The sequence below is a fragment of the Rhyacophila brunnea genome, unplaced genomic scaffold (genome assembly GCF_057557595.1).
Source record: "Rhyacophila brunnea isolate RB1 unplaced genomic scaffold, BYU_Rbru_1.0 scaffold_10, whole genome shotgun sequence".
NCBI classification, from domain to species: domain Eukaryota; kingdom Metazoa; phylum Arthropoda; class Insecta; order Trichoptera; family Rhyacophilidae; genus Rhyacophila; species Rhyacophila brunnea.
The window spans coordinates 27746621-28297619 of NW_028232752.1; the positions used below are offsets into that span (position 1 = coordinate 27746621).

Below are 550999 nucleotides of genomic sequence, written 5' to 3' on the forward strand. Positions count from 1 at the left end.
AGTCACCTATCAAATTATATCTGTCCTTTTTACGTGCATGTAAATTTATCATAATATAATATTTATCTCAAATACATACATACATACAATTAAATATATATATTTTAATATTAATGAATTGGTAATTTTACCGATTAGGTAGGTATTTACTTTTAATCAGCTTATATTTAAATATACATTTTACGCTGACTTCAGTAACTAGGAATATTAATAACAATTGTAAGAAAGTGTTACAAAAATGATTCAAGATATGTTAAATACTGAAAAGTCAATTAAGACCTTTTATTTTACTGCCAACTGACAATGTAAATGTGACAAATAAATTTAATTACTGTTCATAAACTGAATCTAAATATATTATTCTTAACCTTGCAAATAGAACGTAAGTAGTATTCATTTTACCAGCTGGAAGATTTATAATAGAATTCCCGAAATAGTCTGTTTAATTTTATAATGACAAAGTTTATCTAAACGTATTAATGTCAAAATACAGTAGTACATATAATTATTAAAACATAAATTTTACCCTTCAAGTCTTGTTTAGTATGGTATTTTACAGATGTTATTTAAAAGACGATTGATGACAACAGTTTTAGCGTCTTATTAAATGAGATAAATCTGTATATATTTCAATTGAACTCGATGATATTATGATAATTGATAAGTAATCACCGTTCATTCTTATCAAACAAACTTCTCTAGTACATGGCACAGAAGGGCGCAGAGCTTTTTATAATGAATGTCTTTTCTTTTAACAGCCATCGAACGAGAGCGTTCCGAACATTAAGAGAGCTTAAAAGCTTTCTTCATCCAACATTCTTCTCCACAGTTTCACCCACAATAAGGTAACATATTTACCGGAAGAACAAAACTTAAAAACTATCAATGACATGTTAGAGTGTCTAAATCTAAATAATACGTATTTCGTAGATCATTTTTTTTGGTAAAGTTTTTTTTTCGTAGGTACGTTTTTAGATATTTTTTTTCTATAATTTTATGTAAATTTCAGCCGGATGGACATCGGCGTAATTATAATACAACCTCATGAAAAGCATAACTGAATAATGTAACAAAATACACAATATCAAATCACACACAGCAGTAACGCGAAATATTATGAATGTCACCCGTGTCGAACGGCGCGCCAGCGACGCCCCTTCGTTTTGATTCACAGCCTCTTATCCGAAAATAAATATACACAAATTATCTCAAAACCGAAGAGACGGTCTGTCCGCCCTCTCTCTCGCGGAGATCGCGGAATGGCTTTCGACGGTGTGCGGGAGCCGGGGTCGACTGCGGAAGGCCGCATCACGTTGAGCAGGCCATCCACGGCGCCGGGCATGAGCACGGGTAGCACGCGGGCATTATGGGCGCGTAGTAGTATCCGTTGGCGTACAACAGGGCCGGCTGGGGTGCCGCCGCCAACAGGCGCTGTCTCTCGTGGCACAGTTCCTCGCACGCCAGGTTCTCGATCAGCGCTAAAGTCTGCCGTCGCTCATGTCCCATTAGGCATACCGTCGACTCCTCCACCACGCTGTGGAGGAGCATGAGGAAATGGTATTTTAAGGTTTCTTCTTCGGGGCCGGCGAAATGATTCCATAGGTAGCTGCCTAGTTTGGCGCGCTGTTGGGTGATATCTGGGAAGTCTATGAAGAATCTGGAGCACATGTAACGCTCAAGGGTCTTGATACGGTCTGGGCGCGCTGCACGGTATGACTTAACCAACAGGTTGCAATATTTGAGGAGTCCACCTCCGCGGATCTCTTCAGGATGCCGCGTACATATAAGCTTCTTGTGAAGGTGATAGAGTGCTTCTCTGAAGTCCCCATACACCGATTCTCCGACAACTGTCGGGTAAAAATTCTCGCTGATCGGCAGCTCGGCGCAATCGCTGAACAAGAAAAGCGAGTCGAGAACGATTTGGAATGAGTCGACCGAGAACTCGAATTGCCGCCTCATCGTGTCGACGAATTTGAGTTCGACATTCTTGTGGCCGCGAGAGTTTCCCAGAGAAATAAGAGACCATCTGTCGCCGTCGTTGTTCACCTTCACCATTTTGCTGACATAAGCTTCCTTAATTCCGCAAGTGGAGACCCTTTTACGGGCGGCTCCTTCTGGGAGTAAATCACAGAGTGAAGCGAGAACTGCGCTCTTGACTCTGTCGTAATGGCGGCCACTGGAGAATTCGACGGCGAAGATTAAATCGAGATCGTTGTATGGTTGGCTTTCGGTGGCCAATACGTGAGAGGCCGCTCCGCCGTTGAGACGGATGTCTCTGACTTTCATGCCAGCGCCGCCTTCCGTAGCCGGAAGCTCGAGTTTGGCGCGGACCGCGGTGACTAGATCACGTAGCCTCACGTCGAGGGTGGGGAAGTTACCCCTGCCGTGGATGCTGACGACGTCGTCCATGACGTCACTGAGGCGGCGCACCTGCTCATAGCTGAGCACTGCAAGCCGCTGCGCACCGATAGCGAGACCGTCGTCGTTATTATTATTGGCGACCACTGCGGTGTTATTGTTGCCGGGCGCGGGAACAGTCGCGCCGAGCGTCAGACCCTCCATCTTGGCGGTCAGCTGCTCGCCGGGATATGAGGAGTTCATCTGCAAAGACAAAAGAATACACCAATTAATTAACACGTCAAATAAGTTGAGCTATTGTAACACGTTGTGGGCGGGTGAACACACCGTGGATAAAATAACGAACTCTCTTGGAGGCAGACAGGTAATGCACTGCATAAAGAGAGAAATGCGAAAATCCATTACTTCTTGTGGTGTCAGGTAAGATGATTTTTATTACTCACGGTGGCCGATCGGCTACCACACCGGCTTATAATGTCGAGGGTCCAGGGGTCGAATCCCGGGTGTGACAAAATTCACAAATTGTTTTTCAATGTGTATTATTTAGATACAGAGTATGGACCAGGTTGTGCAAGTGGTTAAAATCTATTTCTCGTAAAAACAAAAATCTATTGATACATCATCCACTATGAGGAGGCCTATAGTACGGTCTTCTTAGGATTATAGTAAAAAAAATGTAGAGCAACTCAAAATATTAATGTGTACCCATCTAAGACCCATCTAAGTTTAATATATTTATGACAATTTAATCGGTGCGAGATACACTTACAGATGGTGGGCCGTGTCGTTCTTTTACAAGCAATACGCATGCGTTTAAAGGCTGTAATAATCCGTACGTAAATTTATCATGTTTTTTCATAGAATATCATAGCATCTACCGGAACATAATCGTAATAGATCGGCAAATTGCACTAAAGTTAAGACTTCTCATTATCAGCTCTCAAGAAAATAATTGTAAATTAGATTTGAATCGACATTGAAATAAATATCTACGCCGTTAAATCGTATATATTTTGGGATATTTTTAACAATAAAATTGGGTTTAATTAAAGTTTAAAAACACCGTAATGCATTATGTTCTTATTCGATATTATTTTACGTTGACATTAATGTGAAGGTAATGTGTGTTCATCACCAGTACAATCATATTATTATGTTTTTAACTACCTACCGAGCGTATAATTTATTGATAAATACCTACCAATACCTATTTTGAAAAGTCACTCTTCGCCACTGATAGTACGCGATTTACATACAATTTCAGTCGTCTAATTAAGAGAATGTAGGGGCAGTATATTAACTGAAATTTTAGGGGCGCCAATCTGCACTAGGTTTTCAGTAATTCATTGATATATTATATCAATTAATATTTACCATTAGTTTTTGTTATTTTACCTATAATGGGTAGGTACATATTCGTTTTAAAAACATGTGATAGTTTACGTAATAAGAAGAACGTGTGATTTTTTAAAACACGATGTCTAAAAAATATATTGGGTGTCTTCCTTCAAACATTTTTGAAATTATTCAAAGTTACGGCAATACGCGAAGCGATAAAATGATTTATACGTGAAGTCAAACGAGCGTACTACGATTGATAGACGTACCTAATAGAGAACTATCAATCACAACATGTTGCAAGGTATTTTGTAACATAGCAACATAATACGCAACCGATTTTCAAAATGAAGACCTCGTAAATTTTTAACGTCTCATTTGAATTCCGATGAAATAAACTTTTTTCTACACATTACTCGTTGGATGACAGGTAATTTAGTTAATTAAGATTCTTTTACATTGCGCCGTGAGTTGCTAATTAAAAATACTGATAGAAATGTAAAATCAACGTGATTTACTACAAGTGTAATCAAATAGTCATAATACATAGACGTGAAGAAAATATAATTGAAATACATTTATTTATACGTAGAAATTTTTAAAATGTACCTATACCTAGAATTACAGAAAAATTAACCTATAGACGAAAACGTGATAGGTTGCTGTAATTTCGATTGACCATTATACGATTGCTTTGACCAATATTATTATTAAAATCAATACCTATGAGATATTAATTCAAACGGTGGATATTCTAATTTTGAAATATTCGATCCCAAATTAAAAAAAAAAAACAAACGGATTAATGAAAACGTCACGTAGGTAGTTTAGTTGGCATCTATTGAAAACGTATATTGTCATCAAAACGCCATCAGAACGAAAGTATGATGGCGTTAGAAAGAATAAAATACATAGTAATAAATTAAAAAAAATCTCATAAATCGTGTTCAAGTAACGAAAACAATTTCAAACCTCCCAAATAGGTAAAATCTTTATCTGAATCTCAGCGGAAATACACAAAAAAGCTCTTAGTTTCGGGAAAGGGATACTTATTGTGATTATCTGCTCAGTGAAAAATGGGGTATGCTAATATAGCTTATTGAAAGATGTATAAAAAATATCTAAATATTTTTTGATCAATATTAGAAACGTGCCTCATATAAAGTATAGAAAAAGATTGCCTTTATAACGTTTTGAAACGTTTATTTTTATTTTTTGGAAAATGTAATATTATAATGTATAATTATATATGATGATTATTATTACAGCGGAAAGCTACGCAAGTAAATAATTGTGTAATATTTATGTAGTAGACAGAATAACCCGTTATAGTCTTCTGGTTGATGAATTATTACTCACAGGTAACGCAGTAAGTAGGTGTTAGCAGATAGAGACGGTTTATTAAATTTGTTGCATCAAAAAAGTAACGCAATGCTACGTAATAAATTAATAACATATTATTTGGAACGCTACAAAAATGGAGGAGTTTTTTTATTTTAGTTTCGTAGCGTAAAAATAACGTTGGCTGGTGTAATTTTATTTAAAGCGAGATCGTAAAAGGAATAAACCCATTAGAGAAAATTATAACACAATGGTTTGGGAGATTTTTTTAGTTTCACTACGCAAAAAAGATACACAGTTTAATTATTATTATGCAATATTATAATATGTATGAAACCATAGCTAGTAAAACAATAATATTGCAGTAAACTGCAATGTATACAGTCTGCAAGCATTGTTCGTTTTTTTTTAAATTTGAATCTGTTCTACAGTACAATATTATGAAATATTTGAATTAAGAACTTCAGTACCACCTAATCAACGCGTTCAGAGTTACTAACACATTTAAAAATAAATTAAGTATCATTCAATCGAAAGACATTACTGCATATAGTACAGGCATTAGAAATATACGGTGTTGCCAATCCGAAAATAAAACCAATCGACCATTCAAAACGTATCCCGAGCCAACAAAGAAGGCATTATGTTGGCAACACTGTACGTAATGTAATTTTAGTTTTCTTTTATTATCTAGCTGTTGCGTGAGACTAATAATTTATCATCATGCGATACAATTTATTAGACGAGATGTTACTTTCATATTATCGCCATACTTGAACACCTATTTATGTTATGCCAAAATAAATTATTAATGACTTCGAGACATCTTTAAAAAAAGTAACATATTTTTCCTAATTTATTTCTGAAACGATACAGACATTTTTTGTTAAATAATCGACCCAAAATTTAGAAGGTCATTAATAAAAAAAAATTTTAAGTCATGACCGATTTTATTAATCAAGAAAATTTTCCGTATCTATCTATTAAAATCTCATTAATCAATATTTTGCAATAACACAGCCTTAAATTTAATGATTTAAATAAAATTTATCATATATTATGTACCTATATTAATGTATAGATAAAAGGTACCTTACATAAAAAATCTTTATTATATTTTTTTATTTTGTAGAAGAGGTATGTCATTTTTTTATAGTTTGATTGTTGTGAAATGATTTAAAATAATTTATTTTTTGTTTAGTATAATTAAATATTGTAATGTTTTAGTAATGACTATTTCATTACAATACAAAACAAATCTTTAGAATAATATTATGCAATATTATTTATGGTTCACTAACTCATTAGGCGGTAACCAACAATATCTTATGTGAAAAAATGCTTCTGAAAATATAAGCAAAAAATAATATATATTAGAAATATTTGGATGAATGCCAATAGTCGGCCGTGACCTTGGTACTATATTATAATGAAAAGGGAAAATGATTCATAATATATTTAGCATTTACGTCAAATTTAATATGAATAAATAATGGCGTATACGTTGTCTATCAACGTGTAGTTACGATAAGTTATTAGCACAATGGCTTATAATATAATAATGCCAAGAAGGAGTACTAATGATATCTATTGTTTTGATACGTAAATCAACATAACTACAATATAGGTGACAAGACTAACCGACAATAGAGTGTTGTAAATGATTAATTAAATACAACGCTAAAATATTAATATCATTTAACTATTTTTTTTATTGAACAATTAATAATTCACAAGATGAATGTTACATTCTAATTATTGAATATACATAATTTTGAAAACACTTTTAAGAAAATATAATATTATTATAACCAACAGACAAAATCTTTTTGAAAAAAGTAAGACACTCCGCAGGAATCGAACATGCATCTCTCGGGTATCGCGCCCATGCACTGGTACCTATACGACATATTATTGTCATAATATAAGACAGTCTCAATACTTCCTAAAGTAAGTACAGACGTTTAGCAATAGACTATTATGTACGTACTTCCATAATGACAGATTTGTTGTCTTCTGAAACTTCGTATAAGTATTATGTATGTGTTTCCAACATGTTTAATTGTATATTTAAAAATAAGAACCCTCTATTCAAAAACAGTGCTACAAGGCAGATCTACAAGCAGTATAGTTGAAGTGGCAAGAGGCGTACAATACAGTGGTGGACCGAGGGTAAAGTTGTATGTACTTATATTTTGACGCTGGAGCACGAGAAGTAATATTTTTAATCATATAAATTGTATGGCGTTTATGGTAAGATCGCAGACGATATTAATATAACATAATGCCAATATTATTATAATTATGTCGTAATTTACCTGACCATGATCTTAATAATCTATATTTTAAAACTTACATTCTTTACTTGTAAATGCAATGACTGGTAAACAATCTAAGTACTATTTATTTTGTTCAACTGCAAGTGTAAATTCGAACCACTTTCACTGACGTTTCTGTGACCGACTTACGACGAATGTAAGTAAGTCGACACAGTTGAATAATAAGTTGATCACCTAGTAAGTTGTACAATACATAGGTATAATATACGAAGGCATATTATAATATATTTTTTTTAAACGAGAAAAAAAACCACCTTGAAATAATAATATATTTGAACGATCCGCTAAAAGATCGCGACGCAAATTTCGTGACAATGTGTATACGTCACAGAATCCGTTTAACTTTATTAGAGAGATAAAATGTTGAATTTATATATATTTTTTAATGTGTGGGTAATTTAAAATTTTCTTAGACATTTTTTAAATCGCTGTTTTATATTTTTTCGTTTCGAAAGTCACGATTTTTCATACCTAATACATAGGTAGCCGTTTATATTTCGGGAATTTGCAATACTGGTGTTGCTAGGTGCAATTTTACTTCGGTATTTTGAAGTTTGACATTTTTAACGACAAAAGTATTCCGAACGTTTTAACAAACGGACGCTTTTTGTTTTTTTAAATTCATTTGAAAAAATTATCTCGGCCAAAAAATGGAATTAACTCGTGAAAATTTTCGTGCGATTATTTTTAACAACTTTCGACGTGGATTATCACGGGAACAGTGCATCGCTAAACTTAATGCTTTATATGGAAATAAAGCACCATCAAAAACCACGGTATATCGCTGATTTAGCGAATTTTATCGTGGCTGTCGTTCGCTCAGAGACGAGCCGCGTGAAGGTCGTCCAAAATCAGTTGTTTCTCTAGAAAACATCGATGCTGTGCGTGAACTGACAATGCAAGATCGTCATGTGACATACCGTAAGAATGAGGCATCTCTGGGCATTAGTAACACTAGCGTGTATATGATCTTGCATGAATATTTAGACGTAAGGAAGCCATGTTCGCGTTGGATCCCGCATAATTTGACAATCGCACAAAAAGAGGCGCGTGTCAATTGATGCAAGGAAATTCTCAAAAATACGATCGAGATGCTTCAAAAATCATTTATACGATTGTTACAGGCGACGAATTTTGGATATATACGTATGAGCCCGAAAGTAAACAGCAGTCGACCGTATGGGTCTTCCAAAATGAGTTTAAACCAACAAAAGTTGCTTGCGCTCGAAGCACTTCGAATCAAATGGTCGCCTGTTTTTTCAGAAAAACTGGCCATGTCGCAACTATATCTTTAGAGAATTATAGAACAGTCAATTCTAAATGGTACACAACCATTTGTTTTCCAGAAGTTTTATGTGAAATGAGGAAAAGCAACTGTCGGCGTCAAATCATCCTTCATCAAGACAATGCGAGCTCTCACACATCGGCTCAAACAAGCGCCTATTTGAGCACTCAAAACATCGAATTGATGGGTCATCCGCCGTAGAGCTCCGAGTTGGCACCAAACAAAAACTTTTTATTCCCGACAGTCAAAGATAAATTGCGTGGTCAACGATTTTCTACACCAGAAGAGGGGTTGATGCATTCAAAAACTATGTTTTGGAGTTACCTTCTACAAAGTGGCAAAAATGCTTTTCAGATTGGTTCAAAAGCATGGAAAAGTGTATAAATTGTCGTGGAGAATATTTTGAAAAACAATAAAACTGTTTTCATTGATAAAAAATTCGTTTTTGTTTGTTATTCCCGAAATATAAACGGCTACCCTCGTAAATTGCGCGTGCCCAAATTTGTAAACCAATCGAATAATAATTGTCATTCATCAATTCATGAATCATTATTAATTAATAATATAATTATTTATATATATTAAAAAAATATTATTAAACTTAAATCATAGTATGTGTAGGTACGAGTATAACGTCACAATGATAGTGTAATAATAAAATGACGTACCTAAGTGTCAGCCAATTTCAAAACAATGACACGGTACCTAGTTAAATAAAATAAAAAAGTATTAACATTGTCTGTCGGTATTCAGGTACTATTTTTTTATCTTTATTGGCATTTATTATCATTTCTTCGTGGATGTTGCTATGCAACGAACATGACATGTTCAGAAATGAAGAAGAATACACGATGACAACCCAAATACATACGAATATTTATAAAAAAAAACTATTGCAAATTTTATAATTCTTTTGAGAGATTAAAACGTAAGATATAGAAATTTAATGGTCATATGGTAAATATAACTTGGTTATCGGTTGTTTTGTTTACACCGCAGACTACGGGTTGCGGCTACTTAAGTGATAAAAATGTGTTATTAAATGTATTTTTACAATGGTAACGCAAATTGATTGTTGTTCTTGTTCACAATTTAAAAAAAGATACTGTTATCATCTTTTTAATCAAAAGGTTAACGGCATTATAACTTTCTGTGGATCTATTCCATACACAAGGCGGTTGTCGACGGCTAGAGTGATAAATATTATCACTTTATCTTATTTATGTATTTGAGGTATTATAATGGTTACAATAAGTTAGCCGGTTAAACTGTCAAAACTTGCTAGAACTGCATAGAAAGGGGCTGTTAAAACATAGCACTTTTTGGCAGTTTAGACGAATAACTAATTGTAACACTTAACCACCCAATACATAAATATGATAAACTACCGTCGATAGCCGCATTGTGTGTAGAATAGACCCACTGTAGTAGTCCATTACTAGCACTAAAAAATAAATTGGGTAACATTTAGGAAAATATGGTACAGTCTTGAAATCATGCAGTTAGGATTCACTATTATTGTTTTTCCAGTAATCGGATATATAATATACTTATTCGTAAAAATACCTAATAAACAGTAATGTACATAATTAAGAGTTGTATAATATATAGTTTTCATTTTACTTTTGACTGCGGGTGCGATCCCGTGGGTAAACAATATCTAATATTTATATCATAATAGGTATGCATTAAAATTTGTCACATTAACGAAACACGCATTCAATAGTGGTAATACTTTAGGACATTCCGGAGGCTTTCTTTGTCTTGGGGAAAATCTCGCTTTAAATTCTTGATCTATGGTGACTGTCTTCAGATATATGTTTATTAATCTATTCTGTGGATTTGTGAATGACTAACAACCATTCTTCATAAAAACCTGTTTATAATATACCCTATAGAGGCCCTAATAAAATAAAAAAACAGTATTTTTTATTTTTAATATTGACAGATTGGGTACATAAAATAATGCTTGTCACAAATATTGAATAAAGAATAATAAAAGTTTTATAACGTATTGAAACCCATTTACACATGAGTTGACTCACTGCTGGCAGTACATATTAATTATTGTCGCAACCATAAAAATACAATTTAAATGTATGCACTTATTGTCGTGCAAGCTGCACGTAAGGATAAAAAAAGTTTCGCGGCTTCTGAATTTTCACGCGATAGTTTTCTGAACTTGGCGGCAAACAATACGAACTATAACGCGCACCATACAAACAAATATGCACTCTTATTTACACGCTATTGCTGACAGTAAATCCATGCACGTGTACAGACACTATAATTTAGAAGTAATTGTTAAAAAGAATTGTATAGTTATACAAATTCATTGTAATATTCACACAAACCATAGTTGAGGAATGAAAACATTATACTCATACAAAGAAAGCATGTCCATTAGCATTTAGAGAAATTATCACGTGATATTATATTATAATATTGTATGTGATAATTGAAAATTTGTAAAAATAGTTTCGCAATTTCATTCAAAGAGTAACGACGTAACGCGATGCGCACAGTGAAAAACGATCAAATTGCTATTTCGAGTCTAACATAGCGTCGCGACGCTTCTTGTTGAGTGTTTCTATTGGAACGCGAGAAATTTCTTACGAGAGCATCATGGGAGACTATTTTTGTGGAACTGTGAGATAAGACGTGCCGATCTATTCTTGTGGAACTGCGATAACACTTACTTAGTATTGTAAAAGATAAAACTTTAAAAGTACTTCTCTAAAATAACCGAAATATGTAAGTATATAAATGTATAACAGGTTATGCGTTGCATAGTGGCGGCAAATGAATAAACGAAAACAATAATTAATATCGCAACGTTTGAGAGCAGTGGCGATATTTCATGAAGCAGACAATGTCTTCGCTAGAAAGTATTGACATTTAAGTTTTAAAATAATCGAAACGTAAAAATCCTTAATAACATAACTATTATTGTATAGTAATTAATACACATGTTATTATGGCGATTTATCACAGAGACAATTTTTTACAGGGGTGCCTAAAAAACCTGTCAGTGTCACAACTCTCCATAGACCTAAGACCTCCACTATTTGAGGGTAGGTTTCGTAAAATAAATAATATGGTATATAAGTAGATAACCTAATAAATTTGCAAGAAATTTGAAATTATAAATGAAAGGGGGTGGCATTATATGTCTGCTTTATGGGCGGCACTTTGCCTAGGGACGTCACCGTCGTCTAATCATCAAAATTTAAAGGTAGGTATATTATTTTTAATTCAAAGATAATAGAGATTTAGTACATTTAACCGTATTTTTTTCTTCAACAGTTAAATCACTACTATATTTACGATAGTTTATAATTTTATGATTGTATGTTAAGTAGGTACTCTTCTATCTTTTCAAGTACCAATCGTTTTTTTTCATAGTACTCAGAAACTTGAAATTTGGTACACAGATGCAAGGGCAGCCCTGTACTTCAAACATAATAATTATATGTAGGTACCTACTCTGAGTGAAATTATTAAAAACAAACATTTTTATTAATGTGCTATAGATTCAGAACCTACGGATTCCTCACGTACAGTTTCCAGATATACATTTAAACAAAAAACATTGGTGTCGTCGATCTACTCGTGGAGATAATGTAACTTTATTGTCGTTATGTGTTTGTGAAGCGATGACAGTCGCACGAAAGAGAAGGGTTGGCTTGAAAAAAGGTTAGGCAGCCGAAGGTGGCCATGGGGACCCCACTAGTAGTTATCTTGTTGTCCTTATAAAGCAGTATTTTTCCAATATTCATTTTTTAAAACATTCCAGTTAACTTAGTAAATAATAATATGTGAATAATCATTAATAAATAATCGTTAAAAAGCGAAGACGTGTTAAATAAAATAAAAATGACAAGTTTTAATTGTATTTCATTATTTTTGTTGATTTACTTTGTGTGCGTGTCTCTAAAATATGCCTTGAATAATACATAATAATATGTATGATCTTTTTATAGAGAATCATTTGAAATATTCTTCGTCAAAGTTTGAATTAAATTAAATAAACTTATAATTAACGTCAGAACCATAATAATTAATTAAAAAAGCAATTAATTATATTCCAATGAAACTTGAATTTTGAATTCTCGTTTTGCAGACGAAACTCTTGATTATGTATGTATAGGTAAGCGGAAGTAATCAGCATAATATTAGATTTCTGATTTCTTGACTTGACATTACTGTTATCAGGCAATAATCGTGTAATTTTTAAATTTAAAATAAAATAAATTTCTTTCTAAACGCGTAAGGATGCGTAATATACTCTTTACTTCAAATGTGTATTTAAAGTGAGTTTAAAAGTAAAGATGAACGTATGTATTTCGTTTATTCTATTTAATTGCAGAATAGAATATCTTTAAACTAGAGTAAAAAATGGCGATTCCGCGCCCTGTGATTACGTAAGAATCCGTATTTTATCTTGTGAGATGCCCGCATAAATAAAGATTCTAAAAAAACTTACAAAAATAAATTAAACGTTGTCCAGAAACTAGGTTTTGACGTTTCGTAGTTCGGATACCCACCGCTAGGGTTAAAAAGTTCATTTTTAACCTACTAAAATACATTTCCTATTATTATTACAGCTATGCTAATATTTCCATGTTATATCATTTAGAACGAGATAAAGATGAACTTGAAAACTATCAATGCAATCTAGAGATGAATACACAATTTGTACAACCTTTGGTTTAACATGTTGTTCGTAATAATATTGTCATGTATTGAAACGGCAGATAGTATGTATTGTTCGCTATCTGTTTTGAGTGGCTGCTTACGCAACAAGTTCACGTGAAAACAATGTCAGGCGTCTAACGAACAGTCAACACATTCAAAAGCTATTTAAATGGTGAAGACGATAAAGAAAGGTTTACTAAAAGAATCTATAGAAAACTGGTAATGATTCCTAAATGTAAGTAGACATACCACTGACATGAGCATCATTATCGATAGGAAACTAATTATATGAATGCCTCTTATTTTTTTAGTCACAATAGTCAAATGAATCTACCTTCACAAAAAAACACATAAGTGACAATTGCAAACTTTTCATTGGACCATAGCAAAGAATTCACAATACTAACTGAATTTAAAGAAAAAAACATAGAAGGAAACATTTTTTTCGTTGTGCTAATTTGACAGACTGCAAAAGCAAATAAAATCATTTGTGCGGTTTTGCTTTTCAAAAGTCGATAATATCAACAAATTACTTCGATTTTCAGTAATAATAAAATCATTATCACTAATATTCAATTCACCTCAAGAAGTATTTTTACGTAGGTAGGTAAGTAAGTAAGTAGGTTTATAACTACTTATCGTAAGTAGGTATAAATATTTTTTTTAAATGCGTAGTTATATTACGTTATTTTCAATTAGATAGGTACTTACGAATACCAATCTTGTAACCTTATGTTTACTTTTAAGAGATAAATAAATAAGTACTTAAACATATTATTTCGCTCAGACTTATATTTCAGTTATAAACTAAAAAAAATACATATTATATTAAAGTATCACCTATATTAATTGAATCAGCATTTTCTTGATAGAATTCCATTTTAAAAAAGGATAATTTAATACTTAATATAGATATTATCTCTGTTATTTAAAATTATACCTACAGATATATTTATTTGTTGATATCTCTATATCGGTTATTACAACGCTAAAAAGACTACCTTCATTATAGTCTTAAAAATGGTGTGACAGCTGATATAGATATACATATATAATTTATATTAAGTATTTATTTTGAAAAGTATCACAGCGGGTGATATTGTTTGTAATGCGGTGAAATTCTATATTATATTATTATTACAAAGATTTTGTTTTAAGATCCTTATCTACCCCCCTGGCCACCGTCGGCGGCCCAATCTAAAGAAGCATGAATACCTAACTATCCCCAATAGAATATCATCGTATTAGCACTCTTTTTCATCCATTTTCTATCTATTTCTACGTTTATTAAATTACAAAAGAATCCTTCAAAATTATAGTAGTACCTATACTATAATTATAGTACGGTTGGTAATACTGCCAGTGTACCCAATTTGAAGAACTTTGATACAAGGAAAGTTTTACAGGAAAACATAGCAGAACATAGCTTATTTTTAATTATAATATAATAGTATATGTACATAAATAAAAGTAGGTATATAAATAAAGTAAAATGGAAATTATTAACATCGATAAAAACATTATTACATTGCAGCGAGTTGTGGTAGGAAATGTTGCGAGTTTACCATTTCAATGGGTACCCACTTACCTAATTTATTGTGAGTGAAAAAAAAAATAAACGACAGTGAACAAAGCAAATAAAATGGAAAACGATGATAATTTGTAATTCGTAAACTACTTTTAGTTTCAGTTCGGACCGGTTTGGGCCAAATAAAATAAGCTACACAGGTCCCGACCGTCTGTTGGATCAAACCTGTTGTGAAACGACAAACAACCACTGAGAGTGGAAATTTACGTTTGCGTATGAAGTAATTCACGAACATCGTAATAACAGGTCATTATTTATGGGACCATTATAAAGTTGCTTGTTTTTAAAAGAAAAATTTAATTCAAATACAAAGTTCGATATTATAATATTCATAATAATAATGGACGTTGATATCTAAACAAAACCGATTTAAATACAATAAAAACATTTTTTATCTAACTTTATTACGTTGTTTATGTACATGTAATCAATAATATAATACATAAGTACTTATATTAATTATTGAACGAATATTTTTATATTCTCAGGTAATTTTTGAATAAATTACTTAATTTGACGTCGAGAGACGTTTAAATCGAAGTATAATATCTATCATAATTGCTAAATATTGCTTAAATGGGTCAAAACTTATATAAATCAAAAAAGTTAATTATTTATAATTTAGGACAAATACTAATAATATTGGGTAAAATAATATCAAAAAGTACACAAATCCAAAAACTCCGAATAATTAATTATCAATTATTTAAAAAAAGTCAGATATTTTTAAATGTAGAAATTTAATCAGAGAATAAATTAGCTTAAATATCTAGAATATGGTCGTTATATACTTATTTACGTTTAGAATACGTATGTACTTAGTTAATAAGTAATGTATTTAATCGCATTACGTATTTATAATTAAAAAATGTGAATAGTAATCAGTAGGTATTGCATTGTCTTCCATTATAATAGAAAAAAAACAATAATAATAAATGCAAATTATTATTCTATTTTTTGTTTCGGTATGTAGGTACCATATCAATGAATTATTTTGTAATGTAGATAAGATTGAAATATTAAAATGTTTTTTTTTTAGATTATTACGAGTTGACAGCACTTAAATACAATAATATCAAAATTGTTATAATTGCATACTTAGTTGTTTATATCACGATAATAATATGTTGTAGTAAACAAATTCACGATAAACGTTCGTTACTATGTGTGACATTTAAATTTTTATGACATCAAACATTGGCAACATTTAATAAACGACATATAAATAATATAACAGCATAATAATATAAACAATGCAATTTGTTTTTACTGTTAATGTAATAAATTAATGGCACACGTTATAGTAATATAACTGGGTCGCATAAGGCTCCACGGAAATCGCTGTGATTTATGGTCATTAGTGTGTAAGGGCCGTAAACCTCATTTTATTATAATATTATGAAGATGAACTCTCAGTAAAATAAAAAAGTATAGCATCGTAAGAGAATGAAATTTAAATCGAATTGAAAGAGTAATTTTTATTACATAGTCATTTTTACAATGTTAATTAAAATATGTTACTGTTGTTTTTTTATATAAAGAAATAAATAAATATAGATGGTTTTTCATAATGAGCAAACATTATCAGCTGCAGTGGCGCGTTAGGTGACGATTACTGCCTCCCTACGATATAAAATGAACAATCTAATTTTTGTTCACTGTTACCTACCTACTTGATTAACCAATTTTCACTTATAAACCCCTACTTTTATATGTGAATACTGTCTCTGGGAAATACCTATTTTCCACTCAGTTTTTTGTGAAATCTTGTTTTTCAAATTTCAATATAATTTATTAATTGAGAGGCAAGTTCTAACACTTATGAGGCCCCCTTTTAATTTTTCTGACGAATCGGTTGAGTTAAGGAAATGCGCCTCTGATCAGCAGTCACACTGGTATAAACTTTCAATTTTGATAAATTATCCATTTATTATTTATTTAATTTAAATAAATATAAACACATATGTACTTAATACTTTGTATAATAACTCGTATAAATATAACTGCATAATATTGTTCCCTTAGTGCCAGAATCTATTAATTCTGAACATACGTACAACAGATCAATTTAAAAGTTTCAACAACTTATTTTGAATCAATTCAATCAAAAGATCGCGTAATTTGTATTTATGTCGATTTCCACAAAAAAATACCTAGTTAAAAAAATTGTCAGTGACTGGTTAACGTTAAACCGATCTAAATTTAAAAAAAAATACGAATTAATTAATCTGTGTTATAAAAATGTGTAATAGAAGAACACATAATGGCAACATGATTTTCAAAAGCCGTTAAGTCTACATTTAAATTAAGTACAATTATTAAGAATAATATATTTCTTTTTAGTTCAGATTTGATATGTTGAAGTAACTCATAAGTTGAAAGTTATTTATTGATTAGTGTAATTAATACGCTCACATACATTATGGAAACTAATTAATATTGTACTATGTACAAGGGAAACGATGTATAAAGTATTGACATGTTAGTTGACCGTGACAAATTTTCTCAACTCACTGACACACACAACATAATATTATAAAACCATACAAGTTAAGAATATCGTCACTGGGTAGGCGTAGGGTATCTTTTATATCGATTTTCAACTAGTTAATAATAATACAATAACACACCCAATCGACAATACAATACAACACCACTACACAATATTGAAAGTCATTTATAGTCTGAAAGCAATATTGTTGCCATCAATTATTTTGTCTTGCCACAAAAGTTATTAAGTAGCATGAACTAATAATAAATTGAAGCTGTAAAAAAATATAATTCTAAATAACAGTATGCTAATATCATTAGAATTGTTTAAACAGATTCAATATTTTCTAGAAATAAAAAAAATATAAAACTAAATTGAACAAATTTTAAATATTAATTAGATTAAAACATAACCCATATTATCATTTAATAATCGGGACCGGCTTTGCCTATTTTAACATAACGTTAATCAGCTGAATGATAACTGAAACTGAATTTAATCAGTTGAGAATGCTCTATTGTAGCGGGTGAAACCGGTCCTGATCATCATTAAACTACGCAAAATAAATGTAATTCATCGTCAGTCAAATCTTGTAAATCTGACAAATCACACTTTGGTCGAGATTTTTACTGAATGCATTCGAATATAAATTACCATAAAAGCAATAAATGGATGATTTTTAGACCCATAACACGTCTGAACATTTTATTACCGGCCTGTCCATATATAATGGAAAAAATTGTAAAACCGTTACTATAATATCAGAAATTCTTATCATTTTATATAGGTACAGAGTTTGTTCTTTGTTTTAATTTTTTGAATTTCGAACTTAATATATTTTTAAGAATATTAGACGGTTTTTACCGTTTCATGAATAAAAGTTTGTTTTGGATTTGTGAGGTTTACAAAAAATGATAGCGATTTATCGCGTTTTATCTTTATTAATAAGTGACCTTTCCACCAACGAATTATTAAAATTGTGAATCGGAATAAAAATGTCAATCACACGTTACAAAAAAAAATGCAATAAGTACAATAATATATCATACAATAAGACAGAAATAAATAAAATAATATACTTAATATTCATTAGATAGTTACTGTAATTATAAAAGACTCACGTTATTATCACTAACTGTATTTTACGTACTAATTATTTTTATAGCGTTCAGAAACGTGTCGAATATGTTATCACTTATCAGTTAAAAATGGCAATGCCTGCAAAATTAGCTGCAATTTCGTAAAGTACGTTTTCAAAACAACTATAAAGCATCAATTTATGTATGTAATAAATTATAATTATAAAAAAATAAATTCCATTACAGTTCGCGATAAGTCAAAGATTCAATAAACATTCATAATAAAGGGTCAGAGATTACAGAAAATAACTCAAAAACACTATTTATTATGGCTGCATATAGGTAGTTTGCATACGCGATGTATTTTTGAATGCACGCTATATTACTATAAAAAAATACGATGAAAAATAATGCTCTGGCGTTAGAAATAGAACAAATTCACGAATGGCACGGTAAAAAATGAAATAAAAACGATATAAATACAGGTCTCGCGTTTAAAAATAGAACAAACTAATTATTAATTGTGGTAATATTGAATACAGTTTAACACCGTATATTGTTGCAGCTAATCAGGAAGCCAGTAAAATATTCTGTTAATTAGTGTAGAAGTACTGCAACTAATTAACATTGAATAACGAAACTAGCGAACGAAATAAAACAGATATTTTTATGCGATACGAAATAAACATTTTTAATGTTGCAAAGATTAACACCTTTCACATTATTTTGTCTACTTACGAACACAGCCAAGTCAATAATACGAAGACATTAAGTTTTATCATCCGATGAATTTCCCAAGAAAATAGTTTATAAAAATCACTGAAAACATCCGTGAATTCTTATTAATTTACTTTTTAATATAACATTTATTGAGAAAAAAGCCAATTTTCATCTCTACGTCGCACTTATGACATAATTTTCACGACTTAAAAAATTTCTGTTTAATAATTTTATTATGACACAAAACATATAAGTATAATTCTGATCTATTTTTCGAAGGATTATAAATCTTTCACAATTTTTTTTCGTATTTATGTAAAAATATGTTTTTTGTAATATAATATTAAAAAAATGTAAGTTATCACTTTATAATAGTGAGTACTAAACTATAGAGTTTAAAGTAATTTTTCAACCAACCTATTATTTCACTCTCCTTCTTGATATAATTAAACACACAAAACAATACTTTGGAATTTGATACTTTTTCTTGAGTATTCTTTTATTTTTTACACATTAAAAGGGATTCTTTGTATGGTTAAGTGCAGAATTTTTTTCACCCGTTAGTACAACAATACTATCGCGTGGTCGCGAATCACCGCCCGCCTGATAATGTGGGGTTTATTGTAGTGGATGTTGGACGCGGCTGAAAAATGCGTGCGATTCACGCGGCGACCGGTCGACGACTGGCGCAGCGGCGGGCAGTGTTGCCAGGCGAGCGGGGCAGAATTTAGTGAAAGGCGTCTAGCGTCGTGACGTCACGGCCGACGTGCGATAGCGGGTCATGCTGTGCTCCGCGGCCTGTTGCGGGGCCCCGAATTTAATCTATCTGCTGCCAAGTTTATTTTATTGTGTCCCAGCTGCAATAAATTATCAATATCGTCCATCAGAAGTAGGCTAAATTTATTCCAGTAGCTGGACAGTCCATTGACACATTCCGAATAGGACGTCATAGTTTGAGTTATCACGTTTTTTCTGATACCTAATATTATATTTTTTCACTTTACTACTAGGTACTCATCTGTTCATGTCCTCGTGGGGACTCCAGTCCTTGTGGTTCACCAGTCTTCTCTACAGCTTTTCATAGCTTCACCGTATACATCCAGTGACGTCCCTAGATAAAATGCCGCCCCTAAGCAGCGCCAAAATGCCGCCTCATTTTTTTACACATTATTTTTATCATCGTTTCTTGAGTCCAATATCTACGAAATGTGTTGTATGAATACATTACTAACTAAATATCAGACTAATAAGGACGTCGGAGAGCAACGGAGGTAAACTAAATATCGCGAACACGTCAAAACCAATGAGCTGATTTTTTTAATGGAAAGATATTTTCGTTATTACTAAGTTTAGGCAGCTATTTCTATATATTCCAAATGATTTTCCTTGATTTGCCGCTCTTCAAGTAACTGCCGCCCCCAAGCGACACTCAATCTGCCTACCCCCACGGAACGTCACTGTATACATCCTCTAGATATTATCTATCGGAATCCCAGAATGCCAGAAATGGTAGACCAGATTAAAACCCTCTTGAAGCACCTGTACAACGTGAACCACCAAAATCCCTAGTCGCATTTTCACCTTATGCGTGACGAAAGACTACGTGGTCTGCTTTATTATCTCCTCGTTGCGTCTTGATTTTGAGAAAAATTCTGAATCTGATTATTTCTCTAAATCATATTATACGATAAGAAATGATATATCATTGGTTACATACTCAAGAGGAACTTTCACATACACTATATATAAGAAGATAAGTACATATTCATACCAGTCACTTAACTTTTATAACTAAGTGTCTACAGTTATCTACTGATAAGAACGCCAATATGTTGAGAAATTGTTGTTTTGTTTTTGAGATTACTACTGTAAGATGTTTAATGTAATCTAGTAATATTATACACTGGAATAACTTTAAAATTCCAACAATGTAAAAATCGTGGTTATGTAGTTGTAGTAATGGGTGACAGTTTGGTTTGTCAGTTTAAAAAAAAAACCAACTTACCAAACCAAAATAATGTTGTTTAAAAATTTCACTTGTAACACATTAAATTCGAAATGTATGTGTAACCCTGAACAAATTTGATAACATCGTAGCGTTTATACTATCAATGATTTATGAATATTGTCCAGCAAAATTTGTTCATATTATATTATTCAATATTGTTTTATACCACCTGTACAAAAGATACATTGACAGGTTTCAGCTATCATACTTGAAAATGTCACTAGTAATAATTATAAGTGTCATTTAAATTATTCTCGGAATAAATTTACCTATATTAAATGTACATTATTAATACTCTTCATTACATCTATAACAATTTCGACCGTTTATACTCCCCCGCTGTATTAAGCTATCAAATGTATTACACAATTTGTATAAAGAGTTCATTGACAAATTTACAACAAGAATGTCACCACTCAAAATATCATTTTTATACATTCAAGAATAGTGTTCAGTTTATATCAACTATTCCGATACTGCATAATAAACAATGATAAGTCAGAGTTACAAAGAAATGAATTGAGATACATTTCGTAAACATTGTCAAAATGTAAAATTATCTGAAGGAATTATCTATAATATGTTAATGGTTGAGGTCGTTTAAGATATAATTAATTATTATATTAATTGCCTACGTTAAAAATTCACGTATAATCTCACTAATTATTTAAAATATTATTAATATTCATACCAACTTTTATTTTGACTAAATTGGCTAATCCTCCTTACTTTCAATGAACTGTGAGTTTTTGTCCAAATCGGGGAGCATTTGCTTATTTCGATCCTGGCCAACTATGCGCCGGCAATGCAAATGGGCTGACATTAAAAATAAAAATATAATTAAAAATAATTATGTACTTAATTCGTTTATTTTATTGGATTGTTCTGTATATTATGCGAAACTATTTTATTAGTAGGTAATTGTTGAAGAACGCTCATTTATTAATAATATTGATTATAAAAAAGAACTTTTTATATACAACGTTTTTAAATTTTCTGTTGAATTATTATGCGCAATATGCTCAAACTTGTACTTGATAATATGAAGTAAATAAAAAACAATTTTGTTTTGTACCGCACGTATATATTGATAATTTAGTTGCTAGGACCACCCCTTTAGCAACCAATAATAGTCTTTTCCTTTTTACAGATTTTTCTAAAATAACTTTCTATACCAAACAGAATTAACTGAAAATGAGCTCTCTGATTCTGCTTAAAGATAGCTAAAAGTATTAAAAGAATGTTTTGGCATCGTGTTCTGACATATTCTAAAAGTTTCAAATGTCTAGCTAGTCGGGAAGTTAGTTAAAAATCGATTGCAAGATTTGTAGTGGACAAAAAACCACCGGACAAATAAGAATACGAGCTAATAAATACGTTGTAAAATACTACGAAGTATGGGTAATTAATTAAAAAAAATTACATATTATATTTATCTACCATTATAATGGTAGCATTATTTTTTTAAAATTATTATAATTATTATCTTACACTAAAATTCATCAATAGCATACTAAAATGTAGGTCCCGAGAATGTAGTAATGCCGCCGCAGGCGAAAACTTAGAAGATAAAACTGCGAAAAGCGCGTGTATATAAATGATGCAAACAATAATTTGTCAGGTACATATTTCAGTCGGGATATATAAAAAAATACGAATCTTAATGCGATCTGTCATTTTGTTAATATATTTTCGTTATTAATTAGAATTGGTGGCTTTTTAATTAAATAGTATCAAGTTTTAATATCTAGTTACTATATTTTGAAAAAAAGACCAAAAGTGTTGCCGATAATAATAATATCGACGGCCCCAGGAAAAACCGGTGTAAGTCTAAAATCACAAATGTTCAGGAGAGCGAAAAAACTAAAATATTTACGCTATTAAATTCATCATATAAAATGAGTGAGTTTTTTCTAATCTTATTTCAGTAAATCAGATAGACCATTTTATGATCTATATTTCTATCAAAATTTAATGGTAATTAATTGATTAACAGCTAAGATAATGACCAAAAATCGTTTTTATTTGGAATAATATTACGCGCTTGATGTTTTGACTCGGTTCAACATGCTTTTGCGCGGACAAAATAGATCACTGACTCCGCACAGCAGACTTATATTCTGGTATAGAACGGTTTTTTACGTCGCGTTTTTCTTACTCTATACGATTTTAGTAAACACAACCATAGTTATCGTGCTCTTGTACGGAACAACCATTATAGCGCATTATTTAGCTCGAAATAGGACAGCGTGAATACAAAATATTGACAAAGAGTAAGGAGACATATTGACATACAGTTATTTTGTACGAAGTTTTTATTACAGAAAAGTATCTAAGTATGATAATTTTTAAAAAATCAAAAAAAAAATGTAATTATTTTAGTTATTTATATAAATATTGTTAATATGTACAATAAGTAATATAAATTATTCAGGAAATTAGTAATTATGGAAGGATAAAAAAAGTTATGTAAGAAATTAAATTATAACGCAAGTAACTACGAGAGAGAAAAAATGTTTATTTTTATACATAATAACACAATTTACATTAAAAATATGGAAAGAACAATCATAATGTTAATAAATATTTTATGTTAATACAAATAAATCACATTTTATTCATTTTATTGGATTATTGATAACACAATTTATATTAAAAATATGGAAAGAACAATCATAATGTCAATAATTATTTTATGCTAATACAAATAAATCACATTTTATTGGATTATTGATAACACAATTTACATTAAAAATATGGAAAGAACAATCATATTGTTAATAATTATTTTATGTTAATACAAAAAAAAACACATTTAATTAATTTTATTGGATTATTGATAACACAATTTAAATTAAAAATATGGAAAGAACAATCATAATGTTAATAATTATTTTATGCTAATACAAATATCTCACATTTTATTACTTTTATTGGATATTTTATACACCAATCGACTATTTTTCCTGCCTTCGAAATATATGTGGAGCCAGTATTGATTGATGTTTTCAAAATATTTTTTTTCCAATTAATTTCTTGTTGTCTTCTCTTTGCACCTTTAGATGGAGAATACGTTGATCGTACATCATTTCATCATGTGTAGTCGAATTGGGATTATTTGGTTTTTCATTTGTCAAGGTATCATTGTCCATTGTGATTTCTGGAATGGCGATTATGTCATTACAATGCACTGAAGTGGACGGAATCGCAATATCTTGATAATCATTGCGGTATGTTTGTATTAAATCAGTTTGCGGTTTCGATATTTCATCCATTAAGTAATCCAAAACTTCAGGAGATGCGCATTTAAAATATTCGTCAATATCTGAACCACTTGATGTAAACGAAATTATACTGGGACAGTATTCTGAATAGCTAGAATTGTAATCCTTATCTGTCGTATCGTTAGAATCTGTAAAAACAAAATATAAAATTATAATTTAATACTTCAATGTATATGCCCTATGATTAAAAAAGTAGATAACAGAGTGATACCAGTAAAAAACATTCCTAAAGATGAGTTTACAGTACCTAACATTATAGAATTGCTTATTTTTCAGAAATATTAAAACTTAAATCTTTTCTAACATTTCAATATTTCGTGGTATTCAGAAAATACATAGATCGTCTGCTACATATATAACAAAAAAATATGTTTTATCAATATAAAACGCAATATAATTCAAATACTTATTCCCCATAATTTACTACCTATGAGGTTAGTTTCTTCTACTTTGATTGGATAGTGTTATAAAACTTATAAACCAACACAAAATCTTTAAAAAAATAAAATCTTCTATTGAAGCATAAAAAAACGGTCCTGTTTGTTGTCAAATTATGTCAAATAATATTACATAAATTGAACTATATTTTAATAAGTGGTTAATACACACACAGTCTCTTCACCAAGAATCGAATAATATTTTAATAGTCTTACGTTGTTATAGTGGTTATATCATATTATGCTTACCTATGACTTCATCGTTGTCAAGGGATTCTTCATTCACCATGTTTTTCACATTGCAGAATACGCCACTTGCTTCATCCAATATACAAGTATAATCTGTAAATCAATACACAAGCACATTAGATACCATGATTTGGTAGATATTCATAAAATATCTCATTTAAATAATAAAGTAGTTAAATATATAAAAATACAGATAAGTATGAATTACAATGAAGAAATGCACAAAATTAAATTATTTTAGAGGGTTGGCGCAAACCAGCAATCATTGCGTTATGCATTAAATTTATAAATTAATCAACTTAATATTAACATAAGCTAATTGGTTATCAAATAGTATTTTCTTTAAATAGTGGATATCATTATCTAAGCGTTTCATTATGAACTTTCAAAGAAACAGGGTTTAATATCAATTTTCATTCATATCTAATTCTTTTTTATTTAGGTAATTATACAAAATGTAAACTCTGTCCAATTTTACTAGGATTAAATAGCTAATAACTTTCATTATAATAAAACAATCATAATCAATAAGTAAAAAGTATGTTAATGTATGTACTTACCACTCTCACCACTACTAGATTTTTCAAAATTAATTGATAATTTATTTTGAAGTCCACCCGATGCTAAATGCAATATATGTTTTGCGCGATCAGACATGGTATAAGTACTAATTAAATTTTAAAGAAAATAACGATAATTATAAACCGTTGATCATAAAATCATATAAATTAATACCAATTAGGTCACTAGTCATAAACACAAAGATTACATAGGTAGGTACTTAATACTTATTTGTAATTGATGATAAAAATTCTCAGTCGCTAATCAATGGGAAAGTTAAACGAAGAAATTATTCTGTGTACATTTCACCATCTACACGACGTTTTATTTGTTTCATCTTTTCCTAAATTTCTATTATAATAATATATAGGTATAATATAAGGCACCAAGCCCAAAAATTTTAAATTAAAAGAAATTATTCAATATTTATGTAGAAACGAATAAATGTTTCTTTGACTGCATTTTGTATATTTTTGTTAATGTTTTATTGCGGCCAATAAATGCGTCTCTGTGAAAGCCCGCCTAATCCTTTTAGGACATCCCGCCAAATAAAATTATTTTCCCAGGATACTTAGAAGTGAGTAAATTTAATGATTTTGTCTACGAGACATATTTAAAGTGATAATATAATAACAATACTGGCTATATTGTCATATTTGCAAAAATATTATGTACATGTGCTGTACTTAGACTACTTAGGCCCACATTCAATAATTTAATGTTTGAATTTATTTTGATCTTAGCCGAAGTCATAATATTATTATAAAAAGCTCATATTCCCACAAAATTTTATCGGTCTTTTGTAAAAACTCAATATTTCGAAGTGTCATAAAAAGGATTACCTATTTAACTTATTTGTGTCATAAATATCAGTCAAAAATTACTATGTATTCCATTACACAAATAATAAAATTAAGTATCTTTACTAAGTAAGATTTGTTTTCTATTAAATAATAAAAATTGTCAAATTTAGAAATAACATTACCGACTATTTTTGTAGGAATTTGTAATAATTTCAAGAGCAATTTATTTTATTAGTGTATATTATGTTTTCCTACTAGGATACATGATGGTATAATACGTATCGAAATTATCGGCAGAGTGCATAAAACGTTTGAACTGAACCTTTTGTTGAGTTTAAATAGCAGGGTGTTTAGTCTCCAATGTAAGCATTCAAATTTTTATGTCTTGTTAATTATTATTAACAGAAAATCCGAAAAATTAAGATTCTTACAATCTGTCACAATAATGACGTATATGTTGACGAACACACACAAATACAGAAAAAGGATCAAATGAATAAATGAGCAATCAAGAGTCTGCGGCGTATTTAGGTATGTCCAACCCTTAAATTGAGATGGGCCGGACATAATATATCGCAGATGAAACGACCGCTGAATGAATGCAATAATCCAGTAGTTTTAGAGGAACGTAAGATAATTAGAATTATAATAATATGCTATATTGACAAGATATTTAAGTTCGATGAAATCACGTGCCCGTGAAAAATAATTAACCAAAAAGAATGGAGAAAGCGTGAGGAGGCCTTTACCACAGTGAATAGAAACAGGTGATGAAATAATATAGTTTCACAAATTTTAATGCAAATTAATTTGTTTTCTACGAGGAATTTATTTTATATTAAGTAATATAATATTTTCACATTCGGATATAATACTACTGACCAGTTTTTAATTATTAATGCGTATAAATTCTGAAAATATCAATCTTTTTCGAAGATATACCAAAACAAATTACGAGTCTTATGTGATACATCAATATAAAACATGGTGTCTTTTCAGATATCCGTGAAAGAGCGTAACAGCAAGTATTATGAGCCTCTTATTCGAAAGAAAGAGCGCACGACACGTTGCTTATTTAGATATGACTATACTTTTCGGAAATTTCTGTGAACACAAATTTAGTCGACGCAATATGTTGATATATTGCACAATCGTCGAAAACCTAACTTTGTCAATTTTTATGCTAGAGACCTGAAATTTTTACAGGACATGCATAAAAAATATGATATTATAAAAAGCTAATAAAACTTAATACGCTATTTTCAGACTTATAATGGTTTTTCTAGGGCACGTCGATATCTACAGTTAAAAACACAGCTCATTTGTCAATACACTGGCGTCTTGAAATTGTTTTCATCACTTAGAATAGAGTATGGGTTTATTGAAGAATAAGGCATTGGCTTTTGGCAGACGAGTTAAATAATTTATTTATTTATTGTGAATTTCAATAACAGTGGTAAAACTCCCAGGCTTGAAGAATTTACATATTATATCGTCAGTATACTGGCAGAAAACGTTAAGTCAAAATTTAGCTGTTTTGACCTAATAATGCAACTTGATAGATTTTAACACGCTCTATCGTCTGGAAAAACAAGCTCATTCATATTCCATTTATTGTTTTCGTAATATAAAGATGTCAATACGAATTAAGTTAATTATGTTCGCATTTCTTACTGGAAAATAACTATAAGTACACTTAAAGTTTTATGACTGTAGAGATTTAATATTTCTATAGCTGCACAAAAACGTCAACGTGACTTATATCTTTTTGGCTGTACACATTTATGCCACTGCTCGGCTATTTGTACCAACTTAACTAAATTGCGTACGTCACCCGCGCATTCTACTCATCGATTGACAGTTGATTTTATATGCATCAGGCAGTTTTGAGCGCAAATAAGATTTTATTTTGGGAAATATTGACAGCAATGCACCAAAGATACGGAGGCTTCGAATTGCTGAAGGTAGAGCGCGTGTCATTCGTAATTATGTATTTCTAGGAAGAAATAAAGATTTGTTGGCCATGTGTCTTAGTACCTAACATTATACCTCCAGAACTACATCCGTGGTGTGAAAATTTGCCTACTTCAACTTCATTGGATAGGACGTCATTACCTGAGCCATCGGAATTTGATTCTGATGTGGAAGAGGAATAACTCTTATGTAATTTATCTCAATTTGTGTAAAATTAAATGTGGCTAACATAATTAACTATTACGTATATGTTTTTTTTTATAAAATAGATCATAGGTAGGTAGGTACTTAACTCTTGTTTCAATATTTTTGGAAACAAATTAAGTAATAAACAAAATACTATGTAATTCCCATTTTTATTTTTATCCTCTCCTCTAAATACACGTAATTGACATAATTAATTAGGTATTGATTGTATGAAAAAAATTATAAAGACTATTTTAATTTGAAATTAAAATACCAATGATACACAAAAAAGTCATCAAAGTAGATATTTTTTCATAATAATGTCAAACAGAAGTACCTCTATTTCTGTGTAAATTTCTAATTTATATAAAATTGCAAGTAAAAAAATCCATTTCTATAATAATTAGGAGTCCTGTATATTACTAGCCAACTACCTATAACATTTAACCTATTGCCACTCCATTGACTCCAAAAGTGTACTGGTAGAAAACGATAAGTCACCATTTTATTTACAAATTCAAAAAATCAACAATAATTATTACAAAAAATACTTGCTTATACTTGAATTGAATTCTTACATGATTAATGCATTTCATATAGTGGTTTGTTTAATAAATAATGATTTAGGTGAAAAAATAGAGAGCTCCAAACTTCTTGATTTTAGAAAAAGTCGATTTTCTCAAAACAAGGATTTTTGACTTATAGCTTTCTGCCAGTATACCGACGATATATTATAATATATTTTGACCTCACCGGGAATTTGAACCCAGAACTCCGGGATGGAAGGCCAGCCCCCTACGCACTGCATCACGAAAGACCAAATGTTATCAACAATCGTGTTACAGTTAAAAACTTGACCATTACAGCCATAATTATTAAACTATTTCAAAAACAGGTCAGATGAATTATTTTACTGGGAAGCTAAAGGATTGAGCCACGGGAAGACTGTAATCTGACCGTATCGAGTGACGTAGGTACTACAAGTAGTAATAATCGTAACAAAATAAAAGATAACTTGTTACTAAAATTAGGTGCAAAAAGTTTGCCTACTTTAATCATATTTTTCGCAAAGATATGTATAATTTACACTAACCATATTTACTACACGACAAAGCATAATATGCCGATACAGACGTTGGCAAAAGGAGATAACTTACGAATAAGGCTCGATGTCCAAGACGTAGTCATTAACCACGTCATGCTCTATCCTCGAAGAATGTTATTTTATCAATACATCCTTGAAAGCATATTAAAATATGTTGTCTACCATAATGAATACGTGTATTAAATAAGGCTCTAAGTACCAAAAAGTAGTATTGCCTGTAGTTACAAAATACCGAGTCATTGCAGTAAAATTTCATGAAACGGACCTTTTGAAAAATGTGATTTTACAGTGTGAAGCAATCACGCCAGCTTCTATAATTTTAGGTATTAAGAACTCGCAAGTGTCAACACACCATCGTCAGCCATTTTATATTGAATGAGGTTGACCACTGTAGTGCTATTTACACCATTATAAATAAAACAGGCCAACGGACTTATAACGTCGACAGGTTTAAATATTTTGCTGTATTTTTTTGACTTGCTTGAGGCACTTAGACTATAGTTGAAGTTATTGTCGTTAGTATGTAGAACACTTTTCTATAAAAATGTCAGTTTTTTTGTTTTTGGTACTTAGAGCCTTAATTAATACACGTATTCAATATTATTATTAGGTCGCGTATGGCTTAAATTATTTTTCACATTGCAAACCTAGCGAAAAACCAGGAAATTCGTAGATCAATGCGGGCCAAACAAACGTAGACCGTAAAAGTACGCAGGGCGCTATGCACCCTTTGACCTCTAAACTTTACGAAGCGTGGTGGGAGGCTTCGGGGTGATAATACATGGTATGGCGTGCCACCTATCATTCACAAGCGTCGTCCGCCCACGTCGGAATGAGCCTACCAGGCGCCGAGGGTGGATTTCCATCCCTCGGTGGAATGGGATACTACGCAGTAGTGTTATATCTCGAGTTTTCTCGCAAGGGAATACAATTGCGCGGTAAATTTTGATTTCTTAAATATTTTAACAGCATTGAAGAATGCAAAGGAATGTTTGATTTATGAAAATCAACGTGAAATGGATCACATTTTTTCGGAAATAGAGAAATAGGGGATCTGTATCATATCGTAAATATTGAATAATTAACAGTTCTAAGTAAAACGAAAAGGTCAACAGTTTCATAACTAACTGACTATCAAATCTTTTAAAATTCTACTGAGAATAATAGCTTCAGCTGTAATACCAAGTTTTAAGTTAATAAGACTTGGAAATTGAATGTTTATTTATTTAAATAAATGTGTATATTTTTAATAGTCACCAACAAAAAATAACTATGTACAATTATTCTGATAAAAATATAAGATTAAAAATACATCATTTTGTGATGTTCCCAATAATAGACTAATGATAGGAAATATAAAGCAAAAAATCACAATCACATATTATAAATAAATAAGGGTAAGCTATATTATATTTCAACGGATTTGAGTTAAAATTTATAATAGGTACATGGACCAAGTTCGAGAATTTTATTCCGGAAGTGAGCACACGGGACAAATATATTAAAATTTATTCGCTACAATGGTTAAAATTATACATAGAAAAATGTGACAATTATTTTATATGTATGTAAATAAGTACATCAAATAAGTAAGTGGTTTAAAATTTTTGAGACCTTATCAAGTTCTTCAGAGTTAAATCCGTGATAATGTATTATGCAGCCTTCGTAGTCAAGTGCGTTAGGTGCTGGCTTTTCATCTGGGTGCTCCGGGTTTGCTTATCGATGAGATCACAATATATTTATGTAATTTTTCCAAAGCTTAGGTGTTTGTGATTATTTGTTTGGTCTCATGAGGTGTTGTAGTGTTAATATGATCACTTGATATTTACTTCATAATATAACATTATTTTATAGGTACTTGATAAATGATAAGGCTTACTGTGAGAGTGAAACGTTTCATATTCGATATGTTTTTTAAGTGACGAATACGGAAATATTTTTAAAATGTCGACAATAATATTTAGTACATGTAGATAATAATAAATTAAAACTATTCTAATTATCTAACTGTATTTTTTTAGAGTCAGTTAATATTTAAGTTAATTTGTTTCATTCTTGTACACAATATTTAAATACATAATATACTTGCAAAAGATTGGGTATGGTTAGTACAACGATGTATCTGAGAAATAAAACATCTTTCACATACATAATCATATTGTGTAGTATATCAAAGTAGTACCTACGTACAATATATTATATTATATATTTTCACTTGAGAATCGTTATCTTCTCGAAAGTAGAAATTATTTATGCTATTTTTGTATATGGGTTTTTCAATATTTTCAACAGGTATAATCTTGTTTCTTATACAATTAATAACACTTAGATTTTGATAGGAACAAACAATACAACAAACAAGATTAAAATATCTAAGAAATGCTTATTCATAATATTGTATTGATAAAGATAATTCCATATAATTGAATTTGAAATAGTTTTTAAATTGTAAACAATATGTATAAACCATGGATAATACTATATAATCATATTGTGATAAAGATGTTGAAAAAAAACATTACTTATATGAAAATCAATCGAAATAATATAATATGTGAAAGCGAATTTGATAGGAATGTTACTGAGAGTATGAATGCTGCTAATCACTTTGCATTGTGGATCTCAGTGGCGAAGGGTGGAGGTGGGCTGTTAAGATTCTACATAAATAGTGCACATTAAACCTTTTCAGTCATTCGTATTTGTTTGTATGTGACAAAGTCTTCAATTTACGGATGGTGTTGGTTAATTTAAAAAAATCAATTAAACCCTGCCTGTAGGTACCATACAATAATAGTTTTGGTATTCTTTAGGCGATCCGACAAAATACACTTTTTTGTTTTCGTTGAATTAAGAATAAATATTACACAATATGTTGTTGGTCAGTTTTTTATATTCATTGCGCCCTTCTTACCAAGCTATACCTAATATACAAAAGTATTATTATACATATCTATAAAATATCCAAAATTATGTATGATTTCATGTCATAATTGTTATAGATAGAAGAGTATTTTTTGACTATTATCTATTACGGCTTAGTTTAAGCAGGGTTTAACGGCCCACATGCTCAGCGTACGTCAAAATGGAGCTTTTATACTATTTTCAAAGCATAATCCTGGACATTCCTTAAACGTTGTAGATAATCTATTTACATAATTTTGAAGCCTTATTATCCTTTATATTTATTTTAAACATTTGATGACTGCATAAAGTATTTTTATTACATAAAATAGTATTCTTTTAAACCTCTCGCTCTAATGTTTTAGAATATAGTCATATTTCAGTACGTCCATGTGAAGTGGTGCTAAGATTTTTTATATTTATTAATTTTTAAAATCATTTATAAAACTATTAGTAAAATTTATGTCGACATAATTATAGTGAAATATTTACATTAAAATTATATTGATAATCTCTGTGATACCAAATTTGACAAGAATTAGGCATTTTATTATTCAAAAAATGGGTAAGATTTACACATTTAAAGATAATTTTAAAGATACTGATTATAAGCCATGTCTTTGACCATTCAAATGTGATAAACATTCTACGAATAATGTTTGCTTTATAATATTTACTGACCTAAGAATAAGGTAGTATTTTTTTGAAATACGCCATTTCTATTAGCATTTCCCAGTGGCTAAGCTACAACATACGGCCGTAGCCATACATTGACAAACGATAAATGAAGTAGGTAGTAAGATCATAGTAACGCGCGTGTTCGTGTATATATCGTAATAATTAATACAAGTCACAGAAAAAGAATGAGTTTTAATAAATGTAGAAAATAAATACGTATAATTTTTACACATTCTATACATATTTAATAAACAAACAAACTACGCTTAGTTCAATAGAACTTGTTTCGTAAGAGTTTGTTCACATAATAAAATCAATGTAACTTAGTTTCTTTTTTATTTGTGATAAGTATTTAATAAATCGAAAAAAAACATTCACTTTATGTAAAATTGTAAAGTTAAATAAAAAAATCAATTATGTTGATTCACAGTTAACTTGACACATATACATAATGTTATCAAAGTATGTTCGGAAATGTACCGAATTACTGCACAGGCGATGGAGTAAATGTTTTACTGTGCATGTGAATCAAATAGACTTCAATATCACACGTACAAATTTAAGACGTTTATAAAATTCCATTCTGATTTCGCGATTTTTTTATGCAACGAAAATTCTCGTGAACAATGGAAGACCAAGGTATGTACCTATAACATTATTGTGTAATTTTATATTTACTGTTCAAGGTCTGAAAAGAAATGATTCAACAAAAAAAATATCTTCATAGTACTCGTACCATCCTAATATTATAATGTTAACACATTTCAAAATAATATTGTTTAATATATTTAAATAATTATTTTTTATAGATAATAATAATTATTACATACATACAATATACCTAAGTAGGTACCTATACGCTTTATAACTTTGCACTTTTTTACACTATTTACTACACTGATACGCCTCTTTGCCTGATTACCTCGCATAAAATTAAATGAAATGATATTCACTTATATTTATATAATATGTATTTTTTTTTTGACCATGTCCGATCCTAATAGGATCATATGGGCCTCCACAGAGTAGAGGTTTGTATTAACAGATTTTTGTTTTTTACGAGAAATGGATGTCAGCCACTTGCTCAACCTATTAGGTCCATACCCTGACTCACACACAAATTGAAAAACAATATGTGTACTTGCCAGACCCAGGATTCGAACCTGGGACCTACGGTGTGATAGTCCAACGCTTAAGCTGCGCGGCCACCGTGGGCGTCAATGTATTTATTAGTATTATTTATATAATTTTCATCCTAGAGCCGGAGTGAAAAGTTATGAAATGGCAACTCTACCAACGTACCCAATTATAATATTATTTCAGTGATATTTTTTTCAATAAAATCTAAGAATTATCATTAGCCGGGGTCGATCCACTGCAGGATGTATTCCTCCCCTAGCGCCCTCTACTCTTCTCAGTCCCTAGTTCTTTCCACGAACTTTAAATTTGAACTATCAAAGCGGGTTTAAAGACGCCCTTGCAGGCGGTTCTTGCCCCTTGGGTACCACTGTTTGACGGCATTTGTCCAGCCTATTGTCATTTCATCTGATTAGCGACCTGAGTTAAAGATATTCAAAACTTTAGTAAAACGCAAATAAATCGCAGGGTTACACGACACTGATTCGCATAACAGTGACACAAAACGTAATTAATAATTAATTAAGTATCTAATTAGGACAATATCAGTAATTATGTTATATACTACTATAATTATGGTACTCATTTGCTATTTTGGTAGTGGACTAGTAGCATAATGTTTTAGTTCTGACGTTGTAAATTGCGGGTCCGAATACAGCATATGGAAAATTCACAATTTATTATTGTTTTCAATGTTTCAATCCAGAACATAACGTCATAACTAATAGAATAAGAATCAAAGGAATAGCACATAAAGATATTGTTTCTTAAAAGAATGTTAAGGGGGGACATGCTCGTCGTAGGTCAAATTTGAGTTTTTTTTTGTATTTTCAAACCATGATTATGGACATTCCTTAAACGTTGTAGATAATCTATATATATAATTTTGAAGCCTTATTATCCTTTATATTTATTTTAAACATTTGATGACTGCATAAAGTATTTTTATTACATAAAATAGTATTCTTTTAAACCTCTCGCTCTAATGTTTTAGAATATAGTCATATTTCGGTACATGAATGTGCAGTGGTGTTAAAATTTTTAACATTTATTAATTTTTAAACGCATGTATAAAACCATTCGTATACTTAATGACGAGATAATTTTAGTAAAATATTAACGATAAAAATTATATTAATAATCTCTGTGATCCCAAATTTTACAAGAATTGGGCATTTTACTATTCAAAAGATCGGCAAGATTAACACATTTGAAGATAATTCTTCAGATACTAGATATAAGCTATGTCTTTGACCATTCAAGTGTGATAAACATTCTACGAATATTGATTGCTTTATAATAATTATTGACCTAAGAATAAGGTAGTGTTTTTTTGAAATACGCCATTTCTTTTGGCATTCCCCAGTGGTTAAGCTACAACATACGGCCGTAGCCATAAATTGACAAACTATAATTGAAGTAGGCAGTAAAATTATATTAACGCGCGTGTTTCTCAATTTTGACCTACGACGAGCTTGTCCCCCCTTAAGAAAAAATATGCTTGTGGGACAATCAATATCGATCCATGTAAGGATTGTAGTTCCAATATCCAATAATGAGGGTGATATTTTTATCTGACATTGTGCATTATTATTTTTTAAATCGTCAATAAAAATAATATTTTGATGGAGTACTTTTTCAAGATTTCATTATATTACAATATGTCACTATAATATTATGCTATGAATTGATTAACAATGACGTCACCTTTAATTACTTATCACTAGATTGTTTTCATTGCACAATGTGGTGATATGAATATGTTACGTAATTTACAGGAAATATACCTAATATGAAAGGGGCATATTTTATAAGTGCAATTAATTTGATGCATGAATGAAGATAATTTGTATAAATTGACCCACATAGTATGTAGCTGAAAATCTCATAGAACATTCTAGATAATTATTTGTCTTTTTTTAGTGTTCACATTCATCATTCATCATTCATCATTCATCATTCGATTACTATACAATTGAAGTGGCTGTATATTTCGGTTTTGTGATGTTCCATGGGGGTAGACAGGTAATGCAGTCTATAGAGGTGACAACACAGAACAGATTAATAAATAGACACACTACATAATATCGACGCAGGGTTTTGAATGTGGAGTGTCTTACGAAAATTAACCACACATTATAAACGTGCAATAGTGTGTGTTGCAACCTTTAAATACATCAATAATATTGAGAGCGTAGTTATTAGAACAAATGACAAGCGTATTTTTGACACGTGTTTAAGTTTATCTCATATTCTTCCACACTCAAGATCAGTTGCTCTCTACAAGCGTTGGATAATTCAGTTCCCATTATTTCTGATTTACCTAAGTGATACATTCTAACAGGCAGGTGTATGAAAGGTATGCAATTTTTTTATTCGAAAGTAGTTTGATGGATTTTTTTTCACCTGTGGCACTCCGCCTTAAATATTAGTGGTGGTATATGCCAAAATATATATTTTTTTAAAAGCATTTATCCGTTTAACCTGTGTGCCCATAGTTCTGGGTAGTTCGTGATGGTATTTCACAAGGTACGAATACGATACATTGGAAAATTTATTTACTATATATATTTTTTTTAATATTGTTTATAACCATGTCCTTGCTTTTTCGTACAAGGTGGTTGTTAGTAATTTTGAACAATCATAAACACTCAGGCTTTTAGGAATCTCATAAATATATAATGTCCTCACCGAGTCGAACCTAGAGCTCCCGGATGGAAGGCCAGCGCTTTACGCACTGCACCACGAGAGCCGCTTGTATTTACTATAATATATATATATATAATGACGTTTTCAAATGCAAATTGGAAACATGACTTTGAATGACTTTTGTTATTTAACACTGGATATGTTCACAAAAATTATATAAAAGCACTCAATTACTAATTATATTTGAAACTACATTCTCGTGTGAATCTGGATTTAATTATCGTACTTTGTCAATTACGACAAGATCTATAAAATATCCCGTGAATCTACCAGATAGACAGATATGCAGATCGCAATCATCAAGAAAGTTCTTCGTCCTAACAAAAGCATGAACGAAAAGAAAACATTAGCGTTCACAATTATTTACGTTTTTTACATTTACTTAATTTACATTTGCATTTTATACACTGAGTTAGAGACGTATTTTTGTATACAATTTATATGTTCTTCTGCCTGTGGATATTTTACTCAATCATGTGTAAATAGTGCCTAATGTTAGTTTTTGTAGGGGGTGCAAAAATAATAAAACAATACTTCGGGGTGCGGGGCATTTCGACCATGTCCGATCCAAAAAAGATCATAATATATAACTGATTTTTGGTTTTTAGAAGAAATGGATGCCAGCCACTTGCTCAACCTATTAGGTCCATACTCTGACTCATATACAAATTGAAAAACAATATGTGTATCTACTTGCCAGACCCAGGATTCGAAGCTGAGACCCACGACGCTATAGCGCACGGCCATCGGTAAACCATGGTTTAAGGCAGAGGACACAAAAATAATGGGAAGTGGATTTTCTTCTGAGTGACGCTAAAATAAGATATGTTATTTCACGAGTGTGGAGAAATACGGAAAAAAAAACTTAACGATATACCTTTGTTTAGCATCTAGAAATACTAACAATGATCGTTATAATGTTTGAAATGGTAAATTATTTTGGGAACTTCTTACTGCACCATTATCAATCAGGCTTAGTTTATTTTGCACATTTAATTACTTTCAAACTTTCATACTTCATTTGCGGGATAGATGATTTATTTATTGAACATTAAAGTTATTTATAGAAGGGAAAATCTACGTAGATACCTACATTATAAAATTTCCAATTGTGCCATTGTGTTATCAAAAATTTGGCTGAAATTCTGAAAATGATATTCTAAAATGGGTTAAGTATATTTTTTTATTACTAGTGTTGTTAATATTAGTCTCCCGCACGCAACTATACTAACTATATACGCATTATGTAAGGTGATTATAAATAATGGCACATTCTTTATCAAATTTGAGAATTTGAATAACGTCATCGTAGCTTAAGGGTTTAAACACCTGTTAAAAATATGTTATTCTGTATTTAAACATTCAATATTTTAGAACATTCCGTAGACTTTTATATTTCTTGTTTTGATTGCCATTCAATCATAAAGCAAATCACGGTTCAAATTCTTGGTCTATCTATGGCAACTGGCTGTTTATTTATATCTGTTAATCTGTAGTTTAAGATAATAATAAAACATAATATGTAATGATTTGCTCAAAGTTTCAGATAAAGTTATATTCATGATAACTGTCGATATAATGTCAGGTCCACACTGGCAACATGTCGCGCGACAACCTCGTTAAATTTTACGATAATTATCATAATTGCTTAAGAAATTTTACGATAATTATCATACTTATCGTAAAATTTAACGAGGTTGTCGCGCGACATGTTGCCAATGTGGACCCGGCATAAGACCTTTTTCTTAGGGACGTATTTACGTGATAATATATATTACGATATAATTATTACGAATGTACAACAATATTATGCATGTCTAATGATTTTTTTCAAATATCAGAAATACTTACTAGGCATTCGAATGTTATTGTACAAATTAGTTACTTAGTGCAAGCTATTAAAAATTCGTGATAAACAAGTATTTAAAGCATGCCAAAAAATCTTGGCATTCGTTTTAAATATTTGAAATAGATTTTCGCATTTTCTTCGATAAATAGTATTTATTTTTTCAGTTTGCCATGAAAGAAAATTTCACATTCCATTTTCAAACTGGCGTGTTGCCACAAGGTAGATAGATCAAATAATGAATATTCAAAAAAAAAAAACGTGGAGGTTCAACACGCCAATGCGACCACTCCGTTAAAGCTGAAAGAAAATTCCCATCGGTGATACCAATTTCACTTCGCGACTTTTCATTTTACGTCTCGCTAGTTAGTAATCTGGTATAATTTCATCGAAAATATCTCGAGCGCATGACGTTCAGTCAGTCATTGTGTCGTTTTGGCACGACAGTAACAAGATGGCGCTCACGCATATTCGAGAAGTGTCAAAATATCTCGCCGACTGAAAAAAATGGCGCTTGTCTCCTTGGCAAAGATGACTGAAATAACTTCACCGGCGCTGTCTATTTAATGATTCCATTGTGTTGTCTCATTTGAATGCAGCCCTATTATCGTAGTTTAAAGATCGCTAGCCATATTCACACATTCCGATTAATTATAAACATAATATTATTATGGTTTGGTTATACACATTGAGATTTTCATGATACCTATAACATATTTTAAAACATGTTTCATTCATTAGAAATTATTAGTAATAATACGGTAACGTAGTAGGTTTGTAATATTATTATTATTATTAAACATGTTTAACCATTATTGACAACAATGATTTATATTTTCCATGAAAACTGTCAGCATTATGTTTTTTATACGATATGCCTTATTCTTAAATATTGTGTACCCTACTATTCACATCACATCGACAATATTCAAACAGGTTATAGGTACCTAATATTATTATATATTATTAACATGTACATTGTTGTAGATACAATTAACTAAGGATTCATTGATTTGTATACCTAAATATAAGCAAATAGAATATAGGTCCATCTAAAACCAGCTGTGTATAACTACATAGTTCTATATAATTATCATGGCAGGTTTGACATTCTGTGCCTGTCTGGAATTTAGTAAGTAAGTAGGTACGTATCGCAAACTATTTTTTTTAATTTAAAAGAACACAATAACAATTTGAGTAGGTTCCGAATACAGGTGAAATATAAAGTTCCATATAATATACCATCTACCTCCCATATACTTCCAGAAAGAGTATTGTTCACCCTGAGCAAGATTTGGTTTCAAATAATAATTTATCTAACAAACTACGCTTCTTCAACATTCACAACACAAATAATAATACCCCGTTTACACGTGCATGGATTTACTGCTGACAGCACGTGGCCATAGCAAAAAGAAGTATCATCGTGCAAGTTGCAAGATTACATGGATATTGCATGGATCAAAAAAGTTCAGAAGCTTCTGAATTTTAACGCGACCGTCGGACTGTGCGATAACTGCGCCTGCGCAATAGGACGACAATAGTGAACCTGCCGGAAAAACACGAACTACACCGTGTGGATTTATTTTGACGTTTACCAATTTTCACGACTTGTCAAATAACACCATACAACTCAATCATCCAAAAGACTCATCATTGAGATTACGGACAGAGGTTGCAGTACTGATTTATAGTAAGATACATAGCATCCCTGAAGAAAAATCAGTGGAGGGAATTTGCAACATGCTGAGGAGAGTGGAGACGGCCAGGTTATAGTGTCGATGATGACGTAATATTGAGAGTGTTTTCTAAATAGTCGATGATTTAAGTTTTATTACACTGAATTAAAAATAACCACAATTAAACGCATTTTGTCAAAAGTGTTTTATTGCCTTTACAATATTATGATATAATTATTAATATAATATGTATTGAAATAATATAGACAGACGTGCTACTTCGTGCTAATCTGACACGACGTATCGCAGTAGCTAGCACATTTTCACATCAGCTGTACAACTGTCAAAATTTGGCGGCAAAGCGATTTTGAGGTTGGGTCACGTTTTCTTTTTGTATTTCGGTCGCTAATCGCGTGCGCCATTTCAATAATAATAATAGGTTCGTTTGACGTACATACATTACTGCGATACCAGCCGATTAACAGCCATACGCCATGTGACCGCAAACACACGCCGACATATCAATCAGGTTTCCTTAATAAAAAAACGTTTATTTTTACGTGCGGCCGTGAAAAATCTGAAAGAAAACAGCTAGCGTTTTAAACGCTTGTATGGATTTTTTTATTTATCTTTTGATTGTAACAATCAAAAGACAAAATATAATACGCGGAATGTAGAATTTATGGCCACCATTCTTATCATTTGAAATATTAAACGTTTTTAATCATTTTATTACGATAATAAAGCCATAATATGAACTACTGCGATAAAAAATGTCATAATAATATATTACTTCTGAAAAAAGTAAGACGCCCACCACGCAGGAATTAAACGTCATTAGTTCAAATTTTGTCGCAATTAAGTACGGCTCCTCCAGCATATTAGTCTATGTTCGTAGGCGCGATACCCGAGAGATGCAAGTTCAATTGCTGCGGGGTGTCATACTTTTTCTATTGGTTATAATATATTTTCTCAGAATTTTTTTCAAAATTATGTATGTTCAATAAATTACTACAATAATTCTAAGTAATATTTTTGGTATTTATCGTCAATAGTATTATGCTAAACCAAATTTTATGTTGATATGCAATTTTTATCTTATTTATTACTTACGTCAATAAATTAAAGCCTATATAAAATCAACCCTATTAGAAACCTATAGATATTCAAAATAAAAAAAAACAGTATGGAATCCAAAAAAAAAATCGGTGTGTGTATCTACTTATGTACGCGCGTTAGAAGTTGGCGTAACAAATCAAAAACAAAACTTATGATAACCTAGATTGTTCGACTAGCTCTTAATTATCTTGTTAAACACTCAAGAAAAAGGGCCGCTTACTGGAGCGCCATTGGTTTATTTATATACACATTAACTTGTATGACTAAATTATATAATCATTCCTCGTTGTTTTTATTTTTACTTTTTTTAACTGTCACTCTGACGTTTAATCGATTGTTTACGCAAGGAATTGCAAATGGCCAACAATAATAAATGCATTGCCAAGGCAACGGAACAATTCTACTATCAAACTTGCATTTGTATACCGCTGACGGATTCGCAGCTAGCTTCATAGGTACTGTCGCGCACTTTCGTAACGGTGTGCGCGCGCAGCTTTCAATTTCTCTCTCTACTAAATGCCCCAAAAGAAGTATAACTTCAAAAATATTTGGACGTAACATAAAACCAGTATGGATACCTGTATGGATATTATTATCCGTGGCTCTATCCGACTGATTTTCTCTTAGGGATGCTTACATACTGTAGCTTAAAATTTAGAAGGGATCTTTATTTAGCTACAAATTTTTTCAGACTTATACGCGGCGTAAATGTGAACTCTGCCATTCTTGGTGGTGTTGGCTTGTGTGTCTCTGATAATTACCTTAGGAATCGAGGGCATCCGTTGTTTGTTCTCCCACGGTGCAGAACTAACCTGCCATTAGTAATGCCAATTGGGAGGGCAGTAACCATGTTTAATGAAATCGCTTCGGATATTGATATATTCCACTTACGTGAGGGTGAATTTAGGAGGACGTTGTTTTATAAGTTTTTAAGATAGGGTCTATCAAAGTTCACTCTGTGTGCTTTCCTCTACTTTTACTTTGTTACTTATTTTATTTATTTTCTTATTTTATTACTTAATCTCTGTATTTTTATTTTTAAAAATTATTAACACTTATTTTATGTCATGTCATGAACGCTTTGAATTTATAATTTATTGTGTTCATTATATTATGTAAAATAAATAAATTTGATTTGATTTGATTTGACCAGGATCTACTTTACAATACGTTATGATTCCTTTTATAACTGGATATAATAATGTCAATTTTTTCTGATAGTCTAGACTCTAGGTGATTCATTTGGGTGTTGGTGTCGTTACTTTCACTAGCACTGTTGCAAAGTAATTTTGTTGTGGCCGCAATGCCAGAAGAATTTGTTCATCCTCTACCTACATATAGTACGTATCACATATTCAATATGTGAACTCATACAGAAGATATGACCGCATGACCATTATTAGTTAACACATATAAGACGTACATAGAGTTATTTTTTTCAACCACATTCTACGTATTTATATATTTACGAAAGGATGAGCACTGTATGTGCAGAGCTAGTAGACCGTGATATCTATGGTTGTCTACGAGAGTCGTATTTTGAAATGTTATGTCGACCTAATATGATAATTTATTCATTTTAGAAATAAATATTGGTTTTTGACATTGATTTGTTTTCAGTATTTTTGAAATCATTGAGTAGGTATTCACTAAGATCAGACACAATCTCTACAATACAAGCCAGTAAGTCATGTTTTTACATTTTACAAGGAGTTACTAAATTCAAATTTATTTATTTGCATATTTTAGATAATACAAATTACAAATTCAAGATGCCCACAACATGACACGAAAAAGAAAGAAATAATAATATTAAGACGAAGAAATAGAAGCCGCATTAGAATATATTGCTGAATATCAGTTGTGCGTCGATTACATTTAGCTACTTTACGAGCTATTTGTTGGCGAATTTAAAAGCGGGCGATTAAGCTACTGCGATTATGATGATGACACACAAAACATTCCATTCGCTGAGAAGCCACAAGCCAGCGACTATTTTGACAGATCGTAGTTCGTTTTTTACCAGGAGGTCGCTACTACGCTCTACTGCGCAGATGCAGTAGGCCTACACACCGGCGTGTAGCGTGTAAAGTTGACCGGCTTTCAAATTTTCTAGGTAGATTGTTTATAATCTGCTTATTAGCTTTTTCGATGATGACACTGGGCGACTTTACAGGCAGATTGTAAATTCGCCAACAAGTAGCTCAATGTTATTGACGCATAAGACAGTAGCGATAGTCAACATAGTCGCTTTCAGACAATTTTATTTAAATGTTGAAATAATTTATAATAAATAATTAGGTAGGTTATACATAGTGTGTTTAATATAATATTACAAGTAGTATGGCATATTTAAAACAACTAAATAACACTGGCGTTAAATCTGTCGAAAGAATGATACTATAGTCGAAACAATAAGAAGTACATGTTCAATCAATCTGTCGGTAAAACAGTTTTCTATGCATCCGGTGAGCGGCAGTTTTCGCTTTTCCTCGCCCACTTATATTCGCCGTGACGTCATCGCCTGCTTACCACGCAGGATTCTAGCACTTTCCACGCCGTGTTTTGGCGGGCATTAAATAGAGACGGCCGCTACAAGTGTTACGGTTAGCGCGTGAATCAGAGTGCGACGGCGATACTGCGTAACACATTTTCTGGCACCTACCTTTGTGGAATACTCTCTCTCTCTTTCATTCTATTTGAGAGTTTTTTTAGGTTAGGTCCGTGTTATTTTGCGAGTTAAATTAAATACAGTGAGTAATTACTAATTACAGTGCCGTGCACAATATCACTTGACGCATATACAAAAATGTAACTGAGCTGGAATTAGTTTCTTTCAATCAGAAAAAAATATTATATATCTACGTAGTAGGTATCTATTCGCCTAATCTACACTAGGAAGTATTAAATATAATGGCTTTTCGCTAAAAAAAAATTGAGTTGATACGATTAAACTCAAATACTATGCTTATTTTTGTTATAGTGGAAAGTGCAGATCGGCATGCATTAGAATATTTTATATCTCGTATTCCAGAGGACATTATACTAGATTTTTCACCTACAGTATTTTACTCTGTAGATATGCGTGGATGCGTTTAGTTAAACACGACAACTGTACCCTTCAGAAATGTTTTTGGTCTAATTTTATCAATTGTATCGGCAGCTTAATCGTTAAACTCAACGCCTAGATAGCAATTGATGTTTGTTCCCAAACCCATTATCCCAAATAATGTAACTATGTTTAATGTGACCACTGGAAGTAGAACACACGAGCGGCAACCAATCTTAGTAAAAATAATATACACCAGCGTTTCCAAACCTTTTTTGGCTCGCGTACCACTTGGTAGTACATCACGCTTAATTGTACCACTTCGTAAAAATGATTGTATTTCGAGAAATTTGTTATTCTATTTGCATTATAAATTTTATAGGGTGACCATATTTCCCAGAACTCAATTTATTTAAGTGTGTTAAAAAGTTTTATTTTTTCTGATAAAAATTAAACATTTGAACTTTACATTTCACAATGTTTTTTTTTTTTAATAAAAGGTGCCGAAGCTCATTTCTTGTCGAAATTTAAAACCAGGACATTTAAAAAAGTTTTTTTTTAACAACTAATTTTTATTAAAAAAATTACATAGAATTAAATTAAATTATTTGTAAGTACAAAAAAAATGAAATGTTTCGGTAATCCGAATGTTTCGTGTGCAGATGTCGCGAAAGAAATGAAGGTTTCATGCATCCATTGGAAAGCACTACTCCGCACACACACTTGGGCTTAGGACAGTCGTCGTCTCCAGTATACGAAAATCCATATTTTATATATTCATCGCAGTATTTTCTCTTAACGCCTTTTTGAATAACTGAAGACTGCAAAATTTCAACCTTTTGCACCGAATTTTCAGAACTGTCATTTGGAGAACTTGGCAATACATCACTGTCCGTGTTTTGTTTGAGATTTGGCACGTACCGGTTTTTAACCACTGATCAATGAAGTTTAATAAAAAAAGATGATACAATCACAAACAACAACGCACCTGTCACTCGTAAGCCGCACGCTCAAGCGAATGGAGTACAGCCATAGACTATAGAGTACAGCGCCATCATAACAGTGACGGCGACATCTCAAGTTACTGATAGCTAACGCGCTAAATTTAAAAGTGCACTCCAAAAATACGATATTGATTGTTGGATTTTCGATCATCGACTGTAGGTACATATTAACAACTGTACTGTATATTATTAATTAAAATTATGAATTATAGAAAAAATACAATAATTTAAATGTTATTTTTACTTTTTATGTCCGCCATTACTGATTATTTTTCGCGTACCATCAACTATCCACTCGCATACCACCGGTGGTACGCGTACCACAGGTTGGGAACCGCTGATATACACTGTTACAAGGAATAATAATCATTTTTGGTATGTAGGATTTCAAATATTTAATTTTAAAACATAATTTTATTATGAATGATTCCTTAATTTAGTACCTACACCACTGGATCGTTTTTTTGTATGTATTATTTTTGTATGACATTGAGGGCCATGCATTGTTCCAAGAATTAATAATACAACTTGTGCAAAGTACGTTGTCTGTATGCTCAATATAAGGAATCGAAAAGAAATTTTTTAAATTTGTAAATGGAACGCGCGCGAAAAATGAAAACGGACGCCATGTTGAGCAAACGTCAGATTGCTAAGATTCTTACGGAATTTACTCATTATTTAACCCCTTTGAAACCTTTCCATCATTATTTAACTGCGCAACAGAATAAAGAAAACGAGTAGATATTTATAATTTATTTCCATAAATGTTACGTTGAATTATAAATTAATATAAATTCTTTAATTCAAATAATTAGGTAGCTAAACAAAAAAAAACTACTTCAAATGCTTTTTAACCAGAAATGATTCACATATTATCATAAGAACTGCATACTTACATAAAAATAGCTAAAATAATAATAAACTATATAAAAAAAAATCAATTTTATTATCCTTATAGGGAACCACAAGGCATATACGTTATTATTAATAATTGTATTATAATATTATTAAATATAATATGTACCCATTTGAAATTATTTTGCATGATACATGGTTAAGTTGGTATACCTACTCCACGAATATTAGCATCGTTTTGTTGCCATACCAATTTTCTTGATCACGCAATGGTGCCATTATTAATGTTTACTGTGCGATTACTTACTCAAAAAATTTAGTTATAAATGGTTTTATTAAACAAGATTTACACGACTTTTCAACTAAATTAATAATAAAGCCAAAAAGTATAGTATTATTAGCTACTAACTCATTGTGACTGATAGGCTTTGTAAATTGGCAAATAAAATGTCATAGTAGTAGTGTAAAATTCCCTGCAAATGTAAATGAACCCGCAATGCAAAGCCACCTGTAGCTAACTTAATCAGTAACAGAGATTCTTTTGTTTTTGCTTAACTTTCGTATATTTAGGGCTCCATCTAAATAGGAGAAGGTTTTTTAAACATCTTTGGGTAAGTACTTATAACAACATTTTAAAGAAAAAAAAGTTCAAAACACACGGCAGGATGCGCCTGTTGATTGCGCTGTTACGGAAAAAAAACAAAATATCACATTTTTGAGCTAGCTCCGGATGTTTAATTATTCAGAAGAAACCGGAGTGCGGAAAAGCCATGGTGTTGGTAGATTGATTATCCACAGGAAAAAAATAGCGACATACGCTGGTATAGTAGAGCAGAAGGAAAACCGTTCAGAATGGCTAACCATGGCTAATATCCAACATGAGCTATAGCACCAGAAAATTGGAATAATTTCTTAATCCTCCTGAAAATAAATATATAAACGAGGATACTATGTTCACACATCTTGCTTCAAATTTATTATACTTATATTAATATTTATTACTTATACCAGGTGTGTCAAATTTCTAGTAGGCTGTGATCTACTTATCCACTATTAAAACTTGCAGTGATCTACTACACTCTACCATTGTCATTCTTTAACTTTAGCTGACAAATTATATTTAGTTGAGGACACTGAGACGTTACAACTTAAACAATAACACTTGGCAGTGACGTCCCGTGGGGGCAGGCAGATTAAGCGTCGCTTGGGGGCGGCGGTTGCTCGAAGGGCGGCAAATCAAGGAGAATCATTTGGTATATTATATAGAAACAGCTACCAAATTTAGTTAAAACGAAAATATCTACCCATTAAAAAAACGGCTCACTGGTTGGAAACAAAATATATTTATTAATACTAAAGGTTTGACTGCGGCTTTTTTGTCGGGTTCGCAATGTCTAGTTTACTTCCGTTGCCCTTCGACGTCTTTGGTGACCAGAAACGACACGTGCAGATTTGCGAATAATATTACAGTCTGACTAATTAACCATGGCGCATGGAAGTTGCGTTGGCCTTCAAAACTAAAGATGTCAACGATTTGAGTCTATATCGAAGTGTCGCGCCGCTATTATATCTTAAACCTTAGCGATCTCAGGCTAAAAACTAATATACCAATGTTTCCAAGTTTAATTAAAATTATTGGTTGTGGAAAAACTATGTTTATTGTGGTGCCTATATGCTCCGCCTATAAGAGAAGTAGTAATTTTATTATTGCATTTTATACATTTTGTTACGTAATACTAAGATAATATGAATATTATTACGTAACAAAAGAAAATATTATTGAAGGTACGTGAACGAAATGCTGTAATTATCGAGGAAAAAAATTTTTTTTTGTAAAAAAATACCCAAATATATAATAAAGTTACTATAATGTACGTATTGTGAGGGAAATTCTACTTTTCTAGAAAATTATTTCAAAAGAAAATCAAAACAGTTGTCACAGTTCCGGTGACTTCGACGTGCAAATTTTAAATGAGCCGGATCCGCTGGCGAGGGGGGGTTTATACCCCTACGATATTTTATAGTGTGGAAATGCGCATGCGCGAATTTTTTGGGCGTCCATTTTTTTCATAGAATGTCTTTTGTTTTCGATTTTCCTCAGAGCGGCTGTCAAAATCGTTTTCCATTTTTAAATAACTACGGGGAGATTTCGATATCACATTTGCAATTCTTTGGAATAATATTAAAATATAAAATATATAGGAATAATATTAAAAAAATTAATTTAAAAACTTTCCTTAATGGTTTTCATATCCCAATATAATAATATTATAGATATTGCCCGTGAGTGCGAAGTGAAATTCAGATCACGTCGACTACATGGCTTTCAACTACAATACAATACAATCCAATAATATGTACTATCGCCAAATACATCGTTTGATCGTGGTTGCATTAAACAATGTATTATTTTAAAAAAGCCTGTAAATAAAAATCTGTAAGCCAGATAAAAGAGTGTATTTTTATTTATTTTTTCACACTCGATTGGATTCGAACCACCGATTGTTCGGTTATCTGCCGACGCACTACCTTTACGCCACGGTATGGTAATGCGATCGTGACGATTATACAATATAATATTATATTTTAGAATTGTTCCGTTGCATAGGCAGCGAATTTATTATTTTTGCCATTTGCAATTCCTTACGTAAACAAACTATTACACGTCAGAGTGACAGTTGGTACTTTAAAAATAAAAACAACGAAGAACCATTAAATAATTTAGAAATATAAGTTAAAGTGTATAGAAATAAACCAACGGCGTTCCAATAAGTGGTCATTTTTCCTGAGTGTGTAATTTTACAAGATAATTAAGAGCTAGTCAGAGAATCTAGTTTATCACAAGTTTTGTTTTTGTTTTGTTACGCCAAAGAAGTATAACTTCTAACGCGCGTACATAAGTACACACACCGATATTTTTTTGTGTGTTTCCCAATAAAAATGATTATTTATCCAATATGGCGAAGGGTCGCATGTTACTTGGCTATCACAAAAGAGCGTCGCAATCTGTGCTCAGTGACGTCCCGTGGGGGTAGGCAGAATGAGCGTCGCTTGGGGCGGCAGTTACTCGAAAGACGGCAAATTGACGAGAATCATTAGGTATATATAGAAATAGGTAGGTACCATAGCTTAGCTAAAATTCAGCTTATTGGTTGGAAATAAAATGTATTCATTAACATAATAGGTTTAACAGGACGGTATTTTTTTGTCGGGGTCGTGATGTATAGTTTACTTCCGTTGTCCTTGGTGAGCAGCAATGACACATGCAAGTTGTCAGGTGTAGTATTTTTAAATGTATCTGAATCCGTGGGCTCTCAATATTCTCTATTAAAGTAGAGATGGCATTTAAATTAGGTTTAGTGGTATATTTTGTTAGTAATGTATCCATACAACACCTTTCTCAGATATTGGAGTCATGAAAGGATGATAAAAAATACTGTATAACAAAATGGGGCGGTTTCTGGCGCTGCCTAGGGGCGGCATTTTGTTTAGGGACGTCACTAACACTTAGCTTTTACAATTACAAAAAAATACTTAATTTCCTTTTCGTCGTGAAATGTACAGTTTTGGTCTTCTTTTGGGTCCTCATTACACTAATCGTCAACATATTCTCCTAATATGTAAAGAGTTTATTGCGCGATGGTATGGAAACTTTGCCTCCATATAAAGCGCAGAGAATCACATCTTCTGTTCTACTCACTCATGCGGCAAGTCGTAAGTGATGCACTATAAATCAAGTGATATGACGATGGCACGTGGGCTTCCTTTAGGTTAACGTAAAAACGACTTTCACGTAACATGGTTTAGTGAATAAAAATGGACATAGTTAATTATTTACCTTCGAAATCTCAATGAAATCATATTAAAATATTACAACTGAATTTTCTCGATACAATTCGTATGATGCGATCAATAATGTCATTGGATGCGATCAATCAAAATCCATCCCACGACGGTCGATCGCGATCAACGCGATGGACATTCCCCTTTCATATTATTAGCATCCATAAATATAATTTGTACTATTTTTATTAGGTTCCAAGCGTAGGCACACAAGCTGAACGCGTGGGATTTTCAAATCATTTACCTTAATAAGAAGCCTTAAATTTTCACATATAATTTGGCTGAGTTTGTTTACAAAGTTTTTCATATATTATGTTATATTTTTAGAAGTTTATTTATGTAGCGTTTAATGTATATATATACAGATGTCACATTACCACGCACCGCTCTGTAGGTATTATGTAAATGTTCGGCTATTGTATAAAATCGATAGATATTTCGGTTTTGCACTTGTTTTAACAATGGCGTGAAAGCCGAAATATACTACTAGGTATATACTATGGTATGTGCTTATTATGCACGAATGAATTTGAATTATTTATTTATTGAAAATATAAAAACAATTTGTGTAATTTAATAGTTTGTAAACCGGGAGCGTCTAAGAAAGAACTTTCAAAGACCCCATTGTGAATATAGTTTAGTTATATTATCATTATTTCTTCTTAGATTTTCTTTTTTTGCCGTTCTTTATTGAAGATCCACCCTATCCTACCCTGGATCAGTCATACCGGATCCACAATGTCAACATTGAACCACTTATGAAAAATCCTAGAAACCAAGAAAATCTTCTTCTACCTTCGTTTTTGTCACCGTTTGCCTTTCCCTAAATTATGAGATGGGGTAAATCATACCTTTCATTCCGGAAAACATTCACAAAGTTTGCAGCATTTCTGCATGAAGTAGTAGTAACCTATAAAGTGATAAGTGATAGTAACCTATAAATTATTCTCCTGTCTAATTAGCTCAAAAACCTTATTATTGGTAATACAATCAGCCAAGAGTATCTATATCAGGGATGGCAAATAGGATCTGATCGGTGTGCCAAAATAAGCCGATTATTTTTTTAATTCGTGGCCTCGTGCCATTCCTTTTTAAGTGCATTCATGATAATATCATCCAAATCATATTTCTTAAATATTATAACGTTGGTTATATAACTATATTGTTTATTGAATACATAAAAAATGATATACGCAAAATGAAAGAAAATAAGGAAATATAAAGATTTAACAACACACTAATTTTTATTTGAGGTTTTTTGTTTCATATTATTTGCGAGACTTTTTATATCAGGCTGATATGTCATGGATTGCAAATTAATACATGCTGCTGAATCATCCTTTGTCAACCTATTTCAAGTATTCGAATGTACATACATGATTCAATATAGAACATCAACTGTCAAGTGTTGCCACAATATACATCAACATGCTTTCGCTTTGATTTTATATATTACTGCTATAAACATTTTGAATATTAAAAAATCCCATCGAAAACTTTTAGTTGGTCACGCGTGCCACCCATGTGCCATCGCTGATCTATATGGTACGCCGATACAGCCACATTTAGAAAGCCTCCAGTCTTTTTTTATGGTACGTTCCTTTCAAAAGAAGAAGAGCCCAAATAACAAGGGATTATCTCTATCATCATAATATTATATGAATTATTAATAAAAATAAATAATTTTCTCTCGTAAAAACCAACAATACAATGCAATAACCGATCGGTTCGATCAAAGAATACACATACTTACATTTCTCTGAAAAAACCAATATGTGAATTTGATAGTCGAACCTGCAATATATGCAACCTGGGACAATCATGCATCATAAGTTCTGATCGGTGAAATTTGTCAAAATGATAATAATATATAATGAACATTCATTAATTTGGTTTGAAACTATGCGTAAGTAAGTATCATTAGGTTTCAGATAATAATCTTGTATTATTAATGAATGATTTTCACTTTACATTTATCTGGAGTTATTAATGAAAATCAGCATAATTAAGGGTCAAATTAAGACATGCTTCATAAACATGATCAGTGCAACAGTGAGTAACTAATAATAAAAGCCAATTATTAATATATTTAGTGACGTGGCAGTTGTGCAAAAATGATATTTTTGCTTTCCAGATAGTAATGTAATATTAATGAATCTATGTATTACAAGGTAGGTAGTAATAATTTTTCAGGGCGAATTTTTGGACACAGTCTAAGTAGATAGATATAGGGGACATGATAGTTTTTGTTTCGACTTATACGTGGTGTAAATGAGAACTCTCCCATTCTTGGTAGTATTGACTTGTGTGACCCCGATAACTATCTTATAAATCGGGAGCATCAGTTGTTTGTTCTCCCGAGGAGCAGAACTAACCTGCCATTGGTGATGCCAATTGGGAGGGCAATACTCTGTTCAACCAAATCGCTTGGGATGTTGATATATTCCACCTACGTGGGGATCAGTAGGTATAGGTGGACGTTGTTTTATAAATCCTTAATATAGGGTCCACTTGGCTCATTCGGTGTATTTCCATTATTTATAATTTATATTTTTTATAATTTTTGTACCTTTTACTTTGCTTTTCATACTTTTTTGTGATACTGCATATATTTATTTCTTCTTTACACTGTTTCTTTGTTTTTAAATGTCATGTTGTGAACGTCTTAGATTTATAATTTGTAATGTTCACGGTATGTAAAAAAATAAATAAAAATAAAATTGAAAATGTGTATAAAATAAACAATGGAAAAAATAAATAACAAAAGATTCGTGATGCTGAGAATTGAATGAATACAAGTGCATCAGTCTGCCCAAGTTGTGTAAATCGACCTAAAAACTAGATTTGCGATTAGAAATTCTGAATAACTATTTTCAACACTGTGTGAAAGAGGTCTTGCTTTTAACAATCTATTATTACTAGACCAACAATAATTATGTTACATTTTCGGTATTTGAATCATATTATAATATATTAACATATTGCTATGGAATCAATAATAAAAATATGTTATATACTTTACATAATATTTATTACCCAGAGGATAAAATCGAAATGTTAATAATAAAAAGGTTTTATCCGGACTCGAATGGCCCACTCCTTGTGTGTGCGCCTGAATTAATATATTATATTGTGCTCATTTACAGATTTTTTTCTTTCATATTTATAATTAATAATACTGGTTTCATATTACGACCAATTCAATTGATGATAATATTACGTAAAAAAAATAAGATACTAAACAGTATTTATTATTATGTTATGATTTTTAACTGAAATTTAATTCAAACGATTGAAGTGAAATAACATAAGCACTGCTTATATTATTATTATTTGCTATTTTTGTGCTTCTATTTTTTTAAATATATAAAATATAGAAGGTGAATGACCGCTCATTGTATAATGTTATCTTAAGTCGCAATATTACAGATATTCCTTTCGTTTTTTATAATCTTTATCTTAATTTTAATAGTTTTGAACTTTGACACTGTTTGTATTGTATAATATAAAATCAAATACTAACGTATGCAAAATAAAATTAAAATACATTGAAATACATAGTGGCTACAATATATTTTACGTCGTAGTGACCTTAAAATAATATTATAGATCGCTAAGTGATCCGATTCATGTCTGGTTTTGCAGAAAATGAGTTAATAAGTAATTAGATTCTGTTCCTAAAGTTTTAAATCTTACCATCTGAGTCTATCTATAAATGATACCGGAAATCACTAAAGCCATGGAATTGTACGTACATATTATTATTTATTAATCGGCTAAAAAATCTCCAATTATTCATTGTGTTTTCCCGAAGTTGATTTTTTAGACTTATAATACAGTCTGTCAGGTATAGATATGTTTAATTCTGTATGCGTCCAAATTTAGCGAAAATGAATTATCGGATACTATCTTATTTGTCCTGTATATATGTAATGATAACTGTATAGAAATAACAAAGAGAAAATGTCTTTGGAGGTACTTACCTAAATATTAAAAAAAACTCGGAAGAATACAAAACGAAGATAACTATTTTTAAAAAATCTAAGTACCTACTTAACTAAAATCTTATCATTAAAATATAGCAGATGTTTAATGCGCAAAAAAAAATCCAATTTGCCTATCTTGTAACTTTGTCAAAACGGACTTAGTTTCAACTCGCATACAGAAATAATAAAACAAACATAATACATATTAAGTACATTTAAGTAAGTATACAATGAATTCCATATAATGGAGTTCTACTACAATTTTTAATCAGTACCGGTTTCGTCCCATTCAATGAGACATTTTCAACTGATGATAATAATATGTAAATTCAGTTGACAATTCGCGCGGTTCATTCAGGCGAACGAAATGAATTCGATTATCATTGTTAATTCATGATTTTTAATGCACACACCAATACAAAAAATGTAACAATTAAAGCATTGCGGTGAAAAATTATGACCCATAAATTTTGGGAACCTATGGTCTAAATCAGGGGGGAAAACTTTTTGGATGGAGGGCCAAATTCAAGAATTAAAAATGAGCGGCGGGCCGTAAATAAAATACCATTTTTAGATATACACTATTTTATTATCACGAAAAATAAACATTACAAAAAAATTAATGAGAAGAATGAATGTACATTTTTGAACAATTTTTAAAATTCAGGTGTTAATTTTGTAGTTGATGTTCTCAAAACTGCTTGTAAATGGGTATCGGAGATATTTGATAAAACAATTTTTATTGAGGTTCATGATCGAAAATGTTTGTCATATAGGTTGATCCAAAAATAAAGAACATTTTTCTTGCATAATCTTTAAGTTGGTCGAATTTGTCTGAATTAAGAGCATTGTAAAATTAGGAGATTTCTTCACGACGATGCAATTCTCTTAAATCAGTGTCACACTGCAGATCAATAATCTCAAGTTGTAGCTCTGTCGGTACACTATCAATATCTATTGAAATCGATGTTCAACGTAGAAAATAGTGGTTACATAGTGTGATACGAGACGCAAAGAAGACGTAGGTACTGAGATAATACATTTACGAAACAACAAATTCTTCAAATTTTAATTTATTGTCAATATTTTTTAAAAAATATATAAAAAAGTTATTCGTAATCAGAAGTACAATTAATGATGGCGGGCCGCAAAAAAATACCCGGCGGGCCGCAGTTTGCCCTCCCCTGGTCTAAATTCTAAACAGTAACAAAATATTAATTACCTAAGCCTATTAATTCTATACCATTTTGTTTCATGTATGTACCTAGGTAGTTTGCATATTCATAATGGATATTATATTTACTGAACGTAAATAAGAGTATAATAATTCTGAAGATATATTTTATATTTTTTCTTGTTTAGTATGTACAATGAATGAACATTTTTATATGAAAAAAGTTTGCATTGTTTCACCTGAATGTAAACGCGACAGAAATATCATAGTCTTTTGAAAATAAACTTTTAAGCTCGCACGCTCAAAAAGCTGCGGAAAACTTTTATATTAAAAGTTTGCGTTTGCACAAAAGTCAGTCGCATGCAAATTATAAGACAAGAGAGAAATATATTATAAATATACCACTTTGAGAAGAAATGTTTTAAATAGCGCTATTCTTCAAGACATAGTCCAAACACAGGTTATTAATAATTACAATACATCAAATTTTATAAAATGTATTGTCGTATACTTTTAGAAATCCAGCATACATGTATAAATTTTAGGAATGTTAATATTACGTCATATAAAATGAATAGATTATGCCCTAAACAAAACATAAAGGATTATAATAAGATTTATACGATTAATAAGATAAGATGTATATATTTTTTAATTTAACTCTCATTAAGATGATCGTGGCACGAGACACAATCTCTTGTGTCCAATTACACCTCCGAATCATAAACCACAACAAACTGCTAATTTTTGTGGATGTAAAAGTGTTTCAAGATTAGCATGTGAGTTTTCATGACTTCAAATGCAACAATTGAACTTAACGAAATCTTTTAACCAAAAATGAGCTTCATCCCTGAAGATGATTTTTCATGAAATAATGGGTCAATGTCAAGTTGTTCTAAAGCCCGATTAGCAAAATTTCGACACACTAAACAGTCATTAAATGACTCAAGTTCGTGTGTTAATTATATTTTATACACCTTCAAATACTTACACATCTTTATGAAGAATATTTCATGAAGTGCCACAAAAAAGTTAAAGTTCTCGAGAACGACGTGTAATTGATTATTCTGGATTTTCATCCACACTTTGATTCAAAACATCGATATTTTCAGCAGTACGTTTATATTTTTGACGAGTTGAATTCTGAACATCGTAAATATTAATTATGACTTGAATTTTCTAATTAAATTATGAATATTAATTTCACGTAATATCCGAAATGTAGCTCGAATAGATTTATTTTAACAATTCGTAGGTTTATACAACGTTTAACCTGCATGGATTTACTGCTGACAGTACGTATTATCGCGGCCATTACAAGAAAATGCACGTGTAAACATGTATTAGCATGCAAGTTGCAAGACTGCAAGCATGAATCAAAAAAGTTCGGAAGCTTCTGAATTTTCACGCGACAGTTGGATTTTCTCAATATCTGCGCCTGCGCAGTAGAACGATGGTGGCGAACCCGCCGGTAAAAAAAATGAACTACACCGCGTAGAGACTCATTTTGAGGTTAACTGATTCTCATTACCTGTCAAATAGTACTATATAATGATAACATCGCGTCTCGCTTACTCTTGAATAATGAGATTGGCGAGGCAGTCAACACTTTTACGTGGAAACAGTGTTATTATCGCGATATTGCTGCACGCACACAGGCGCTAATACGCTGTACAACTGTGTATTTTTCTATGATGATTTGCCAAATAACACTGAACACAATAATTACCGTAAATTTTGCCATATCGTTTTAAAAAGGTATACATTCTTATTACTAATTTGATAACCCTATATTTTATTATGTATAATATTATTGTTTTTATTGACCAGCATAATTTATAAACGGTTATATTTTGTAAAAATTGTGTCACCCAATAAGTTGTAGTAGTCACTTTAAAAAAAAGTCTGGAAATTGTTCAGTAGCTACTTATAGTAAGACAGTGGTATTAGTCTAGACTTAAAATTAATGCATTGAGATAGGTACTAAATGATATTGTATTTAAACCGGTAGTAATTGCGGAGTATGACATAATAAGTATTGTCAGTATTATGAGACCCGAAAAAAATACTTGTTTATAATAATTATAAATTATTGATAATTTCCTCTGCATATTATTTTATAAATCTAAGGTCATCAAGAAATTGAAAGTAGTATGCCGGTTTTTTCAAGAAACTGCATTACTAAAATCTTGTTAATTTGAATAATTTATTAATCACACGAAATGTGTTTGGGTAAATTAGTATTCAGATATTATATTTAGTTTTTCTTGACATACGAATAGTCGGCATGATATTAGAATACAATTTAATATAAGTAATGAATCGCTTTATAATAGAGAAACAATTTCGACGCCTCAAAAGCAAAATGGCACTTGTGACATTTTGACGGGTTTGAGTTATGAATGGGGTTTTGCTCGTAATTTTTTTCTCTTTATTATAGGCAAAATGGCATTTGTGGAACTAAATCCATGAAATCAAAATTTACGAAAGAAAATAAAGGTCACTTTTGTATTTATAAACTAATCTTCAATTAATTTATAATGAAAACTATTTTTTAATTCACGAGATTTAAGAATGTAACATTCTAATTATTGAACATACATAATGTTAAAAACACTTATGACAAATATATTATAACATAACCAATAGAAAAAATCTTTTTTGAAAAAAGTAAGATACGCAGCAGGAATCGAACATGCATCTCTCAGGTTTCGCGCCCATCCACATAGCCCACTATGCTACAGGAGCCATACTTAATTGCGACAAATTTTAATTAATGGCTATTAATACTCTCTTAAACGTTTTCCAAATCAAGTTACAACTGGCGATCGGCTTTTGTATTTTAAATCAAAGTAGGTATTACTTTAATTAATAAGCGACGTCACGAGTCACTCCAAGATTTTTTCTATTGGTTATAATATATTTCTCAGAAGTATTTTCAAAATTATGTATATTAAAAACGTAACATGTACACGATTTTGCCAGTCTATCTGCAGTGGCTAAGAGAATGTGTAATTATTTCAAAATTTGTGAAAGCAGAAAGAAGGGCGGGGCGGACTGTTGTGACAAGAATCTTCGATAATGAAGATATAGAGAAAACAAGATAATGAAAAATAAAAAAATAAAAATAAAAATTACATTTCAATCTGTGAGTAATAAGTCATCTGTGCTTTGAATTTCATTTCAAGATACATATAAAGAAATAATAAAATTTCCACGGATTTTTTTTTCACTAAAAAAACTTAAAATGCGCTTTTCTCAAAACTCCATGTTTGCTCAAGTGTTCTTTTTGCTTTTGGGGCGACGAATCTTGAACTTACGCAGATTGCGATTTATTCTAGTGTGCACGAATTACACAGGACGAAATTAATTATTGTTACCGATACTATTAATTCCGACTGCTCTTACATGAAGCATATTGCGTCGTTTTCTATCGCTCGGCGTTGTTCCAACAACGTCATATTTTCTGTTAAAACTATCGAATATCACGTTTATATTAACATGGAACATGTTTTACTCTTGATATCCGATGCAAAAGCGTTACGAAAAATGAATGTAGAATAAGTATAGACGCGCAGCCCGCCCGCGGCCCACCCCGATTACTTACGCGCGCCGATTATTTTCATTTTACTTTCAGTAGTCTTCATTCTGTGCAATGTATTGTTCGTCTGTAATTATTACTTTTTTAGTTTACTTATTGTACTCGTAATTAAGTACATAATTTTCAGAAAAGTAAAATTGTTTGAATCCTTTGGATTCGGTTACTTTGTCAAATAAATTTTCTTTCGAATTTGGACAACCAGCATTCAGAGAATCAGTAGGCAAAGCATGTTCCATGTTTAATAATTTTAGCTGTCAGGGCTTAAGTAACCATTATTTTTTAGTAGACAATTATGTATATTAAAATATCATTGAATTCAAAATTCAACTCAATCGATTAGTGTTTTATATTATCACAAAAGAAAAAATGTAACGTAATATATAGATATAGCATTGATTCTTTGTTGATTAGGGGTCATCCATAAATGACGTTACCACGATTTAATATATTTTTGATCCCCGGTTAAAACATGAAATTTATAAAATAGTTGTAATTACTTCACCATGAAAAATCTTAAATTACGTTTTTTTTAGGAAACGTGTTTTGGCCCACGATATTCCGTGCGGCTACGCGGCAGGCTTATGATGTGGTGGGTCCCGTATTCAAATCTTGGGTCTGATAAAAAATCACAATATGTTATTTTTCAATGCATGTTTGGACCCAGAGTATGGACCTAATAGGTTCATCAAGTAACTAACATTTATTTCACGTATAACATCACCACCATTGGACCACAATTGGATTGTCGAGCCAATTAAAAAAATACTCTTAGGTAGGTACAGAAATCAAAACATTAAAATATGCGTAAATTGGTTCGATTATAATATTACGTTACATAATTATAATAATACCTACTTTTATGCATTATATAAAAAAAATAATATATTATTACAGAATGATTAAATCGCAGATGATATATGAGAAATTTGTGTACACAGTTCATATTATAATTTTTCTGAATAAATATTATTTTTTTTATTTCGTGGGTCGTGATATTAATTTTAATTACGACGTTTTACTGTCGATATCAATATGAAGCGACTCCATTGCGTTGCCGAATAATTTTAAGTACACAATATTTACTTACTAAATATTTACAAAACTGTGTAAGTTTTCTTAAAATTAATTATTCTATACAATTATGAGGTACAGATAAAACATAAAAAATCAATAAATACTTTCTTATTTTTTGACAATAATTAACAGGTGTTTTAATAAAACAGTAAAAAAACAACTGTGTTTTTTTAGAACTAAATAAACACTTTATTTTAAATTAGGTTCCTAAAATATATTTCCTATAAGCATCTTTTATAAAAGCTACTAAAATATTATCTGTATTCTAACATTTCTAATATCAATCTTAAAACAATGTTATACGTATCTATATATTATAGTATATAGATACTTACCATATTTTTAACAGGTGAAGCATTTTATAACAATATTTATATTATGTTTAGTTTTTTAACTATTATTTTTTATAAATAATTAAAATAATAATTATGTCGACCGAAGGTACTTGGTGAAATTTTAATTTAAATGATAATTAATTTAAGTTTTGTAGTATATATTTGAATATTTTTTACGACCCGGTATTTCTCTTCAAGAACTATGTACCTACACTGACACTATGTATAGCTACTTGTTGCTTGCATAATATCAAATTCACATAAGTATTAAATAAAAGTATTTTTAAAAAATCTTAGCCGAAAGACATCATATAGAAATTATAAACACTAGTTAAAATTTACAATTTTATAGTTGTGAAGATGTCATACAATTAAACTGATCTTGGAGTGATAAAGGTTACATAACTACCCTGAAAGATATAAATCTATAATTTGGTATTATGTAATAAAATATTATATTTCGATATCATTCATCATAATAATGTTTAATCCTAATATGTACTAGGTATATAGAATACGAAAACTCAAACATCAAGTGCGGCAGCTTGGTGTATTAAAATCCCTTCTCGCGCTTCCCTGTTCGTTCCCCTTACCATGAAAGCATTTGAAGTTTCTTATATACTGTACCACATTTAGATGTGTTAATAATGTTAAAAGTTTTTATAAGTGATGGTAGGAAGATTAGGTCGTACTACGAAGAATAAAATCGACAAAAAAAGTTTATTCAGCCCATATACAATACTGATGAAAAAATCGCGACGATAACATAACTAATCACTTGACAATTAGATTGAGCCATATACCTTACTAACGATATCCCAACTCACCAGAAAAAAATACTGCATAATATTGTCATTGTGTTAAACATTTCTGTTTTTATTAAGGAAGTCGGTAAATAGTATCTTCCAATCCTGGCAATATTCTCACAATACAAGCGCCTACTCTGTTTGCCGTATAGCAAACGACACGCGGTATAGCTTGAGTGACTACTAATATTATAATCACTTAAATATTATATTAACTGGTCCATCTATTCAAAATGTATATTTAGTATTATGTATCCGGCCAAAAATTTAATTAATACATAATATTATAAACATACTCCATAGTAATATTATAATTTTATTCAAATAAAAAAGCCAATTACATCATTCGGTTTAAATCAATTCGATCAGAAAGTGCTTAAATTTTTCGCAGTCGATTCGTAAAATAAACAAAATTCACATTAGCATATTAATTAAGATTTTATCAATCGTTGAACTTGAGAAGAATTGGAATGGATATTTATTGAACCAGACATTTAATAAATATAATTATATAAGTAAATTTGTATACAAATTAAATGTCTATATATTTTTTAAATATACTATTATATATTTCTCACTGTAGATTACTTTTTTCTGAACTGAAAAGAAACAGTGTGACGTTTGATACAAATTGATATTAAACGTTATACGTTACCGACAAAAGTTACATCACTGTTGGGTTACTAATTAATTATTAATAGTATTTTATTAGTATTGACGATTATAACAATTTATAAGAAAATATCTTTATGAATAGTATGCAACTGTAGATCTTTCTCCGTGTTATATTATTACTATAGGTGAGGTTCGCAGCGATTATGTCGGCCAACGGGTCTTCCCAAGGACTTTCATAGTCAGGAGCGGCAGTAAATTGCAATTTCCAATGTTAGTGCCAGTTATTGCTTATCTTCGAATGCAATTAAATGAATATTTTCGATTGCACAATATTTACAATCATCATTTTCTACAAACAATTTACCATATTACATTCGAATTAGAAGCAATAACTAACACTGCGATCGAAATTCACAAATCGTATTATGTGTGAGATTCTAGTTTCCATGTGTGCATTCCGATAAAATATTATTTTATTTTATTTTCTCATCTCAAATTTATCGAATTGATTCAATTATTGTATACATGGCTCCCATATCCTGAAGCGGGACCCCCTACCTATCGCTAAGGTTAAGAAACGTGTAATGTTCTACAATAGTGATCCCCAAATGGTATTCTGCAGAACTGCACGGTTCTGTGTAAAATAAAGGGTTTTCCGAGGTTTTTGGCATTTTTAAATAAATCAACTTGAATTGTCGGCACGGTATCATATTATGAAGCAATAATAGCGACCCCCTTTTGTGATAGCCAAGTTACACGCAACCTTTCGCCGTATTGGATAAATAGCCATTTTTATCAGCCAGAAAATCCACTAAAATTAATTATAAAATAAAATTCCACTTGTGAAATAGCGCAATAACTGTTTTTACTATTAGCGCGAATTTGTAGTGTGTGTTTATCTCGCTTAAGCTATCGACCCGCCACGCCGGGCCCCTCCTAAGCCCGGGCTCTGATATACTCTGAGGGTTTTACGTGTAATTTATCAAATAACTATCTGCTTACGAAGTCGTCAGTTTCGGGCTCGATTTTCATATTTGACAAACTTACGTGTTGTTTTCCAGTTTGTGTTCGGACCCAAAGTATCAGGAAGAATAGATTGAAGAACCGATTATAAAAAATCATCTACAAACTAGAATATATACGTCGATTGTTAGGTTATAACTTTAACTATGTATTTGTTAATTATTCAATAAATTAAACAATGACTATTTGAGGCAGCACCTTCATAGTATTTTCATACCAAGTTATGGCGACCGAATTGCAGTACCCTAGGCCAGCAATATCAGATCACTAACGCATTAGACATTGAACCACTTTGCTTGAGCTTGCGCAGTCAACACAATCTTTTTTTGCCTACGCTTCTGCTGCCATTTTCCTGCATTATGAGCTGGAGTAAATCGTAGTTTTCATTGCGGGAAAATATGGACGAAGTATATAGCTATTCTGCGATTGACAGTATGTATTGGGAGGAGACTTAAGGAAATCTTTATTAAAAAAATATAAAATAGATGTTGATTATTATTATATAATATATTCTATTAGGTACCTACCTTCACACATTTTTAACGTCTTATGAATAACAATTAGTGTATAATATATTTCACAGATAAGACTTTTATACACAGTAAACCCGCTTTTTTCATGGAGAATCACTTGAATCAAATGATTTCCTCGATTTCTCAGAGTTTTTCCACGCAATCTATTTTCATTTTCCCTTTTTTTTTCAAGTAAAATTTCTTATGGACTGTTGCGCGTAAACGGAATTTCAAACACGTAATAATTAATATGATTAGCGAAAGTGGTTATTTCTCGCGTGGCATACATAAACCCTTTATCAAAGACAATAATAATACATAATTCATAAACACACTGGACGAGGTGTGAGACTTTTCATGAAGGCATGATGTGCTCACAAAGTATTACTTATTCAATTTCAAATTAATAATAAGTAACTGGTATGTGCATTTATGATACCTTATGTTTATAGAATGTGGTTGTTTTCACCTTTTATCGCTATTCATCGGGTATATATTATATAATATATGTAGATATAAAGTTATCAGGTATGCAAGAACAATATATTTTTTAAATATGTCTACTTTACTATATTTTGTAATACAGGAAAAGTTATAGGGCGATAGGAAAATGAGATATTCTTGGATATACCTACAACCTCCGTAATTGGTTCAATGTTCAAGCATCTGGTGATCTGATATGACCAATCAGGATAGAGAGATATACCTACTGCAATTTGGTGACCAATCTTCGATAGGAGACGGCACGAAACGAAGAAAAAGTTTATTTTATAGAATTTTGAATACCGCGTCAACACACTGATTGGATATCTAGTGAATAATTATACAACAAAAAAAACTACATCGCATTATACATCTAATATTACTATACGCTCAACATAATATGATTTATAATAATTTTAATTTAATATGAGTATGCATAAAATAGATATAAAAAGTAACATTATGACCTACACTGTAAATACGTATGTCAAGAACACACGCTCCTTGGCATATTGTTTCACTAATTTTAATAAGTTTTGCTTTATCGGATATACGCGTATACAATGGAAACAAAATGTAAATATTTTATAATGTAACCTGAAAGCAAAAGCTCTAGGTACTTACTTGGTGTATTAACGATATCTATCATATTTTATTACAAGTTTAGTTTTCAAAGCTCTTTTGATGGGAAGGAATAGAAAATACATCATTATCGAACTTTAAAAGACAATTTTATTCGATGTTTTTATTTTAAAACATAATTATTTTTCATTCAATAATTCGTCAAACGATTAGTTCCGGACTGCTTTTATACAAAGCATGCTCACTTTTCACCCTCTTGAATTTCCTAGGTCACTTCTGCTCTTGTGACATTTTTGCGTGCACGAGGGATGGTTTCCAATCCTGGCGTCCCAAAAAATTTAAATGTATATGCGCCTGTTTATTACCTACGTGATCGCAGCCATGACATATCCTGGGTCAGGCACAATTTGCGAGGGGTGCAAAACTAGTCAATGCGCTCCCTAAATACATGTACATTTTCAGTTATGTGCTGTGTATTTTGTTTTTGAAACTTCATTTAACAGTATTAAATTGGTTATGTTTTTTTTTATTTTTTCTTCTTATCTCTTGTGAGATTGGTGTTATGATGTAAACCTCACGTTGTGAACATCCTGAATTTTGATTTGTTATGTCCACAATTTTTTTTTTCTTAAATATAGGTATACATAAATGTATCATAGAATATAAATAATTTTTATAGTACCTAGATAAGAAATAAACTAAATAACAATCACATCTCTTTGTTACAAAGAGCAATAATTTAAACTGAAATTACATATATGTTGTGATTAAAACTTTGCAAAATCCGGGCAATACGACAATACCAATAATAATTATTGACCTACATATAAACCTGCTAATGACAGCTGGACGTAAGACAACAGGAAGTGCCTAAGTAAATAAATACTACACAGGGAATTACTAATACTGATAGCGATATTACTGCAAACTTCTTGGCTATGTGAAGGAATTATACCCCGTTTGCACGTGCATGAATTAATTTACTGCTAACAGAACGTATTATCACGGCCATAACAAAAAAATACACGTGTAAACGCATATTATAGTGAAAATTGCAAGATTTCATGCATGAATCAATGATCAGAAGCTTCTGAATTATCACGTGACAATTGGACCGCGCAGTAGAACGATAGTAGCATACCTGCCGGTAAAGAAATGAACTTTACCGCGCAGAGACTCATTTTGAGATTAACCTATTTCCACGACCTGTCAAATAGTAACATACAATGACTACATCGCGTCTCGCTTACTGTTGATGAATGAGATTGGCGAGATAGTCAGCATTTTTACGTGGAAACAGTTATTATCGCTATAGTTTAAAATACACACTATTTGTGTAATCCATGCACGTGTACAGGACAGGTTCCACATATCGCAAGACACAAACACCTTTACCAACGTATCACCAATATCCTTTTCCTTCCAATAAAATTCATAGATTTGTTGTCTTATTTTAAACATAGTTTTATTTTATTGACAACCAATCTTTTGACATTTTTATGACTCAATCTAGGAATCTGTTATTTATTGTAAATACTTTGATTTAAAAAGGGTCTTTGTTTTATTTAAGTATATTTGTTTTTAATCTGTCAAATTAAATTTCAATAATAAACACGATAACTATAATCAATCATGGCAACAAAATGCAATGTGAAATTGTTAGAAAATATATTTATTGTGTATCAAGTGCAATGATCCGTGTGATGTAAAATATATTAAATTTGTCGGTCAAAATATTACAATACCTATTATAAATGATAAATGTTGTTTTTTTGTATTGAGACCGCCAAATAATAATAATATTAACATCGCAACACTTTATTGTTGCATTCTTGCTTGCGATCCCAAGAGAAATAGTTTCTAAAAAGAGTTACATGAAATCGCCGGTCGCCTGTCCGATTTTATAATTGGATTACAAAATTTGCAGGTTTTTGTGTTAATATTCAACCAACAGATGGCTTATGTAATGATATTAAAGCATTGCATTATTATATTATATTTGTATTGATGTATCTATCTGTCCCTCTGTGTCTCTTAATGCACGTAAACTTGATTGTGTCGATCGCATAACACCAACGTTGCATCCCTTACTCTTAAATACTGTTTTGATTGATTACTTATGTATTAAATAGTAATGTATGAAAGGGTTTTACACATTTTATAACATTGTTTTAAAGGTGTTTTAGAAAAACATACATTATCATGAGCTTCCTTCATTAACCAGCCAGGGAAGAATGAAAACAGATTAGATAATAATATTATCGCGTGCGCCTAAATTATTTATAATTTAATTTTAGTTAAGTAGGTATATTGTATATAAATGTAATAATATATGGTATAATTCACATAACACAACACTGCGTATAAGGATTGCAAAACCGGTATATCGGTATGTCTCATTGAATACCGGTATTTATCAAAACATATTATAGAAAAAATAAGTAGCTACCAATAAACATATCTATTTAAACACTATTTCCGGTACCTACAGAAAAGTCCCTCTAAAATCCAACGTTTGTTGGATGTATTATCAACGTTGGATCAATAGTTAAAGAATAATTGGAAATATTTGAAACTAATGTTTTCCTTTTTGAAATGATAATAATATGTTAATTCAACGCAACAATTCTATTAGTATATTTGAGGGATTTTGTTTTAATTTTATTTAACTTTTGTTGATTTCAGTTCAAATATTTGCGTTTTGGCAGCATACAGCTTATACAATAAATATAATAATATTCAATATAGTAGTTAGTAATGAAAAATAAAGTATGTGTATGCTTTCTTAATACCGAAAATACCGGTATTTCGGTATCGATAAATAATAATTAAATACCGGTTTAAAATACCGGTATTTAAATCCCTAACTACGTATATAGGGCGAAAAGATCCAGTAGTCAGTCAAATATAAATAATTAGATTAATAGATAATTGTTATCTTCTAGTACCTATACATAATTAAACTGGAAGTATGTAAGTAATTATTATGGATAACTTTTAATATAATTTTGTCTCCTTTTAATGGTAACAAATAATTAATCAGATGTGTTCTTACAAAGACAGCCTACTTAGGGTTAATTAAATCAAAACATTTTCCAACGCGCGTGGGACGGTCTTAATAAAAAGTAATTTCTTCAGGTTACAACAAGAATAATAATTCTTTTATAGAAATTGAAAATGCGGGATTAATTTTTATTTTCATTCTCCCTATTATTAAATTGAAACTTTTTACAACATACAATACTCGAATTCACGAGATGATTTATTCGACAAAGAAAATAAAATTGATCAACAAGTGCGCACGATGCCAAATGTACTATTACGGCCATTTGGCGAGTAACATTTTTTATCCATATTTTTTTTCTGCAATATTTATTATTATTATTGTAGACAAATAAATTATTGATCATTTTAAAAAGTTTAAGTTTATCTTAGTATTAACAATTAATAGCAATTAATGACGTGGATTGGCCTTAAATATTATTATTGTTTGCTTTATAAATTATTATATTATTAATGATTATAATTATTTCATATTGTCCAAAACCTTGATCGAATTTCAAATATATTTAAAAATATAGTTTAGTGTACGCTGTACTTTTACTCTCTTATTTTATATTTGTCTACGTACCAAAGAACCTTCAATCTTCTTCAATCAGGTAAATTATTATATTTTGTGGTTCTAGAGGGGTTGAGAAACGTAGCGATCGAATAATAATTACGTATTCAAAAGGACAATAAGAAAATGAATGTTTTATTTTTTGAGATGACTATGTCAAATTAATTGAAATGAATATTGTATGCTAATGCAATGTAAAAAGAACAGCCAAATAAACCCATCTGAATCACCAAATTCGGTACGGTACATAGGAGTACCTATTAACAGATTGCCCAAAACTCAACCTCTTTTAGCTCTCATTAGAAGTATTTTAAAGTTATCTACGTTTTACTTTCGCACACAGAATTAACAAGTACCATACAATTATTTAATCGCTAAATAAAACTTTACCCGAAAACAGGAAACATTTCGCTTAAACTTTTAATTTTTTAAATTAATCGTTAGCTTGTCAGTGTAAATCTGGCGACACCGTATTACTACCCCCGAATAGGTTGGGCACAGCGGCTCAGTCTGGAGTTGGGGACACCAGGGAGGTTTACCCCGTGGCATTTACACCCACGCGTACTGCGCAGCGGTTCGAAGCGTCTTTTCCTCCCCCGGGTACCTCTTTCCTCGTCAAACTTTCTACGCTAAGACAGGGTTGATATGCCTACAGATGCCCATTGACTCAGATTAGTTTATATTTTGACAACAATGCGAGATACGTCAGCTATGTATCGCGGACTTAGAAATTACCCGAGTACATGAAACTCTAAAAATTACTTACCCTACGTATTTCTGACAGCAAATGTATATAAGTACATAGATTGATTAACTTATTAAGGACCACCATTCAGAGAAAAAAAACCAATGTGATAGTGGGTCACAGCTAAGTTTCGATATAGTAAAAACGGTTTATTATATTAAAGCTCCTACTGATTTGTCTGCACAAAGTACAAAACAGCATAATAATATCATACTTGAGGTTAGGCAGTAGAAGAAGTTTTCTGCATACAGAAGATAGTAGAAACATTTTTAAAATGTTGTCAGAACCTAAAAATATTAATCCTCGTCCTACAGTGTTACATCTGCATGCTATCTTCAGACCCGTCTTTAACAGCCAGGATTAAAAATAATATGTTGAAGAAAAATTATCTTCCATAGACATATTTATAGTCTTCACAGTTCGTATATAAATATAAAGTAGATAATACGGTTGATGCATTTTTTTTATAGTATGTATGTTTGTATATTTACAAATATGTAATTTATTTACCATGGTCGGACTAATATAAAATCGTCTTATAATATCTATTGTTACAACTCCGAAAGAAGATTTTTTTAAGTAATAGGTCATACATTCTTTCATACTTGCTATGTCATCACATCCTTTCAGGAATATATTGAGGCGTAACAAATGAGATGCGCTCTTCACAGTTGTACTGGAAGCATCACATGAATAACTCTGGTTATAAAATATATTAAGCTCCCAATCATTTATAAACGCAAAACATTAGGTACTTATGCAAAGTAAGTAAACAACGCAAGTTTTCAACAGCAAACAGACATATTTACATTAGTATTTACAAAAAAGTACTTAATGCAATAATGCTAATGCAAAGAATATTAATTTTTATAGTTAGACTTTTTTGACCATGCCCGATCCTAAGTATTTTGGTTTCAACAGAGTGGAGGTTTGTATTAATAGATTTTGGTTTTTTTTTTTTTACGAGAAATGGATTTTAGTAACTTGCTCAACCTATTACGTCCACACTTTTACTCCAAACACACATTTAAAAATAATATGTCAATTATTTTCCAGAACCAGGATTTGAATCTGAGACCCACGACATTATAAACCGACAAGCTAGCGAAGTAAATAAAACTAAAAATAGTATTGCATACTTTGGCCACGTGATGATATGGCATCCCGAGAGGTATCTTAATATAACTTCAAAATATTATTATTAAAAATTAAAGAAGATATTTGGTAAGAGAGAATGTCCAGGCTCAAGAATTTCACAGCTCAGCAGTACATTCCTGTTTAGAGCAGTAACAAGAGAGGAAAAATGTGGCCAAAATCATCGTCAACTTCCGGTAACAAATATTCCACACAACGAAGAGAGATATTATGTAATTACTTATTATTCAACTATACTGAAAACACTATATAATCGCAAGCAAATACGGTAATACAAAAAAAGTCGTGTAACTTTCTACATATTTGTAGTTTAACCTACTTGCCTGTGTCCCTGTTTTAAGCTATCAGCAGTATGAATGGCTGCTGTGTACGTTGGTATGATATATATTTTATATGGGATATCTACTGCTCTTGAAATTTTGGATTCTACTGGTTGGTATAACGCTGAGTTTATAAAGGTCACTATTTGGCAGTGGCTGTAAAATATAGCAGTAAAAAACATAAAATCTGTACAAATATAATATTTTTTATCTAGTACGGTGTGATGATAATAATTTTAATACCATACATATTTTTTTTAAATACACTGATCGATATACTTAAACTTATTCTCTGGTATATCAGGTATGAGCATGACAGCAAAAATTAAATAAAATGTTTGAATAATTACCTCAGTTTAATGCCATTTTGTCATAAATCGATAATATATTATCGTTCTTATAACAATTATTATATTAGGGCGAGGGAATTTGTGTGAACCATGAAAAAAAAGCTGTATTACTTATGAGTGAAAGCACAAAAGCTTCTGTCGCATTAGAAAGCAAGCAAGAGTTTTTCCATATTATTCGAGCCCATTGTATTTTTATACGTAAATATTTACATCTCGCATTCTATGTTTAATATAAATAGCGAATCCAGAAATAGAATCATGAGAAAGTCTTTTAGCAAGCTGTCGTTTTATTATCATCAAATTTTTCCTCATTATTGATATTTCTCCTATTTTTAGCATCTTCGGAATTTCGGTAACTTATAATTATTATTTAATATTAATTATTATAGGATATAAAATATTAATTAAATTTTCACCATTTTATTTAGTATATTTTAGTGCAATCACCATAACACTAATTATAAATATTATGATTGTCTATATTATTAACAAACCAAGCAGAAATATTTACACCGTACATCGAATCATTTAACTTTTGAACAAATTACACAGTTGCATGGCACTGTTAAATTTGACACCATTATCACACTTACATACCTACGTTATTTCCATTTATATGTAGAGGAAAGAAGTTAACTTTAATTGAATACTGTATTTCGAAAACGTTACAAGTCACAATCGTGTTTGAGTCGAAATAGTGAAAACAATCTCTTACCTATATAAAAATAAATAGTTTTTATGTAAATTATATTATTTTATAGTAAGTGTTAACACTGTTAACTGTGTTTTCAAAAAAAATACAAAAAAGTAGCCATATATTAATTGTGTATTTAGGTAATATGAACTAAGGTCACTCTATTTTCAAATTTGACATGTGACGTTTTCAAAATACAGCATTCAATTATTCTATTTGTTACCTGCGAAGCCATTCGATACACAAGGCGGCCATCGACGGTAGTTTATAATATTTTAATACTGAGGCAATTAATTATTGTTACAATAAGTTAACCGTCTAAACTCTCTCTAAACTGTAAAAAAGTGCTAAGTTTTAACAGCCCCTCTCTTAGCTGTGTTAACTTTTGGAAAGAGATAGACAGTGTTGATAATTTAGATAGCTAACTTATTGTATCAGTGATAAAATTTATCTCTTTAGCCGTCGATAGCCGCCTTGTGTATAGAATAGACTCACTGAACATTTATTTACTATAAATCGTAATTACACACAATCAAAAGTAGTACTATCCATTATTCAACATTAAATGTGTAGCTAATGATGTACTAAATATCTTTTGTATATTATTAATATATACCGAATAAGTCACCGGCCAGGCGGACTAGTTACACATAATATAATATACAAGGCAAGAGAAAATTTAATCATAAAAAATGAATTTGTTAGCCATCACTGTATATTATTATGTACACCTACTATATACGTGAATATATAGACATTGGTACATAAACAACTCTCTTGTCCCCAGAATTATTGGACACTCACAAACATGGTAAAAGAAATAAAGATATATTTGAGAATATAGTCCTGAGAAGACTCTTTGGGGCTATTAAAGGCTATAGCATTTGGAGGTCGAGGTATAATGAGGAGCTGTATAGTCTTTATAGGGGTGAAAAGATCATGTGGAATATGTAAAAGTAGAGATAGCCAAGTGAATATAATTCTAGAGGAGTTACTAGTAAGTCGGGATATTTACTTATTCCCTGAAGGAAATAGCAGACTTGAACAGCTGTAAATGAGATTACTAGTGTGCACCACGGATGATTTAGGGATGCTAAACTAACATAACTGGAAAACATCGATGTTGGAGAAAAAATAGAGTTGGCCAAGAGCTGTTACAAAATGATGATGAAAATGAATTATAATTTAATTTTTTTGAAATAAACCCGAAATAAAAGATTTATTAGCTAATAGAAAATCGATATCTTTTCAATTCGAATACTTTTGTTCTGTAAAGCATTTTAAATTGAAAATCCTCGTCGTTGGGGATTTGAATTTAAAAGTGAATTGTGGCAACACATCTCTCCTGAAATAGAACCACCCACACAAACTGGAATTATTCAAAATTCTTCTAACGTTCCCGAACAGGGGCTCAAAACTTTATGGAACATGGAATATATTATTTATTCTTATTATGCCAGTATTCATATATGCCACCATGCCATGATAATATTATAATCTCTAGTGTTACATAAGGTCACGGACATAATTAGGATGTACCCTCTAATTATAATATGAATTATAAATGTTGCTTTTTGGTCACAAATTTTAGTAAAATACACTAATTACAAACAAAAATAATTTTGTGGTAAATTGTGGTCCAAATATTAATAAAATTTTTAATTTATATCGAATATATTGTCAATATAGTCACAATATTTGATGCTGGAAGTTATAAATAAAAAGGATTAAAAAGTAATCTTTTGTACTCATAAAAAACAATGTTTTTTTTTAATAAATTAAAAAATGTGAATTATTTAAAAACAAAAATATTTTTACTGATAGGAGAAAAATTAATAAACTTACATTTATGAAAAAACATAACTATACAATAATATGTAATAATATAACATGGAAAGATGCATGTTGGCCATGGTGCAAAAACATAAAGACTACGCGATGTGATAAAGGTCGCTAAGTAGTTGAAAAAGCAATGGGTTGGATAATATACATTGGACAAATTCTCATACAGTGATACCCAGTGGTCATTAAACGACAACAGGGGCACCCTAAAATCGCCGGAGTGTAAAGACCCCGGCAGATGATGATGATGGTGAATAAAATAGGATTTAAAAAAAGAACGTTTTTTTAATAACATTGCAAGTTTAACTTTCAATTTAAAATATTTTTCTTTTTAATGTTTTTAGATGCGATTTGATTAATGAAAACAGTTTAAAATGTAAATTATAAATAAATTGTCCCAAAGTACAAGCTTCGTATTTTTCCGCTTGGTGCCTCTGTTAGACGACGTTCACTGTAATGTAAGAGTAAAATCCTTAAAAACTACCAATAGCGCGTAATGTGCTATGCAATAAAGATGCATTAAAACGTAAGGGATGTAATAGAGGTTGCAAAGCTGATAAAATGTCAACGGGCCGGTATGTCGCTCGGCGAGTGGACATCCGCCGGATAAAGGCAGTCATACAGTGGTACCAGTGACGTCCCATGGGGGTAGGCAGACTGAGCATCGTTTGGGTCGGCACTTACTCGAAGGGCGGCAAATCGATGGGAATCATTTGGATATAGACATACTTAGATATAGCTACCTACCTAAACTTAGTAACAACGAAAATGTCTTTTCATTAAAAATACTAGCTCACTGGTTGGAAACAAAAAATGTATTAATTAACATAAAAAATTTAACAAGGCTGCAATTTTTTGTCGGGTTCGCAATGTCTAGTATACTTCCGTTGGCCTTAGACGCCCGATGTCCTTGTTGACACGTGCAAATTTGTCTGCCATCGACACTAAAGATGCATGCCCCCCCCCCTCTCACAGAGCGTTCCATCTACCAACTTCAAAAAATCCCAACAATTTATAAATTTAATTTTGTGTGTTTTAGTGGTATGTAGGTAAATATTTTGTTAGTAAGTACCTAATGTATCCATACAACACATTTCTTAGATGTTGGAGTCATGAAAGGATGATTAAAAAATACTGTATAAAAAATGGAGCGGCATTTTGTCTAGGAACGTCACTGAGTGGTACCCAGGTGCACTAGTGACTAGATGACGTAAATCCTGTCGGGAAGACGAGCTCATTAAGTTTGGAAGTTGTACGTAGAAACGAATAACTAGAGTAGAAGAAACTAGGGAAAGAATTCATCCAGCATTAAATCGACTAGGGCCTAGGTCCTAGGCTGATGATGGCATTTATGATAAATGTTTTAGACCACTTCTCATACAGAAGGGTTTTTAAAAAAATACTGCCTTTGAACATATTCAAATTCAAACGGGCTTATTTTTCCCCTTCTATTTAGTTAAGCTATTTCCTTCTAGCCTCACAAGCATTTTTTACTTGGGAAATTTTATTCTTGGCTTGTAATATCTTTTTTGATGACATCTTATGTCTTTTGATGTTTATGTTATTGAGGTACTATTAAAATATAAATTTCAGTGCCTTTGAAACAAAATTTAATTGCCTTTTGATTGCTAATTGAAAACATTATTTTGAATAGTAGGCATAGAAAATCTACCATCGTATTTAGGTGACTAAAATAAAATCATTCTTATTGTATTAATTATTATCAAAAACTGCTGACATAAATGTTTTATTAGAATGTTAAATTGTTTGGTATTATTATATTATGTTAAACTATGTTTACTGTTAGAAATTGATAAATAATATGTCATACATATTGAAGCAGGTAAGACCGACTACGGATTGTAAATAATGGAAAAAAAATCAGTTATAAGTTTGTATACTTTTGTATGAAAAATACTACAACTAGGTATAATACATTGCATTTAATCGATATTGTTGCAATGAGTAAAGACAACATTCTCATCTATGACGATGGCGAATTTACGATGTGTTTATCCTTTTTTTTTTTTTTTTTTGAGATCTGGACCGCCGCCAAGTTTAAATATAATATTTTATTACCACACATTAGCACATACGTACCGAATTTAATGCGATTGGGTGCACGATAAATAATATATAAAGAATACACTTTAAACACAGATAGTATGTAGGTATTTCTTTCGATACTCCTTAATGAGAGCAGCAAAAACCGTGCAATGGTCTTGCTGTCAAGTCTAGCATATTTAAATACTTTTGGAAGATTAGAGTTATTGTTAAGACCAAAGATTGTGTAATATAATTAACAACAAATGAATTATTAACTCAACAGTTTATAACAACATTTTCAATTATTGTAGTCGCGTATACGAGAACATGATACGATGTACACTCGAATTGCGTGAAAAGATATTTAGTCTAACATTTATACTAAATACACAAAGTCTCGGGTCCCTGTAAAAACAAGGGCGAGTCATTATGATAAATATAGAAAACACATCAATGACTTGGTCTCAGATAGGCGCACATCGTAAACAAACAATAAACTGATAAATAATGTCACTGTCCAAAAGCAGTTTATACATGCAAGTATGTAAAAAAATATACCCTTACTTTGGGCAATTGGCAATTGACGATGATATATCGTAAATTGTCTTAACCATAAACAGATTAATGATAGTATAAAATACAATATATTATGCACATTGAAAAGGTCAACTCCTACACAGGATTGCTAACCCAGATGACACTGAGAAGGGATGACAAGTTAGGGATGATCGTAATAAGGGCATGTAGTTCTATTTAAGAATATAAATAACAATTCAGGTATATTTAAAATAAATTGTATTTTAAGACCCACTTGAATTGCTGTGTCTTAAAAGTGGCAAATTTATTTGTGTATAATTTGTAAAATATATTTCGGCAGTGTTTCCTAAAGTGGGCGCTATCTCCCCCCTGAGGGTAGTGGAGAGATCTGGTGGGCGTTGACTAGCTCCCATGGCAAAACAAAGCGCTGAGAAGCAAGTGGGTAAATAATACAATCTAATTAATTTAACACAAATACTTAATAGCTCTTCTCCGGGATCACCATTCTAAATAGTATTTTTTTATTCTACTGATTTGATTACTATTAATAGTACCTATACTTAACTGTGTAATAGTTTTATAATTTCAGTTACTAGTTTAAAAAAAATATTATTAGTTCTTAAAGAGATTAAATTTTCTTATTTTCCCGGAAGAAGGGGAGGGTGTAAAAAAATATTTTTGAAAGTGAGACGGCGTTTCAAAAAGGTTTCTAAAACTAAGCATGCCATATTAATTGTTTTAACTGCCTTGTTAAATTGTTTTATTTCAATTTATTAAGTGGCGTAGTAAAATTAATTGAATTTTCATTTATTTGGTAGATTTCCATTTTATTTAAATTAAATATATAAATTTATTATTGAATTCAGTATAAAAAATTGCTTTTGTTATGCTTATAAGAGAGAGTACTTGTTAGCCATTTGTCCAGTGTGTAATCAATATTGGAAAAACTACGTGTATATTTAACATTGAAAACAACATTTATTTTGTAAAGTGATCAATGTAAATGGCAATTCACTCAAAAATTATATAAATAAACTTCCAACTATAACGACGGCTTGAGAAAGCAAGAAATAAATAATATTTTATAATTATGCAGATTGCTGTTTTACCTAAAGCGTGTCATTGTTTTCTATATTTGAATTTTTTTATTAGTTTTATCAATCTTAGTATGTATTTTATATAAGAAACCTTAAATCTTTCAAACCAGAAAGCCTCAGGTCCATTAAAGTTAAGAGCCGAATGAACTTAATTCCATATAAAATAATCATCGTCTGTTTATTTTATGTGTTGTCATTTATTTTGTGTAAGTGGAAATTCACACGGTCCGCTCCGAGCTAAAATGATACGAGAATCATAAGATGGAAAAAATAAAAGAAAAATATATTTATTCCTTTCAGACCTTGCGACAAGTTTTCAGTACGAAGGCCAAGGGGCAAAGGCAAAAATAAAAATAAATAAAATACAAAGGCGATATAAAATATATGCATAATACTATACACAGCCTAAAATCGTTTTCATTGCCACAGCCTTCCTTGTATGTTATCTTATGCGTAGTGTTATTAGGCTGAAAGATATCAATGCGTAAAACAGGTCAAATAAAAATCGTCCATGGCCTGAATTTCTCTGAAATCCTTGGCGACTGTAATGTAAGCCGATATTTCGTTTAGGCTTCAAGGAAGCGATCACAAAAGATCCTCTGGATATTGCTTATCAAAGATGCAATTTACGTATAAAGGCTTGAAATAATACAATTTCCTTCCCAAAGAATAGTTAGACACTTTAAAGTTTCATTACGAAAATTTTTGATGGAAAGACACTATTATTAGTAACAATTCAAAATGCGTAGCTTTAATTTCATAAGTACTTACTTATTTTACAATAATTATAATATTACACTAAAGAACGGTTTCATCCAAAGACCGAAAAAAACTAGCCATATGTGCAAATGAGAAAGCATTCGACACTCGTATAATCTCCGCAATATAGATTAGAGTAAGATAAGAGACATATGAATGAAGAAAATAGGTTTTAAGACGTAAAGTCGATAAATATTAGATTGATGGATGCGGTTAGGTATTCGTAACTCTTACAACTAGGCTACCGAACCAAGTAGTAACTATGGTTGCGCTATCTAAGTAAACTCCAAATTATAGATACTAATAATCGGTACCATTTTTGTAATTATTGTAATCAAAGTAATAACATTACTTGATTTATACATTGCGTCAATACATAAAAACACGAACGTAAAATTTAAGAATACAGCATTGATTATAGACATGATTTGATTTTTCTAATATGTATGCCTCTGCAGAGGCAATATTCTTGGATGCATATGACGCAATACATTTGTAGTAAGGTTTAAAAAGGAGCCTCAAAACAGTTCACACTAGTCTGATAAAAAATGCGTATTTTCTCACAAATTGACTAGGCACAAAATATTACCTAAAGCATAAAATTCATTCAACTAACATCAACGGGACTCAACCTCTCAAACAGATGCGTAACTGAAACAACACCAAAAATAACTCACTGACATCATCACTGCCATTTTCAATAGATAATAATTATTTTTAGGTACGTTTTTAGATGTAATCCAATTAACCTTTTTATCATGGGGGGCCTTAAATTCCAGAGTGTTGGAGCGGAGCTCAGAGCAGGAGCACGAAGCAGTGGAGCAATGGTGTTTTACCCTGAGCACCAAAAATTTGTAGTGCTCCATTATTTCGGATGTTTTTTCTTTATTAAACTTTTGTTCTAAAATCCAATGAAAATATTATATTTTACACTTCACCATTATTTGAAATACGGTAACACTGCCGACTGATAAATAACCTCACTCAGATAATGAAAGACGATTTACTGTCCACAGTTTTGTTTACTATAATTAATAATGAAAAGAACGAGTAATAGACTATATTTTTTTCTTTTTAACATTTGTATACATAATACAATACCTAATAAAATAATATTTTACTCGAAGCGGAGCAGACCCCGGAGCGGAGCTGGATCAAGTATTAGATCCCGGAGCAGAGCTGGAGCGGAGCAACTCAAAAAAAGGGTCCGCTCTAACCCTCTGCTAAAATCAGTCGGTAACTCGGGTATCCTAGTCTCTAAACCCATCATTGTGTATCTGAGGCTTTTCTTAGGTTAGTATATTCAGTCTAATATTATATTAGACTAGGCATACTAATGTAAATTTTATTCGTATAGCTTTATTACATACTATATAAATAGTGATATTTTTTTAACATAATATAATCGGGTTTTACTTTTTTAATAAAAAACAAAAAATAGGTTTAATTTCGATGTAGAAATAAATAGCTTCTTATTTATTACATAAAAATGTATTTACATAAATAATAATCATTTTTTGTATTTCCCTTAATTTCAATCTAGACTTATAAAATAAATTTATATTATTCTTACTTCAAGCACCTACTTAGCTACTATATATTCAATTCTTTAAATTAAAAACGAATCCTTAGAAAGTATTTTTTGAACAACAAAAATAATATTTCCATCTCTCGTTCATTAAACTTGAGAATTTTCATCCTACGCATCCTAGGGATAACCCCCTTTACATAATACGCGGGAAAAGAATTTGTACCACGCAAATGTTCGAGATATATGACAGGGGTTTCCGGAACGTTTCATAACCGGAAATGCCGACTTTTTCGTAGTTACAGGGTCTACGAGTCTACAGATACTGAAAAGGTAAGATAATTAAACCCACGGTTTTTTGTTTGTTTTATAATCATGCCCAGTCAGACTTCTAGCAAATATTCGCTAAAATTTGATCTCCAAGACAAATGCCTAAAATAATATATTTATAATTTGAGATGTTGTATATTTTTTCGTTACAAAAAAAGAGGTTTTATAATTAAAAATAAAAATCTGCTACCAGAATTGAGAGTGTCCATCTGTCGCGTCCGCTGAGATCTGAAGATGTACCTTACAGGTAAACTATCAGTACGTTAATCTGCAAGATAGCACTCGGTATACGGTAGTCGAGGTGGTCGGCATTCACTAAAGAACGAAAAACGTATCTGTTTTTTTTCCAGATGTGTCCAGCAGGCTTCAGATGAGACAATAATTAAGACCAACACACTGGATAAGCCAGTTCCCGACCGGCCATGGCTACTTCGCACCCAAGCTCGTTTGATAGGATATGGACCGAAATGCATGGCACTGTTATGTCCCAGTGATGAGTAGCTTAATGGAGTAGGAGATCTGGGTTGGCAGGTCCTGTATGGTTTGATGATATTAACCTTCCTTAAGTTTCTTACCAGAATTGGGACACTCTGTGAATCTTTGATGTAATTCTTCACAGTTTTCTTGTACGGTTATAGACTGTACGTCTTGAAGGTAGTTTTGTCAGGAGATTTACCTTCTTAGGATTGATTGAGCGGTGGGCGTTTGTAATTGATTGTGAATACAGCGGAGAAAATAGTGTTTTACGTGAAGTAAAACATTACTATTTATTTCAGTAATAATTTTAGTACAAAGTGTTTGACAGACATAAGTTACGTACAGTACTATGGTTGGAGACTAAAGACAAACAGGGGTAACATTTCCTGAGGTTTTATACTATTCTCTTTAATGGGTTTTTGACTTGAACAGACTGCACGTGTCCGTTATGATATATGCTTTTACATTAACAAGAAATAACATTTATGACATTATTCGACTGTGCAGGTGTTTATTATCACATCTACTTACATCAACAATAAATAACACTAATAATGGTTAGTGGGTTTTCTAGTTCGGGTCAAAAAGGTTAAAGAGTGTGTAAGATCTGAATATATATATAACCCAAAAGATGCACATTTTGTGCAATTAATGTAGATAACAAATTGCTTTACTTCAAGTATTGAACAGAGGGTCATAAATAATATTTGATGTTTACCAGTTAAGTGCTTTTTCTGGTTCATCTCTAAGCTTGCAAAAGCGTGAGATCCATTTCATAATGATGCATCTGTTTAAATCAACATAGTTACGTGCAGGTGTTTACCCCAAATAGGTGGGAACAGATTGCATGAACTCGTAAATAATAAGAGTTAAGTGTATGTCTTAACTCGTGTCTGTATTTTAAAAGAGGGTGAGAAAGGTGTATCTATCAAGAGATTTCCTTAATAGCACTTTGAAGTGTTATTTGTATAAAAGGATACATATATTATCTTATTTATTACTACAGGTGTGCATCCGGTTAAAAGACGTTATTTTAGTTAATTTACTGCTTTTAAATGGTGATTTGAATGCTGTGAGATCACTTTGAATATTTCTTAAGTTGACACGTTGCATAAATGTTTATATTATATTACTTTAAAAGCTTAAAGTTTATATGATGCTATAATCAAATAGCATTGTAAATTAAATAGGTGTGATGTATTATTAGTGTATATAACAGCACGACCATCAAGACGCTGAACACGTCCTCTGGCTCTGCTTGCTGGTAGAATCCGACCAAGTAGAGCTATTTGCCACGCCGACTAATTATTAAATCAAAGTTTACTGAATCGTGTGGAAGATGGAATAATTCCGATCTCTCCTTAGATTCATCACTTTTTACTCCTGACTCCTATGTTTCGTCAGAGTTTCAGTACACGGGTACAGAGAATACTCTGTCACTAAAGATAAATGACAGCAGAACAAGTCAAGATTCTTTTTTTTAAGCACTTAGTCGCTTTTACAGTCGCGTGCTGTTTCGTTTAGGGACAGGGAAGTGTAGCACTAAAATTTTCTCATTCTGACACGTTTATAGTGTAATGAAAGGCTGATGCATATACATCACGGGTGGAAATGGGGTAACTCAAATAAAATACTGCTCATACAATTGAATGTGTAATCAAAGTATTTAATAATCAATTCCGTATTATCAACCGTTATTTGTGGTGAAAAAAAATAACCTATACACAATTTAATTATGTGTTGTAATACCATAGAGATTATCAATTATTGCCTTTAATGTCATAGTGAAAAAAGCTAATAGTTTTGCAATAAGATTAACGGTTAATTTTACGGGTAACTTGGCCGAATATTATGCCTATTTTACCGGTTATAGCATTTTATGAAATCTATACATGGGAAAAAATAAGTACATTTTAGTCTTAATACGAATATTAAAAGTCCCCTAGCAGAAAAACACGTAAATTCAAAATACCGAGTACTACGTACCTACCTTAGTGAACATTTATGATTCACATTTTACGTTATTATCACATTTTGATTGATTCTGTAAAAAGCTTTTGAGATATGGCTACAATGAGTATTTTACAGGCTGATTACATTGACAATGCGTAGGTATTAAGTAGAGCCAATGACCTAAGAAAAGTTATAGCTATCATCAAACGCAGAATGTACTCCGGACATAAGTCGTAATCCAGGAAAAGGTAGAGGTCAGCTGGTGGGTAAGTAGAAATAAAGTATTACAGCTACGCAACATCTGTAAGTGACAACCTCCAAAGCGTTGGTTTTCTACTAATACCTACACCTGGAAAAAGATGTAGGTTCTGCAATTTGGTCATCAATGTTTGTTAGAAGACTGTATCGAGAGAAGAAGATAAATCTTTTTAAACGCAGTCTTCGTCGATATCTATTGTACCATTTTACACTCGTAGCCCAATGCGAAAGGTAGTAATATTACATGCAATAATTATTTATAAAAACTCTATAGTATGTAGGTAATTGTTTTTTAACCCTCAATTTAAGCTGACAATAAATACGGTTCAATATTAGCTTAGTTAACCGTTTGAGGTTAAACCGTTACAACTCCAAAGTATGTCGTTAGAAATTTAACTAAACTACAGGGCAGAAAAATATTCGGATGATATTATGTAACAGGAGTGGGCGTCAGGTTCATGACATTATTAAAGGATTTGTATGACGTATCCACTCTGCTTACGAGTGGAAGAGAAATGTATTATAACACTATCTAAAAATAACAAAATATTGCATAATAATAAGAGTAAAAATTATATTATATAATATAATTCTTTGTACGCATTATACGGGACGTCAGCCTCCATAATTTCACTGTCGCATACAAAAAAGTATATCTACAGATAATAATATGTCCATTTTTTTTAACTTCCAACCAATGGGATGCAGTGTCGCATCTTGGAACTTACGTGTTGTTTGTAAATAGGTATCTAATAAAAAAAAATATACATAATCGCTTAAACGAATAGCGCATGGCAATTCATTGTAAAAAATAGTCTGTTGGGATAACGTCCATTCTGTGGAGTTGCGTATGATTTTCATAGGCGCAAATATTACTAATTCGAGTCCACTAGATAGACGCGTCGCAGCAACTTCTTCTCCTATATACACCGCGCAAGGCATTCTTCTCCAGCTGGCTGATTCCCACAGTCGGTCCCGCTGGAGGGTCGTTGACGATCCATTGTGGGAACCAGCCGGAGGGAAATTGAGTGTACTGAGAGGAAAAGTTGCTGCGACGCATCGACTTACTGGGCTCTAGCTCTTACTATTGCTACTATATAATATACCTAATATGTCTTTTATCAGTTGTTATCCAACATAATATACAAATAATATTGAAATACATACATATTACCTATATTGATAATAAAATTGAGGTGTTTTTCTGTAATAATTAAGTAGTTTTTTAGTCTCTTTATACCGTTATAACTCAAAAACTATTGAATCAATATTGATAAAACTTGTACTGTATAGCTTATAGTCTACATTGTTAATACCTAGAGTTTATTAAAAATATAAAGCGCAAAAATAATACACTTGCAAATATTCACCACGATTAGGGAAAGTGGCCAGACGAGGTTACGTGCTGGCTCACTCACGTGTGTCTAAAAAGATACTGACTAAATATTCCCAAAAAAAGAATGGCTGGGTAATGGGTCACGTGCCTATATCCAACCGTTGTCTATGTAACTGATTTTAAAACTAATACTTAACATATTTCTTTATACTATAAATAACGTGTACTTTTTCTTTATGTATTTCACACGGATGAAGTTGCAGACGATCGCTAGTAAACATTTTTTTTAATTTGTAGCTGGATTTTATATTTTCCAGATTTTGACTGGTCAGGATTTTGATCGACACACATCACATTTTTGGAATGATAATTAAGATTAAATGATAATAATAATATATTACTACACTTAGCTACCTAATGTTATGATGGCATAATAAAAAAACAGTTATTAAACATAATGATAATAATAAAAAGAAAACTAAGTATAATATATAATTAGGTATGAAATTATTGAACGCGATAAAATTTGTAAGAAATTGCTACCTACTAATTACCTTTCTGTGTCTGACTAGTTAACAATACAATTGTTAAGTAAAGGTTTTACCTGTCCGTAATTAACTTCGAAGTGTACTTTTGATCTTGCTAGTCACTTCAACCTTCAGCCGATAATACGTTTATTTTATCACGAAACATTATTTTAATTCAATTCAATAATATTCAATAACAGATCATAAAGACACTTTCAGAAGAGTCAATATAGTTTGAATAATATATACACTTACTTTATTTTTAACTGCATGACTTGAGCATTTGTGTAACAATATTATAAATTAATGAGAAAAAATTAATTACCTTTACTAATTATGGTACAATAAATTAATCTAAAACACGATCGATTCGGTTAACTATGACACATCTGAACATCACTAGAGTTATTGTTTTCTTAGTAATAATTATTATTTATAGCTGAAACAACCGGCAACTCCCTGCCGTTCTGCTAGATCAAGCAGGTTACGTCTTACATGTAGTAGTTAATATACATTATAATGTAATTCTGATGTATATACGAAGCGTCTAATAACAAAAACTGACAAGTCACACATATGATCAGTCTCACAAAAAAGTACCTAGATATATATTATTCGATATATATATTATATAAGAGCAATTTCATATAGTACCTAATATGTAATCATCTATAATTTCTAAAACAGGCCAAATGTTTAAAAATATTACGATTTATAAAAATTGATTATGTAAAGTGATATAATTATGTGAATGTTTGACATGTTCAACTTTATTTTTCATATATTTAATGCAAAAAGGGTTCATTACATAATTTAAATGGGCATATCGTCGCTTAAGAAACAACACCGCGGAAGTCAATTAATAAAAATTTTCAGGGGAAACAAAAAACGTCTCAAAAAATTGGAAATTGATACCTTTTAACTTATTTCTTTAGTTAAAAAAATGTTTCTTTTTTCAATTTTGCGACGATATATTATTGTTCTATTTTTTAAATAAGAAACAAACGTTAAAATCAAACAAGATAATATAATAATTGATGCAGAAAAACGTCATTTACCACTAATATAAGAGAATTGTGGACTTTATTACACGCCTCATATTATAAGATTCCAATGATATTATACAGTTAAGTACGACACGTGGTTCATATATATATAGAAAGGTAGATACCTACTTTATATAATATATATATATTTTATAATAAATTTTATCGCCCACTTTTAATACAAACTGTCTAAGAATTAATAGCGTTGAATAGTATATCAGGAAAGACTTTATATGAATGTCTTCCTATTTTAATATTATTGAACATATATAAGCAAATAGTTTATCACCAATATTATTGTAAATATATATTTTGGAATTTACCTATATCATTCTCCATCCCTAAAATATATATGAAACTTTCTTAGTAAACATTTTATGCAAAATATTGATTATTCTAAAATCGTACAATCTCTTTGGTCTATACTCTATAGTGTATAATATGTATTATAATGTGATTATGTTTACAGGCAGATTTAAGCGCGTAAAATAGTTATCAGAAGTTCTACGCATGAACCATTGCTCCATGGCAAGCGGGTTTTGATAATATCGTCCTATCAAAATTACTTAAATTTATATGTTTTGTTATTATTGTGATATTCTAAATATTGATAAAAAAAAACGTAGCTAACAATTATAACTAAAGACTTGTGAGTTATTGACAAAACACCTGAGTCCTTCTAAATGTGCGCAACGCCACGGGAGCGCTGTGGGCGTACGTAGAGCCTATTTCTGGCTGGTTAGAGGTCGGCCTGTCTGAAAACCAATTTTCAATGTTATTACTTAGAGGAATTTTTTTGCCTAGTGAGGTGTGAAAAGCCGTAGGCGGATTGGCAGGATAAATGAGCTTTTTTCAAGAAGGTGGCACGGATAAGTTTTGTAAGTAGGTAGTGTCCGATATATTATTATCTAACTATCTCGAATACTTATTTATATATACGGATATAAGCTCTGTCTTCATATTTCTCCATTACATATTAATTACTTTCCGCATATTATACTTTATTCAATATATGGTATTATATTGTGAACTAAATAGCTTATTCTATGTTTATATTGTGTTTTTACGTAGTACTATCGATCGATATTGATAAAATTAATTTTAAATTACGAATGTTTATAGGTAGGTACCTAGATTTATTTTCATCTTGTGTGTATTTAAAAAAAAATGAAGATCCGAAAGGATATCTACGAGTTGAATAAATATATTGTATCTTATAAATAATAACGTGGTTATGTAAGTCAAATAAATTTGTTAAATCATACTTTAATTAGGTAAGTATATTGTATTCAAGATTCAATATTAAAGAATGAAATATTTTTCATTAAAGATAAATAAATTAGAACAGAAACAAGAACAACTATTAGAAAAATCGTCGAAGAAACGTTTCAACGGACTTGGGTTTGAGTCCATCGTAATCTATTGTATCCTGGACAAGATCAAAACACTCACTCATCATAAATTTAGGTTTGAATCCCACTAGGTTCAAGATATTTTCAATGATTTTTCTAAAACATAATTATGAACCTATTGTGACTACAGATTCTATAATAATTTATAACATAGTTCAATTTCCAACCTTTCAATTACTAAAAATCCAGCAACCATCTCTGTATCGTATTGTATCTTTGGCTTAATACTCTCCAAGATTTCCTTACCTGAAAATAAAAAGAAAAAAAGTATTAATATTTTCATTTCATTGATAGCAGAAATGCAGTTTTATAATATAAATAAATATATATGTAAAGGAAGATGTAAGAAAGCAGGCGAGAAGCGGGATTTTTAAAGGTATCTTTTGATGCATAATAGTGCACAGTGCATAATGGTAACAGTGCGAGCAAATTTGAAAACTGCAGTTCGATATATTTTATTGATAATTTTTATTTTAAATAATCAACACGACTTATCTAAAAATATTTAGATGATTTATTTTTAATTAAAAAATAAAAACTATAATAATATTACAAATTTATAAAAAGAATTATAATAAATATTTTTTTATTTAACGAATGACAACGGGCGTAATTACAATACTTTGATTTAAAATATAAAAGCCGATTTCCATAAAGTAACGCAATTTAGAAAGCGCTTCAGAGAGTACGTGTTATAGAAACACCAGTTTACATCGTCGTAATTAGATAAGACACATATAGCTTAATGGTCAGGATACATGGGCACGTATTTCGGGGGACGCATGTTCGAATCCTACTAGCCATATATTATTTATATTTTATATTTTTTGGTTATATATTTCTCAAAAGTGTTTTGAAATTGTGTATATTCAAAAAAAGTTCATTGTGTAGTTTTTTTTATAGTTCTTATTATTATATTTTACATTAAAATTTTGCAGACATGTTAGAAATTTACTATTTCTCTAGCATTAGATATATATTAATCATAACGATAACACGAACTGCATGAATTTTAATAATTTCAATGCATTTGTGGAAAAAATGTATGAAAATCACAATATTGGGCTAGTCACTATCTAATATTAGAACCATATAAAAATAAACAATGGGTTGTCCAATGAAAGTATTTTTGTTGCTATCACAATTTTTCTCGCAACAGTGTCTACCATAGATTTTCGCAAGGCTGCTAGTAACATATTATTATAATGAAAAGCGTTTTATAATCCCTTTGTTGAATAGCACTGCCTACTTCACACGAAAGACGAGTAATTTATAAACATATTCGATAGTAATTAGTGTCCTAAATTGATCCTTAATGTATATTATGTCAAATTGATATTGAAGATATAAATCACGTTGTTTGGCAATGTTTGATTATGGTGGTCAAAAACTAAGTGACTCCTTGAAATTTTAAGAAATAAAATTTTTTTACAGCTCAGCCAAACAACAAAGCATTTTTGTGAATCCAAATACTTCTGATAGAATGTAGCATATAAATTATAATACCATATAGTTGAAGCTAACATGTAATCAATGTATTTTTTTGTTTTTATAATCACTAATAATATTATATAAATGTAATAATGGTGTATAAATATATACAGCCAAATAATCTTTAGTTAATAATATAATAATTCTGTGGTTGCAGGATAAAAGACCGTAAGTCTCGTTTTTACCAAATTAAGATTTTAATGCCAATGTGTGTAAAGAATTGTGCTCTTTTTGTGTATCATAGATTTTGTCACATGTTAGCAAAATAAATGGAGATTTTATTTTGTAGAAATAGCTTAAACTGAGAAAATCATTTTTAACTCTAAGTAAAATTACTTATTAAAAACATTGAATTTAACACAATATCAAAAACTTGTACTTAATTGTACATAAATAATGTAAAAGAAATAAAAAAAAATACACCGATTAACTTCTAAGCAAGAGTATTTTGAAAACTGTAATTTATTTCAAAACCGAATATCTCAACGTAAGTACTTTTACCCCAAAACCACAGAATTATAAATAGTGCAGTATATACATATATAGAGAGTAGTAGGAACCTACATTGTACAGCATTTTAAAATCTCATATCGCTATTAGTTGCCACATGAGAACACAATATCCAGTGCGATATTTACGAACATTTTTCAATATATGAAAAGAGTTAAATCGTTGAATTGAAAACAAATAAATACAAATATTGCATGTTATATCGGAACAGGTGTTTTCCATTTAAGCGCACAATAAAAACAAAGGAGCGATAATGGAAATAGCAAACAGCGAGTGGAGTGCCCGTCAAATGGTCGGATTATTGCATACGAATTCTTTGTTTATTGAATTGTCCTTTTTGTGCAAGCCGTATTAAATCATTTTTACGTAAAATAAATATTCAATGCAACATGATTTAAACTGCAGTAAATGTATTGGAGGTATACATAAAACACCACATTCCAAAACACATACTAAAACAATACAGGATAAAAACGATATAGCATATGAAATCATTATACGTTAAATGACTTATTACTTAATGCAACAGGATCTAAACTGCAGTTAAAAATGTATTATAATATTGTATATTATATTAAAAAATGCACCACATTCCAAAACATATATTACAAAAATACACGAGTGAAACACACAAAATAACATTGTTCCGAGATATAGGTTTTTATAACAAACATCTTTTGAAAGATATAATATATACGTGAATATATATATTTTTAAATATTATATTATATATTTATTTATTTATCCAATCTTCATAGATTATTTTATAATCCATCACAAACAAAATACCAAACGTTTCTGTCAAATATCATAGAAACAAAAGTAATACTTAATCATTTGGTTTTTTTAGCCTACTATATTTTGTCATAACAACACTTAGCTATTTAGTCTTTCACCTCTAAAGACGCGCTAGGCGCGTGGTCATTAGATCTTATACTTTCACTGCTGACGAGTTAATAAAGCATTGTTCTGGGACTATTTTAAATTGGGAAAGCTGCTTCCATTTTCGGTTTTTTCTTCTGTGGCGCTCGACGGAGCATAGGCGTCGTTGAGAACTCACAGTAATTTTTCTCCGTGAAAATAACTTTACACAAAAATTAGATTTAAAAAACCATATTATTTTATCGTGAATTTGATGGCAGCTGATGTAATCGCGGAGGAGAATAATATATATTTTCCAAGTTAAATAATACAAAGAGAAACCGCTTTTTGTCACATTATAAATCCGTAAACACTTTTTTTTATAGAAGTGTGTGGGAGCGAAAAAGCGTAAAGAAAGTAAGTACTTAGGTACTTATTATAATATGAGACCTAAATTCTAAAAAGGATCATGTTTATTAAACTCTTGTTTCAAAACCTTTATACGTAAGTACTATAATCTCTTTTCTTGCCCATGTCCGCTTTTTAGGCAAAACATATGGATACAGCACTAACATTATATACTTTCATAGGAATTTAATTTACTTGGTTTTATAAAAGGTCGGATGTTACATATTTAGAGATAGTAAAAGAGCAAAACTGTTTTGGCATTTGTACAATGGCTAAATTTATGTATTAGTTTCGCTGTATTTATCTATTTTTTTTAAACTAACAGAATATTATTGTTTAATTTCAATTCCATTTTTTTAGGTTTTTGAGTATATTGATTCCAGACTATTGAACTAACTTTTAAAATAACCTCGAAGAACTGACGTTATACAGTTAATAATTCTTTTACCAATATTGCAGACAAACAAGTTAAGAATGATACATTTATAACTCATTTTCACCAAAAAATGGATACCTGATCATTTACGTTTGATAAAGAGAATTCAATTATCAGACTTTTCATCTCTACTCTCTCAGGGTATAAGTATACTATTATTCCACGACGGAGCTAATATTTTCATCATATTATATACTTATTGTGTTGTATTAAAAAAATATTTCAGTTATGATACGACCAATGTAACTATTTGACCTAGAATACCCGGATTGGATAAAAAATCCTCTGAATAGTGAATAGTAAAATATGTCAGAGAAATCCAATTTCCTTGTACAGTCGTAAAGTTAAGGTGAAAGTATTTCAATATCCAGTGTGGTAATTATTAGAAAATCCAATGTCGATATTGCGATTGATTCATTAGACTCAAATATCCGGAATTGAAAATTTCCGGATTTCGATATTTTGGAATTAGTTTTTGCATACTATTACTAATTATTGTAATTATTATTTGCATAGCTGAGTATTCTTGCAAGCTAAAAAATAAAACACAAAAGAATGATTTATTTTCGTCGCCTTTTTCAAGATGGGAAAAATGTGCCTGGGATTGCAATCCCTAGTTGACAAGCAGATGCCTTGATATTTGAATAAGGTGTTTGAATTATTTCAACTGCTATATTGGATCACATTACCATGATTGCATTGAGGTATTCACGATTCCCGGTATATGTAAATAGTCTTGCAACACTTTATTGCATTAGAATAAAATTCAATCAGGTATAATTGAGGCCTTGCGAAATTAAGCATTCCAAAATGATCCGAGCTGATAAAATCGAAACCATTAACAAAAAATGCGTGCACGGAATCACGCCACCGCTACTGACGGACGATTTTAGCTGATATCAGCTGTTGCTTGTAAAATAATAATATAACTACTTAAAAAATATCTGTAATGCGCAGTAAACATAGTACACCAGATAATTAACTACGCAAAACTATTTAGAAATAACACTATAATATATCAAATTAGTCTATGGTGTGCTCATCCCAAAACCGAGTATTACGTCATAGTATTCAGAGAATAAACTACTTTATCACCCACAAGAAATCAGACTTGCTGTGCATATTTTTGGATATATTTAGCATTTTATTTATGTATTTTTGACGTACGTAACGTACATAAACCAGTCAATCAAGCAGTTTAACAACTATCAAATTAACCATGCGGAACGTCGTATAAGTCAATTCAAAGAACATAACTCACTACTTGAAGCAGAAGTGAGAGAAAGAGAATATAATATTAAACCTCACGCTTTAAATTGAGGCGTAATTTTCTCTGAACGCCTGTTTGCGTCGTTAGTAGTAAGTTTGACGATGAGTGCAATGAGTACTTAAAGAAAAACTAAAACATTTATTATTTTCAAGATGATCGGAAAATTGAGTAGATATTTACTTGTGAAAAACTAGTGTTATTATTCAGTTTATAACGTCACAGTCGTTGTTTTCAAGTTAACCATAAGGACGTCCACGTGACCTCATCTTATCTATCACTTGATTCGTATATGATCACTCACAGCCGGCAAAGAAAAATTGTGGATCCCGCGCTCTAGACTGAAACATAGTTCAATAGCGTCATGCAGTAGGCTCTTTACAGAGAAGAGAAATATATTGCGATGACTTCAATAAGTTCCCAAAAGAAGACCAAATATATCAATTTCACGACGAAGGGGAAATTAAGATTTTCTTTTGTGATAGTCAAGGACAATAATTAGTGCTGTTGTTTAAATTGTATCGCCTCTGTATTCTCAACCAAATATAATTCGTTAGTTTAAGTTGAAGAATGATAATGAAGAAGTGCTTTAAATCGCAACAATTTTTATACTGAATAAAATATCACAACCAACTTGAAGTTCGACATGCCTGGTCTATATCAATATTTATTAAATCTAAGCTTAATATTTATAGTACCTTTATAAATAAATAAATGTCTAGGCCCTGGGGGATTTGAGGGCTCCGATGAGCCAGTCACAATTTTTAAATGCAATGGATTTAGAGCTCTCCATAAAGTTTATGAAGAAAACCCTGAAAGCTGGAGATGACCATGGAGAAAATGAGCGGATAACATCAAGAGGGACGAATAGAAGCTAAGAGATAAAGGGAGCTTGGGATAGAGTCCTGGAAGATGGTTGTGTGGTAAGTAAGTAAGAATTAGATATATTGATTGTGAACTTGCGTTTTTACCTTCTACGTCACCGCATTGCATTATATTTGTATAGTTATACGATGATTAAGAGGAGGAAATGCATAGCTATAAAACTACTATGAAAATAATTACCTACATAATTTTAATGAAGAGATTCGTTTTTTCATAGTAAATAGTCATAAATTTATATTTTTTTTCTAAATAATAAATACAGTTTAAATTGAATACACCACGTGGCGATGAAATTCACAAGCTTCGATAGTTGCATTGATCGATAATTGAAGTGAAGGCCTCCAGTCAAGTTTGTCGCTCGGTGCGTTGAGGTATTCAAATCCTTAGCCTTGTTTGTACTTATTTGTACCGGAAGCACAGCACATTTATCGTCAATCGATTCACGTAACGCAGAGGTACTTAACTAAATATTTTTTTGAATAATATCTTATATGTGTTAAGTTATTTTTTATATACTTATATTGAAAAGCTTTATTGATTTAATCTGATTAAGTATAGGGTATAGACAACGTAGACGTAGATAGAAACAGAAGATCGATAATACCAGTGGTTGGATGGAGTAAAAAAAGATCTGCTGACTATCGGCGTGTACTGGTATTTCAGAACGAGAACAAAATAGTAAACTATGATAAACACGGCCAGGGCCTACGTCAGACTGTAGCACAATTAAGAATGATAACGCAAAAAAATGTGCAGGAAAAAGTTATATTTTCCAGGTAACAGGCTTTAGAATTCGTTTAGCTGAGGCTATATTTTATATTTTAAATAATTATTCGGGAAACCAATAAAAAAACAAGATTTAAATGACACGTATAATTACAAAATTAAGTTAACATTTTAGCCAGATCGATAATCTCTCGCGAAAGACGTACCTCTACTCATCTGCCAGAGTATGGTACCTAAGTATTAATTCTATTGCTGTTGATGCCGCAAAGAGCTTTCAATTTATCATCAAAACGCTAAAATATTACACGAGACATGCTTGTAAACTGACATGCTAGCAAAATTTGTGTATTTGTTTATAATATACATTTAATTAAACATAAATATATTCAAAACTATAAGTTAATTTTTAAAATGCGTTTTAAATTCTCGAGAAAAAATATATCTTATATATAATATCTTTCTTCCAACTACCGTATTCTAACCTTGTTTTGCATTTTTTATCAATGCTTGGCCATACTAAGAAGTTATACCACCATTTATCAGAGAGTTCAGTTCCCAACTGAAAAAAATATAATAAAATATATATGTCTTTACTCTGATGAGATATTATGCATAGGTGTAGTAAATGTGTAATCAAACGAAAAAGCAAAGTAGCTATATTATTATGTCTTTCTTTTACTAAGTAACGCCACTTGTTTATATTAATATATACTTGTATGGTTTTAGTAGATAATGGTTTATAGAGAAATATCCTAGTTGTGATGTGACTATAATGTCAATTAGGTACAGTGAAATGGTTTAAATATTTTCAAACACCATTAAATAAGCAACAGTTTAAATTCCTTCAGAAGAATTTTATCCAAAATATAATGATTAGGATAATACCGACAAGTTTTCAATTCCCTAACGCTAACTTTTTAAATAACTTAGATACTTTTCAAGTATTAAGTACGCGTGCCATATATCTCGCACTCCTGCAACTTGCAATCTGACTCATTAAAATGGATATTGATGACTCACAGCCGATTTCCAAATGACAAAGTCGATAAATAAAAAATTAACTCTGCTGAAGTAGTTTAAAAACCATTACAGGTAATAACATGAGGCAAGATTATTCTAGTATTATATTCATGCATATGAAAATTTTAGGTATAAAAACTTAATAAAAACTTGTCCCATGAGATGCTGATTTTAATTGTTATTACATTTTATTTATACCAATATGGCGATAGCACGCGAACAAGCAACTACGTGAAATACAGAAATAAAAAAAAAGACAAATAGGACAAAAAAATATGAAATCAACTAATTAAATTTGAGTTCTTTTCAAATCAGTGACATATACAACGCGTAGATTAGCGCGCGCGTCGTTCTATCCAACTTCTACGAATATCCAGTCAGCGTATTTAGACATCTGACAATCACACTAGACTGTTACGTGTAACTCACCTCACCACTCCGCCGCTGCTATCTGAACACTCAAAAATAAACTCTACGTGTAGTCTATAAGCTATGTAAGTTTTATCAATATTGATCTAATAGTTTTTGTGTTGTGACCGAATAGAGCAACCAAATGAAATTGTATTTATGTATCACGGAAATAGTCAATACGCTATCAAAAGGCAAATATATATCATTTATTTGAAAACACCTCATGCATATACATACTAGAAAAAAATCATTATGTAGTGTGTCGTATTTATTTCTACAAAATGATTTTTTCTGTGTGTATATGCATGGGATGTTTTCAAATTGTGTATATTCAATATATATATATATAATGTTACATTCTCAAATCTTGTGTCTAATTCGTTGAATAAAAAAAATGGTTTGTTTAAAGGCAAATATTTTGAAATATCAGACAGACAATTATTTCTTATTAATAACTATAGAGAAATATCTTGAAATTTTAATATATAGACGCCATAATAATAATATTATAAGGAGTAGGTATAAAAATAAATATCGTACGTCATTTAAAATTATATCAATGCATAACCTATAAAACATACCCAGTACTCAATTTAATATTAGCTTGTCGTAAGAACGAACTTTATTGTGTATTTTCTAACTGGTAAACAAAATAAACAACCTACGTAATTTTACAAGTCTATGACGTCTGGAATCTTGGAGAAGTATGATCAAATTATTACAGTATAATGCAGCCTATATATATTATGTTGCAAACAAATGAACCGTAGCAGATGCATTAACAAGCACTACTCAAGTCTTCGACAATACCTAATACAAATGAATTGACGTCATACTTTTTTATCAGCTGTGTTTACGTAATCAACAATAATTTTCCATTGATTTACTTAAGTTTCTTTTGTCAAATGACGGGATTTCTATATAGCTGCTAAATTCAATGGCTCACATACTAACGTATTATTATCTCGATTATTTTAAATGAATAATCTACCTGATGACGTTGTTATATTGATAAATCATTTCACAGAACTCGGATCGTCAGTAAATAATAGTTATAAAGGTGATTAGTATCATGAATTGAGAAAAAGTTTATTATTCTTGATAATATCCTCTTATAAGTTAGAACATATTGTGGGCACCACACGGCACATACAAGGATTCCTGTTGCTTGCCAGTATTCTTACAATATCATTCCAAGCTTTGCCAGTATCGCATAGCTCTACCCTATAGACCAGGGATAGAAAATAGGATTTGATTGGCGTGGCAAAATAAGTGTACTTTTTTTAATTCGTGGCAATTGCCATTCCCTTTTAGATGTACACATGATACTATCTAAATCATATTTATTGAATAAGAAAAAAAAACAATTGGGTACATTAGTAACTATACTATTTATTGAATACGATGATGAATAATGAGTACACATAAAATGAAAGGAAATATAAAAACATTAAATGTTTAAACACACTAATTTTTGTTTGGGATTTTTTGTTTCATGTTATTTGCAGGACTTTTTTGTAGCAGGCTTTCGATTAGCTTCAAGAACAGGTGATATTTTCTTGAGGTATCCACAGCACGTAGCCAGACTGAGGACTAACTTATTTTACGTAAAGCTTTTTCACTATCAGCATTATGAGAGGCTGCTATGTTTACTCTCTTATCTCCTCGTTACACCTAAAGTTACACCACCGCACACGCAGTATTTACCGTTTAGTTAAAAGTTATAATTAGTAACTAAACTAAGTTATAGTTAAACATACGTAAAAAACACCATTCATTTATATATAATATACAGATGATATTGATTTAGTGGCAAGATCGGATCCAGCTTTAAAACCAGCATTTATTTCACTAAAAAAGGTGACTAAGGAAATGAATATCTAGAGGGAGAGAGGCTTCATCAAGCGAGCTACTCAATGTCTACGATTATATGAAAGTCGACGAATTCATATTATGTATATCTGGGTCCTGGGGTTATGTAAAATGGTATTAGCAAATAATTTAGTAGAATAATTACTCTGGCAAAAAACATTGATCTTATAGGTCAGAATGCCAGGCAAAAAATAATGAAAGAAAACTGGAAATATTTTAAAAGAACATTCTGAGAAGGATTTTTGGATCCGTATGCGATTATGGTGGGACATATAGCAAGGAAGATACAACTACAGACTATACGCGTTGGACTTCGTTGGGCAGGTTATGTTTCTATGATAGAAGACACCCAACTACCAAAGAGGCTTCTCTTCAACATACCAGAAGAAAAACGTAGGCTCGAGAGACCTATACTACAGTGATTAGAGAGGAGTGTAGATATTTTCTAGAAATGGGCAAAACCCACATTGGGTTAATGCCTGTGTAATGAGTAATGACATTTTCATTATGGGTCGCCAATAATCATTTATTTGAAGATACAATAATGGGCTCTACGCCGGCGTAGATGGCTAGGTTTTGTACATAACGGTAACGGACGTCAACAAAACTAACATTTAAGAACCGGGTGGCAAACCAACAGCTGTTTGACCTAATACAAAATGGAGGGATAGTATGAAGATCTACTATATATTTTTTTAATCAAAAATAATTTGTCTCACCTGTCTTCAAAAATATATAATTTAATTTTAAAATATGGCTACCTCTTCACGAGGAATCATACAAGGACAAGATGTACACAATGTTTTTCATGTATTTGTTTTATCTGCCTCTTATTCAATCTTACTTTATTGTCAGATTTTTTTTATTACCTACTATAAAACGGTCATGTCTAACATCTATTGAACCATGAATATGTAAAATTCGTGTACATTCAGTTTTTTTTATAATACGGCTTCATTAAGACTTTAAATGGTATGTATTAAATATTCCTATTTTTCTTTTTTTAACTAGCTGATGTGAAATTCGTTTTCAAATTAATCATGAGAAAGCCCGCGTATTCTTGTATCACCTGATTTGTATTAGGTACATCCCCATTATGCAGTATAAACGATGGGTGCAAACAATGCACAAACGAAGACAAAAGCTTAAAATTTTCAAGGCGAATGGGAAATTGAGTATTTATTTGTGATATTGACAACAAGTATAGTTGTTTAATTTATATTGCGTCAATAGGTATCCTAAGAGCTTGTCCACGGCGCGGTTTTGCGTGCGCAAAGCGCGCGAGTACCAAAAATGCGTTGCGCCCAGATGACGCGTTTTACGCGCGAGTAGCAAAAATGCTTTACGCTTAGTATTCAACATGAAAACCAAGGAAACTGTGGCTTACGTACCGTTGATGGTCATACAAGATGATCTAATGCAGCGGTCACCATTTTTTTTTTTGAAAAGGGTCAACATGTAAATATTTTAGAGCATTTGGTCCAAAAATCAAGGATATTTATTTACCTACCGAGCCTACTTAAATAACAAGTAAAAATACATTTTCACCAATTTATTGAACAAACTATTATTTTAATAATAATAATAAGTAAATGTAATTGAAATACAGCTCTAGGTACTGAGAGTTACTATAACTATATAACTAACTATAATTTATTGTTAGAGCACGTAATTTTTTCTAAATAAAGTTTTCACTTACCTAGAATATTGTTTTGTTCTTCCGAATCACCAGGTTTACAAAATATTTCTACGAGGTCTACCCAGCTTGTGAGTTTTATATTTATATTAGAATAATCAGAAGATTTCATGTCCCATATAGCCTTCCTTTTTTCCATTTTATCAATAAATAATTCTGTATCGCAGTATTCACGCTCCATTTTGAAAAAAAAATAATGTATATTTTAAAACGAGCCGACAAATCACTTCCGCGCACGCTAGCGATCGCGTTGTTACTGGGCGCAATAATTGGCGGCATAGTACCTCGACTCGCGCACAACACGCGCGAGGTCGAGAGTCTGGCGTTTGTACGGCGTATTACGCGCGAGTGTCGTCACGCGCGAGCGCTTGTGGACAGCTGAATTGGGTCACATGTACCTGGAGAACGCGCGATTTGTCACTCGCGTGTAAAAACGCGCCATGTGGGCAGGCTCTAAATATAATACGTTCATTTAAATAATTGAAGAATGACAATGGCAACGTGTGATCGACCACTGCCAGTTTTGATACTGAGCAGTAGATCACAGCCCACTTGAAGTTCGACATACCTGCAGTATAAAATAACAATATTGCAAATCCCTGCGATTGTCGAAATAGATATTATAATCTGTTCCAGGTGATTCTACCGCAATAAATATAACTATACATTAGACTTGAGTCATCATGACATAGACTTCTTAGCTAAACCACACATTCAACTAATTAGATACATTCTGTGGAGAGATATTATTTTACGTTCAATTACATACATATTCCAACCCAAGAGAAACTGATAGGCAAACCAAATAATTTGGGGACAAGACATTATTGTAATATTATATCTAGACGTCTTAATTTCGTATACCGTGAAGATTAGTTTAACTTAACTACACCTCCTAAGTGTCGCTGGTAAATTCATCGAATATTGTTTGTGGAATATATTACAAGTACGTAGGCACTCATACATATTGTCGAATGTATATTATTTCGTCGAAAGCATTTAGACGATAAAAACAACTGAAATAGTTGTAATCAAGGTTTGTATACAATTCGCTGTCTGAATTTAAAAAATATTTTATTATTATTATAAAGATTAATTAATTATAAGGATTCCGGGGTCCTGGAAGGTCGCTAAATACTATCTAAAGAGTGTATTCGGTGGAGCTACGGGATGCTGGTTTGACCTGGAATGAAGCAAGAAGACTGGCAAGAGATAGGAATTCTTGGAAGCGCCGCGTCGTGTCCATATGCTCCAACTAAGTGGCGGATATGGCCAAAGAATAAGAAGATAAAGAAGTTATTTGTATCAAGTATGTATATACCTAGTAGGTATGTAATGATATTTTCCAGTGAAAGTACAAAGTTTGAATGTATGTCCGACTTTAAGTAAGCTGTGATCTATTACAGTATCAAAACTGACAGTGATCTATCACACTCTCTCATTATCAACATAAGCAAACGTATTATATTTATTTGGCTGAGGACACTGGAGTGTTATACATTAATAAGTTAATTAAACAACACTTATCTTTTATTATCACAAAAAATATCTAATTTCCCATTTGTCGTCGGTATAAAGAGCCTACTGCGCGACGGTAATGGTAATTATGTCTCAGTTTTAACCGTGTGGATTGATATTTTTTCTTTCTGTCACTCCTGCGGCGGACCGCAAGTGTATGAATATGAATCAACTGATACGACTATGTCACGCAGGCTTCCTCGTGGATAATTTTATAACAACTTTTACGTAAGCTAATTAAAGAAAGAAATGAAGTGTAACTAAATATATACGTTTTTTACATTTGATCTCAATTTCTATGAACCTATAGTGCGATCGACAATAATCCATACCGGCATGGACGCGTTGGACATGCGTGGTATAAATAGTAGTTGTTATCTCTGGTCAACTGGATTTATACAATAGTAATATTATATACCCACTTATATGCCTACAAAGCTTTGACGATAATGGCAAGAAAAAATAGAGTCTAGACTCATTTTAAATATAGTAGAAGCGGATACTTAAAGTCTCGTGGGTGACCAATAAGGCAAACGAGTCCATCATCGATCTGGTCGTCAACACCAACAGATTGTGAGTTGGTACCTCAAAAAACATGAAGTATTTGATCAAGTTGGAGGGTCTATAGGGTGAAATAACTCAATTAAGATGTACGGACTAAATCAAGAGTGCAAAGTGAGTACTCACGTGAGGGTCATCCGTATTTCTGAATTTAAAATGAGTAGAGACTATCAATAAATAGTATTTTAGTCGAAATCCAATTAAATTCAAGTTATAAGCAATTATAAGATACCAACGAAGAAGTATCATCTTATTATATAGCAACAGTTGAAGTATTTGATAATGATGAGTAAATTATAAATATTCATTTCTTTATCATATTATAACTTAAATTAATACTCCATAAACGAGCATTATTGTATATGTCATCGTTTTCAAATTAAAAATAAAGCCATATTTTAGAACATTTTTTCAAATATATTTTTGTCTACATTTAGTTCAATTGTTATTTAACATTTCATAGTAAAATATATTCAATAATGAAACTACATTAAAGTTTGAAATTGACTGTTATAATTGTAGAAATTTAAATATGTTACGTTCTAAATTTGTCATGACGTATCTAATAATATCAATGTAAATTCGAATTGATATAAGTTTTGTACTATTCTATTTGAGTCATTTTTTTGCGACCCGGGTTCCGCTTTTCGGCATCTTCAGGCACTGTGCACACACACCAAAAGGCAAACACATACTGAAAACGAATACAATTGACTCTAACTTATACAATAAAGTAGGTAAAAACTTGATCACCTACCTACCTATTAAGTCAAGGATCACAATAAAACAAAATATGTAAAAAACAAATTATGAATTAATAGTTGGAGTGTTTGTGAAAAACCTCTACCTCATCAATAATAATACACTTGATAAGCGTATACAAATCGTCAACACCTAATAATAGATCATTAGTAAAAATATAAATAATAAAAATACTAGACTCAAGAGATGTAAAATCGTCCATTCTGGGAATAATGGTAACGTATTGGGAATTAATGGATAATATCTTTGATATCAGTCTTTAAAAGTTATTAAACAATTAATATTCCTACATGATACCTACTTTTTTTTAAAATAATATTTTTTTATCTCAACGTTTATTTCTCAAGTGATTTTTTACAATTAAAAACCTAATTAATAATTTATAGCTGTTGTTAATTTACTTTTCGATGAATTTTGTATCGGTTAGATTCGACGAAGTGTATTCGATAAATACACCTGTGACCTTTAAACATTTAGACGAATAAGGATTTAAGCCTCAGATGATTTAAATTCGTAGGCAAATCATTCTAAATCCGGGTACACAGGTGTGGAACTTATGTTTGGGAACTTAATCCTACACCGCAATATGGAGTTAACCTTTAAGACGCTGTAATGGGACGGTTAGAGATACTTGCGACAAATGTCTACTAATTTAGTTGTTATAAAATTGTTGTACATTATAAAATAAATAATATGGTAAAACATTTTAGTTTGCTAATTAGATATTTTGTATTTGTGTAGTAACAAACCGCCACATATCTCAGGACTAATATGGAAGGGAAAAATGGCGGGTGAGAAGAGGTGGAATTATTTTGTCAGAATTAAAACTGTTTTATTATGACAGAAAATAAACATTACAAAATTAACAGTAGGTATACGATTCGATTATACAACGCATTTATTATTATATGTGTAGGAGTATATCATGTTAAAGAACATGTCTTATTACTTCTTCTGGAAGATCGATACTAAATCTTAAGCCGCATTTAGACCAAGCGAGCGAATGTTTGTTCTTCCCCCACTCCAGCGAAATTCTTATGCTCGCTCAACAAAAAGCGTTTATGTGAAGAGAAATTTGCTGGAGTGGGTGAAGAAAAATTATTCGCTCGCTTGGTCTAAATGTGGCTTTATACTCTGTTCATTCGGGGAGAATCGTACATCGTATTTTGTGACCGAAAGCTGGTGACATTTTTCTACCTTTCTTTATAACTAGTTTTAGAAATATAATATATTCAATTCAATAATCTGAATGACAGGACAGATTAATAAGATAAAACTATGAAAGTCAGTTATCATACACTAAAACTTCGAAGCTAGATATGGTTAATTACTTTATATTCACACACTTAATTAAACCTTATTACAGCTTTTCCCAAAAAGCAATTTACTTAACAATATTTTTGTGTCCCTACTCTAGGTAAATAGAATTGTGCAGTAGATGAGTTTGCATTGAAATACAACCAATTCGCATTCATCTGGTTAAGCGTCCACATCAGACACAGTGTCTCCAATTGCGTATAATATAGAAGCAGAGTTAAGGTAAACAGGCTCATTGCGCATTCTTATGCGCACTGTCATTTAAATTAGCGTTATCTTGACATGCGCGCGTCGTGCGAAATACGTAAAGTCCATTGATTTCCAGGTATTTCCAATACTGATTCGAAATTAATTCCTTTGGCATTCATAATGCGTGCTGTTTTTTTTGTATTTGTTGCGTTCTTTCCACAATGTGACAGTTTGAGGAAATAAACATTACGGATCTACCTAACAATAACTCTTGGTGTCATCTTCTGTCGAAGATCAACGACCAAATTTGACTATGTCTTTCTTTTATAGAACTGTTATATGCTGGCCTAGTTTCAAGGTAATCGGACATTGCTGGGGGACTTCGAACCCTAAGCGATTTTCAATAAACATTTTCATATAATATTATTAATAATTTAATGTACCTACTTGATGGAATTTGAATTAAAATTCTAATGTATTTAAGTTTTGTATTATTTTACCTAATAATAGATCATTAGTTAACAATAAAAATACTACACTCAAGAGGTGCAAAATCGTCCATTCTGGGAACAATGGTAACGTATTGGGAATTAATGGAGTTAACTGATGAGATATATTATCTATGATATCGCTCCTCAAACGCTATTAATAAAACAATCAATACTCATTAATATTCTTACATGATATATTATGTTCCTACTTTTTTTAAATATCATTTTTTAAATATTAGGTTTTGACGATCTATTATATGCTTATCGAGTGAATTATTATTGATAAGGTAGCGGTTTATTTACAAACACTTCAACTATTCATAATTTTTTTGTTAAGTATATTTTTTTATTATGATCCTTGACTTAATAGGCAGGTGATAAATTTTGCCTTTTGGTGAGTGTACACAGTGCCTGAAAAACGACTCAAATGGAATAGTATAAAACTTAAATCCATTAGAATTTTCATATATTGTTACGGCGTATTTTTCTAGTTTTGTGCATTACTAATTTCAGTGTAAAATATAATATCTGACAGATTATAATAATTAAAACAATATATCAATTACTCAGTGAAGTCACTTGTTTCACAATGATAGTCGGAATTCCTTCCACGTGCAATTCAAGGAAAACTTTATAATTTCAATGACTAACACACTGTTTATTTTCTGATGTGTTTACCCAAGAAGCGGAAGATGTGATGATCTAGTATTATTAACGAGTTATTCCATTTTTGTAAATATTATTATTGCCATTGTTATAACTAGATACTTACCTAGATCATTTTAATAACATTTAAAAGAAGGCCAGTTTCAAAATCCTTGCTGTCAAAACCAATTGTATACAAATCTGGCCATAACCATTATTAAAATTATGTTAACATATTTAAAAAATATATAATATTAACAAGCGCCCGTAATTGACGGGTGGTAGAGTGTCCAGTTCTGGAAACGGATGTTACGGGATCGAATCACACATTAAAATAAATCCGTTTAAAAATCGGAAAACCTCAAAAATACATAGGTACATTAGAAACAATCTTAAAAAAGATCACAGCCGACCCAAAGATCGATCCAACCCACATCCATTGGATTCCGGCCAATGCGCTTTATCAATTCCAGTGTTTATTAAATATCGATAATATTGGTGACCGGCTGCTAAATTTAGGGTAGGTATATTTTATATTAAGTTATTATTAACATTCGAAAATATTGTGAATTATTTGATGAATGACGATAGCTTTAGTTAAATAAATAATATTTAACATTTTTTAATAATGTAGCATTCATAAAAGAACATACAATAATTCAGAATATAACATCCGCTCGGTACAAATATTTTTTTATATACCATCCAAATTTTCGTATATACGTATATACGGTTTCCAAATTACAAATAAAAATATACGAGCAAAGACCAGAAATCTAACCATTACATCGTGAAATCCATGAGTTAAGCAATCACACAGTAAAAGTTTTAAAGTGGGTTTCTTGCTCACTCAATAAACCTACTTTAAAAATAAAAATAAATAATATATAATATAGTACTCTTCGTCAGTTTTACTTTATGCGTCCTAGAAAAAATAGAAAAATAGAGATACTCGGGAACAAGGTCTTATAATATATTTTTGGGTTAAAGGCTATCTTCTGTTGCGGTTCCTGAACTTTTTTTATTTAAAAAAAAAAGTAGGAAATACTGAATATATACAATAAGAACATTAGATATATTAGGTTACTTTGAAATTCGAACGATTGTGCTGATAGCGTACGTATATTTTACTTACGTAGGACTTAGCAATTGTATTGTATCATGAACCTTATAGAATAAAACGAGTATGGTTCATCTTTTTGTACAAGATGGAAACCTAGATATAAAGAGCCTAAAATGATGAAAGTATTCAAAATGTGTATACAAAAGCAATTTCTGTATAATGTAGGAGCTGATCATCAACAAAGACTATATTATAATATTGTCTACCTACTATGATACTAGGGCTTAAAGGAAATCGCAGGAATCTCAAGATAGTCACGATTCGAGGTGCAGGTAATCGACAATGGACACTTTCTTTGCGTTGGGGTTCGACCAAACACGTTTATTTTTATAGCAGTTTACATAAAACCAAATTATAGGTAAAGGTTATGACTTTTTTTTACTTTTTAGCCGAGATTGTGACATGCTCTCTCGACACGAAAACAACAAGCCTCATTTTTGGATCGGCAACTTGTTATCACAGGTGGATGTCAACTAAACTTTTTTTCAGGCACCTGCCTGAAGTTGAAGCGCTTATATTTTTTTTAATAACCATGGCCTTGCTTTTTAGTGCAAGGTGGTTGGGAGGGTTGATTACATTGGTGTGCAGTTAATTCTGTTCTTCCATTTATGTTAAATATTTTGTGTAGTGTTCTTATGTTATTTTGTTGATTAGAAATTCGTAAGGTTTTTGGAAATCAATTTTATGGTTATGCTGCCTACATATGGTTATGCTGTATACATACACTGAGAGTCCAACACTTCTTTTCTAGTATAGGGCAGTCGTTGATGACATGCCACACAGTTTGATATGTGTAGCCGTCACATAGATAAAGGTCATCGTCCCTCAATTTAAATCTTTTTAGGTAGACACGCACTGCTCCGTGGCCTGTTAGTATTTGTATGAGTTTGTGTGATATTTTTATGTTCCTGGCAATAGTGAGGTCAAACATTATGTTTGGGCGTCATTGATCCTGTGGCGGATGATGTGTATCTTTTGTTCCATAGCTTTATTGTGTCTTCGTTTAGTTTTTGTTTTGCGTAATACATGGGAAAGTGTGTGTAGGTTGAAGGTCTTTTATCTGTTGTGGTTTATTTAGCGTTTTTATCAGCTTCCTCGTTCTCAGCTAATCCTGTGTAACTTCTTATCCAGAAAAATCTGGTGCGCTTATGTTAGGTACTGGTTTTGTAATGAGAAAATTGTTAAAAACGCGTCAATTTTAAATAAAATAGAACTGGTTCTGTTTTGGTTATTCACTTAAATAAAATTTACTATAATTCATCAATTCACATGTACTATCGATATATTATTTCAATGGTAACACTACTTTGCTTGTAGAATTCTTTAGACACGCTGTTCATTGAAGAAACAGAAACTTTAAAAGTAAAATTTTAAGAGTTATCTAGGCTTTAAAAAGAGAAAAATTAAGAATAAAAAAGAGACGGTTGAGTCTCTTTTTTTCTAGTCTAGTTGATTGAATACAATACTCTGACATAATAATGTCACAATGTTTTCAATATTATCATAAGATTACATATATCATAATATCCTTTTAAAATATTACCAAAGTTGTGGAATTACTGAGAATTCAGAGTAAAAACGTGCTGCTTTCTAAGCAAAAACTCTTTTCCTTGAGAGCGAATATGTTTCAAAATGGAAATCTATGCTGAGTACATACAATAAACAAGATTATACTGTATAAGTTATTTCGTTCCTTTTGCGCAAGCAAAAAAACAGCTTCTCTTACGTCTTACGTGATCGTGAGTGCTCAAACTAGTGTCTTAGGGTATCAAAAAATGTCAAAACGATAAAAGGGTACAATGATGTATGAATACTTATAAATAAATAATAATTATAAAAAATCATAATGTTATAATAAAAGATCTATTAAGTATTATTATAAAATATAAATAATTAATAACTGTAAATCTGGAAATTCAAGCAACATTGATGCTTTTCGAGGTATCCAATAGGTAACCAGATTCAATAGTTTATTATATATTATTCACTTCAGATCATGTGTATCTCAAGTCCAATTTTATCGAAAATGAATTAAGTACAGATTGTGTAGCGAAATTGTGATATCTTTCAGCAGCGACATACCAAGGTGTTTTATTACCCGGGGTAATAACGGAAAATGTACTCCTTGCGTAATACAAAACTTGTAGGTACATATATATAATTACTATCAATCTGTAAATAGGTACTCAGTTCGATGGTATCTGGCTACCATTAGCTAAAAATAGATTGATCAACATACACACATACGATAAAACGTTACTTTTTAGGTGTGTTCCTCCATAAGTTGGTAATTTTTGGATGAAATTTGTCGTTCACTTTTCAATCTTGCACTTCAACAAAACCACTATTGCGCCCTCATATACCTCTGTCTTTCAGAGCCAATTCATAGTTTGTTTTTATTATATATCATAGTTTATTCAAAGCAGCGCATATATTCTATACACAAGACTGCTTTCACTCTCTACGGCAGCTATCTAGGGTAGGTTTGTACCGAAGTATTAGCACTTATTGTAATAATTACAATAAGTTAGTCATCTAAATAATCAAAACTTTCTATCGTGCTCTCAAATCTACCACAACCAAAAGAGGTGCTGTTAAAACATAGCGCGTATTGTAACAATTACAACTAACTTATTGTAAGTGTTACAATAAGTGCTAATACTTTGATACCAATCTATCCTAGATAGCTGCCGTAGCGGCCGAAAGCAGTCTTGTGTATAGAATAGATGCGCAAAAACTCGAAATTCTTAAAACGAACTATTTTTAATTAATTTAACGGGTATTTATGTGGTTGAACTCCATTAAGAATGATTTTGAAACAAAGATATTTTGTTAATTCTACTTTATCTATGTTGACAGCTGTTTCGGGCTATGAACAGATAGACTAGGACTACACCACTGTTATAACAGAGAAAGCAAACATATTAACTTATATACTCTCTCACTGTATCACAACCATCCGAGATTGGAATAAGGTTGTCAAATTATCCAACTTTAGTTATAATCGACTATTTCAAAGATGGATACATACCCCGAAATAGCTATCAACATAAATAACTCAGATAAAGTAAGTAAGATTAATAAAAAAACTCTGTTTCAAAACAATCGAAGGAATTATGAATGGTATAAAAAGTGATACACCTTAAATATCTAAAATCAATTTTAATGTAAATTCAAATTACACCAAGTGCCCTCGGTTGATAATATTAATTTGTTAAATGTCTTAGTGTTATTTTATTTCCGAATATTTCATTATAAGAATACAAGTTGTACTGAAACAATTAAAATGTAACAAAAATAATATAAATATCTTCCCACGAGCTGGTTTGCTAGCGAATTACGCCCACATTACACGGAGTGATAGCAATCTTTTTTAAGTACGCCAACAGTCTTAAAAATCAACAACTTTGTACATGTAAGACGGACTGTCAACCCATGGTATTAGATCCCTTATAGTAAGATTTTAAATGCCTATCAAATAGGTATTTAAAAAATCTTATATACACAATTATCAATAATATGTTAGGTACTAAAACATATAAGTAATACATGTAAGTATACGCTTATTGATAAAACTTTGTGTAGAAACCGCACAATTATGTATTTATTAATTGTTGTTAATTAATAATAATGACTGAGGATACGTTATTCAGTAGTTTTTATTCTAATAGATTTGAGTTTTGTACTGAATATATTAACAGTGGGTACCTATTTATTTTTTACGACTCTTAAAATCTACAACACTTTAGTTTTTATGTTTGTTTCTTTACGTAGTAATACGGTTTTCACATTCTTTCAGTATATAATATATTACTTTGTTATATAAAAGATAATTAACTGTATTACATCAGAGTCATTTGCCATTAGTGAGTGCGCATAATGCCTGAAGATGCTGAAAGGTGAAACCCGAGTAGCAAAAAAATACTCAAATTGATTGGTACAAAGGACAAACCAATTAGGTATTATTAATATGGTAATATTTTGCAGCCTCAGTTGTTTCTTTAGTATTAACGAAGAAACCATTGAAATATAAAGTTTATGGAATATATTTAGCTAGGTATTATCATATATATTTAAATTGTATACCACTATATAATCATGCTATAACTACGGACATCTCATCTATCATATTATACAATATGGCTCAATTTCTAATTTTAAAATAACGACATTTATTCTCACTCTCTCAGTGTATTAATATATTATTGTTATGTGACAAAATGTATGGCATTATAGTGACATATTGACGGCCCCGAGAAATAGCGTTATAAGCCTAAAAATGTTTTCAATTTTATTAGCTTTCTATAATATTAAATTGTGTGTGCGTGCCCTGTAAAAATTTCAGGTCTCTAGCATAAAATTGACGAAGTTAGGTTTCTGACAATGGTGTTATATATCTACATATTATAGCATCGACAATATCGACATAATTAATGTTCACAGATATATCCGAAAAGTATAGTCATAATCTCGATTAAAAAAGTGCACTGCGTTCTATGCTATGACATTAATATGGACGAATCATCTGGAAAAGAAAATGACACTCACTTTATTATCGGGTCTGCCGAATGGCATAAGCTGTTCTAACGCCATTACAATAAAGGTGATATTGCTATAAATTCCTGATGCTTTTTGTTGGGTCTGCCGAATGGTTATTACGGTATGTTACAAATAAGATAATCATAATACTTGCGATAATATTCTTTTACGGATATCCAATTATACGGCTTGGTTTATATTGACGTATCACATTAGCTTTGAAAAACATATTGGTTTATCTTCGAATATAATAATATAATATGTATTTGCGATAAGTGCAATATAATAAGTATATCTTTCTTAAAAATTCTACGGATATTTCAAATATATTTCTAAAATACACAAAAATTCTAAATTATCGATATGGTAAATAGCGCAATACAGCACCTGAGGCTACAGGGGTTCTTCTATAAACTTTATGGAAAGCTCAAGGCGTCTTCGCGCCCTTAAGGCATCGAGGATATTGGGTTTAAATTGTTCGCGGAGCTCTGCATTCCGTACGGAAACGCTACCTTTGGCTTCCTTTACCGATCCAAGTATTCTTCGGGAAATTATGTTTTCAAATACTTAGATAGCCTTCTCATGTTTCTACGTTCGGCTCCAAGTTTCACAACTATACCGAGCGATTAGTAAACATTAAAATTTTGGAAGTGTTTTTCATAAACAAATGTTTACAAACATTTGTTTAACACTTCTCTTGTCAAAATATGCATCTTTTGTTTGCTGGTAGTTGGTGGTAATTAAAAAAAACGCTTAAATAATATGTATTACTTAGTATTTATCACATAGTTTTGCTCATTTGGCGAGCTTTATTAAGTTTTAGTTCAGTAGTTTACGTTTGACTTTATAAATGCTATAATATTATTGACAATTCTGTGTGGTATTCAAAACAATCTCATCCCTTGTAATCAATTATTATGATAACTTGCCATTTTATCTACAAACTCATTCCCAAATAACATTATTTTATGTTACTCTTTTCTACCCCTACCGAATTATATTAATTCGAAAATATTAGTTCAAAGAATTTTATAGAACCTGTATTCGAACAGATAATAACAATTTTAAATAACGCCTTTGTCTTACGAAGTATTTAATATAACACATATTTATATAAAAAAAACTTTAATGTTATAAATACACAATTGTTGACAACTACTGACTGTTGTGGACAAGTCGTAGTGTCTAATCGCGTGACAGAAGCTTTAAGACTACCGGTTTTATTTTTTTCTTATATTTTAAATAACAAGGAAAGTGCGCGAACAAAAGCTCGACACTTTTTTTCACAATTTTTCGCAAAAAAATATAATATATATAAGTAGGTATGTACATGTTTACTTACTTTGAAACATTATTTTTATTTACTATTATTTCTCAAAGGAAAGTCGTGATAGTTGAATGAAAAAAAATAATAACACAATTTTATTATGTTAGTTTTTTTATTCTAAGTTACTTTTCCACATGTTATACAATTCCTAGAAAGGATTCGTTTTAAGACACTATCTCAGTGCCTTGTATACTTACAGTGAATATTATACTAAAATTAAAATATTATATAAGTAGGTAGGTACTATTATAAAACTGTTTTTTTTACCACTATGTTTCAATCAATGTTTATACAGACGCATTGAGTAAAAAAGAATATGACTAAACAAATTTATAATATGTATTACATATTGTGACAATACTAAAGATTGATTAGAAATTTGAAGAATTTTATGATAATAACATTCTATAACGATTTTTTAATATTGTAAGTTTGCCATTGAATTATAAATTCGTCCACCAGGATGTTTATCTCAAACACTCTCTTTATACAATCGTTCACGCTACACCTCTATATTCATAGATCTATTAATTTGTATTTTAAAATTATATAATATAAAGGTTATATTATGATATAAATATGTACCTACATACTCTATGTTATTACTACTTAGTAACACGTAACTCAAATGTATTTTATGTATAAATAAATCATTGACATAATCGTCTAAAATAAATACATTCGATTAAGTAACCGGATAATGTGGTGGACATATTAAAGTTTGGTAACCTACATATCGATATTACCATATTACTATGTATATGTGCAGATTAACCACGTATAAATTTTATACAACTGTTTAAAAATGAACATTTCTGTTCATATTATTGCTCAAATATAATGAATACAATCTTGTGTCACTGTAAAATTTATTTGTATATATGTATATTAATGGACTGGACATGTCACTCGAGTGGACAACTGCTGCACAAATACTGTTACACAGTGGTACCCAAGGGGCACTAAACGACTACAGGGTTCCCAAAAACCCGCTGGATAGACGAACTCATAAAGTTCGGTGCATGCACGTGGCAGCGAAGAACTACGGATCGAGAAAGCTGGAGTAAGCTAGGAAAGGCCTTCGTCTAGCAGTGGATCAAGTCCGGCTGATGATGGTATATATATTAATTATTTTATTATAGTAGCATAATAATTAAATTATGTATTACAAAAAAAATCATTAAAAAAAATATTAAAAAATGTTAGATGGAGTGGAACTCAAACTCACACCTTTCACTGTCCGGGTGAGTTATTTTATCCTTTGGCTTATTGATTCACATATTAGATATCACAATATTAGAATCAATTATAATAACCACGCTACGGAGGTATATTACATAGTTTTATAAATAAAGCAAGATAAAATATATGACTAACGTGATTTTTTTAATTATAATTTTTTAATTTTAAATTTATTTATGACGTCTTGCACTAATTAATATTTTTTTAGTAATATTAAAAATACATGATACTATTAGAGAATTATGTATCCACTCTGCAGGGCAGGCCACGTCCTAAGAATGGATGATACCTAACCACTCAAGGGGTAGGTACCAATTCAATATACCGGAAGAATAATTATTATAATAATTGTCAATATATATAAAATTAAAAATCTGAATAAAAACCATCGATACATCGAAGTCATGTTCATTTTTCTTGATTATTAGGTAAATAATTTATATTCAAATAAGCTAGTAATTAAAATCACATATTATTTTATATCTTCATCTCACCCTTGAGGCTGAAATCGCCCACGATGGAGCATTCTTTATGTCTTATGATCCATTTCAACGACAGAGAGGAAACTTGCAAGCCAAAGTAAGTAATTATATTTAAATATACGGTAATAGGACTTTAAGCATTTACTATTTCCAAATAAATTAAAGTGCTTGGGCACATTTAATGGGAGATAATTTTATGATCATTTCAACTACCAATAAATCGTAAGCTTAATACAGTGTTTGTAAAATGTATTCCATTTATAAACGTTAACACATCCGTGAAATAAAATTTGCTCGATTCGAATAGTTAGTTAAACTCTATGTAGTATCTTGTTATCATTTAACACGGATATCTTTAATAATCCGGTTTATGTCTTATTTCGAAGATTACGACATATTATTATCAGAGGTGATTTCAAGTTATGTATGTTCAATATACTTATGGAATGTTACATTCTCAAAATCTTGTGAATTATTCATTGAATAAAAAAAAATGATTTATTAAAAAATTGTAAGCAAGTGCAAGTAGACGTTTTACTAAATATTTGGCTAGAACCGGGCGTCGGTTAGTAATTAAGGTGATTAAAATATTCCTTGATTTAATACACAAAAACCGATAGTCAATAATAACGTAATTTGATGAGCATTTCATGTGTGACCCACTAGTTTAAATTGTCGCAATTAGACAGGACACTCGTAGCATAATTATTAGTTAATGCAACAGTTGTCGCGATACCAGTGGTTATACGGGTTCAAATCCCATTGAGCTTCGTGTTTTCTTTTAATATGAATTTTTCTAGTGCTTACATGTTACCTATTGAATAAATACTATATAAATCTGTTGCTTATTGTTGACAGTTTGCGATAACATTATGTTTTATTATTTCGTATAAATAATATTATCTGAGATATTTTCAAGTTATGTATGTTCAATATATTATGGAATGTTACATTTTCAAAATCTTGTGAATTATTCATTGATTAAAAGAAAATAGTTTATTACGGTTTGGTTAGTTAGGGTCTAATCGAATTTTAAAAAACCATCTGCAATTTGTATTCTTAGTTCAATGAAAACAAATAAGTATGACTGACAAAGTGTGAATTATTTTTCTCGGATCTCACAGCATACTGATAGGTACTATTATGGTTTGGTCTAGGTAAAGCTTAATTGAATTTTAAAAACTAACCAATATCATCTTTAAGTTTGTATTATTAATTGAATGATGAAAAAAACTATGACTGAAAAAAAGTTTATTGTGCACTTTTTACGTTAAATCTCTACAGTCTACCTCCACTCTTCACCACTGATACCAATAAGATCAATAAGATGATTGACATGATGCAAAATACCACAGAATGTGATACTTAATATTTTTGCTATTATAGAATGTATTTTGTATGTAAAGTATCATTTCTGAAATGGTATTCTCAAAAGTTATTTCCACGTTTTTCTTAGCTCGTATTCTTGTTTGTCCGGTGGTTGTTTATCCAGTACAAATCTTGCAATCGATTTTTAACTAGCTTCCCGACTAGCTAGACATTTAAAACTTTTAGAATATATCATAACACGATGCAAATGCATTCTTTTAATACTTTTAGCCATCTTTAAGTAGAATTGAATTCATTTTCAGTTAATTCTGTTTTGTATGAAAAGTTATTTCGGAAGAAATCCGTTATCCAATCCACTATTATTGGTTGTTATGGGTCTGGGGTCCTAGCAACTAAATTATTAATAAATACTTGCGTCACTATGGAAATCAATATGAAATGTCTAAATGACATTTCAGTATTATTTCTATCAAGTAAATTTTTTTTTGATCGTTTAAGCTAGTCAAGTCAAGTATATTATATGATTCAACAGAAAATTTAAAAACGTTGAAGGTATATAAAAAGTTCTTTTTATCATGTAATTATTTACTATTATATCATTTATTTTGTATGTAAAGTAATTTCTGAAAGGGTATTCTTAAAAGTTATTTATATATATATATACATTTAGCTTTTATGAATGTATACTTTTATTAGAAATTCTACCTTTTATAAAGTAATAAGACATACTTATGGACTTGCCAACGTTTTTATTTCTAGAGCTCTCAATTTAAGAAATCAAACGTCTTATTATTCGGTTCGCTGAAAGCTGCATTAAATTTTACTGCAGTGTACACCAACACAAATATAATAATACCAGCTATTTTCAAATAGCAAAGCTTCCGTGCAAGCCATAGTTTGGATGAGGTAAACACTGGCGGAGAAATTTCAGACCAAATAGCTTTTACGCGAATTTTCTATGCAACATGCATTTGCGAATGCTACCGATAGAACTTTTATTGCGTAGAAAAGAGCGAGACGGTAAATACATGAACGAAAGAACAATAAAAGAAAGACAATTTTATTCAGATTGTGATGCACATCGTTTTGTAGTTCTTCTGTTTTTGTTCGGATCGTATTATTTTATTTGATTTGAATGATAATGTTTCATACAATTATACTTACAAAACACACCGTTCCAAAAGGAGATTTATAGTATAACAATATACCATAATAATATAACGGATAGTGATATTAATTAACTTTATAAATGCCGAAATCTTCTATCAAAAATCCTATAATCGACAGAGTTTGCACATGCTTTCTTTTTCAAGTATATGCGGAACGTTTTTTAGTCATCTTTACATGATTTAAGAATATATTCCTCCGACGCCATCACAAAAAAAAATTAACGTGCTCACACCTATCTGTCAGTCTCCGATTGGCGACGACTGCGAAATTTCGTTCCACCTACTGTTGAAAGTTAGTTGCCGTTTCACTTATGTATGCTCTTAATAATTGCGTAAACATGTAAAACATATGTCATCCCTAATAATGACAAAGTACCAGTGACATATTGTTAATTATTACAATATAAACTTTCACCCATGTTTCTGTTACTTATTCTATATTACGATATTTTATATATTACGCATGTAAAGCCAAATAAACCTTATATTCAATTTTTCAGAATCCATGGTTCAAATTAAAATCAAAACAAACCCTCCATGTCACTAGATACATTACACCATATGGCGGCGCGACAGTTTCTCAATAATACTAAGCACGCTTTTAAATTACACCAGTAAACTTTAAGTGATTCTCTTATTAATTATACCTATTATGTCAGGCATGTCCAATTTCATGAATGCTGTGATATATTTTATCAAGTATCGAAACTGGAAGTTATCGACCATACTCTCCAATAATTATCATTCTTCCACGTGAACAAACGTATTATATTTGGCTGACAATAATTAAACAATAATAGCTACTTGTCTTTCACCATGGCAAAAAATTATTCCCGTTATGGTCTTCTTTTGGGCACTCATTGTGAATGTTACTATTATTAATATACAAAAAATGTATTGCGCGACGTTAAAGAAAAGCTACACCCCCGCTTAAAGCGAAGGAATTTACATCTTTTCTTTCTTTCACTCATGCAGCATACTGTGAGTAATGCAATATGAATTAAGTTTAACGACGAGGTTACGCAAGTTTCGTCATGGTTAGGAGGTGAAATAAGAATAGCGAATGCTTACCTTTCAAAATCTCAATAAAATCATAATTGTATTACAACTGAAGGTGCATAAACAATTTTTGCATATTTACGACCAAATTGCTATGTTGCAATTGACTTAAATGTCTTAAATCCATCCCGCGATCGACGCATTATACCTACATGCTTGCAATATGTATTGCAATAAATTCTTTTTCTGATATGATACCTAATTCTGAGGCAAATATTGGCCGCCTTATTGTGTTCGGTTTTATAATCTTCTCCTCCAATTGATACCAATAGGTTCTACCGCACTTCCTTCTAGTTCAGTATTACTTGACCGCCCCATTGCAAGAGTTTTATTTTGATAAATCTGACGACGTCAGGCTCATCAAAATACACATTGTTAGTTTTGGGAAATAATTGTTTTTAGACACTAAAAATATAATGTGAAAATTCGAGCCAGCTCCAGGATTCGGTCTTACGAAATACGGCTTTGGAAACCGACAATATGTATTTTAACATATATAATCATAATATCGTTATAATATATAATAATGTGTTTTATACAATAATAAAAATTACTATTAAAAAAATCTATAGTTGCGTAGTGGCAGAGCGCCATCTCTGAATCCATGGGTGCGAATTCGATACGTTTAGCAAAACTACATAGGTAATTTGAATTCAATTTAAAAAAAGTCTTATTATTTGTAAACATAAGTCTGTTAATACAACGTTTACTATATGGTGGCCCAAATGCTCCGCTTATGAGCGAAAATGGAAAATTATTATACATTTAAATAATGCTTAAAATTGTCCTCAGATAAGTTCTTAAAATCAACTTGAAAATTCCGACATAGTAAATCTAAATTAAACACAGTAAAAATATGTCTATATAAACGCATTTTTATATAAATAACTTATCTTGAGTATTATATAAGTATTTAATATTCGAATAATTACGTTACCTACCTCGGTCAAATTATGTACCTACCTATATGATCATAAACCATTATTTCATTCTTATCAACTAATAGTGACAAAATAGCTGATATTCACGTAATTTCAATCGACCAAATAAGTGAATATTATATACCTACTCTATGACGCAAGATAACATAAAAAAAAGCGATAATTATTATATTTAATTGTTTTTAGATGTGTTTCATCTCAATAGTAAGGCGTCTGAGCACAATGGTGCGTGAAATGAGGAAGCTTCAAAGTCTTTCAAATGGAATAATAATTGTTTTTATTGTATAACAATATTTTAATTGGATTACCACAAAGTGAATAATTTTCAGAATTTTATTGTTGTAGCGTCAAACAATTAATGTATTTGCGAAAATGTTATATTAAATTCCAATTGATGAAAGTTTTAAGTATACAATTCCATAATATGTTTTATACATTTTTCCATACCAAGGATTCATTATCATTCAAATTCAAATAGTTATCCTAACGACATGTTCAATACCTCCCATCCGGGCACTCAAGCACTGCAGAAAATTAACCTTTTTTTTTGTTTTTAGTGTACCGATTCGATTAATTTTTCATAATATATATACGTACTGATTTTATTGTACATTTTTTTTTTTTAATATAATGATACTTTGTATTTTGTAAAAAGTATATTATATTTTACCTGTCTAATATTTTCACTAATATATTAATACCCACGATGGCCGCGTGGCTTAAGCGCTGGCCTCTCGTGTCGAGGGTCACAGGTTCAAATTTTGGATCTGGCAAGTATACATATTGTTTTTCAATTTGTGTATGAGTCAGAGTATGGACCTAATAGGTTGAGCAAGTGGGCTGACATCCATTTCTCGTAAAAACAAAAATCTGTTAATACAAACTTCTACTCTGTGGAGGCCCATATTATGATCCTATTAGAATCGGACATGGTCGAAAGAAAGAAGAATGTTTTATTATTTTTACATTTATTTTTTAGGTGTTTACCAATCAATAAATAAATATGAATCGATTCTAGTTTTACCTTTCGGCATCAGAGCACAAGTACAATGTTTTAATTTAATTTATGTAAGTAAAATTGTACGACAGGTGTAAAGTGAATTTGCAAGATTTAGAAAGGAAAGGATAATGTCCTAATAAGCAAATCGCTTCGGATATTGTTAAATTCCACTTTCGTGTATGAGTTTAAATAAGGGTTATTTTAAAAAAATCTTTAAAAAGGTTTACTTAGTTCATTCGACATACTTCCGTGTACTCTATAATTATTTGTATTTATTCTTTTTATGGGTACTATTTTTCTAATACTGATTCCATTTTTGACTTTGAATGTTGGCATAACAAACCGATGACGTCGAAGTGTTTCAATATTTGAACGTTATGTACCTACTTAACTGATTTTTCGTTAGTATCATAATATAAATTATATCATTCATTTATTATTGAATAACAGCCGCTTCATTTACGTCAAACTACACGCATATAATATTATAATCTATTTGCCTGATAAAAATTGATATTTTTTTGTGTTTTTCAGATATGTAAAACAGCCGTTGATGAGAGGCGGAAAGCGAGGCGTTTGGAAATGTAGGTTACAGTGTTCACTGTTGCGGCGAAGCCTTACGAGAAGCGACAGTGTCATTCGCGTTGGGCAGTCCGCGAGACGTCTAGGAAAAGCGACGTCGGCTGGCGTCTCGTTCAAATTGGCGCCCCATCACGCCGGCGCCGGCGAGCAACAGGCTGCCGAATCGATACCCGCCGGACCCGACGCCGTGACGTCAGTGTAAAAGCCTACTTACCTACCCCGAACCTCCCCCCACCCCCGGAATTTCTCACTCGTCTGCGGACGCCAAGTGAGGCCGTGACGTCTTTGGGGGAAATTGCGCCGAATTTTCGTTCCGTGTAGAGGTTTTCCTCCTGGCATTGAAATTGTGCGCACATTGATGGAAATTCTCCGCATGAGAACATTGCCATATAAGTACAGTAACAGTATGCTTGTAAAAGTCGTAGACTAGTACTATTTACAGCATTAAACTATTGATACCAATTTAAATTCAAAGTAATTTTTATTAATTTTTATTGAAAAAATGATAATATTGAATTCAACCATCTATCGCATTTCGGCTATCACACGATTATTCAAAACTTACAAAAAGAAAGTAAATCTTTGTAAAATTGGATCAAAAAATATTATCTTTATAATCCAAGACTGAATAATGATAGTAGGTACCTAAATTGGTAGATGTGGATTCAAATCCCACTCTTCCAAGATCTGTTGTAGGATTTTAAAATGTACTATATTTCAAAGATCACGCTTCTCTCCAGGCTGTTCGGATCTTTTTTCATCACGTCACCTAATTTGTAGTTGGCTGAGAGACGTTCGTTGAAGTCAAGAGAAGATAAGAGTGATCTTTGGTCGCGTCAAAAAGAGGAGGTTGTGACGGTATACGTATTGCAGATGGAACGACACCATCAAGAAAGCAACTGACTCAACAATAATTGAAACGATGACTGATATCAATATAATATAATATTATCACTTATATAACATGTAACTAGGTACCAAGTAAATACCGACACAATTAACTACCTGCAGTAGATTATTCAAATTATTATGGCATAATACAAAAAATATTAGTTAAATTACCTACTTAGCAGGATAGTCAAATAATTATTCTAAAATCAAATACCTGTCTAAATTACCGTTAACCAGCGCCTTAGACGTCTAATTATCATACCCTTATCGGTTAGCATTATATTTTTCATACGAGGAATATTTTCATTATGGTTGTTCCTGGTTTCATACCTATTATTTTTCACACATGCGTCAATTTTATATGTAGTCATTTATTTAAGCACAGTTTTCCTTTTAACCTGGTGCACATTATAACCTAAAATGTGTTTATTATTCTGAACATTCTCCCAACTGAGATATTTTTAGATTTAATAAAGTATGTTTATCTACCCGCTGAAACCCAGTTCAGACTATTTTTGGCTTTTCATATTATTCTCTTTGACTTTTGGCGAGGGCGGATCGACAACTTTTAGTATGATAAATAATTCATAATAATAGTACGCCTACATACTTTATATAATATACAGTTTTATAAATTAAATTATTTTCTATTCGATTTTGAATATTACGAAAAGGGTATTTAAAAACTTCAGAAATATATTATATTAGCAATAATTCGCATACGTCATAAACAGATGAATAGCGTAATAAACTAAAGCCTCACTTGGACAGTGAATTACGGGTACTGAGATCGAATCCTACTCGGTCAAACATTTTCTAGTAGATATTATGTTTTTAGGTAGATATTTCAAAATTATGTAGTCATACCCTAATGGTACTTCACGGTAAACAGTATAAAAGTTGACATGATTTCGATTCAAGAAGGAGTGGTAGGGAATTGACGATTGGATCCGACCAAACACATTTATTTTCATACTAATTTACACAGTCGATATGATAGTTTTACATCATTATGGCATTGATTTTTAACTTATTGAAAGGGGCTCGAGATTACAAATTTATCCTTAAAAATAATCCCGGGGAAGTTACATTTTGAATCGGATACTTTCTTAAACTGTCAAAGGATAATGATATCCTAGTAGGTATAAATGCTGAAAGTGGTTGTGTCGGCCACTGCTGGCCGCATTCTATGGGTCGCGAATTTTAAACAAAATTAAAATAGGCGTTGATTTGGTTAATTAGCCATACATGTAATAATAGATAAGTTCTCATGTTTTACTGATGTATTATTAAGCTAGCAAACGTAAGTATATGATATGTATATTTATTATATTTTAAAACACATATCTATCATAGAACCACATTTATATATTATAAATTTGATATTATTGACAAATAGAGCACGACGACCGTAACATATATTCAGATTCCAAATAGAGTAAATCATCTAAGCGTGTTTACTTATTCTGAACTATTTGTTGGGGCGATACGGGTATCTCAAAACCGTCAGCTATTCAGACGGCGGAATGCATGGATCGCTGGAGAGATATACAATAACATCATACGGCTGAAAAATCTTACAGAGTTCTATTTGGACTTACAATCCACTGGTTGTCGGGTACAGATATGTTCTGAAGTTAGTTCTCGTATGTATTAAGACAATTATACGGTTATAAATTAAACAGCACTCTGTATAATGTATTCAAATATAAGACAATATTGATGTATAAATTGATGTCGATATGTAACATAATTTATGTATATCATTTCACGACATGTTAGAGCAGTGACATACAGGAATAGTTGCCAGCTCAAATTCGGAGTCTGGCAGAATAAGGACCAAACGGATTGAAAAAATAGCTTTCAACGTTTGTTAAGATAATTGCCATTTTGAGAAAACTAAGCGAAAATGGTAAATTATCTTTTTAACATAATATTATTATGTTTGGGAGGTATGTTGTTTATAATCTAGGAAATTAAATAATATATTAAATTTTACTTAAGAAAATCGGGTAGCATAAAAGGAATGCTAAGTCTAAAAAAAAACAATTACTTTGAAATATTTTTATTGTGATTTTTAAACGAAATTGTTTACGTGTTTTGTTTTTTTAATTTAATCAGGAATTTCTTATGACTGAATAAAAGGATTCGTTTCAACTTTCTCTCGATTGAAAAATAACTCGAAACTTTATTTATGTATATATAGTGATAATAAATGTACACATATATTATAATCAAAAAATACCCCATGAATACACATAAAAAGCTACTATAGAGCCTTTGTGACGTAATACTCAGAAATATGTGACGCACTTTGGAGAACAGCTTTTCTCGCTACATTTCGCCTCCTAACGGAGCGTAGAATAATCCTTAACGATATTTCGTTATCTTTCAATACCAAAGACTTTCAAGACGTCATACGTTTATTAGTTAAGCTTTCGAGTGGGTGATTTTTTTATCAATGACAATACTTCATTAAAAGATAATGTAGTAAACAATCAATGATTGGTACATATTATCAGGAAAACCCCCCAATAAACTATTTTTGTTACTATCACCTTCGAAGTCGAATCAAGGTATTGAATATTAAATTGATAAATTTTAGTATCAAGTTATTTTATTTATTAATTTAGAAAATAGGCATAACGGATATTAACCATAACCATTCATCTGAGAGCTCTTGGTTCGATACATGGTAAGGTCACAATATATTTTTTATGTAATTTTCTCAAGTCCTGATTGTTTGTGATTATTACACGTATATTAGTATACTACTGTTTCACTACGCTACTGGTATAAGGCATCATAGGATGTTGTAGTGCTAAAAAGAATATTATATACGTGATAAACTATAATAACAAATATATGATTATAAATACTAACTATGAAAAACATAAAAATACTTTGTTACTGACAATAAAGAAATATAAAATAAAAAAAATCAGGATAAAAATTAAGTTATTATTGTAATAATATAAATTGAATATTGTTGTTTTTATTTAATAAAACGCAATTTTTTTTATTTTTTTTATAGTACTTATTCCACTTTTAATTAATATATTAGGACCGGTTTCGTCCGCTTCAGTTGGACATTTTCGACAATACAATGCAGTTCCACCATGAATTGACAGTTAACAAAATAAAGGAAATTAAATTGAATATATTTAACACGTCCAAAAACATTTATTATTGGTTAAAAAAACCTTCATGATGCCATTAAATGGATCAATTACACGATATACATATAGTATCATGAAATATCACATCAGTCATGCAACGGGATAACATGTCCACTGCAAACTTTCGAGTTAATTTTGTTAGGAAAATTAAAATTAATACTTGCCAGAATATACTAATTGAAAATGAACCTACAAAGAAGTAAAAAGAAATGCTTTAAAATAACAATCACTGTTCGGGTGGGCAGGGATTGCATTGATAGCATAATCAGATGAAAACGTGTTGGAAAATTCTTTTGATTATCATTATCCTAAGGAAAGAATCCGTATTTCTTAAAGCTGAAAAATCAATGAAACCTATTAATTATAGACTCAATCTAACAACAATATGTGGACAGACCTGTGATTATAATAATATAATATATATTTTAATCTGTATGTTAATATATAAATACTCTCGATTCAGCGAAATAATACTTGATGTTAACGAAATCCAATTTCTTATTTTTATACTAAAACCGATCTTTGTGGAAAATAAGAAAAAAATATATTATGTATATAAAATTAAAAACTGCAGTAATTATTGTTTGTATGGTAAAATACGCATATTTATTGGCACAGGAAAATTTCATGTTCGCACATTTGTTATTTGATTCGATATTTTTGTTGTTATTATACCAGCATTTTTTTATCGTCTACGTATTACAATATAATATAACATGTATTTATATTTTAATATTGTAAATGATAAAGTCGATAGCTTAAAATATTTAATATGACCTATGTGATACTGTGTATTTATTTTGTACCAAGACATACTATTATTCTCCAAAGACACCAAAACGTTACGTAGGTACATTATTATATAATGTATTCTTTGGAAGGTATTAAATGATAATAAAAACGCAAGATAATAAATATTCAACAAATCCTATATCAAAAATATTTTTTAAAATGTGAGAAATTTTATCATAATATAGGTATTATACGAGTACCTATATAATATTATTGGGTATTAGAGTATTTCTATAATCCTCTTGTTTGAAATCACTTTAAATTTAATTCAAAGAGATTTTCAATATAATTTAATACTTTGAAAGCCTTTGTTTATATAGGATTGTAGTTTTCAATGCGTAAACAAAACTACCTTTTGAATATGATTTTATAACATTCAAAAACTCTATCCATAAGCCAATAGTTTTGCTTTATATAAAACAATAGATTAAATATAAATAATTACAAGAAAAAAAGAACTTTTTATATACAACGTTTTTATTATGCTCAATATGCTCAAACTTGTACTTGATATGAAGTAAATGAAAAACAAACAAACAAACAAATATAGAATACTGAAATGTCATTTTGACATTTCATTTTGATTTCCATAGTAACGCACGTATATATTAATAATTTAGTTACTAGGACCACCCCCATAGCAACCAATAATAGTCTTTTACTTTTTACGGATTTTTCTGAAATAACTTTCCATACAAAACAGAATTAACTGAAAATGAATTCAATTCTGCTTACAGATGGCTAAAAGTATTAAAAGAATGCATTGGTATCGTGTTCTGATATATTCTAAAAGTTTCAAATGTCTCTAGTCGGGAATTTAGTTAAAAATCGATTGCAAGATTTATACTGGACAAACAACCACCGGACAAACAAGAATACGAGATAATTAAAACGTTGTAAAAATACTTAAATTATAAGTCATTTTTTTTAAATTTTAAACAAAAATTTACTGCCGTTTTCAGAAAGCATTAATAAATTATTCATTTTACCTCTAATGCTAGAAATACATTACAATCACGTCACGTGAGTTTACAAGCTAGAACCACCAAAATATTCGATAATAAAAAAAGAAAGCCTCTCCTCACATCGATGGTGAAGAGACGATGTTGAACCTGGCTTGGTCACATACTATGGATGCTATTAATTAATTTTGAATGCTAAATTTAATTATGTAGAATAAGTACCTACTACAAATTATGTTTATATCAATTCATTTTTTAAACCATGTTTGATCCTATGATGATCATAATATGGACATCCACAGAGAAGAGGCTGTCTTAATAGATTTAGAGATTAGAGAAAAGTACCCGACGCGGCAACCGCTCGGTTATCGTGGGCGTACTATTAAAATGATGATAAATATTATTTTGTTAAATTTATTAAGATATAATATATTAATAATGTAACTTTGATAAACCTATTTTAAGGTATGTACAAATAATGATGTATTCTATTGTAAATAATTGCGGTATTTCAAAGCACGTAACATTTTAATGACTTCAGCATTTATCAGATGATAAAGTTAAGATAATTTCCCGGAAAATCACGGGATTTTAGTTTGGGATCAGCCTAAAATAGATATTGTGGAAATGAAGGGTTTTCCTTTAAATACAGATCAATAGAGCAATTTATTTTTATGTTTGTTAAGAACCAATTAAAATTTAATTTACACTAATTGGACGAATCATTATTAATATAGAGGGGGAAAATTTAAATCTTTTTAGTTATATTACGTAGATAGATAGAATATTAACAATCATGTTTTTCAATGGGATTATATAATAATATGTAGAATTACCTGCATATTATATTCTTCTTATATTCACTTGATTAAGTTTGAACAAATAATCAACAATGTATCCACAACTTGATAATTTTATCCGTGCTAAAATATAATAAAATACACAGTGTTAAAATATTGCTGTCATATTGGAAAAACTCAGTACGTAAAAGTAACCGGAAGGCCTCTATAAAACCCGCTAAGTCGACGAACTATCAAAAACAGTGTAAGAAGCGTATAAAGGTTTTCATCCAGCAGTAATCGATCACAGTTGATGATGTTAATTATTACACACTTACGTCGAAAAGGAAAACAAATATTTATAGGTACCGGGTGGGATTCGAACCGGGATTCCAACCAAATGAACTTTACCAATAAATAATCTGAATAATAATCACGTCAAATTTACTAAAATCTATGCGTCCGAAGTGTTATCTCGATTTCCCTTAATATTTTGTAATTTTGAATAAAGTTATTAACAATAGATACTTACCTTTTTTAATAAATAGTGTAATAATGAATGCTACACTTCTTTATATTCTACATTTAATAAAACAATGGTTTAATTAATGACAATATCTGGAAAAAATGATTTTGTAATATCAACAAAATTAACCGCGGCATGGCATGTTTGTTGCAACTGCTAAAATTCTCGCCAAGACTAGATGTGTTCAATTGGCATACAATATAATATTTCAATAAATTTCAAATATGCCTGAATATAAAAGTACATTATGTGCATAGGTAGGGATATAATAATATGAATATAAATATACACTTTACATACATATTCCTTATAATAATATAATATGTGATGTGATGACATTATGCCAATGACGTTTGACATAATATGAACAGGCGTGGTTCTGACCATGAAATATTCAGAACTGTGTGCGAGATCGGTAATATTTGAATACTCATAGAAAATTGAATTAGTGTACCTATTATGTCAATATTGCGTTGATTCCTTGTGTGCAGCCTTCTTATTGTCTTACAATTGTTCAAAAGTTCCCATGCGTTTGTTATTGTGTTAGCTAAGGTAAATATTTACTTTATCGTCAAAGTAAAAAAAAACAGTATATACAGAATAGCCTTAAAGCTCCATTGCCTTTTTTCCGCATTACTATATAGCCGGAAAATTTAGGAACGAATCTCGCTTCGCCCAGATCGGATTCTATTTTTAGCCCGGGCTAAAGTTACTGCGTATTACGGTGCGAAATTGATTTAAGAGGGTCGTTACTTTCGACTGACGATTATATGTGCTCTGTATATTGATTCTAAAAGAAGGTTGTGTGGGTGAGGGCACGTATACTAAATTATATGATTAAGTGAGTTCCTATGAATTATTGATATATTGACTGTGTTTGAGAAATGGCAATAACTCTTCAACTATGCCACGTATTTATTCCCTTCTCCATTTGTTAGTATATAAATAGGTAACCCATAAAATCACAATACGTACGAGTATTGTAACCCCACAACTTCGAAGCTTTGGCAAAGTTTTCTAAATTACAAATTGTAATCTTATATTATGATAATAATATATTATAAATATTATGCGATTTTTTCTGAGACAATTCCGGAATAGATATTGAATAAATTTGTTATTGAAAAACAATTTTCCGTCAATGAAAATCTAATAGACAACAGTATTTTTAGCTTTTCCTCCCTACAAAGCTCTGCATAAACAAGAATTCTTCAGTAGGTACGATCCGCTCTTCGAAGTTCAGTGTTTTTTTCTATCCGTGTGGTATTTCTCTCCAAAGTATAGGTAATGGACAAATTATGCAGCATCTCGAGTGATAACAATTTTTGCATATTATCATTAAAGTGACGATTTCTGGTAGAAGAATAATGTCCTGACTCAAAAACCTTAGAGACTGGTTTGAACTCAGCACTCTATCTCAATTTAGAGTAGGAAAGGACAGGGAGAAAATGACCGAACTCTTGGACGATATCCGAAAACGGGTATAGTACGAAAAGAAAAAAGTGTAATTTCTCACGCGACAGTGTTTTTGTTTTAATTTAACCGAATGCCACGTTTTGTTCCAGCCTACATGTTTTGTAAAAAAAATAGCTTGGAAAGTTTAAGAGGTCACTTCCGGTATCCATCTGGTATCCGGGAAATGTCTGTTGGCAACCCTAGTCAAACTTATATAAATGATTTCAAATTATAAATGTGGTACTGGTAATTGTAAAGATAAGTATATAAGATAGATCCAATGCCTTAATGGTGTAGGTATTATTTAAATTATAATATTATGTTAAATTAAATTTAAATAAACAGTATGGTAAATTAACTTAGTAATAAGTAATAACAGTAGTTATTCGATTACCATTAAAATAGTCAGAAATTGCCGGTCGGTTTCTTGGTAATTGTATTAACAACCGTACTCAAATTAGAGTAGGTACATCCTTATTTATGTAACCATTATTTTAGTTTACCTTATCTTGAAAACTAATATTCGAAGACAACAAAGGATAGTTCGTATCAAGTATCCTAAATCGGAAACAATTTCTATTTTTGAATATCCCTGCCAATGAATAATGTTTTACGTGGGAGAAGTAATATAGCATTATGAAAAGCGTAGGTTGGAAAAAGAAAATTTTAGTTGAAATGCGTAATAGTATTGGTAGTATATTTATTTGGCTTATACTGAATGAGTTTAGTCCATGGAAGTATATTAAAATTATTATTGACGTATCTACTTAAATACTTTTTTCTTTTATTAAAAAAATACACGTCACATATTATACTTCTTACATAATATCAGAGGATTTAAATGGAGGGGCCAACCAGCAAAAAGACCCGCTCCTCGACTGCCAGGACGTATCGAAGCGTATTATTAATTTGCCGTTGGTCCCTTAGCAGGTATCAATCATCGCGGAATCGACTCGGCCATGCAGGTAAAAATATGTTTGTTACAACAATAATTATTCTCAAATCTACAACTCAATCAAACATTAAATAAATACAACTAAATATTAATATTATTATTATATATCAAACTTAACTTCCCAGTTATACCACCATCTGAAGGGAAATCAATTTGGAGCGTGTCACGAGTTTTGTGATCTAAGCTTAAACAGTTGGTTTTAACTAGGGAATCCAATCCCGAGCCAAAATTATGATCCCAGGATTTCGGGATTACAATTTGACAATCCCGGGATCCCAGGACTGGTCCCGGGATTGGCATTTTTTCCATTGTTATTATATTTTTTTTATATTTACAACTAACATCAATAAAATCGGTCAAAAATAAATCTAGTATAATTTATACTAGATATTTAAGACATTTATTGTTAATATTGTATACGTTCAATCTTGAAAATAAGTTTAATGGAGTAAATAATATTGTAAAATAATTAATAATGTGAATTTATTATGAAATTTCTGTTTCTGATAGTAGATAGTAGTTCTGGTAGAAGACATAATGAATGGGTTAGCAAGATTTAAAATAGTAAAGCAAATCATGGTGTACTTATGGCCTTTGCGCTTCATAAATCTAATTATTCAGCTAAATATGAAACTGCCGTAAAACGTATGAGATAATGGTGGAATTACTTTGTTAATAGTGCGAAGCATTCTTTTTTTCCAATCTTTCTCATTTTTATTAATTTATGTAAAAAAATAAAATTAATCGGCAACTTACACATGGGTATAAATCAAACTTCATTAAAACTCTTTAGACATTAAACTTCTAATGTAGTTATTTGTTATTAAAAGTATTTTTTCTGTTATATTTTCGCTGTGATTTTATTTTCCATAAAAATTGATAAAAAAATCAATCTCGAAATTTTCGGGATTATATTTATCAATCCCGGGATTCATAGGTATCGAAAATAGCTCGGGATTCCTAGTTTTAAACACAAAACAGATTAATAAGATAACAATGTAAAGGCAGTTGCCATTGACCAGATTGAGTTTACGCCTTAATGATATTCAGACCATAAATTTCTTAAAATTGAAAGTTTCCTGAACGTCCTCAAATATCATGTTATGTGTCAAATTTTAATGCATACAGACATATTGATCATTTAAAATAATAATATTCTTGAACACGGGTTTAAATTTATTTCATACTTCTCCACATTAAAGAATTAAAAATTGTTACTACCCCACTCAAAAGGTAAAGCACTTCCCATTACATATTTATTTGTGTTTTTTTTTGTTTTTATTTATTTTTTAATTGTGTTCTATTTTCAAATACGAACAATATTTCCATTTTGATCACCGATATAGCGGTTATTGAAATGTAAGCAAAATAACATTTTACATACTATCTATTATAAGTGCCATTCTAATTAGATAATCGGTGTCTATAACTCATTTAATTTGTGAATATTTTTCGTATACTTCTGGTGGATTTTAGAAGTTATAGATCAGGCGTGTCCAATTTTAAATAGGCTGTGATCTACTTACTATCACACTACATTGCCATTTTTTTAACTTAAACAAGCGTATTATATTTGGCTGATGATACTCGTTTTGGTTCATTGTAGCCAGAGTCAAATCTCTTACTATGTGAAGGTATGAGGAAACTACGCCTCAGCTTAAAGCTCTGAAATCTTTTTATTCTCTCACTCCTGCGGTAGCCCGAGAGTACGAATACGAATTCAGTGGTACAATAAGTCACGCGAGTATCTAATTTAAAAACGATTTTCACGTAAGCTGGTTAAGGAAATAAACATAGGAATATAGTAGTCATTCCTTTTCAAAATCTCACTGAAATCATATTATTATATTAAATTTTATATTGTCAGTTATACTCAATTTTATGGTTACATGTAAATTGTACGTAAAACGTTTCAACGTTTCACAGTTCGCCGTAAGCTTTCTTATCGGAAAGAGATGACCGTATACTATACGATCTCTAATTTTATTAGATTCATTATGAACATTAATTCAATTTTCTTAGCTGATTTTGGCAAAATTCAATAATTGAAGAATGAAAACCGAACCTAGCCTAACAAATAATCCAGTATAAACTGGATTCCTGTAAAATGTAAACCGTGAAGAACCGTGTTGTATTTAGACATGAATAATTTTATGTCAGTACTATACGCCCCAAAGAGGTTGGACGGTCTTTAATATACGGCCATATATTTCCGATACAACATTTCACGGTGAAGTGTGATAAGGCGAACTGCATACGCAACACGCAATTTTATAGGCATGTTATAATAAATAATTACAAATTGTGTGATTGTTAAATTTTAACAAGGTATAAGTACTATTATTTTACTAATGTTTTATTCGTAGATACCTAATTACAGACTGAATTTTATTTAGTGGAGTATTATTATTTAATTGAAAGTTACAATATAATAAGACTGTATTACAAAAAATTAAAAATATCGAAAATATTTACTTATTGTATTTCATAAAAAGAATAATTTTATTTTATTCTTTGTAGGTTTTTACGCTAAAGTTCTTCGGTACGCCCATGCCTCTTTTCCGTCTGTAGGCATTGAGAAAACCTTTTTATTATTGTATATTTAACGAACGTAATCCCTTGTGACAAATATTTTTTTCGGCACGTCGGCTGCTTCAAAATTCCAATAACATCAAAATAAATGTTTTTTTCATGCCAGAAGGAATATTTTCTCGTTATTTCCGAAGATATGACAAAAATTCGAGAGATTTGTCAGGCGCGTGTCAAACAATGTACAATATGATCGATTCTAATTTACTGCTATCGTCACATAACTTCGGGTCAGAAAATAAAATAATAAAAGCATATGTAGGTATACTCATAGAATAATTTTTAAGTCATATTTTGTTTATGATCTACCTGTACTTTTTATTCTAAGTGTCATGTTGTGAACGTCTTGAATTAATAATTTTTAATGTGCTCAATGTGTCTTTTTTAAATAAAAAAAAAATAATGTACTTTCTGGAGCTTTTTTTATTTGATATTATTAGTGATTTTTCAGAAAAATCAATGTTATGCAATAAATAATAATACCAAATTTTATTATTAAAATTATTTTTTTCCAAATGATGAACTGAAAACACTGAATGTATACCGAAAACGGATAATTGATTATTTCTGATCCAAGGAAAACGTACCAAGTTTGGAAATGAGCCAAAAGAGTATTAGATCATTATAAACTACTCGACTACTTGTAAGTATCTGAATATTACGGTTGAAAATTAATGATAATTTATTCGATTATATTACTTGTCGTTCCAATTAAAAGCCATTACATGCAATAAAACATGCAATTAAATAATTTAAGATATTATAGACACACCTCAATAATTTATATCCACACCTAATCGCAATCGTTTAGTCAACTTTATTAAGTAACCGATATTTTTTCGTTTTCATGATGGCCGGGCGGCCTACGCGTTGGCTTATAATGTCGTGGGGTCCCAGTTTCGAATCCTGGGCTTAACAAATATGGTTATTATTGTTTTTCAATTTGTGTTTGTAGTCAGAGTAAAAACCTAATAGGTTGTGCAAGTGGCCAACATCCATTTCTTTTAAAAACAAAAATCTGTTAATACAAAACTTCACTCTGTAGACAGACACCCATAATATGATCTTATTAGGATCCTAAATGGTCAAAAGAAAGAAATTATATACATAAACATTAATTTGTACTTAACAATCTTTCGTTAGATAATTTACAATCGTTTTATACTAGGACATATTATTTAAATTGCGTGTTACCATCATAATTATTAAGTCCTCAAGATACCCATTACCAAAATAGTTGTTGTGTTTTTTTTTCGAAAATTAAATGAGACATTTCAAAAAAAAATGAATAACTAATGTATGAAATCATGTTAGCAATATCAGTATCTTATTTTAATTGTAAGGCTTCTTTCTTCTTTCCTTGCCGATGTATAAGAGTACTCAACTGTAGCGAAATACGTGAGTTCGAATCCCACTTGGTCCAACTTTTTCTAGTAGGTATATTTCAGACATTTTCAATAACAAATATTGCGTTGAATTTAGTTTTGGCATAATATATATTTGAATGTCATGGTTTGTCGATCAGACAAATTCTATAGAAATGAGGTGATAAAATGTTGAATAGCTCATCTATGACCTATGCGTGAATTAAATAAATTGAATGTCGTAAAACGCCAAACCTTTGTCGAATATAATATAAATGTCACAAGTTGAGTTATCGCAGTATTCTAACGTTAGAATCATTTTATTGTTAGTTCCAAGGACACGATAGTCGAATATAATAATATTTTATTGTTATCGTATTATACATACATTTTGGACCCAAGAGGTAATAATAAAAATGAAAAAAATATTTTTCTCTCTACGCAAACAATAATGGAAAACCAGTTATCACTTTAAGTTGGCATTTATTCATTTACTAATAGATATTATTATAATATATTATATGTTTGAGTATGTATTTATGACTTATGAGTTTAAATCGATGTCATTCAACGTATTGACTATAAAAAACGCTTCCATATTCATTTAAGTAATATTATCTTTCCATTTACATGTTTGGGGGAAATTCACTGAAGAGTTCTGTTTTTTCCTACGGTGGAATTATGCCAAATCAGCTGTCAAATGATGTTTTGACGTATATGTCAGATAGAAGTTGCACTCCCAGTCAATATTTTGAATAGTGAAGAAAGAAGACTTTATATTTCAACTCTTCCAATAATACAGCGAGGTAATAATAATTCATCTTAACATTTAAAATAAATTAAATTATAATAAAAAACAACTTCGCCACTAAATTATATATTTTTTAAATCTTTAACATACATAATGTAATACTTACTCTTTTTTCAAAAAATATTAGACGATAATTATAATAAACATTTTTGACTATTTCATAAAGCTTCTACGGATCAGTATTTACTTATATTTGATTATGTATATGTACATATTATCTTTTTTAATATTTCTAATTGAAAATATATTTTTTTAAATCATTAAAAACAGCTTATCCGCTTACAACAGCATTATCAGATAATTCAAAAAATGCATAAATGATAAAACTCTTTAACGATAAGTATATGAAAATTATTATCTATGCTAAAAAAGTTACATTCTCATAAAATGTAGAAATTATAATGAATTTATTACGATAGATTATAATATGTTCTATTGTGATTTAAAGTTTGCTTTAGATAATCTGTTTTTTTCTATTATATAACGTGCAATGACCACATTATGCATGCGTTATAAAATATGATACAATTTGATACATCCGTCTTTACAAAAATACATACAGCAAGACGATATATTATAGATGATGTACAAATTTTCGCTAGAATAGTTTTAGATTACAATTTATATTTTGCATTGTTATGCCAAACCATATAACATGACGTCTATTTTTTTTAAACCAATTCATCTGAAATAATGACAGTATACTCATTATTTATCTCTAATAGTTTTGCTAACATCTGCATAGTTATAAAACTCCTATACAAAATAAAATATTAAATAATACTGTACACATATAAATTAACCGCTTATTATTTGGTATCTAGATTAAGAGATTAGAGGAAATAGTTTTAAATATTATCAAAGTTGTTTCAATTGCGTAATTTTGGGATTACTCTCTTTATCCAATGTCTTGTTCAACAAACATTATCTAGTTTTGATAATTTGTTATTTAAATACAATTATATTGTAAACAGTAAATTGTTATGCTTGTTTTTACTATTTAAAATTTATAAATTAAATACTTAACCGTCAGAATATTGTTTTAGAATTTGGACTATTTTTAATTGGTTTTTAAGTGAATATCTTGGCCGTCTCACAAAGATTTTCGTAAGAAATTTTTGTTTTTATGCAAAATGGATACACGTCGAAAAAACAACATTTTGTCAGATCCGAAATTAATAACTTTATATGCCATGCCGACACGTTACCGCTCGGCGCCAAGGGCACCTGGCTGATTTGGAGATAAAAGCTCTTTATAACATAAAATTATGTCGACAATATTTGGGCATATTCATATTATGAACGGACAATACGTTTAAACAATTAAAAATCATTTTTTTTTAATATTGGACAAAACATAGATAATTGAACGATCTTTAACTGTTTTTCTTTAAACAATGTTTTTTATTTAAATATTATTTTACCTCTTAATTTACAAAAAAATAATGAAAAATTTCTCTTTGTCAATGTTTAAAATATTTAGACATGTGACAAAAAAATAATAATATTACTAAGTAGATTGGTAGGTACCCCACGTTTTATATCATACAAAGAAATGTTGGATTAATAGAAAATATATTTCATCAATAATTCATTTTGTTTTATCAGAATGGATAGGTGTTGATGTAGGTTGGTAAAGCATAGAAAATATATTGTATTCATTTCTCAAGACATTTCGTTTGGGAAGTCGTAATGAGGTCTGATTTTTGCTTGTTGTAAATAATGTAACATCATGCCGATTACAACAACGGCTGATGAAATATATTAGTCAAACTTGTAATACTGACAAAGAATTGCACTCAATAGAGAAAGGATCGATTTGCTGATTTCAATGCTAACAGAATAACTGTTATATTATAAAAGGTAGGTTATTTAATAGTGGCAGTATATAACCAATTTTGATTGCGCCGAATGTATTGTTTAACGTTATTCAAACGTGTAAATACATATTAAATTTGTTCGTATTTTTTATAATACTCGTAGCTGCAATTATTTTTTATTTAATGAAATGAAAAAAAAAACAAAATTCATCTGTTTTCATTGACAAATAAAATATAATAATTATGCTGTTTAATAAAAAAAAAATGTAAAAAAAACCGCCTAAAATCCTCATCATAATATTATGTAGTTTTGTGTCTAAAACAGTTGGATATACTTACCAACAATTGTAATGGTTTCAAAGTCATAATATTATCTTCATTGTTCTCATAATCTTGACCTATTCACCAAAAGTGTCACCTGGGTCGCAGTTTCATTTGGTTTTTGTTAAAATAACGCTAACATACTGGCACAGTGATGCATATTTTTAACTTCTTTTTCCAATTGAGAAAGAAAACAACCATTATGAACAGTTAAAAAAAGGCAGAAAAATCTAAATGCCTACAATAATAATATAATTATTTAATAATTTTTAATTCAATACTGAATAGTACACAATATTTAAAAATAAAATATTATCAACATTTAAGGTCAATCTCAGAAACATATTATTGATTTAAAATATGGTTAAAAAATTATTACCGAATGGGTTTCGAGCCCACGTCTATCAAATTCCAGTAGTATCAATGCATTAAATGTAATATTTCCGATGAGACAACCAAAGAAAAATTCTCATCTTTGACTATGACATACGATTGGTTTATCGATGTATCATACATGAGACACTCCATACCCTTGTCGATTCGTCATCGTATCTCCCCTGACTCTGCAGTGGTGCTACCAAAGCGATTTACGCTATGCATGTGAAGTGGCGCTGGACTAATAGAAATGGCATGACTTTGTGCTTGGCCTACCTGCACATCTATTCTATACACAATACTGCTATCGGCAGCTATCGAGGGTAGATTTTCATTTTTTTTTTTGAAGATTTAACACTTATTGTAACAATTACAATAAGTTAGCCATCTAAATAGTCAAAACTGTCTATCTCGCTCTAAAATGTAACACAGGCAAGAGAGGTGCTGTTAAAACATAGTGCTTAATGTAATAATTGCAACTAACGCTTTGTAATTATTACAAGAAGTGCTAATACTTTGATACAAAAAATGAAAAACTACCCACCATAGATGCCGATAGCAGTCTTTTGTATAGAAAAGATGCGCTGGAGCATAGTAGAATAAAAAAAAATAAGTCAGTCGTATACACTTATAATGTAATGTCAATTTTATGTATATTTTTCTCATATTATAATCACACTGACTGGTTTAATGTCCAAAGATCTTCAATAATAATAATCTGCTGAAAGAGTTTAAGCTTTTAAATTTATTAATCCCTAAGTAAAATAATCTTTTTTTAAATCTCGTTTAATATCATGAAGGCGTATCATATGATGTTAATATTATTTTATCAGCAACATATTGTAATAGTATATCGACTGTGTTTAGGAAAAAGGGCGTAACCCTCGATTTTTCGAAAAGTACTTTTATTAAATATTAACAATGTATACAACTAAATACACGTTTTATAAAAAGGAAGAAAGCCGCAAATGCCGAATTATTATCTAAATTCAGGTTTTAATTGAGATTAATTAATTTTTAATTTATGGAAAAACGCATTTATCTGCAATTTTAATGACTTTTCTGTAATAACTTCTTTAATTATTATTAGATCGAAAAAATATTACACGAAATCATCAATCATCATGCACCCAATGTCTTTGCCTATTTTTTAAAAAATATTAAACTAAAAACTCTCAAAAAATAATTTTTGCCTCTCCTGTAAAATTTGTTCACTGAGGGTTACGTCCTTTTTCCTAAACACGGTCGATATTATAGTCTAGTTGTAGCTGTAGGTTTTTTGTGACACCGCATTATTATCCTGCAACTTACTAAAAGCTCAAAGAAGACGACGTCTTACATTTCGTAATGGGTGAAAGAGCTTTACGATTTCACCCTGGCCTACTGATCTACTTTTTGTAATGTTTTACCCCCGAATAACTTGATAACATAGTTAGCCTTTCTCAAATTCTTACTTTGTAATATCGTTTTATTTTTTTATTACTTGTAAGTGGTTTTAACGTGATCCTAAGTACCTAACTGTTTTTATGTTAGTCTGAGTGATCAACGATTATGTTGCATTGTATTATCACTAGGGAATCCAATCCCGAGCCGAAATTCTGATCCCGGGATTTCGGGATTACAATTTGACAATTCCGGGATCCCGGGACTGGTCCCGGGATTGGCATTTTTTTCCATTGTTAATACAAAAATTTTATATTTACACATAACATTGATAAAAATGGTCAAAAATAAATCTAGTATAATTTATAATATTTAAGACATTTATCTACGTTCAATCTTGAAAATACTTAAGTTTAATGGAATAAATATTAAATATATATATATAAATAATAATGTGAATTTAATACGAGATTGCTGTTTCTGATAGTAAAGACTTAATGAATGTATTAGCGAGATTTAAAATAGTAAAGCATATAATCATGGCGTACTTATGGCCTTTCCGCTTCATAAATCTAATTAGCCAGCCAAATATGAAATTGCCGCAAAACGTATGAGATCATGGTGGAATTACTTTGTTAAAAGTGCGTAGCATTGTTTTTTTCCAATCTTTCTCATTTTTAATAATTTATGTGAAAAATAAAATGATTCGGCAACTTACACATGGGTATAAATCAAACTTCATTCAAACTCAGTGTATTTCTAATGTAGTTATTTTTTATTAAAAGTATTTTTTCTGTTATATTTTCGCTTTTATTTTATGTTCCATAAAAATCGATAAAAAAATCAATCCCGAAATCCCGGGATTATGTTTATCAATCCCGGGATTCATAGGTATCGAAAATAGCTAGGGATCCCGGGATCCTGGGATTCGAGATCCCGGGATTGGAATCCCTAATTATCACCATAATGTAGACATATCATTGCTTTCAAACATGTTTTAATTGTTTAATTATTATATCAAATAATAATATACTTATTATTTTGCAATTAACTCTTCTCCTAAATCGAATAATTATAGCCAATAATAACCATGATGGATCTTATTAAATTAAGCTATTTTTTATTCAATGAATACAGCATTGTTTTATTGAACAAACAATTTGGAAAAATATCATTGTCCATCAGATTACGGCCAATGTGCACCCGCACCATATCTAATCATGGCACAATTATCATCACATGATTTTTGGTACTTTAATTTCCATCATCACTTTTTGTCGCAAAATATTTTAGCTATCGTATAAATTTCATCACATTTTTGAACCCCTCTCATTCGCTAAAAAAAAGTTTAAAATAACCATTTTCTGCACAATGTTTTAACGAAATGACTTATTCTCAGAAAAAATATGTTTATAATATTGTTGATTGTTATAATATTAATACTATCGACCGAGGGTACCTAATGGATTTAGAATTGTTGATTTTGTTATTTATTATTTTGTCGCAACTGCATCAATACAAAATTATCACATTATATCAGACTCTAGTTCAACAACCCTTTATCTCAGGTATTTTTTTTATTATTTTAATGTATGATAGTTTGACGTAGTTTTTATTTGTTATCTTATCTACCATCATAATAATATTTTGTCAGGTGACAATCAAATCTATAAGCATGTCATTTAAATGAAATAACATAAAATTAAATGCATTTATATACTGCCTTACTTGAAAAAAAAGAGGTTGATTTTTTTAATGTTTGTTTGGCATTAGAAAGTATGGAAAGCAACCACAATTATTGTATCAAAATAAATCGTACGTAAGCGAAAGCTATCTTATGCATTCAAGATGACCGCAAGGTTTGCCAAAAAATCGTCACAATCACAATATTATTTGCTCAATAGATCAAATAGTATGTACACAGTAATTCAGTTCTTTGTAAGTTCAATAAACTCCCAACAGATGCCGCAATAACTTTCAACACGATCGTTTGCACATTTGGCTGACCAAAAATGATTATTTATGTGGGCATTACAAATGCTAGTGTTGCAAATTTACCAATATTGAAATATTATATTTGAATAGTTTTGTTTGACCACGTTTTTTAAGTAAATCTATGACAGCCGGCGGTAAAAATAGACTAAAACATGGAAAGAAATGTGAAATTACATTCGTCATGAAATATCATACATAATCAGAACACCGTGATTTGAGAATATAATTCATTAACATAAGGCTATAAAGCCCAATGACAATATAGTGTACATAGTGTAACTTGCCAGGCGAAATTCAGGATATGGATCACATCCCCATGGAGTCTTTTATTTTATTTACTAGAAAAGAGTATTGTGTCATTACAGCTATTGGCTAATGCCGTTTGAATAGTATTAAATTATAAATAGTCATAAAATTAATAAAAAGACTTACCTACTTAATATCTAATAACAACCAATATAAAACAAAACAATAGGAAGAGAAAGTAAATATTATAGTAAAATATGGAGTAAATACATATTTAACACGTCCACAAAAGTTATATAATGTAGTTTAAAAATACCTTAAGGCGATACCTAGATGCAAGAGGCAGCCAGCGAAAAAATACGAAGCAATTTGAGACATTTTGTTGATAATTTACAATTTAATCTGTATTAATTAAGTAATAAGAATGTATCTGAAAACATTTAAAAGAAATAATTTTATTATTATTATTAATCTTAGACTAAGTAATCTACCAAAAAACACGGTATATATATATGGAATATAATATATGCGTTCTAAATATAAAATAAAGCAATAAAGAAACTGATTTTAGCCAAAATGTCCCATACACCCTGTGTCTTAACACCGTTGATAAAAGTACCTATTGTAGTTCAAAACCACTTCGACTATGGAATATCCATAGAAGTTTATCATAATGATTTCCACTGAGAGACAAATTCAAAGTGATCTCATCGAAATATTTAAATTCCCTCATTAGTTAGCATAATATCATTTCCTTTTGTCTGTCAGTTCAGTGAAAATTTAAATTTCATAATTTCACTCAGTTCCTGCTTCCGTGATATCATAATATACCTACAACGAAATACCCTAGGTACACAATATGCTAATATAACCATTTAGATTCGTTCGCTGTGTTTGCTTTATGTAGACTGTAATAGATGTGTATCTAGTGCCTTAATTACCTGACATTTAAATACAATTTACTGAAAAATTATCTTTGGCATAAGATAACTAGATAAGATAATAATATCATCTGCTTTATAAAACAAAGATCACACAGAATACCGTCGGCACATGAAGGTTCAAATACATTATAATCACATGATGTGTTGTCACGTGCTGTCATACTAAGCTGCCTCTACGGGAAATAAATGTGTAATGTCGTTTTTCTTGGTATTTAAAATGTTATCAGATTGATGCTCTCATCCCGTAGCACATTTTGAACCTTTAAACGAACAGTGTCAGTTAGAAAAATCTGCGAAAATGGCCAAAACAACAATAACGTCACTTCACGCGTATCGCGCTACATCGCCAACCGCATGACTCAATGAACGTTTTTATTATGTTCTACATGACTACACATTTTTGACTCACGTTAAAATGTGTGCTCTGTGTTTTATTCTCTATGTATTTTCTATTAAATTACTATCTATGTCTGGTATTTACGTCTGTTATCTATGGTCAACTGGTTGGGTTCTGTTCAAAATATTATCTATGGATTCAATATCGTAAGTAATTTTGACGTACGTAAATGACCATGAATAATAATTCAAAATACAAATAAATTAGAGTTGTGACGTTCACCCCGGTCCTGGAATAGTCTCAAAGGTACTTTATCTTCAACCGGTCCTGCCCTCGGACCGATTAAGAACCTTTGTTTGGCTAGCTCGATACTATTCGGGGAGAGGGTGATCAACTAAAGTTCTTGATTGACACTTTTGGAATACACTTAATCAATATTATTTAACTTTATATTATTTAGGACCACTACCTAGCGATAGGTTAGTGCCTAGATCATTAATTATCGGATTGTCTTTCAAATCGAACTTATTTTCGTAAATATTTACGTAAACGTCAAAGACAGCTGACTATCTGTCACTTTCCTTAGTATCAGATGTTTTTCATAAAATGTTTCGTTGATTATTTTTCAAAATAAAAAAAAAACTCCTTTTGGTAATTCAGTTCAAATTATTTATTAAATTATTCTCGATAAATAAATTTAATTTATTTTTAATTAATTATAATCGACAATTATACACTTTAGTTTAATTTCAAATAATTGCATAATTATTTTATAAATCTTATTTAAATTAATTATTAAATAAAGTTAATTAATTATAATTATTTTATATTTAATTTATGTACGATCACACACTTATAACTATGAGTTACGCCGATCGTAAACTTTAAGGAGCTTTCAAAAAAAAATATATCGCGGAAATAACCTCGCTAACGATGATACGAAGCAGTATTATTTACGTTATCGATTGACAACTCGAATCGCACACGTCATCCGCCGTGACGTCAGACTACGACGCGACCGAAATATCTCCCGAATGAATATCGGAGAAATATCTAAAAAACTAAGCTAATTCGGATCGCCTCCGGGCACAACCTTCCGGGAATACTGAAAAATCGACGACTGAAGGTACATGAAATGCAGGACGTTATATAGGCCCACAGCGGGAAAAACCCGAGATTTTGACGTCATTCGAAATATGGACCAATGGGAGATCGTTCTACCTCCTCCACAGAGCAAATGGCCAAAATTTTGGACCAATCATAGAAAAGCCGTTTATTTCCCGGCTTTTCCGGAAAATTATGATCATTCAATAGAGTAAAAATATATAATTAGTTAATACCTATAGACGGTACAAGTTTGATAACAATCGTGAAAGTCCTTATAGTGCTTTCGACACAAATTGACCAAATATCTGTTAGTCCGTTTATCGAGCTAACAGAAAGGAAAAATGAAAATATTCTCGCTAAAAATAATGCGTAGTAGCGGCGTGAGTCATTAAAACTACCGAACGGCTACGTATTTGCAAAGAGAATGGTAGAAATCAAACTTGTCCGTTTCTTTTATGCAGAACTTTTGCGGGCTAATTACGGATAGCCGGAAAGGGTTGCGATTAAAATTAATTCAATTATATTTATAGAACACTTCAACTTAATGGTATAACATTAGTTTCAATCTAAATTTCTATGACAAGTCTTCATTTATTGAGTTTGAAAATTACCTATTTCGGGTAATTTAATATTGATCTGTCAGGGTTAATTGACAGATCTAAAGAATAATTTTTATTTGTAAATTAGGAGAGCAACCGAGTCCTTAGACTTACATTATCAGAATTTCCATTTTCGAAATTCCTTCATTTAACTTTTACAAAAGTAGGTACTTAAATTGGTACCCTTTTTATTACAATTCGAAATATTAATTTATTATTTAAATTGAGTGTGTGTAATCAGTACTTACAAAACGTAATCATTAGATTTTAATTACGACAATATTTGATTTCATAATTTATTTATTTAAGGTATTCGACTTTGGCCGCGGCGAAAACATCGCGACTAAATTTGGAAAAATAAAATTTATTTTTATATAATTCAAAATCAGATTAAATAGAAATGGACATTTATTTACAATGTTTAGCAAATGATATCCCACAAGTCGTTTACAATTTATTATCTATTTTTTAACCTTAATCCTATACATTTCAATTACTTACATTCCATCTTATAAGACCATTTGGTCCCCTTGAAAGAAAATTCATCCGTAATTCATTCTGAGGAGCTATAAGTCACTCAGATTGTACTATGGGACTCAATACACAATTACTATAGCTTTGTTTAGAGATAGGGCACGTATTTTCAAGTAAAATCGACATTCACGGTCGGATCGAAAAGTTGTGACGTCACTAATTTATTAAGGAAAAATGCCGGCCATAATTGAATTTATAGAGATGGTGAGAGGTCATTTCAAATATTCTGCGGAATGGTGAAACCATAGACTAATTTTTTTTTGACGTGCGAACACATGACAGCAAATAACGTGATCGTAATGTAATCGCAACATTATGTATTTTTTATAAAATGAATTGAATATGCCAAATCGATCAAAATGTATATAAACATACAAGTCACAACAATTTATTAAGCCCCTCAATTAGTTAATTTAATTTGATTACTATAGTTTTCTTTCGACAATATCATATACAAGTATATAGGTACCAACCTAACTACTAAAAACTGAGACAAAAACAATGACATAATATGATCCCGAATTTATCTGATTCAAGATACAGCCGTTTTACTGGACCAGTTATTAATGTTCCTTACAAATAAACAAGAGCGATCCTGATTATTATTAAACTAAATAGAGTTGGTACTACATAATCATTGTGTTTTTTTAAATGAAGAGAACGTATTTCTACAAAAATAATGTAAAAAATAAATTAAAATCACTTTCTACACTGTCCTATCATTTTATATTTCCCAAAAAATATAGTCTATTTCTTGAGAGCGCCAAGTCTTGGATGGGTTGGTCACGTTGTTTAATGTGGTAGATCTAGAGCTCTTCATAAAATTTATTAAGGATAGATTATTACGGATAGATGACGGTAAGAGAGGCAGGGTGTAACCGACTGGAGAGAGAGAGAGAGAGAGAGAGAGAGAGAGAGAGAGAGAGAGAAAGACTTCATAATAAGCAATTGTTTAAAGCCTTTCTTTTCACGAAAAATATTTTTAATTGCATATTGACATATTTATATACCTAATAACTTGATTATTTTTTATTCTATAAAAATATTTAAATTTGCCAACGACTAATGTCGCGTATGTAGGAATATATTAAACAGATTACAAAACAATCTGCAAGGGTTTAAAAAAAATATACCACAGCGCAAAAAAGTTATATTATAATATATTGCAGTGTTTCCTTAAAATAAAAGAAAACATTTTGCAGAGAATAAAAAGTATTTATCTGTAGCTTTTAGAAGACATTTTGACTATTTAGATGTCTTCATTACTTTATTAATTGTGAAACTAATACTTTTTCATACACAATACATTTTCATTGGCCGTGAAAAAATAATGATGGGAATGGAATTAGATATGGATTATACATTATAGCATTAAATAACATTATAGGGGACTTTAGGCATTCTTTTTCTGTTATTTTACGTGGGTACGTTCCTAATTTATAGACGTCAGCATAAAGTTCCTAATAATTAACAAGAATTTGGATATTTTTTCGTACATCATTTGCTATAAGTAGGTAACGAAAAAACAATAATAAATCTCCATATTATATTATTTCTACTTTATCGAAAATCTGAAGAAAGGAAAATATAATCAGATATTCGCAACGCAAGTGGGCTTCAATACAAGATGTACATAATATTGAGACAACGATTATTAAAAAGCTGGTGTCCTTCCCCTATGTCTTACAGCACTTATGTTGGTAGTTTCCAAGTTTTCATCCTCTCACTATTTAAGCATATAGTATTAAAAACATCTATATCATTATGCTACTAATATTTAGCTCTGCTGTGCCAAAAAAATCAAGACCTCTGATCTAATGACCGATATTCTGTATATCTGTCATTTAAATTTATAACTAAGAACACAGTTAACTCTTCTGTACTCTTAAGTATCCTATATGGTGCAAGGCTCTCATTCAAGCAAGTAAGAAAGAGTTCACCGGAAAATCTCTAGTAGGTAAAACATGAGTAATTGACAATATTGTACGTAGGTACTTCAAAGAATGGGCGTAATTTTTTTAAATCTTATGCATTACAATGAAATGAAAACACGATTTATTTGGCTACACCATACGAAATAAGAAAATATATACTTACACTGATTCAGTTATAAACAGGAGTTAATAAAAGTTTTAAAAAAACTTACTAGTTTCCATCAGTCACAAGTCATAAGGATCTAAATAAAGAAAATATTGTCGATTTATACATTAAAAAATAGCACATAACCTAGTTCATTATATATATGATATACTTAGGTAATTATTTTTATTTAAAATCCATTTTGTATAAGAAATACCACTTATTTTTGAACAAATATTATACTGAAAAGGGGGCCACAGGCCAAAAAAATACGAAACATTATTTTATAGATGGGGCATAAAGCAGCGGTTTCCAACCTGGGAGGCGCGCCTCCCAGGGGAGGCGCGATCTATTGCCAGGGGAGGCGCCAAAATTTTTGAATAAATTATTTTTTATACTATAATATCTACAAATAAATAAAAGTTCATATCTTAACGTAACAGTGCAAATTCAGTGCATGAATGTTTGTTTTAATATATAATACATATATTTAAATCCTATTAAAAAAATATTTGGAGTGGAGAAATTTAAAAATGGCGCTTTTGCAAACGCTCTGTTTCGGTAATGCACAAAACGACCGCTGGTTGCATGAAAACAATAACCTCAAATTTAAATGTCACTCGTAGCTAAAGTGTCAACTAAAGCGTGTAGGCAGGGTGTGATATTTTTTTTTTAAATTGTTTTTGACGTGATTTCTTTAATATAATATAACAATAATACATGTCTCCACTTTTAAATGATTTCTACGCCAGATATATTGAAGCAAACAAAAATCTATTTCCCGAGTTCTTGGTTAGTTTGCTAATGCATTTTTCATATAATTTTATTAATAGTAAAAAAAGTCGCCTGCGGCGCTGCTTTGTTTCAGGGCTATTAAATATTTTTAATATATGGGTGAAAGATCCTGGCCTGTGGGCCCTATTCACTATGTGGAGCTCATGATAGAATCCATTAATTTTTGTCAATGAACGATGATGAATTTGGTTGACTTCTTTTAAAATTGATTGTGGTAATAAACAAGCTCATTCGTCGCATGAAAAAAAAATTAATTAAAAAATAAATTTGATATAAGTAAGTAGTAAAAACTTGTGTGTTAAAAAAGTGTCTGTATTAAAATTGAAATAAAGGGGGGGAGGCGCCAAGATTAGATTTTTTTTAAAGGGAGGCGTAGTAACATAAAGGTTGGAGACCACTGGCATAAAGAGGAAGAAACTATTATATAACCTATGTGATAAAATACAAGTTTGATTTTAAAATGCTAATTTGAAATACGTTGCATTATTTCAGGGTAACATTGCATCGCATTATTGTAATCGAAGTTAGGCGTGTCAAAAAAAAAATGCGGAAATCTTACACACAATCATTATAAAATTTCCTGTTTTGAAAATATTTCACACCTGAGGCAATACCGGTAGGTAATGATAGGCATATTTATTTATCTGAATCAAATTAGTTTGATGTGTTAATAAATATGGTACCCAATTAATTTCTATTTATATCTCTTGTAATAAATTTAAAAATATTATGTCGGTCTAAAAATATCTAATTATTATTAAACGATTAATAATTGCAAGAATATAAATGAATAATGTCATAACGATGCCAAATTGGCAAGATAAAAAGTAATTTAGAATATGATCTTTGAAATATAATCAAGGATTTTTTTTACACATTTTTGTTCAACGAATAATTTTCAAGATTTGATAATGTACAATTCATTATTCAACATATGACACAATTTAAAAACACCTCAAAAACATACTAAATATACCAGTGATGAAGGGTGGAGGTAGGCTGTTAAGATCCGCCATAAATAGTGCACACTAAACTTTGTCAGTCATACGTGGGTATGTTGGTTAGTTTATAAAATTCAAAAAAATTCTTCTTAACCAAGCCGTAATAGATAATAGTAAAAAAATACTTATCTATATATTATATTAAGCAATTAAATCATCAAAAAGCAAAAAAATTATTTTATATAAAAATGAATTTGTAGTCCAACGAAAACAAATATGTATACATGAAAAAGTGTGTACAATTTATTCGTATCGCCAAAAGTATACCAAAACTAGTATGGTTTGGATTAGGCAGGGCTTAATTGATTTTTAAAAACTATCCAACACCATCTATAAATTGTAGTCTTAGTTCAATAAAAACAATACGTATGACTGACAAAGTTTAATGTGCTGTATTTATGTCGGATCTTAACAGCCTACCTCCACCCTTCGCCACTGAAATATACATATCAGACTGCCATTTTCATTTTACTTAATTAGAGTTGCCAATGAGGAGAATATTAACTTTTCTATAACTGGCGGCTCTCGTGGTGCAGTGGGTAAGGCGCTGGCCTTCCGCCCGAGAGTTCTGGGTTCGATTCCCGGTCATGACAAAAACATTTATGTGTTTTTCTCAGAGCCTGGGTGTTTGTGTTTGTTCAAAAATACTAACAACCACCTTGTACGAAAAAGCAAGGACATGGTTATTAATAATTCAAAAAAAAAAAAAAAACTTTTCTATAACTAGGTACCAATTTAAACATACAACATTGTTCATGAATTGCTGTTAATTGTTGTAAAACGAAAATTTTGTATAAATAATAATTATTTAAAATCAGTTATTTAAATTGTACTTATACTGTTTTTTTAACAAAACAATTTTTATAAGACACGTGTTAATTAAACTATAACAATATTTTAATAATAATTTAAACCACCACTATAGTCATTTCGTAAACTAGAGTGTATAAGTTAACAAAACCCATTCAAAGGAAACCCGACGGTGATCATGGCATAATAATCATTTACAAAGTTGCAGAAGAAATTCTAAACTGCTATAAATTAGAGTCTTATCTTCTTGGAAATACTGTGTAAGTTTTATACCTTTGGCATTATATTATCTTCTTTTATTACGTTTTTAGATCGTGTAGTTGGGCATTTTCGCCAAAGTTTGTACATGTTTGAAATTTGGGTAATATTATTTTTTCACTCAAATTAACCATTTTTATATAGCTAGCAGATTCCTTGTTCTATTGCTGAATTGGTGATAGCAATTTTTCAGCAAAATATTGATTAATACAATATTTATATCATTTTTATTATGAAATTGGGCATAATAAGTTTCCGTTCCGAGACTACGAAACTTAGCTTTTAAAACATGAATGAAACACTTTTTATCACTTAAAAGAGCTCTATTAGATTAAAAAAACCATACACTTCAAAATAAAACTACAAATAGTCAAAAAATATTATTGAATTTTAATTCTTGGGCACATTTCGTTCCCCTCCGTTACCCTATGTCTATAATGGCAGAGCATTTTTCCTTTAGTATTTGAAAAAACCAATCAATGTTCGTTCTGCTATTTTTTTAAAGACAATAATCACTTTTACTAAATTTTATTGGAAAAATAAATAAGTTTCGTTATTTAATAATCAAATGAAAAATAGTTAACGTTCAACTTTTTTGGGGACATTTTCGGAATGGAACGAAATGGTAACGGAGTGTAATTTGTAAAGCTTAAGTTACATGTTACCATAAAAACAAATTTTTGTTTTATGAAATTTATTTGAATTTTTTGATAGACAGATAAATATTCAACGTGCGTCAAAATAACAAAACAAATCAAACTTAATCACTAAAATAGACATATTTTATAATAAATTTCACAATACTTGTAAAATAAGGTAGGTAATAATTTTGACACACTATACATTACCATAACTTTATTTGGCATTTATATTATTTGTAACTCAGATAAAAAATATTTTTAAGCAAATTAACAATATATGAAAAAAAAAATCAGCAAGGGATTCAGACGCGAGTTCCTAGCGCGGCACGGAGTATATAACTTTTACGAAAATAATTATAGTCAAACTCGGTTATTACGATCTCTGACATAGCGAGATCTCGGATGTAATAACGAAACATTTGTTGACAATTGGTTTATGATTTTCGCCATACATTTAATTCTTTCACTGTTATAACGAGCAACTTATCGGATATACCGAGCTAAAATACTGTTAATGTGTCGACCGTTTTAAAACATTTCGACCCTAAGCAATAAAATCCGATTGGACAGGATGCCGCCGGGGTCGGATTACGTTTATGACACTAGTAAAGTGTCTAAGTACCTACCTTATTGGTGTTTCACCGACAATAATAAAAAAGTATCCACGCATATGGTTGAAAAATCCAAGGTTTGTGAAGTCCGTAGGTACCTACCAGCGTTAATTACAATAAACAACTTCTTTTGTAGTTTATGAATGCCATGCTCGTTTCGGGGATTTTTACGATGGTTTCCAAATTTTTTATTTTCGGCTTTTTGTGTAATGTGACATGCTCATTTAAAAATACCTATTCTCTGATATAACGAGTAACGCTTATAACAAGCAAATTCAGTCGGTCCCATCTTCCTCGTAATAACCAAGTTCGACTTTATGTTGTCTTGAAATTTAATTGTATTCATCAACATAAAATGTAGCTATACAGGTTGATTGTAATCAAGACGTACTTTTCTGACATTTCGTGAATACCTACAGTTCTAGGTATTAAATCTAATCGAGTACACATTTCTGTTAAACGTGACAAAAAAATACTTTTTCATACATTTTTATAAATTTCTATGCCTAAAATGTATGGAGAAGTTTTAAAATTTTGGTGGCGTATAACAGAAAGAGTATGACAGAGCCAGTGCCTGTCTCGCAATTATTTCAGTCTGGTGTTTTTTCTTTTCCTTCTGTTGTTTTTTTTTATCTCCATACTTTTATGTGCGCTATTTTTGCGTATTCAGACATATCACATACTTTTTTAATCTTTATTATATTATTATATTATAGTCAGGTTATTTTTTATATTTTTTAATGAAAATATTTTTGTTTTTCATACGAACAGACAAAATAATTTTTTTTATAATCTATGAAGAACTAAACACACACTGTAAACCCAACTTTATGCATGCCATTTCGTTACTTTTACATTCCACATATACGTTACCACCAATATAGTTTCGGAGTGGAAGTAACGGATTCTGTTTCAGAAGTGTTTGAAGCCAAAATTTAGCTTAGTTTTATTGTTAAACCTGCGATATGTTTTATTATATCTGTAGTATGAAAGATAAGCTCCATATGTGTAGTATGTGAAATAGAAATATGTGTTTTCTTACCTTATAAATCGTGGTAACAGTAGTGGAACTTCTTAAATGACCAACCCAGAAAGCAACCTGTTCCGATAGCGATACCGACACACACCAACAATTTAAAGTGTACATGGCGATCAGTGTTATACAAAAATGTTGCTACATTAAAAAAAAACATATTTATAGTGAAAATTTTTCGCCTTCATGCTAAAATCGTGGTAACGGAATGTGGAGTTCCACTTTTTCAAATATCCTGGGACACACTTTAAACGTGATTTTTTTTCAATATTGGTACAAATTTACGAAAAAACTATATATTTTCCAAAAATATATAATGTAAGCTGTTGAAAACACTACGAATTTAATTTTACACACTCAAAATTAATGACGAAATCAGACTTTGTTTATTTGAATTTATGGGTGGGACATGGTAAAAACGCACTACCTTTCGATCTAAATAATCAATTAAAAATATATACAGGTCAGATAGTTGTATTTAACTGATTGAATAGAGTAAATTAATAAATTTGCATGTTAAAAGTACATAACTTTCCAACATTTTATAATATAATAACTATGAAAAAATCAATCAAAGTCATGGGACATGCCAAAAACGCAATGTACAAACTTTGGCGAAAATGCCCAGTTTCACCATTAATATATCACCCATCTTATAGTGGGTAAAATATTTTTATATAGTCTGTAAGGCTTTATGTTATATATGAAAAATATCCACGATTGAACAAGTTTATTGTGCTATATTATATTCGAAGTTTAAGTTATCTCCCATCTTTACGGAGGAACGAATTGATATAAAATTATTTATATAGTGTACAATATAGTGTTGATTACATCTATTTAAATGCAAGAATAAGTTGAAAGGTTATTTTAAAAATTAATCCATCAGTGGATCCCAATGTAGTACATTTTAAAATGCCTAATATTGTGGAGACAAATACAATATTGATAAGCCTAATAACATAAGTTGTATAATTATGTTTATTTATCTGTTACTACATTTTTTTTAAATAATACATAAAACGCCCGAAGCGCAAAGAAAAAAAACATATTGGGTTTGAAATATTCTTTCTATTAATTATTAATTATATTTGGTACCTATTTGAGTTATATTATATTTTGATATATATATTTTAAGTTACTTATCCATAATAAGAACAATATAAATATAAATAAAGCTTAATTCAATATACATAATTTTGAAAAACACCTTTGAGAAAGTATATTAATATAACCAATAGAAAAAATCTTTTTGAAAAAAGTAAGACACCCGGCAGGATCAAACCTGCATCTCTTGGGTTTCGGGCCCTGCACAAAGATCATTATGCTAAAGGAGTCATACTAATTGCGACAAACTTTAACTAAATTGGCACTTAATACTTTGCTCATCGGCGCTCTACCAAATTGAGCTACTAAGGCAATCGGCTTTTGTATTATAAATCAAAGTAGGTACCTACTCTAAATTACGTAAGTTCAATAATTAGAATAGTACATTCTTAAATCTTGTGAATTATTCGTTGAATAAAAGAAATAGTTAAATAATTCAATATCATGACACCTTTACTGACTCAAATATATTTCAAGTTTATTTTAATACCTATATCTTTTTCGTATCCCAGTTTCAGTCCTCCATTATCCTAATGTATTAATAAATAATTGGTATATATAGTTAAATTAAATAATCTAACTGCGCCACTGACATATGCAAAAGGCGTGACAGATATATTATATAAGAATACACTCTTTTTTTAACGTTCTCCCTATAAATCTTAATTATAGTTATAATCAGTGGCGGCTCGTTCATATGCAATGCGAAACTGCAGCGCCCCCAAGTAAATTGAGAAAAATGAAATATTTTTAATACACATAAATTTAAGTATATTATATGAAAATATCAATATTATTTAAGCGTGTAATAAGCTCGCCCGTGCACCGATACATCCAATTTCCAATAATATTATCATACACCGTGGTAGATACTTGATTTTGCACAGTACTGTTTCCGATAGAATTTGCTGGAATTGACGAAGAGGGGCGAGGGGTGCGGGGCTTGCAACTGGAAGCTGAATCAGTACTGCGGGTCAGACAGTCCGATTTCAGCATTTCGCCCATAGATGAATATACTTTCGCCGTTTCTGCATCGCACGTGAGCACGACCGCCACAGCGAGGAAAGAAAGATAGCTGTAATGATTTATTAACATTGTTAAACCTTATTTCTGCAAGCAATTTATGCAAAGTAAAGCAAGATAAAAATAACTTTTTATATACAACGTTTTCAAATTTTCTGTTGAATTATTATGCTCAATATGCTCAAACTTGTACTTGATATGAAGTAAATAAAAAACAAACAAACAAACAAACAAACAAATATAGAATACTGAAATGTCATTTTGACATTTCATTTTGATTTCCATAGTAACGCACGTATATATTAATAATTTAGTTGCAAGGACCACCCCCTTAGAAACCAATAATAGTCTTTGACTTTTTACAGATTTTTTTGAAATAATTTTTCATACAAAACAGAATTAACTGAAAATGAATTCAATTCTGCTTAAAGATGGCTAAAAGTATTAAAAGAATGCATTGGCATCGTGTTCTGATATTTATTCTCAAAGCTTAAAATGTCTAGCTAGTCGAGAAGTTAGTTAAAAATCGATTGCAAGATTTATACTAGACAAACAACCACCGGACAAACAAGAATACGACCTAATAAAAACGTTGCAAAATATAATCCAAATAAACATTTTTTTTATTTTTAATCAACCACAGCACCCCCAATATCTTATCCACGAACCACCACTGGTTATAATTATATAATGTATCATTATGAAGTTGGGTTAATAAGCACAAAAAAAAGTTGTCAATATTAAAAAATCGTTGTATTAACACAATTGTAACAGAGAGTTCTTACTTTCAATAAATTATTAAAGAAACCTATCAAAATCAAGTTATACCTATATTTAAAAAATATTACAAAAAAGAATGATTTAATAATGCTTAGTGGGTGGGTAGCCACACGTAGCCAATCTTTTTACACACAATTTATTTCTATCTAACTTTCTTTTTATTTGTTTTTTCTTCAAAATATTATACTAAAAACGCCTATTGAGGTACACTATTATAATATTTAAAATTGTATAGTAATTTGAATATTTAGAGAAAAATAATTAAAACTTATTATTCATTTTACAGTAGATTTAAAATATCTGACTGAAAAATAATCGTAATGTTTCTAAGCATTGAAAACCTTATTTTTCACATTTCTTCCAAACTAATTACACTTTTGAAACTACTATTAAGATCTGAAAAGTTACTGAAGTAAAAGATTTTTTGGTAAAATATTGAAACAGATAACTAACTATTGGCCTCTACTTCAGTGACGTCCCGTGGGGGTTGGCAGATTGAGCGTCTCTTGGGGGCGGTAGTTACTTGGAGGGCGGCAAATTGAAGAAAATCATTTGGAATATATAGAAATAGCTACTTAAACTTAGTATATCTTATTAAAATATTTAAAAAATCAGCTCATTCGTTTTGTCGGGTTTGCGATATCTAGTTTACTTCCGTTGTCCTTCGACGTCCTTATTAGTCTGATATTTTGTTAGTAATGTATCCATACAACACATTTCTTAGATATTGGATGGATGGAAGGATGATAAACATAATGTATAAAAAAATGAGGCGGCATTTCGGCGCTGCTTAGGGGCGATATTTTATCTAGGGACGTCACTGCTCGACTTGTATTACTAATGTCAGTATTTTGTGTATAACTGTGCACTAACTTCATCACTCGTACAGTTTGTTTGAGATGTTAGTACACATGCATGAGATATTGTGTTCATATGTTGTTTTTAATTATATATATTTGGAGTAAAAACAAAAATCTGTCAATACAACATTCTGTCTGTAGAGGCCCATATGATCCTTTTAGGATTCAATGTGTTATGTGTTGGTAAGTTCAAATTGTAGTGTACCTAATAGTGAATTATCGATGTTTTGTTTGTTCTTACATCGAAGTTAAGTATTATTTATGTTAAAAATAAACAATTTAAGGGTTGTATTGATTGACATAATAAAATATAATTTAAAGATATCCGATAAACGGCCATGACCGTATCTGCTCGAGGTCGTAAAAAATATAGTCTATCTCCATTGTAGTCAATTTCCAAATCTACATTAATTTCCATTAATTTTCATTGTCTTATTCAGGAATGGGACAACTAGACGCTAGGACAATTGGACGCTGCACTGTCGTAGACACGTATACAGAACGTAGACGAGGAATTTAAATCAGTTTCTATCTACTACTTAGTAGTTTTAATTCATTTTACTCTTAACATAATGTTTTTTTGATTGCAAATCGAGAATTACCATGCCTAAGGCTTTATATAAAATAAAAAAACTCTTTTTTCGTTGGAACTTAAACATATTATGCACAATTAAATCAGTATTTACGTGTGCATATTTAAATTATCACCAACTATTAAATCATATTATAATAATTTAAATATAAATAATAATATTAAATATTTTTTTTAAGTATCTGTAAGAACCTAACGTCTATTTAATTTTGAATTGCGTGGTGTCCAGTTGCCCGGCGCCAAATCGTCCTAGCTAGACCCTCTTATTCTACTAACCCGTTTACATAGTCTGTACCTCGTAGGTTTGGAATGAAATTAAAAATTAACTGTACCTATATACTTTTCAATAAACTGGTAGATATCTTAAACCTATTCTATAAAACGTGTCGACTTCAGTATTAATTGTCATTTTCTGTATGTGGATTTATTTGTCAAAATAATATATCAATGATTTTATCAGAAATATAACATAATACTATTTAACGTTTTTTTACTATTCCAATGTATAAATTCCAACTCGTCAAATAGATGGGTAGATTATCTTGTCTAGTGTGTATTCATTAATATTAATATTATTTTAACGATCATGCAGTACTACGTATTACTATAATAAATGCTCTAGTTACCGCAATGAAGATCGTATAGGGATAAACTAACTGGAGCATAATTTAAATAATACATCTTCCTGCAGTATAATATTAAATTAATTAACATGACTATCTGAAAAGATAGTGTGCTATTTATAGTCATAATTAAATGATTCCTTAAAGCTATTTTCAGAATGAATTTTCATTTGAGCTTGTTATAATGATTATGTTATACCCAAAGATTTTCTACTATAACAAAACAGAGCCTTCTTTATTGACCTTTTAATATTACAATACTTACCTAATGGAAAATCTGTAAAAAAAATTAGTGTGGTTGAATTGTTAACCAGTGAAAAATTAATAATCTTTAATGGAGTTAAAGTGTTGTATTATATTATGTATATTTTAGACATTAGTTGCGTTTCCCGCGCGATTTTTGTTAGTGCTACCCAGATAATCTGGGTATGGTATATGGCTATAGTGGCAAAGGGCAGAGGTAGGTTGGTATGATCTGAAAATGGTAATGCGCACTTTTTCAGTAATACGTATTTGTTTTCATTCAACTAAGACACGTGCACTTGCACATTAAAATTAAATAAAATTCAATTAAACCTTGCGTAAACCAGGCCATATCATAATATCATATCTATAATTATGACATTAAATCATACATAATTTTAGATATTTTATAAATAGAAGAATATTATTATCAATTATGGTTTGGTTAGGTAGGGCTTAATAAATTTAAAAAAAAACAACGAACACCATTTATAATATTATTGTTAATTCAACGAAAACAAATAAGTATGACTGAAAAAGTGTGCTCTATTTTTGTCGGACCGCCAATAACATAGGTACCTAAACTATTATGGTTTGGTTTAGGCAAGGCTTAAATGAATTTTAACAAATAACCTGACAATTTGTATTTTTTGTTAAATGAAAACAAATAAGAATGACTGAGAAACTTTAGTGTGCACTATAATTCTCAGATCTTAACAGCCTATACCCCAATACACTACACTTTGAAGCAGAGTTTTGAATGTGTGAATGTCCTACGAAAAAGAAACACACATTATAAACGTGCAATAGTGTGTTTTGCAACCTTCAAATACACCAATATTAGAGTATAAACCAAGAGCACTTATCAGAACGAAGGACAAGTGTATCTTTGACACGTGTATAAGTTTATCCCATATTCTTCCACACTCGAGATCGGTTGCTGTTACTCCAGACCCGTTAGGTATTTCAGTTCTCATTAATTTTGTGTTCCCTGTTTCATGTAGGTAGTTATATCATGCATGTTATTCTTTTATCTAGTGTAGTGTGAGCGCACCTTAATTTATGTTGCCATGTTCAAATAATATCGTGGTATGTCCGTAATATGAACACAGACAAAAAATAAGTAGTTTGCACTGAACAATTATTATTATGCAATACCGTGTAGCTGTAGGTAATAGTAGCTAGTACAAGCAATATTATTATTATAATAATATAATATATCAGAGCGCATTTATAAACATACGCGGTGGAAAATATTTTTTTATATTGTATCTACTTAAGTAGTTAAACTATTGACAGCTGCGTTCTGAAATAATAATACTACACTAGTTGTTTTGTAATAGTTTATTGTGTCTGGATTGTCAACCTTTAAATTTAAAATCGAATGGTTTAGCACTTTTTTCAAAAATAGAATGTAAGATATAATTTTACTTAACACCTTATAGCTGGCAAAGACCTCGGGCCTTGTCAGCATTTAATATGACAACAAGAATCGGGGAGTCATTTAACTATCACACAATCGTCGCATCTATCGTAGCATATTCTACAGGCGTGACGTACTTCGATGGGATTCGACTATTTCGGGCTTGGTCATTGAAACGCCTCGAAGTTGCAACAATGATTTTTCAATTGCGAACGACATCAACAACGACTCTCGCAATTTATCGAATATTCATGTTTATAAATAGCGACTCATGGTTGATTAGTTAACTCAGTCAGTTCCGTAATCTTAGTATCAGTCAGGTTTCTGTTACAGAATCATACCGCACAGTACCTACTCACTTCCACCGAGCCTCTGATCAGTAAAATATTTTCTGAATCATTTACTCTTGTACCAACTGTATACCGTTACGCAGCAATAAACTCTCACTGCTCCATTCATCTGACCAACCTCAAATCCAACTTTTACACCTTTGCTCCTAAAGCGATTTCATCCCTATACAACGAGACCGCCAAAAACTAACTAATACTAACCTTTTCATCTTAAATCGTGGGGTAGCAATCAAACGAAATATAATCTTCAAATGTGGGAGGGTTCAGTAAGAAATAAATGATATTCTCAAAAAGAATCCTGTTTAGAATATAATATGGAATATATTTATTATAATCATATCCCACGTTTAGTGATGTAATTCATACCACCACCATCATTAATAACAATGTATGTTACACCATATTTATTATATGATATAAATATCATTCTGTATTGGGAGGCAATAACTTGTTAATGCCAATGTTCTCTCTATATCGGTACTTTAAAGAATTTTTGATCCATACTTTTCTTTCAAAACGAGGGCTAATAATATGAGACGTACATTTTCATAAACCGATAATTACATAATTCAGTATTTGTGATAACTAGTAAGGTTTTACGTTAGGTAGTGTATTTTATCTACCATAATGTATTTTCAAATTAGAACAATATACGCAGTTTTATTAGCTAACAATTTTTATTTTTGTAATAAATAATATAAACGAAATAAATTTGAACATTTTTTAAATGAATTTAGTGAATTTTATAAGTGTAATTACACATAATATAAATACGCATTTTTTGTTAGATTTAGACTTTATGTGTGATTTATCGGTTTTTGAAAATAGACAGACAGTTTTTTGACAGAAAATATTGATTTATACCTTCATTTGTTAATTGAGTTAGCATTTACTTGGTAGAATTCCATTTTACAATAAATGAAAATATAAATAATATTAAATTCTACAGATTTTTTAAAAAAGGTTTTGTCTAAATCTATATCGGTTGTTACACCATTATCACGATTATATATTATAGTCTTATAAAATAGTCTTGATAATGGTGTTACAACCGAAATAGCTATCGAAAAAACCTTTTTAAACAACCTGTAGAATTTAATATTATTTATATTTTCATTTCTTGTATAGGTACCTTAATTCATAATTTTTTGTCAATATCGATATAAAATAAACATTTCTTTACGTTTTTCAAAATAAAATGCAAATCATTCATTCAAGTTGTATTAAATAAAATAATAGCACAAAGTAGAAACAGATACGTATACCAATGGTTGTTTATGTCTGAAAATAAGTTCGGTGTTTGGTCGGTGGCGGCGAAAGAGAGTGCTGCGCGGCCTTCCAAGGACGTTCGCCTCGATTGGTCCAGTTATGTCTGGCGAGCAGGCTGTTGCGACATAACAATATTGTACGCGGACCCAAACACCAGAAACCCCCCCCTTCGCACACTCGACCACACCCGCCACTGCCTAAACACCTGCGCAGTTAGTAAATTCGCCAACGCGCAATATGTAGTCGTTTACCTGCACAAGTGCACGCTTTATTATGTCCCACAAGCTGGGCTTAATCGTTGATCACGCTAAACCTAACTTGTCTACTTAGCAATGATTTTTTTTTAATTATCAAACTACTGCCAATCTTTGTCTGATATTTTAAACTATCTCGTTTGACATAGGTATCTGTATAAAATCTGTACTTACATCTAAACTAGGGTGTTATAATATATCTGTTTTTGCAGACAATATTTTAATTACAGATTTTTTACCTAAAGTACCTATTAAACCTTTCAGAGCAAATCCGCCTATATTCAGACCGTGGCATTGAATTGAGAAGTATTATGATAGTGCATCCCCGATCCTTTTCAGATGCAAGTGGGCGGATGTAAGCGACTTTCATCTATCGCCGCCTCCCCGACTTGATAGTGAAAAGCTGCTCATGAAGATGTGGCCGATTCGTCTAATGACACTGGATACCATGGCCCCCACATCCTGAAGCGGGCCCCCAGGCCAGGATCTTTGACGGGTCCCCCTACCTATCACTAAGGTTAAAGGCAGTTTGACGCTCTACATTGGCGTTTTCTAAACGGTGCTCTGGTCAATAAAAATTCAGTGTATTTTTAGCGATTTTTAACACATCGAATAATTATGAAGTTGTCGAGTATCAATACACAATAACTAAAAATTTCATCGCACATCCATAAATTTTAAAATGGCAATAACTCAAAGTAAAAAAGCGCTTTTTTTACTATTAGAGCATAATTCATATGTGTGTTTATCTCAATTATGTGGTCGACCCGCCACGCCGGCCCCCCAGGCTAGAGCCCTGTTAGACCCCCCCCCTCGTGGGGCTCATGCTGGGTAAGTCATTAAAACCTAGTTAAAAAGTGGGATGCATACACTAAAGAATGACACATAAAATTATATATTTTTTTCGTAATATCAAATAATAACGAATGAAGATAACCGCACTGAATACACCAGTCAATTATTGACAGGGCATGGTAACTTCGCTGGCAGGTTCTATGAACATGGTCTTGTTACCTGTTCAACGTGTCTATGTGATGGATAAATACAAGATGCAAACCACATCCTCTGAGAATACCCAAAAATGTGTACGAAAAGGAAAAAGTTGCTCATGTCGGTCTCATCATCCATCCGATCTAGTCACCACAAAGCCCAATTTTGTTGTATCTTTGCGATGCCACACTGACAATGTGAAGATCTCGTTAGGCAGATATATTAGCTATTTTTTATTTACCACATTTTTTTAAATCATGTCTTTATGTGCTCCTCTCTCTCATAGACATTTTTAACTCTAAATCCTCAGATATTCCCAGTAATAACAAATACCGATGCTTCATATCAAACGTCAGGTCCCGTGACACACCCGATTAAAATGAGGCATGGCTTGGCAGAGTGATTAACTTCCAATGTTTGCATTTATTCATTTTTTTCTACATAGATGTTATCATACTGAATTCGAAGTATGAGCAATAACTAGCACTCTCATCAAAGTTTACAGTTTCGTGCCATAGCCTGACTATAGTGGGCCTTAAATTTATTAAACGAATTCGAGTCTATTCTTTACAGAAATTATTAATAATGAATGACCAATGGGTACTGCTTTGCTATATTAATACATTGGATGCTAAAGACGCACCTAGCGCGTAACGATTAGGTGGTCATTTGATATAATTAGCATGCTATTTAAATGTGGTAATTTAAAAGTAATTATGTAGTCAGCAGTCAAAATAGATTCGTTTCTCTAGCCTTTTCCAAGACACTTCATAATATTCATTTTTTAAACAATATTTTAATTGTAGTACATATTATAATAAGAATGGTATATAATATAATATGCCATATGATATCAAGAATATTAAAATATCACAAATAAACTGAACTAGAATATTTTAAATACATAATATACCTGTAAAAAATAAAGAATTCATGCATAAACATTTGATTAAATCTTGCATATTGTATAAGAACCATTTACTGTAACCGCAGTAGATTAATTTTAAACCTGTAAGTCAAGTTTGAACGTCCAAATGGTCAGAAAGTCAAAAGGCTTGTGTCAAAGGAGAGAAGTGGTTGAAGCGTATTGCGACCCACTTGTTCAACTGTCCGATAGTGTGGTAACACTATCAGTAAAGTCGCCAGCTGACAGACAGTTATGTTTCGTTTTCGCTGGAAAATTATCTGATGACAGCTCAGAAAATGTGACCAATCTTAACTGTATGACGGATAGTATCGTGGTGTAATTATTATTCTGATCGGGTCAGAACCTTTGTGAAACCTTGCGAAACTTAAGATCGTTCGTTAGAGAAACGTTGTAGGAAACTTTCTCAATAATATAATTACCCCGAGTCAATCAACTGCTAGATGACGGTTTCTCTAAGCTGATTCCATTAATTTTGGTTATTACAATACTTAATTTTATACGTATCCTAAGTAATTATTAAGTATATGAAAGTGAAGCTGAAAAAATAGTATCATTTCGCGTTGCAAATTTTGTATTAGGTACCTACCTATATCTTCCGTAAGCATTTCAAAATTTCAAAACAGTATTAGATCAAATCTACAAATTATTAAATCAACAAATCATTGGATAAGCTCTGAAAAATAATAATCACGTCAAATCGCAAAAGTAAACAATGTAAATGTGTTAACACTAGATTTATTTGCCAGGGCTGCAGTAAAAATTAAACGCCTTGCATTTAGTGTGTTAATATGTTATTTTATTATTTTAGGCGATCATATTCATTATTAGTGGTATCAACTAATTAATATTGTGTTATTTTCTTTTTTATATTAGTATTAAATTTATGGTAAAATTAAACTATAATAATTCCGTCACGAGTGGTGTAGGTACTGTGAATTTTACTTGTGGGGATTCTGTTAAAAATATATATTAAATGTCCACTATTTTTACATATTATTTACTTAGACTATTGTAACATATTTAATCTTAGTGGGCGGATAATGGTGTATATAATATATTAATATAGTGTTTAGTATTATGTAGCCACGATCTTCTAAAAATATTAATATTAAAAATCATGAACCTTTAGATCGAGTAACTATTGTAAAGTAAATTCATCCCATAATTGCACAATAAATACATCATATTATTGCTATATAGTTAAGTAATTCATTGAGTATTGTTAGTGATGCTCCGCATCTGCACCATCTGTGTATCAATCATAATTTTAATAATCTTATTTTCAGAAGGTATTTCAATTGTACATTATATGGCGCTATAATGCTGTATAGATTTTTCAATGTTGTATATTTTTTTCAATAAAAATAAAATTATGTATAAAGAATGTAGGTACTTACATACTACATTCATATTATTATTTACAAAAAAATGTAAGAACATATGTATTTAATTAAAGATTGGGTAAACCAACAATTGAATAAATTATTATCCTGAAAGTTTTACGGTTTTATTAATTACCAATTTTTTTTTTTTATTAAAAACGTTAGAAATTTATTTTGTTTTAACCCTTATTTTTTTAATTTATAAATGAATTGCTAAGCAATTTAGAAAAATATAACATTTTTTGAATATACATAATATTCAATGAAATAATAACATAAGCTCCAGAAATGTCGCATAAAATGGAATTTTTGAATAAATTTATCCTTGAATAAAAAGTTCAAATTTATAACGTTACTTCAGCATTTATTCAATATGCTTAATACAAGATAATTTAAAAAAGTTTTAATGATTGAAAATATATAATAATTTAATATTACGAGTATAATATATTTTAAATGCCAGATAAACAGGTGAACAATAAAAGTAAATTACATTAAAGAATACAGTCATTTTGTATTCTAAATATAGGTGTATAATTATGCAAGAAGTGTAGACCGATTATAATATTATGATATATCTATTGCAAGCATCAAAATGATACTCTATATGTCACTTTCATTAAAAAGTTCTGCATTAACTTAGTATAATATCTTATATCAAACCAAATGTCATTAATATACGCGCGAAAATATTGTATCAAACCACAAAGGTGCTTATTAAGTAGGCACAGTTATTTCGCAAGGAATAAATAATACTTGCATTATGATTCTGTTTCACAATTTTGTGGTGACATTAAATTCAATATATTCCTTATATCACGAACAAAAGGATAGTGTTTTATTTAAAAACAAGTACATGTGTAATAAATTATTATGTTTAACCAATTTTCTGACCTAATAAAGATAAACTGCACTCAGATCGAACAATTAGTATGTTATGAAGATAATAATATTATCTTCATAACATACTAATTGTAATATATTTGAACTATTTTAATAATGTTACTTTCTTTATATTTCTTCATGAAATGTTGAAAATGTGTTATACTTACCTAAAATTTATAATGTCAGCTGCAGATGTACAAATGAATTTTAATTTCAATATATTGCGAAGTTTTTCGGCAGAACGTAAGTATATCGATTATCTGTCGTATGGATTATAATATTGGGATCTCTGGTTACCAGTGGTGAAGGCTGTTAAAATTCGACATAAATAGTGCACGCTAAACTTTGTCATTCAAACGTATTTGTATTCATTGAACTAAGACTACAATATATAGTTAATATCTGTTAGTTTTTAAAGTTCAATTAAACTATGCCTAATCCAAGCCATATAGTAAATAAGAGATAATAGTAAAAAAATATTCATTTATCCATAAAATATCTATAATAGTAAAATAGTAATGTAATAAAATTATATCGGTAATTGCGATGACATATTATCCAACGGTAAAGATTGGCTAATAAAGAAACGATGAACAATTTAGTAGGTATTGTATCTGTCCAATCCTCGGTTTTTAAATTATTTCGTATTTCTGGGATTTAAAAACTCAAAGGTAGTTTTAACTATTTCTTGCATTCAATTTGCCATTACTATAATATGGTGACGATTGTTTTCCATAATTACATTGTGCATAATGTGAGTTTTCTTTCTAAGTTTATTTGCTAATGACTCATTGATTACATCTGACATTAGTTAACATAGGCTCATGAGGAAATACATTATTATTATTAATATTTCCATCAATAATTGTTTTATTAATGAAGCAAAAAATTAAACGTATCGAAGGACTTTGGTTACTGAAGAATACAGAACAAAAATTAGTAAATAGATTACAATGAGTAATGTTCATCCATTAATTTTGTTAATCCAAGTAAGGTTTAATGCTAGCTACAAATCATTAAATTTGAAGAAAAAAAATGAAAAATGATGGTTAATAATAATTTTATCCCTGTCAGGTTCATCGTATTTTGGACAGGTCCGAATTCGCGCTTGTATTGGCCATATGCTTATATATATAAAGCCGCCTAAAAAAACATTGCTTTAGTAATTATTTTTTCGATTTTTAACGAAATCGAAATCTTAAAGAAATTCTTCAACAAATTTCTATCTATAAAATAATATATGAGGTGTTTACTTTGTGATATTACCTGACCATTTAATAATTAATAATCAAATTCCTCTTAAAATATCCATGCAAATAATTGTCCAGCAATAAGTCATAGCTTGCAAAACATTCAGGTCGCAAACGCACTGCGATGACTTCGGTGATATAACTCACCGCTTTCGTTTTCTTTTGATTAGAAATTACTGCAATTTGTCGCAAGCATTATTGAGCAAGTAAGTACACACATAATAATGTGCAGTCGGAATAATAATATAATTTCATTCTTCAATGATAATTGAGATGTAACATCACGATTATTTATCAGATGAGCATGGTAGTGTTGCCACCCATTATACAGGAATGTATGCCAAATACTCACTTTTACTCTCTCTAATAATAAGTTAAATTACGATTTGGTATGCTTATTTTCTAATGCAAAAATCACACCAAACGATGCGATGATTTCCGCTGATCACTTGCGTATTAAAACTGATGCATATAATTTGTCTCGATGGCCTGGAATAATATAATAATCTTGTATTATTGCTTGACCTGGCATGAAGATTATGGTATACATGATATTATATATTTATATTTGAATATACAATGATAATATAAAAAAAAAACAATATGAACACTTAATGTGACCACTATTATTTTAACATAATAATTACATACAAACTCCACAGTTTTCATTGCCCTTTTTAGCATAATAATCTATCGTGCATATATTATTGGCGTTACTGTATAATATGTAATATCTTAGATTTAAATTTCAATACTACCAGTGAAATGTCAGTTTAAATTGCGTTGTTAAGTGTCCATAATATTCACAGCATGTCGACATTGGACCTCTCTCTCTCTTTGGTCAGTCATAGTAGTTAATATGCCATAAAGTCAGAATCGTAAACCTTTGCATTTGTACATAAATTTAGTAAGATATATGTTTAATTAAAAACACTGCACCATGAAACACGATAAAAAAGTGGTTTTCTATAGTAAATAAATGCAGTTTTAAAATATTATGAGTACTAACAGTCAGATAATTAAAAAATAAAAATTTCGAATACATTTATTTACTCGAAAATCAGTACTTATGTTCATGTTTAATTACTTAGGTTCTAGATTAAATTGTGACTTTTATTTTAGTTAGTATTCAATGCTAGCGTACAACGCAAATATAGTGTACCTACATTTAATAAAATGTCGTTTTATGATAGCGCAAAACGCTATAGAGAAATCTTAAGTTTCCTCGACATCTGTGTTTTGTATACTAATAATAATTAAACCCTGTTGACATGTACATGGATTTACTGCTGACAGTACGTATTATTGTGTACATAATAAAAAATGCATGTATAAAAACGTATTATCGTGCAAGTTACAAGATTGCATGCGTGGATCAAAAAATTTCGGAAACGTCTGAATGTGCGATATATGCGAATTAGAACGATAGTGATACTACACCGTGCAGAGACTCATTTTGAAGTTAACTGATTTTCACGACCTGTCAAATAGCACCATACAATGACAACATCGTGTCTCGTTCACTTCTGAAGAATGAGATTGGAGAGCCAGTCAGCACTTTTACATCTAAACAGTAGTTTAAAATGAGCATTATTGGTGCAAGGAAATTTATGCATGTGTACAGGCGTTATTACATTATTCAATATAAATATTAATTGCTTAAAAAAATCAGAAAATCAGAGATCAGAAAAAAGTCCTAGCATCAACTTGATTATTATTATCAAAATAGGCTCATTACTTTAAACTGAAAATCCTGAATACTTAAATATAGTAGTGGAATTATTATTGTTTAATCAATATTATTATTACCTGTTTCATATGCATAATACTATTTACCCCGTCTCAACTTTATAAGGACAAGATTCGAGGATTCCATGAATCTAATAAAATAATTGTACGCATTGTTTCACCATATCAATAAATTATCGCCTAGCGTATGAAAGATTATCACAATATTATGTTAACAATTTTCCATTTATCTAGTACCTAGTTGAATAAATTATCTAAAATTTTCACACTTTTATGATTTACCAATTTTCGAAGTGTTCTGATAATAGTGTCTAATGTTGATTCACTTATCAATAAAATTTTCCAAATTGATTTGGAATTTCCACTTCATACTAAACATGATTTTTTTGTGTGGGGACAACAAGCTACAGATGGAGAAAATCTGCACACGAAAAAAGCTTTAGTGTTTTTTTAACGAAGAACTGTCTCTGTATTCTACAAGGTAGACTACTATAAACTCAGAAATAATGGAAACTGAAATACCTAACGAGTGTGGAGTAGCAAGCAACCGATCTCGAGTGAGGAAGAATATGGAATAAACTTAAACACGTATCAAGAATACGTTTTTTCTTCGTTCTGACAACTGCTCTTGGTTTAATACTGATACTCATTCAATATTGGTGTATTTGAAGGTTGCAACACACACTATTGCACGTCTATAATATGTGGCTCATTTTCATAGGACACCCACACATTCAAAACCCTGCTTCAAAATGTAGTGTAGGGGTATAGCCTATCGGAATTCTATTTATTATAGGCTTATATAACATAGCTACTCTAGTACTGCTAGTACCTACTACTGCGAGTAGCTGCTACTCTGTAACGATTTCCAATAAAGTTTTAAGTTAAAATCTATTATAATCTATATATATAAAACAAAGTCGGGTTAGTTACACCATTTATAACTCAAGAACGGCTGGACCGATTTTTATGATCTTTGATTTGTTGGATTTGTCTCCGCCCCGAATAGCAGAATAACTATTAAAACATCGGATAAATCACGGAAAAATAAATGATGAAGAAAATTCATTTTCTCATATATTTTGTATGGAACGGCTTTTGATTGATATCGATGAATTTGAACGGTGAAACTCGCGCATTCTAAAATAAAAGAAAATCACAAAAAAAAAAATCCGTATACAACGCCATCTCTGATACCATTACAGAAACAATAAACAAACAAACAAAAGAAAGTATGAACATGGCGTTTTTGACAGTTGATTCAGTTCAGGCCTCGGATAATACCGAAAGACTTTGTTGTAGACAAATAGCGATTTTGATCGTGATTTTCAAATGATAAGTTGCCTTCTAAAATGTTCACTTTGTGAGGTTATCAAATTTGTGAATGTGCGCGTATCGATAATTGCTTCATTATGTAATTTTGAATTGTGTGATTAATTTTCCAGTGTTATTTACAATGCCGCGAGCCAGAAGATCTAATCTATCTATCTGTATAAAACAAAGTCGTGTTAATTACACCGTTTATTTTATAACTCAAAAACGGCTGGACCGATTTGTATGATCTTTAATTTGCTGGATTTGTCTCTGCCCTGAATAGCAGAATGACTATTAAAACATCGGAAAATTCACGGAAAAAGAAATTATGAAGAACATTCATTTTCACATTTCGTATGGAACGGCTTTTTTGAAGATGTCTATTGATGATATAGAACTGATTGACTGATTTCGATGATTTTTTTGTTCGTCTTGGCCTCGAGAAGCTCGCGCATTGGAAAAGTAAGAAAATCACAAAAAAAATCCGTATACACCGCCATCTGTGATACCTACATGAGTATTGCAATTCAGTAAAGTACATCAAATACATCTGCAAATATGTCACCAAAGGCAGCGATATTGTGGTTTTTGGCGTTCAAACTCCCAATACCAACGATGAAATCACGCACTATCAAGTGTTTCGATATGTGAGCTGCAATGAAGCAATTTGGCGTATTTTATCATTCCTCATTCATTAACGTCATCCCACTGCTGTACATTTGGCGGTGCATCTGGAGAATGGTCAACGAGTTTACTTTAATGCATGGAACTTTGCTCAACGTCGTGTAATACCTCCAGCGACAACATTGACCAGTTTCTTTTCAATTTGTAAAAGCGATCCGTTTACACGAACGTTGCTCTACTCTGAGATGCCACGTTATAACACTTGGAACGCTTCATCGAAGAAATTTCAACGTCGGAAGCAAGGCGATGCGGTTCCTGATCATCCGGATGTGCAATTTAATGATGCTCTTGGTCGCATTTACACAGTTCATCCGAAGAATGACGAATGCTTCTACTTGCGGTTGTTGATGGTAAATGTTCGTGGGCCGACATAATTTGAATCACTTCGAACTGTCAATGGTGTAGTGTGTCCAACATTTCGTGCTGCATGTCAACAGCTCAATTTGCTTGAAAACGATATTCATTGGGACATGAAAATCGCAGTAGCAATTGTTTCTGCATCTCCAAGTCAGATACGCACATTATTTGCTATCATTATTTCGACATGCTTCCCATCAAATCCACTTGAACTGTGGAACAAGTACAAGGATGACATGTCAGAAGACATTTTACATCGAATTCGTGTCAGTTCAGAGAATCTCGATCTCGAAGTGAATGAGGAGATACATAACCAGGCTTTGTTTTTGATTGAAGACATGTGTTATCTCATGTGCGGCAGTTTGTTAGTCAAGTTAGGAATGCCAACGCCACATCGTGGAATGAATGACGCTTTTAATCGAAAATTGGAACGTGAACGTGAATATGATCGAGATACATTGAACCTATCGGTTCGATCAAATGTATCAATGTTGAACCCCCAACAGAAGGAAGTGTACGATACGTTAATGAAGGCAATTGATGATGGAAATGGTGGTTTATTTTTCCTCGATGCGCCTGGTGGAACTGGGAAGACATTTCTCATGTCATTGATTTTGGCCACTGTTCGTGCGAGATCCTAAATTTATGTAGCAGTTGCTTCTTCTGGGATAGCGGCCACGTTGTTAGAAGGATGCCGAATGGCTCATTCAGCGTTGAAATTGCCGTTAAACCTTCAAACGACTGAAACACTGACAAGCAGTATTGCGAAACACTCAGCAATGGCCAAAGTTCTGGTAGCAAGTAAAATCATCACCTGGGATGAATGCACAATGGCGCACAAATGCGCATTGGCAGCACTCAATTGAACTATGAAAGATCTGCGCAATTACTCAAGATGTTTTGGTGGCGCAATGATTCTACTATCTGGCAATTTCCGCCAAACACTACCAGTCATTCCAAGATCGACCGCTGCCAATGAAATGAACGCTTGCCTCAAATCATAGACTCTGTGGCGCTATGTGAAGAAACTTCAGCTGACAACAAACATGCGAGTTGCATTGCTAAACGATCCATCTGCCAAAGATTTCTCTAAGCAATTGTTGACTATCGGTAACTGCCGTGTTTCTGTCGACGAATCGAACGGATTGATTTCGTTTCCGCTGAATTTTTGAAATTTCGTCTCAGCGAAGGACGACCTCATCAACAAAGTGTTCCCGAACGTCATTGCTAACCACAAAAATCACAATTGGTTGAGTGAACGAGCAATTTTTGCGGCAAAGAACAAAAATGTGGATCACTTAAACTTCATAATTCAAAATCAAATCGTTGGTTCAATGTATTCCTTCAAATCTATCGACTGGTAATAAACGAAGACGAAGCAACCAACTATCCAACTGAATTTTTAAACTTATTGGATCTGCCTGGCTTGCCACCGCACAATTTACAACTGAAAATTGACTTGGTAGTTATCATGCTTCAATATCTGAACCAACCAAAACTATGTAATCTATTTCATTTTGATTTGATTTTTGCACATTTATTGAACTTAATTCATTTTGAGTATTTTAATTCAGCTAATAAGTTAACACAAGATTAGTGATTCTGAGGCGGTACGAAGTTCGCCGGGTCAGCTAGTATTCTAATAAAGAAGAGGTTATTCCTAGTTAAGAACTTTAGAATTGGAAAGTACAAGTATGTTAAGACTAAAATTTCGAGAGATCCTGACGCCGGCTAGGACACATGATAAGTACATATTACCTGTACCTTTATTTAAACCACAAAATACGATTGTCATGTATTATAAACCAATGTTATAAGAGATTCAAACTATTAGTTTGTTAAATTCGTCGTAATTAGATAGGACGTAAGTGGTTTAATAGATAAAGGAGATTGGCCAGAATCAATTGTCTGCCGTCGCATTATATAGTATAACCAGTAATCACGTATCTGAGATGTTTTCAAATTATGACTTTATATTTATTTTAAAGCTATTTATCTTATTGCTGTTTTTTATAATTAATATAAGACAGTCATAAGTCATAACATTTTATTATTTTATTTAATTATAAAACTTCTTTCTCGACAATAATATTGAAAGTTCAAACCATTTTAATATGCAGACGTTTCTTAGAAAGTGCATCTATTAAAATTGCATAGAATGTATCTCACAATAGATCAAATTCAATTTTCCAAGTAATGCATTTGCAATATTATAACTGTCAGTAATTGGTTTTAATGGAATATTTTTATTCATAAGGTATTCGCTTTTGTAATCATGTTCTTATTTTATATATTATGTATTATAATATAATATAATCTATCTTGTAGGTATTATATAAAGTTTAGTTAGTTATTATTAGCAGTTAATTCTTGCTTATAAAGAAGTTAATAAGGTTTTAGCTTTTTAATTGTACATATTTTATAAAAGAGAATTAACTTTAATTAATTTACATTTTCAGTGTGCATTTATCACTAGTGAATGCGCAAGTGCCTTAAGATGCCGAAAGGCGAAAGCCGGAGAGCAAAAAAACTATCCAAATAGAATGGTACATACAAAAATTAAATTCCATTAAGTAAGCTCAGTGAATAGTTATTTTTTTTAAATAGGTAATGTTTAATCGCTATTGAAATAAGAAGGAACAATTTTCGATAATCAAAATGCATAAATTAATGATTACTTTACCGTCAATTTTAGTGATAAAATAATATTTCAAAATATAAAAATTATATAAATAATAATAAAAAATAATATTAAAAAATATATATATATATATATTTTTTTATTTTTTTATTTAAATATATATATATATATTCAATTATTCATATTCCATACATAATATTATTGTAAGTATGTTATTTTGATAATAGAAAGCATTGGGTACATAGCAAAGAATTATAATTATATATGGAATATGTGCGATCCTAATAAGATAATATTATAGGATATGTTTTAACAAATTTGTTTTTTTTTTTACGAGAAACGGATGATAGCCATTTGCCCAACCTATTAGGTCCATATATTTTGCTAAAATATCTAATTCAAATCCGAAAAAAGTTTTTCAATATTTGTCTAGGTCGCCTACTGATGAGATTTTTCTTAATACCTAGTTTTTTTCATGATAAATGCCAATTAGGAATTTGCTCAGCCTATTAGGTTCATGTTTTATATTCAAACACACATTCGGAAGTAAAAACGTGTGAATTTGTCTTACAAGGACTCGAACCTGCGACTACAGATTAAGAAACGTCGTGCGTTTTGCATCTATTCTCACTATTGTGTGGTTAGAATACTAACTCCCAGTTTTATAGTTACTATTTGAATTCCCTCGATAGGATCTAATTCACACGATGTTTTATTAAGTCTATACTATGTATTCTCATTTTAGGGATCGACTACCCACTATTAAAAGTATCACTCTGCCAAGAATAACTAAGCGAAACTTCAGATTATTATCCTTGATCTTTCAGTGGAAATTATAATGCCTTAAATACAGTTATTGCATTGACTTTCGCAGGTTAAGTTACGCTGTCTCGTAACCGAATGAAAAGGTATTGATATATGCGAGTATAGCACAGTTTTTACATCACTAAGCTTATTCAATATCGACTCCGTAGGCAAGTTTTTCTAAATTACTAGTTTATGTTAGGTTAGGTTGTATTGTATTATTAATTTTTTAAAAAATGCAAATTTTCTCATAACGATTCCACTTTTATTAAAAATATAAATGGAATCAGTACGATAAATTTTTCGTTTTATTTAATCTAATACCCCGTTTACACGTGCATGGATTCACTGCTGATAGTACGTATTAACCCGGCCATTACGAAAAATACACGTGTAAACACGTATAATCGTGTAAATTGCATGCATGGATCAAAAAAGTTCAGAAGCTTCTGAATTTTCACGCGAAAATTGGACCGTGCAATATCTGCGCCTGCGTAGTAGAACGATAGTAGAGAACCTGCCGGTAAAAAACCGAGCTACACCGCATTAGACACATTTCAACGTTTAGTGGTTTTAACGACCTGTCAAATAGTACCATACAATGATAACATCGCGTCTCGCTTACGCTTGAAGAATAAGATTAGCGATATAGTCAGCACTTTTACGTGTAAACAGTTATCATCACTATAGTTAAAAGTACACACTATTGGTGCAGGTAAATCCATGTACGTGTACAGGCGCTATAATAATACAAAGCATTTCTACTATTATATTGATAGTTAACACGTCAATAAAAAAATAACTTATATCGTATCTGAAAGAAAATTATTGAAACATTTTGATATCCCTAGCATTAGCTTATTCAGTATATCTACTCGGTAGTTAAGTTTTTCTAAATTACTAGTTTTGAAATAATCTTTCCACCAACATAACATAAATAAAACGCATTGTATGCTAACAAACTTATTGAGTTATTGCGCATTGATTTATCACATGCCTGAGTTATTATGCAATCGGAATTTGAAAATAATTGACATTAATTTCTTCACGATCGTCGAGAATGAAAGTGGCCTGTCCACCATTAATTAATTACTACACAAAGATTTTATCGATTCTCACATAAAATGCTCATTTTATGGTACTTTAATAAAGTCATTAACACAATTTCAATTGTACATACATTATGCACTTATGCTGTTATCACACCAGGTTTTTCGAGATTATTGGCAATTACGCCAAATGACATTTATCTTGCTCGTTACAGCTACGCGTTTCCTGTTCAGTATTGCATAGAATCATAATAAATGAACTATTTCGCGTTGTATTAAAAGTTGTAATAATATAACTATTATTTTTATTCAACGAATAATTACAATTTGGAGAAATCTTGATATCGCTTAGTAATTTATTAGGTAAGAAACGAAAGAACTATTATCCATTTTTGAAATGCACAACAGCCAATCTCAGAAATGTTAGATACGAATATGCCTATAATTTTGAGATACTCTGACACCGAATAGGAATTAAGGAATAGGTACCTACCTTGATTCAAACTACACAAGCCGGTCACCATTAATAACGAAATCTTATTGGACACTTCATTCGCATAGATGTTGGTTTATTTTATCCTAATTAGCGGGAAACACAAAAATAATGGGAAGTGAGTTGCTGTCTGGGTGGGTGGGTGGTAACAAAATTTAAATGTCGAATATAGAGAAATATGCGAACATATTATGTTAAAAATATGTCATTTTATTTTACAACGTTTTTCTTAGCTCGTATTTGTCCGGTGGTTCTTTGTCCGGTACAAATTTTGCAATCGATTTTTAACTATCTTTCCGACTAGCTAGACATTTGAAGCTTTTAGAATATATCAGAACACGATGCCAATGCATTTTTTTTAATACGTTTAGCCATTTTTAAGTAGAATTGAATTCATTTTCAGTTAATTCTGTTTTGTATGAAAAGTTATTTCGACACCATTATTGGTTGCTAGGGTCTGGGGTCCTAGCAACTAAATTATTAATAAATACGTGCGTTACTATGGAAATCAATATGACATGTCAAGTATAAATTTTTTGATCGTTTAAAAAGTTCTTTTTATCTTGTAATTATTTAATATTCACGTCTATGTCATAATATGCATTTAAGTTTTTGACGACAATCGGCGCATTGCTTTCTTTTTATGGCTTGACCGTAAAATTATAAAGTAATAAAGCGAATCCGATTTCAAGATCTTTTGAATTGGCTTTCACATTTTTATCTGACCAATTTAGCTCGTGATAAATTATTGCACTTGGGTCATCTATAAGGGGTGTAGTTGTTAATTGCTTCGTTCAACTACACGCATTATTATTTTATATCTGAAGATTGCTTATGTATGTGACATGTGATGGGCAGCGTTGAATGATAACACGAGTTGGTATTTATCTCGTTTATAATATGGCGTAAATAGATGTGCTGTTATGTTATTACACGGCAGATAGCATGGTGTTATATTATATCGTTAAGGTTTAACATCACTCTTTTGACTTGATAATTCAGCAAAGGACTGAGCGCCCTAGTAACCTCTACGCAGAATCAAGGTCTCTAGACAACACTGTCATTTCATTTCCGCCTCGCCACTGTCTATGCCCCAAACATGAACATAGACAATGACATGTCAGTTGTAGAGTTGGGTAAAACCTCTACACATCTTGTAACTTCAAAACTTTTTGAGATATCCAGGTGAAACTCTACTATACTAGTCTCTATAACTGTGAAAGTTACTGATAGATACACACCTACACAAGTTGTGCGATAAGGTATCATGAACGAAAACACTAGTCAAATGGTACGTATTTGAAATCATAAACAAATTTATTAATAATAGGGGAATTTTAACGAAATTTATTAGTTGTACGTCAGATGGTAGAGTAATATACATTGTGGTCTAAAAATCAGTTAAATATATTACGTAACACAGGAGATATTATTAAAAGTTTGTTTTCGTTAACTTTTTTTACGATTTTTTTTTTCTTTCAGTTTCACACCAATGGGAATAAGGAAAATGAGACATGTGGGCATACTTTAATTGTGCCAATAAAATGATTTTTACATAATTATGTATCAACTGAAAATCAGATGTACCTGATGCCTCCGAGTAGATGTTGCAATTTGCCCCAGAGGTGTTGCAAGTAACCCCGTTGTCGGGGCAGGTTGCAACGATTCTCCATTTTTATATAAGCACACGAATATGTATTTAGTTTCTATAAAATGACTAGTTTATTCATAATAATATATTCTTTGATTATCAATTATTATTTTTTCGTTGGAATACATTGCGTAAATTTGAAAATAAAATATTTACAAGATAAAAAGAACTTTTTATATAAGAACGATTTTAAATTTTCTGTTGAATCATATATACTTGACTTGACTAGCTTAAACGATCAAAAAAATTGTACTTGATAGAAATAATAGTGAAATGTCATTTTGACATGTCATTGATTTCCATAGTAACGCACGTATATATTAATAATTTATTTGCTAGGACCCCAGACCCCTAGCAACCAATAATGGTGTCGAAATAACTTTTCATACAAAACAGAATTAACTGAAAATGAATTCAATTTTTCGTAAATATGGCTAAAAATATTAAAAGAATGCATTGGCATCGTGTTCTGATATATTCTAAAAGTTTCAAATGTCTAGTTAGTCGGAAATTTAGTTAAAAATCGATTGCAAGATTTGTACCAGACAAACAATCACCGGACAAATAAGAATACGAGCTAAGAAAAACGTTGTAAAATACAAAAAAGAAACATTAAACGTGTTGCAACTTGCAACCATCTTCCCCTATAGATTATTTTTAATAGACAAACACATCGTTTGATCTTAAAATGCATAACGTAATATATTGAGAGTAATAGCTGCAGATAAATAAGATTTAGTAATATTGCAATATTACTGTAAGTATGCACTATTGGCTATGAAACCGTCCCTCGTTTAGTCATCGTGGCAAATTGCCATTCGGCATGGCATAAAGACACAATTATTATGCTTTCTCTGTCGTTTTAGATTCGCGAAATGCAACCACTTCGTCTGTATTTTCATCGGCGCATTTATAAGCCATCGTATAGCTTTAGCATCGGCCGACCAAGACGTGGTCATTACGTAAATAATTATGGAATTACTCTGTACAAGGAAGCAGACAATATTGGCCGATAATGGTTTCGATCGTTTGGAAATTAACAAGACGATGTTGCTAATATAGCGTCTCCGTACAGCAAAAGTCATTATCATCAGAGATATAGTGTTATTTTATTATGAAGTGTTTTTAAACATATAAATATATTATAACCAATAGAAAAAATACCAGACATACTATATACTAGACACTCCGCAGAAATCGAACCTGCATCTCTCACTAGTTAAAATTTGTCGCATTTAAGTATGACTCATTTAGCATAGTGGACTATGTGCGTGGGCGCGATACCCGAGAGATGCAAGTTCAATTCCTGCAGGGGTGTCTCACTTTTTTCAAAAAGGCTTTTTCTATTAGTTATAATATATTTGCTCAGAAGTATTTTCAGAATTATGTATGTTCAGTAATTAGAATCATTCATTCTTAAATCTTATGAATTATTTGATGAGTAAAAAAATAGTTAATTCAGAAGTGCTTTTAGTTAAATTTGCGTACGTTTAACATAGTTTTTGACACTTTTTAAGGTAATCAGTCTATAGCAGTTTCGAAGGGTGGGGTAGGCTATTAGGATCTGATATAAATAGTGAATAGTAAACAATGGCCGCGCGGTTTAAGTATCGGTCTATAGCGCCATGGGTCCTAGGTTTGACTCCTGGGTCTGGCAAGCTCACATATTGAGTATGGACCTAATAGGTTGAGCAAGTGGCTGACATCTATTTCTCATAAAAACAAAATCTGTTGATACAAACCTCCACTTAGTGGAGGCCCATATGATTTCATTAGGATCGGACATGATCAAGGAAGAAGGAAAAACTTTGTCAGTAAAATTTATTTTATTTTCTTTGAACTAAGACTACAATGAGTAGATAGTGTTTATTAATTTTGAAAAATCAATTAAACCATGCCCTAATCCAAGCCATAATAGACAATAGTCTTACAATATTCGTTTACCCATAAAATATCTAAAATTATCCTATTAAACCATACACAATATTTTAAATATTTTATAGATAGAAGAATATTATGTTTCATCGATTGTAGGTTGGTATAGGCAGGGCTTAATGAATTTTTAAAACCTACCCAACACCATCTGTAATATTGTGTATTCTTAATTCAACGAAAATAAATGAGTATGACTGAAAAAGTGTACATTATTTTGAAGGATTTAAAAAAATATATAATTTAGTTTAGGCAGAGTTTAATTGAATTTTAAAATCTAACCAGCACCATCTAGTTTTTAGCTCATCTTGATGAAAACAAATAAGTTTGACTGACAAAGTTTAGTGTGCACAATATATGTCGAATCTTAACACCTTTTCTAGACCCCTCGCCTTTGGTCTATAGATATTGTATACGTCTCGGTAACATAGAAAAATAATGGGCGTTACATTTTTGAATGGACAAGCATTCGTATATCTTGATCTTCTGGAGCAGACATTACCAACGCGTCGATTGCGTTACAGATTATTTCGATCGATTGCGACATAGAAATTGAGTCGTGTAAATGTGCAGGTATACCCATAGAAATTGCAATACTGGTATTTGAAAACGAGTATCCCACTATTTTACGATACCGAAATACCGGTTTTAAAAATCAGATAATACCGATATATTTGGTATTGAAAGTGGAAACGAAATGTATTAATTACTATATTTTATAAGGCTTAAGACGACTGATTTTTTTTTGTCGGGTTACGCGATGTCTGGTTTACTTCCGTGGCTCTTCATCATCCTTGGTGACCAACAATGATATATGCCATACAATATTAATATGTTAAAGAGATTTTTACATATATTATGTTTATTGGTAGATAATACTGTTTTTTTTTTCAATTATTTTACGAATACCGGTATTAATACTGTCAATAGAAAATACCGAAATACCGATATTCGTAATTAACATTCGGTATTGCAATCTCTATATATATACATTCAGTTATAAAATTATGATTTCCTTAATATTTTGAAGAGGAAGCAATTAATCATAAATGCCCAATAATAATAAACGCTAATTACAATATTCAAATAGTTCTTTTGAATCTAGATTTGGTAAAAAAGCGCCAAGTTAGTTCGCTAATTATATAGTAGATAGTTAGATTCCCCAGTAGGTGGATGGTGACCGGATAACAACCTACATATCATAATAATATGTATTGAAAAAAAAATACATTTCATATAAATAAATAATTATTTTAAACTTTAAACTAACCTTGCATAAACAAAAAAAAACGCTGCGGCCAAATAACGTCACCAACGGTCAAGAATTTACCTGAAACAAAAAAAAGAAGATATTTACAATATTTATTTTTACTAATAAAGTACTTAATTGATAAAAATGTAATAGTTGCGTAGCATCGTTAATAAAGTGAAAGGTTATCTTAATTATTATTTTTAAAAATGTTTTTTGTATGCATTATCTGCCTGATTTACTAAAAATATGGTATCACCAAGAAATCGTTATCAATATTATCAAAATAATATATATTATTAACATCATCACTGTTTATTTGTTTTTAACTTAAATTTTATTTTAACATCCACTATTGAATAAATAATCTCGAAATCGTAATTGATATAACCTACTTACTACAAACTCGAAGTGTAATATGTAATGTACAATAATAATTAATAGTCCTCTTTACTCAGGGCAAAAAATATCCTTTACAGTGTAAAGTTTACACCGACTGACCGACCCAATAGCTTGGTATAAAAGTCTAATTTATGACCTGTGTCCATCGAGTGTTATTAATCAATATGCCCTCTCATGTTCACTTACACACTTTTTACCGTTCATGAGGTTTGGCCAATGTACTTCTTCGGACATTCACAACAGCTTATTTGACACACAACTGCCGAATTATTTATTACTGTTAAAAGTTTGTATTTTTCATTAGTGCTTCTCAAACTTTTTCATACCTACCTCAACCACGGAAATCAAAAAAAAATCTACGGCTCCCCTCCCCAAAAAAATTAGTCTTTACTGACCAACAGGACTTTGTTTACCATTAATTATTATTATAGGTCCATTTTTATTAAAAATATTAGAACATTTCATTTACTAGATTTACGGATAAAGAATTGTGATTGCGTGAAAATTTGAAGTAGTATTTGACTGATTTGTATCAGGTATTTATATCTTACTTGATTCCAAATGCATCCATTATAATAAAATATAAATATAAATAAAAAAAAAACAACATTTGATAGCTTGTGGTTAATGCAATGATGGGAGACCGTGTTCAAAAATATCACGCCTTACAGTAAGTGACGTCCCGTGGGGGTAGGCAGATTGAGCGTCGCTTGGGGGCGGCAGTTACTAGAAGGGCGGCAGATCGAGAAGAATCATTTTGTATACATAGAAATAGCTAACTACACTTAGTAATAACGAATATGTATATCTTTCCATTAAAAAAAATCAGCTCACTAGTTGGAAACAAAATGTATTAAGTAATTAACATAAAAGGTTCAACAGAACTGTAATTTTTTTGTCAGGTTCGCGATGTCAAGTTTAGTCAGTTAGTTTATTTAGATTTTATTAGATCCGTTATTATATCGGTTATCGATTTAGACCTACACCTTTGCGATCTCAGGCTAAAAATATCATTATAAATGTTGCTAAGTTTTGTGAAGAAGAAAAGCGACACGGATCTCCCTTAATTCCTCAAGACCGAGTAAATTAATGTATCGCAAAAATTACGTCATTTAAAAAGCCACTAAGTATATTACCAGCGTCAAAAAAAATCCCACTTTTGGGGAAAACATATTTATAAATTATTTTTTTTATGTTTTAGTGTTAGGTAGGTACCTATATATTTTGTTATTGTATAAAAATGGAGGGCATTTTAGCGCTGCCTAGGGGCGGCATTTTGTCTAGGGACGTCATTGCTTACAGTTCATCCCGGGATAGTTAAGTATCTGAGTACGACATATCGTATTTATCGTCACAGTAATAATATAAAGAGAGTGTGTATTGTTTGGCAAAACGAAGCCGTGTTTCTTACGTATAACGCACAGTAGATTCTCGATTTTATTATTTTTAATTTAACTATGAATCGTTATGCTTCTTAATACGGCTACCAAATTTAAACACAACATAGGTAACCATGTTTTCTATTAAATTAAGTGAAAATAATTACCAATAACTTGATATTTAACACAAAAACAATACATTTCAGCAATACGTGCTCGCAGTTTTTGAATGAATGGAGTCATTTAAACACAAACCAGAGCATTTGAGCGGAGCTCGGAGCAGCAGCACGGAGTAGGTACTGGAGCAATGGGATTTTACCAGGAACAGGAGTGGAGCCGGAGCTCTACTGCTCCGGATGTTTTTTTATTATTAAATGTTCGTCCTAAAATCCAATGAAAATAGTACCTATATTTTGACACTTCGCAACACTGGAATTATTTGAAGTATGGCAACACCGCCGAGTGATAAATAACCTCACTTTTTTGACAGAAAAGATAAATAATGAGAGACGATTTGCTGTCAGTATTTTGTTTTAAAGTGACGATTATTTTAAAACTACTTATTTTTATAACATTTGTATACTTATCAAAACTTTTTACCCGAGCGGAGCAAGACGTGTACAAGAAATATTCGATTCAGCCGTAGAAATTCTATCTTACTCTAACGCATATTTTGGAGATATAAACGTGCCGAATGCTTTCTCACTTGCATGTATGATTCTTTTTTGTTCAGGCTATGTATGTATCACTTTTGTTACTGATTTCGGAGTTAAGTAGGTAATATGTTATATTACTGCTGGTTAAGGACATTGAATTGTCATCTCACATTTTAGATGTATATCTTGTAATAGATTACATACATTTTTATCGAAATCACATTGAAAGCATTTAAGAAACAAATCATAATACCAATTATTATGATTCAAGCTCTTTTGAACTTACATTTTTTAAGAATTCCTTGTCTACAACGTTTTTAATGAATATATTATACATACCTACTTATGGTAAGTACACTGATGATTATAGTAGAAGTGTAAGAAACCTCTTGAAGAAAATTATAACAATACTTCAATTGAAATATTCTAATCCATTCACAATATCGTTAGCCCAAAACAACTGAATGTAAATAACTACTAAATTATTATGGTTACTATGGATTTGTAATAAATAATAATTAGTTTTTTTCAAATAATTTCTATGCAAGGTCATAAGATCGAGGGTCAAATAGCTTGGGTCTCGTAACTGGTTTGGATTAATTTTTATCACTTTTTTCCATGTTAATCAATTTGTTTTTGTGTTATTCGATAATAAATATCTAGGTAGACAGTGCACATAATTATTTGATTTATTTATTAAACAAGAAATATTATATTTTATAGAATTTAAATAAAAGCAGTACTTATTCACAAATTCACAATAAAATAATATGTCTACGCAACCAATAATAAAATAATAATGGCATTACAACCAACAAAATTCAACAGTACGTATAAAGATAAACAAAGTAATCCGAAACACGTTTAATGAGAGGTAATCAATTGTTTACGGTTGAGTTGTAATGTTAAAAATGTGTTACATCTGACATTCATTAATCATTATTCATTATCCACTCAACATTTTTTTAAATATTTATATGTATACAATATTCATTATTTATCAATTTAATTGTTGTTTCATATTTATGCAGGGTCGCTATCATTGATAATAATTATTAAGCATATGACTTAAAATATTATGAAAAATACCGTAATCTAATTAGCAAAAAGTAAGTATTTTTGATCTCTTAATTTTGTTAATAATCTATACATTACAACACAAAATGTATCGCGGGATTCAAAGACACCAAAACGGATCTATAGAGATTTCTTGTCCAAAACGCATGTATTTTGTTGTGTGATTTAATTCACGAGATATGAACAATTTTAATTTTCCATACATTACAAAATTACTAATTCATTTTATACTCTTTTAATAATTCGTTTAATAAAATACTTTAAACCAATTTATAGCATATTTTTATACAAATTTTAAATTTAAATAACGATATAACAATAAAGATTTTACTGACTTGAAGACAAGTAAATGTGCCATATTACCCATGTAATGTAAATACACAATATGCCCTTACACAAATTAAAACAATAGTTTTTCGATTTCCTGCCGAATTCCAGTAATCTGGGGCTTCACTTAATATTCTTCGTCAGATTTTTTTTTATTTTAATATTCGTTTACCTCAGAATTAGTCATGTCTTTCTATGATATTCTGTAATTGTGCTGTATGATATTTTCAATTTATTTGTATTTCAAAAAATACATTATCCCCACAATCCGAGAAAGCGATGAAAATTTACATAATACGACTATATTATTAAATTTATGACCCATATTAGTGGTTATATAACTTGTCCCCTAGTTATGTATATAAATTGTGTATCCCTTTGAATAATCTTCAAAGTGATTACTGGCAATTAGTATTATCAAAAATGTCACCACACAATCGCGGAAAAATAATATTAGTCGCCTCTGTCAAAACATGGGGTCATTAGAAGGTTGCTGGCTGCGAAATAAATTAGCCAGGTCACAAACCGAGATACCCTGCCTTCAATATATTATTAATATTGTGCTCTTATCCCAAATTACCAAATAATAATATGATTTATTTCTCTAATCACCGGCGCAAACGCAGTGGTTTTGAAAACGTGTAATAGCCGCAAACTGTTCAGGGGTATTTAATTAATTTGGATTTTTTAAATATAAGGTGGCCCAAAGAGATTAGAGTCAGGTGGCTAGATGGAATGTTGAATTTATTGTAATTATTACAAATTTGTATAAACTAACAGACAGAAGTTTTTGAATGATAATTTGTTTATACCCATATTCTGTACTCGGAATTCCAATCCCGGGATCCCGAACTATTTTCGATACCTATGAATCCCGGGATTGGTAAACATAATCCCGAAACGTTCGGGATTAATTTTTTTATCAATTTTTATGGAAAATAAAATAAAAACGAAAATATAACAGAAAAAATACTTTTAATAACATACATTAGAAACAAACTGAGTTTGAATGAAGTTTGGTTTATTACCAATGTGTTATCAATTCATTTTCTTTTTTGACATACATTAATAAAAATGAGAAAGATTGGAAAAAAACAATTCTTCGCATTTTTAAGAAGATGATTCCACCATGATCTCATACGTTTTAAGACAGTTTCATATTTGGCTGACTAATTAGATTTGTGAAGCGGAAAGGCCATAAACCATGATTTACTTTGCTATTTTTAATCTCGCTAACCTATTCATTAAGACTTTACTATCGGAAACAGCAATCTCATACTAAACACAATATTGATTCTACGAAATTTTATAAATTAATGAGAATCGTTTAGATTTGTAAATAGTTTTATATAAATTCCACATAATATATGTACGATTCTGGTAACATCCGTCATATGAATTTGAGAAATAGAATAAATAAATAAAGAAACATTTAGTTAGATGTTTCTACCAGAAAATGCTATTTTGAAGACTCACTAGTCACAAGGGGAATCACCGGATAATACATAACCATTTTTCGCTGCCTTGCGCAATCGTAACAACAACAAAAATAAATAAAAACACACCATACTTTGGTATTGAGCTAGATTAATTTTCACCGATTTTATCAATGTTTTTTGTATATTATATAAAAATTTAATAAGAACTATCAAAGAAATGCCAATCCTGGGATTGGTCCCGGGATCCCGTAATCGTCAAAGTGTAATCCCGAAATCCCGGGATCGAAAATTTGGCGCGGGATTGGATTCCCTACTCTGTACCTATTACCTAGTTTTAAGGAAAATAATAAAATACAAATATAATTGTTTCCACATCCAATATTTGATTAATGTTAATTAATCTAATAAAGGTCGTAAAAGATTCCTAAAAAATACCTAGTCGTTCAACATAAAATAATATTGAAATGAGGACATATTGGTATTTGTAAATATACGTCTCAAACATGAATGAATTGGAATAAATGTTTTCTTTTATTACCTACTTGTTTATAATTATTTTTTTATCTTTACCTTTGACTAGTATATAATCGAAATCAATTCTATTTTAGTCTGTTGCTTTTAATATTGACCACATCTGACATAGATAATAATATTATTATGTTACTAACTTATTTATTGGAGATAACGTAAACAGCTGGTTTAAAATATTTTTATTTTACGATGTTTGTTTTCTGATAGTAGAAACGCACTGATAATTCATAAGTATTTAAGTTATATCAAGAATTTGTAAATTTTGCAGTTTTAAAAGTTGCATGTATGTATAACAATTTTGATGTAGTTCGTACATAGTGATCAGTAAACTTTATTTATAATATTTTGTTAACTTAAGCATTTTTGTTTCGATAAGAATTAGACGTTGACTAACCGAGAATGCAAGAAAAGGTATAGGTAAGTCAAATGATTCAATCATATTAAAATTTACATACGGACAAACACAGTGTAGTGGGGCGGTCATGTAGATTGTACGTATTACACTTCGCTGCAGCACACTTCAACGTGTGTTGTGCAGAAAGAGATGGCCGGAGAATTGACATAAAAAATAACGCGTTGTTCGCGTGAAAAGGGAATGCAGAGTCATATTCTAATTTTATTAAATTCAATAAGGACATTAATTTGATATTTTATAGGTATGACGTGATACTTTTGAGCACCTACCTACTTTTCAACTTACTTTTGAATTAGTCATGTGATCTGATTGAATTTCTAATTTATTTACCGATCTATTTTCTTCTGTCTTTGTCTTGTACCTATTGCGGTTTTATTACGTACATCTATACTGGTTTATTTAGAGATGAATTTGATTTCTATACTATACAGCCATCTGTTTCCGATACAACAGATCACGGTAAACTGTGAAACGCTCAATTTCATACGTTCAAATTTCTGGCAACATTGATATATAATTTCAATAGTTCGATCACATAGTGGTCCGAACAACAAACTAAATGCATCTTATAAGAAAAACATGATGAAGTTCGAATTCATAATTATTATGATTTTGAACATCTCATAAATATACTTATTAGGAAAAATATGTTTAAGCGATATTTGTACTGAATGAGACTCGAACATGCATCTGTCGAATTCCGGTCAATTTGGTTTATCGACGTGTAAGTAAAGTAACCTATTAAATAATAACTAGCTGAGCCAGCTGGCTCTCGCCAGTCTGTCTCGCTAGGTCTTGCAGACAGCTTTTCGTCATAGTGACTTGGTGTTGGATTTTAATATAATAATTGTAAAGTGTGTATAGACGGCGCCATAGTTTTCCCTTCGGGATGGATTTTCATTCACGTTAGACGTCGTTACGATATGCATGTCGTCACTGCCAATACAAATTTGGAGTCATGTGCGTAGTCTATTCTGGAGTCTGGCCTTCTCAATATCATCTGACACCATTTCAGGCTGCTAGGCCTAACAGAACAGCTGGCAATCGCCGATCGCTACCACTGTCATTTTAATTTTAATACAATATATGTGTAGGTATGTGCATTTAAAAATGATAAATAATTATACATCTCAATCGTGATTATCATAAATAGTGATCCAATATAACGTGAATATTAATCTCTTTTGGGTCCCATTTACATAATAGAAAAAGGTTAGCAGCATAAAAAATAAATTTAAACATTATTTTGTTTCATTGTCTATAAAAAATAAATGCTTGGAGCCATAGAATAATATTTTAAAAATCATATTTTGTTTTAAAGATTAACCTTAAACAATATAGTTTCCCGGTGCGGGACATTCATATCGAGACAAATGTTGATGAATAATGAAGCAATACATATTATATCTGATAAGAATAGGAATTTATAAGACCTAAAGATGTAGAATCAGCTTAAAAAGGCCTTCATCCAGCAGTGGATTGATACAGGTTGATAACGATAATGACGATATAAATGGGTAGGTATATAAAATCACAAATTTAAAAAAATATTGCAGTTTATATGACCAAGAAGAGTAGAATTAGGTTGGGATAACCTTCATCCAGCAGTGGATTAATCTTGGTTGATGATGATATTGACGATATTATGAATGGGAAAATATAATATCAGCAATTTTGATAAATATAGCAATTCATATGACCGACAGAAAACCAAACGACTTAGAGAGGCCTTCATCCACCGGTGGATTGATTCAGGCTCATAATGATAATGGAAATATAAATAGAAATAATATACGAGTAATATCACCGATTTTGATAAATACAGCAATTCAAATGACAGAAAGGAGTAGAATCAGGCATGGGAGGCCTTTATCCAGCAGTAGATGGATTCAGGTCAATGATAATAAAGACGATAGAAATAGGTATAATATAGTAGTAGAATTAGGTTGCGAAACTCTTCATCCAGCAGTGAATTGATCCTGGTTGATGATAATGACGATATGAATATGTAGATAAATGTAATATCACCGATTTTGATAAATACAGAAATTCATATCACAGAAAGGAGTAGAATCAGGTTAAGGAGGTCTTTAAGTAGTGGATTGGTTCAGGTCCATGATGATGATGATGATGATGACGATATGAATATGTAAATAAATATAATATCACTGATTTTGATAAATACAGAAATTCATATGACAGAAAGGAGTAGAATCAGGCTAGCAAGGTCTTTATTAAGCAGTGGATTGGTTCAGGTCGATGATGATGATGATGATGACGATATGAATATGTAGATAAATATAATATCACCGATTTTGATAAATACAGCAATTCATATGACAGAAAGGAGTAGAATCAGGCTAGGGAGGTCTTTATTAAGCAGTGGATTGGTTCAGGTCGATGCTGATGATAATGATAATGACAATATGAATATGTAGATAAATATAATATCATCAATTTTGATAAATACAGAAATTCATCTGACAGAAAGGAGTAGAATCAGGCTAGGGAGGTCTTTATTAAGCAGTGTATTGGTTCAGGTCGATGTGATGATGATGATGATGATGACGATATGAATATGTAGATAAATATAATATAACCGATTTTGATAAATACAGAAATTCATATAACAAAAAGGAGTAGAATCAGTCTATGGAGGTCTTTATTAAGCAGAGGATTGATCCTGGTTGATGATGATGATGATGACATTATGAATATGTAGATAAGTATAGTATCACCGATTTTGATAAATACAGCTATGACAGAAAGGAGTAGATTCGGGCTAGGGAGGCCATTATCCAGCAGTGGATTGGTTCAAGTCGATGATGATAAGATGGATAGAAATATGTATAATATCACAAATTCGTTAAGCCAATAGTAGTAGAATCAGGTTGCGGAACTCTTCATCCAGCAGTGGATTGATCCTGGTTGATGATGATGATGATTATGATGATGATATGAATATGTAGACAAATAGCATAAGAAATTCAATACTGCCAAGAATACAATCAACGTAGAGAGGCCTTCATCCAGCAGTGGATTTATTGAGGCTCGTGATAATAATGGCATTATATATAGATAGGTAGATAATAATATTATAATATCACTGATTTTGATAAATATAACAATTCATGTGTAAGTAAGGAGTAGAATAAGGCTGAGGAGGCCTTCATCCAGCAGTGGATAGGTCGAGATTGATGATGATAGGGACGATAAAAATTGATAGATATTATACAATATCACACATTTTGATGACTATAACAATTCGTATTAATTTCTTTCATTGTTTGCAATGGCAACTTTGTTAATTTAATATGACTATCTGATCTATGGAAATTAGTAGCCTAGGTAATTATTCAATAAAAAAAGATTGAGTGAACAGCCACAAAGTATTTTAAAAAAATCAAATTTGGAATATCACGTTATCTATGAAATGGCGGACAGTGGCGTACCCCGCTGTCAAAAGATATTATACGTAGTGAATTGTACCAAGATTATGGTTTTTTCACCGGAAAAAAGTGCGCCAATGCCTACATTACAATATTTGAATAAAAATAATCGAATCTGTTTGTCAAATAAAGGATTAGAAGGGCTTAAGCGACGAAGACGTCATTATGTGAAGCGTAAACAGTAAATATGGCGATTGTATACGTTGTGTAAGAAAATATCGGATATAAACGTCACGTACATGTAAAATCATGGAAAATTTCTGAAATGTGTTCAATTCAATCGGTAGATGAATCGGTAGCGCACATTTCTAAGTGAATATGTAAAAATAACAATAAAATGTCGCTTAAATGAGCTGTTAGTGCGTTTTCCAAAATCTCTTAGGATAATAATATATAGGAGACTAGCTGAGCCAGCTGGCTCTCGCCAGTCTGTCTCGCTAGATCTTGCAGACAGCTTTTCATCATAGTGACTTGGTGTTGGATTTTAATATAATAATTGTAAAGTGTGTATAGACGGCGCCATAGTTTTCCCTTCGGGATGGATTTTCATTCACGTCAGACAATTGAAAATTTATCTGATTTATCAGTTTTACGATATGCATGTCGTCACTGCAAATACAAATTTGGAGTCATGTGCGTAGTCTATTCTGGAGTCTGGCCTTCTCAATATCATCTGACACCATTTCAGGCTGCTAAACCTAGCAAAACAGCTGGCAATCGCCGATTGCTACCACTGTCATTTTAATTTTAATACAATATATGTGTAGGTACTCGTATGTGCATTTAAATATGATAAATAGTTATACATCTCAATCGTGATTATCATAAATAGCGATCCAATATAACGCGAATATTAATCTCTTTCGGGTCCCATTTACATAATAGAAAAAGGTTAGCGGCATAAAAAATAAATTTAAACATTATTTTGTTTCATTGTCTATAAAAAATAAATGCTTGGAGCCACAGAATAATATTTTAAAAATCATATTTTGTTTTAAAAATTAACCTTAAACAATATAGTTTCCCGGTGCGGGACATTCATATCGAGACAAATGTTGATAAATAATGAAGTAATACATATTATATCTGATAAGAATAGGAATTTATAAGACCTAAAGATGTGGAATCAGCTTAAAAAGGCCTTCATCCAGCAGTGGATTGATACAGGTTGAATGATAGATGACGATATGAATATGTAGATAAATGTAATATCACCGATTTTGATAAATACAGAAATTCATATCACAGAAAGGAGTAGAATCAGGCTAAGGAGGTCTTTAAGTAGTGGATTGGTTTAGGTCGATGATGATGATGATGACGATATGAATATGTAAATAAATATAATATCACCGATTTTGATAAATACAGAAATTCATATGACAGAAAAGAGTAGAATCAGGCTAGCGAGGTCTTTATTAAGCAGTGGATTGTTTCAGGTCGATGATGATGATGATGATAATCATGATAATGACGATATGAATATGTAAATAAATATAATATCACCGATTTTGATAAATACAGCAATTCATATGACAGAAAGGAGTAGAATCAAGCTAGGGAGGTCTTTATTAAGCAGTGGATTGGTTTAGGTCGATGATGATGATGATGACGATATGAATATGTAGATAAATATAATATCACCGATTTTGATAAATACAGCAATTCATATGACAGAAAGGAGTAGAATCTGGCTAGGGAGGTCTTTATTAAGCAGTGGATTGGTTTAGGTCGATGATGATGATGATGACGATATGAATATGTAGATAAATATAATATCACCGATTTTGATAAATACAGCAATTCATATGACAGAAAGGAGTAGAATCTGGCTAGGGAGGTCTTTATTAAGCAGTGGATTGGTTCAGGTCAATGATGATGATAATGATAATGACGATATGAATATGTAGATACATATAATATCACAGATTTTGATAAATACAGCAATGCATATGACAGAAAGGAGTAGAATCAGGCTAAGGAGGTCGTTAAGTAGTGGATTGGTTCAGGTCAATGATGATGATGATGACGATATGAATATGTAGATAAATATAATATCACCGATTTTGATAAATACAGCAATTCATATGACAGAAAGGAGTAGAATCAAGCTAGGGAGGTCTTTATTAAGCAGTGGATTGGTTTAGGTCGATGATGATGATGATGACGATATGAATATGTAGATAAATATAATATCACCGATTTTGATAAATACAGCAATTCATATGACAGAAAGGAGTAGAATCTGGCTAGGGAGGTCTTTATTAAGCAGTGGATTGGTTCAGGTCAATGATGATGATAATGATAATGACGATATGAATATGTAGATACATATAATATCACAGATTTTGATAAATACAGCAATGCATATGACAGAAAGGAGTAGAATCAGGCTAAGGAGGTCGTTAAGTAGTGGATTGGTTCAGGTCAATGATGATGATGATGACGATATGAATATGTAAATAAATATAATATCACCGATTTTGATAAATACAGAAATTCATATGACAGAAAGGAGTAGAATCAAGCTAGGGAGGTCTTTATTAAGCAGTGGATTGGTTCAGGTCAATGATGATGATAATGATAATGACGATATGAATATGTAGATACATATAATATCACAGATTTTGATAAATACAGCAATGCATATGACAGAAAGGAGTAGAATCAGGCTAAGGAGGTCGTTAAGTAGTGGATTGGTTCAGGTCAATGATGATGATGATGACGATATGAATATGTAGATAAATATAATATCACCGATTTTGATAAATACAGAAATTCATATGACAGAAAGGAGGAGAATTAGGCTAAGGGGGTCTTTATTAAGCAGTGGATTGGTTCAGGTATATGATAATGATGATGATGATGATGACGATATGAATGTGTAGATACATATAATATCACAGATTTTGATAAATACATACATTCATATGACAAAAGGAGTAGAATCAGGCTAGGGAGGTCTTTATTAAGCAGTGGATGGATCCTGGTTGATGATGATGATGACGATATGAATATGTTTTTAAATATAATATCACCGATTTTGATAAATACAGCAATTCATATGACAGAAAGGAGTAGAACCGGGCTAGGGAGGCCATTATCCAGCAGTGGATTGGTTCAGGTCGATGATATAAGAATGATAGAAATAGGTATAATATCACAAATTCGTTAAACCGATAGTAGTAGAATCAGGTTGCGGAACCCTTCATCCAGTAGTGGATTGATCCTAGTTGATGATGATGATGATGATTATGATGACGATATGAATATGTAGATAAATAACATTAGAAATTCAATACTGTCAAGAATACAATCAACGTAGAGAGGCCTTCATCCAGCAGTGGATTTATTGAGGCTTGTGATAATAATGGCATTATATATAGATAGGTAGATAATAATATTATATCACTGATTTTGATAAATATAACAATTCATGTGTAAGTAAGGAGTAGAATAAGGCTGAGGAGGCCTTCATCCAGCAGTGTATAAGTCAAGATGATAGGGACGAAAAAAATAGGTAGATATTATACAATATCACACATTTTGATAACTATAACAATTCGTATTAATTTCTTTCATTGTTTGCAATGGCAACTTTTTTTAGTATGGAAATTAGTAGCCTAGGTAATTATTCAATAACAAAAATAGTGGGTGAACAGCCACAAAGTATTTTAAAAAAATAAAATTTGGAATATCACATTATCTATGAAATGGCCGTCAGTGGCGTACCCCGCTGTCAAAAGATATTATACGTATTAAATTGTACCAAAATTATGGTTTTTTCACCGGAAAAAAGTGCGCCAATGCCTACATTACGATATTTAAATAAAAATAATCGAATTCGTTTGTCAAATAAAGGATTAGAAGGTATTAAGCGACAAAGACGTCATTCTGACAGGCGTGGACAGTAAATATGGCGATCGTATACGGTGTGTAAGAAAATATCGGATATAAACGTCAAGTACCTGTAAAATCATTGAAAATTTGTGAAATGTGGTCAATTCAAACGGTAGATGAATCGGTAGCGCACATTTTGAAGTGAAGATGTAAAAATAACAATAAAATGTCGCTTAAATGAGCTGTTGGTGTATTTTCCAAAATCACTTAGGATAATAATAATGAAAGATACTAATCATGGTTACAATTTGGTAAAAAAAATAGTAAAACACGGTCCCGCTCGGTACACATATTTCGAAACATATTTTCCTAATACGTATGTTTCTAATGTGTTCTAAATTATGGACGTACAATAACGAATATTACATTCCAAAACCTTATGTATTATTCATTGAATTAAAAAGAGTTGAATGACGTACCTACATACTTGGTTTTATTGACTTTTATAATGGTTTGTGGTAAAAGTTTCATAAATTAATTTAGAACGGTTTTATATGTAGGTATAGTGGAAGGGTACCTATTATGAGATAGGTGCCTAATATGAGATATAGCAATAACTCAGCAACCGGACGATAATAAAATATGGTGCTGGTGTCATGCGATAGCGAGGAGTAATAGCTCCAAATGACTATCAGTGCGCAGTGTGCAGCGCCTGTCTTTGGTGGTGTATGTGTGTTTTCGTCGATCACTCGTCCAAGAAATTTTGCCGCGTGCTACTTTTGATGATCCTAGAACATCTCTAAGGTATCTTACAATGTTTATTTCTTAATTAAACACGTAGTTTGGTAGTTTACTTTATATTTAAGTATCTTCTGTATCATTATCGACTCTAGAAGAATAATAGATGATTTTATTATGTCAAATTTTGAATGAGCCTAAAATGAGATATGTACTTGGGTGTGCCCAATATGAGATATCTCATATTAGGTACACATTTTACTTTAAAACCATATCAACGTTTATAATGTGTGTGTATGTTTTATATTATATTGTTCAAAGATGCCTCCATCAAAAAAGAAAAGCTGGGACCCCGAGTCTATGATTCAAGCTATGAACGCCGTTCGAAAGAAAGAAATGGGATATCTGAAAGCCACCAAACAGTTCGCAGTACCAAAAGGCACACTGGAGCATTATGTCAAAGATGATCGAGACCCAGTAAGCGAACGAAAAGGAAATACAAAAAGAAAAGACAGCTGAGGAAAAAAAGAAAACTAGAATGAAAAAAGCGATGGGAAATAAAAATCAGAAAGAAATTAAAAGGAAGAAGAAGGAGGAATCTGAGTCGTCATCAAGCGAAGGTGGAAAAGAGATGATATTTAACGATGATAGTGCTGATGACGACGATGAAGAAGATGATGCCATGTGTATTTATTTACTGTGGTGGAAATTTTACGGAAGATACAAGAGTAGAAAAATGGGTGCTGGTGTTTCAAATGAAGTCATGAAGATTGTGGTAATTTAACAGCAGGAGATGTTTTTATTTGTGTTTTTTATTATGATAATATTTGGATTAAATGAGACCACGTGAAATGTAAACAAATATATAATTATTCATTTCAATTACAGCTGTTGTTTTTTTCATAGTGTTCCCAATATGAGATAGTCTCATATTAGGAACACCCACTATCTCAAATTAGGAATACTTATTGGAGAACAGCCTATTTGACATTTTTCACTAAAATGCGAATCTAAAATAAACTGGCTTTGATGTATTTATGATAATAGATACCCTGCAATGAGTTTATTTTAGATTTGAGAATTTCACAAAAAAAAGTATCTCATAATAGGCACCCTTCCTCTAATATATTATTATATTTTAAAATTTATCTTATTTATATATATATATATATATATATATAAGTATGTTATAAATATTTAAATATGTGTTGGAAAATGCAAAATCAATGAATGATGAGTTACAGTTCTCGTTCTATAAACGATACTTGGTATTATTACAAACTCAATAATTGATAAAATCGTAAATCCAAAAATATGACCGATTGCTATGGCACTGTGTATTCTAATTCGATAGTAATTATAACATATTTAATTGTTTTTAGCCGAAAATCAGTCACATTAGCTTTTTTTAATTAGAATATTGCACTATTGTTAGGCTAGATATAAAATAAATGAGTTGAAGACAACTGCAATAGAACTCAACGTACAAATTTCGTTGAAATATTTTATTTTAAGTTTAAGAAAAACCTACTGTGATGGCAGACGGTTATAACTGCAGTTTTTTCACTTTTTAAGTTTTCTTCCATATGTTCCAAATTATACATTCTTTGATGTGGCAAAATGTTAGAGCTGCAACTTTATTGGTCACGTCATAGTAACGTTAAAAGATATCTGCATCTGACTAAATATGTGCTTAAAATGCAAGATAATTAAAACTTCAATCTTTTTAAAAGAAATGATTTTAAGTTTGTGTTGGGATACTAATTTTGCTTATTTTGATATAAAATACTTCAAAATATTTTATAAACTAACTCTTTTCAGGCTGATTTCAAAACTTTGTTTTTGCTCTCCTGAAACTTGTGTAAACAGCAATTATAACCGTTTTCTATCACAGTACCGAGTTATTCGAATGAAAAAATACGACTTGATCTTTAAATATTGCATAATTCTGAATAGTATAATATATATAATACCTGTATTACTAATTAATGTTAACAACTCTACATTCATTCGTATTGAAAATCTATCAATAATCTGCAATAATGTTTCTCAAAATACCTTTTGTGATTTTAATATAAGTATTTTATGCTTTTAAAGAGCATGCCCATTCTCAGAAGACACCGCACGCCATTGATGGCCATTTATCAGCATATTAAATTAAGCCTGGATATATTAAAATGCTGATTATCATACGATGCCCCTTTGAACACTTTGAAAACTTCATAATATATCGGAAGACTTAATATATTAAATACTAACTTTACTTACATACAAGTTGGTTTTACGACTATATTATGACTGGTATTATCACTGTAGGTAGTAAGAAAGTGTGCCAAAGCCCTGTTAGTAATCCGGAAGTAATCAAGGGTGGAAGAAACACATTGTTTGGGGTCAACAAAGGTTATAGGGGATGATGAATGACCTTGTGCACGTGTTAAAAGTGCCTCTCGCAGCAGGCCGTATTTATTTACTGTTGCCTCAAATTTCCCTGAAAGATCAAATTGAGATCGTAAAATTCACTTGCTCCATAAAATATAATTTCTGAGTGATAATAATGAAGATGTTATTATTGGTCACGGTGTAATCAGGATGCGCACTGTTGCTTGTATATATTATTATGTTTACAACTTATTATTAGTAAGACAGTGATAATAGCGTTGAGCCAAGTTTTGTTCCTTGTAATAATGGGGTGTAGGATGGTTCCAATAAACAACAACCTGTTTAAGTGTTGGAGTCGAATGACTCAGCTGAGATAACTGGCTGAGTCAAACTGATGAGTGTATCTATGATCTGCCTTCCCGGAATTCCACCAGGCTGTCGACAGGTAAACTGCTACTTACAATAGTTCTTAACAATAGGTAGTTTGCACATGTCATGCTAACTAGCTGAAACTGATTTTAGCCTAATTCCCGAAAGGACATTAATTTAGATTTTAGTTAATGCAAGTAGCTGAGATTCAATTCCCAGTTGAAAGAATTCTTCATCGCTTTAGTCGTATTATCTTTCAATTGTTGGTGGAAAAGCATTTTTTTAATTAAATTAAAACGAAAAATAATTATAATTTTATTGTATTTATTTCAGATTATTTGCTGGTATGACCAGTTTTATTCACTTAGAAGGACATGATCAGTTGACAATATCAACTTTATTTGTAACTGTGTTTTAATTTAATTGACACAGACCTTAATTTGGTCCTTCCACTTTGGGGAGCTCTTTCTCGCTTTCTACTATCCCCAACATGGTTAAAAGCCACAACATTTTTCATGTTGTCACCTTACTTGCAATGCAATAACAATTATAAATGTTGAGGATGTTTTTTTGATTAAATCTTTGTATGTAGTTAAAGATATGGAAATACAATTATTTTCATTTGTTTTGGTCATATGACTAATCAGAAATAATTATCAAACAATTCCGAATTATATCACAATGCACAAAAATCCAACATTGACTAAAATGTTAAAGTTATATGAAAAAAATAATAATGACATAAATAGTCAAAGTCAGTTAGGTTGTGAATACGTTACAAGCTCCCTAAACGAGCTTTCATAGAATTTCCTCTCATTTTTATGAACGTGTTAATAAATAAAAAGAAGCTTTATGTGTTTTCCCCTGGGCAATAAACCAACACCCAGTTGTGTGGCGCTAACGATCATCTACCGCAAATGTGGAAAAGCGTACTTATTATATTTTATAGTAATATTTTATTGCTTTATTATTACCTCTCTTTAATAGCGCTTCCTGAAAGCTTCGGGAGTTTCATCACGTAAACAGCGAAAGTGAAAGTTATTCTATATTATATTACCTACAGAAGATTATATTTTAAAGAATTTGAGGGTCTTTCACCTTAGTTCGTAATTTTATCTTCGTTTTTTTCTACCTATCTACCGAATATTTTACATCGTCCGATACTTTTATCATATTATATTGTGTTTCATTCGATGAAAATTCCTATGTTATTAGATTCATCTCATTTTCTCAGTGTCGATTATTCATTCGTATCTATAATTTTCGGAAGTTATCCACAATAAACATTATAATATAATATTTATACACACAATGTGCAATTTCTCCGATCAGTTTCTGTCCAAAAATATCGCTTCGCTAGGTGATCCGCAAGGCCGTATATAAAAAAAAATCTAAAAATATACTCCATACCCTTAATTTTACCTGGAACACCATTTGGAAAGCGAGAGTCACATTGCTTTTAACCCTAACGATAGATAGGGGGGACCGACAACGATCGTGACCTGGGGACCCGCTTCAGGATGTGGGGGCCATGATCGTAATATTATATATATAGAAATTATATATGTTATACAATATTATTATATAAGCCATAGATTCATTTATATCGAATGGAGGCTGTATAATGAAAGTATTTTTAAATAAATCGTTCTTGACTACTATGCTGTGAATAGATGGTAAATTTAATTGATCTAACAATCACTTGAAGAACATTAAAAAGTATAATTAGTATTATTTTTCTGCAAGATTAATATATCAATAATGAATGTAGGCTACTTAATACGACTGTACATCCGGTTTGGTCTTATTTTCATAATTAAAATGATTTGCCATTTCCGTGACCTTCATTCTTTTCAGTGTTAAAAATGTATCGATTTCTTATTTCATCCTAAGTGCTAATAATCATTATGAAATTATTTAAATAAGGACAGTGTAGCTGCTTCGCGATGGCCGGGTGGCTTAAGAGCCGGCCTGTAGTGTCGAGGGTTCTAGGTTCGAATCCTGGGTTTGGCATGTACGCATAGTGTTTTTCAATTTCTGTATGAGTCAGAGTATGGACATAATAGGTTGAGCAAGTGGCTGACATCCATTTCTCGTAAAAATAAAATCTGTTAATACAAAACCTCCACTCTGTGGAGGCCCATATGATCCTATTAGGATCGGACATAGTCGAAAGAAGAAGAAGCTGATTTTTGTACTGTAAGGTAAAAATGATTAGTTACTTTTTTACTTTTTTAAATCAAGTTACCTATCAATTACCTTAATTACTAACCAACACGTAAATTTCCTATGAATAAAAAAAAATAGTTTATGCACAAGAATTTAGCATTTCTTTTCAACATCTTCTTCTCTTCTCAGCCATTCCTTCATAAATTTCGAATAGCAATATTTCAATAAAATAAGTAAAAAAATATATGAAAGAACACCGAATGAAATACGCAATCACTGTTTTAAAAACTTATGTTTACCGAAACTCAATCTCACGTAAGTGAAATAATATATCAATATCCGATACGATTTGATTGAAAGTTCACGGTTATTGCCCTCCAAATTAGCATAACAAACGTTAGATTATTAAGTTCTGTACTTTGGATGAATAAATAACGGATGCTCCGATTTCGAAGCATTTTTATAATAAGTACGTACCTACATAGCTAAATTAAAACTAAAACCATGGCATAGGCCTTTATGACACTGCATATTGATAAATGATAACATATGTCTCGTAAAAAACATTTAAATATATTTTGTTGTGATTAAACAGATTGGTAAGATAAATAATGCGGACAATCAAAAGCGGTGATACTATTTTAAGATTAAAAACCTCTCACCAGCGGCCTTGCAAGGATTTTGAACGGTAATTAAAAAAAAAATATTATGTTTTTAACTTGGAACACGCTTCAGTATGAATTGAATTCATTTGTTTTGCTAAATGAAATTCCAACTTCACTACAGTGAGTTTTTTTTAATCACTGTATAATTGTGGAAAGGTCATTGCTAATGTGTTCTGACTTAACAAAACGCAAATTTATGGTTCGATTAGTTTTTTAAGGACATTTTTTACAACAAAACATTCTATTAACATGATTAAATAATGACAATTGCTATACATTTTATCGTAACTTTAAATTATTAATAGCGTGTATAGTGAAAGCTATGATGTACGATTGTACAATCTACCTACTTTTTAGAACACCTTATGAAAGAATAAGACTACACAATATATTATAAACTATGAATCATCTGTCTTTTAATTCTTCAGTTTTTTTGACCATGTGACTAAGAATTGGTTGACAACATAAATCAGAGATCGGTAACGCGTCGCGTCTATAAAAAATATGCCAAATAAGATAAGAAAATAAACCATTTTTACGTGAAAAAGTGGTATTTTCCGATTATTTATATTAAATTAAGGTTCAATCTCGCAAATTCTGATAAAATTTTGTAATATATTGTTATATTTTTTTTTTATAAATTTGATCTATTTTCAATAAAAATGGCCTGCGGCACCCATTAAGCTGGGACCACAATCGATTTTTAAGTATGACAGTTTATGCTTTTCTATAGGACTTGCTGTAAGTCCGTTCAAAAGCCGATGGAATTATAAACATGACGTGAAATACGACATAAACATTTTTTTTTTATATATTCAATTATTTCCTTTGTTACCTACTTTTGCAAAACTGCACTTTTAGTTTTGCTGAATAAATTATAGCAAAACTAGCCGCACAACGATCGACAGAGTATTGCAGAAGAAAAGGTGTCAATAAACCTCAAAATAATAAGAAAACTCTCACAAGTAAACGACAGATTTCGTGTCGTAAATGGAGAACAAAAAAAGTTTTTCTTCTGTCACGTGTTCCCGCCAAATACACTATTTTTTTTAGCGTAGCAAAAGACACACATGAGAAAAGGAATCAAGAACATTATAGTGATGTAAATGGCCCCGATATCCTGATGTGTGCCCTAATGGGTAAGATCTTTAGCGACCCCCTTTACCTATCGCTAAAGTTAAAGCCAGTGTGACGCTCTACAGTAGCATGTTGGTATTCTAGGTAATGTTCAGTGTATTTATAGCGTTTTTTTTTGTATTTGAATATATTGTCGAATATCGACATCAATTCTAAAATTGCATCACACAATCACCTATTTTAAAATGTTAATAATATACCTACTTAATTACTTTTATTTTGTTAACTGTCAATTCATGGTGGAACTGCATTGTATTGTTGTTTAATTTAATAAAACGCAATTTTTTGTAGTACTTATTCCACTTTTAATCAATAAATTAGGACCGGTTTCGTCCGCTTCAGAGGAACATTTTCATCTCCTAATTTATTGATTAAAAGTGGAATAAGTACTACAAAAAATGCGTTTTATTAAATTAAACAATAAAATACTTAATTAGAGAAAATGTGTACTGTGTGTTTATACGTCGGGCATCCGCTGAGCCCAGGCCCGCAGGCTAGAGTCCTGTCAGCCCCCCACTCGTGGGGTCTATGATGATGTACCTAGGAAATGACATAATATTGTACCAAGTTTTTTAACTAATGGATTTCGGTGGAAGTGAAACTGTCGATACAAAAAAATTGTCTTCAAAACATAAAAAAAATAATTATTATCATTATTATCATGTGATACATATTTAAAAATGGGTCGTTAAAATTCTGCTTAAATGATGATTATAAAAATACGAAGTGATTAACCGGAAGTCTTCATCTAGCATTGGGTGAATGCAACAACATGAAAGAATATAATTTGACTATAAACTGATTAATAATGAGACCATCACAATAATTGTAGATTTATTCAAAAAATAGTCATAATTTAAAAAGTACATTAAATTTGGCGATAAGTAATATATTAGATACATACTCGTACCATAATTATTGCAAATAAGAGAAATATTATAATCTGATCTGACGTTTTATCTGTTGAGTTCCAGAGTTTTATCTTACTCATTTTTGCAGCTGTTGATGAAACTGTATTGGTATATTATTCAACATATAAACGCAATAATTCTTAACCGCAATAATATATTATTATATCTTAATTAAATAAACGTATTAATGCGTGCATAATATCAGATAGATTAAAATGAATTACATCCAGCTTGGCAACACGTAAAGTAGCAACAGCGAATACCTAATAATTCGTCGGCAAACTGCATTGTTGCGAAACCAAAATCCAAGCAGTTGCACTAAATGCATAAAAGTTGCAGTCGCCGAGTTGTATTACTGGCACACTCTGTACTTAGTACTTTCCTACCACTGCCGATATCAAAATATCGTAGATGGTATAGTTAAAACCACGAACATTGAATGATAAATTCGATTTTTTTTTAAATAGAGTATTAACAGTTTTCACCTGCTGACATTATAAATTATTGTCGAACTTCTAATAAATACAACATAACATAATCATATCACTCAGTATTTCTTCAATCATAACTAATTCAGTAAGGTCTGTTTTGATTGGTAATTACGACAATATCTCTTGTAATATATGTACTGCATTAGTATAAGAAGGACAATCTATGAATTCTCACTCAACTCATCGAGTCTGTCACGAGTTATTTATTCGACATAGTACATCCGTTATTCCACTCGAATTGTGTTTCTCAGTTCAGTAATAGAAAATTAATCTCTTGATCATCTCGATCTCACCATACATCATTATCCGCGATTATAATTTCATGTTATCATCATTATTATTGTATTCAGTGTTTTCTTGTATCGACCAATAAACTTTCACCTCAACAATCAAGCAACAAAAACCTTCTATCACCTCCACATCATCAACCTCCAAACATTGTTTAATATGATTTCTCTATGGCTGTCCTATTCTTCATACAACCGTAGAGCTAGATGTAACGTATTTTGCAATAGCACCTGTCCTGGTCAAGATTTTTGATTAGCGACGGGCAAAAGATCGAGTTTCAACAGCTTAAAATACCTGAGGGTACACATTATGGGAGATGGTACTAGAGGGGGGATAGATACGAATGGGGCTAGAGGAACATTACACTCGATGCGAAGTATCTGTGAGTTACGATTTTACTCGGTAAAAACCAAAAGCTGCCTATTTGAGACCGTATGATTTCACCATGGCACTTAATGAAGGTTCAGAGCAACCATATACTGAGCTTCGAGAACAGATATTTGCGACACATGCTAAGTACGCCGTGGTATGACTTTAGAAGTAACAAAGAGATATGAGAGAGGACCTAGCCGCCTCTCATCACGTTAAGAGTGAAGAAACAACGTTGGCCCTGACTCGGCCACGTGCTACGATTCCCCGAAAAGAATTTCAACCCGGCTTGTTTGCTCTTCAGACCAACTGGATTCTGACATCTCGGAAGGCCGCTAAATACTATCACAGAGTATAAACGGTGGTACTATGGAATGCTGGCATGACCTGAAATGACTCAAGAAGACTGGCGAGTGACAGAGATTCATGGAGGTGCCGTGTTATGTCCATATGCTCCAACTAAAAAGCGGACATGGTCGAAGAAGAAAGAAGAATAATAAATTTGCCTTTTTATCTACATTCACAAAGAAAACAAAAAATGTCTTTGTTTATATCGTTTATCTAATGTTTTTTTTTCATGTCATGTTGTAAACATCTTGACTTTGTAATTTACAAAGTATATTCTGTGGTTGCAAAATAAAAATATTTTAAGTTATAAAATATAATAAGTTAATATAATAAGTTATAAAAATGAATCAAATATCAACTATTCTAACGAAATTTTGAACTCAATCAATCAAATTTGTTACTTTTGCAATTGTGAGCTTTTTTCATATTTTTTTGACTTATTCATCTCTCATAAGCGCAGCTGTAGATGGTAGAAGTTGCTCGGCCAGTATCGCGTTCGTTCACCCTGTATAATAGTACTCACAACTGTGTACAACACGACTTACTTGTACTGCTGACCGACATTTCAGTTGGCTTCGCTACTACCAAGCCATTCGACCATCGCTTCTCAAGTAATATTATTATTGTAATAAATTAATAATCGTTCGATCATATTTTGCTTTATTTGATTTTACAATACCTATTTCTACATTTGTAATATGCGATGTTTCCTTAGTGACAAATCTTATTAGAAACTATTGATTTCTAATCCACGACTTCGTCCACGTGAAAAGCAATGACAAATAATATTATACACAATAAAGAAATATACTAATTCGTATTATTGATTATTCTATTGCTAGATATTGCTTGCTTTTATTTCCACGCATCACTTCATTTGCGAGTTAATTGAATTAACCAAACTTTATGTGTACCGTCAAGTCACGAGCGAGTTAACTCGCAATGTCATTTAAATACATTTTATGTTAGTTCATGTAAATTTTAAAATAATATTTATAATTTTATTGTAAATATAATCATGAATAACTCGAGAAACATTTTGATTTGTTACGTTTTTACAAATTTGTATCATTATATTATGCGTATTTCATATTTTTCAAGTGATTTATTTACACCTAGTAAAATTTTTCAGTGAATGTAAAGGTTAGGTGATAATTTTTATTTATTATTTTCAATTAAAGAGATAAGAATAATTACATTAATAGCTCATGAACTTCGTATTACCTGTGTTTTTTTGTAAATCTTAACATGCTTATTTTAACATATTCTGTTATGATAATATATTTATATTTTTTTTAATTCTACATTTTTTTTTTCAATAACTATTTCGGTTGTCACACCTTTATCATAACTACAAAAATAAGCGAAATAAATGACGATAAAAATTAAATTCTACGATTTAGGTAAATGTTAACCCAATTAAATCATTGTTTTTAAAACATAATAATATGTGTGTACTGTATACTGTCGTAGATACGTAACTGTAAAGACTGGTTTAATTATATTTGCAACATTGTCACTTAAGAATCGCTGGATTTCATATCTCACCATAAATACGTGTAATAAGCAAGAAAAGCAGTTTGCCACATATATCCTAAGATAGACGATAAACCTAAATGTTTTTTTTTATATCAGTCCATAATAAATGCGGAATAATTTATATTAGCCTCTAAAAAAGATCATTTGCAACGCGCAGGTGTCAATACACACAAAGGGCGTTATCCACAAATATTTTACCGACGAAAAACACTGAATAATACTTGCTCTATATTGTATAGAGCCAAACTCTCAAAATAATGAAAATAAATTTAAATAAAATGTTACTTACTTCGATATTCATAGACTGTTAATAAGAGAGTGAGAGCTAAAAAACTCTTAATTTATTATTGATATAACATTGCGTTTTGCCATCAGCAATGTTGCCATTTTTTATAATAACTAAAATATTTTTATTTGAAATACACAAAGTTAAAAAATAAAAATGGCATAATATAAATTATTATAAATAAGTAGTTAATAATATAAACTATGAATATGTAGTTTCATCGTTAATAATTTATCAGTAGCTAATTGAATCAATTGACACATACATGCAAGATTCGTATATTTTTATTGACATGGCAAGAAATTTGAATATCATGATGAGATGTCTGTTTACGTACAGTAAATAATATTATGTTTGTTTACTTAAGTTAATCAGATGATAAACGGAAAATAGAATAATTGCGATTCTTGGCAATTTATGTACATAGGTTGAAGTCCACTTGCAAGTAATTTGTACGACGCGTCCAAACATTATATATATAAAGTATGTAAAACACAACTATCTATCCGACAAATATGTAGTGTAATAATGGCATATCAAAGAGAATAATTAGCAATCGACGAATAATACAATCATAAAAATCATTTTTTTGTTGTGTAAGCTCAGTTGTTAGCCGTTTTCCCAAATCCATTATTATCCTGTCTCTGGGTCAAACAAACAATATGTACTATTTTCCAGACGTATAATTCGAATCTGCTTATCTCATATTAATTATTTGCAATAAGTTTATTAATTATTTGCAATAAGTTTTATCATCTAGAAAACATTATTGGATTTCGATGTCGATTCAAATCCCCACACATTATCATATAGTATGTCTGTGATGAAAATGTTGAATTAATAAAAAAAAACATTCATTTAAGGGGGGACATGCTCGTCGAAGGTCAAAATTGAGTTTTTATTGTATTTTCAAACCATGATCCTGGACACTCCTTAAACGTTGTAGATAATCTATTTATATAATTTTGAAGCCTTATTATCCTTTATAGTTATTTTAAACATTTGATGACTGCATATGGAATTTTTGTTACATAAAATAGTATTCTTTTAAACCTCTCGCTCTAATGTTTTAGAATATAGTCATATTTCGGTACATAACTGTGCAGTGGTGTTAAGATTTTTTACTTTTATTAATTTTTAAACGCATTTATAAATCCATTAGTATAATTTATTACGAGATAATTTTTGTAAAATATTCACGATAAAAAATTATTTTGATAATCTCTGTGATCCCAAATTTGACAAGAATTAGGCATTTTATTATACAAAAAATCGGCAAGATTAACACATTTGAAGATGATTCTAAAGATACTTATTATAAGCTATGTCTTTGACCATTCTAGTGTGATAAACATCTTATGAATAATGATTGCTTTATAATAATTATTGACCTAAGAATAAGGTAGTGTTTTATTGAAATACGCCATTTCTTTTGTCATTCCCTAGTGATTAAGCTACAACATACGGCCGTAGCCATAAATTGACAAACTATAATTAAAGTAGGGAGTAAAATTATGTTAACGCGCGTGTTTGAACATGTACCTAACCGAATTTTTTAAATTTTTTTTTTAAACGGTACATGTTCAAACACGCGCGTCAATATCATTTTACTCCCTACTTTAATTATAGTTTGTCAATTTATGGCTACGGCCGTATGTTGTAGCTTAACCACTGGGGAATGACAAAAGGAATGGCGTATTTCAAAAAAACACTACCTTATTCTTAGGTCAATAATTATTAAAAAGCAATCATTATTCATAAGATGTTTATCACACTTGAATGCTCAAAGACATAGCTTATAATAAATATCTTTAGAATCATCTTCAAATGTGTTAATTTTGCCGATTTTTTAAATAATAAAATGCCTAATTCTTGTCAAATTTGGGTTCACAGAGATTATCAAAATAATTTTTTATCGTGAATATTTTACAAAAATTATTGCTTAATAAATTATGCTAATGGTTTTATAAATGCGTTTAAAAAATAATAAATGTAAAAAATCTTAAAACCACTGCACAGTTATGTACCGAAATATAACTATATTCTAAAACATTAGAGCGAGAGGTTTAAAAGAATACTATTTTATGTAACAAAAATACTTTATGCAGTCATCAAATGTTTAAAATAACTATAAAGGATAATAAGGCTTCAAAATTATATAAATAGATTATCTACAACGTTTAAGGAGTGTCGAGGATCATGGTTTGAAAATACAATAAAAACTCAATTTTGACCTTCGACGAGCATGTCCCCCCTTAATATAACCTCAACTTTATGGAGGCGAAAAAATGATAACTAACTTTTTACTTTGAGGCTTTGGGTATTATTGAATAAAGTTTTTTATTCTTAGTCTATTTTATTTAAAATTTTAATTCTTTTCTGAAATAACAATGAAAGTACTTAATTTTTGTACCTAGTTGATAAAATAACTTTACTGAAGGATAGTTTATAGGAAATATGAAGTGTAGCCAAATGCATATACATAAGTATTAAGTTAGCCTGAACTTAGACGTTATAATACAATTAAAAATAATAATAAAATAATAAACAAGTCGCATGTTTTTCTTACTTACACTTACAGTTGCCGATTTCGAGATGGTCACTTAAGCAATTATGAGTCTGAGAGGATTTTAATTAATTTTGTGCAGCCAGCAGAGGATATAATATGTGTCGCTACATTTCAAAATTAGCCAAATCCACCTTTAGGCATTTTTGACTTTTTTGTGAATTGCTGAAGAACTACTGCTTTCTAACATTTCTGCATTATCAAAATGGGGAATTTATTAATTTTAAATATTCTATACTCCAAATAATATAAACTTTCATCCTTGTGACTGTGTACTTGAGAAAACAAAAAGCTGTTTTTCTCTTATTCATCTATTATGGACTTGGCTGATTTTTAAATCTAGCGACACATATTATCCAGGCTGATAAATATGACAATGGCATTTGGTGGTCATATGGCTGTCATTTGTAAAAAAGCATTACAAATCCTGGGCTGCGTCTTGCAGACATCCTGGGTCTTTTCAGATGTAAAAATCTCTATAACTCCTTAATTAGAAGTCGGCGTGAGATCGGGTCGATTGTTTGGGCTCCGCATAAGTTGATTTACGACCTTATAGCGGAGCTAGTTCAAAAGAAATTTTTGGGACTCCTTTACTTGAGGTTGTATGGATGCCATCCGTGGCTTTATCTAACTGGCTTCATCTTAGATATGCTTACATACAGTAGCTTAAACATTAGACGATATTTATAGTTGGCCTTTTCTACTGTTTAACGATTTAATACTGATCTATTTCTTTTTATGCAATACTGTTTTAATAATATTTTTTTTGTTTTTAAACGTCATGTTGTGAACGTCTTAAATTAATAATTTATAATGTTCACTATAAGTATGTAAAAATGAATTTGAATAATAATGATAATAATAGCAACATCGCAAACTTTATTTGGACAATGTTCAAACTCAATTATTATGAGATAGAGTTGAAGAAACGATATGGTGAGTTTTTGATAAGAAAAACGGTATATCTTTAATTTGTAATATATAAGGCTTTCTATAGCCAGGCTGTGACACAAAACTGTAAACATTGATCGTAGTCCTAGTTATTGTTTATCTATTCATAGAAAATTATACACTGTGTCATAATGAACAATAAAATGGTAATAGGCTAATTAATGTAAACGAAAAATACAATTCAAAATCATCATATTTTACTGCAACCAGGTAACCATACTGCATCTGAATTAACACCGCCACCACTGTAACAATTTAGTTTCGCTACCTGATTATAGATAACCTTGCACAGCCTTGGGTAGTGTATTAATTATTATTATTTTGTATTCGGAGAGCAAATGGCACGAAAGACATATTTCAGAAAATCCCAGTTAGTGACAGAAATATTGTGAGTTACGAATTACGAAATACTCAAATTACCATAAACAACATTAAAATATATCATACATACACAATAATAAAACGGGCATGGGGAATTTTATTGCCGCTGCTCGATAAAAAAAATTTAACAGGCAGTAAACAATATTAAAATTTATTTGAAACGTGAAAAAAATCCAATTATTTTCAGCAAATCAGATTCTGTAGGCAAGTACCACGACTCTGTACGAATACCAATTTTGTAACACAATAAATTTTACGCATTAAAAATAATTTATTTGTTACGTAACACAAGTAAAAAAAATATCTTTTTTCGATAAAAAAAACTTCATAATAATTATTATCAATTACTCTCCATTGTGGTGAGTTACTAAAGAACGTTCAGAATTTTCTAGCATTTTAAACATTTAAACTATTCTAAGATAGTAATATTATACTAGCCACTCTGATCTACTTCCTACGGGAGCCAATATGATTCGGTGTGAGACTTTCAAGTTACTATTAAATAATTAATTACGAGATAAAAAGAACTTTTTATATACAACGTTTTTAAATTTTCTGTTGAATCATATAAACTTGACTTGGCTAGCTTAAACGATCAAAAAAAAATGTACTCGATAGAAATAATACTGAAATGTCATTTTCACATTCATATTGATGTCCATAGTAACGCACGTATATATTAATAATTTAGTTGCTAGGACCACCCACTTAGCAACCAATAATAGTGGATTGGATTACGGATTTCTTCCGAAATAACTTTTCATACAAAACAGAATTAACTGAAAATGAATTCAATTCTACTTAAAGATGGCTAAAAGTATTAAAAGAATGCATTGTCATCGTGTTCTGATATATTCTAAAAGTTTTAAATGTCTAGCTAGTAGGGAAGTTAGTTGAAAATCGATTGCAAGATTCGTAATGGATAAACAACCACTGGACAAACAAGAATACGAGCTAAGTAAAACGTGGTAAAATAACGACACTTTCTCACATTACAGAATAAATAAATTGTAATGTAAGCGTAATTTGTATGTAAGTAACACTGGGAAAAGTATTCGTTTGTTATTAAATGTTTTATAAAATGAATATTCAAGTATTTGACAGTATTTGCGAGCTTCTTTTGTTTTTTTTTATTCTTATATTATAAAAATTAATGGATATTAAAATGAAGCATTTTGAATTTAGAATGGTTAGATATTATACATACTGAAACACATATCGGAAAAATACCCCTTAAATATTTAATTTATACTAATATCATGTCGGTATGTTAGGAAATCTTTTAATACAAACCTCCACTCTGTGGAGGCCCATATGATCCTATTAGGATCGCTCATGGTCGAAAAGAAGAAAGAATGTTAGGAAAAATTATTATCCTTACGCTACGAGGAAAGTATTTGTTATTCATAAACTGCTCTGTGACAACAGAAAAAAATCAAAATATTGCGAAGAAAACATATCTAAATACATTTTCTTACTTCGTACATTCACGCTAAACACAATATGCCTTTTAGTTTTTTGTAGTGACTACAAAAAGGCGAGGTTTTAAGCGATATTGTAACATTAAGGCAAGGAGCTTACTTTCTAACAGGCTATAAAAACCATTAGCAAAAAGTGATGTACATTTTTTTATAAATAAAAGAATCCGTGGTTAGGTTGGATTTATTTTACAACTCATTTAAAACTCCATGAACCTTAACCACGTAATATTTTATAACTGTTTCTACGTCCACATTTATTATAATTCAATTACAATTCTAGAATTATAATTATTAATCTTTTATTATTTCAATTAAAAGTGACTTCAAGACGGCATTAATAGCATGGCTTATGAATCTTATAATATTGAGCAAAATGTTGTAAACTGTCTATAAAGAAACGCGCTGAGTAGGCAAACCGTGGCCTGAACAATTACTAACTATAAGTGTGAATGAGTAAGCATTCGGCATGCGTATAATCTCCGCAGTAGGCATTAGAGTAAAAATACATGTGAATTATCGAGTTAGTGAAGTTGGAATTGAAGCCGGTAAATATTGGTTTGACTCATGTGCTTAGGGCAAAACAGGGAGTACTTACGTGTTGCTGAAGTATATAGTTTTTTTAGCAAAATATAAAGTTACTGCCAGTATTTTTGATTAATTTAAGATAAAATATTGTTAACACTGTGTTCTGTTTAAATTTAGTAGCCGTACTAAGAAGCAAGTTGATGGTATAACATTGTATAAGTAAGTTAATATTATTAAAATTAGTTTTATACTGTGCAGCGTTGCCGACTTACGGTTTTTATTGCCAGATCTAACATTGTCTACCTTTTGTCCGCTATTAACACTCCCATAACTTTAATGTCACCTTAGGTTACCCAGCCCAGTAAAGTGCAAATATTTCAATTTATATGCACTTTGTCATCTTCATATTTCGGCTATTCCTATAATCATCAATAGTACACCTAATAAAAATGTTATTATTTTTAAAATCAATAGTATTATCCAGTAAATACATATTATTATAATTGATATACATCCATCAGATTTCATTTACCTATTTTAAATATTTATAAATGCACATTGCATACACTTCGTCGAATTCCATTACGAACAAAAGAGATAGATCTAAAAATATAAGCGAAAAAGAGAGACATACTGAATTTTCAGTTAAGACTTGTAGGCTTTAATAATATATTAAAGAAATACTCGTATGGTTATAATTAAGTTTTGATGCCCTTTTTATCATTCAACTGATAAATAATGTTGATGAAACTATTTTAGACGTATTTATGTTGCCAAAATATGAATTTCCTTTTTACCTACTGTAATATTGTTATACCCGATCATCAATATTACTTCATATTATTATTTAATTAAAATGTTATAATTTTCAAAACCGATGTCTATCGATCTAGTTATTACATAATTTATAATTGATAGATACTCTGTCAGATTTCATTTACCTGTCATAAATTGTGTCGCTGAGTTTCAAAACCCATTATAACACTTTTTAATTATGTTGAGAAAATCAATAAAAGCTTTTTGAACTAAAAAGGTTTTTGAATGTTTCAGTAGTGTTATAGCGGTTTTTGATAGACGCATTGATTTTGTTTCATAAATGACAGTTAATCGTAGCGGATTTTGAAAGAGGCGATAAAATTTTCATGTAGAGATTTTAATAACGAATCCATCGATATATATATATATATATATATATATATATATATATATATATATATATATATATATATATATATCTTAATTATTTCAAAAAAGTGTTGTAGCGGGTTTTGAAACTCAGCGACACAATTATAAATGTACATGTAATGCAAACAGAACATCGCATTCCATTACGAACAAAAGAGATATATCTAAAAGTATATTATACGATAACGTCATTATATAACAGAGAGACCTACTCAATAATTTTTAGAAAGAGATATGAAAATAAACAGTGCGATCAATATAGTATTATATAGGATGTAACAATGTATAGATATAATAGTCAGTCTCGTATGGTAACCCAAAATGACATCACCGAAACGGACAGAATTTACTAGCATCGTAAAGAGGAGGTTAAACACAATTAAATTAATATAATTAAAAGGATATACATTTTTCTCAACATCATAGAAAATATTGGTAGATACATACGTATGCACCTAGTATGAATGATATTAAAACATTTTTCTTACTGGATATATTATAATAAAAAAAATACATCCAAATATTTTAGTTTAATTTGTAAGACCTTGCCGTGCAGGTATGTTAAGTCATTGAAAAAAAATGAAACAATAATAATTACTCACTTAATATGTGTAATGGAATTCCAGAGCATTCTTACGTCAGTGGGTACGAATATTAAAACTAGACAAAGGTAATTCGCTTCGACCGATTATCGTCGGACTCGATATGATCGTTGCAAAGTACGTAAGAACAGAATAATTATCTTATTAACGTGATTATATACTTACAGCGTTTCTCAATGTGAGGGTCAGTGAATCCGAGGCCTTCTGATGAAACCAGAGACATTTTTTATAATATGGTAATAGTAAAATTATTTCATGGTGGAATGGTAAGGTGTTCGCTTATAGAATCGTGTATCCCTAATCCTATCCTCAGGGGGGCCCGTCGTGGTGGGCAGATTACATAAATGTCAGATAAATACACATCATAAATTTTCTTTAATAATAAAAAAGTCGCCTGCGGCGCTATTACACAGCATGAAGTTGTGCGGTGCAATTTTTTACTGTTTTGCGTTGATATTCGACATTTTCATAACTCAACTAGATGTATCAATTCTACAATCGTTAAAATGCACTGAACGCCCTTACTTTTACCTCTAACACAATTTATAAAACGCTTCTGTTAAGCGTCATACATGCCATTTAACTTAGCGATAGGTAGGGGGGCCCGCTTTAGGATGTGGGGCCTATGATCCCTTGTCTAGTAAGTTCACATGATGTTTTAAATGTGTGTTTGGGTCCAGAGCATGGTCTTAATAAGTTGAGCAAGTAGCTTACATTTTTGTAGTACATTTGTAGTAAACAATCAGAAAAACCTCTTCGTAAGGCGGCCAATATTCACATTAATTAAATTGTGGATTCAATTAAAAAAAACATACTTTTACCAATACTTACTGGTGAATTAAAAAGTCCACAAATCAATATTTGTAGAAATGGCGTTTTTTCATTCCATGCTTCAATTATTTTTATTGTGTTTTCGTCGTGTTGTGATTAACTCTTTATTGCAATATAAATAAGTAAAATAAAATTAGAAATAAAGCCATTTATTTGAATCGTTTCAATTTTTAGTTTTTTTTGTCAATCGTAAACATTTTTTTATAATAGCTTTAGCAAGTTTTGAAAGTTATCGATAATTACATCTTACTGTGTAAAAATACATATTTATTTTATCATAGTATGTCGACTCGATATTTGGAAGTAGATACCTCAATTATAAAATCAGCTTAGTAATAGTAATTAAGTAAAATTCAGCTTATCTACAATTAATTGTAATTAAGTCAATGTGTTTTTCCTCTGATAACGTAAGGATCGGATACATGAAGCCTGACCAGATAAGTCAGTATAGTAGATAACTTAGTGGAAGGAGATATTAAAATTTTCATTCGGAGATAGAATCAAAAATTTGGAATTTGTAACAATACAACAGACCACAATGCTCAATCGTAGCACCATTGCAATAATCACATAAAGATACTGACATAATAAAATGACATACGTAAATGTATTGTCACCTCGTTAGGAATTTAACCTGGAAACTACTGTATGAAAAGTCCATGCCATATTACCCAACGGACTACTCAAACAAAAATTATACTTGGTCCATATCACATTACAAAATTTAAGTGGTTGTGGATGCATATCAATTTTGGGGCTCTACATATGTAGTAAATAGATAAAAATGCAATTAATAATTTAAAAACTAATTTTATATTATATAAATGGTATATACGTAGAAAAAATAGTTGGATGTGACACAGGTATCAAAAGAAGAATAAAACTGACAAAATATTGTAATAATATGTCAAAACTGTAATCAATATAGAAAAACAATAATATTGCAAAAACAGCTAAAATTTATTTAGTATGGTCTCTTGTCTTCCCGGTTTGTAAAGTATATATTATATTTCTCTAAATATTGGACAGTAAAGGTAAGAAACGGGCAGAGGCTAGACTATTTTGACATATTGTACTAGAAGCGGATACAGAGAATCCCGTGGATTTAAAACAAACTCTCCCTGGTTTTCTTTCGCCGAATTCTTCATTTTTTGATCATATAGCCCGCAGAGAATATGACAACTTTAAAAAGCTCATAGTAATGGATCAGGTCAAATGTTGAAAAGACCTAACCTTAGTCACATATCAAAATGACAAAACAGTGCGTAACAGTAAATGCCGCATACCGTATAGACTTTTTTGAAACATTCAAGAAAATAGCCAAAACTGAAACAGACAATTTATTAAAAGAACAAGGTCTAACAAAAGGGAAAAAGTACTTTCAAAGTTATTACAATTCTGAAACCAAACCATGGTATACCAATAAAATGCTAAATAGGGAAACAATCGTCACAATCAATCGCTGCAGAGTGGACCATTATAATCTTGCCTCATCCCTGGCTCGCTTGGGTATAATAAATGACCCTGGGTGCCGGTGCGGAAATGAGACTGAAGATGTTAACCACGTTGTTTGGCAATGTTCTCTGTATGACACCAGAGTACAAACGTACCAATTGCCACTGGATCTCACGATATTTTTGGCTCAGCCGATGAACGAGGCGTTCCAGTGTGTTAAATTTGTATTGTAATAACTGTATGAGTAATTATGGTAATAATATGTATTAATAGTGTATATTAAAAAGTAAAGCTAAATAAGACTCAATTGAGACTTTGGAGCTTAATAAAAAAATAAAATAAAAACCGTTAATGGCGAGAGGGTTGTAGCCAAGCCATGAAAAATGGTATCAGACGGCCAAATCATGTTGGTAATAACAATCCTGATGATGAAGAAATTAAGATAAGCAATTAGTGAGTAATATTTTTTCTCTGAAAAAAATGATTTTCATTTTCACATTATTTTTTCAGTGTAAAGCCCTTACAAAAGTAAATATACGTGTGAATAACTGCTTCTAGATTTTTGTTTGTGTATATAGTAACCAGGGAGCTCTAAGATACCTAACGGGTAAGGAGTAGCAGGTAACCGATCTCGAGTAAGGAAGAAACGGGACAAACTTAAACACGTATCAATAATACGTCATACGTCGAATACTGACAACTGCTCTCGGTTTATGCATTGATGCTCATTTAACACACTCTATTGCACGTGCATAATACGTGTTTCATTTTCGTAGGACACTCACATATTCAAAGCCTGCATCAAAATGTAGTGTATTGAATATAGCATATCGGAATTATATTTATTATCTGTTCTGTGCTAGTAACTCTAACAGTAAATCGATTACCGTGAATGTAATAAACATTGCAAATCTTTTCAAAAATAAATCCAAGCCACTAGAATTTTATTTAAAGTGGACCGTAACCCAAGAAAGATTGATAAGCGCTGTCTTATTTAAGAGTGAAAGAGTTTTGACCAACGTCCTTGCGCATTTAGAAGTAATTTGTTTTAATGTATCGAGCACGATATGACAAGGAAACTTGTTTAAATTTTTTGTGCACTGAATTATCGTAATAAGAATTATTATAATTATAACATACATAATATTATTACAGGCGATACAACCAATAAGCGATGCTGTTTATCTTTCAGAAGCTTATTGAGTCTATATTAGGTAAGAATGGTAATATAAATTGTTTCTAGAGTAGGCACTTAAGAATATAAGTTGATTAATTAGTGGGCAGGAATTTAATACATTTATAACTCGAGGTTGCTTAACTAAAACAGCGTATAAGTAGGTATAATATTTTTGTAAAAAGAAGTATTGGAGCGGAGCTCGGAGCTGGAGCACGGAGAAGGAGCATGGAGCAGTGGAGCAATGGGGTTTTACACGGAGCAGGAGCGAAGCCGGAACATCGAAAATTGGTATTGCTCCACTGCTCCGGATGTTTTTTTTATTATTAAATTTTCGTCCTTAAATCCAATGAAAATATTATATTTGACACTTTGCAGCACTGGCATTATTTGAAATACGGCAACACTGCCAAGTAATAAATAACCTCACTTTTTGACAGAAGAGGCACATAATGAAAGACGATTTTTCTGCCGGCAATTTTGTTTAGTAGAATTAATAATGAAACCTTATCTACTCGTACTAATTTAAAAAATAAATTAACATTTCTATACATATAATACATATTTAAACTTTTTTACCCAGAGCAAAGCAGACCTAAAGCGGAGCTGGAGCAAGTATAACGTCCCGGAGTGGAGCAACTCAAAAAAGGATCCGCTCCACCCCTATAAAAATAAGTTATTCATGGAAGTATATCGTAAATAACGCTGTCGTCAAGATCCCGATAATGGACGTGTCTTATATTCCATGATGAAGTTACATTTGGTGAGAGCGTCATTCGGATAAGTGTCTGAGACTAAGGATGAGTACGGAAATCCAAATTAATACCAAAGACTAAATTCACTTCGTTCATTCACTCAGGGGACATATTATGTCCCCTAAAGGAAGGCGGTGGAAGATTCTATGGCTCGAATTGAGCTAAAGTACCATCGAATGTTCTGCCTTGGGTAATAACAATGAAAAAATAAAATATGAAGGGAAAATATCATATTTCACTGAAATATAATTAAATTGTGCGTCACGTAAACAAAACGCGCATTCAATATTGGTGATATTTTAGGATTCTCAGTGAACTTGTGTTTATTACATTTCATGGTCTGACCATCATAAAGACGTAATAAACAGAATTCTTCAAACTCATAAGTCCATGGCGACCAGCTTTCAGATTTAATATATATTATCAATCTGTTCCGTGGTGACCAAATATGGATGGTGATCAAAAAAATATATCTATTTTTTTTTTCATTCAACGTAGATAATATTCTTTTCTTTTGACCATGTCCGATCCTATGGGCCTCCACAGAAAGGAAGGTTGTATTTACAGATTTTTTGTTTTTACGAGAAATAAATGTTAGCCACTTGCTTCACCTATTCGATCTATACTGTGACTCCAAACACAAATTGGAAAGCAATACGTGTATTTGCCAGAACCAGGATTCAAACTAGTGATCCATGACGTTATAAACTGACTCTTGAGCCACTTGGCCAATGTTGGGTGTGAATATACGTGAGATAATATAGGTATCTATATAATTTTGAAAGTGATTGATTGCACCAAGAAAAGAATAAGAAATTAGCCAAAGACTGATAATAATTCTTACGTCTTACTATATCTGTACTTGAGCATTTTTATGATGGACTCAATTTCATGGTGATATTTTATCGTGGATTTTCAGTAGACACCAATAATTTACAAACACAGTTTAACTGTGCAAATAATTTACTTTTACTGAAAAAAACTCTTGAAATCGCCGTCGAGTATATTTTTATTTATTCGGCGCTTTAAAGCACTCCAGTCTGGCAAATTACACTTAACTTGACATCTTTCAAAAATCATTAATGTGATTTAATGTGTTGTCACGATTAACCTGATCGCGAACTTGTCTGTCAATAATAATTAACTCATCGTTGTATTAAAATTAATAACCTGTTATTGATAGGATTTATAAAAAAAAAATATTTACGTAAAATTAATTGTTATTCTTTTTTCAAACTTTTAATGCTGATTTATTTGTTTCATAATAATATGACATAAGCAATGTAAATTTTTACTTATAAATCTAATTAATGTGTACATGTATATATTGATACTTTTCAGTTCACACTCTGAAAGAGTGCACACTTGCGGTATTTTATTGTCAAGGTGGTTGGCACACATGTTGAAAATACTGGTTATTATAGAGTGAAAATACTATATTTGGCAGCGTCATCTTGGTTTATTCACTCACTTGACGTAATAAAAGATACACAATATTTTGAGCTAAACAGATTAAGACAAATTAGTTATCTTATAAGTCCGAACACTTCGAACCAAACCACGAACAAAACGACAACCAAAAAGAAAAATTAACGAAGGCTGTAAATACTATAAAGGATAATGATGAAGGATTTTTTTGGAGGGAGAAAGCGTGTCAACTTAAACTAAACTTTTATAATAGTGGACATTGATACGTTTTTCTAAATATCTACTAGGTATCGTTATTAAAAAAAAAGCCTAATCATTGATACATAATATTTTTATTTTCACACCGCTTACAAGTAGAGACATGCATTTAATTAAAATATAATAGGTTCATAATTTTAATAATCGTAAAGTTATAATTGTGAAACTAAGCCGTTTATTTTTTTGAATCTAAAAACAAAACCCAATAGTATTTACTTACATATGCACTGAAACACCTGCGATTTAATTTACGCTTTGTCGAATGCATAATATTTAAATTGCAAGCCCACACATTTCATGCCAAATGTCAAATGCATAATGGATAATTCCTATCTGCCTACTGATAAAATTATTGCAGTTCCGTTTGTTGACTTTGTGACATTTTACAGCATGTTACGTGGCTTTATCGAACAGGCAACGAAAGTAAAACCTAATACACTTATTGTTTTTTCTTATTATATCTTCTCCTTAAGTCTTAAATTATGGTACATTATTGTAAGTGATTTCAGTGCATGGAATGATTTATTATAGCGATTCGAGCTGACGATCATCGGAATAATTTTCCACTCCTTTCGCCGAACTGGAACATCTTTGAATGAACGTATTTTTTGACATAAATTTATTACCAATACGGCGACACTAGTTCCGTTTGGTGTTATTTAGGTTTTAATAAAGATATATAATACGAATAGAGATGTATTATAGAAAGTGACAGTCTCAGTGTAGTGTTCAAGAAATGTGTGCTACCAATGCTAACGTATTATGCATGTTAAACATAAACTCTTAATATTAAATAAATCCATTACGAGTAGCGCAACGTGGCATGGAAAGGTACATAACGCGGAAAAATATCATAAAATAAACTTATGGATAATGAAGCAGACAGAAGTATGCGATGTGATAGAAGTCACTAAGTAAATGGGTTGGACAAATGCCGTCATACAGTGGTTACCAAGAGGCACTAAACGATTACAGAGATGCCCTAAACCCCGCTGGATAGAAAACTTAACGCTGGGCACCGAAAAAACTAGAAGGAGCTATGGGGTGGATTTTAACCAACAGTGAAATGGCCCCTGCAGAAGATGTGGACGATATAAAAAGAATTAAATGTCAATTAAACATTAAAAAATATTCCTTTATAAGCGGCGTGCATTTTAGAATAACTATATAATAATAAACTACTTAAGTATATGATTTCACTTGTAAATGAGAATTACATACTTAAACTACTCATAATAACAACATACCATAAACAATAAAAATATAACACAGGTAGGTTAGTAAAATTAACAGAATACAACTTTAACAACAACTGAAAAAAAGTTTAATACAATGAACGGTCATATTATTTAAAAAAGAGATAGAAGACAAGTGAGAATCAATATTAAAAAAAAAATAAAACCAATGGACGGACTATTTAGAAAGAGAACGAATCTAGTTTATAGCTCTTTTAGAATGGATTGACAAGTTTAATTTATAAAAATCATTGTAAAATTGCTCACAACTTACCGTATGTCTATTGGTCACACAAAACTGAATCATTCTGAAGGGTTTGGGTCAGTGATAGATTGAATTAACAGTTTTAAAGATTACCACAGGGTTAATAGAGTATAATGTAAATATGTTGCCTTCATTTTTAGCGTGGATAGATTAGTAAAGTTATCCGCAACACAGTTTCAAAATACTTACCAAGTTTAAACGTATAAATTTATGTTGACATCTTTAAACAGTTTGAAAGTAAATAATAAGCGGACAAAATATATAAATAATGTTCTCAAGAAGTGGACAAACGAAAGGAATAAAATTATTGAGGAATAAATAATAAAGTATGAAAACCCTCATACTTGAACCTCACTCACTGAATAGAATTAACTACTTTACTTCGTACACAAACCCTGTTTGCTATTTTTAACGCAAATATATCTTCTACCAAACCACAACCCTACTTTGAATAAATAAATGCTTCCTAAAAGTAATCTTATAACTATTTTCTTTGCTGCGTAACTTTTCCAGTGTACAAGGACAAACAACCCCTCCTACTAATTAAGTACATTATAGGTTTTTTTACATCTACCATTTAATCTATTTTGCATGTTTCTCTTATCAAATAAATTAACTTAACTTACAGTTAGTTTTACCAAATCCGTAGTTACTTTCTTTTTCCTGTTTCATGTAACTATAATTAACTCAAAAGGATTGCTTGACTGAAGTGTCTATATTATCATTTTCCAAGATACTATAGAACAGTGACATCCAGTGGGGGCAAGCAGGTCGTGAGTTGCTTAGAGTTGGCACATTATAAAGGTTGGCGAATGAAGTAATTAATAAGTATAAAAAATATTAAAACTTTTGAGTACGAGTATTATAGTTGTCGTTTTCCATTAAGCAGACGGTTCGGTTGGTTCATTAGAAAGTATCGATATCTTAGTTAATAATCGAATCATAAAAAATCCTATTTTTGTGTTGTAATATATATATACGAGTATTATGTATATATTGTAATGACGGTTTATCGCATAGGGAAATTTTTCATAAGCTCCAAGCCGTTTTTTTGTGAGTATGTTTCGTAGAAATGCTGTAATTCTAAGTGTATAATTTTTTTGTCAGTTTAAAGATGTTTTAAGTATTTTTATGTTTAAGACAGTTTGAAACTAAAAATGAAAGGGGATGGCATTGTTATTCTGCTTAAAGGCGGCACTGTATCTATTCAATTCAATTCAATTTATTTATTTTATATATTAATAGATTACAAATTATAAGCTTCAGACGTTCACAACATGACATAAAACAATATTATAAAGAAGAAAGAAAAAGAAAAGTAGTAATAAAGGGATAAAAATGAAAATATAAAAAGAGAACATAATATAAACTTACGAACGCAGTGAACATACAACTATACATCTATAGTAGTTCAAGAAAGTACACCGAGTTTGCTAAGGTGACCCTAATTTAAGAATTTATAAAACACGTCCACCTAAACTCACCCTCACGCAAGTGGAATAACACCCAAAGCAATTTGGTTGAACATAGTTATCGCCCTTCCAATTGGCATTACCAGTGTCAGGCTGGTTCTGCACCTTGGGAGAATAAACAATTGATTCTCCCTATTTCTAAGATAGTTATCAGGGACACACAGATCAACACTGCCCATAATGGCAGACTTCTCATTTATACCTCATATAAGTCAAAAAAAAAATATTTTTATGACGTATTGTAACATTTTTTATCACGGAAATATTACAATATCAAACCCATTATTTATACCAAAGATTTTCAAAAGAAATTAATGTAACATTTTGTTGTCATTCCATGTATGGAAATCGACGAGCCCTGTGAGTCCTGCTTTTATCTTGATCGTATAACTGTCACTCCCTATAAGTCACTCAGTATCGCCGAGCCTCGGACTAAATATCTGACTAATTTTGATATCTTATAGTACAGTCCTTAATGTACCTGTGCAAACTTTACTGTATTTTTCAATCAGTAAATAAACTCGCTTTCTTACTTCGCTCCTACATCACTAACAATTCTCATCACCAACACACACACTCTTCACCCCCAAACGTGTTTGTGAATTGGGTAAGCTAAATTGTATTAACCTGTTGATAAATTAGGTAACTAATCGACGCGCACTAATTATTTAATAAGTTATTAACTAACTGTGAAAAAAATATATGTTAATTAATTGTGGCTGTATTTAATTGCCCGTCGAAATATTGACTCGATTCATTTAGGTGTTTTGTATAGGTTAATATGATAATAATGAATCAGGTTTATCTAATTAATTTCACTAGGTACCAAATTGCAAGTCCCATACCACCTCATACTTTTTCATATAGTGACCAATACCAGGCAGCTAGTCGATTATTATTTAGTATATTAAAATATAAACCACATCTCTATTGTACTAATATCTGTCATGAAAAGTGAGTACGGTTAGGTAAAATAAATTGATTCATGACATTTAGCATGGCTGGCATATTTATTACGTCAACTTGTTCCTATAGATTATTATTTTATTATAAACCCCGTGTCGTTAGGACCGTTAGTTGATTTAAATGTGAAACGAAACCTTTTTTCAGTAGAAATGATAAATCTAAAATTTGACATTTAAAATTATAAACGCGCGTACATTTATTTTAAACACTAATCTTGTTGTATTATAATAAGTCACATACTAATATTATAAATCGCACTCTTGAATCAGGGCGAATTCGGTGATTTATGGTAAAGTGATTTATTGATACAGTAAAAATAATATAAAATATTGTATTTGCGCAATGCGTGTGCTTAGAAAGAGTTTTGGGGTATGTATAACGCGTGCACAGGAAAAAATGCATCTTGGTCTCGCAGCTGGAAGACGGATACTAAAATACTGAACCACTTTTCAAATTGGAGCAGCAAACTTTGTGCACCTAGGATATTTTGTAAATTACCGAAGGCGTAGCTTGACGCGTACATATGGTTTCCAAACATAAAAAGGGGTGTTGAAACCTAATATTCATCGTCAAATAACCAACATACAAAGCAAAATGAACTCCATGTTATTTATTGGAAGAATTAGCTCACCATAATCTGATATTTATTACTATATTATATTTATCGTGGTACGACCAAATTTCGTATGATAATACTATATTTTCAGAAAATTATTATCTGCTCAAAAGAATATTTGAAAACACTGCATATGTATACTTATTAAAAAAAAATCAAAGCCGGGCATTGTGTTTTCCAATTATGTACGTTCAATAAAGAATTTCACATTCTCAAATCTTAATAAAAAATAGTTTATTGAATTATTAGCAAGTGCAAGTGCGTTTAAACTGAAATTTGGAGAGACCCTGACATCGGCTAATATTCAAGATAAGTAGTAAGTACCTAATATAGATACATTGATTCAAATCACAAAACCCAATTGCCAGAATTTACGCAATTCGTGAACGGCTTTAGATGTATGAATTTTTGTTAATTTCGTCGAAATTAGGTAAGATTCAGGCATCCCAATTGGTAAATCACATTAATGTAAATCCAATGGATGCAGGTTCGAGTTCCACCTGGCATTGTCTTTTTGTCAAAGTTTTTTTCTTTTTATACATCTGAAATATTTTCAAATTATGTATGTTTAATAAAAAAAATCATAAAACACAGTATAAAACAATATTTGTTTACTATGAAATCAAAATAAAGTAAAGTCTGGAAATGAAAAGACGACGCAATTTGAAAAATATTTACTTTTGATTCGCTATTATTTAGCTATCGATATTGATACATATTAATATACAGGTGTTTCAGATTATACCACATTTTAAATGAAATAATATGATTTTTTTTTGCTTTTCTTCAATTTTTTAATTATATTTCCTTGTTTGTGGTGTTCTGTATATTAAAACATCGTTCGTAATATTATAATGTAAATAATAATAATATATTAATATTTATAAAAAAAAATGAGTGCTTGGAGTCTACAACGGAGTAACTAAATGCTTGTGCCGCAGGCGAAATACCACTCTGATGTCAGGCTATTGCGGATGAAATTATTGCTTCGTAACCTTTGCGGTTATTGCCCTAACACTATGGGTCCTGTGTTTGTTGTTTTACTTTCATTTTCTATAAACTATGCTCATCATATTTCAGTTTACTTAATGATTTCATAGTTGAGCTGTTATTATTATTATGTTTTCGTTTATAGTAGACGGCATAGTTTAGTCAAATTATCAATATTCTATATGTTACGCCGAATGTGCGAAATTGACTATTACGTGAAATGGGCAAAATTTTGCCTAATTTATGTTATAGTCAAGCCTGTTGCCTTATTCACGAATTCGGTAAATTATCTTCCGAGTGCATGAATTCGCCACGGTATGGAATTCTTAAACTGTCAACATGACAGTAGAAAAAGTAAATTTAATACGGATGGTTTTATTAGTTTTAATTTGACATAATATAATATTATTATTATTAGGTTAGATTAGGTTTTGTAATTCTGAATTCAACTGAATGTCATGAATGAACTGAATGATTGATGCTTTCAATCGTATTTTTCAGGCGTACATACAATTAGTTTCTGTTAGTTAACCCTTCATCAAACTTATGTTTATACTTATGTATTTTATTCAAATATTCATAATATTATATATTGTGAAAATAATAAAACAAAATATACATATTTTATGCCCGATTGTGTTAACGTATATGAAATAAAATTTTATTTGTTTTTTTGTGGCATATTGCATCAGATTCGCAGTGTTACTCCTATGCATCTTTATCATAAAGTCGATAGCCATAAACGTGACGCAATTAATACAGCTCCGCAGCATTGTTAGAACTTGTTAAATCCGTAATTCAATGTAGGCATTATGTCAGTTTAGCCATTGCAAATGTCAAACTAGTGTAGCCAAAAAAGCACAACTATTTGACACAACACAATAAAAACAAACCGGTTGCAATAAAGACGGACAAAAACCTAAAGACCATATTGTCAACTAAATTTTAAGGCAAACATGTTCGTTAGCTACTTTAAGTGGGGTCGCACAATAAAGGTTACTGCAACACAACAAGCATTCATTTTTATACATGTGATATTATCGCTTTCCATAAAAATACATAAAGTGATATATGCCATAATCATAGAGCTTTTATCTATAATACTAGAAAACCAAAATTATTTGAAAGTTAAATATCGCATTATTTTTTAACATAAAAAACAAACAGAGCTCATGAGGCATATTTTAAAGTTGTGTATTCTCGTCTTTGGTTACAAACTGCACTAACAGGAATAACTTTGTTTACTTTTCAGATTACAGAGGTTTATAGATTTCACAGTCCTAAATGCCCTAAGAGACGACAATTATTTGAGGCACCCCCTTGTGTCCTGAATACATGTGTGATTTTGAGTAAAATCACATAAATATATTATAATCTCATTGAAGAACATCTTTTAAAACTATACTAATTTTAAATGTTTCACATAGATGCAATTTTACATAATATTACATACATAATTACGTAATTTTTTAAACCGTCATTCATAGCTAATATATAATACGAGTATATAGGTATTTTATTTCATATATTTTAATGATTAAAACTATACAATATCTCAACGACAAAATAGTAATATTTTACTTATAGGTCATATCGATTTTTAACAACAAGAAAATACTAATAGCTTAATATGTAATATGTCTAAAGATAATATAATATTTAAACTTATCTAAATACAATAGATTATGATCGAAAATTATGTATATTAATTACCCATTCGCTGCGGACGTTTTATTAATATTTCATTACATTTAAATAACATTTTAATTATATATAATGGGCACCTGATGAGCAACGCACCAGTTGCGTTGGAATAAATGATAATGATAGATTTTTTTGTATACCATTGTTAATAGTAGGATATATCAGTTATCCCTCGGTTGCTTTCAAGTAACGGGACACTTTTAATATATTTTTTACAACGTTTTTCTTAGCTCGTATTCTTGTTTGTCCGCTGGTTGTTTATCCAGTACAAATCTTGGAATCGATTTTTAACTAACTTCCCGACTAGCTAGATATTTGAAACTTTTAGAATATATCAGAACACGGTGCCAATGCATTCTTTTAACACTTTTAGCCATCTTTAATCAGAATTGAATTCATTTTCAGTTAATTCCGTTTTGTATGAACAGTTATTTCGGAAGAAATCCGTAATCCAATCCAATATTATTGGTTGCTAAGGGGGTGGTCCTAGCAACTAAATTATTAATATATACGTGCCTATGGTAATCAAAATGACATTTCAGTTTTCTATATTTTTTGTTTGTTTGTTGCAAAATAGCAAAAAAATGATTTTTTGACAATTGCCGTATTTGTCCTAAATGATTAAAACATAGAATTGTCAAGTTTATATGATTCAAACAGAAAATTTAAAAACGTGGTTTATAAAAAGTTCTTTTTATCTTGTAATTATTTTCATTTAAATGGGGTATTACAATTATTATTATATGTAAGTTTATATAAGCTTTCAGCAATCGATTGGCATGCTTATCTTAAAATACATTTTTTTAACTTCATCTCACTATTGCTTTCAGGTAGCGAGATATTTTATTTTGTGATCTGATAATGTTTCGTAATCAAAAATTTGTTTAATTATCACGCCAAATACATACGATGTCAATAATAACCTGTTGAATAATAAAAAGTTTCCTTTTATAATTATTTCGAGCGAGTGTGTGGGACGCTTCTAAATCTTCACGTTTATCGTAAATACTAATTTTATTTGTACACCATTCGGTGATAAAAATAAATGTGAAAAATATCACTTTTGATTTTCTTTATTGCAATTTATTGTGGGTTTAACAATTTTGGATTATAAAGCTACCGAATTGTGAAATATTCTTTACTTTTTCGTTGTAAAAAATAGACGCTAAATTTGACTGGCTACATAACATTATGAATTAGTAAAATTATTCATAATTTATAATTCACGCATTGCAGGTGGTTAAAATTAATAAAACACCAAGTATGAAAATACTAGAAGGAGAAAAGTGAAAGTACCTCATTACCTTCATATTTTTTTCCCTAAAAAATCTATTAATCATACGCAAAATAATTAATAAATCTAAAAGAAAGTTTATCAATTTATTTTGCTAAAAGCACCTACATGAAACTTTTTTTAATAGGACCTACCTAAATCTAAAATAATTTTAAGTTGTTTTTCCAGTTAACATTCAAACAACACAAACATGGACCCTCCAAACCAACCCGCCCCGCACCACACTCGGTCTTAATTGAGCGTATCACGAGGCCCTACATTTCGATGTGAAGCATCAGCAGTTGTTCACGCCTAGGAATGTCTCAGGAAGAGATACCCAGGACTGAGATCGCTACACTCTCAAGTGAGCTTTGACTAAGTTCACTGAAAAACTTAATTTAATAAAAAGTGCCATTTGAGATAAAGGCACGGAGGCCAAACAGGAATAAATGAATTTTATGATAATATAAGATATACAAAACAAAGCTAAAACAATAGGGACGAACAAAACTATGTGAAGAGATCTTTTCGTCCGCAATAAGACGTCGATTTTTTTAATGCTGGATGGCCTGGTGGGTCCAATGACTGGCTGGAACGACTCAAATTCAAGCAAATAGATACTAAACAACAACTTTACTAATTAAAACAATACGAAATATTATATGATTTTGACAATATGTGAAATAAAAAGAACTAGTGCGTGAGTGCATCACCCGGGACCTGCTCTAGCCATAAAACCGAACAACACAAAGGTTAGTGCCTGGATTAACTCCTGTTTAAACTGCCCCCACAGATCCGGAATTCATCACCTAAATTACAGTTCACTGACGCCGGAAACTGTCTTACTATTATATTCCGGGGGTTTTTATTATGTATTTTAAGTATTTCAATTAGACATTAATGTGATTTCAATACTATACAGCCGTTTATTTCCTATATAACAGCTCACTTTGAACTGTGATACGGTCAACCATATACCGTTACCTCAATACTACAACTAGATAACTCTGATTTGGTCATTGTTGCCAAAACTTAAACTAAAAAATTAAAAATTTAAACTTTCTTGATTAATATAAATCTAGGCTATAATTGTTATTTAAAGTAAAAATCGAAACTTGTGCTTGTCTAATTGAGAAAAATTCAATAATGTTTAATTGTATGAAAAAATATTGTAGATATATTACATACTTTATTTATTTAATGCATTTATGGTTTTTAAGTTATCTAATATTTTCAAACACAAAATTAATGCAGTTCCCAATAACTTCTGACTTGCATAGTTTTACGATTTTGTAAAGAATACAATGTAGAATCATATTTAATATCGATCACAAAAACAGTGAAAATCAAGTTGGTTATCAATGTGTGACAATATGTAGGTACAAATTTTCAGACACGACATCTCTTAGAAACATACATAGGTAGGTTACAACCATTTCGTCTTCATGGTTTATTCCAGTGTTTATGTATTTTATATTGTAATATTGTGTCTGAATTATTTAGCTGTTTGAATTTGGGGTGGGCACACATCAAAAACTCATTACAACATGAAAGCATAATACACAAAAATAAAATATTATAATAATTTATATGATTATGAAACCTTTGACTCGTCACACTTTGAATTACTGTAATTTTTTTTATGGAATGACTAAACGTTTATGATATATACTTATAAATCCTTCAGTTAAATCCATCTGCATTATTATACAACTAAATATATATATTGCTCATCGATTAAAACAACATAAGCAATTGTGGTTTTAGTCACGTTTGAAAGAGAAAGGATCGTGATTAATGGATACTTTCAACTAAAGGTGCTTAATTAAACGTTCACTATCAATAATATTTCACATAACAAATAACTGATTTCAATATACCTACTAATAGTTTTTTTTTACAATCGTTTAAGCCTAATGATAAAATAATGTTCGGGTCAAAGCAATCATTATTCTTTCTGTGTGGTCAAAATTCATTATCGACTTTTTTATGATTTTACCGAGGCTTTGGCTGCGTCTCACTGTCATATCGCCTGTTCTTATCTAGAAGAGGATCCGCCGATCAGGCTTTCACTCCAATTCTGATAAAGAACTTTACAATTCTGCCAAGCTCCTACCCACCCCCCAGGGCACCTTTCAATTCGTCGACATTCTCAAATATATCCGCAATTCGTAGCTATACTCCGTGTCTTTCATATTTAGGGCATTGTACTGCTATGTGTATAATGTCCTTCATAACATTCATCGCAAAGCTGCGAATCGCTTCTTCCTATGAAGACATCAAATATTTTACCCATTATGTCATTGTGTGTCCTGTTCTTAGCCTCAGTATCAGTTTAAGCTCATTTTTTTTCAATCATTATTGACTTATAAATAGTAATACACAGATACCTAATGCTACTCGTAACATCGTAATAATAGATCGTTGACACGTCTAAATTATTTTGGTTGTGATTGATTAAATAAATTACAGCCGGTTTGATTTTATGTAAAATTGCTGCGTTTTTGACCAAGACGCGCGCGCGCGCTCTTTGACATGAAAACAAATAACATATTATATTTGATTTCTGACATTGTTTGAAATCCATAAAAAAGGGTATTTGTTGACCGTTACCCTTGCGAACTTTAACAGACTATACTAGATAATATATTATTTCAAACCCGCAAGGACCGCCTTTCTCAAAATGAGACGCCTCCTTGGCAATCGAGATCTTAACCTAGGTCTGAGACTGCGTATGGTACGTTGTTATGTGCTCTCAATTCTTTTCTATGGTATGGAAGTATGGACGCTAAACCAAGAGATGTCACGGAGACTTGAAGCTTTCGAGATGTGGCTGTATAGACGCATCTTCAAAATTCCTTGGACTGACCGGGTGACAAAAGTTCTACGTAGTATCAAAACAAGGAAACTACAATACCTCGGCCACATTATGAGAGGACAAAAATACAGCATTCACCAACTCGTTATTCAAGGAAAGATCAATGGGAAGCGTAGCAGAGGACGGCGCCGCAATTTGTGGCTTAAGAACCTCCGTGATCGGTACGAGTGTGGCTCCACCGAACTGTTCCGGGTAGCAAATGACAAAGATAAGATCACCTTGATGGTGGCCGACCTCCGCTAGGGGATGGCACGATAAGAAGAAGAAACCCGTTTCAACGCGTAAATTCTATAATTATCATAGGAATATGCGTTGTCAAACGTGTAATTAATTGGTATTAAATTAAATGTGTTTGTTTGAAAATAAAGTGCCGGTTATCAATTATCTACCCCTCGTTAATAGGATCTTGTATTCAGTTTCCTTGCATTAATCACAACATATCTCAAGTCCGAGAATCACACTACAATAATTAATGTATGATTAGTAGATTGATAATAAACATAAAATATCTGTAACTAAGAGCAAGTGTGTCGTATATACGATTTTGTAGATAATTAGTCAAGTGTTGTACTTCAAAGTATCATATTATTATCATTTTTCATTTTGAGAGTAATTTTAGGAGCCAATGATTATTTGCCATCCACACAATCCATGGAATCTTTGCTATGGCACTGAATCTACACTCATCTCATAAACTCACTTATATACATACATAATTTTGAAAAACACTTTCTGAGAGAGTATATTATAACCAATAGATAAAATCTTTTTTGAAAAAAGTAAGCCACCCCGACGGAGAATCGAGCCCTGTATCTCCCGGGTTTATGCCCCATCCGTCGCATTTACCAATATGCTACGCAGTGACATACTAGTTGCGAAAAAATTTAATTGCTGGTCAATTTTAATACCTACTCATCAGCGCTCTTCCAAATCAAGCTACTTTGGCAATCGATTTTTGTTTCTTAAATCAAAGTAGATACCCATTACTATTCGTATCGACTATTCAAATTATTCGTTGAATAAAAGAAATAGTTAATTATCACTTATAAACATATTATTCTCCCTCGTCGCCAATTTTAAATCAGGCCTCTGCAACGTTCCCTATCTTATAGTGAATACTTTTGATTTTCCAAATGAATTCCTTCACTTGGTCACTCTCCCTCTCCGGTACCAGACATAGGTACTGCTCAAAATATACATTTATTTTTTGCCAATAAAACACAAAAACGTTTATTATAATGGCTTATATATAACAAGTGCTGATCGTTATCTATTTCGTCAGGTGTTTTTTTTATATGTACGTAGTCATTAATTAATTCCAGGTGCTTTTATCGACGATACTTGAACATTACCTTAAATACGTATCGATTGAAAATGTCTTGTTTTACATTTTACACAATGAAGACTGTTTTCGCTTAACAGTGTATCTGACTGTCTGTCATTATGTCGAAGTAAATTGGTCACGATGCAAGCGAAATTATTATTCCTTCTACACTGCAACAAAGAAGTTTTGTTCTTATCCGAAAACACCTGACTTTGAGAAATTTCGAAATCGACCATATTTACTTAATAAAGGTGTTAATTTTTTGGCTTTGACACCGTTTTTTTTCAAAATTAATATGTTAGAGACAACAGATGCATTTAATATATTTGGTAACCTCAACTTCTTCAAACTTAAAATATTCTAGTAACAGTAGAACCCCATTAGACAAGCGTAAGCCGAGATACATAATACCTATAAAACCTCAAAATAGAATGACAGCTGCGAAAGAACTGAGGTATTTGTGAAGTTTTATTTTTCGTTTCCCCGATATAAATTTTCCATATGCATACGTTATATTATATAGGTGCATCTAGTTTTGGAATGGTTGACACTTAGTACATAATGAAGAAAGAATAATATAAAATCATTCATAAAAAATGTTATCATTTTTTTACATTTACAGTAACGCCAGTAGATTAAGTAATATTAATTATCCCAGACAAATTTACCAATAATTTAATAATACATCGGAAACACAACTTCCTCGGTGTTAGGTATATTTAAAAAAAAACCCAACAGAAAAAAATACTAAACATTAGGTTCTGTCAAAAAGATCTGTTAAAATATAATATTAGTCTTATTAATATATTGTATAAAATTTAGAATAAGCCCAAAGAAAGTATTTGAGTGAAACAAATTTTTATTTTCCACAAAAAATTATGTTTTTTTTTAAGAGGGAAAACAGTTAGTATTAAAAATATAAAGTGTGCATACTGTTTCTTTGCGTAAAGATTATGAAAATTTAGAAAACGAGCGAGATATGAAACCGCATCCATTGGATTCGCGCTAATGTACTTTACCAATTTACCCATCTACATCTTACCTATTTTCTATTCTGCTGGGTTCGTATTTTTGCAAAAGATTTTTTCTAGTGCCTTCTTTTCAAATAATTATATGTACAAAAAAGTTTATTAAATCATTAGCAATAATTGCAAGTTATAACTAATAAAATTTGGATAGAGGTCGACGTTGGTACTATGTCGGTAGGTACGTATTTATTATTTTGACATACCTTGATTCAAACCACAAAAATTTGTGAATACTATTTAATTTCGTCGTAATTAGGTAGAACACAGATCATTCCATTGGTAAAGCACATATAATCCAATGGATACGGGTACCTGTTCTGCACGGCATCGTATTTTTTTCAAAGATTTGTTATTTATGTACAATATCTCGTGTCTGGAAATTTGTACGTATGCAGTTTGCCGCATCACATTTCACCATAAAATGTTGTATCGAAAATATATGGTCGTATATTAAAGACCGTTCAACCTCTTTCAATCGTATAGTACTGAGATAAAATTCATGTCTAAATAAAACACGGTTCTTGTCGGTTTACACGAAGCTAGAGGAAAAAAATGAAAATAGCCGATATACTGGATTATTTGTTAGGTTACTGTCACCACCTACCTGTAGGTAGGTGTCTTCGCCTAATAAATTAATTAGTAATAAGCCGACATGTAAACCTGATCTCTAACTATACGGCTTAGTAAAACGCCTAAAACGTTTCCTTGTCTAATCATATATAATGGTTTATCTGTTCACAGGTTTTTACGCTACCCGTTCGGTATGTAAACATATCGAACGGGGCGTCGATAGCTACGAACAAGGTAATATAGTATGCAAGAATGATGTATGTTAATTGCCTTGTTCCATAAGATAAAACCTGTGATTATGTAATATAAAATGTTAGATATAAGTTTATTATGTAATTGTATATTAGTATAAATGGGGAAGAAGGATTGCCAACATAAAGACGAGGAATGCCGTCGCGAGAGATTATTATAAGAGTGTATAAGTGTAATTAATATATTTTGTAATAGTATGAAAGAAGAAGAATAACTGTTAACATAAAGAAGAAGAACGCGGTAGCGAGTGATTAGTATTAAAAGTGTATATAAATAATTAATATGTCTTGTGGGACACACTAATCGAATAATATTTCAATCCGTAAAATCGTTAATAATTAAACTAATAATTATAGAATCAATGTATAACATGGCAACACCAGCCAGCGCGCGGGTATGTGTGCGTGTCGGTGTAAGAATGCTGCAAATGGCCATACTAAATTTATAACATGGCAACACCAGCCAACGCGTTGGTGTGTGTGCGTCGGTGTGTACGCAAAAATGTCTCGCGCACGCAAAAGAAAAACCTATTACTTCACTAGAGTCCTTTAAATTCAACTTTTATGAAATATTATTCGATTTTTGTGTTCATAATAAATATATCTGTTATATGAATATATGAGTAATATGTATTTGTAAAGGGTAAAGGCAACAGACATGTTTACATCGTAAAATCACAAATGTTTATGTGTAGGTCGGTGGATGACAATTACCGGGCCTATTATTATGTCAATAGGTACCTAGTAAGTAGTTGTAAATGCCTGTAATTTAAACGCTAATAGAATCGTGTGTTTACTCCTGGCATAAGACTAAAACCGCGAGTTTATGCCGGAGATAGCTATTTAAATGCTCTAAATAAATTCATATAAAATCCATAGAATTAGATAGACGATATTTTATAACGTCAATATATCCATCCACGTGCACAGAATATATTATCTCTTGATACTTGGTCCTTCTGACAAACCAGTAAATTCTTATTAAATAAACAAGAGGTAACATGTAGTACGAATTAACGGACATAGTAGAATCTTTGGTCACCCCTTCTCAAACTCTTTGGACCAATTAGAATAAGGGAGGCTGCTATAAAAGAGGGCGCATCCGAGAGATTTTTATCAGTCTACCGGATCTTCTCTCAGGAACAACATCTTCTCTACAAGCAGCCTCTCTTCAAACACTCTGGACCAGTCTCACCAGTTTCGCCGCGCATCTCTTCGCTTCTTGAACGCCGAAGTACTACCCGGTGAGAGTTTCACATCCCGTTTACCTACGGGTGGGAAACATCTCTCGCGTTCGCAGTCATCGGTCGCCACGTTTGCTTGTCTGCCGCTTTCACCTACATTGGCCTGTAAAAAAAATATTATCTACTGGACGCTACATACTGAAATAAACCGAGTCATTACCGACTTTTTCAAAAGGAAACATCGTTATTATTAATAACCCCTCCACCGACTGAGCTAGGAAAATTCATCAACGAAGTGCGCAGTGGCGTATCGTTGAGGGGGTGTTGTTATTACGTTGGTTTAGGTTAGGTACATTATTGTCTGCAATGCTCCACGAACAACGCGTATTTTTTTCATCTTGGTGCTATAGAGATGACCGTATAGTATACGGTTATCTCTTTCCGATAAGAAAGCTCACGGCGAACTATGCTAAGGTTTAATGTTATTCGTACAATTTACATGTAGCCATATATCTGTGGTGTTTTCAAATTATTATCACAAGTATTACTTCAAAACTCTCCTGCAACGTTGCAAAAATAAATGACTGTGGACTCTTTAAATGTTTACATACACAGTCTATGGATTTTATTCTGAGTCCAACCAAATAAAATATAGATCTTAGGAAAAGTTTTCCGCAAACGAAAATAACCCGAAAATGGAGAAATGAACGCTGATGATATTTATTTTCCATCCCAAATGCACGTCAATAAGAAATTTTAAATTGCAATTTAGCTTCATCCAACCATTTCATCAAACGTTTTACGGTAGAAACGGGAAATAAATTTCCCAAGAGTGCTTATTTAACATTGACGTTGTGGAGATACTCGTAGACGAACGAATATTTTCAAGCTAGTAAATAATATTTAATAAATGAGATTTTAAACTAGCGATAGTTTGCGATTTTGTCCGCATAAGATACGGACATAACATGTGGTCAGATCATGGCCCTGTCAAAGAGGGGGCTGACATGGCTCTAGCCTGGGGGGCCGGCATGGCGGCTCGATCCCTTACACTTAAGTAAGTAAAAGAAACACACACACCATAATTTTCTCTAATAGTAAAAAAAACTATTTTTCTTGATAATTATTAAGGCTATACCTCAGTTGAGGCATGGTCTAAAAAGATCGTGGCTAGGCGATTCGCGGATTGCGAGTCGCGGGTGCAAAAGACGCATGCCGACCGAAATATAATCTGTAATATAAATCCAACATGCGTCCATTTAATGTTCTGTTTATTGTTCTATTAGTATCAATAATAATATATTCAATGACATGTTTTCTTTTTAAGGTAAATAGGTAACGTTTTTAATCACCTTTACACGTTTTAAGAATTAATACCTCCGTCGCCATCACCACACAAATTGACGTATTGACCCCTCGACGTTCGCTCTCAGACTGCCAGCGGGTCCAAAATTTCGTCGCGCCTATAGTTGAAAATTATTTGCCATTTCACTGAAGTATCGCCTTAACATTAAAAAATATGTGGCTGTGTGATGTAAAATGATGATTGATATATTAATTAATAACTCACATGTACAATTTTATTTTATAATTAATTTAAGTGTATTTTCTGACTCACAAAAAGGCTTTGTATACAATATGGCGAAGGGTTGCATGTTACTTGGTTACCACAAAAGGAGGTCGTAATCAGATTCGTATCAGGTCGTAGTCTTCACAATGTTATCCTGAGTGCCGACAACTCAATAAGTCATCCGAATTTATTTAAAAATCGCTAAAAATACACGGAATACCCTTAACCCTAGGGTTCCGTGGAAACCACTTGAGGAGCACTACTGTAAAAAATCATATTGCTTTTAACCTTAACGATAGGTAGGGGGACCCGCTTCTGGATGTGGGGGCCATGGGTCAGATATACATAATAAAGAAATAGATTGATTCGATTTTTTTAAAATGAATTAGCTAACAATGGATGACTCATGACTCGTATTTCTATAACTAGTTGTTTCATTTATATGAAAATCCAGTCAGCTCTTTTGAGAAAGCTATAAATATAAAGTGACCTCACCGACAATCAAAACCGGAGCCCCGAGTGTCAAGCCACCATTAGCGAGGGGTGCAAGACTAGCCAATGCGCTCCCCAAAGACGTAGACATTTTCAGTGACGTGCTATGTATTTTGTATTTGAAATTTTATTTTTCTATACTTATAACATTGTACTTATGTTTTTTGTTTTAAAATTTTTATTTTTTTATTAATATATAATATTCTCTTCTTCTCTCTTATGTTATAATGTAAATCTCATGTTGTGAACGCCTTGAATTTATATTTGTTATATCCACAATATTTTGTTTTCTTAAATAAATAAATATTATATGATGCCAATCTGAATGTAAAACAATTTTGATTATTGAAGTACGTGACGTTAATAATTGGTAATTACGATTATAAATTATTATCTATTGGCTCGATGGCAAATGACTACTGTTGAACAACTTACCGCAATTGAGGTGAATATATTATGAACCACATTGTTATTTAAAAGTCGTAATGTAGTTAAATATAAATGGTCGTTTTAAAATTATTCTGCTATAACTTTTGAATTAGACGTTTATTGTTTAAGGCCAGTCGCCGCTTATTCTATAGTGACTCTAAAACCAAAGACAAAATGTATTCAGTACAAACCAGTAGTGCAAGTTAATCCAGTCTGCTGTAATTCAACACTACATAATATTATGTTGCGTTTACATTTAGAAAGTTCACTTGAAGGCGGTAAGAGGCATTAATAAAATAGCGTATCTGCCATAAAGGTTTAAAATTTTGTCGCTGACGCTTATGGAGATGCCCATTTTCGCAAAAATCGTACACCGTCAGTGTTGACTACCGTCAAGATTCAAGCGGTCAAAATGGAAAATTGTACAAAAGTATAAAAAATATATAAAAAAATAAGTGTATTATTATTTTTTTTATATACCTACATGCCAAACTCAGATGGTCAATAACAATATTTAAACTTATGATTATGTTTGACGGGTTTAAGTACCCCATGAGTATTATTTTATTTTGTTTGAGTATTTCCTACAACTTTCGTATAAACTTAAAATATATTATATAAATAAATTGCTTAAGTGAATTTGATTACCTTGTAATAAATAATTAACTAAAATGAAATACCTATTCAATTTCTCCACGAGACGAAGCAATAATATCAAGAATTTCATGTACCGGAGCTACGTTCCGGTGCGCTCCGGTCCATTTAGAGCCCTAGGGCTAGAAGATAGATACACGATAGTGTTGTGAAACCTGCACATCATCTCATATCACTAGCTCGACCAATGAACGTCCCCAACGACCTTATACGAAACGTCAAAATCATTCTTAAATGTCAAATTCTATTGTCGAACAAGAACTTCTTGTACACGTGTTATAACTGTGAAGTTAATCGCACTTCCGTTTTCAAGTTAAGAACGCCAAATTTATCATTTCATTTTACGCTCCCATGGTGTACAGATCTATCAATTTACGTAATTTGATTCTTTTTATAATAAACATATGTCTAAAACGATCAAGATTGATGATAGAATTATCATTAGTAAACTTTTGGTTTATTGCGAATAAGAAAAAGAGTCGCATTTAACAGAAGAGCTGATTCATTATTTAAACACGCCTCTAGCACTCGTTGCCGCTATGACAGGTACGTCACTGAGAAGTCTTCTATTAAGCGACTTCCTTTTATCGCCGATTTCTTGTTGTCGGACAATATATGCACGTGAAACCTATGCAAAATGAATAGCTATTATTTATTATATTGTCACCAAACACCCCAAAGAAAGCAGTCGGTATAAATATAATATAATTAAGTGACATAATACTAATTAGACTTTTTTTTACCAGTTCAACTTTATAACAAAGCTTTTCGCCACAAGCTCGTATAAAAAATTAAAACTTTCTGTGTTAATCTTTTTAAGAGGGATAAACTGATTTGTTCGCTATCTTGATAAAAACATATTGTGTTTCTTTATTCATTTTCTGATTAAAATGTAATTAAGTTTTCCTAACATACGGCAAATAGTTATACCCGTTCAAAATATTTTTACACTATAGATGGCTTAGAAATTACTTGTCTGGCAACATTTAATGGAATTGTGAATATAGGTTATGTTTCCTCAGTTTCCCGCTGATTATGTGTAGACGATGCTAAACTGTTGCATAATGAAACATCTTTGATGCAAATGAGTAACGTATCGTTGTTTATAACATTAAAATACATGCGATGCATTTTTTTAAATTAAAAAAAAATCAAACTGTAAACAAACAAAAAAATAACCCACATAAAAACTAAAAATATAATCTCATTAACATTATGAATAATTAATTAACGTTAAGTCGAATAATATATTGGTTATTAATTGCATTTCCGGTAGCAAATATTTGAATATGAATACATTATGTGACATTGCAGCTCGTGGATTATATAACACATAAATGCCATTATAATGTTCATTTTTTATCGAAATAATAGTAAAAATTCGGATAATTTGAATAAAATTCCAATAATAAAGTTGTTTTTTATCATTTTCATTTTTATATTATTACGAGGCAATGTCATGCTGAACATATTATATCATATTTATGTGTTGACTAAATTAATCACCACTTTTTTTTAAAAATAAATTAGCAATAATATTTTGATCGTTTCCTTATCTAATAAAATCATTCAATGTAATTACTGTTTGATAATATGTTGTATTTACTTATGTAGTACCTATATGAGATAATCACTTGCAAGTTTATGGTGTAACCCTTCATATTATATCTGTCTTAAAAATGACAAACGCGTAAATTTAAACGGCTATAAGTGCGTGTCTTAATTCAAAGGTGAAAATGTTCAAGCACGCATGGTGCTATATTACGCGAAAGAATACTCGACTCAACTCTACAAAATAAATTCGTTCAACATAACAATGTGCAATGTAGCGGAGAAATACAGGATGCAGACCACATCCTCTGAGAACGTCCTAAAATGTGTACGAAAAGGAAGAGCTGCTTAATTCAGCTGAGGCCATCAGAGTGTACGACTTGGACGCCTCAAAGTTTAATTTTAATGCAGTGTTATACTGTCAACGTAAAGATTCTTTTACTTAGATTGATCGGTAGTTTTTCATTAGCTTTTATTATTTACTACAATACTTTTAATGTTTCCGTTAATGCACTCCTCAGTTTAGTTAAAGCACACCCGAGTGCAAGATGACCTCAGTCCTGGGTAACTGCTTCTGAGACATTCTAAATCATAAAATACACTGGTATTTCAAATCCAAACGTCGAGTACCTATCGTAATAGTGGTGCGTTTGGTAAGGCCATTAATTTCAATATAAAAAAATAAACACTATTTAAAAATAAAATGTTCATTTTCATGTTTGTCTCAAATTATTGACTGTTGAAAACAAAAACGTGATTCTATGCATGATGTTTTCATGAAAACTGTGTAAATCATATTATAAATATAACGTGAAAAATAGTAGGTACGTTAATATTCTATTATAAAGTCATTCAGTAGTAATACTATTTCGATACCGCAATCCTGAATTTTGATTTGTTATGTCCATAATGTTTGGTTTTCTTAAATGTATTAATAAATAAATAAATAAAGATATTATTATTAAGTTTTTTTTTTTAATTAATAACCATAACTCATTATCTAACTTTAACTGGTTACAAAACTTTACCGTTATTCGTACACCTCTCTTCGAGTAATTTCACAAACTTCCATTTCATTTGAATAATAAATTATTACTTTGTGAAAATATTTTAATGAGATCGTATCGTAATTATCTCACAAGGAACTTTTAATAAACAATGGAAAACCATTCAATTTCGACAAAAGCTGCTTACAGCTGCGCTTCAAAGTTTACCATTCAAAAGTTCATCCGAGTTCACTTTCAATAAACTTTTCAAAAATATGACACAAGTATTCTGTTGTTAATTTTTATTCTTTTTCGTATTTAGGTCAAAAAAAAGTTAAGTAGAACACGTAGCTTCCAGCGGTTGACTGAAGCCATGATAAATATTTCTTGGCAAAAACTTCATAAGACCAAGTTAAAAATGCATCATGTATTTTCACTCAGAAAAATGTTTTGAAGTTGGATTACAATAAAAGTTTTTAATACTTTTTTTACGCATTATTTTTGAAGTATCCAAGCGTTTTAATAACAAATTTTAAATTCTTTTTCCTTGTAAATTAAATTATAATTTGCTTTTAATTTACAATTTTCTTATGTAAAGTTCTGACATTTTATTTGTTTGGTAAACTTATATAATTATATTTTTCCAAGATTTATTTTTCTTTTTTATTCTATGTTGTATTATTCTACTTAATTGTAATAAACTTCACTATCCTAAGCCAGTCGTATCAAATCACCAACGCTTTGGTCATTGAGCCACTTACGAAGGTCAATTAGCCAATAAAAACTCATTCTTCATAAACCTCACACACCCTCTACCTTTTATTGCATTATTATATGGAGTAAATCATACTTTTCATTGCGAAAAATATAACTGAAATATGCAACGATGTATTAGAACGGTTATCCATCTGTGGACTCCCCTATTTAATATTTTACGAAGCCCACAAGAAGGATAGAAAGTCAGAAAGCACAAGGAAGAGCTGCCTGAATGAATGGATCAAATAAATACTGTAATGTTTCTCACACTGCCACGGACTCTAAAAGATGAAGTCAAGCTATTGAGAAGAGCGTTGTGCTAGCAAATCATTAGCGGTCTAAAACGTGGGGTTTTTATCCGGAAGTTTATTGGCGGGGAATTAATGTTCACTGGGTATTTATCCTGTTACGATAGCAAGCTACCTAGATTACCTAATGTAACAATTATTATTAAATCTCGTTTGTGTTGCAGGTTAGTTTTACCGATGAGATTTTTAAGATGTTTATTATAAGTTTTATTAATAAACTTACATGTCAAATTAAACTTTTAATTATGAAAAAATGTATTGTGGAGATTTCGTAACGTAAGTATTAACGTATTACACCACTTTGCAAAGTGAGGAGAGAGTTATGAAATATGGCATTTCAATGGATAAAACATTTACGAAACAGTTGGAAATTTATAAAATATTATTATTATGTGTCAGAAGACCTTCTTACTTTGTTTTTCGGAAAATAACAAAAAACTTTTCTTAACTATATTGTAAAGCATTTTTAACAATTATTGATGTATATGGAAATATTAAAAATGTATGCATAGGTACTGGTTTTATCTATTCATAAATGAATTTAATATACTAATAACTCATATGATATACAATAGATTTTTAACTAACTTCCCGACTAGCTAGACATTTGAAACTTTTAGAATATATCAGAACACGATGCCAATGCATTCTTTTAATACTTTTAGCCATCTTTAAGTAGAATTGAATTCATTTTCAGTTAATTCTGTTTTGTATGAAAAGTTATTTCGACACCATTATCGGTTGCTAGAGGTGTGGGATCCTAGCAACTAAATTATTAATATATACGTGCGTTACTATGGAAACCAATATGACATGTCAAGTACAAATTATTGTGATCGTTTAAGCTAGTCAAGTCAAGTTTATATGGTTCAACAGAATTTTAAAACGTTGTATATAAAAAGTTCTTTTTATCTTGTATTAAATAATTAAGTAAAATTAATTTTTGAACTAGTTAAAGTTATACTTAATTCTTTCCAAAATTAAATAGAGAAAATACAGAACTTTTTATTAGAGCCGAAAACTAATGTTTGATGAATTTGGTAATATATTTTATTCTAGTAGTTTTAGATAATGTTAATTATTTTATTCATATTAAAAATTATCAGTACGTATTTTACAATACATAACTACATTTTTATTTGTCCATTACGTACCTATGTATTATTTTCGTTGAACAAATAAATTAATATTTTTAAACTACACAGCGCAGCTATTCTTAATAGTTAGCACTTTTGCACGTTTACGTTATTTTCATTGGTCCAAATTAACAAGGAAAGCATTCCATACACAAGGCGGTTATCTTCAATAATATTTGGTGAATTCATGATACGGTGAAAATTTGGGTTGGTAGACATGTAGATAAAATTCATATGTTCGTGCTGACGTATTCACATGTACACCAAAATTTTATATTGAAACGTCAAACATATGAACATAACCTACAATTTTATTAGTAGTGTAATTTTTATCGCAGCATGTAGTAAAACAAATATCATGTTACTGCTAGCCACTCGATATTGATTTGACAGCTCGCGGGGCACCATAAATTTAGGCGGTAGCCATGACGTAATTATTTTTCAAAACACTCGTATCTTGCATCTCAATTTTCAATATGTAAAATTGACATATTCTATCTCGCTTTAAGATTTAACATAGCAACGAGCGGGGCTGTTAAAAGATAGCACTTTTTGATAGTTCAGACGAGTAACTTATTGTAATAATCAACTACGTTAAAGTTCCCACTTTCCCACGAAGAAAGTTAAGAAAGATTTTTTTTTTTTGTTTTTGGACTAGCTCTGCTGTCCCCGCGTATCCCCGTGTACCCGCATACTGAGTGTCATGAATTGAAATGGATGAGTCTACAGAGTAGTCGAGACTATCACGCTCCCCATACAACGCTGCAAATTCGAATGCCGCAAAGTTGGCCTCGGTTGCTATCAGATCTCCATGGCCAATTGGGCCCGTGTGAGGACGGACCCTAGCAAACAGCTCCGCTCGTTCGAGTTCCATAAGCGGGCAATCCCAGAGGATGTGTTGTATGTAGGATGTACAACTCGGCCCATCTACTATCAAGCCAAACTCGTGGAGTCTGGCGGCGAAGTTGCCACTGCCTGAATATAAAATGTGATAAATTTGATATATTTATCACATGTAGCTCTTTTTGAATGTTAAGTGATATATTAGAATAGCCTCGCAGGCAGATACATAATTTAACAGTTTTATTATAATTATTATAAGTATTATTTTCTAGAGAAATAATATTATTATTCATAAAATGTATCTAAATTTAATTCACAACAATATCTAGTAATTAAATGCGTTTAAATTATTCAAACTGCCATTAAAATATACGGTAGGTATGTAAATATCTTTTAATTTCATTATATTGTGCAAGGATTTGTACTAATAATTCAAATGAAATACCAAGGTTGTATACCATCCGGCTCATCATGTAATATACTTCCGACAGGTAACCAAATTAGAATACCAATTTGAGATATATGCAGATCGCAGGTGAATAATATTATAAGTGTTTTATTAATATTTTACTGTCAGAGTATTATTCAAATAATTATGTCATTTTAAGACAGTAAATATAAGGTAAAAATGATTGTAAGCGATGGTGCCCATAGAACGCGACGAGCGGGCGAAGTCCGCGTACGCAGTGTTTATTCATAACCATAATCACACGTCTCTTCCCGCGCATTACCCTTCACCTATGTAATAAGCGGCCCAAGCAGCACAAAATAATTATTTTTACAGCGTCTCTCATAACAAAGCAATAAAAATATTATATTATTTCGGGGCTTGTCATTAATATTTACGACGACATTATTCAACCAGCGAAATATAGGACACGGAACAATGACTTCTCTGTAATTAAATAATTGCTTTTCGCCCGTCGATCGACGACGCTTCGCGCAGCGTGATTTTGGTAGCCGTGTTCAATGAATGGACTCCATTGTACTCGTATTTTCTTTCATTCGTATCGCCGAGAAGCGGTGATTCGCGAAAAAACGATGATTCATGCGGCGGGCGCGTGCGGCGCTCGCGCAAAATTTCTACAAGTGGCGCGTAAATCAACGAAAATACAACGTAATCAAATACACCAGCGCCCACTGGATTTAACGACGCATTTTACGCGCGCGCCGCATGAATCATCGTTTTTTCGCGAATCACCGCTTCTCGGCGATACGAATGAAAGAAAATACAATGGAGTCCATTCATTGAACACAGCGAGTAAAAACACGCTGCGCGAGGCATTGTCGATCGACGGGCGGAAAACAATTATTTAATTACAGAGAAGTCATTGTTTTATTTTATTGCGTGTTCAGTTTATCGCTGGTTGAATAATGTCATCGTAAATTTTAATGACAAGCCCCGAAATAATATAATATTTTTATTGATTTGTTATGAGAGGCGCTGTAATAATATTTATTTTGTGCTGCTTGGGCCGCTTATAACATAGGTGAAGGGTAATGCGCGGGAAGAGACGTGTGATTATGGTTATGAATAAACACTGCATACGCGGACTTCGCGCGCCCGACGCGTTCTGTGGGCATCATCGCTAAGGTAAACCTAGAGGTCACTAGACCGACGAGATAATTTTCTGCTGAAGTAAGTCACAATGCATTATACATGATCAAAAGGATTATAATCAGTTTATAAAACTTCATTCAGCACTAAATTGATCAAGACTATCTTATATATATATGAATATTTTTTATCTATTTTTTATTACATTTACGAGTATACTATAATCTTAATCGGTTCCTGGGTAATTTTAAATAGAGTTTATTACATTTATGTAACATTTACAAATTGTATTATAATCTATATAGTATCTTGAGGAAATTTTCACATGTAGTTACAATCACATTTCTAAAAGTTTGATAAATTAGAGTTCCAGGTAAAAAATTCCAGCAGTATTCAACAGAATGAAGAACACATTGACGGTTTCCAACATTCGATATATATTCGATATATATATTCTAAATATATATTCAATATGCTAAGCTGATGGAGAAAACTCCGTGTTCTCATCTACATTCTTACGAAGCCGGGAAATTTCAATATATTCGGCTCCATTATTCAGCGACATTTATAAAATAATTGACATCTATGAATGACTGTTAATTTTTAGTCACCCGCCGTTTAGCATTGGAACAATAAATTCGCACTTAGCTAACTGTAATAGCAGACAGCAATTTTGTATCTTACATCTCATTAAATTTATTTATTTTTGTTAAGTCTCCATGCGTTTCTCTCTAATGGCAATTTTTAATTAAATTACGTCGTTCATTAAAGTCAATCAAAGCTCACTTGAGACTTGGGTATCTGTTCCTGAGACATTCCCAGGCATAAACAACCGCTAAAGCTTCACAACCAAACGTAAGGCCTCGTGATTCTATCGATTAAGACAGGGTGTGGTTCGGGGCGAGTTGGTTTGGAGGGTCCATGTTTGTATTGGCGACATGACTGTCGAGCATCGAGTGTGACGAACTCCCGTCTAATCCTGGCCTTAGGCTTTCACGAAAATATATCGTGTATGAAGCGAATCCAGTATAGGCATTTCAGGTATGCGTATAGAGTTTGAAAGAGTCCCCACTATTAGAGTTGGGTTTTGGGAATTTCCCGACGGGAATTCTCGAGAATTTTTCGAGATTTTCCATCCCGAATCTCAAGAATTGAAATTTTTAACATTTCGGGAAATCCCGGATCTCAAGAATCTTTCCTCGGGATTAGAGATTTTTTTATTATCAAATATTAATTGAAAAAACGATTTTATATATGAGAAAAGTGGACAGAAACACAAAACGTTCAAATCGTCGACGACTCAAAATGAGCGCAATTTTTGCAACATCAGGGAATTTTGTGTGTCTCAAAAGCATACGCGATTGTCAGACGCAGCGATTGACAGTCTGTGTTTTTTTAAAATTCTATTTAAATAAGTAATGTTTTGAATTATTTTTATTTTCCTACTTCTATTTTGTTTGTCTTCTTACATAAATAAAAAAAACATATTTTTTTGAAATTTGTCTGTTTTTACTCTGATTTTAGGATTTTTACAGGTTTTTTTTAAAATTTCCCGATATCTCGAGAATTCTTTTCTGGAAATCCCAAGTCTCGAGATTGAGATTTTCTCGGGAAATACCCAACTCTACCCACCATGCAAGTTTAGTGAAATTTAGACTGCTGAGCATACCACATACATACATCTTAAACATACATCTTAATGTATGTTTTCCCCGGAGCAATTTCAACCATACATAAGCTATTGCGTGCATTTACGCTTTTTCTGTTCCACTATGCGACTTTTTTTGTTATTTTTAACAAAATGTTTTAATAATAAACGGCATATAATTATTTATATATATATATATATTTTGCTTTTCAGTTAGCGGTAAACCACCAAGTCATCTCTGGCAAACATTGCTTGGCACTGATTAATTTACGACGCAAGCAAAGTTTCCCACTAACTTGCACCGACAAACCGTTCCTTCACTTAGCGTTTGGAGGAGAAGTTAAAACTTTATCGCACGTGCTTAAAGCTCTTATAATTAAAGTCATATCACGTAGACATTGTTTAACATAAGTAGAAATACAGAAGGCATAAATAGATTATTAATTGTAGCAACAATTATTTAAGTGACTAGCGATTGTCCGAAACAGTATATAGATATAAACAGTATCGTAATACTAAACTTGGTTGAGATATTGTGTTCTAGTTGCAGTGCGACATTACGTACCCTTATTGCACAACCTCAAGAGTTTCTTTGCCGTGGCCGACCTTCACTCACACAGAAGCGGTGCTACAAAAGCGATCTACGCCCTGCAAGTCTGAGACGTGACTATGAACTGTTAGAAGTGGCGCGATCTTGCGCTATGATCCGATACTATGGCATGACAGAGTGAAGTACTGGTGGTACTATAGTGGTGTTAAATGAAATAATCCCAAATTACTCATTTTTTTAAATTTATAATCGGTCCTGCCTCCCAAATGCTTTATGTAAAAAAGGGCGCTGTATACCTTTATCACTTCGGAATTTGACTGATTAATCGCTTCGCTGCCCAGTGTATTGAGTATGCATAAAATGTGTACTTATTTAAGTTTTCGATTTTTTCCCATGTTTAAAATAATAAAGACAGTTTTTTTCTATACTTATTCACAATTTTAGAAATTATTCCATAATTTTGATTTTAAAAAAATCCATTTAAAAAAAGGGGCCTTGGGTCGCCGACCTGGCAAATATTTTAAAACCAAAGCCATCTTAGTCATAATTTTAATAATAAAAAAACATCAAATATTGTCCATTAATTTACGACGAGTTTACTTAACCCATAGCTTACGGGCCGCACAAAATTGTGTTTTTGCTAATTACTTTTCAAATGAAAATTAACACGTTAATTACAAAATTAATTAAAAGGGCCCGTAAGCATTGTGTTAAATTGAATGCAATGTAATTTTACACATTCAATTTGTTGCTAAAACAAAAGATTTAAGTATGTATTTTGGTTTATATTTACACCCATTATCAAGCCTATTCTGTTTTATGCAAATAGTGAACATTACAAATTAATATGTAAGACCTTAAGTCTACATTTATTCCATAATGTCTAGTCTTAAACTCATATATTTTATTTTTATAAAGTTATGTAGGTAATGATGATATTATAACCCAATAAATTGGATATTTGTTGCAACCAAAAGTATACTAATTACAATTAGGTATTAATCAATGAAATTTCTGGCATACTTATTTTCATTAAACTTTGATATCTAACAAGTTAAATATTGTATTGTATCGCTTAAAATATAAAAATATATTTGGCAGTTTTAATTCAAAGATTGAAAAAAAAATAAGCGCTGTGTATAAATAAAGTTTGAAAGCGGTGAAAGCACAATGGAGCTTTTAATCCCATGCTGTTTTACATGAATTCAGCTTTAAGAAAGATTCTTATTTTTTTATAAATCAAGTTAGACACCGTAATTTTATATTTCGTTGCTTTTTCTTTACATAAAATGTACAGTAAAAATGTGGTGTTTAGCAAAAGGTATGTACTTGTTTCTTAAATATTAGGATGTAAATTAAACTGAACCATTCTTAAAATATATTATGCTTTGGAGAATATAAAAAACAATACTGAATGTCAATTACAATTATTAATATATTTTTATTTTAATGATAATATTTTTTTCAATTGAACGCAAAAATGTGGAGTATCTATTTATTTGTTAAAAATATTGGCCATTATATTTTTAACGCGCCAAATATTCATAATATATAACATAAACATAACTACAAAATAAATAGCCCAGAAGTGAAAGCACTCATCCGACAATTGAAAGACCTAAATTCGAGTCCTATTCATTCCAACTTTTTTCTAATACCTACGTATGTTTCTGAAGTTTTTAAAAATAGTGGTATTCTTTAAACCTAGTGTATATTCTATCTTGAATAAAAAAAATAAGAATTAATTAGTGTACGTTTAATCTAGAATATAAAAACATATAGAAGTAAGTATAGATACGAGGGTGGGTCAATAATTCCTTAGAAAAAAGCATTAAAACAGTTTTTATTTTTGTATTTTTTTTTTATTTCTCAACATAATCTCCTTGGAGCTCAATACACTTGGTTAGACGTTTCTCAATTTTTTTTAAACCGTCAGAAAAATAAGTTTTCGGAAGGTCCTCAAAATAAGCATTTGTCCGATCGATGACTTCTTCATTTGAAAAAAAACCTTGTCCACTTAGCCATTTTTTTAAGTTTGGGAAAAGGAAAAAGTCACTGGGGGCTAAATCTGGCGAATACGGTGGGTGGTCGACCAATTCGAACTTCAATTCTTCAATTTTAGCCATTGATCGTAAACATGTGTGAACACGGGCATTGTTCTGATGAAAGAGGATTTTTTTCCTGTTTAAATGAGGCCATTTTTCTTCAATTTCGTTTTTTAGCTGGTCCAATAAAGATGCACAATAATCCCCTGTTATTGTTTTTCCTTTTTCCAAATAGTCAACGAAAATAATTTCACGTGCATCCCAAAATACAGTAGCCATAACCTTACCAGCTGATTTTACGGTTTTCGCCTTCTTTGGACATGGTTTGTCTTCGCAATCCACTGCTTTGACTGTTCTTTCGTCTCGGGAGTATAGTGGTGTATCCATGTTTCATCTACAGTCACAAAGCGACGAAAAAATTCATCCGGATTGCGTTGCATGAGCGACAACAGGGCTTTAGAGGCCACCACCCTATTGCATTTATTGTCGACTGTGAGCAAACGCGGCACCCATCTTGCAGAAATATTTTTCATGCCCAATTTGTCATGTAAAATAGAAATGACGCTACCTTTTGAGATCCCTGTAACCTCAATTATCTCACTCAACTTTAATCTTCGGTCACTTAACACCATATCGTGAATTTTATTGATCATATCTGGTGTAGTCACCTCTACAGGACGTCCTGAGCGTGGTTCATCCTTTGTTGATGTACGACCACGTTTAAATTCATTTAACCAGTTATAAATAGTTGCAAGTGAAGGAGCAGATATGCCGTGAACTAAATCCAACTCATTTTTTATTTCCTTTGCTGTTAACCCTTTTATATTAAAATGTTTAATAACAGCTCTAAACTCAATTTTCTCCATTTTCCATTTTTCCATTTTCCACAAGCAATTTTTTTTTTTAAATATACGAAAAACACACAACAACCCGACCAATCTGATTGAAACTTCGCAGCATACTGAATCGGTAGTGCCGCTGCATGAAAACAAACCGCTTACAGTACTAGTCGCGCCACTTGTCGGCTTTTCTAAGGACTTATTGACCCACCCTCGTATCTATAGAAAAGAGAGTTTTGAAAAAAATCTTTGGGTCTGTTGAATAAGGTGATCAACGTATTTATAATGAGGCCCTGTACAAACTTAAGGGGCGAAAAGATCACTTGGTATATGAAAATACAGGAACTGGATTAGCCACGTGCATAGAATTCCAGAGGAGATACAACAAGGCGGAATATGTCCGCAACCCTCGAGGACTAGAGAATACTTGGATGACCGAAATTGATATTGACTGGTCCACAGTAAATTTTAGAATGCTCAGTTAAAGCAACTGAAGAGTGTCGGCGCTAGATCGTCTAGTATGGAGGAAGTTTTTGAAGGAGGCCTCGACCCACCAAGGATTATAGTGCCATGAATGATGATTTAGTAATTTAATCAGTACACACACACACATTCACTCCATTTATAAGTGACTGAGGTAATTTACTGTATTTTATTTCATTCAAATATACTTTAGACAAAATAATATGGTGTGATCATTCCATACGTTCTTATAAAATATGGCTTGAAATAGTCATATTTGAGAAAGAGTGTGGTAAGAAGATTCAGACCTCGCAACACATTTTGGAAACCCACAACTTTAATGCCTTCATCTTTAAGGGCCCGCTGAAGAGCCCGCCGTTCAAATATAATTCAGTATAAAAAGGACCTCGGCGTCGTAACTACGTCAATTTAAATCGATCTTTTCGCAAAAATCACTAATCATCGGAGATTTTATTTCAAGAAATATTATTATTATTACTGATAATTTCTGCCGCGCGGAGAATTATTATTATTTTATGAACACCTGCGAGATGAAGCCGATCAGAAAACAGGGCTGTCAAAATAATATTAAGCATTCATATTTTTTAAATGTTAATTTCATCATGGTTTTTAATCAAACCTGTGCAAGTACGTACTGATAACTTGGGTGGATTTTGTAGCAAACATACTATTGATATATATACGGGTATATTATTATTATAACCCAATTCAAATTGAACATAGGTTGATACTCAAATACATACTATTATAGTATTTTTATGATTTCGAGAAAATAATACGATGGTATAATTAATCCATATCAATTATTTGAAAACATTACATTCGCACTTTGCACAAAATTACAAACACATTCGAAGTTTGCCGCACACGTACAGACCACGTGATATTTGTTTACGCAAAATCGTCGCTTTTCAAAATGGCGAATTTGATTACCAGATTTTACTGCGATGAATCAGTATGTTCCTTTTTGTCTTTTTTTATTCGTAGGTTTGTTTACTATGTACACCGAGAAATTTCCATTTATAAACTCGGAAACGATTTTTACAGAAGAGTTTTGGAATATAATGCAACCAAAACTGGAAAAAAATTCTATCATGGGTGTTGACTTCCTGAATTAGCTAACCCCAGGTCCATGCCACTACGTGAACCACAGTGGATATTAAGCCATTTCCACACTGGCAACAAGTTGCTGGCAACCTCATTAAATTTTACGATACTTACCATAATTGCTTAAGAAATTTTACAATAATTATCGTAAAATCTAACGAGGTTGCCAGCAAATTAACTTGTTGCCAGTGTGGACCCGGCATTAGATGCACAAAACTTAAATAATATATATTATAAATAAAAATTTAAAATTATAAATATATATTATGATTTATGTCTTCGACAGCCCTGATGAAATAAATGTGAAATATGAGTCGGATCAGTCACAGAGCAAATTTATTAACACAAACAACTTTGACACGACCTTTTTATATTAACTAGTAGACCAGATATTATGGACCACATGTTAAAAAATCATATTTTCAATTCTCAAGGCCAATTCTGTAGAACGTCCTCTTAAGAGTTTAATATTTAATCGACCGATATTTTAATGGCATATAAATGGTATTTACTAGTAATAAAAATCTTTAAAATCAACATCGTCAGTCATTTTTCGAAACCAGTTTCACATTTTTCAAATAATTGCTCTAGCATATTATATTATACACAAAAAAGCAACTCTAATTCTTTGTTCAAATGCTATTTAATAATGTCGCAATGAATTGTGTTGTTAATTTTTCTATAATAAATAAACTTAATTAAACAAAGATAAAAGGTTCAGTTAACAAACAATCATATATCATCATTATCAAGTTGATAGAGATTGTTTTAAGTAGCGTGATTTTATAATTAGTTTATTTTTTAGTTGATCAATGTTTTGATCTGATATTTCGGCATTGAATTTTAGACGAATCAATCAAACAATATAGTCATTCCAGTCAACGCATTTGACAGATTTCAAACGATTAATGCATGCGCAATTTCTATCACAGTTCATCAGCTATCTTCACATCGTTTCAAACTCTGTTCCCGCTACCGAACGATTACCAAGTTTTGTAAACTCTCTGAGATTAACTTTACTCATCCTCGGAGTTTAAATTATTTGCAGACAATTTTGAATAATATTTCCTAATGGTCAAATTTCAACTGCATAAGTTCTGTAAAGTACAAAAATCAACAAATACATATCTAGTCATCTAAAAATCGGTCGTTTGTAATATTAAAGTGTAGAACTCACTCCGATAAATGTGGGATAAACTGTTAAAGAATATGTTATTTTCAATAATTGCGTCTGTATAATAATACGCATTAAAATTAGTCACTCGCGTAAACAAAACGCGCGTCCTAGCGCATTTTATGGACTGACCGTCATAAACTAATAAAACGAACCCGGCTCCAAATCCTTGGTCAATAGAGATTGGCTTTCACATTTCTTTATCCATTAGATACAATTAACATGTTATTTAAATGTGGTCATCAAATATTAATTAAAAGGTCCGCAGCGAATGGGTTTAATCTGTTCTGTAAATTCAACATCGGCGATGCTAATTGGCAAACAATAAATCGTTATAGATATTTATATATTTCAATAGAATAAAAGAGTTTCAAAGTGGACCATTCTTAAACTAAGATCTATTCCACTTACTCTATGTACTTTAAATATAGTTTTTTTAATATTATTATTTCATAATTTTATTTGGTTGTTTATTTTTATGCCATATTGTCAACGTCTTAAACATATATCACATAAATAAATATATTACTTAGAAATCTTTCACTGTACAGGTGAATGCTTTGATTTTTAATCAATACATTTTAATATGTGTAAAATTAGTTTCACCTTCCCTCTAGCACGTTTCAAATTATGCACACTAACATCCACTATACTTTCCCTTCTTCCGGAATCAGGCCAAAACTGGCTTTTCACAGCCTTACGACAATAAGTTGTCTGCAAATAACATTAAGCAATATAACATTATTTTATTTATATAGTATTATAAATATCCAAAATTATCTACCTACTTATGAGTAAAACATGTGTACCTAACTAACATTTTACCTGGTCCCATATTCAGAAAAAGGTTTAGTGTACCGAGAATAGCAATTTAAAGCATTTTAATCTCTCCTAACTATACGCTATCTGTCTGTTTATGAAATATAAACCGTTCTCTACTGTCGATTATTGAATTCACGACCCCCGGCCTTAACAACACTAAGTAAAATGATTGATAAATAAACTGTCCTAAAGTTGAGACCAACAGTGGTGGTCCAATTATATCAATTAGGAATTTCTAAAAGAAATATCTCAAAATATTTTGAAATATCGCTGTATTTTCGTCAAACGACCAAGGCTAAGCTCAGATGTCTACTTAATTCAAGGTCCAATGACCAACAAATGTCTATTCTATTACGACTTACTCACTAACTGTTTCGAGTTATCTACGAATCGTATGTACGGGCAATCTGCCAGACAGATTACAGTGGAACAACAATAAATGCGAGGAGCGCCTCTCATCAACAACATCATGGCAAATTAAATACACAGACACGAATCTTATACATCATTCAAAATATCAATTACACATTTAAGATTGTTATCGTTACCTGGAGAATTGTTGATTTGGCGCTGTCATCTGGACGTTAGAACAACTGGACGTCGGAAAAGATTCATGAAATGCGTGAAAAATATACACACGTTATGACTTGCAACAGCAAGCGGCCAACATAATATATAACTGCAGTCTTAAAGTCAAAAGAATTCTATATTAAATAATATACAAATTTTGTTGAGTGTGTACTTCTAACTCCAACTAATAATTCACTAAAAAGTGGTGGGCAAGACAAATATAAATGTAGGTAAAATAAGATTCAATTGTCTACACTCTACGCAACCTCCGTTAGTGGCTCAATTTCCAAGGCGTTGTGGATTTGTTGCAATTTGTCCGGATAGATGTACTGCAAGTTGATGTATGGCGTATGGATGGCTATGGACATAAATGTTCTCATATAATATAAAAAGAACATAAAAAGAAGAGGATGACCATTGGCCAATTGATAACATTGAAGTAATGAGATCGTGAAGGCGACTGAGATAGCAATGGGTAAAACAACCAAACCAGCGCAGGATCTTGAGTATTAGCTAATGATATATTACAATTATTATATTCAAATAATTCTCTACCTTACCAATAATTCTAAGTTGATTGTCCAATAATTGTAAGATTTTCATTCCTTTCATCGTACCTGGAAAATAATGAAAAACATAATTAGACACTTATAAATTTATATTATACTATGTAATTTTGAGCTCTATTATATTATGTGTGAAGATGCGAGTGAAATTTAATGAATCGATCAGAGAACTCAGAAATAATAAGAACTAAAATACGTAACGGGTTTGGAGAAACAGCAACTGATCTCGAGTGTGGAAGAATATGGGATAAACTTAAACACGTGTTAAGAATATGCTTGTATTTCTTTCTGACAACTGCTATCGTTTTATGCATGCACCACTCATTCAATATTGGTATATTTGAAATTGCAACATACACTATTTCACGTCTATAATATGTAGTTCATTGTTGTAGGACACACACATTCAAAACCCTGCGTTCAAATGTAGTGTATTGGGTTATGGCCTATCGGTATTATTGTTCTGTGGAATCGACATTAAGAGATTGTATTTAGTATTGTGTGCTTACCGAATGAACACTAGTGCCAAATAATATATAGGTTACAGAATAACGTTTAGATAAAAATCAGGTTAAAAAGATGCTGGAAAAATTTGCAATCGATAACTGCCAAATTCAAGAAGCAAGAAACATGTCAGTTTTCTTTGATAACAGTCCTCAAATTTGAATCAAGACACTTAGCATGTCCAACACGTCGATCGCATATGAATTGAGCCGTAAAAATAGAAAAGAGATATTCGTTTTAATCTCTATATATATAAAAATCTCGTGTCACGATGTTTGTGGTCGAACTCCTCCGAAATGGCTTGACCGATTTTTATGAATTTTTTTATGTATATTTGTTAGGTATGAGAATAGGTCAACAAGTATATTTCATACCGCTAGGTGATTAGGGTATCTCTATCCAGAAAAAATTTCTTTTATTTTTTTGACAATTTTTTTTTTGTATTTTTTTTATTATTTGCCATAAAAAATACTTATAACTCCAAATTTTCACCCTCCTACCCCCACCCTCCCATTTTTTAATCGCGATTATATTATTTTTGTATGAACAAATTTAACCGTCGTTCGTATTTTCAAACAGAACGAAATTATTTATGTTGTTGAATGACAGATGGCGCTACGTCCGAGAAGAATTCAAGAGAAGCGTCGCGTCATTTTGACATTTCATTCGGCATATCACAACGCAGTGCGTTCAAAATTTTGTACGATTTATTTTAATTTATCTATTTTTATGTGCGTGTATCAAAGTCACAATGCCAGCAAGACGCAAGGGGGGCCATTTGGGCCGTCGAACGAATAAAGCAACAAACATGCGAAATAGTAGAGCAGAAAGAACAGACGAACAAATCCAACAAGATAACAAAAATGTGCGTGTAAGCAAGTCGCAATTGCGTGCATCTCAATCACAAGAGGCACGAGCTGAATGAAATCAACAACGACAATTGGAACGGAGCCAAGCGCGCCGGTTCGTAGTTAACACACGCAGAGCAAATGACCGACAACGCCAACAAGTACATCGAACATTTATATCCGCTTCGTTCCTTCGTCTCGCATTCGAGTACGAGCCAGATATTGAATATTCCGCTCATCCGAAAGTGCTGATTGGTGCTATGGACAAAGAATGTCCCCATTGTCATGCGCTCAAATTCAAACATGAGTCAGCCGGGATGTGTTGCGCATCAGGAAAATTGAGATACCACCAGAACCATTGAACGGCTTGCTCATCGGCACGGTTTCAGATTCAAACCTGTTCCTGAAGTCCATTCGCACATTCAATTCATGCTTCCAAATGACTTCGTTCGGAGCAACAGAAATAGTTCACAATACTGCGGCAAATGGTCAACAATTCCATTCTACGTTCAAAATCAAAGGCCAAGTATACCACAAAGTAGGCTCATTGCTGCCAATGCCAAACGAACCACATAATTTTTTACAAATCTACTTCATGGGCGGTGAGGACATCAATCATGTGGATGCACGTTGCGGCTACAATAGCCTCAATTCGCCTAATGCCAGGCGCATCGTCGGCAAACTGGACGCCCTGTTGAATGAGCACAATGAATTATTGAAATTATTCAAAGCACACATGCACGAATTGCAAAGTGACAATCACGCTATTGTCATCAATCCTGATAAAACACCAGCTAGAGAGCACGTGCGTCGATTCACTGTGCCTGTTGTTGACGACATTGCTGGAATCATGGTTGGCGACCGCACATCGACGCGAGAAGAAGACGAAGAAGAAACAATAATCTGGAGTTCATCGCTGACACACACCGTTCATATGACGCTCTCCAATATCCGCTAATTTTCTGTAAGGGACAAGACGGATGTTGCATAAACATTAAATAACGAGATCCTGTCACAGGTAATTCATTCATTATGAACATCATTACTCATTTTGAATTGAGAAAATGAATGGTTGATGCTTTTTGTTTTTATCGGCGGTCATCGTCTACAGCGCTCTATTCCTCTTTCTGTCATAGATCCCATCCCCACACACTTACGATACATTCGTTATTTTTTATTTAACAACCAAAATATTCACTAGAAATAATTTATATGGCAGAACAACGTTTGCCGGGTCAGCTAGTAATATAATATGATTTCATAAACGATACATAACATTTTGGAGAAATTCTGACACCGGTTAAAAATTAAGATACTCGTAATTGATACTTTGATTTAAAATACATAATATTATCCTGAGTGCCAAAATTAACGAAATTTGTAAAGCACTTCAAAAATGTAAAAACTGCTAGTTAATTTATTCGTAATTACGAGGGTGGGTCAATAAGTCCTTAGAAAAGCCGACAAGTGGCGCGACTAGTACTGTAAGCGGTTTGTTTTCATGCAGCGGCACTACCGATTCAGTATGCTGCGAAGTTTCAATCAGATTGGTCGGGTTGTTGTGTGTTTCTCGTACATTTAAAAAAAAAATTTGCTTGTGGAAAATGGAAAAATGGAAAATGGAGAAAATTGAGTTTAGAGCTGTTATTAAACATTTTAATATAAAAGGGTTAACAGCAAAGGAAATAAAAAATGAGTTGGATTTAGTTCACGGCATATCTGCTCCTTCACTTGCAACTATTTATAACTGGTTAAATGAATTTAAACGTGGTCGTACATCAACAAAGGATGAACCACGCTCAGGACGTCCTGTAGAGGTGACTACACCAGAAATGATCAATAAAATCCACGATATGGTGTTAAGTGACCGAAGATTAAAGTTGAGTGAGATAATTGAGGTTACAGGGATCTCAAAAAGTAGCGTCATTTCTATTTTACATGACAAATTGGGCATGAAAAATATTTCTGCAAGATGGGTGCCGCGTTTGCTCACAGTCGACAATAAACGCAATAGGGTGGTGGCCTCTAAAGCCCTGTTGTCGCTCATGCAACGCAATCCGGATGAATTTTTTCGTCGCTTTGTGACTGTAGATGAAACATGGATACACCACTATACTCCTGAAACGAAAGAACAGTCAAAGCAGTGGATTGCGAAGAAAAACCATGTCCAAAGAAGGCGAAAACCGTAAAATCAGCTGGTAAGGTTATGGCTACTGTATTTTGGGATGCACGTGAAATTATTTTCGTTGACTATTTGGAAAAAGGAAAAACAATAACAGGGGATTATTATGCATCTTTATTGGACCAGCTAAAAAACGAAATTGAAGAAAAATGGCCTCATTTAAACAGGAAAAAAATCCTCTTTCATCAGGACAATGCCCGTGTTCACACATGTTTACGATCAATGGCTAAAATTGAAGAATTGAAGTTTGAATTGGTCGACCACCCACCGTATTCGCCAGATTTAGCCCCCAGTGACTTTTTCCTTTTCCCAAACTTAAAAAAATGGCTAAGTGGACAAGGTTTTTTTGCAAATGAAGAAGTCATCGATCGGACAAATGCTTATTTTGAGGACCTTCCGAAAACTTATTTTTCTGACGGTTTAAAAAAAATTGAGAAACGTCTAACCAAGTGTATTGAGCTCCAAGGAGATTATGTTGAGAAATAAAAAAAAAATACAAAAATAAAAACTGTTTTAATGCTTTTTTCTAAGGAATTATTGACCCACCCTCGTAGATTGGACGCTCATTGTTTAGTTTTTAGAGCACATTGGCATAAATGAAGTGTTTTCTAATTATATAATATATACTATGTAATTTTTAAGGGTAAGTATTTAAGGGTAACTTTTTCAAATTAACCATGAGGAAATCTGCGTGATCTCGTCGTATCACTTGATTCGCATTGTATTACCCATGGAGAATGAGAGATATAATAAATTCCCTAAAGAAGAGCAAAACTTCATTTTTACAACGAAAGGGAAATTATGTGCTTCTTTCTGATGGTGAAACATAAGTATTGTTGTCTATTTGTAACGGCTCACTGTTCTTAAGGTTCAAATAGACTATATGACGATCGGGCGCATATATGCTAAGAGCGTTTTAGTGTCTATGATCAAATCTATGCCATTCCAACATATTATACATACATATTGTATGACATCTATGACATCCTATTTACACTCTGTGACACCCTGTGACACAGGACGCCAACATAATAAACGGGTTTTTCGACATATATATGACCGATCGTCATAGAGTGTATTTGAAGCATTAATATAGGACGTATTTTGAAGTTGAATGACAATGTAAGTGAAATCACTAACAGTTTTTATACTGAATAGCAAATCAAAGCTTTCTTGAAGTTAAATATGCCAGTAATTCACCATCTTCATTATCCAGTACCTCTTTATAATGAATTATCTGTATTGTAATTTTTACTAAAAATACATGTAGTTTGTAAATATGTTTGAAGAATTATAGCGTTCACCTACAAATATTTACACAGTTGTATATTTCAATTGTTATCAATTATTATATATATTGGATACCAGCTGTTTGCATTCTATTAATACTCGAGTGCATTGAAAAATTACGATAGTATTTACTGAAAATTGAGTTTCAATAATTATCTTTATTATCGATGAATAGTTCATTTATTTTTAAACGAATTTAGATAAGTATTAATTATACTTTCTTACATCAAAGTATTTATCAACAATGTAAGAATATATACCGGTATATTATTAATATAAGATTTGTTTTCTTGACTCACAACTACCTACCATAATTCATTTATTATAAAAATTCATAACTCACTGGGAGATTATCAATGATAAAAGCTTTGTGTTATTTTAACAGATGTCAGTAAGAACGGATATCAAGAAATAAAAAAAAATGCTACCTTATTTGTTATGTTTTGATCAAATGTGATATAATTTCGTTATTATATTCAGCATGGATATCAGACTACATATGTAAATATATTCTGTTCAATTTAAACTATAATTTGTTATGTATCCTTGTCCGTAGATTATACACCGGTGTATTAAAGTGGGTTTATTTCCTCATACGCAGAAATCCGCGAGAAGTTTACGTGGTGTTACTGTATGCCTAGAACAAGCAGACGCTTACTATACTGTCCATTTTAGTGGCGAAGTGATGAAACGTTTGCCTTTCATTATTTCGGAACGTAAATCAAGAGCATATATTTTTTTACAATGTACCCTACATGGAAACTGGCCACGAATAATCAATTATTGGTTAAAAATTCAGCTGGCTTCATCCATCCAAAAAGACAGACGAGTGGCATGAATGGTGTTCACCTCTAGCGACATAAACTAAGCCCCAATCACCCTGGGCTCGGCAGTGTTAAATCAAATTGTAATTCGGTTGATTGCAACATTAATAAATTGACTTTTACCTCACTGTAAAGTTTTCACTTTGATCTCTCCAATATTTCCCACACAGCCTTAGGAAAAACTCAACTACTAATAATTGTAATTAATTATATCAACAAGTAATATATTCGAGACCTCTTTTAGATACATACCCTTTTATCCTTCAACTCACTAATAATATAATTGAACTTTGAATACCTACTTCAATCGAATATTTCAATTCACACAATATTCCTATAAACAAATATGTCTGCGTCTGAATAATTTAATTCTTTTGACACTACTATAAAATAATAAACATCTTGAAATTGAATAGGAGACTCTTAGAAATGCATCTTAATTCGCTTAAAACCTGCTCTCAGAGACAATAATATTTACTTGAGGAATAATGTACTTATTGGTTTGTTTACTTCTAACCAGTAAGTCATTGTTTCACACCACATGGGTGGTTCAGAATAAATGTATAAACATCTCATTTATTTGTAATGTTATTGGTATTTTTATAATCTTGTCAGCGTACACATTTAATTTAATCATCCGTTTACTAAATACACAAAAACTAGCCTTTCTGTCGACAAAAATGAACGGTTTATTAAAAATCGCTAATATTTTTTTTTCAGTACTTTAATTAAATTTCCATTTTAATACTATCTGAGAGCATAGAAAAGGTAATTATTTTTAATACAGTTAGAATATTGTACGTAATTAATACTCTACATAATATTACCAGTAAATCGTTAAATAATATATCAATTTAATGTTGATAGTAATTTTAAAAATAACTGTGACAATACATTGTTCGGGTTGGTACCATATTTCAATTGCTCGACTGTTTTGTTCTCTTGCCTCTTTTAAAACAAGTCACCCAGAAGACACATATTTACAAATGTATGTATTGCATTTGTTTCTTCTTATATTGGCTGTTATTTTTATTTTTTATTTTTCATTCTCTGGTGACTTATTTATATCAACTGTTTTTACGTCCTGGTTTTAATTACTACTGTTATTTTTAAGTACGCTTCTTAATACCTATATAAAGTACGTATTTAATTTGATAATGCTTTCTGATTACTCAATCAATATTATATAGTTAACTATTTTTTTAATCAATGAATAATTCTAAAGATCTAAGAATGCAACATTATTTTTATTGAACATAGGTACCTACTTTGATTTAAAATACAAAATCCGATTGCCAATTTTTATCGGTTTTTTATATTTCCTAGAAGTGTTTTCAAATTATGTATATTCAATATTATATTGATCTATAAATGCTTTTATTGGTTAACCTTAATAATATAAATTGTGACCCATCGAAAATGTGGACCGTTGTTAATCTCCATTTAATTTTAAATAGTAAGTACAGCGTTATATTATTGTTTTTCTTTTTATTCATAATACGAATGGATTTCCAATAAGATTTGACACTTGACACAATAAAATTTACAAATTAAATAATTGACATTAAAATGATAAAAAAAAATACGTTGATAGCGTTGCGTTCCCCTGTATCAATAAACCTGTTTATTTCCAGCGTGTGTTCACGTATGTGCATGGCACAAAACAGCAAAATTGAACGGGGTCAGTTGGGACGTCCGCAAATTGACGTTATTAGACGTCGCAACGTCCCGAGAGAGAAACGGAAGCGCTTCGGCGGAGCTTTCGCAAAGAAACTTCGATGAAATTTTATTTCTTCACTCGCCTTATTGTTTTATCCTGATTTTTCTGCTCAATATAAATCACTAAGTGGAATTTATTAGTCATATAAATATAATATACGAAAAAATGTTAACTGAGGCCCCATGACAATAATGTAAAAACAATTTCGTTGATTATATTTTTTTTAATTTGGACACAATTATTATTCACAATATAATTTTATATTCTTAACATACATTTTGTTACTGCCTTTGCTGGCTAATTTTGATACTCTTTTGAAGGCCGCTATAATAATACAATGAATGGTTTGGCGCAGTCTTTATTAATTATATTGATAATTTATAAAGATTAATTGCTAGACATTTATTATTATTTCATAACACTACTCATATAATATTACGGAATTCACACATTGTACCAAATACTGTTTCAAGTAGCTTTATATTACCTAAAAAGTTAACTATTTTAACGACTACATGTTATTTTAATATTGCTATTATCATTTTCAGCATATTTTATGGTAGTATGCATGTTATTTATGCTTTATTCATATCATTATTGGTCCTACTTTTATGTCAACATTCTATTGTGTACCTTGTTATATCTTGTTATATTGTTCACGTACTAAATGTCAATTAGAATACGCATACTTCACCTGGTAATCCTTTGGAAATGTCCCAAGAATTTCAAAATTGCCATTTCAATTAAATGTTAGATAATACGCAATTAAAATGAAAAGGTGTTCGTCCGAAGCCATTTATTATCAGTAGATAGGTATACTGCGGGTCAATGAATTGCGTTTATAAACGACCCATAAATCGTATCTTTAACGTTTTTTTCAAGGTGTATGATAAGGAAAGAATAATTTATGTAACATTGTGTTTTTTATATCATAGAAACTGTGTTTTATAAAGACGGGTAAATACAAAACCGGGGCACTGAAGTTACAAAAGTAGTGCTAACTATTTAACATTTTCTAATACAACGCATTTTTTTAGTACTTATTCCACTTTTAATAAATAAATCTGGACCGGTTTCGTCCGCCTCAGAAGTACATTTTCAACATATATTTACTAGAAAAAAAAAATAATTAATAATACAATGCATTTCCACCACGAATTGACAGTTAATACAATAAAAGAAATCATCATTTTCTAACTACATTTCACCATAATATGGTATTCTAAAATAATCAACAGCCAGCACTACGATCGAAATTAATAGCTTCGTGCCTAAGATTATAATATTAGTTAGTAGTTGATAATTTCTTTTATTTTGTTAACTTTCAATTCATGGTGGAGCTTCATTGTATTCTATTCAGTTGAAAATGTCCCTCTGAGGCGGACGAAACCGGTCCTAATTTATTGATTAAAAGTGGAATAAGTAATACAAAAAATTGCGTTTTATTAAATTAAACAACAATAGTTGATAATTACCAATATTGACGATCATAGTTGTTCGATGTCTCTACATAATAATATTATAAACCAAAATCGATCATTTTCAACGTAAATTTGTGTGCCGAAGTGTGACGATTGATGAAGGGAGAGGGGATTTAAAAATCATGTGACATATCTATGAAAAATTTAAAAATATATATGAAGTATTCTGTTGTTTTTTCTTCACAAGTTACGTTCATAAACTGTTACCTATAGTGTAATCAATTTTGATATAATATTAATTTACATAGCTATAGTGAAACTAGAATGTTTAGTTAGTAATATGAATGTTTTCGCTGACAACAGTGATGACACTGACAATACGACTATAGACTTAGATCTTCAGAGAAATGGAAATTTGGAAGACAATACTCCCGAAATTACATCCTGGGAAGTAACCCATGCTTTAAATTACATGAAAAGTGGGAAAACCCCCGGGGAAGACGGTTTAACGATAGATATCCTCAAAAAAGCAGGAAAGGATGCAAATGAAGTACTTGCACAATTGTTCACAGCCTGCATATGCAAAAAGGATGTCCCAGAGGTATGGAAAAATGCCAGCATTGTCATTCTTCACAAAAAATGTGACAGAGAAGACCTAGCAAATTATCGTCCAATAAGTCTACTCCCTATTCTCTACAAGACGTTCACAAAAATTCTCTCAAACCGTCTGCAAAATGTACTAGACGAGAACCAACCGAGAGAACAAGCCGGATTTAGAGGAGGATACAGCACTATGGACCATATCCAAGTCGTCAGAGAAATCATAGAGCGGTACCAGGAATACAAACTGCCACTATGCATGGGTTTTATAGACTATGAGAAGGCGTTTGATTCGATAAAAAAATGTTCAATACTCGACGCACTCAGAAAACAAGGAATCCCTGGACGCTATATAAATATTTTCAATAATATATACAGTAGCGCAACAGCATCTGTAAATCTCCATAAACCATCGCGCAGATTTCCTATCACCAAAGGAGTCCGACAAGGTGATACAATCTCACCTAAACTATTTACAGCTACCCTTGAAGACTTATTCAGGCAACTTGACTGGAATGACAAAGGGATCCCCATAAATGGAGAATACCTGAGTCATCTGCGCTTTGCCGATGACATAGTAATTTTCTCGCAAGACTCAGAAGACCTCCAAAGCAGAATGCAGGAACTCGCTGAAGTAAGCAACAAAGTAGGTTTGAAAATAAATGTAACAAAGACGAAAGTCATGTTCAACTGCTTTGCAGGCCAAAAAGAGATCCTCATCAATGGCACTCAGCTCGAACAGGTGAAAAGCTACATCTATCTCGGACAACAAGTATCTATAGATGGATGTATATTTGATGAAATTGTTCGCAGAGTAAAGCTAGGCTGGAGTGCTTTTGGCCGCCTGAATAATGTCTTCAAAAGTGACCTTCCACTGTGCCTAAAGCGCAAAGTGTTCAACCAGTGTGTGCTTCCCGTGATGACATATGCGTGTGAAACATGGACCCTAAGTAAACGAGAGATCCAGAAACTTAGAGTAGCACAACGTGGTATGGAGAGGTGTATGCTGGGCATAACGCGAAAGGACAAAAAGAGGAATGAGTGGATAAGGAAGCAGACAAGGGTTTGCGATGTAATAGAGTTTATTAAAAGCCTTAAATGGAGATGGGCTGGACACATAGCTCGAAGAAGAGACAATCGTTGGACAAATCTAGTCATCCAGTGGTATCCAAGAAGTACAAAACGTCCACAAGGTAGACCTAGAGGCCGCTGGATCGATGAAATGATAAAGTTCTGCGGAAGTACGTGGCAACGCAATGCACAGGACCGAGAGAAGTGGAAGCAACTTGAAGAGGCCTTCATCCAGCAGTGGATAGATTCAGGCTGATGATGATGATGATGATGAATGTTTTAAGATGGAATTATTATATAATTTGTACCGAGATTACTTAAATATCAAAGATTAGTATTTAATTAAATACTTTGACGTAAATCAATTCCCATCAAGCTTACCGATCTCAGAGACTATTTGAATGTTCCTTTTTGTGTTGTACCTACTGAATCTTTGAAAATACCGAACTCGTGAAATTTCGACATTAAATATAATTAAACGTAAAAGGTAATGGAAATGTTGATTGAAAATAAATTTCCTTCATTTATATCTAGCTAACTTTGGTTGGCCTTGGTGCATCATATTATACATACCCAGGGTTTTTTTTGTAATGTAACCTACAAGTTAATTTTCCTGAATCATCACATATGAAAAGACATATCCTGAAAAACTGTCGCGTTTGATATATGCATTGAATTCTATTAGCATTTCTTCAAGTGAATGTGAACGCGAATTTTTGCAAATGAATCTAATTATTACCCCAATAAGAGCTTCGTTGAAGACCAAAACAGTTTCGGCACTTTTGTTCATCAAACTCGTCGAACCACCTTTGGCACTTTTCGATCATTCAAAATACATTGATCGGTAGTGACTCAGTGGAAGAAGACATTCGGCCACAGACTGTAACTATAAGAAAAGAAATCGAGACGAAAATTAGACTGAACTTTGGTAATCACCATGCCCCCCACAAAGCTTACAGGGCTTTAGCCTGGAGGATCGACCAGATAATTGAAATAACGCACATCACAAATTTGCTCTAATCGTAAAGAAATCGCCTGCGGCGCTAATTTACTTCGGACGTTATGTGGTTCTATAAATGCATTTTTTGGTTAATGTTTGTTGATACACTAAATACCTTTAATTTTACCTCGAACACCATTTGAAAAACGCCACTAAAGGCATCACACTGCCTTTAACCTTATTGATAGGTAAGGGACCCGCTTCAGGATCTGGGTACTATGAAAATCACTATATACTTTTATTCAAATAGGTATATGATGTTTTTACAGTAGGTAAATTGTTTGGCAAGTAGTGAGTTCCGGCACCTTTTTTTTAAATAAAAAAAGCCCTGTACATACCTATAATATGAGGTTACATGACTGAGTCAAGATTACCGATTATAATAATTATATGTGTTTAGTCGTTATCAAAATAAGTAATCATGATAGTGGAAGTGCATTCATAAGATGCTCCTTATATAGCGAATACGAGGATAATTTTCATCGGAAAATTAAGCGGTTATCAGGGATTAAGTGTTTAATTATTAAATACACATTGTAATATTTTACTTGTTCAGATATGATAATAGTAATATTTAATTCAGAGAAACATGCAGGATTTAAAATACAGTAGTTTATTACTCGAGCAATTGGTTACTGTACTTGTACTACTGTTGTACTTGAAACGTGTGTTCATATAACATTTATTTTGATCATTTAAAAATGACAAGTTGCTCGTTGAATATTTCACCGTGGAGTATATATTGTACGAATGTTACGAAATGCGGCGCTAGTTTGCAAACAGTTTATATTCAAAATGTTCTTCAATACTGTAAATAAAAATAATAATATTCTCTTAGGTATATAAAAGCAAGTCAAATGTTTCTCCTACACATAAATTTTGCATGTAAAAAATGGACTACATAGTTAAATTGAATCCATGACTCAAACACAAATTGTGGAATCCATGACTCCGAAGTTCGGGACTAGATATCCGGGAGACGAAGGCTGGACCGTCTGTCTGCCGGAGCTCCCGTGATGATTGTCGATTTCTATAATGCCGTATCATTAAATATTTTATTAAACTGCCGTTGTAAATAATGTTAAAATAAATAATATTAAATAGTGTCAAACAGTATGCGATTTTAGCGTTCATTTACAACACAATTTCAGATGTATTCACCCATACTACTTATAGGTATGGCTTGTCATTAATGCTTCGACTGCATGCCTACCTACTAAATTTAATTTATGAACCACCGATTTATGTGTTAGTATTGTTAACATTTTGAGTGATTTACGTGGTTGGCCGGCCGATTCTAAATCAAATCAGTCGTCCACTAAGTACTAAGTGCTCTCACGAAAATCTCACTTATAACGGTGCGTTTATTAGCGCGCTGTTTAAGGCTGGATTGACTAATTTCGATTAAAATAATTTTTGGTCAAACAAATTTTGATAATTATCGTAAAATTTAATGAGGTTACCAGCAACTTATTGCCAGTGTGGACACCATGGCCCCCACAAAGGGGGGCTGACAGGGCTCTAGCCTGGGGGCCCAGACTCAGGAAGGGCCCGGCGTGACGAGTCGGCCAGATAAATGAGATAAACACAGATCACAAATTTGCTCTAATAGTAAAAAAAGTCGCCGGCGTGCTATTTTGCTTCAAATTGGTTTAAAAATTGGCCAAAAATATTTGGTTATACGATGCAATTTTTAACTGTGTGCATAATTCAAATGGATGTACATATTATAACTACAAAAAATCGCTAAAAATACACTTTAATTGTACCGCGTACGCCATTTGGAAAATGCTACTGCAGTGCGTCACACTGCCTTTATCCTTAGCGATAGGTAGAGGGGCCCGCCAAACATCCTAGCCTGGAGGCCCGCTTCAGGATGTGGGGTATATGGTGGATACGGCATAACGTTCGTTACGAATCAACCGATTTACTCTATCGGCAAAATTGTCACACTTAATGTAAATATCGCCTATTACGGCAAAGTACTTAATAAATTATGTATTAACTACCTATTCATTGCGGGATCACATATTACGACTTCATCTAGTTAAGTTCGAACAAAATCCATATTACTTTTGTTACGTTGAATTTGTTACCTACCGATTAGATTACACTATCGTACACTAGTTTTTGTGACTTCGTACTATTTAACTGCTTCTTAGTAATACCTATTACAATATTTATCTAACTTGGAAATTGTTAACATAGGTAGACCGGTATTGTTAATTCAAGCTACATTAAGGAAATGAGGTTATCAAATTTGTATCCTTTTTTGGGTATTTATGTTATTTAGATAATGCATTAAAAATACATACTAAGTCGCAATTTAGAAATGCACAAACAGTGAACGTTTGACGAAAATGTTTTAAGGAGGGTAGTGTTACTAACGATATCTAGCGAACAATTTGAAATTTAAGTGTTTTAATAACTCAATTCATATATTGAAGTCTTTACATCAGGGGAGTTTTTTTCATAAAGAGTTAAATTCATAAAATACTTATCTCACTCGGCGTAATTCCGTTGCATTAAATACTATTTATACCGTTGTATATGGTCACATTATAAAGATATTCAATTTATGATTTGTATTTAACTTAAAAATATATTTTAATTTTGAAATAGAATTTAAAAACACTAATATGATTAATAAAATGTGCAATCGAGTAAATATCTTATTTTATTGTAATAATATATAATTTGGTATATATTTTTATCATTGTAATATAGTTTGATAAGTAGGTACTTTCGAATGTGACAAAGAGATTTTTGAATATTTCACAGTTTTATTGCATTGTATAACGTCTTGATTAAAAAAATATATATATTGATTTCTCATGATAATGAAAAGTGTAACTTGAACTATTTTTTATGTATAATAAGTATTCAATCAACTTTCAAAACAGTCACAATACTGAGGCTCGCCAATGCTCTACTGTACAACAAAATACTACACGCATCAAATTTAAAAAATCGTATCAATTAAGTACATACATAAAAGTATATTTTTTTTAATAAAAAAATAAGACACTAAAAATCATAAGAAGTATAAAGATGTATGTATGTCAGTATGACGCTCTATCTTTTCTCATCGTATACTTATTTAAAAGAGTGCCTTGCCCATTATTGTTACCGTCGTCGTTTTAACCCGTAATTGCGTGGTGTTTCCTTTCAGCTTCAGCAACAAACTGTATGATTTGTTATATTTTCTTGAGTGAATGCAATTTTATTTAAAAATTTGTAGTTCTCTGCAGTAGACAAAGTGTGCTGATAAAAAAGTAAGAGTTTTTATTTACAAATGTCACTGTTTGTTTATAATAATATTAAATTTAAAGGGTTGCCATCATGCATTTAAGAGTTAACATTGAGAATATAATCATATTATGTTGGTCCGTGGTTATGATACTTTTTCATATCATAACACGTTAATTACACGTGTAATTAAAATATTCACAATAAATTATGTTCTGTAAAGTTCCCTTCGGAGTTTGTAATTGACTTATTATTTTGTAGAATTTTACAAGTTGAGATATAACAATAGTTTAAAATAGTTAGTAATTTTATTATTCATAATTGGTTATAATATCTACCATACTAAATCTCTCACTTTTGTACAGAAGTGATAAAATTTACCTCAATCGTTATATTGGCCGAGCTAAATTGATTGATTGATATGATGTTAGTATTGCCATGAATACGCAAAATACTTCGAATTAATGTGTGGTGGGAGATACGCTTGGTACTCCTATCATCGTGTATTTTATGATATCACTCAATAACGACAAAATGGGGTGCATATTGTAATCAATACGCCATTTGCGTAATATTTTTTTCATATATTTAAGTACTATCAAACAAAGCTCAGGGATCAAACACGGAGCACAGCCAATAATAATCAAATGATTGTTTAGTATTCCAGATTTTTTTGTTTCTTGTAGGACTTGCTGTCAGTTATTTTTTATCGGTCACCCGGTAAAATGTTAAAAATCCGATAAACTATAAAAAAGTTGTGTGTTATGTACAGCAACGACACAAACAATATTTATTCTATATTTAATAGCATTATTCCCTTTGAATGATCTGACATTTGTCACCTACCGAGTCTATCTGTAAGCCAAAATATGATTGGCTAATATTATGAACTGGGAGTATTCATTTTTGAAAAATGCAGCGGACATACCGAGGTGGTAGCATTTTACTCTTTACTCTATCTGTTAAATTAAAATCATGATAATATACTATAGCAGTCTGGTTCTCAATGGAGACTGGAGACGGTTGACTTGTTTATATTGTGACTGTATTGCAATACAAACACAGGTAGTTTAAAAAGAGAAGAATAATCGGTAGAATAGACAGTAATAATCTTCTTAGTCGTTCCCTCGTGGCTGATAATCGTAACTACCTTGAAATTCTATCATTTTTTAACGAGCAAAACTTTCCATCCCTTTTGATCCTCTGCTTCTCTCCAAAGCTGCCTCCAGTCAGCTCCTTCGCTACGTTGTTCCAGTGCGTTGACGCTATTTTTCTACTTCGACTTCCCTGGCTATACAAAACCACCAGACTTTCCAGGTTACCCGGTCCGCAGCTGAATAATATAATATACAAAAAACTGCAGAATGCATCTCAAATATATTGTAAAGAGTCGTTCCATTATCTGTAGTCTTTGAATAATTGACTGGTTAATCCTGTACTCTGTCCAAAAATTACGAAGCATTCGGCGCTAACACGACATTTCGAAGGCAAAAATTGCCTTCAGGGTACATGACTCGAAACCGTACAAAAAATATGGGAAAACACTAATATTTACATAAGCATCATTTTCGTGCAATCAAAATTCCCCGATTCTTCTATATACAGTGTTAAGAAATATAAAAGAAATATGTAAGATTAATGCCTTTCACATGTGATGTATGTTAAGAATTCTAAGGACGGAATAACAGGGAACGAGTCGGTATCTCCGTTCTAAAAGAAATAAACGTAAGCTTCACTGAAATATGTTCCCAAAGAATTCGATAGCTAGTGAAAACAATAAATTAAAAAGCCTCCTCGTCAGCGAAAACACCATAGATCGATTCGGAAGAGAGAATTTGACTACACAATTGTTCTACCAAGTGAAGGACGCTACGGGTTTCTTAATACATTCAACTAGAATGCAAGGATTACTGGAGACATAAATAAGAACATTGCATACCGTAGTTTTTTTTTCGATATTATAATATTAATCAGCTATTACGATTTTTCATCACGCAACAGCTGGATTCACTAGACCAATCCTCTATAGTAGGTATATATACTCTGAATAGGAGCAAACATGGAAATTGACATTAAATTGTATTGTCATACAGTATTTTGGTCACCCCATAAATTGAGTGACTCGTTGCATTTAGACTACTGTCCCATTAATTAATATTGCATTGGCGTACCGAATAAATTGTTTGTGAGGTCTACCGAAACCGTAAACACTGTTGATTAATTAATATCCAATGATAACTAATTTACTGCTATGAAACTAACCTACCATAATGCCCAATAATTGGAAACGTATTATCGTGACTTTATTGCATTTAGATAAATGTAGATAAAACGGATTATTATTATAACTGGTAATATAATAATATTAAATAGGTACATGTTACATATTTTGGTGTACGACCTATTTCAGCATTTCCAACTGAGCTGTTTTCTTGTCATATAATTATACAAAAATACGCATCAAGCGTATGTCGATGAATCTAGCGTTTTTCGACATGGCAAAAAGCTTAAAGTTTCTGATTATAGCTTACGGGCCGCACAAAATTGTGTTTTCGCTAATTACTTTTCAAATGCAAATTAACACGCGTATTACAAAATTAATTAAAGGGGCCCGTAAGCATTGTGTTAAAAGGCTAAAATATGAAACAAGTTGTGGTTGTAAAACAACCTTTTGATATTTATTTATATTATATATTACGATATTAACTTTAAACGATGGTGAAATAATGTTTCACAGTAAATAACCTCTTTATTAGCTACGAAACATTATCTAGCCTTTTTTCTGCCAGCTTCCTTATTTTCTCACCCTGTCTAGATTTGTTATATCAAAGACAATAAACAATTCTTTTATTTTTATAAGCAACTATTTATGTGTAAGTTTTAGTGTGTTTAGAAACAAAATATAAGTATGTTATGAATACTAATGAGTACCTACATTTCTTAGAGATATATATTAGTGACGAAGGGTGAATTTTGGCTGTTAAGATCTGACATCTACATTAAACTTTGTCAATCAACGTATTTATTGTCATTGACCAGTGTGTAGATAATGTTTGTCAGTTTTTAAAATTCAATTAAGCCCTGCCTAATCCAAGCCATAGTAGATAGTAGACAAATATATTCGTTTATATATAAAATATCTAAAATTATGCGATTAAACAATTTTAGATTTTTTATAGAGAGAAGAATATTTTGCTTGGGGGTTATGCAGGGCTTAATAAATAAAAAAAAAACTAACCAACACCATCTGGAGATGATATGTATTCTTAATTCAACGAAAACAAATAAGTATGACTGAAAAAAGTATGCGTTATTTTTGTCTCATCGCCAATAGCATACCTTAACTATTATGGTTTGGATTAGGTAGGGCTTAATTTAATTTAAAAAAACTAACCAACACCATCTAAAAATTGTATTCATAGTTTAATGAAAACAGATAAGTATAACTACTGACAAATGTACACTAATTTTGTCGAATCTGAACAGTCTACCTTTAGCCACTGATATAATATTATATAACACAAAAATATAATCAATAAAAAAATTATTGTTACCACTCGTTTTTTTTCTTTTGTGTTAACTGTCAATTCATGGTGGAAATGCATTGTATTGATTTTAATAAAACGCAATTTTTTGGTACTTTTTCAATTTTAAAAATGTTGAAAATGTCCCTCTGAGGCGGAGGAAGCCGGTCCAGATTTATTTATTAAAAGTGGAATAATTACTAAAAAAAATGCGTTTTATTAAATTAAATCAATAATAAACCACTCTTGTCGAGATGGTATTTAATAATTGGGTTGTGTAATACTAAAATTAGTTCCAGACATTCTGATTAACTTGAATTTAAAATAGGGCGTTGCATTTAAAATTAACTGATTGTCCACTATCAGGGGGGCTATAATGTTCTATTCTTAAACGGGAAGCGTGCATTATAAAGAAGTGGTAGGTAGTTTAAACAAAGATATTTGACTAATATACAATATAAAAAAATTATCTTCCGTCAATGTTCTCTATAAATAAAGTGTGATACAACTTTTTTATGTCATCTTCATTATTTATTAGATCCAAATCCTCAAGCCTTAGTAATTAATATATTATAAATATATATATATATATATTATGTTAGTATAAATATATATTTTTTTTATATTAAAATCAATATACATTTTGTCTCGTTAGACATTTTCGACAATATATAACTCATAGTTAAAAAATAGGTGAAAGAAAAGTATAAAAAGTTTGGTAGGTTTTTAATTCATATATTATAGTCTCACAGATTGTACATTTATATAATATATACTTACTACATAATAGCCTGTTTTTACGATAAATGACATTATGCAAATAATACACACCATTCACATTTATAATTTCCAATTCCTTGACAAACCAGTTAAACAAATCAGTAAAGGGACGGCGACATTTAAAATGATAAACTATTGGTGCTGTAGGTCAACAAAGCCAATCGAGAGAAAGCCAATTATTTATTGATCGTAGCAATTAGCTCTTTGCAGAGGATTAACAGGTTTACAAATGCGCCATCCATGTTTTGCAAACAAACAAGAGGATTATTTATATACCTTCACACCGTATTAATTGAGCGGCTGAGTGTCAAATAGATACAATTGAAAATTTTCTATCGAAGTCAGAATAAGTTAAGTACATTTTTCACATCATCACATACATAAATAGTTAACTATTTGTGTGTGAAAAGATTCCACTGCGGAACTTTTTTTATGCAAAGTAATACGCACATTACGTAATAGGTACGCATACCTATTACGTAATACTCAGAACAGATACAAATAAATGAACCTATGCCATAATGATTTGAATTTAACTTCTGATATCTCTGTGTATTGCGTTTTTTTTGAAAGAGTGAACAATTTCATAGAATATCTGGGTTCAACCATAAAAACTTACTATTGAAATTTCAAATTCAAATTTTATTTATTTTTACATAATATAGTGAACATTACAAATTATTAACTTAAAACGTTCACAAATAGAAACAGAAATAGTTAAGAAACAAATAAACATTACTAAAAGAGTAATTTATAAAAAATAAATGGATTAGTATTAAGTCATTTAACAGTAGAAAAGTGTAAATACAAAAAAATATCTTAATAAAGAGTGCAAAACGTTCAACCAGATGATTGCAAGAAGAATCGAATGGTTTGCAGAGAAAAAACAACTATTTCATCACAATACTACGGGATTCAGAAGGCAAAAGTCGACTCTGGAGAACATAGGCAACCTAGTACTAGACATCAATGCAGCACAGGTCAAAAACGAAGTAACCCTGACAACATTCCTGGACATCCAGGATGCGTATAATAATGTGCATGTGAAAGAAGTGTCAAGGGTGTTGAATGAATGGGGAATCGGTGGGAAGATCACTAAATATCTTAAGCAGTATTTAAATGAAAGAAAAATCACCATGTGCACTAATAATGAAAAGAAGAGTACGGTATGCTCAAGAGGCCTTCCGCAAGGAGACCCCCTATCCCCATTACTATTCAACATTCTTACAACTGACATATTAAAGTTAATAACAAGGGTCAACATTGTACAATATGCAGATGATTTCGCACTTTTTTGTTCGGGAAAAAGAGTAGATGAATGTCAAAGGTTAATGCAGAAGAGTCTTGACGAAATGAAATTATTATTGGAAACGCGAGGCCTCAAAGTAGCTCCCAGCAAAACTAAGGTGGTTCTTTTTGCCAGAGGCAAGAGACAAAACCAGCTTAACTTAAAAATTGACGGCACTATAATAGAAAGAGTAGACACTTATAAATTTTTAGGTATGAACCTGGACTATAGACTAACGTGGAAGCATCATATTAGTCATTGCGCGAATAGCCTGACACAACCTCTGAACATACTCAAAGTACTGGCGGGAGGTGGGTGGGGCGTACACCCCATTCATATGAGAAGGTTATACACGGCACTCATTAGAAGCCGATTAGATTACGGGAGCATGTTTTACCACTCCGCTGCCGGAACTAATTCGGGGAGGCTAGACCGCATCCAGTCCAAAGCATTAAGAATATGTGGAGGATTTATCAGGACAACACCCATTCACGTGCTCCAAGCGGAACTCAGCGTACCTCCACTGAATGTCAGGAGATGGGCACTGGCTACCAAGACATGGATGAAGTGGAAATCTATAATAGATAACCCCATATTGGCAAAGGTGAAACTCCTATACGAGCTTGTTGAAAGCAATACATACTATGAGAAAAGAAAGCTCCCTATACTGGTAGGAATCCTAAAAGCCACAGAAAGTTGGGAGGTATTAAATACAAAATGCCTAGGTATGTATTCGCTGAGGAGGCCAGTTGGTACCTACGACCTCAGCTCTGTTATCCAACTAGAGGTCAAAGGAATAGACAAACCAAAACGGAGCATAGAATCCGATAAAGGAAGAGAGCGTGTCGAAAAAATGCTGACAGAGAGGTACGCAGGATGGAGCCACCTTTATACAGATGGATCCAAAGATCAGAATAGAGCAGGAGCAGCTCTTGTGATACCAGAAGTAGGTATAAACAAGAGCTGGAAGCTAAACCCAGTAATACCAATAATGACGGCGGAACTCATCGCGATAAACGAAGCAATTAAATACAATTTAAGCGATGATTTCTCGGCGCAATCCGCTGTCATTTTAACAGACTCCAAAAGCGCTTTACAACATCTTGCCGCAGCAAATCGCTCACATAACAGTAAAACCATAGCATACCACATCCTTGACCAGATCGACGCCAAGAAAAATAGAGGAGGAGATCTATGCCTTCAATGGATCCCATCGCACATGGGCATTGAGGGAAATGAAAGGGCAGATGATCTGGCAAAGGTAGCCGGCCATTCAGGGGTACCATATCAGTGGTTACCAGAAAACCTGGACTGGAATGAGGCTATAAAGAAAATGTGCCATAGTATGTGGATAGATTTTCACCATAGGGCATCATTAGAAAAGGGGAAATGGAGTAAGTCGATTCTACCAACACCACGAGAGGTGCCCTGGTTTGTAGAGTCTTCTTTGACGAGGAATGAGCTTAAGTTAATACTGAGGCTAGGAACAGGGCACACCATGGGCAAAAGATTTGATGTCCTCATGGGAAGAAGCGAATCGCAGCTCTGCGATGAATGTCATGTTTTAGAGGACATTGTACATATAGCACTGCAATGCCCCAAATATGAAGTTCACAGAGTACAGCTGCGAATTGCAGATATCTATGAGAATGTCGACGAATTGAAGGGTGTCCTGGCGGTGGGTAAGACGGAAGAGCTAGGCAAAATTGTAAAGTTATTTAACAGAATAGGAGTGAGGACCTGATCGACGGATCCCCTTCTAGAAGAGAAGAGGCGATATGACAGCGAATCGCAGTCAAAGCCTCGGTAAAATCACAAAAAAAAAAAAAGATTCCGATAGCAGTGATAAGTAAAATATATGAATTATTACGAAAGCACAGCATCACAAAAAGACTTATATTTTCAATCATACCGTGTTTAAATCTGGACACCCAGAAAAAGAAACGATACATTTGAGATATGGCGCCAGAGGAAAATGTTATGGACCTTACGAACGGACAGGCGCACAAACGTCAGTATACTTTAGGAGTTTGTCATTATACAGCTCTGTCTCTCAACCAACAGACGAGTTCTACATTTTTGTGTAGTATAATTAAAAGGGATTAAGTTAGACGTCAAATGGAGAAGATTGCAAGGATATGCACCTTCCAGAAGGCGACTGATGCAACAAGATGGAAGGAGATTATTGACAACGCCTGTAATTTCAGTGATCAATATCCTCAAGCAAAAGATATGAAGAGAATATCACATAAAAAATATATTTTAAACCAAAAACACTAATGGGAATAATTTTCATTTGACTTTTGATAAATATAACTTTATGTACGGTACGTAGTACGTATTGTACATAAACACATACTAGGTGTATTATAGTTACATTAAATTTACAATCACAAATGCGTTTACACAATATGATCATCGATGTTCATGAATCGTTTGTGTCATCAGGCTTACAATTATTTATAATTGCTTTTCATTTAGACCTACTCGACGTTAGAAGATGTTTTGCAAATACCATACAAATCTATCTATTCAACTATCAAAACCAGAAGTTTTAAAATATCTATATATCACAATATTATTATATAACGTCAAATAAATACAAAGATATTCTCGAAAAATTAGTACCTTAAAAAAATGATATTTTGTTGTTCTTATTCAATTACTTAGTTAAAATAATTTGAATCCTCCCTACAAGATAGCGGACAACGAACAAATGTTCTGTTTACCTTCAGATGTCAAAATAAAAAATATGAAAGACATTACCGTTGTTTGAAATTTAAATATAGTAATTATATCCGTTTTAATTTGATGTTAATATTTTTTATGTTAACTTCAAAATATATTTCTTCATTAATTTAAATATAAAAACAAAACAAGTCACAGGTAGATTCAGATTTTAATAGATATTTGTAAAATTCAAAAAAATGTATTTTACATTTACAACTAAAGTCTCTCCACTCAACGCATAATAATCATTCATTCAAAATGTCTCTATGATAATCTGATATAAAAAGTTTTAAAATACCTGCCAAGTTTTAATTTAAATGATTCTCTGTAATAAAAAAAAATCACCTGAAGGTTGAAATGACTACCAAGATCAAAAATACACATAAAAGTTAATTATGGACAGGTAAAACTTTTACTTAATAATCAGTAATAGAAAATGTTTTGTTAACTTGTCAGGCATAAAAAAATAATCAGTAGATTTAATATTGTGTTGTCATATTTTTTTTAATACGTTCAAAACTGTCATAAATTAAATAATGATTTACGATTGCTTTCTTTATATTATCATTAAATATAAAAACTCTCATATGTCTTAATATATCATATTAGATAAGTAATTTTCTATTAACACCCAAGAAAAACCGGTGATTGCCAACTATTCTGCTAGACTTTGCAAGTGTATCACACTAAATCATTATTATTTCTAAATAAATTAGAAAACGTAGTAATTGTGAAATATACCATTTACCAAGCAATTGATTTGGTTTTCTTATGGCTATATCTCAGTTGAGGCATGGTCTAGAAGATCGTGGCTAGGCGATGCGCGGACTGAGGATCGCGAGTGCAAATGACGCATGCCGAACGAAACATAATTTGTCATATAAATCCAACATGCGTCCATTTAATGTTCTGTTTATTGCTCTATTAGTAACAATAATAATATATTCATTGACATGTTTTCTTATTCAAGTAAATGGGTAAAGTTTTTAGTCATCTTTACACGATTTGAGAATTAATATCCCCGTCGCCATCACGAAACAAATTGACGTATTCACACCTCGACGTTCACTCTCCGAATGCCAGCAAGTCCAAAATTTCGTCGCGCCTATAGTTGAAAATTATTTGCCGTTTCACTGAAGTATCGCCTTAACAAGTAACTTCTACTATCAAGTTTATAAAATGAATAAATAAAATAAATGCCTTCCAAAAATTAAGACCAAAATCTTTAACGTATATTTATTTTTAAATAAGACATTAATTAATTCTAATATAACAATCATTTTCAAAATAAGCATATCACGCAAAATTAGAGACAGGATATTAAAGCCAGCGATTGGTTGCCTTCGAAAGATTTGCGAATAAAGAAAAAAAGTTGCCAAATTAATAAAATACGTCACGGTTTATTATTCTTAAAACTATTATAATGGGTCTTTTGGCAACTTTTCTGTTGCCAACTCCGTGGAAATAAATGGTAACAGTTTCAATTTTATGGCACTTGTCGTGATTTAATCCGTGAGTCGAACTGCTTTGTCAATTTTTTGTTGGGTTAGGTATGTCAACGATTTATCAAATTGCAATTACTTTTCAATGAGGCCAGACTTCAAAATTTTCATAATTTAAACTAATAAAGAATTCCAGTGTTAAAACGGATAGATATCCAATATTGTCATTGCTGAAAAATTCCAACCTATACATTTGAGTAAATCCGGTATCAAAATTTACTAATAATATTATATTCTTTTATGTCATACATAATAATATTAATGATATAATACTCGTAAAATTAACGTTATTTTATATTTTGAACGGTGTCAAATTAATGGCATGTCGAATGGATGAGCATGCTTTAAAATACCAGATAGTATATACATTCAATTTATACTAAAATTAATATTTTAAAAATACCTGTATGTTATATAAATTTAAATTATCTCATTACAATGTCCCATGCTGTGAGATAATGCATAATTTTTAATCTAAGTGTTCTTTGAATAAAAATGATTTATTAAAAAATAAAACATTATTAAAATAAGATAATATGTTTTAAATCTGTTTTTGTTTATTATATAAAAAAATACTTGTTTATAATGTAGACACCTGTTGAATTGAAAAAAAAATGTTTAAGATATTTATATATTTTGCTTAATCTCTATATATATAAAAATCTCGTGTCACGATGTTTGTGGTCGAACTCCTCCGAAATGGCTCAACCGATTTTTATGATTTTTTTTTATGTACATTTGTTAGGTATGAGAATAGGTCAACAAGTATATTTCATACCGCTAGGTGATTAGGGTATCTCTATCCAGAAAAATTTTCTTTTATTTTTTTGTCAATTTTTTTTTTGTATTTTTTTTATTATTTGGCATAAAAAATACCTATAACCCCAAATTTTAACTTTCCTACCCTCACCCTCCGATTTTTTAATCGCGATTTTATTATTTTTGTATGAACAAATTTAACCGTCGTTCGTATTTCAAACAGAACGAAATTATTTATGTTGTTGAATGACAGATGGCGCTACGTCCGAGAAGAATTCAAGAGAAGCGTCGCGTCATTTTGACATTTCATTCGGCATATCACAACGCAGTGCGTGCAAAATTTTGTACGATTTATTTTATTTTATCTCTTTTTATGTGCGTGTATTACAGTGCACAATGCCAGCAAGACGCAAGGGGGGCCATTTAGGCCGTTGAACGAATAAAGCAACAAACATGCAAAATAGTAGAGCAGAAAGAACAGACAAACAAATCCAACAAGAAAACAAAAACGTGCGTGTAAGCATGTCGCAATTGCGTGCATCTCAATCATAAGAGGCACGAGCTGAACGAAATCAACGACGAAAATTGGAACGGAACCAAGCGCTCCGGTTCGTAGTTAACACACGCAGAGCAAATGACCGACAACGCCAACAAGTACATCGAACATTTACATCCGCTTCATTCCTTCGTCTCGCATTCGAGTACGAGCCAGATATTGAATATTCCGCTCATCCGAAAGTGCTGATTGGTGCTATGTACAAAGAATGTCCCCATTGTCATGCGCTCAAATTCAAACATGAGTCAGCCGGGATGTGTTGCGCATCAGGAAAAGTGCAACTACCAGAAATTGAGATACCACCAGAACCATTGAACGGCTTGCTCATCGGCACGGTTCTAGATTCAAACCTGTTCCTGAAGTCTATTCGCACATTCAATTCATGCTTCCAAATGACTTCGTTCGGTGCAACAGAAATAGTTCACAATACTGCGGCAAATGGTCAACAATTCCATTCTACGTTCAAAATCAAAGGCCAGGTATACCACAAAGTAGGCTCATTGCTGCCAATGCTAAACGAACCACATAAATTTTTACAAATCTACTTCATGGGCGGTGAGGACATCAATCATGTGAATGCACGTTGCAGCTACAATGGCCTTAATTCACCTATTTCCAGGCGCATCGTCGGCGAACTGGACGCCCTGTTGAATGAGCACAATGAATTATTGAAATTCTTCAAAGCACACATGCACGAATTGCAAAGTGACAATCACGCTATTGTCATCAATCCTGATAAAACACCAGCTGGAGAGCACGTGCGTCGATTCAATGCACCTGTTGTTGACGACATTGCTGGAATCATGGTTGACGACCGCACATCGACGCGAGAAATCGTGATTCGAAGAAGAAACAATAATCTGGAGTTCATCGCTGACACACACCGTTCATACGACGCTCTCCAATATCCGCTAATTTTCTGGAAGGGACAAGACGGATATTGCATAAACATTAAACAACGAGATCCTGTCACAGGTAATTCATTCATTATGAACATCATTAGTCATTTTGAATTGAGAAAATGAATGGTTGATGTTTTTTTGTTTTTATCGGCGGTCATCGTCTACAGCGCTCTATTCCTCTTTCTGTCATAGATCCCATCCCCACACACTTACGATAAATTCGTTATTTTTTATTTAACAACCAAAATATTCACTAGAAATAATTTATATGGCAGAACAACGTTTGCCGGGTCAGCTAGTAATATATAATAATAAATAAAGTAACTAAGTAATTAGGTTAAACATTATTATCAATGCAAATAATCTATTAATATGATAAACAGATCACTATTTCAATTATTTTTAGTGATCACAGATAATTTCTAGATTAAACTAGATTTTTCTACACCATTCTGTATAATATCGAATAGCTTTATGGGACGGTAACTAGATTATAGTAAAGTTATTGAATAAATTAATTCTTTTTGCATAATACGCAGGTGTCAATTGTATATTACGATTTTCATGTTGATTTAACATTACATGTTGTTCTTTTTTTATTATCTTTTCTAGAGAATATTTATTTGTAGGATTCCCATTTTATGAGAAATTTTTATTGCGATTCTCCATAATTCGTGAATTTTTCCTCACATTTATACTCTTCCTGGAAGATCTTTAAAAAACCGTTCATTCTAATTCTTGAGAATTCACAAACCTTACTTAAAAGAATTTAATATAAAATAATAAATATATAGAATATTAAGATAATAATTATTAATACAAAATTAATATTCGTCAATCTCTAATCAGACGAATTATCCACTGTCTCCATTTTCTAAGAAACCCAACTATACAAAACGATTATCTTCAATATACTTTGAAATTTCGATAGGCATATTGAAGTGGAGACGTTTCTTAGAGACGGTAAATACCATAGGTTGTCATCGAGAAATCCCGCCTCCAGGATTCTCGATAAATAGCCAGAATAGACTTATCTCGAATCACAATAAATTAATTTTCTAAAATTTTGAGGATTCTCATTTCTCAAAAAATCATCCACGAGATTGTCGAAAAATCAAGCAATTGTCACCATGCTAAGCTGCGAACCGCAGTCAGAATTTAAAAAAACTTAATGTATTTTATCAAGTTTGATGTCTCGATAAAAAAAAGTTTAAAATAAAATGTGCCAATGATTGAATTTTTGATGGAAAAAAAATATTTAGTAAGTATACGAAAGAAAATACATAAATACAACAATATAAACATACATAAATAATTTCAAAAATCACATTTACTAAAACTGAATTAAAATTATATGAGGAGTATCTAGTACTACTCTACATTTATCTATCCGAGTAAATTTATAATATATTTTATCGATATGCAAATCAACCAGTAATGGCCTGAGGCAAGGACAAAACGTTTATAATATTGTGAATTTTAATTTTATTACTACAGTTATAATATATTCTATAACACTTAACTAACTATACATTACGACTATTACAAGTACAGTTATTAGAAGAATTATAAATACTCGGTGAAAATGTTTACGTATTTTTTTTCTATGTCAATATCACTCCTATAATAATATTCAACATGGCACTAATTTTAAAAAATCTAACAATAAATTATCATATATTTTATTCAATACACAGTAATAATAGAATTATTGAAGTGTGTTTCTGTGGTTTCTAAATATTTTTCCTTTGTTCAGCGTTTTGACTATTTCCATGATACTTGAACACAAAACATAGTTTTTTTTTGTTTAATTTGTCTATCCGTTATAACTTAAAATCTTCTAGATACAGTATAGAAAAATTTTAAAATCTTATAGAATGCATTGCTGTTACCAATTAAGTATCAACGCGATGTGTGTTATCCTAGTTTTGCCATTTTTTCCACGTATGCATTCTATAATTTTTTTCTTCGTCTGATTCTTGAATTTGTTAATTTTTTATGTGATCCCTGGGGGGTTCGCCCGCGATACATATTATAAAAGCGTTGAAAAAAATCGTTAAGTACAGTTAAGTAAAATAGTTTAGTAAAACCTATAATATACAATCCAAATTAATATATAACTAATGAACGTAACATAATCATTTTTAAAGACCTTAATACCATCGATGTATATATAAAAATACTATATAACCGTGAAGTTCGATAGTTTTGACAGAAAATATGACATTGTTAGAAAGACGCCGAGCTAAAGAAAACGATGCAATAAGTTTCATGTAAGAGCAATCGGAAATAATAACGAAAGTTAAATTATTTACCTTAATTAATTCGTGCGCAATAGAAGAAATCGCAATCTGCGCAATAATGTCAAAGTTAAGTAGTTCCACTATTCTGCCCCATAAGGACAAAATCACAAATTTAGTTGGTATACGGATAATGCTCTACGTGAAATTCTGAACCATTTGACGTTAAGTCAAAAGCAGTATTTCAGTATAAAAATTGACTTATTGTTTTAAGTTTTTTCGCGAATACGGTAGTTATTCTTAACAAGAAGAGACTATAAAGAGATTCATAAACAAAAACACAGCATCGATTGAAAATATACTAGTTTTTGTTTATACCATAAAACAAAAGATTCAGCCACATTATTAAAAATTGGTTGAAAAAACGTGAATGTCTCATTATTTCAAAATGTGACTTTGGCAAATAACTGCCTTTTTGCTTATGGGGGTAGTATAGTCATCACACCGGGTCTATTAAAACACTACGATGAAGATCCCCCTATTATATATTTTTTGGATTAAAGAAATATTTTTTTTTTCACAAATAATATTTTAACAATTCAATTCAGTTAAAATGGATAGTAATATCTAGAAAGGTGAATATTTCTGTCATTCTATTTAATTTGTCATTTTGTACTTAAAGATTTTTAAATGACATAATGTTATGAATTTTATACTATATTCGATATTCTTTTGTCGTGGCGTTATACGACTTCGATTCAACCCTGCTGAAAGTCGTCAAGTGAACAGAGAAATCGATACAAATGTAGGAAGTATTATTGAACCCATCACCAGTGGCACAAAGGCAGAAGATGTATACTGAATACCAAGTAGGGAAGCGGTTACATTATTTCGCGAATGCGTTTTATGTAACCCGCATAAAGGAAAACACATCTGGCAGAATGTATTGTGTACAATGGTTAGTTTGTTGTAGTTTATATACTATGTGGCTAACGGTCCCTTAAATGGTATGCAAACAAGAAAGTCGCAAGCGCGTAATTCGAGCATTGATCTCTAGACAGAAGTTGAATACATTACTATGTCAATTGATCCAAGAATAAAAACTGCGTAAGCCCTGAAGAATGATTTAGTCATATACACTACTTTGCACTCATTATCTTCGCACAAGACCTTAAGAACCTCGTGGTCCAGTGCGTAAGGCGCTGACTTTTCAACGGCGGGTAATTCCCGGTAAGGTCACAATATATTTATGTGATTTTCTCAAAGCCTAGGTGGTTGTAATAGTTTCAACTATATTACTGATTATACTACTGTTTTACTACACTTCCGTCATTGAGCCTCGTGACTTGTTATAGTGTTAAAAAGAATATAATATAATATACATATTATGTGACACAGAAGCTTGCTAATTCTTAAGCTGTCGAAATAATGCTGAGAAGGCACGAAGTCATTGACCACTACAAAGATATCTTTTCATAATTAGTATTATTGAAGGGTACCTACTTGATAAAATTTGAAATTTATTTCTAAATGAACTTACTTGTTGAACTACTATTTATTTAAGTCATGTCTTACGATCCGGGATTCGATTTTCTCCTGCTGGGAAAAGGGTCGCAAAAAATAATTCAAATTGAATAGTGCAAAACTTAAATCGATTATAGTTAGAAATTAATATATTTAATGCCTAGTTCAGGGTGCCCATGATATAGTAGTAAAAAGCATGTATTCAATGTTTCATCGGAAGTAGCGACGTGTGATTTCGTATATTTACCATTACCATAGTATCTAAAGATGTCAAAATGCAAAACGCAGGACGTAAAAAATGACTCATATAAAATAGAATAAAAATAATATTTCTTCAAATTCGATCAAATACCCTCAGTCGATAGTCTTATTTTGTTATATTATTATATTAAAGAAAAGTTTCAAATGTAACCTTTCTGTATTATATTATACATCAATGGAAGAGTTGGAAACAAATAGAAACAAAGTATTTTTCCACCTACGTAAGAAGAACCCATTTCCTTGAATATATCTGTGGAAAACAAATATACGGCACCTTCGCAATTCTTTGTTCTAAAAGGGTACATATATTTCGTGATTTTATTTGCGCAACCTGAGGTAGGAAAACTTAAGTATTAACGTGGCTAGTGAAAATCTTTACCTGAACATTTTCCGGAATCGCATATTCTATTTTCGACGAAATTGTTTTCTATTCTCCGCTGAATACAATCACTTATATTTAAATAATGAGAAATTCGAAAGAAACTTTTTGGCTTTTCTTTATCCGATTTTTTATCCTAAAGAAGCTGGGTATAATCATGGCTACCATTAGGTAGCGTTGAAGCTACTATTGTTTAATTAGAAAAAAATAATAAAACGTATACGGTCACGATGGCCGAGCAGCTTAAGCGTCACGTTGTAATATCATGGGTCCCAGGTTCGAATCCTTGCTCTATTAAATACACATTTGTTTTTCAATTTGTATTTGGAGTCAGAGTATGGACCTAATAGATGGAGCAAAGTGGCTAACAACCATGTCTTGTAAAAACCAAACCTGTTAATACAACCTCCACTCAGTGAGAGGCCCATATGATCATCTTCGGATAGAACTTGGTGAAACAATATTTAAGAATGTAATATTGAAAATATGTATGTTTTATATAGTTATTAATTTATTTAGAAAGATGGTTATTATGACATTACAGAGATTGATCAATGTGCCATGGTACATACAGGAATACATATTGGAATAATTTAATTACAAACAATAACCAATATAATTAAGTAGAAAAAAAAGTTGCAAATTTTAAAGTAAAATGATAAAAATAATTACAAATTTTAACCCATCCACGAATATTATATAGTTCAAAAATAATAAATCAACCTTTATGGTGCCATCAAACAGGTTAATCGCACGATACAGAGCAACCATCCTGCGATGGGATATCATGAAGACCACAGAGTTTCGAGTGATATTAGTGGGAACATAAAAATTTATATTTGCCAGTATAGACGGATTGTAAATGAACCCACTAAGAAGTAAATAGAAATGCTTTAAAAGAGGAATCACTCTTCGAGATAACAAGGATTGCATTGATAGCATACCCAGAAAAAAACGGATAGGAAAATTCTTTTTATTATCATTATCATAAGGAAAGAATCCACATGCCTTTAAGTAGAGAAATCTAATAAATGCATTATAGACTCGATGTCATGTTATGTATTTAATATATACAATACATCATTTACAATTTACATTAATATCAAATCAATTATACTCAGTAAAGGATGTGAGCTAAGTGATTGATGTTATTATACAATAAATTTGTTTTACATTATTGAGTTTTAAAGTATTGATGACTGAACATAAATTTAATGTAAATTGACTTCACTCCTCCAAGACGGAAAATGACACTTGGTTGACGTCTTATTCATTTGTTCGTCATTATTCATTACTGAGCTGTAACCTGCGTCAACAATGTTCTCATTGCGCTCTCAAGAAAGGACAAGGTTAAATAATGTGAAATTGCATTTTATGTATTATTAGAATGCAATTATACCCATAACTTTTAATTGCACCGCGTTATTCAATTAGATATAATAAAAATACCAGCAACAAAAGATACATGCCAGTAGATTTGAATTCCACGAAGCCAATTTTCATTCGCAATAGCCCACGATGAATCCAAATCAACGGATGAATCCAGGCACACGCTTCTTTCTCTACACAGCCGTTTGATTTCTATGAATACCCATTCAGCGCCTATGGACACACGTCATTCACTCGACTAGAGGTTCTGATCGAGAAATATTCAGATATGGCCAATCTCAAATTTCGAGAAATTATTTTCTGAAATTTCGAGAATGTTCATTTCTCTAGAAATCGACAATGAGATTCTCGCAGCCAAAATTTAAAAAAAAATGATTTCTCGATTTTCAATCTTAAGTATCGTGGTAAAAAAAAGTCGATAAAAATATTTTGTAGCTGGAAGATATACAAAATGAAAAAAAATCGTCAAGAGATGATTTCGTAACAATGTCGATTTGTCAAAAATCTCGAGAATTCTCGAGAAAACGAATATTCTTGATTTCATAAATCTCGAGAAATGAAAGTCAAGAAATTACAAAGTCTACACTCAACTGAAAGCTCAAGTGAGCCCACGCTATTTTTAAAAATTTTCTTTCGATATATCGAATTAAAAGTCTACTAAATTGGTAGATACCTATCAATAATGTAGGTAGACTATGCTAGTCTATAAAGTTGTATTTTATTTATTACTAGCTGAAGTACCCGGCTTCGCACAGGGTCGCTTCGTGGTAATATTTATCTTAGATATTTAAAAAATAATGAGAAGTAATTATTTTTTTAATATTAAAATTTCTGTGTAATACAATATGACAATAATTCTAATATGAGTAAAGGTTAAACAAAAGACACTAAATTAAAATCGAATCCAAAATATGCAAACGTTATTAATGTTATTATTTTGACAAACTTTGTATTTTATATAATACTAATTTAGAAACCTTCGCAGGTGTGCCCACAACAACTGACTAAAGCTTCATCGCAATCGAATGAATGGTATAGGAACGCATACGAATAGAAGAAGTAAAAGATGGTTGTACTAATTCAGAAACGTTTGCGGACGTGCACACAACAACTGGTCAAAATGTCATTGCAATCGGATGAATGGTATAAGAACGCATACAAATAGAAGAAGATAGAATAGAAGAAAAAGAAGACAAAAATGGTTGTATCAATTCAGAAACCTTCGCGGGTGTTGGCACAATTACTGACGAAAGTTATATTGCAATCGGATGAATGGTATATGAACGCATACAAATAGAAGAAGAAGAAGATGGTTGTACCAATTCAGGAACCTTCGCGGGTGTTGGCACAATTACTGACGAAAGTTTTATTGCAATCCGATGAATGGAATAGGAACGCATACGAATAGAAGAAGCTATAATGAAGAAGAAAAAGAAGATAGCTGTACTAATTTAGAAACCTTTGCGGATGTTGGCACAACCACTTACGAAAGTTTCATCGCAATCGGATGAATGGTATAGGAACCATATGAATAAAAGAATATATAATGAAGAAGAAGAATAAGAATAAGATGGTTGTACTAATTCAGAAACCTTTGCGGGTGTTACCACAACAACTGACGAAGGTTTCATTGCAATCGGATGAATGGTATAGGAACCATACGAATAAAAGAATATATAATGAAGAAGAAGATGGTTGTACTAATTCAGAAACCTTCGCGGATGTTGGCACAACCACTGACGAAAGTTTCATCGCAATCGGATGAATGGTATAGGGACCATACGAATAAAAGAAGATATAATGAAGAAGAAGAATAAGAATAAGATGGTTGTACTAATTCAGAAACCTTTGCGGGTGTTATCACAACAACTGACGAAGGTTTCATCGCAATCGGATGAATGGTATAGGAACCATACGAATAAAAGAAAATAGAATGAAGAAGAAGAAGAAGATGATGATTTTTCTAATTCAGATACCTTCGCAGGTGTGCATACAACCACTTACCAAAATTTCATCGCAATCGGATGAATGGTATAGGAACGCATACGGGATAGACAGGCAGACAGACAGACAGACAAACAGACAGGTATACATTCATTTTTATATATAAGATGTAGCCTATACTCTTTGCGAAAGTGCAAGCAATAAGTTGACAGAGTTTTATCGCAATTGGATGAACGGTATGGCAGGGCATAAAATACGAACAAACAAACAAACAAATATTGATTTTTATATATTAGATTATTTTATCAATATTGGTCTAGCTAACAGAATTAAGTTAAAACGGAACGAACAGATGAATAGATTTTTAAAACCATATTTTGTGCTTAGGTATCATGCAAATCAGAAAATATTCTGAAAACATAGATGCTGCAATTTTATTCGTCATTATATGAAGGCGTCCTTCGAAAATGGGTCTACGCTACTTAACTGCTACGTGTATTAACTGCTACGTATATTAACTGCTACGTGTATTAAGAGTGCGGCACTTCGTACCCTTGTGGCACAGCCTCAAAGGTTCCGTCACCGTGGCCGGCCCTCCCTCACCTTGCAGCGGTGCTATAAAAGCGACCTACGTGCTGCAGGTCTGTCATGGTGGGAGGCGCAGGAGTTGGCGATGGACCGAGGGAAGTGGCGTCAACTTGTGCTTGCCCTATGCCCCAATGTTGGGACGTGACAGGGTGGAAGAAAAAGAATAAGTATTAAGTGCTACGCGTATCACTCAAAAAACCGGGTGGGTCACGAATCTACTTCCATCGGATTCTGACCAATTTGCTAGGACAATTTAGCCAACTACACCCTTCCTTATTACGACGATATTAACTTAATTATAGTCATGCGACTGATGAATTTCTCGAATTTCGATATGCTACTAGCTTTGGCAGAATAAAATAAAAGTTTACTATTAAAAATCGATGTAAAATATAGTATTACGAACATATAACTATGTAGATTGACTGATTTATGTAGTTATTTTATAATTATAATTTAATAATATGTCAATGTGAATGTATTTAAATTAGTTTTATGAATGGCTCATTGCATCTTACAAGTATGTACATTATTTATCTTTTTAAAACACCCTCTTGTGGAGTAAATATTTTTTGAAGTTATACTTCTTTAGGCGCGTTTGGAAAATCAGATTAGAGTGTATTTTTGGCGTGTGACATGTAACACATATTTTATTTTTTAACACAAAAATAAACGCACTCGATTGGATTCGAACCACCGATTGATCTGTTATCAGCCGAACATACTACCATTACGCCACAGTATTATACTCCAATCGTTATACAGTATAATATTATAGTTTAGAATTGTTCCGTTGCCTAGGCAGCGAATTTATTATTGTCAGCCATTTGCAATTCCTTACGTAAACAAACTATTAAACGTCATAGTGGCAGTTGTTACTTTAAAAATAAAAAAAAACTATACATAATTATATAATTTAGTAATATAAGTTAAAGTGTATAGATATAAACCAACGGATTTCCAATTAGCGGTCCTTTTTCTTGAGTGTGTAATTTAATAAGATAATTAAATATTAAGTATAACTTCTAACGCGCGTACATAAGTACACACACCGATTTTTTAAAATTACTGACGTCTTTTTATCCTAAGCCGTAGATTTTCTATTCGAGTACAATATTTTATTCAGTAGTGAATGAATTACAAATTGTTTCCACTGTTCACTAATCAAATTGCATAATAAAGTAGTCACGTGGAAAATCAGGTTTTATTTAATGCACTTTTCCAGGTGGGAGTGTCAGCTAAGGTGGGAGCTTGACAGGTGAGAGACGGAAATAGTGCATCCGCGTAACGGCAATTTTCAAGACGTTTTTTTTTTCTTTTTTTAGAACGACTTTACAAGATGTGTTCGAAACAGTGACAGTACAAGGGAGAATAAAATATTGTGTTCGAAGCCTATTTTCCAAATTTGTTACTTTCAGTTATGAGTCTGTTGTATAAAATGAACGTAATATGATACCTAAACACAATGTTAAGTAAATATATTAATCCATTTAACATTACATACAATATATAACTTTCAGAAATATACCACTTACAAAAACCCTAGAGAAATACCCTCAGATATTGAATATATCGGGAACTATCAATATCGCTCGCTTATTGGACAAGCACAATTGCCAAGATAACGAATGCTGAAACATACATTCAACATTTTTTGTAGAATTGTCTCTGAGGTTTTTTTTTTTAAATTTATGTATTTAATAAATGTTCAATAAAAATAAGTTGAGTTTTTTAGGCCCCCAATATATATTAGCCTAGCGAGGCTATTCTAACATTTCACTTAACATCCAAAAAGAGCTAAATATGATAAATATATCACATGTATCACTTTATATAATCAGGCAGTTTACTATTACAATAAGTTAACCAACTGAACTGTCAAAATGCGCTATCTTTTAACAGCACCTCTCTTGGCCGTGTTAACTTTTATAGCGAGATAGAGTACGTCAATTACATATTGAGAATTGAGATGCAAGATGCAAGATGCAAATATCGATTGACTAGTAGTAACAAAATATTTGTTTTACTTCAATATGCTGCAATGACATGACTAATAAAATTGTAGGTTATGTTATGTTTGACGTTTAAATCAAAATTTTGAACATTTCGAGGTTCGGGTGGAAAAAACATAAATACGCTGGCACTAAAATACCTGAATTTGACCGAATAGAGATGTATTCCACACGCATGTCAACGCATCGCTTAAATTTTCTCCGTATTACGAATCAACCAATTATTGTAGATAACCGTCGATAACCGCTGATAATCGCCTTGTGTATGGAATGCAGTGTTGCCAACTTAGCGTTTTTCTTGCCAGATCTAGTATTTTTAAATAGGCATATAGCTTGCAAAATACGTATCTGGCATATATATGGCATTAAATCTAGCATTTTGCGACAACGCAAACAGATTTAAAATCCTTATAAAAACGTTTGAATATTTCACCATATTTGCATTAAAATCAACACGCTGACTAAATGTACCACACGATATTTTAATGATGTCCAAATTTGATACCTGCATTAATTTTGAGTTGTATGGATTATTTGTTACTTGCGAAAAAGTAAGTTTTTCAATATCTTTAGAATCGTGAAAATAATGTCCATAATTATAAATATTTTTTAAATGCTAGTTACTTTTTAATTTTGTGAAAATCTAACATGTTTTTCTGCCAACTAGCTTATTTTCTTACCCCACCTGGCATATTTATATGAATGGCAGTTGGTAACACTGATGGAATGGCTTCCATGTTAATTTGGACCAATGAAAATAACGGAAACGTGTTAAAGTGCTAACTCTTAAGAATAGCTGCTCAGGGCCCCTTCAAAAGTAAATCCGGTACTATTGAGTCTCTTGTATGACTGACATATTTAGCGAGTCACAGGTCAGGCATGTCTGGTGGCTTAATATGGAATAGTTATGTAAAATAGTCACTAGGTAAGTAAGCATGTATTTACATACGTAATGGTAATATGTATTGTACATAGAATCGATACGAAACGGTTTATTAACTTACCATTAGCGATACGTCAAGATGTCATAATAATATTATCTACGTTCGTTCGAATGTGACGTAGTATGTCACGTGGCAAGTGTCACGCAAATACAAAATGGCGGCCACACTGCCAGCTGATTTCGCTTATTTCTAAGCCGCGTATCGTTAATTAGATTATAATATATTTACCATGCAGTAAATAGATGCACGCTTTTCAAGTCGTTGTAAGAAAAATACACCTAATATTCACGATTAGAGATGTTGTAGTTACTTAAAACTTGCCCATTAAATACAATGCATTGCATCTGCCGAAATCACTCAAACAACAATGAGGTCACTTCATATTGAACTGCATTACATCGACACCTGTATGACGTTTTGAACGTTTTTATCATATTCTACATGCCTACACTTTTCGAATGTCATGTCAAAATAAAGTTTATTTGTTTTTAGCTGTTGGCACTATGAATTTTTGATAAGAATGTTGTCTATTATCTATGGTCTGCAGATTGGATTCTGTTAAAAATATTATCTATGGATGTCATGCCGCAAGTATTTTAACTTATGCAAACGTAGAAACATCAGTGTCATTCTTCAGTGAATTTACAGAGATGGTGATGGTTTAAAATATTCTGCAAAATAACGAAACCATAGACGAAATTTTCGCAGCGACATGACAGCGTGACAATGGACGACATGCACCATAACACGCACCTCAGTTTGATTCGCGCTTTAAGGTTTATAACTAACATCTACCCACATCTGACACTTCCACCTTCTTGGTAATCTAACAACCAATTATTGTCATAAATCGAACTCCGACTACAATTTTTGTATCTTACAAAAAAATCTATATTAAAAACAATATAGATATATAGTTTTATTGTAGTTTCTGTGACGTATAATCGTCGTAGTAGGGTTCATATTAGTCGTTAAATACAAAAAAAGCTAAAACTATTTACTATAGTAAATAAACATATAAAAATAATAATATCTCAAAGCAACTAGTACATCTATCGGTCTAAAAATAAATTAAACAGGTTTAAAAATAGAACCCGCGATGATGAAGCCGGCCAAAACAGCAGCGTAACCGCGAATTGGCATATTGTTGTTCAGTGGGTCACGAGGTCCAGGAAGCATGTCAAATTCTTCGACGGTCAGGGCCCTGCGGCCGGTGCCAAGACGGTACCCGCGGCCATTGTTACAGGGGTCGGTGCTTTGCCAAAAGATTAAGTCATATTATTATCATAATATCGAAGTAGTGTTGCGGCGGCGTGAGCGACGACAGCGCTCGTGCGGGAAAATTCGACACTAATTTTGACGTTTCGGCCATCAAGTGGCGGGAATATATTTTTTTCGTATTCGGATGCATGTTTCATAATTAAAAGTTGTATTTAGGCCATTGTAGACAATATATTATAAATTAATCAAACGTTTTAAGTTAGAGGGCATTCATCTACAGTCCTACATGCACATATGTTACTATAATTAAGTAAGTATATCGTATTTAAACTATTAACAATATTATTATAAACATACTAGCTGACCCGACAAACGTTGTTCTGCCATATAAATTATTTCTAGTGAATATTTTGGTTGTTAAATAAAAAATAACGAATGTATCGTAAGTGTGTGGGGATGGGATCTATGACAGAAAGAGGAATAGAGCGCTGTAGACGATGACCGCCGATAAAAACAAAAAAACATCAACCATTCATTTTCTCAATTCAAAATGAGTAATGATGTTCATAATGAATGAATTACCTGTGACAGGATCTCGTTGTTTAATGTTTATGCAATATCCGTCTTGTCTCTTCCAGAAAATTAGCGGATATTGGAGAGCGTCGTATGAACGGTGTGTGTCAGCGATGAACTCCAGATTATTGTTTCTTCTTCGAATCACGATTTCTCGCGTCGATGTGCGGTCGCCAACCATGATTCCAGCAATGTCGTCAACAACAGGCACATTGAATCGACGCACGTGCTCTCCAGCTGGTGTTTTATCAGTACTGATGACAATAGCGTGATTGTCACTTTGCAATTCGTGCATGTGTGCTTTGAAGAATTTCAATAATTCATTGTGCTCATTCAACAGGGCGTCCAGTTCACCGACGATGCGCCTGGCATTAGGTGAATTGAGGCTATTGTAGCCGCAACGTGCATCCACATGATTGATGTCCTCACCGCCCATGAAGTAGATTTGTAAAAATGTATGTGGTTCGTTTGGCATTGGCAGCAATGAGCCTACTTTGTGATATACCTGGCCTTTGATTTTGAACGTAGAATGGAATTGTTGACCATTTGCCGCAGCATTGTGAACTATTTCTGTTGCTCCGAACGAAGTCATTTGGAAGCATGAATTGAATGTGCGAATGGACTTCAGGAACAGGTTTGAATCTGGAACCGTGCCGATGAGCAAGCCGTTCAATGGTTCTGGTGGTATCTCAATTTCTGGTAGTTGCACTTTTCCTGATGCGCAACACATCCCGGCTGACTCATGTTTGAATTTGAGCGCATAACAATGGGGATATTCTTTGTCCATAGCACCAATCAGCACTTTCGGATGAGCGGAATATTCAATATCTGGCTCGTACTCGACTGCGAGACGAAGGAACGAAGCGGATGTAAATGTTCGATGTACTTGTTGGCGTTGTCGGTCATTTGCTCTGCGTGTGTTAACTACGAACCGGCGCGCTTGGCTCCGTTCCAATTGTCGTTGTTGATTTCGTTCAGCTCGTACCTCTTGTGATTGAGATGCACGCAATTGCGACATGCTTACACGCACATTTTTGTTATCTTGTTGGATTTGTTTGTATGTTCTTTCTGCTCTACTATTTTGCATGTTTGTTGCTTTATTCGTTCGACGGCACAAATGGCCCCCCTTTCGTCTTGCTGGCATTGTGACTCTGATACACGCACATAAAAATAGATAAATTAAAATAAATCGTACAAAATTTTGCACGCACTGCGTTGTGATATGCCGAATGAAATGTCAAAATGACGCGACGCTTCTCTTGAATTCTTCTCGGACGTAGCGCCATCTGTCATTCAACAACATAAATAATTTCGTTCTGTTTGAAATACGAACGACGGTTAAATTTGTTCATACAAAAATAATAAAATCGCGATTAAAAAGCCTACTTCATACTACACACTTAGTAAGACCAGTAACGTCAATACATTATTTTTAAATATTTCACAAAATTATCTGCAAATATCAAAAAAATACAATCACTCAGCTGGGGATGAATTACGGCTGAAATGAAAAATTTTATATCGTATGTGTAGTTGCATGTCTTTGTATATATTCTTTTATTTTTATTAAAATCATTGTCGCATGAAAATATTTATATTTTTACAATAAATATTTTATCCGTATATAATCCCCGAAAGAGAACGCTTTTCACGTGCACATCACTAGTTTTCAATACATTAGTGCCACTTCCGCTCTCTTGGAAAATAGCGGCTTATTTTAAATATTCAACCATTTTTTTAAATAGTTATTTAGAATTTACATTGACTTAAAAACTATCTGAGCATAAAAATTCTAAATTCTAAATTTAAATTACATGTCAAAATCTGCTTTTTACATTTATTCTTGCTCGACAGATCGGTAGCCGCTGCAGATACGATAAAAATGATTAGGTACTATTAAAGATATATATATAGTGTATAAGATACAGCCCACGATGGCCGCGCGGCTTAAGCATTGGCCTATCTATAGCGTCGTGGATCCCAGGTTCGAATCCTGGGTCTGGCAAATACACATATTGTTTTTCAATTTGTGTATGAGTGTATGAGTATGGGCCTAATAGGTTGAGCAAGTGGCTGACACCCATTTCTCGTAAAAACAAAAATTTGTTAACAAAAACCTCCTCCACTCTGTGGAGGCCCATATGATCTTATTAGGATCGGACATTGTCGGAAAAATATATGTATTTTTTTTCAATTTTCTTCAACTTTTATATAAATATTTTCCAGCTGTTAATAAAATATAGCTTAAAAACTTAATATCGTTTGCCATTTTCCAATATGGCGGCCGTAACACTGCTTGTACGAGTGTTGATTTTTGGTATGTTCCAACTAGGTACTATCACTTCCCTCCATTTTCGAAAGTGAGAAACACAAGCTGTCACTTTTATTTTTAGTACGGTTTTTCGTCTGGATTCGGGATGTGGATGTGAACAAATAACACACCGGAATTGTTTTGGAAACGGCAAGGTATATTTAAGTTAATATTATATAATAGTTACATTTTTAATAATTTATTTTACGGAGGACGAAATGTACGCGTTTGCGATTTGGCTGTTGGCAGCGTTCTGCCCGCCATCTTGTGTTTTGCTTTCAATGAAAGCGTTGTCGAAAAACGGCGACGTGCAATATTTTCAACGGTCATAATCTACGGCATTGCCAGCTCGGCTCTATTATTATTATTTATTTTCGTAATCAGCGCTTTACTATTATTTGGATTTGATAACGACTAGGGCCTCTCCAAATACACAGAAACATCCCCAAATGGGGACCACACGGGGGTGTAACAGTACCTACTAAAAATATATTATATAAAATCTCCCCTTAGAGGAATTATTTCCAGGTAAAAGGTTATTGACCTGAATGTCATAAAAATACTAAACCGTTGATACCGTTTTATATGAATAAATGGTTTCAAGGTAAAATATACCGCAGACGAAAACCAATATTATAATTTTATTTTTAACTATCTCTTTATTTACTTTATTATAGGTATTAATTATTCAGAAATATACAAAAAAACTACTATTTTAATTTACTGTAAATTGGAATTTGTATAGAAAGCATTACAATATATGTTATTATATTATCTAATGTTATTTGTAGCGATTAATATACGTCATGTATTATCATTCTCCATTACGGCAATAAGTACGTAATATTTTTTTATTAATATTGTGAACATGTCTGTTCGTGCAATAGGGCATATGCAATCAACAAGACAATTAATAGTGTCTATAAGTAGTAAATTTCACGAAATTGGCCGTCTGAAAACATCAAGTAGTTATCTACCAAGGAATGCGATCAACATGGAAAGACTTTCATCCAGCAGTAGGTTGATCCTGTCTGACAATAGTGGTCATTTAATAACATTTCGTAATTTCTTAATACTGTTACTTTTACATAATATTAAATGTCACTTTTTTAATTAAGTATACAAGTTGACAACAGAACTGCTTTAGATCTTTATAATCTTCCGGGTAGTATGCCGTTTAAAGCCTTTTGTTTGACAGGCGAGGTCAGCGACGGCTTGATCTTTTATTATTTCGTTCATGAATATTAATTACATGAATAAATATTACGCGAGTAATCAAATTATTCATAGCACAAATAATCGGAAATAGTTGGATGGGTGGACGATTTTAAAATTAAAATGATAATGAAGACCTTGATAATAGGGATTGCAATATCGGTTTTAAAAATCAGACAATACGGAGAAGTATATTCTTTATTGAAAGTGGAAACAAAATTTTAAAATGAAAAACATCAGCATATCTACCATAATATCTTTCTTTTACATATTTTTAAAGGTTCACATGTATATTTAAAAAAAAAAAATGTAAAAGCAAGATATGAGATAGAGATGCTGATGTTTGTCACTTTAAAATATATTTTTTAAAAGGATTACATGTATCTACACCCATGCTGGCCGCGTGGCCTAAGCGTCGGTCTATAGTGTTGAGGTTCCCAGGTTCTAATGCCGGGCCTGGCAAGTACACAAATTGTTTTTCAATTTGTGTGTGAGTCAGAGTATGGACCTAATAGGTTGAGCAAGTGGCTGACATCTATTTTTCGTAAAAACAAAATCTGTTAATACAAACCTCCACTCTGTGGAGGCCCATATGATCCTATTAGGATCGGACATGTCGGAATGAATGAAATGAAGATATTCAGCAATGTGCACCATCACTTGATCATTCCGCTGAATGTCAACATGACTTTTATTGCTATTCTCTGAAAATGTTTAATAAAATCACGATAGCTTTTTTAGTGTCCAGTTTTTGTTACTATGCCAATTCAGTATCTTCTTCTATACTTTCCAAAACTGAAACAGTAATTTACTTTTCCTATAGAATGTTTGTCACAGTAGTTTTGTTCGCGTGTCAATAATACAATAAGCTATTTTTACGATAATAGCGGTATTTATGTTGTTCCCATTATGTCGGTTTCACCTCTTCAAGTATCTCCCTCTCGTGCCACCTCTCTAACGATTTGATGCTGCGCTAATGAAGCGAATGAAAAGGCGCCGAGACGCCGGCGCTTGACGTCACAACCGACGCCTCCACCATTCGTGAAAATCGACGTTCACGGCTACCAATGTAATGAAGCAAAATTAATCGCGAGAAAAGCGACGCCATTGACTCGATGTACGTTAACAGCTGTTTACCATATGCACACGAATATTTAAGTGCTATTATAACAAAATGAATATTTACTATGACTATTTTTGGTCAACGCATCGAACCATCAAAATTGGTTACAAATTGTATTGCAAAGTAAACTGTATTTGAAATGTATTTGGATACTACTATCACAGCCATAAGGGAAGATGAGAGTAAAATATATTATTGGAATTAAATTAAATTAAATTTAATAATTAAATTTGCTTGTAAATTGGAAATTTTCTTTCTTTGGGAAATTCATTAATGAGACTCTCGAGAATTTCAGAAACTCTCAACAAATATTAAAAAACGCCGGTTCAATTAATTATTTTAAAAATTCTCTCAAATAAACAGAATGTGTTTGTATTCTCCTGTAAAAGTGCAGTAAATCCTGAATAAACATTTTTTAAAACCTCTCGGCTGCCCATGCCTGCTGCCTGCTGTATATTTTTTTCCAAGATAGTTTACAAAGTTGCTCTCGCAATAGTTTGAATTAAAAATTTATCGAAAAATAAAAAATCCAATCTCGTATTTTCGAAAATCAAATATTGTTGAATTCGAAAACTTTTAATCTCGAGAATCGAAAAAAAACGAAAAATCACAAGCTTTATAATATGATTCAATGGCCTGATAATTTACTCGATGTTTTTCACAGCCACAAGTATCAAGGTCTAGTATTGCAAATGTGCAGAAGCTAATACAAATATCAGACGTTGCGCATTTATACTTATTGAAATTACTTTATTGTTATTGACTAGATCATAGATTTCTAAACTTTTTTGAATCACCACCTCCGCCCCGGAAAAAAATAAAAACTAACAGAATTCAACGGCAATACGTTTGTTTACAAAGCAAAACAAAATACTGACATGACTTTTGTAATAATATTAGATTACGTTTGAAATCTACACCTGACAGCGTTTTGTATAAGTAATACATTTAAACACTACATTATTCCCACAGTTACTGAGTAAAAACGAAGTAATTCGGATACCTAACGTAATCTGTAAAAATGTAATCACAAAAGACGCTATGTAAAAAATTGTCATGTGTATTAGTCTGTATTCATCGAAACTGCAAAAGCATTCAAATCTCTTTGTAGCTTTGCTTTTATCGAGTATGTTTTCCACCCTTATGCTGTCGTGGGATTAATTTCCCATGCGACAATGTGTATAGATGTTAGCCGGGTGTCACCCACACTTATATCTACCCCCGCAGTGGAATATTATTTTGATTAAATAATGAAAATTAATTTAATATAAGTACGATTATAATTGAATAAGTGATTTATAAGTCAGAGCTGTTCGCGCAAAAACTTTACGCTTTCAAATTAATGACATAATTAATTAACGCGCTTTCTAAGTTTACTTGTAGACAAGTCTTAACTTATAATTGAAGAAAATCGTTTAAGAACAATTTAAACATAATTATGTTATGTGTTTCTGTTCGTCCCCTTTCTCTTAATCAATTATGTTATTGATTTTTTTATCAACCATACTAGTGAGTAGCCTGCGTCGTGAAAACACATGTATATATTAGGGCTAGGGGTTGACAAGTATGATATACAGGCCATACAATCTCGTGCATTACGGGCAGCTAAAATTCACAGACTGACGCAATTCGGTCTTTTCTTTCGCCCCCTCCCCGTGAGCCCGCTCAGTGTCCTATTGATATGCGTTGATTTTCCAACAGGATGTTTCTTTTTTTAAGTTATAATCAATAATCATTTTCTGGGGTGACATCATGTAGCCGTAGAAGACATGGCACAACGAAGAAGACCATCATTTGCGACGTTATTTCTGTTACCTCGTAGATTATTTGTTGGTTTGATAAAAAAATTTGATACGAGTGGGCTAAAAACAGCGCATGTCATAAAAATGAATTTAATAGACTGGGTTTCACAGAAAAACTCCAGTATTTTTTGTACTGTATATTAAAGTAAAGTAAAGTAAAGATTCGTAACTGAAGAGAACAGTATGTACCTACAACCTAAATACTTGTGTTGTAAGACTATATAGGTGCTTACTTACGAAAATTGCCATGTAACTTCTAATATTAATAATACATATCAATATTTTCATATATCTATCGCTAGATATTATACGAAATCAATTCAATTTTAAAATCTTGCAGATAATATAAAATTGTGAATATTTAAACTATAATTACAAACTTCACATAAATCCGAAATTAAGTCGTCGGTCGGTATCGCTTTGAAAAAGGTAAAGAAGCTCACATATTTATTGCATAAGAATGAAACAGACAAGAGTACACGATGTGATAGAGACCGCTAAGCAGATGAAATTATTTCCATGTTGCTCGGCGAGTGAATAACCACTGTAGAAGCTCCATCATACAATAATACCCAACGAATCAAAAAATGTCGTCAACAATTTACATAGTATGCTCTACACGCAAGTCAAGGCTAATCAAAGTGAACGTTAAATAACCGTTTACTATCAACAACAGTCTTCGTCACTGTCTTAACCATTCCTTTACTATGCTATTAAATTCCTTCCGGTCACGTTGCGTCACATTGCGTTACCATACTAGTCCACGATATGACAATATTTAAAATGAAAATATTTCTCTTGGTAAAAAATATTAAGATTTATAAAATTTCAATTAGATTATCAAAATATTAAGTATGTAACGGAAAACGGCGTCACAGAATGGGAACGATTAAATATATTATAATTAAATCAATAGTAAGTATCAAATTTTAAATATACCATCAAGAACATAAAGTTTCTGACAATGAAATGAATACAAATGCATCTGTATCCAAGTTGAGTAAATCGACTCTAAAGCTAATAACTTGATATATAAATAGATATATGGAGATAACAAAACTTGTACCAATTTAAACCCCTCCCTCTACCGCCACACTAAATAATTATTTAAATAATTCTTTACGTTACCAGTAATTTTCAGTTGGTCGTCCAATCATAAATTTTGCATCTCTTTGGTTCTTACCTGAAAAAAGTGTAATAACATAATGAGATATATATTTACATTAAAGGTATATGAAGCCATATAAATGCATAATAATAGTATGTGGAAATCTGTGGTCTATGTCTATAGTATTTGTAATGATGCAACTGTAATATTTTGTTGAGGTTAATTTTTTAATAAAATTGTAATATATCACGTGGACTCATTGAATCCTTAACACCTAGCAACAATACCTCATACCTCAATAATTACTATATAAATATTAATATATTATTTAAATTAATGCAAGCCAACGTCTCTGTTTATACTTCAATACTTCTTTCTAATGGTTCTCATATTGATATGTCCAACACCTCCAATCAATCACTCTTACATACTGCATTAAATGATTGTTTTTGCGTTTTTTTTTTCATTATTTGAAATGCTGCTTTTATGTTATTGTACTTTTTCTTCATTTTTATTTGTTGTATAAATTGTACACGACTTTAATATTTATTAAATGCTCTATATATGCTCCGTTTTAGTAATTTATTTAATATTTTTCGCCACATATGCACCGTTTTTTTATTATTATATACATATTTTGTAAATAAATAATTACAAGATAAAAAGAACTTTTTATATACAACGTTTTCAAATTTTCTGTTGAATCATTATGCTCAATATCCTCAAACTTGTACTTGATATGAAGTAAATAAAATATAAACAAATACAGAATACTGAAATGTCATTTTGACATTTCATTTTGATTTCCATAGTTAACGCACGTATATATTAATAATTTAGTTGCTAGGACCACCCCCTTAGCAATCAATAATAGTCTTTTACTTTTTACGGATTTTTCTGAAATAACTTTCCATACAAAACAGAATTAACTGAAAATGAATTCAATTCTGCTTAAAGATGGCTAAAAGTATTAAAAAATGCACTGACATCGTGTTATGATAATATATTCTAAAAGTTTCAAATGTCTATCTAGTCGAGAAGTTGGTTAAAAATCGATTGCAAATTTGTACTGGACAAAAAACCACCGGACAAACAAGAATACAAGCTAATAAAAACGTTGTAATAAATAAATAAATAGTATGGTCGAATACATAGTTGAATCTAATCGGAATACTTAGTTGAAACTATCTCTATCCGTCATAAAACCATCATGAATGGATGCGACTTTATCATAGCTTATATACACATAAAGAGCCCACGCGTATTTTTATATCCTGGACATGAACAAAAGAGTTGGCTGATTTTCCGTACCTAAGAATTAATAACAGAGTGACGCAAGTTAGTGCATAAAAAGCATGAGTACGACGTATAAACGGTACTTGTTAGTTACTACTTTTATATCTACCGAGAAATGTGCGTGGGATACATGTCGTAATTTAGCACTTCACAATAGCTGTATACAGCATAGATTAAAAAAGAAAGCCATTATGGAAAACAGTATTAACTATTTTAAGTCCATTAAAAAGTGTTTAAAACTGTATAATCGAATAATTTTATTATATTTTACAACATTTTTATTAGGTCGTATTCTTATTTGTCCAGTGGTTGTTTATCCAGTACAAATCTTATAATCGATTTTTAACTACGAGTAACTTCTCGACTAGCTAGATATTTGAAACTTTTAGAATATATCAGAACACGATACCAATGCATTCTTTTAATACTTTTAGCCATCTTTAAGTAGAATTGAATTCATTTTCAGTTAATTCTGTTTTGTATGAAAAGTTTTTCGGAAGGAATCCGTAAAAAGTAAAACACTATTATTGGTTGCTAGGGGGTCTGGGGTCCTAGCAACTAAATTATTGATACATACGTGCGTTACTATGGAAATCAATATGAAATGTCAAAATGACATTTCAGTATTCTATATTTATTCTGTATTTCTATCAAGTACAAATTTTTTTGATCGTTTAAGCTAGTCAAGTCAAGTTTATATGATTCAACAGAAAATTTAAAAACGTTGTAGCATATAAAAAAATCTTTTTATCTTGTAATTATTTATAATAAAAATATAATGATTTTCAACGTTTGTTCAACGCGTGCGTGCTACCTGTGCTCATGTATGTGTGGCTGTGAGACATAGCAACTTACTAAACTTCAAAAACCTCGGCTTTTGAGCTTTGAGAAGCAATTTCTTAAGTGTGCATTCTACGACCGTGTTACAAATACTCGACTTCGCGAGCGGATGCGGCAGCTCTCGGCAGGGGACTAAATAAATAAAATACGGCATTAAAAATATATATCAAATGAACATTGACACTGTCTATAATTATTAATTATATTTTAATTCGCAACCATCACGTTTTCTTTCACACACAGTGTTTTATACGTGTGAATTATCAGTCAACATATTCTGCTTCTTTGCTACCAAACATTACACTTTTTGCACTGAGTTTGCTTTTACTTTTATATTAACAAATATTACACTTTACTGTGCACGCAAATATGAGTCCAACGAAGGTCAACAACGAGAGAACGATTAAAATTATGTACGCGCGTTAGAAGTTATACTTCTTTGGCGTAACAAGTAAAAAACTCATCTTTGCCGTACAGCGGTTATAATCTATTCAGAAGTGCCCATGATAAATTAATAAAAAAAAAAAAATTTTTGGCGTTTTATTATGATTAGGTATATTCATTTCGGTCTCAAGGGTATTTTATCGATATAGGTCAGCATTATGTATGCGAATAAATAATATACCTACTTTGGAAGAAAACAATCTCAAAACCTGTGTTTGAAAAATTTTGCAAACCGCTATTTCGACCATTTTTGCTTAAACAGATGACTGTACAACTATTTTCTTTAACAATAATAATTTATTACAAATCAAAAAAAAAGTAAAACATAGCCTATTTAATGGTTTAACTGACACGGAATATTGGCTTTTGTGAAGAAACATAATAATTATTATTTTCTTCAATTATTATAAACCGCTAATAAATAAATTTACATAGTATATACGACAAATATTATCCTAAACTGTATAAATATGTATTTTTGTGTATGAAGTGTCTAAATATTGTAAATTTACAACATACCGTTGTTTAAATTATTTACTAACTCAACATTCACAAAATTCATTTATTTAATTTTATTATCATAAATAATACTAACATAAATATAGCCTCAAATATTAATGAATAACCATAATAAGAAATTGTGTTGCATTGGCGCGCGCAACTTCCGTCACACGACAAAGGCGTTACATCGGCGTCACACGCCAAAAATACACTCTGATCTGTTTTCCCAAACGCGCCAACTTCAATAAGTTTACTATTTTGCAGTTGGCGTACCTGCAGGTCGCTTTCCATGGGTTGAGGACCCGCGACTTATATGTGAATAATCTATCATGTCATGTTATAATATGAAATTGAATTTGAAATCTCGATGACGTGACTCAATTATCTACTCACTCACTATTGTATAATGCAAATAAATAGTGACTGACTTGATCCTATTACACCGTCACAGTTCAGTACACCATTAAATTTATACGGTAAATAAAACCCAAGGTTAAAATTAATTTTAGCATATTTTTTTTTGCATTGTAGAAACATGTTAGTTATCAGCAATTGGTGGAATAATAATAATTACATGTGTGGACTAAATAGTTTGAACACATATATTACAATACATGTTATTTTGTACGTATGACAATTGTAATAATATCGTTTCATAAAAAAAAAACTCAACACATCACGTTGTGTAATCTCTGTTAAATTATACCTAGCGAAGCCTTGATTTGACACGGGGATTCCCCAATATAGTAAAAGATCGGTCATGGTGAATGAACATAGTTATTATACGTACATGACATTTAATATTTATAGATATAAAATAAAATAAAAAAAACTGATAATTCATTTATAAGGTTGTAACAGTGTCTGTAACAAATGACTGATATGATAAGAGATGTTATTATATACGTATTTTTTAAAATTTGTACAGCATAAAAATCCCGTATGAAATAAATATTGTTTAAAAACTATTTGCAAACAGTTTTTTTTTTGTATATACCGACGTGGATAGAAAATAATGCACTCACAAAAAATAATATTGCACTCACTAAAAATGCTTCGCTCCGAGTGAAAAGTTTTAATAAGTATTATACGTAAACGAATGTTAAAAATTATAAAAATAAGTAGTGTCTCCAAAGTGTCAAAAAAGGTGAGGTTATTTTATCAATCGGTAGTGTAGCCGTATTTCAAATAATTCCAGTGTTGCAAAGTATCAAATACATTCAAATAATAGTATGGAAATTTTTATAATACTAAAAATACATCCGGAGCAGTGGAGCTCTACAAATTTTCGGTGCTTCGCGTAAAACCCCATCACTCAACAGCTCCGTGTTCCGCTCCAACGCTCTAATTTAAATTAATAGAAATATTTGCAATTGGGGACATGCGTTGACCTACAAAAAAAATGTTTGTGCACATGTATTTGTGTTGCGGCAAAATTTTATAAACAATTATGGTATATTTTTTTTAGATGTAGGTTTATATTGTCCAGTATTTCGATGTAATGGATTCATTCAATCATTGGTTGGATTTTCGGCAATAAAACGAATATCAGCATATTATGAAGACTTTGCAATGCTCCAATAATCATTATTTATGGCGCTATACCCCTCGGTGGATCTTGAATTTCTTCAGAAACTTTTTTCATCCTATCCAGCGCTTTTTGAAGGATTCTTCCCGAACCGAAACCAGATCAAAGGGCACCCCGTTACACTTCATGATATATTCATATCCAAGACATCCCTGAATTGAGTTACTGCGATTTGTGGTACGAGTAACATCTAACCTAAACAATATAAAGATATTCTTAATCTGTTATTCAAGGTAGACAAACTTTTCATTATACTTAATTATTGTTATATTCAACGTCTCGTTTACCAGTTTAGATCGTCAATATTGCAGAAATAATAAAAACTTTGTTTCAAAACCATGATGCAAATAATATTATAAATACATTATCACGTGACATATCATTCGTTCTAGCGGCAAAATACACAAATTATTTTATAAAGATATACTATCAGGTACGACTCACGAGTAGAATTAATAGATACCCGCTTGCGTATTTCCATTTTCCTAACTGCATATATATTTAATCAATAAAATGGGATAATCAGTTTTCTCGGATTTTGCCTCCCTATCGTAAATTGCGATTAACCTAATAATATAATAATGCTAATCTCTCCCACACATCGTCGCATCAGTTTTATCATTCACCATAGGCGAGGCGAGGCCAGGGTTTGCGAACCTTTTTACGTACGCGTGTCAAAATTTCCAAAATATTTATTTTTTTGACTGTCTGACGTGCCAAACAATTTTTCATGTGGAAAAAATAATTATATCCAAAAAGTTTAAATTACAACTGAGTTCTTGAATATTACTTAGTTTGGTTCTTTGGTCACAAATTGACGCCAGAATTGTTCCGATCAGATGAGACATTCTCTCGCTTCGGTGGGCGCAATCATTATAAATTGTAAAATGATTGTAAATCGATCAACATCAGCGGTGCGCGGCGCGGTTTCCACCGCCGCCTGATGAGGTCAGTGCGATAATATTACCTGTGCCACATAAAACATAAAGACCGACATATGCAACGTAGGATGCTTATACTTGAAGAGTATCTGCCTCCTAGTTTTTATACAATGCGATTTGTCATTTATGAATGGAATTGCATTGTTTCCGTTTGCGCATCTATTGGTAAATATATCATTAATGCGCATGACTATGTCTTCATTAATTGTCAATATTTATAATATATTTACTAATATTTATTTATAAAACTTTTTTGTAAAAAAAAATTATTTTTTAAATTATTAAATTTACCTATCTAATTTTTTTCTCTTCAACTCTTGTTTTAACATTTGCATAGTATAGATTCGCCATCACTGCCATAGACGATGTAAATTATTTGCTTTTTTAGCATTTTTTCCATAATAATAACAGAATACTTATCGTTTTTTTAGATAACATAGTATAATATCAGGGAATTGCTTGTTATATATTATTATACTTACAGTCATATTCACTCATTGACTATATTTTGTATTCATCATAAATAACATTAATTCTTAATTGAGTCATTAAGTCACAAAGCACGCTCTGGCGGCTTAATTTTCTCCTTATTAAAAAGTCACAAAAACGGTTACTATTTCGTACCTATTTTGTAAATACATATAATTTTATTTACTCACTGGCGAAGGGTGGAGGTAGGCTGATAAGATCCGCCATAAATAGTGCACACTAATCTTTGTCAGTGAACTATATGAGTATTTTCATTGAACTCAGAATAAAATATGCGGATAGTGTTGGTTAATTTTTTAAAAAATAAGCTCTGCGTAAACCAAACCATAATTGTTTAGGTATGCTACGGGCAATTCGACAAAAGTAGGAAACATTTTTTCTGTCATACTTCTTCATTTTCGTTGAAATAATATTTATTACAGATAGCGTTAAGTAGTTAGTTTTTTTTTTAATTCATCAAGCCCTGCCTAAACCAAACCTTAATCGATTAAAACTATTCTTATATCTAAAATCAGTATGGTTTAATGGCATAATTTTACATATTTTATAGATAAACGCATATTTTTTGCCTATTATCTACTATGGCTTGGATTAAGCAGGGTTTAATTGAATTTTAAAAACAAAATAATACTATCTACCCATTGTAGTCTTGGTTCAATGAAAACAAATATATGACTGATAAAGTTTAGTGTGCACTATTTATGTTGGATTTTAACAGCCTACCTCCACCCTTCACCACAGTTTCCTGGTGTTAACTGTCAATTATTATTGGAAAGACATTGTATTAAATTACTTAATAAAAAAATATATATATATATAATAATCAGAAGCGGTTTCGTCTGCTTTAACGGGACATTGTTAGCTGTTATAATATATTCAATATAATTACAGTAATTATTGTAGTGCAGTGCGTAAGGCGCTTGTCTTTCATCCGGGTCCTACGGGTTCGATTCTTGGCGAGGACACAATACATTTATATGTATCCACCATTCGCCACTGAGCATTTACTGACAGTAACTGGTCTCGACAAATACTCAAATTCACAAGAAAATGTCATGTAGGTAATTCATAAAAAAGATATTTTCAAAATGTCTACACTGTTTTTGATGCCTCGACGATGATAATAATAAATTATTGTGCTATTACACCCAATGCATACAAACTACATACGCATAAAACGCAGCCATAACCTATCAATATAGTCAATAAACTTAATCACTTTCAATGTTTCTTTCTTAAGTGATTGATTTGAGCAGTAGCTTTTTATTAATAATATATATGTAATTAATTATTATTGAATATAAATAAACGTTTAAAATTTATAAGTATTTTGACTCCTACCGATAAAATTAATTATTATAAATTTGAATATAAAGATACGTAATTAAATAATGTCCTGACAAACAGATGCTTAACGAAAACGAAGAAAGATTTATTCAAAACAGCCAGGGGTCATGCATAAAAATGAAAATGAATGCTGTAAGAAGTATAAAAAATGTGCTCTTGACCTTTTTGCTTCCAAGTGTTTCGACATTATTTTCGAAATCTCTATTTCATTCAGTGTCATTCTGTATGCAAATTCATCACATTTGAATACTGAACGTATGCGATGATGACGCAGTTTTTGCATGCCGACATAACACAATACTATGCACACATACAAGTATTATTTAATATTTAATATAATCATCGAATTGTGAAAGACCGCGACGAAAAATTTCGTTATATAGATCCAACCTATATATGTAGCAGTGGCGAAGGGTGGAGGTAGACTGTTAATATCCGGCATAAATAGTTCACACTAAACTTTATCGATCAAACAAATTTCAAAAGTTTTCATTGAACTAAAACAAAATCAACTAAACCCTGCCTAATCCAAGCCATAGTAAATAAAAGTCAAAACAATAAAATATCTAAAAATATGCCAGTAAATCATACATAATTTTATTTATAAAAGAATTATTTTTTATTGATTATGGTTTGGTTAGACAAGGGTAAATGAATTTAAAAAAAACTAACCAACACGATATGTAATAATATGTTTTCTGAATTCAACGAAAACAAATCAGTAAGTAAACACTATTTTCGCCGGAGCATGCCTTAACTATTATGGTTTAGTTTAGGCAGGGCTTAATTGAATTTGAAAACTAACCACCAACCTGCAAAATATGGTACTTATTCTTAGTTCAATGAAAACAAATAAGTATGACGAAAACCCTATGGGTTGACACAAGCAAATAATTATTTTTTAATAAAACCTAGTAATACAACCTCCGCTAGTGATGCTCGATCGTAGTAATTTACTTTTGTAAAAATATGTTCCACATGTCTTGCATGTTACAATACCAATTCAGCTGACCCTGGGAAATTATAGATCGAATCGATTATTGTATAAAAATAAACAGACAAATGCATGGAATAATAAAATTATTATTTAAAATATTTAGATGAACAATCACAAAAAATCTATGTCATACGTACATAATAACGATACGTGAAAACAGGACGACGATGGCGGCTATAAATAAAAGTTTCTAGCCGCCATATTTCAATGTGCCGACGAACAGAATATTTTTTGTTCTTTAATTAGGTACCTACCAATTATTCAACCACAATAAATAATTTTTGAGTCTAAGTCAATTGTTGTAATATTAAAGTTCACACGACTCCCTCCGGTTATTGTCCAAGCTCTAGTTATATTACCTATAATATTTATGAATCTATGTAGTGTGATTTGGCATCATAGAATGGGAAAGGTTAATACAAATGTTTTCGACATTTTTTTTTTTGTATTTTTGTTTGTATTGAATGAAGGCCTTCTTATATTTATTTAAAGTGATGTTAACCAATTGCCCGGTACGTATGCGTAAAATAGTGTTATTCCGACATATTTTTTTTTCAAATATTCAATTATTACCAAAAATACGTTTTTTTATTCTACGTAAATGTCGACAATTAAAAAAAATGACGTTAAATTATACATAAAAACAAAACATAAATCACTTAACACTGTAAATGTCAAGACGCGAAATATTTAGTTTTGTAAACAAAATAAAAATTATAAAAACCGCATTTATTATTATTTATTAGATAAAAACTATTTGAACTTGTTACTTCTTGTTTCTAAGGCATGTTAATAAATAATTTACGTATAATAGACTAACAATATTAAAATCAACTGACATTTATGGATAATAATTTTGATTGAGAAGCAGTTCTCAAAACATCATCGCATAATAATACGTACCCATTATTAAAATTACAAAATAAAAAGAACTTTTTATATACAACGTTTTTAAATTTTCTATTGAATTATTTAGCTCAATATGCTCAAACTTGTACTTGATATGAAGTAAATAAAAAACAAACAAACAAATATAGAATACTGAAATGTCATTTTAATTTCCATAGTATTGCACGTATATATTAATAATTTAGTTGCTAGGACCACCCCCTTAGCAACCAATAATAGTTTTTTACTTTTTACGGATTTTTCTGAAATAACTTTCCATACAAAACAGAATTAACTGATAATTAATGTAATTCTACTTAAAGATGGCTAAAAGTATTAAAAAAATGCATTGGCATCGTGTTCTGATATATTCTAAAAGTTTCAAATGTCTAGCTAGTCGGGAAGTTAGTTAAAAATCGATTGCAAGATTTGTGCTGGTCAAACAACCATCGGACAAACAAGAATACGAGCTAATAAAAACGTTGTAAAATATCATATAACCGCGAAGTTCGATAGTTTTGACAGAAAATATGACGTTTTCATTGTATTATTTATTTCCCTTCGAAAAGATTTTTTTTATACAGTTGTCAAATTATGCAATTCACTAGATACTACTACTAGTTCCACAAACTTATCTGTAGAGCGGACAAAAATTGAATTATAATTACGCCATTTTGAAAACGTCATTCGAATAACAGATTCTGTCCAGTTGCGAGTCTTGATTGGGAAGTTTTTGAGTATGGTTCCCCCATCCTTCAGATAAAATGTGTGGCACTGTAAGTATGTAGATAGATACCTACTTTAAGTATTTTTAACGCATGATAAATTTGCTTAAAATGGTCATCAATAAACTTGTTCTACACTTTAACTAATAAAAATAAATATATCTGTCAAAAAAATATAATTTATATTATCAATAGTATGTAAAATAGAATTCTACCAAGTTAATAATACCCTAATTAGAAATATTGTTTATGTTTTGAAATACGTTAAAGGTAATAAAATTATGTTTATATAATTATTATGATTTCATATTTTACTTTAAATTATGCAAAAACCTCTAAACCTTGGTGTTCATTTGCCATTAGCGAGTGCGAATAGTGCCTGAAGATACCAAAAGGTGAAACCCAGCTCGCAAAAAATGACTCGAAGATTATATTTGAAAAGTCAAATCAATTATAATTTACATTCAAATTCCATTAAGAATATTGATACTACTTTTTTCTTAAATAACTCAATAATTATCGACGAATTAAATAAAAAAAAAAACTTTGTTTCAAAACAACATACCTAGTTTAGTAATTTAAATACTTCAGCAAGTCACTCTAACATTGAACACATCAGAAACATAGGTACCTTCTATATAATAATTTTCATTTTTTTTTATAAGTAATAGGAATACGAAAAATCTTGTGTATTCAAAATACTACATTCATAAATGTTATGTAAATAAAAAATTGATTCATCATTGTCATTATACACTATTGCAGTAATATTAAATTAGAGAACTCAAAAATAATGGGCACTAAAATGCCTAACGGGTGTGGAGAAACAGGCAACCGATCCCGGGTGTGGAAGAATATTGGATAAACGAGTTAAGAATACGCTTGTATTTCGTTCTGACAACTGCTCTTGTTTCATGCACTGACGCTCATTCAATATTGGTCTATTTTAAATTGCAACACAGACACTACTGTCTACAATGTGTAGTTCATTTTCGTAGGATACTCACACAATCAAAACCCTGCGTCAAAATGTAGTGTATTGGGTTATAGTATCGGAATTATATCCTGTAATTTACATTTAAAACACACGATAAAGCACCTTTCCAATGAGGAGATATCTAATCAGTAATCAGACATTTTACAAGAGATGCTTATTACATATCTGCTTATCCCATTAGATATATGAATAATAGAATGGTTAATCCAAACATTAATTGAAAAACGCACGCACAAACGCCTACATTTTGATTCTATTTGCGGCTTACTGATCGAAATGTGAACGTTCTAGTAGGCACAATTAATTATTGCTATAATAAGTGCTGTAATCATTTTATATTTCTTGTATGAAATGATAGTTCAAAATATTGTCTAACAAGTTGTCTCTTAGGCAATTATATCGTTCTAAATAGGTCCAATTAGCATGTTACATTATACCACAATATTAGAGGCCATTAGTATCTAGGTATAAGGTATTACAAGTCCTCATTAATAAGGCTGCCAGTTTCTTGTTTGAAGAGTTTATAAGAAGGGATTAAGTGCAGTTAGTGTTTTTTAGATACAAAAAAATGATCTGAGTTAGGTACATTCATTAAAAATTTTATCATACAATGACAAATATTTTAAGAGGCTTGATTCACTTCTACATACGATGCTTTCGTGAATAAAAATAAAAATTACTGGACTGGAAATCATCTATCTTAAGTAGTACCGTTTTCTATTGTATACTATGAAACAGAAACATACTATTAACAGTATTAAAATGTACATCGATGCGTCCAAATGCCACGCAATCCAATCAATGCCGTACACCGTGTTGAAGTTGGTGAGGAAATACGCTACCCGACGCGTCGTGGGTAATGTGCTTCTAATAAACACGTGATCCCACGCATCAGTTGTCAATTAAATTCATAATATTAAAATATATTATACTAATATATTTCATATTATTATGTATAGAAATATCGAGAAACTAATGTTTGCACAAGCATCATTTTTGTGGCAATCGAAATTCCCCGATCCTTCCATATAGTGGTAAAGCGTGTCATCGCATTTTTTTGCAATATGTGTGCGCCTTCTTATTTCCGCTTCGCAACCACCCTTTCTACTGATGGTCGATCCCAGATATACAAACTCATCGACAGTTTCGAGGTTTTGGGGTGTACTTGGTGTTGGTAGAAGGTTGGCCCGATCAACAACCATTAACTTGGTCTTATTCCTATTAATAAGGAGGCCGTATTTGCGACTCTCTTCCTCTACCCGGTGTAGCAGCTCTGTGAGTTCTCTTTCATCAGCAGCGATTAGTGTGGTATCATCTGCGAATCTTAGGTTATTTATTTTCTGACCACCAATTATTATTCCGCCTTGCCAATGATCTAGGGCTCTTCGCATTATATGCTCTCCATATATATTGAATAACTGGGGAGATAAAACACATCCCTGACGAACTCCCTTCTCGGTTCGGAAACTCTCAGAAAACGCACTATTTACTCTTACCTTTGTGTGGCTATTGCTATATAAGTTTTTAAGTTTTTGATAAGACACGTAAGGTGCGATGGAACTCCCATTTCCAGAAGTACCTTCCACATACAGTTCTATCTTACGCAGTCGAATACCTTCTGATAGTCAATAAAGCATAACATCATAGGGGTATTAAACTCTCTGAATTTTTCAATTCGTTGCCACAAAAATGATGCTTGTGCAAACATTAGTGTTCTCGATATTTCTATACGGAGTCGAATCGTGGACCCTGAAGGCAATAGAACAGAAGGCAATTGATACCTTTGAGATGTGGTTTTGGCGCCGAATGCTTCGCATTTCTTGGACGGAGCACAGGACGAACCAGTCAATCATCCAGAGACAGAAGTTAAAGGAACGACTATCGACGATATGTCTGAGAAGAATTCTGCAGTTTTTTGGACATATTGTCAGGCGCGGACCGGACAACCTGGAGAGACTGGTAGTTTTGGGTAGCCTCCAGGGAAGGCGAAGTAGTGGGGGCACCATCCATTCTGTCCTGAGAGAAGCGGAAGATCGAGAAGGATGGAAAGTCTTGGTAGCTCAAAGGATGGCGAAATTTAAATGTGGTCACGATCCTCAGCCATGAGTGCACGACCAAGAAGATTATTATGTAAGTATTTAATAATAATCTTCTCCGACTGCGATTTATCCATGGGATAACAAGACTGGGATTGGATATTAGATGTGTGATCAGTGAAATATATGAGGACACTTTTGATAATAAATTTATTTAAGTTGATTATATAAGTTAATAATAAATTAGACTTCTGTGCATAGCTGTGTAATATGTGTCTTGTTTATACCGAGGCCCACAGCGGACTGGTTGAATCAGGGCTGCTACACAACTTTAAAAAAAAGATAAATTCCAAATTTTCGATTTTTTAAATCTTAGGTTTTTCTATTTTTATATGATTACCTGCTGATGTTTCGTAGCATCGCGTGTAATGTTTCTCATACATATTCCCGCCATTAATCATCCGTACCTACTGATTGACCTACATTCAAATTAAACACAGAAAACTAGTTCCAATTTCGTTGTCGCGATCAACGCACTTGTAAAACGCATCCGTAGTTTGAGTGGCATTTTCTGTTTGCGCAATACGCAAAAAATACTAGATATTATAATGAATGACATTGAATGGACGGGCTATAGGTACTGATACTCTTAAATTGCGGTACATTACATTAAATTATTTAACAGTGCTCCATGACTTCGACTAGAGCAATCAACGATAGACTGTTTGAAAGGTACGGAATATAGGTACATTCATGTTGAAAAATCTATCGAAAGAACGTGTAAAAATAAACATTCTTTACCCCTGCTCTCAGTCAAGCAGCTCAAACATATTAATACCACCAAAAAAAGATTGCCAACATTCAACATGTCGGCGTGACGTTTTACGTAAAGTCTTTTGTTCATTCGTCTCGGCATTTCTTTTTTAGGGTGCGCAAACTAAAATTTTTACGCATAAAAATGAAATTATCTAACTAATTGTGTCCAACTAATAGGTACCGACTTTAAAATTATTTAATTAAAATTTAAAATTCATTTAAAATATGTTCGTGTATGTCTTGCAATTACTAAGGTGCTTGGTGATTTAACGCGAGGGGCATTTGTGAAATAAATGTGTCGAAAGTAAACGTGAATCGAGTTTGCTTTTTTCGCTTCTCCTTTGAGAAGAGCTCAATTCACTTTTTATGATACGAAACAGCGGCGCAAATATGAGAGTTATAGTCTGTTCGGTGAGCAAATTCATACCGACATCAAAATGTCATAAATTTGGAAGTGAGTTTTCTCGCAATAAAAATATACATCTAAACAAAATACTATCGGGAAGTTGCTACTTTTATTTCAGTGGATAAAACTGGAATCGCAAGGTATATTTTGAGTCGTTTTTTGTCACGTCGTATACATTGGCGGCTTAATCCGGAAAAACCTAGCAGGTCAATTTTGAATATATTATTTTAATTTGCCTTTTCGTTGTATACTGAAAAGACGTATTGCAAATTGACTTTTTATACATTATAGAATAAGTGCTAGAAATTGTTATAGGTCGGTACCTACTAACCCTTCAAAAAATGTCCGTTTTTCATAACGCCAACCCATCGTTAACCGAAATTGCACACAACGCGTTATAATTTTTTGTAAATCAGGTCCACTTTTCTTTCTTTGCTTTTTGAAAAATCATCAATCACACGATTATAAAAATTGTCTATTTTTCCCACATATTTTTTTTTCAATACTGAGCATTGCAAGAGCGGTCAGTCTATCCTGGCCCTATTGCGTAGAAAGGTTTTTATTCTTTTGAGAGTGGAAAAACATCTTTCACTTTCAACTGTTGTCATTGGTATGACGCAAATAAATTGGAGAACTTTGATCGACTCGGAAAATGTTTCGTTGAAATTATTGCTGAGTAAAAAATGTAGAAGAGAAACTGCACTAATAGCGCCATGCAAATTATCTCGTTGACAAAACACCAATAATTCATTTTTTAACTTGATTATGTTTATTTCTTCCAACAGTTTTACCAAATTTACTTGACGTGTGGGAAAATTATTTTTAAAATCAGTGTAATTTTCTTTATTGAACAAATCGGATATAATGAGATGATCGTTGGATGCAAATCGTGCTTCCATTTCCATTATAATTGTATCACAGACTTCAATTGCTACTGCGTGCGTACTAACTGCTTCACAAAAATGTTATAAATCACCAAAAACTCCTTATATATTATTAAAATAACCAAAGGCATTCGTCAAAACCTGTCAACGAATCCGAACCGCATACACAGTTGCGTCTTGAGACCAATTATCTAGTCAGTGTTATCATTCTGTTTCATTTAATTAGGTGAAAAAATCTTTTGTCTCACACTCGGGCATTGCCGATATTACAGTAATTCACGCACCGTTACAAGCTTCGATCTCGTATGTTGTGTTATATCGATCTCTGTCTTATGTATGAGAAACGAGAGAGAAAATTTTACAAAAATATTCAATTTGGGTCAATTTTCAGACTGCCGGCGAACACAATATTTTTGTTCGGGGAATTATCGCCCAAACAAAAAAAGCCCAATAGACTGGGTTGACACAATATCGCGCGCCCTATAATTTCAAATCCACCGATTATTATTAATATTATTATATATGACATTGCACATATTATTAATATTATTATGTCGATTGTAATGCCGGGTCCACACCGAAAACAAGTCGCGCGACAACTCGTTAAATTTTACGATAAGCATGATAATTATCGTAAAATTTCTTAAGCAATTATGATAATTATCGTAAAATTTAACGAGTTGTCGCGCGACTTGTTGCCGGTGTGGCCGCACTTTTAGGTATTTATTTTGGCAGGTCAATGACCGAATGACCTATAGAGGGAGCCGCCAGTGGTCGTATATATATTTTTTAAATGAATACATTACGTATTACTAATTGATGATAGATTTTCAATACAAATTTATATAGTTTTAATAACGATAAGAAATCATACCGTCATAATATAGTTTCAATAAGCTTGCGTGTAGAATGGGAAAGCTAAATTTTATTAACTCGTTTATAAATGAGGTACTATTTTTTAACCATGTTCAATCCTAAGAATATCACATGGGCCTCCACAGAGCTGAGAATTTATTGACATTTTTTTTATTACGACTTCTGAAAGGTGGCTGAATACTATTCACAAGATAAAGATATTATACAGCTATATATATACAGCATATTTATTATACTGACATAATCAGTGACGACGCAAATAGACTGTAAAGCGGTAGGGATCTTTAAAGGTACAACACAGTGAGTCAAACAGGGATTCACAAAAATATGCCAAATAGGGTAGGAATGAAAGCAAGATGTGATAAAAAAAATTCTAGGTATTGCTATAGGCTAGCTAATTATTGACATTGTTTTGGCTAGACGATCTAAGAATAATTTCGTGTTTTATAACTAAAAACGTCATAAAATTAATACAGATAAGAACTTGAGTCATCATTGTATATGTACCATACATTTTATTTATAAGATTTATAATGTAGATACCTACAAAATATCAAACAACTGATTTCCAACCAAATCTGTTATAATATTCTAGCGTTTTTATAAGAAGTTTTAAGCTGTTTTTGGTGTCGAAAAATTTTTGTTTTAATGCCAAACGCTGGTTTGCCAAGCTAGATGCATATTCAAAAATACTAGATCTGGCAAGAAAAATGCTAGGTTTGCAACGCTAGTGCCGCATAACGTCCATAGTATGCTTCACTCAAATAGTGAACGTGTACAACTAAAAAATAAAACATATTCGTGGTTTTAAATTAATTTGTGCACTGCAATCTTTCTTCGAACATACTAGCGATAGCTTCATCAGCAGACTTATGAAATGAAATCGAAAGTAGATACCTTTCAAAGCACACTGCGCCAAACGAATTGGTTCCTCGGTCGGCTAATAATTCTGGGAATGTTCTCGATTGCCTCTACTTTACTATTTTATTGTTACATTATTTGACGTCAGTATTATTATTCAGACACTTTTTGTACGCTCTGTTTGTTACACTTAAAGACTGTTCCACGTAAGGACACCGTTGCGTTACGTTACAAATCGCTATACACTACTTTTCCATATATTGGTTGTTTGACGGATAGTTAAAAATGTAAACTAAACCTGGTCGCACGTACAACCTCGTCTCGACTGCAACACGTCGAATTTGTAGATGTGATTTTGTTGTCATTCACAAAATACATCTAGGTAACATAACGTACTGCCACGCATAGAGGTGAGCTGGTAGAATAACAACATATACCATTAACGCTTGTACAAAGGCTGTTTTTTCATTCGTTTCGGTTAGCCGCGTGACGTCACCTCTGTGCAAGGAAGAGAGTTGCAATATTATGCCCGCATCTCAGTCGAGACGATTTTCAATGTGTGACCACAGCAACGAGTATCCATGTTATGTGTAGGTACTATACAATTATTTTCGGAAATAAAATTATTTAAAGCAGCTATCGATTAAATACACAAATACGAAAGACTAGCAGTATTATAATAAATACGTATAATTATATTAACAAGAACGTTGATATTTATATATATTTATGCCATGTCAACAAAAAGTATGCGAATCTATAATACTTATTGCCATACTGAATTTCCAATGAGTTAACATAAGACACTCTCACTCTGAGGTACATACAGATATTCATCTCAATCTTTTATACTTATATGTAAAATAAGTAATAATGGTCGAGTAGTTGTATTTAATTTAAAATCAATCATTAATATAGTACACTAAATTAATCAGTAACTTACATAATGTAAATTTCGTTTTCCGACAGTCATTACTCACCACGAATTTAATATGAAAGCCTAAAAAACGTAATTAAATTGGTAACTAATTAATGTATTGGCTTTATATTTAATTACCAAGCAGTAAAAAACATTCCAAATCATTTAAAACAACAGAATTTATCTTAATTTTGTTTACAATTAAAGGGCATTTTTTGTTCAATTATCTAATATCCTTGAAAAGCGATCGATGCTCCACGCTATTTTTTTATTGCAATGTACCTATGTATTAAATAATAGATTAACACTCATAATTAATTCATTCTTCATTCGGTTAATTTACCATAATTAATTCAACATATTATAAATAATTAAGATAGTTTTGAAGCTATCGCCGGAATAGTTTCATGAAATGCAATCTACAGTTCGGAAGAGTCGGCGAATTAATGTAACATTGTTTTTTTTTAATTATTATTTCATTATAGCATTAATTTGATAACAATCACTTTTGCTAAGACTGCTAAACAACGTCATGATCATTGGAGAGATTATCGGTTGCATAGTAATACAAACTATGCATACTGAATTTGTACATTGTGAGTGGGGTTTTTCACTCAAAAAGCAGTTCGGCGACAATGATAAAAATATATTATAAAATCACCATAGAAAATAGATAATGTACTATTACGCCTACTATATATGGAAAGCGAAATGGATGCAAGGACACTAATTTATTACACTTAATATATTAATGTATACAGGTGTTCCGTGAAATGATAAATTTAATATTAGTAATCATCAAATTATACTCGGTCAAATTTGTATATCATATTGGCAACACTTATTTTTTACAATAGGTTTTTTTTTGATCGCAATGCAAGCCAAAAATCTGAAACAGTTAGTTTTTTAATGCGCATGCTTTAATCTATAACAGTTTTTGGATTCAATCTTTTTTTCCAATTTCTATCAGACCTAATGACTAAATTAACTATAAATAAATAATTTCCAATTGCAAATTACTCTATTGTGCAGTGTTATTTACAGTTATTTGAGTTAGGATTTGTTTGGTAGAATTCCATTTTACAAAATGATAATTTAAATTAATATATTAAATCCACAGGCTAATTTCTTAGTTAACACCATCATGAAGCGTGCTCTCAGGCTAGGATCTTTGGAGTACACTCTACCTATCGTTAAGGTTAAAGGCAGTGTGACACACTACATTAACGTTTTTCAAATAATTGTGTTTTAGGTCAAATTAAAGGTATTCAGTGTTAATACACTGGTACTAATGGTACTAGCGATTTTTTGTATTTTTAATAAATCTACTTTAATAATGAAGGTGTCAAGTATCGAAACACAATAATCAAAAATTACATCACGCAATCATATAATTTTAAATGTCATGAAGTATAATAAAGCCGCAGGCGACTTTTATTACTATTAAAGCAAATTTATGATGTGTGTTTATCTCATTTATCTGGTCAACCCGCCACGCCGGGTCCCTCCAGATCCCCCCCCCCCCTTGTGGGGGCCATGAACAGCATTATCAGGTTTTTGTGAATGGCGTGCACTAGAGTGTGTTTTACTGAAAATAACAAAAAATCTAGCGATCCACCTTTACTAAAAAAATAAAGTCCCTGCGTTGCCATCTTACCGCGTTTCTTGCCAGTTCTAGAATTTTTTAATAAGCAACTGGCTTTGCGCGAGGTCACTAATCGCAGTAGCGAAGGGTGGTGGTAGGCTCTTAAGATCCGCCATAAATAGTGCACATTAAGCTTTGTTAGTATACGTATTTGTTTTTATTGAACTAAAACTACAATTTACAGGTTTTCGCAGGGTTTAGTTGAATTTTAAAAACTAACTAACACCGTCTGTAAATTGTAGTCTCATTTCAATGAAAAAATACGTATGTCTGAGAAAGTTTATTGTGCACTATTTATGCCGGATCTTAACAGCCTACCTCTACCCTTTGCCACTGCGATCGATATACATTTTTCTTATTTAATAAAAAATATTAATTACATTTTTTGATATCAAAATAACCGTATTCATGCAAACAATAATATGTAATAATTACAAGATAAAATATAATAACAAGATAATTACAAGATTTTATATACTTACGTTTTTAAATTTTCTGTTAACTCATATAAACTTGACTTGACTAGCTTAAACGATCAAAAAAAATTGTACTTGATAGAAATACTGAATAATGAAATGTCATTTCATATTGATTTACATAGTAACGCACGTATATATTATTTAATAATTTAGTTGCTAGGAACCCCTAGCAACCAATAATGGTATCGAAATAACTTTTTATACAAAACAGAATTAACTAAAAATGAATTCAAGTATACTTAAAGATGGCTAAAAGTATTAAAAAGTGCATTCGCATCGTGTTCTGATATATTCTAAAAGTTTCAAATGTCTAGCTAGTCGGGAAGTTGGTTAAAAATCGATTGCAAGATTTGTACCGGACAAACAACCACCGGACAAATAAGAATATGACCTAAGAAAAACGTTGTAAAAATGAAAATCATTCTGCAAACCAATGAACACCATTTTTAAATCGAATCCATAATGATAGGTATGGAAACTTTATTTTAATCAGTGGTAAAAATTCAAAATTAGAAGGAACAAATAAACACATTTTATATTATAATATATATACCAAGATAGATTTTTTTTAAATCCAGGTTTTGGTAATTTTGAATATTTTTGCTAATTAGTTTATTATCATACATTGTCTGGTATAAGTTAGTCATCTACGGCAACAGACAGGACTTTTTGATAAGCCAGTGAATAAAACATAATTCTCAACAATACTTATTACCAACCCAATTCTGTTACCAATCGCTTTATTTTAAAATACGAGGAAGCTGTAGCACAGGTCTCGTAATTTCATACAATTTATTTACGAATAGAAAGTAAATCTTCATGCCAATTAGCCAATAATTATTGCTCAACGCCGTATTTACTTTAGTTGGTCTTAATTAGACGTGATTTTTTTTCACGCAGGTAATTAGCATTTTTAAGTATTACGTGACAATCAATTAAAATCAACACGAGATAAAAACTGACACAAAAAGAAATATTTTGTTGGTCACTCGAGATTGACCGGTATAGGTACTTACTTATTTAAGTTGTCCTACGTTTTTTTTTGATAGTACGAAGTTGGTATTACATAAGTTTTAAATATTTCAATACACTATAATAATTATAATATCATGTTCATGACCCCCACATCCCGAAGCGGGCCCCCAGGCTAGGATGTTTGGAGGCCCCCCTACCTATCAGTAAGGGTAAAGGCAGTGACGCGCTACATTAGCGTTTTCCATGGTGTACGCGGTAAAATTAAGGTGTATTTTTAGCGATTTTTTGTATTTTTCTCACCCATTTATATCCATTTGAATTATGGAGTTGTCGAGTATCGGCACACAGTTAAAATATGCATCGTACAATCAAATATTAAAATTATTAATAATAATTATTGAAGCCAAATGGCGCCGCAGTCGACTTTTTTTTACTATTAGAGCAAATTTGTGGTTTGTGTTTGTCTCACTCATCTGGTCGACTCGTCACGTCGGGCCCTTCCTGAGCCCGGGCCCCTAGGCTAGAGTCCTGTCAGCCCCCCCCTTGTGGGGGCCATGATCATGTTAGATGCTATAAGAGTATCTATAAGCAAAAATAAAAATTTTCTGTTTTAGTCATTTCTTAAATATTTAGGACATTACCTTCATATGTGTACAAACCTCAGCATTATACATAAACATTGTATATAAACAAAATGATATATTTTAATAGTAGGTGTATTACAGTTCAAGAATAGTAAGTATATTGATTTCGTCAATTTATAGGAAACTAACCACATGATGATCCATTTAAGTCATGGTTCCAATTTAAAGTTTCTGGACAAATGGACAATAAGACATATAGAAAAAATTATAACATAAATTATATTCATAATATAATTCACTGAAACACGTCGCAACGACTGGTGGGTTGGTATAAGTACACGCAGTTTACGTATATACAGTGTATACGGAATAGATTAATATGAACACCAGTTGTTATGAACAAAGGTTTTGAAGCCGGAGTAGATGTAACTATACGATGGTCAAAACGCGCTGAGAGTTTTCAAATATTCCCAATGTTTATGCGGCTGCATAGAGGTAAGACGAGATCATTATGCGTCAAAAACGTCTGAAAGTTAGTTCACCCACCAACCGTTGCGACGTGTTGTAGCGACTGACTGTCATAGTGGGAGCAAGCTTTAATGTTAACTCAATTAATAAGAAGTAAATAACTTGATATAGACAAATTGATAGCACAATAACAGACCCCTCCTTCTCATTACTTACGTACTTACTTACTTCACCATGTTCCATCCTGAAAGGATCATATGGGCCTCCATAGTGTGGAGGTTGAATTACCAGATTCTTTTGTTTTTACAAGAAATGGATGTTAGCCACTTGCTCAACTTATTAGGTGCATACTATCTGACATCAAACACAATTTTAAAAACAATATGTGTGCCAGACCCAAGATTTTAACCTGAGACCCGCGACATTATAAGCTGACACGTCTTAAGTGGCTCGGCTATCTCATCTCATTAGATGCCTAATTATAATGTGTAACTATACTGACTTTATTACAGACAATAATGAGCAATTTTTGGTTAATAAGTATTTTGATGTCGTCGTATTTCCATAATAATATATTAAGAATTTTTAAATTCTTACTCATACAACTACATAACTACTTTAGTGAAATTCCAAAATAACACTTCGAGTTTATTGATTTATTGGTTAGTATTTACTAGATATCCTGTACCTACATTATAATGTATGCCGTTTACAGTTAGGGTCTGAAAAATATGATAATAATAAAGGTACAAAATGATAATATGTAGATAACTCATTTTTAGTAAAATTGGACACACAGTTATTCTTTTTGATACAGAAATATATTCGAAAGATTTAAATAAAATTATGACTCAAATTATATATAATATATATGCATTTTTTTCAAGATATCGTTATTAAATCAAAGCTTTGCGACCCTAAAGTCACAACGTGATTTATGACATCGTTAAAATGTCGCTTAAGGCTCTCATTATCTGTAAAAATATATTAGTATTTAGGCAGCAAAGAATACAATAAAAAATTATCTTTCATTCCATTCCATAACCGCAAAAGATAAATAATATGCATACATAATACTAAAATATAAGATTATTAAAATTCAACAGAATGTAGCATTTTTTAATGTAACATTTGCATATGTGGTACACCCTTAGCTATCTTTTATTAACGTTCTCTTCTTTACATGATATTCCTTTAATAAGTCAAAGATTACCACAATAATTAAAGAATACAATATTAACCACCAAAACTTTTATAAACAATATTCTAATATCTTGCGATACGGCTGAGATGATAATATCAATGTTCCTGGAAAATTAGCCGTGAACCAAAATGCCTTATAATACGAGCTTTGGAGAGGAACCGGAGCACCGACAATTTGTAGTGCTCCACTGCTCCGGTTGTTTTTTATATTATTAAATTTTCGTCCTAAAATCAAATGAAAATATTATATTTGAAACTTTATAACACAGTAATTATTTAAAATACGGTATTGAGTGATAAATAACTTAATTTTTTAAACAGAAAATGCAGATAATGAAAGACGATTTGCTGCCGACATTTTGTTTAATAGAATTAATAATGAAAAGGATGAATAATAGACCTTATTTCAAAACTTCATATTTTCTTACATTTGTATGCAGAAAATATTTATCAAAGCTTTTTACCCGGAGCATAGCAGACCCTGGAGTGGAGCAACTCAAAAAAGGGTTCGCTCCATCCCTCTGCTTATAATGAATCATTTATTTCCAAACAAATTCCTACAATTTTATTTTCACAGTATTAGTTAAAGTATTTATTTGAAATTGAATTTTATGTATTTTTTAAAAATAATATATTTGTATTTAAAGTAGGTTGTTCATTCTTTGTTTCAAAAACCCGTTGGATTGATAATAATTTCATTAATCTTAATTATATACCAGTAGATAAGAAGTAAATGTAAAACAGTTTGTTCTACTTCGATGTATTTTTACTTAATAAATAATACACAAAATTACTTTACTAATTCCTTATCACTGCATTTGTATGCAGTTCATAAATTTCCCAATTGAGGGAAAATAGTTTATAGTTAGTTAATAGTTTAATAGTTAAAAATGTTTTTAGGAAAACTGTTTTAATTTTCGGACGGGGAAAAAACGTGGAATAAAACTATTATGACATGAGAAAAATACTATGGGCTATCGGCCGTTACAATTTATTGAATAATTTTTGTTAGGTTTCAAATATTTTACACTAATTCATTTTGAGGTATCCGCTCCCCAAAAGGTAAATTATATGTTTTATTGTTTGGATACTGAAACCCTTCGATTTCCTGTTACCTTATAATATACAACAAAGAGCTATGAGTTGTGATTTAATATCAAACGGGGTGAAGTGGTGAATAATAACAGAAACTTATACAGTTGAGGTCTCACTGGATTATACATTTCATTTTGAATTTTTTTTTCATTAAATAGATAGAAGAGTACTAGGGGTGTGGTAGTTTTCCCCTAGCTTTCCAACGATAAAAGTGACTTGGTTATATTATCAAAATGAATTAAAATTCTAGTTTCTACCACCGATCACGTGAGTAGGTAATATCCTGACGGTTTTTCGCTGTTGACTCGCCAAAGATGGGTTAAGGTAGAACTGAGTCAACTGTATGAAATGTATGTGACTATTGGTTTTCTTTCAAACCTGCCTAGTCCAAAAACACGCAAAATTTTCAATTAAAAATAAACATTCTGTTTTGGTCAACGCTCGCAAATATTATGTTCAACGTATCATAATATAATATGACGATGAAGCAGACAAGAGTACGCGATGTGATAGAAGTCGCTAAACAGATTAAATCGCAATGGACTGGACACATCACTCGGCGAGTGGACAACCGCTGGACAAATACCGTCATACAGTGGTACCCAAGGGGCACTAACCGCTCACATAGACGCCCTAAAACTCGCTGGATAGATAATCTCATAGTCTAGATAGACCTCCAGTTTGGTGGATGTACATGGCAGCGATGAACTATTGATCGATAAGATTGGATTGAGCTAAAGGACGCCTTCAGCCAGCACTAGATCGACCCCGGCTGATGATAATGATGCTATTCGATATGATTGTATTTATAATTTACTTGCGTATCTACCTATTTTCTTCTACTTTCCCTTGTGTTACAGTGGGTTTATTACGTGTTTTATTTAGACATGAAATTGATATCTATGCTATATTGTCATCGCTTTCTGACACAACATAATGTAAATCGGACAAATGTATACTTACATTTTTTCGGATACGAAAGTTTGTAATATAGTAGGTACCTAACACAAACGTTGAAGGATTTTTTTAATCTACGAGGAGATTGCAGATATTTATAAAACGTCGTAAAATAATCACGTGTAAAAAGCACGCTACATAACACGAATAGATCAAACCTACATCCAGCGCATAAACTTTTACTTTTCATAAAACACATATTTAACTTTATGAGACGCATTGAAAACTACTTTCAACACAGCTGATAATCTTCGAAACGAGAGGTAAATATTATGAATAATGATCTTTGGAAAAGTGTTGCGTAACTCACCTATTCGGATATTGAGATAATGAAGCCCAGAGACGTAAAGATGGCAAGTTAATTTACTACTGAAGCAAACTTAACGCTACCTTCGTTAATGTTAGCTTACTTAGAATATTTTGTAACAACAATGTGTACTTTTACGGTAAGAATAACTACGATACATTCACTTAATCCCGTCAACAAAATGCATACTCACGTCATGTACATAGCACACCAGAATCTAATCCGTATATCTTGAAAGTTAAAATAGGTATTGATTCAGACTTAGTATTAAAAAATTACATTATATCGTCTTCATTATCTTTTCACTCGCATATAACTTCTACAGCTCTACGTGTAAGTAAGCTTCTAGGATTCATCATGCGACAAGCTAACTGCTAAACCATTCAAGAATCCAAATGTCATACGTACACTCTACGTCTCGTTAGTGCATAGCATTCTTGAATATGGGTCGATTATCTGTTGTCCATATGAGGTTTCCTATAAGCTTATTTTAGAACGCGTCTAGAAGAAATTTCTTCGATGTCTTTATTTTAAAACATTTAACTATTTTCCTTTCGATAATTCGTCAGATGATTATTTTCCGACTGCCTTTCTACAGGGCATGCTTACTTTTCACTCTCTTGAATCTTGTAGGTCACTTCTGCACTTGAAACATTTTTGCCTGTTATCGCTAGGGATGGTATCCAATCCTGGTGTCCTAAAGAATTTGAATTTACATGCGCATGTCAATTACCTACCTGGTTACAGCCATGATTTACGCTGGGTCGGAACCGTTTCCTCGTATCAAACCTATCAGGTACTATTAGCGAGGGGTGCAAGACTAATCAATGCGCTACCTAAAGACGTAGACATTTTCAGTGACGAGCCATGTATTTTGTACTCGAAATTTTATTTTTCTGTATAAAATTGTGTGTTTCTTTTATTATTAGTATTATAATTAAATAATATGAGTCACGGATACCGAAGAAGATCCTCGAAGGAAACCCAGGGGGGAAAGACCAGTGGGAAAGCCACGCACACGATGCGGTAATAACATTACAAAAGATGCCAACCAGCTGTTAAACACCAGGAACTAGAAAAGACGTGTGGAGGACCGTTCCGGCTGGAGGACGGCGGTGGAGGAGGCCAGGGCTCGACTTGAGCTGTAGGGCCATCGAAGAAGAAGAAGAATTATAATTATAATATACTCTTCTTCTCTCTTGTGAGGGTAATATTTATTATAATTTAAATCTCATGTTGTGAACGTTTGAACGGCATTGTTTTATGTCCACAATGTTCTGTTTTCTTATATATATAATTATAAATTTAAATAAAGACATATTTAACTGGGTTCGTCACCGTTTCCAACCAGGATTCCCAATCAGGGGTTTCACTATAATTCCCAAAACATTTATATAAAAAAATACAACTTAAACCCTTTCTGAAAAAAGAGTACATAAAAGCACATGACTGAAATATGTACAGACTTAGAAGGACCCATCTGACGACGGCAGTGCAAACCAGCTCAGGTTCGTTTAAATTACGTAAATTAAGAGCTCCTTCAGTATTACTTTTTGAACTTAATACTTTTTCACAATATAATGAATTTAGATGCTCTTTGATAAAAACCCGTCATGTTTTACATGGAAATAAAATACAATTCAAAGATAGCAGGTGAGATCAATTCATGGTCGGTTCGTCTATCCCAAAAATGTATTCCCGTGATCAGGCAGTAAATAAACTCTTATATACCTACATTTTTATCAAAAGTATACATCAATGTAGCGTAGCATGCGTTGCTTAGGTGTGGAACTTTGTCGGGTCCTTTTAAATTACCACGTGCGGTAGGTAGATGAAATTTAACGAAAGGGTGAATCTCTCTGATCCATTCCATATATTTATATATATAAGAAAGCTTTTATTACAGTCTCAAATTAAAAGATCATCTTTTTTTAATTGTAAGTATTAATTTGTGTTAGCAACTATTAACTCATTAAATATACATTCCATTAATTTAAATAAAGTATTTTTTCGAATAAAAACGCAATTGTATTAAGGCACTTAAAATAAAATATAAATTACTATATCTGGCACTTAATAATTCAAATAACAAAACAATGATAATTATTTCTGCCGCGTTTATTCGCTGAACATGCTCATTTTTACTAACACCTATCAAAACTTTGATCGAGCTTTTGAAAAAGTTAATACCAGAACGTTTGTGAGTACCTACTATAGACTGAAATCCTTTCGTGGAATTATTTAATATCAACAAGTGGAAGCTCGCAACAAAAAGCTGCTTGAATGCGCTATTTGAGCTTTAACCGCAAAAAGCTAACGCACTCGTTTTGTGCTTTGAATAAAGCTGTACTTACTTAATAAAAAACGTAAACATTTCATACAAATATAATATAACCGAAGTATTTTTTTATGAAAACGTTTTTGATAATAGTAACTTATGGGATTATTAGGTTTTATTCCAATTAAATTAATGTTTTAATATTTAAAGGCGAGAATAAATAGTTTTAAATAATCGTATTATTAGCGAAATATCAATTAACTCGCGCTTTTCAATAGACAAGATTTTTTACTTGGAACATTGTTTTATTACATTATTATTTTTTTATAAATTACAAATATTGATCGTATTCACCAGTATCTTTATGCGAAAGAACCAAGTCGGTCGCTTCTAGTTCAGTGTCGATCAAAATAAATACATTTGAAATTGGCGTTAATTATATGGATCGGTTAATAGTAATATAAAGTCTTTCATAATATGTATATTAATATTGTAAGGTAGATACTAGTTGCAAAAACTTTTACTACGAGATATTAACAAACTTTTTGCCATACCTACTTAAAAATGAAAATAAAATATTCTCTTTGACATGAAAATTTTTAATAATAACTATGGCTTATAAATATATTAAAATACACTATTGGTTAAATAAAATTGGAATAACAACATCGGCTAATGGATGTTATCTACATTGTAGCTAACTACTGATTTTAATCCAATTTTACTCGTGAAAAGAACTGTAAAGCGAATTGAAAAATAGATTGGTACACGTTATTTTTTTTTTAATTTAAACTCTATAAAATTTTCGTTTGTTTGTCTGTCTCTAGAAAGTTTTTGTATATTCCGATGCTATCCAAATTCTGTTATTTTTTCACGTATGTTTATACTATCGCAGACGATCGTTTTAGAATGCACATTCAGATTTTTGCGCACCACACAACCGTAAATAAGATGAAATGAAATAATGCTCTTATGTATGTACACAATAGCAGTATTTTATGTGTCTGCTACAAATACCAACTCTACATGAAGCTATCATGCCTGAATATATTGTATTTTCAGTTGAAGAATGTGTACCTATTCAGTTTCCTTTTCAACATTTATCCGGATATTATTTACGTTTATAGTATTTGTAATTATTGATATATAATAAATATGTGCAAATAAACGTGTACTTCACAGCCACTTTCCATGTTTTTACTTAAAAAATAATACATGTAAGTATTTCTAATGTCTCTACCATGTGACTATCCTGACCACCGAACAAATTTCTTCCACTCTTTAAAACTCTCGTTACTGTAATGTTACTTTAGGTTACACAAACATCTTCATATTTCATTCTTGTAATCATCAATAAATTAAACTGTTACAACTTTCAAAACCGATTGCATTATCTAGTAATTACATACTATAATTGATAGATATCCCATCAGATTTCATTTACCTGTCATAAATTATAAATGCACATTGCAAACAGAGCACGCATTCCATTACGAACAAAAGATATAACATACTCGTACATCATTTTGAAATATATATCAATAGAAAAAATCTTTTTGAAAAAAGTAAGACACCCGGCAGGAATCGAACCTGCATCTCCTGTGTTTACACCCCAATCCGCGCATTACCCACTATGGTACGAGGTGACATACTAATGACGACAAATTTTAACTATTGGCCTTTTAATACCTGCTCATCAGCGTTCTTCCAAATCAAGCCACTATTGGCAATCGGTTTTTGTTTATTAAATCAATCTAAATATTAATAATAATAAAAAAAATCTATTGGTTATAATATATTTTCTCAGAAGTGTTTTTCAAATTTATGTATGTTCAATAATTAGAATGGTACATTCTTAAATCTTGTGGATAATTCGTTGAATAAAAGAAATAGTTAACATAATACAACAGAGAGACATACATACTCAATAGTTTTGAAAAAGAGATATGAACATAAGCAGTGCGATCAAGATAGTATTATGACTAACTGTAGGATGTAATAATGTATAGAAATACTAGTATGGTATGGTAACTTAATGTGACATCACCGCAATGGAATGAATTTATTATCATCGTAAAGGGAAGGTTAAGAGATATCTGGAAGGGAATATAACAATAACTTTTTAAAGTTTTAAAGTTTTCAAAAGAATTATTCATTATACATCGTCAAAAACTTACATTCTTACTACATTTAACTATTAAAGCAATAATAATATACGACGACATTTCTACATCAATTTTAATATTCGCATTAAAATTATTACTTCCTTGATATTTTTAATTCTCAAGTTTTACAACAATAGATAACTTTCTCCGTTCGATTACATATTGACCCAAAAATATTTCATATTATAAAATATAAAAATTGTATAGTGAGACGTAAAATGAAAATTGAAAGTTGATCGACGATTACGAAATATCCCATCACAGTGCACATAATATGCAAGTGGTTACTAAAAGCTTTTACACACTCTTTCGATCCCAAAACACTTAAGGCATAATAATGTATATTTTATTAGTGTACCCATTTGGTTCTCAACCATCATCAACTTATATTATAATATTATATAAATCTTCATCTAGTCACGAACGTTAAGCTTATCATAATATTATTGCTTTCACAATTTCGCCTACGGGCGTACAACCTTTTTAGGAAAATTGCTTTTCATTTTTTTTTTAAATTAACAGCTTAACTTTTTAACTCATCGGAAATAATCGGCGTCAATTTTGCCTTGGTAATAATTTATGTTTTTAGATATTTCAAGAAACCTAACAAATTTTCCCATATACATAAAAGACACACACATAGCTCGAAGAAGGGACAATCGTTGGACAAATCTAGTCATCCAGTGGTACCAAAAAGGAACAAAACGTCCGCAAGGTAGACCTAAAGGCCACTGGATCGATGAAATGATAAAGTTCTGCGGAAGTATGTGGCAATGCAACGTACAGGACCGAGATAAGTGGAATCAGCTTTGTGAGGCCTTCGTCCAGCAGTGGATAGATTCAGGCTGATTACGATGATAAAAGACTATTATAATCTGAAATATTTCAATTACTACACAGTTTTAAAAGAAATATTGAAAATAAACAAGTAATTAAATAATTTAGCAGTTTTATTGTACTATTTCCCGACCATGTCCGATCCTAATAGGATCATATGAGCCTCCACAGAGTAGAGGTTTGTATTAACATAATTTATTTTTACGAGAAATGGATGTCAGCAACTTGCTCAACCTATTAGGTCCATTCCCTGACTCACACACAAATTGAAAAACAATATGTGTACTTGCCAGACCTAGGATTCGATCCTGGGACCCACAGTGTTATAGTACAACGCTTAAGCCGCCCGGCCACCATGGGTGTACTATTTACTACCAAATAATTCTGACTTTTGGTCCATCTTTTCTTTTTATTTAAATCTGTCTTCAATGGGTTAATAAACCTTTCCATAAATGGGTCATCATATATGATAACACGCCTTAAATGGGATTTCAGAAAATCCAAAGTCACAAAATCAACAAAGTATGAACTGATAGGTAATAAAATATTCCGTGAGAACATCCATCGATAATTTTCAACGAATTTATTTTTAACGAATGGAGTAATTGAAGAAAGTGGCGACCATTTGACTGGTGGATAAAATATTTTGCAATTAAGTGTAACAATAAGAGTGGGGGATCGTAAAAAAATTCAGAAAATCGTGTGACGTCATTTATGGAAGACCCGAAACCTGAAATATATTGATAATAATGGCATAATATTTTTTTTACAATAAAATTTACATTTCAACACCGCGTTTTTTTTTTAATTTTAAATTTATTTTAGCAACATGAGCGAATTACAAATTATAAATTTAAAATCTTCACGACATTAAAATCCAATATTATAAACAACAATGTAAAAAACTGGATGAAAAAAAATATGGAAAAATATTTTAATAGGTGTTCTTACCTACCAAGTAATTAGTGAATATACATACATCTAAGAATAATGCATAAACCATCATCTACGCAAACTCACTATACCCAAACTAATTTTGATAAAAGCTGCTATTTACCATAGAAATTCATGCAAAACAACAAATGAGCAATAAATATCATCTCTTAAAAAAGTAAATTGATTTAATAATTGAAAGATAGCGTTGGCAAATTTCGTTTATATCTAATAGATTAAAACAACTAAAAATAAATAGTTTCATGTATTATTAATTCCCGAATCAAATTTAGGTAATTATTTTTTCATTGTAACAAATTTAATAAAATAAAATTTTAAATTATAATTTTGTGAAACTATGGCTCCGCGTTCGCATGGTTGTATATCCCTTGCTAACGGCATCTATCAGAAATAAATTGACGTGTGAACCCACCTGTCCAATGGTCAACAGTTCTAACTAATCGATGATTGATTCATCAGCTGATTATACGGCTATAGCTAACATCAATGAATGAATATTGACGCCCGTAACTGAATGGTTGTGCTTTTCACATTTAATCTAATACGAGGTTACGTCTTAGTTCGAAATAATCATGAGGAAAGTTTGAATGTTTTTTTTTTGTTTATTAAAAATGAAAGAGTGAATTACGTTAACTATTTTTACAGCTTCAATCTTCTTTCTCAACAATCAGCGATCACACACGGCAGAAGTAAAATGTTTTGTTTCGCTCTTGACTCTCGGACATGTCAACACGTTATTTTTATTAATTACTTATGCCAATCGTTGTGCTGCTGATTTTGTCATAGTTAAGTTTGTAAAACTGAATAGTTCACATAAAGCATTATTTTGAATGCCAAAACATTATTTTATTAGCGTATGAGCTCGTAGTAGGTACACGAGGAAGTAGCGTGGAATGCATCACGCATAGGTACGAGTCTCCTAATGTATAGTAACTATCCATGCCACTAAAGTTGACGAAAACGGTTCTTAATATTGTATTTTATTTTAACAAATACAATTCATTTCCACCATGAATTGACAGTTAACATTATAATATAAATTTATAAAAGTGTATTCGTTGTTTGGTACCTACACATAAAACTAGCGCTTATGTCAAACTGATACTAGGTTCGACGATTTTGATCGAGGAATGGGTCCAAATTTACCATAGAACTATAAGAAGCTATATCCTAGGCACCCCAAATTGATAGGGGCAGTAGAGCCCAAAATTTTTAAATACATAAAAGACATTGATGTAGAGAAAACAGCCACCTTCACTTCAATCGCGACAGAAGTGGGTGGGCACCGCATTCAATTATTGCAATCAACTGCGACAAAAAACACCGGAAGAAAATATACTACAATGAATAAATATATCAAGCTGCCCGCATTTCCATAGTTAAACACATAAAATTTTTGAGCGAAACAAATATATTGAGGAAATCTCGTTATTACATTTTATTTGTCCAGTTAACAACTTGAGCATGCATAATAAAAATAACATAATACAACGTCAACATAACAGATTAATAAATAGAATTCAAATAGGCTATACCCCGATACTACATTTTGAAGCAGGGTTTTGACCTACGAAAATGAAATATACATTATAGACGTGCAACCTTCAAATACACCAACATTGAATGATCTTCAGTGCATAAACCGAGAGCAGTATTGTCAAAATGAAGCACAAGCTTAAAATTACGTATTCTTGACACGTATTTAAGTTTATCCCTTATTATTCCACACTCGAGATCGGTTGCCTGTTACTCAACACCCATTATATATTTCAGTTCCTATTAATTCCTTGACTACGACCAAGAAGAGATTACTAATCAAAATATATTCAACAATATCCGATAACAGCTAAACATCAGACGAATAGAAAATACTATGTGAAATAATTGGCATATTTCGTTGGTTCAACAGTAAATCTATCAATTAGTTACTTCACAACTGACTTATTAATTCAACATTATACAGCTCTACAAGTTATTATAAATAATAAATTAACAATCAGCTGTAAACAATAGTAAACATCGAAGTATTCAATTGTCAACATCAATCATTCCAGATTAAATATATTATACATACAAAATATGAATATATTAACTTAATACTTATAATGAATTAATTCGAATGAAACGAAGTGCTTAGATAATCAATGAATATTTATTACAATAAATAATATTCATTCAATAATATAATGCAAATTATAACCAAGCAAATCCAATTGTTTATAATGATTACTATATTAAAATAATCTGTTCCCTCCTTCTGAAATACTTACCTGATGTATTGCTTATTGTAATGTTAATTTAAACAGTGGCTTAACGTACACCCGCTTCAGCTAAATCAATAATAATAATTATTTAATTTCTTTTTTGTACAATAAATAAAACTAATATATTTTTATCAATTGAAATTTTTTATTTATTTAAATATTTTTTTTCACAGGAAAAGCAGGTAATATTCAAAAAATTAGATCTTTATTGTAAACAAATAAAAGTTAGGCAAATAGTTTCAAATTCAATTTTTTATATTTTTCTTGATTTTGATTCTAGAAATAATTTTCCATCGTCTGCATGTTCATAAAACGTCGCATTGATGATGAATAGAGCTATTCCACGCACATTTTCAAAAATGGTTTTATTTGACCAACTGAGTCATAAATTAACAAATTTTATGGTAATGAAAATAACTAAGTGATATTTTGATGAGGAAGATGTTTGATGAAAATTGCAGGATCTAACTCACAAAAATATAATGTGTTTAGTAAGACTTAAATTGTTCAATTGTACGTTGGTAATATTTGAGGATACTCGGCGCGCTTAGTTGAGTTCTATCGCCTAACCGTTATAAAGTAATACGCCAAATCCAGCTTCAAGGCCAAGCGTCATTGATGACTGGCTTTCACAATTGATGGGTGGATTACAAAAACAACATAAGTATATCAGTTTTTTTTTTCATATTTGAGATTTATCTCATTTTGTTAAAAAAAAATGTCTATATTATGCTCTCATTTACCGTTATTTCAAAAACAACACATGACATGAGCTAAAAGGTTCTAAGGAGCAAAAAGTATTTTTTTTATTTTACAAAGGTATTTTTATAAATAGGTTCATCATGATAAGTACTAGGTCAAAGATAACATCTGTCTATTAAATATTTTTCTGATAGCTACCTCAAAAGGTCTAATGATCATTATTTCTCATTGAAAAATAAGCACAATATACTGTGTGCTATCGCATCAAAAAATTTAATTCATAATTCACAAGGAAGAATAATAATATATTATATTAAGTTTTTTTTTTGCTCTCCCGTAAAATTGTTCAGTTCTGACATATTATGTTGTTTTTTAAATCAACCCATCAATTATATCTTATTAATCTGTTCTGTTTGCTGCACCCCTTTCAACCCTTTTTATATTTTTTGTACCTTTTACTTTACTGTTTTTGTGATACTGCATATATTTATTTCTTCTTTACACTGTTTCTTTGTTTTTAAATGTCATGTTGTGAACTTCTTAAATTTATAATTTGAAATGTTCACGATATGTAAAAATAAATAAATTTGAATTCAATTGACCTGCCATATGTTTCTATGCTGATTATAGTACACAAAAATTATAGTATTTTTGGGATATTTGGCGTAACATTTTTAATTTTTCGCAGAATCAATATTATAGTAATGATGGCAACACTGGAGTAGGTACTATAACAAGTTTTGTCGACTGGGTGTAATCTAAATAAACTCTGGCTATTGTATGATTTTTATTACACGTCGCGATAGTATCAATCAAATAATATAATTCTACATATTACATAGTATAACTGTCATTAATATACATTGTAGTACGATAGAAATTATTTCCGTTGACCACTACAATAAATTAATTGTTATGAAAAAAAAAATGAAATCAGTTTATCGCTAACCGCATATAAAAAACAACAACAATGGAATAATAATTGATTTCAATGTCAAATCTTTAGTACAGCAAGGACACTGGCGGCCTAATAAAACGTTCACTTTACACGACGAGAATGTCAGCGGCAAAACAAATGCTGACAGATAATGGTAACCATTGGAGCACAATTGGGAAACTGTTAACCTGTTACATATAATAATATCTAATCTAGCCCAGCCATTCTCATGTTACATAAAAATACAGTGGCACAACTTTCTATGATAATTACCTAATAAACAAATGTTACACCTTCAACTGCGCTGATAGCATGCATTTTTGTAATTCATATATATAAGCGATTTTCCCCATAAGAAATAATATAAACTTAACCTTACTGGAGTGGTGCTTTTCTACAAAAATTTTCTCGTATTGCTAAACACTCGCAGACCAAGTTACTTGTAATCTAACGTTTTACTGTAGGTACATGAAAACTAAATAAAAAATAATACACATGTTTTATACACACATAACTCCTTATTATGATTCAAAATGTAATTATATTTTATAGTACGGTGGGGTTATCCGTTTAAACACAAACATAAAATATTAATACTATCGACCGAATGTACTTGATTTGAATTTAAATCCATTAGAATACAAACATAAAAGATGCAGAAGAATGCAAGTAAAAGATATTTTCAAAACTATCAAAATGGACCTATACATCGTGTTGCATGGAAGACACGCTGGCGATCGTTCGCCCGGTAGAACTGCCAACTGATGTAAAGATAACTGGAGTCAACCTTAAAACGTAAGGAATTTGAATAAAAAAAACAGTAACGGTCTACAACAAGTATAAAAATAATAAGTTAGGTAACCTTTATAGCTAATTTATTACAAAAAAGGTTTAATATCTCATTTTACCATGTTACAAATTACAAGGACAGCGCTTGCGATAGGTCAGTGTATTATATATTATTATTTGTTTGCGTTTTCTTTAAAGCCAAAGGTTAAATATCTTTATATACATTCATTATTGAAGCCTTAAAAAATCAAATATAAAATTTCACAAGTAAGTAGTTCTGTATTTTTTTATTAAAGCCTTCTATCTATAACTAGGCACGCTATTAGTTTCATAATGTGAAATAAATTCGTCGTTTTGTTACGAATTAAACTAAACACTTAGGTACCTACGTTTTTTTTAGAATATTTCAGTTGTATTAAATTTTTTCATAAAATAATATAAATGATTTATGGTATTTTTTGTCTAATTTTAAAAAGTCAAACAGAATAAATAAATTTCTTTCATTCTTCTTGACCTTCGAATACAATTATTCAATAAAAATTCATGCTGATATAGGTACTTATTTTTTCTATTTTAAATGTCAGTGATTCTTAACCAGGTCCCCGGAGCCCTATTTTTTTAATAAAACTTATTGATTAATAAAAATAGTAAATTAAGAAATGAATGCTAATAATACAACAATTTAGAATAGATTCAGTGAAAATTACATTTTTTTTGCCGCTGGCGCTGTCAATATATATATATCAGGATTTTAAAACGTTATTTTGTAAAGATAGTCGATATATTTTATGTAACTAATTTATATAACAATTCAGAATAAACATTTTTTAAGGAACGGCATTTTGAGTTTACTTTAAGGTCCTACTACTTTACATGTGTATTTTTACCCCACTGGACTTCTTAATATGAATGTATCGGCAAGGTAAAATTTCCCTGATATTTAAAAAAAAATCCTGCAAGGGTTTCGGCAAACAAAAAAACTTGGGATTCACAGAATTATGTTAAAACAAAAGAAAATAGACAACAACATTCTATGTGCATTTAATGAATTTCAGCTGGTAACTATATAGATAACTATATAACCTGGTAAAAATATGACGTAAGATAATTTATTATCTACATTCTACCGTAACATTGTTGGTTTTATTAATTTATTTTGCTACACACATACCTATTAATTTTGAATCGGTTGAAGTTTAAGATAGAAAATCTGTAATTGACAAATTTAAAAAAAGATCGTACACAGACGTCTTCTTCTTTTAAATAAAACACAATAGGAACGTATCAATAAACGGGGATAAATTTTATATGCTATAATCATTTTTTTCGATTCTTAATTCACAATGTTTGGAAATTCAATGGTATTGACTTTTTTTGTTTGAAGAGAGGAGAAACGATGGAATACACTTAAAAATTAATAAAGACTTATATGTGAAAGAAACATGCGTCGTAATACATATTGTTATTGTGGTAGTTATCAGGTGACAGGTATTTTTTTTTAAACATTTAAGTAGATACCTGTTTTTTGGTTGATTGGTTCAAATAAATTAATTGCATTTATTCGAGTGCAATACGTAATAAAATATAATCTCTTTTTCATTCACATTACGTCGATTGGCATTATCAAATAAGTCATAATAAAAATAAAAAATAATAATAGCATTATCATTATTATTATCAAATTACGCGCACAAGTTTCAATAGCTGAATATGTCAAAAGATTAAAAAAAAACACATAGGTACTAATAAATGTAATATAATGTTGCTATTATTGTAAAATATTTATAGAAAATAAAAAATGTGTAAGGTGTTCTTAAAGTAACTTTTGTTTTTATGTAAACAGTATAATTTATATTTTTTCAAATCAGTCCAAAAAAAAAACAGAAAAACAGTTGTGTGTAGCAGTTTTAATTTGGCGAATCGAGCATAAGAATACGCGCAATAAAATCAGAAATCAGTTTGTAAGAATATTGAATAAAGCGGACATATTAGATAAAACGATATTAAGCATGCTATTTAAGCTAACGGGTTCTGTATAAGCGATTGTGCCCATAGAACGCGTCGGGCGGGCGAAGTCGGCGTATGAAGTGTTTATTCATAACCATAATCACACGTCTCTTCCCGCGCATTACCCTTCACCTATGTAATAAGCGGCCCAAGCAGCACAAAATAATTATTTTTACAGCGTCTCTCATAACAAAGCAATAAAAATATTATATTATTTCGGGGCTTGTCATTAATATTTACGACGACATTATTCAACCAGCGAAATATAGGACACGGAACAATGACTTCTCTGTAATTAAATAATTGCTTTTCGCCCGTCGATCGACGACGCTTCGCGCAGCGTGATTTTGGTAGCCGTGTTCAATGAATGGACTTCTTTGTATTTTCATTAAATCGTATCGCCGAGAAGCGAAAAACAGTGACTCATACGGCAGGCGGGGCGCAAGGCATCGTCAAGTCCAGTGTGCGCTGGCGTATTTGATTACGTTGTATTTTCGATGATTTATGCGCCACTTGTAGAAATTTTGCGCGAGCGCCGCACTCGCTGCGTCAATGGGCTTTATGCCTAAGGAGTAGAGACAAGAAGTAGATGACCCCATATGTCAGTGGATGACGTAAATACAGAGCATCAAATTATATCAATGAGATTCGATTCACGCTCTTCGTCCAGCAAGCACAACATTCTGGACATATATTTGCATATAAAGAGCTATTATTTTCCTATTCTGCAAGATTATAATGAAGCAGATATTCCATTATAGCGCCTGTACACTTGCATGGATTTACTGGCAGCAATAGTGAGTATTTTACACGTAAAAGTGCTGACTTTCTCTCCAATTCATTCTTTAAGAGTGAGCGAGACGCGATGTTGTCATTTTACGGTACTATTTTTTACTATTTGACAGGTAGTGAAAACCGGTCAACCTGAAAATTCTTTCGTAGTTCGTTTTTTCCCGGCAGGTTCGCCATTATCGTTCTACTGCTCAAGCGCAGATCGAAAAAATCCTATTGTCACCTGAAAATTCAGAAGCTTTTTTGATTCATGCATGCAAGCTTACAACTGCAAGATAATACATGTTTACCCATACATTTTCTTATTATGACCGCGATAATACTTACTATCGACATAATCCATACACGTGTAAACGGGGTATGTATTAAGGAGTGTAATATGTGGAAGTTGTGAACAAGAAGTTCATTCTAGAGAATTCTCGAGAAATATAGGTATAATGTGAAAAGTTGATTCTCGAGAGTTCGAGAAATTGCCATTTCGGAAATCCGGATTTTGTGATTAGATCTCTGAATTAGGCTAAATTCGAAACACCTCAGTTAAACGTATCAGATATGATTAATTCACATGATCCATATACGGATCAATAGGTCAGTAGATTAGAGGTCTAACCCATACAGTAAAAAGTATCAGTTTGATTTCTATTTGGTCTAATATGTTGTCTTGATCTTTTTTTATAGGTATGCTTGTGAGGTGTGTTTAAATTATTTTTAATTTAGACGTGCTTCACTAAAATTGATAGCGACATCATGGACACTGTGTATGTATTATGTATAATATTCTGAATAGGTACGAATAATGCGGAATGAGTTTTCCCTGGTGTGAGCAGGTAAGCGGTTAGGTGCAAAGTGTACAGAGATAAACATAATATCGTGTATTCATTCTATTTTTATTTTTATATAATTTGTGTATTGTTACTTTTGAAAGTAATGTCATGGAAAGGACAAAACTGTGTAATTCAAAGTTAATTGATTAGATGTTTTTTTTTATTTATAACTACGCCATACATTCTTTTTGTATTATTGATTAGTACTTGTTAATTAGATAGGTACATAGTGAAAATTTTATTATTCTACATAATAGTAATACTGGTATGATTATATTAATCGTTGAGGTATTGAGAATTAAAAGGTGACATGTAACATTATATTATTTAAAAAAATAGTTATGAGTAGTTTTCGTAGTAGTAAGTCGATAATTTGGGTATTTAGAGTTAACAACGAATTATGTGTCTATATAAATATGTACACTAGAAAAAAATTCAAGGTCATCCGATATATAGAACATGCACATAAAGCACAAAGAAATTAGCATTATACCACCTTTAGACGGATTTACTGCTGACAGTACGTATTATCGCGGCCATAACAAGAAATTTCACGTGTAAATATATATTATTATTCTGCAAGTTGCAAGATTGCATGCATGAATCAAAAGAGTTCGAAAACTTCTGATTTTTTTGATTTGTTCGATATCTGCGCCTGCGCAGTAGAACAATGGTGGCGAACCTGTCGGAAAAAATGAACTACAACGCACAGATACTCATTTTGAGGTTAACCGATTTTTACGGCTATCAAATAGTACCATAAAATGACAACAACGCGTCTCGCTTACTCCTGAAAAATGAGACCCCGAGACAGGCAGCACTTTTACGTGTAAACAGTTATTATCGCGATAGTTTAAAATACATACTATTGCTGCAAGTAAATCCATGCACGTGTATAGGCACTATTATGGCTGATTTAAGAGGGCATGTCAAACTTTCAAATTGCAATTACTCAATAACAGGATTTCGAGACTTATCAACTTTTGGCAGTAACCCCACGAATTATATATTATCTAGATATCATTATTTTAACATAATTTTCAAGCAAGTGCGTGGTATTATTTTAATTTATTTTGATCCAGACCGCCTGTGATGTCCCAAAAGCATCTCAGTAGCTCTTATTCGATATAGTAAATGAATAATAATGACAATTGACAATGCTAAGCAAGAATGAAATGATATCATTCTAACAACTATGTTGATATATAGAGCAAACCAATCGAGAATTTAATAAGCACCAGAAATCATAATCGAATTAAATGAAGCGAGTTTGTGATACAGGACGCATAACCGCAAATATAACATCGAATTGTTGACGCGTAATTCATGTGAACTATTCACAATTGAATATAATGCATGTGCACCACTATAGGTATTACCACGTTTTTATAAGCTCGTATTCTTGTTTGTCCAGTACTAATTTTTTCTTGTGTGTCCAGTACATATTTTTTCTTGTTGTCCAAGATTTGTATTTTTGATTTTTAACTAACTTCCCGACTAGCTAGACATTTGAAACTTTTAAAATATATCAGAACACAGCGACAATGCATTATTTAAATACTTTTAGCCATTTTTAAGCAGAATTGAATTCATTTTCAGTTAATTCTGTTTTGTATGGAAAGTTATTATTGTTGGTTACTAAGGGGGTCCTAGCAACTAAATTATCAATACCTACGGCCGTTCCTATGGAAATCAATATGAAATGTCAAAATGACATTTCTATATTCTATACTTATTCAGTATTTCTATCAAGTACAATTAAAAGTTTTTATTAATACATAGAATTGTCAAGTTTATATGATTCAACAGAAAATTTAAAAACGTGGTATATAAAAAGTTCTTTTTAACTTGTAACTATTTTTAATAACATTTACATAAAGCAAATATTGTTCTAATTTTAAAAATATTTGATTCAATTTGAATAGGTATATTCGAAAATGGAATAATGTGTTTATTCGAACACAAATAATTTTGAGATACGAATTTATTTTTAAATAAGGAATTGTTATATTCTATCAATGTTTAATAAATTTAAGTTTTATTAAATTTATTATATATGAATATATTTTTTCTACTAATATAGTTATATACCATCATAAACCGTCAGGTGTTCAAATTTAGAACTAAGCTCATCTCATTATTATCAGGTGGCTGTACCACCTGTAAACATTCTCATACGTCTTCTCCCTGTCTCCTTCTCTGTCATACGTTTACGTGTATTTTCTATTTTACTATATTTTCTCTGGTGTTTCAGACTCAAATGGGCTGCTGCATCAATCTGTTGGAGCATTTGTCTCCTGACTTTGCTGAGCGAGCACGCCATCGCTGAACTGTTCATTTGTCAAGCGGCGAATCTTAGCTGATGGTTCTTCTTGATCCATATTTATATTTTTTGATTAATTTTGTATGTTGTCCATAGTTACAGTAGGTTACAACACTCTATCTCTATTATAATCACCATGATTACATCTTGGATAACATACTAATTTCTCGATATATTATTATCGCACTGTAAGCAACCATCTGTCAAACTATTATGAAAGTAGCATTTGTTTTCTTTCACGACCCAATTATTAAAATAAACGATACATCCGATTTTTCAAATTTGGAATTTGCGTTTATACTTATTCTCCCTGTTTCGGTCTCTCTTACACATTTTCACATGTTTTCTCTCATGCACCACAGATAATTTAACACAAATATTATATAAGGTGATAATGCAGTTTTACACATTTTTAATTGAATAATTATGTATTCAATTAATATACTTACAAGATTTAAGATTGCAACATTCTTTATTGAACTCTAACTGATGACTATGAAATTATACTTCAGAATATGCATAGTAAACATCAAGTTCCATTCGATAATATTAAAATCTGAGAGCTTTATCAATTGAATTGTGTTTTTGTTATTAGGTATGTATTACTTATTTACTAAATTTTATAATCGAGGTACTTAATCATTTTATATCGGACCATAGATTAATATAAAAATACTATACATACATACTATTCCGATTTAAAATATTTGGCAATTAAAAGTAAGTATGTACCTACATAATACGCCATTTCCTACTTTGTATTTTATAACCACAAATAATGTATCATAATAATATGTAAGATATTATTACAAATAATATTTGATTAAATTCCTCGATGTAATGTAAAAATATGAAAGAGGAATAAAAATAACAAACATTTCAAATGTCAAATTTGAACAAACACGTCATCAACGTGATAAAACAAAACAATTCATTTGCTTACAATCTCCAATGTTCTTTATTTAAATTTATTCTTTTATATTCTTTCTCTATTAAAATCGATGTCTTTTCGAATATCTAAATATATTCCTTTTTCAAACATATCCATTAAAATAATAAAACAATGACTTATGAAGTGTTCCAAATATGTATGGAATTCGGTTTTGTATAATAAAATAATGCGACGTAGAGAAATCACTCCACGCCTTCCTCACGACTTTCCATATTATGATTTTAACTTAGACAAAGGATTCAACTTGAATGTTGCAATAGAACCTACATAGTTAGTAACTTATAGTAAAAGATGCTTTATAATAATATACTGACACAGGATGACAAGAAAACATGAATAACTCTCACATACCTGGTGAGTCAACTTCCACCAGTCGCCCACACATTTTTCTTCAATTTTAGTTTTCCAATTCCACCAACTTGGTTTAGAATATTTAGATGATGGATCTGTGACATGTTTTATTGATTAGATACCTACTTCAATACACTTTCCTTAAAAACATGATAATATTTTTTATATCCAAAAATATTGAAGACATTATTTTATAAAGATGAAGAAAAATAAATACTATGAGAATGAAGCTGATTAAAGCATTAATAGAAACACAGAGCAATAATAAAATTAATACGACCAAATACTTTGATGGGAGTTTTGGTATATAACTTAATAAGAATATTATAACCATTAAACGAAAAAAATATAGAGCCTCCAGAATGTCATCAAATATTAATAATATTGAACGCGCGTTGCGTTTACATGATGAACTTTAACCCATATTATGATGAAGACGTAAATATTGAAAATAACTTTAATATTTATTATTCGTTTATAACCCAAATTTCTCCATACTCGACAATCGTATCTTCCTACAACCACACTCTACTACTACCATTATTGATAAGACAAACTGAACCCATTTCGTATTACATATTAATTTGTGTCGCATTTGTGCTCAGAGATAAATTTGTCAGTGCTACACTGGGGAAAAACGCATTATATTAGTTTGAAGTATAAAAAAAGTGGCAAAAATCAAGACAGGCTGCTTTTTTATTTTTTATTTACTGCCTACTGCATTTAAATTTAAAATATTTATGCTAAATCAACTATTTTGAAGATATTTGCTTAAAATAAGCTACCAATTGTGTGAAGTATAATATTATAGTGCCTACCTTTATTTTCTTGAGAATTTGAGTATTTGTTGTGACCTTATTGTCTGTAAATGCTCAGTGGCGAATGGTGGCGATACATATAATAATATATTGTGTTCTCGCCAAGAATCGAACCCGTAGGACCTGGATGAAAGACAAGCGCCTTACCCACTGCACTACAATTACTGTAATTATATTGAATATTTTATAACAGCTAACAATGTCCCGTTAAAGCGGACGAAACCGCTTCTGATTATTATATTTTTTTATTTAGTAATTTAATACAATGTCTTTCCAATAACAATTGACAGTTAACACCAGGAAACTGTGGTGAAGGGTGCAAGTAGGCTGATAAGATCTGAAATAAATAGTGCACACTAAACTTTATCTTCTTCTTCTTCTTCCACGGCGCTACATCCCGGGTGGGATTTGGCCTCCTCCACAACCGCTCTCCACTTACTCCGGTCTCTCGCCACACTTCTCTAGTTACCGGGTCTTCCTATATGAAGCCAGTCCACTTCTACGGCGTCTGCCCATCTCCTTCTTGGACGGCCTCTGGGTCTCTTCCGTTGGGGTAGCCACTTCGTCATGATCCTTGGCGCTCTAACTTCAGGCATTCTCTCCACATGTCCCGCCCATCGTAGTCTTTGGTACTTACAGTATCTTATGATTGTTTGCTGTTCAATCAGCTCTTCCAACTCGTGGTTAATTTTTATTCTGTAGTTCCCATTTTCCAACGTGGGTCCAAAGATATTGCGGAGTATTTTGCGCTCGAAGACAGCTTATTTGTTTTCCTCGTTTTGAGTTAAGCACCAAGTCTCACAGCCATAAGTGACCACTGGCCTTATAATTGTTTTATAAATTAGAAGTTTACTTCTTCGGCCTAGAATTTTCGACCCCACCAGTCGCTTGCAGGCATGCCAGCATTTATTCCCGGAGATAAGGCGGATTTTTATCTCCTCTGCTGTCTTATGTTGGGTATTTAGGCTGGATCCGAGATACGTGAACTTATCCACCCCTTCATATGCATGCTGTCCTATGTCTATATTTTGCAGCGGTACCTGATCGCGTGTGCTGACCATATATTTCCTGATACCTAACAAATTAAACTATCGCGATAATAACTCTGTTTACATGCAAAAGTCTTGACTGTCTCGCCAATTTCATTCTTCAAGCGCAAGCGAGACGCGTTGTTGTCATTGTATGGTACTATTTGATAGGTTGTGAAAATTGGTGAACGACAAAATGCTCTGCGCAGTGTAGTTCGTATTTTTTCCGGCATGTTCGCCACTATCGTTTTACTTCGCATGCAGTCATGCCAATTGCAACATGCACGACAATACATACATACCACATCTTTTAAAAGGATAAACATTTCTAAAAACGAAGGCATCCCTATAAAAAGGGTACAATATATGCAAAAACAAAAAATTTCACGAGTGATGAAAAACACGCGAAATAAATTTCAGTATTTTATGGGTATATTTTGAAAGATATCTAAGCATTTTCTTATCTTAAAATTTAAAATTAAAAGTAAAAGTATCAAATTGTATATCGCATGTCTTTCTTCCACCTTACCCAACTTTTCGAAAGAATTTGGATAATAATGTGGCGATATTATGAAAATTAATTCCCCACGCTGTGAATCTATACTGTTATAATAGGCCCTTTAAATCAAATAAAATCATTTTTAACACCAATGTATTACAATAATATAGACCCTTTTTATAATAACAACTTCATTAATAAGTGTTCGTTGTATTGCAATTTAATGGAAAAATTAATGTCAAGCTATCTTCGATCCTTCATAGATGGCGTAATTAAATTATCAATTTTTAAATAAATATTATAAACGATAGCTGTAATAATCATGTTAAACATTGGCAGGCATGACTAGATCTATAAATCAAAAAATGTTTTTATTTCACCATTGTAAGTTGCCAATTTAATCAATTATTAACCAATTAGATATGTTGCAATTTAATGATGTACCTACATAATTTATATAACAATTTGGATGAAGTATAATTTTCTCTATAAATTTAGAATGTTTTAGACTTTTTGCACTAAGTCTAAACTAAAAACCAGTATAAAGTGATATTTCTTGTTTCGTAACGCGTGGTCTGACTTAGTAGGAGGAAAAGTGAAATACGAACAGCGATTGTTAAGTTTACGAGTTACAATGACAGCTCGGTGAGTTATACCTTCCTTTCGAGTAAAATGTCTTGTCCTTTATCATAATCCTCTTCAGCCATAAATGCTATTTTTATTTCATAAAAAATGTAGTGTAGTAAATCACCATTTCTACTCCAAAATAGAACATAAGTATTTTTTATTGGCTATAAATTATTGTGATATTTATATAAATTATCCATCAAAGCTCAGATTCTACTATGATACGTTGCTTTATAAATCCACTTACCCAAACCAATATACATAATATACGCGCAAATAAATCATGAAAATATTTAGAACTTTTACCGCTTCACGTGCATAATCGTTTGATTGAAACTCTTTCACAAATGTTTGCAGATATCAACACCTGTAGACGTTGAAGTCAATGGCGCCACTAAACCACACTCGTTCTTAATCGGGTATCACGGGACCCTACGTTTGGATGTAAGCTATCAGTAATTTTTATGTCTGGATATGTTACATGATTAGTTACCTAAGACTTCGCCATGCTCTCATGTGTACCTGTATTTGTACACAATGTCAATTTACATGTAATTTGGACAATACAAATAATTCAAAATTCCACGTTTTAATCAAAACAACATTTCGCTACTTCCGATTAAACATTTAAAAATTCCTGCAAAGAGGTCACGCTCTCTAGTTTTCATTGCACTGCATTTTCACATGTTTTCATCCCTGGCGGTTTTAAAAAAAATATTTAAAATAAATTATGCGTACACAAATGTTTTTATACAATGGTTGTTTACGGGCAGATATATGTCAGTCTGGACAAGGTTTAATAAATCGATATAGATAATCAGTTTATTACATACATGCAATACTACTTATAAAAATAAATAGTGTATGCTCATGCCTAATTTACTATAATATCACACTTGTACTAAATTTCTTCAAATTATTATAAATTATATTTGATTTTTTTCAGTCAAATAATAATATGTGATTGATTTTAAAAGCTTTGAACAATAATATATTAATATTTGACATATTATGTTCTTCAGAATTAATACATACGATCTCGCATAATATTAGAAACTGTTTAGAATAGAGCGTAAATGAAGACACCAAAATAAGAAGAGTTCATAAATTGTTTCCACATTTACACTTTCGTATTTCTGGTGATAATTTGTGAAAATGTGGAGAGGTAGAGTATCTAGCATTTTTTTAGCCCTGGCACATGTGAAAGCGTCTCCGCAGGTGTGAGGGGTATGTTGAAATTACACTAATCATATTTTTATTCCTCAACTTCACAAAATAAATACATACTAGGTAACAATAAATGTCTCCTTACAAATAAATTAACAATTAGATACCTATAACCATTTGCGATGAAGTGAAAACATATGTGGCAGTAAATATTATGATGTTTAAAAACTACAAAAATGTGTTATATAATTTTATGGTAAATGTAAGGTTAAGTGCGACACAAATTTTGCAAAATTCCATCAATATTTTTATCTAAACTACACCCATTGAAATACTTAAATAATAGAGACAATTTTACTGTTTGTCGTAATTTTTTTAATCTATTTTTGAAAAATATTTAAGGTAGCAAAGTAGATAATATTGTACAGAACGGTACATTCAAGTTTTATATGGACAAAGAAGACATCTTAAAAAATGTTTTTTTATGTACCTACTATACGTAAAGAATTCTACGTGACATTTTGATTATGTTACTCGACGAAATTTTATTTTCAAATAAATTGTGGAAAACGTAATATATTGCGTGGTATATATAAATATAATATATATATGTATGCAGCATATATCATACGTATATATATATATATATATGAAAATATTATAATATTTGTCATTTTATAAGCAGATTAATAACATAGGGTGAAGCATTATATTATACGGACCCGGAAGATGAAATGACTTAAGTGGGAAAAAAACTAAAATATTCGGTAGAGGCAAAACATAATTTTCTTAATGTTATTTAAAACGCATGTGCCGTGGTTTTAAATATCGACATAATAATACATTACTAAAGATACCCGGAAACTTTGTAGAGTGAGATAAGTATAAACTAATTCGATGTGTCTTTGTTAAAATCAATGGTGAGGTTTCAGGCCCTCTACACGAATTTCGCGACACCATTTCACTGCTGCTATCCGATGATTTTACCTATTTGTAATTCAATGTCATTATTGCATGCCCCTCTATTCGTACCTCATCTCACCTTCCCAGCGCAGCTATCTGACAACTTAACGTACTCACGATGAATTGTTGCAAGTGCAATATTTTTGTGTGTTATCTTATCTTAACTTCGATATCATTTGAGATATCGAAATGAAACTATAACCGAACAAAAATTAATTTTACGCTTAGGTATTATTATAACAATCGCGAAATATTAGAACTACGAACGAAAATAAAGACAGATTTTTTGACGAAAAATTGGGTTTCTCACTTAAGTCACCTTACTTCTCGGCTCCAGATTTATAACTGGGTGGCTGTACCGCAATACCAACTCATTATTCACAAATCACGTTTCATTTTGACCTCGGTATTTTCAAAGACATAAGCAGAAACAAATTCGCGTAACAATATAATTTAATTATTTGGATTGGTATACCTAACTCGATTTTGTAAGGGTCTGTTTTCATATTATGTCACAATAAGCATTTTAAAGGTTTTTAAATGTATATTTAAAAAATACATTAAAATAGAAATACTGTGATGAAAAGTAAAAGAAAATGCTACCTATTCAAAAAATACAAGAAAACTAACCGTAATCTATACATAGAATAAATTTAATGATTTTAGAACATACATAACATATCCATACCACTACTGAAACATCTAGTATTTTTCTATTAGGTATATGGATATAATATTTCTGACACTGATTTAAATTATATATGTTACATAGGGATTGCAATACCGAAGGAAAATATAAATACCGGTTTTTCGGTATTTATTCTTAAATACCGGTATTCGTTACAATATATAAAAAAGCAGAATTATTTATCAGTACATATAGCTATTAGAATCTCTTTAAAACAATATTTTAGGTGTAGCAAAAACCTACATATCCACATTTATTAAGTTGACATTTAAAAATATGTATTGATCATAATATTGTAAAACTGGTGATTTTTACAAATAATTTGAATATATTGGTAATTTTAACTAAAGCCCACCAAAAGGCTAGTTTATCAAGACTAGTGCACATAAGTCTGGCTACAGGAAAAGCTTCTTAAGGGCGGACGTGCTCAGCGTGGGTCAAAATGGAGCTTTTATTCTATTTTAAAAGCATGGTCCTGGACATTCCTTAAACGTTGTAGATATTCTATTTATATAATTTTAAAGCCTTATTATCCTTTATATTTATTTTAAACATTTGATGACTGCATAAAGTATTTTTATTACATAAAATAGCATTCTTTTAAACCTCTCGCTCTATTGTTTTAGAATATAGTCATATTTCAGTACATAAATGTGCAGTGGTTTTAAGATTTTTTACATTTATTAATTTTTAAACGCATTTATAAAACCATCAGTATAATTTATGTGGACATTATTATAGTGAAATATTTACGATAAAAAATTATATTGATAATCTGTGATACCAAATTTGACAAGAATCAGGCATTTTATTATTCAAAAAATGAGCAAGATTAATACATTTGAAGATAATTCTAAAGATATTAATTACAACCTATGTTTTTGACCATTAAAGTGTGATAAACATCCTACGAATATTGATTGTTTTATAATAATTATTGACCTAAGAATAAGGTAGTGTTTTTTTGAAATACGCCATTTCTTTTGGCATTCCCCAGTGGTTAAGCTACAATATACGGCCGTAGCCATAAATTAACAAACTTAAACTGTAGTAGGGAGTAAGAGCATGTTAACGCGTGTGTTTAAACATGTACCTATAAACATGTTCAATTATATGAAAAAATATTGTAGATATAGTATTTTTTAATTTATTTAATGCATTTATGGTTTTAAACGGTACATGTTCAAACACGCGCGCTATCATGTATCTTTAGAATTATCTTCAAATGTGTTAATCTTGCCCATTTTGTTGAATAATAAAATGCCTAATTCTTGTCAAATTTGGGATCACAGAGATTATCAATATAATTTTTTATCGTAAATATTCTCGTAATGTCGACATAAATTATACTGATGGTTTTATAAATGCGTTTAAAAAATTATAAATGTAAAAAATCTTAACATCACTGCACATTTATGTACTGAAATATGATTATATTCTAAAACATTAGAGCGAGAGGTTTAAAAGAATACTATTTTATGTAATAAAAATACTTTATGCAGTCATCAAATGTTTAAAATAAATATAAAGGATAATAAGGCTTCAAAATTATATAAATAGATTGTCTACAATGTTTAATGAATGTTTTGAAAATAGAATAAAAGCTCCATTTTGAGTTACGCTGAGCATGTCCCCCCTTAAATTCAACGCTTGTATAATATGATTGAATATTTTGTCACGGATGTTTTCTATTTCGAAATAATATTATGTTAATTCATCGCAACAATTTTATAATAACATATTTGACGTTTTTTGTTTTATTATTATTTCACCTAGATTCAGTCAATACATTTGCATTTTAGCAGCACATAACTTATATACTACTCAATTGTATAGGAAAAATAGTACAAAGTAATGGAAAAATAACATTAAATTCATTTTCAAAAACGTTAACGAGTGTGTCTTCTTAATACCGAAAATTCCGGTATTTTGGATTTTTAAAACCAGTTTTTCGGTATTGATAAATACTGGAATACTGGTTTTAAAATACCGGTATTGCAATCCCTAATGTAACATGCTTAATTCTTATATATTATTCAGTAAAAAAAGTAATGTAATGTAAGAGATAAACACGGTAATAACTATCACATTCTGTTTCGATTGCGGATAAATTCACACCACCGAGCATATTGTGTAGACCAGCACCTAAGACATATTGAACATAGGTAAAATATACAATTAATTTGATCTACAATCTACATAATATGATTGATCCCCTCCGAAGAGGTTTCTTATCAAAATGGCAATGCTCTGAATCTTCACATTGAAAAATCAATTTATTTGCCAGGCGCGGGATTCGATTCGGATTATACAATGTCCGGCAGATGTGTTAAACGGTATAATTTTTACAGTCCGAATAGAATTTATTGTTATACAAACTACTAAATTAAACGATTATCCAGTATAAAATTTCACCCAGACCCTTTATTATGATATTAATTACTAGTTATAATTTAATGTAATTTGAATAGTTTACCGTGACGCAAAATAAAATGAGAACCACTGATCTACACCGTAAATGAATTACGTTCAAACAAAAAAAAAACTCATCGATATGTTATGTAATTTGGTTTGCCTATACTTCGATGTTGATAAATCCAATATTGCATTTGCGTCCTGCCCGTGATAGGTAATTTATTTTAATCCGATATCGATAGGTTTATCTAATTTATTAGCACTAATCCGTCGATGGCGACACCTGAGGGAAATGGGGAATTTCCGCAACGTTAAAAGGCCGCGAAAAATATTTCGCCAATTTGCAATAAAAGTAAGATTATCAACAACGTATATCCAAAGTAATTACGGATATATTAAATTGAATGCTAATAAGTCGGTTAATTTGATTCCACTATAATTTTAAAGTGGTTTGTTTTTAATTTTCTAGCCGTACATTAATTTCATACAGTCCTTGCAAGTTTATCTGGCGTATAATTCTGTCTGGCAGTCTACTTCTTTCTTTTTTAACACTACAACAGACCATGAGGCCTAATGACAGTTAGGGAATCCGATCCCTAGCCAAAATTCTGATCCCGGGATTTCGGGATTACAATTTGACAATCCCGGGATCCCAGAACTGGTCCCGGGACTTTATCATTTTTTTCCATTGTTAATATAAAATTTTTACATTTACAAATAACATTGATAAAATCGTTCAAAAATAAATCAAGTATAATTTATACTATTTAAGATATTTATTGTTAACATTCTATACGTTCAATCTTGGAAATACACAAGTTTAATGGAGTAAATAATAATCTGAATTTAATATGAGATTGCTGTTTCTGATAGTAAAGACTTAATGAATGGGCTAGCGAGATTTAAAATAGTAAAGCAAATCATGGTGTACTTATGGCCTTTCCGCTTCATAAATCTGATTAGTCAGACAAATATGAAACTGCCGTAAAACGTATGAGATCATGGTGGAATTACTTTGTTAATGGTGCGAAGCCATTCTTTTATCCAATCTTTCTCATTTTTATTAATTTATGTAAAAAAAAAAAAAATAATCGGCAACTTACACATGGGTATAAATCAATCTCAGTTTATTTCTAATGTACTTATTTGTTATTAAAAGTATTTTTTCTGTTATATTTTCGTTTTTATTTTATTTTCCATAAAAATTAATAAAAAGTCAATCCCGAAAGTTTCTGGATTATGTTTATTAATCCCGGGATTCATAGGTATCGAAAATAGCTCGGGATCCCGGGATTGGAATCCCTAATGACAGTAGTGTATTTATTAATAGAAGAGAAACAATCACAAACACCCAGACTTTCATAAAATCAGATAAATATATTGTGACGTCATCGAGAATCGAACTCGGGGCCCCCGAATCAAAGACCAGCGCCAGGACTACAAGAGGTACCTCACCACGCCACCTGCAGCGGCCTTTCTGTGTTAATGTAAAATTTAGCGCATACTTAGTGCGTACATAATATACCTATGTGGTTCTTGTAGCTGTACCCGTTTTTTCTCTATCTATAGTTGGATTAGATTATAATGGGTAATATTTATATAACACTAGATTATCAGATATCAGATTAATAAATAAACAACTGTCATCATATTTGAAATAGGCTAATATATAGAAAACATCAAGCGAAGCCAAATTACATAAATAAAAAACATCAATCAATTCGATCTTTCTCCAGAATTGTCTGGGTATTTTTATATTTATGTTAAGGTGTATTTGCGAGATTAGCCTGTACAATCCGTAGACTTTGTTGGAAAGACTTATATTGTGTCATTATGATTACCTTGTCATTTCTTATCTTAACAATTAACATATTTGACTAAAATACATGACGAAGTCGGCGAAGCGTTGAGCGGCTCGCGCAACTCAAACGTATAACCGTGTGTGAAAATGTTCGTAAACAGTCTTTTTTTGGTTGTACAATTATACGGTTATACATTTGAGTTGCGCGCGTCGCTCACGTAAGACTAGTGTAAAGCCGCTCGCCCGCGCTACTTTCGTGACTTTATTTTTTCGTTTTCGTTACCGCTGTGTGCCTGTGCGATGTTTTCGTAACGAATCCACCCGGGTGGTCAAGACAAAAGCATGTTTCATGCTAAAAAATAGAAATAGGTCGTGTACAATCCTAGCTTAGACATAAATCAATAGTTTATGATGTAGGTACACAATGTTTGAACGATATGTTGTATATAATTTGAGAAAACTCACCTGATCATATTGTGATTGGTAGTGAGTCTCCGACATATCCACCTGGTAGTAACTAGGGCAAGTGACCCTCGGCTTCTTGGGGGAACGTCCTCGCGGCCCAGGAGTCAGCACATCGTAATACGCCACAGCATTATTCGCGGACACTACCGGACAATCGTCCGGGTACGTTTTAACTTCAGAGCCCACGCTGGACTTTCCACTCCCGACGCTTTTGTTGGACGCTGTTTCGTCGCAGTCATTATCGACGCTCATTGCGGCCGAATCGTATGCGGAATCTTCGTCAGTAGATCCAGAACATGACGCCCCGTCAGCGAAATAAAGCGCGGAATCAACAGCTGTCTCCTTGCCGCCATTTTCCTTTTCGAACACCACATCCGCCATTTTGTCGTTGTATTTCAAATCCTCCATTTTGACCGTTACGTAATATACCTGACCCCCTTTTTTCGACGCGATTTATTGTTTATCTATCTCACTCGTTCGAATAAGTTCGCTAATCTGGAACCGGTTTGCGATTTTTTTTCTCTGAATTGCGCGCGCTTTTGCTGTTAAAACGGCGACACGAATAAAATCCGGTTTTAATTATTGTTTTATACGGTTCGGATATTATGTCGATTGATTATTATAACGAAAGTGATTTTTAGCCGCGGTCTTTGGGCCTAATTCGTGCGGTACATATTACATGGCAGTATCCTATCTGGAATGATTTATTCTTTCACAATCAATCTTGACTAGAGGCGGTAACAGAAAACAATATGCGAAATGAAAACTGCATTTAGCGGGCGCTGTAATTAATTCAAAATAAATCTAATTTAATTACGCGTAACTTTACATAAAGAACGAAACGTTACTAGTTATTCGAGAGAATGTCCAATATCGATACGTTCGTTAAAATGTGAATTTATTTAATGTAACTTGTTTTTGAAGGTAAACGAATACTATTCTTGTATAACGTCTCAGGTAATAGTTGATCAGTTCGATAGGCTCCAAACCGGGTCTGTAAAGAAAAAAAAATGTTTATTAACACTTAAATATCATAATATTATATTAATTACTTACATATATTATGAGAAAAGTTGTGTCACCAAATTCATATGTATGAAGTATTCATTCATCAAACATATCGTCACCTCAATACTACAACTAGATTACATGATTTTCACTGTTTTTGAAATTTTGAATATGATTCAACATTTTCTTCTCTACAAAATTATAACACTAAGGAAGTCAGAAGTTAATGGAAACTGTATTAATTCTGTGTTTGAAAATATTAGATTTTAAAACCATAAATGCATTAAATAAATTAAATAATATATCAACAATATTTTTTCATATAATTGAACATTAAAAAAATCGTTTTTTTCAGTTAGGTACATGTTCAAACACGCGCGTTAACATAATCTTACTCCCTACTTCATTTATTGTTTGTCAATGTATGACTACGGCCGTATGTTTTAGTTTAACCACTGGGAAATGCCAATAGAAATAGCGTATTTCAAAAAAATACTACCTTATTCTTAGGTCAATAATTATTATGAAACAATCATTGTTCGTAAGATGTTTTATCACATTTGAATGGTCAAAGACATAGCTTATAATAAGTATCTATAGAATTATCTTCAAATGTGTTAATCGTGCCCATTTTTTGAATAATAAAATGCCTAATTCTTGTCAAATTTGGAATCACAAAGATGATAAATACATTTTTTATCGTAAATATTTCACTTTAATATAATGTTAATATTAATTTTACTAATGGTTTTATAAATACGTTTAAAAATTAATAAATCTAAAAAATCTTAACACCACCGCACATGGATGTACTTAAATATGACTGTATTCTAAAATATTAGATCGAGAGGTTTAAAAGAATATTATTTTAGTAATAAAAATACTTTATGCAGTCATCAAATCTTTAAAATAATTAATATAAAGGATAATAAGGTTTCAAAATTACATAGAGTATCTACAACGTGCTCTGAAAATACCTTAAAACTCCAATTTGGTCAACGTGGGGCATGTGGGCCCTTAGCAAAAGTAAATAAATGTAATGATAATATATAAGATACAAAAACAAAGCTAAAACAATACAGGCGTGAAGAGATCTATACCTCCGCAATAAGGAGTCGCAAATTTTTAAATACAACATAAATGGCCTTTGTGGCGACCGTGTCGAACAGTCCGATGGGCCCAACAGCTGATTAGACCGCGAGGACTGGAATCAGCTTGCGGTAGTGGACCGATTCAGGCTGATGATGATAATTATAATAATACAATATAATAACATCGCAAATATCGTCAATAATATTTTCACTTATGATGGTGATGAATGCAGACTCGCGCAAAGTAGTTACCACCCGAGCGCCCACCCAAAAATCCTACACCCCAATAAATCAAGAAAATCATAATTAATTATTTTATTTTAATCAACGTTATTTATATTAAGAATTTGGTTATACAATGATTATTTGAGAATTTAGCCGCTCCCTGGATTCTGCCGCCAGACGTTTCCTTTATGCCCAACGTCGCCGCTAGGTTTGTCACTTACATAATTATTATATATTATTAAGTATTAAAAATAATAATTTTATGAATGGTAACGCATTGGCATAATGCTCAAAACTGCAACGCTACAGAATAGATTAATAAATATAATTCCGATAGGGTATATACCAATACAGTGAATTTAGAATTTTTCGATTTTTTGATTCTTTTTCGATTCGCAGGTTTTGAATGTGTGAATCATAGAGATATTAAATTAAAAGAGGGGCAAGGAATCGGCTTTCTCATACAGCTGAATGAAGCAGGCCAACAATAGCCGATAACTTACGAAAAATAGCGACGCGATAAAAAAAAATCAGGGCATCACAGAGGATTTACTTTGGTCATTATAATGTACCCATATAATATAATGTTAACATTCAAATTTTGCCACAAATTGATTACCAGCCCGTCCCACCATACTTTCATATAACCTGCCACCCCTAGGTGTTCATGTACTACGAAAATGAACCACGCATTATAGACGTGCAATAGTATGTATAATACACCAATATTAAATTAGCGGCAATACATAAGCCGATAGCAGTTGTCAGTATTCGATGTATGACGTATTCTTTCTTACTCGAGATCGGTTGCCTGCTTCTCCTTACCCGTTAGGTATTTCAGTTTCCATTATTTCTGCAACGCATTCATAAATACTTCAAACTATCACAATTCGATGCATTCACTAATCACGCCGAAATATGCCAACCATTATTTTGAATTCCACATTTTGTAATTTTTGAGTCAATGTATCAACGATGAATGTTCAGTAAAGCATACGACTTTCTTAAATCTAAATGGGTATCATTCATTGAATAAAAAATAGTTTTATTTAAAAAATATATTATATTATTTTACTGAATATATTTTTTTGTATAATATAACATCGATCGTTTACTTTCAACTAGGTACATAATGATAATGATTGCAATAATTCTCGTTCACAAAATCACGACATTTTAAAACTGTAAGCTGACTGACAATAATCACAACTTGCATAAAATAGTGAAAGAAAAAAAAACAAATAAAATGTCTTTATCGCTCTGGTATTAATTATTTCATAATGTTCCACTTTCGTCACTAAAATTAAGTTAGGTTTGCTTAGATTAAAATACTGTTGGTGAAATAGTATTTTTTTAAATCGAGTAAAATGTACTACCTTATTAAATGTGTAACAGCTGTTTCATATATCTAGAGCTGTAGCCCCACAAAATGTAAAGTTAATTAATGTGTAAAAAGTGAGTGCAGTCAATTTGACTGACAAGTGAAAAAAAACTGTAGAGAAATTTCGGTTAAAAACTATTAAATTACTCTTATTATTAAATAATTTGCTTATTTGTACAGCAGTTACATTAATTATTATAACATAGCTGTTTCAATTATACAGAACAGAACACAGAACACAGAACAGAATAATAAATATAATGCACGGTTTTGAATGTGTGAGTTTTCCCATAATTAATTCTCGAGATCGATTACAGATAAAACTAAAAAAATCAATAAAGACTTATTTTTTGGCAACAATTAACAATTGTTTTAATACAAGTAATAAAAACAACTGTTTTTTAGAACTAAATAAACACTTTATTTTTCATTAGGTTCCCGAAAGCATCTTTTATAATACGTACTAAAATATTATCTGTAGTCTAATATCAATCTTAAAGAACTTTTATAAATATCTTTATATAATACGAGTACATAGATACCATATACAGAACATAGTAATAAATATATGTCAGATAGGTTATACCCCAATACAGGGTTTTGAATGTGTAAGTGTCCTATGAAAATGAAACACACATTATATACGTGCAATAGTGTATATTGCAACCTTCAAATACACCAATATTGAATAAGTGCCAATGCATAAGCCGAGAGCAGTTATCAGAACGAAGGACAAGTTTAGAATGACGTATTTTTGACACCTGTTTAAGTTTATCCCATGTTATTCCACACTGGAGATCGGTTGCCTGTTACTCCACACCCGTTAGGTATTTCGGTTCCCATTAGTTCTGTGTACCCTCTATTATCTAATACGTAAAGAAAAATTAAACATATTGTGTATCTGTATATGTACACAATGAAGAAATATACTGATTCGTATTATTATTTGTTTAATTTCTAGTCCCGCGCTTTTCAAACCGCGCTATACAGCTTATATTGTTGCAAGTGCGTTATTTTTCGAGAATTTTCTTTTGAGATATCGATAATCGACGTGAAAATATAGCAAAAGTTTACTAAGTAGTTACCAACTCCATAGATTTCATCAATATTGATCCAGTATTTTTTTTTAATTTTAACTGAACACAAGTACATATAAACATTTCAATTTTATTAATAATAATTCCCTCGTAGCTGAGGATTATGGCCACTTTGAACCACGACTCTTCACCCCTTATTGAAGAGTGAAGGCTGTCCCCAGTAAACTCCTTCACTTGATCTCTCCAGCGCGCCGACGCTCTTCATTTGCTTCGCCTTCCCTGAAGGCTATCTAGAACCACCAGTATATTTAGGGTATCCGGTCCACGTCAAAAAATATGTTAAAAAAGGTTTATATAAGACAGAACCTTAAATGCGAATGAGAAAACATTCGGCACGCTTATATTCTCCGCAATATGCATTAGAATAAGATAGAATTTATACGGCTGAAATAAACATTTTTTGTACACGTCGCCGGTAAATATTGGTTTGAATGACTCCATTCATTCAAAAACTACGAGCACGTATTACTAAAATTTATTGTTTTTGTGTTAAATATAAAGTTAGTGGTAATTATTTTTAGTTGATTTAGTAGAAAATATAGTTAACTACATTGTGATTAAATTTGGTAGCCGTCCTGAGAAGCAACATGATGGTATAACGTTTCATGCTTAAGTTAATAATAATAAAATTGAGGTTCTACTGTGCGTTATTCGCAAAAAACACGGCTTCATATAGCTGAACAATAAACACTCTCTTTATATTATTACTCTGGGGCCGTTTCTTTATCTGTACATAGTCTTTGAATGATTGACTGGTTCGTCGTGTGCTCTACAACAGCTAATATTACTGTACAAATTTTCGTAATAATATACAACAATTTACGTATGTATTTCCATTCACAAAATGCTTACCCACTAATAAACATCATTCAATTAGTGAGTATAGCAGAAGGCAAAGAAATTTTCTTTGGTTGCATATTATAATTCTGCATTTAGCAATCGGTGCATTAATTAAGTAATACCTACTACACTAATCAAATATTGCGCACACAAATCAACCAGTTGCCTAAATCATACTCCAGCAGCGAATAACCGACTCTATCTACTACTCAGTGAATATTCAGTTTGCCTTTATTTGGTATATTAATTGACTTAGTTTTTGGCCCGTTTTTTTTCAGCGGCCGTTACAACAGTGACTGTCATAATAATTTAGATACATTTTTCATTCAACTCTGATCGAATCATTAAGTAATAGTGGGTCAGTATTCTATCGTACTCATTTTTTTTAATTCATGCAAAAAATATGATTACACAAGTGATTAACTCATACAGCTACATGCAATAAATTTAATTTAAATATCGTCTTTATAATTGAATAATTATATCAATAACTTGCCTCTAAACGCATAGTGTTTTTACTTCCACTTATTAAATAATATCCTGGAAGTTACGAAGTAACAAACATGATTTAAGTTGATATTATGGAGAATTTTGAGTGGAAATATTACCTAATTTGATATTATATGATATCCTATAGTTTTTATTAAAATTAACGTAGTTGAACCTAACAATAAGGGTAAAAAACAAATATTTTTACAAATTATACAATTAATAAATACGATAATAGGCCGAAGATGTAAGAAAACATTAAATTTTATTGTATTACCTTCTTATAAGATATTAACGGAGTATTAAAAAATTTAATTCTGGTTTGTATGAGTTTAGTAAAATCCCGTCTGCGCAACTATTCTATACACATGGATGCTACCGAGGGTAGTTTATCGTATTTATGTATTGAGGTATTTTAATTGTTACAATAAATTAGTTGTAATTGCTACAATAAGTGCTATATTTTAACAGCACCTCTCTTGGCTGTGTTAACTTTTAGAGCGAGATAGACAGTTTTGACAGTTTAGACGGCTAACTTATTGTAACAATTATTATACCTGAATATATACATATGATAAACCACCCTCGATAGCTGCCTAAAGCCGCCTATATCCGCCGATAGCAGTCTTGTGTATATTATAATAGATGCGCAGAATCAGTTCTAATGACACGGGTTTCGCCTTTCTGCATCTTCAAGCACCGTGTTTAATCTCCTTATAATAAATATACAACCGTCATAGATTGTAATTACTGACTGTTTATATATTAAAATAATATATTAAAGTATCATAAAATAACTACATTATTAGTTTAATATTTAACTATAATATAGAACCCACATTAACTAGAATATAAATTCAAATTCTATTAAGTACATACAGTCAGTATTATAAATAAATTTATAAATGTATGTTAAATAAAATTGTCTATCTATATAATATATTATAATATAATATAATATAACCAACATTGCAGAGAAGTGTCAGTGTGCCCATACGGTGTATGCCAATAATCACTTTTTCCAGTGATTGGTTGGTTGATACTGACCAAAGACCATATAGATTTAACGGTAAACGAATTTTGCGTAGGAGTGATAATGGTAAATATATTTTTACGTATACACAGAAAGTGCAATTATATCCATAAAAAAATATACAACATTAATATTACATATTTTGTTGATGTATAAGACATACTGAATTAGATATATTAGTATTACAAAACACACTAAAATTAGGCATTTTAAAATATATAACTGCCTTTGCGAATGGAATAAGCGGGCACAATTTATGTAAGTGCATAACCCACTAATACCTTATATGTTTAAGTAGAAAGTATTTTTAGGTATAATTTACAACCGATATTTTCCAATTTTATAACACTATCAGAAAATGGTAAATCGATATTTTATTTTAAATACGGAGAGTATAAAACTTATAGATCTCCACCCAAGGCGAGATGTGGAGGTAAGCTGTTAATATTCGACATAAATAGTGGACACTAAACTTTGTCAGTCATACTTATTTGTTTTCATTGAACTAAGAATACAATTTGCTGATGGTGCTTGTTAGTTTTAAAATTCAATTTATACCCTGCCTAAACCAAACTATAATAGTTTAGGTATGCTATGGGTGATCCTATAAAAAAGTGCCCACTTTTTGAGTCATACTTATTTGATTTCGTTGAATTAAGAATACATTTTACAGATGGTGTTGATTAGTTTTTTTTAAATTCATTAAGCCATACCCAAACCAAACCATAATCGATAAAAAATATTCTTTTATCTATAAAATTTATTATGTAAAATTATGTATCATTTAATGGCAAAAATTTTAGATATTTTACAGATGAACGAATATTTGTTGACTATTATCTACTATAAATTGGATTAGGCTGGGTTTAATTGAAATTTAAAAACTAACAAACACTATCTACACATTGCAGTCTTAGTTTGAAGAAAACAAAAAACGTTCAACCGACAAAGTTAAGTGTGCAGTATTTATATCGGATCTTAACAGCCTACCGCCCTACCTCCACTCTTCGCTACTGATCTCCACCGTGTGGACTTAATAATAATATTTAGTATTTCGTGGTCAGTAGATTTTTAGTCGTTCGCGCATTCTTATATTCTATAATTATTCGACTTACATCGAGTGAAATAATATTATCCAAAAATAGTTTTCCACCAAGAATGAACAGTGTAATTGGATTAAAATTCGATATATTTAACGACTATTGGATTATACTAAAAAACCGCAAAAGATTGTAATAAAATTATATTTCTGGAGTACATATCTTAAACACATTCTCTTTAGTCGCGATCCCATCATGGTATATATGTAGATACATCACGGGTGTCCAACTATTTTGTAATTAAAAGTGATATTTTCATTCAAATGTTTTAAATGTTTTATAAATCCGGCAAACTACATGTAATGCGAGAAGTTTTAAGAAAAAGTAGGTGCCATGTAAGAATATTATTGAATATTAATTGTTTAACTAATAACTTTTAAAGACTGATATCGTACATATATCTCATTAGTTAACTCTATTAATTCGCAACAAGTTACCATTGTTCCCAGAATGGATGATTTTACACATCTTGCGTGTAGTATTTTTATTCTTTATAATTACTAAAATGTTCTATTATTAAGTTTTGACGATGTATTATACGCTTATCGAGTGTATTATTGTTGATAATGTAGGGTTTTTTACAAACCCTTTAACTATTCATAATTTTGTTTGTTACATTTTTTTATTGGATCCTTGACTTAAAAGGTAGGTATTGCAGTTTTTCCTACTTTATTGTATTGATTTGTTATATAAATTAGAGTTAATAGTGTTCGTTGTCAGTGTGTGTTTGCCTTTTGGTGAGTGTACACAGTGCCTGAAGATGCCAAAAGGCGAAACCCGGGTCGCAAAAAACGACTCAAATGGAATAGTACAAAACTTAAATCCATTAGAATTTAAATTCAAATTCCATCAAGTACCGTCGGTCGATAGTATTATTGAGTATTTGCTTCTCAATAGACTGAAGATTTTGCAACCGGTTGAACTCACCTGATATAATATTATCATTAGCTGTAGAGCAGATCGTTTTTTCTCACCAGAATAATATTACGAAATAAATTTTATTATTAATATTTCCCAGACTTCCGTAATACTGCACGACGGAGGTTGGTACTTCCTCATAAAGTTTCAAAGATGAAAAGATTAGTTCGCAGAAGTAATCACAGTGTTGTTTACTGGAAAACGTGTAAAGTTTTTTGAGAGGACTGTAATATCTGGCAACAGTTCTATTAGCAGATTTGCTATTGGTGGGAACTCGGTGAACTATTTTAGCATTACAATCATTATACTATACCTATAGACCAGTAACGAAGGGTGGAGGTAGACTATTAAGATCCGCCATAAATAGTGCACATTAAACATTGATAGTCATACGTATTTGTTTTTATTGAACCATGTCTACTATTTACAGATGGTGTTGGTAAGTTTTGAAAAATCAATTACACCCTGCCTAAACCAAACCATAATAGTTTTGGTATACTTTCGGCGATGTGACAAAATTGTGCACACTTTTTCATTTATAGATACTTTTATGTTTTCGTAGGATTAAGAATATATATTACTTACACATATTGTTGGTTCATTTTTTAATTCATTGAGCCCTGCCTAAACCAAACTATAATAGGTATATTCAAAATATTGTTTTATCTATAACATATCCAAATTATGTATGATTTAATTGCATAATTTAAATATTTTCCAGATAGACGAGTATTTTTTTACTACTATCTCTTATGGCTTGGCTTCGCAGGATTGAAATGAATTTTATCTGTATCTGTACATTGTAGTCTTATTTCAATGAAAATAAATACTTATGACCTTATGACTAACAAAGTTTAGTGTGCACTATTTATGGCGGATCTCAACAGCCTATTTCCACCCTTCGCTACTGCAATCATTATACTATACTTATGGGCTTGTACCGACATTTATTTACTCGTCGTAATAATATTATGTCATATATACAAGCCAGAGATTAATAGCAACTAAAATAAATAATTATTGCGACAATGCTGTATAATTGATGAAAAAGAGTCGATAGATTATAATGGATATGGATATATATAAATTTGTCTTCATCATAACGGAAGTGCTACGTTTTAATGTATTAAATTGACACTGTATATTCAATTTTATACAGATGAATCTCAAGTCTTGATATAGATTTTTTTATAAAACTACAATATGGCCAGTTTCTCGGAATTTTGAAAAACCTCAGAAACATACATATGTACCTATAAAAAGGTAAAAAAGTTGGACAAAGTATGATTCGAACTCACGTCTTTCACTTTCTGGGCGAGTGCTTTGGCCTCTAAGCTATCGATCCGTCTATAATTCATGTGAATTATTACTTATGATTACGTTTAAACTGAGGTACTTAAAATTCCACCAATTAAGGTAGGTTAATGATATTACTAAATCGTAAGAGATGTCTGATGTTAATCAAACTTGGTTATCGGCGTTCTTGTACTTATAAATAATAAAAATTATATTTTTTTCATAATAAAGAATCTAACATTCTTAAAACATTATATTATATAATCAGTATTGAATAATTTATATATAAGATTGGTTGTTCTAGGCAATGTGTCTGGTAAAAGAGGCATATGGACCAGTGTTGCCATATTTTTCTATACTGATTATAGTACAAAGGAGTAAAAATTATAGTATTTCTGAAAAATATATAGTACAGGAATATTTTTCGTCTTGAATCCTTTAAAATTATAGTAGTTTGGTATATTTGGCGTAAAATTATAGTATTTTACATTTTTCGCGAAATCAAAATTATAGTATTGTACTATTATTATAGTACGGTTGGCATCACTGATATGGACGACCACCGATGAGTGAAGTGACTAAGTGAAGAAATTAACTACTCAACCGATAGCATACATGGCAAGACTTACAAAGACTACATAAAACTGGAGAAGATTGATCCAGAATGTCACAGTACCAATTCCGTGATGATCACGATTCCCAGTAAGGAGATTGACGACGATGGAAAAGAAAAAGACATTAAATAAGAATGTTACATTATTAAATAGTGTAAAATAATAAATGGTATAATGAAAAAAAAATATTTGCAAAAACCTTTCTTAGGTTATTTCATCGTGACTAGTGAGTGCATCAGTAGCACGGTGAACGGATTGCAATGGTTATGAGTTCAAGCCCCATCTGATGCAAAATATACGCATGTAATATTATAATTAAACATTTTAACTAACATATTATAAAACAGTGGTTCTTAACCTTGTTGGAGGTACTGACCCCCACCAGTTTCATATGAGCATTCACCGAACCCTTCTTAATTGGAAAAAAAATATAAATATAAATTTATAATATAAAATATAGTAATTACATAATTAAATTTTCGCTTAAAATTTTAGTAATATCTCTACAGCTAATGTTTTCAAAATGTCGTAAAATCGTGAATATTATTAATATTTTTGTTAAATAGTTTTTTTCTTCCCAACCTTACATCAATTTTCATAATTCGAAAAATGTGAGTTAAAGCTACTTATTCATTTTATTGGAGGTTGGAGTAATATAAAAAAAATATGTTGCTACGTAGCAGTCATTAAGAGTCCCGCCCTATGTAAAAATAAGAGTCATGTTAGTATGTTGATTCACCAATTGTATTGTTAACATTTTGTTTTTATTATAATCTAGCTGGGACCCCCTCCCCCACTTTTCCCAGTTCACCAACCCTTATAAAAACATTTTAATTTAAATCAATTACGATTAGATAAAGATTTAAGGTATATAAATATCAGATGATTAGATATACAGAATAGATTATGTACATTTTGATTTACCATGACTTATAGATTCAAATCTAGTAATCCAAAAAATATTTTATAATATTATACACATTGTAAGTTTTGTGTTAAAAAAATCCTTATTTCTGTTATATTTTTTCCCGAATTGCAATACAAGATACATCTTTACTTAAATACTTAAATATTATACGAGCTTGCGTTTGTAGATTCTTATTAAATGTAGTACACTTTATATTGGACAATTTTAATTGTGTAAACTATTAATTCGTATTAAAATAAAATATTTAAAATGTAACACTAACTTAGTTATCCACGTAATTTAATATCATTAATGATGGGGTTTCTTTCTCGCATATGGACATTATCAACTAACGACAGTTCTCCGTGTCCATGTAAAGATTTAGTAAATCCTATTCTATTTTTTTTTTTATTTTACAATATATTATTTTCTGCATTTTTTTAAATCGTGAACCTGTAATTTAACGGATAATCAAATGTCACATCGAAGATAATGCGACTCGCATCGCTTAGTGAATATCCTGCGATAATAATTATCGAATATTTGCAAACTGCGAGTACTTTTCACTAATCACTGTGCCATATGTTAACCTTCGTTCGAGTCGAAACTCCGTTCTCTGTAGAGAGAACGACACATATGGTGGATAGGATTAAAAGATAACCAGACCGTAGTCTAAACACACCAAATAGTCCACATGCAGCAAAAAATATGAATGGAGATTAATTTAATAACAAATAATGGAAAAATATATCAGCCGTATTTTAATCAAGCTTCAAGATTAAACAGCTTGTTAAAATTTAACTGAAAATAACAACGACTTGTTATAATCAATATATACGTATATTTTTAAAAGTTTATTGAATACTTTATTAACGTAACTGTATATACAATGTATGATATTATAATCTTTTGATTAGTTGAGGTTTATAATATTGAAGATAACTGATGTTTTGACAATAAAAACAAACATATGTTAAGGCTACCGTCGTGAAAAAAGTCAATGACAGAGATATTAAAAATTGTAATAAATATATTCCGTTTATTCGTGTTTATATTTCTTATAAATAGCTTTTAAAAGTGTCATAATCGAAGCGCAACAGCCTTTTGAAAAAGCAAAACAAAACAAAAATAAACATACTCGACCGTTATCGACGTCGTTTTCTCGGCGTCGCTTCAAAGGACGTCGGATTTTTTTTTATAACAATACTTTAACACTGATTTTTGCGTCGTGTATTTTTTTCACACAGGTGTAATCATTCGTGTTAACTGTTGCGAGTGGTGTTGGGTATTCGCGAACTAGTGTTTCAACTACAGTTTGGCGGAGTTATTCAGGCGGACTTCGTCGGCACGTGCGGTACAGACCGCGCGGATTTTGCACTGAGGTAGGCGAGTGGCGATAGGCGGCAGGCGTCGGGCCAAGACGCCGCCCCCGCCCGTCTCCGCCGCCCACCGCAGCGCCACCGGCCGGTGGAGGATGTCAATTTTACTCCGCAACGCGTTGCGGAAGAACAGCGGACGATGCTTCGCCGCGTCGTCACAGAAATCACTTTCATCTTCGAACGGCTTCTAAATTAAGTTTACCGACTTCCATGCTATGCTGTCACACGCGACCTGAAGTTTATCTTCAGATATCTTCAAGATAATAAACTTTGGTATTATTTTGAAATAAAAAAATCCATTTCCGTATCATTAAATGTCTTTATTAATTTGAAAATATTTAAATTATATATCGACAACGTTCTAAAACAGAACAGGACGTCTATTCAATTCTAAACTATCCTAAACGCCAATTTTTCGAAATACGTTTTTCAATCGATTCTCTATAAAATTTCCGACATTTCTGTATTTCTGTATAAACCTAAATGCATAGGATCATATTGAATTTAAGAAACAACTATTTTAATGCCACTTCTAAGTATCCGAAGTGACATTATTTGCCAATGTATAGAATTATTCATAAATTTGTAATTGGACAAAATTCCTCAAAATTAATTGTAATTTGAAGCACAAAGAATGTTTTTTTTTAATATTTCGATATGACAGAACTACAATCGAATTAAGTATAGGTTCGTAATTTCTAAATTTCGCTTTCCTGCACATTTTATGGTTTGGCGTTTAGGAAAGTTTAGAATTGAATAGGCGAGGAGTCGAAATACTTTTTTGAGTTTTATCACAAAAAAAAAATAACATTTCGAAGCAGGTGCGCTTCAAATATGTCGTAATAAAAACGATAAACATCGCTCAATTGGTAAACCATATTGGCGCGAATCCAGTGGATGCAGGTTCGAGTCCCGCTGGGCCTTTTTCAAAAGATTTTTTCTGGAAGTTGTATAAGTATATCTTTTTTAAATGAAATATGTTCAATATGTTACATTCTGATCTGAACACATCGTTGATTAAAAAAAGTAGTTTATGATAATATATTAATTTATAACGATATTCCCCCATCGATTTAAAAGTAAAAATCGGAAAACTTAAAGAGCATTTAAATTTAAAATTGTTTATTGAATTCATTTATATAATAAATACAATTATTATAAATTAACTCCATGAAATAAAAAAATAGTATATTGTGGTAAGAAGAAAATTATAGTGTCCGGTGCTAAACGGAGTGTACTGGCCTTAACGGAATGAAGGTTGTATTAAAATACTTTTTACAGGGAATTACTGTAAGCCATTCACTCAGCCCATTGCGTTCTTGCACTAGATCAAATACAAATTGAAATATAACATGCAACAATTAAACCAAAGAGTTTCATTGTCAGCTATTTTACTTCAGGTTTTGGAGAAATTGTATCGTTTCATTTTTGATACGACATCATTTAATTAAATGGAGGCATTTTGACGTCAAAGTAATTTGGATATTGTCTTCAGGATTTAACAGATTTTTCTACTTTGTTTTTAATTTTATAAGAGTAGAAAAGTTTTCAACGATAGGTTAGTTGGATGTGTTCGAATCCATTGCCCGATTTACATTATTACCAACATAACAAATGGTCACTTCAAGGTAGATTCGCTTCACTTAGATATTTAAAAAAATCGTACAATTTTATTACAATATACTCATTACCCCCAAGATTTCTATTTTTACGCCACTTGAGGTAAATTATTTAAATTATCTGACCCACAATCTAGAACAGTGGTTCCGAAATCTGATACCGATTTGATTAAATTATGAGATTAATAAAAAAGGTTTAACGGGACATTTTTTGAACAATGTAGTATTTTCAAGTTTTAAGTAAAAATCGACAGATCTAGTTGCCCGTAATAAACGATATATTGTTAAATGTGTGTTTATTGTTGATTTAGAGTCTTTTACTATTCATTCATTGTTTTTTACGATCCTAGTTTCGCCTTTCAGCAACTTCATGCATTATACTCAGTCACCAATGCCAAATACACACTCACGTGGAAAAACACATGCATAGTGCCGGATGATGCGATGAGGCAAAACCCAAGTCGCAAAAAATACTCAAATGGAATAATACAAGACTTAATTAAATCAATTTTAATTCGAAAATTTTAAATTATAATATTATATAGGACATTTGAAGAAATTGACAAGTAGCCCTTTCCCTGCAAAATTCTGCACAGGACTGGGCTACAGGTTGTATTTGTCGATGCTATGAAAATATGCTGGTGTGTCCTGAGATGACGCGAGTGATAGGGATTCTTGACCATCATCATAACCCTCGCCTAGAGAACAAACATATACGACGAGTAAGAATGTAACAGTGACCTAATGTAGGTATCTATTACCTAAATGCTCATTACATACTATTACTATAGGGAGGGAACTCTGCCTATAGTAATAGGGAACGACTCTACCTACGCTATGGCCGGTCCCAAGCCCGGATAGAGGAGGGTTCGTCGTAGGGCTAATCACCCAACACGGTAAAAAAAACAATTACGAACACCAAAACAACTGCCTTGGACCCCGGATTCCCCATAAACCAACGACCCAAGCAAAGAATTAAGAACAAACGATTATATGTACAATGAAGATCTGCAGAGAGCCTGCAAAAAAGTCTCCCCACATGATGCTCTAATTATCTTGGTAGACTTCAATGCAAAAATTGGAAAAGAGGAAGCATTTAAATAAGTAGCTGGGCAGCATAGTTTGCATGAAATGGCAAGCGATAATGGTGAACGTCTATGCTTTTTAGCGGCTGCAAATAATTTAATAATTAGTAGTACATGGTTTAAACATAAAAATATCCACAAAGGAACCTGGAAAATACCTGGAAGTAAAACATGCAACCACATCACACTCTTATATCGAAAAGAAGAGAGACAACAGTGGACGATGTGCGCGTCTGCAGAGGAGCCAATTGCGATTCTGATCACTTCCTGGTGAGAGTAAAATTAAAACAAAAAATCTCCTTAATACTGAAAAAAGAAGGCCCGAGAAGAACTAAATGGAAAGCTGAAAAATTGAGAGATGAAGAAATTTTGTATAAATACCAGGAATCTATAGAAACAAACTTAAAAATGACTTAATAACCGATGATGTGAATGTGGACTGGGAAAATACAAAAAACTGTACTATCACGAGTGCCACAAAAATTCTGGGGTAAAATAAAGCAAAAATAGATGCAAGATCGTTTGATGATGATTGCAGGCAAGCACTGTTTAAAAAAAATGAAGCAAGGAAGAAATGCCTACAAAGGGAAACGTGCCAAAATTTCGAAACTTATAAAGAAAAGAGAAAAACTGCAACAAAGCTCTGTCGAGAGAAAAAGCGAATGATGCTCAAGAGAATACTCCAAGACATGGAATATCAAAGAAGAAACAATGATCCCAAAAAAAATTACAAGACTCTTCGAAATCTAACGAAATCCTATCAACCCAGATTAAACTCCTGTAAGGATAGTGAAGGAAAAATGCTGATCAAAAAGGAGGACATTATGGAAAGATGGAAAGGTTATTTCACAACACTTTTAAATAGTAATGATCATGAGGAAACGGAAGAAGTATTATGCCACACTGCTGAGGAATTTATTGATGAACCTACTCTGCCTGAAGTAAAAAGAGCATTGAGAACGCTGAAAAACAATAAAGCACCTGGAACCAACAGGATAACAGCCGAGCTGATAAAAAGTGGTGGCCCAACACTAGAAGCAAATATCCACAAGATAATTCTCAATATTTGGGAGAAAAAAAATTACCTGAGGAATGGAAGATGGGTATAATCGTGTCTATTCTGAAAAAGGGAGACAAAACAATGTGCGATAACTACAGACGGATCACAATTCTAAACGCAGCTTATAAAGTTTTCTCATCTGTACTGTATAGCAGGCTAATGATCTATGGTGAGGAAATCCTAGGAGAATACCAATGCGGCTTCCAACCAAATAGATCCACTATATATCATATCTATCTCATGAGGCAAACTATGAAGAAAGCGCACGAATACAACCTGATACTCCACCACCTGTTTATTGATTTTCAACAAGCTTTCGACAGCGTGAATAGGGATAAGATGCTGCAAAGCCTAAAAATACTGGAAATTCCCTTAAAATTAGTAAGGCTGATAAATACCATACTGACGGATACTCAAGCAGTTGTCAGTGTGCAAAATGAGCAAACTGAAAGCTTCAAAATCGAATCAGGTGTGAGACAAGTGGATGCGCTATCCACTATGGTATTTAACCTTGTGGTGGAATTCATAACTCGTGAAACCAACATAAGAGGATGGGTAGTTTGGTTTGGTTGGTTTGTTAATAAAACTAAATATTTTTTGGTTATTTATTTTATATATGAAAAACATGAATTTGACACTACGATTTATAAAATATGTTATGCTAATAGCGTAACCCTTATTGGATTAAGTAACTTTGATGAAGTGTACGTTTCATTAACATTAAACTATTCGGAATATTTGAATTATTCGAATCGCTATTCCGGCAATGTGTTCGAAAACTCAACTTACTTCTCATGCCCAGGCACTGGTTCAAGGATATAGGTAGTATGTTATTCAAGTTTACAAACGTACTCACAATAATGTGTTCGTGCAATTTCCGAACACAATAGCCATTCACTCATCAGAATAATGCGAGATGAAGGCGTTTCGGTCCGGGCTTTGGAGGCAGATCGCTGTCAAAGAAATTGCATCACGTAGGTAATATGACTGGAACGGATTTTCCTGTGATACATTTATGAACATGTATTATTTATGACATCGTGTCGGTGAAATTGTATATCAGCTATCATTTGTTTGCGATTATATCTTTTAATACACTTATACCAGCGGTTCCCAACCAGTTTATCATCAGTTACATCAGTAGCATTATTATATTATCATGAAATGAGTGGCATGCACTTTTTCTTTTTGAAAAAAAACTTCAAATTTTAAAGCTACCAGATTTTAAAAGTTAAAAGTTTTTCTTGTTATTTATCAATTTGCTTAAAATGTGTTCGGAATTTATTCAATAATCGTGTATTTTTTTTGAAAATAAATCAGATTTTGTTAATAATTGTTTGAAAACAAATCTGCCAGAAAATGTAAGAAAAAATATTACTTTTAATTTTAATTACGATTACGAGGAGAATAGGATACAATATGAGGAAGGTTTTTTTCCATAATCTTGTAATCAAGGACTGGATCGTGCAGGATGGAGAAAGTGTTTGGAAGAGGTCAAGACCCACCAACGGTTGTAATATCAGAAATGGTGATGAATTATTAATCTGCAATACGTCGATCTCGAAGTGTAGATGTGAAGAAAGACAAATCTTCAATACTAGATTAGACATAGGCAAATGCGGGTCTTCGCTGGGTTAAGTGCGCCTCCTAATATCACTTCATAAAAATAAAGGTATTTTCTTTCCCCATTATACTTGTATTTTCGCGAGTTTTCCTTTCTATATGTGACCATGCAGTGGCTCTTTATATATATGAAAATCCAAAATGTGGCTCTCGTTGACCTCGTGTATGCCCATCCCTGAACTAGATCATCACAATCAAATTATTCAATGATACCGAATATTAATTAAAAGTTATAAATGACAGTGATAGTATAATCAATTTTAGTGGTTTTACAACTGATGAATAATGATTTGTGAGAGAGATTTGATATAGTACGGAGAAGTATTCATTCGACAGAAAATAGCAGGGATTATAAGGTTGTACTATACACGATTATTTTTTTATATATATATATATTTAATATACCTTTAACAGACAATAGAGATAAAAATATAATATTCTGATAGAACAAAAACGAATCACTATTGCCGCCAAATAGCACTAATAAACACTTCGAAACAAAAGAATCTTACATAGTGATTGTTATATAATGGAAGTATCTATTACAAACCAGATATAAAACAAAAAAGCAAAGATGGAATCGCGCTGTTGGATATAATTAGTGTAATCTGTTGTATGACGGTGAAAGTAGTTATTCGACATTGAAAGGTCAGGGTTCGATCGACAACAGAGACTAAGATTCACAATTTTATGTTCAAATTACATCAGAATAATAACTACTATTATCGAAAATGTACCGTATTTTTCTTATTGTTACGTTAATAGTGTTGAAAAAAGTCTAAAACTGAGAATATGTTATTGGAATGGTTTAATTCAGTGGTGCACACGATTTTTTTACCAAGAGCCAATAATTATTATATTATACAATATCATGTCAAACTCATGCTACTATATAATGTAAAAATAATGACACAGTTTTGAGGGTTTTTAGGTATCTGCGTTATGAGTTCTATTATATTAGATAATTACTATTGTCATATTAAATAATTACTAATCGTTTTTAAAAAACGTGTTTTTTTGGACATGTCACCCGGTTTGGATACCTCATCATGCGGACGACTTGTTGCATTAGTCTCGAAATCTAGATCCCAGACTAAATAGATACTTTAACAACATATTATTGTATGTTCAATATTAATTGTTTTTTATCAATCAGTATAATCTAAGAACAGTTGTAGTAAGTAACTCTTCCTATGATTATGAATGGCGTAAACACTTCGGAATCATTTTTTTAACAAAGCAGAGTGTCACCGGAATATAACCCGTAGACCATAGGTGGACCTCGTGCCAACCCGTGCCCATCACTGGTTTAAATTTAAATATTAATAGAAATCCAAAAATAGTGGAAATATTTGATTGTCTAACAAAATCGTCGTTACATATTTGGGGTCCATTATCTGGACTCCTTATGAAGTTTCCTTTAAGCTTGTTTTAGAACGTGTTCAGAAGAAATTTCTTCGACATCTTTATTTTAATGTAAGCATACAATTATTTTCCATTTGACAGTTTCTCATACGAGTATTTTCTGATTAACTTTCTTCAAAGCATGCTCGCCTTTCATTTCCTTGAAGCTCGTAGGTCACTTCTGCTCCAAAAGCAGTTTTCCCTGCTCTCACTTGGTATAGTTTCCAATCGCGATATTCTGGATTTTTTTACCCGTCTATTACATGCGTGGTCGAAGCCATTACCTATTTTGGGTGGAGGCTGTTTCCTCATATCAGGCTCACCAGGCACCAATAGCGAGGGCTATGCAGCTGCTCAATGCACTCCCTATAGATGTAGACAGTTTTAGTGATGCATTATGTATTTTGTTTTTAAAATTCTATTTTATTGTTTAATTTCTATTTTTCTTGAATCTTTGATGTTTTTTTTTCTATTTCCTTTGTTATGAAATAATTTTTTTCTTCTTTTTCTTTACTAAGTTGATTAACCTGTCATTTTTATTCTAAATGTCACGTTTTGAACTCTTGAATTGATAACTTGTTATGTCTATTTTAAATAAATAAATATTTTTTTAAAGTAGGTAAAGGATTTAAAATCACATTTTGTTTACTTTGATATTGATGCATTATTCAGGAATATTTAATATACAAAAATTACTGATGTAACTCATTTAATTAGCTGTACGCTCGAAGTATTTAAAATTATACAGGAAACACTCCAATCTATATTGTTAAACAATATTGTTAAAGAAATAAAGTGATCAATAAACAATTATTATTGTTTATTCATCACTAAAATCTTCTTCTTTCTTCTAAGCCCATATCCACCCATTAGTTGCCTTCCAAAGGAGCTAGTAAAATTCCACAAAATCTGGTGAGGGCGTGAAACAGCGTTGCTTCTGGTAGAATCAGGTCTAAGGTATTTTATAAGAATCTATATGTAAACAAGAACTCTCCTACCTTACTGTTTTAGTATAGTTTCATTACACAAATATTGCAATTACATAATGTAATCGAGCATAATATAATTACATTAAAAAGTAAAAACACATTCTTTTAATTTAATGAAATACCGGTAACTTCAAATAAGTTTACCGGTAAATCGGTAATAAAAACTTATCTTTATCGGTAAACTAGTAACGCATGCTCTAACGTAAAGACGTAGTAGTAATGATGAAGGGAAATCATATTATTGTGAAAACTTTTGCTTTGAAATTATGCAATACTTAATTATCCTGCATAGACGTAAAAAATAATACAGTTATCCAATTTCTTCAAATTAGTAGTGTTTTTTTTAATATTGTCAAAATTTAATATTTGTTATTATGTATTATGCAAATGTAGAAGATATTATGTATTTACACACTTGCATACAGTATTTTATTATCTATATTTTAATTTAAACATTCTACAACACGCAATATATTTTGGAGAAAAAAACTGCATCTCTGACCTTGCTAATATTGGATAATACGGCAATTAAAAAACATTTTTAAAAAGGCAAAATCTCGGAAAAGCAATCAAAATAATATGTTCAAACTAGTAGAATATGTATTGCGTATTAATTTTCGATATTTTTTTTTTTTTGATAATTTCAATTGAAAGCAAAAGCTTGTTTTATTTAAATATATCTAACATTGAGTATGAATTATAAAATATTGACAACCATTTTTTTTAAATTTTATTGATAAAAAACTATTTAAATAATTTTAATGTAAATATCTGATACTTTTTATAATCTATTATTTTGTGTGCGGAATTTTATATAAATGCCATTGGCCATATTAACACAATATTTACCGTGAGCTGTTGTATTGGAAATAGATGACCGTATAGTAGGTATTGAGATCAAATTCATGTCTAAATAACATACTACGTAAATTTATAAATTAAGTTAGTAAATTAGAAATAAAATTATATCGTATATATGCATATAAAAATCTGGTAGGTGCCTGTAAGTATCAAGATGTACCTATCAAATATCTGATAATAATTTTCGGAATTTGAAAGCAATCAAAATCAAATCAAGTTTTTATTGAATCTAATAAAATAATTATCGTAGCTACTGCTCTTGCCTATAATGCTCCACAAACACTGTGTTATTTTAATGACTGCCATCTCTTTCCAGTAAGACATCTCACGGTAAACTGTGCTATGGCAAAATGTAATATGTACATACAATTTACATGTAACCCTATTAGTTACCTCCAAATTTGTTCAAAACCTTTATTAATTAAATTTGTACGTATCAACCAATGACATTATTAATGGACGACGCACTCAATACAGTAGCTAGCAAGTAAATTCGCGCATTCGCATGTATATGTAGACGTCACGCAATTTCCATTATGCGATATCACGCATCGGGAATTTATAGCAATATGACCTTTATTGTAATGGCGTTAGAGCAGTGTTTCTAATATCAATGTTCATTTGAGTGAACCCGTTCTAACCGAACCATTCGGTAGACCCAACAAAAATCATCAGGACTTTATAGCAATATCACCTTTATTGTAATGGCGTTAGAACAGATTATGCCATTCGGCAGACCCGACAATAAAGTGAGTGTAATTTTTTTTCCAGATGATTCGTCCATATTAATGTCATTGGTATCAACAGTGAAAACCCTGCAATATTTGACCGAGATTCTGACTCCACAGCTCTATTTTTTCCAGCACTAGTAGCACACAATGATTGAGTACAGAACCTCCCCCGGAATAACACTGTACTTATATCGATTTTAACAAATGTTGGGAAAATGAAAAAAACGTTTTGAAGCAAAAAGAAGTGATGCAAATAACATTTTTATTTTATTTTTTCGACTATTTTTAGTTTTTACACACAAAAAAGAACGATATCCCTGCAACAACACTGTATAGTACTCCAGTGGTCAAAACCTTGTAAATCATTTCTTACAATGGAAAAAAAGACGGCAACTTAAAAATTGATTGAAATATTGTTTTTACTTCATGTATATGGTTGTTCAATACATCATTCGATGCCCAAGGAGTTGTACAACATTGTAGCATTCATAACTCAGAACTGCCCAAAATGAATATGCGTACAGTGTTGATGCAGGGTAGGTCTCGACATCACGTTTAAGGTCAGTGACGTCCCTAGACAAAATGCCACCCCTAGGCAGTGCCAAAATGCAGCCACATTTTTTTCATACATACTTTTTATCATCCTTTCATGACTCCAATATCTAAGAAATGTGTTGTATGGATACATTACTAACAAGATATAAGTATACCAGAAAATCTATTTTAAATGCCATCTCTGCTTCAATAGACAATATTGCGAGACTACGGTTTCAGATAGGTACATTTAAAAATATAACTGAAAACTTCCAAAACTCGCGAGTGACTGGCATTTTTGGATAAATTTTAAATTAGGTATTCACGTCTCATAGCTGTTCACTTAGAACGTGACGTCCAAGGACAATGGAAGTAAACTAGACATCGCGAACCCGACAAAGAAATAAAGTCCTGTTGAAAATGTTATAGTACTTACCTAATTAATATATTTTGTTTCCAACCAGTGAACTGATTTTTTTAATGGAAAGATATTTTCGTTGTTACTTAGTTTATATTATAGCTTTCTATGTATAACTAATGATTCTCCTCGATTTGCCGCCCTTTGAGTAACTGCCGCCTCCAAACGACGCTCAATCTGCCTACCCCCACGGGACGTCACTGCTTGTTATAAAAATTGAAGGTTACCTGTGAAGATACTGTTTAGGCACCATGACACTATAGAATATAGATATACAATATTATCGATCATGAGATTCAAAAAATATGTAACCTAAAACATCGTCTTGAGTGTAACTCATTAGCACATTCCTAATTAATTTTAGTTTTTTTTCGCTACTAATGATAATAAATTGTCAAGGAGACGTAATAAATTGACCCACCGCGTATGTGAGACATTTATTAGGTCGCGCAGTGACACGGCAAATATGGTGACAGCCTCCGCATAAAGGTATCACAAAAAAACTAAACATTTTGAAAGATTAATCTGAGCGGACATGTGCGTAAATTTTCAATTAAATCTGATTGAGTCAAATACCACACTACAGGCGCGCACACAGAGAAAATGGATTAGGGGGATGCATTTTGAAAAAAATACTTACATAATATTTTTTATTGATTTTTAATGAGGCGTGGTTAAGAAAATCTAGCAGATGCCACTCACTTCCACGTTTACTTCACCTACTACGTATAGTTTCTCGTCGTTTAAACTGTGGAATACCTTAATTTTTCAGATACATTCCCCACACCCAGACATTCCACACTTTGACTGTAGCTATGGATAACCTGGTCTTCAAGTATAACTAAGAGTGTTCACCTACGAGTTATTGAATGTGCATGGATCGACGGCCATAATTATTACAATCGTTAGTGACCGTTTGTGTCGTCCGCCTTACCCTGTTTTGTCTTTTAGACATGCCGTATCGGAATATTAGGGCAAACATTCGAGGCATCAGATAATTACACCAATTTATCTATTTATTTATGAAAAACAAAAAACATTGTGGACATAACAAATCTAAATTCAAGACGTACACAACATGAGATTTACATTATAACAAATATTACCCTCACAAGAGAGAAGAAGAGAGAAGAAGAGAAAATAATATAAAATAATAATAATAATAATTAAAAATAAAAACATAGTAGGTACTTAAGTAGGTACAATTTTATACAGAAAAATAAAAAAAAATTAAAACAAAAATAACATACAATTTTACAGAGAAAAATAAAATTTCGAATAAAAAATACATAGCACGTCACCGAAAATACCTACGTCTTTGGGGAGCGCATTGCTAGTCTTGCACCCCTCGCCAACGTTGCCTGATAGACTTGGCACGAGGAAACGGTTCCAATCCAGAATTTATGACTGCCTCACAAGACCTGTGTCTTGTTCGATAGCCAGATCATCCGGGCCACTATCCTCAGTCATGAGGTTCTGACGAAGAATATGAAGAAGTTTGAATTAATCTGAATAATTTGTATTTTTCCGTTTCTGGGGGGGCTGAACCTTCTGGGGGAGGGGGGCTTTGTGTGCGCGTATATAATATAAGTATTTTCCTGGTGGTATGTCAACTTATTTTAGTCAGAAAAATATGTAATCCAATTACGATTATCTTTACAAGATTTTCCAAAAGGCGAAAACACAAAATTTCAAACAAACAACGTCATGGGTGCTTCCACGTTCGTACAAATGAAAACGAAAGTGCTTGTATGGTAAATTGCAGACATGTCCATTGCGGGATAGATTTTGGTCGAACTCGCAACGATTTGTGTCTTAAAATGTAAAAAACATATTATACGTATATTCAGTTCTAATATAATATGATTTCATCCAGATTTTTAAGGATAAATATTAACCATTCATATTTTTGAACACACATAACTTTTGAGAAAATATAGTACCTATAACCAATAGAAAAAATCTTTTTGAAAAAAGTAAGACACCCGCCAGGAATCGAACCTGCATCTCTTGGGTTTACGCTCTGTCCGTGCTTTATCCACTATGCTACGAGGTGACATACTAATGACGACAAATTTTAACTATTGGCATTTTAATACCTCCTCATCAGCGTTCTTCCAAATCAAGCTACTATTGGCAATCGGTTTTTGTTTATTAAATCAAAGTAGGTACTTACTACTTCATTCATATTTTTATTTCCAAAACTAACTTACGTGAACGTTGTTTTCAAATGAACCATAACGAAACCCGCGTGACATCTGCGTATCATTTGATTCATATTCCATCACTCACGGCCTGTCGCAAGAGTGAGAAGAATAGATGTGAATCTCCGTGTTTTAAACTAATGCGTAGTTTCCGTTAATCGTCGTGTAATAACTCTAATATACTCATTGTAGGCGGCTCTCGTGGTGCAGTGCGTAAGGCTCTGGCCTTCCACCCGAGAGTTCTGGGTTCGATTTCCGGTGAGGACACAATATTCATTCTTTTAATACTTTTAGCCATCTTTAAGTAGAATTGAATTCATTTTCAGTTAATTCTGTTTTGTATGGAAAGTTATATCGGAAAAATCCGTAATCCAATCCACTATTATTGGTTGCTAAAGGGGTGGTCCTAGCAACTAAATTATTAATATATACGTGCGTTACTATGGAAATCAAAATGACATTTCAGTATTCTATATTTTGTTTGTTTGTTGCAAAATAACAAAAAATGATTTTTGACAATTGCCTTATTTGTCCTAAATTATTAATACATAGAATTGTAAAGTTTATATGATTCAACAGAAAATTTAAAAACGTGGTATATAAAAAGTTCTTTTTATCTGGTAATTATTTTCAGTCAGTACTGAATTGGTCATTTATAATAAGAAAATACTCAACCAATTATATCGACATTCTAATTATGTTCAAACATCATCAAAATTTTAATGTAAATAAAATAACATTCTAAAATAAATATAAATCTAAATCTGTAAATCATTTTCTTTAAATCCAATATTTATGGAGTATACGAGTATATTTACACCACTCTAAATTTAAATCTTGTCTTATAACATAATATATCACCCACGGTCTAAACATATCTAAATTATTATTATATATAATATAATATGAAAAATACAAATGTCACTACCACAAATGTATTATAATATAACGCATAAATTCGATTTAACTTTTTTAATAATCTACCTTTTCCTCTTTAATGATATTTGAACGACATTTTTTTAAATGTCACCACATTGTGTTCTTGTAATTCAGGCAATAAATTACGAGCTTCCAGTTTGAAGATATCAACACCTCACGATGTTCGTATGTAATGTATTTATCTAGTTTTCTGAGCCCACTGTAACCGGATATAATATAATAGTATAATTTAACTACATATTGTATTCACTATCAGAAACGTTTTAGTGGTCGTACATTTTTTTTGATATTTTTTGAGTCCAAACAATCATTATCAAGGCCTGAACAAAAACGAACCATAAGTGCGAGTGAGGAAGAATTCGACACGCTTATATCTCCGCAATATGCGTTAGGTTAATATAGAATTTTACCTCTGAATTAAATATTTTTTGTACACGTCGCCGGTAAATATTGATTTGAATGACTACAGTCCTTTAAAAACTACGAGCACGTGTTGCTGATTTTTTTTTTTGTGTTAAATGTAAAATTAATGGTAATTATTTTTAGTTAATTTAGTAGAACATAACATAATATTATATTGTGTTTAAATCTGGTAGCCGTACTGAGAAGCAATATAAAGGTATAACGTTTCATAGCTAAGTTAATAATAATAACATTGAGGTTCTACTGTGTGTTATACGCAAGAAACACGGCTTCATTTTACTGAACAATACCCACTCTCCTTATATTATTACCCTGATAATTATAGTTACCCTCTGTCTAAATCAGTCACATTTCCATTCGTTAGCCCGATCGTACATACAATTTCGTCTCGACTACAATACGTCGAATTTGTCGATGTGATTTTGTTATCATTAACTTAATGTAGTGGCGCACACAGCATCGAATGCGATATTTAAGTTTGTAAAAAACAGTTAGTGTAACCCAGTTGCACATTGAAAATCATCTCGACTCGGATATGATCATAAATTAAAATCGTACTAAATATTGTAACTACGAGTATCATCTATACCCACAAGCGCGGCTAGCGAATAAAAAACCAGTTTCTGCACGTGTAATTATGCGACATTTTGGTTTTATACCCGCGCCCCGTGTCTATTGAAATGTGTTGCTTACGACACCAGCTGATTTTTTTTTTCAAATTTTAAATTTTGCATTCTAGCTGTGTATGTAAGTACATTAAGTTACATGTGTTTTGTAAACAAAATCACATCGGCATTTTCGACGTGTTGCAGTTGAGACAAGTGCGACCCTGTATGTTGTTGTATCGGCGCATGCCCAGATGCCGCTTTTCGCCGTCAGTCATTTGTTTCGGTAACCCGGAATTTCGGTATCAAAAAATTAACCGGGATCCCGGTATAATAAACCCTAGAAAGAGTGATTCATATAAATTGTTAGTATTACAATATTTGGTCAATCTAATTTATCTAATATATTATTGTAAGTGTGAATATTTTTTACTCCAGCTAATTACTTAACCCCTAAATAAAGCTTGTTTTTATATATGTTATATATACGAGTATCTATTTGGAGCAAACCCGCTTAATTCAAAACTCAAAGTGAGTTTCCAATAATATGTTAGACAGTTTAATGGTTTCTTATTTAAATTAACGATTTACCAGAATATATCATTCATAACTCGTTCTTTCATTATTTATCAATTATTTTTCATTGATTTCATACATAAATATTATTTTGTTAAGTAATGCTGGCTGTACTTTCTGATTTGCCATGCTTTCAATTTATTAAACTCAATCGTGTTTAGCCTGCAATACGGCGTCAGTCTAAATAATGGAAAAAAAAATGATTGGTTGCAAACGAATTATTAATTTATTATTACTGCATTTTGCATTCAACACATAAATCTGTCTATTGCATAACGACTTGTACAGCATTCCTTGCTTTGCGTTCGCATTAGATACATTGCGTAGGTGTAGTGTAATGCTTATTACTTATTTATTTTATATAAGTACTTAATTGAATGTCTGCCCCGAAATGGTTAGTACCTATTTTAAATGAAATTTGACATACTTAACGCCAGGGTCGCCGCGTTGCCACTGAAAGATCCGTAGCAGTCATAAATTGGTGTAACCATCTGATGCATCTAATGTTTGCCTTAATATTCCGATACTGCATAATTATCTAAAAAAAAAAAAGAGGGTAGGGCGGACGACAGAAATGATCACTAATGATCCTAATAATTGAAGTCATTGTATGCAGGACAATATGTTTTGTATAACAATATAATTATACTTAGTACCTATCTACAGTCATAGTTCTTCATAGAAAATAGTTTTTTTTTCACAATAACTAACAACGCCAACAGTAATTATTTAGCTTGATTATTTCTTGGCATTATTTACATTACATTGTAACAAACATTATCTAGCTTTAGAAATTTCTATAATACAAATACCTAAAAACCATAATAATTAACATTACCTACTATTAAGTAATATAATATATTATTTTTAATAACAGATGATTCATAAAATTTGTGTTATTATTTTTTTACGATTGCAAAGAAAATTGCTACTCAATCAAGATGTCATGACGCACAAGACGTTAGTATTAATGTAGATGTTTGACTTTTTAGACATCAACATTTTGAACAGAAACTGCAATCAATCATCAAGCACTTATTTGTAATATAAAGAAAGTTGAATTTTATATTAAAAACAATACTGATAATTAATTATAAAAGATATAGGTATGTTACAATTATCTGATGGCACACATCGTTCACATGATATTTTTTCTCTTCAAACTCTTTCTTCGCGTCGGGCTAATGAGACGTCAGTTTAAAGCGCTTTACGACTCATTAATGCACTATATTATGTAGAGATTTTAACATACTCTGTTTTAAGATATTTCGTATTTTTTTAACTGATTTTTGTTACATAGTTTATATAAAAGCTGTTTTTAAGTCTAGTCGACAATTTTCGCTTCCAAGACGTCAATAATTGTTGCTGGCGTATGACTTCATGTACCCCCACAGGAAATAATAAGTATCAAATCGCACGATAGTCGAGGTCAATTCACAGGTTCAATGATTTAAATACACCGATGATTACGGTCGCCGTGTTGCACGTAGCGCCATCCTGTTGAAACCACATCTCGTCCGGATCAATCTCATCGTGATCCGGTAACGATCTTCAATTATCGTTTCGCGAGTTCCGGCCTCATTTTTGAAGAGATAAGGTCCGATGATGCCACCATCGTGTAAGCCGTACCAAACGGTACATTTTTTACAGGATTCTTCTGGATTGGTCTCACTCCATATGCAGTAATTTTGCTTATTAACAAACTCGTTAGACAATAATTTTGCCTCATGAACGCAATGTTACGGTAAAACAACATCTATAGCAGGGATGGCCAGTGCGTCGATTGCGGACATAATAATATATCTATTTCTTGTTCAAACTAGTCAAAACTACTCGACGTAAACACAACACAAACGACAAATTTGCTCGAATAGTAAAAAAGTCACCTGCGGCGCTATTTTCCTCAAGAAATGTTTCAATTTTAAAATACATGGCTGTGCGATGCAATTTGATGTGATATGATTATTGATGTAATTAAATGATACTTAAATATTGTATAGAATTTATTTTAAGTATGTTTCCTGGCGAAGGGTTGCATGTTACTTGGCTACTACAAAATTTCTAATATTCGATATACAGGTAAATTGTGTAACTATGTCGAAATTAGATACATTTAATGTGTACCTACTTAATTTTTTTAGAAGTGAAAGACATAATAATATTACTTAAATATAGGTATTATTGTCGTTAATTCGATGTTTCTGTATCATTACTTTTTATTTGTATAAAATATGTGTTTTCAAAATACGTATTTGAATTTTTTTTAAATGGGTTTGTATTGTTCTTGCATGATATAATAATTAGAAGTGATATCAGTCGATCGCCATAAATATTTTTTTCAACAAGTCGATCCTAGAAAAAAAAAGTTTGGCCACCCCTGATCTATAGGTTGCACGAATGGACGACTGATTTTCAAAGAAAATTTTGATAGTCTGGTAACATTGTTCAAGCGTTACTATATTTCAGTGCCGAGAGGTGGAGGTAGGCTTAAGGCTATACTTCAGTTGAGGCATGGTCTAAAAAGATCGTGGCTAGACGATGCGCGGATTCGAAAATTCGGAAATTCGCGGTGCCGAACGAAATATAATTCGTCATAAAAATCCAACATGCGTCCATTTAATGTTATTTTTATTGTTATATTACTAATAATAATAGTATATTCATTGACATGTTTTCTTTTTTAAGTACATACATAAAGGTTTTTAGTCACCTTTACACGATTTAAGAATATTTTCATCCTACGCCATGACAAAACAAATCGACGTGCGCACACTTTACTGTCGGTCTTTGATTGGCGAGTCCAGGCGACGAGTGAGAAATTTCTTCGCACCTACTGTTGAAAATTATTTCCCGTTTCACTGAAGTCCGCTCTTAAGATTCGACATAAATAGTGCACACTAAGCTTTGTCAGTCTTACTAATTTGCTTTCATTGAACTACGGATACAATATAATATAAATTCAGCGTGGCCTATTGGGCCCGTATGTTTACGTACCCTGGCAAACAGCTCCACTCAGTCGGATCCCATCAACTCCAGAGGACGAAAAGATAAGGATAAGAATTAATAAAAAGGATACTTAGCTCTATGTTGTTATTAAGGCGATACTTCAGTGAAACGGCAAATATTTTTCAACTATAGGCGCGACGAAATTTCTCACTCGTCGCCTGGACTCGTCTGAGACCAGTCTGAGAGCGAACGTCGAGGTGTCAATACGTAATTTTGTTTCGTGATGGCGACGGGGGTATTTATTCTTAAATCGTGTAAAGATGACTAAAAACGTTACCCATTTACTTTAAAAAGAAAACATGTCAACGAATATATTATTATTATTGTTACTAATAGAACAATAAAGAGAACATTAAATGGACGCATGTTGGATTTATATGACAAATTATATTTCGGTCGGCATGCGTCATTTGCACCCGCGCATCGCCTAGCCACGATCTTTTTAGACCATGCCTCAACTCAGGTATAGCCTTAACATAATACCTATACTAGTAAACGCACCACGTAAACGCCTACCCACCTATTCAATCAACACTCTGCTTTAAATACTATTTAATCAGAACATAAATTTGCATACATGAAAGTAATATAATATTATATTATATTATAACACAACACAACACAAGAAAAAAATGAATCCAGATAAAAAAATATTAATTTATTCATTTTCATCGAGTTAATTTTTTTACATTGGTAATAAAAGTTTTATATAAAATCGATGATAGTTTATTTTTGATCAGTTTCTTGTACTTTCGAATTAGCTTTCTGGGCAATAAACTCATAAAATGAATCTGTCTTCGTAGTGATTCAAAAAGTCTTAAACACATTATATTATTTTATTTACAATGCCCCATTTTTCGTTTATTCGTGCATGTTGAAATCTTATTAACACTCTCGAATTAAAAAATAACTTTATAAAACTGGACTATATTATCAAAAAAGTTTTATTCTCCGTAATTATTTTTTTCCTTCGCTTGAAATTGGCTGTCTGTCACAAAACACAACCGCAAAAACGCAGCGAAAATTTCATTAACTTTTTTTATATTTAATACTGAATACAGGTACACATTTTAATATTTATAATATATTATAGTATGGTTATAATATTTTAATATTACAGAATGCCGCAATGGGGTTTATAAAAGTCTCAAAGACAAAGTTAATAATTATAAACTGCTTTGCTGACCTAAAAAAAACCCACATCAATGGCCTAAACTGCATACGTTGCCGACATATCCGATATGCTTATAAAGTCTAGTACACACCGGAAACTTTTGTCGCCAACCTCATAAAATTTAACGACTATGTCTCGGAATAGGGTAATAAAATCGAAGGTGTTGCTACTTGTTGACGTTGCTCGTTTGTCCACACAGAGAGGCAACGTGTCGCGGCAACGTCATTTTTTCTTGTAAGCCACGGAACGTTCGCCTGATTATTATTATTTATTCGCATTTGTCGCGAGCGCGGGACACCTGCTATACCTACATATCAAAACGCGCTCGATATTTGCGGCTGGGACTCATGCACTCTTTAAAATGTAGGTACTTATTACAGTGAAATAAATATTATAGGTACTTATAGCTACCAATATTGCAATCTCAAAGGCGTTGGTGATCTGACACGGCTAATGTAGGCCTCCGAATCCTCGGCTAGCTCCGGGCCTGGAGTGGAGGTACATACAATTTCTTGGAGAGCAGGTAGGCACTTATTATAGTTATTGAAACACCAAGTTCTATATTATATACTAATTTATTAGAACCATAACCACAATATTTATCAAATGTCTAATTTAATTAATTAAAAGAAAGTCAGTAGAACACTTATTATTATAACTTAGGATTTAATATATTATTATTAACACTACGCTAACGCCAGCGAGATTGCGCGAGCACGGGACCTTGTTAAGAAAGGTTGAGGACCGGGTCCAATGATCAAGGAAAAAAAATACGCGAAAAACGGCTAAGTCGATGATTGACGTTTCGCCCGCGATCTGTCAGAGTGACAGTAGGTATCGAGGTATGGGTACCGACCAGTAGGTATTTGTACCTTGGCGAATACCTCTTCACAAGTCTCGGCGACTTGTATATAAAAATGCGGATAAAATTACGCCGCTGACCTTCGCAGGTTCAGGGTCGTAAATGCGAGCGAAGACTGATAATGAAATTAAAAATAGTGGGTTTATATGCAAATCTGCCCGATTTCATCCCTTAGCTCAACGTTTTGAGGGTGACAAAATTAATTAACGGTTTCCTTACGAGAGTGGCGGAAATTGTACAATGACTAATCACCCGCGACATCTACGTAAGGGCCGACTAAGTAAAATTATAGGCGCAAGTCGACGCTCGCCGATGGGCGTCGTCGCTCACGCGTCACGTACGTACTTCGGGTACCAGGGGCTCTATGTTAGAACTTGCGAGTGCAAGCTTCCCGGTCGAGATGACGTCATATGACATCATTATGACGTACTACCGGAGTGATAATAGCATTCGAGAAAATAGCGAGTGGTCAGACAGCGGCGCTATTCATTTTCACCATACACATATAGGTGTATCATAATAAAATTTTCTATGGTTATTCTGTGCGCGGTCGGCATGCCTCGAGCGTGACGTCACAATTACGTCATCTCGTCTGGTGCCACACGAGACGAGAGTTAGGAAATCGCGGTGCTGTCTGTACCGAGAGCGCGTAATTGATGTAGCAGTACCGCATTGTTTCTGGGCCAGCCCCACGAAAAACGCACCTACGAAGGCGTGCGCGGCATCGACGGATTTGTGGTTGAATTACCTATCGATACAGCACACCCCCCGCGTGGTGGCGCTCTTCATGGCTGAGGGAGGGGCGTTCCCGCGGCGGCCGGCCTTACGGGCCCTAGCGGCGCGAAGGTACCTCTCACTCAGAAACAAGAGTACTACAAAGTTAGCCTGGATGATAAGGCGTCATATGCCAGTGGTTAAATTGGCATATTTGTGGCACCAGGCCTACGACAGCGCATACCAATCCTTCGGCCAACTACCGTTGGGGGGCTCAACTTTGAGGCGCCCCGACGGCCTGAATACCTACTTGACGTTGGTCTAAGAACATGAATTGAAAATGATGAATGATGAAAGAAAATGAGATTGTTAATCTGACTACAAAATGATAGCTTAATATTAAACAATATCAAGCGGGGAAGTTACTTTATTCTAATTTATAAATGTACTGGTCGCGCAATCTTTCTTACATTAACAGCTAATATAGCTCGGCGTCGCCACAGGCACATATTTACGACTAGTTGACGGATGTTATTCCGTCAACCAAACATATAGGCAGTAACAATTGCTTAGTACATACTCATACCTCGCCGATCAAAGATTTCCCGCACTTTATTCCAGTACGTGGTCTCTTCGATCGACCGAAATCATTGATCCGATTCTCCCGTCGCGCGTGAGCGTGATGCCGTCATACACGCGAGCGAGAGGGGCTCTGTCACTGCAAAGCGGGCAAATTAGTATCGCGAAATCGATTTCTACACATACGACAGAGACGCTGTCGTATGTCAGAGCAGGAAAGCTGCCAGAATACCGATTCGGAAACGCCGCGCGCGGAATGGCCGCGAATATTAAAAATCGGATTTAATATGAAAAATTAATTACGCGGGATCGTGATTATAATCGGATCGATGAGTGCCCTACGTGTTGCTATGCTTTGTGATTGCACATACGTACAAATGGGAGCTTTCGCAACAGGCTTATGAGCATATGTTAACAATTATTGTGCCGTGTACGTGCGACGCGTAGCGACATCGAACTATATACCTTAATATTACGTACATCTTAACTACCTTAATTATTATATACCTTCAACGCCCATCCATAGTCCCCCTTTATTACTTGGTTATCCTTTGCATTACATATTTTTACATTTACCTATTTACATTACAATTTATATTACATATTTACCTTACATCCCAAATTATATTTTATATCCAATTAATTTAATTACCCTTTACCTAAGCATATTATATTTAACCAAAAATTTTAACCTTATACCATATTACCTATTACCTATATTTACATGGTCTGTGACCGACTTAACCATCCACAGTTCACTCTGAGAAGTCGTGGGACCTGTCAGAGCAAACCGCGGGACTTATATATATGAAATATTTTGTTCGGCTTTGCCAAGGGTCGTCATCATTCCATCGGTGGCACATTGACTACCAGGGTCAGACCGAGCGGCTGGGGAGCACTACTCCTTATGGGAGCGCCCCCCTCAGGGGCAGAAAAACCTGTCGGTGACACTAACCCAAAATAGGTAGATGTAGGTTAGTACCTACTTCAATTTGGTCGATATAAACCTTAGAGAAAAAAATGACATCTTTGAATATAATATATTACGAATTTTGAAAATTTTAGTTGGAACACTGCTCGCGTGTTATAATAATGATGCATTAGGGATTTCAATACCGGTACATATTTTATAACCGGTATTCAATTATTTATCGATACCGAAATACCAGTTTCAAAAATCCAATATACCGGTATTTTCGGTATTAAGAAACCGTAAGTACACGTTTATGTTTTTCGAAAATGAATGTAATATTATTTTGTCATTACTTACTACTACATACTATATTAAATTTAATGTATAGGACAGGACGACAATGTAGTTAAATAATATTAAAATAAAATCCCTCAATTAATATACTTATATAATTGTCGCGATGAATTAAGATATTTCAAAAAAGAAAATATTCATGGTAAATATTTCCAAACGTTGAATTTCAGCAAGGTTTTCTGTACCCGGACTTATGGTATTTGTAAAAATTAGCAGTTCTAAAATATCTATACTAATGATCTATACATTATTACAAAGGTCATCATAATAAAAAAATGTAGTTAGGTTCTTTAGGTTGCTATACAATAGTGTTTTAAATAGATGTTAATAGTTATATTTATTGATAGGTACTTCTTTATTCTATAATATGTTTTGACGAATACCGGTATTCAATAAGAAATTCTGAAATACCGGTATTGATATATTCATTCGGTAATCCCTAGATACAATCACCGCGTGTACACATACAATGTATTGTCAATTCCAACCGCATTGGATATATTTACCCAAGCGTCGTGGTTGGAATTGCGGCACTTGTGATTGGGATGTTTTGGGTCCCATACACACCTTTCTTCTCTGTAATGTTCAATAGCTGTGATAATTTTATCATTGTCCCAATGTGCCATGATTTACCAGTGTGTAGGTATGTAATATGACTAATATGTAATAACAAAAAAACAAAAGAACCACCGCTGCTGTTTCACGTGTTCCCTCAATGAAATATATAAAATGAATGACACTACAATAAAATTAAATCCGTCCAAAAAATATAGATACCTACTTTGTGTACCGATATCGATATATTGCCGTTATCAATACTTTCTTTCGATGCCAATATTGATTGATATTCGATTGTTTGGACAAACATCATTTGAAAATTTATGATAATTGGTACCGATATTTGCGAGTATTAATTTTTTGACCGCATTGACAGGTACTGTTTCTTTTCTCCAATACTCCAATGTTAATTAGTATTTTGAATTATTATTCGTGCATATTTCAATTATTTTTTACAGTTTCTACGTATACGTACGTTAAAATGACTTGCGATATTGCATCCATAGATAATATAACCCAATCCTCATTATGACCTCAGCTTTTTTGACCAGAGCCTTTTTTTTAAAGGGAGGCGTAGTAATATGAAGTTTGGAAACCACTGCTTTATAATACGTTCGCGTTGTTTCTCAGAAATTTTTTTCGAGATTTCGGAGAGTAAAATACTATTTTGATTCTGTAAAAAATGTCACAAAATGCGTAATAAATAACTAATCAAAATAAGTGCTAGACATATGCTCCAATTGATTGGCAATCGCTACCTACATGGAAGAATAAAGAGTAAAAAATACAGAGTCGATATCACTAAATTCCAGTACCTACTCACGTAGCACTTATTATAATCAACTGGTATGTGAATTGTATTAAGAATAATTTTATTATTAATGAATCATTAAGTGTGTTGCTCGCTCTTTTGACAAAATACCGACGCTCCTCGAAACAAGCGTCGACAATTCTCGACATCAACATGTAAGTGAAATACGATTCCTTAAACGATAAAAGTAATTAAAACTCGGGAACTCGAGCGATTATTTTTATGATGAGTGACCTCATTTTGAGATGTCACCACTTGTTGATTTCAGTGAGGACGATGTTGTCAACTCCAACATTTGTCAACTTAGTTCAACAAACGATTAATGTAATTTATGTTCCAATAAAATATGATAATTATCGTTAAATTTTATGAGGTTGGCGACAAAAGTTTCTGGTGTAGTTCCACTTTGTTAGTGCGGGTTAATCCAAGCCGGTGATTGTCCGTTGTTCAATATTAATCAATCAGTGAAAGCAGAGTCGAATGAATGTTCGAAATACCTACCTATACTGAACCCGTGTCCGGAAACTTGTACATATGCAGTTCGCCGTATAACATTTCAGCGAGAAATGTTGTATCGGAAATGTATAGTCGTAAATTAAAGACCATCCAACCTCTTTGGGTGGTATATTACTGAGATAAAATTCATTTCTAAATAAAACACGGTTCTTGTCGGTTTACACACTTTACAGGAAGCCAGCAGCAAACAATTTTTTGGAAATAACCGATATACTGGATTATTTGTTAGGTTACATTAGTAAGTTAGATTAGGTTATGTTAAGCTAGATTAGGTTAGGTTAGGTTAGGATAGGTTTTTTTATAGAATTATTAATAACCATGTCCTTGCTTTTTCGTACAAGGTAAAGGTTAGGATAGGTTAGGTATATTATTGTCTGCAATGCTCCACGAACAACGCGTAATTTGTTCATCTCAGTGCTACAGAGATGACCGTATACTATACAAATGACGATGACGTATACCATACGGTCATCTCTTACCGATAAGAAAGCTCACAGCGAAATGTAATACGTACAATTTACATGTTACCGATGTGTTGAATGCCTATCATAATACAGTAGTCAAAGCATAAACTGGAAAATACACAAAATTGTCTACACTAATAAATATAATAGAAATCATCTCAAATAGAAAAATATATATACAAATAGGTTATAATGAAAAACCGCAATTCTTCCAAATCGGAAGATTTTATTACACCTTGAACTGTTCAATTTTTATAGATTATTTTATTTAGTTTCTTTAACAAAAACTTCGTTGTCTCATTATATTTATATTATAAAAAAAATAATCTCGTTATGGAACTAACATTAACGAGGTGTAACTGCAATATAATATTGTTAAAAAATAAACTATCTAATACACATTTGTACCTAAGTTCAATGGTACCCAACCAAAAAGATTGAATTAGGCTTTATAATATAGGAATAATTCTATTTTTTTTTTTGACAATAACTAACCTCACTATATAGGTAAATGAAAATTATTTAGAAATAAGATACAGCATTCACCCAACAGAATGTTTTACCCATCACTATCCACGTGTACTGTCGTATGCACCAGTGGCGAAGGGTGGAGGTAGGCTGTGGAGATCCGACATAAATAGTGCACACTAAACTTTGTTAGTTATTCTTAATCGTTTTCATTGAACTACATACTACAAATTGCCGATGATATTAGTTAGTTGTTAAAATTCAATTAAGCCCTGCCTATACCAAACCATAATAGTTTGGGTATGCTATGGGCAATCCTACAAAAATAGTGCACACTTTTTCAGTCATATTTATTCGTTTTATTTGAATTAAGAATACATAATATTACAGATGGTGTTGGTTAGTTTTTTAAAAATCATTAGGCCTGCCGGTACCAAACCAAAATCGACAAAAATATTCTCCTATCTATAAAATATCTAAAATTATGTATGTTTATATGGCATAATTTAATGTATTTTAAAGATAAATGAATATTTTTTTACTATTATCTACACTATGGCTTGGATTAGGCATGATTTGATTGGATTTTAAAAACTAACAAAATACTATTTAAACGTCATTATAGCCTTAGTTCAATGAAAGCAAATACGTTTGACTGACAAAGTTTTGTATGCACTATTTACTTCGGATCTTAACAGCCTACCCTCACCCTTTGCCACTGACGTGTACTGGTGTAGGTATGTACAATTTGTGTTTATTCTGCATCGTTCACGTTCATTAAACAAAACACTCTTCGTCACTACACACGGATCTAGGAAGATTTGGCGCCGGGACTACTGGACGCCACGCAATTCGAAAATAGATAGACGTTAGGTACTTGTACGTACTTGATTTGGTGAGAATTTAAATATGCACACGTAAATAATGATTTAATCGTGCATATGTTTAAGTTCCAACGAAAAAAAGAGTCATTTTATTTTTATATAAAGCCTTAGGCATGATAATTCTCAATCCGCAATAAAAAAAAACATTATAATAAGAGTAAAATGAATTAAAACTACTAAGTAGTAGATAGAAACTGATTAAAATTCATCGTCTACGTTCTGTTTACGTGTCTATGACAGTGCGGTGTCCAATTATCCTGGCGTCCAGTTGTCCCATTATCCTACACACTAATCATGACGTGAGAAATATGACCAGACCATAATCTAATATTTATTCTAAAATTATTTAAACATTATTTCGCAGTAAGAATCACAAATTTAGTTTAAAATAAATCAAAATCACGCTGTGAGTTTTAGTAATTATTTGAATACTGCTTTGTTCTTAATTAACTTTACTCTCGATCTCTTATTTTATCAAAAATATAAATTTATTTTTAATTAACGTTTGATATCAATATCACAGATATAATAAAAATATTAATTTTAATACTAAGTCATCTCCGAGCCTCTTAATTACTTTAATAATTAAGAGAACGAGCAGATCATATTATTTTGATTGTGAAAACAGTATCATAAAATTTGCAGAAACATCTTGAATACTTTTATCACAATACTTGCATGTAGTTAGTCAGCAAATAAAACAAATTCTCTTTCACTTGACGTTGAGAATGTGCAAAAAGCAATAAAAAAATATGTTGCAAATTGCAGTGAATCGGTTGCGCAACACGTTGATTCACTTTCAAAAGGGGTCTTCGTCTTATTATTACAACAAGTAAAAGGATTCGTATTATGCGGTCAGGAAGTTAAACAAAAATAAAATTGTGAGAACGGTTTCGATTCTCGATGCTCTGCGTCCATTTTTAACAAAAATACTTATAACAGGTACACTATTATTTTAATAACTATTTATTTTACATACTTATCTGGCTACTTACATTTACCATTTTAATTCGATAGCTACCAAAGCCAGCTCAATATTCGATATTATATTGATTTTAATAGCCCGTGTACATGGATTTAATGGCAACAGTACATACTATTGCGAACATAAGAATAAAATGCATATTGCAAGACTGCAATGTATGGATTAAAAAAGTTTTGTGGATTCCTAATTTTCACGCGATAGTGCGAATTGCATGACGTATGCGCATGCACAGTAGATCGATAATGGTGAACCTGCCGGAAAAAATATTAAATACACCGCGCAGAGCGTTTTAACGTTAATCATTTTTCACAACCTATCAAATAGCTCCATAAAATGACAACAACGCATCCCGCTTAATAAGCCAGAAGAATGAGAGGAGCGAGACAGTCAGCACTTATGCGTGAAAACAATTATTATCGCGATAATTTAAGTTACGCACAATTGTTGACAGTAAATTATTCATGCACGTGTACAGACGCTATAACTATATAATTCGATAAAACTTCTATAAAATCACTATTCTAATCTTAACTCTTTGCTACGATTGCAACTTCAATATTCAGTATCTCAGTATGGAACCCTCACTATGCCGCTGACATTAATAAATTGCAACGAGTTCAAAAACGATTTGTATTAAAAAAAAAAAAAAAAAAAAAAACGATAAATTCATATATTGTCAAAACACTCAAAACCTAATAAAACATACGTAATTGCATATTATTATATGTGTAGTTTTACACAATATGCAATAATCTATAATTTCTAGATACAAAAATATGTTAATGATGTCGATAAGCTAAATTTTATTTTGGTTAGTATGTATATTATTGCAATAAAAGTTTATTGACTATTAAAAACGGGTAAGTATTTTGATTTAATTTGAAAATACAAGACAGTAAAAAAGAATCCAACTTTAGAACCAACGATTGAAACAGACAACGTTATTTATCACGAATGTTGAATTGTGGACTTATCTGTTTTTGAAAAAAATAAGCCTCATATGTCATATCATCCCTCGTTCATCAAAAACCTTAGCATGAACTTGTCTAACTATTATTCTCAATTGTAATCTTTAGCAAACTATCTTTAACCTTGTTTTATTTTGAAATCTAGGTACGTACTCAATAATCTCATACCTTTCTTGATTGGTCGATTGGAACTGTTTTGTTCTCTTGCCTCTTTTCAAAAAAAAAATGTTCCGAAGCTGCAAATCTACAGTTTGTAGTCTGAACCTGTCCTTTTCCTTTAGTTAACTTATAAGTCGGTGTGCATATTATGGGCAATATACTATATGTCCAAATTTTCTGATACTACAGCCTAGAGTAGACCAATGCAACTTCAAAAAGACTCTTCCACTATGTCCAGTCCTCCGCTTTTATTCTCCAGTCGATTGCCTACAACACTCGTAAGTTATTTCTGTAGACTATCAAGAAATAAAAAAAATACGAAAAGGTATTTTTGAGATCAGTATATTATTGTGCTACGGTTCAAAGACCTCAGCATGATCTATCGGTGATTCCCAAAAATAACAAGCATTGAAAAAAGAAGAAGAGTAAAATTAAAATGGAGCGCTGGATTATAAAGATTATTAAAAATGTAATGAAATAAGTACCTAATTATGTAAATATGAATTAGTACGAATTAAACAGTTTACTATAAAATTGCAATAGACAACTATGTTGTGCGCCCAACGATGGGTCATCGATAAACCATTTGAAAGACTTTCAATTCTGTTAAAACATAATATGAACTCTATAAATTCTCTGTTTCAGACCATTACCTGTTTTTTAATCAATAAAAATATACGGGAACATAAATGGAGTGTTACAACACAACCAATCTTTACGTCAGTTTTATCTAGAAGAAAAATCATCCCAGTAAATCTTTCGATTATGTTTTGAAAGTTTTATTAATTAATTTTTAATATATTACATAAGATATGTAGCTGCATTTTTATGTGTTTGTATTGTTAAGCTATTTCATTTTTAGTGTTAGTGTTTTAAAGTAGTGGAATAATTAAAGGGAAATCACTGGTAAACCCAAAGCATTGAAAAGCATGGTAGGAAAGAAAAATAATGACAAATGGAGAACGTTGATTTAGAATCCGGAAGTATTCCAAGGTGACTATGAAGAAGATGAAGAGCTACGTTGAAATGTCAGATGAAGCACATAATATACCTACTCAAAATGACAAATGGAAAGAATATTTAGAATTTTAATAAAATTTAAATTGTATTAGATAGGTAACTATAGGTATTCAAATGGGTGGTAGGTATTGCCTCATGTGCAAGTGCACTTGTAGAAGCTATTAAAGACCGAAAACAGGTATGGCACAAAAAATAAAAAATGCACCCTTAACGGTTCTAATAGTACCAACATATAAATTCGAAGCATTAATATTAATAATTATTTATTTAGCACCTAATCTAATCAATGTTAATATTTCATCTATTCGCTATTTAAGATCTCAAATAGTCCATAATCACTGTGATGTTTCAAATAAGTACACAATCATTTTTGGTGTACTAAACCTAAACTTTTTTCATTGTCAAATTCGTGCTACAAATTTGTAGTGCAAGCATTAAAGTATTTTAGTAACATTAAAATAATTTTACTATAAAACAGAAAAGCGTATTGCCACTGTAGCGGACTTAATTCAATTGAGACTGCTATTACTTGTTACCAGATGAAATTTTCAAAACTGAGTTTTATAATTTTTTATAATCAACTATTTTACACGATGGCCGCGTGGCTGAAGCGTCGGTTTATAATATCGTCGTGGGTTCCAGGTTCGAATCCTGGGTCTGACAGGTACACATTTTGTTTTTCAATTTGTGTATGAGTCAGAGTATGGACCTAATAGGTTGAGCATGTGGCTGATATCCGTTTCCCATAAAAACAAAATCTGTTAACACAAACCTTCACTCTGTGGAGGCCCATATGGTCTTATGAGGACCGAACATGGTCGAGATAATTTCAGTAAATATGGCATTCGGTCTATAGAGTTATGGGTTCCAGGTTCGAATCCTGGGTCTGGCAAATACACATATTGTTTTTCAATTTGTGTTTGAGTCAATGTATGGACCCAATAAAACCCGTGTTAAAAATATTCTTCCCCCATTTGCCACAATGTACCTACCTTCAACAATAAAAATGTATCAAAGAAAACCTTTAAATTAAAATTTCAGCATTGTCCACTTAAACAAATAGGTATTATTTAATTATTAGGTATATCAAAATAATCTCAATACCTTTATGTAATATCAGAACCAACGTGAAGAAAAATGAGGGGTAGGATTCACAATAATTTACAAAAAAAATATATATTCATTTTTTTTATCGCACTGCCATGATTGTATGAATGAATTATAAAATGTTAAAAATGAAGTAGGTACATAAAATTAATCCAGTATCAAGATAAAATCGTTCGATAGTAAAGTTGGCACAAGAGTAAAGCTTGATTTATTACAGTTACAGGTGAAGTGTTTGCATAAATAAAGCTGTATCTTCGCATGTAAACCAGAAATAGCAGGACAGTAAATTTTCTTCTCATTACAAAACAGCTGTCAATAAGTAAACTAACTCTATGCAAAACCAAAAATATTCAGTGCATGAGACGCAGTACTGAGCAGTAATAAATTTAAGTATCAGAGCTCTATCAATGAAACTTGAGCTCTTAATTATAAAATATATTAGTTGATTTATTTATTTCATTAGTAAAACTGAAAAGTTTTCTTAAATTAAGTCACCTTCTATTAATCAAAATAAAACACAATATGTAGGACAAATTCCACTTAGTTTAATAATAATCAGGACTGGTTTCGTCTGCTTCAAAGAGATATTCTCAAATGGTACATAATATATTATGTTAATACATAGTTGAATACCATAATACCCTTTAATCTAACATAATACAAGTGTTCTCAAGCATACTATTAATTACTTGAAGTTTAAAAAGACTATAATTTTACGCCGATTATGCCAAAATATACCTAACCTAAAATAATTATTATGGTTTACACTTATTGAGATTTTATACTTTATATTCTAAATTAAATTAGGCAACTGAATAGTATCTTCAAAGGTGACCTCCCAATGTGTATGAAGTGTAAACCAATCTGTGCTACCAGTAGGTACTCACATAATATGCATGTGAATCATGGACAGTTACTGTAATAGAAATTCAAAAAATTTGCGCCAAGTAACATGGGAAGGTGCATGTTGGGCATAACACTAAAAAACCAATGAATAACAAAGCAGATAAGACTACGCGGTATGATAGAGTCGCTAAATGGTAAAGGTCATTCGATAAGTAGACTACATCTGGACAAATGCCGTCATAGAGTGGTACCCAAGAGTTACTAAACGACCACATGAATGATCTAAACCCCGCTGTATGGATGAACTCATAAAAATCGGTGAGTGTACGTGGCAGCGAAAAACTAGGGACTGAAAAGGATGAAGAGAGCTAGGGGATTTCTTCGCGCAGTAGTATATCAACCTCGGCTAATTATAATGATAATCAATACAAAATCGATGGAAAACACTGTCTAGATTATAGTTACTGCCAAAAATGTATGTTTCAATCATTGCAAAACCCAAGAAAAAAATATTTAAAAATAAATATAAAATAAATAACTACAAGATAAAAAGCACTATTTATATACCACGTTTTTAAATTTTCTGTTGAATCATATTAACTTGACAATTCTGTGTATTAATAATTTAAGACAAATAAGGCAATCGTCAACAAATCATTTTTTTTGCTATTTTGCAACAAACAAACATTAATATAGAATACTGAAATGTCATTTTGATTTCCATAGTAACGCACGTATATATTAATAATTTAGTTGCTAGTACCACCCCCTTAGCAACCAATAATAGTGGATTGGATTACGGATTTCTTCCGAAATAACTTTTCATATAAAACAGAATTAACTGAAAATGAATTCAATTCTATTAAAAGATGGCTAAAAGTATTAAAAGAATCCACTGGCATCGTGTTATGATACATTATAAAAGTTTCAAATGTCTAGCTAGTCGGGAAGTTAGTTAAAAATCGATTGCAAGATTTGTACTGGATAAACAACCACCGGACAAACAAGAATACGAGCTAAGAAAAACGTGGTAAAATATCATTCTTCTATCACGGAAATCACATATTAGAAAAGGCACTAAAAGTGAATATGCCCCAAATCCAATATAATTGTTTTATGAGGACGTCAGTCTAAAAACGAAAGTTAATAATAATTAACGCAATGCATACTCGGCCATCATAGACAATTCAACTCATATATTATAATAATCTGGCTTCGTATGTGGCTACCCGCCGTAACTATGTCGCTAGTGTTGATATTATAATAATTAATCTAAAATGCAGCAAAATCTGGGCTTCGGTAGGACTTGGGGACCCAAGGCAATGATTGATTTTGAGACCTTACGGCCTACATGATAAAAAATAAAATAAAACTTTAAATTCTAACTACCAACGTGCCTAGTAAAAATATCAATCTTTCCTAACATCACACCTATAACTAAAAATAAACATTATTTAAGACAACAGACTTCTTCGGATAATATCTAGTAGCGGTTTATTTTTTTGTGTACAATACGCATATTATGTTTTAGTTGTTTTGTTATAAGCCTCTTTGAAGTGAGTTGGAGGGATTCTGGTCTAGGTACTGGTTTGAACCATTTCGAGGTCCTTTTTTAAATCTTCTGATGAATCCATTGCATTACTTGCGTCAAAGAAAACTACCGCTACTACCGGAAATGAATTCTATTTGAGTCATATTCATTTTGTTTTTTTCCGATTTCATCGTTATAAAACCTATGCACTCAAGGCATATAATATTGTATACGTTTCATCTCGGTTAAATAAATCACATATTCGTTTGCATTTTAAGTGAAATTTATTAACTCTTTGTTTAAACTGTTTGAAGGGAGATTTATAATTAAATATATTGGCCGCACGTGACTTGCAATTAGTATGAGTTTCAATGTGAAAGTAATATTATTTTAATCAGGGGCACAGCACCGCACCGGTTTGAGTATGTCTTTGTTTTATTTAAATACCTACCGACAAATTCCACCATATCTAACCTACATACATGTGTATAGACATAGACTCTTTATAGATGACACTTAATAAAATTAAAATTATTATCATAGTTGCCCACCGTACGCCTGTCGATCCTTCCGCAGTAGGAAATGTACGAGCCAGTCGAAGGGGTACAACGCATCGTGTTGTAGTTATGTCAGCGGGCAGTTTATACATTTAAATCAATGTAAAACAAAAATATGAATTACTTATATATAATATGTATCTATTTTTTATCTAATTACGATGAAATTATCTATTAATCAAGGTATCAATAATAGATACATGCATACGGTGATATCTAGTTGACGCAAGAATCTCTCCAACTCCGATTCAAACCACCAAGTCCAATTTCCAATTTATTTAAGAAGCGCTTAAATTATATGATAACTAGTGTTAATTTCATCGTAATTAAATGGGATGCAGATGGTTCAATAGTGAAATAACAGATGCTGGTTTGAGTCCTGTTCGGTGTCGTATTTTGTTTGCTTCATCCAAAATGCGCTACATCGGCAACCGCATGGCTCAATGAACGTTTTCTATTATTTTCTACATGCCTACACATTTTCGACTCATGTCAAAATCGCGTGATCTAGTTTTTATTTTTTTCTCTATGGATTTTCTAATGTCTGGTGTTTACGTGTATTATTTATGGTGCCGGGTTAGATCCTGAGTGCCTAGAGTGCAGGGTTAGATCCATCTAGGTGCAGAGTGCAGGATCCACCCTGCAGGATTATGTTCAAAATATTATTTATGGAAACAATATCGCAAGTAATTTTAACGTACGCACACGTAGAAACTGTTAAAGTTAATAGAAATTAACATGAATAATGAATAATAATTAAAAATACTATTAAATTAGAGTTGGCACTTTCCATGATTGAATTTATAGAAAGATAATGATCATTCAGAATATTCTGCGGAATGACGAAACCGTAAACCAAATTTGTCGCCGTGCCAGCATGTGACAGCACGTGACGTGATCATAATGCAATCGCTGCGTTAGGCTTGGTCTCTACCTTTCTTGTGTTGATACTGTGGTTTTGTTTGAATTATCTATATGCTCTCACCTACTGTAGCGTTAAAGTGAGTTAATGAATTGAATCAACAATAATTACGATAACGATCTCAGGATATTTGAATACATATTAAAATATATTATGAATTTATAGCTCGATGTCCATTGCTTGGCGATACAGGTAAATAAAAATCAACTTATGAGTACGGTACACTTTTACCAAAATGACTTTATCTGATGTTTTTATTCATTATGCAAATGTCGAAAGGTCAGATGCGATCTTCTTCGGTGGATTATTTCGAAACATTTTTTTTAAATCACGCAGTACAGGTAGAGGCGTAATGATACCTGCTGTTTTCACGAAAGTGTTTTATAATATTTTGAATGGCAGATAATTTTTCAATTACCCGTAAGTGACTTTAACCGTTATGAGCTAAGTTCAGGGCGGGTTAAATGTTATTCACCACTCCGATTTTATCAAAATTATTATACTCACTCTTTCATGCTTGAAGATTATGTCATATTATGCTAATACAATATGTCAAAATAAGATGTATTGAGGCCAGATCTGGTATTGGAACCGAACCGGAACTTTTGATTGCATATCTTGAAAATCGTGAACCGGAATCAGAACTCCTTAAAATCTAGAGGTTCCGGAGTTATACCGTTTAAAAAAAAATACGCAATGTTTATCATAAGACTTTTTTATTAATTTGGCTGAATACCTACAAATGTTGTTGTCCATACGCTACACCTGGTAAGTATATCTTGAAACAATAGTAGACAACCACTATTTGAATCCATAATATATATCTAACTAGTAGGTATTGGTAGGTCTAAATAGGTATATTGGTTTTTAAAAAAACGGGACCGGGGTTCCGAGCCCGAAGCGAACCATATTCGTACTAAATCCGTGGATGTCTTTTACCATGTCAGATCTGCAGAGAATAGATCGTTCTTGTAGTAACACTTGGGGGTGAATGGATGTACGGATGGGTGTCACCCAAACTACATGTCCCACTCACGCTAATCGCCTCTTCATGATAATATCTGTTACCAGTGACGTCCCTAGACGAAATGCCGTCCCTAGGCAGCGACAAAATGCCATTCCATTTTTATACAGTTTTTTTTATCATCTTTCCATGACATAATACGTCTATATTATATACCACTAAATCTAATTTAAATACCATCTCTTCTTCGATAGACAATATTGCGAGTCCACGGTTTTAGATACATTTAAAAATACACCTGACAACTTTCAAACTCGCGAGGGAACTGCAAAAATATTTGGATAAATTAATTAGGTAAGTAACTAGGTACCTACCTATAATTTGACGTGACATCCAAGGTCAACGGAAGTAAACTAGGCATCGCAAGTCCTGTTACACCTTTTATGTTATGTATTAATACATTTTGTTTCCAACCAGTGAGCTGAATTTTTTAATGGAAAGGTATCTCCGTTATTTCTATGTTATGTACCTATTTCTATATATAGGTACTTTAAGGTTCTATTCGATTTGCCGCCCTTCGAGTAATTGCCGCCCCCAAGCGACGCTCAATCTGCCTGCCCCCACGGGACGTCACTGTGGATAGGTGACACCTGAACTACATATCCCACCCATGCTAATCGCCTCTTTATGATCATATCTGTTACCAAGAACTATCACGTCTGCTCTCAAACTCATGTTTATGTGACGCAGTCATACCAGTGTACCCCCAAATGTCATCGATTCTCAAATTTGAAGCCTGGACTCTTGAGCATGCTTCACCATGCATAATGTGATATATTGCTGACTCAGTTATGACGAAATCAACCGCGAAACGATCAAAAGAGTATCGCGAAAAAAAATGAACCTCCTAAAAATAAGAAAAATCAAGAAAACCCCTAAAAGTTGACAACAAAATTCTGAGAAAAGAGAGCAAAGTAAAAAGCTTCACTTCTTTCATGTGGGTGTGGGATTACTACATACATTCATTTTTATTCAGTTCCTCCACCTTACAGCATATGGCCAGTAATGTATTCCATAACGATTTACTAATACATAGCCTTCATAAGTGGCATTTAGGTTTAAAGTGCAAATAGTACCTAACAGTGGTGTGCGGTGACTTTTGAAATCAGGTAGACTTTTCAGCCATTCACTAGTTAGTTTCATTTACTTATTTTTAAATTTAGCTTGAAAACTATACACGGAAGCGATGTCATCAAGTGCCATATTGTTTTGTTTTGAAAAAATTTATCATTCATTGATATTCAGCAAAAAAGTAAATAATAATTTAGAGATGCACCGCATCCCCAGTATCTATGAACGGCACGCCAATGGTACCTAGGTATGTAGGTATAGTGACACCGATATGAGAATGCTTAAGAACAGGACAAATTATACATTTTTTCAGATTAAATTAATATAGTTATGTGACTAATTAATCTCAATTTTTCAAAATTTGTAAAAAATTCTGATCTGATCAACCCCTACACGGCATACAAGCACTGTCTCTCCTGTGATAATTCCACGAAATCAAAATAAACGAGAATGTTTAACTCTATAATAATACATATTGTTATTATGTATACATACGTATTTTTTGTAATGCTCACATACTACAAGACTTGACCCCCTTGATCAATCTTTTTTGCATGATTTCGTTTACATGGCTGTTTGATGAAGAGGTTAAATTGTAATTTTTTGCTTAAAACAATTTCAAACGAGTATTTAGAACAGTAATTAAAACACATTTTACTACGCGATTTTACGAAAGAGATTGTAATTATTGTGCACAACGTTAAATCAAGCATATTACTTTATTTGGTAATAAATAAACAAAAAAATATGAAAAATAGTTTAGAATTTGCATACTTACCAACTACAAGAACATACAGTAATAATCGACTTACACAATATTATAATTATTAATCTCTTTTTTATGTGGATAGGTAGTCGACTGCTTAAAATGAAGATTTTTATTACCTATCTATACTTTTTACGAGTAATAGTTATTAGCCATTGGTCAATCTATTGGACACAAATTTAATTCAACCTCGGGATTCCTGCGATAGACTTATAGATTTATAGGTGTGTGTTAAATCCATAACTTCACCACGAACGTTTACACCTCTATTGGTTCATGAAACATAAATACACGCATCAGCACCAGAGGTTTATAGTGGATATGATTGGATAATTTGTCTACACAAAAATCAAATTAACCAGGTAGATTTTTTTTATTCAACAATATTTTTCATTCCGTTTAATTTTCATATAAATCATATCCCAAACTTTAATTAATATAATATTATCTGTACATATTTTTTAATATTTTTAAGAATTTATTTAGGCAAATTGGTGAAGTATTTTCTGTTTTGATAAATATTAACAATTAATAATTGATCAATTGCTTGATAGCTTCAAAGCAACGCCATTTGTCGGGTAAGTAGAATGGCTCAAATACGTGCGGAAAGGGTGTATCCCACCCTGCTGTTCTCTTCACTGGTGCTTCAAGATGAAGGAAACATTCATTCTGAAATCAGAAGACAAAGTTTTCATCCAAATAAAAATCCATTGAATTTTTTCAGTAATAATATTTAGGTACCTACTCAATTCGAAATAGAAATTTAATCTTAATTCAAATGTATCTGAATCTAGTACATAATATGGTAGTGTGGTGTTACCGGCTCAGGCAGTCTGCTGCGGGCCTCGGCACAGGCAACACGCACATTTATAATTCAAGTTACCCTGCGTTATAACTCATACATTGATAAATTAACATTTTTTATTATATTAATCAACCCAAATAAAAAAAATATCCACCATCTACATATTGTGTTTCACTGGTGACTAATTGCAAATTAGACTTACATATTGATCGTTTTTTACAACCTTTCTTGGGTTTTTTTATGCTTCACCTATTATCGTCGATAGGTACTATTTATTTTATATTTTTGCTGATGACAATATTATATTGTCATAAAACGATTTCAGATGAAGACATGTCAAAATTTTTTAAATAAAGTTCCATAAACCCTCATCAGAATGCTGTGTCAAAAGAATATTAGAGGAATCAGGGTATCTCCAAAACGCACAGCTGTAAAATGTACATATTACTGGTAACAATCTAAAGTCAGCAAACTCAGTCAACGCACACTGTTGAGTACGTGGTGAACTCAGTCTTGAGTCTTACTCCTGAGGCATTCCCAGACATAGAAGATACGTCACATCGAAACTTATGTACCTCGTGATATAGGTACCCGATTAAGACCGGATAGAATGTTCGAAGAGTTTGGTTAGTGGGAGGAGATAACTTAATGATGAAAAACATTCAATCATAAAAGAGTATCCTCTTTAATATACTGGAAAGGGAAAATAAAGACAGGCTACCAAAACTAAACTGCATACATAAAATACTACATAAAAACAGAAATATCATCCTTAGGGCTGAGCCCGGTGGCATATAGAAATTCGTCTCAAATGCAATACGTGATTTTGTTGTTCATTGATGTTATGCATTTCCAAAACAAATGTAACTTAATCTACTGTCGCACATAGTATTGGTACCTACGATACTTTTGGTAGAATAGAAAAATTTGGTGGCCGCAGGTAGAATAGCTAAATTTTGCATCGGTGCATGTGCAGGTGCTGATTTTTCATTAGCTTCAGCTTGCCGCGACACGTTACTGTCCTGGAATGGTCCCGCATAAGCGCGCTGAAGAGAGTTGCAATATTGCCGGTGACTTTCATTTATGATCATGTCCCAGTCGAGACGATTTTGTATGTGCGACCAGGCTTAGGCAGTAGAAGGGACTTGCAGAAGATAGGAAGAAGTGTAGACGTTTCCCGGAAGTTGTTAATATGCATATTAGGTAATAGTGCCTGTGTAGATTATGTATAAAAATTAAACCGATCCAATTTGGACTACGACTCCATTTTGTCATTACTGGATAAATGTGTTGTAATATTTACAATTTGAGATTAATCTGTTATTACCTGAATAGTGGCTGCAACCTCTGATCCGAATCCACTTGTGATGGGAGCTTCATGAGCGATCATTACTCGTCCGGTCTTTTTCACTGACTGTAACAGATTATATAAATATTGTATTAGGTAGGTAAGTATAGAAATCTTGTCTCAAGAATTCTCGAGAAATTAATTTGCCTAAATTTCGAGAATGCTCATTTCTCGAGATATTATCACTTACATGCTAAGCTGCCGATCACAAACGAAATTTTGTAAAAAAAAAAACAACGGAATTTGTCAAAATAAATATGGCAAATCGACCAACTCAGCGTTTTTTTACCAGATCTAGCCTAGCAAAAAAAACGCATCCAACACCTATGACAGTTCTTGTATTTCGTTTTTTATGTTTAGAACAGCTTTAAATGGCCTGACAACAATTAAATTTATCATGCTGCATATACAATTTATCCGAATTTTCTGTTGATCGTTGACGTCGCCATGATATTTTTTCCGACTGATAGAGAGAAAAAACTCTTGACTTCTAGAATCAGTGAATTTTTTTCGGTTAGAAATATTTTTCCGCAAGAAATTTATCGGCAAGAAGAGATAATTTCGTAATAATGTCAATTTCTCGAGAATCTCGAGAATTCTCGTATTCTCGATAAAGCAAACATTCTTGATTTCGAGAATTCTCAAATCTCGAATCTGGGTACTGATAGTATGTACTTTCTTCTTTGTTAATATTCGTTCTATATGGAGACGCATAACGACAATGCGGCGCCTTCGATAAATCCTACTCAACTTGCATTCCCCAGGTCATGCCAGGATTCCGCAGATTCACAAAACAGGGCGGTATCTTTCAGAACAGAATTTCCAAAACGGTGTGCTTGGGAAATGTGCTGCAAGATATTACTGTTCCTCTTCTTCTCATGACATCCCTTATGGAAGGTTGCCTTATCGCCTGCCACCTATTCTTTTTCCTATTCTTAAACCACATAATGCGGCGTCACTCTCGGCTACGTTTACTGTTAGTCTTTTATTGGATAACGAGTCGGGAAATTATGCAATCTTCTCATAATTTGGCCGAAAACTGTAGTTTTCCGTTTTTAATACTATGCAGAGCTTCTCGGTCATTTCTCATTCGTTTGAGAATCAACCTTTGTCACAATGACAGTCTAAGGAATTTGAGAATACATCTATACTGCCAAATTTCGAGTGCCTCAATCAGTGACGTCCCGTGGGGTTAGGGAGATTGAGCGTCGCTTGGGGACGGCAGTTACCCAAAGGGCGACAAATCGAGATAAATCATGAGGAATATATAGAAATAGTTACCTAAACTTAATAATAACGGAAATATCTTTCCATTAAAAAAATCACCTCACTGGTTGGAAACAAAATGTGTTAATTACTATAAAAGTTTTAACACTCTTTATTTTTTTGTCGGGTTCGCGATGTCTAGTTTACTTCCGTTGACTCCATGAACGTCACGTTCTTGTTGACTGCAAATTTTAGAATTATGTTTGAATTATAGGTTGGTACATACTTACCTAATTTAAAATTTATCGAAATATGTTTGCCAGTCACTCGCGAGTTTTGGAAGTTGTCAGTGCATTTTTAAAATGTACCTATCTAAAACAGTAGACTCGTAATATTGTCTATTGAAGCAGAGATGGGATTTAAATTAGATTTAGTGGTGTATACCTTGTTATTAATATAACCATACAACACATTTCTTAGATATTGAATTCATGAAAGGATGATAAAAAGTACTGTATAAAAAATGTGGCGGCATTTTTTCTAGGGACGTCACTGGCCTCAATTTTCTATAATGTATCTATTTATACAATATATATAACAGAAAATAATTGAAAGGACATAACAACATCACCACAGAAAAAATACTACTATGTAATTAATTAACTATGTTTAATATAGTAGAAACACCTACGCGTTACTATTTATCAATAAATATAGTTATATAATCGCGATTACGTTCGACGCCATTATATCACTTTTCACATCACATAATTACCATTTTATCTCTCAATTAAACGGTCAAGTTTTTATTCACATGTTGCCACACTAAAAATAGTTAATGCCCTTTTAAAGCTGTCTGAGCATCTACAACAGATATCTTAAATTAAAATTTAAAATACAATAAAACTGGTTTGAGTTACTTAAATGTCACCGATGTTTTGCGAAAGGTGTTTTGATAAGTTTAAGCTTTAATTAAATCGACAGGTAAGATACGTTATTTATTTTTTGACGATCACAAATTTATAGAAGATAACTACTAGATATTTATCTTTTTTAATTTTGACGAAAACATTACATGTAGGTAGGTATATATTATTATACGTAAATATAAATGCGAACTTCGTTTTAATTCCCGGAGATTCAACCTCGAGATTTTTCGCGATTTATTTATTATACCAAGAGATGAAATTCCGGAATAATACCGCTGCGTTTTACACGCCTGTAGATCGCACGCTTTGAACGTAATAGAGAAATTAATTGCGACTTGACTAATCAAATGAGGTGTTCAATTCTAAAACGAATGTCCATTTTTTTTATTTTTGATTTAGTAGTGCTCCAATATTAACAAAACATAGTAGATAACGATAACTACTTACATAATTCAACGAAACCATAAAAATAATCAATAGGGTCCGTAAAGTCGTGATTTAATTTTTATCCGAGAGTTTTAAATGTATAATAAAAAAAAAACATAAATTAAGAAACTACAATCTATATAAATGTCGAATGCAATTGTTTAAAACCGTACCTTTACGTGCACATGGTTCACTTTAGATGTGAATTACTATATTGCGCTCAACGCATAGGATCTACACACGCCAAAAATGCAGCCGTATTATTATGAAGTTTCGCAGAGCATAGCTGATCAGTAGATATAATTTACTTACATTGCATACAGTTTCGACGTCCCAGGGTAAAATTGATACAAGGTCAATAACTTCGCATTTTACTTTCAGCTGGTCTTTCGCCATGCACGCCACTTCCAGCAGGACTTGAACTTGGGTTCCCCAACCAATTAATGTGATGGCATCACCTGAAATCAAATTGACATCTTAATATCAATAATATAATAACATATCGAGAAAGCTTTTTCCATTTACATGATCCAGATTTCTCAGTATTCCAGAGTCATCACAACCCTCAGCCATCAAGGTGATGACGAAGAAGAGACAGGTATCATTTCATAATCAATTGGACGTTTTTGAAATCTGATGTATTACCTACATGACGGCTACATTATGGACAGGACAATGCCTTGACACTGCCGGAATCAACGAAAGACTATTGGATGAGAAATTGTTTTGGAATTTGAAGTTAATGCCCCCACCAAACCACAGCCGCTCCGTGCCACATTCGGTCTTAAATCGGGTTTATCACGAACTGAGAATGTATCAGAAGCAGTTACCGAAGACTGAGGTCACATTGCTTTCAAATGTTTAATTTCCACTATTTTAAGTTAAAAGTACCCATGTAAGAGAGGGCACGAGAGACATTTTTTTTAAATAAGCTAATAGAAAACTGCAAATAATATAAGCGAAGAGATCTTCATGTTTGCAGTATTACAGACACCAGTAATTATTTTGGACAGTTTGGCATGTGAAAAGTGCAAATGGAATCACCAGTTGAAGAAATCCACTCTAAAACTATAGTATCCGCAAAAATACTAACAGAGGATAATGGGTAAAAACTAAAATTCCAGAAATCCACCAATATTCCAGAGTAAACACAGCACTCGACAATATCATCTGAGCCATGCGACATACATATATTATAATAGTATAATATCGAACAACTTTTTTTCTGAACCAAGTTTTTCTGTCAAAACAGGTTTATTGTATAGACTCCATATTTGCAACACCAAACGCATTATTAAAAGCAGTTTTTTATTCATTCTTATTCCATTTTAGATAGGTACCTAATAGTATGATTGAATATTTCAACCCGTGCGCGATTTCAAGGACACTAAAACAGAAAGCCGTTCCAAAATTAAAATAGTTTTACACAAAAAAGTCATTTTTTATCCGCAAACATTCCACTCCGTTTTCTTGAGGCAGTGCTAGCTAGCATCAGTCGTTCGATAGTAGGTACGTGCACGAATATAATCGACATGAGCTGTTAAAACCTGTTAAGTGACAATTTTTTTTTATATTCTCTGTTCACACCATTAGTAAACCCTCACTGTTATACTCGTATTATATAATATTATATCAGTGGCAAAGGGTGAGGTAGGATGTTACGATCCGACATAAATAGTGCACACTATACTTTGTCAGTCATACGTATTAGTTTTCATTGAACTAATACTAAAATTTACAGATTGTGTTGATTAGTTTATAAAATTCAATTAAATCCTGCGAAACTAAGCCATAATAACTACTAATCAAAAAATAATCGCCTATCTATAAAATATCTAATATTATGCAATTAAATCATACACAACTTTGGATATTTTATAGATAGAATAATATGTTTTATTATAATTTAGTTTGGCAGGACTCAATGAATTAAAAAAATAAGCAACAATGTGTGTACCTACTTAAGGCTATACCTCAGTTGAGGCATGGTCTAAAAAGATCGTGGCTAGGCGATGCGCGGATTGCAGTCGCGGGTGCAAATGACGCATGCCGACCGAAATATAATTTGTCATATAAATCCAACATGCGTCCATTTAATGTTCTGTTTATTGTTCTATTAGTAACGATAATAATATTTTCATTGACATGTTTTCTTTTTAAAGTAAATGGGCAACGTTTTAGTCATCTTTACACGATTTAAGAATTAATACCCCCGTCGCCATCACGAAACAAAATGACGTATTTACACCTCGACGTTCGCTCTCAGACTGCCAGCGAGTCCAAAATTTCATCGCGCCTATAGTTGAGAATTATTTGCCGTTTCACTGAAGTATCGCCTTAATATTATGTATTCTTAATCAAACGAAAACAAATAAGTATTAATGAAAAAGTGTGAAAAATTTTGAGGTATCGCCCAAAATATACCAAAACTATTATGGTTTAGGCAGGGTTTAATTGGTGTTTAAAAACAAACCAATACCATCTGTAAATTGTAGTCTTAGTTCAATAAAAACAAATACGTATGACTAACAAAATTTAATGTGCACTATTTATGGCGGATCTTAACAACCTGCCTTCACCCTTCGCCACTGATATAAATATCTATATATACCACCCAAATCAAAACATAAACAATTCTAGAAACCTCATTTTTAATATGTCTCATTTTAATACCTCCGATTTACATAGTAGTACATAATCACATCAGAGATATTACAGATATTCGATTAGGTATCACAAGTCATTTACTACCTACAAAAAAATATCCTAAATTCATATTATTTGTTTGTCACTCAGATAAAATTTAAAATCTGTCACATCGGAGGTTTTAACAGCTTAACGACGATATTTCTTAATATTCGTCATATCATGTTGTGAACTTCATAAACAAATATTTTGTAATGTCCGCTTCGTTTATACAATTTTTAATTGTTGAAAGGTTTAGGTCCGAAGACGTACATTTTCATCTTTCCTACAAAGTGTAGGTACATGTTATATAGGCTCAGCCCCCAAAGTTACCACAAAATCTTACTTTCGAGTATGAGAGTAAGCAACGGTCGAATAATCCGTTTTACATGTTTTACAAAAGTTTGACTCATTAGAACTCCTTCACGACATAAGACATCAAGAAATACATAAAAACTCTTTTTATTTTTTTTTATATTACGACCAAAAAAAATAAATACAAATAAATAAATAAAAATAAAAATAAATAATTACAAGATAAAAAGAACTTTTTATATACAACGTTTTTAAATTTTCTGTTGAATCATATAAACTTGACTTGACTAGCTTAAACGATCAAAAAAAATGTACTTGATAGAAATACTGAATAATGAAATGTCATTCTATATTGATTTCCATAGTAACGCACGTATATATTATTAATAATTTAGTTGCTAGGACCCCCTAGCAAATAATAATGGTATCGAAATAACTTTTCATACAAAACAGAATTAACTAAAAATGAATCCAATTCTACTTAAAGATAGCTAAAAGTATTAAAAAAATGCATTGGCATCGTGTTCTGATATATTCTAAAAGTTTCAAATGTCTAGCTAGTCGGGAAGTTAGTTAAAAATCGATTGCAAGATTTGTACCGGACAAATAAGAATACGACCTAAGAAAAACGTTGTAAAATAAAAATCAATTATAACTTATTTCATATTTTGCATTAATGTCTAGAACGCCCGCCATCTTGAATTAAAGACATCACAAATAGAACCTATCACACATTTCAAGAAAAACACCCAGTAAGACGTAAGCCATGACTGTATGATACATAAGATATGCATGTCAGGAAGAAATTCAACATCTTCATTCAAAATCCCACAAATTATTAAACTATGAAAAACGGAGAATATTCAAATGTTTATCACAGTCAAGTGAAATACCACAATGCCAATTTCTCACGTACCTTCCACCAGTACATCAGCTTTTCCTATCGGTAACATATAATCACTGACTGGTACTTCTTCGATTGCTCCACGATATAAGATCTTTGGCTCTAAAAATATGCAAGGATCCTTTTCTCTGATGCAGGAAAGCAATAGACCTTTAGCTTTTATTGGTCCTCTGGGAACTACTATCTGCAAGGAAAAATAAACTGTCAATTTACTTTCGATATTCTAGAAAATATTGGTTCCCAGTGAATATATACCGTTGTACTAACCAATATTAAAATAAAATACTCAACCCACCTTCAGACCCGGAGTATGTGAGAAATAGGCTTCTGGACTCTGAGAATGGTAAAGAGCACCATGTCCAACGGCTCCACAAGGAGTTCTCACTGTAAGACCACCACAATCCCAAGTCCCTCCACTTCTATACCTGTACTTAGCTGCTTCATTCACTAGCTAGAAAAAACATTAAAATCAATATCTAGTCTTAGATTTACACATAGTGAGTAGTGATGTATTTATTCATCATCACCATTGGTTACACAATCGTATACCGACCGAGGAGCTGTATTCATTCACTAATATGGCGGTAAGTTATTGGTGATAGCATAGATATATCCAAACAAAGGCACAATCACAAGCACAAAATTGCATTGCCAAGATAACAGCAGTAGATAGGCACCGATAGAGTCTTAATCAATGCCAACGCGTTTTCATCAGCTTGGTGGATGGTAGACTTCTCAAGAAGGCATACAGGATATATGTCTATACAACATACTTAGTGGTTTGGATTCATCCGCAGTCACATAAAGGAGAAGGATTTAATCCACACGTACGCATATTATACGCACATCGGATAGGTATGTCCTCAGCGTGTGCAGTTTATTTTCGAGGGAATTGGATTCCCGGGAACTCCACCATTGGGTGTATCATTCTATGGTTCATTACCCTAGACACCTACCTACCATTCAGAAGATCAAATAATATTAACGCCTTTATTACGAAAAATAGTAATTAGCCATTCGCTCGACCTATTAGATCCATGATCCAGTTAATTTTCCAGACGTACGATTTGAACCCGTGAACGACAGTTTATAAGTGAACATTCTGCCACTTCTTGTATCATCCTAGTGATATATTAAATTTGTATGTTACAATATGTCACGAAATGATTTTCAAAAGTAGTCAAATAAAAAAAATATGACATTGTGTTATTTTCAGAACTCGCCAAATTAAACAACAAATTGTTTAAAAAATCTACTAAATATTGAACTAATTTTCAATAGTGTATAAATCCAGTAAGTTTATAATCAAACAACGTCAAATCCATCCAAAGGCAGACGTCATTTTGCTAAATGCCATATTATGAATGTGATCAAAAAGACGATAAATGTTTGTTTTGTTGCTAGTAAACACAGACGTTTAGGAAGGAGGAGTGAAAATATCGCATTTAGTCACTTTATCAAAAAGCGGATTTGACCAAGTTTTAAAATGACGTATGATGTATGAATTACCTGATCAAATGCTGGAAATATATAATCGGCAAACTGTATTTCAGCAATGGCTGTTGATCCCACAGCTGCCAATCCTATTCCAAACCCTGCAATCCCCTGCTCACAAAGTGGGGTATTGAAAACCCTGTCTGTTCCGTATTTTGTCTGAAAATAATAATTTTCTAGAAGTGCCTGTATATTATGAAAGTAGAGTAGACTGGAGTTACTCGGTTCACATATTAAAGTGAAATAACTAAAAATATTCCATTTAAATCGTATCATATTAAATGTATGCACCGTTTTGATTGTTATTGTAAAAAAGCCTTAAAAACGTATAATTTTATTATCACGATACATCTGCTGTGTTTAGTCATCTATGTTGTATCGATCGGCTAATTGATACAACTCGAATTTCAAGGTGGAATACCATAATATCCTACATACTTTTACCTGGTGTACGTCAGCTAACGTCAGTTATAGAAAGTACTTACCATTTTCAAGGGTACTTCACGATATACATATTACACCATGAAGGGAATGTGTAAGGAAATTATGTGTAAGTGATGTATAGAAAAGTAAAATCCGAAATTTGGCAAGTAAGCAAGTTTAGAAAGAGATGTGCCCATATTTCAAAAACCTGAAGCGCAATATAAACGAATATTCAGTCATGTCAGTCCAGCCATACGTTAGTTCAAAACATTACTTACTTTACTATCATAGATCAGTGGCGATCTGTTAAAGAAACCTCTTTGTGAGGCTGCCCAGATTCACATAGCAGACCCCAGGAAATTCTGTTTTGTGGTAGAGCCAATTAAAAAAAACTTTTGATCGTAAAACTGAGCAATATTACGTAAACAACATATTTTGCCCAATTTTTCTCAAAACTATGTAAAATCGTTTTAGGCGTACTACAAGCTTTATACCTATGCATTAAAGTTTGTCACGTAAACATATCGCGGATTAAATATTGGTATTATTGTATGATATTTGGGGGTTTTGTATTTCTTGCATTTAATGGCTTGCCGTTCAGTTATACTCCAAAACTGTCGGAAGTCTTGGTCAATGGCGACTGGTTTTCGCATGTACCTATATATTGGTGTAACTATACCTGTAGCCCAAGAGTACATCTAAAAACTCCTCCAAATGCCACATCCTCTCCAAAAATAACAGCTGATTTATCAGTGTCTAACGCTATGTCCATCGCACTGTTGATGGATTGCATCATGTTCATTTTACTGGTTTCACCTGCAATATATATTTATTTAATTCATTCTCCATTTAATTATTACAATGGTACCTACCTTTCTGCATAATAAATTGTTCTGCATAAAAAAATTTGTGAAGATTCTTCTTCGTTTTGCAATAATTACAAACGTCATAATCACTATAAAAACGAATATTGTTAATATTTTATTATATTGGTTTTATTGTTCACAAAATCTGAGACATCTATGAATGTTTGCGTAAAGTTTTATTGTACGTACAAATAATATATTCAATAAGTTTCAGAAAATGTCGCTAGTCAATAATAAGAAAATTTTGTAGTTTTCTTTACTAACTCAGATGTCAGATACGATTTTTCTAAAAACAGGTAGGGATTCTAAAAGAGACACCGACAAATCCCGTTTTAGTATATATATCTATTTAGCAATATGCATATTTCAATACTATTAGCTGTATCTGTCGTAATTCATAATGAATAATGATATTACAATAACATAATAAAAATAACATGTTTTTGAGGTTATGATTTATAAGATTATAACCATATTTATATTAATGTTATTACCAACTTAAATTTAATGATATTGGTACGTATAAAATTAGATCTATTATTTTACATGCCTTTTATTTGTAAATATTCGATATATTTTATTTAAATTGTCATTAAACTTACCGTAACTTGGGTCAATCGTTTCCGAATTAAATTTAAAAGTTGATGAAAGTCGAACAACATTTTTAGCGATATTCCTTTTGGAAATACACCTTAAAACACCCAAGGATTTTGTCACACTAGAAGCCATTTTATCAGAAAATATCTTTCAAACTTCTCACTGTGTTTACAAGTCACACAACTTTCTGAAATACTGTTATCATATCACTATGACGTTTAGAGACTTTTGACAAAAAAAATACAACGTAGCTCAGCAGTCGTCAACCAGCAGCAACGTTGCCGCATGGTGTGCTTAGATTTTCATGTAATAAAAAAAATTCGCTGTTATATTATGTTTGACTTAAGGGACATCCTTATACCAGCAGAGGCACCTAGCAGAAAAATACGAAGCTTGCAATTTGAGACATTTTTTTGATAATGTACAATTTCAACTGTATTAATTAATAAATATGTACTTATCTGGAAACATTAAAAAGACAAATATTTTTTAAGTCAAAGATAAACTTACAATTATTGTAAAAAAATGTAAATTTGTTATATATTTATGTCCATAGTTACGTTATTATTACATTATATTTTATCGTCATATCTATTATTAAAATTTAGTTTTGTTTTCAATTTTTCATCATGTAGATTTTTGACTACTTCATCATTTTAATATTTTTTATATTTATTTTAAAAACATAGAATTTTATGAAAATATAAATATGTATAACTTGAAATCCTTTTTATTTATATCAAACCGAGCTTCAATATTTGAAACATACCTAAAATAAAATTCGATATAAATAAAAATGTAAAGATTGTATAAATATTACATTATATAATATTCCTATATACAATGTGTGTATTAGGTATAAAGAAAATGTAGATCACATTTCAAAACATTTCTTACATTATATCGTCAACAGAAGTCGATCCACTACTGGATGAGGGTCTCCCACAGAACAGATTAATAAATAGAATTCCGATAGGCCCCCCAATACAGTACATTTTGACGCAGGGTTTTGAATGTGTGAGTGTCCTACCAAACTGAACGACACATTATAGACGCGCAATAGTGTGTGTTGCAACCTTCAAATACATATTGAATGAGCGACAGTCCATAAACCGAGGGAAGTTATCAGTATGAAGGACAAGCGTATTCTTGACACGACGTGTTTAAGTTTATCCCATATTCTTGCACGCTCAAGATCGATTGGCTGTTACTTCAAGCCGTTTTTCAGTTTCCATTAATGCTTTGTTCCCTGGGATCTCCTCTGGATTCTTCCACTCGTATCGGTCCTTAGTTTGTCGCTGCCACATTAAGCTTTTCGAATTATCACGTTTTTAATAGAATCAGTCAGTATATATATATTTTTTTTTTCCAAACTATAATGATATAATAATAATTGTTACGCGTGTGAAAAGATGTCGAATAACTGCAGTTTGTAGTGTGTATACACTGCTGTGTTTATATCAAAATATATTACAGGCATATGCGCAGTATATACACAAAATACCTTTTAAAACATTGGTAATGTCATGTCAACAATACCGATTGGTAGTTCAATCTACAAAAAAGTAATGCCTTCATAATATTAATTTCAATATATTTATTATCTTATAAATAATATGAGTTATTTTTAATTATGTTTGATTCATTTGTATGGCAGCAGTTTGTCGTCGACTCTCGAAGTCTTTCACCAATCTGTAGTGTTATTGGAAGAATGAATTAAAAGGAGAAGATAGCGCAGGCGATGGTTGAATATGAAACTTGGTAATTTTAGCGAACGGCTAACATTTAAATGTCGGAAATAAGAAACGTATACGGGAAGTGGCCAATATTCACATCGGACTTTAGATCCAACTAAAAAAATATCTACCATAACAATATTGTTATCAAGTAAATAATTTCCTCTCATTATTATGGGAAATGCATGGTTTGGTATTAACAGACATTACAAAAACAACGATGGATTTTACCAGACGCGGTTTTTGAACCTACGATACTCGGCTTCAAAAGCGAACTCTTTACGATTAGATCATCACGAGAATAGTAGATATATTAAACTGTAATTAAATATTCTCCTACATAACATTATCTAACACCTGGTGTGGACCCTCCATGCCACAATGCTTAAAAATCGCCGATACCTTTTAGTGGCTGCAAACGCTTTTCGAAAAACATCCAGACAATGCGCTCGTGCATTATCGATGATTCGATGGCATCTTTTCTTCAGGCGATAACAACATTTAGTTGGACTGACATACCCTTATTACTTACCTACTACTTATCGAGTCAACGTCGGATATGACTAATTTCATACCTGAACAACAACTTGTGGACATCTTTCAGAAATTGTGCAAAATACTGCTAACGTGGTTATGATGGGAAAGTATTGAACAGACAGGGTAGGAAAGCAAAAAAATGTATCAATTCTGATAGGAATAGTATTCAGTATTGACTGTTCATAATCTTTTTTTAACGCACCGTGAAACGTAAAAGTTTCGTGACAACTGATAGCTAAAATAGTCCATAATGTTATTATAGCAACGTGCTTCAAATAGTATTTTGCGTCCTGCGCTGGAAATTAAATTGATAATTATTTGGCTTACCGTGTATTTCAAAGGTCAGCTTTTGTACCGATAAAAATCGTTTTAAAAAATTAAATTAGTGGTGTGGAAAATAATATTATGTTGATGTATTCAAATATTATAAATCACTGACAATAATATATATAATAATAGTATAAGTGTGCTATGTAGATACCGTTTAGACTTAGAGACATCTTGTGAAAGGACTACATACAAATTCAATTAAAATCAGTTTACTGCAGAATTACTTTTTAAATTGTCTACAAATCGTAATAAACCCATTTCAAAAAATTTAAATGAAACATTATTATAATTATTTTTAAAAAAAGTGATAAGATAAGTAAGTACTCGTTCGAACCAATCTAATAATCTGTTGATCTTTATGTGTTGTTTATAATATAATGTTATCAATGAAAAAAATCTTATCCCCTACTGAATCATTTCCCTTTTTAAAATATTCCGTCTAGATTGATCTATGATCTATGATGGTCGAGAAGCTTCGAAGTCAAAAAAAATTCACACCTAAAATGAAAAGTCTACCATTCCAGAGCAATAGCTTTTTGAAGCTATGGGGAGCTCTAGGTCTGTTGGTTGCCGTGTGCGTCATTTTGCTGATGGTAAACCTCGTGGTAAAATCATTTGACTATCAATTAATAACTCTATGATGATTTTCTTATGTAAATAAAAAATAGTAGAATTCGAATTATCAAAGAAACACACCACCTTTTCTTTTTGGTGCGACAGTTTCATAACTAGATGGCAGTACGATTAATAATATTATTACCTCTGATATTGTGCTGTGATAATAATATTATTATCACAGCTGATGCTGTGAATTTTCAATTCAGTTATTTCGTTTTATAAACAATATTCATTATTTTAGGGTTATCGGTAAAAATTAATCTTTCAAATCTTTGTAAAGAGATTTTCGTAGTAGAATTTGGTCTAGGACAAAGAAATGATCGATGAGAAAGATTACTACAATTTTGCCAGGATGAGAGTATGGTTGATTGTAACACATTATTCAAACTTCCAGCAAGGCGATTGTATACATGGAAATCCCCACAAGATGATGGCAATAACATTGTAAGAAATCAAATAGACTATATATTAATTCGCAATCGTTACAGAAATAGCGTAACATCTACTAAAACTTATCCAGGTACTGACATCTCATCTGACCACAATCCTGTTGTAGCTACAGTAAAAATTAGTTTAAAAATATTACTGAGGGAACCACGAGCAACCCAACGTGTTGACATTAATCAACTGAAGGATCCCGAAGTCAAACAACAAGTAAAAAGTGCAGTGAACACAGAAATAGAACAAATAAAAACTTCAGTCATTACATCCTCTGACATAACAGACAAGTGGGACAGGACAAAAGATGTGTTCTCCGTATCTAATAATCAATTAGAATATAAAAGAACAGCTAAGAAGCAAAAATGGATGACAGACGAGATTCTGTCTTTAATGGACGAAAGAAGAAAATGGAAAAATAAAAATGAAACTCAATATAGGAGAATTTATAATACCATAAAAAGTAAAATTCTTACAGCTAAAGAAGAATGGATGTCCGACCAATGCAAAGAAATTGAAAATCTCCAACGAAAATACGATTCCTTTAATATGCACAAGAAGATAAAGGAAACATTGGGAATTACGAAAGGAACCTCATCAACTATCTTGAAAGACGAAGATGGGCGTATTATAGTAGATATAGAAAAGAAGCTGACCCGTTGGAAGACATATATTGAAAATCTGTTTGATGATGATATGGGACCTATTGGAATTGGCTATACTTGTAATGAATGTGAACAAGCCCCATGCATAAATAGGGCAGAAATAATAAACGCAATACGAAATTCTAAAAATGCTAAAGCTGTCGGCCCTGATCATATTTACAACGAAATGATAAAATTATTAGAAGAAGATCAATTAGAAATTATCGTTGATTTGTTTAATAAAATTTACGAAACGGGCATAATTCCCGATGATTGGTTGAAATTAACATTCATCACTCTACCAAAAAAGGCGAATGCAAAGGAGTGCAGCGAGTTTAGAACAATAAGTTTGATGAGCCACATGTTAAAAGTTTTATTAAAAATCATCCATAATAGGATTTTTCGAAAATGCGAAGAAGACATGGATGACACACAATTTGGCTTCAGAAATGGTTTGAGCACTCGCGAAGCTTTTTTCAGCTTGAATGTTCTAGTGCAAAGATGCCTAGATGTTAATGTTGATGTTTATATGTTTTTCATTGATTACGAGAAAGCATTCGATACTGTTAGGCATCCTAAACTTCTAGAACTCTTACAGGAGAAAGGCATCGATGCAAGAGACATTCAACTGATACTGCTAACTTATATTGGAATCAAACAGCGAATATTATGATTGAAAACGAAATCAGTGGAGAGGTAAAAATTCGTCGAGGTGTAAGACAGGGGTGTATATTGTCACCTTTGCTATTTAACATGTACTCGGAAGCTATTTTCAAGGAAGCCTTACAAGGTGAATCGGTGGGTATTATGGTTAATGGTAAACATATTAACAATATACGATATGCCGATGATACGGTGCTGATTGCTGATAGTTTAAAGAGTTTACATCAACTGGTAGAAAAGGTTAATGAGGTCTGTAATTCTTATGGTTTAAAAATGAACCTCAAGAAAACAAAACTATTACTAGTATCAAAAACAGCGACACCAGACACCAACACAAATTTTGCCATTAACAGCGAACCAATCGAACGTGTGACCCATTATAAATATTTAGGTACATGGGTCAATGAGAAATGGGACCAGTCTCAGGAAATAAAAACTAGAATTGAGATCGCAAGGAGCGCCTTTCTCAAAATGAGACGCCTCCTTAGCAATCGAGATCTTAACCTAGGTCTGAGACTGCGTCTAGTACGTTGTTATGTGCTCTCAATTCTATTTTATGGTATGGAAGTATGGACGCTAAACCAAGAGATGTCACGGAGACTTGAAGCTTTCAAGATGTGGCTGTATAGACGCATCCTCAAAATTCCTTGGACTGACCGGGTGACAAATGTTGAAGTTCTCAATCGAATGGGGAAGGATCGAGAAGTTCTACGTAGTATCAAAACCAGGAAACTACAATACCTCGGCCACATTATGAGAGGACAAAAATACAGCATTCCCCAACTCGTCATTCAAGGAAAGATCAATGGGAAGCTTAGCAGAGGACGGCGCCGCATTTCGTGGCTTAAGAACCTTCGTGATTGGTACGAGTGCAGCTCACCGAACTGTTCCGGGTAGCAGACGACAAAGATAAGATCGCCTTGATGGTGGCCGACCTCCGCTAGGGGATGGCACAATAAGAAGAAGAAAATCTTTGAAAACTATTTGATACTATTAAGTTTGCTCTCCCTTGCGATGTGAAATAGATAGGTACTGCAAAAGGATCGTCTTTGTCAGAATAAAATTGATTTACCTATTCAAAAGTCGGTAATAGCGTTTATGAGAGGGGCTGTCCATATGACGTCACGATTTAGGGGGTGGGGGTCTGATATAATGTGATGATTTTTGACGAAGGGGGGAGAGGCGTCAGATAAAATGTGACGTCAAAAGTAAATAAAAAAATAAAAAGGATCTGAAAACACAAATTGAAGAGGGAGGGTGTCAAAAATATGTGACGTAATATGGGTAGAAGGTTGTATTGTGACGATGGGGTGGGGTAAAAAAAGAAACCAAAATCGTGTAACGTCATAATATTATGTGGCCACTGAGCAAGCATAGGGTACAGAATAATATGTATTTAATTTCGTTTATTTTTGTAGGTACAATTTGTTTCTACCGTATTAAACTTTAACTAAAATTGCCAGGGGTCCCCTCAGGAGCCCTAAGTACTTTGGTGCCCCTATATATCAAATAAATAATATTCTAATTATCATGGTACCTAACTGAAATTTTATATTCGGCAAATTTTATTTCGTTTGAAGTTGTATTTTACAAATGCGGATGATTTTACCGTGTTGATTTATTCCGCAGGTTACAAGAAAACATAGTCCCTTGGTTAATTAAGCCGAAGACATCATTTATTATCTTTCAATATTGTTTCTGATAACTTTACTATTTCCGAGCTTTACAAATTCTTCATACTCTGTCAGCCATAGGTATACAGTGACGTCCCTAGACAAAATGCCGCCCCTAGGCAGCGTCAAAATGCCACTCCATTATACAGTAGTTTTTATTATCCTTTCATGACTTCAATATCTAAGAAATACATTATTAACAAAATATCCCACAAAATTTAATTTAAATGTCATCTCTACTTCAATAGACAATATTGTGAGTCCACGGTTTCAGATACATTTAAAAATACACCTGACAATTTTCAAAACTCGCGAATGAATGGCAACAATATTTGGATAAATTAATTAGGTACCTAAGTATGTACATACCTATAATTCAAATATAATTCGCAAATCTGCACGTGTCATTGCTGGCATTCAAGGAATGATGTCCAAAGACAACGGAAGTAAACTAAACATCGCGAATCCGACGAAAAATATACAGTCCTGTTAAACCGTTTATACTAATCAATATGTACATTTTGTTTCCAACCAATGAGCTGGTTTTTTATGGGAAGATATTTCCGTTATTACTAAGTTTACGTACCTATTCCTATATATATTTATTGATTCTCCTCGATTTGCCGCCCTTAGAGTAACTGCCACCCCCAAGCGACGCTCAATCTGCCTATTCCCACGGGACGTCACTGGCCATATAGTTTAAAATTTGAATTGTTATCTTGACACGACAATGATTTTAGAAGTTCGTACTATCTGATATTGCAGGAACCAGGAATGCGTCTTCACGTAGTGACTCTCACAGTGGCGCACCCAGGATTTTATATTGGGGGGGGGGCAAGGAGGAGAATGCAAATTAGTCCCATAGGCTCTTTTTCTTCTTCACAGCCTAATTTCTCGTTCATCGGTCTTTTGTCTATTGCACTCGGTGTACCTACACCATGGTCCCCACATCCTGAAACGGGCCCTCAGGCTAGGATATTTGGCGGGCCCCCTACCTACCGCTAAGATTAAAGGCAGTGTGAAACACTACATTACCGTTTTTCAAATTGTGTTTTAGTTCAAATGAAGGGTACTTATACAGTGAATTATTGGCGATTTTTAATACATCTACTTTAATAATGGAGCTGTCGAGTATCGACACATAATAAGCACAATTATATAAGTAATTGATAATGTTCATGGCTATGAGGTATAATAGCGCCGCAGGCGACTTTTTTTTACTATTAAAGCTAATTTATGATGTGTGTTTATCTCACTTATCTGGTCAACCCGACACGTCGGCCCCCCACAGCCCGGGCCCCCAGGCTAGAGGCATATCAGCCCTCCCCAGCCATGACCTACACCACTCCGGAATTCGGGTGGACGCCGAGAATTTTTTGACAGTTCCATTAGTGATTGGGTTTCTAAAAAAACCTGACATTAGTGTTTCGAAATTTTTGTGCTAGAAATTAAAATCTAAGAAATTTTTCTAAAAAGGGTGCTGGAGAATTACAAATCATTTTCTTGCCGTGTTTTTATTTGTCTAAGCCCAAAGGTATAGTTTATTGGCTTTCAAAAAGTTAATATGACGTATTAAAAATTAAAAATATTCTATGCCCCGCCCCCTTCTCATGTTGCATTAAGCACGAGCTTATTTTACTTATATATGTAAATCCAGATCTGGGTAACAATATATTATTAGATTGATCTTCTGGACAGCGCTCAAAATGGAAAATTTTACGAACCGGAGCGCTCAATACTTTGTCGAAAATATTAACATAGTTATCTGATAAAATTGTATGTAGGTATATTTTATAAAAACAAGTTTGTCAGATTTTTTATTATATGGCTTATCTATCTCAGCACATCTATTCTATACACAATCGGCGGCTACCAAGGGTAGTTTATCATATTTATGTATTGAGTTATTATAATTGTTACAATAAGTTAGCCGTATAAACTGTCAAAACTGTCTATCTCGCTTTAAAAGTTAACACAACCAAGAGAGTTGACTTTAAAACATAGCACCTTTTGCAGTTCAGACGGTTAACTTATTTTAACAAATAACCTCCTCAATACATAGGTAAATATGATAAATAACTCTCTATAGCCGCCGATAGTAGACTTGTGTATAGAATAGACGCGTAAATGGTTAAATAATTCTTTCACGAGACGGAGCGATAATTTTGGGGATTTCATGAACCGGAACGGCGCTCCGGTCCATTTCGACCCCTGCTTCTGGATTAGATGACTCTTTAACAGAGGTTCTTAAGCCATGGATCGCGTCCTAAATATGGACCTATATAATTTAGACGAAATTCGTGGCTAAATAAAACACCAGACGCCAAGGGAGGTAGGTGGGTAAGTAAATTAGAAATCATATCGTATATAATATGTGATTTAAAAGTATGTTAGCAAGTAGGTGCTCGCAGAATGCTCCACAGACAACGCGTCATTATTTGATCTCAATGCTATACGGCCATCCGTTTCCGGTACGTAAACCGTACATCCGATAATAAACAACTGTAATACGGCAAACTACATTAATTTTACATAATATAACCAAAGCTCTCGACTGCTACATAGAATTTTCAATTTCAGCTTAAAATTTGATTGTATTGAGGATTTTATCTTTATGATATCAGGTAAAAAACAAATAATAAAAAAAAAACATTGTTTTTGGACGGAATGTTTTCCTTGAGTAGCGATTTTTTGCCGAAAAGCACATATTCAATTATATATTTTTTTAAATGAAGCTTATGCATTTGTATGGTTTTTTTTTTTTTTTTTTTTCTAGATGCCTTCATGGATACCTCGCATTTACTATCGAGGTTTCTTAAGGACTTTGGCACGCAAACTACTCTACTTGATGCTAGTCAAAGGAAAATTGTGCCGGCTGAGAGAATATGCTTTATTGAAAACTGTTCTTCTACCCGCATCGGGTATTGCTAATTTAAATTCGGCCAGGGCCTATGAAACCGCCTTGCAAAAACCCTGGAAAATTCTTAGTAGCGCAAGGCGGAGGTGATTCTGATGAATATTTTGTCGTATTCATTGGGAACTGAGGACTGCGATTTGTAGTCGAGTTTTTTATGGTTACTTGTATATAGTCAGGCCTCGAAATTAACCGGAGTTCAGTTCCGGTCCATGTAATCTCCGAGATTATCGCTCTGTCTCATGGAGAAATTAAATTGACCGTCTGAACTAGGTATATAATATAACAATATATATAATAAAAAAAATATATAAAATATACATAAAATTTAATTAGATAATTTTCGGAAAATTATCAAGCGCTCCGGTTCGTAAAATATTCAAGTTCTTTACGATACTTTCTTTTGACGATGATACAGATTTTGCGATTTAAAAAATAAATACATAATATGTATTAATATTATTATTATTTCTCATGTATAAGCATCATTTTATACTGTTAACTACTAGCAGGGCTTTTTTGTAATGTAACGCGGTGGAACGGCGTTCCGGCACATTTTTTCACGGTATTTTTAATTTTTCAAAACCAATTAGATGAAACATTGTTCGCGATTACATAGTACAAGTTAATTTTCCTGAATCATCTCATATGAAAAGACATATCCTGAAAAACTATCGCGTTTGATATGTGCATTGAATTCTATTACCATTTCTTTAAGTGAATGTGGACGCGAATTTTCGCAAATGAATCTAATTATTACCCCAATAAGAGCTTCGTTGAAGATCAAAACAGTTTCGGCACTTTTGGTCATCAAACTCGTCGGACCACATTTGACACTTTTCGATCATTCAAAATACATACATTGATCGGTGGTAACTCAGTCGAAGGAGACATTCGGCCATAGACTCAACTATAAGAAAAGGAATCGAGACGATTTGTCAGACGAAAATTGGACTGAACTATGGATTCGAATATTGGAACGCACATCACAAATTTGCTCTAATCGTAAATAGAATCGCCTGCGGCGCTAATTTCCTTCAGGCATATTAACATTTTACAATATGTGGTTGTGTAATTGCATTTTTTTGGTTAACGTTTGTTGATACACTGCATACTAGAGATGGGAAAACTGATCGATTTTGAAGACTAAGGATACTTACTACCCGTATAAAAAAATCTTAGTATATAAACTTGTTCCAAAATACTTACTAGTATATGGAATACTATATAGAGCGTTTGGCGTGCGTATGCGACAAAAGTTTCAGACTCAACTGAAACTAAAACCAACTCCATATTAGTATTTGAAATACGTATCGGCTCAGGAACTCAGACTGTATATCGGCTCAATAGAATCCCTAAAAATACGCTGAGCTCCGCCTGCCGAAAAGTCCCATTTATTATAAAATTTTCAACACATTTTAAATTCATGAGTTGTTTTTCTGTTAGGTTACAATATTCTTGTTAACAAAAATGAATAACAGTGTTTTTTTTTAAATTTTAGACATGTTTTGAGCGGTCATATAACAAGCCTACGCCTGTGCGTCATCTCACCACTGTGCTGCGACACAAAATTTTTGTCCTATTATTCATACATTCGAACGCAATAGACTAATAAATTTAAATATACATATATTCAAGCGCTATCTCGTTCGTGCGCATTTAATGTCAATAGTGTTGAAAGTCTACCAACTGGCGAGTGCACAGCGACTCGCGATGATATCATCACAAGTTTTTTTGGGCCACACATACTGAGTATGGGTAGTTTCATCCGAAACTTGAGTACATAAACTGGTGACAGTATTTCCAACTCACCTCTACTGCATACCTTTAATTTTACCTCAAACACCATTTGAAAAACGCTATTATAGAGCATCACACTGCCTTTATTCTTAGTGATAGGTAGGGGGTCCGCTTCAGGTTGTGGGTACCATGAAAATCCCTATATCCTTGTATTCAAATATATGACGATTTTACAATAGCTAAATTGTTTGGCAAGAAGTGAGTTCCGGCACCGTTTAAAAAAAAAAAAAAAAAGCCCTGTCAATACTTTCGATACGATCCGTTTTTATGACGGCAATTTTATAAATAAAATTTAAAATCCTGTTTTATATAAAATATTTGTCGAATTTTAAATATGTCCTACGCACATCCTGTGAACGTCCTGACATTTTGATAAAATATACGTTTTAATAACACTCATTTGCAATCCAGCCACGAATGAGTCAATAATCAAATTAATAATTTTATTATTTCTAAATTAATTAAAACATTAATTATTGTGGTGGGTAATAAAAAAAACCTAGTCATTATCATTTTTAGCGCCACCAAATAGATTTATTTAAATGTTAAATTAAAACCCCCGCTATATTGTGGTTAAAACGCCAAGCTGGATATTTTAATCTACCGAGCCAATAATTGCAGGCCATTGCCAGCTGGCTCGACTAGTCTCTTTTTATTAAAAAAATGTTTATCCAGCCTTATCAAAATTCTTTGAATGTATTTTATATTATCTTATCCATAATACGTATGTAGGTAGGTAATATAAATTATCAGTATTAAAAGCGTTGCAATCGAACATATTGTAGAGATTCGAAGAAAAATTTATTTTTATAATACTCGTACATAGTGTAGATTGTATGTTATTAGTTCTTTTTCTACCCTATTATACTCGTATTATATATACGGTTATCAAATTAGTACTATAGATTTTTTAAGTCTTTATTTTCTGATTCTCACCAAAATTAACATTTGTTTCAGTATTGTTTGGCAATAATTGACAAATCATCATGGAAAAAAAACACAGTTTTAAAGCGCATACAAGTTATTGTTAAAATTTATGACAACAATAATGAATCTAATATACCTACATAATTTTGAAAACACTCATGAGAAAATATAGTCAATAGAAAAACACCCGGCAGGAATCGAGTCTGCGTCTCTTGGGTATCGCGCCATGTGCATTACCACTATGCTACGACTGCCATGCTTAATTGCAACAAATTTTAACTATTGGCCTTTTTAATACCTGCTCATAAGCGCTCTCCGTATTGAGTTACGGTAGACGATCGGTTTTTGTATTCTAAATTAAAGTATTTAGTACTTTAATAATTATTAACCGACGTCACGGATCACTCCAATATGTTCTGTTGTAACTTAGGTACTTGAACTTGCTAATAATTTTAATTAACTTGTATTTCTTTTATTCAACGAATAATTCACAAGAGATTGTACCATTCTAATTATTGAACATACCATGAGAAAATATAGCCATATTTTATTGGTATACCAATTTTTTTTTTCACTACCAAGTAGCAAATCTCATACCAAATTTTCACCCATAAGCGCATCTATTCTATACACAAGACTGCTTTCGGCCTTTACGGTAGCTAAATAGGGTAGGAAAGTATCGAAATATATACACTTGTAACAATTAGGTGCAATAAGTTAGCCGTCTGAACTGTCAAAACTGTCTATCTCACTCTTAAATTTATCACAGCCAAGAGAGGTGCTGTTAAAACATAACACTTATTGTAACAATTACAACTAATTTATTGTAATTGTTACAATAAGCGCTAATACTTGGATACTTTCCTACCCTAGTCAGCGGCCGAAAGCAGTATTGTGTATAGAATAGATGCGAAGGACTAGTTCCGGTCAGTAAGTACAGTTACCCACATATATTTTTTGACCATGTCCGATCCCATGAAGATCATATGGACCTCCACGGGGTGGAGGTTTTAATAATGATGGTCGAGCGATTAACGCGTCGGCTTATAATGTCATGGGTCCCGAGTTCGAATCCTAAGTCAGGCAAATACATATTATTATATTGTTTATCAATATATGTTTGAAGTCAGTGTATGGACCTAATAGGTTGAGCAAGTGGCTAACTTTCTCGTAAAGAACAAAAATATGTTAATACCACATAGATACTAAACATGACTTTGATAGGAACCTATTTTGAATAAATGTACCCAAATATTTATATTTCTGGGAATACCAGGATTCTAAACAAAAAAATATACGCACCGAATGAATGTTACGAATGTTGCCAGCTGTTGTTACCAAAAACATAACCAAATCCATGTAAGAGAAAATACGCTGGTAAGGAAAATGATAGATTTTCTTTTACTTAGACTTACTTACTTAGATATACTTACCATCATAAATCCTCAGATGTTTGAATTTAGAACTAAGTTCATCACAGTATAAAAAGTATTGAATGTTATGACAAATGTCAGCATTTGTGGCATAGGGCTCGAAATAGACCGGAGCACACCGGAGCGCCGTTCCGGGTCGTAAAATCGGCAACATTGTCGTTCCGTCTCGTGGAAAAAATATGTTTACCGTTTAAGCTAGAATGGTCTTATAACGAAAATTCTAACACACTTATTTTTATAAAACACACATAAAATTAGATAACTAAGTAAGTTATTATTTTCAGAAAATTAACGATCGCTCCGGTTCGTTAAATTTTCCATTTCAAGTGCTGAACTGTGGCGCCCTCGCTCAGCGGACAACTTATACTGGTGGATTTATAGTTAAAGTCATATTTTGACAAATTTATTTTTTCGCAATCAACAGGTAAATATTCAATTTTAAATATCATGCATTTAGTGAATAAAATAAAACACAATATTTACATATTATTATAAATTCTTTTTTACACTACACAGGCCTACAGGCCCAATAACAGGTATTTAGTAATATAAGTGAAACAATCACAAACACCCAGGTTTTGAGAAAACCACATAAATATATTGTGCCCTCGCCAGGAATCGAACCCATGGGTCCCGGATGAAATACACAATTATACAATAGCTGAAATTATATTTTATAACAATTAACAATGTCCCCGTAAAACCGAAACCGCTCCAGATTATTATTAAATTATGTGAAACCAGTATTATCAATGAAAACAAATAATTATGACTGACAAAGTTTAGTCCGCACTATTTATGTCGAATCTTAACAGCCTACCTTCACCCCTCGCCACTGCCAGGTAGTGTAGGTACGAAATTTGGATATCGCTAATGTAATATTCTAGTGTGATTGAGTAAGTTTAAAATGTTAGATTTAACGTCATACGCCAGATGCATATTTTTCAAGTTATATGTCTGGAAAAAATGCTAGATCTAACAAAAAAAAATACTAGGTTGGCAACACTGATTATGTCGCAATTTTCAGGAAATTGATAAAAGCTAAATATACAAATGCGGTCACAAATAATAATTACTATAAAACTTAAGTCGCGAACACATGATTACTCATTTGATATTTTATATTTACAAGAGCATAAACGCTCGCGGGAAATAACGTATTCAATATTAATTTGTTTAATAGTGCATTATAAAAAATGTCTGACGAAGTTTCTAAACGTAAAAGTGTAAGAGAAATTAGTTCGCTTTTCAATTCTGAAAAAGCTGTGCCCATAAACATAATAGAGCACGTAACTGTCAGTGAAATAAAAAAAATTAGGAATAGTCTGATAACAAGTGGTGATATTACTGTGAATGATGATCCCAATGCTGTGGAATTGAGAAAAAAGCATGATGTACCAGCAATAACCTTATCTTGCGTTCAAACCGTGGGAAGTAATGAGAACCAATCGAAGAAACCTCTGATAGCGCCCAGAATCCATAAAAATATACAATCAGAAACTGAGGCAGCTTCTCAAGCAAGTACAAGTAAGGAAGGTGTTATTGATTTACCTGTAGGTGTGTTACCTGATAATAAAAGTAAAACAAACATAGAACTGAATGTTGAGATACCTAAAGACACCGATAATAATCACACTCAAGAAATGTTTTGTATCAACGATACTATAACTATATCAATTGATAGCCAAAATAACACGAATCAAGAATTTATAAAAAATGAATCCAATGCGGATTGTATTAATAGTAATATAGAAACAAACAAAGTGTTGGAAGAAGATGGAAAGAAAGAAAATATAAATAACACACAACCAAATGAAGAGGAACCTCAATCGGTTGTGCCATTAATTAATGCTGATGGTGTCAACGTTTGTGTTAGTAAACAATTGTTTGAAGAATTTAAACCATTTGTTGAAAACAATTCTGAAATTAATAAAATTGAAGTCGTTAATCAATCACTAAAAACTAAAGATGTTATGCAGGAGCCGTCGACTTCCAATGGCAGACCTTCCGTTTCTGATATAGTCGATATTATCAACAGCATACCACCAGTTATAACCCAAGAAAGTACACCGAAAACGGATTCATCCAAGGTAATAATTAATGAAAGAGATGAAAAACTTCTGACATGCAGATTGCTTTTGAAAAATGGGGTAGAAGTTTGCCTGTGGAGTGGACCACGTCGCGAATTTCTGAAACACTGTAAAGACAACCACGGACACCAACTGGCGTTATCCGCAAGTGAAAGCGTCGCTTGGGCAAACACCAAGTTGTACACCAACACGGTCAGCGTAAGGATGTTCGATGATGAGATATTTTGGTGTTTCCACAGAGTCATCTTCGACGAAAACAACAAAGGCATGATGTATTGGACAGTTTTGACAGAAAGACCAAAGGATCTGTACTACATTGAAGTGGCGTTTTACATGAGAGGGAATGTGTACAAGAAGATGATTTTTGAAGAGTGGTGCTTGGATAGTGATACAGATATTGAAAATGCGTTCAGGTGCAAAAGATGTATTGCTATACCCATGGAAATTTTGCAATTATATTTTGGTGTTAGTGAAAATTATATGGATCAACTGTTCTGCGAAGCATCAATTAGGAGAGAGAAAAAATAATTGAGTTTGGATAGTATCTATTACGAATCCATTTTATTGTATTTCTCTCAAGCTCTAATCTAATGTTCAAAATTGTTTAGCGTCGTAAGGCAAGAGTTGCGTTTTTAGCAAAACCTGCAATTTGATACATTGTACTGATCAGTGATCACTTACATTTTAAATAATTAATACGCATCCAGGAACATTTTTTTTTGTTAAGTGAATTAAAAAAAATATATGTATAGAATGTGCATTTTTTAATCCAGGTTCTTATTATAGCATCATATTTAAAATTAATATTGATAACCTTATTTTCAAAAGTAAATTTAAAAATACTGGCTTCCAAAGCGAGCACACTTTATATAGTTTTTTTTTTCTATAAAACTTTAAAAAAAAATATATACTTTTTAATGTTTTTGCATACCTACGTATTAATTATATAAATTTAATGAAAATAAACTTAAAAGGTATTAAATTAAATTTTCAAATTCGATTAGAGCCAGAGTATCCCAAGGCTATGACAATACAGGCAAGGCTAGACATGAATTTGATGTCAATACTATATGGCCAACATCCCACGGTGAACTGTGATACGGCCAACTGCATAAGTACAAATTTCCGGACACATTCCATCATGATTCATGACTCAATCTTAAAACGACGTAAGGGACTATTTTTTGATACAGTAGTTAATGAAAAATATAATTATGAAGGAACCAATTATAATTATTAAATTCTTTTGTCAATTTACTGTATAAAGTTGTAAATAATTGTCACTTACATCTTTTTGGTTTATAATTTATAATTACATAATAATAATAAATTCTCTGATATTTTCATGATAAACATATTTCTAATTGTTTTAATATACCATTAATTCATTGTTATGTCCATTCATAAATAATTTAAAAAAATTCATTTGTCTGTGATCAATGAGCTCATATTTAGTGACAATGTTATACAAGTTAACCGCATTAGCAATAATTCGATTTCAATTTAATGTCTTATCTTATCAAAGTACCTATATGTATTTATTATAATAGGAACTGCACTCATTGTATTATTTTGTTTCAAAGTTTTTAAATGTTTGCTCTAAAAGATATCAGCAAAATATGTTAATTATTTATTTAATTAGAAATTAAATATAATATATTATTAAAATGTTGCAAAATTTAAAATATAATATAATGAATTTAAAATTGTAAAATATCTAAAATACAATTAATTATAATTTTATTTTACTGCGTTATGAATTAATAAATTAAATGACATGAAAGAGCTTATTTATTCTGCTCAATATGTTCCCTGTAAGGTGTGCGCGTGTGCGCGCGCACACCTACCAAGATGTGTCCGCATCAGTGGCGAAGACTCCATACTAGGCGATTATTTAAAGCCTACCTTCTTAAGAAAAATATTTTTTAATTTTATATTGACATATTAAATAATATAATCACATAATAATATATTCAATATGCCCAACGACATCTATCGTATAATTGTCAATTGTCATAATAATTTTACGATCTTTTCCACTATTTCAATAAGCACCATTTATAGCATGTCTCGAAGGCTTAAAAAAAATAAGCTACACCTCGTTTCGCTTCACATAATGTGTGGATTACGTTCGCGTGAATCGAAAACTTTTTTTATATGAAGTTTGTTTCTCATAATTTCAAGACGTCTGCGGCGGCCCATATAAATTGGTAAGCTATTTAAGGAGCGCTTAGATTTTACGTAAGTTCACATTTATTCAAAATAATTTATAAGATAATTTAAAAAAATAATTTCTAGGGTTTCAATCACATATAAATATTGTCCATTGTTAAAAATAATTTATCTCGTGATTTTTATTTGTCAGTTAGTTTATTCATAGACTAAGACAATTTATTCAGCCAATTATGTAAGTTGAAATCTGATATTGTATCTAAGTCTGTGTTTTAAATGTAGAACTATTTTAAAATGTCTAGTTTACGGGTTAAATTATAAATTGTTATGGAACAGATTCACAACAACGGATATTTTCAATATATTTTGAGCGTATCTTGCGTTTATATTTAAGAAAATACATAATTCAAATTAATTGCTTAATTTTATAACATCAGTGAGCTTTTTAAATTTCATCGGTTTTTGTGTACCTACCTATCCGTCAGTAGTTATGTCGGATTATCTTCTTATTTCCCGTTAATACATCTAACAAGTGTGCTTTCTCCACAGCCTACCTGTTTCCAAAAGTCACCCTTCGCCACTGGTCCGCACACATGTTTTCATCGCCCGCACAGTCCTCACACAAAAATATTGTAATATAAAGTTGTCTGTTTCCTTTGCCAGATTTTAGTTTTGCTCGAATGCATGAAACCATCACATGCACAATTCTTTGATTCATTTCTCGGCGTGCTAAAGTATACGAAGAAGATTTTTGAGAGATTTTTTAGTGTTTATCAATGACCACCTATGTGCCGGGTCCTCTATATTTCTTACTCTTTGACATGTTTCAACTTGCAAGAAACATTGTCAGTACAGTCTCATAGTAGTCCTTATTGTGAAAACATTACAGTTCCTAACAATATTATTTAAACGGTAAAAGTGTTCGTGCCAAAAAGTTCTGCAAGTTTAGTATTTAATAATATATTGTATCAACAAATACTTTTTTTCTTTATTTCCTATTTTTTTATTTACTTACTTTAAAAATTATCGTTGTTAGTGTTATTATAACATAAAATCACTGAAATTAATAAATACCTTAAAAATATTAATTTTAATGAAAATTATTGTAAGTGTGTGTTTATGGGGGGGGAGTGTAAATATACCGCACCGGGTGACTGTGAGACCAACCCTAGTTACGCCGCCACTGCTCAGATGCGTTGATGATCCGCACACACGATAGACAAATTAAAGGGAATGTTGCCTGCTAGATAAACGAGAATCTTTGAAATAGAACCATTGTGCAGATTACAAACATTTTTGAGCAAATACCAACTTCAGCCGTTAGCCAATAAGCTTTGGAATCCAATGTATAGTCGTACTAATAATAGATAAGTGGGCTTGTCTACGTGATAAACATGCCTGAGTGACGTTTCATAACAATTTCAGTTCCACGTAAAGCATACGCCCAGGGGCTCTATGTTAGAACTTGCGAGTGCAAGCTTCCCGGTCGAGATGACGTCATATGACATCATTATGACGTACTACCGGAGTGATAATAGCATTCGAGAAAATAGCGAGTGCTCAGACAGCGGCGCTATTCATTGTCACCATACACATATAGGTGTATCATAATAAAATTTTCTATGGTTATTCTGTGCGCGGTCGGCATGCCTCGAGCGTGACGTCACAATTACGTCATCTCGTCTGGTGCCACACGAGACGAGAGTTAGGAAATCGCGGTGCAGGGGCTCTATGTTAGAACTTGCGAGTGCAAGCTTCCCGGTCGAGATGACGTCATATGACATCATTATGACGTACTAACGGAGTGATAATAGCATTCGAGAAAATAGCGAGTGGTCAGACAGCGGCGCTATTCATTGTCACCATACACATATAGGTGTATGATAATAATATTTTCTATGGTTATTCTGTGCGCGGTCGGCATGCCTCGAGCGTGACGACACAATTACGTCATCTCGTCTGGTGCCACACGAGACGAGAGTTAGGAAATCGCGGTGCAGCAGCCCGATTTCCTAACTATCGTCTCGTGTGGCACCAGACGACATGACGTAATTGTGACGTCAGCCAATACACGCTCGAGTGGGCGGCACACGAGACGATAGTTAGGAAATCGGGCTGCAGGGGCCCTATGTTAGAACTTGCGAGTGCCAGCTGCCCGGTCGACATGACGTCATATGACATCATTGTGACGTACTACCGGAGTGATAATAGCGCTCGAAAATCGCGGTGCTATTCACGTTTGATAATGCATTGGGCCTTAATAAACCAATAATTTTATTACCCTCATTTTGCAGAAAATATTGCTTAGTATATAAATACATGGTATTAAATCACAATATGTCTTATAAGTTTAGTTTTACCATTCTTTTGACTATATATTTATGAAATAGATGCAACTGTAATATTATAAGGATATTAATAAAATAAATGTGTATTTTGATTTTTTACTCCTTACATACATAATTTGGAACACCTCAAAAACATACGTATTAGAAAAGCATTGATGCGGAGCGGGACTGTAACCCGCATCCATTAGTTTTTTTTATTATGTTTTCAAAAAATAATTAATAACATAGTACGCTATAAGTATTCTTGTGATAGTTTAATTTAAAAACATTTTATTCATCTTACGTAAGTAGTGATAAAAATATTCACGATAATTCATCGAAACTAGATGTCGTGATCGAGAATTCTCGAGAAATAATCAGAAATGGTTAATCTCCAGTCTCGAGAAAACTGTTTACACCACAATTTCATTCCTATACCTTAGTTATTGACTAAGTATGCATTTTGAAATCTCTTCATAAATATAAACACAGTTAGAAATATCTAAAATAATAATAAATAATAATAACACAATACAATAGATTCAATAGTATTGTGGGCTGCTTTATCACGACTATTTTATTTTGTTACAGCTAATTGGAAACAAATGATTAGACATTTTTGCGATAGTTGTTTATGGTCAAAAGTGGAGGTTAATAGTTTTTGTTGTACATGTTACGCCGAATGTGCGAAATTGACTATTACATGAAATGGGCAAAATTTTGCCTAAATCATGAAAAATGCAAGCCCGTTGCCTTATTCATGAATTAGGCAAAATATCTGCCTAGTGTGTGAATTTGGCAGTATTTTTTCTGCCTAGTTCATGCATTGGGAAAATTAGATAGTAGCGCTACGGTGGTGTTTTTTTGCAACTATCAAACTAACCAAATGTGTAAAAAAATGTCATTGATTATAATATAAGAATATACCAATCAATAACTACAATGACGTTCATATCCATTTACTATGCCCAGAAAAAATCTAAAACTATAATATGATAACGGAAGAATTTCATTAAAAGGTATTTTCGCGATTTAATTCGTGCTTGAGTATCAATCGTGCAATGGTCGATTCTTTGTTTGTGATAGTATGATTTGATAGTTTTTTGACACTTATTAGCTAACCTCAAAATGGACATTCAGTAAAATTCACAATTACAAAACCTAACCTAACCTAACCCAATAATATTATATTATGTCCAATTATAACTAATAAAACCATCCGTATTAAATTTACTTTTTCTACTGCCATGTTGACAGTTTAAGAATTCCATACCCTGGCGAATTCACGCACTCAGCAGGTAATTTACCTAATTCATGAATAAGGCAACGGGCTTGACTATTACATGAATTAAGCAAAATTTTTCCCATTTCATGTAATAGTCAATTTCCCACATTCAGCTTAACATACACACTAATAACGTTTGATGGGTAAGCTTCGTACATAAGTGCCGGTTTGTCACCGCTGCGGCCTACTATATTGTTTATTTCATTATTATAATTTATTATAATTATATTATATGAGATAAAACCGTGTTTATCATTCAAATAACCACAATGATGCATACAACTAACAATGGTATTCCCCAATTAAACTAATATTATTGGGAACACAATGTTTCGTTCAAACAAGATTCAGCATGCCAATTTTAATTTCTGGTTATAGACATGCAACGGTTGTGGTATTTGCAATAACAAGGAAATATTATGATTTTTTACTTGAGTAATTCGATTAACAATACCAAAACAATGATGACAAACTAGCGTGTATATCAGTAGCGAAGGGTGGAGGTAGGCTGTTAAGATCCGGCATAAATAGTGCACATTAAACTTTGTCGGTCATACTTATTTGTTTTTATTGAACTAAGACTACAGTTTACAGATGGTGTTGGTTAGTTTTTAAAAATCAATTAAACCCTGCCTAAATCAAGCCATAGTAGTTTTGGTATAGTACTTTGGTCGATACGACAAAATTGTGCACACTTATTCATTCATACTTAAATTGGATTAAAAATACATTTTTACACATATTGTTGGTTCATTTTTTTTAAATTCATTAACCCCTGCCTAAACCAAACTATAATATATAAAAAATATCAATCTATCTATAAAATTATCCAAAGTTATGTATGATTTTATTGCATGAATTTAGATATATAGATATAGGTACGAGTATTTTTTTACTATTATCTATTATGGCTTGGTTTCGAAGGGTTTAATTGAGTTTAAAAAACTAACCAACACCGTCTGTAAATAATTTATTATAATCATATTTCAATGAAAACAAATATGTATGACCGACAAAGTTTAGTGTGCACCATTTATGGCTATTCACTATATAAGATTCAATTAGAATTAGAGCATTAACACAATGCTTACGGGCCCTTTTAATTAATTTTGTAATTAACGTGTTAATTTGAAATTTGAAAAATAATTAGCAAAAAAACAATTTCGTGCGGCCCGTAAGCTATGGGATTGATTGGATATCGATTGGTATCAAATATGTAGTAATAATTCTGTCATTATGATCAGATATTTGATGGTATGACTTCCTAACTAACCTAACTCACTTTGGAATCAATCAAATTTGTGAATACATATTATATATTTAGATATGATTGTATTTATAATTTACTTACCTACCAGCCTATTTTATTCAGTTATTACCTATGGGTTGGACGAATTCATGGCCCCACATCCTGAGCGGGTCTCCATACATAATATCGATAATGTTAAAGGTAGTGGACGCTCTACAGTAGCAGTGTATTTTACGATGTTTTATATTTCAGAATACATCCACTTGAATAATGCAGTTATGGAGTATCGAGACACAATAATCAAAAGTTGCATCGCACAACCACATAATTTATTAAAATGTTAATATCTATTAGATCAATTTTGTGATGTGTATTTATTTCACTTATCTGGTTATTACGTCCAGAAGGAATATGTTTTTACCATCTTCGTGTCCATGGAGTTTCGTCTATAGGTTTTAGGAATTTCAGGTTTCTGTTATACTGGAAGCATTCTACATGGGCGATTCGCAGAAGTGTTATTGTATTGTTTTCTACATTATTAGTATCTCAATGTGACTAAACAGAACCAATACAAATACGAATGTCCTTTTCTGTACGTGCCAATATATATATTAATTAATGCTTCCAGTATTATAACAAAATAGTTGAAAAAGGTGAATAATAATTAGCCATGAAAGATAATATGTGATAATCTTCTTCTTTCTTCTTTGCCCATATCCGCCCCTTAACTGGATCATATGGACACCACGCGGCGCCTCCAAGAATCCCTGTCGCTCGCCAGTCTTCTTGCTTCGTTCTAGGTCAAACCAGCATCCCGTAGCTCCGCCGTATACACTCTGTAGATTGTATTTAGCGGCCTTCCAGGACGCCGGAATCCAGTCGGCTTGAAGAACAGGCAAGCCAGGTTAAAGTTCTCTTCTGGCATCCGCAGCACGTGGCCGAGCCAGGTCCAGGTTTTGGAAACTGAAATGTGTTTGACGAAATGAGTAATTCTTAATCTAATTTCATGATCTTATAAATGCGAATACAATACAGGATTATATCACAGAACAGAATAATATATTCCGGATTATAATCTAACACATTAAGTAGCGGGAATGAGCTGTCGATCTGTAAGGCAACGACTCATATTTTTCTGAAGAAATTGTAAAAAAACAATAAGTAGGATTATGATTTAGTTATAAGCAATAAAATTATGATTGTCCAAAATGAATAATCTATAATAGAATATTATAAAGACGAATTTTCCAAATCCATAACAGCTCACCGCTTTTGATATTTTATAGCAGCGTAGAATGGTATCAGATTCTTCTGGCAGTATAGGCAACTCATTCAGGCTTTGGTATCGTTATTTTCCAAAGTGATTTCGTCCACAAGTATCTGTTCCTCCTCTACCTATGTACCTACCTACATAGATACATGAAGTCGAGCGTAATGCTTTTTTGTACTAAATTTGTGATAAATACGCATATTTTAAATATTTTGGTAAGTGTATTATTATGTAACAATTGCATGACCTATTTGAAGTATGGCGTGCATTTTTGAAGCAAGTATTAATAGACAATTTACGAGGGTGGGTCAATAATTCCTTAGAAAAAAGCATTAAAACAGTTTTTATTTTTGTATTTTTTTTTTATTTCTCAACATAATCTCCTTGGAGCTCAATACACTTGGTTAGACGTTTCTCAATTTTTTTTAAACTGTCAGAAAAATAAGTTTTCGGAAGGTCCTCAAAATAAGCATTTGTCCGATCGCTGACTTCTTCATTTGAAAAAAAACGTTGTCCACTTAGCCATTTTTTTAAGTTTGGGAAAAGGAAAAAGTCACTGGGGGCTAAATCTGGCGAATACGGTGGGTGGTCGACCGATTCGAACTTCAATTCTTCAATTTTAGCCATTGATCGTAAACATGTGTGAACACGGGCATTGTCCTGATGAAAGAGGATTTTTTTCCTGTTTAAATGAGGCAGTTTTTCTTCAATTTTGTTTTTTAGCTGGTCCAATAAAGATGCATAATAATCCCCTGTTATTGTTTTTCCTTTTTCCAAATAGTCAACGAAAATAATTCCACGTGCATCCCAAAATACAGTAGCCATAACCTTACCAGCTGATTTTACGGTTTTCGCCTTCTTTGGACATGGTTCGCCTTTCGCAATCCACTGCTTTGACTGTTCTTTCGTCTCGGGAGTATAGTGGTGTATCCATGTTTCATCTACAGTCACAAAGCGACGAAAAAATTCATCCCGATTGCGTTGCATGAGCGACAACAGGGCTTTAGAGGCCACCACCCTATTGCGTTTATTGTCGACTGTGAGCAAACGCGGCACCCATCTTGCAGAAATTTTTTCATGCCCAATTTGTCATGTGAAATAGAAATGACGCTACCTTTTGAGATCACTGTAACCTCAATTATCTCACTCAACTTTAATCTTTGGTCACTTAACACCATATCGTGGATTTTATTGACCATTTCTGGTGTAGTCACCTCTACAGGACGTCCTGAGCGTGGTTCATCCTTTGTTGATGTACGACCACGTTTAAATTCATTTAACCAGTTATAAATAGTTGCAAGTGAAGGAGCAGATATGCAGTGAACTAAATCCAACTCATTTTTTATTTCCTTTGCTGTTAACCCTTTTATATTAAAATGTTTAATAACAGCTCTAAACTCAATTTTCTCCATTTTCCATTTTTCCATTTTCCACAAGCAAATTTTTTTTTTAAATGTACGAGAAACAAACAACAACCCGACCAATCTGATTGAAACTTCGCAGCATACTGAATCGGTAGTGCCGCTGCATGAAAACAAACCGCTTACAGTACTAGTCGCGCCACCTGTCGGCTTTTCTAAGGACTTATTGACCCACCCTCGTAGAAAAGTTTTTAAATAACAACTGTCAGAATTTTAAATGAATGGTAAGTATTTATTTCAAAGTATCGGTATAAGTCCGCCAGTTTTAATGTTGAATGTAAAATATTGGTACAGCAAGAAATAATATTCAAAAATCAGTAGTAAAAATAAATAATCATTATTTAAATGGCATGGGCCAATAGATAAACTCCATATCCATTATTATTTTGATCGTATGAAAAGTAAAAAACATTCAATGGGGCGCACGGCATTTTAGGGTTACCATTATCGCATATAAAGTATATTAGTCTATGCATTCGTGAATATCGGTAAGAACAAACTATTTATGATTATATTATTATTAAAAGAAGATCAAATAAGAAGTCGCAGAGGTGCAGAAAAAAGAGCTAGATGGACATTTCACAAAATAAATGCGAATAACCTCAAAGATTAAATTAATAATTGATCAAAAATATAGGTTCTCTAGGTAGGTACTACAGATATTACTGAAATCATTTTTTTAAACTAAGTACATTTTTATTACCTATTATTGTCTAATTTTATAAAAAAAATTAATCTCAGTTTGGGTACAACAATAATTAGTATGATATTAAATTTATCTCAATTAAAATTGTATGCTAAATTAATTAGTTAGGGTTCGTGGATTTTTTATATTTTACATGTTTTTTTACTCATCACTACAAAAAAGGTTTTTTTCGACGTCTTTTAAAATTACTAATTTAAGTAATTATCTTAATTATTTATATAATATGTATATTATTATTTTTACTATTAGTGTAAATGCCGAATCAGATAATAATTTAATATTGTTAATTTATTACAGTATGTAATGTAAACAAGACCGTGAAACGTATTGCCAGTCGTCCGATTTGTCTATGCTCTGATACTGATCAATGAACGAATAAAAAAATCGAGCTGTCAAAAGTCAAAAGTTGCGATTATCGGAATGTTTTCCGATAATCTTAAAATGTTATGATATTTATATGTAGACTTGCATAAAATAATATAACAGTAAAAAAAACACAAATTTTATGTTTTCTTTTATGAATTTCATAAACGTTTTTAGTAATAGGTTGTACGTAATTGAAGGAAAAGATTTTTATATTATCGTTTGACTGGGTGTGTATTCTAGATTATCATTTTCAATCATTCACATTGATCGACATCGGTCGTCTTTAGTAATAGGTTGTATGTAATTGATATATTATCATTGAAGGAAACGTCTTATTCTGTCATATGTTTGTTACCATTGATTATTATTGTGAATTTTTGAACACAAGCAATACATTTATTGTAAACAACTGAAGTCTGTCTTATTATTTAATTCTGATACTGAAAATAATATGTAATAAGCACTATACAAGTCTGAAGTATGTCTTGTTATTATTGCAAAGTTGAAAATGTATATAATAGACACTACAATTTATTTAACTCCGCAATGAAGTAGAGATTAAGGGTTTGAATCTCATAAGGTAAGGTTACATATATCTTTGAAGTGCGCTTAGATCAAGAGTGTATGCCTAACAGCTACCTACAACTGATGGTTTGTAAGGTGCTGATAGTTAAAACGAAATAGTATCTTAAAGGCACTAGAAGCTTGCTCAGGAGACTCGCATTGCATCATTGAGCTATTTTATAGATACACAAATGCTGCTACACTAAATGGGCGTAAGGGATGAAATAATAGAGAAATACCATTCTAATAGTACAATCTGTTTTGGAGAGCCAGATAGAAAGAACAATACTATCCTACTAAATTTAACATAATAAGGAAGCTTCTAAATAAGTTATTTCTGTAAAAGAAAAAATCTGTCCAAAATAGATTTTATACTGACAAATTGATATTTACACTTACCATTAATTATTTAAATAATTCCCGAAAATTATTTAAATAATTCCCTATCATAATTTAAATACTTCCATTGTTATATTATAATACTTACCAATAATCATTTTTTACTTGCTGTTCATTTTAAATAGTTCCCACCTTTTTAATAAAATACTTGCTCGATTTTTTATTAAAATACTTGCTGTTAATGCATATATATACTTACCCAATAATTTGAAGCCTTGAAGTATTACGAAGCCTCATTTTTTCGTATACATACGATACGAAGCAAGCGATTTAATACAATTTTCGGATAATTTACATTTTAAAGTGTTAAACTAAACAATACGTACAGCGGCGTCTTTCTTTAACGCATATGATGCAATCGATTAGTCAAAGGATCTAAAAGAGGGGCTCGAAACAGTTCAAATCGGTCATACAATTATTAAACATACTTAACATTTTTTTTAAAATATGCGTATTTCTCACAGATTGAGTGTAAGATGGTACCCAAAGCACAACGAAATCTTTGCAACTTAGACCAAAGGGGCCCATAACATAATCACTCAAACATGACGTAGGTACTGTACATAAAAAATATGTCAACAATATTATTATCATCACTCATCATCACTCATCATCACAGTCATCTTCAATATTAATCATTTTTTATTAGATGCGATGTATTGTTTTCGTTTTATTTTTTATCGTAGGGGGGTCGAATTCAATCAGTGTGTTAGGCCTCTACGTACCTAAACCCGTCACTAAATACGTAGGTAGGTATCTGAAAAGATTAAAAAATATATATTAATACATTCTGATATTGTTTTATGTCCATTAAGATGTTTAGTACCTACCTATTTGGAGCAGGATAGGTCTTTTCAATTATATTAGTTGCTATAAAAATTATAAAATTTTATACACCATATCAATGGGATGAAATCTGATTATAGGAATAAAATCAGCGGTTGAAATAGAAGATTTCATGTACCATAGCGATCGATAACCGCACAGTTTCGACATCGACATTTAATCAACATTTAACTAACATTTCATCAATATTTTTTTAACATTTAACTAACATTTAATTAACATTTCATCAACATTTATTTAACATTTAACTAACATTTCATCAATATTTTTTTAACATTTAACTAACATTTAATTAACATTTCATCAACATTTATTTAACATTTTACCAACATTTAATTAACATTTAATCAACATTTCATGAACATTTTATTAACATTTAATTAACATTAAATTAACATTTATTTAACATTTCATCAACATTTATTTAACATTTAATTAACATTTGATCAACGTTAAATCATTATTTAATCAACATTTAATAAACATTTAATTAACATTTAGTCAACGCTTAATCAAGATCTAATTAACATTTAATTAACATTTAATCAACGTTTAATTAACATTAATTACCATTTAATTAACATTTCATCAACTTTTAATTAACATTTAATCTACGTTTAATTAACATTTAATTACCATTTAATTCACATTTAATCAACATTTTATCAACATTTTACCAACATTTATTGAACATTTAATCAACATTCCATTAATATTTTATTAACATTTAATCAATATTATATTAACATTTTATTAACATTTATTTAAAATTTAATTAACATTTCATCAACATTTAATCAACGTTAAATCAATATTTTATTAACATTTAATTTTGTGCGGAAGTCGTGCGTAAGTAACGAAAAAGTAATAATTCCATTTACTTTACATAATTTGTACCTAGTTTCCTGTCTTTACGTATATTATCTATGTTCCTGTCTCCGGGTGTAGGTCCGGACGCAAAATCTCTTTCCCCTTGTGTCATCCTATTGTCATAATGTTATAAAACAAATCCGTTAGGAATCGTCTTCGTATGGCAACACAGATCCCCAAATCGGGTTGTAGAGCTAACTGAAAAACAATCATTTCATTCAACTTAGGGTACGCCATTTCAATGGGGTACGCAGAATAATTACTTAATACTTTTCTTATATTCAGAAAATACGTAAATAGGTAGTACCTAGGTACGCATTGCATTTTATGGCTGAAACTCTGCTGCATGACATTACCAACTTCACGTATGTGCCTGCTCAATAGCCAGTTCAGTGTTGCCATATTTTCAAAGTGGAATTATAGTACCGAGCCTCCAAAATTATAGTATTTCGGCAAAAAATATAGTACGCGTTGAATGACGAATACTTTACTGCATTTTCCAAAAAATACGCATAAAGTAATTAACGTCACCTTTTTTTTAGACAAAAATTCAAATGTAAAGTAATAAACGTCTCGTTTTTTTAGACAAAAATTCAACTGTAAGGTGATTAGCGTCTCGTTTTTTGCAAAATATTCAGATGTAAGGTGATTACCGTCTCCTTTTTTTTAGACAAAAATTCAAATAGAAGGTGAATAACGTCTTGTTTTTTTAGACAAAAGTTTAAAAGTTAGGTATTTTAGTTCTCCCAAACAGCTTTATCGCTATTTTTTTATCTATTTTTCTGAATTTTTAAAATTATAGTATTTTGGGCATACTATACCTGTTTTATATCGTACATAGTACGCGGGCCAAAATTATAGTACAAATACTATAATTATAGTACGGTTGGCAACACTGAGCCAGTTGCTTTAATTTATTCAATCATATTATCACATCAATATGAAAATCTACCGATACTATAACAGCAAAATGAACACTACATACCACTGATTGATAAATCGACCTGCTGAGGAGTGCAATTAATTAATACGTCATGTGCACAAATTGAGTAAATTGATTTCAAATATCTGATTGTAAATTCTATATATGTACCTAGCTGTTTTCTACATTCTGGAAATGATGTCTCGCTCCCAAGTAATCTTTAATGACTGTTCCATTCATATTTTTTATAATAACATACCTACCTAATTAAGTATTGATGTGCAAACTACTGCTAGGTAATTATTTTGGAGTCATTTAAGTTGTGCAGCGACAAACACCGATAGGCGTTGTGTTTGACCCCACCTCTAATTTTTAATTCAATTTCAAATATGCATGTACCTATAAATACTTTTACATTAATATTGTTAATAATTTTATACATACTATTTGTATTCAACGACAATAAAAATTAATCATACAATTTCAAAATGAAACTATATTTATTTGGGATTGATTGTAAAATTGAATTTATTTTCATAACGATGTGAAGATATCTGAAGTCACGTGGTGAAAGATTTTTTATCATTGTGAAGTCAGTCGCATTTTGACATCGCAAGGAGGAAATGTGCGACAAGTTTACAAACATAACATTGTTTGTCGTGCGCTTATTTTCAAACAAATGAATGTTTTTTTTAACAATATTTGAGGTTAAAAATACTGCATTTATTTATTATGGTGGTGATTTAATTGTGGCGTCTGTGTAGTGACACATTTCATTGGACAGAACCATTCAGGATACCTGCCATCATCATTAAAAATAGTGAGAGGTAGGTGATACATTTCATCATATTATTATTGTTATGTCATTAGTTATAGTATAGTAATCAAAAAATGTCATACTCATGTGAAACTAAATCGTTATTGCGACTAAAAATAATATTAGAGTCATAATGACAGGAATGTAAAGTAAGTACTTAAGCATGTTTAAAGTTTCATGTCGGAGAAATTAAAATTACCTAGGTATATACTTTTTTAAATGTTAAACAATATAAGTAAGATTAAAATCTCACTAAAATCAAGTGCTAATTTGTGAGAAATTTCTTGTGTTTTAGTGCATACCAGGGGCGTCGCAGTGTTTTGGCGCCCGGGCAGTAACAAAAAATGTGTCCGTTAGCTAATACAAAACTTGTGCCTATTACTACCCACATGTAAATATTACATTCACATGTTGTGTTCGGTTGCCATTGACGGCTTTAATACGGATGAAACAACTAACAATAGTTCTAAAAATGTACGACCATCTAAATAACAAAATTCAAAGATCCCCGATTTTTTTGTTATTGTTAAAAAAATTAAAGCACGCTTTTTACCTATACACTTGCTGATTATTGAAGAACGGTAATTTCTCAACATGTAAACCAGTCAAAATGTTTAAACAATCATACTTAATAAAAGATAGATACCTACCGAATACATTAAGATGGGTCGATTTCGGGCTAAATATCCTTTTCACTATGTCCGCTTTATACTCTTATTAAAATTTCTCGAGATCTGGGAACATTGCACTAATGTTTGGCGAATACACAATTGTTACTAGCTGTGCGCCTATGTTGAACCCCCATTCTATTGATATCAATTAAACTAAACACGACTTCGTGATTTAAGCTCATTTTTTTTTAAATGTTAACTATAATATCATTTAAATATAATATTAACAACTATAAACTACGTAGGTAGGTACCTACCGTTTTATTTATTATTAGACGGGCAGATTTTGAAATGAATATTTGCAGAGTCATTATGATTTTCAATACTTATAGACAGTTTACAGACAATATTACTTAATTATTGAATAGGTAAGTCACACAGCAGTCGATTTTTATTTTTATCCATTTCTGAATACTGCACCAACCACACAATAAATAAAAAACAGTACAAAAGCCTGGAAATAATAAAGAAGGGTGTATTTTTAGTGCTGTACCACAGTTTATGCAAAAAATGTAGATGTACCTATATCACAGAGGCGATTATTTAAAATCTACAGTAATAAAAATATTTGCTAATTTAAATATTTACTTACATTTAAATAACAACTTCATTATTTTATATTCCACAAAAATGATAAAATTTGACAACAACTTCTCTCTGTAGGTATGTATTACAAATTGATTTTTGGCTTGCTTAATAACTAAATGGACCTGTATTGGTATTAATACGTATGCAACTATCACACCAACGTCTTCCAACACAATCCATCAAAGGTTTCAACTAATTTGATATATTTCACGCAAACAACACATACACACTATTGAGGCTCTAAGTATTTAAGCCTTATGAAACCTCCGGTCCATACAGCAATGTATTTTTTTTTTTGTAAAACTATACAGGAGGACCTCGACTTTCGCACATAATTGGTTCCTGAAAAGGTGTGCGAATGTTGAATGTTCGAAAGTACAGGGTAGTAAAAAAAATTAAACTGTGTGTATTTTGAAATATATATTTATCAAGTAAATATAAGATGTTTAAGAGACATGTTTAAGTGGGGTTTGCGGGTGTTTCCCTTAAAAAGTTATCAAGAGTTAACTGTTTGCCACTCTTCTTTTTCTTATTTTAAATAAAATATTTTAAATGGTAAATCTACAATATTGCTTAACTGCTGGCACGAAATGTAAAGTGAACCAATCTTTTATTATTAACGCAGTAAACCCAGGCTTTTTTATTTGATTACTGGAAGCAATTCTTTATCCTTCCCTTTCAATGCTCTGGGATTTTCTGGTTGGTAAATTAACATTGGCATCAATTTTAAATCACCAGCCAAGTTTCCACCAAGAAGCAATGTCAATCGGTTTTTAGAAGGTTTATGCCCAGGGGCAAGTGATTCTTCCTTAGATAAGAATGTACGACTAGGCATTTTTTCCAAAATAAACCTGTGTCATCTACATTAAATATTTGGCTAGAGGAATATTCTCCATCTTCAATAATTTTGGATAATGAGGAAATAAATTCTTTTGCAGCATATTTATCCGCAGCAACCGATTCTCCAGTGAATTTAATATAAACCAACCGTTACTTAAAAATCGTATTAGAATCTTCTTTTTCTAGCCTTCCAATCTTTGTACAAACTAAGAGCCTTCGCTTGAATAATTGAAATATTCAGAGGGACATCTTTTTGATGTTGGTCGTCGATCCATGATGACAAAATATTTTTCCATTTCATCCATAACTATGCCGTGTCTTTTGGAAACAACCTTTAAAGATAATATATTTCCACAATTTTGAACGTATTCCTTAATTTTATTTTTCAAAATTGAACATATCGTATCAGGCCTGTTTGTATCATACGAACGTCCGATTGAAGCAAAAGATTCACCGCAATTAGAACGTCATGTGAAGTTTATAAGTCCTTGGATTTCTTTTTGTTCGTATCAACACTGCAGTTTTTCCGTTTCTCACTCATGTTTATAAATTTTTAGGGTGAAATATTTCAAATGAAGAAAATTAGCAAAACGCACAACATGACACGCCCGCACGCGCTCCTGCGCAAGACTATATCAGCTATCCTAGCTAGCTCACAAGCAAAGTGACGGGTTCGAGCACGATGCAAGTGACGCAAGAAATGCACTTGCTTGTGAGCGAGCGAGAAGGGGATATCTTAACCCCACGGCCAGCGCGACGTTTTAAAAAACGATTTTTTTTGAAATGTGCGAAATAGCGAATTGTGCGAAAGTCGAACGTTCATAAGTCGAGGTCCGCCTGTACATCCATTCGGCGCACCGTGACGATGCCAAAACTGTTTCGGGGTCTAAACGCCCTACTGCCATGATGGCACAATTTTCTAGCCCGAGTTCGAAGTTGTTTTGTTTTCATGTAATATCCATTATAAATAGGTTAAGTATAATATGTTTTGTTCACTAAATTACTGCAGATGAAAACAATTCAATTTCAAGTACTGTAAGCATGGTTGTCCTAGGACTTTTTCAGTTATTTACCATAGTCTACATATCTTCAACAGGCACCCTTCGTCACTGTTAAATATTATAAATTGTATAATATTACTTACATGGACGTGTATTTGCGATAGAGGTACAACTTCAGACGGCCATGCCTCAAGTGAACTTGATCACTTTGACATACATTTTGTCATGCAGTCGTTGGAAAGCAGTGGTAACTTGTTTTTGCATAAGTCTTCGAAAACATTTTCTTATTCATATTTCAAATAATATTACAAGATAAAAAGAACTTTTTATATACTTAGGGTAAATGCACTGGTATCCGGACAGTTAACTATTTTCTCACCTTATTTTCGATTATCTTTTCCATTTTTAGAAGAAAACAAAAACGATTTATAAATGTTTACATATATATTCTTTTGGTTTATAAATATTTTAAAAATCTATATTTAGGTAAATTACTATCATATTTCTCATGTTAAGAAAAATGGTTGGTTTTTTTAGTCTCCGGACACACAATCTTAGTTTCCGGACGTACTATTTTTAGTGGTCGGACAGATTATTTCGTATAGAAAATAAGACAAGTATTGGTGTTTTTTTTCACGTTTAAACAATTTTAGTTAATACAGTGATGCAATAAAAGCAGAAATAGTTCACAATGAGCACTCAAGCAACTGCTAACTTGAAAAAAAACATATTTTTATTTATTCAATGTGTTTCTTTCATATAGTTCTGTCGAAGTAATTTTGAGTGCAAATTGAGCAAAGCAAAATAAAATAAAAAACTGAACTTCATAAATCAAATGGTAAAACTAATAAACATCTCAAGTCAGTTGACCAAATTTTGACATTAATTTTTATTACATCCAAAAAATCTCAAACTGTGTAACTTTTGTTTGTGTTCTATAATATGCAAAGCACGCTTGGTCAACTCGTCATGCCGGGCCCTTCATGAGCCCGGGCCCCCAGGCTCGATCCCTGTCAGCCCCCCCCGCTCTTGTGGTAACCGTGATGTAGATAGGTATATAATAATCGCAATTTCTGCCTTAATTTTCTGTCTCTTAGCAACGCATGATCTGCCTACTCTTAACATTGTTAAATAAATAATTGTTTAGCGTTTTTGTTCTGTGAAATCTAAATCGATAAAATTAAAAAAATTAAATCATAAACTTGTAAAGATTTTGGTATATTATCATAACTGGCTTGGACTGTTCGAGGCCCCCTTTTAAATTTTCTAACAAATCCGTTGCGTCATTTGGGTCAAAGAAAATATCAGCTTCTATATCGCCAATGAAATTTTCTTTTATTGTATTAACTGTCAATTATTCTTGGTGGAAATGCATTGTATTATTAATTTAACGCATAATTTGAAAAGTTGAAAATGTCTCTCTGAGGCGGATGAAACCGGTCCAGATTTATTTATTAAAAGTGGGAAAAGTACCTACTATAAAACTTTGCGTTTTATTAACTTAAATTAATAATATACAGTTATGATTACAGTTTGATATAATCTAGTTTGTGTAAGTATGTCATGTCGGTATGTAGATTGTAGGTATCTTCATAGATAAGATACCTAGTATTTGAAATACCTACAAAAATATTAACCTAACAATGGGCTTGTACACGGAAAGTTAATTCGATTGTAGCAAATTTAATACCTACCTAAAGTAAAATTAAATTATTGATTTTTCTGTGCTGACCTTTTACCCCGCCCAAAAAAACGTACGGATTTAACACTAGATAGATACTTACCTGCCCACCCTCGTACGTATATTATATCGTAAATGACATTTTGGTTTGATGTCACTCATATCACATGCATACGTCATAGTCCTGCGGTACTATACCAGCGTATTCTAGTCCAGTAAACACATAAGAGACGCTAAGAAAACTTTCTTTAGAACACTGATTCCCAAGCTTTTCCGCGTCACGGTACACTATTCAAATTACATACTTTGTGTGTTCTGGAAAAAAAGTCACATGAAATTCTTTATAGGACAGATTCTTCAGGCATTGCGGCCACGACGAAATCACTTTGTAATGGTGTTAGTGTTATTTGCAAGTAACAAACAGACACCTAAATGAGTCGCCTACACTGCCGGAAGAATCTGACACTATTCTGATAGGTAATAATGATGCTTGTCCAAATCAATATCGTCATCGAAACAATGTCGAAAAAAATATCTATACTTTTTTTGACGGCCTTAGGAAAAAGATTTGCGATCAGGTTGAAAAGGACGAATAAAAGCTAATCAAGAGTGTCACAGGTTTTCCAATGGCACAGGCTTTGATAATCTAAATCTAATCATTCTAATAGAATAATAGATCGAAATGAGTAGGTACGCGACGTGACAGGTGTTGCCAAACTGATAAATGGGAATGGGCTGTACTAAAAGCTTGGCTAATGGATAAATGCATTCGTAAAACAAGCTGCATCGGCGGAATAGAATATTGGAATAAGCTTAGGGCGGTCATTATTCATTGGTGGTTAGAGAGTAATGTATAATGCATGATCATAATACTATGAATTTTCTATGTTGTGAGGTTTACTTTCTAAATTATGCACTGTTGAATCGATTAGCATTTTTATTTTGTTTTGTTTTGTTTTTATCGTCATACTTCATGCTTGTTCAATGTTGCCAGTCGTATTATAATAATTATTATATAGTATAATTGTAATATAAAATTTGTTTCTACACATAATTCAAAATATAAGCCAAATTGCCCAAAATACTATCATTTTTAAACAAAAATGACCCTGTAAAACTTATAGGACATCGTTTTAAAATTCATAACACACTGAGTTGAAGATGTAGGTATTGAACATACAGAAATTGGAACAACCCCAGAAGCAATCATACCAGAAAAAATACTGATTAATTCATTCGGTGAACTCGACCAATAAACCACGAACACAAAATATATTATCGGTAAATACAATAATATGTATTTCCTGACAGTTATGTATGCACTTCTGTTATTTCAAACACCGTTAAGGCAATACTTCAGTTGAGGCATGGTCTAAAAAGATCGTGGCTAGGCGATGCGCGGATTGTGCAATTGACGCGTGCCGAACGAAATATTATATAAGAAGTACGCTCTTAATATTGGCGACAATTTTCAATCAACGTAGGTACAATGATGTCTCAAATTTTTAGGAATAACCAACATACGTGCACTTGCCAATATATTATATAGATATTATTAAAATACCTTATTGGATTAATTTTTTAGACAATTGTATAATCAGGAATAATATACATAATTTAGCAGTATGACGTTTGAAACAAGAGTCTCTGCTATATTGGCTACATGCGCAATATATATTTTGCATACTGGACAGAGACGTATATAATAGACACAAACATATTATGTTCACACGGATAAGGATTAGGGGAGAGTTCCCTAATCAACAGCTGATGTTACACAAAAACATCATAAACCAACGGTTTTATGATGTGAACAATTACAATTCATATTATTACACCCTCCACAACATTGTGGGAATATAGCTAGTTCTTAAAATATACAATAATAATCAAGTCTATAATCAGTACTTGTCTTAATCTATGGAAGTGGGTTCAAGTCTATTCGGTACTTACATTTTTTTTCTAGATATTTCCTAGATATTACCCTAATGTGTTTGTTTCTAGGGTTGTTCTAGAATCCAAATCAAAAATTTTGTAACTACAATCAACGTAAAAAAAATATGGCAACACTACAATGTATATACATGTTTTGCTGAAATAGTACCACCTACTCCTCCCATATTTACCGAAGCGGGAAGGTTTCGCGTGATGTGTATCTGCTATCCGGTGTTAATTAAACGCACCTATTTTCTCCGCATTTATGCATTCGTTAAAATACTAATTTGATGGATAAGTATCATAAGATAATTTGTTATTAAAATGAATACTTAAACATCTACCTACCGATTTAATCGATTTTAATGAAAAATATTTTATCAACATTTAAAACCGGTGGGATAGCAAACTTAACGAACTCACTCAAGACCGACAATATTCAGGATATGAAACTGAATTATTAATTACGATGGTAGTGCTGGTTTTTAATTATTTAATTATATCAAATTATTATCTACCATATTAGTGCATTCGAAGTGTGATCAATAACTACCACTACCATAGAAGTTTACTGTTTCGTGTCACGGTTTGGCTATAATAATATAGTGGACTACCTAGTTTGAATTCTTCGTGCTTCGGCACCTTCAGCACCGCCCGGCAGAATTGTCGTTAAAATGTTATTTCATACTAACTTCACCCATGGAATACAATATCAAAGCATTTTTATCACACTTTTGTATGGTTTTAGTGTTAGGTGTGTTATATTGGAATAGACCTGCTGAAATAAACTAAATCGCTCAAAGTAAGACGATCCGATATAATACGTTCACCGATTTCGTATAGCAAAGACTTTCATGAAGACACCACGAGAGTTTTCCACGAATCTGTTTATTATAATATTATATTTTTATTCTCAGGTGAAGACGTACAATACAAATCTATTTTCAACAGCGTCGAAAGAGAACGTATTATATCGGATCGTCTTACTTTGAGCGATTTAGTTTATTTCAGCAGGTCTATAGACGGTGACCGGACAAAACAGAACAAGACAAAACAGAACAGTGACAAAATAGAACAATGACAAAACAGAACAGTGACAAACCAGAACAGCCAGGGGAAAAATGAAATATTAATTTTTGTGGAATATATTTATTAATTACATTTTAAACGAAATAGGTATATATACTTATATATAAATATTAATATTAAAAAAAAACAAATTTTAAGTGAAATCATCAAGGTATAATAATATAAACTTTCATTTTTTTACAATACTGTTATTTTGAAAATAATGCATAATCCATATTCAACGGAAACCCTGATAAGGATTAAATTATCCATCCCTTTTTAATCCTGACATCCTAATGTTGCTAATAGATAGATTAAAATACATATTCAAATAGCTAAAATTCCGTTTTTTATATCTGCAGAATTATTAAACCGATCATTTCGTTGTACCCAGTCACCCAATCATTTTGAACATAATATATTGATTAAGATGAAATATCCTAAGCTTGCCGGCGACACCGAGTTAAGTTTATTTGAGGCTTTCTAGCGATTAGTAATGCAGAAATTAGGTATATAATTTGATTTATTATGGCGTATTGAAAATCTGTGCTATTAAAAATCTATCAACATAATAGAGATAGGACAATTTCAATATTAAATATATATTTTTCCTGAAAGGTCATAGTTATATATTTTATCGTTGTTCTGTTTTGTCACTGCTCTGTTTTGTCATGTTCTGTTTTGTCATGTTCTGTCTTGTCGTGTTCTGTTTTGTCGTGTTCTGCTTTGGCACTGTTCTGTTTTGTCATGGAACTACGAAATCGACCTTTGTTAAATCAATTTACTTATTTGAATGTTGCAGTCAGTGATTTTGTATGGCAACTCTAGCACGATTGCTGGGCTAGCTGTATGTATCATACCCAGGTTTCGCAATATTATTATAATTAGTTGCGTTACCTTCACACGTCGGATCACTTCTGCAGGAAGGCGGTATTTCACGTATAGTGGGTATTGTATATTGTATCATGCGTCACGTTCGTTCTCAAAAGAACGGCAAAACTTTTACTTACAATACATTCTTATATTTTATTACATACGCGCTATGGATCGGTGACTGCTACGCCACTGGTTTCTTTCTTATTCCTTTGTAAAAAATGTGTTTGTCACAATGCTGACGCCAAAAAAAATAATAATCATATTATTGATATTCCCGTGTTCAGTGTTACAGCTTCTTATTACCCGCCCGTTTATTTAAATGTCATTCAAATTGAACTTTGAATCACTGCATCCTTGAATTGAAGTGATCAAGCCGTCAAATAAAAAATATGTTTGTCTAATAAATGTCTATCTTCAATTTCAACGTCTTCGTATACATAAAACATGAATTTAGTTTTAGATTTAGACAGACCGCCTCTGGCAGATGCTACCAATATTGTCTTCATTCCGGGGCCATTTTGTTGTGATGTTTTTTCGAGCGGACGCGGCGGCGATGTTCTTCGACGCAGATGACGCAATCGATTCGTCAAAATATTATAAACGGGGTGTCGATTCCAATTATCCCTAAATCTCAAAACTATGAGTATTTTTCACAAATGGAGTACTTACCTATACCTACAATTAATATTACACAAAGCATAAGAAAATATCTAAAAATAACATTAAAATGGCCAATGACATAACCACTCAAAAACATTGGCGGCTCTATGCTCGATGATTTGGTAGGTCAGTTTTATATTATTTTAATTTGCCTTTTCGTTGTACACTTAAAAGACGTATAGCAAATTGGCTTTTTATACATTATAAAAGAAGTGATATAAATTGTTAGATAGTTAGATTAAAAAGATAGATACCTACTTAACCTTAAAAAAAAATGTCTATTTTCACATCAAACAATCAAAAATATTTAATAAAAACTCCGTAGCTTTTTCATTAAACTATCACTATCAGAAAAAGTGTTGTGTACTGTTATGAAATGGCGGGATCATGTATATATAAACACTTTTTATATTTCCACTGATTTTATTAGAAGGTAACTTTTACGATTAATATAGCAGATTACATTTTAAAGGGTAACTTTTATACAATGGTTTAACTGTTTAATACAATGAATGCAGTCGATGCGTTTTAGTCAAAGGTTGTATTTAAACTAAACTAAAAAGCTATTTTTGGTTGAGTACTATAATATTACAAAACAAACAATGACATTGCATAATATGAAACTTTCAGACAACAATAGGAAGTTTGAAATAATAAAAATATAAAAAATAATACGGTTGAAACCATGTTTGGTAGGTAATATAATACATGCTCGATGAAATCGCGAGGCAATAATAATTAATAACAGAACAACGTTTTATACCTGTTTCCTTTAACACACTGAAAAATGTATTGTTATCTCTTTCTGGGACAATGACGAAAATCTTGCCTATGCATCGTAAAAACAAATTAAAAAAAAGACTGGCGAAATGTGTGTTTTCTCCATTTCACATATGGAAAATGAGAGAGAAAGAGAAATAGGTAGAAATATTTTATTCCGGCATATTTCCAAATGCCCAAATTATAGCGACCGAGCGGATTCATTTTGTTTGAATTTTATACACACAGTTCGTTCGTCCGTGTGCGTCTCGCCTTGACGTGTTAGCCGATAATTATTATAATACATTGTACCTACATCTTAGATTATAACCTACATAGATTGTAAGATGTTTATTTTTGGAGGGTCATTGACCAATTGACCTAATGGACCAGCCGCTATTGCTCAAAAATATATCACTAATATTATTATGTGCCATCACGTTACGTCAATAAATTATATTTTTATTCAAATAATCACGGAAGTGTTTTATGATTTTTATTTTATTTCTCACAATGGGGGCTCTCAAAATCAGTCAGTGCGTCAGGCTTCCACGTCCCTAAACCCGCCACTGAGCCTTATCCAGTTTCTATTGAAGATTAGAAGAACCATTAAATTAAAATTCCACAAATTACACGTATATGTATACCAGTGGTGCACCTACTCCATGTTTTTTTTATTGCGTTAAAAATATACGATATAGGTACTTGTACGTCTTATGTATTACATTACATCTATTAATTACGATGACTACTTAGTAAAATTTTGCTGGTATTTACTATATAATAGTAGGCGTACACAAACTATTGGGGGTAGATCAGCGTTTGCGAATTTTTGTACACAAGATAAAATCTGAGCCAAGAGCTCGTCCGATGCACAACTATTTTCTTAAATAAATTAAGAAACTTGAATTAAGTAAATATGAATCATATAAAATTGCTTGATACTAGTTATCGTGCGGTTTAACAAATTGACTGCACCGTTTATTAAATCATTCTTATTGAACATTAGATATGCAGGAAATTTTGGAATGTAGCGTTATTTTTTTAAATTATTAATTTTGGAAATTCTGATATCTATCACAGGACGGGTGAGTGGTATTTAAGCAATGTTATGCTATACCAACTCAAATAGAATATCATTGTTTAGATATTCTAATAATAATAAATAGCTTTTTTTTTTTAATTCGTACAAATTACCGCTTCGGCGAAGTGCTGGTCAACAGAATTGTATTAATTTTATCTTTCTGCTATTTATGAATCGGTCTGATGATTTGGACCAAGTGTGCTTCGTACTAAATAACAATACAGGAAGTATAGATTTATCAAAATAAATCTTCTTAATAATAATATAATACTGTTGTCTATCTCTGTGCATATTAAAATCTCATCACGTAAAGTTGCGTGTACAGTCAAGTTAACGATTGTTATGACATGATATTGTGTGCAGCTTCAAGTGTTATTATTATTGAAATTCTTAAGGTTAAGTATATCGATTTTATATAAGTAACTACCTACATACCTCTCTTTGAGGTATAGATACGATAATTCTATATCCATACAGATCCGAATTATAATATTATGGTTTGAATCAAAGGTATTTTTATTTCACAATCGCTGTGTCCATAATGTCAATGTATGTTACCAAACCTAGAGTCATCGACCACGAGGCTTGGTTTTAAGTTCCCTTTATAAATGCTAGGAATGTCTTGAAGAAAGGGGAGACGAAAATAACAATGATGCGGGCATATTATCGTTATCGTCCGGTCAGATTCTGAAAGCCAGATGTTTCAATAACCAGACTAGTTTAAATATTATTTTATTATCCAATGCGGCATAGCTAGGGATGCTATAGTATCAATAAATTGTGTCGGTATCACACCAATAGAAAATATCGATATAAATATCGTAGGGATCCACGAAACATAACGTTTCAAATTATTCACAATAGAATGACCAAGGATGATCCATGGCACGTTCATAATTAGGTACTTACTGTGCGTAGAGACTTGAACGTGAAAACTATCCATGACCAGGTCTTGAAGCTTAAAAAAATCTACAACTTCATGACAATCGATCAACGATTTTAATAATTGCTACGATCTTGAGACCACGAGGAACATAGTCATAAAGCGTACTTAGTCTAGTTTCCCTTGACCATACAGCTTTTATAGCACTACAATCTGTGGCGGGTTTTCGCCTCCTTCAAAAACTTCCTCCATCCTGGACGATCCAGCGCCGACATTCTCCGATTGCTTTGACCGAGCATTTCCTGTGGCGCACTGCAGAGTCCAGCCATATCAATTACTACCGTCCAGGTCTTCTCTTGCCCTTGGCGGTTGCGTAAATAGCCCACCTTACTGGTATATCCTCCGGCATTCTATGCACGTGGCCGATCCAGCGCAGTCTTTGCATTTTCATATGCCACGAGGTCTTTTCGCCTGAAGGTAGCACTGACGTTTGCAACGTTGGCCGCTAATTCATATGGCTACAGCTGCACAGCAGTTTAATTTGTTTACTCAAAGTGAATGGATGCAATTATTACTCCATTTAATAAGTGCACAATGGTTAGAAGTAGTCGAAGGTGATCCTGGGATCCATCATGACTGAAAATGAAATAGCAAATGAAGTTATGATTTTGGAAAATGAGGATGGAAGTGAAAATAGCGAGGAAGAAGAAACAACACGCCCAAAAACAAAGTTATCAGTGATAAGATCGCATCTCGATCTCCTTATAACATGTATTGACTATTCGTCAGATAACAAAATTTTCGCATTTTCGTAATTTTAGAGGGTTGATTATAAAAAAAAGCAGACTTGTGCCAACGTGTGCCAACAAAATTTGATTCTTTTTTTCAAAGCAGGATTACCGAAAGCATATGCGTAGACACGGGACAGTAATGTCACTTCACAACGGGTGTGTCTAGATATACTTATCATCCGAATACGAATAAACAGGATTTTGTTTGTGTTTTTATATAACGAACTTTTGGCTTTAACGGACACCCCCTCATCCGCATTAGTCCATTATATCGAGGTTCTACTTTACTTATTGCTAGAACAACCCTGTTCAATTAAATCGCTTCAGATATAATTGATACACTATGTATTCAATTTGCGCGAGGGTAAGTCTATGACCTTGGGTGGACGTTGTTTTGTTGTGGACTTCCGTGTATTTTTTACTCTTACCCTGTCTTTTGTTTAATTATTATGTACATTTAATTTTTTTTTGTTTCTGTGTCTTGTTGTGAACGCCTTTGATCTTGTAATTTGTTTTGTTCACTATAATATGTAAAATAAATAAATATTAATGTCAGTAGTATAGTATCATGTCAATACCAAAGTATTGATATTTCGGTATTTTTGACATCCCTAGACACAAAACGTGTTAACGTTTTTATATACACATAGTAAGTAACAAACATGCTATAAAACTGTTGTATTAGTGCAGACAAAAATAGCCGATTTATTTTTTTGTAGATACAGCAAGAAGCTTATGTATCGAATGTGGAGCAATTTTATGAATGCATTACAATTTTATAACAGGGTTGTAAGCACTAGTAAATAAAAATGTACAACCATGTATTGTGAAATTTTAAAAACTAAAAGTAAAAAGACTAGTTAATGTCGTCCATAATATATGGAACTTTTCTAATATGAAAAGCGTTTCCCAGATTTTACATAGCAGGTTTGTAGACCTATAAATACGATGCCACAATTTTCTTATAAAAAAATAAGAATAGTATATTTGAAAAGGGGTTCATCAAAAACATTTACTTAATGTATTATTTTAAAGTCATTTAAACGTGTTGTGTTCATGTACAGAGGGGAGCTTAAGCCGTTAAAATTATATATAATACACACTGGCGAAAAATCATTTTTAAATGCGATGTTTGTTCATATACAACTATAACGTAAAAAGTAAAGTTACAATAATTAGTAATACTGATGGGGCATCCTCATAACCAATATGTATATATAATATAGGTACCTATATTGGTACATTACCAAATCACGCTTAGTAAGCTTAACCTTGTCCAGATGGCGGGTGTCCCACCGCGCTTTACGTTCTAGTACCATAAATGTGCTGTCCCCATATAGCGCGTTTCATTTGTCAGTGAACCAGCTAGGTGACGTAATTTATTTTGACATGGCTATAAAACTGTCATTTAGAGCTAGAAACGGTCGGAATTCTTTTTGGAATGGCCATAAAAACGCCGCGTTGTCGAGATTCCAGCGGTCGCTTGCGCTTGTCGCGCGGCAGACTTCACGCCGCGAGTTCATGTGGACAGCTCAATGAGGTTACCCGTACCCAGAATGCGCCTAAGGGAGTAGGCATAACTAAGCGTACCGTACCTCCCGGTTTGACGATTCGAAGTCCTGGCCAGTTTCTCATATTGTGTTCCAGTTTATAATGTTATAGATACAATAGGTACCTATTTTCTGATCTACACACAAGATATCAATAATTTTGAGCCGTAAAACGCCGTCTATATATATATATTATATTGTATTAAAAAAAACTGTATTATAATTATTTATTGCCTTTTATAGGTGCAGTTACATCGTATCATAACATAAATTCGGTGCATTTTTGTTATTGTTTGTCAGTCATCACACGACAGTGCGAAAATGAGGTTGTCAAAATTTTTCGTTCCTTTTTTCTTTGATATATTATTATATTTTGTGTTTTATATACTTATTCGGTATTTTTATTATAAAATTATTATGGTAAGCCTAGGCATAGTTCTAAATTAATGGCCAATCTCCAACTATTAATTTGCCAAATTGCCAGTGCTATATAATTTTATACCTAAGCAATACAATTGTAAATATTATAAATTATGCATATTTTTTTTTAAATAATTTAACTGTGTCGCCAAACTGATTAGCGATAAAAAAATATGCAGACAACTTTTTAGATTCGTATATAAGTATTATACTTATGTATATTGAATTACTTTTAGCTATTTGACCAATCGTGTTTCGCAATTAGACGAATCAATGTTGATTCAAGAAATTCGTTTTTTTTATTTGAACAATATATTTTATTTTTATTTGCGTGGCCCATTCCGATATTTATTTTTCTCCTTATCAAATAGTTGGGTATTTAATATACATACGAAAATAGCAAATCTAGATAGGTACTTGGTAGTGATGTCATAATATTATCAAAAATAAAAGTGTCGATATTTTTGGTGTGGATACCGATATTGTATCTAGCTAGATAAAGGTATTCTAAGCGGGTTAATAAAATGGACAAAGGGTAGACTTTTACTTAGGAAACTTACTTCACAACAACAAATGTAAATAAAAACAGATTTTATAAAAATATCTCTTAGCCATTACAGTGACGTCTCTAGGCAAAATGCCACCCATAGACCGACACAAAATACGGATTAAAAACCACATAATATTTTTTTTGTAGGCCAATAAGATTACTTAAGTAATAGTTGAGATTGCTCAATATCATCAATATTGATAAATGTCAACTATTGTAAAATATTATAAATCGTTTGGTAGTTACATAATATGTTAAGGATTGTGTAATATATTGTGCTAATGAAAATTTCATTTAAATTTTTAGAATATTGATTCGTTTGTGACGTTTATTGCGCAATGTCACTGCCGTTCAGTGCAATATTGAAATGTGAAATCACACCATCAAGAATCAAACCAGCATCCCGTAGCTCCGCCGTATGCACTATATAGATAGTATTTAGCGGCTTTCCAGGACGCCGTAATCAGGTCGGCTTGAAAAACAGGCAAGCCAGGTTGAGGTTCTCTTCTGGCATCCGCAGCACGTGGCCGAGCCAGGTCCAACGTCACCTCTTCACTCTCAGTGTGATGAGAGGCTGCTTGGTGCGTTCTCTTATCTCCTCGTTGCTCCTAAAGTCATACAGATGTCCGTCGTCCACTTTTCATACCATCTGTTGCCCGGCGTCCAGTCGCGGCGCCGAATCATCTCATTCTCTCGAGAAGAGCATTTCTACAATCATTATTGTCAGATTAAATTCAATACCATGTCTGTTTATGTTACAATATCATGCATTCGATCATAATACGAGGGTGGGTCAATAAGTCCTTAGAAAAGCCGACAAGTGGCGCGACTAGTACTGTAAGCGGTTTGTTTTCATGCAGCGGCACTACCGATTCAGTATGCTGCGAAGTTTCAATCAGATTGGTCGGGTTGTTGTGTGTTTTTCGTACATTTAAAAAAAAAATTGCTTGTGGAAAATGGAAAAATGGAAAATGGAGAAAATTGAGTTTAGAGCTGTTATTAAACATTTTAATATAAAAGGGTTAACAGCAAAGGAAATAAAAAATGAGTTGGATTTAGTTCACGGCATATCTGCTCCTTCACTTGCAACTATTTATAACTGGTTTAATGAATTTAAACGTGGTCGTACATCAACAAAGGATGAACCACGCTCAGGACGTCCTGTAGAGGTGACTACACCAGAAATGATCAATAAAATCCACGATATGGTGTTAAGTGACCGAAGATTAAAGTTGAGTGAGATAATTGAGGTTACAGGGATCTCAAAAGGTAGCGTCATTTCTATTTTACATGACAAATTGGGCATGAAAAATATTTCTGCAAGATGGGTGCCGCGTTTGCTCACAGTCGACAATAAACGCAATAGGGTGGTGGCTTCTAAAGCCCTGTTGTCGCTCATGCAACGCAATCCGGATGAATTTTTTCATCGCTTTGTGACTGTAGATGAAACATGGATACACCACTATACTCCCGAGACGAAAGAACAGTCAAAGCAGTGGATTGCGAAGACAAACCATGTCCAAAGAAGGCGAAAACCGTAAAATCAGCTGGTAAGGTTATGGCTACTGTATTTTGGGATGCACGTGAAATTATTTTCGTTGACTATTTGGAAAAAGGAAAAACAATAACAGGGGATTATTATGCATCTTTATTGGACCAGCTAAAAAACGAAATTGAAGAAAAATGGCCTCATTTAAACAGGAAAAAAATCCTCTTTCATCAGGACAATGCCCGTGTTCACACATGTTTACGATCAATGGCTAAAATTGAAGAATTGAAGTTCGAATTGGTCGACCACCCACCGTATTCGCCAGATTTAGCCCCCAGTGACTTTTTCCTTTTCCCAAACTTAAAAAAATGGCTAAGTGGACAACGTTTTTTTTCAAATGAAGAAGTCATCGATCGGACAAATGCTTATTTTGAGGACCTTCCGAAAACTTATTTTTCTGACGGTTTAAAAAAAATTGAGAAACGTCTAACCAAGTGTATTGAGCTCCAAGGAGATTATGTTGAGAAATAAAAAAAAAATACAAAAATAAAAACTGTTTTAATGCTTTTTTCTAAGGAATTATTGACCCACCCTCGTATAACGTAGTATTTATTGATTAACCTGGCAGTCTCACGTACGTATGAATAAACATTAGGTACCTACTTTCCTATCTATAGAAAATCATTTGCATCTGGGTCTAATTTTACTGTTAAAAATAAAATGTTTTCATGAAAAAATTTTTTTTTTAATTTTATTTAAAACACAATAATATTAAGTAGGTACCTTCTTAGGTAGGTGTGTCGAAAAAACAATTAAAAAATGTTAATTCTCAAGCAGAAAATCGCACATATATTTAGCATGCAATCGCGATCGTAAATACGTCACTATTTATTTTACTATGCGGGAAACAAGTTCATAATTACTATAATACGGTAATGTATAAAAAATCAAGAACCCACTTCGATTAATCTCCAACATAGACAGAATTTCTTACTACCATTTCTTCACAAGCAGTGAACGTTTAGTTCACGTACTCGTTCTCAAAGTTAACACGGCCAAGAGAGGGGCTGTTAAAACTTAAAAGATAGCACTTTTTGACAGTTCAGACGGTTATCTTATTTACATAATTAATCGCCAGAATATGTAAAGTGATAAATGTGATACATTTTTGGATGTTAAGTGATATGTTAGAATAGGCCTGCAGGCATTGAATTCTGAGGTAGACACGTCCTGAGTACAACAGTCCTTTAGGGTTCCATATTGCTTAAGAATTGCGATTATGAATCGTAAGAAAAACAAGGAAAATAAGACCAGGGATTATGTGCAATTTTATTATTTACCTTGACTCAATACCAACATTCATTGAAGTTTGTTATAAATTTTCAAAATACAGTTATATTGGCTGACGCAAAGATAGCCGTGAATAATTATTACCCAAGGCAAACGCGAAAATTTACGTACGGAGGTCAAAAGAGCGACCATTTTTTATGTTTTATACAGTGATACCCAACCTTTCTTGTTTGACGGAACCCTTCAAGCATTTTGTAAAATCTCAAGGAACCCTTTGCTGACTGACACTTTATTGACGAAAGATGAATTATTGATGAGAGGTAAAAGGACGTGTAAAGTAGCAAGCAGTGACATACCGAGGCAAAATTCTGCCCTTAGGCACAGGTACTGAAAACCTCATTTCTCCTTTTTATAACAATTCATAAAGCGTACTAGCTCATAGGCAAAGTTTATATAGACGAGTTATCTCAACCTAAATACCAAACACTATTGGCAGGCCAATAATCACACAATGAATAGTATAGCAATAATCCAATAATATGTTGTAACTTGTAACTGTGTGGCGTTGTCGTGCAAATGAACAGTGCGTAATAGGCGACGACGTTAATTTATTACTGACAACTTATTCCAGAATTGTTTTCCGAACTACACCAATAATCTACGATGAGATAATATCTGATCAAGTGTGAAAATGTCGTATTGTTTAAAACTAGCTCTCCTGGCTTTTGCGAATGTCGCGAAACTCCTGACACGACACACGAAACTCCGGTTGAGAATCACCGTTTTATGACCAAAGTTGATTGAAACGAGATGGAAGTAGGTAGGTACATATTAATAATATTATGACCTGTTTTCGCATTAATCTAATAGTAACGTCATTTTTAAGACCTGATATATTACATTATTTATAGTTTATAGGTGTGGCAGTTATATTATTTTATCGTGCTCAGTTGCCTCTGCAAAATTTATTATTATGATTTCACTTGGGATCTACTCAGTCGGTGTTGCATTCTTTTCTCTGACACAATAATTATATTAGATTTATTTTACTAAAAGTGTATAAAATATAACAGGGCTCTAGCCTAGGGGCCCGGGCTCAAGGGGGGCCCGGCATGACGGGTCAATCAGATAAATGAGATAAACACACATCTTAAATTTGCCTTAATAGTAAAAAAAAAGTCGCCTGTGGCGCTATTTTACTTCGGAGTTATTACCATTTTAAAATATATGATTGTTGTGACGTGTTGAGTGATACTCAACAACTCCATAATTCGATGTGTTAAAAAATCGCCAAAAATACCGCCGCCCCAGATCCTGGCCTGGGGGCCCGCTTCAAGATGTGGGGGCCATGATTGGCAGTATTCCCCCAAAAAATATAGCGAAATATTTTTATGATTTGTCTAGAGCAGTATTTTTAAACCTTTTTGAGTTTGATCCGACCATTGAGTATCTACATCAATGGATCCCACACACTTTGGAATTAGGTACCTACTTACCTAATTAGAAGTTCGCGACGCTGGTCTATTAGTGAAGAGAACTTATTGTGGTCTGAACGGTTAATTGTAAATTTTGTCTTCGGAATCAGATTCAATAATAATAATATTCTTTCCAATCAAAAATCTTGTCTTCAAAAGCACATTCGAGAGTTTTTTAGCGCCTTCCGAGCAACCAATCAAACACTTTGCTTTTAGAATCGTATTTCACAGTTTTTGACAAATTTCAAGAATATATTATTTGGCGTATGTACTATAATATGTACCTATATTTTATTTAATATTACGAGTAATAAAAGTTTTATTCAAATTCTATAATTTATTATGCCTTTGTCAACCTGCACCGCGATTTCCTAACTATCGTCTGGTGCCACACGAGACGATAGTTAGGAAATCGGGCCCCTGGTCGAAATCAGTCGAACCAATACGACAAACAAATGGTCGAGGATGATTTTGGGAAATCATCGCGGAAACGAAACCAACTACAAATATTATTAGATAATTTTGTTGTCTCTAAAATAGCAACACCTATTTTCGAATGTCAGTTTGACGTGCTTGATACCGGCTCCACGGAAGCATATTAGTTTATATTCCACTTGATTTGAGTATTATACTATTCTATTTTGGTAATTTTTTTGCGACCCGGGTCTCGTCTTTCGGCATCTTCAGGCACTATGCGCACTCACACATGGCAAATACAAATAATATATGAATAAATTTTATTGTCGTGCATATCAATTAATTTACTATACAATGTATTGTAACTTGTAAATCAGGCTTGTAAAAGGTTTTTAGAAATTAGTTGTTCAATTCATCCATTTGTTTTGGAATTTGACGTCGACTTTACAGTTATATTATATAGCTGGCTTACCTACTTAATGCCTAGGCCCCAGTCTAAGACCAAGGTAAGTATGTCGGTTTGGTAAACAAACTGGAAATTGTATACGGACTGTAGGAAAGTTATATCAAGAGTATAATACATTTACGTATATACATTTTTGAACATTTTATGTATATTGGCATTTCATTCCAGCAAAAGAAATGGCGTATTTCAAAAAAATACTACCTTATTCTTAGGTCGATAATTATTATAAAAAAATCAATATTCGTAGGATGTTTTATCACATTTGAATGTTCAAAGACATAGCTTATAATCAGTATCTTTATAATTATCTTCAAATGTGTTAATCGTGCCCATTTTTTGAATAACAAAATGCCTAATTCTTGTCAAATTTGGGGTCACAGAGATTAAAAATATATTTTTTTATCGTAAATATTTCACTATGTAATGTTAACAACAATTTTACTAATGGTTTTATAAATGCGTTTAAAAATTAATAAACCTAAAAAATCTCAACACTATTGCACATGGATGTACTGAAATATGATTAAAAGCGGAATGCAGAATCCAATATTTCGATCTTAAGGATAAGTTGCCGAAAAGGATGATTTAACTATAGACTATAAAGTTAATGAATCCTTAACCATAGACTACTTTTGTTATGAACACGCCCCCTTCTGTATTACCATTTATCACTGACAGCTGCTGTCAAAATAAATTCGCGTGTCTATAAAACAGTCCATACACTCAAATTCATTTAACAATTTATCTCAATATGGATATTGATAGTGTTAATTGCGTTAAGATGCCAGACAGAATGACACTTGACGCTAGTGTTACCATGTTAAAAAAAAATATCTGTGAAATCACGTATAATGACTGATAACGGAAACATAAGAGTATTATAATTAAATATTAATTATGTATTTATAATTATTGCATTTATAAAGTGCAGTTGTCATATTTTTGTCATCGTTTAACAATTGCAAAATAATTTACCTAAACTATAGGAAAGAGAATTTTTAAATATGGTATTATTTTCAATAGAAAAAACGAACGAAGCTTTAAGACGAGGTGAACCATAGACAACATGATCTTAACTAAGGATAATGTTTCTGCATTTCGCTCTAGGATTCTAAACATTAGATCGAGAGGTTTAAAAGAATACTATTTTATGTAATAAAAATACTTTATGCAGTCATCAAATGTTTAAAATAAATATAAAGGATAATAAGGCTTCAAAATTATATAAATAAATTAATAGTCTGGAATGTCCAGGCTTATGCTCTGAAAATACCATAAAATCTCCATTTTGACCTACGTGGCGCATATGGGCCGTTAATGTCTTTTTTCTGTTAGTCCAAGAATAAGTTAATTATCATAATACAATAAGAACCCAAATTTAGCAATCAAAATGTAGATCAAAAATGTAGTCCAAATTTTTACGGATGGAAGCAAAATTCCCGATTCACCTTCCGTAGGTACCTATAGCAGTGTTCTTCCCCCAATCCAACACGTCGGTTAGCAAAAGTGTCCACAGATTCACTTCCATCTATACAGCAGAGTGCTTATCCTTATGCGAAGCCACTAAAATTGCACTTAATTACAATAATAAAAATATCAATATTTTCACTGACTCCTTAAGTCTGATTCACTCGCTCGAAAATCCAAATTTCAGCATCAAAACTAATGACTACATTCTTAATATTAGAACCAACATTTCCAAATTTAGCAATAGTAACGAACACGGTACAATTATACAGATATACTGGATTCCAGCACATAAAGGAATTAATGGCAAAAAAATTGCTGATCAATTGGCAAAAAAACAATGAGCGAAAATAACGGTAAATATTTAGAAAATCTTGGGAAAGAAAAGGGAACATACTACTATCAAAATTATTATAGTAGATCTCCTAAAACTTGGTTTAGTAAATATTATAAAATAAAGCGAGATGTAATAGTGACAATAGCTAGAAGCAGGACAGGGCATTACAGTCTCAACGAATCATTGTACAAAATTAAAGTGGTAGAGAGCCGTCAGTGTGGGCATCCCACTCAAGATCTTAACCACATTGGCTGGCAATGTGATGCCTATGACCAGGAGAGAGAGGTGTTAATGAATAAATTGGGAAAATGCAGGTTATTCCTTCCTATCACGATTAATTCGTTTCTGGCAAAACCAAATATTTCAGTTATAAAAATTGTACTTACATGAATTTCTCAAAAAATGTAACGTAAATGTCTAGTATGTAGTGTAACAAAAATGTAATTCTGTATTATTAATAATGTAACTACTTATATATGTAGTTAAAAAAGTGTATGTATACTTTTCTAAACCATTGTAAAGCAGAATAGCCTTCCATTCAGAGAAGAGCTCAATTGCTTCCAAATAAAGAAGAAAAAAAAAACAATAAGAACCAATTTTACTCTCATGAAAAAGTGCATGCCGTATTTATTATAATAAGCAATCATTTAATCGTCAGTGACCGCGATAGTTACATAGTGAAACGACATTTTGGTAACATTTGTTTTTGTTATGAGATAATTATTTTTACAATGTCAGCTGCCATTTTTATCTTGCGATTAATTTTTATTACCTATTTGAGGAGCTAAAATAACAACATGAATCATTTAATTTTTCCAATTTTAGTATACCACAATATGTTCATAAAGACTTCTGAAAGAAAACCAAAAACTCACCTGCGGGATATTAGTATGCTCGGCGAAGGTAACTGGAAGTACCGGACCTGGATCGTTCAGGATCTAAAAAGGTTGTTGAAGATAACCGGACCCAGCAAATGTTATAGTGGCAGAAATGATGATGATGATGATAATGAATGGTTTCAGCTAGATGTGTGGAATCTGTGGTTTGTAGATGTAGGCCATTGTGGGCGGCCTTTTAAATGAATCCAGATTTTGATTTTTTTTTTAAGTTTGTACCTGCATAAGTTTTGCATTTTGGTGGATTTTACATTTTCAAGTAAATAAAGAAATTCGTTCTTGTTGAAAATGGTATTATGTATTAGGTTACGCGGCTTTGGGAAAAGTATAGAGTCCCCATGTTTTTGGTGTGACCAACTCCGATATCCCCCGCACACACACGCCTTGGCGCTTGAATACTAGTCGCTACGTTGCGAACAGTGGACACATGAAATCATTTTAAAATTTAACAAACATTTTTATGGTCAAATCACAAATGTGAAGAGATAAGTCATAATAACACTAATAACTGATATTTATATAGGTATAAGGCAGCTGCAATAATTTATGTCAAATCTATCGCACTATTGATTTATTCTTAATTTATTCTCGTTGTATTATATTATACCTATGTATTTTGACAGCATATTATTTTTAATTAAAAAGGAACCAATTATTACGAAAATGTGTTTTTATTAATCATACACAACAATAAATGAATGTAATCTATTTGACTTCTGACCGTCAAACGCTTCGCCAGTGAAATATTTTGTCAGGATATTATTTTTAATGAGAAACTTATGCATACTTTAATTTAAGTATATTAATTTTGTGTGAACATCATAAATAAAATTCTCTCTGTCATCTGCATTACACACACAGATTTACTTTCATATCTTGAGAATGGCCAAAGGCCGAAACATTGAAAAAGTAAAAAGACGATTTATACTCATAACAAGCAATAATTATGCAATTACCGAAGAATTAAAAAAAATAAACACTAACAGTCCCTACCTTAGACAATAGATACAGATAGACGCTTCACATTGCCTTGGTACGTGAAGCTGCTTGCCGTGTGTTTGGTTGTGTGAGTGAGTGGACATATACGAATACAAACGTTCGAGACCATAGGCGTGCGGGAGAAACGGAATATTAATAATATTCATTGATGTTCATTGGTGGATATCTTCAATATAATAAATACAGAAACTTCAAAATGTATTATTATTTAATTATCATAATAATATGGTACTTACATTAAAATTAACTAAGTAGGTACATGAGTATAATCAATATTAAACTGACAAATTATCATATTAATTTACAAGTATCAATAATTCAAAGGTATGAAATCACATCATCTAAAAATATATACCTACAGAGTATATAAATAGACATGCACAATAGCGAATCGAATACAAAATATGGATCAAAGAAAATCACTTTGAAAAATTCAGATTATTAAAACACAAGTTGAAGGACGTGCAAAAAAAACCTATACAAATTATAATATTTGGATTATATAGAACAGGTCTGGGCAAGCGGCCCGCCAAGTTTTTCTGCGGGACCCGCGAGTTTTATTCGTATTTTTGAAAAAAAATACTTTTTTCTACATTTAACGCTTTGTTAAAAATAAAATTTTATAAATACATAAATTGCACCGTCGAGAAGATATCTGCAAATTTTACAACACTCTTAATTCGGACAAATTAGAACAACTTAAATAAAGATTCTGATCGAAAAATGTTGGTCATTTCTAGATCAACTTATATAATTATGTGAACAAACAATTTCAATTAGGATGATTATCAATACAAACTCTTTACAATCAAACATCACTGATAAACATTTACAAGCAGTTTTAAGAATCTTAAAAATTAACATCTGAAATTAAAATGATGCTGAAGAATATAAAACAGTTCTTATTCATTCTTCTCATTAAATTGTTGGCTATAATACTTTGGACGCGGAAGACGCACACGGCGCGTAATGACCAGGCGGCCGATCGATGTAATTAACGTGCATTTTAAAGGGGGCAATTAAAATCTCATTATCTCTTCAGCAGCGAATGCGTTAAAGAATTATTTATTTTTTTATGTTGAAATTCTTTTTTCATGATAACGAATAACGTCCCCACGTTTATCCAATTCTGCCTTTTTGGTTCATATTTTGGGAATCTGTAATCCATTAGGGAGCAACATTACAATAACATTCATAAACCAATTACATTTAGGAAATCACGAAGCAAAAATGTTAACAAACAGGGCACTAAATCGATTATTCCTCGGGAGTTTTTCAACATGTACACTAAATTCCATTTCTTTAGCAAAACAATAAAATGATTGCCTACTATAGGTAATCTTTACTAATATTTTTTTTCAGTTTTTTGTTACTTCAATTTTAACCACATACCCACTTTTTGCGGACGCCTATGAATAATCATTTCGCTAGTGCTCGCCCAAAGTGCTCGCACTAGACGTTCAGCATTAAAATATAATTTTCTATTTTTTTACATTATATAGTATTGTTAAGCGGTGAAAATGCAACCATTCGATAAAGATATGCATAATTAAAGTTATTTCGAAAAAAACACTAGGTCACTTTATATTAAAATATATAATAATATACAAATAAATTATCACGAACATGTATCAACTTACCTATGAAACGTAATACCATCTTCTTGCTTATCAGTACGGCTACCACATTTTAAGACAACACACAGAACCATCTTTTCTACTTAATTAACTAAAAATATTTACCACTGACTTTATTTTTACCACAAAAAAATGCAATTGTAGCAACACGAGCTCGCGGTTATGGATGCTTTCTGAAGCGTTTCACCACTATTTGCCAGCGACATTGTTGGAAACTAACCAACACATGTGTAGACCTTTTATCTTACTCTAGCGCGTGTCTCAGAGATCGTAAGGGTGCCGAATACTTTCTCACTCGCACTCATGCATCGTTTTTGTTCAGGCCTTGTCCCTACCATTATGCCTTACTTATCCAGTAGATACCTACTAACACCCTCTTTTTATGGCGACACCCTCTGATCCGTCTCCCGTCTGTGCGAGATCGTAAAAACCAATTAGTCACAGATTTTGGTTATTATGGTATTATGGTCCATTCACCCTCATTGGAATTGAATAGTGTTTGTTTTTCTGTTCCGGCCTCCCCGTCAAACTAAAAGAATACGCGTTCTTCAGCAAACACTTTTCCCCACACACGCGCTGTGGAATAGAATAAAATTGTAGTACTTACATAAGTAGTCTCTGTAATTTATATTGTGCCTCAAAAAATCAATTAACCTTCAACAGTGTTACTCCTGAAGCAACCCACCCCTACTACAACAAACATTCCACCCCTCTCTCCTCCCCGTATTCGTCCAGAGCCAAAGGGCAGCCATATAAACCATAATCCACAGATTATTATTAAAAACCCGGATTCGATACTTTGACCCAATGATTGTATGCGTAAAATACGCCGCCCACGCCACTCATTCATACTACTCGCCTATCTTTTTTGTCAGTTGTTTTATCGATCTGCAATTTTCGCCAATCGATTCTTCGTGTCAGTTTCCAAATACTAATAAAAATGCCTTAACCTGAAAACCCACACGAGGCAGTAAGTAACATCGTTCACTTCACTGCCAATAAATGGTGAAATTATCTTTAGTTATCTCGGAAAGTAGATGGATGGCATATTTTTTTATATTTCTGTCTGAAACTATACGATGAGTCGGTATATTAATTGCACAATTTTCATTATTTAAAAAAATGTTATTAATTGAATTTATACTAATACATTAATAGATTCAGATTCACATATCAATTTATTTGTACATGTTTTATGTGTTTGAATAGTTTCAATTTAATTATTAGTAAACAGTTGCCAGCTAGGTTTTCAATGCCATATTATTCTAGTGTGTACTTATATCGACTACTTTTAACTTAATCTAAAAATAACATAACCTAAAACTATCCAGTGGCAATTGGATAATTTAATTTGTTGTTAAATACATTTTAATTCATGAGAATTTAGTATCATACCTAATAATATGTCATTCATTTATTATTTGTATCTTTGCATCCAAGCAAAACACACTAATTCTAAACGGCTTAGGAGCAGTCGTTTCGTATTATTAAAAATTATCACATCGCCGTGTTTGTTATACAAATCAAGGTGTCCACCCACCTAAAAATACAATAATTAGAGTCTTTTCGTTGGAATTATTATTCACGTACACGTATATATCGTAAACGTAGTTGTGTGAGTGTTTACTCTACCGAACAGCTGACGGACTGGCCGTATGGAAACGAACGTCACGAGACTCGTTTATAGACCAGTGGAGTACTCTGCCGGGAATCGATCAAAATCCCGTTAGATAGAACATTCACATTCTGTGCAATTTCATGTTTTCTCTCGCGATACTATTTCGATCGTTGTGCGGCTGATTTCGTCGAAACACAATAATCAACACAAAACATTATTTCACATTTTATTAGTTTTACTGGCGTATCGGCGCATCGTCGATCGTGAGTTTTTCGTGAAGATTTTTACGCTATACGTTTATCAGCGGGATTCGCTATGGAAATACGGGGGAAGGGGATTACTTAAAATAATTGTGTGGCATTCACGCCCGGCAGTAAAACGTCTTGTCGCGCATTGCAGATTAATTTGTTGTTAAGTTTCATACTTCGTACTGACTGCAGAACTATTCTAACTCACTTTTGAAATATTTTAGAAGGGAGCTCTTTGAAACAACCTACTTAAATTATTTATTATTTGCATAGATAAATGTATACATCCTATTTTAGTAGGATTATTGATGAAAATAATGATGCTTACCTAAATGTATATATATATAAATAATAATAAATAACTTTAATAGAATGTTTCAAAGAACACTAATTCTATGAAATATTTTAAATGAGCATATGCATGAGCGTATGCATGAGATTCCCAAAAACCTTATAGGCTATATACTGCACGTTTGTATGCATGAGTACAAACGTAATTAGCTGTTAAGTGACGTCACGAATGTGACATCTCATGCGGCATGGTGTTCGTATTATGGCAATCTTATAAAATTTCATTCCCCGATAAATAATTCAAAATTTTGAAATTGTAAATGTGTCTGAAAGTGTGCGAACGGTACTATATAAATTTAATAATTATAAATGAATAATTATTATGAACTTTAAATAATTTATCAGTTATTTTATCACATTTATTTTATAATTCTACTGTACTAAAGCATACAGTATTACCAGTAAATATTTCCATATGGCAATACATACAGTTTTTGCCGGTAAAGCTTGACGTGAAAGTGACAGATTGAAGCAGCCATTTTGAATTTCGTGTGACGTCAGATTGCTTACGTCACAAACAGTGTTATACGTTATATGATGGAACATCGGTTAAATAGCTTATAAAGAATTGGGGAATCTTATATATACGGCCCATATGTTTTAAGATTTATTTTCCAGTGCCAAACAAAGATTTTTAAAAATGTATTGCTTGTTACATGTAGAGTAAACAGCAATAACTATCGTTATTTAAATATGCAGTCTCATTCAATCTCAAATTAATTACCTAAGCAAGACGTCAAAGTTTTGCTTTTTTTTAAATTTAGGTACATCTGTCATTAAAAGTCTATAAATCTTGTACGCCACTGCTAAAGGGCGTGTATCGTAGACTTGCATAGTATAGACGGCGCTAGCATCGACATAACGTTCTTCATTTTGGTTCCATGTATCCTATCTGTATCTACGATGATTGTCATCAAAATATACGACCAAGGTGAAAACATTTCCACGCGTTCATAATACCGATTTAAGCAGGTTGTAGCTCTACTATATCGTTAAGCCAAAGCTCAGTGATATACAATCGGTGTCTATCTTGTTCATATAAAAAAAACCTATGGATTTCATTTGCTTTTTTATTACGTTATTATATTATATTTATTCTACAAATATCATTAATAAAATACGTAGATAGGTAAATCGCTGTCATGGACACCAATAATAATTATTGAAGATTCCTATAAAGGTTAAAAGTATGCTTAAGCAATGGCTTGATAGGAATAATTATAATAAGTGTATTAATTCTTTTCAACTGCTTACAACAGACAAATTTATATCAGTGTGTGGTATTTTGGCGTATCCCAATACTTTTCATACCATTTCTGATAATTATTTATAAACGTCTACTTAGTTGTATGTCGTATGTGGGTTAATTTACAATCTCTTATATTGACGAAGTGCCACTAACGTCGCCCTTAATCATTTCTTTGGGTCTATTCTATGCTTATCGACCGCTAAAGTGATAAAGTGAAAAATATTATCAAACTTAGGGTAGGTTTGTATCAAAATATTAGCACTTATTGTAACAATTACACGAAGCCGGTTTTTATTGTTGCAATAAGTGCTATATTTTAACAGCACCTATCTTGCTGCTGTTAAAATATCGCACTTATTGCAACAATAAAAACCGGCTTCGTGTAATTGTTACAATAAGTGCTAATATTTTGATACAAACCTACCCTAAGTTTGATACTATTTATCAATTTAGTGTTCGATAAGTATAGAATAGACCCACTTATCTAAAACACTTCATACTCTGTCTCAGTTTTGAATGATTTCGCTTATTGTGAAGTGGATGTGATTGACACCTTAGTTAATGTATTTTTTTTAATAAATTATACAATGTTTGTACCTACAAGTGTTGAAAAGTTCAAGTTTCTAAAATTATAAATTCTAATCTAAAATCGACTGTATCTTTGACTGTGATAAATTTTATGAGTGAAAGACTGTCCCGTGCCTTATGTTTGATGTGAATAATCAGCATTTTTTTTAAAAATTGGGAATAATTTAAAAGCAGCTACCCAAGACTGAGGTCACAACGCATTCAAGTTCATGAGATAGATGACACACAAACAAAACAGACAAAAATCAACTAATAAAATATAAAACAAAATTACCGCATAATCTTAAGTGGAGAAAACTTCTCATTCGCAGTATGACGCATCAAATTTTATAAATGCAACAAAATTCGCCTTTGTTAACTACTTACTGGCATTTGTCAAATAAATTTACAAACGAAATTGATGGTATTAGAAAAAAATAACTCAATGTACCTAGTTATTTTAAATAGGTAGATTAATTGGTAGAATTCGCCGCCGGTATTGTCATGAACACAGAACAGATAATAAATAGAATACCGATAGGTTATGTTCAATACGCCATATGTTGATGCATGATTTTGAATGTGTGAGTGTCCTACGAAAATTAAACACGCATTATGCACGTACAATTAATAGTGTGTGTAATACACCAATATTAAATGAGCGTAAATGCATAAACCGAGAGCAATGTTCAGTATTCGACGTATAACGTATTCTCGACACGTGTTTAAATTTATTCCGTATTCTTCCCTACTCGAGATCGGTCGCCTGCTTCTCCTTACCCGTTAGGTATTTCAGTTCCCATTTCATGAATCTGGTTTTAAGTTCCATTCTGTACAAGATTTTTTGTTAGGTTCGAAACTATGTAACAAAAACTGGTTCACTTCAACTAATTTATCTTTGACAGGCACGCTTCAATTGGTATTGTGCATTCGCTGTATGCAACCTTGGCGCAGTCTGGTCTAAAAACGACGGCAATAGGCTGTATTAAAAGTCACAAGACCAGCAGCTGATAAGGCTACTCAAACTCAATTCAACTCGTTCGCTCGCCTAACAAATTGTGTAATTTGTACGCCAGTTACAAGCCGTCGTCGGAGACACTGGCACGTATAAACGTACTCCGCAAAAATCGTGATTTCGTCACTCACGTGATAGTGGTTGGAATATACTTAGTGCACCTGGAGGAACTAGATCCGTAAGTTTTGAATAGTTATTCTCACAGTTGATATTAAATATCGAACAATACTCAATATAAAATTCAACGCTATTATTAATCATGTATTTAAATACCTATATATTTTTTTTAATTTTCAATACTTACCTGGCTATTTCGTGTTGATAACACCATTACTTTTAAATTAGATTAGATAATCTTTTAGCTTAATGTACTATACCTAATCGTACTTTTTACTCGCTTAATCTAGATCATGTTAATTATAAATATATAATTATGTTTATTAGTAAAAGTTCTTCTAGCAAATATTCAAATTTTGCTTCCTGTGTAGTAGTGGCGAATGGTGGAAGTAGGCTATGGAGATCCGACACAAATAGTGCACACTAAACTTTTTCAGTCATACTTGTTTGTTTTCATCTAACTAAGAATACAAATTGAAGATGGTGGTGATTAGTTTTTAAAATTTAATTAAATCCTGCCTAGGCCAAACCATAATAGCGGAGGAAGGCTTTGGAGGTCCAACTGAAATAATGTACTTACATACTTTTTCGTTTTCATTGAATTAAGTTCACAAATTTCATTTGGTGGTGGTTAGTCTTTCAATTCAATTATACCCTGCCTAAACCGAACCATAATAGATAAATAATTTTCTTAAAATATCTAAATTTATCTATGATTTAATAGCGTACTTGAGATATTTTATAGATAGATGACTGTATTATATGTCTGTTATCTATTATGGCTTGGTTACGCAGGGTTTAATGAAATTTTTAAAACTAACCAACACCAGCTGAAATTTGTATTCTTAGTTCAATGATAAAGAATAAGTATTACTGATAAAGTTTAGTGTGCACGATTTGTGTTGGATCTCCACAGCCTACCTGCATCCTTTGCCACTGCTGTGTAGGTACATATAAGCTTTAATTTCGGTACACAGCTGGTGTCAATAAGGTGTGAAGCTCCATAATTAATTTAAAAAAAAAACTTATAGGTACTATTTAAAGTTGACCTACACTGACACAGTGGGCAAATAGACAATCCTAATCTATGACGATGACTCTTTAGCAATTAATAGGTTGAAAAAATAATATTATTTACTGAGTCTAAATAGTAGGTACATATGGCCAAGGTATAGTTTTCTAGTATCATATAAATTAATTAATTTACACGTTTTTTCGTATTGTGTTTCTTCTTCTTTCATTTGTAAAAAATAACCAAAACCGGTTTCGTCATTTTCAACGGATTGATCAGTGTTGTTAGCTATTTAAATTAATTTCTTAATCTTGATTCAACGGAATTCCTTAAAATGCACTGTGATTCAATGGACAATATTTCTCATAGCTAAGAAAAAAATGGTCCTATGTGTATATAAATTTATGGTTGAAGTGAAAAATGCTGACCGAATTAATAAAAATCCCTCGACACGCCGACCCATTATTAAAAATATTTTTTAGTTTTTTTATAAATACGCATAAAAAGTTCGCCCCCGTCATACGATGATCCAAGTGCTGTTTAAATTTCACCATTGACTAATAGCGCCTGTACACGTGCATGGATTTACTGTCGGCAATATTGTTTATTTTTAACTATCGTGACAATAACACTGTTTACACGTAAATGTGCTGAATGTCTCTCCAATCTCATTCTTCAAGAGTAAGCGAGACGCGTTCATTTTATAGTACTATTTGACAGAACGTATTGAAAATCGGTTAACCTCAAAATGAGTACAAAGTTCGTTTTTTTACCGGCAGTTTCGCCATTATCGTTCTACTGTGCAGGCTCAGATCTTACTTATTACGCATTAAAATTCAGTATCTTCTAAACTTGTTTGATTCATGCACGCAATCTTGCCTACTGCGGGATAATACATGTTTACCCATACATGTTCTTCTTCAAATCCATGCACGTATAAACGGGGTATAAGATTCACAAGAGATTATTGCATGTAAAGTACTTACTCACTCCATCCTGTCGCGCCCCAGTATTGGACCATAATGGCAAGCACAATGTCACGCCACTTCCATCGGTCCATCCCCACGTCTCTAAGACCTACAGCGAAGAGACATTTCACGTGATTAGGACATGTGTTCCGTCGATCTCCCTCGTCCTGTGGCGATGCTACAAACGCGATCTACGCGCTGCAGGTCTCACATGGCGCGAGACGTGGTGATGGACCGAGGGAATTGCCGTGACCTTGTGCTTGCCCTTTTCCCCAATACTTGAGTAAGTAAGTAATATGAACATTACGATGTCAGACACATCACACTCAAAAGTATGGAATAGCTTCACAACCAAGCCCAACCATAGCATTTTAATATACCCACCCACTACGAAAATAACGTTGTGGCCGGGAAATATTTCAACTTATATTTTTTATCTTACGGTAGTATTGACAGCTATCAAATAATTAATACGAAGTGTTCTAAGCTGAACTAGTACGAGGTCAAAATTGAAATTTGTATAGAAATATTTTTAGAACAAAATAATATATTGTAGCAGTACAACTTGTCAATCTTATCACTCTTATCAGTAATGTTGACGATACTTCACATTTGAATTCAAGGATTTTTAAATGTAAGGGCTCAGGCACACGATACTGCAGTTGCAGTGAGTCGACGCAAGTCTTACTTGATTCGAAATGTAGGTATCCCATTTGAATCTCAAATTGGATTTTTTATGCGCTCCAACTGCAATGCTGTGATGTGTCTGAGCCCTAAGAAATATGTACTATATTTTATGAGGCAGGGAAAAAAAGGCAAGGTAATTTAGTGAGTAGCTTAATTGGTTTAATTTAAGCACTCGCCCGGCAAGCGATATATTCTATGTGTTCGAATCCCTTCGTCCACGATTTTTTCTAGGATTTTTCTAATAGAATATAATATGCTTGTGGGGAACTTTAAACGTAAATTATGACTGTGATTATGTTATTAGCCCTAGTTTCTGGCCCCCACAAGAGGGGGCTGACAGGGCTCTAGCCTGGGGGCTCGGGCTCAGGAGGGGCCTGGCGTGGCGAGTTGACCAGATACGTTAGATAAATACACAAAATTAATTTACTCTTATCGTGAATAAAGTCGCCTGCGGCGCTATTTTACTTGAAAAATGTTAATATTTTAAAATATGTGATTGTGCAATGCAAATTTTAATTGTATGTTGATACTCGACAACTCCAATGGATGTATTAAAAAATATAAAAAATCGCTAAAAATACATCTTAATTCTACCGCGTTCACCGAACACTGCTATAGAGCGTGACACTGCCTTTACTTTTAGTGATAGGTAAGGGGGCCCGCCAAATAAACTAGCCTAGAATGTGGGGGCCATGAGGTAGGTACATATTATTATATCATAATGAAAATCGTATTCCATAGATTGCCACTTTCTTCATTGGCGTACAGAAGCAAATTCCCATTTAAAAATATTAAAGTAATCTCGTCTAATAAATATGTTGGAAATATGAACATTATACATCTATAGTAGGTACCTTACTTTCTATATGTGTGATTTTTTTAGCTCTTATGACGTAAGTAGGTACAATATGTGGCCATATTCTTATCTAATCTTATCATTGTCAGCGAGATATCATAATATTTCCCCGTATGATAACATTATAATTAATATGGTAAAAATTCAGTTATATAAATTTTGTCTTATATATTTTCAAATATCAAGTAAGTACCTACCTACTTATGTATTCGTTCATATACTTATATCTACATAAAATCAGTGACGTCACGTGGGGGTAGGCAGATTGAGCGTCGCTTGGGGGCGGCACTTACCCGAAGGGTGGCAAATCGAGGAGAATCATTATTTATATATAGAAATAGCTACCCAAACTTAGTAATAACGGAAATATATTTCCATTAAAAAATTCAACTCACTGGTTGGAAACAAATGTATTAATTATTACTATAAAAGTTTTAAAAGGACTTTATTTTTTTATCGGGTTCGCGATGTCTTGTTTACTTCCGCTGTCCTTGGACGTCACGTTCTTAGTGAACAGCAATGACACGTGTAGATTTACAAATAATATTTGAATTGTAGGTAGGTACACACTTACATTAATTTAAAATTTATCCAAATATGTTTGCTAGTTGCTCGTTTTGGAAGTTGTCAGGCGTATTTTTAAATGTACCTATTTGAAATCGTAGATTCGCAATATAATTATCTATTAACGCAGAAATGGCATTTAAATTAGATTAGTTAGTGGTATTATTAGTAATGTATCCATACAACACATTTCTTAGATATTGGAGTCATGTAAGGATGATAAAAAGTATAAAAAAAAAAATGGCGGCATCTTGGCACTGCCTAGGGGTGGCATTTTGTTTAGGGACGTCACTGCCTAAAATACATATTATTATAGTCCGTCGGCATAGCTAAATAATTACGCATTTTTTTTTGTATAGAAGCATGAAATTTGGCATGCTTAATAGGAATATTCTAAGGGTAGTTTTTCATATATTAACACACTACACTACCCAGGAGCCCCTGAATTCCAAAAAGGCGGACATAATTTCAATTTTCTATAATTACCACCTGATCCTAATACGATGATCATTTGATTGATTACCAATTTGAGACTTGTATTTTATGGTGCTGAATACTAATTTGGATACTAAAGTATTAGAAATGAGTAACTATTATTATTGTAGGTAGTCGTAAGAAACGTGATCGTAAAACAACTGGAGTTAAATTGTGTTTTAGAATTAAATTATTTTTCAAACTGCTGTAAAACAATAGATTTGTACTACGGAGTCTCAGATTAATATTTTTTAATTGTGGATAAACCCAGTTTATTGAAAACCACAGTGTGGTGGTTTGGCATTAAAATGTTTTATCGCTGAGAATGAAAAATAATCACAAAAATTAATTTTATGAAATTAACAGATACCTACGCGTGTGCCTACTAGATCCTAACTCGTTGAGAAAATGCTTGAAACTGAGAATAATACTAGGTACGATCATATTATAGAAGGCAATATAAGTACAAACCATAAATTGAAACGCAAAGAAATACTAATTGCTCATTGAACCGATAGCTATAACCATAATCTCAGAATTACCTACTTAGCTTATTCTGAGCCATTGTAAATTACGTTTCTGTTTTTATATACTTAAGCAATATTAAGATTGTTTTTAAATGACGTTTATAAATAATATATTCATCTAAATAAACTAATAGTATGACAGTAATTATAATATGATAAAAACAGTGACAATTTCAGCTGTCGGTATATATATACCTACCGCGTACCGATCAATCTGGAGCAGCTCCAGACAGTATGTACCCGACCATTGCCGACTCAAGTAGAAAGCCGATACATTCACAACGACTGGTCCTACTTTTTCCGCCCCTCCCATTGTTGTCTAAGGATGACCTGTCATTGCCTGTCATTTTCTATAGAGTGCTCATACTGACGCATCTGTCGTGTTCACACAGGGAATGGTTTGATTTGAATAGATAAGTTACATGATAAATTATACATTAGTATTAACACACATTCTACAAATGTAATGCATAGATAAATGCTATTTTTTTTTTAGTAATCGATATTACCACCGGTTTTTGTGTGAAGGACTTGTCTGACTGACAGCTGATGAATAACAGGAATGTATATTATTTATAATTTACTTATTAATATTTTTGATTTGAAATTTTGTATAATTCAATTTGAAACGAGAAAGGGCGAATCAATATATCAAGCAATCTGGGATCTGATTTTGACAGCTGAACAGTGGATCACTCGTTGTCTGTGCAAAAAGATATGCTCAGGCTTTATTAATCTAAAAATGGCGCTGACCCGACTAATCATACAAAGAATGTACCCGACTAATCATACATACATAAAATCGTCGACTTTAAATATCCGATCGCGTTGACGCTTGATTTGATTGCTTGCTAGTGCAAACAATTATTAAAAGTAATCCAATATATATATTGGGCAGCTTGATGGCAACACTAAACAGTCTTCCCTTATAATTAATATTATGTTGTTACTTTAAATATCAATGGAAACTATTAGAGACTACGTTTAGACAATCAGTAACAAGTTGCTGGGTATATTTAGTATCTAGCATATTATTTTGATTTTATATCATTATTCATAATTGTCTGTTAAATTTGTCAATTTGGAAGTTCACGGGTTAATCGGATATTTTTATTAGGTACTCGGTAATCTTCGGCCCAACTGTCATCGATCGGCGTATGAATCGGATACTAAAATATGATTTATTTTATTTTAACGATTCAAAGTGATCGTGACGATCGTGGCAGTCGATCGTCGTGAAAAGCATGTGATTTTTTAGCAATGATTCAATGACAATTTGAGCTATACTGTAATACTAAAGAGAGGATAAACGACAAAACCCGCTAGTTTGACGAACTCATCATCTTGCGAATGCATGTAGCAGCGAAAAACTATTAACTGACATACGTGAAAGGAGCTAATGAAGGCCTTCATTCAATTGTGGATCGACCCCGGCTTACGATGATGTATTGAGACAATTAATAATGATATGAATATTGATGAAAATATGTATTGCTCCCATAATTATGTATGTGTTCGTGTTCATATTTCAATACAATTGTCGAATCGTGATCTCTTGATGATGACTCCGGTTTACAGTTATTTAATGCCTAGTCTAGACTTAAATACATTTGCACGTGAGCAATGTTTGTAGCTATTGAAGACCCGACATGACGAAGAAGATAAAAAAGTTTATTTAAACATTTTAAATGTTTTTATAGAAAAGATTTTTTACAATGTTCATTTAGAACTGAGCATAGGTACAGGCATAAAATATGGAAAACAATTGAAGATCTTGGCATAAAAACATCAAATGTCCACTTTTTTCCATTTTCATTTTATTGCATTTCTATATTCCCTGTGTATGATTACATACAACTGTGCAAAGATAAATTTAAAAAAAAAATCATAAGTCCCTCAAATCTGCTCTCAAAAATATGCCACTTTTCTAAAAACAGCAATAGTCCAGGCATTTTTGTGTGAAAACAGCAAAGGTCCAGTAGTTCTACACTTTTATCACCAGGCGGCGTTAGTAATGTTAGTATACATTCCATACAATTTAGTGTCTGAGCTGTCAAATTATCCTTGATTCGTTTAATTATTGCTTTTTATAACGTTTTCTAATGATTGTTTTTATATTTTATCATGAATATTACTAGCATAGCCATCTGAAACGTCTCGAAAGAGAAAAATTAACAAAACTATGCAACGTTTTTACCAAATAACGGTGACATTCATTATTGTTCAGTTGGATGCAATAAGGAAAATTCTGGGCCCTTCATTATAAAATCTAAAGAGACCGGAGAAAAAGATTTTTTTAATATGAAATATAGGTTAAAACTTTGACATTTTTCTGTAAAAATTTGTAGGCTAGTTATAATGTACAAAAAAATAGACCAGGCTAGTAAGGGAGAAGTGCTTTGCGAACATTTCAGTTTCTCTCTAGGCTGTGGGATAGATTCAATGTAGTGAATAAAAATCAAATGCAAGTCACGATTGCATTTAAAACAACATATGGTGGATTAGTTCCATTGAAAAGAGATAAATAAAAAAATATTTTAAAATTAGCTAAATATTTACAAAACCCAATAAATGTATCGTTTAATTTGCTGATAGTGAAGGTGTCAGACGAGACTCATCGGTTTTCTTTTTTCGTGTTAACTATCAATTCATGGTAGAAATCCATTATGTTAATGATTTAATTTAATAAAACACATTTTTTAGTACTTATTCCACTTTTAATAAATAAATCTGGATAGGTTTCGTCCACCTTATAGGGACATTTTCAACTGTTGAAAACAGTTGGCAGACAAACAGAGGCGGACGAAACCGGTCCAGATTTATTTATTAAAAGTGGAATAAGTAGATACTAAAAAATGTGTTTTATTAAATTAAATCAATAATAATAATATGAAGCTAATCAGTATTAACCCGCACATGATTAAAACATCAAATATTTAATTCTTGATTTTTTAGAAACATTGAAGTCGTTTGTTAATAGGTAAATAATATGTCCAAACCTTATTAAAAGTTGTATTATGATCAAAAAATAACATAAATATATTTTTTTTATTTTATTTAATACAATTATAGTTTTAGTCATACTATTTACATTTCGATCTTTTCAATTTGCAATAAAAACAACAAATGTCCAAAAATTGTGTAAAAACAGCAAATGTCACACTCATTCTTTTTTAAATATCTATTTAACCGAAATAAATTTAATATTTTTTTTACATTCATATAGTGCATATACGGTTTTTCTATAATTTCTCATTGTCAAATTAATAAAATTTCTTTTGACAACCAAGATATTATGTTTTAACCCTCTCCTGAAAAAAAAGTGTTTTGTGACATTTGCTGTTTTTATGCCAAGATCTTCAATTGAATATGTACGTCGATTGGTCGATAAAAAATTACAAATCAAATTAACTACCTATTACTAGGCTGTTTGACCTTGCTTTGAGTGCTTAAATACACGATTAAATATTTAACTATGTTTATAAATAAAAAATAGGTAGGTACTCCAGTAGCAAACAATGCTAATTTCGTGCAGCATTTTTCAGCTTATCAATCGTGTAAAACTACCAGTTTTTTTTTCATTAATATTTTTTACAGCTACTGTATCACAAAAAATAATAATGATTAGAACACAAATAAATACAGTTTCATCATTGTATAATATTTTTTGAGATTATTTATTATCTGCATCAAAAAGTTTTGCAATATATATCCAGAGTCATAGTATTTTTTGTGATTAGACAACTGAAGTTGGAAATGCCTGCTCTAGCACATTACCTACTATTTATAATATATTAAAGATATATTTTAATCTATAATAAAACAGTTAGAACTTTCAACACTTTGAATCCATATACATAGAGTACATTAAAATATGAGACTTAAGCATTATCTGAGGTGCATGCTTGGGATAGTTCGAATAAATACAATCTAAGAATCACGTAATTATTATTCTATTGCCCGTGTTAGAAAAATCAGAGCCTGCATCCGGATATTGATTTTTCCGTACCATTAATAAGGCAGCAATCGGACATGAAATGCACTAATATTTATTTTAATAATGTGGTTGAACTGTAGATTCTTGTTCAAAAGTGGGAAATAAAAACTCAAACGATTTCAGTTTTTGATCGTTAGTAGTAGTTAGTATATTATAAAACATGGAAATGATTGCATGCTTTAAAAAACCATTACAAAGACAGCAAACAAAATGTCGCCTATAGAAATATTATATTTCCCCAATGAAATTATACAATTATGGTAATTCCTTAACTTGAACCACAAACTAAACTGATTTATTTATTTAGAAAAGAGTATTATGGCATTACAGCGACTGGCCAATGGGCCATAATACATAATAAATACAAATTATAAAAATGACTTAATTATAAATAACAACCAATATAACAAGAAAGTATTTGCTTATGTAGATATTAAAGTAAAATGATAAATACAATTATAAATTTAATCTAGTTAACACGTCCACAACCATGACATGTTAATAAAAAATAAATCAACCTTTACGGTGCCATATTGATCCAAAATGTATAATTTATTATTGATAAATGAAGTCATATTATAATAAAGTGAAAATTAATAATAACCGTATAAATCCACTTCACAGAAGGCATGTTTGTTGCTGTAATGTGGAATTTGTTCATTAGTTTATTTGTGCCAGGCTGGCTGAACTTTGTGGATTCATTCTGATAATAATATGTATTTAAGACAGATTCGCAATTCGACAGCACTGTATAGAGATCCAGCTAATGGTCCTGTAATCGACGTATGGAGCAAGTTACAATAAATATTGTTTATATATAATATATATATATATATTGCGAAAAATTCCTGAATGAACTAGTTAATGTAGATGTGCACCCGTTAAAACTGTGTTAATAGTTAACACCCAAAGATATTTCAATTCCGTATACGTAAATACGCTAGTAGTAAAGACGCTAATAAGAATAAATCCATGAATGAAAATAATAACGTTTCTTGAAATAAAATCTTCGATGATTAGTGGTTTTTGCGAAAAGATCGATTTAAATTAACGTGCTTACGAAGCCGAGGTCTGTTTACGACTACATTATAATTGAACTCACTCTTAATGTAAATGAAACTACGCTACTGGTGTGCGAATGGAAAAAGATGGGCAACACAATGTAGGTACCCTGTCTTTCTGTCATGGCTTGGGAATTCAGTTAAGTTTTCGAAAACTTGTTAACTTATTGTGATTCCGTATGTAACGTATGTATTCCGTAATTATTATAGATATCAATAAAAAAAACTTAAACATTTTAAAACCATGAAGTTATTGACAAGATTCGGTTCTGAAAAATCAATAATCTAAATAGTATTTTATGATAACTAGGTAAGTACTATAGACTTTTGTCAAAACAACGATTTTTTTTTGACACAACACTGTATGTTTAATTAAATGCATTATTTAATACCAAGAAATCAATGAAGGTCGTGCCTTGTTACCTTGTCAATGATTGGATCAGGGACGATTAGGTCAGTAGACAATGTGCAGTCTACCGTAGAATGGCAGTAGAGTTATTAAAATACAGTGTTATTTTGTTTTCTATTTGTAATATTAACGCAGACAAACATTTTTTTGTTTGTATTTTAATTAAATAAAAAAAAATGTTTGATAATACGAGTTAATTATTTTTTTATTTTAATAAAAAGGGTACCTATCATAGTGCTTTTACATAAATAAATGGAATCTGTCAGATTCTTGTTTTCGTTGATATTAATTTGTTGCATTTTACTTACCAGAATGATATTAATAATATCATTGCTTTCAAAATGTAAAGTAAAATAATATATTATTATCCAATGTATGTGTGTGGCTTTCTGGACTACGCTGGGAATGCAATAGAGTCCAGCCAGTTCGCACAACATTTTGTTGTTTTTATGCATAGTCATTTAGAATAGCTACAAGCAACACAGCGTAGTATACACACACATTAAATGTATGAGATACGCAACATTTTGTTGCATATCACTTATTAAACATGTTAAATGTGCAGGCATCCCAATTTTATTCTCTCTGTAATCAGTAATCACCCATATTAGTTAGAATACGTATGATTTAGCATGAAGCGTATATTTGAAGTAATTTCCCGATAATAACGGCCAATTGAAATTCAATATTTTCAGTAGCGAACAGCACTTGAATGAATATATTTTTTTGGCTTATCCAGCATTCATTAATCATGTCTATTGACGTGATTTTTTTTGCTCTCCGAATAGTCTCAACGGTCAATTATATAGATTTTTTTACTCTATGGTTTTATTGAATATAACATTGAGCTGTCATTTTTTATGTATAGTAGAGTAGCTATTATAACTGCTTATGTGTGGGCTATACTCTAAAGTCCATTGATGAAATATTTGGCACACTTTTTAATGTTAGGTATCTGACCTGCTATTTTAATTCATAAACTCATAAAATATAACAGCCATGATTCGTAATAGCCTAATAGGTAATACTTAATATCGTCTATCTATGCAATAATTACTTAATTGTTACAACATAATACCATATCCAAATAATGGATTCATAATATAAAAGAGGATTGAACAATATTATTATTTTTTGTATTACGTACAATATTTGACTGCAATTCCAGAAAAAAATAGTGTCGTTGTATTGGTATAACTATTAATAAAATAAACCATATTCTCTGCATTAGCAGTATTGATTTTAAAAAAATGGCGACCTGGTTGGATTTGGCAACTTACCTACTTTATATTATTTGCGATCATTTTAATTATTCATATAAATATGTTAGTCATTTTTATTAGACTTGACTTAAACAACTAACTTGGAAGACGAATAATGACCTGCAGGTTTGCAGTTAATTTAATAGTCATCAAGTTTTGATTTAACTTGTGTATTTCTTTTAATTGCTGACCTCTGGGTAATTTTTCATATAGGTACACAGCAATTATATTTTATTCAAAGGAAAATTTAGCGGTCAAGTTCATGACAGGTAAGTCCATATTATTCATTGTATTTAGTCAACCTTGGAAGAAAAGAAATGGATTTTTCTTGTAATTAAGTAAGCAGGTACTTTCACGGTAATAATTGAGGTGCTGAGAACACGGTGGATCCAAGTGCATGGAAGACCGAGTGTATTAAATTGTAAATTATTCATACATGTCACATTCTATAAATAATGAGATGATATTATGTATTGTTCTTCATTGTGAGACTATGCATAGAAAAATATTTCAATTTCAATTTTTTTCGTAAAATAATGTGCAGTTACCATGAAAATAATGAATAAGTTCTTAATAGGGTACTGATGATGAAACGAGTGACATCTAATTACAAATGAGTCGTCTTCACATGACCACATAGTAAAGATATTATACCTATTCATTTTATTCTCAATTCCAAAGTATATAGGTATTCCATGCACATGGTGTACCTACCTATAAAACGTCGTTATTGTTTTCATTTATTATGTTTTGTCTCTACCTGTCCGGTTTAAAACACTGAAAACATTAATAAATACACGCAAATGTATCAATATTTTTCCTTGTGAAAGTAATAAGGAATTATTAAAGTATTTAACATTTACAGAATGACAACAGTGTGGAGACTGTAAACTTGAATATACAATTGCGTATTTAATTCTTGGATTCGATTTTATTACTTGGTCACCATTCATTCATTCATCAATAAAATGAAAGGGAGATCATAATATTGTATAGATTTGCATTCGTAGTTTTATAATTAAAAGCAGGTACACGCAGCTATATTAATATGCATCTACCTGCATATTATTATTATTATGTGCCATGTGGTGATATGAACATGGCGCCTGATTAATTTTTGACTCGGGAGTGTCATCTATACCCGCTGGGTCCTCCCCCCTTAAATTATACTTTTGAGTAAATCGATATTACCTTACAATAGAATCGTTAATTACAGGTGTAATATCACTTCACACGCACCGTTTTTGTTTTGACACGGCCGTCTGCCACCCCCTCCTTTTCCCAATGCCATCTAAATTATTAATTGGCTAAAAAGTGAGGTAAAAGTCTACTATTAAAGCCAGAAACATTATATTGTATTATTATTTTTTCGGCTGTCTGTATTTATCATAATCTGGAGTAGGTATCTACTTTCATCTTAATAATTCCGGATAATAAATTGAGATTATATTGTGCGGCATGCTCGTATTTAACCCGCTCATTCAACGGCCATAAACCGGATCATTCTAAAATAATATCGTACACTTTTGGTTAATTTCATATCCTTATGATCTAATACTACAGATCACATAGTACCGTCATTATAATCTGTAGTTATTTATTTTTTATAGGTAGGTACTTATAAATTTTATTTATATTCCACGAATTACCAGTTTAACTATTCAATAAGAGTGTTCTAGATACAAAATAATAATATGGTAGATTTATGTAAGTACTTACATAATTTGAAAACAACACACGAGAAATATACCTATAGGTATCTACCTACTAGATTTTTTTTTGAAAATTCGCGCTCATGTGCTCTGACCACTATGATATACGTGTCCTATTTAATTGGGATAAAGCTATACTTATCGCAATTCTGTGTTTTCAAATTATGTATGTTCAATAAAAGAATTTTACATTCTTATTAAGTCTTGTGAATTATTCATTGAATAAAAAAGGTAGCTTATTAAATTATTAGCAAGTGCAAGTACGTTATAACAAAAATTTGGAGTGATTCTGATTCCTGACAGTGTTTAGTAATTATTAAGGTACTTAATTCAATTTTTTTTTAATTTTCATGTCCAGCGTGGCGGTTTGTATTAACAGATTGGTTTTTGCGATAATTGGATGTTAGCCACTTGCCCAACCTATTAGGTCCACCACTTTGATTACTTTGATTTAAAATATGTGCAAGAGTCGATTGTCAATAAATAAGTAAAGGCATTTCTTTAAATACGCAAGCGCTTAAGAGAGTATGTATTGTAAAAACCACAGCACGGATAATAAATAGAATACCGATATGCTATATTCAACACGCCGCATGTTGAAGCAGGCTTTTGAATGTGTGAGTGTCCTACGAAAATGAAGCACGCATTATGCACGTGCAATAGTGTGTGTAATACACCAACATTAAATGAGCGTAAATACATAAACCGAGAGCAGTTTTCAGTATTCGACGTAAAATGTATTCTTGACACGTGTGTAAGTTTAACCCGGATTCTTCCTTACTCGAGTCGGTTACCTCCTATCGCCTTACCCGTTATGTATTTTAGTTCCCATTATTTCTGAGTTCCTTGGTAAAAACATTAGTTAACTTTGTCGCAATTAGATAGACACGTATAGATAGCATTCATAGTCGTCAGTATTTTTTTCAAAAAGTTTTTTTTCTAGTGGTTATATTTCTTATAAATCTTTTCAAATTTCAATATATGTTATCATATCAATGTTTACCAATAAAATAAAGTTACATTTTTAAATCTTCTGCATTATTTGTTGGATAAAAAAATAGTTTATTTAATGGTAGATTATTTTCAAAACTTTCAAATCAACTTGGTAAGCAGAGAAACAATTAGTTTTGAATGTTGCGAATTGTAATAAGTAAAATTAAACTGGTATTTATATATCTAAATTCTAAATGTATTTGAAGTGTGTCTAGTATTTGATTAGATACATCAGTCCTTGAACTTAGGAGTCTAGTTTCTATGCTGATAAAAAGATCCACTGCATAATGTATAAGTAAGTATCCAGAAACGACAGTCTTGAAACTGGTTTTTTTTAAACAGTCAAATAGGAATATTTGTCGACATAAGTGTTTTCACAAAGAATATTATGATATAAGATTGAATAGATTTTTAAGAAACGGTCAAAAAAATCTCTCTTAAATACACACCTGTATTTGCTTAGTTTTAAAAGATTTTTTAAATGTAAATATCAACATAATTATGGTCTACATCGATTTTTAGATAGATCTTATTATCAATCATGTGGGTTCTTAATGCTGGTTCATACTTATTAGTATTTGCAATTACGTAGGTAGGTACAGATTTTACAATAATTTATGTAGGTACTTAAGTGATTTTCAACAGTTTTAAATATCTTTGTTTCCAACCCTTTCTTTTTCATGTATAAAATTCTCGAGGAATTCCCACCTGGTTGATATACAGAAGTATTATCGTCTAGAGCAGTGATTCCCAACCGGAGTTCCGCTAGCCGTGTCGGGGGCTTCGTTATATTTTGTAAAAGTTACAACTTTAAAACTATTTGCTAATGGAGTTTAAAAAAAGGTTTAGACTAGAATAATATAATGAAGTACTTATTTTTAAGTTTAAAGAAAACATTGAAGAGTGGAGTTGTCAATAATGAACGTCACCGTCTAATAAGCACTTCTAATTTTGTTTTTTTTCACAAGCTTGCAAGACAACCTTAAATTAGTAACAAACAGCACAGTAATGATTTAGTGCTGTATTATTCCTTTCCAATAGCTTTGGACAAAATTTATAAGTATCCCATCAAAAATGTACCTATACGTTGATTATTAATGTCATTGACGTTGATACACTGAGACTAAAAACAATAGGGGCTTTTGAACGACACTTTACCTCGATATGTCGTTGTCTACTTATTTTCACCTAAATTGTGTTATTTTTCTTATCTGGACCTTAATATGACGTGTCGGCCACGTGAGGGTTCACGAAATGATAAATAATTACTAGACTAGTCTTGATAATGGTGTTACAGCCGAAATAGCTATCGACTTAAATTGTTATGTAAAATTTATAACAATTTATATTACCATTTTGTAAAATGGATTTATTCTACCAAGTAAATGCCGACAATAGGCAGGGGCTCCTCGAGATTCTAGAAAATATCCCAAGGGTTTCACTAAACAAAAAAAGGTTGAAAATCTGTCCCTCTGGAGTGACTCACTCCAGAGGGACAAATTACAAACATATAATATACGTGTAAAGCTGTAGGTATGTAGTGGTATTCTTAGGCAACGTGTCGCCCCTAAAAATACTCATACAAAAACCCACGAGTAGGTGTATTTAGATCTTTTTTTATTTCTCGAAAATGAGGTGCTAATCACCAATGTTTACTTATATTATAAATTAATGATATTCACGATTACAGACCTAATAATTTCTTTGTATTAAAGGTGTCGCTAGTTTGTAAAGGCTGTTATTTCGTTGATTACGGATGTAATATTACATTTATCGCGCTATTGCTTTATATGTGTTTTGTTTAGAAAATGCTTATGTTTAAATATTTTTTATGAGTTACTAGCTGAAGTACCCGGCTTCGCACAGGGTCGCTTCGTGGTTATATTTATCTTAGATATTTGAAAAATAATAAGAGGTAATTATTTTTTTAATATTAAAATATCTGTGTAATACAATATGGCAATATGAAAATGATTCTAATAGGAGTAAAGGTCAAACATAAGAACACTAAATTAAAATCGAATCCAAAATATGAAAACGTTATTAATGTTATTAATATGTAGTAAAAAAAAAAAATTGGATGGAACAAACAAACAACAAACTTTGTATGTTATATAATAATAATTTAGAAACCTTCGTAGGTGTGCGCACACAACTGACAAAAGTTTCATCGCAATCGGATGAATGGTATAGGACCGCATACGAATAGTAGAAGAAGATGATTTTCTAATTCAGAAATCTTCGTGGGCATGCGCATGACAACTCACCAAAGTTTCATTGCAATCGGATGAATGGTATAGGAACGCATACGAATAGAAGACGATGGTTGTACTAATTCAGAACTCTTCGCGGGCGTGCTCACAACAACTGGTCAAAATTTCATCGCAATAGGATGAATGGTATAAGAATGCATACAAATGGAAGAAGATAGAATAGAAGAAAAAGAAAATAGTTGTAACAATTCAGAAACATTTGCGGCGTGAGCACAACACTTGATCAAAATTTCATTCCAATCGGATGAATGGTATATGAACGCATACGAATAGAAGATAGAATAGAAGAAGAAGATGGTTGTACTAATTTAGAAACCTTCGCGGGTGTTGGCACAATTACTGACGAAAATTTTATTGCAATCGGATGAATGGAATAGAAACGCATACGAATAGAAGAAAAAGAATAAGAAGAAGATAGTTGTACTAATTCAAAAACCATTGCGAGTGTTACCACAACAACTGACGAAGGTTTCATCGCAATCGGATGAATGGTATAGGGACCATACGAATAAAAGAAGATAGAATGAAGAAGAAGAAGAAGAAGAAGATGATGATTTTTCTAATTCAGAAACCTTCATGGGTGTGCATACAACCACTTACCAAAAATTCATTGCAATCGGATGAATGGTATAGGAACCATACGAATAAAAGAAAATATAATGAAGAAGAAGAAGAAAATGATGATTTTTCTAATTCAGAAACCTTTATGGGTGTGCATGCAACCACTTACCAAAATTTTATTGCAATCGGATGAATGGAATAGGAACGCATACAAATAGAAGAATATAGAATAGAAGAAGAAGAAGAAGAAGATGGTTGTACTAATTCAAAAACCATTGCGGGTGTTACCACAACAACTGACGAAGGTTTCATTGCAATCGGATGAATGGTATAGGGACCATACGAATAAAAGAAGATAGAATGAAGAAGAAGAAGAAGAAGAAGAAGATGATGATTTTTTAAATTCAGAAACCTTCATGGGTGTGCATACAACCACTTACCAAAATTTCATTGCAATCGGATGAATGGTATAGGAACCATACGAATAAAAGAAAATATAATGAAGAAGAAGAAAAAAATGATGATTTTTCTAATTCAGAAACCTTCATGGGTGTGCATGCAACCACTTACCAAAATTTCATTGCAATCGGATGAATGGTATAGGAACGCATACGGGACAGACACACAGACAGACAGACATACAGACAGACAGACATTCATTTTTATATATTATTATAGCCTATACTCTTCCCGCAAGTGCAAGCAATAAGTTTACAAAGTTTTATCGCAATCGGATGAACGGTATGGCTGCGCATTAAATACGAACAAACAAACACACAAACACACAAATATTAATTTTTATATATTAGATGAGTACTCATGAAATCCGTATAATCGTTTTAAATCGAGTTTTCACCACTACAGGCACCTAAAATGTGTTTTAGAAGTCTTAAACTATTTCATTCTAATTTCTCGGTTATGCATTATTGAAAATGTTACCTATTCATATATTATAACAAAACCTGCTCACAATGGCCACATGCCTCTTTATCAACTTGCAGGTATTTATAACATTCGTGAAATGTTTACAAAATTCGCAATTTTATTACGTAAATATTTAATAACACTACTGTGAAGCGAAACTAACAGTAGACCCTTGATCTTGTTATTTTAATCGTATCGTCAGATTAAAACATGAAATTTAATGCTATTGAGTGAGGGTACTTGATCGAATTTCCATTTCATTCTAATTTTTAAGTTCTGTACTATTCAATTAGAGTGACTTTCTGACTTTCTGTATTTTCAGGCTACCAATAGCAAATGCACACTGACAGAATACAGTAAGTTAATTCTCGTTTATTTAACAACTTAATACAATAAAAGGAAGTCGAAATGAGCAAATTTAATTTGTGTTAGGCCCGGCTTTCATTGTCAGAGTTAGTGGTAGAGTACTTTGGCAAGTAGGTACTAGATATATTTCTAACTCTACCGGTGAAAACTTAATCGGGAGAGTAGAGCACGAAATCTTGGTAGAGGAAATTAAGATTGGATGGTGAGTTATTAAGTGACTCTGCTACTCGCCTTTCACCGATTACATACGATCAATTGTTAAAAAATCAATAATTAATTTTTATCAAAAATATCAGTAGATTGACAAAAATGTATGTATGAAACTCAACGATTTTACCTGATGAAAGTTGGATAAGTTGCTTTTAATGATTTAAAGCGTGCATTTTGTTATAGTCTCAGAAGTAAGTATATTTATATTATTGTAAATAACAAACGCATTTTTATGTGTTGTTTTTTTTTGTAATTTTTAATAACATGTCATTCCACTAAGTTTTAACAGTAAACATCATAGATGTACTAAATATAGTAAACATTATCGAACAAGTACTTAAGTACCTACTCCGTTTACTCGACCAATGAAAACTAGGCTTTACAGTAGTAGTATTAAATTAACACATAGTTTAAACATTGCAACATCATAATATATAGGTAGGTATGAATCAAGGTAAGAATCAAATTTAAAAATGTGTCAAAATTGGTACAATGTATACCCATTTTGGCACCTACATCATTTTATACATATTATCTCGTAGTCAAAATGTAGCTAAAGTAACTCGCTCTTTTAAAATGAAATGATCATTCACTTAGTTTTACATTTACAATGACACTGTTAATTAGCACCAATTAGTAATAATTACGTTCAACCATTAATTTAATAATACTTAACAGAATAACGTCACGTCATGCATTCAACTGTTCCTAGTTATGAGTTATGTTATATCCCATGCCTATACATTTAATATGCTATGATCTGTTTGTTTAACCACATTGAAAGCAAGAGTAACATATTATATTTACTGAATTCAATAGGACACGTTAAAGTAATACAATAATTTTATTATCGTAATCATAATATTATTAATTACATAATATTATATATAATATTATTATAGCATCAGGCAATAATAATTATGTTAAGTATGTGTATTTTTATCTGTGGTTTAGCATAGTGTAAATTCTACGGCAATATAAATTAACAATTTTATGTATAGTCACAATATTGTACAATACCCACACTGAAAAAATCTGTGCTACCCATGTGTACATAAGATAATAATATTGATGCCTTAGTACACAGACGCCGTATATTTTGAGAAAATCGATTTTGAAAATGTTTACACAATTGAAAATCAAAAGCGAAACAGTGATATCAAGGAACACAGAATTAATGGAAACTGAAGTAACGGATGTGGAGTAACAGGTAACATATCTCGAGTGTGGAAGAATATGGGATAAACTTAAAAAGGTGTCAAGAATACGTCATTGTAAGCTTTTCCTTCGTTCTGACAACTGGTCTCGGTTTATGTACTGATGCTCATTCAATATTTGTGTATTTGAAGGTTACAACACACACTATTGCACGTCTATAATGTGTGTTTCATTTTCGTAGGATGCTCACACATTCAAAACCGTGTTTCAAAATGTAGTGTATTGGGGTATACCTACGGCTTATCGGAATTCTATTTATTAATCTCTTCTGTGGGTCATATATAATAAGTATTCCTATGCATTTGAATCTGACAAATATATTCTAAAATACCTTATTTGGACGTACAATACTATTATAGCATACATGTTTTATGCAGACGTGTGTTTTGTATAAATTCGGTGAAAACTTATTACATCTTGCACTAACTCAGTAGTTTTAAAATTGCTTCGTATTAGCCAGGACGCACACTGAAACTCGCCTCGACTGGGATATAGATGGGGTCATAAATCAAAATTGGACGGAATGTCGCCACCGTCTACATGACAGGACAGTAACGTCGGGCGACTAGCTGAAACGAATGAAAAAGCAGCTTCTGCACATGTGCGGATGCGATATTTAGGTATTTATTATACACGCGCCCCATGTCGACTGAAATTTGTTGCTTGCGACACCAGTCGTTTTTTTTTCAAGCTAAATGTCGCATTCGAGCTGTACGCGGAATGAGGTATATCAAGTTACATGTATTTTGAGAATACCAACAAAATCACATCGACATATTTGAAGTTTTGCAGACGAGATGAGTTTATATGTGCGATCAGGTTGTGTGTGTAAAAATTCTTCCACGGCGCCCTTCTTACCATCTAGAATCGAGGAGAATGAAAGCTTTTTAATTATTTTTCCGATGCTATGGCTTTTTCGTAAATGCAAAATTGTAGTCCAGAATCGAGGTCGAAATTTCATTCATCACCGAGGTTCGCAGTTTGAATACAAGTGTTCAAATAATTGATCGATATGTTAAACTATATAGCCTTAGCATTATTTATCACAACTTCGGACGCCTTAGCGACGATTGTGGCACTACAAATCCCCCGCTTTTTGACGTACATAACCCGACCCTTGTTTCAGCCCTATACATTACATAATTATTATATGTACGTACAGCGCTATGAAATCACAACCAAAAATGTTGATCATAGAATAGTACTCGTACATTAAGTACTTACAGAGTTAGTCTTCGTATTAAATTTATAGAATGTACCCAATCGTCACAGTCTGTTTATCTATTATTTTTGAGATATCTATCCAATAGATTAAGATATTTTTTATCTTACATTCTTTCAACATGATATATTATGGTTTTCACGTGTTGTTTAATAGTATTATGTCGTTTCCTAGAGCAGACGATTTAAACAAATATATTTCGCTTAGTTACTGTTGAACAATGTACATATTATTATGTACGTACGTCGATTGTCAGCGTAGTTGTAAGGCAATTGAGGTTACAAAGTCTTTAGCACATGTATCAAAATATGGATAATTTGTATATTAAAACTCTGGTGGCATAGCTCGGAAAATTCAATGCACTTTTGTATAACAGACAATTAAATCAAACGGTAATTTATAACATTTAAATTTTGGCCACCATCTTGGTATTTTATAGGCTTCCGATTACAAAATGTCAAGCATAACTTCAAAATTTTGCACCATAAAATATATTCCCAAATAAAAAATCAATAAAGTCAGACGGTAATTACATAAGATTGGATTTTTTCCGCCATTTTTGAATTTAAGAATATCACTTCTTACGCATTTGGTAGATAATATATGTCAAATCACCAGCCTGAGACAATCCACTAGTGATCAGAGATACTCCACGAACCCCTATGTAGTGGAACCATTATCTTAGCTACGATTTTATGGCGCTGTATGCAATTGTCAACAGTGACGTCCCTAGATAAAATGCCGCCCTTAGGCAGCGCCAAAATGCCGCCTCATTTTTTTATACATTATTTTTATCATCCAATATCTAAGAAATGTGTTGTATGGATAGATTACTAACAAAATATCAGACTAATTATTCGCAAATCTGTACGTGTCGTTTCTGGTCACCAAGGACGTCGAAAGGCAACGGAAGTAAACTAGATATCGCGAACCCGATAAAACCAGTGAGCTGATTTTTTTAACGGAAAGATATTTTCATTATTACTAAGGTTAGGTAGCTATTTCTATATTATATTCCAATGATTTTCCTCGATTTGCCGCCCTTTGAGTAACTGCCGCCCCCAAGCGACGCTCAATCTGCCTACCACGGGATGTCACTGGTTGTCAATACTTAAGCGGTGGTCGGAGCCGTAAAAATACACCTAGGCATAGTTCTTATAGTTTTCGCTTATAAGTTTTTCTATTTTCTGCCAAATTTGGCGGAATTCTTCGATCCAGTAGTTGTTACTGATTCCCTATTGTGTAATGGCTTTGGGTACCAAAGTATGTTGTCCAGTTATTATCCATTCACTGAGTAAGATCCCAGAGTCCCAGACCATCGCAGTAGTTTCGCAACATCTTTCAACATCTCGTTTACTTAGTTTGGGAATCGTTTTCATGGTCGTACCGCGCCAACTAAATATTATATAAGACCTAGTGTATTTACAAAAAAAAAATAATGAAAATTGTCTTACTGTTAAACGTGTCTACCTATACAACGCTATCCTCTCTCGTATCTGGGAGACATTTGCAAATAAGTGATAAACTGATAAGTGATAAGACAAACGTTTTAGTGTTGCACACTAGTATATCAATATAATTTCAATAAACCAACATTGCGGGCGTCCCCGTGTGCTTAGTATCCATTGGATACCACTGTATGACGGTATTTGTCCATCGGTTGCCCACTCCCCGAGCGACGTTTCAGCCCATTGCTATTTCACCTGCTTAGCGACCTTTATCTTAGTACACACTTGTCTGCGTCCTTATCCATCGGTGTCTTTTGCGGTCTTTCCGCGTTAATTATGCTCAACATGCTCATTTTTATGCATTTCTATATTTTTTATCCAAATACTAAATAAACATCGGTCATGGATATTATGAACTCATTACATTACGCTATTAGTAAAGTATTTATTTATAAGGCACAACGGCGCATTTAAACGATAGTTATAATTATAATAATTGGTAAGTATGCATTGTCATTAAATTCATAAAATAACAATACACATTATTAATAAAATTATAGCTGCATATCTTAAACACATAATTATACTTATTTATAAACGTCTTACCACATCATATTGTAATAAAATGCCAACAATATTGTTTTAACTTACATAGGTTTAAGTATAGCCTCACTCAGGTGAGTATACGGGGTTTCAGAAGAAAATACCACCAATATTATTTCTATTGTACACCGTGATCTAGGGCCTATATTGTCTTGATTATGATTTATTACATAATTAAAATAGTATCATTGTTAGCTAATTAGTATTATTGACGCATCGACAATAATTATCTTCATATAAATATTAGTTACGATATGTCACTGTTTTACACTCGTATGTATATTCTACGTAACCATGCTTTATGTAGGTATGTATTCATATAATAAGAACAGCAGATTATATGAAAAAAATCGCCTGCTGCGCTAAGATAATACTGGCATAGTAAAACATATATTAAATTTATCCATATTTAATAAATTCTCGGATTTATCCAGGGCGTGGAGCCTCTTAGAACGCGAGTCCTGATTGGACCCAATTGCCCTGAGACCGGGCCTGGCATTACGATGTGAATATTGTGAATGAGGCGAATAATTCCGTGGAATTGTCTCGAATTTGAAATTCGAATGCACATAGATTTGTTTTATTTATAAATATACGTTTTGTAGTCAAAGATTCTGAAGGAAACCTCCATCTATATTCTATCACCACAAAGTCAAATCTCTTTGTTCGAAGTCCCGACCAAGCAAGGCACTAGGCGTGTCTAAATTTATTCAAATTAATGTCTAACCGCAGAAGGTTGAATAATTGAAAATGCTGGTGAGATAAACCGAATCGAGTTCTAAGGTCAGACCGAAAGAAATGATGCAGAACAATACTAAATTAATAATAATACATTATAATAAATAAATCATGATTTACTGTGATTATATTTTTATAAATTCAATTAACTTTTGATTGATTCGGTTCAAGTTATTTTTAACTAGGACGAGCTCTAAATAGTTAGGAAATAAAGGATTTCAGGAATAGAGCTTTGTAAAAAAGATAATATTACGTATATAACAATATTAATATTCATTTATATTATTATTATTTAACATGTACCTACTATGTATTGAATGGAAGGATATCAAGGCAAATTATATAAGATGTTGCATTTTTCAAACATACAAATCTTACTAAAATTATACCTAATCGCAAGTTATTATGAACTTTAAATTAAATGGATAAGCGCATGTTATGTAATAGCTACGGATGTTTTAAGAAACAGAATACATAATAATATGATGAAATATGGTTTTGTACCAGAGGTTTAAAATAATATTTATTTTATGGGATAAAATTATTCAATAAATTAATGTTTTCCATACCAAGAAAAAAGCATGATTATCATAATGACGTCATATTCCCACCACAATATACGAATGTTTTAGGCTTAGAATCCCTAACTTACCGTCGACATTTTTCAATCATTCACCCTGCCCCTTCAAGACGTTGTTGTGAAAATACGAATGTTTTAGGCTTAGAATCCCTAACTTACCGTCGACATTTTTCAATCATTCACCCTGCCCCTTCAAGACGTTGTTGTGAAATATGTATGCGTACGTGTACCTATACCTACTATGAAACCAAAATGCAATAGAATCTCTTATTATTTCGTTCTAAAACTCATTAGTATTATAAAAAAATGCTTGGGAAAAATGGTTTATCCAGGTGACAAACAATCTTTTAAAATCGTAATGAAGTCTTTGATCCCCATTTATATAAAACTGATTGTCGTTGATATCGCAAAAAAATCTAAAGCGATTATTTTGCATCGATAGCGACACGGTTTTTTCCAAATTCAAATTTGTATTCACACGACATTTTAAATTTGTCATCCATTCTCATTGTCATTACGTACTTCACAGTTCACACACACACACACACACACATACACACAGCACGTGGGCGCTTTCCCGCGTGATCGTAATAATTCAGCTGCGGTTGCGTTCATTTCGTACTTTTTTTACCTACCTAGTACCTATATTAATTTACTGACAAAAGAAAGCACCAGATATTACCAAATATTTTAATTTACAATGTAGTTGAAATACCTATGTTATTAATTTCAACTGAATATTCTAGTCACTATTTGCGACAGACGGGTAAAAGGAGCGTCGTCGGTTTTCCGCGTGACAGCCAGCGGTTGCGTTTGCTTTTATGATCGAAAGCGGTTTTCATACGGCCATGCGGCCATGTGACAATCAAGCGACCGTTAATATGGCTACTGATAAATGATAATAAATATGTAGCCTGTTTAAAATAGCATTGTTTCGCAATATTGAGGTGAAGCTTTAGTGATTCGATTGTATTGAAAACACTAGAATATTTCCACATAAATAATACTTATTTATTTTATCGAAGATTGTGGGTAAAGTAATAATATGCCTTATTATTTTGCTTTGTATTTTTTGTAATTAGTTATACAATTCTCTGTGGATCTTGACCGTCCACAGAAGAAATTTATTGACGGTTTTCTACCTATTTTAATAACTCAAAATGATAATTAGAAATATCGTAAAACAAATTGATTAATAGGCAGTTAAAACATCATAATAAATAGTTATATTGCAGTTACAATATAGTATATTAGTCTATGGTTACAATGTTTAAATACAAACACGTGAATGGTGAAACAGGTGAGGTGCATTTTTTCTAATGTTATGGGATAACTACTGTTCAAAGTTGAATAGGTATGTAGTTATTTTACATAATATTGTGTTTTATTTTAATTAATTAACGTTCCTACCTATCTGTTGAATGAAATATTAAATCCAACTACGAAGTTTACGCTGCAAAATCGATTTGGAAACATTCTGTTTTATGTATAAGTACCTACTTACATCGAAGATTTTTTCCTAATATTATTTTCCTGGACAACAAAGAAAAAATCTGATATTATTTTTTCAGAAAATATCAAAGATTTTGACAAAACCTTATATTATTATAGAGATATAGCCTAAATGTAAAGGACCACTGATCCAGTGATTAATTTAGCTACAAGCGACTTCGCATTGCAGGTCCATTTGTAGGGATTATAACACGGCACTCGAGTAAAGTACGTAATCACAATAAATATTTAAAAATAGACCTGAGCGATCTTAATATTTGTGGAGTTTACCAACTAAACCATCCTTTATTTATGCGCTTGCAAAATAATTTCAAATGTCATAACAGAAAAGTATACTTAAGCCTCCTTCTATTTATAGTAAAAAAAATATTGGGAGACTGATCCAGTGATTAATTTAGCTACAAGCGACTTCGCATTGCAGGTCCATTTGTAGGGATTATAACACGGCACTCGAGTAAAGTACGTAATCACAATAAATATTTAAAAATAGACCTGAGCGATCTTAATATTTGTGGAGTTTACCAACTAAACCATCCTTTATTTATGCGCTTGCAAAATAATTTCAAATGTCATAACAGAAAAGTATACTTAAGCCTCCTTCTATTTATAGTAAAAAAAATATTGGGAGATCACCATGGCATTTTTTCCTGCAAACTACAAACTTATCTGTAGAATGGCCAAAAATGGAACTACGTACTACCATACGACGCCATTTTGAAAATTTCATTCGAATATCAGATTTTGTCCAGTTACGAGTCTTGATTGGGTAGTTTTCGACAGTGGCTCTCCCATCCCATTCTTCAGACAAGTTTATAGGTCTGTAGCTTATTTTTGTATCCAATCTGGCATAATATTATTGTTGACAAGGGTTAGCAACACTGATGACAATAGTTTTCCCGAAGTAAACAAAAAGCGAGTCGGTATTTTTAACGTCTTTCACTTTCAGTCGTCATGACTGTAAGCAACCGATATACTGAAATTCGTCAAACCAATACAATCTATTTTGTAGATGTAGACAGTGTATAAATGTATTTCTATGCTAAATGATACTATCAGTTATTCATGAGTCGTACTATCTATATGGACTTTAGTCAGATAAAGGTAGGTAGGAATGTAAAAATATATTATGTACCTAATTTTTGTTCTGTCTTCCATATTTTGAGTACTGCATTATTATAATTATTGTGTCCTTCATTCATAAAAATAAATAGGTGGTAGGTATGTATCACAAATGTTGTCATTTGTTTTGTTTTGGTGTATCGAATGCATCGACCGGATGACCATAATTGTGTGTTTTCCGGTGGGAAAACAACGTCTGAATTGGCTTAAAAAGGTTTCTGTTTGCTTTTGGAAAATATACTATTGTTATAATAATCTATGATCTTAATTTTAGTCTACACCACTACACATATGTACCTACATAATGTACGCATTATCTATACATATATTTATTTTTAGTAAGTACCTATAGGTAGGTACATAAAATTCGATCATTTCGTTACAGGTGTTCTGTTCTATATTATATAGCATTGGCAAAAGTATTCCTTTCAATTGCATTGGCGAAGGGTGGAGGTAAGCTGTTAATATTCGACATAAATAGTGCACAATAAACTTTGTCAGTCATACTTATTTGTTTTCTTTGAACTAAGAATACAATTTGCAGATGGTGCTAGTTAGTTTTTAAAATTTAATTAAACCCAGCCTAAGCCAAATCATTAGTTTAGGTAGGTATGCTATGGGCGATCCGACAAGAATAGTGCACACTTTTTCAGTCATACTTATTTGTTTTCGTTGAATTAAGAGTGCATGGCGATGGTTAGTTTTTTTAGATTCATTAAGCCCTGCCTAAACCAAACTATAATAGATAAAAAATATTCTTATATCTATAAAATATTTAAAATGCTGTAGGTATAGATGCATAATTTTATATATTTTATAGATAAACGAGTATTTTTTGACTATTATCTACTATGGATTGGATTAGGGAGGGTTTAATTGAATTTTAAGAATTAACAAACGCTATCTACACATTGTAGCCAGTTCGGCGAAAACAAATAGTCTGACATACAGTTTAGTGTGCACTATTTATGTCGGATCTTAACACCCTACCTCCACCCTTCGCCGCTGTTCAGTTATATGGGGCGACTAAATAGGATGCGGATTGAAAACGTTATTGTATTAAGTGGGTTACCTTCTTGGTGAGGCTGTAACAATGTTTAATTTTCAAGTATGGATAAGCATGGGATAAACTTAAACACGTGTCGAAGAATATGTTATTTTCAATAATAATTACACCTATGGCATACATGTTAGTCGCGTAAACGAAACACGCATCCAATATATTTTTAATATTTGAGGATATTCTTTGTATTTTTGTGTTTTATGGCCTGGTCATTATTAAGTCAATAAACCAAATCTCGCTTCAAAATTTTGTTATATGGCGACTGTTTCTATTTCTACCTTATTAATCTGTTGTGTAGCCTGATTGGACTACGCTGAAGGGACCGTTGGCGACACGTCACGTGGATAATTTTGACGTCAGTTTTGTTACAAATTTGAGCTTTCTTCACAGGGGTCGTCCCTTACTCCTTTAAGTATATAGTTAAAACTATAATAACAACTATAAGCACATTGACAGTTTATCTGAGAAACATGTAGATACATTAGACCAGGGTTTCCCAAACTTTTTCTGCAATGGAACACTTCGCAAACCCAGAAATTTTAACGGAACACTCAGCTTATTTTTTGGTAATTCCTACTAGTAAAAATTTTTAAAAAAATGTTATTAAAACACATTATATATTTAGTATTTTTTTTGAAATATAAAACTACAATATAAAATAATATAAACATAAAAATATGAATCAACAAAGCACTTAATGAATTCGATGATGTTGAATCCTTGAATTGCATATCTTCTTGATATCACGCACAATATTGGCAAGTTGCATTCTAATATCTGGTGTGGCATCGAGCCTGTTCATGCACTTGACTTCGTTACAGAATAAAAAGAAAATCCCGCTTCGCATAAATAGGTTGTAGAAAGCGGAAGTAAAACAATAATAGCTTGTTTTGAAAAATTGGGGTAGGTAGGTACCTACACTTCTGACAAACTCGCCCAGAAATCATTTAAAAGCTGATTTCAAATCAGAGTCACTTATTAAACCAATTAGATTTTCATAGTCAATTGCGCTTAAGCCTAATGGTTTAGCTGTCACGGAAAATGGATTCCGAACCCAGTAATCGTCCTTACTAGTTTCTTTACTTATTTTAATTTAACTTCTACTTAGTAGAAGATCTTTAAATGTATTGCAGTGTATAAAACCTTTCCACATTGTCGCGGAACACCTTCTCAGGTTCGGCGGAACACTGGTGTTCCGCGGAACATAGTTTGGGAACCCTGCATTAGACGATTAGACCATAATGCTTTTACCAATATTTGCATCCAGGGGTTTTCTCTATCCGCTGTCGCATGAAAAAACTTTGGGTCCGGGACGTGTTATTAGTATTATGTGGGTTTGTTTTTTAGGTAATATAGTGTACCTTGTCCCTATGTCTGATTTGATTGCACACTTATCTATTTAATTAACGAATATTATCGACATACCTGCATGCCTTTTCCAATCTATTTTATAGATGAGATGTTACTAACATGATTATTACGATTAACTTTTGTAAGCTTAACATGAGACATTAATAATAATATCTTCTTTCTTCGACCATGTCCGATCCTAATAGTAATAGGATCATATGGGCCTCCACAGAGTGGAGGTTTGTATTAACAGATTTTATTTTTACGAGAAATGGATGTCAGCCATTTGCTCAACCTATTAGGTCCATACTTTGACTCATACACAAATTGAAAAACAATATATTGTGTACTTGCCAGACCCACGATTCGAACCTGGGACCCTCGACACTATAGACCGGCGCTTAAGGGGGGACATGCTCGTCGAAGGTCAAAATTGAGTTTTTATTGTATTTTCAAACCATGATCTTGGACACTTCTTAAACGTTGTAGATGATCTATTTATATAATTTTGAAGCCTTATTATCCTTTATAGTTATTTTAAACATTTGATGACTGCATGAAGTATTTTTGTTACATAAAATAGTATTCTTTTAAACCTCTCGCTCTAATGTTTTAGAATATAGTCATATTTCGGTACATAACTGTGCAGTGATGTTAAGATTTTTTACATTTATTAATTTTTAAACGCATTTATAAAACCATTAGCATAATTTATTACGAGATAATTTTTGTAAAATATTCACGATAAAAAATTATATTGATAATCTCTGTGATCCCAAATTTGACAAGAATTAGGCATTTTATTATTCAAAAAATCGGCAAGATTAACACATTTGAAGATGATTCTAAAGATATTTATTATAAGCTATGTCTTTGACCATTCAAGTGTGATAAACATCTTATGAATAATGATTGCTTTATAATCATTATTGACCTAAGAATAAGGTAGTGTTTTTTTGAAATACGCCATTTCTTTTGTCATTCCCCAGTGGTTAAGCTACAACATACGGCCGTAGCCATAAATTGACAAACTATAATTGAAGTAGGGAGTAAAATGATATTGACGCGCGTGTTTGAACATGTACCGTTTAAAAAAAAATAAAAAAAAATTCTGTTAGGTACATGTTCAAACACGCGCGTTAACATAATTTTACTCCCTACTTTAATTATAGTTTGCCATTTTATGGCTACGGCCGTATGTTATAGCTTAACTACTAGGGAATGACAAAAGAAATGGCGTATTTCAAAAAAACACTACCTTATTCTTAGGTCAATAATTATTATAAAGCAATCATTATTCATAAGATTTTTATCACACTTGAATGGTCAAAGACATAGCTTATAATAAATATCTTTAGAATTAACTTCAAATGTGTTAATCTTGCCGATTTTTTGAATAATAAAATGCCTAATTCTTGTCAAATTTGGGATCACAGAGATTATCAAAATAATTTTTTATCGTGAATATTTTACAAAAATTATCTCGCAATAAATTATACTAATGGTTTTCTAAATGCGTTTAAAAATTAATAAATGTAAAAAATCTTAACACCACTGCACAGTTATGTACCGAAATATGACTATATTCTAAAACATTAGAGCGAGAGGCTTAAAAGAATACTATTTTATGTAACAAAAATACTTCATGCAGTCATCAAATGTTTAAAATAACTATAAAGGATAATAAGGCTTCAAAATTATATAAATAGATTATCTACAACGTTTAAGGAGTGTCCAGGATCATGGTTTGAAAATACAATAAAAACTCAATTTTGACCTTCGACGAGCATGTCCCCCCTTAAGCCACCTATATAATAATATTATCCTGCAGTCTTACCAGCAAATTGTTAAATGACTCTTTTAAAGCTATCAATCTATATTCTATACTATTCCCAAACTGTGGTTCTCGAACCGCTGGTTGTATGCGAGAGATAGTGGTTAATTTTTTTTCGTGACTAATGGAAATTCGCTCAGTTTTGTCAACCATACAATAATAAATTATGTATAGTCATTATTATTTTATACCATATTTTTGATCATCGTAAAAAATCTATTATGTAATACAGTAAGTAGGTATGAATAACGCTTAAAATGCATATGGATTATAATTTTGGTATGATTTAGTAATTTACACGTTGGCAACTTGACGTTTTTCTTGCCAGATCTAACGTTTTTGAACAGAACAGAAATTTAATATAACTGAGGGCCTGATGCACAAAAAGAAATGTCCACGTTATGTAAAACACCCTTGACATAAATTTCATTATAGGTATTATGCGAACAACCAACATCGCTTTCCGTGATCATGATTATTTTTTTTTTTTAATTTACGTTTTTCTATGACTATCAATAATTATTATCATTTATGACTAATAAATACACCATGGTAAAAATGATACCACCTGTTTCTCGTTATGCGTTATCACTTATCTCCCATGCGTCCAAAAATCGGCTGACTATCGCATAAGTCCACTTATTTAACATATTATAAAAGTATTACTATGCATTAGGCCTTAAATAAATAATAATTTACATCTAATATTGAATTACTATAATATGATTCTAAGAACTGCATTATGTAGTTTGTTCCACGGATTGTTCAATCCATTTAATAAACAGAGTACCTACCTACAACCAAACGGGAATAATATAGTTTTTTCATTATGTTTTTATTAGAATATTTTTTTTTAATTAAAATTTTCTAATATCAATTTTATTGCGCCGTAATAAAAATAGGCAATATCAAGACAATGGCTATTAATAAAATTCACATTATTATGTAGGTAGGTACTAACAATTTATCTATTGATTCATCTATTTTTAAGTTACCGTTATAAACTGAAATGTACATTCGATATTATTCAATTAAAAAATTAGTCAGACTAACTAGCTCCGCTACCAACCAACCAGCAAATTAATAATAGATTACAGCAGAAAGATATTTTACTACCACTACGTGCTGCATAATAATATATTATTATAATTATTACTGATATTGCGCTAGAGACAAGATCCGCTAGGTATAGTCAGACCGCGGCCAATCTGTGAATTTCGATGGTAGTGCTAGTTATTGCTCATACTGAATGCAGAATGGTAAATAGTTTGTAGAAAATGATTATCGTTTTATCTAAAATCTCCATTTACTGCCAACATGTTACAGTATTGCATTCGAATGTAACATCGCATATTTTATTGTTAGACAATTTTCAGATGTGACAAAAACACATTGGAAAACATAACATATTCTTTATTTTGTTATTCTGAACGTTTCTGGGGCCTCAACCTTTAAGCATGGCCGTAGTTAGGAGGGACAGAGGTGCAATGGCATACCTATAAAATAATGAACACACAGTAACACCACCCCAAAAATAATGTCAGCGGCCTTCTTCAAATTTCTGATGGCCTTATCAAGATTTACTTCTAGTCCTGTCTTAAAAACGTGAAAAATAAATATATGTATTTAATATGGGCCTCAAATGACGATACCTATGGGTTACATGCATACGAATCTGTATAGTTGTTGGTCTATAACTCAAATGATTTTAAAATTCGAACTCTGCAGTTATCTCGTTTTATTAGTATAATATGTGCAATGAGCAACACAATAATAATATGATCCCAACAAAAGCGTGTTATTTGCGATATTGTTATTTGAGTTAATTTCGTGTGCATAGGCATAGGCCCAATTGGTCAATGGAATCAATTGACTAAAGTGGTCTGCAAACCAAAATGATTGTTGTTTCACAACTTCAACATTATCACTATGCCAGCGTTACTCAATCTGTATTTTGCGGAACGCTAGTGTTCCCGCGCTATGTGAGAGTTTTCTCAGAGAAATCCCCTAAATATCATGAAAATTTTAGCAATCAATCATAATAATTACTTTTGATCACAAAAAATCCTGTTACCTACCTGAAGTGTTTCGTAAGCGAAAAGGTTTGATAACAAATTGGACTATGGTCTATCTATGGTATATACTGCATGTGGTTATGCTCAACCATCGGGCGTCGGGTCGAGTTACACCGACCGGCCGTCTAACGGGCGCACTGACTAATCTGTAAAATTCAAAATTGGAAGTAACATAATATAATGATAGAATACATACCACCCCCACAGGAGATGCATCATATTTCATTGAACCTTATTCCAGGGCATTGATACTAATATAATTAATATTGCAATATATTTTTGATGTTTAGATTTCTTCAAATTCATTTCTAAATACATACATCTTTAATTTATGCATTTCCAAACTAAGAAAAAAATAGGTAGATAGGTATAACTTTCGGCTATGTTAAATCAAAAAAATCATTTTGTTTGAAAATTTCAAGTAACAAAACATAAGAATTTCACCTGCTCACCCATACCACAAGACAATAATATGTAGTAGGTACCTGCCTAATTAGTAAAATAGAATATTAGCATACACCACCAGTTTCCACTCGTTACGTGGTAATCACGTTTGCTAGAATAGATCCGAAGGACATGGCTACCTGTGATGGTGGGTATGATATTCTTCCACCCTTTTTGTTAATTTGGTGAAGCAAATAAAATTGTCGTAAAAATATAACACTAAACATCGACCTGTTTAACTGCCTAGTGTATTACATGAAGATTTTCCCATGATTTTTTTCCATGCCAATGCTAGTAATGAAAATGCACTTTCTCAATAATTATTTCCTCTTTTGCAGGTGTATTTTTGAAGAAGGCCCGTAGTGAAAAGCCGTTGCCATGGGGGCAATGTTCCGGAGTGAAGAGATGGCCTTGTGCCAGCTCTTCATTCAGCCTGAGGCAGCATACACTTCTGTCTCAGAGTTGGGAGAAAATGGCACCGTCCAATTCAGAGATGTGAGTATTTTTCTCTGACTTTCATTAATTATGTGACCAGTATAAATTTTTGTCTATATTTAATCTATTTTATTAATATTATCAAATTAACTGAAGAAATTATTCCTCTGCCAGATGGAGCCCTATCAAAATCATCAAAATCAAAATCGCCAAAGCAAGTTCCAGTCTTTGATTTTAATTAATCGAGTTTTGTAAATTTCCAGTTGAACGCGGAGGTGAATGCGTTCCAGAGGAAATTCGTGAACGAGGTGCGAAGGTGCGACGAGATGGAGAGGAAGCTGCGCTATATCGAGGCCGAAGTCAACAAAGATGGGGTGAACATTCCCGATGTGAGGGAGCAACCCCGGGCTCCGAATCCCAGGGAGATCATAGACCTCGAGGTGAGTGTTCATATAAAATATCTCCATAGGTAGTAATTAGTCACCACATATCTCTACTATTTATCACATTTCCTCTTAATACATGATTATTTTAATTGATAATTATAAAAATATTACTTGTTTTATCTACCCCTACACCACCTACAAACGTAATATGACTGACATGTTATAAAAATGCTGATACGAAGGTACTGGTTGGTCACTTCTGGAGCCGTGGTTTGAATTCCATATCTGGTTATTTTTGCAATCTGCATCTGTATCCACAGCATGGACCTAATGCTTGGTCCGGACTAAGATACATTGGTTCAATGAACATTGAATATTGTATACCTACAAACTTAATCGATTCAGTAGCGATCATTTCTGGAATGAAACCTTTTAATCAGCCAACTACCTATATCAAATTATAGAGCCAAAAATAATAAAATTACATGTAGGTATGTAAACTTGATAACTATATTTATTTATAGTTTTGTAATACAAGAAGCTCACATATCAGTATTGCAGTTTTAAATTATTCAGCGGAGTTCGTTTACTTTGGTTTAGGTTGGCAACATTACAGTTTATAATCTGATTTTAATTACTGACTCCCATAAAACTGAAATCTATTCAGACAATGAGTTATTTTGGTGTCATATTTTATAATCTTGCAAACTGATCTGTTTCAGGCTCATTTGGAGAAAACTGAGAACGAAATCTTAGAGTTGTCTCACAATGCCGTCAATCTAAAGTCGAATTTCCTCGAGCTGACGGAGCTGAAGCACGTCCTGGAAAAGACGCAGGTCTTCTTCACAGAGCAGGAAGAAGCAAATGGAATGGATTCTTTGACCAGGTATTAATAATTTAAAATGGTATTTATATTCAGATATTCTTTCAGTATTGGATTTATAATTTTGCTTGATACATGACTGTAACAGGTAGATAATAAGTAAAGTTGTAATTTTTTGTCATGTAAGTGGAAGAGATTTTGAGATTGTACTACCAACCAATTAATGACTTTGATAAGGTCAGTAGTAAAATACGTAACTAACTTGTGTGTCACAATACTAATTGTTTCTTCTTTTTTGGTGCTACAGTCCGAGGTGGACATAGACCGCCTCAGATTTCTCCATTCTGCTATTTTATTTAATATTTACCAGCAATGCTTGCAAGTCTTTCTGGATAACTTATCAGTTTCGTCCAGCAGTACACTGGGAAAAATTCTGTTGGGACGTCATGCTTATTATTTTATATTTAGTATGTATCCAAATTTGATATAAGTACATTAATTTTAAACTGTTGATTGGCAATATTTATGGTATTTTACCATTTTGTGTTTATTACATGGACATACATATCTACATACCTATAATGCAGTTTAGGATTGATTCAATAGACAATTTTCTGAGCTGGTCTCAGCCACCGAAGTCACGGTCTCTCGCACTCTGTTTTTCTTTTAGTTCACTAAACATGACGTGCTACGTCAATACTAATTGATTATCTCAACTTTAAATCAATATATATATTTATGTTATCGCAGCAGAGACCCGGTAAAGGAAAATAAAGTCGTACCGAATGGGTATGTTCTTAAAATTAACTACACTATGCCCATTGACTTATACTCGGACACAGCATTACAAACAAAATTTCAATATTTATGTGGACAATGAACATGAACAATGGATAACGAATTTGCAATATTTATGAAGGTTTCTGCACAAATATTATGTCCAGTTTTGTTATTTTTAAGAAAATTAATTCAAATCAAAGGTGAAATGAATAATATGTTATTATGTATTTGTGGACATATCATATCTGTGTACTAATGCCTTGATTACACGTAACGAGTACAGTGGCGAGACAGAAAAAGGCACTAGGCCAAGAGAGTGGTGTGGGCGAGAGAGTGTTTATACGCATTTTTCTCTTTTCGACTTTTGTGGCGAGTCAGTTCACTTTCGATCAAAAAGCAGGCTAGTTTTGTGTACCGAAACATGGATCGTAAAACGTACATTTAAAATATACTAAGCTGCTCATACCACTCCTGATAGAAGAATTGAATGAATTATTGCTCGAAGAAGGTAAACGTTTTTGGACAAGACAATGGATTTTAAGGAGACCAGATCGTGGTGCAAAATCCACTCTTTTTAGTGAATTGGAGTTAGAAGACCCTGATGAATTTAGAGCGCTTCTGAGAATGGATGTAGAGCGTTTTAATGAATTGTTAAATAATCTTATTCTAATGATACAAAGAAAAGATACTGTCATGAGAGAAGCTATACCTGCAAAGATTACGGTAAGATAGGTAAGGGGTTGGGCACTCGATCTAGTAAATAGAAAAGAGTCTGAGTGACTGTCTCCCATCCTACACCGAATGCTCAGTAATATGTTTATACCAACCGAGCACTCGGCCAAGGACACTGTCTAGCCACTGTACTCGTTACGTGTAATCAAGGCATTAGAGTGGCTCCACACAGAGCATCATACTGGTATCAGATACATGTGTCCTTTGTGTGAAGCTGCTCCAACCCATTAATATGCTTTTTTATTTTAATCAGCGTATTTATTTGTATGAACACAGTTTTAAAACGGGTAGGAGATTTATGAGGGTAATTTTGTTTGTCAGATGCTGTGCACTATCAGTGCACTATGCACATAATGTTACATTTCAATAGTTCAACATTTTCTTTTTCTGGATACTGCTTTTTTAATCATCTCACCCTATTTTCTATAAAATAATACATTACTAGCTGCCCGGTACTACTCCCTACAGGAGCAAATTAATATGGTGTGATAGATAAAATTAATAAAAGTTGGGGAAATTTAAAATTTTGATTGTAAATTTTATTATATAATATTAGGTAGGTTGGTACATAGAAGTGGAATATTATTATCATATGTAAATATTTTAATAAAATTTATCTTGTCCATTCCATACCATTGGAACTGACAGCAACACCGCACATTTGTCTGTTTGAAGGGACTGACAAAAAACGTAAAAAGAGGGAAAATACAAATTGGGAAAGTACCTTGAAAAATTTATAAAAATATTTTTTTTTGTTATTTAATTATACAAATTGGTTTGGTGCATATGTCAATGTGTTCTTTCACCTTTTCGAGAATGTTTCTTTTCTACAATTTATCAGCACTTGTATTTTGTTAATGATTTGGTTTTACTAGATCTAGTGGCCATCATACTTAGTACATATTAGATTAGTTCATATCGGTTAATATTCTTCTACATCTTCCAGAGCTCTGATCCCAGAAGACCAGCAGCAAAGCGGTGCCATCAGAGGCCGCTTAGGATTTGTGGCGGGTGTTATTCAACGGGAGAGGGTTCCAGGCTTCGAACGGATGCTCTGGAGAATCTCCAGAGGAAACGTCTTCCTCCGTCAAGCCGAACTTGACAAGCCTCTTGAAGATCCCACGACTGTAAGTTGAACACAATCTTTTCATCATATGATTATTTTTATCCGAAATATTTCTAATACTAAAAAGTGTCAAAAAATATAATTATTTTGATGTTACTCCAATACTTGAAACAAAAATTTTGTTTACCTATTTCAGGGCAATAAAATCTATAAGACTGTGTTCGTAGCCTTCTTCCAAGGAGAGCAATTGAAGTCTCGCATAAAGAAGGTGTGCGCTGGTTTCCACGCAAGTCTCTATCCGTGCCCCAACTCCCACAATGAGCGGCAAGAGATGGTGAAGGGGGTCCGCACCCGTCTTGAGGATCTCAACATGGTGCTGAACCAGACGCAGGACCATCGTCAGCGAGTGCTTGTGGCTGTGGCCAAGGAGCTCACCAGCTGGACCATCATGGTGCGCAAGATGAAGGCGATCTATCACACGCTCAATCTCTTCAACATGGACGTCACCAAGAAGTGTCTCATCGGAGAATGCTGGGTACCAGTGGCTGACTTAACTATTGTTCAGAATGCGCTCACTGATGGATCGGTGAGTTCTTGGTATTTTTTTCTATTTCGACCTTTAGAATGTACCATTTATAATTAATACCTACATAATTTTTCATAAAGCAGCAGAAGTTTTTATTTTTACAATTTAGCTTTATTAGTTTTTTTTAGAGAAATATTTGCACCAGACCCTCAACCATCACAATCCGTGTACTATGCTTTACCTGTTAAGCTACCTTATATAAAATAACACTACTACTGCATTGGGCTCAAGTTCCATTCAGTGTATATTTTCTTTTAAAAATGATGTAAAATGTTTATTTATTTTGTAATGTAACAGAATGCGTGTGGCAGCTCAATTCCGTCATTCCTGAATTGCATTGAAACATCGGAAAACCCGCCTACCTTCAACCGCACCAACAAGTTTACCAGAGGTTTCCAGGGACTCATCGATGCCTACGGTGTTGCCAGCTACCGAGAAGCTAATCCAGGTCAAAACTTCTACATTTAATAATGCCACTGCCACTTATCACTTAAATTTTACTCATGCAACACAGTTGCTTGTCTTTAAATCTAAAATAATGAGTCTGATATGTCTCATTATAAATACATTAATGTGAACTGATACATAAAAAATTGTGAAGAAAAACTAAACACATATAATAGGTTACAGAAGATGAAAATCTTCCATCTGACAATGGCTTAAGTTTTACAATCTTTACCAAGAAGAATAACACTAATAATTTATTGTACTAATTATGCGTTTTTGTAAATAATGGAATGGCCTTTGATATAATTATATCATTCTTGCAACAATTCAATCATTCACAGTGACTAAATAAAAAAAATGTTTTACTTAGATATAGGTGAATCTGAATAACTGAAATATGTACAAAAAAACTAAAATAAACTTGGAGAAAACAATCAAACATGCTTTCTATAATATAATCTGTGTGTCTAAGGAAAAGGGTGATAAGTCTAAAACATTGATAAATGAGTTAAACAATATGCCAAATTAATCATAACGTATGTATGCATAAAGGAGAAAAGGGAAGAGTCGAATCAGCGCCGTTGAAGTAGTAAGTAAATATCGAAGTTCCTGTACAAAGCTGTACAAAACTCAATATTCTTTTAGTTCTCCTAATAGTAGTGACTTTAGACTTATCTTGCCCTTCTACTCACAGATATAATATTGTTGATTCCATTAGAGAGAGATGGATCTGATAAGTTTCCAGAGAAATATAGTTATGGCTCTTGAAAAACTTCTAAATTAGGACAGTAGGTAGGTATTTATATTATTAGGCTTTTTCGTCTCAAAAGTTTGCCAATCCCCTCCTCAGGCTGGGATGGGCAGGCGAGGAAATAGAATTAATCATGACACTCATACTACGGAACGGAGATAATAATATTCTGTTTCGATTACAGCTCTGTACACAATCATCACTTTCCCGTTCTTGTTTGCGGTGATGTTCGGTGACTGCGGCCACGGCCTCATCATGTTACTGTTCGGCATATTCATGTGCGTGCGCGAAAAGCAGATCGCAGCCGCCAAGTCTACCAACGAGATCTGGAACATCTTCTTCGCCGGTCGCTACATTGTACTGCTCATGGGCATGTTCTCAATCTACACGGGCTTTATTTATAATGACGTCTTCTCCAAGTCGTTCAATGTATTCGGCTCTGGCTGGAGAATCACTTACAATGAATCCACCATCATAAGCAACAAGAATATGCAGCTCAACCCTGCGACAGACAACACACATTTTCCCTATCCCATGGGTATGGATCCCGTGTGGCAGGTAACCTACTCATATAATTTTTGTTATATTGTGATAAAAAAACTCTAAAATAATTTCACCGAAAAGTTTCGACTAGTAAGAAGGCGGGAGCCTTAAAAAATCTTTGTTTTATAACACTCAATAGTGATTTTTAAACATTTTCAGTGTGTTGGAGCCCAATTAAATGATTTGTCACCAGTATCTGTCTCATTCTGTGTTTAAAGTCATCAAACCTTCCACTTGTCCATAATGTATTTTACCTCTAATTTGAATTGGTTTTCACCAGTGTTTTAAATGATCATCATTCTGCTCGTATATGAACAAACATCGCATTTAAATGGCTTTATCATCAGTCTGTGTCATTTATGTGTTTTTAAATGGTATGTATAAAGAAGTATTGCGTTTAAAAATTCATACAGGCGGTCCTCGAATTTCATTCATAATAGGTTCCAGAAAATGTGTACAAATGGTGAATGTATGAAAGTAGAACAGTGTAAAAAAACATCAAAAAGTGTATTATAAAATATTTATTTATCGGAAGAGAGGGGAGCAATATGATTGCAATTCTGAAATGAATATGAAGTGCTAATGTTTCTTTCTTTTTTTTATTTACAGTTGGCTGAAAACAAAATCATTTTCTTGAACTCCTACAAAATGAAATTGTCCATCATCTTTGGTGTCATCCACATGATATTCGGCGTCTGCATGAGCGTTGTTAACTTTAAGTAAGTATATTATGTGGAGCAAGTCACGATAAATAAATATTTTACAAAAAAGGTCCAGGGATGATCTAATAATTAATATAGAAAATGACCTATTTAATAATCGTCTCTTCAAACTATTTTAACCAGTTCTATTCCTTCAGCGAGTTTTCTCCCTCTATGTGGCCGTGATCGACAGGCCACACATACAAATTTCGCGACTCATCTCGTGCAACTTTAAACTCAAATTACTAGCCACTGTCGATTGATTTGCATAATCTAAAAAATTAAACACAGTGACATCTGTTTGAATAATTATGAAATACTAAGCAAAAAATTATCGATATCACAGCGATTTTAGTGAGAGCTTCGCTCTACATTCGATGTGTGTCATTAAAAATCTGCGGCCTGTCAGATAGTGCCATAGTAATATCGTGAGGCATAGAAAAGTTACTCGATAAATATTTCAATTATCAATTAAACAAGATTTAAGAATGCAACATTCGGAATTGAAGTATATATTTATAACACTTAATAAACATCCCCTATCAGAAAAAATATTTTTACCAAGACTGCGAGGTGGAATATCTTGACAAGGAAGTGAATGGAAAAATACAAGTCATTTTTCACATGCGGGAAGATCCCGCCAAATGATGTTTATATATATGACCATTCTTATACTACATCAAGACAAAAAAAACATAACTATGATATTATATTTAGTATATATATTATCATCGCCTGAGAACTGTAGTGGGACATCTAAAAAACATAGTATTGAGATATTGAGGTTTAAAAAAATTCATTATTTTATATTCTTAGTAGAATTAAAACTTGTTAATCATCTCACATATATATAAAGAAAATATTTAAAGAAAATCCGAAGGCATACAACCATATATTTCGTCAGTAACAAATTTTTATTAAATTGTTTGAGTGCTATAGTAAGACATGTCTGTTACCCCAGTTTAACATTTAACATGGTGGATTTTTTTATTCAATGTTATAGTGGTATATTTCTCATACAAAGAAATTTTACTAGTAAGACCAAATATCTCAGTACAGCACTTAACACTATGAATAATTACGAATTTTATAAGCAGATAAAAAAAGACGTTTTTTTAGATATCCCACTACAGTTCTCCGGCGACGTTATGAAAACTGGGGCCATGAGTACACCATTAGTGGCTTGCATCTTTCTGCCTGTCGAGTCACCGAAACTTTTCCAAACCACAAAATATGAAAGTCAGACGAGTCTGTGTATGTAACGCCATCAACCTGATAATAATGCATCAGTTTACAAGGCTCACTGTTGCATTATCATGGTGGTAACAGTAGGTACCTATGAGACTAATATTAATATTATTTGTTTGCAGCTTCTTCAACAGGCGTTCATCAATCCTGCTGGAGTTCCTCCCCCAAGTGCTCTTCCTCATCCTCCTCTTCTTCTACATGGTCGTTATGGTGTTCATCAAATGGGTCAAATATGGACCAGAGAATGAAGGTATGTGCATATTATCTTCGATTTGATTAAATTAACAGTGATGCACAAGTTTGATATTTAAAACCTAAAAATTAAGTGAAACATTTTAATTGAACTTCAACTCTTACTGGATAATATTAGTTCATCATATTATGATTCTATTCTATAAAACATCTAATTTACTTTCTATGTATTATGTTACTATCGAAATATAGTAACTTTACAGGACAATAAAAAAACAAGCACATGCAGACATAATATTGTTAGCGGGTTAAATATTTCACTGGAAGAATGCATGGTTTTGTGTAGTGTTGTTTTGATTAAAGCACCCAATTTTTTATGATACTGTCCAAACTACATTTAATTTGATAGCAATGTTTATTTACAGGTGTAGAAGTAGTATTCATGAAAACATCATCCGTAGAATACCTTTCTGATTTTTAACAATAAAATGAGACAAACAGCAATTTTTTTAAATACATAACTTTTATTTGTGTTGACAATTAGTATGAAATTATGTAAGTACATAATAATATCGATAATATAATAAAATACGTAAGACTTTATACAAATTATGGCTTGTGTCCGGGCTAGTATAAATAATTATTTATCTCGCACTACACAATTACATCAGTAGTGAAGTAGTGTCAGAGCTCGGATCGGCAGCGGCAATTGTGGCTTCTCTGAACATGATATCGAACCTCTGCAAACTTTTTATATCATTTTTTTGTAAAACAGATGTTAGCAAAAAATGTGACACCTCGGCGTTACAATAATTTTTTAAGACCAGTTCAGTCAATAATAATCGATTCTACTTAAAAATATTTAGCAGATTTTCTGTAGGGCAAGAATTCTGTTGAGAATAGCTTCTTTAATTTAAAAATGTAACACAGTAGAAAATAGAAACTGTAATATGGTTTATTTTTATTTGTTCAGACTTTGCTGAACAGCCTCCGTGCGCTCCGTCAGTGCTCATCTACTTCATCAACATGATGTTGGTGAGTCACACCAAAGGCTTGGACAACTGCAAAGGCTACATGTTCGAAGGCCAGGAACAGATGCAGAGTTACTTTGTCCTCTTCGCCATCCTCTGCATACCCGTCATGTTCCTCGGCAGGCCTTTGGTCATCCGTTATACCAGGAAACAAGCTGCTAAACATGAGGTATGTTACAACAGACATCACTGAGCGTACTTTATTACTGGTCGAAATAAATTCAGCAATGCCTCGCATACTCTACTTGAATTATGTAATTTTCTTCTTCATTTTCGACATTTTAAAACTATAATCACCTATTTATAGACTGCCATGAAAATAAAGAGAAAATTTGTAGGTATTTCTACGACTAAGTGACTGCCCACAATAGCCGAGCGGTAACATGTCGGCCTATAATATCATGGGTCTCAGGTTCGAATCCCGGATCTATCAAAAAATGGAGAGTAATGACCTAATAGGCTGAGCAGGTGGTTAACATCTATTTCTCGTAAAACAAAAATCTGTTAATATATTTATGATTAGGCTTACCATACGTCCCGGTTTCACAGATTTGTCCCGGCCGGTTTGGCATTTTGTTCCGCATATATTATTATTAATTATTATTAATTTAATTTAATAAATCTTACTTATTTGACTTTTATTTAATATCTCGACCGGTATCAGAGGGACATTTTCGAGGGTTTCACAATAAACAAATAAAATAATTGGAATTTTTGCTGCAGCAAACCTCCTGCATTCTTCTTTTGTGCATACTTTTAATAATATAACAATTTTTGGTGGGTAAATTTGTTTATTTGCCCATCTCCCATCCCTGTCCCAGTTTAGAGTTTCATAATTATGGTAAGCCTATTATTCATCCGGATTGCGTTGCATGAGCGACAACAGGGCTTTAGAGGCCACCACCCTATTGCGTTTATTGTCGACTGTGAGCAAACGCGGCACCCATCTTGCAGAATTTTTTTTCATGCCCAATTTGTCATGTAAAATAGAAATGACGCTACCTTTTGAGATCCCTGTAACCTCAATTATCTCACTCAACTTTAATCTTCGGTCACTTAACACCATATCGTGGATTTTATTGATCATTTCTGGTGTAGTCACCTCTATAGGACGTCCTGAGCGTGGTTCATCCTTTGTTGATGTACGACCACGTTTAAATTCATTTAACCAGTTATAAATAGTTGCAAGTGAAGGAGCAGATATGCCGTGAACTAAATCCAACTCATTTTTTATTTCCTTTGCTGTTAACCCTTTTATATTAAAATGTTTAATAACAGCTCTAAACTCAATTTTCTCCATTTTTTGTAAACAAGCAAATTTTTTTTTAAATGTACGAGAAACACACAACAACCCGACCAATCTGATTGAAACTTCGCAGCATACTGAATCGGTAGTGCCGCTGCATGAAAACAAACCGCTTACAGTACTAGTCGCGCCACCTGTCGGCTTTTCTAAGGACTTATTGACCCACCCTCGTAACAGCAACAGCCAGATAAAATGTCTCGAATGTCATGAAAATGAATAAAAAGTCATCTTTAAAGTTAGTCGTGAAATATAAAAAATGGCGGCTGATGAATATAAATGACTTTGCAATCAATCTTTGTTTTAATTCTATTTAACTAACAAACTAAAATTGGAGGTTACTGACTTTAAAATTAATATCCTCAAGAAAAATCAACGTATTTAATCGCATGGTATGGCATGGCTATGGTGTCTTAGTTATCAAAAACAATAAGTAAAATGAACGCTCAAATAGTAAAAATGGAATTGCTTTTATCCTTATGGATTGAAGATGTCAATTTAAAAAACAATCAAATGAAAATGAAAGCAACGCATTTTATCTTTAGAATGACTCGATATTGCAATTTTTTGGTAATAAAACCTTAAACTTTTCAATATAATATATATTTTTTTTTTTTTAAATTACGTATACATTAATACATTTAAATTCATTCGTCTCATTTTATTATTCACTAGCAATCGCCTACGACTCCGTCTGAGTGAAATACGGAAAGAAAAAGTAGACTAATTTGTAATATTATTTGTTCGATTTCTAGCTGTGCTTCACCTTGCCTCAAATTATTGACATAGAATTTGTTTGATTTTTGTTTGATCTTTCAACCCTTGCTTATTCACGCAAGTGTGTAATTTTTGTGAAGTTTCTTTTGATATATCGAGAATCTAGATGAGTGTCTTTGACATCAGTGTAGCTTATAATCTGTGTGTCGAAATTGGTCCAATAGTTGAGTTATAACAGACTGATAGATTCCTCCAGACTCCAATTTTATTATTTATATAAATTACTATCTTTTTGTTATTGATTGTATATAAATCACTAATCAAAATAATTCTCCCGAACAAATACATAAATAAAATAATAAAACTGATTTAAAAATGTACAATTAATAATAGTATAGTATATAATATGTATTCATACAATCCTTCGTAGCATCCTTTATTTGAGTGATTGCATTTGTCTGACTTTACTAACTCTAAGTAATTTACCATTTTTATGAGATTTTGAGGTGTTCTAACCGAATTCAATAATTCATTCAACAGTATCTCACCAAATTTTATAATCTTAACAGAGTATAACTATTGCCATACCTAATATATTAATTGAAATAACTGTGTGCTTTTGTTGCCGTGTGAAAAACTAACCTGAAAATTCACACGCAGACCACTAACGGTGACATAAACCAGGGCATGGAGATGACCCCGGAGGTGGTGGATACCCCCGTCCCGGCAGCTTCATCGGGAGACAATCACGACGAAGAGCCCTTCTCGGATGTGATGACCCACCAGGCCATCCACACCATCGAGTATGTGCTCAGCACAGTCTCCCACACTGCTTCCTATCTTCGACTTTGGGCGCTGTCACTCGCTCATGCGCGTAAGTCATATTTTTTTTAATTAAAAAAAAGTTAATAAAGGGAAAACGTAAATTGAACTATCATTAACTTTAATTTGGTAAAAAGTTTCATGTGCAATGATTTATTATTGGAAGACATTGTACTAAGCACAATCAGATTACGACATTAATAGTAAAGATACCTACCAAGATAGTTAGACAATACGTGGTGCAATAATCTTTTATGGAAACTAAAATCATGAGTGGATATATGATATCGTAATTGATTTTTGGGTTGTCACTGCATGTTCATTCTCCTTCTTTCCTCGACTTTAGGGCCTATTGCAGAAGCCATTCTCAAGAGGTAATGTATTGAAGTGTACTGTAAGGTGTATGAATGGAAACGCCGCTCGAAGTTATTGAAAAGTGATCTGATCTGTTTCTCACTAGGGCCAACGTTCCTCAGAGTAAAAAGGGTGACAATGTACTGTGTTAGTTGTAACAACCAGATTGAATATTGAATTTCGCTTAAAGTGCCGGAACCCCGTTTTTAAATGTAACCCATCATCCCTTATAATATTGTCAGACTTCCTATGAATTTTGATAGCGTCCTTTACTAATTTGTAAAAAATATCTCTTATTCCGGCCAAATATCACAAAGTCTTAAAGTCAAATTGGTGGCCGGTGTCCATGAAATGCTCGGCAATCGTTAAGTCATCATGTATAATTTTAGTCGATATGCCTTCTTCACTCTACGCACTCACACCCTTTTTTACCGTTCGTGAGGTTTGTTCAATGTAGTCCTTCTAACATCCGCGACAGCTTATCTGACTGCGAGTCCGTTACTGGGTTTAAAATATTCCAGACCTTGGTCGATGTTGAGAGTACCATTTCGACCTCATGTGTCCTCAATATCTTGGAAATGGCATCGCTAGTATTTTTGATATATGGCTTTGAATTTTGTCCACTCCTCTTGATTATATAATAGAACTATCATACGGAAGTGGATAGTTTTTTTTTTTACTTCAAACTGGTAAGGTTTAATTTGCAAAAGAATTAGGATAGGTCATTAGTTGTAACAGTTAGGCTACATTGTATTTTTTATTTTTTTTCAGAGTTGTCTGAGGTGTTGTGGAATATGGTGTTGAGGTTCGGTTTCTCCAGCCACAACTTTACAGGAGCCATCATCCTGTACGTGCTGTTCATTCCCTGGTCCATCTTCACTTTGGCCATTCTGGTCATGATGGAAGGGTTGTCAGCCTTCTTGCACACCCTGCGTCTTCATTGGTATGTATTTTAATAAAACCATATATATTTATGTATATAAAATTCAAAGTATGCTTGTTTGCTTCTTCCAAATTTTAAATTTTTACCACATAGTAAGATAAAGTTTGCATATTATTTTGGATTCAATTTTAATTTGGTGTTCTTTTGTTTAACTTTTACTGCTGTACTGCCTAGATACAGTTGTTTTGATATTGAAAAATGTAATTATTGTATTGTTAAGTAAAATATTGTAAATGTAAATTACAAGAAGCGACCTCTTATGAAGCCGGGCACTTAGTAATTTATATAGTCATCATCATTTTTTGTATACCAATCGCTAAAAACTTTTTCTATCCAAGAAGATCCAGTACCACCATTTTACAATTGCTTTGGCCAAGCATCCGTAAATCTCCTGTGACACTATTTGTGTGAATCAGTACCCAATTATGTACTGTTTTTTATAATTTTATATTGATTACTAATTTTCTTCAATATCACAATTAGCTTGTAAATGTATCAGTGTGAACAATTGTCCGGCTACAACGTTCAACCTTTGTATACCTATTTACAATGTACTTAGTAGTGATCGGCACGCTTCAGTGCCGTGTATTGTGCTAGCCAGCCGTAGCACCCGTTTTTGTTTTTAACTTAAAACATTTTATCTAAATTTTTTAAAAACTATTTAATTCTTGACATTTTTTCAATGCAACAATGTAAATGACACTTGATAATTATGGCGGATAATAGGTAAGGGTGACAGGGTGCTGAGTAAGACATCCCAATGCAACAGAGACAATGTAAATATTGTCAGTAATAGCGACCATAGACAATAATATTAATTATTATACAAATTAGTCCCTCATAATTCTCGCACATTGGAAGAATTATCTATCTACCCATGAAAATTGTGCAAAATAAACTTTAACTTCCCGAGAGTATTATTCCAAATACGGTGGGCGGTGTATTTTCGGATTCGATAGCTGCTGCCGAATTAGTCATTAAGCATACCCAAAATATAATATGTTGCTAAATAATGGGACTGATTATTATTACATTTACCAGTTTCGGCAGTGTGTGTAAAAATGATCAATGATTGACTGGTGTGATTTTCTGTGAAGATACTTTTTCTTCATCAATATTTCTCTTGCTTATATCATTGAAAAACGCTTGCCATGTGAATTAATGAATTAATTATGTACAATTGTCGGCTTAGTCTGGTATTATATTGATTCAACTCAAATCAATATAATACCAAGTTTGTATGATTCATTATTGAGTTAATATATATTTTTTTAATTTTTCAGGGTGGAGTTCATGAGCAAATTCTACTCCGGCCTCGGATATCCGTTCCAGCCGTTCTGCTTCAAGACTATCTTGGAGAGCGAGGAAGTTGTCGAAGAATAACATCACATTCATTTATTTATTGTAATCACGACTAAACTGTCACATAAAAATATTTTCATCCGCGTAAATTATTTCATAGTCTTTAAAAATGTGTTGATATTCTAATTACAGATTCAGTTTTAGTTTTAACTGTACATATGTCTCAATTAAAAATTAATTAATTCTTCGGTTCCATAACATTGGTTTATTTAAATACATATTATGTATTAGTTTTAATCTAATATTTAAAGAAATATTTTATTTGTAATTAGAATATCTTTCATATTGGTGCATCTTTTTAAAATATTATTTATTGAAATTCGTTTGCTTCGTACAATAAATTTATTGAAAACAGTTATTGCAAAGTGTTGTATTATAAATTTTATCCGTGAATAACAATTTGAAAAATCACATGATTTATGTTAATTTGTTGTGTTTTGAATACATTATTTAACTATGAAGTTCTCTTTATCAAGTGAAAAATAAAACATTATTATTTTGAGAAATGAGTTGTATAGATTTTTGACTAAAAAGTAGACACATTGAATGGTTGTGCAAGAAGATATTATATAAAATATATATATATTATTTGTATCTGTTTTGGATTCAATATTAATTACATCCTGGTGAAGTAAAAAATAAAATAAATATGTTTGCTTTTGTATAAGAAAAAACTATGAGCTATAAAAGTGCCTTATTAGTATTAAAAAATGTAATACATAATTATATATTTTGGGATTGTATATACACAAACACTCATATATGTATTAACTTGTTATTAAATTGTGAAATGTGCATAATTGATTTTGTTTTATGAGTTGTTTATTTTCCAGTATTATTACATTTTCATTCAGTATATTCTTTTGTGTTTTGAATTGAAAGTAATTGTCATATAATATATTCATAATAGCATCATTATAGAATGGTTAATATTTATTATAAAAATATCAATGGGACCAAACGTTTATGTTTATCTACAATGTAATAATATTTGCACAATACATATTTTTCTAATATATTTAATATATTGTATAATAAAAGGTATCTACGTGTGGAGTATTTTTTCAAACAAAGTTATAAATATTATTTTAAAATGACAAAAATACAATTTCGATAGGCAACTGAAAACATAATGTCTAAATCAGCACTAAAATACGAAATATGTAAATATTTTAAATATATATAGTTTATTTCTGTTTCATTTAAGTGTTTATATTTTTAATCACTGTTGAAATTTGTGTCAGCCATTCAAATTAGAAAAAATAAAACTGCGCAATATTATTATAACTGTGTTTAATTTCCGTGATTTTACACCCTGAGTAACCGTAATACCCAAAAGTATTTGGACTATAAATATAAGGAGTCTCCTATACATTATTTCTGTTATGACATTTGAAATTATTTTGCAACCGCATGGAGCACGGTAAACTCCCCAAATATTAAGATCGCTCAGTTACCATTCCAATTTTTTTACATACACAATGGCGACCATTCTTTATATTCATTGTGTTACTTACTTGAGTGCAGTTATAGAAGGTTTTATACAAATTTTCAACTAAATAATGATACCCCATTTACACGTGCTTGGATTTACTGCTGACAGCATGTATTATCACGGCCATAACAAAATAATGCACATATAAACAAGCATTATCATGCAAATTGCAAGAATGCATGCATAAATCAAAAAAGTTTGGAAACTTTTGAATTTTCATGTAACAATTAAACCACGCAATATCTGCACCTGCGCAGTAGAACGATAGTAGTGAACCTGCCGGTAAAAAAAACCAACTACACCGTGCAGAGACTCATTTTGTGGTTAACTGATTATCACGACCCGTCAAACAGTAAGTACCAAATAATGATAACATCGCGTTTCCCTTACTCTTGAAGAATGAGATTGGCGAGAGTCAGCACTTTTACGTGTCAACAGTTATTATCGCGATAGTTTAAAATACACACAAGTGCAAGTAAATCCATGCATGTGTACAGGTGCTATAATGCCGAATTATCCATTCATTGTGAAGAATTGTCTTTTTATATGCCCTGCAAATTATTAGCAAATATCATAGCAGTAGTGTGAAGCTCGCTGCAAACGGACCTGCAATGCGAAGTCACTTGTAGCTAATGTTTGCTTCAATTTCATACATTTAGGCTACATAAAAGAAGGTTTTAGCATCTTTGATAATACCAAAGTTGCAAAGTTGTTTATATTTTTACAACGTTTTTCTTAGCTCATATTCTTATTTGTCCGGTGGTTCTTTGTCCGGTACAAATCTTGCAATCAATTTTTAACTAACTTCCCGACTAGCTAGACATTTGAAACTTTTAGAATATATCAGAACACGATGCCAATGCATTTTTTTAATACTTTCAGCCATCTTTAAGTAGAATTGAATTCATTTTCAGTTAATTCTGTTTTATATGAAAAGTTACACCATTATTGGTTGCTAGGGGTCTGGGGTCCTAGCAACTTAATTATTAATATATACGTGCGTTACTATGGATATATGACATGTCAAGTACAAATTTCTTTGATTGTTTAAGCTAGTCAAGTCAAGTTTATATGGTTCAACAGAAAATTTAAAAACCTTGTATACAAAAAGTTCTTTTTATCTTTTAATTACGAGGGTGGGTCAATAATTCCTTAGAAAAAAGCATTAAAACAGTTTTTATTTTTGTATTTTTTTTTATTTCTCAACATAATCTCCTTGGAGCTCAATACACTTGGTTAGACGTTTCTCAATTTTTTTTAAACCATCAGAAAAATAAGTTTTCGGAAGGTCCTCAAAATAAGCATTTGTCCGATCGATGACTTCTTCATTTGAAAAAAAACGTTGTCCACTTAGCCATTTTTTTAAGTTTGGGAAAAGGAAAAAGTCACTGGGGGCTAAATCTGGCGAATACGGTGGGTGGTCGACCAATTCGAACTTCAATTCTTCAATTTTAGCCATTGATCGTAAACATGTGTGAACACGGGCATTGTCCTGATGAAAGAGGATTTTTTTCCTGTTTAAATGAGGCCGTTTTTCTTCAATTTTGTTTTTTAGCTGGTCCAATAAAGATGCATAATAATCCCCTGTTATTGTTTTTCCTTTTTCCAAATAGTCAACGAAAATAATTCCACGTGCATCCCAAAATACAGTAGCCATAACCTTACCAGCTGATTTTACGGTTTTCGCCTTCTTTGGACATGGTTCGCCTTTCGCAATCCACTGCTTTGACTGTTCTTTCGTCTCGGGAGTATAGTGGTGTATCCATGTTTCATCTACAGTCACAAAGCGACGAAAAAATTCATCCGGATTGCGTTGCATGAGCGACAACAGGGCTTTAGAGGCCACCACCCTATTGCGTTTATTGTCGACTGTGAGCAAACGCGGCACCCATCTTGCAGAAATATTTTTCATGCACAATTTGTCATGTAAAATAGAAATGACGCTACCTTTTGAGATCCCTGTAACCTCAATTATCTCACTCAACTTTAATCTTCGGTCACTTAACACCATATCGTGGATTTTATTGATCATTTCTGGTGTAGTCACCTCTATAGGACGTCCTGAGCGTGGTTCATCCTTTGTTGATGTACGACCACGTTTAAATTCATTTAACCAGTTATAAATAGTTGCAAGTGAAGGAGCAGATATGCCGTGAACTAAATCCAACTCATTTTTTATTTCCTTTGCTGTTAACCCTTTTATATTAAAATGTTTAATAACAGCTCTAAACTCAATTTTCTCCATTTTTGTAAACAAGCAAATTTTTTTTTTAAATGTACGAAAATAAAAAACAACAACCCGACCAATCTGTTTGAAACTTCGCAGCATACTGAATCGGTAGTGCCGCTGCATGAAAACAAACCGCTTACAGTACTAGTCGCGCCACCTGTCGGCTTTTCTAAGGACTTATTGACCCACCCTCGTATTTTATCTGGGGTAGATGAAAATTGTTTGTAGAGTAATAATCATGCTGATTTTTTTATGAAAAAAGAAAAATAAATCATCAGCAGCCGTCAAGATCAAACCCAAGCTGCTGCCTATTATACTATTCTGGTCATCACAACATAATTGGCAATTTTTAAATCATTTTCATTAATACAAACAATTTCATTTTCAAGGTGGCAATTATGTGTTTTATTTAAATTACACTAAAACAATAATAGAAAGTACCTAGGTATCTTAAACTATGATAAGTATCTAAAAAAAATAACAATAATAATCCATTCTCCATAGCTTGGGATCGACCGGGAATTTAACCCGGGACCTCTTACACCAAGCTAAAAGTAATATAGTTACGATTTTAATTAAGAATAACTAACACAGATGGCAGTATTATGCATTGTTTGTGAAACTTCTTGTCGTGGTGAAAAGATGAAAATTAGTTTTCTTGATATTGATGAAAAATGTATAACAAAAAAATCACTAACATAATTATTATGTTTTATTTTATCATATTGTTATCAAAATCAAGCCCACCATATTATTATGATCATCTTTTCACCATCTGTAGAAAGGTTCGTTTCTATAAACATTAGTATGAAGTTTTCACTAGTGTGAAGACCGATAATTTTGACAGAAATAAGTCATAGTTGGAGCAATGCAGAGTGAGTGAAAGCAATGCAATTGGCTTAACGTCAGTGAAGTAAGTCACAATAATAAAATTCACACTATGTAATACGCATGTTCAATTTTAAATCGTTCCACTTGACTATACGTAACGTTTTTTTGTAGAATAGATAGAGAATGATAATAATATGACAATCCCAATAAAATTCTCTCCTGTAAAATTGGAAATTATAATAATGAAAGTAAATAGTAATTTTATTACTTATGGGACATTACTGAAATAATAATTAGTGTGCTTTGTCAAATTAATTGTGATACAAATTGGAGAACCACTGTATACATGTGCAAACGTGTATCTACATAATGTGTCACTGTCATTTAGTAACGTGAGTAAATTTATAAATACAAATCGCCACTGAGTCAATTGCATCATTCCATTTCATCTTTTTTTTAAGTCTAAGAGACTGCTTCAAATTAGATTTAAACATCTCAATAAAACAAGCACAACATAGAATCAATATAGACATGGGATGTAAAATGTTTTAAGTAGGTACCTAACTGTATCGGAGGTATTACATACCTATTGAGATACTTACCAGGGTCGGTCTTAGTGGCGATTTGACTCAGATAACGCAATCTATTCGTCATGAGATTTAAAAGGGGGCCTCAAAACAGTTCAAACCAGTCATTTAATTATTAAATATGTATTTACCAAAATCTTAAAAATATGGGTACCTATTTCTCATAAATTAATTATATAGAATATTACATTAAGCATTATAAAAGCCTAATTACACCAGCAGATTCGCAGACCCAACGAGATTCAATGATTGTCGTGAGCAATCGTCGACTATAGCAGTTACACAGAACGATTCAGCTACAGTGAACATGGCAAAAAATATCTATAGGTCAATGCAATGTAGTGACAACACTAAACAATGGAAACTATTAATTGGAGATGACATTTAGACAAGTAATGAGTTGCTAATTGTATTTATTAATTATTATTGTTTTGTTTTATCAGAATAAATAGTCAGACAGCTTTCATTATGTAAACGTCAAATTTGTGTTGTTATGTCAAACGCAAAACAGGACACATCGTATTGTGTAGCCATACGTGAAAGCTCAAGGTAATTCAGATATTTTCATACCTACATTCTCGGCCTGTTGGTAGTTAATGGTTTTTATTTATTTTTTATCACAGGGGGTCTCAAAATCAGCCAGTGGCTCGGGCGGGCCTCCACGTCCTAAGTCCTCCACTGAGCGTGCCCAGTCAGACAGTGAAAAAAAACGACAAGATTTCAAGTTGACTATCAAAGTTGACTTTTAATTTTAATCAAATCTTCTTTCGACCATATCCGATCCTGATAGGATCATATGGGCCTCCACAGAGTGGAGCTTTGTATTAAGAGATTTTATTTTTACGAGAAACGGATGTCAGCCACTTGCTCAACCTATTAGGTCCATACTCTGACTCATACACAAATTGAAAAACAATATGTGTACTTGCCAGACCCAGGATTCGAACCTCGGACCCTCGACTCTATAGGTCGGCGTTTAAGCCACGCGGCCATCGTGGGTGGATCAAATATTTAGTTTTAAAACATTTCAAAAGTGGGGCCCTTACACAGTAGAGTCACAGAATTCTTGGGAAATTTCTACCCTATTCTATTCAGGTTAAATTTCAATTGTTAAAGCCAATAATTAATAGTCATAAATATAGTTACAATAAGTTCTAATACTTCGATACAAACGTACCCTAGATAGCTGCCGTAGCGGCCGAAAGCAGTCTTGTGTATAGAATAGATGCATAGAACAGCCTAATGAATGATAGGATTCTCCCAGAAGCTATGAAGGGTGCAGATTTTAACAATTTGCTCAGTGGTTTAGATTGCTGTTACTAAAATACGAAAATATAATAGTATCTACGTTGTTTTAAATTCCTATTCGTTTCTAATAATTTCATTTCTAAAAAGAGTTACGCGAATAGCTAACGACCAGGGCTCGAAATGGACCGGAACGCACCGGAGCGCCGTTCCTGTTCGTCAAATCGGTAAAATTATCGCTCCGTCTCGTGAAAAAAATAAGTTTACCGTCTGAGCTAGATAGGCCATATAATAGAAAATCTAACATAATTATTTTTATGAAATACACATAAAATTTGATAACTGTGTAAATATATTCAGAAAACTGTCGAGCGCTCCGGTTCGTAAGCTTTTCCATTTCGAGCGCTGCTAACGACAATATTATAATATAATATATCAAACGCGGAGGTTATCCGATGAATCCTAGGTCCTCACAGGGTTGTATTATTGTATGGATTTTTATTTTGTGTTTTTTAAACATTGTGTTTTCAAAAATCCACCCTTTTGATGTCGCGTTTCATGATAAATTAAATGGCTTCTCATACCGGCACAGTTAAATGGGGTACAAGGGTTGAAATGACAATAGGGGTAAGTTGCAATGTGTCATTGTTATGCTAATCAATCATTTTAAAGACAGGCTTGTCTTATAAAAGATGTCTTCGCCCTACATGTCTTTAATTTTCAGAATATTCAGATGAATTTCAACAATTTATTATTATTCTTTATTTTTTTCCTTTATTTTTGTACCTTCTGACAAGTAATTTTAGCGATTTTTTTTTTATTGGGATAAATATCGGGATAGATATTGGCTGCCTTAAGCAGACTCGTTAATTCTGCTGGGTCTTCCGATATCCTTGTCCGAGAATGTGCGCCGACAGGGAAGAGATTCTCAAGTCGGTTCAACCAGCTGTTGGGCCCATCGGGCCGTCCGACCTGGTCGCCACAAAGGCCAATTTTATAACTTTTAAAAAATATTATTGCGGATGTGAAGATCTCTTCACATAGTTTATGTATGTCCGTATTGTTTAGCTTTGTTTTGTATTATATCTATAATTAAATTCATTTTCTTTTATGTTAGTGCTCTGTGCTTTTCTCTCCCATGGCACTTTTTATTAACTCAAGTCAACACAGTAAACTCAGTCAAAGCTCACTTGAGACCGTGGCGACCTCAAGACTTGGGTATCTGCTCCTGAGACATTACCAGGCGTAAAAAAACTGCTGATGCTTCACACCAAAAGTAGGGTTTCGTGATAGCTCGATTGAGACCGAGTGAGGTGCGGGGCGGGTTGGTTGGATCGACTGAAGTAGAGGGATGTTTAGCGGTAGTAATTTTTGGGAATTGAGCCGAGCAATAAATGCATTTTACACGTTACCCCAGGGATGATTTAAATTTCTATAATTAATACCAACATATTATATTTTTAATACTGTAGGCCCTAATTTTTTTAAGCCCTTCTAGGCACTCTGGATAAGACGGCCCTGGTACCACGGTCCCTTTTGAAACTAAACTGAGCTGAGATGACTAATCAAAAATATAATTTATTCAAATAATGTATACTTATTGAATTAATTACAATTTAATTTATTCGAATTGATAAAATAAAGTAATCCGCAATTACTTACGACAATTACAATTACGACGCCTGACCTGGCCACTTTTGATACTTACTAAATATATGATATATTTAATATTAACACTCTTTGACTGATTTTGATATTGAAACTTGAAGTATCGAAATCGTATCGACTATCGAAAGGTGACTATCGCAAAAAAAATATAGACTTGGCCGTGTTTGATAGCAGAAGCCTCAAATATATTCTATATAACCTACCTAAATATAATATGCTTGGTAGCAAATAAAAGTATGAATAGGCCAGTTACGAAAATTGCCAACAAAGGCGTGAAGTGATGTTCTATAATACAAACAAGATAATAATTTGCAACTAGACAGAGGCAGATATAATATACGAATAGCTTTTATTCGAGCACGCTTTCTACGAGGCGAGACAACAAGAATTGTGTCTCGCGAAGCCTAGTCATCATTCTGTGAACCAACTTGGCGCTTCTAAACTGTAATGAAATAATATATTATATATTTTTATATTCATATTTGCCCGCAGTGAAGCAGGGCCCATAAATCCCACTATAATATATGGATTTTTCAGCGTACTTAAAATCTCGATGCCAAAATATGCACGAATTAGGAGTTTTAGTATCATCAGATAGATTAGACATGATCATTGGTCAGAATCATAGATATGTCATAATTCCTCGCTGCCAACTTCAATTATTACTGCGACCTAACGAGGAAGATGTGTTTTGCCCAAGCAACTTGCGATAGGAATTATTGTTGATTACGGGCGCATAATATGATAATATAGCATTGGGTTATAGGAATCTTTCTATGCTATTAGTTTTTCTATCATTCATAGGAAGAAAAAGCTTCAACTATAGTCGTTGATGACATAAAGTCTATAGAAGAACCTGCAATTTAAGTCATTTATTTTACCTGTATATGTAGTAATGATATTTCAATTAAATACCGGTAGTCCCAAAAGTACCCGATCTGACTTATAGATAGCAGTTGTTGTTTAAAAATAATGAGCATGATAGAAAGTACCAACATTATAAAGCCTAAGTTTGAAGTTTGACGACGCTACTTTGTTCAGTAATTATTTGTCAGCCATCAACAGTGAACGCTCTCAGTGAATTTGTAAACATGGAAAAAATTGGTCATAGTTATGTGATACAATACTTTCATTTGAAAAGCTTCAGTCCACCAATATCAAAGCTGCGCTGGATTCTACTCTGGGGGTGCATGCTTTCTTTGTTTACAACAGTAACATATTGGGTGGCTGAATTTAAACGAGCTCGGACGAACTGCCAAGATGAACGTCGCAGTGGACGACCAAATGAGGTGACCACGCCATAAATGGTGACGAAAATCCACAAAATGGTATTGGATGAACGTCGACTGAAATTGCGCAAGCTAGCAGACATGGTAGGCATTTCAAAAAGTGCTGTACATCACAATAATATTGACTGAAAATTTGGACATGAGAAAGCTGTGCGCAAAGTGGGTGCCGCGATTACTCACAATGGAACCAAAACAGCATCGTGAGGATGTTTCAATCGAGTGTTCGGCGAAGTTTCACAACAATAAAGCAGAGTTTTTGCGTCTATTCATAACCATGGATGAAACATGGGTCCATCACTTCACACCTGAAACGAAGGAACAGTCGAAACAATCGACTGAAAGCGGAGAATCGGCTCCAAAGAAGGCGAAGACAGTTCCATCTGCAGGCAAGGTCATGGCGTCAGTTTTTTGGGATGCGCCTGGGGTAATTTTCATTGATTATCTTCAGAAAGGAAAATCAGTCAACGGCGTATATTATGCAAACTTATTGCAGCGTTTGAGTGATGAAATCAAGAAAAAACAACCGCATTTGGCGAAAAAGAAAGTTTCGTTTCATCAGGACAATTCATCAGTTCACACATCCGTTATCACGATGGCCAAAATCAATGAGTTAGAATTGCTTCTTCACGCACCTTATTCAGTAGATTTAGCCCCCTCGGATTATTTTCTGTTTCCAAACTTGAAAAAATGGCTCGGTGGTAAAAGATTTGCCAACAGTGAAGAGGTGGAGTCTGCGGTATATGGCTATTTTGAGGAGCTCGACGATTCTCACTATAAACAGGATATCGAAGCTATTGAACATCGCTGGTAAAAGTGTATCGACCTAAAAGAAGACTACGTAGAGAAATAAAAATATTTTTTCCCAAATTTTTTGTGTTTTCTTTGTTAGGTCGGGTATTTCTGGGACTACCCTCGTACAACAAGCCTAGTGGCCCAAGGACATTAGTGTATTTTGCAATATAAGTGAATTAATAATCACTCCTCATCGGCTTCGAACCCGGAGCTCACGGATGAAAGGCCAGCGTATGTATTATGGAATTTAGAATAAAGCCTCCGTTACCTATTTCTATAAATGTGTATGCATCGGTAGCTTAAACGACAAAGTACAGCGCCCCGAATGCGGTATTTATGGATTCAAGACTCATGTCCTATTCGTGACAAATTAATGTTTTTTACATATTTTTTTCTTATATGTATAATTCTGTGTTAAGTGTTACGAGAAATGCCATTCGATACAGAATGTTGAACGATATCAAAGATATAAAAAACAAAAACACCATAAACAACAACAGTTTGAGAAGTGATGGTGTGAAAATCTATCAGTTTAATTCAATTCAGTCTATGATAATAAAGGCAGACTTACACGGTAAAATAAAATAGTATTATAATATTATATTCTAGTAAAATGCATACAATCTATCGTAGGTACGTACGCTATAATATTGTGTTGAAGTTCGTTGAACTTAGTTCCAGTATTCATATATTCCACTTACGTGAGAGTTAAAAGTTTATAAATATATTATTTTATTAATTCATAAAAAATGTATCTTACCATTTACAATAGTATGTCATATTATAAATATTATTAATTATAATATCCGTTTTTTCTTCTTTTTCATAAGGGGTATTTGGACATAGTACACGATGCTGTCCGGGTGATTAGTGTGACCGAAAAACTACGTGTCAGCGAATATCTAGGGATCGAGAAGTGTGAAGGGAGCTATAGGAGGTGTGGATCGACAGCGGCTTATAAAGATGATAATATCCGTATTTATTAACTGCATTGAAAATAAATAAATATTTTAAATTATAGGTACTAATGGTAAACGAAAATGAGACAATTTATTTCTATTATACTATCCAAAAATTATAAACCGAAAAAAAATATGTGAAGTCAAAGATAAATTTGGGGAACAAAGGATGCCATATTATTATTACATAAAATATAAATTTTTATATATTTTTTGTATAGGTTGAGCAAGTGGCTAAAATCCATTACTCGTAAAAACAAAAATCTGTAAACACAAACTCCACTTATGAAGACCCATATTATAATATTTTTAGGATCGACCATGGTGAATATTTTATAGTTTTAAATTCAGGGCTTCGAACCGTTATTTTTTTCGTTTCGGTTTTCGTTCCGGTTCGAGTAAAAATATATACCGGTTCGGTTCCGGTTTTCCGGTTTTCAGTTCAGCTCTTTCATTTGTAATAAAAAAAATATTTTCTACCATAATTTAGAACATTTTATGGCACCTGTATGATAGTCCGGTAAGTAAGGCGTGTTGCGCCTGCGACAACTGAGGTGGGGAATAAGATAATGTTATCGCGCGTGTTTGAAAATTTACCGAACCGAAAAAACCGATATTTTTTTCGGTTCGGTTCCGGTTTTCGGTTCAGCTCCGGTTCGAAGCTCTGGTTTTAATGTAAGTAAGTCCCTATATTATATTCTATTTTAATTTAAAAAAGGGTCTTTTATATTTTTTTTTTAAGTATACTTAATTTGATATTATTTTTATTTATATCGCCAAACTGAGAGTGGAAAATATCTTCGATGAAATCAGTCGCTTTGATGTTTTAATGGCCATAGTAATTAGTAGAATGTAAGGGTAGATTTTAATTTAGTCGTTTGTGGTAATAAATTTTAATGGAAAGTCTCCAAAAAGTAACCTGTAAGTGACGTGGCAAACTTGAAAGATGATGAAAATCATATCGAGCATGTAATATTGCTCACCTCGTTAGAGCATCGTTGACAGAATATTCAAATGGCAGGGGAGTCAAACTCGCGAATATAATGAAAATGGTTTCATATTTAATTACCTACGTACTTTACCTTGATTCTTAATAATTTATATGTATAATTCTGCAATTATGTTGTGTTTGCTTGGTTTGGGTGATACACGATGCAGAACATAGAAATCCCGAAAGCCGAAATCACTAATGTAATAAAATAATATAACCAAGCTACACAAAAGTAATCGGAAACGGGTTGTCGTCTGGGTGAGGTTATAAAAGTTTGAAGACATATGAAATAAGATTAAAACATATTAAATTCAATAGATACCCACGTCTATACAGTAATATGCTTTATAGTGTATTACGTAAATGAAACGAGCATTTAATATTGGTTTTTTTGAGGACACGATGCACATTGGGTTATTTCCGTTTTATTGCTTTGCGTGATAACATAATAAACCGAATTTTGCTTCAACGTCTTGGTACATGACGACTGGCTTTCGCTTTTCTGTCATATTTATATAATAAATTAATGTTATATTAAGAATGGTTTCAAGATTCTCTAATTTTGCCAGAATTGACTTATTGGTGTAACTCAGGTGTAAGTATTTGAATTTTCATATCTAAGTGTACAGATTTTTCCCCATTAACACATGAACTTCTCTGCAATCAACATACGAAGAGATTATTAAATTTTATGCATTATCCACAGGCGTTATAATATTATCGTGATGGTATAGTTAGACAAGATTCTGGATACCCATGTTTAAATTCTCTACTTAATCTGAAATTTTCTTTTATTGCCTAGTGACAGATAATAATATTATGTTTAATATAATTATTTTTTCGAAATTCCCGTCTTTCGGTATTATGGTTTTCGAGAAATTGGTCATTCGGCATTTCGACTTACGGAATTTGCCCCCTGGGAAGATATCATTCGGAATATTTTCGGAAAACAGCCGTGATTGCCATAACATTAATATCGATGTTCGTCCATCTTTGGAAAAAAACGCAATTGTGAGAAAAGCCAAAGTACCTACATATTATATATATTGAGAAAAAAAATGTTTTCAAATCATCAGTATGCATTAAAATTGTGTAAATACCTAAGATTATAGGAATAGTGAGTTTTTTAACTGAGAATTTTTCATTTATTTTTAGAATAATCAAGCTTTATTGAATCGCTAAAAAAATCGTTGCAATTTTGACACCTAATCTATAAATCAATAATTATGGATTACTCTCCAATCCTCTAATAGTCTAATGTAATTGAAGTGGAACGTAACTGTTTTGAAATAATTGTCGAATTTCAAAATAAATGCTAATACTTATTTTATAAAATGTGTACAAATTGTGCTGAACGATAGAAATGTATGCAGCTAACATAAAAACATACCGATCATACGATATCCCAACTAGAAACTGAATAACAAAAGTCTGCTGGGTTAATTACTATGTTCAATTTAAACTTATAAAATCTTTGAAAATAAAAAAACCTCAATCGCGATTTCATTGTAAGTTTGGTAACCCTGCCGGCACGTACCGTAAACAGGGAGAGGGGACATGATTTAGTTGGCACATTGCTCCAGTATTTGACGAACCGTCGCAGGGTTATAACAGCGACGCCGGCGTCGGGTGCAGCGTCCTGTTTAGCGTTTGATTGTGGAGGCATTCATTTCTAAAAACTATCCATTAACTGTGTTAAAGAAAACTCTAGTTAAAAAAGCGACAAATAAAAATATTATTGACGCCATACTTTCGAGCCAGTGAACGATTGACTCTGTTCAGTTAATTAAGTAAAACAATATTTAAAAAAAAAAAAAAGTTTAACTCAAGATTTATGATTTTTAAAAAATCTTCATATTTGGTAACTCAACTTAAACGTATTATAAAAAAATACTTAACTTAAATGAATATACATCTAATATTTTATTTTTTAGAGTAGGTTTGGTAGGTTATAATATAAAATTAAAATATTTAAAAATATATAACTGCTCAGTTAATTACGCTTTACTGCCGCTGTTAAGACAGTTGTAGTTTTATCTTAAATATAATACATTGTTTTGATTTATTTTAGTTCATCTTCAGATATTGACGTGTCGATAAAAAATAAATCATAGTGAAACAATTATTTGAAATTTCCAACAATCAATCAATTAACATAGAAAATAAATTATATAGTAATCAGCGATCCCAAAACATTTTTTATCAGTGATGCAATTTTGGAATAAAAATATTTGTTGGGCATATCCGCATATTTTTTCGGTAAATAATGTGTGTATTAATTTTGTTAAAAAATTATAATGTAATAAATAATATAATTATTTCAATATTAGGTAAGTATATTGGTACTTCAAAAATTGTTTAACCGTTGTATAAGTAACGAAAATATGATTTTTTATTAAATTTTAGAAGAAATTTTATGATCTTCGGGTATATCATACAAATATAATACATTCCAGAATGATATTTTATAATTTTGTACATATGTATAAAGCGGAACAATTAAAATTAACATATTAAAAGTTTTGTTTTAATCTGTACCTACATAACGTAGCTTTTTAAACATATAATGTGTAAGTATTTAATACTTGCTAACCACGGGGCGCTTGCACAAATCTCGTTGACCGCACGTTGGGGATTTCAATTATTGTATAATAATTGTGTTTTTTATGTTAATGTAAACTTTTCTATCATTGAATACAGATTAGTTATAAATTTGAAACAAACAAAACCTTTAAAACATGTTGAAAGTATTCCCGAAACGCTAACATTAAAATTTACAAAAGTAAATTACTTTTTTTCATTCTGAAGCGAAGTATATTATTAACAGATTATTTTTTACAATGCTTAAATGCTAGTTATTCGTCCAAAACGTTGGGTCCTCAAGCTTACGTTGAAAACGTAATAATATGTGAATTTTGTCAGACGCCGGGGGCACGAGCCCTCACCCACGGCTTCAGAGTAACAGGCAATCGGATACAGCTGTTCTGTGAGAAAAATAATATATTATTAATTTAGGTATTTATACCTAACATAGTTTCTTCAAAACCTTTATTTTCATTAATATTACCTATTGGTAAATTAAAAACATACATATTATTATTAACATTTTCTTTAACAAATTTATCGATGAAAGCAAAGTTTGGTGAAGGGTGGCGGTAGGCTATCAAGATCAGCCATAATTAGTGCACATTAAATTTTATCAGTCATACGGGTTTGTTTTTATTAAATTACGACTACAATTTACAGATGGTATTGGTTAGTTTTTAAAATTCAATTAAACCATACGAAATTAAGCCATTAATATATTATAATAGTCAAAAATACTCCTCAATCTATGAAATATCTAAAATTATGCAATTAAATCAAACATAACTTTGGATATTTTATAGATAGAATAATATTTTTTATCTATTACAGTTTGGTTTAAGCAGGGTAATGAATTAAAAAAATGAACCAACAATAATATTGTTGGATTAAGAATACATGTACTTACACATATTATGTATTCTTAATCCAACGAAAACATATAAGTATGAATGAAAAAGTGTGAACAGTTTTATCGTATCGCCCAAAATATACCAATTCTATTATGGTTTGGTTTAGGCAGGGTTTATTTAATTTTTAAAAAATCACCAACATCATCTGTAAATTGTAGTCTTAGTTCAATAAAAACCAATACGTATGACGAACAAAGTTTAATGCACACTATTTATGACGGATCTTAACAGCTTATCTCCACCCTTCGCTACTGGGCTCCTGGTCACCAGGAGTAAGTGTAAGAGAGTATATGAATTTCCTCGTTTTTTCGTCATGCAGTAGGCTCTTTGCACAGTTGGATAATCGTTTGACGATGAGTGCAATATGTAACCAAAAGAAGACCTAATAATTTCTGATGTGACGGGGAAATAAAAAAAACAGTGTTGTTTAATTTGTAAGGCCTCAGTATTCTTAGCCAAATATAACATGTTTGTTTAAGTTGATAATGCAAGAATGTGGTAGATCGCCGCCGGTTTTCATATTCGATAGATCACAGCCTACTTTAAATTCGACATGCCTGTCCTAATGTACTTGCATTTCAATTCATAGAGAGAACTTGTGAATCACATCAATATGTAGGTATTTATTATTCAGTTGTATTGTTAAGCCATTGAAATTAAAATAATACTTATCTCTCCTTGTATGATTATTGATTATAACTTGTATTACTTCTTCTTCTTCTTCGATAGCGCTACAGCTTAAGTCTAGCTCTGGCCTCATCCACCGCCATCCTCCAGCCGGAACGGCCCTCCGCACGTATTTTCCAGTGCCTGATGATTAGCAGCTGGTTAGCATCTTTTGTAATGTTATCACCCCATCGTGTGCGTGGCTTTCCCATTGGCCTATTCCCTCCTGGGTTTCCTTCGAGGATCTTCTTCGGTATCCGTGATTCAGGCATGCGCTGGACATGGCCTACCCAGTTTAGCCTCTGGAGTTTTATGAAGGTGGAGAGTTTTGAATCTTGGTATAAGCGTTATAGTTCCGTGTTGTACCTAATTCTCCACTCCCCACCATCATTCATGGATCCGTATATCCGCCTCAGGATCTTTCTCTTAAAGCAGTCCACCATTTCACTTGCTTTCATATTTAGCGTCCATGACTCGCACCCGTATGCAACGACTGTGTGCGTATGACGGTTTTATAGAGCTGGGTCTTAGTTTTTCTGTGGACATTTCTGGATTTGAATATGGGCAGCAATGAGAAGTACGATTCATTTGCAGAGGTTAATCGGGCTTTTATTTCTTCCAGTTCCTCGTTCTCTTGGAATATTGGAACCCAGGTATGTGAACCGGTTGACAACCTCGAATTGATGGTTTCCAAAACTAGAACTTTGGCCCAGCCTACTCTGATTTTGTCGGCTTTGTACCATGACTTTAGTTTTGTTTTCATTTACTTTAAGTCAATCTCTAGTGCGGCCATTTGGAGGTGGTCAAATTCTTTCTTTACAATCTGTATGGATCTTCCCATCATGTTGAGGTCGTCTGCGTAGCCAACCAGTTGGCTCGGTCTGCTTAATATAGTGCCGCTCCTGTTCACTTGAGACTTTCTGATAGCGGATTTGAGGGCTAAGTTGAACAGCATGGGAGCCAGTCCGTCTCCTTGCTTTAGACCCCGAGATACTTCCCCGAGATACATACTAGCCCTCCGTCAGTTGGCCATTCACCTTCACCTGGGAGTGTGTATTCTGCAGTGTGATTCTAACAAGCCTGACTAGTTTCGGTGGGATTTCAAAGGACAGTGATTAGTTTTTCCCGATCGATGCTGTCATATGCCTGCTTAAAATCAACAAAGAGTTGATAAATGTCCACATCAAACTCCCATCATTTTTCCAGTATTTGGTGAACTGTGAAGAGCTGATCCATTGTAGACCTTCCTGCCTTGAAGCAAGCTTGGTATTCTCTTACTATATTTTCCGCGTAACCTTCCAGTTTTGTCTACATGATCATTGTGAATACCTTATAACTTGTGCTCAGGAGTGATAATCCTCTAGTCTGAGTACACATATTCTTTCATTAATTGGGGTAAAATCTAGAATATTGCCTTTTATCTTTTTGTCAATAATAAAGGCAACTCGAAATTCATGGTGGCCCTTCTCCTTACTACTATGTAATACCGTGTGAGAGTTTAGGTCGAACGTCCCTCTGCCCATCCATCTAGTTTCTTGGACTGCCAGAATATTAATTTATATTTGTCTATTTCGGAAACCAGTTCCTTGAGGGCTCCCCTTCTATACAGTGTTCGTGTGTTCTATGTATCAAAAATCAAGTCCATGTTTCGTTCGTGAGGTCGTAGTGGAGATGTTTCCGAGGCTTTGGTTGAGGATTCGTAACAGTTGGATTTTCACAAGATGGGGTTGTCCCCACGCTCAACCCCCTTTTTCGGAGGGCCATTTCTTCCTTCTCCGTTAGTCCTGACCACACCTACCATCAGGGTTGACTACCTGATCTTAGGTGTAGTTGCTCAGGTTTCCATGGTTCACCACATGGAGGTGGAGATAGGAATTTAGTAGGAGAAGCTTTGCGATACTATCAGGATACCGTGACGTGCGGTACGCATGCACTACCCCGTTAGACACGCCTTATATTACATTATGATAAAATGATTTATTTATGCTTAAAGTAAATGCAAGAGTCATTCATTCAGTCATTACAGTCATTCATGCTGGAATTAATTTAACATTTATTTACTGTAAATTATTATCTTCACTGCATCTCAGATGTTTTTATAAAACAGTTGCGTGTATATTATTTTATATGACATCAACAATAATTATAGCTGCAATTTTATATTTCTCTCTGTATTAGTTAATAGAGAAACCTCAATAATAAACTATTATTTAACATGCATCCCGACTTGTACAGAGATCAATTATTAATTATACGAAAAGGTTTTGAACAAACCATGAAATTATTTAAATCGATGTATCCGTGCGTAACTGAATACAATCTATGAATTATTTTGTCTGTATTTAACATGTATGAAAACCGGTGATTGCCTTCGATGTAAATAATAAATCAAAATATCAGCAAATTGCAAACGGATCGGCTATAGTTTGCAAAGATTGATATCAATATACTAGCGTCACTAAATTGAAACAAATAGATAGTATCCCACGCATTCGTTCAACAGGTACATGAACTTATATTATTTTTAAAATGCAATTGATTTCAGGTTTATGTCACGTCTATTAAATTTATTTATTTAAACACCAAACATTTTAAATTGTCATATTATGTGTGTGTATTTATAGTAATATGCCTTTTTCTATTACGTATAGCTTTACTGTCCAATTGTATTCTTACTATTGTTTACGGTTTTCATCAAAAAAGTAATTCTCGTAACTGTTAGTTTTGAATTCGATTTGAAACGTTTACTGCGTAGTTTTTGTGTTTTTAACATGTGTAACATTTCTCCAGAATTGAATTATAAAATTATGTCTGAATATAATATGAAGTAAGCCAGAACATAATTCGTTTACATTGGCTGCGGTTTACTAGAACTACATTGTAGAACAGTTTCAGTCCAGCGGGATATTTAGAACCAAATGCCGCGTTAGAGATTGTTTGGCGTATGAGATAAGTAGTTATAGTCAAAGTTGAATAGACAGCATCCTCGCTGCTGCGTACCGGGTTATCTCAAACATATTTCTCTCTATGGGTGTTTGTACATTAGGATCAGACTCTAGGCCTGCATTCAAAGTCATCTACAAACATATAAGTATGTAATTTATTTTAAAATGCAATTACCTACCCCCATTTTTAAATATGCCTGATTCGCAGATCCAACGATTCTCGCCGATCTTCTGCCCTGATCACAGCCGATTGTGTAATGTCATTTTGGGTCATCCTATAGTCATAGCCAAAATAGAATAATTGTCATTTTTCGCGCATAACCAGTCGATGAGCTGTGATAATTAGAGAGATGATTTCCGCATGTTCTCGGTAATCGTCGACCCAGCTTCACCGATCGTCGACTGAGTTGTACGCGTACAATATGAATTATTTTATTTTGCTACGATTTCAGGAAACGGACCAAAATGACGTTTCATAACAGGAATATATCAAGGCAGACGATCGGTGAGATTCTGCCAGTGTAATTTCAGCTTATTCAAAACCAAAAAGTTATAAATTCATTACATGTAGGCATGGTCATTTTTTATCAAAATGCTTAAGAATTTTCCCCCAGAAATTCTATTTTCCCAAATATACCAACATTGCATAATATGTATTTTCACTTCAATCTCGATATACATACTTACTTAATTGCACGTGGAACAAGTTAAAACTGATAAGACAATATGTTTTACGGAATGGATTCCCAAGAAGATTTTTCGCTTATTTTGCTGTCTGTGGCAACCTTATACTAATTTATTCTTTAAAATCGAGTCAATGGGTCCTCAATTTCCCTCAGTCCCATCACTGCACCTGTCCTACAATCCAAGCAACTCAAACAACTTCACAGTCAATTTATATAATCCACCTGAGTCATAGTATTCTCACCTTAGTGACTGGAGAGCACTTAGAATCCGTGCGTTTGGCATACCCATACGGTGGATAATATGTCCTGTCCACCTGAAACAGTTTCAACTTAGAGTCGAGACTTTAGATTCGTGGCTGTATAAACACATCTGCAAAAATCGTTTGACTGATAAGGTGACAAATTTTGACGTCTTCAAATGAATGGGAAATGACCGAGAAGTTTGCTTAGTATCAAAACCAGAATACTATAGTATCTTGTCCACATTACGAGACGAAAAAAGTACTGTATTCCCCAACCCGCTTTCTAAGAAACATCAAGGGTAAACTTAGTAGAGAACGATGCCCCATTTCTTGGTTTAAGAACCTTCGTGATTGGTTTGATTACATTTAGCAGATGATAAATCAAAGATGGCGACCCTTATGTTGGCCAATCTCCATTAGAAGATTGCATGATAAGAAGTAGTACAGAATATCCACGCTCCCTCTTCTTGAGTAGATTCAAAAATCTTCATAACTTTTCTTTCAAACATCTTATAAAGAATAGGTTCAACAAACAAAATATAGGTAGGTTCTTTATAAATTGAAGTAGATTAGCATAAATAATTCTAAATAATAAATAATGGTCGTCAAAAAATGACATACTTACTGTCGAGTGTCATCTAATTCACAATGAACACTCTCTCAAAAAAGTAATATGTTGACTTGCCCCGTTTTCCTCTTGAATAAAAAAATATATTAATTTTTAAAACAGTCTTTTTGTCCCTTATAATATTATAATTCTGTTATTTCAGACGTTTTCGCGCAAGTAAAAAAGGCTTTTAATATTTTGGGTTAGACCATTTTCTTCGGAGAGGAAAGTGTGTCAAGTTTGCACCACTTGTCTGCAAATCTGAATAGCTTGTCAGCCTGAGAGAAAACGACGCAGTTAAATTATTCAGAGGGCAATTTTATTTTGCTCTGCATACAGCTTCTAACGAGTGTTTACTTTGAGACATTATGTAAACGAAGCGCTCGTCTTATGACTGTCTTTAAGTTTCTCCGCATAATACGTATTTATATTACTTTTTAAAATGTGAATACTTGTAGATGTACCGAATTAATTAAACAAGCTCCACGTAAATTCAATGGAAATTCAACTAACCTGTAAAATAGTTAAAATTTCAATCTGTAACGGTTCAAATTAATGGTAATATATTTTTTAAATTAACAATACAATCTTTACAGTGGTGCTTCACAACACTTTCCATGTTATAAAATTATCGCTAGGCACTGAAAAATACTTATATACATAATCCTCACTTTGTTTTAGATTGTATTATTTTACGCATTTCGGCATTTAAAGATTAGTATTCTAACATTTGGTCTACCATAGGATTGTGAAGCATTTTTGATCTCTTCATTTGACATTCAAACAAAGATTGCTAATTTGGCGTAAAATAAATTCAAGTACCTACAAAAAGACATTATTTTAGCAATATATATCGTTGACTATTAGACATTGCTTAAACATAATACATACGCACTTGCATAAGGAAAAAAACTGAGATACAATTTCTTTTTCTTAGAAGATGCACATTTTCTTTCGCGATACTCTTTATATTGTTGAGTGGTTGATTTTGCAATTAATTTCACTGAAACTCAACAATCAACATAAAAATATATTTCGCTTAGAGAAAATGTAGTTTTACTGGTTGGCGTATGAGTGTTTGTTGTTCATCGTTGATTTTCGTGATGATTTTTGCACAATGCATCTGTAAATACAACCTACACTATATTATGGAGACCCATATGATCCTCTAAGATTCAAACATGGTGAAGTAGTAGTAGTAGCATCAACAGGATTCACCATGTCGCGCGGAAACTTTTGAAAAAGCATATTATTTTTGTAATCTCTTCACAACTTGAATGCATTTTCATCTTAAAAGTGGTGTAATAGATAAAATATTCAATGGATGACACAACGTAAAAGTGTTATGTACTTATAAAGTACTTATAAAGTGTTATCAATGATGCGGGGGCACCACGTATTACATTTTGTAAGTAAGGTTTATGCAGTAAGGAAAGTTTCAAAAAGCCTACGTTCGTTTATTGCCCTAATATGGAAAACACAAACCAGTGAAAACTGGTCAAGGCCAGTGAAAACTAGTCTCAACCAGAATCGGCTCACTGCCTTTTAGATAAAACCAGTAACCATTACAGACGTTTATTAAGGATGAGTTAGATAGGTACATTAATAAACCTCCCTACTTAACCTTCATGGAATCGACACATGAACTTGTGATTAATTAATCACCGAACAGAATCTCGATTGACTAATGCGATTATAAATTAGCATCACCTACCTATTATATCCTAATTTATTTACATCATGATATCATCATCATCTGCTCTCTGTGCTCGTTTAGTGTAAACGAAATGCACCTTGCCATTCCATTATTTTTTGCATTGCTCTTGCGACTTGGTATTATTATATTGAATCAAAGCTTTTGTTAAGTTTACAGATTTGCCTAAAATTATTATAGAAGTATCAAAAACTTTCTAGACACTTTATATGAGGCTATTTTGTATCGTTTATGTACATAATTATATTTGTCACTTAATACATAGTTTTATTAACAGCTGTCATTTATAACCTGTTCATAGGTTTAAATATGAGCACAGACAAAAGACGTCGAAAAAAACTTTAAACCCGCAAAAGGAGGCACTACGACTAATGATTAAATTAACTGTCATAAATATGATTCGCATTGTACTTTATCACCTGAGTCCATCAAAAACCGCAAGCATACATACAAGTTTATAACCGCCATTTTTGATGCGCCAACGTACATAATATTATTCTTTAT

The 550999-nt window shown here is 32.0% G+C and overlaps 3 protein-coding genes across 6 annotated transcripts; 1 reads left to right on the top strand and 2 right to left on the bottom strand.

The window, feature by feature from the left end:
• Positions 1 to 753: 753 nt before the first annotated feature.
• LOC147079050 (terminal nucleotidyltransferase 5C) lies at positions 754 to 367427 on the bottom strand. Its single transcript, XM_085953068.1, has 3 exons — positions 367187 to 367427; positions 354050 to 355043; positions 754 to 2601 (listed from the first exon to the last, which is right to left on the bottom strand). Exons 2-3 carry the CDS (start codon positions 354455 to 354457, stop codon positions 1309 to 1311), a joined length of 1701 nt encoding a protein of 566 aa, XP_085809194.1. The 5' UTR covers positions 354458 to 355043; positions 367187 to 367427; the 3' UTR covers positions 754 to 1308.
• Positions 367428 to 405113: 37686 nt separating this feature from the next.
• Positions 405114 to 417002, bottom strand: BckdhB (Branched chain keto acid dehydrogenase E1 subunit beta). Its single transcript, XM_085953081.1, has 8 exons — positions 416761 to 417002; positions 415972 to 416108; positions 414885 to 415028; positions 413671 to 413826; positions 413388 to 413559; positions 409784 to 409929; positions 406890 to 406976; positions 405114 to 405426 (listed from the first exon to the last, which is right to left on the bottom strand). Exons 1-8 carry the CDS (start codon positions 416885 to 416887, stop codon positions 405286 to 405288), a joined length of 1110 nt encoding a protein of 369 aa, XP_085809207.1. The 5' UTR covers positions 416888 to 417002; the 3' UTR covers positions 405114 to 405285.
• A 30548-nt stretch (positions 417003 to 447550) lies between these two features.
• LOC147079052 (V-type proton ATPase 116 kDa subunit a1-like) lies at positions 447551 to 529328 on the top strand. Of its 4 annotated transcripts, none has more exons than XM_085952985.1 (15): positions 447564 to 447782; positions 497370 to 497403; positions 513168 to 513324; positions 513528 to 513704; positions 514373 to 514536; positions 516932 to 517112; positions 517248 to 517637; positions 517935 to 518085; positions 519020 to 519393; positions 519988 to 520097; positions 521450 to 521577; positions 522493 to 522719; positions 525231 to 525444; positions 526518 to 526689; positions 527973 to 529328. In XM_085952985.1, exons 3-15 carry the CDS (start codon positions 513208 to 513210, stop codon positions 528070 to 528072), a joined length of 2505 nt encoding a protein of 834 aa, XP_085809111.1. In that variant the 5' UTR covers positions 447564 to 447782; positions 497370 to 497403; positions 513168 to 513207; the 3' UTR covers positions 528073 to 529328. The 4 variants fall into 4 exon arrangements, with proteins under 4 accessions (XP_085809105.1, XP_085809111.1, XP_085809091.1 ...); XM_085952972.1 differs by lacking the exon at positions 447564 to 447782 and adding an exon at positions 478719 to 478828; XM_085952979.1 differs by lacking the exon at positions 497370 to 497403 and having other exon boundaries at positions 447551 to 447782.
• The last annotated feature ends 21671 nt before the right edge of the window (positions 529329 to 550999 follow it).

Bases quoted from the DNA above. Each gene is read 5' to 3' on its own strand.
- LOC147079050 (XM_085953068.1), bottom strand. From the start codon at position 354,457: ATGGAGGATTTGAAATACAACGACAAAATGGCGGATGTGGTGTTCGAA. The intron at 2,602-354,049 runs GTGAGTTTTCTC...TTGTCTTTGCAG, and splicing joins ACCAATCACAATATGATCAG to ATGAACTCCTCATATCCCGG.
- BckdhB (XM_085953081.1), bottom strand. From the start codon at position 416,887: ATGGCTTCTAGTGTGACAAAATCCTTGGGTGTTTTAAGGTGTATTTCC. The intron at 415,029-415,971 runs GTATAGTTACAC...TATTATTTTCAG, and splicing joins GATGTACTCTTGGGCTACAG to ACAAAATACGGAACAGACAG. The intron at 405,427-406,889 runs GTAATAACAGAT...TTCTGATTTCAG, and splicing joins AGGTTGCAGCCACTATTCAG to AATGAATGTTTCCTTCATCT.
- LOC147079052 (XM_085952979.1), top strand. From the start codon at position 513,208: ATGGGGGCAATGTTCCGGAGTGAAGAGATGGCCTTGTGCCAGCTCTTC. The intron at 514,537-516,931 runs GTATTAATAATT...TACATCTTCCAG, and splicing joins GGAATGGATTCTTTGACCAG to AGCTCTGATCCCAGAAGACC. The intron at 520,098-521,449 runs GTAAGTATATTA...ATTTGTTTGCAG, and splicing joins ATGAGCGTTGTTAACTTTAA to CTTCTTCAACAGGCGTTCAT.